This window comes from Lissotriton helveticus, chromosome 6 (genome assembly GCF_964261635.1).
Source record: "Lissotriton helveticus chromosome 6, aLisHel1.1, whole genome shotgun sequence".
NCBI classification, from domain to species: domain Eukaryota; kingdom Metazoa; phylum Chordata; class Amphibia; order Caudata; family Salamandridae; genus Lissotriton; species Lissotriton helveticus.
This window is the reverse complement of record NC_136067.1, coordinates 1,621,205,448-1,621,782,163: the sequence shown is the minus strand read 5'-3', so window position 1 is coordinate 1,621,782,163 and position 576,716 is coordinate 1,621,205,448. Positions and strand designations below refer to the sequence as shown.

Genomic DNA, 576,716 nt, shown 5'->3' with positions numbered 1-576,716 from the left:
TTTGCTCTCAGGAGCTTAAGAACGATGCCTGCTCTGGAGAGAGGAGGTATGACCTCTTCCTCCAGGAAGACTGGTAAAATTAACATTCCAAAGCAGGGGGCTTCAAAACACAACTTTATAAATTCTCCCATATTGTGTGGTGGAATTAGTAATTTTGAGACAGGGCGATGCCCACTCCCACAGAAAGTGGTCCTCTAGTGGGTGTAGTGATCTCCAGGGGTAAATAGTACATAGGCTACTTTCCCTTACACCCCACAGCGCCCCTAAATTGAGTATTTATAAGCGTCACAATACCAGATCTTCAGATTCTGATGGATCAAGAGAAGGAGTGGACAAAAAAGAGCCTGCCACAAAAACCAAAGAGCAATTACTGACTTGACGCCAACCCTGCCAGCCTGACTGCTGCCGCCAACAATCCTAGAAGAAACAGACTTGTCCTGCACTGTGCAGTCTCAAAGATATCCAGAGGGCTGCCAGTGCTTCTCCAATTGTCTTAAGAAACTCCCATGGGGTAGAGGAGCTACTCCCCTGCAGCTGCAGGCACCAAAGACGCATGGTGCTGTCGCTCCCCAGCCAGCCCAATGCAGCAGCTCCCCAGGAAGAGGACCCTGTGATACTGAAAGTCAGGTCTGTCCTATCACTGAGTGAGAGGACACCTGGAACAACTGGATCCACACAGACACAATACCCGAGGTACTGTACCCCTTGCAGCAGCCAAGGCTTATTGTGCCCAGACTGGACACCAACGCCAAGGAAGACTGACCTGATTTCGAGGGACTTAAGAGGGAATGAGACCCACTTTGTGGGTGGCCCAGCTGTCCTATTTGCTCCCCTTCTGCAAAACAAAGACTGAGAAGTGCGCCTGTGACCTCCGCCACCCGACGCCTCAGAGCACCAATGCACACGCGCCCCAGAGCCTGAGTCCACGGGAGGTGACAGTGCCAACAGGGTCCACAGACTCACAAGATCTAAGCCCAAGCTTGGGTTTGCCCAGACTGGACTTCCAGTCACCACCTGCTGACTCTTTCTACAGGCCCCCTCGAACCGCGATAGACCCCTGCACCGGATTCTGATGTCAAAGGACACTACTGCGCCTGGGCCCCACAGCCCGAGGAGAAGTGGACCAAAGGTGGTCCTGTGTGCCCCAGGATCTCAAGGGTTGAGCCCTCCTATGGATTCCCCAGGACCGGCACCCCCAGTCCCAGCTTGCAGCCTTTTTGCAACCGGACCGTTCTCAATTAAAATGATTTGGACGTTAGACGCCGTGACACACATCTGCACCCAGATGCCCCAGAGCCCCACGAGGTGACCTGTTGATGTGGCCTCGGACCTTGTCCCATACTCACCTTAAGTCCTGAAGAACAGTCCCACAAGTCGCTTCTAAGTGACCAAATGCAATAGATGTCTTTCCTCCATAGGATAACATTGCTGGGTATAGAGACAAAATATCGAGTTTTTAATATTGAGTAGCAATAATATCGAGTTAAAAATATAGAATAGCCATAATATCGACTAGACAGAATATAGACTACCAAAATATCGAATAGAATAGTAGTAATATCGAATATAATAGCAATAATATCGAATCAAAAATATAGAATGGACAAAATATCGAATGGACAGAATATAGACAACAAAAATATCGAATTTGAGGTAAGTAAGTTAATATTCATTTTTAATTTTTGTGTAATATAATTCTGTAGTGGGTTGTGGGTTAATAGGGGAATAGGGTGGGAAGTAATTTAATTATAATTAATTAAAATTATTGGTATTTATTTTGAATTAATTGTTAATTAATTGGTAATTAATTAAAATATAATTGGTAATAATTTTAATTGATCAATTGATAAAAATGTTAATTTTAGTAATTTATTTTCTGTAGCGGGTTGTGGGTTTATAGGGGAATAGGGTGGGAAGTAATTTAATTATAATTAATTAAATATGTTAATTTAATTATTGGTATTTATTTTGAATTAATTGTTCATTAATTATTAATTAGTAATTAATTAAAATATAATTCTTAATTAATTGTAATTGATTAATTGATAAATATGTTAATTTTTGTAATTTATTTTCTGTAGCGGGTTGTGGGTTTATAGGGGAATAGGGTGGGAAGTAATTTAATTATAAATAATTAAATATCATAATTAATTTATTGGTATTTATTTTGAATTAATTGTTAATTAATTATTAATTGGTAATTAATTAAAATATAATTGGTAATTTATTTCAATTGATTAATTGATAATTATGTTACTTTTATTAAATTATTTTCTGTAGTGGGTTCTGGGTTTTTAGGGGAATAGGTTGCGAAGTAATTTAATTGTAAGTAATTACATTTTTTAATAATTTATTTTTGGTCTAATTTTTAATTATTTTTAAATTGTAAATTGATTTATTGTTAATTGGTAAATAATTTGTATTAGTAGGTAATTTTTACTATTAACTACATTTTATTTGTTTATTTAATTGATTAATATATTTGATACAATTGTAAATTATTCGAATTAATTTGTAATTGGTATTAATATTTATGTTATTTATATTTATATATGAAGTATTTACTTTCCCTACTGTTGCACTCACTGGAGTGGGAATAGTAATTTTTACCCCTACGCTATCCAACTCTTTCCCTACTGTTGCACTCACTGGAGTGGGAATAGTAATTTTTAACCTCCCACTATCCAACGCTTTCCCTACTGTTGCACTCACTGGAGTGGGAATAGTAATTTTTACACTCCCACTATCCAACACTTTCCCTACTGTTGCACTCACTAGAGTGGAAATAGTAATTTTTACCCCTACGCTACCCAACGCTTTCCCTACTGTTGCACTCTCTGGAGTGGGAATAGTAATTTTTACCTCTATGCTATCCAAAACTTTCCCTACTGTTGCACTCTCTGGAGTGGGAATAGTAAATTTTACCCCTACGCTATCTAACGTTTTACCTACTGTGGCACTCTCTGGAGTCGGAATAGTAATTTTTAACCTCCCGCTATCCAACGCTTTCCCTACTGTTGCTCTCAGTGGAGTGGGAATAGTAATTTTAAACCTCCCGCTATCCAACGCTTTCCCTACTGTTGCACTCACTCGAGTGGGAATAGTAATTTAAACCCCTATGCTATCCAACGCTTTCCCTACTGTTGCACTCACTGGAGTGGAAATAGTAATTTTTACCCCTACGCTATCCAACGCTTTCCCTACTGTTGCACTCACTGGAGTGGGAATAGTAATTTTTACCCCTACGCTATCCAACTCTTTCCCTACTGTTGCACTCACTGGAGTGGGAATAGTAATTTTTAACCTCCCACTATCCAACGCTTTCCCTACTGTTGCACTCACTGGAGTGGGAATAGTAATTTTTACACTCCCACTATCCAACACTTTCCCTACTGTTGCACTCACTAGAGTGGAAATAGTAATTTTTACCCCTACGCTACCCAACGCTTTCCCTACTGTTGCACTCTCTGGAGTGGGAATAGTAATTTTTACCTCTATGCTATCCAAAGCTTTCCCTACTGTTGCACTCTCTGGAGTGGGAATAGTAATTTTTACCCCTACGCTATCTACCGTTTACCTACTGTGGCACTCTCTGGAGTCGGAATAGTAATTTTTAACCTCCCGCTATCCAACGCTTTCCCTACTGTTGCTCTCAGTGGAGTGGGAATAGTAATTTTAAACCTCCCGCTATCCAACGCTTTCCCTACTGTTGCACTCACTCGAGTGGGAATAGTAATTTAAACCCCTAAGCTATCCAACGCTTTCCCTACTGTTGCACTCACTGGAGTGGAAATAGTAATTTTTACCCCTACGCTATCCAACGCTTTCCCTACTGTTGCACTCGCTGGAGTGGAAATAGTAATTTTTACCCCTACGCTATCCAACACTTTCCCTACTGTTGCACTCTCTGGAGTGGGAATAGTAATTTCTACCCTCCCGCTATCCAACGCTTTCCCTACTGTTGCACTCAGTGGAGGGGGAATAGTAATTTCTACCCTCCCGCTATCCAACGCTTTCCCTACTGTTGCACTCTGTGGAGTGGGAATAGTAATTTTTACCCCTACGCTATCCAACGCTTTCCCTACTGTTGCACTCTGTGGAGTGGGAATAGTAATTTAAACCCCTACGCTATCCAACGCTTTCCCTACTGTTGCATTCACTGGAGTGGAAATAGTAATTTTTACCCCCTATGCTATCCAACACTTTCCCTACTGTTGCACTCTCTGGAGTGGGAATAGTAATTTCTACCCTCCCGCTATCCAACGTTTTACCTACTGTTGCACTCACTGGAGTGGGAATAGCAATTTTTACCCCTACGCTATCCAACGCTTTCCCTACAGTTGCACTCTGTGGAGTGGGAATAGTAATTTTACCCCTACGCTATCCAACGCTTTCCCTACTGTTGCACTCACTGGAGTGGGAATAGTAATTTTTACCCCTACGCTATCCAACCTTTTCCCTACTGTTGCACTCTCTGGAGTGGGAATAGTAATTTGTACCCCTACGCTATCCAACGGTTTCCCTACTGTTGCACTCACTGGAGTGGGAATAGTACTTTTTACCCCTACGCTATCCAACCTTTTCCCTACTGTTGCACTCTCTGGAGTGGGAATAGTAATTTTTACCCCTACGCTATCCAACGCTTTCTCTACTGTTGCACTCTCAGGAGTGGGAATAGTAATTCTTACTCTCCCGCTATCCAACGTTTTCCCTACTGTTGCACTCACTGGAGTGGTAATAGTAAATTTAACCCTCTCGCTATCCTATGGTAAATATATATATATATATATATTTTTTTTAATACTATTATTATTTTTATATATTACCTACTGGCGGTCGCCAGTAGGTATATATAGTTAGGATTTTTTCTCTATGGGATTTTTGAAAATTCTATGTCTAATAACTTTGGCGTTTGTGGACGGAATTGGCTGAAATGTTCAGGAAAATGGCACATTTTGTTTCTGAGCAGCCCTTGAAAATTTGGGGGGGGTTCGTCAAGGGGGGGCTGAGAAAAAAGGGGGGTCCCAAAACGTGTTTTTAACATTGAGTTTTCCATAGGGCGGTTGGCCTCACTTTTAGCCCGAACGGCTGAATGGATTTGCACGAAACTTGGCAAAATTGTAGGGACTGGTAGCCCGATGTGCCTTTTGTAGGTCTCAATATATGTGCTACAGTGGATTTTGAGAAATTAACGTTTAAAAAAAGATATATATCTGTAACAGCGGACCGGGCAGCGCTCCAGGACGCGTACTTTTCGCGCAACGGAGCTTTGTGAAGCGAAGCTGATTGGTTCTCCGGCGTCTGTCAACATTCCAAACAGTCCGTAGCGGCCGCCATCTTGTCTCTCGGTAGGATCGAGAGACAAGAGGAGGCCAAAGCGAAGGGGCAAATGACCATAAGGGGGAATAGTAGATCCTCGCTGACCCCCTACGTTTGATGTGGAGGTTTTAAAAGGGCCCCGCGGGGCAAAAAAAATAAAAAATAATAATAATCGAACGGCTGAATGGATTTGCACGAAACTTGGCAAAATATTAGGGACTGGTAGCCCGATGTGCCTTTGCTAGGTCTCAATATATGTGCTCCAGTGGATTTTGAGAAATTAACGTTCAAAAAAAGATATATATCTGTAACAGCGCTCCGCTTCGCGTACTTTTCGCGTTACGGAGCTTTGCGAAGCTGATTGGTTCTCCGGCGTCTGTCAACATTCCAAACAGTCCGTAGCGGCCGCCATCTTGTCTCTCGGTAGGATTGAGAGACAAGAGGAGGCCAAAGCGAAGGGGGAAATGACCATAAGGGGGCATAGTAGATCCTTCCTGACCTCTTAGGTTTGATGTACCATTTTGCCAAGTTTGGTGTAATTCCGTTCAGCCATTCAGGCTGTAGACGTATGTAAATGTCCTATGGAAAATTGCATGGGGAAAACACATTTGAAAGTGTTGAAATTTAGAACCAATTAAAATGTTAGTTTGGTTTTGTATTTGTGTGTGATGAAAGTTAATTGGTTATGTATATATTTCAAATGAGAAGAAACCACAGCCATTTTGTGATACTACTGTCTGAGGTACATTTGTGAGGAATTTTTGGTGGTGAATTTCTGGTGTTTGATTTACACAGTACTAACACTTCTCCTACTTTTAAAAAGGTGAGTTGTTAATTTGTAAGGGGAACTATGTTGTACACTTGAAGATAATTTGAAAAATGTTTTCTGTTATTTATTTGCAGTCCTTCTGTTATACTAAATACTTGATAAAGTTAGTTTTATATTATGTATTACTAAAAACGATAAATGAAAGTGATTATTTTTTTCTGCAATTTACAGCAAGCAATTTCAAAATAAAATGGCTCACAATGAAGAGACCGTGGCAATTTCTTTTGAATTGTCCACTACATTGATTGAAATTGAGAGCACCAATAATGAAATATTGTCACAAGGAGGAGATGACTTGTATGATTCCATTAGATTGATTGAAATGGACAGCACCAATAATGAAATATTGGCACAAGGAGATGACTTGAATGATTCCACTACATTGATTGAAATTGAGAGCACCAATAATGAAATATTGTCACAAGGAGGAGATGACTTGTATGATTCCATTAGATTGATTGAAATGGACAGCACCAATAATGAAATATTGTCACAAGGAGGAGATGACTTGAATGATTCCACTACATTGATTGAAATTGAGAGCACCAATAATGAAATATTGTCACGAGGAGATGACTTGAATGATTCCACTACATTGATTGAAATTGACAGCATCAATAATGAAATATTGTCACAAGGAGGAGATGACTTGAATGATTTTTTTGATCAATCTCTTGATGGCGAATTTATCGAATGTTTGGAGACCATAGAGTTACAAGAATCATCATTGCAGACTTTTCATGAGGACATTGCTGATGAGGACATGTTACTAGTTCTTTCAAATTTAGAAAATTCTGAAGAATAAATTTATATTTAGAAATCAAAAATTGTTTGAGACATTATTCATTTTTATTTTTAATTCATGAGGTTGTAGCGAAGTGATTGTAGTATAAAATGAGACTTATAGTATAGAGTGCAACATTTTTATGTTACATGGTAAGTTTACTCATATTTACTTCCCTTCTGCCACTATATTATCTCCAATGTGTATTTGACATCTCTTCTTCATCTCCGGCCTCCTTTCTCTCACTGTGTGTCTCCGATGCATCTTATCGCTGCTATTTTGTGTAATTACAGAAGAGAGTAAAATAAAATAGTTCGGAACGTGGAAAGGGGGCAAAGTAGAGTACTCCTCACCCCATAGGCCTTTTTAGGCGGTCCCAAAAGGATCAGTTTCTGCTTTCCTGAGAGATTATGGTATGAGTTCCATATACCACAATAACTTGCATTACAACATGCAAGATATCTATCTCCTTTTGGAGATATTCGCGCTAAGCGCGAATATCTCCAAAAAGTAACACCTGCCCTGAGCAGTTCTTAGCCATGTTATCCAATGGGAGGTGGATAACATGGCTAAGAGCATTAGCTCGGTAATGCATGAATATCGCTGAGTTTTTAGCGATATTCATGCATTGCGGCCGTTTATTATCGCATTTGTGATAAACCTTGATAATAGCAAGGTTTATCTTCGATAATTTCTGACGATGCTTAGCGGTAAAAAATTCGTTGGTAAGCATCGTTAGCGATAAATATCGCTTAACTTTGGTAATATGCCCCAACGTCTGTTAACGTTCGATGACAAGGAAATGAGGAAGTGTTGAAAAACATTGTTTGCGCCATCTTGCCTTTTTTGAAATGCCACACTTTTGTGGTGCACGGCAGCCATTTTAGATGCCTTGACCAGACCCACTCTCTGCACGCTGTCGATTCGTAGCATGGCTCCTCACCCTCGCAAGCATCTTCCCCAGGCACTGGTCACCCCCGCTCTCTGTCTTATGCATGGGCAATAAACCTCCCCCCATCTGCGCTGCTCTTCCCTGAGAATCACACTCTGTGCCCGCCCGACACCTCCCTTTCGCCCTATTCACTACCGCACCCTCTGACACTCCTCTTCCTCTGTGTCCGATTGTCCAGGCTATCAGCTAGCCCTGCAGATGTAGTTTATGGCCCCAGCTGTAAAGAATCACCCCTCTTCAAAGGAGTTATAGTAGATCAAGGCCCACACCCGATGAGATCCGTCACACCACACGTGTTCCTACTATCTGAAAACCATCCTGTATTGTGATTGGGGAGGGGACCGAGCCTGAAGCGGAAGATTCCAGGAATGACTCTTGGTACATCAAAGTTTTTACAATTATGTGTCACATTAAAAATATATAGCACTCCAACAAAGTAGTAGGAATATAAAACTTTAATAACATATAAATATATACAACAAAACCAAGACAGTAAAAACATTTAAACAACGAAGAGACCGTGGCAATTTCTTTTGAATTATCCAATAGATTTATTGAAATTGACAGCACCAATAATGAAATATTCTTGTCAGTAGCGGTCTGTTGTGCGAATAGTTCCAAGGCAGCAGAACGCGCTGAAATCTAGATGGCACGAAAGTGATGTCTAGTAAGTTGCCGCCCAGCAAATAACGGCGTGGGGCGCCGCGGGGGTGAGTGAGTCCAGTAGGCACCACAGCTATTCTTACCGGCATCGCAGAATTACTGCTGGGGACAATGCCTGTGCTGTAGCAGGGTCACAGCAGAAACAAAAAGGATTTTGTTGAAGATGTTGTTGGTTTTAAATTTGAAAACAGTTCTGGTGTCAACTGCTATGCTAAAGTAGTGGTTAATGTTTTGTTTTCTCTAGAAAATGTAAAAGAGGGGGAGGCAGTCCAAAGTTCCGTTAAAAGGGCAAAGGAAAGGATCGGTGGTTTGAACTATCAGTGAAAAAGGGGAGGGGGTGCAACAATTTTTCCTACCGGGTCACACTGTGCTTTCACCGGAACTGAGGTCTGCAGGATTCTAGTAATTCAAAGTGAGGCTGGCGCCAGCATGGGAGCGCCGACGTCCCGCGGATACAGTTTCGTCACTCCACGGGCGATCATGGCAGTCATTCCCCATCGGGGGTCGGAGACTCCCGCGGCTCCTCTAGAATCTTCACGGTCGTGGAGGACTACGGTGGTGGAGTCAACCAGTGACCGGGCCATTTCTTTATGCTGGGCCCGCTCTTGCCAGGTCGACCGCCATTTTGAGAGTTCGGTAGCTACTGGCGATCGCGGGGTCAAATGAGCGGACGGGCTCCACCCTGCCGGGCGAGACGTTGCAGCATGGCCACAGTGGAAGAACCCTTTTCCGGGCGCCTGGAGCGCTGAGAGTGCAGCTGGGAAGCCTCCACCTGGGGAGGCGGGAGAGGCCTGTTCGCACCGTCTCTCCCTCCCAGTGCACCCCACGGCGTCTCGCTTGAGATTTGTTATGGCCGGACCAGGCGATGAGGACGAAGGGGGGGGGGTCGGAGGCATGTGCAAGACATCCCCCCCCAGTGTTGTCGCAGCCATTATTCATGAAAGAAGAAGTGTCCCGTCCGTCTTCGGGCCGGGCTTCCAGTAGATGTCGGCCGGACGCCCCTGGCTCTGGCCCCATGAACGGGTTTCTTGGTTTATCGGCTGCAGCCGGATCCCGTCGTCCTCGGCCCCCCGACCGTTGGTGGCCGGACCGGAAGAGCATGTGGCGGGAGTACCTGCAACTCTCAAGGGCCACCGCGGCCGGACTGGGAGAGAGAGGGGAGGGTCGAGGAGACATTCCCCCCCCCTGCAACTGTTCAGCGTTGTAAAGGCAATCCCCTGGCCGGGTCCCGCTGGCCTCGGCCTCTCCTCCGGCTACACCCTACGTTAGGATCTCCTGGCCGAGGCGTGGCAGCAGGACCTGCCTTATATGGGCTGCTCCCGGCTGGGCGTAGCCGCAACCCTGCCCCACCTTGGAAGTTTCCAGAGTGGGGGCGGATGTTCTACTGACTTGCATTTTCCCTAGTCTATCGATTTTTTTGGCGTGGCAGGCGGTGGGACAGCGAGGGGTGATTTGGTTTCTCTTACTGTTTTTCTGGTCTCTCACCACTGGCATATTTTAACGTTTTCTTGTTTCTAGGACATTAATAGGTTTTATCATTACGTTATGTTATCGTTTCTTTGTTCGTTGTTTAATAAAAGTTCATGTTCATCAGTGGCCTACTGATTTTCGTTTTCCTATTCTTTTCTTTCCAGGTTGTTTCATGCTAAAGTTTCTGTTAACAGGATACAGTGATCACTTCGTTATTATTGCATATGTCCTTTTCACTAGGGGTGCTCTCTGGTCGGGCCAGATGACGTATCTCTAGTAAATGGTCCGGGTGAAACAGGTGCATCAATCAGTGGGGAGTAGATAGGCATGACAGATTACAACGGGGGAGAAAGGTCCGCATTACGTACCCTTTCACTACTTGCAAAGATTTTCCTACGTTTATTTGCAAACAGGGAATACCTCCAAAAAGAACTAATTCCCAAACAGTCAATGTTCGGACAATCAATCAATCAATGAGGAATGAAATAGGTACGACGTGTTAAAGGCTTGCGTTACCTACCCTTCACTATCTGCAAAGGGAGAGAGAATATTCCTATTCTTCCTCGTTTGCAGGCAGAGAAGATCCTTAAGAGAACCAACTTCGAACAATTCAATGCTCGATTGAAACAATCAACAAGGGGTACTGTGAACACAAATGAACGCCGCTTATGTACATACGCATTGCTATTTTCAACAGGTTGTTCCTAATGTTTCTATTTTAGCGAGGTCAAAAAGAGATCCCATTAGTGGCCTACTGATTTTGCTCGATTCCTTTTGTTTTTTTACACGATTTTTCGCTATCTGCAAAGACTAAACAGAGTATTGCGACTCTGTGCTTGTTTGTAAATAGAGAATGAACCAAAGAGAACAATCAATCAAATGGAGAGAGAAGCAGGCACGACGGATTACAAAGGGGGCAAAGGGCTGCGTTAACTACCCTTCACTATCTGCAAAGAGAGAGTACTCCTAATAGAAATGAGGGGTGAGGGGCAGCATTCAAAGCAGATCAGTGTGCATAAACACGAAAATGTTTTTACTTACCACGTACTTGACATTCGACAGCTTATGATATTTGCTATTAAAAAACCATTGAAATTCACTGAAAAAACCATAGGTTATAGACCATATATAGTTAGGAATTAGCATTTACAAAACCTTGAAAATTCACTGAAAAAACCATAGGTTATAGACCATATATAGTTAGGAATTAGCATTTACAAAACCTTGAAAATTCACTGCAAAAACCATAGGTTAGAGACCATATATAGTTAGCTGGACATTTTATTGACATAAAACCAATGAAATTCCATATATAGTTAGTTGCACTAACTATATATCGCGCACCCGCAATCCACTGCTGATGATGTCACATATTACATCATTCATGACATGGTCAGTGACATCACTGATGACATCACATATGACATCTCAAATGACATCACTGATGACATCACTGATGACATCTCATTTGACATCAATGACCACATCACTGATGATATCATTCATGTGACAATACAATGCATCTCCTCACATTTTAATATAACCTCTGTTTCACCCAGTGTTAAAAAGAGAGTATAATTTTTGAAACCATTGACACACCAATACTAGTTACTACATACGCACTCACTGATTGCTACGTCTACACACACCTTCACTCATTCACCCATACAATCATTCATACATACAATCACTCATCTTTACAACACTATCATATGCACTCATACACCTATACAGACACTCACAGTCTGCCACTCATCCATGGAGTTACTCACACACCTAGTCAGTCCTGTAAAGAATCAATGACACTTCCATTTTCTTGTCTATACAGTTAAACATAGAGCACCTTACATTTTCAAACATATACTAACACATACTTACCTTCTTATACAATCATTGATACAAGTACAGATTGATCTGCACAGAGTCACACACCTCCCAGCTAGCCACACACACACTCAGGCTCCCATACAAATACTTGGGCAATCAATCAATAACCCATATAGTTACTCATATAGCTACTGATCAACACATGCAGCAGTTTACAGAACAACAGACATAATGATGCACAAATTAAGACAGTTTAGTCACTAACCCATGCACTCAGTGAGACACATTTAATCACTCACTCATACAGTCAGTCATGCACCTACTAAATCCTTCGTCCAGACACTTACACATCCACTCATTCTTCAATATGTAAGACATATTTAAACTTTATAGAAACAAAAAATCACTGGATGTTGTTATCAGTGATGTCATCAGTGATGTCATTTGAGATGTCATCAGTGATGTCATCAGTGATGTCACTGACCATGTCATGAATGATGTAATATGTGACATCATCAGCAGTGGATTGCGGGTGCGCGATATATAGTTAGTGCAACTAACTATATATGGAATTTCATTGGTTTTATGTCAATAAAATGTCCAGCTAACTATATATGGTCTCTAACCTATGGTTTTTGCAGTGAATTTTCAAGGTTTTGTAAATGCTAATTCCTAACTATATATGGTCTATAACCTATGGTTTTTTCAGTGAATTTTCAAGGTTTTGTAAATGCTAATTCCTAACTATATATGGTCTATAACCTATGTTTTTTTCAGTGAATATATATATATATATATATATATTTTTTTTTTTAATTATATACATTTTCTATTAGTTTTAATCTTATTTAAGTATTTTAAGTATTTTTAAGTTAGTTATATTTATTATTTTATTAATTTTAAATTACTTTTAACTATTTAAAAAAAGTTGATATTTTGACTATCTATATTTTTTACATCGATATTTTTGATTCAATATTTTTGTACTTACCTGTTTGGAGATAGGAAGTCGATATTTTGGCATTCTATATTTTTTACTCGATATTTTTGTATATCGATATTTTTAACATCGATATTGTGTCAGTGATCCCATTGCTGATCCAGAAAATGTATCTTAACAGCTTTAGGAGTACAGTCAATGTTTTTCTACTTTGGTACAATGTGCTATGAAATGATGAGACAACATTATTGTTAATGCCAGAAAGAAAAAAATGTAGGAACAATTATGGGTATTGGAAGACCCTACTCTTAAAGATAATATTGCCACTGCAAATGCTATAGAGCAGTAGAAGTGGATAACTACAGTAAATCAGAAAATGATGGAAGCTAGAAATGTAAGTGCAGAAGTATGGAGTTCAGACAACCGTGGCACCAGACGCGATGATTATATCTTGAATGGGAATAAGAATCTAGGGTCTGATGTACAAACATTACGTTCGCAAATAGGAATTGCAAATTGCACACTGATTTTCTGAGAAAGCAATCTGCTTTTCTGACCTATTACAATTCGATTGGCTCACTAAATACTCAATTGCGGAAGGCTGCAGAATGACCTGTCTAATTAACATTAACTATGCTGGTCACAATATGTGGCCGAATGTGATTGGCCACAAACACATGGATGGTGGTCTGTAAAGGACAGCAGACCACAATCTCTAGGGTTGCTCCACAAATTGGAAAACATTTTTTTTAAAGCAGCTCTAGTCTCTTGAAGGAAGCCGGGCTACTTTAAAAAAAAAGGTTTTCTGTTTGGGAAAACTTCAGCGAGAGCGGGCAGAGGTCCACTCTATCACTGCCTACTAACCATGAAGCTACCACACCAATTCTCAAAGGTGAAGGGGACCAATTCTCCTTTGCAAATCATTTGCCATCCCAGCTTGGAAGTCAGTAAGAGAAAAATTATTTGTGACTGGAATTACAGTTGCAGAGCCTTATTACACAGCTAACTAGCAATTTGGAAGGAAGGTTGCTAAATTTCTCTTCCAAATTACATACAATTTGGTATATATGGTGTTGAAAAACGAGGCAGTATCTGTGAGGCTTGCACAAATAACATGTCACATTTGTCCTTCACTGGGAACCAAACCCCCTAGTGTAGCGCCTGACTCTCAGAGGTAGCGTTGAAGAGGAAGAGCAGTCTAAGGCTTACTCAAGGGAGGTGGTGTGGGCTAGTAATTGCCATTACAGGTGTACAGAAATAACACTCAATAATTGATTCTCCAATCTGTACTTTGCTTTATAAAAGTAAGAGTACATTTATTAAACACACACTACTTAATACTATGCGCCAATTTACAAATATACATAAGCTGTTGGAATTACTTTGTGACCTTGCATAACATCTCCACCCCTCTCGTGGGGGGGGGGTCTAGTACCACCACTTCCCATGTATGCACATCATCTTGCCCCCTAATGCAGTGGGTTGACGCAACCTGGAGCAAGGACCCTGCCAACTGGCACCATCCCAGTGGCAACGCACCCCTACATCTCAACAAGCATTAAAAATAGGTACACCTGCCCTGGAGACACATAACCCTGAACGAGCATCTCATACTGACCATACAGTATGCACCTCTACATCTTGTGGCTAACAGTCTGGGTTGTTCCTCCCATAACGCAGTAGCAAGAATACATGTTTGGGCATCAGTGTAAATGAGGCACTTATCATAGATGATAACAATTATAATGCATTGCATTCACAGCCTCTAAAAGGCATCACAGGAAATCCACAGGATTACGCAAATCCAGCCTAGCAGGGATGTTCAGCACCATAACCTCCATTTGGCTTATGACATCACCTTACACAGGTACTTAACATTACACATGTGCCTTTCAGTCCCTCTAAACAGAAATAATCTGGTTAAATGCGTTTGCGATGCAATTACGCCTCTTCACCTCCAGAGGATGCCCTTCTCCAGACATCCCCAACTCAGCCCTTCATACCTTGAGGCAGTCTCTAAGGCACCCCCAAATGTAGAACAGATGTTCCTGCCATGGGGATGCTGATGATGCCGGGCTAAGCCCTTGAAGGGTTATTCTTCGTAAATCCCCAGAGACTTAGGGAGGGACGTTCCATTTTCGTGCTGGTGGAGACTGCGTTGCTCCTGCAGCTCCCCTTGCACCATGCGCTCATCTGGCGGTGACCCCATCCTCCTGGGGTCACCACACACCAAGAAGCATCCTCCTTTTCCTTGCAGGCCGATCCAGGCCTGCAAGGCATTATGGGACAAAGAACTACCTGCGCGCATATTATAGCAGCTGCCCTCCCGCTCCTCCAGGGAGAGCTGGGTTGACCCTGGCAACGTCACGCCGCATCTTTTGGCCTCGGTGGGGGGCCTGGTCCCACCCGGACCCCCAGGTGAGCGATGGCAGCTTGGAGAGTCCACCACCGGCTGCTCTGATGCTTTTTGGGGGCCCGGTACCACATGGGCTCCTCACTGCAGGCTCGATGGGGAGCTTCTAGGGGAGCCCACCCCTGGTGGCTTCCGCCAGCTCCCCGACTGGCCAGCACCCTTGCCTGTTGCCGCAGGAGCCTGCACCCGTCTTCTGGTCTGCCCGCTCCGGTCGGTGGTGGAGCCCCACCAGCTTCGTCGTCGGTCCCTGCAGAGGTTAAAGATCGCCTACTTTCTGGGGGCATATCTCGGCCCCCAGGCGACCGATCGGCTCCATTCTGGCCGCTTCTTGCTCCTGCCTGGTGGCGCTCCCTAGCCACTGGGAGCACTTTCCTTCGCCCTTAATGATCTCCAGATGGGTGAATGCAGCAGGGAGCAGTCTTCACTGGCTCCCTGTGTCAGCCTTTCACCTGGCTCCCCTCCTGGGCCTCTCTTTTCCTTGCGCAGAGGCCCAGGCTTCTGCTCACTGGTCCTGGTCACCCCTTTTGGTGCAAGTTAGGGTCCTGGGCCAGTCTTCTTTCCAGCTGCCCATGATGCCAGGCTCCAGCACCAGTCGTCCTCAGCAGACCACACCCCGTAGAGAGCTTCTCTTCCTGTGCAGACTCTTTAAAAAATTGGTAGGGGGCTGGCAGGAAGTCCCAGTTTGCACTATCAAACAGCGACACATTACTTCCCTGCCCCTGCTCCCTCCTTCCTGCCCAGGCCTCTGGGTCTGTTCAAAATGGCGTCGTCCAGGGGTCTCATGCCACATGGTCTCTGAGACCCCCTTTCCCCCTTGCTGCCTTCTCTCCAGAGCAGCTTGGTGCCTGGCGCCAGGTGTCAGCTGCTGATGGATGAATCTGTAGCTCCACCCATCTTCTCTTCTTGGAGTGGAGGCCTTCGCCCTTGGAATGCTTGTTCAGGGCTGGGCCGCTGATGCTACAGCTTGAGGGGGAGAGTCATTAATTCAGCCTGGCACGGTCAGCCCCAGCAAGGCCCTAGTTATGAGCTGACTCAGAGAAATACGGCAATTCTGGATGACCCAAAAGCAGTACAAATATGACTTTGGACACTGCAGAATACTTTTTCATATATAAGTTACAGTAGACTTTAGTGCGTGTATGGAATTTGTAGGTCCTGGGAAAGTAAAACTAGCCCATGTGCTCCCCATCCTCATAGGGGAATAAGGGAATAAAAACAGTAAAGCACACTAACTTTCCCTCAAATGTTTCTTCCCATTGTAGATAGCCAATTACATGTCTCCACCCAGTTCTGCAAAAGTCCTGCCACACCATTCAATTTGTAGCTGCTCCTGGGCTGCGCACACTAGGAATCTCCCCTGCGTAGCCCTTACACTTGTGCACAAGCATGTACACCCGTGTCTGCATGTAACCAGCCCCGTGCTCCTTATTCTGGCAGCAGCGCAGCAGCCTACTTGCGCCAGGGGGACACCGGTAAAATACACATGCAGTCCCTTTCATCATGAGTTCATTGTGGGTGAGTCCTAACTTATGAAGCTCTCCCACAATAAAAGCTCAAAACATAGGTGTTCAAAAAGCAAAAATTCTGGGCGGCTCAGATGTTCAGAACCACTTTCTAACAGATGGCTAAACCTATTTTGCAATTTGGAAAAAGTTTTCAGAATTGCAAAATGGGCTAGTTCACAAGAAAAGGTGATTTAGCAGTCAAAAATTGTTTTCAGGGTTTGCAACCAACATATCACTTTGACGATAACTCACTTTGTACATCAGGTAACTGGTGTGGTATAGGTGTTTTAGCATGGCCATGTTTCTTCTGAAACGTTTTGTCCAGCTGAGGAAAAAATTGCACGAATTGCTGCAAGACAGGACATTTTATTAAAGTGTGTATAGAAAGCAGGAGAATTAGCAAATTTTTCAGGGGGGAGGTAGCTTCTACTACAGAAAAGAAGGATGAGTTTGAACCGAAAATAAACAATAGCTACGGTTGATCTGTTGGCAACACTATTCAAGATGCTGAGATCAAATATGATTTTTTTTAAAGGCCCCTGTTCTGATTAATCAGAGTCATGGGGAAAACGTTTATCTGATGGCTGATTCAGTTTCTCCGAGGACCATTCCCAACAAGGAATATAATTTTTTAGAACAGTTTGCAAGTTAGCTATCTCTGGACGTTTTGAAGCAGTCAGACATATTAGCAGACATATTTGACAGAAGTCGCATTGACGTGCTTGGGTTTTGAAGAGTAGAATTACATTTCAAGAGACGTTCTGCAGATATAAAGCTTTGTGTAGCTGTTAAGTGTGGTTTTCACCACTTATAAATACAATAGGCCTTACACAGAAAGTCTTATGAGCGTAGGTTTATTAAACCTCAGGCACAAACTGCCACTGGTCAACTGACCAGAATGCCGAGTTGACATTCTAAATTAGATCATGTTAAAATGGAATCAACAAGTACATACATTCTATGTTCTACTAAGGATGACAGAAATGCATAAAGTAAATATAAACATACCATCACATATCTTCCTTCTCAACAAAATAAAAGAAAGTGTACTGAATATAATAACAAGCAAAAAAATAAAGAACAGTTTTTAACATAAGCAAATAATGGTAAATCATACATAATCCTTCATGTAAGCAGGAGCCCTACATATCCTTTGACTCCTTTCACGAACAAGAATAGAAGGCGAGGAACAATCTGAAGAAATGTTAACAGAATTGAAGAATTTGTTATTAGCATCAAAATCATTTTGCCTAAACATTTTTGATTTAACAATTACCATACGGCTCTTATTCCAAATTCTCCCATCTTGTGTTTTGATAGCATTCTTGAAAACTTTTACCACAGGTCTAACATCAGTATAATTTGACCAAAATTTGCGCCCAACAGGTGCTTTTATTTTAACTAAGTCACCTATCCTAACCTCTTGAAATTTAACACCTTTTTGTATCATCAAAATACCTTTTCCTACAAACTTGCTTCCTCAACTCCCTTTCTCTACACTCACCTATACCATTATCTATAAGTCCTTTATTCAATTTCATCCACCCAGGACACCACATTGTATTGGGAATTCTGCCTTTAAACAACTCAAATGGAGATCTGCGAGTAGTGGAATGAGGAGAACAATGATGAGCAATTACTCTTTCTTTAAGTGCTTCGTTCCAATCCAAACCATTATCCCTGGCAAGCTGAATACATTCTTTTAGTGTTTTGTTAACCCTCTCCACAGCTCCATTGGTTTCAGGATGATACAAAGAACATCTTTTATGAATCACACCACATTTATTTAAAAAAAACTCTCAAAAACACTAGAACAAAATTGAGGCCCGTTGTCAGATAAGATACTTTTCGGAAAACTTTCCCTCTTGAACACTTCCTCCAAGAACTTGATCACGGAGTCAGAAGTTATATCCCTGACTGCACACAACTCAATCCATCTTGAGTATAAATCTATGACAACTATCAAATAAGGAGTATCAGAAACCCCACTAAGCGTACCTAAAATAACTATGGCTATCTCATCCCAAGGATAACAAGGTAAATCCCTACAAACCATAGGCATTTGTTTAGTTTTGAGAATCTTGTCACTGGCACAACATTCAACACACTCTCTAACCATCCTTTCTATCTCCAAATCCATACCTGGCCACCAGAATTGTGTCTGCATCATCTCCTTTGTTTTAACAATTCCTAAATGTCCACAGTGTGCATGTGCTAATAATCTTTTCCTAATCCCTAAAGGAGGTACAAGTTTTGTGCCACGTGTCAACATACCATCTGTAATTGATAATTCCTCACAGACAAGAGACCAAGGTTTTTCCAGACGTCTATTTTCACTAAGCAACTTCATGACCTTGATTATCTCCTCATCCTTCTCCAGTTCTTTTTTCCATTCATTTTCCTCAACAGCACCACCTGTAACCTCACACACATTGATCACATCCTCAACCTCTAACAACCCCTCATCACTTGCACCATCCATATTCACCAATCTTGACAAACAATCTGCAGATTTATTAGCAACACCAGAATTGTATTCTACCTCAAAGCAAAACTCCTGCAACGAAATAATCCACCTCTTAATCCTAGACGATATTGTATCCAAACCCTTCTTCAAAAACACTTCCTTTAGTGGTTTGTGGTCAGACATAATACAAACTTTAGTTCCCCAAATGAGATTTTTAAATTTTCTCAGAGCCCAGAAAATCGCCAAAGATTCTTTCTCTATTACTGAATAGTTTAACTCCGGGCCTCTAAGGCACCTTGATGCACAAGCAATCAGAGATTCTTTACCATGTTTACTTTGAATCAGGACAGCACCAAGGCCTTTGTCACTCGCATCTGTGAACATGTAAGTTGGTAAACCAGGAACAAATGCATGAAGAGACGGAGCTTTCTTCAACTCCTTCTTTATATCTACGAACTCTCTCTGACACTCACTTGACCACTCAATTACCACACTTTTTGCAGTAAGTCTTCTTAAATTTTTAGTTTTATCAGCAAAATGTATTATAAATTTCCCATAAAATTCAACCATACCAAGAAATGAAAGAAGTTCTTCCTTATTAACTGGCTCCGCAATTTTGTCAATGGTATCAACTAATTCACCTTTTGGAAAAACACCTTCACCCTTAATGCAATGCCCAAGATAATTTACTTCTTCCATGCCAAATTTACACTTTTCTTTTTTGCGTGACAATCCTGCCTTACTCAACCGTTCTAACACCGCACACACACGTCCATTGTGTTCAGGAATATTACTACCATAAATCAACAAATCATCTTGATAACATTTTACACCCAGAAGACCTTTAAGAATTCTTGACATGGTGCGTTGAAACACTGAAGCAGCCGAAATAAGCCCAAAAGGCATCCTTTTAAATTTGAAAGTCCCCATAGGTGTAATAAAAGCTGTTAACTCCTGAGAAGCTATATCTAATTCTACCTGATGGTAAGCAGAAGCTAAATATAAGGTGGTACAAAACTTCGCACCCTCTAATGTTCCCACAATTTCATCAATTTTAGGCAAAGGGAACCTATCCACCACAACTTCTTTATTTAAAGCGCGTAAATCTATGCATAAACGAATCTCGCCTGACGGTTTCTTAGCAATAACAACCGGTGCCAACCATTCTGTAGCTTCCACAGGCTCAATTATTTGATTTTCTATAAGTTTATCAATTTCCCTCTGTACATTAATTTGTTCACTTAAAGGAATTCTCCTTACCTTTGCTACAACAGGAATAGCATTTTCTTTTAACTTTATACGGTGTTTGTAACCTTGTAAACATCCTAAACTTTCTTTAAAAACATCAGGAAACTGATCAGCAAACATTGATGACATATCATCTACTTTCTGTATTTGTACTTGAGGTGACGCATTAGGATTGAGCTTAACACCAAGATCTCGCTGATGTTGCCAACCTAGTAATGCATCACCCTCTTTGGCCAAATAGACTTTCCCCGCAATGATGCGACTACCCAACTCAATGGTGGCCATAAAGTACCCCAGAATTTTGATGGGTTTTCTCCCATATCCTAAAGGAGAAATGTCACTTCTTAATAGTTTAACCTTGTTTTCAAAATATAGAAAATAAAATTTTTCGTCAATCATAGTAATTTGTGAAAAAGAGTCAAATTTGAATTCAATTTCAGCATTTTCAACTTTTACCAAATGAGAAGGATGTTCCAATAAATTCCCATTCACTTGAAAGGTCACCGTTTTTACCTGTGGTTGTGACCATCTTCGAACAGAACCTTCCCTTTTGTTCGCTTTGGTTCTACAACACTTCGAGAAATGCCCTCTCCTTCCACAAGTATTACACGTAGATTTTAATGCAGGACAGTTAGGGGACTTGGCCAAATGACCAAGATTCCCACATCTAAAACATGAAAATCTATTACCTGAATTTGCTACACTTGTACTTGAGCTATTCAACATAGTAATACTTTTATCTACTGTAACCTTATCTTCTTTTTTTACTTGACATACAACCTCTTCTACTTTAGATTCAACCTTTGTATCTGAGTCAGTCGTCTTCTTTTTTTCTCCCTTGAGTTCATCTACACATTTTGTCATGTGTTCAACTGGTTTCGCAATAACTAATACCTCATCTAATGGAGGTTCATCTTTTAACCAAAGTTCTTTTCTTATGTTATCATGTGCACATTTTAAAACAAACTGATCTCTAATCCTTTCTTCCAAGGTTTGACCAAACTTGCACAAAGCAGCTAATTTCCTCAAGGCCGAGACATACTCTTCCACCGATTCATCTTTCTTTTGCCATCGCAAACCAAAATTATATCTTTCCATTATCGTGCTTTACCTGGGTAGGTAATGTCGATCTAATTGTTCAATGGCTATTTCATACTCATTCAAGTTTCTTTGCTCTGACACACTTAGTTCCGGTAAGTGTTCCAAGACATCCTGACCCTCACCTCCTAGACAATGTAACAATAAAGAATGTTTCCTCTCTGCACTTAAGTTCGTGCCACACACCCTTGCATAGTTTGCAAAAAATTTCTTCCATTTCTGCCACTTTACATTAGGCTCTCCTGGACTTGTTAAGAAGAATGCAGGTTGAGTCACATTTTGCATTTTTCCTTTAAATCAGACTAAATATATGCAAATCCTGTTAAATACCTGACCAAAAAGTAAATGAATTACATTTTCCTTTCTTTCTCCTTTTCCTTAACTTTAACTTTTTTACGCTTTATTTCCAGTAACAGTCTCAACAATTGCGCTTATTTCCTTTTTTTAAAATTCAAAATCCTGTAAGAATAAGAATAAAGTGCTCCGTTCACGTATTTTTAACTACGACAGCCCAAAAATGAAAAAGAGACTGCCCTTAATGCTGAATTGCTTGAGAGATCTTTCCTTAGTTTCCTTGTTTCTATCGTTGCCAGGCAACTACAATGCGTCCCTCGAAAGACTAGGAACACTCCATTCACTGATTCAACAAAGCCGATGACGTAATGTGCGTCTTTTCATCACTGAAACGCACAACAAAGATGTGTGAAGACCCTCTAGGTAAGGACGTTCTGCGCAAGTACGAGTAGACGCACTACGCCTTTTCAATCCAATTGGAACGCAAACGTGACTAACAGATACGTCACTGACACACACGCCACTTTTCAGACTTCTGCTCCGATTTTTTTAACAAAAAACTCTCCCACAAAGCTCTTCATAGATCTTCCACCATACTCCTCACCATTGTCTTTTAGCTGGATTCAGTACGCCACGTCCAGTCTGCCGCTGGGAAGACCACGCTTCGCTTCAAGCTATGTCAGCCGCTGGAGGAGAGGTGAACGATAGCAGCTTTAACTTGTGTTGAGGTAATTTCTCCTGATCGTCGCCAAATAAATGTGGTGTTCACCACTTATAAATTAAATAGGCCTTACACAGAAAGTCTTCTGAGCATAGGTTTATTAAACCTCAGCCACAAACTGCCACTGGTCAACTGACCAGAACGCCGAGTTGACATTCTAAATTAGATCATGTTAAAATGCAATCAACGAGTACATACATTCTATGTTCTATTAAGGATGACAGAAATGCATAAAGTAAATATAAACATACCATCACATTTAGCAGGGTCAATAGAAGGAGTTATTGTTGTTTGAAATTAATCTAGGCCCCTAGGAGCATGGGACAGGCATTAGTGATTAAGATTCAGATTTTGGGAAAAGGATACAAAACAAGTTCCCAGAGGTGCTCTCATCTATTGGAGAAGTTGAAGGGTTATGTCCATAAAATTATTTTAAAGAAAAATGTGAATCAGCATAAACAGAAATTAAGGGACGTTCCCCTAGATGTGAGATATGAATTGAGACCACTACTAGATGAGTTAACCAAAGAAGATATTATGGAAGAAATTGAATCTAAAACATTGTTTTTTTCTATTGTTCTAGCCACAAAAGCCGGCAACAAATTAAGATTGTATGTTTACCTAAGGTACCTAGACTCCAACATTCTTAATAATTGTTATCATCCCCCCAATCTCAACAAATCCCTGGCTGCCCTTAAAGGTGCTACAGCATTTTCCACTCTTGATCTTCGCTCAGCCTACCATCAGGTTATACTTACCTTTGAATCATCTCCTTCCATAGTATTTTTTTGTGCTTCAGGGACTTTTTCCAACACAAAAGAGTGCAGTTTAGGTTGAGGTCTGTGGTGTCAGTCTTTCAAAGAGCAATGTATCATATTTCCAAAGGCTTAGAGACGTGAAATGCTTCTGAGATGACCTCTGGGTCTTCCCTACGAATGAGGTGTAACATTTGATACCTAGCTTAAGTATGTAAAAGATTGAGAGTTACACTGAAAACTGAAAAATATGAACTATTTCAGAACAAAAGTGATTCTGTGGGGCAGAACTATATGAAGTGCACAAGCTCCTGATGTGCATGTCTCTTGCATGGACTCTGGGGGGGTTGCTAGCACGAGTAAGCTACTGCTGAGTGCTGCTGCTACACACAGCTGATGTACCCAGAGATTTTTATGTTCCATCATCTAGCACACCTGACATAGTCATTGTCGGGCTCCAGGCTGCCCATGATGTTGCTGCATAGTCTTGTGGTTAGACCTTACCCCGAAGGAAAACGTCTTTCTGTGAGCCAATGCATCATGCTCCTGTTCAAATATTTTCAGGGATGGACTTGCGAGTAGATCAACTACTCAAAGGTGAGTGGCCCACACAGCTTTCCATGACTCGCTTTGAGTCGGATATCATTTTGAGTCCCCATTGATGTACTTGTTTTAATGCATTCCACTGTGCAGAAGTGTGAAGAAAAGATTTTTCTTTTGTTTCCAATCTGATGTCTATTTTTTAGGTGTGTCTTTTACAAACTGAACTACATCAACATTCTGTTTTCCAACTTTAAAAATGTTCCCAAGATTCTATTCTTCCTATTATTGTGGTGCAGCATTATTTCATTTCCACTAATCACCATTCAAGTTGTTGTCTCCAGGAGACTACCCTGTGTAGCTGTACAACCTGAAAGTCATTCATTACACGTTGGATACCTAGAATTAACTTTATTAAAATACAGTTTGATCTACTTTAATGTTTCTTGCAAAACAGAAGGGACTCCACCAGTGCCATCAAAACTGTGGGTGGAAAAACATTCTAAACTTACCTTGTAACTATTGATGCTAACAGAATGCCAGTAAAACACAGAAAATGTGCCCTTCTTCATTGTTTCGGGTTGGAAGGGCAAGGCATTTTTCATAAGTTACCCAAAGTTGAGGGAGAAGATGATTATGATGAATTTGAGAAGGCCGTTCACCAATTGGACACATGGTTTAAAGCCTCAATAAGTTTCATAATTGAATGCTACCATTTTCATACAAGAAAAGAAAAAAACTTTTGGCGAGTTTCTCACTGGTTTGAGAGGCTTATCAACAACTTATGACTTTGAGAAGGCAACACAAAATGACACGAGACCATTTGATGGCCAACACCAAAAGCAAACACACTAAGAAAATATTGTGGGTCTAAGGTGATCTCACACTAGAACAGGGGTCTTCAAATTGTGGGGCGCGACCCCCAGGGGGGCCGTGGAGTGGTGTGAAGGGGGTCGGGCATTCACAGTCACACTTCTGCCCTGGCCTCCAGGGCTTCAGCCCCCCCTCTTCCGCCATCCTGTGTCTCAGCCCGGGCTGCTGCAGTGAAACTCGAGCTGCTGGGGGCTTGGCTGGGCAGTGTCTGGAGTCTTATCTCTGGCATGCCCGAGTTTTTCACAGGTCTTTAGAGACCATTAGCAAATGTACATACCTTTGTAAACTGGTTAAAGAGGCTTAATGTTTTTTATGGTTCCAGTACCCCCCCACCCCCGGGGCCCCACACTGCCTATTCCTTACATTTGTATTTTTACACTTACTGCTGTAGTGTGAGAATGCATTTAATGAAAAGGAATATAAAGCAATATAAAGTCGGGTTGCCAAAATAGAAATGCCTGCTCTTGACACTAAATAGAGTTATAAGTAAAAAAGTATGTATTAATTAGTTATGTGACTTTTCTGTCTTTGTGCTCTTTAATTTTCAGTCATGGATCATTGAAGCAGCCCTAGAACACAATTAAAAGTGACACAATTAAAAGTGCTTTCTATTTATATTTGCTGTTCTAAGTATTCACAGATAAGTGCTAAAAATACAGCTTTAGGTGACTGCTTATTTCTGGGCCATCAAAATAATGAGCTGGTAACCCTAATCATAAGACTGGAAGTTTGTTGCAGGATCAGCACATTATTTATTTCCTCCACCCTCAATCCCTGGTAAATGCCATTATAGCAATAGTTTAACTTATATCTGAAACCCTACACTTCAAGTTTCTGGGAATGCACCCTGCTTTCAGACAACTCACTTCTCATTCTCGCCTTCACTTTCATGCTCACCCTGCACTCGCAGCGATCACAATGCACTCACACTGATCACCATGCACTCATAGCGATCACAATGCACTCACACTGATCGCCATGCACTCACAGCGATCGCCATGCACTCACCGCGATCACAATACACTCACACTGATCACCATGCACTCACACTATTCACCCGCTCGCCCTGCACTCACACTGATCACCATGCACTCACACTGATCACCATGCACTCACTTCAATCACCATGCACTCACCCTGCACTCACACTGATCACCATGCACTCAAACTGATCACCATGCACTCACACCAATCACCATGCACTCACCCTGCACTCACAGTGATCACAATGTACTCTCACTGATCACAATGCACTCATCACTTTCACCCGCTCACCCTGCACTCACAGCGATCACAATGCACTCACACTGATCACAATGCACTCACACCATTCACCCGCTCACCCTGCACTCACAGTGACCACAATGCACTCACACTGATCACAATGCACTCACACTGATCACCATGCACTCACAACATTCACCCGCTCACCCTGCACTCACAGTGATCACAATGCACTCACACTGATCACATTGCACTCACACTGATCACCATGCACTCACAACATTCACCCGCTCACCCTGCACACAGTGATCACAATGCACTCACACTGATCACAATGCACTCACACTGATCACCATGCACTCACAACATTCACCCACTCACCCTGCACTCACAGTGATCACAATGCACTCACAGTGATCACAATGCACTCACACTGATCACCATGCACTCACACCATTCACCCGCTCACCCTGCACTCACACTGATCATAATGCACTCACACTGATCACAATGCACTCACACTGATCACAATGCACTCACACTGATCACCATGCACTCACAACATTCACCCGCTCACCCTGCACTCACACTGATCATAATGCACTCACAGTGATCACAATGCACTCACACTGATCACCATGCACTCACAACATTCACCCGCTCACCCTGCTCTCACAGTGATCACTCTGCACTAAAAATGTGCTTGCATTGTTCACTCTGTACCTCACCCTGCAGTCACACAAGCACACTTCTCATCCTGCACTCATGTGACACTTCACTCACCTGTTCCCTCCTCACTGCTCAATCTGTAGCTCACTCAAACAAGGCCATCACCAACCATGCACTAATTCATCCCACTCTGCACTTACAGCGGAACCCAAATTCATATGGTCACCTCACTCAACCTGTTACCCTACTCTCACACTGTTGCATTGCTCTCCGTGCAGTCACATGGGCACTCTTGTCACCCACACAGTGCAGAAGGTTAAAGTACCTGGTACACAGAAGATGCACCATTCACATCACAGAACTGAGTGTGAGTAAACTATAAGTATTTTGTCAGACAGGTGCTATAGAGAGATGAGGTGTATTGTTGGTGAGTGGTAGTGAGGGAATTCATGGAGAAGGTGGAAAGACTGTTGTATCGTGTGCGACCAGGGCTAGGGCCAGCCCTGGCTGGGAGTGTTAAACCCCCCCGAAGTTCGGGTCTAGTGGATCCCCTTCTTCTGCCTATTATTATTTACATTTGTAGTGCGCTACTGTTACCAAAAGCTAATAACCATCTGCCTGCAATGTGAGAGCGGGATCCGGGGTTGGGAGAGGAGAGAAAAGAGGGATGGAAGGAAGGGGTGAGAGGAAAGGGGCATGGGTAAACTGCTTAACTCTGCACAAGACCGCCAGGGTTTGAAGGGACCCTTGCTGCTCCCTGCCATGGCAAGGTGAGCTTCTAATGTGGCAGCGTGTATTCCTGCGGAGTGGGAGGCCCTTCACAAAGGTTGACTAGACATCTTTCTGATGTTAATTGCTGCATTTTGGTTATAAACTGGTACTGATGGGGTGAAATTTTTCCTCAGTGTTACTGTGTTTAAAAAATGTCAAAATAATAAAGCAATGCTATCCCAAAATACGCAGCATCACAGAACATTATTTAACTTTTCTACTCACAATTTAGTCAAGCCTGTCGCATAATTTGGTCCTCACCTGCCTCATAATTCCAGTAGCCCTGCCTAGAGGTTTAGAAATTTTTGTCAGGAGGGGGTCCTTACGCCTGTAAATATTGACATGGGGGTCTCGGCATCCAAAAGTTTGAAGACCTCTGCACTAGAAGAAGTAATTAAATCTGCAAACTACACTGAATAATCTGTCTTATGGGTGCGGAAGGTCAATGAAGACATAACTAAACACAAATTCAGTGAAGTGAGAATATTACAAACAAACAGAGCAAACCTGAACCCACAAGAGTGAGGAAAAATTAGACTAAATGGGCTTATTATCACTGTGGCAGTACCTCACACCTTGCATCATCAAGGAAATGTCCAGCCACAGGAAAGAAGTGTACTATTTGTGGATGCATAGGAAATGTTGCCCAAGTTTGTAAAGATAGGAAGCATACTTAAAGGCCAAGGGAAGCACACGTTTCTGACAGTCTGATACTAAACAACTAATGGATCATGAACATAAACCAAAACATGGTCCTGGTGATTAGACTGCATGACAACGAAGAGGACACAGGAGTGGATAGTCCTCCAAAGTGCACCTAGCATTTATTAGGTTCTGGGTCTCCATCCACCATCATTACTCAGAAAGGTTTTGATTCCATGATTGCATTTCAAGTTGGCATCTTGACTTCCTCAGACATTAGAGCAGTTGCCTCCGATGAGCATATCATAGATCTCAATAGTTATTTCCCAACTGACTTGGAGTTTTAAAGGAAGAACTGCTATCATCAAAATGTTTGTGCCCTATAAAGACCTATGTGTCTCAAGTTGGAAGGACCACAGGTTGCTACAAATGCATTGGACCCAGTGTTGGCTATTCGTAAGTACTATTTTAGCTCTTTACTTCTAAATGAATTTCCACAGGTTTTGAAAGGAAACTTAGGAAGATGAAGAGGATTAGGTCCTTCCTCCATGAAAACAGTGGCAGTGTTGAAAGAAAGGGGGCCATATAGGGTCCCCATGTAGCTCACTCCATGTGGATGCACACAGGGGGGCACAACATATTCCCTGTGTGCATGCACCCCCATATCAAGCATAGCATGGACTTCACAGTCCATGCCATGCTGGAACTTACTTTGACGTTCCCATTGCAGTGCGTAATTTATAGGCACCGCCGTGGGAATGCCAAAGAAACTGCCGGCATGTGACTAAAAAAGTAAAAATAATGTGGGCGGTTCTCACGCGGGTTTGGTGGTGGATCGGTCCCGCCGCCACACCGCTAAACTCATAATCGGGCCTTAACAGGTGTTCCACTCTGTGTATTCAAAAAACAACACATTCTTCTTCAGGATAAACTGGAGAATGGGATTATTGAGGATGTAGAGCCCTCAGAATGGGCCTTGCCCACAGCGCTGACTAAAAAGAGCAATGGTAACCTTGTGTGTAGACTGAACAGAATTGAACTCAAACATTATTTTTGACAAACATCCTTTCCCAAAGATAAATTAATGATTTCCCTTGAAGGGTGTGCAGTGTTTTCCACCCTCAACTTGTGTCAAGGATATTATCAAATTGAATTTGTGAAGGAATCAAGACCCTTGTCTGCATTCCTTACTCAGTTTGGTCTTTTTCAATACCGTAGTATGCCATTTACGCTAGCCTCAGAAAAGCAATAGCCTTGCCATGAGACAACATCTCAGAAGAAGGAGTGGTCCAGAAGGAATCACTTGTAAATGTCATCATATAGACCCCCTGGCATTGAAAACAGTGAATATTTTTTTCTTCTGTGATCTTTCTGAGTACTACTCATGATTCATGCAAAATTTTGCTACGGTCATGGAACCGTTGAGAAACAATTATTGTCTTTCTGTGATCATTGTGAGTACTACTTATGGTTCATCCAAAAGTTTCCTGCAGTCATGGAACTGGTGAAGAGAAACTCCTATTAAGAAGGATGAGTTCAGTTAGGGAAAGGACCCGCAAGATGCCATCAGATTGGTTAAAACCCACATCACCAGTGCTCCTACCCTGACACAATTTTCTTTGGGCAAAGTTTGCATTATCACAGTAGAGTCCAGTGTAAATGGTCTGGGGCGGTATTGTTCCAGCAAGTGGGCAAGGATGAATGGGTGGTGTGATACCTATCACTTGGTGGAACAGAAAGATGCTATGTCATTATTGAAAGAAAACTGTTAGCCTGTATGTCGGTAATAAATCATTTCAGACATTTTGTTAAGGGAAAGAAGTTGTACTGTAAACAAACCATAAGCCTCTTGTTTATGTATTGTCTCCCGGGGCAGGATTGAAACCTATGGCTCACATTGCTAGACTATGCTCCAATCTGAAAGAGTATTGTTTTGAGGTCTCCAGTGTACCAGGAGAACACAACAAATGTGCAAACTGCTCATCAACACCACCATGCCCAGATTCTGGGAACATAAAATGATATTCAATACATACAATGATATAGATGGGGTAACAAGCATAAGAATGATATGCATATTGCAAGAGGTACCAATGACTGAAGAGTCATGGCTTGCTGAAGATGTCAATGATGATGTGCTTGAGGAATAAGGGAGAATACCAACACAGATTGGCCACCTATCAAGAGCCTTTTCGGTGAGTTGCATTATTTTACTCGGATTGCAATAGAGCTTAGAGTAGTGGATGATGTAGTGTTTAGGAATGATAAGTGTGTTCCCTCGGAGGGTGTCAGGGATTCCATTATGAAAGCCAGTCACATGGGAAAAATGGGTATGTCAACCCTTAAAAATTCACCATGAATGACCAAGCACGGACAGAAATTGCAAAATGTGTGCCAGTTGCAATAAGAATATTAGAAACTTCTGTCCACCAATGCAGCCAGTTTCTTGTCCTCATTTTGCATGGCAGAAACTTGCCTTTTTTAGGAAAATGCCAGCCCACTTGCAAAATGCTATTGTACTTGTTGACGACTTCGCAAAGTGGCCCGAAGTAACCTTTGTGGAGAGAATCACCACTGCAGAAGTACTCTATTTTTTTGTGTGAAATCTTTAGCTGGGAGGGATTTCGAAAGACCATTTTTCTGTTCTATATGTTATGGTATACAGATTAGTGGAACGCACTATCACCCAGGAGGGTACCCTGGCGCTGAGCAAGTGTGTGTCTAGCCGAACCTAGGGCCTAATGGGAGAACTCGAAAAGCCAGTTCTTCAGCTTCTTGCAGAATTCAAGAAGTGAGGAGTGGGCTCCTAAGTGTAGCAGCAGGTCATTCCAAGCTTTGGGAGAGATGTAGTAGAAGGCTCAACAGTCAGATCTCATTTTCTGTGTGCATGAGATTTGTGTAAGTTGGAGTCTGGATGAATGGATCGGTCTGGAAGGTTTGTGAAAGCAGGTGCAATTGCTGAGGCATGCTGGACCAGTGTTATATAGTGTGGGTGAGGAACGGGAAGCCAGTGGATTTCCTCCACATATGGTGTGATGTGAGTGCAGCATGATAGGTGCAGAATGATCCTAGCTGTCGAATTCCAAATGGTCTGCCGCCTTCTGGTGAGTTTTTTCATGACCCCAGAATAGAGGCTGTTCATGTAGTCCAGCTTGCTTGTGACCAGGGCGTGCATGACAGCTTTCCAGGTGCTGATTGGCAGCAACAATGGAGTACAATTTACCTCCCAAGAAATGATGGACTTCCTCAGTAAACATAACAAGAAACACATTAGGACAATCTTTTTTGGCCCCCAATGCAACGGCTATCTCAAAGATACTGTCCATTTAGCCTTCCAAAACCAGATGCTTGCTCGCTAGACTTTTAGCAAGATGTTACGGTTTACCAAGTCAGTTCCCATTCAGTCACTGGAACTAGTCTTTTCAGATTGCTGAACGGGTGGTTATCCTCTTCTGAGGTGTGTCCATGGTGGCTACTATACAAATATCCCAAGCAGAAAGATACTAACCAAAAATTGGATTTGAAATATATAAGGAACAATCCAAAGTCAAACAGCGATATGATGGTGAGAGGGTAAGGTTGCCCAGACTGAAAGTAGGTTGTGTGGTGGAAATAAGGCTGCACGTAAGAGTGGAAAAAGGGAATTACATGTTTGTAAGACCACTAAAGATTGTTCAGATGAATAAAGGGAGTGTTATAACTCACAATGGTAAATGTTGGAGTTTCAGGTAGTTGCCAAATATGTGGATAAGAGAGGTCAGACTAGCAGTGAAACTGAGATGGGAGAGGATGGGGCGTTACCTTCTCGTGACAACCCTTCTATTTCACCTACAAAAACAGTACATTGTGTGAGAGCAGAAACAACTTTGAAATGAGTAACTGATTCACAGTGTTCATCCCCCTGTTCTATTTCTATTCCTCTTGAGTATGCTCTTGCAGATGGGTCTATAGCTGACAGTTTCAAATAGATTTCCAGAATTAGAACTCCTCCTGGAGGCGTAATGAGGATTGAGCTTTGCTTACATTATTTGTTAAGGGTAAGAATATGTTGTATATAAGTCTTGCTTCCTTTTGCGGCCCTCATATATTGTTCCCAGCCCCTCCTCTTCCCATCCCAGATCCCAGTGGTTTAACCCATGAAAGGTTGGGTTCCTAAAGTTGTAATTGTGACCCTTTTACTGCCAGCAGTCACTGTTGCTTGCTGAGGCATGGTCTCTCTCCTTGTTATATATACACACAGCAAATTGTTACAATCTTTTTTACCTTACTTGTTTTCGTTGTTATTCATTAATCTAACAAAGGTCTGTTTCTTAAAGACTTCAAGTTATTTCTCACTATTCTCTTATTTACTGTGGGTTCCAGTTATTGTAATCCTCCGAGCCCTCATTCAAATAACCAAAGTCTTTATGTAGTTTTCATTATTCCATTTAATGTCCAATTCTTCAATCGAATTCAAAAAATATCCAACAATTGATAATACGCAGCCAACAGGTGTTTCGTCAAGTCAGTACGACAGATGACTTCTTCAGGGCTGCAACCCAAAATTATATACAATAAGATATTGTCCTTATAAATAATGATCACAAAAAACACTGTAAATGCTCTACAAGTTCCTCCCATAAGAGAGCATCGAAAGGGGAATACACCCTCAAACCATAGTTAGTATAATAGTATAAACATTCCATAGAGTAAATATCGAAAGATGGTACTTGTACACCAAGTTCGTGCTTATATCAAACTATAACAGGTGAATAATCAAAAAACAAAGCTCAAGAACAGTAGTTCAATTTTAGTCATAATGTGTGGTTAAGGACACCGGACATACCACAGATGCCCGGATCACGCTCAGTGAGATTTGGTCTCAACCCGTCATAACACACCCACTTCTGTATAATAATAAGGTAATGTGGCTCACCAATACGGTAAAAATTGTAGTCTCAAAGCTGGATACCAACATCAGTTCTGGTATCTGTAACATATAATCCTCAAACTAGTTGTCTTAGTATCCAAGAACCAAACTACCGTCTGCATCTGATCACTAGCACATAAATACGCCTGCAAATAAGTAAGTATTGCTGTCAATAACTTGTGATAAATAATCTACAGCAGATTTGCATATTTAATAACAGTCTCACGTTGTACTAACAATGTAAGTTATGGCTCACCCTCACCTTATAAATGATCCGTAATACTTGAAATCACGCCGTCCCCTGTATCAAAAGTATAATCTTCAAAATTATCAAATATACGTGTCTGAAACAAAAAAGCATACTCTGATAAATCGTATGCTCCTAATTGTCTACAAATCCAAGACGCTCATGTTATCGCTATCCCTCACCTCGTCCTTAATCAGCAGTGGTCGGGAAGCTCGTCATCCCATAATTCAAGTAATATAGTCCATAGAGATTACACGTGTACGTGTCTGTAACGAAAAGTATACGCTAATAAGTCATATTGCTACATTCCAATCTCAAAGAAATGCTCTCACAACTATCCTCGTGCTTACCGGTCAGTCGCTATCTCCTTGCGTAAAGTGGCGTTCAGCACCAGCGCCATCTTGTAATGGCTTTTTATAGAAAGCCTCTCACCACGTAAACACGCACATTGTACCACCATTACTGAGTGGTATATAGCCAAAGAAAACCTTAACCTTATCCGAAGTCATACCGGCTATTGTCCGCTTACTGTAATAGGGAAGATATAGTGAAAGAATATATATAAACGAAATCATTTAAAATTATTATATTCAACGATAAAGCAACTCGCCACAGAATTGTAAATCCCATATAGACTAAATTATTTCAAGCTCTATAATTGTATATATAATGCAATTATAGTCATTTAACACCGATCCACTACTACACTCTTATCGTTTTCATTAGCGCCTTATATGAATATGAGAGGAGAGGGAACAGGGGCGGTAGGAGATCCAGGCGCAAGAATAAGGAGCCTAAGGTCATGGAAGCAATAATTACTAGTGATGATTCCATTGCATGTGACATTGAGGTGATCAATTTATCTTCATGTGAACTGTCTGCTAATATGATATCTGTACTGAAGAAAGGTTTAGGTTTTTGCCCTGTAACAACCTTAGATTGGTGTATGACGAAAATAGACCTTTTTAAATTTGTTAGAAATCTTAAGTTGAAAAAATTCTTTGCACATGTACCTGAGAAAGAAAGACAATCTTCAAATAAAACATTGAGTGATTTGACAATACAAGAATTGAAAGATACACAGCTTCTTTTATCATTGACTGAGAAAGAGGATGACCCGGTAACTATGTTGAAACTTATTGAAGATTTGGAGATTGCTAGATATCAGAGGGAGGGAAGTGGACTCAGAGTGAAATCCAAGTGGACCCCACAACTTATACCTGGGAACACTATTGACGTATTCTTCAAGATGGTTAGTTCTGATATTGACAGGGAAATAGATATGTCCCGTGTGAGGAATACTAGGAAACACCAAGATAATCTTACCTTTGGTGAGAGAGAGGCACTACATGAACTTATTAACAATAAATCGATTACAATACGTAGTGCTGACAAGGGTGGTAATATTGTGGTACTTAATACAGTGGATTATAACAATGAGGTCTACTCCCAGCTTAACAATACTCTGTACTATGAGAAACTTACCTCTAATCCAATGAATGACTTAATTACTAAAATTAACAAGGAAATCAAAGCCTGGTATGAACAGTCACCACTTGATCATGACGAATATCTATACCTGACTTTAAGTACACCTAGGTCACCATGCCTGTATACTCTTCCCAAGGTACACAAATGCCGGGACAAACCGCCTGGCCGGCCCATTGTCTCCGGCATAGGTGGACCTACGGAAAGATTATCGGAGTTTATTGACGGTTTTCTCAGGCAATATGTATATAATCTGCCGTCTTTCATTGAAGATACTAAACATGTTTTGAATATGCTCGAAGACATAGTATGGGAAGACGGCATGATGTTAGTTACGTTAGACGTAGTATCCTTATATACTATTATTGATCACAACCTTGGGATACGTGCCTTGGATCACTTTCTTAGCCGTAGATCGGCTGAAATGTATGATCACATTCAAATGATTTTACGGATGACGGAGCTGGTACTAGTAAATAATGTTTTCCTATTTGATGGACAGTGGTACAGGCAGCGTCTTGGAACTGCTATGGGCTCACGATTTGCTCCGTCTTTCGGCAACCTTTTTATGGGTTGGTTCGAGGCGGAGCGAATCTGGGGTCCAGATGGAAGTGAATGGACACAATACATACAATATTGGGGTCGTTTTATCGATGACTGCCTTTTAATTTGGACAGGAACGGTAGAGAGACTCAAAGGTTTCTTTGACTATCTTAACGACAATACATACAATTTGAAATTTACTACTTCGTACGACAACCAATGTATTACGTTTTTGGATGTAGAATTGTTTGTTGAGGGAGATAAGATAAGAAGCAGGATGTACAGGAAGCCAACCAGTTGCAATGCAATTCTGCATGCTGGGAGTTGCCACCCCAGTAGTCAGAAAAATGCTATTCCATATGGGGAATAATTAGGGCCCGACTAAACTGTGCACTGGACAAGGATTTTGAGAGTAACCTTGCTGACATGTCAGCTAGATTTTTGAATCGTGGTTATAGACAGGATGTGGTTACGACAGCAGTAACAAGAGCCAAGAAAGTGAAAAGGGAATCTACCTTAATTAGACAGAAAAAAACCAAAGGGGGGACTGATCAGAAGGTTAGACTAATAACTAATTATGGAATGGGTAGTTCCAGATTGTTTACAATTTTGAGTAAACACTGACATCTACTTCTCATGGACCAGGATTTGAGACCATATTTATATGACAGACCAAGCCTAACATTTAAGAGAGGAACTACTTTGAGGAACATGTTGAGTCCCAGCTATCCTAGTAAACTTAACAAAACAGACTGGCTAAATAGCTTTAAAGGCTTCTACAAATGTGGGAGATGTATCTCATGCAGATGGGCAAAAAAGAGAGTACTCCAGTTTGAATATAATAACTCAGGAGAATATACCATTGGAATGTTTATCAATTGTGACACTACATTTGTAGTATATGTGATTGCTTGCTCCTGTGGGAAGATATATGTGGGGAGCACGATCAGGAGGCTCCGAGATAGAATTGCAGAACATTTTAGAGCTTTGAAAAATGGAGACACACGTTACCCAATTGCATCTCACTTAGTTCAAAACGCTGAAAATAAGGAACAACATGTTTTCTCTTACCATGGTATTGATCATATCAAACCTGATCCCCGTGGGGGGAATAGACTTTTGACACTAAGAAGACGGGAGGTACTTTGGCTGATTAAACTGAAAGCCGTTGAATGCGGACTTAATGTAGATCATAAATATGAGTTTTACCTGGGACAGTGAAAGCATGTATATATAATGAATTGTGAAATGACAATCAGATAATGTGAACTGTATTATAGATATGTGGTGATTTTGTTCCCTCTTTAGTGATATCCAGTACTACAGTATAAGTATGTATAAATAATGAATTGTGAAATGATAATGAAATAATGTGGACTGTATTATCACAGGTGGGGATCTTGTCCCCCTTTTTAGTGGGATCTAGTACCACAATGTTGCTCATTTGTAAAATGATGACAGTCGTTACTTGAAAGAATGTTATATTGTGCTATTTTGTGAACATCGACTGAAATTTGTATGTATAATATTGGAATCGATATTACTATAGAGATCATGCCTATCGCCCGGCATTTAACCTCTCCTAACCCCTCTTTTTGTAACTGAATGTTATGATATCATTAGTGGTGGCAGTGGAATACTGGGTGATGCCGCGGGTCTCCGGTTCACGCAGAAGTGGGTTCTAAATATATCTTAAGTTAAGGTTCTTATTTAGTTGATGAGGATATAAAGGAATACTGAACATGGACAGTTATTACTAGAAATAAGTCCAGTTAAATATGATACCGTTTGATTAGTAACTGATCTACCGTGCACTGCGCCTGAGAGATCAACGCGACTTGACTGTTCCAAGATGGCGCGTAATCCTCATATTCGTATAAGGCGCTAATGAAAACGATAAGAGTGTAGTAGTGGATCGGTGTTAAATGACTATAATTGCATTATATATACAATTATAGAGCTTGAAATAATTTAGTCTATATGGGATTTACAATTCTGTGGCGAGTTGCTTTATCATTGAATATAATAATTTTAAATGATTTCGTTTATATATATTCTTTCACTATATCTTCCCTATTACAGTAAGCGGACAATAGCCGGTATGACTTCGGATAAGGTTAAGGTTTTCTTTGGCTATATACCACTCAGTAATGGTGGTACAATGTGCGTGTTTACGTGGTGAGAGGCTTTCTATAAAAAGCCATTACAAGATGGCGCTGGTGCTGAACGCCACTTTACGCAAGGAGATAGCGACTGACCGGTAAGCACGAGGATAGTTGTGAGAGCATTTCTTTGAGATTGGAATGTAGCAATATGACTTATTAGCGTATACTTTTCGTTACAGACACGTACACGTGTAATCTCTATGGACTATATTACTTGAATTATGGGATGACGAGCTTCCCGACCACTGCTGATTAACGACGAGGTGAGGGATAGCGATAACATGAGCGTCTTGGATTTGTAGACAATTAGGAGCATACGATTTATCAGAGTATGCTTTTTTGTTTCAGACACGTATATTTGATAATTTTGAAGATTATACTTTTGATACATGGGACGGCGTGATTTCAAGTATTACGGATCATTTATAAGGTGAGGGTGAGCCATAACTTACATTGTTAGTACAACATGAGACTGTTATTAAATATGCAAATCTGCTGTAGATTATTTATCACAAGTTATTGACAGCAATACTTACTTATTTGCAGGCATATTTATGTGCTACTGATCAGATGCAGACGGTAGTTTGGTTCTTGGATACTAAGACAACTAGTTTGAGGATTATATGTTACAGATAACAGAACTGATGTTGGCATCCAGCTTTGAGACTACAATTTTTACCGTATTGGTGAGCCACATTACCTTATTATTATACAGAAGTGGGTGTGTTATGACGGGTTGAGACCAAATCTCACTGAGCCTGATCCGGGCATCTGTGGTATTTCCGGTGTCCTTAACCACACATTATGACTAAAATTGAACTACTGTTCTTGAGCTTTGTTTTTTGATTATTCACCTGTTATAGTTTGATATAAGCACGAACTTGGTGTACAAGTACCATCTTTCGATATTTACTCTATGGAATGTTTATACTATTATACTAACTATGGTTTGAGGGTGTATTCCCCTTTCGATGCTCTCTTATGGGAGGAACTTGTAGAGCATTTACAGTGTTTTTTGTGATCATTATTTATAAGGACAATATCTTATTGTATATAATTTTGGGTTGCAGCCCTGAAGAAGTCATCTGTCGTACTGACTTGACGAAACATGTGTTGGCTGCGTATTATCAATTGTTGGATCTTTTTTGAATTCGATTGAAGAATTGGACATTAAATGGAATAATGAAAACTACATAAAGACTTTGGTTATTGGAATGAGTGCTCGGAGGATCATCTTAATATTCGGACCATCTGGTTCATCTTTGGAGGTTGTGGTAACCAACTCTCCTTCTCTTCCTGAGCACCGTGTATACTTATACCTGATTACTTACCTTGACTGTGCTGTGCGCTCCAATTAACTGTTACCAACGTGTTGCTTCCAGTTATTGTAATCCGTGGCCCTGTTTTTGCCTTTCCCTTGCATTTATTTTGTATATGCCATCTTTCTGAGAACCATCTAGTTTTCTTTCTAATGCTCACCCGTCCTCCCTCAACACTAACAAGGGCAGCTCTTCATTGCTTTCCATCTGGATCGGCGCTATGTGCATTCCAAAGCACACATACAAAGCTGGGGAAAAAATGATTACCGCGGGAACAAAACTATGGTGACGACGAAATGCACTAATGGCATTACAGCCAGTATATAATTACAGTATCATAAATACTGAAAATATGACATCGTGGGAGAACTTGTGTTCTATTCCCATAACAATGATTTGCATGCAGTGACGGCGGGGGAGGGGCAGGATTGGGGGGGTGTAAAATACAGGAAACGGATGATTTCAGGTAAGTAACGTAAACAACGACGGCCCATGTAGGGCGTTCCGCCGGGCGATGATGTGGGGTGGGAGAGGGGCAGGGCGGGGGTGTAAAATACAGGAAACGGACGATTACAGGTAACGTAAAAAATAAATAAAACAAATTTTGTTGCTCACGCTGCAACGTCAAATGCGATGCAGCGCGCGCAACAAAATTTGTTGTATTTATTTTTTACGTTACTTACCTGTAATCGTCCGTTTCCCGTATTTTACACCCCCCACCCTGCCCCTCCCCCGCCTCACATCACCGACCGGCAAAACGCCCTACACGGGCCGTCGCTGAACGTAAAAAATAAATAAAACAAATTTTGTTGTGCGCTGCATCGCATTTGGCGCTGCAGCGCAAGCAAAGAAATTCGTTCTATTTATTTTTTACGTTATTTACCTGTAATCGCCCGTTTCCTGTATTTTACACCCCCCACACTGCCCCTCCCCTGCCACCGTCACCGCCCGGTGGAACGCCCTACACGGGCCTTCTCTGTTAAGGGGCACTTAAGTTAAAAATCACCTCATGCCAATATAATCAGTGTCTGATAAAGAGGGTGTCTATTTAGTGTTTATGCTGTTACCTCCGTGGTAGCCCTCGGCTAGGCTGTCTCGCGTGCACATGACAAGCATGGGCGTAGGAAGTCTGGGGGACGCTGGGGATATATCCCCCCAGATTTTGGAGTGGGGGGGCACGGGGGACAAGGGTGGGGGGGACGAGGGGACAAAAGAATTTCCCCTCTCCCTTCTATTATTCACAGGGCCATTAGTGCACGTAAGAACCACCTAATGGCCCTGCACTTGACCTGCCTGGAGTCAAAGAGGCCACCCGCCCTCTGCCCTTTGTTATGCTGCAGGAAGGCTCTGCATTTTGGGAAGGGCAGAGAAGGAAAAAACTCTGTCTCTTCCTTAATGCCAAGAGAAGGCAACGACAGTGTCAACTTCTCCTGATCTGCCTCTAGCAGCTGCCCTCCTCCCCTCTCTCTTTATTCCTCCATCTCGTTCTGTCTGTCTGTCTCGCTCCTCCTTACGTCCTGATTTCAAGAGACAGCTCTTGTACTATCTCTTGCCTCTCCTTTTCTTTATTTGTTCCCCTGTGAAATGGATCCAAAAAAGGTGGAACACTTTGGCTGGAAATGTCCTCATTTTCTGTCTGTTTTCTATTCAAAAGAAAAACGTCAGGACGGAGAGAAAAAACTAATTAAATACCAAAATAAAGCAATAGAGAGTGGTCAGCATGGAGAGAAAAAATAATTAAATACCTAACTAAAGCAAAACAGAGTGATCAGCAGACAGGCCAGATTGTTATTTACACCCACACACATTAGCGCCACTTTACAGAGCTTGCCAGTGAAAGCGCTACTTTCTTTTTATCTTCTTTCTTTGAACAACATTGTTTTCCCAGGTTGGGGAAGTGCACCATTCTTAAAGGGACTGCAATACCTGGTTGAAGGGTGAAGTGGAAACGTTTAATATGAGCGTTTTCAATCGTTTTAATTATTTTAGCTTATAAAATGCGGCTCTGTGTTCGGGGATTTGGTCTTTTTTAAACCAAACTGCTTACATTTTGAAAGGATGTAAGCAATGGACATTGAAACGGGTCCCTTCCTGGTCCTGTAGCCATGTCCTGAACTTTTCAGGCAAAATTACTGACTGATTTCTGAATAATGAGTTTAAAACCGTTAAGGTAACAATGTTGTTACTGATTACAGTTCACATGCTTTGCTTATTCTTGCATTCCCTATGAGTGTTTGCTTTTTCCAGGGTGTTATTAATTTTTTTTCAGGCAGCTTTTTACTGTTGTCTAGTGCATAATTTGAATTTAGTCGCATCACAATTGAGTTGTAGCTGAAGGTTTTGTGAGTTTCTCTCAGTGAGGCAGTATGGTGTTCAGTGTGGGAGAGGATGTGGCACTCTGGCCAGAGATGCTGAATTTGGAACTGGAGAACCATGTTCAGCCTTCATGGCCAATCTACCAGACCACACTCGTGACAGAGCTCATTCCGATGCTACACCTTAGAAGGACCAATAGACCTTAATAGCCCTGGTGTCTTAGTACCTGCAGGTGGACCCTAACTGTGGCAAATGTAAGTTAACCTTGAAGGCCTGCCACCACAATCCATACTGCAGTTCACCTCCAGTCTTGCAAGCAGGCATACGAAGAAGCACAGCCTAGATCGACAGTGACTTTGTCACTGAGGTCACAAGACCCTTAAGGCCAGTCCAACTCACCCATTGGTACCTCCATTGGCCTTGTTCAGCAGAAATAGTGCAACTTACCAGGGGTTGGCAATGTAGGATTTGCATGCACACCAAACTTAGGGGGTGATTATAATGGCGGTGAGACCGCCATGTCGTCCCATCGGTGGCGGTCCCTCCGCCATCGGTGACTGCATCACTGCCTGCCATATTACAATGGCGGGTGGTTCCCTGGCGGTCAGAAAGACCAACTGCCACACACCCAACGGGCTCCTTGAGCCCACCAGTGCGGCGGAGGGGCTTGTGGTTCCTACAATGCTGGTGGTGCCTACTAGGGATTACGATATCCCTTACCCGCCAGCCTAGCCATCGCGGTTCACCCACCATGGAAAAGCTGGCAGAAAGAGACATTGGGGGCCCGTAGCAGGCCCCTTTCCCCCCAGACATGGGACCGGGGGGGCATCAAATTACTGCACCATGTGGCAGGCACCGCATTGTGCCTTTTTTACATTGGGGCAGATGATGCAGCCAGCAGCACCTGCTGCAATGTAAAAGATAGGCATTACGAACGCCATAGTGGTGGTCGCACTGTAATGCCTATCGTGTGGCCGCCACCTTGAAGGCCAGCAGTCCCATTCCCGAATCGATGGCGGACAGACTGAAGTCTGTCTGCCTTCGTAATCATCCCCTAAGTTTGCAAACTTCTTGGTCTCTGCTTCATGCACAAACACTTTTAACATGTGCAGCCTGCTTCTGGGCCACTGGAATTATGCAGCAATGGAGGCCAAAATTATGTCGCAGAGTTGACTAAATTATGCAACAATAAAAAGGCTGCAGCGTAATGCGGTACATTTTATGATACTTTATTATTTTGACATATTTATACATACTAACAGCCTCTGCAAAGCTTTTGCCTCATTCGTACCTGTGTAACATACAAATGCAGCAGTGGGAAAGGTGACCATTCAACCTTTGCAAAGGGCCCTACTCTTCAGAGCAACATAAGTCATATTTCTTTTAGTCATTTTTGATCCGTTTGAGCTACAAAATAGTTTTGGGTGAAATCGTTAGATTATGCAGCATATGATGTATTGTGTGGCAAATATGATACAGCCATAGTTAAGTGGAAACCATTTTTACACTTAACTTAATTTTGTCCCAACATTGTAGTTGATCAATTTGTAAGTTCCCCAAACCCAAAAGTCGAGTTTGGGCACAATTTGCATTTTAAAAGCAGTCCTACAACACAGGGCTACTTTTAAACTGACCTCAGGCTTTAGCAGTGCACACATGCAAGCGCAGAAAGGGCTGCTGGCCTCTAAACTGCCATGCCCTATTATATTCTAGGTACTTAAAGGTAGTTCTAATCACCCTGCCCTATTATGTACTAGGGCCTTATAGGAGTGGTCATGCCAATCATAAGGGTGCCATAACCCATAGTGCACCCTAGTGTATATAGGTATTTTCACTGTATTTTTAAGTGTCCCTTTCAGAATAGCACTGGCCCTTGGCCTTTTTAGCCAGAGGCCAGGGTCAGTCAGAGTCAGGTACCACCAGTACCAGTCAGCAAAATGTTGGAGTGTGCACAGGGCGGCTTTGCAACACCAGAGAAGCACAAACTCAGAATTTAAAACATAACACCATGGTTGGGAGGTTCTCTTTACTAATCAGAATTGATTTCTATCCTAATGAACCCATTTTCCAACATTAGGATAAGGAAAGACTGGGAAAAAATCATAACGTTCTAATCTATACCTTGAGGTTTTCATGCAGCTCTTTGATGACGGTTAATAGCTCACAGTTCAATGTTAGGAATTTTAACTTATAATTTGCAAATACCAAATGAATCTCTCAGACAAAAGCAGTAACTCACTGACCTATTTACATGATTTTGCATTTTGTGATCTGCGAGGTACACGTTCTTCACAGCAGGCATATTACCCCACTGTGGCTACCTTACCATGAGTCAAAACTTCCACTAGACAAACCTCCAATCTCTCTCAATAAAGAACATTAATCACCGAAGTTATCTTCACATTTTTATTGTTGCCCGGAAATTGCTGGAGACCAGGAATGCTGCAGCAGGTACTTTTCAAACCATAATGCACTTGCAAACACGACGCCCCCACCCTAAGTCAGCGACCTTTTTTTGCTTGGTACATGAAGATGCAAGATTCATATACATGTTTTTTTAACATTTGGTCTGACTACTATAGCAATAAAGCATAATGCAAACTGTGACTACATGCCTGTTTTTCTCAATATTTCACCTCGAATGTATGCGATTGTATTTGTTTAATGGGCGGTGATTTGTATAGGGTCACTGGAAAGTCCACAAGGTTGTCCCTGTCCCCCCCAGAATTTTAGTGTCTCCTACGCTCCTGGTGACAAGCATCCATCTATTCTAGGCGGCGTGCCCCCGCGATATAAATAGAGGCTTTTGATTATTAGAGCATCATAACTCTGCCATATGACTAATGAAGAAACAAAACACAAGCCGTCCTTTGTGGGACGTGTGTCATGGATGTGATACAAATTAGCGACTCAATTGCTGGCACGTGACTCAATTGCTGGCACGTGGGCAGACAGGTGATATAATTAACTGTTATGTTAACACATGGCTCAGCAGGTGGCGCTATAACTATATTTGCGGAAAAAAGGGGGTGTTACAGCTTGCGTGCCATCCTGTGACCTAGAACATATTGTTTTGGTTCGTTAACAAACATATTTACCTGTTGTCTCCTAATTTTGGGAAGCTAGGGGAGAGCTGACGGTGGGAGGAAGAAGGGTCATTTCAAGTGGGAATCAGTGCTATGCCTCTAAAGGGCTGACTCATGCAATGTATAAATACATTTGCTACAAGGAATAACAAGGATTTGCCATGCAATAGGACTCGCATTTGCGAGAGTTTAAAGCTATTGGCATTGTAAATGACAATGCCTTTTATTTATCTGTTTTCATAGTTAAAACATAAACTAACGGCATTGCCATTTACAATACCAATAGCTCAAACTCTTGTAAGTGTGAGATCTGTTTAATTTCAAGTAAGCAGCCTCCATTTTCCTGGGCTGCTCGGAAAGTAAAAGCGTGCATGGCACTCTTAATGTTGCAGGAAATCATGTTGTGCCTGCAGTGGGAGAAACTCATTAAAGAAAATAGTGCTTACAGACTAAATAAGACTTAGCGTGTAGCAATAGAATAGGTGTGGGCAGGGGCCAGGGCAACTGACGCCAGAACCCGGGGGCTCACGGTTCGATCCCAAGTGCCGGTGGCAGATCAGCCCAGCACCATGTGACTCTGGGCAAAAGCTCGCTTAATCTTCCCGAGGGCCCCAGCGCCTTGACACTTTTGGGTAATGTTCGAGCTTTACAAATACTGGACATTTACATTTATAAAAGGGGCATTCCTCATGGGAGGTTAGAAATGAAGACAAGGCAGGACTAACAACCCTATTAACAAATTAGAAGCCAGCATTTACGAAGGACATTGACTGAAGCTTCAAGTCTATACTCAAATGCAGTATGCCTCGCAGAGCAGTGTATGCGCTACCCAGGCTCGACCTAAAAAGGCTTTGCTTTAGCTAGTGCAGGAGTAGTTGGGGCAGTGGTGGAGGGCTATGGTTTCCTATGTTTGTAGGTGTCTATGACAGCAAATAGGTTTCAAGCTCTTTGACGGTGTTGGGAGGAATGCTTGCAAGAAGCCAAACCACTGGCAATCACTCTGGGTAGTGTTCCAAATTATTGTTGTGCCCACCATGCCTCCCCAGTTTGCAACTTGTGTGTGGTTGACCTGGAACACCCTCCCCATCTACCTACAGCAGACCCAAGACCTGCTGACCTTCAGAAAACTCCTCAAGACCTGGCTTTATGAGCAGTAGCAGCATTCCCCACCCCAGCGCAATGAGACCCTCACGAGTGAGTAGTGCGCTTTAGAAATGATATGATTGATTGATTGATTGAAACAGTGAAACGTATGTTTGATCAACCCTAGATATATTGATCCATGTTTGAGAAGAAACCCTCCGATTTGTGCATGTGATCAATGCAGTGACAATCACAAGTGACAACATCCCGATACTGCGTTGGTGCAGCTGTGCATATGTATATGATAAGGCACATCCAGATTCCAACGTGAAACTTGATAGCTGAAATAATATAGAAGAATATAGTTCCCTGGAATCACTTATCAGTGTCTGCAAATGAGTTGTACCAGGTTCAGAAGAGTAGGTATAACAAGCATTTGCAATTCAATAGATCTCGCATTTTAGAAACTTTGACCTATTGGTATTGTAAATGACAATGCCTTCTATTTTTGCAAGTTTTTTTAAACAGATAAATAAATTGCATTGCATTTTAAAGCATGCAGTTAGGGCATGTAGCACTTTGTTACCTTGATAAATGATGCCGAATTATGTAGATCGTGTGATTTAATTATCCGGAAAATGAAACTGGTTGATCCTGTAGACCTCATGATATACTGGGACGGCACATAGCACTTTATCTCATTCTAATTGATGTTACTTCCAATTTAAATTTTTTGGTAACAAGTAGTGAGTTTTAATTGAATTAAATGATGTTTGCGATTTGTTGTAACTTTTATGGATGGAAAATCTTCTGAATAAAGTGATTTGAATTGAAATGGCATTGTCATTTACAATGCATATAGGTCAAAATCTCGTAATTGCGAGACCTATTGCATTGCAAATGCTTGTTCTATTCAGTGATTCACATATATTTCTATGCAAGGTAAACTTACAAACTATGAAAAACAAAGGGGAGAGCAAGGTATTTAGTTCACAAAGTGAACGGGGGAATACTCCTATACCCCTGGGTATATCAATAGAGAACAAAACAAGGAGTACCACCCAAGTGGAATTGTCAGTTCCTAATGGGGTGCAGGCTGATGCAAAAGGGGGAGAGCTCTCCTTTTGTTAAAAAACCCCTCACTCACCACCTAGTGGTGACATGCTTCATCATCGGGGTCCACCCTAATGACCTAGCGTCATCAGGGTGTGCTACAACACCTGATTACAGTGGAGCTGGTTGTGAGTGAGGATGCGTGAAGGAAAAAGGTAAGTGTGTTAAAAATTGTCCTGGTTTAACTTAGGAAAATAAAGTTTTAATTTATAAGCAACTGGACAATGTTAAAATCAAAAGTGCGAGATAAAGTGAGGGTAATTATGATGCATCGGTCCTGAAGAAAACCTGGTGAACCTACACCACTATGGTTGAAACATGTAGACCTCACAACACATAGAGATACATGGGCTCATAATTACCCTCACTTTATCTCGCACTTTTGATTTTAACATTGTCCAGTTGCTTATAAATTAAAACTTTATTTTCCTAAGTTAAACCAGGACAATTTTTAACACACTTACCTTTTTCCTTCACGCATCCTCACTCACAACCAGCTCCACTGTAATCAGGTGTTGTAGCACACCCTGATGACGCTAGGTCATTAGGGTGGACCCCGATGATGAAGCATGTCACCACTAGGTGGTGAGTGAGGGGTTTTTTAACAAAAGGAGAGCTCTCCCCCTTTTGCATCAGCCTGCACCCCATTAGGAACTGACAATTCCACTTGGGTGGTACTCCTTGTTTTGTTCTCTATTAAACTTACAAACTAGCCATTTTTCAATTTAAAAATATATTTTTGGGGAATTGTTCCAGGTCGCCTCTATCATGACAACTTCAAACCACAATAAAAATATCATCAGCTATAGAAATACTTTCGAATAAACTGTTACAGATTAGCACAGGTTATACTAGCTTAAACACCAGTAATTTGACTTTCAAGATTTGCGAATGGTCATAGAAGGCACAGCTCGAATAAACAGTGCTTACAGCACACAAGCACAAGCTGGAACCAAAGTAATGCGGGCATATAACCTGTTCTGACGTACGAGTTTCGAGTTTGACTTCATTTGTACCGATGCACGTCCTGGACATACCACTGCAAATTAATAAACAGGGCACCTGCTACTACGTCACCGGGATGGAGGGGGGGAGGGCACTGGAGCTGCGGCCCTCTACTTTGTGAAAAATGGTTTGAACCAATACACCTGCCACAAGGAGGAATACGCAGCTCCGCTGCCCTTCACAAACACTGATCAGGCTAACGGGTTCAGGGGGAAGAGAGCAGGCCCAGGCAGGGCTTCCGGCTCTCAGGGCTGCGGTCACTTTCTTTGGATGCAGTTTATTTTAACCGGTGAAACATCTGTTTGCCAAGCCTTTTCATTGACTTTGGAGACCCCAGTGAACTTTTCCCAGGTGTGGGGGCGCGGGAGCCACGACCGGCTGACTGTCCTCGACGTTGCTCCAGAGGACCCGAGCCTGCACGCCTCCTCTCCCTTCCTGTGTATGATTTTTGGACTGTGTAGCCCCCCGTACTTCTTCTGGCACTTTGATTCATACTCACTGGGTCACTCCCATGGACTTCTTTACTTTTGTCCCGCCCGCCATTTTACTGCTGTTCTCGGCCACTTTTCTCTGGACCCTTACCCTCCATCTTGTCCATTCCCTCGTCCTTTAACCCTTTTCCCTCGTTTCCCCCTTGAAGATCCTCTGATGTGCCTTTTCTCCATTCCCTTATATCCCTCCCACCCTCCCTTGGTGCTGTGACTACGTCCTCCCTCTGACCCCACTTAATGGAACTCTGCTCTCCTGGTTTTTTGGGTCTTGACCTGAGAAAATCTACTATTTGTATATATATGTATATAGAGATAACTCTAACCACTAGTATATGTAGTAGACCTGTACTCTCTACCATTCCTATGTGACTCTTAGAGTATATCCATTTGTATCTCTTCCTTGAGCGACTTGCAACTTGTACGTTTGCAGTTTTTTCTGTGTGTATCTCTTACTTGTGTGACTCTACAACTTGTACATTTGCAGTTTTTTTCTGTTTGTATCTTTTATGTAACTCATGTAATCCCAAGTCCTTATGTATCGCAACTGGTTCTTATGTAAAGCGCTCTGACACCTTCGGGTAATGTTCGCACTATATAAAATCGCATTCAATAAATAAAAATATATATATATTTTTAAAAACATGCTGCCCCGGGAGGAAGAGGTGCTCACTACAAAAACAAAACTTAATCAGCACCGAAGTGAGAGAGTGTTGCGAAAGCGTGTCTTGAGCTGCCTCATCGCGTTAGATTCCGGACGCTGATTTAGCCCGGTTTCCTTCACTCTGCATTCTGGTACACAAAGTCTTTAATTAGGAACATAAAATATAGATACCAAATTAAAGAGAAAGGGCATAACTGGTGACCTATTACTTTCACAATAACTTCTAAGAGTTTATCAAGGACATCAAAAAATACTATGGGGCCCTTTAGGATGTGGGGTGGATCGCCACCGCCATGCGGGTGGTGGCGATCCGCCCGAAATCCTGGTCCACCCGCCACCCATTTCCCCCCCGCCATATTACCTTGGCGGGGGGCACCACGGCGGACGAAAGACCGTCCGCCGCTTTTCCGCCCCGGTTGCCTTGCGACCGGGGCGGAAAATGTTTAATATGGTGACGGTGTCTATCAGACACCTCCAGCCATATTAGGATGGGCTGAAACAGATGCCTTTCAGTGGCGGCGGGAAAGGCAGGTGGTCTCCGAAGTGAAGGCGAGGTGGGGGGTGCACATGGGGGGGTACCTGTGGTACCCCCCCAACATTTGCATACACAATGCGGCAGGCACCGCTCGGTGCCTGCTGCTTTGTGTATGCAAATGCATACATGCATTTTTAGCATTGTGGTGGGCGGTGCTGAGAGCACCACCCGCCACAATGTTAAAAATGCAGGATGCGTCCGCCACAGTGGCGGGCGCATCCTAATACCCCCCACGGGAACCCCGCCCTTATGGGGGCGGTCCCAAGTACCGTGAGGATGGCGGGAGGGCAAAATCCCCCCGCCATCCTAATGAGGGCCTATGTGTGTAATAGAGGACCAAGAAAGTCGTAAAAGAAGTTATTAAACTAAACAGTGCTTTGAATTTTACAAAACAAACTATTTACAAGATTATGCTGTAGAAACCAGGAAATGTAAACCAGTGTATCTCGTATGTTCAAACATGCTGGCAGCTGTTCGTCCCTCGGGAAGGGTGGCAGGGATCCGTAATCAGTGGCGGGTTTGTATGTTCCTTGCAGCTCTGAAGGTGGAGTGGCCTCCTCTGTGCCTGTGGGGACAGATAGTCAAGGCTGGTGTCCCGGGGAAAGTTCAGCCACACCTCACGCACTACGAGTGCACAGCTCCACTGCTCCCAGGTTCCAGTCGGCCTTGCACGACTCTCCCACGAAAACTGAAAAGTGCAGGGGTGGCGACAGCAGCTTGTGTGGAAGCTCAGCACTGAGCCAGGCAGAGCTTCTCCTGGGAGGAGGCCTGGGACTGGGTGGGGACACACAAGCTCAGCAGGTGGGGAGGCAGGGATGCAGGGATTTAGCTCAGCCAGCCTGAAATGCATCTCGGAGATAGTGGGGGGGGAAAGGCACGGACAATGGGCGAGGGGTAAAGAAGGCATGGACAACAGGAGGGAGGGGGGCGGGGTTGTAAAGAAGGCACCAAAGCACGTTGTGCCTGCATTAATAGAAACTGGATAAAGAAAATAGTGCTCACAGTCTAAATACCATGTACCATGTAACAACCGAAGTTGCCTAGGGAGGTGACAAATGAAGAGGAGGTGACACTAAGGAGGGACTAACAAGCCTATTTACGAATCAGAAGACAGCTCTTAGGACAGACAATGACACAAGCCAATGGCAAGTATTGGTGGAGAGTGGTCGGGGCTTCTATAACCTACTCCACTATAACAAGTCTCGCAGAGCAGCGCATGCGCGCTGGCTCAGGTTCGACCTAAGAAAAACAGTATGAAGCACTATCTATATATTATGGAAAACTACACATTGGCCGAAACGTCAACTTTTGCTCCACCATAGTGAATCAATATCCCTCTCACTTTGAGCCTATTCTACATTGACATGCATTCAATAAAAGATTCAGTCATGGTTTTCTCCAACTCGACTTACACAAATATCGAGTTGGAAATATCGTGACACAGAAATATCGACAGCAAGAATATTGTGGTCTAGAATATTGAATTTAAGGTAAGAAATATCGTTAAAAAAATATAGAAGTCATTAATATCGTTTGCAAGAATTTGCAGCCTGATTCATCAAGCTTAATTGCGCTCGCAAAGGGCCAGATTCTGAGAATCTGGCCCTTTGCGAGTGCAATTTTAGCATTTGGGATTCATCATCCCAAATGCAAAATTCGCTATTAAAGAATTCGCATATTTGCGAGGAATTGCATTTAAGGAATCTCTATTTGAGATTCCTTAAATGCAATTCATGAACCATTTTAAAATACCGAAATCGCTATTTTGGGCCGCTATTTACCGCGAGGTCAAACCTCGTGGTAAATAGCGAAAACTTAGAAAAATGCATTTAAAGCATTTTTCTAAGTTGCATGTTACACACACACATGTCCTTTGGACATGTGTGTGCGCAACACCAATGTAGATTACTTTTCAGGGGTGCTACAGGGTGTCCTTTGGACACCCCTGGCACCCTTGAAATCGCTATCTTATTTGCGATTAGCAAATTGCTATTCGCAAATAAGGAATAACTCCCCATTCATTCCTATGGGCCCATTCCTATGGGCCTAAAGGCTCATAGGAATGAATGGGGAGTTATTCCTTATTTGCGATTAGCAATTTGCTAATCGCAAATAAGGAATGTGTAGGAATCGCATTTCTTTATGCAATTTCTACATGAATCCCGTTTTGCAAGACCTTAATAGTGATTCCTTATGAATCGCTATTAGGGGCTCGCAAAACGGGAGAATGATGAATCAGACTGATAGTTGTTTAAAATATCTATTTTCAAATTAGGGTTATGTATTTTAGTTTATATTTTAAATGTATGTGATGTATTTATTTTGTATAAGTATTGTTTATGTTTTTTAATATATGTGTTAAATTTTTAGTAGTTATACATTTTATTTTAAGTAAATTTCGTGTTCTTTAGTTCTGTAGCGGGTTGTGGGTTTATAGGGGAATAGGGTGGGAAGTAATTTAATTATTATAAATTAATGATTTTTTATGTATTAGTATTTATTTGAGATTTTATAGTGTTAACTGTGGGAAGTAATTTATTTGTAATGAATTAATATTAGGTTGTTAATTAAAATTAATTAATTAATTGGTAATTAATTATGGCGATTGTGTAATTTGTTTTAGGTGCGGGTTGTGGCGTTTATATGGGTAAACGGCGGGAGGTGATTTATTTGTAATTAATTATTAAATAGTTGTTAATTAATGTTAATTAATTGGTAATTAATTATGGTAATTGTGTAATTCTTTTTAGGTGTGGGTTGTGGGGTTTATAGGGGTAAAGGGTGGGAAGTAATTTTTGATTAATTAATAATTCGTTCTTAATTTATATTAATTAATTGATAAAAAATTAATTATGGAAATTGTGTAATTAATTTTAGGTGCGTGTTGTGGGTGTTATAGGGGTAAAGGATGGGAAGTCATTTATGCTTAATTAATTAATAATTATTTGATCACTAATATTAATTAATTCATATTTAATTAGGGTTTTTGTTTATATTTTTTGTGTGTGGGTTTTACTTTTATAGGGGTACAGTGTGGGGAGTAAATTAATTTTACTTACTGTATAACTAGTTGTTAATTTCTATAAATGTATAATTGAAAAGAAGTTTTAGTTGTGTAATTCATTTTTTTTACAGTTTACTTTTAGCTGCAGGGTGTGGGGATTATAGGGGTAAAGTGTGGGAAGTTAATTCATTTTTATGAGCTTTAATTTGATTTTAATTAATAATAATTCTGTAATTGGTAATTAATAAAAATGTAGATGTGGGATGTGAATTGTGTGTCTTGTTATAGGCTAGGAAATAAAAAAAGTAAATTTATGCAATAATTAATGTTTTGTTTCCAAAATAATTTCTTATTAAAAATATTGATTTGTTTGATTTGTTTTTTAAAATTTTATTTCATATAATATTTGTAGGTATTTGTTATTGGTATTTAACATTTTTTTTTATATCTTTACATATATTTGTATTTCAATTTATAACATAGTTACATATTTTTAAATGTAATTTGTTTTTTAAATATTTTTCTTGTTAATATTTTGCTTTTAATTTTGAACTGACTGGAGTGAGAATATTAATTGTTACCCCTCCGCAATCCAACACTTTCCGTACTGTTGCACTCAGTTGAGTGGGAATAGTAATTTTAAACCCTCCGCTATCCAACACTTTCCCTACTGTTGCACTCATTGGAGTGGGAATAGTACTTTTTACCCCTCCACTATCCGAGACTTTCCCTACTTTTACACTGACTGGAGTGGGAATAGTAATTTTTACCCCTCTGCTTTCCAACACTTTCCCTACTGTTACACTCACTGGAGTCGGAATAGTAATTTTTACCTCTCCGCTATCCAACACTTTCCCCACTATTGTACTCACTGGAGTGGAAATAGTAATGTTTACTCCTCCGCTATCCAATGCTTTCCCTACTATTGCACTACATGGAGTGGGATATTTTAAGTTTGAAGATTTTTAAATAGTTTAAACTTCTAATTTATAATAGAATTTTATTTTTAATAAGATTTTATGTTATTGCTACACCATATATATATATATATATATATATATATATATATATATATATATATATATACTTCCCAGTTTAACATTCAGAAGGGCACCCTCTATGAGGGACGCTCTAGTAAGAAACAGCCCGGAAGTTATAACAACGAATACCTGGCTCTCAGCTAAATCAGTTTTTTTTAAATGTAGTTCATGCTGTGCATGTAAGTTTGGTACAAAAGGGGGTGGTGATGGACGGAGCATCTGAACCAATCAAACACTCACACCCAGTCAAAAGGTCTGGGTTTGATCCATCACCGTTCTTTAGCCCACTCTGCCACCCCAGTTCAGACATGGCTATATGCAAATCAGTCTGACCCTGTGCCTCATGGGAACAGTCCAGCCCGAACTGCCAAGCCATGCCTTCCCTGGACCGGAAACAAGCTTCCGAGGGCATGTAAGTTTGGCAATAATGTTTCGGAATATACTACTGCTTTTAGTTCAGAACCAGTCAAGATCCAATTACACTTGCAGAACAGAGTATGCGATTTATATTCTGGAATGCACTTGCCACCTGATGTATGTAGGTAGTACCAAACCGCAAGTCTTTAATAGGATTTTACAACACCTTAGAGCAGTGGTTAACTCGGACCCAAGTTATCCGGCTGCACGGCGTTTGAAATTAGTACACAACAACAACCTGAATGATCTGAAATATTATGTAATTAGCTCAGTACCCAAGAATCTTAGAGGAGGACATAGAGAAAAAAAACTGAGGCAGGTTGAATCAGAGTTTATTATGTTGCTTAATACCAAAATGCCAAAAGAGCTTAATAACAGCGATGATTTGCACAACTTTTTATAACAATGTATTGGGAGTTTCAGATGGGTCGCAATTTCATGTAACATGTTCTGAATAACGATGAATTTCGGAGGCCTTTTTAGCGGGTGTAATTCTTCTCTTTTACTGAGTTTTAGTCTGGACTATTTCCGGATTTTAACAGGGTACAGTGGAGAGTATTGCCGGCTATTGAGTCCTGAAATTTTATCATTTATACTTTGATTGTCATATTTGATATTTTAAATTAATGGCTGCTACATTTATGTGTTTTATGTTCCCTCTGCCCTTATACATGATGAGAAGGAGTGGATGGATGGTTTTAGCTGGGATGATCCTGTTTTTACTTAATTTTAGTTGAGTAATCCTCGGTTTTATTGAGTTTTACGGGACTTGGACCGGTTGTCTTCATTGTGTTATTCTTTTTTGTTCATGTATATGGACAATAGGCTTATACCTGATGTTATACAATAGATGGAATTGATGAATGCCTTTAACAAGACAATTTATATTTTGGTTTAGGTCACTAATATGAATTTTTGGGTGATTTTTTCTTTTCTCTACTAGATACAGTAAAAATACGTCAAGTCTGGAGATGAGGACTAGAAAGTATTAGAATCAATACAAGAGATTAAGGGCTACACTCAATAACTGACATATTTATGAGGGATGTAATAAAAAGGCGCTGCTATGTACATATTGTAATTTTGCACTTTGACTTGAGCACTTTTTTTAGCACATATTTGCACATTTGAATTTGTCAATTAGTGATGTATTAAGACAGTAACTTATGAGTGTAAACCTTGATATGTTTTATAAAAAAAGCTTAGGCACAGTTTACAGTACATATGTGTGTAGAAGCGGGTTATTTGTATCTGCAACAGAAGTATGATTATGATCACTATGCTTTAATATTGGATCACAGTATATGTATTACTGGCAAAGATCTGAACTTGATGCCAAGATTTTAGAGCAGTAAGCATATATTTATTTATTTTCTTGACAAGTAGTGAAAATAATTATTGGTGAAATGCGCAAGTTTGAAGCAGCATAATGAGATCTGATAGGCTCTTTAGTAAGTTTGCACTGTTTTTTTAAACTAATTGGAGAGATCAAATCATGTGCTCTGTATTGTCACTATATATGCATGTTGATAGGTCCGGCGTGTCATGTGATCAAGACTGCCGTGGGGCAGTCGAAACGTGTCAGGCTGGGCACTTGCTGCAATATGACATCGCACTTTGCACTTTAAAACTGCACTAAATAAAGAAGATTTTGAAATTCTCTACGTTTGTGGTCCGTACCTGTGGGGATGATCAAGATATTGATCGCTTCAGGGTTGTGGATTTCATATATATATATAGACAATCAGTAGATCAACTTTGATCCCCACTGTCAAGTGATATGGTGAAAATGATTAGCCCACTGGGGCTGGACTTGTAGTTATTTGGATTAATTTCAACAGTTATTATGACGTATATTTTGCATGTGTTGATCTCGCGATGTGTATCTTACAACCATCGTTATATTGTGATATGAAGCATTAACCATTATTCGGGAGCATTTGTGTTTTGCGATGTGTATCTTACAAATATTGATATATTGTGAGAGGAAACACTAACCATAGTTCGGGAGTATTCGTGTTGAACTAACCACAGGGTCTATAGAGTACCTCCCTGAACTCTTGTGAACATTACAAAATGGCCGACATGATTACTGTCATCTATCAGTCACCTTTACAATAGTCCTATGTCAATGTTTATATGTTTGAATTTAAACTGCACTGATGGGTTGAGACTTTCAAGCGTGATCAAGGCTTAATCGCCGAAACGCGTTGTTTGTGCCAATAAATCGACTTTTCACTTGCACTTGAAAGGTGTCCGAGTAGTCTGTCCTGAAAACAAAGGAGACTGTGGAAAGTATTGCGGGGACTTCCGGTGTCCTGACTCGGACCGCCCGCCGACAGCTAATCCGATGGTACCGGAGATCGGTGAGAGAAGGTGTTGTCCTATCAGAAGCAGACCCCCTCGTTTGCAAGGTCGGAGCGGCGAACGAAGAAACGTTTGAGTGCGCGAAAGTGCGGTTACACCGCTGACTGCGGTGTGTATACGACGATTGCCGGCTCTGGAGAAACCTGAAGGGTGTCAACGCCCAGCGTGAACCTGTCGAGCTGGGGTGAGGTGAGCATTTTTCAGCCGTATCTAAAATCAAGCCCGCAAGGTGGTGGTTTTCATTATCTGTTTACGGCTGGATTAAGGGCTTGCATACCTCGCGCTAGTCAGGCGGAGAAACGCGCAAAACCGAGGGGCAGGGAGCTGGTATTTACGTAGAGCGGGTACGCTCGAAATCCAGCATTTTGTGTGCAACGGAACTTTTTATTCACAAAAATGTTGGCAAATGCTTTAGAGTCTCGTCGCAAGCAAACTGCTTATAAACTATTTTTTGCCCAGGACACCACGGGCAAAACAACTGCCAATAATACTGTGTGCATAACAGAAGAAATCAAGACTCAAGCTTTATTCAACAACTTGGAAAAACTGTACAAAACAGAATTAAACAAATGGTGGGAGGCGGAGTCTCTCCAAAGATATATCGAAGTGAAGAGAGTCCCAAGAGGTCTGCGGATATTTACGATCCCGACCTATGATGATCCGGATTTTGAGATGCTGGAGGAATTGTCTAATAATTCATCATCCTGCTCACTAACTTTGATGCGCATTTTGGTCAAATATGCCATCAAGGACAGAGCAAAAATACTATTGGAAATTGAAAAAATAACTGAAGAACTCAGTGAATTAGTGACCAAGGAGACACTTGATGAATTTATTAAAAATCTGACCGCAAAACTGGAGAAATTAGAAACGGAAATAACTGCCAAAAAACAGAGAAAATTCCTACGCGACTTTAAAGACTATCAGGCTGGTCGAACACTGACATTTCATAGGAAATATGACCATTTGTTCGACAAAAGTCAAGGAGGAGCCAAAACCAAATGATGTCCCCACTGCATGTGGTAGAAACCGTTGAGAGTGATGTTTCCGATGATAACCTATCCGATGCCTCTTTAACTGCACTCAACCAGGAACTAACACCGGACCCACAAAGAGTGAAAAATAATTTTTTGTTACAGTTTCAGGTGATAAATCAGACAAGGACAGAAGGCCAGGATCAGGGAGCCCAAAGGGCTAGAGGGCGAGGAGGCAGAGGAAAAATGAGAGGAACAGGAAGGCCAAAGCAAGGAGGAAAAAACGAGGAGAAAGCCCCCATGGGAGTGGAAACACGGGGCAGCAAACAATAGAACAAAATATGACGCTAGTGAATCTCTCAAAGCGCCATCTGTCTGGAGATGAGATTGATGTTCTCTCTCTAGGCCTATACTTCTGCCCCACCAGCAATATGAACTTCGCATGTACCAGAATTGACTTGTTTTATTTTTCAAGAAAGTTGAAATTAAAGAAATGGTTCAACACCAAACCAGGAAGAGAAACTATGGATGAAACCTTGAACACTGTAAGTAATCTCAATGTTGAGGATATAGCCCTGTGTAACAGAATGCTGAGTGACACCCAAGACTGTGGGGAGAATACTGATTGGAACAATTGGGGGGTTGACACTGATGGGAATCCAGGGAGCAAATTTAAGCCCAAATCGATCTTCCTCCCCAATGTCCAATGCGCAAGGTGTATTGTCTGACCTGAGGAAGTTAAGATTTACCAAAACCCCCTTCCATCAAAAAAATCTCACTTATTCCCAAATAAATGCGATGGAAAACCTATAGACGGATGATAGTATTGTCATCCGACAATCAGATAAAGGGGGGAATGTGGTAGTCTTAGAGAAAAGAAAATACCTGGACGAGGGGCTCGGGCAATTGCAGGATGTTTCCTGCTATCAAAAGTCGGATATGTCAGAGGTTTTGAAATCAAATACCAGATATAAAGAGCTACTAGTGGATTGGAGAGAAAAAGGTCAACTGGAATGGGAGGAATATTATTATCTGTATTGCCCACACCCCCGCATTCCAGTTTTATATCTTCTGCCTAAGTTGCATAAGAACTATCAAGACCCCCCGGGGAGGCCAATAGTGTCTTCCATGGGATCTCTTCTCGAGAATACCTCTAGATTTATTGATTATTTTCTAAGACCGTATGTGTTGGCACTTCCATCATACCTAAGAGACTCGACTCCTTTCCTCACAAGCATTCATGGTATACACTGGGAAGATAATTTTGTCCTTATTACCCTGGATGTCGGTAGCTTGTATACCAGCATCAAGCACCAACTAGGACTCAATGCCATCAGACATTTTTTTTAAACACGCTCTATTTCTGTGCTTGACCATTCCAACATGATCATCAAGATGATTGAATTTTGTTTGACAAACAATTTCTTTATCTTTGATGATACAATTTTTAGACAGTCACAGGGCACCGCGATGGGCACCTGCTTCGCCCCCAGCTACGCGAATTTATTCATGGGCTGGTGGGAGGAGCAGGTGGCCGCACCCGTGGAAGAGTTTGACACCCAGGTTGCCCTGTGGCTTCGCTACATAGACGATATTTTCGTCATCTGGAATGGATCTGAGGAATCGGCTAGGAAATTTGTGAGAAAACTGAATGACAATAATCTCAACTTGGTCTTTACTGCTGACATCAGCAAGACCAAAATTGAGTTCCTTGATATCTCCATTACCATCAATGGTAACAGCATTGAAACAAAACTACATCGTAAAGTTACTGCAGGGAACAGTATACTAAGGGCCAATAGTGCACATCCCCGCAACCTAGTACACAGCATCCCCTATGGGGAATTACTAAGGGCCAAAAGAAACTGCAGTACTGCAGAGCCTTTTGAATAAGAAAAAACCATTATGTGTAAAAGATTTAAGGAACGTGGGTACAGTACTAAAATTATCTCTGCAGCCTGCAAAAGAGTTGGGGAAACTACAAGGAATGATTTGCTATACCCAGTAAAAGAAAAGACTGACACTGAAACTGTGAGATTTATTACTACCTATTCGGGACAAGCCATCAAAATAAAAGAAATCTTTAAGAAACATTGGCATGTCCTACTCACAGATGAACATCTCAAACATGACCTTGCTAGTAATCCCCAGATCACCTTTAGGAAAAGTCGAAACCTGAAGGATGAACTGAGCCACAACCATGTCACACAAGCAAAACATGGTCAGCATGGTATCCGAACTGGATACAAATGCTGTAATAAGTGTAAGGCTTGCAGAGGTAGCACCAATTGTGACAAATTACTAGACCCAAATACCGGTAAAGAATTTGTGATAAAAAAACACCTAACATGTCACACGCCATATTGTGTATATATCCTGATTTGCCCATGTAACAAGTGCTATGTGGGAAGCACCAAACACCAAGCTAAAAAGAGAGTCCTAGAACACCTCCGGGCGATAAGGAACAACAATAGATCATACCCTATAGCCAGGCATTTTCAGACACACCATTTTCAAGATGAAACAAAAGTACGGATGGTTGTGATTGATAGTGTCGATCTTGGGGTGAGGGGTGGGAACCAGGAACTGTCATTAGGCAAACTTGAGTCGACCTACATCATTGATTTTGAAAGTATTGTACCTAATGGATTGAATGTAACTGAAGAACTGGCAGTACATTTGCACTGAACTGAATTTGATATCTTGAGTTTTTCACAGCTGCTGTTTCAGTAATTTCAATGAATTTTTTATCTTTTAGGTGTGTCTATCTGTTTAGGACTATGAGGCCATATGATTATTCATTAGGATTGAAGTTTCAATCTGAGAAATCAACATGCCAAGACTTTGTTGGGTATCAAGTACATAACTTTGTTTGCCCACTTGGGCGAGAGGCCAATCAGTAGATCAACTTTGATCCCCACTGTCAAGTGATATGGTGAAAATGATTAGCCCACTGGGGCTGGACTTGTAGTTATTTGGATTAATTTCAACAATTATCATGACGTATATTTTGCATGTGTTGATCTCGCGATGTGTATCTTACAAACATCGTTATATTGTGATATGAAGCATTAACCATAATTCGGGAGCATTTGTGTTTCACGATGTGTATCTTACAAATATTGATATATTGTGAGAGGAAACACTAACCATAGTTTGGGAGTATTCGTGTTGAACTAACCACAGGGTCTATAGAGTACCTCCCTGAACTCTTGTGAACATTACAAAATGGCCGACATGATTACTGTCATCTATCAGTCACCTTTACAATAGTCCTATGTCAATGTTTATATGTTTGAATTTAAACTGCACTGATGGGGTGAGACTTTCAAGCGTGATCAAGGCTTAATCGCCGAAACGCGTTGTTTGTGCCGATAAATCGATATTTTCACTTGCACTTGAAAGGTGTCCGAGTAGTCTGTCCTGAAAACAAAGGAGAATGCGGAAAGTATATATATATATATATTCACTGAAAAAACCATAGGTTTTACACACGTTATAGTTAGGAAGTAGCATTTACAAAACCTATGAAATTCACTGAAAAAACCATAGGTTTGACACCAGTTATAGTTAGCTGGAAATTTTACTGATATAAAACCAATGAAATTCCACGTTATAGTTAGTTGGACTCACTATAACTTGCGCGTGTAATGCACTGCTGATGACGTCACATATTACATCACTCATGACATCACTGATGACACCATCCAGTGAATGTGTGTCTTTCTGAAAAATAAATATGTGTTATATATGTATATATTATTGAATATCTTAGTAAATACATATATTAGTGAGTAATGCTTAAATATTTAAATATATGTATTAGTGTTTCACTTTGTGTATAAGTGGCTGCATGGGTTGATGAGTAGGTACATGTGTATGTATATAGGTTATTAGATGTTTTTCTTAGTATCAGTATGAGTGTTTGCATGCTTTGGTGGGAGTATTACTTAGTACATAGATGCAAGAATGACTGAGTCTCTGTTTGTATGTGTTTTGAAGACAGCATATGTGCAGGACTGTATGGGTGGATGAGTGTGTATATGTCTGTGTTAGTGAGTGAATGACTGTCTTATTAGTGTCTTTATCAGTAACTACATATGTTTTAATCTAGTATATGTGAATATTGATGTATATAAGTGAGTATATGTGAGAGTGAGGGATTGTAAGAGTTCCTGTTTAAATTAGTATGTGTTTCTATAAGTGATTTTTTAAGAGAGTAAGTATGTGTAAGTTTCCTTAGAAGTAAAGTGGTAGTGTGTGTATAGCTGTTTATGCAAATAAATGGATGTTCAATAGTTTATTTGCATGTGTGAGTATGTGTGTGAATAACTTTTGGATGACTGTCGGTGTGTAACAGGATGTGTAGGTGTATCACTACATATGATTAGTGAATATATGTATGAGTGACTATATAGAACTGTTGGTGAATTAGTGCATGTGTATATAGATGGTGGAATTATTGAATTGGTTGTTGTAACTGGTATGGGTATCTCCATTTTTTTGAAAATTTTAGTTTTTTTTTTCGAATATGTGTTTCAAGGGTTAGATTACAGTGAAAGGAGGTCTGTCACTGTGTCACAAGGATGGTGTCATCAGTGATGTCATGAGTGATGTAATATGTGACGTCATCAGCAGTGCATTACACGCGCAAGTTATAGTGAGTCCAACTAACTATAACGTGGAATTTCATTGGTTTTATATCAGTAAAATTTCCAGCTAACTATAACTGGTGTCAAACCTATGGTTTTTTCAGTGAATTTCATAGGTTTTGTAAATGCTACTTCCTAACTATAACGTGTGTAAAACCTATGGTTTTTTCAGTGAATTTCATTGGTTTTTAAAATGCTAATTCAGAAATATCTCGTGTATACAACCTATACTTTTGTCAATAAAGTTCTGGCAATATTTTTTTCGGAAAGAAGCCGTTTCTTCACTGTTCAAGTTGCATAGAGACTCCTTGTAAAGCGATACAGAATTAGAAAGTCTGTACCTTGCCTTTTTTTCAACGCATTAAAATTTGCCTGTAAATAAAAATAGCCTTTCTAAACTTTCGTGCACGACCCGGTGTACGCACTCTCGGCAACAGTTCTCAATAAAATGGATAGCGCATTTCCAGGCTTTCGTGCGCGACCGACTGCGCGCACCCGCCTATATATTTCGTGAAAACTTTGCAATCTGAACTTATTGAATTTCTTCATAGACCCATCAAAGAACTTATACTACGTCAAAGAGACTAAACCTAGGCTTCTTTTTTAATATTATGAAAATTTTCATTAAATGGAGCCGAATGTCTTTTTAAACTTTCGTGTGTGACCGAATGTACACACCTTGGTATTTAAAAAAAATATATAAAAGGTTTTATACTTTAACAATTGTATGCTTGAATCGAGCTCAGAAGATATATTAAATCCGGATATGTTTGGATTTACTCCTTTTCACGTTTTGAAACTTTGCTGAATTAGACCGCTACTTCCAAATGGCGTACGTGACCAGATACTATCACCGCGTACACGTCCTGAGACGCGCATGTGAAGTCATGTGACTTGAAAACAACACTTCCAATTGGTTCTTAGTAGTTTCTATTCTGCAATTTACACGGAGCACTCCACCCACTTCTCTCACTATCTTTTCTACTCTCAAAACAGAACAACGTTCAACATCTTTCGAAAGACTTTCTTTTCACGCGATAATGTGAAATACTGAGATTGTTACAGGATTTTCTATCAGATATGTGTTCCCATTTCTGTTGAAGCACTAACACCGTGGAAAATTCCACCGATAGCAGTGATATTTTTAACGCCGAGCACCGGCGATTTTTATCACTTAGAAGCCTTCCTATTATGAAGGTTTATCTCCTAAGTCTCTGATTCTCAAACTGTGCAACGCGGCTCCCCTGTGTGCCGTAATGAAGTGCTAGGGGCGCCGCCCACACTCTAGTGTGACTAACCATCTATAAATTCCACAGACATCTCTACCCTGTTATCTGCAATTGTGAGCATCAAAAGGAGCTGCGCTACGCCCCTGTGAGAGGCCTCACTCCCACTGCTGCAACGGCTTGGCAGTCCTCCAGATGCACAGGAACAGCCCCTCCGATCCATTGAAGTTCTCTGTCGTGAGAGGTCTCACTCCCACTGCTGCAATGGCTTGGCAGTCCTCCAGATGCACAGGAACAGCCCCTCCGATCCATTGAAGTTCTGTGTCGGTCTCAATACCACTTACGAAATGAAAATAAGCACTGAAGAATATTCAAGCATGTAGTACTCCTCCTGCTACAGCATACAGAATGCATTGTATTACCTATAAAAAAGTGAAACACCCACGCTACAATCATATAGAATACTTCCTCTAAAGAAGCCTGTGAATAACTTTAAAACATCAGGTTAACCTTTTTTTACTCTCTCATCATTGTTAAAGATAAGTATTTACAATACTATATTAAACAATGCCATGGTTGTTGCTTTTTAATTTTAAAAATCTTGCAATCTTTCACAAACCCAATACTCATGGCTTCTTTTTCGTGACAAAAATATTGCAATATTACATACCTACATAGAATAACAGAAAAAACATAAAACTACTAAGGCCAAACAGTCTACTAAACGCGGATTTGTAACCTATGGGGCAGATTTATGTTAACTACTTCATACCCAGATATGCACCAGTTAATGTGCACCACAGTATGCTAGTGCTCCGTTACCCATGGTGTGCCACATTTGAAATGTGGCGCACCATGGTACAAAAACACCATACATGCGTAACACATCTGTGCTGAAAAAGTAATACATTGCTAGAGTTGCATCGCAACTGTGATGCAGCTCCAGCAAGGCTCACCAATGCACTATATTCACAATGCTGCGTCAATACCTACGCCTGCTTCAAGCACATGCACAGTTTTGAAACAGCATGGGCCTGAAAGTCACTGAGTGAAATATCATACATTACAGTCAGCCACTTTCAAGACGCATTCCTTCAGAGGAACACTTACCGTTTATGAGAGGTAGATCGTTCGATTCCACCGGAGGACACCCCTAATAAAAAAGACATATATATAAAATGCGGACTAGCCGCTGTATCGTGCTAGCAAACTTTAACTTAAAAATCGTTAGAAAAAACAAAAGGAATCGAGCAAAATCAGTAGGCCACTGATAGGATCTCTTTTTGACCTCGCTAAAATAGAAACATTAGCAACAACCCCTCATGAGAAATATGAAACTAGTAAGAGAAACCGAGCTCGACGCCATGATGGCTGCAACATAGCTCGGCTCCGCCGCCCACCCCGCCCAAAATAACGACAAACCCTATGCAAATATTATAAATAAATACAACACACCAGCAAAGTAACAGGGTAAAACGTTTTATTAAATAACTATTTACATGGCAGCCTGCTGCAACATGAAAACAACACTTCCAATTGGTTCTTACTAGTTTCTATTCTGGAATTTACACGCAGCACTCCACCCACTTCTCTCACTATCTTTTCTACTCTCAAGAGAGAACAACGTCCTACATTTTTCGGAAGACTTTGGTGAAATGGCTACCGTATCTCATTCATCTTCCGAATCTGAACAAAATGATCGACTACCTTTAAGAAGAAAAAAAGAATCTTTCATCTGGCAATTTTTCACTTATCCTGAAGATCAAAAGAAAGTAAATGCACCAAAAGTAACCTGCACGATATGTGACTCGTTTCTCTCAAGAGGAAATCCAACAAAAAAATATTCCTTTTCCATACATACCATGGTGCGGCATGTCAAACAAGTGCACCCTGTGCAATTTGCAGAGCCATCGACAAAAGCCCTGGCCACGCTATTACCATTAGAGGTGGCCAGCACATTTTCTGATCGACGACCTGTATCTCCATCGAGTGCACAGATGGACTTGAGATATTTAACTATATATGGTCTATAACCTATGGTTTTTTCAGTGAATTTTCAAGGTTTTGTAAATGCTAATTCCTAACTATATATGGTCTATAACCTATGTTTTTTTCAGTGAATTTGCTCCGCCGCCCACCCCGCCCAAAATAACGACAAACCCTATGCAAATATTATAAATATATACAACACACCAACAAAGTAACAGGGTAAAACGTTTCATTAAATAACTATTTACATGGCAGCCTGCTGCAACATCGATCCAAATGCATGACACTGTTCCTGTCAAGGTAGCATAGCTGGCGGCCTAGGGGTAGAGGACCGTTGTGCAAATACCCCGGGGAGGACTCTGGATATGCTTGGTCCCTGAGATTCTTCGATGTCACTGCCTTCCACAAATGGCATAAGTCCTGGATGTTCGGTGCCATACTTGAGGGTTTGACCTAAAGACACGTACTGCGGTGCCCTGGTCCAACCATCACATATACCTGCGCCAGGAGACAGCGTGGGGTGCACTGGAAGGGAGAGGCGGCGCGAACAAGCCTCCCCCACCTCCCCAGGTGGAGGTTTCTCAGCTACACCCCTAAAGACACGTCCTGCGGTGCCCTGGTCCAACCATCACATATACCTGCGCCAGGAGACGGCAACATCCACGACTTATGCCATTTGTGGAAGGCAGTGACATCGAAGAATTTCAGGGACCAAGCATATCCAGAGTCGTGGATGTTGGGTGCCATAGTTGAGGGTTTGACCTAAAGACACGTCCTGCGGTGCCCTGGTCCAACCATCACATTTACCTGCGCCAGGAGATAGCGTGGGGTGCACTGGAAGGGAGAGGCGGCGCGAACGAGCCTCCCCCACCTCCCCAGGTGGAGGTTTCTCAGCTACACCCCTAAAGACACGTTCTGCGGTGCCCTGGTCCAACCATCACATATACCTGCGCCAGGAGACGGTGTGGGGTGCACTGGAAGGGAGAGGCGGCGCGAACGAGCCTCCCCCACCTCCCCAGGTGGAGGTTTCTCAGCTGCACCCCAGCACTTCACTCGACATAGGCGGCCGGCTCCCGGGGTCCGGCGGAACTTTTAGCCTTTTGGTGACTCTTCCATTCTGGACCTTGTCCCACAATCCGTTTGACCTGAAGACACGTCCTGCGGTGCCCTGGTCCAACCATCACATATACCTGCGCCAGGAGACGGCGTGGCGTGCACTGGAAGGGAGAGGCGGCGCGAACGAGCCTCCCCCACCTCCCCAGGTGGAGGTTTCTCAGCTGCACCCCAGCGCTTCACTCGACAAGATGAGTTGCGCCCGCTCCTGCGGCACATTGCCTCGCTCGGCCAGCTCAATTACGCCTGCTCTTGCTATTACAGCGTCTCACCCGCCATCCGGCTGAATTGCACCCACTGCGGTACAGCGACAGGCGGCTACCACGGAGCTCAGGAAATGGCGGTCGGCTCCACAGACTTTGGCCTGGCCTGCAAGGATGGCTCTGGACAACCCTGGCACTCGGACGCTTGACTGCTACGGCATGGGCCCCATTCCCAAAAGCGTCCCATCAGCCTTGAAGATTCTACAAGAGTCACCGGGGCCCCCGAATCCCGCAGAGTTCCGGTGGGGAGCTTCTGCCATGATTGCTCGCAGAATGGCCACGACGTAGCCACGGGGTGCCCTCATGCTGACGCCAGCTTCAGTCTGAAACTTCCAGAAACACTGTAGACTACCAATTCAATCAGTTCCGGTGGAGCCCCAACGACGTATCGCGTTGTTGCATAATGCGTCATATGACACGCCGCGTTAGCGCACCCGGAAGTGCTCCGGTGCGCGAGGCGCGAAGCGCAGCTTCCCGGAAGCAATCCGGGGCGCGGCGCGGAGCGCGTAACGTAAGCATAACAGGTCATGTGACTTGTTAATAAAACTTTTCATTGGTTTAGAAATATTTTTTGTCCCAAATGATGAAAACCCCTCCTTGTTTCCTCTTGGCTCCTGCCCCCTCCCCAAGTCTTGCTCGGCCAGCTGAGTTTCGCCCACTCTTGCGGCCTACGACATGGATACGCCGGGGCGTTATGGATCAGTATGAGCAAATATACACTTGGGGATTCACAAGCAACAACAAGCCTTTGTATTTGGGGCTCTAAATCAACAACAGTGACAGAGAACAGAACCGAACTAAGCACTCAGGGGCTACGTTTAAACGTAACATCATCTCCCCAGAGTTACATCACCTTACACACACATCCACTCTGATCTCCTTGGCCTCAGTCAAGCATCAATAGTATGATTTTCATAGGTGAGTCTAGGTTCATGGATTTCCATCCACAGACTAAAAGCCTGGAGTGGGAGTGAAAAAACCATAACTAAGTAAGAAGGAAGGCAGAAACAGAATCTTCCTCTGCAACATCCGGCTCTGCATCGCTACTTACTTATAAATGCAGAAAAAACTCAATTAACACAAGGGCTCTTTTCAGAGCCACCTTATATCAAAGCACTGAAACTTCTGATTTATCTCCATTTTCACACTCTTGTAAATAGGTGTGCGCGCCCGAGTGCGCGCACCCCGCAACTTTTTAAAAAATATATATATATATTTTCGCCTTTAAGGACCTTACTGCACACCCTGAGAAAACCTACGCAGCAAAACAATCTCTACCTTCTCCCCTTTCCATGTTCCAACGCTTTGAAATGAACAATATATTTACTCGCAGTGACAAAATGGCGGTCAACACTTCCTGATTTCCTTCGAATCGAACGTTAACAGACGTCACGCAGCAACAAAAAAAATTCCGCTCGCGCGCAGCCGCTTGAGTGCGCGCACCGGTGCGCGCGTATAGATATATAATTGACTTTAACTTTAATTTTCTCAGCAACTACTGAACGGATTTACACCATTCCAAAAAAAGCGTAATCTGCGAGCCGGACTCTACAGTTTTGCCAAATTTCTTATAAATCCATTCAGCCGTTCGACCTGTAGCCGTGTCTAAACGTCCTATGGAAAATAACATGGAGAAAACACGTTTTGGGACCCCCCTTTTATCTCAGCCCCCACTTCACCAATCCCCCCCAAACTTTCAGGGAAGGAGCGCAGCGGACCGAGCCATCTTCTTTGAGAAATTCGCAAAGATTCATCCACCAGGGCCAAAGTTAATCCAAATAGAATGTTGAGGATTTCCTATGGAAACTAGGTCCTAACTATAACTACCTACTGGCGACCGCCAGTAGGTAATATATATATATATATATATATATATATATATATATATATATATATGTGTGTGTGTGTGTGTGTACATTTTGTATGATTTTAAAATGATAAAATAAATTAAAATTAATAGTTAATTAATTGTTTTAAAGTAAGTATATATTAATTATTATGTATGTGTGAAAAACTTTTTTAAATTAAGTTTATTTGTTATATTTGTTAACATTTATATTAAATCTACTTTATTGTTTTATACTAATTTTATTATGTGACATTTAATATTTATTATTTTATATATAAATAAAACTCTATATGTTTTACAATTATATTTTTTACATTGATATTTCTTTTCTCGACATTTTTTCACTTACCTGTTTAAGTATAGGGAGTTGATATTTTTGCATTCTATATTTTACATCAATATTTTTTACTTCTATATTTTTTACATCGTTATTCTGTCAGTGAACTGATTGCTTGCATGAAAGCTCAATTTATTTCACTGACACCGAAATAAGTCCTCACATTTTCTACATTTTAGTATTCAACCTTATTATGAAACATAGTACTGCATTAACTGATAAAGAGGAACTGCTTCTACTTTATATGTTTCCCTCATGTTTTTGTGTATACTGGGTGTAGCTTCTTCATTTGACATTTTTGTTTTGACAATGGGGCACATAGCCCCCTCCATGCCTGGGGCCATATCATTGACTGTGTATCTTCATGAGTCAGTACATTAGCACTGGACGTCGAAGTGCAGTAGTGTGGAGCAACAAACACTCCTCCTTGTTTGTGAACGCTGCTGTCTACAACACATGAGCTCACTCAGGGAGTTACTGAGGGGCTGATTACGATTGCGGGTGGACTAGGTCCGTCCGCCACGGTAGCGGTGTTTGGGACCACCTGCCAGACATGCGGCGGTCCCACCACTGCGATTAGGATGCGCCCGCCATAACGGCGGGCGCATCCATGGCTTTTAACTTTGCGGATGGTGCTGCTGGCTGTAGCACCGTACGCAATGTTAAAACTGTTTGCACTGCATTTCCCTGCACTACGTGGCAGGTACCACGCCGTGCCTGCCACTTGGTGCATGGAAATGCAGGGGGGGTACCTTGGGTACCCCCCAGTGCAGCTACGCCCCCCCAAACAAGGGGGCCCGTAACAGACTCCCAAACCCAATCCCCACCAGCCTTTCCTTGGCGGAATCACCGCCATGGAGAGGTCTTTATAAACCCACATCCTGATTTGGCAGACAGTGCCTGCTAGGCACCGCCACCATTTCAGGGGCCCTGAACCATCCGCCAGGCAATCGGTGCAATTGCCTTTGGCGGTGAAGCGGCAGACGGACTTTGCGTCCACCGCAGTACGCACCGCAATCCTAATTTGGCGGTGGGTAATCAGCTTGGTGGTGGCGGTCCTTCCACCATCATAATGACCCCGAGTTAGTGCAGTTGCTGTAAATAAAGCAACTTGCTGAAAATCTGGCAAACTGCTCCAGTTTGGCACCTGCGCCTAGGCACAGAACAAATGCATAATGTGGCTTGTGGTTTTCAGGGTCATATTGACCTTCCATGTAATGTTTGGAGTAAATTTCAGATATTGTTGTAACGCACAAAGGTTAATATAAGGTTAGCTATGACGCTCACAAGTTCGAACAGTACTCCTGAAAATGTTTGTGAATTTTATTTTTGCTCATAATTAGGCATTCTCAGTTGCATAAATCTACATGGTAGAATGTTATGTTACGTTATCCCCATTCCTGTAGCATCTGCCACCATTGCGCTGGCATGCGTAATCTAGGAAGACACCAGTTTATTTTGTCCGATGTTTATTAGTGTTAGATTTGTAGAGAGCTTGTTCAAGGTTTAGTGTAGAAGTAGTTTGTGTAGATATGGGGAAGGTAATTGTGTTCGATCTTTGTAGCTCATTGTAGAGATTTGTGTGCATAGGTTATATTGCCTAAGGACTTTTTCTTGTACTTGCTGGTCAGACTGAGTAAAATGTTCTCTATGCATGCATCACATCCCAGGTAGGTGATTATAATATGGTTTTGTGTGAATCATGCGGTGGTGGGTATATGCTGGTCTTATCAGAGTGTTTCTGTGGTGTACGTTCCTGCGGTGCATGACAGTGCTGTTGTGTTGGCAGTGTTTTTACCAACTGTACAGAATTGGTGCCATGTGAGGATGTTGGTAACGTGGACTGTCTGAGGATTTGAAAGTTTGCCCTGAACGATGATGGATGATAAAATTGTTGAATAGCGAGTGTTGTTGGCAATCACATGAAGGCCTGGTAATGGAATCTCAGATGGATATCAGTTGTGTGTGTAAGGGCTGTTTATAGTGTACATATTCTATGTACGTCTGATAGGGCTTGGACTTCTTTGAAGTGTGCATCCGTCAAAGGAGTTCTGACATGCGATCCCTGCCCACCCGATCGCTCTTTACATGGGCAGGAGTCACAGTCGGATCCTCCACTCTCCTCTCTCTCAGTTGTTGCAGAAATTCAGTTCATATCGCTCAATGTAAATGACATTTGTTACCTTTCCTTGATCCAAGCCTGTGTCAGCCCACCCATAGGACCCTCTCCCTCTAGAGTCTTCTGGTCTACTTAAAATTTCCCACTCTTTTCACTACACAAAGCTAGTGCTGGAAGCTGAGGGAGACAGGGTTTAATGGGGTGAGATGCTGAGGGCAGGTCCAGCTAGAATCAGAGTTCCGCCAGAGCCCAGTTTCCTCGAAGCACACCTCAAGTAGGGTTCTTTGTGGAGAGGGAGGGAATAGGAAAAGCTAGGGTGGTCGGAGAGGGAGAGAGAGAGAAAGAGAAAAAGAGAGAGAGAGAAAGAGAGAGAGAGCGAGCGAGAGACTTCAATGGAAGTGGTGATAATAGAGAGCCATCAGCAGGGCGGGACCTGGAACCCAAAGTAGCCCTGGCTTATTTTGTCAGACCAGTGCCGTATAGCGCATAACAAGTGCAGCGAGCAAGCCTGACCACTACAGGATGGCTTTGAGGGGGTTCTCCCTGAAGAAAAATTGGCAACCAATGATGCATTCTACAAGACAATTGTATTAACCTTTAAAGCATACTAACTGATGACCTTACTGTGCACTAGGAAATTACAATCTTTGTTGGGGATGTTCAATGATTCTCTCACTATCGCCCTCCAATAGTACCTCTCATCTCTCCATAAGCCCTCTGTAGCATGTATATCATTTGTTTTATAGTACCTCTTATACCAGTGAAGGGTGTTGTAGCACTTTACGTCACAAACACATACAGAGACAATGAAACATACATGTGTAAATCAGTTTTTAAAAAATGGCAAAGGGGACTACAAGGTGTAGGATTCACATGTCATCCATACTGGTAGGCATTTTTAAGAATGGTTGGTCTAGAGATGTACAAACTCAGGATGGATTCAGAACATAACACAGTGATTAGAGTTGACTTTAATAATAATTCATTTCTACCTAAACAAACTTTTTTAGCAACATCAGGGTAATGAAAGACTGGGAAAAAACATAACTTTCTAACCTGTACCATGCTAGATTAGGATTGTAATTTATGAACTGCACAGTACCAAAAGGATCTCTGTGACAAAAGCAGTAACCCACTAAGCTGCGCACATAAAATACTGTTCTTTGATATGCATGGTACACGTTCTTTGCAGCAGGCATATTAACCCTCTGCACTACCTTATATGAGTCAAAATCGCCAATAAACACAACTCCGATCTCTCTCCAGAAGTTACATTAATTACCAGAGTTACCTTGACACTTTTATTGTTTCCTGAAAAATGCTTAATATACAAGAACTTTGCATTGCTTTTAAAACTGCTGCACTGCTACAAAACCGCCCTCCCCCCCACTAACAAAATCAGCCCCCCCACCCCACACTTCCAGCCTCCCAGCTAAACGCCCAATGCCTGTTCTGGCCAGTGCGGCCTTGTCCATCAGCATCCAGTCATAGAGTGACTTTGATGGATAAGGGGATCGGCAGGTGCAGTAGGTAGTAAGCAGGTGTAGAAGGAGCTCTGAAAGAGGTTGCTTATCTAGTGATCCCTCCCCCTCCTCTCGTCACATTATGTTACTGCTGCGTACTGGGAAAATGTGCAACCAGTCTAGGATGAACCTGCATGCTTAGGAGCAGGTAGGGCTCGATATGGTGAGAGAACGAAAGAGCTAGAGGGAAGAAATGTGCCCTTCAACAGGATAGGGGAAGATCAAGACATATTGTCATGCGGGTACGTTTCTGTAAATGTCATCACTTGCCCTTATCTCCCTCCAGCCATCCAACCCGGCCAGACAAGTTCTACAGGAGGAGAAAACAATTCATCTTCATTGTGTGTATGTGTGTGTTGGGTGTGGAGGTGATCTGACAGGTGCTGGAGCTTTGGAACTTCCAGTCGCTGGGTGGACCAGCAGTGCCATTATTCTTTTTCCTCTCCACCAGTTTCCTCCAGTCTTTTTGGCATGGAGGAAGGACCCCCAACTACCATACACTCCCGAAGAGTTGCATCCTATAACCCAGCGGAGCAGCCCTGGACTACTGCAGGTAAACCTGAGATGATCGCTCATCTGCTGCAGAAAAATCAAACACACCCAAAATGTCACCTCTGAGAAACGTGAATGAAAACAAGGGTCGGCCACCCATATGTCCCACACCTCAGACCCAAAGAAGCTTGCAGGCCCTCGTCGTCTCGAACAGTAGGCTGGATGATGGAATGGATGGGCACCGGTCTTAAACAGACAGAAAGCCACCACCATTTAGATTGACTTATGGGGCTAAATTGATAGTTTCATTGGAGCATGAATATTATTTTTAATTATTATTGTTGTTATTGATGATCAATGTTATTGTACTACAAGACTGCTCAACTCATAGGTGACTTGTAGAGTTCTAGTGAAAGATATTCAGTACCGCCCGGTGCTAAGCTGGTTGGTTCCACAAAAAAGGTGTTGTGGCTCGAGTAGCTTCGGGAGACTGCTGTTCTCCAGGAGGTTTAACCGGCATGGAGGGGATAGGGTATGGGCAGAAGCATATGGCAAGCATGCTGGGACCCGGTGTAGCATTTTAAGGAGCTGAGGGTGCCGCTTCTGGTGGCTACTGTCAGAAAATGGTGGGTGTTCAAGAACTAATGTTGTTCCAGTTCTCCCTTTTACCTCCTTGCTGAACTGTCTTGCTTGAATGGAATTGCCGCTGCCCGCGTCCCCCACAGGGGGACATCAGCAGGGCAGCCCCCTTAGTGCCCATTAGTCGGAGCCCCCTTTCAGTCCTCGTAGAGGGGGAGGCTCGGGCAGTTCACCAGCCCCTCCCCTGGCCAGGTGCGCCAGGGACGTGCCTCCAGGGGAGGGCACTTTGGGGGCGGGCCGGGTATTTAGACCCCTGCCGCCCAGTAGGCGACCTCTTTGTTGGTCGTTCTGCCCTCCCTGCCGCTTCCTGTCCGGCCTCTGTTCCGGTCATCCGGCGCCTGCCTGCCTTGCTGCACCCATCTTATCCTCCCCCCTTTGACCTCGACGTCGCGTTCCCGGGTCTGAGTGGTGTCTTTCGCGGTGAGTTTTGGGGATGGCCCCTCGGGCCTTTTGTTGTGATCGGCACCTTATTCTTGATCGGGCTTGGATGGCAGAGTAGACTGAGGTTGTTTTCATGTACACGGTGTTTGTTTTGGCCCGGGATTGAGGATATTTGCGGACCGGCACGCAGTGTGTCTTTGGGGTGCCCTGGGGTGCTGGTCTAATGTAGGGCAGTAGGAAGGGTCTGCACTGCTCATTAGACTGTCTGTGGGAGCTGTAAGGTTTTGTTGGATACATCGTGGCGCTACATTAGTAAGAGTCTGCGGTGATGCGCCGGGGGAGTATAGATGTGTGGGTTCGTGTCCCTGCAGGAGGGAAGTACATGGCGTTTTCAGGCCACTTCTGTGAAATTATGCGGAGGTTACTTATGCGTTAACCCAGTGGCGGAAGGGATTAGGCATCAGTCTCCAGAGTTGATGTCGCGAGTTCGAGCCTCGTCTTGGTGGTATGGCTTACATGTGTCAGGAATGGCGGATTTCCTTGCCATTTGGAAGACGGTGGAGCATTTTTCGCCCCTCTCCCTAGCAGCCAGCACGCCCCCTCACCCCCCGAATTCCCACATCTGTGCCTGTGGGGCCACGGGGGCGATGCTGTATGGTGTAAAAGCCTCGCTTCCAGCACCATTGCCGCCATTGGGGGCCGGATTAAGAGGCATCGCGGGGGGTTTATCTCTCCGGTGTGAGGAACGGCAGGCGCCAGAGACATACAGCAAGTGAGCCAGTCATACCCAGGCCTAGGGTTGTACTCTCCGGGGTAGCTGGCCGGGTAGCATGCCGTGAAAGTCTGCACATGTGTTGAGTGCAGCTCCGCCCACTGACCTCTTATTTGCCCTCCATCTCCTAGTGATGGTGTAGTTAAATGTATAGCGATTCGTGACCCTCATAAAGCCTGGAAGCGCTTTTGAGTAATAAGGTATTATGCTACTCCTTTTGTTCAGCCTAGTTGTAAGTGCAAGGTTGTATAATGCTGTCGATTAGAAAGCACCCTTGAGGCGTTTCGGTTGAGGGTGCCATGCTACCACTAAATGAATTGTCGCTGAGCTAGTTAATCATCGCTCCTTGAGAATTGGGAATTGTGAAACCTGAGCTGACCTGATTCCATTTGTAACCGTTTGTTCCAGAGGAAAAGTCGTTAAAATTGTTTCTGCCTGTACTACCTGTGTATTCTTCGCGTGAAAGCAGTACATTTACGTCACTTACTTTTCTGGGTAGTTGTTGTGTCTCGTCCTGAGTTTAATATTGGGGCATAAGCAGTTAGGTTTTCGATCAAGCTATGAGCGAAGTTTTTACCACCCCTTTAGTTACGCGTTGCATATGTAAGGGACGAGACCTGTCGTAATCACTCAGTCTCAGAAGATAGAACGGCTTGCAAGGTGTAACGATGGTTAACATTAAAGTGACTGAAAGCCCACAGCCTGGCACTACCACATGTAAGATAACAGTTAGACACGAAGGTGAAACCTACAAACGGACGAGATAGATGGACTCGTTGGTGAAGCTTAGTCATTTATAAATGTAAAGTGAGTGAAAAGGGATTTGAAAACAGCCTCTAAATTTGTTTCCATTAAAAAAGCAAAACATGCTCTACAAGGCTTCGTTGTGAACACCAAAAATAGCTCAATATCGCCGTCTTCTGGCTATCTGCCAGATGTTACAAAACCTGGCTAAAGGGAGTTTATTCCAATAGAATAGATCTATAGGCGTGAATTAAACTATTTCTGCCCCTTTAACATCACAAGATACCAACACGTATGTAGATCCAAATATGATTTCCAGTAATAGATTCGTTTTCGCACACTGTTCTTACATGTGGGGTCTTTTCTTCGTGTTCGACTCTGTTACCTCGGACCTGGGGATCTGGTTTCGAGTCTCGGTAAGGACGCGAAACATCTGTGCTTCTGGGCAAATCACTTAATTTCACCGGGCCTAAGGGAGAAAGAAAAAAGAAAAAAGAAAAAAGAAAAAAAAAAAGTCGTCATGTAACATAACTGGTGCTACATAAAGCATTCTGATACCGGATTCGGCAACCTCTGTTGTAATTTTAAGAACACAACACAGATTGAAGCAGTTAAATTTATAACACAGCCCTCCTTTTCAATGTCACAAGGTGATCATGGTTATTGATAAACTATTCATGTATATGCCCCTTACTTTTGGGTTGAGTTCGCGCTGGATAACTAGTGGTTTCTTGCCTCTGGGCCGCGTTTACATGCAGTGATTTTTGGTCAACTCACTTACCTTGCATGTGCCTTGTATGGGTAATAAATGACTGCGCATTTAAGCGCTCCTTACATCTGGGCCGAGTTCACGCTGCCGACCTGGGTGCTAGAACCAGAGTTCGAGCCTAAGGGTCGCGTTCAATTAGGTGATTCCGGACAAAGCGCGTAACTCGCACCTGCCGGAATATGTAATGGATAAACTGTGCTTGAAAGCACTTCTTTCTTTTGGGTTGAGTTAGCGCTGATGACTTTGGTGCGTTTATCAGAGTTCGCGCCTTGGTCACGTCACTTCCAATGATTTTAGGTTATTCACGCTCTCGTGCTCAAAAGTGTATAAAGTCAAATAGAGGTAGAATACTGCCAAACAGTGTGTTACAAGAGAAAAGTGACGCGTGCATGTTGCAAAAGAGTACCAAACACAGGACAAAGTGTAATAAGGCTATAAATGGCAGACTCTCAAACCACGAGAACACACTGGGAAGACAGTTCCATAGTCAAGGTTTCTAAAAGGTCTTCCTTCAGATAATAGAGAGGGCATGTATTATAGTTAGAAGTGTCTGTATAGGAGGAGAATTTTGAGGTCAGTTTTGAAGGCCTGGGAGGAGGAGGTGTTTCGGGGAAGAATAGTAAGGGGACGAGCTAAGAAGTGAGTCAAAGTACCAAAGTGCAATGGTCATTATCAGACTTCGCATTTGAATATTGACGTAGTTTCAAGACACTACACTACTGCATCAGGCGCTGGAGGTATGCAAGTATTTGCCCCGGATGTATGACGGTACCACGCGTTCTTTTACAACGCGTACCGTTACATCGCTACTTTTACCACGCAAGTCGTTACCACGACTTGCGTGGAGGGGCGCTGGATAGTAAATTTTTTTATTTACTATTTCAACTCCAGTCCCCGTGGACTCTAGGGAAAGAGTTGGATAGTAAATTAAACAATTTACTATCCTGGAGCGCCCCCCAGCGCAAGTCGTGGTAACGACTTGCGTGGTAAAAGTAGCGTGGTAACGGTACCGCGTTGTAAAAAATGCATGGTAACCGTTGCATACCATTTGCCCCACCCAACTCATTACGAGAATGTAATGTGGACAAACTAGTACTAGTAACTGACAACCAGGCTTGCCCTTGGTAGCGTGGGGGGCATTGAGGGCCCCTGTCTCATTGTAGAGTATCCATATTGGTATATGAGGGGGAGGTGGGCTTCTAATGGATATTTTATGTCTCAAATACAGGAATCGAGCTGGAGAACCGCCCTACTCACATGGGGGCCACCTGAACTATAAACAGGTATAAGGGTCATAGCACACTGGGGAGCAGTGTGCTAGGGTCTGGGACACCCAGGTTCTCCCCGGGTGTCATTACTGTCCCTGTTGGGGGGCGCGTAGGTTACAACCCATGGAAGTAATGCATTGGTATCTAACTGGTGAGTCTGAGCATAGCAGGTAGCTCCTGTGCAATAATTGGATGTTTTATCTGGTTAAACAACTGATGAGTCTGGACAATTTGTTGATTTACTGGGCAACAATTGGGGTTTTCTCTCGGTAAGCAGTGGCAGAGTGTGGGCAAGTCATGCTTCCCCGGTGAAAAAATTGAAATGCGTTTTCTTTTAAACAACTGGTGTGTCGGGCATATCATGCATCCCATGTGCAATAATGGAATGTGTTCTATTGTACAGCAACTGGTGCGCAAGTAAGGGGCTCTGATCCTGGCGATCGAGTTAGCAATAGGCTTACCTGTCAGTGCTGGTTAGAGGCTGTTTTCATGGATTTGTTCTCTCTTTCAGAAACGCTCGGGTTTCATTTTATAATGGTCAAACCACGCCAGCAGTCCGGCCTGCCAGGGCTTGGACCAGGACAAACAGATCAAGTACACAGGCACTACTCTGACAAGCACAGGTGGGAACGGAAGCAGGAATCGCCAGGGCGTGCTCCGGGCTAGGAGCCTGAAGGCTGTTCCTGGTTGAGTGCTCTTGCGGGGCAAGGTGGCAACTCGATTCAGACTTCCTGTAGGGGAGAAGTAGAAGCAGTGTTAAGTGTAGTGGTTGCGCAAGTACCATGACCCTCACACTTCAGCCAAGTGGTGCTCAATTACCTTATTCAACTACTGGCCTCAACTGATAGATGACAGGAGGGATAACCACATGGGTAGATTGGCAGAAGACTGGTATGGTAAGCATTATGGGGTACCCAGGGGTCTTTTCCAGTAGTTATCTGAAGGTCAGGACTTGTGACACACTATGGGGGTTGCACACAGCAGGGGAGAGGGCATGTCCAGGGGGTCAGGGGCAACGGTATGGTCAAGCCTGGACTTCCGTAAGAGCGACTTTCTGGCCCATGCTGAGACATTTTGAAAAAAGAATCAATAGGTGCGGTGCACAGCTGGTTGCAGTTGTGTTTTAGATTTATTTGAGAAACTAAATCATATATGGGTGCTCCTGCTGGTGGCGTAACCGTCCGTTTACGCTAGTTGATGAATCATCAATAAGTGTGCTCATAAATTATGTACACATCCCTGCATTGGGCACTCCAATAAGGGTTCGTCATGAAAGACAGGCTCCACTATACTTTGGAGTAAATTTATTTGTTGTTCATTAAATGTGGTGTATTCAATTCATTGCATTAATTTCATTGTTCCTTGTAATACAACATTCTAGTGGTTTCCAAAATAATGCTCCGATGCATTTCGGGCAAGGATCGCCCTTTCTCAAGGAGCACTAAAATTCAAAACGGCAGTGGTTTGCTACATAGCCCATCATGATAACAAAATACATACAAAAACAATAGTATCCAACATTGCAAAGGTTTCTTACATTTTAAATTAAAGTGACTAGACAGTGATAAGTCATGCTCATCCATGGTGTACAGGTTATACTCTGGTTTAAATGGTGTACAGATTATACTGTGGTTTAAATGGTGTCAGTGAAAAAAGTGCTTGCCTAAATGGTAAGGTGAGTCGTGATTAACGGCGCGTGCATACGGGAATGTGAGGGATCGTGGGATACCTAACGTCTAATATAAAAATAATGAGGAAAAGCACACATGATCTTGGAGTTCGAACGGGTTTCAAGGAAGCTGTAACGAAAAAAACGCGGTCAGCATATGTGACCCAAGTTACCCTGATGGTAACGTAAATTCACGATGGACTTGCAACCGATTGTGTTGGCCACCTTAAGATGGCCAACACAATCGGTTGTAAGTCCATCGTTGATGTTAGTGGCGCGCTTGGGCGCCATTTAGTGGTCATTCACCCTACGTGTGTGAACAATGTCCCGTTAGTCCTTTTTCTATATCCGTTAACGCGCCACTGCGTTAAATGTTCACCCTAACGCCGAGGTTAACTTCCGCTTTCCGTCCTCGATTGGATGAAAGAAACCCGAATACTTCGCGTACCCTTCAACATTTCAGTAAGTCGGGTTCCCCGCTTGCATGTTAATATGGTGAATTTACGTTACCATCAGGGTAACTTGGGTCACATATGCTGACCGCGTTTTTTTCGTTACAGCTTCCTTGAAACCCGTTCGAACTCCAAGATCATGTGAGCTTTTCCTCATTATTTTTATATTAGACGTTAGGTATTCCACGATCCCTCACATTCCCGTATGCACGCGCCGTTAATCACGACTCACCTTACCATTTAGGCAAGCACTTTTTTCACTGACACCATTTAAACCACAGTATAATCTGTACACCATTTAAACCAGAGTATAACCTGTACACCATGGATGAGCATGACTTATCACTGTCTAGTCACTTTAATTTAAAATGTACGAAACCTTTGCAATGTTTTTTTTTTTTTTTTTTATCCTCATTTGCCGTCTTGCCGCCCATATCCTTAATCCTTTCCAACCTCTGGGCTGTTGTTGTCTCTTAGGCTGGTCTAGAGTAATGGGGCGTAGACAACGCATATTTTTCAGTCTGATCCCCTCTCGAGACTCCTCCTTGAAACCTGACCCAAGATGTGTGTCTTCCACCATCTCTATTCCTCGTTATCGAATCCAAATTCCAGCGAGACAGGCTCGGGCTTAATCATTGGATTTTTAACATAACTATAACTTTAACCAAAATTTTGCAGGAAGGGTATCCAAAAACCTCTATTTCTTTTAGAACAATCTAACATATCTAACTTTGCTATGTATCTCATAGCTAATACCCAGTCCAATAAGGTAGGACTGAGTGGTGAAACCCATAGTTTACATATCTCACGACGTGCTAATAACATAGCATAAAAAATAAGTCTAACATTGTTACCCAAAACTCTGTTTTGTAAATCGTATCTCCCAGAAATAATTAATTCAGGGCTTACCTCAATGGGTTGGCTCAATGATTTGGAGAGGGAGTTACTCACGTCAATCCAAAATTGTTTGATATTCGGGCATGATACGAACATGTGTAAATCATCGACATTTGGGGCCTTACATTTTGGACATTCCACCAATCCTCCTTCTTTAAATTTAGAAAGCCTGTACGGGGACCAGTATGCCCTGTGGATAGTAAATAAAACATTTCGCCTTAGATTGGCAGGTTTAACAATTCTATATAACATGCTCATAGTTACTTGCCATTGGTCTTCTGTAGCAATCCTTGGCAAGCTATTCTTCCACAGGGTCTCAGGTAGATCAAATATCCCATCCTCCATTTCCAATATTCGCCAATACCAGCAAGCAACTTCCTTCTTAAAAGCCGTTAACTCCAGTTTTAATTCAAAATCGTTTTCCTGTCCAATCCCTGATCCTGCATGGTTTGCCCAACTTTGAATCTGCAAGTACTTGTATTTTGAAAAAACTGGGCCCCAGTTTTGTTGACATAAACTCCAGGGAATCAATTTTCCATCCTGAAATAAATCTCTCCATCTTTGTAGGGCTGGCTCCTTTATCAAATTTAAAGCTAACGCATCTCTTGTCCAGGTCGGAGCTCCCGGCGATTCCCATATCGGAGCCATATAACTGAGATAAGGGATCTTAGTTGTTTTTCTTATTTTATACCAAGTCTCGGCCAAATCTTTCAGAGTCTTGAGTTTCACTTTTTTGAAAAACTTAGGGTCTCCAAACTTATATAAATAACCAAACTCATGATAACCTGATATCTTCAGCATTATTTTAAAAAGTTCGCCGATCTGAGAATGAACAAGAGAACCCAACAACATCCTGCAATTTTTCAAACAAAAAGCCCATGCATATATTTGTAAATCAGGAGCCGCCAATCCTCCTTTATTTATACTTCTTCGTATTTTCCTCCATGAAATTCGAGAGGTTTTTGATGCCCAAATAAATGAAGTTATCATACTTTGTATTTTTACCAACCATTCCTTTTTAAAACACAGCGGAATAGCTTCAAACAAAAAAGTAATTTTTGGTATAATCACCATCTTTACAAGATTACATCTCCCATATATTGACAAAGGTATGTTCATCCAGCCCTTTAGCATATCACCAACCTCTTTTTTTACTCTGTCCAGATTAGTTTTAGCCAAGTCCTCAGTCTTCTGTGTGATCCTAACTCCAAGATATCTCATTTCTGCTGTAGTTTTTACTCCTCTTGTGTTAAGATTCCAGGTCATTATTTCGGTCTTTTCTTGGTTTAGCTGGTAACCAGAAATCCTACCAAAATCCTTTGTTATCTTTACTAGATTTTCCAACGAGCTAACTAAACTAGTAGAATAAACAATAATATCGTCCGCATATAAACCTAATTTCCTTGACCAGTTCATCACAGCAAAAGGGGGTATTGCTTCTGAAGCCCTGATTTTACAGGCTAAGGGTTCTATATATATATTGAAAAGTAAAGGTGATAAGGGGCATCCTTGCCGGGTGCCCCGCATTACCCTAATAGCGGATGTAAGAGTGCCATTTATAAGTACACGTGAAGTCGGAGCACAATATAGTGAAAAAATAGATTGTGTAAATCTATCTCCTAAATTAAGATGTTGCAAAAGAGTTTTTAAATAAACAAAATTAACACGATCAAAAGCCTTGGCAGCATCTAATGCTATCACTGCCAAGGGATAATCATACTTGGAAGCTAAATCCATCATGCCTATCAGAGAGTGGGTAAGGTCTTTTAAATACCTCTTTTTAACAAAACCTCTTTGATCTTCATGTATCAATTTATGGATGATTTTACTAAGCCTGTCAGCCAACATTTTTGTGAAAAATTTATAGTCGCAATTTAAAAGCGAAATCGGCCTGTACGCATCCATATTTTTTGGAGATTTCCCTGGTTTGAGTATTAAAACAATGTTTGCCTCATTCCAAGAACTTGGGATTTTCTCTTCGCCCCTAAATATTTTATTATATAAGTGACAAAGAGTGGGGACCAACGTATTATCAAAAGCTTTGTAGACTTCTGCGGGTAGACCATCCGGTCCAGGGGCTTTTCCCCTTTTGCTGTCCTTGATAACTTTCATCAGCTCCTCTTGAGTAATTTCCTTATTAAGCCCTAACATGTCCCCATCTGACAGTGGTTTTATTAAAGATAACCAGGTCTCCATCTCAACCCTATCCGGACAAAGATCTTCTGCATAAACATTCGTGAAATATTCCTGAAATGCTTTAACAATCAATTTATTTTCTGTTATAGTGTGATCTATGCCTGGTTTCTTGATCTCTTTAATATGATTCCGTACAACATCTTTCTTGGCTTTCCAAGCTAATAACTTGCCACATCCCTCTCCATATGAAAAATGTGCCAGCTGACTGGCTTCCCATCTCTCTTTAACTCTCTGTGCAAGTAACGCAGTGAGCTGAACCTTTAAGTCCAAAAACTTTCTCTCCCAAGGGCCATCTAAGGTAGTCGCATCTTGGGAAGTCCGATTCATTTCGCACTCTCGAATCTCTTTTTCTAACTTTGAAACCTGACTATAATACAGTCTTCGCCTTTTCGCACCCTGAGCTCCCATTCTACCTCTCATAAACGCCTTACACGTTTCCCACACTATATCATCCTTAGCTGAGCCTACATTTACTTCTAAAAAAACTTGTATCTCTTCTTTGAGAATCTCTAGGATTTCTGGGTCACCTAAAATTGTCCGATCTAATCTCCAAACTGAGGTAGCTTCTTCTCCTTCCAAACTCAGATTTAAACTCACTCCAGAGTGGTCTGATAGATGCGCCCCTACATGATCTACCCCTGTAACTCTCCCTTTCAATCTATTATCAACCAAAAAAAAATCTATCCGTGATTTGTGTTTATATTTTTTGTTATGAAAAGTAAATCCTAACAGTTGTGGAAATTTACATCTCCAAATATCACAAAGACCAAGTTGCCCCATCATTGACTTAACTTTGGCAGTCATTTTAGTGCAATGTTGGATACTATTGTTTTTGTATGTATTTTGTTATCATGATGGGCTATGTAGCAAACCACTGCCGTTTTGAATTTTAGTGCTCCTTGAGAAAGGGCGATCCTTGCCCGAAATGCATCGGAGCATTATTTTGGAAACCACTAGAATGTTGAATTACAAGGAACAATGAAATTAATGCAATGAATTGAATACACCACATTTAATGAACAACAAATAAATTTACTCTAAAGTATAGTGGAGCCTGTCTTTCATGACGAACCCTTATTGGAGTGCCCAATGCAGGGATGTGTACATAATTTATGAGCACACTTATTGATGATCCATGCTGAGACATTCACATAAGTGGCATCACCAGTTTCTTACACTCAGGCCCATTGGCAAGATGGTGATGCAGGATCAATTGCACAGAATTTTGGGCCTGATTTAGCCACATATACCTCCTCCAAGCTGACCCCACTAGGACCTGCTAGTCTGGCTCCGCTTTCGGTCTGGCTGATACAATAAGACTGCCCTGTACTTACGGTGCCAGGCTTTTCGGACTGACTGGATATTTGTGATACCCTGCTCCATCTGAGCTACGTCAGTCTCATACCTCACCAGGCAGTTTGTCTCCCAAAATATTGTACATATGTCTATCTCACACATGCACACTTCGAGATCGGGTCATCTCACAAAGGCTGCCTCAAACCATGGTGGGACCTGGTGTAGCATTTTAAGGAGCTGAGGTGGCCGCTTCAAGAACTAATGTTGTTCCAGTTCTCCCTTTTACCTCCTTCCTGAACTGTCTTGCTTGAGTGGAATTGCACTAAGTAACTTTTTGGGGAACCCCAAACGTGGCGTTACACTCATAAAAAAGGCTAAATGTAAATTGAGCTTACATAAGGTAATATTTTTTGTGAATCGAGTGCATTGTTCAGGTGCACGCAGGCACGTAACGAGGCCGTGCACTGCGTTAATGATACATTCATATGCCCTATAGAAGAGAGTGGCTAAATCGTCTCTTGCCCACTTGCAAGAGACGATTCATCAACCCCGCCCTCCGTCTGGGGTTTCTCTCTTCATGATGCAGGCTAAATATGTTAACAGGAAGCCGGAGTTCGAATCCGTGACTGCAGTCGTGCTCGTCGTTCCGGTATTTCCAGATGAGCTGCAAGCTACAGGGCTGCCTTTAGAGCTGGAGGTAACCGCTACCACCCTGCTCCAAAAGCACAGCAGTCTCAATTCTACCCACAACCCCCTTCGACTGCTCGCACCCGTAAGAGGGGCCTGCTTGCTCCTAGCACTGAATATAATATCAATTAAACATAATAACCTGGGACAGACTGGGAATCAAAAGCCGACCTGGCCACATTTCAGGCCTCGCTCTGTTTCTCCCATCCATCTCCCTAGCACTCTCTTCCGACCCCTCCCCCATTCTCTCTCTCTCTCTTCTCCCTCTCAGATCTTTCCTTCTCTCCTGACCCCCCACTGTGTCTACTAATTAACCAGGGGAAGTTGCTGAAAGTGATGGGTGCCAACAGCTGCCCTGGAGACCTCAAAACCTGACCTTCTTTGGCTGCAGCCGCCTCCCTCCCTTATCCCGGGGAAATGCCCGATGTGATAAATGGCAAGTCCGGCCTCGACCCTAACTTGGTTTCCTACGGCAGAAGAACACGCCACATAACGATGCTACAGCACCTGTGCATGTACATGAGATTTGAAGGCTTCACCTGGGGTGATCCGAGGAAGATTTCTGAGGAGTACAATGGAGCTTTGCATGTGGATTCTAGCATGACAGTGGCGCTTGACATACAGGGTGCTTTACAGAACACCAGTAAGTGGTTTGTGGCAAGACATGATTATTTTATATGTCTGACTCTGGGTGAACTGTGATCTGCCACAGCCATGTTTGCTTTGTATATTAAGGTAGCGTGGACACCATCATATCGGTACGTGTAGCTCATGGGCAGAGTGACCTGTCGCCTCTTACAGTCAACACACTGCCCTTTTGGCTGGCACCTGACAGGGTGGGATTTTTATCAGGAATGTGGCACACTTGAGCAGCACCCCTGACAGGTTGGCACATTAAGTAATCTATTAGTAGCTAAACATCATTTTATATAGAATCTTAATTGGGACATAAACAGTGACGGGCATTTTACTGTGGCACAGAATTTCAATCCGATGGTATTCCTGTCTGAATTGGATTCTATGTGGGCATTTCTTGAGTTGGGCATCCTGTATGAGATAGCCATTGTCTCTCCAGTGGTGCAAATGTTTGGCTGCTTTGTGTTCTGTTTTTGTGTATGTGGCACAACATTTCCTTATAGGCACATGTAGGGTTTTCTCATTGGAGAAATATTCCTCCTGTGTACTGTCATGGACCCCGGAGTACTTCAGTGTTTTACCTGTTCCCCTTTGGAACTGAATTGAAATCCTATTGCATTTAAGTTATATATTTGAAAATGATGCTGCAATATCAACCTTTTAGGGTTATTTGCCGATGTAGGACTTCCCATACTTACTAGAGAAGGACAAGCACACTCGTCATCACATTCTCGAGAGCTGAGCGATAGATAGCGCAGTTAGCAGCCTCCCTTTTCATGTTCGCGCCATTGCTACGGGCCAGCCTTTGACAACTGTGGTGCTTGCCCCGGGAAATAATGTAATGGCTGCTTTGACTCATAGCTAAACTACCTCTAGGGCCATATGTAGGTAGCTTAATACCGGTCGGTAACGGCCGAAAATCGGTAAATTTGCCGTTACCGACCGGTATTTAGCTTTTTCCAATGTAGGTGGCTGGATTTAAGGATTCTGTAATTTACCGATTCGGTAATTTAAGGAATCGGTAAATTACAGAATGCTTAAAATACCGAATCGGTAAATTATCGAATCCTTAAATCCTATGTAGGGAGCTCTCAAGTGAGTGCATTTTTGATTTAAGGATTCGTTATTTACCACCAACTACAAGTTGGTGGTAAATATTGAAAACCTTTAAAAAAGTAATTTTGTGCTTTTTTAAAAGTGCCATGTGGCAGACATACATGCCCTTAGGGCATGTATGTGTGCCACATGTGCACACATGCACGATTCAGGGGTGCAACAGGGTGTCAATGTGACACCCTTCCACCCTTGAATATGTTCCCCCTATTACCGATTCGGTATTTACCGAATCGGTAATAGTGAATGACTTCCCATTCATTCCTATGGGCCTCCAGGCCCATAGGAATGAATGGGAATTACTGAATCGGTAAATACCGAATCGGTAATACCGAATTTTACCGAATCGGTAACATTTACCGAATTTTTACCTACATACTATTTACCGATTCTTAAATACCGAATCTGTAAAATTCGGTATTTAAGAATCGGTAAATAGAGATTACCTACATATGGCCCCAAGTTTTTAATGAGTGATCCTTTTGGGGTAAGTGTGCCCACTTATTTAAAGCTACTCCATTTATCACCAAGTACTAACCTCTAAGATATGATAAAGTAATATTTAAGTTGAATGTGCTACAGAGCAGTTTTGTCAAATCTATAGAGGCTGTTAAACTATTATAACACATTTTGTAGTAGTAAATCAACCTGATGGAAGAAGGACCAAAGGATGAAAACCAGGGTATTCCACATTATAGACAGGAATTTGGGCAAGGTGATCATTTTAAATAAGTTCGCTTTTTTGACCATCAATAATATAAGAAGTGTTTCCCAATGTGCCACATAATTGTTTAATCCCTGTAATAACATAGTAATATTGTATTCATAAAAATCATCTTGCTCCTTGTCACTCGCCTTACCCAAGTGTCAGAATCTGTGTTCCTGAACTATTAGAGCATAGTATAACCCAGCTCGCTATTGGTTAAACCGCTAAGACGACCAGAACTTGTGAGTGAGTATTTTCCTGATCAGTTCCTCTGCTAAAACCAAACTTGTCTGTCAGCATCCATATACTGTCTCCCAACGATGCTAGAACAATTTTCAGAATGGAGGTGCTGCCATTAATGTTACATCATTGAAATCACAGGGCTTGTGAAAGTGAAAAAACACAATTGTAGCAAATGTGCCAAATCCATTCAGATGGACAGTTTAAGCGTGTGGTAGCTAGCTACTAATACCTTTTGGAGCACTGGTGTGGTAATGCACTGACAACAATTGTTCCATTGAAATGGGCACCACATTTGCAAAGACAGGCAGTTTTAACTGATAATCTATACAGCGCACAGACAATAATGTGTGGAAATAGGGTTTCAGTAAATATTTATCATTTGTGCATCACCAAGAAGAGTGTCTATATTTGTTTTGAACCTCTTAAATCTTTGTTTCCATCACACTTCAGAACTACAAAAAATGTGCTTAATTTATGAATTTCTAATTGCTGGTGTGTTCTGCAACGTGTATAGTGCAGTGACAGGTATTGAAATATTGTTGTCTTAGAAAAAAAGTGACATCCTACAGTCTTTCATTTCGTTACCTGTGTCCCAGCAAGATTATCACTTCGGTCAATTTTACAAAATTCTCACTTTGCTGTCGGAGAAAGAAAGTAAACACGAGTTCCCTTGTTCAAAGAATAAACAGCAATTTGTCAGAAGACATAGCTTCACATATGACCTTTGTTTTTGAACACACAGGAAATGTGAGAAGACGCACACTAAATGTACAGATATTTTTAGTACCCATACACCTTCTTAATTCCTGCATGATTTTTGGGGTCACTGCAGCACCCTCACATCCCTGCTTCCTATGCTCTCTCCACAGCAGTTGAGGTTACATAGAGGAAAGTAATCCAAATAGAAAGGGATTTTACCTGGGAGCCCTTCTATTTCATCATGGGATGCTCATATCCGAAAGCGTTATACGTTCACAATAATTACATTCTCTAGACGTTTCCTCATTTAACAATGGCCTCCAACCTGTATACATATGATCAGTAACCTTTCCACTTCCTTCCATATACTAAGCCTTTCCAGAAGCATTCTAACCTTTTTCGCCACCCCATATCTCTGCCTATGGACTTCTACGTGATCGGCTCTCGCAGAAGCGGTTACAGTTTCCCTATACTCATCCTGTGGACGAGCCAAAAACCTCTTATTTGTGTAATTCAAGGACACAAGATGCACCTCCCCCACCCTGAGGATTTTGTACTGGTTGCATTTCTAACAAATTTTATCACAATTATGTTACACCGGAATGAGATGCGAGTAAATGCTGCTGAACATATGGGAAAGTGCATAGGCTAAAGTCAGGCTACAGCGTGAAGCCACCCTTATCCAACACAAAGCTCAGCTGAATGTTTATGCTGATAATGCTATGGACGATCATCCCTGTTGTTTCTAAAAAGTTCAGAATGCAAAGATGGACCCACGTAGTAGGAAACCCTATTATTGCCAGACTGTCGCTGGACATCATCTTGACTTTGGTAGCCCATTTATTTCTCAACTCTTTTTATTGTGGTCACATAAATGCCTTATGTGTTTTCGGCTGAATTCAGGCTTTCCTTTATAACTTCTCCAGCCTTCTTAGTCATTTTAGACTCAATCGGGGATTGTACATTTATTTGAGAATCCATTTAGGCGTACTTGTTTGACTACACCCTTTTCTGATTTACTAGCAATGGCGTCCAGCACGGATCGGGGGTGGTGCACCTTGGAGGGAGGGGTGGTGGTGGAGTGGGGAGGCAGGGGAGAAGGGGGTAGATAAAAAATGTAATTAAACTTACCTCTGCGCCACGTCCTTCTTGCTGCATCTTCCGCGTCGTCGCGTCTCTCCACTCCTCCCTGCGGCCGGAATAGGAAGCACCAAGGCTCCCCTGAGCCAATCACAATGCTGCAATGCAGCAATGCAGAGTTGCTATTGGTCTGAGCACCGTGGTCTGGTGCTCAGACAGGGACTGGGGGCCTATGCATGTTCTCCACCCAGGCAGCTGGCCAAAGACTCCTCCCCGCTCTGTAGGAAGAACAGCCTCGCTCCAACTCCCAAAGTTCCCACGCCTGCAAAAAGAAAAAGTAAAATGGTAACAACATTGAGTTATTATCATTTTATTTTTCCTTACACTACTTAAACGCAGTGAATTGACGCTCCTCCGCCTTAGTGGAAGATCCGCCACTGTTTACTAGTGATGGAGCGAGATAGAAAACAAAATTTTGTTTAAACTCGCAAAGTCACATTTCCATAACATGAATAATAATATTAATGATTTGTGATGTATTTTGCTAATACAATTTAGATTAAACTTTACACATGGGGGGACTAACATGTGTGCTCATAAACGTGCATAAGTGTTGCATCTTTTTGTTCGTGCAAAATAATAAAATAATTTATTGTTTTCGTTTCTGTCATTACTAACTGCAGCAAACCTAAAAGAGGCATGTGCTTATTTTGCTTTTCCTTGTCTATGTGATGTCATTTCTACTATTCTAGGTGCACATAAGTTTCATGGATTTATGAAGATTGGTAGATATAAACGCTGCTTTATTTGTTTGCATTTGCTAGGTAACATTAGACTAATTGGGAGGGTTAATTAATTAGTAAACCTAGGGTGGATACAGAATCAACATTGTTTCTTACATTAATACTTTTCTTGTGTTTGTTTATTACTAGAAAACATAAGTTGCCTGCTTTTGGGCCTAGTTTGCTCGAGTTTGCTAAAGCTGAATTTTACTTCTACAAAAGTCACGAGATGCCCATTCTGAAAAAGTGTTCGTCAAAGCTGCATTCACTAAGCAAACCTGACATACTGTCATCATTTTGTCGGACGTGGCCAAGGTCGGAAATCAGTGATAAAGGACAATTTTGTCAGCTCTAACTTGGCACCCGCGGAAGTGAAACGAACACTGTGAGAACATTATTTTACAATTGTTGCAAACCAAGGAAGCTCCTGGTTGCATTCGGAAAAGACAATGGTCTTTAAGAAATGTGACCTAATGGAAGTTTTGAAATGTGGGTGACATGTCACTTGTCACTCTCAACCAATGGGACTTCGTGGATTTATGAAAACTTTCCTTCGCTTAGTTTAGCTAGCATAGAAAGGTATAAAAAGTCATGCCCTTAGGGATGGGCTGGCTGCTGCTTTCTGACTTTCCGATGAGGGTGAAGTGCTGCTGGACTTTGCGTGGAGCACGTAAGAATCCTCAAAGAACTTTACTTTATTTTCCATTTATTTAGCTTAGCTAGGGACTTAGGCTTTAGAAATGCTAAACTGTTAAAATCTTACTTAAACTTTGAATTTCTTACTTAAACTGTATTTTTCTCATGAAACTTTTCAAACATGCTTACTTTAATGCTAATAAAATTACAATAATAAAATTACATTTTGAAATACCATAATTTAGTAAATAAAAATCTTACTTTTGACAAACAAGCTGGTCTTGATTATTCAGAAGTGCAGGTTACCATTAGCTAGATCACATTGCAAATGGTGGTCGTTTAAATATTTAGGAATTGTTATAATGATAATATTCCTTACGCAGATGTATAAAATTGTATATATTTTGTAAATAAGGTATACATAGGTTTAATCTGACCACCTGATTCAGTAGGCCCAAATATGTCATGTTTATAAATGGGTCCATAAGTTAGTGTAGAATTTTGTTTATAGGTTATGAAGTTGGGTAGCGTTGTTTATGATATATTTTCTATAGGCCGCTGGATCAATTCTCTGGTAGCAGAAATTGATGGTTACTAAGGGTAACCAAGGTAATATGTTGGTTGCTAAGGGTTACTAAAGTGTTATGGTATGGAAATAGGATCGATGTTTTAACACATGTTGAGTTTGTTTTTCGTGCTATCTGTAAGCTATACCGGTATAGATTGTGTGGCGAGAAATTAGTCACGCAAGTCATCTGTTCTGTTTGCAGTGATATCGCCGAGTATCACAAGTGGTATCGCCGTGTACCATAGTGTTGTCGCCGTGCAGCACAGTGTTAGGGCTAGGTGTGAATCTTGTAAAGTGAGGGTTTTCTAAGAAATTAGAGCAGCATGAGAATAGGGACAAAGCGCCTTCCATAAAACTCACTGTGATAAAAGTATTAGTTATATCCGAGCTTGAATGAAGGGCAGAGTAACGTCGGTGCATGATTATCTATAAACAGGTTAGAGTCCTGTAAGGGTACATGTTTTATATCTATAAACAGGTTAGAGTCCTGTACGGATAACGTCGTTATTTTGCTAACGGTGCATGATTTCTATAAACAGGTGAGAGTCCTGTACGGATTTCATGTGTGTTTGAATTTAGGGAATTTTCCGTGTGAAAGTGCGAGTTTGATTTGTAATTTATGTTCAAGTGGAACTCTTAGAACTGTCACTTCGCGGTGCGTTCAGAGGAAAACGAGTTCATAATTTTACGTGTTAGAAGGGTGGGGTAAGAGTTACTCTACTAACAATTGAAAATTATCCTTAGTGTGAATAGCGCCGACTATTCCGAAGTGTGGATACTTGAATGTATGTAAACTATCCTAAATAGTGAAACAAACAGATGAGTCCTTATTGTCATTGTTTAAGAATTAATTTACACTGAAAAGTGTTCTTAAAATGGCGCTGTGAAAGGATTTTGTGAAGGAGGGGTAAGCGCTAGGAGTGAGAAGCGAGAAACCGCAGCTGCTGTGTACGTCACAGAGCCGCGCTGGGATTGGGTAACCTACGTCACAAGCTATACTCGGATTGGCTCCTGAGTCTCTGACGACCTGTAAGCTGATTGGTCCTTCAGAAAAACTCCATTTTTATTTGTTGAGCAGAAAAGTGACGTAGCTCAACTGCCATTGGCTTGTTGGTGTGTTTCGCGCACGGATTGGTTGCTTTGCGGAACATCCCGGAAATATTTTACGAATGATTTTGCGAATTAAATTTAACTTTTAAAAATGAGTTATCATTTTAAGCATGTTGAGAAAAAGCCAACATTATTTCAGAAATTTAAAAATTTATTTTCACCTGACAAGAAAATCGAAACGCGAGGTGGTAAATTACTTCATAAGTATAAAACACCTGCAGCGTACATGGAAGGTGAATATGGATATCATACTGTTTTATGGTTTGATAGCTGGAAACGCTATACAAAGAACGACGGTGTTTTAACTTGGCCTGATGATGGTTCATTTAATGTAAAAGTCTTGAGAAATTTATGAGAGAAAATGAATGCTCTTATTCCAAAACCGAGACCAACTCAATTCGAAGCTTTAGTTGAGTGGGAAGACGAGATGTATCAGTTACAAAGAGAAGCTAGTGGAATTAAAAGACCTTCTAAAACTCCAGCTTGGAGAAGAGATACTCATGAAGACAGGTTAAGAATGTGGAGGCAGGGAAACATGAGTGAAGGATTATATTTAATACAGGAAATGGTTATGGGTACTCCTACTGGGAAATCTATAGAAAGTGAATCTGAAGATGCAGTTATGGAAGAAATATACACCACAGCTAAAAAGAATCAGCCTTTGAGACCTCCTAGATCATGGTCTACTCCGGTGGTTTCTACTGAAACTTCACCGAGTGCACCTCCAATTAATGAAACTCCAAAACTTTATCCAAATAATTGTGAAATTATTGAAACTCCAAGAAGACCAGAATTTGATAATGCTCGAAATGAAGGTAGACATTTTGCAATGACTCCAAGAGCAAGGGAAGCTCCAAAAGACTATGCAAGAGAGACAAGAAATGTTGAGGCTGTTGATTCTGCTGAATATTTAAAATCTAAGGAAGAATTAATTAGACGAATGACAAAAAGCATGGAAGCTGTGACAGTTCCAGTAACGATTGGTCCTGTTCAGCCTGTATTTGACCAAAGAGAATCAAACAAAACAGGATTAACTATTCCTTTAAATGCAGAAATTCAAAAGGTTGCTGAAAAATTTTACTCAGACATATCCGAAATAAACTCTTCGAGATCGAGAATGCCAGATTTAATGAGGATTTATCTCCAAAAAAACCAATGGGTGCTATTTCAGATGTAGGGAGTCCTGAAGTTAGGGTGACCACACCGAAACTTGATGTGGCTAAATTAAAAGCAAATATTGAAGAATTAATAATTGGAACAATTGGTCCAGATAGTTTGAATTATTATCGAGATGATGAACTACTGTTCATTTGTAAAAGTATTCAGTGGAAAACTAAAAATAAATATGATCAGTTAGAGGAACTAGCAGCGGAACTCGAAATTGATGTGAGTAAACAAAAGAATTTTGCAAAGCATTACAGATTAGACTTTTCAGAAAGTGACATTGAGAGTTTGAACTCAATGGGAAGAATACTACATATAAAAGATTTAATTGTTTACATCAAAAAGCTGGGAGAACTCAATAAGTGGAGAGTGAAATGGACGAAAAAGAAGGAAGATGAAAGATTGGAAAAATTGTCAAAACAATTTCCAATGAGAGAGATTGCAGGTGGAGGATATGTTCATGTCCCTTGGTCAAGACAGGACATACTGCTATTCACAAATGACTTTCCAAAATTGAGGGAGAAACCAGTAGAGTGGTATAGACAAGTGGATAGGTTTATCAAAGTGTCAAAAGTTCTGTGGATTGATTTAGATGGATTTTTCGACATTGTCGTACCATCAGATCTTTGGACAGAATGTAAAATATCAATAAGTTGGCCAAAAACAGAACCTGAGCGTATTAAAGAAACAGGTGCTCCAAATCCTCTTGTAATGGATTTTTACGAAAAAGTGATCGTTTGGATGAAAAACAAAATTCCACCCAAAGAAGTTGATTGGGTTAAAATAGAAAGGACAAATCAGGAAACAAAAGAATCAGTTCATTCCTTTTATGAGAGGTTACTGTTAATTTTTAAACAATACAGTGGCTATGAAAAATTGGATGAAAAGGATATGAGTCATTTTATCTATAGATTCGTTTATGGACTAAAACCTGAAATTGCAGACATGATCAGGAATAGCATTGTAGGATGGCAATCACTTTCTGTGGATGATATTCTGAGAAAAGCTAAATATTGCAGTGATGAGTTAGAGGTGAGACAAAAGAAGCTCAAGGAGAAAGCCATGTGGGCACAGGTAAAAGTGGCTGAGCAACAAATTGCCAGCATGGGTAATAAGAACACAAATTTTGTTCAAACTGGAAATACGAACCAGATACAAGGAAAACTTAAAGGTAATATTTTTCCAAGAAAATTTAGCCCAAAGATTGAGGAAATGAAACAAAGGTTACCTTGTTTTAATTGTGGCGAATACGGACATTGGAGAGACGAGTGTCCTAAACCTCCTAAAAACTTAAAGAATCCCTTATTAAATCCACAGATGCAGAATGGTGTTGACCTGCAGCAACAGCTACAGATGCAACAGGGGTTAAACGAGTTAAACATTCAGCGACAGCAACAGCAACAGGTGAATAACCGTCAGGATCAATTGCCACAACCACCATTTCCGAATTGTGGGGGAGTTCAAAAATATTATCCAAACGTGGGATTTCAGGGAAATGAACAGGTAATAAAACCGCAAAAACAGCAAAAGCAACAAAGGGTGCAAATGCAAAATGCTTCACAACAATTTTTGTTAACAGAAAGCCAAGACAGTGATTCTGATGATTATTGCTGACGGTGCCCGAGAGAGGAGGAAGAGTGTGTTGTTGGAGCCACTCTTGAGGTTGACCAGTCCGGTCCATTTGTAAACGGGAAAGTTAACGATGTAGACATCACTTTTCTAGTGGACACTGGTGCTGCCCGTTCTACTGTTAGATCAGTGGAAATTGAAAATCTACCTCTCTCTGGGGATACCATCCAAGTTGTTGGAGTAAGCAATCAACAAATTAAAACTGATTTAACTGATCCAGTTCCAGTTGAAATTGGAAATTATAGAGATAAACACAGATTTGTGGTTTGTAATAGTAGTCCAGTAAATTTACTAGGAAGAGACATTCTGTGTAAAATGAATTGCAGAATATATTGTTCTCCTGATGGAGTTGAGTTACAAATAATGGAGGAAGATGGTTTGTACAGAATGACAATGATGATGATGGAAGCAGAAGAAACAAAATTGTTTCCTGCATTTGAAAAGAAAGATTTGCCTGAAGAGCTCAAGGAAACAGTGAAATCTGATATATGGGATTTTACTGGGAATGAGATGGGTCTAATGAAAAACGTAGATCCAGTAAAAATTACATTGAAACAGGGAATAGAATTTCCTAACACTCCACAGTATAAAATGAAAACAGAAACAATTGAAGGTATTACGCCTATAATTGAAAAATTAATCAAACAAGGTGTATTAAAAGAAATGGAGAGTAGTCCTTGTAATTCACCAATTATGGGAGTTAAAAAGTCAAATGGAACATTTAGGATCGTACAAGATTTGAGAAAGGTTAATCAAATCGTTGTTCCATGTTGTCCTGTGGTTCCAAATCCAGCAGTAATTTTGTACCAGATTCCACATGACGCTGAATGGTACACTGTCATTGATCTTTGTAATGCATTCTTTACTGTTCCTTTACATCCAGACAGTTATGAAATCTTTGCTTTCAGATTCCAAGGTAAGACCCTCGGATGGTCTAGAATCCCACAGGGCTATACAGAAAGTCCTTCAATCTTTAATGAATTGTTAAAAAGATCTTTGGAAAACTTGGACTTACCAGGTAGGTCTACGTTGGTGCAGTATATTGACGATTTGTTGATAGCTGCAAAGACAAGAGAAAATTGTGTAACAGACACAATAATACTGTTAAATCGCCTTGCAGAAGAGGGACATAAAGTGTCTCCAGGAAAATTACAGTTTTGCAAGCAAGAAGTAAAATATCTTGGTCACAGAATTGCAAAGGGAAAAAGACAAGTAACTGTTGAGAGAATTAAAATGATTCAAGCAATGCAACCTCCAAGAACACAAAGGCAAGTCAGAATGTTCTTGGGAATGGTTGGTTACTGTCGACAATGGATAAGTGGATTTTCAGTAATTGCAAAACCACTACAGAGACTGACAAAGTCTGATGTAAAAGATCCAATTATTCTCAATGAAATTGAGATGGAATCTTTTGAGAATCTGAAAAAGAGCTTATGCCAAGCTCCTGCTTTAGGTATGCCGAATTATGAGAAAGATTTTGAACTGTACTGTAGTGAGAGAGAAGGATGTGCATTATCTGTGTTGATTCAGAGACATGGAAATTTAAAGAAACCTATTGCATACTTCTCTGCAGTTCTTGATCCCATTGCAAAAGCATTACCAGGTTGCTTGAAAGCAGTTGCAGCTACAAGTGTTAGTCTTGAACAGAGTGAAGGAATCATTATGGGATTTCCTGTGAAAGTTTTTGTGCCTCATTCAGTTGAAATATTGCTGACAAGAGGTAAAACTCAGCATTTGACAAGCAGCAGATTGACAAAGTATGAGAAAATCATACTAGGAGCAGATAATGTTTCGATTTCAAGATGTTTGAATCTGAATCCTTCTACATTACTGCCTGATTCTGAGATCATTGATGACATTGAAACAGAACATGAATGTTTAGATGTTATGGAATTCTGCACGAAACCAAGACATGATATCAAAGATAGACCTTTATCTGAATCAGATTTTGTCTACTTTGTAGATGGCTCATGTTTGAGATCTGAAGGAGGTGTCTTGAAAGCCTCATATTCAGTCTGCACAGTTGCAGATGTTGAAGAAGCATCATGTCTTGAAGGAGTTCGATCAGCACAAGTAGCTGAATTAATTGCTTTAATTCGTGCTTGTGAAATATCAAAGGATATAAGAGTTACCATCATTACTGATAGTCAGTATGGGTATGGAGTTGTACATGATTATGGACAACTCTGGTCTCAGAGAGGCTATATGACATCAGCAGGGTCTCCGATTAAAAATGCAGTTTTCATAAGGAGATTAATTGAAGCAATACAATTGCCGAAAGAAATCGCAATTGTTAAGTGTGCAGCGCACACTAAAGGAGTTGATTACATCTCAAAAGGCAATGCATTTGCAGATGAAACGGCAAAATTTTGTGCAAGAAAAGGTTATGCATATAATCGGGAAAGGAGTAAAGAAACTGATTCAAATTCATTAATGCTAACAACAGTTGTAGAAACATGGAATGAGATTAGAGACTTACAAAATGAAGCAGATGATGAGGAAAAAGATCTGTGGTTAAGATCAGATTGTAGACCACGTGATGAAGATGGAGTATGGGTTTACAAAGATGGCAGAGTATGATAAGCACAAAAAATGTAGCAGCGGACCATACGATGCCGCACCTAAAACCCAGTTCCAACAAGAGTCTTTAAAGTTTTGTGCCGCCAACCCCGACGTCAGCTGCTAATTGACGTCGCTGTGCTTTCCAGATCAAAAAGTACTTTGTTTGATTTTCTATGGGGGCGCACCAAGAAGGAAGTCCAGAAATGTAGTCACTTGTATAAGTAGAAAAGTTCTTTATTTATTTTTGTCCATCCTTTTAAAAACAATCAATCAAGAAAATCAAACAAAGATGGCAGAGTAGTCTTACCAAATTGCTTGATTGCTGATATGGCCAGATTATATCATGGTCCGGCGCATCTTGGAAGAGATTCTATGATCAGACTTTTCCGAGAAACTTGGTTCAATACTAAATTCAGAACAATTGCAGAATCTTTTTGTCAAAGGTGTTTATCATGCCAACAAATGAATCCAAATAGAAAATCATTGGTAGGAACAGGAATAATTGGTCGAGAGGGTGGTCCTTTTACCAGGTTACAGATGGATTTCATTGAAATGCCCTTACACAATTGCTTAAAATATGTTCTTGTGATTGTTTGTTTATTTTCAAGATGGGTAGAAGCATTTCCTACACGACATTGTGATTCAATTACAGTAGCAAAACTCCTGCTCAGAGAAATTATCCCAAGGTACGGTTTTCCAGTCACTATTGAGAGTGATGGAGGAAGCCATTTCGATAACAAACTGATGAAGTTAATTTGTGAAGCTTTGAGCATTGAGCAGAAGATACACTGTGCATACAGACCAGAGGCATCTGGAGTAGTTGAACAGATTAATGGAACAATTAAAAATAGAATTGGAAAAATGTGTCTTGAAACAGGTGTAAAGTGGACAGATGCTCTTCCACTTGTTTTAATGTCATTAAGAAGTACACCAGATAAAAAGACAGGTTTGAGTCCTCATGAAATTTTAATGGGAAGAGTTATGAGGCAAGCTTTTGTACCTGTAGGTAAACTGTTGAGCATAAATGACAGTGCTATTTTGGATTACTGTAAAAGGTTATCTGATATAGTGACTTCTGTGTCTAATCAGGTGGGAACTGAAGCACAATCAAATGAAAAAGTTTTGACACATGACCTGAGACCTGGTGATTGGGTCAGAACGAAAGTACATCGGAGAAGAAATTGTCTGGCTCCTAGATGGCAGAAGCCTAGGCAAATAATTTTGATCACTACTAATGCTGTAAAATGCAAAGGATTGAAACGTTGGATTCATCCTAGTCATACTATTCCAGTACCAACTCCTGAGAGTTCTGATGTTGAAAGTGATACTACAGATGATTCTGATTCTGAAGCAGAAGGTGAAATAAATCCAGATTCTGAAGATCGACAGGAAGGTCGACATCTGGAACTTGTACCTGTGAATGACAATTTAACAAGAAAAGACTTGGAAATTATTGAAATAGATTCTGAAGGTGAAGAGAATCTGTTAAAAGGAAAGATAACTGAGGATTCAGTTGTTTCTATTAAAGACAGAGAAGCAAAACAAAAAGAAGTTTCAGACCAGGAGAGTATCGAAAAGCAGAAAACAAGCTCTGGAGTAAGGAACAGAAATCCAAAGTCTGGGAAGTTGGAGGTAATTGAAGAAGAAGAAGAAGACGAATTACCAAGTACCAGTATTGGAAAACAGAGAAGTGTTCCTGAAGGAGTAAAACTGCCGAATAGAGAAGTTCCTGAGTCAATTGAAATTTCAGACTACGAAACTGAAGAAAGTGACGTGGATGGTGAAAGTGAAAACAGAAAGAAAAGGGCTTGGAAGTCAGAATCAAATGCTTCTGAACCAAAGAAGAAATACGTGAGAAAAGCAGACTACTGGCCTGGTGGAAGATTGAGAGTGAGGTTGATCAAGAAACCTAAAGAGCAAGTTGAAGAAATTAGTAGTCAAAAGAGTCCTGGAAAGGAAGTGGGAGTTGGAAGGAAAATTGAAGTGGTGTCGAGAAAAGGAAAAAGAATAGTGAGACCAAACCAGAAATACAAGTCTCCTGAGTGGACTTATTTAGTAATTCCACCTGTTATTGACATATATGGTAGTAGTGAAGAAGAAAACGAAATAGAGGAAATTAGTGACAATGATTGAAGTACAGAAAATTTAATTTGGCAAAAGGCTGAAGAAATTTTGTTAGCTGACATAAGGTCGAAGAAAAACTGTTTAGTTGAAGAAAACTTATGTATGACATAAGGTCGAAGAAATCTTGTTTAGGGTTCTAAAAATAAAATTATTTTAAAAGGGGGGTATAAATAAATATTAGAGTTTAATTCTTAGAAATTTTAAAATTAATTTTGTTTTTATTTTTGAGACAAAACTAACCAAAAATGCCTTATGTTAAGGAGAGCACTTCAAAGTGTTCTGTTTTTAAGAGATGCTGTAAGATGACTCTGGTGTGTCTGCTCATTTTAATTCTGCTCTGGTTAGTTTTAGCAGTGATCATCCCATTAGAGATGAATAGAGAATTACACAAAGTTAACATGACAAGCAAAGCTTTGGTTAGTCAAACTAAACATAGTGCATCTGCAAAAGTTATTGATCATCAACCTAACATTCATCAAGATAAATCTATTAGTGATTTTTCAAGTAATACATTCACAAAGCTTTTGAGTGAATATGTCAAGGTAATGGATGCAAAAGACTGCTATGTCTGCGTCAAGTTACCTGCTTCTGTTTCTGAGGGAGTGACATACAATATGCTTCCTCTTACATATGGTGTAACATGTAGTGTGTTAACTAGCTTATTTTATCAAACCGGACGCTTAGAATATTACTATTCAGATTTTGACGAGATTTTTGCGAATATAAAGATTGAGGGTGCTTTAAATAAGCATAAGAAAGCCAAACAAATGAGAGAATTTTTCCTTGTTACTAACAAACTCACTTACGAGTATGCTTACAAGAATAATCTAACCTGCAAATTGAGTGCTGAGGGAAAGAAATTTTTGAATATGGTTGAGGAGAGAAGAGCAATTTACAAAAGAAATGAATTAGTCAAGCAGACTAAGTCAAAATTTTGGCAAAAAGAGGATGAGAAGTTAAATGGCAAAATGCTTGAAAACGTTGCAATTCACATAGACAAACCAGTTAGTGGAAAGCTTTGCATTAGAAGAGATAATACACTTTTTGATAATTATTTTGTAGGTGCAAGTAACTGTGAAGATACTTATCAGATTTTGGGAGGTTGGGGATTCAAAGGTGGAAAAGATCCAATCTTCCCTGGGATTTATTTTGTTTGTGGTGACAAAGCCTACTACAACCTTCCAGACCATTGGTATGGAACTTGTTATGTGGGAATTGTTTTTCCTAAAGGGTTTCATGTTGATAGAGATTCAGAAGGATTGTTTAAAATTCATAATTATGTAAATAGAGTCAAAAGAGAAACTTTCACTGAAGTTCTGGGAGATATTTTTCAAGCAGTAATACCTTTTGTTGGTATAACCCTAAATGCAGGGAGAATTAGAAAATTGTCCACAATTGTTGACAGATTGTCAACAGACACAGCTGATGGATTCCAATTAGTGAATGTTGAAGTAATTGCAATCAGATCTATGGTGATTCAAGATCGCCTTGCTTTAGACATACTCCTAGCAAAGGAGGGAGGAGTCTGTGGCATTTTACATGTACAACATTGTTGCACATATATACCTGATGAAAGTAAGAATATAGAGATGTACATTAAAAACATTACACAAATACATTCAGAAATAATTCCTTTAGAAGAAGATGATTTTACAGGGAAACTTTCAAAAAGATTCCAAGCAATTAAAAATTGGTTTCATGACATTGGAAGTTCAATTCTTGGCAAGATTTTGGCACCTTTGATTATAATAGTATTCATTTTTATTTTGACTAAAATAGGTTGTTTGTTGCATAAGAGAAAGAAACAGTTGAAAGAAAAGAAAAGGATCTATAAACTTAGAAAAGAAGACGAAAGGGAGATTGAATTACAGGAGTTACATAGAGAGCGTTATGCTAATTCCAAAGATTATGCAGAAACAGATTTTTAGGATTACTGACACAAATGAATTTGAATCATTTTCTCAGAAATTTAAATTACCAAAATTTGGGTGTTGGTGTGGTGATTTGTTAATCACCAGATGAGGGAGTTGATGGAGCGAGATAGAAAACAAAATTTTGTTTAAACTCGCAAAGTCACATTTCCATAACATGAATAATAATATTAATGATTTGTGATGTATTTTGCTAATACAATTTAGATTAAACTTTACACATGGGGGGACTAACATGTGTGCTCATAAACGTGCATAAGTGTTGCATCTTTTTGTTCGTGCAAAATAATAAAATAATTTATTGTTTTCGTTTCTGTCATTACTAACTGCAGCAAACCTAAAAGAGGCATGTGCTTATTTTGCTTTTCCTTGTCTATGTGATGTCATTTCTACTATTCTAGGTGCACATAAGTTTCATGGATTTATGAAGATTGGTAGATATAAACGCTGCTTTATTTGTTTGCATTTGCTAGGTAACATTAGACTAATTGGGAGGGTTAATTAATTAGTAAACCTAGGGTGGATACAGAATCAACATTGTTTCTTACATTAATACTTTTCTTGTGTTTGTTTATTACTAGAAAACATAAGTTGCCTGCTTTTGGGCCTAGTTTGCTCGAGTTTGCTAAAGCTGAATTTTACTTCTACAAAAGTCACGAGATGCCCATTCTGAAAAAGTGTTCGTCAAAGCTGCATTCACTAAGCAAACCTGACATACTGTCATCATTTTGTCGGACGTGGCCAAGGTCGGAAATCAGTGATAAAGGACAATTTTGTCAGCTCTAACTTGGCACCCGCGGAAGTGAAACGAACACTGTGAGAACATTATTTTACAATTGTTGCAAACCAAGGAAGCTCCTGGTTGCATTCGGAAAAGACAATGGTCTTTAAGAAATGTGACCTAATGGAAGTTTTGAAATGTGGGTGACATGTCACTTGTCACTCTCAACCAATGGGACTTCGTGGATTTATGAAAACTTTCCTTCGCTTAGTTTAGCTAGCATAGAAAGGTATAAAAAGTCATGCCCTTAGGGATGGGCTGGCTGCTGCTTTCTGACTTTCCGATGAGGGTGAAGTGCTGCTGGACTTTGCGTGGAGCACGTAAGAATCCTCAAAGAACTTTACTTTATTTTCCATTTATTTAGCTTAGCTAGGGACTTAGGCTTTAGAAATGCTAAACTGTTAAAATCTTACTTAAACTTTGAATTTCTTACTTAAACTGTATTTTTCTCATGAAACTTTTCAAACATGCTTACTTTAATGCTAATAAAATTACAATAATAAAATTACATTTTGAAATACCATAATTTAGTAAATAAAAATCTTACTTTTGACAAACAAGCTGGTCTTGATTATTCAGAAGTGCAGGTTACCATTAGCTAGATCACATTGCAAATGGTGGTCGTTTAAATATTTAGGAATTGTTATAATGATAATATTCCTTACGCAGATGTATAAAATTGTATATATTTTGTAAATAAGGTATACATAGGTTTAATCTGACCACCTGATTCAGTAGGCCCAAATATGTCATGTTTATAAATGGGTCCATAAGTTAGTGTAGAATTTTGTTTATAGGTTATGAAGTTGGGTAGCGTTGTTTATGATATATTTTCTATAGGCCGCTGGATCACTAGTCAATGAGATATTTAAATCAGGCAACCCTGTTTAACTGGGAACTATTTTGGAAGATTGTGTAATGTTCCTCCTTTGACTTAGCTGTTTTGGACTTTGTGTAGTTCTTCAAGGCAGTGTATAGCAGTTCTAAGTAGGACCGTGTGAGTGAGACAACAAATTGTCGTTCATACAAGATAGGATTACACACTTGCAATAGTAGCTTTATAGTGCTTCATTGGCAATGCTTTTTGTACTTCAGTGGTGGAAGTCCAGCATTATTATGGTGCGATTTAGGACTCCAGAATACTGCGATAATATGTGCAAATCAGGTACAGCACACATAGAGAGATCAGTGAAAATGCATTAATTCAAGAATACCCTGAGACTGTCTAATATTATGATTTTGAAACACGGCATAAGAAAAATATGAAACTGACACAGTCCACCCCTTATATTCATAACAACTAAACAAAACAAAGGTATGAAATTCCCTAGAGCATCATGACAACGGCACTTTACTTTCAATTTGGAATATTATTTTTTATATATAAAGCACAAATGTGAAGTCCAATTATTTTATAGCAGAACGTAGATCAAATCTGCAAAAAACAACAAAAAAACACTTAAAGTTCATTAAATGAGAACTAAACCGACACCAAAAATTGAGACTACATGATTGACCAAGAAAGATGAAAACCTTTCCATAACTTTGAAGAGAAAAAACAACAATATTGAAGTCTCCATTGTAGCAAACAATGTCCAAGGTCTATTGTGAGGAAAACTAACCACTCCGAACCACTGGCTATTTTTAAAATGATTACATTAAGAACATTTGTTAATTCCAGACTCAGACTGTGAAAACATTTGATGGACCCACTTGCTATCAAACTTGACACAAACAATTAGTGCCCATATATTTCAATACTGAATTTATTTAATTACCTTCTCCACCAACGAGGGTGTTGTCATGAATGTCTAAAATAGGGAAACCATCTCTTCTACTAAGCAAGGAAACAGTTGTCCCTGAAGATCTCAATAGCCTCCGCCTTATAAAGTATGTCACAATATAGAAACAGTCACGCTAAAAATGATAGATTGTATGCTGCTAATCCTGGATGAAAGAAAATTCCTACCAGCTCGTCCACTTAAATTTGTCAGTGGCCTTCGACACTGTGAATCACAACTCTGTTCTGAACATATTAAAAGAAAGGATGGGCATAAGTGGGATAGTCCTCAGTTGGTTTTCATCATTTAGAGAAAATCATGAGCAATAAATTAAAATCAGCAAGTTTCTATCTGATCTGTTAGACCAGCACCAAAGAGTCCACCAAGGTTAGATTCTCTCACTGTCCCTATTCAACATATACATTGAAAGCATATATCCTCGGTCAATCCAACATCAACAACCATTTCTATGCTGCTGACATTCAACTATACTTAAAAATATCCTCCCCTAAGGATGTGAAGATTCTCTTTGAAGCCTTTAGCATGATCTAGTCCTGGGCCTCTGCTTTTCATCTGAATCCCAACTAAAATAAATCTGAATTATCGCTTACCAGCTGCACCATCCCAATGCAAGCTGGGATGAGGATAAAACCCTATTTCAAGAACTACTACAACTGCTCTTGACTCTGTAAAATCTTTCGGTTTCATCTTATGCAAACACCTAAACCTACAAGCTCGCATCAACAACATTGTCAAAGAAGCTCAACTACAACTCAGACTTCTGATAGAAATAAAACAATTAAATCCAGAAAAGACTTTGAGAAGGCAGTTCAAGCTGTAGTGCTTTTGAAATTTGTTACTGAAACTCAGTCCTTGCTGGAATCCCCCAAAAACACCTCATCCCCCCTCAAGCTGTGCTCCACAGGGCACACAATTGGCCTCAGGTACTAGGAAATGTACCCATCAATCTTACAAACTAATTTCACAAAACTGGCTCCCAATTGAAGCCAGATGTTTCCTCTAGCTAGCCTGTATATGTAGTGTAGTTCCTATATTCCCAATAGGCTCTGCACATTGGAATAATATATCCTATAGATGTGACGTAGGACTTGTGTCTACTAGGTCTCTATCGAATATATTAAACTTAATTGTGAGTGCCAGCTAGCTCAGAGGTCACTAGAAACTTTCTCGAATGTATAAGAAGGGATTAGATTCTGAAAACCGCATAAACATGACAACTTTGCTTCCCCAAGATAAAACTGATCTTCAGAGTCGTGGAAACAATAGATAGATATTTTACTCAGTCAATCGTGCATGCTTCGTTTCACCAGAGGTGCAGAGAAATAGAGAGACGGGCATTTTCAATAAAAGTATTTATTGAACAGTCTTCTTTCTCATGCAGAAGAAATGAAATGCTACAATCGAAATACTGGCTGAAAAGTATAATGCGTACAGCAAGAAGAGTATTATAAAATAATACTGTAAAAGCATGGTATGGTTTCTAAGCCATAAAATACATACATGAATAAATAAAGACTAAAAGTACTCAACTGGTGCTTCTAAAATACGCCTACCCCGATGTACCTATCCTAAGTCTAGTACGAGGGAAGAAGTAAGTGTGGTGTAGCATAAATTTAGTATTCTTTTGCCAAGAATCTATCCAAGATTTCACTATGGGTCTAATCAGCTCCATACCTTGGTGTAGAATGAAGGACGTCTGGTATCTCTCTGTCTCGGGACTCGATTTCCCAACACCCCGCACGGGGAGTTTGGAAACACTGGAGCTGGATTTCTCGGCAAGAGAAAAGACAGCGTCTCTCTCAGTGCGTCTGCTGGAGGGTCGGCTTCCTTCGGCACTTGCTGCAGCAGGATGCGTCGGGCAAGTAGATAGTCGAACTGCTCCAAACTACTGTGTGTTTGCTAGGGCAAGTGTGGGCATATTTATACCTTGAAGGTGCGGAGTTTGACGTAAGGTTGGACATAATAACGTCATCAAAGAGTCTCAGTTCTTTGAAAACTCCATGAGTTCTTGGACAAATCAATATTCAAGCAAGGGGAAGTCCCTAACAACTGAAGCCGAGCTTTCCAAGAAATCGTTGTGGATTTTCGGAACTAGTGGATGTAGCCATGCCGTATTTGGACTGCATGAGCTTTGTCTAAATATGGTTATGGTTTCTATGCCTATATAAGGATATAGTGATTTATACCTATATAAGGGCATGAATCAAGAAAATTACACTAGGGTCCTAAAATGCTATACAACAGTATCACCTACAGGCAGTTCATGTGGGCTGCCCAGTAACCTAGCAAAAAAGCTTAGGATCTTAGGTCTAAGGAGTTCATACCTAAAGAGTATAGAGTATCTCTTCCTTGAAATTCCAAAAATGAAGATATACAGAACGACAAAAGAGTCTTTCTTGGCAATGTCCACTGCTGAACACAAGCAATTTCACAAATCCTTAAAAATCTGGCTCTTCCCCAAGTAGTTCTTTTTATCCTGGTCTAGCCCTCATATGATCAATTGTCTTTTATGCTGTAAGAGCCTTGAGACCTTGCGGTGATAAGCTGCGCTATATAAAAACTTTTGACATGACATGACATGACACTGCCCCCAACTTTGGAGCTCCATTTCTCCAGAAATATGGACATTACTAACTATGTTTAATTAAAATGAAAGGTGAAGTCCTCAATGCTCAATTGTGATCTTCTTTCTCTTTGATATCCTTAGTATTCTTTTCCGAGAGTGGTGGGCAGCTCGTCTAATGGCATTTATAATCAGATGATGTGTGAACACGGCTAAGACAAGGGCCCTCCCAGCTCACTACTCGCTAACCTGCTAAAGAGCGAAGACTCCATTACTCAAGTACTGGTTATGGTCTCTGTGATTGTTCTATTACATTTGACTCTCACTCTATATCAACTCTTCTCATGAAGTCGTATTCATTTGGTCTTACTGCAATCACCTTTAGCAACACCTATTTTTAATGCATTATGATGGTTACTTCCAAATTTATTTGTAAATCACTTCAACACTCCAGTAATATGGTCCACACTATAGAAAAGCATTGAAAACTAAATAAACAAAATTTAATTCATGATAAAAAATCTTGAGAAATAAACTACTTTAGAAATATAGACAATAAAAGAAACTCTTGGATGTTATGCACTCAGGTTTCAGGTCAAGCAGCACTAATGAGCCAGCAATTGTAAAACAGTCAGTGATGCTTTGCAAATTCTAGAGGTTGAAGACTTCTATCTAATCCTCCTCCTTGACATAGCACTTTTCTTCCCTTTTAAGCCACATTGCACAGCAGCCCATGCTGCTGTGCAATATGTCTTAAAGCAGCATGGGGGCGGTTGTCGTTGTAAGCAACACAAGGGCCTGGAAACACCATGGACAACAGAAGGAGACAAGTGACAGCGAGAGGAGGGTAGGGGTGAGGGAAACAGCAGGGACAAGAACATGAGGTGGAGGAAACAGAAGGGACAGCTGGAGGAGGGCAGGGGGTGGGTGAAGCATAAGAGACAGCAGGAGGAGGGCCGGGAAACACAACAGACAGTGGGAGGAGGGTAAGGGTGAGGGAGAGAGACTGCAGGCACATGTCCTTTATAACAGTGCATGTGTAAAAGTAAATAAAAAAAAGAGTACCTGCTGGAGCCTGCAGCCAGTGGAAGGACACAGGCCACACACAGGAAGCTGTACTTGGTCCATGCTCCACAGCAGAGACACACAGGGCAGCCCCAAGAGGAAGCCAAGGTGAGGAGAAGCTGAGACAAATTAGAAGCAAAAAGAACAAGAGTGACGTTGGAGCCAACCAGTGGTAAGTAATAGTAAATAATGGGTGTGGTTTAAGTCTGTTTCAAGATATTTATTTTTGTTTGCATGAGATTTCGATTGGCAGGCAAAACCTAAAAACAGAACTGAAGAAAGAAAAGCAATATTTTGTTTTTCTTTAAACAGCTGCTTGCATTAAATCGTGCTCTATGACCTTACCTGCCTTTTCCCTGGGTTGCTGGCAGCAGGCATTGTGATGTCAAGAGACAACTGTAATACGTTATTAAAGTTGAGTATTGACATCATTTGTTTGTGTTAGACCTGTCAGCCCTTTGGGTGGTCCCTCCTATTTATTTATTCATTTTGTCCCCCTTTTGCCTCCTAACCTTCTTTTATTTTTGTGTCCACTATAATTTTTGGTGTTGTCCCTAGGGTTCTGGGTGCCTCCTTATCCCTCCGTCATCCTGAGGCACAGGTGCTCCTTCAAGATGGAGAATAGGGAGACACAAAATGGAGGCTTGTAACTGCCACATTTTTTACCTCATGATCTTGAGCCATAGGACTACAATGGGAAGGCTCTAGAACCTTCCAGCTAGTTCTAGCAATTAGAGCCCAGTCTATATAAGGCCAGAACCAGGGTGGGCATTTTAGAGCGACCAGAGGGTTTTGGGGGTGGACCTGGTGAGGAATGAGGCGACATAGTAGGGAGGAAGGCGCACTGTAAGGGGTTAGATCGACCTGCGGGCCGGCTGCTCTTCGGTATTGACGTGACCCCCTTTCCTGTTGACCAAACCACGCCATTGTGGTACCACCACTAGCTCCATAAAACCCCCCTTCTTACTCTTATTGCCCCTGGTAAAACGAACTTGTGCTACTGCTGGAAAGCTGAAGGAATCTAACCCTGAAGGAACCTCAACCACAGCAGTGATACCAGGCTCTTCGCTAATACTGCCTGTAGAATTCTAACCGGCAGTGCTGTGAGCCCAAATTATTGCGGACACGCTGTGTGAGGGAAGCGAGGATCTGGCCCTGTAAACGGGAAGCGGGACTCACCATGTGGAAGACTCATTGTACCAGCTGTCGACCCCTTCCGTGTGGGGGTGCCCCCTGACGCGGATTCCTCCTGCTGTGGTGTGGAAGCGGGACCCGGCAGGCGCCGTTGGAGGACAGCGGAGGCTCAAGGAACTCTGAAGGCAAGTTTGCGGCGACGTCGGAAGAGGCATGGAGACGCTGGCGGAGGCCGGGCGAAGGCGGAGACTTCGCGTGTGAAGCCAGCGGCAACGTCGGAAGAGGCAGAGAGACGCTGGAGAGGGCCGGGCGAAGGCGGAGCTCATCGCGGGTGGAGCCAGCGAGAGGAGGGCCGCGGAAGCTCTGCCAAACGCCTCTAAGGGCCAGCGGGGTGAAGAATCCCTGATTTCAGCCCCAAGTAAAAGAATGGCAAGTCAAACCAGCCAGCAGCGGAGCCTTCCCCAGATCGGGGAACAGAACGGATGTATGACATTACAACGCATGCTTTTGCATCGCATGCCTTTACAACGCGGTTTTTACAACGCATGCCTTTACAACGCATAGCGCTTTGGGGTGCTGGATAGTGAATAGTTTAATTTACTATTCCAACTCCAGTCCCCGTGGACACTAGGGACGGTGTTGGATAGTAAATTAAATCTATTCACTATCCTAGAGCGCCCCCCAGCGCAATGCGTTGTAATGGTTTGCGTTGTAAAAGTTGCGTCGTAAAGGCACTGCGTGGTAAAAGTTGCGTTGTAAAGGATGTTTCCCCACAGAACGGGTGCTGACTGGAGTCCGAATGACAGACCTACATTAAAGAAGTAAGCTGGGAACCTACTCCGGGAGGGGGGCGGTAGAGACGATCGTGTCTAGGCCTTAATTGGTGGCAGATATGGAGGCCTAGGCAGTGACACACAAGCCTGAGACGTCGCAAACCAGACAATCTGCACCACAAACAGTATTCTTTAAGTACTGGACTTGTTCATTCCAGTGACTTCCTTTCCTGAGCAGAAGTGATTTGTGAGGGAGAGAGAGTTCCGAGTAATAGTTCAGTCATTGGCCACTGGAGGCCAGGGCAATAGGGTTGACTCAGGAGTCAGGAAAGTCGGTACTCAGGGAATATCTTTGTGTAGAACACTCAGGGCATGGAAATGTTCGTGTAATATCCAGGTCATCTCCTGCAGGCGTAGAGCAAGCTATATGGCTATATGAAATGCATAAATAACCTGCCTGGTTTCTTTCAGATATACAGCTGCGTGAGTCAATTTGCAAGTGTGCCAGTGGGGGGAAAGGTTTGCTGAACAGCTGTACCTCTAATTCTTGTTGACCCTGAATTCCCAAGGGTAATGTATCTATCAGCTTCCTCATAGGGAAGCCTTATTCTGGTTATTTATCTCATCTGAACTGTGATATTACTGCTGAAAAGTGAATGTAAAAGGGTAATTGCTGTGATTCTTTCCTCTTGGGAGAAAAAGTATTAATAAAAGCAATGTAAAGCTTTGTGGATGCCGATAAGCAAATGTGGAAATATTTGATGTACTGAATTTTAAACCCTGCTAAAAGACAAAGCCATCCTAAAGATTTTTATAAAGCAAACCGTATTTTTCTAAACTGGTGTAGTGTCATTTTTAGTGGATGGGCGCCGAGTTACTGTGCGAAGTGTGATGCAAGCTTAACACAATTTGCCTCGGAGTCTAGTCATACCCACTCTGTGCCAGGCTACCCTATGTGGACTGGTAACCCCAGGTCCAACACTGTGCATCAAAAGTCGCCTATTATAGAGAAATTAAAACATATCTTTATACAGGGATTGTAGAATCCAATGTATTATAAACAAATAAAATGTCTCGAGTGCAAACGCTCAAAGCAAAACAAGAGAAGTGCTCATTGATTATTTCGGACACAAGCATCTAATAATGCAAGGACAAGAAGGTGAAAACGAATAAGGGAAGAGGCATACAATACAAAAACAACAGACACTAGTTTCCCAGCAGCAGATACTAATAACTGTGCATGCAGAGCTGTTAAGAGAGTTAAATGCTCACCTTTGGAAAGTCCAGTGATCTACCATTCACAGACTTCAACACTGGCATGACTAAAGCAACTGTTCATCCTGCCAAAATTGATAAATTGAATACCTTTTGATTAAGGGAGAGTGGTAAATGCTGCCTGCATCACGTGTTAGACTGAAAGGCAGACTAAAGAGCCATACACAAGAAAAGTTGAGGAGCAAATTGTACTACTCCACTTGCAGAAAATCTGGCAGGCGCAAATTCAAATACCAGCTGGACTGATTCAGTCATTCATCTTCTCAGAGTCAGTGAAGGGAATATCAATAAAGAGAAGGAGAAGTTGAAAAAGAAGCTGGAACCCCTATGGAAACAGGCAACAAGCAAGAGTCACAAAGAACCACACCAAAAAGTCCAAGTAATAATAGCATACATACTGTCCCAGCTCACGAGAATACACTTGTCAACCACTTATGAGTGTTGTAAAACAGTGAAACAGCATGAAACAAAGAGCACTGTTAAAGGAGACATCAAATTCAGCGTTACCTCCTCCAATAAAAACATCACCTTCCTGGACGTGAAAATCTATGCATCAGAAGGCATGTTGGGCACCACATTGTTCCGGAAAACAATGGACCGGAACAAGGCACTCCATTATGCAAGCCAACACCCCAGAAGCCTTAAACAAAATTTGCCGTTTGGGCAGTTTCTTCGAATAAGAAGAAACTGCTCAAATAAGGAGGAATATTTTTTGCATGCAAATGAATTGGTCCAGCGGTTACTAGTCAGAGGTTACCCGAAGAAATTACTAAAACACACATTGAAACGTGTTTGGTGGGTCCCGAGAGAGATTTTACTTCAAAAGAAAACACGACCAGAACAAAAGAGAATAGTGTGTGTTACAACATTTGGTCCCAACACCAACCAGGTACATAAGATGGTAACGCAAAACTGGCATCTAGTAAAGGACCTACACAGCGATTTCAAGGAACTGCCGCTTTTTGCATTTAAAAAAGAAAAAAGCGTTGCGCAACATATTGTTAGGGCCGCATTGCCCCCTGTCCCTAAAACAACTTTAAGGGGAATGATGGGACTACCTCCGGTAGTAGGTCACCACAGGTGTGGTAGTTGTTCTTGCTGTGCCCAGACAAATGAAGGGGCAGTTTTTACGTTTAATGGGATCCACTGGAAGCATGATGTCTTCACAAACTGTCAGACTAAAAATGTAGTATATGGGGGTCATATGCCCGTGTCCTAAATTGTACATAGGAAAGACCACCCAGGAGGCACGGCACCGCATCACGCAACACAAGTCTAGAATAAGGAAAGAGACACCAAATGCCCCGTTGGTACAACATTGGTTGTCAAATAAACACAAAGAGGATGATTTACGTTGGACCATCATTTCTAAAATCGATAAGGATCCCCGGGGAGGTGACATTGAGGGGAAACTCGGCCAACGTGAGGCTCTACTGATAATGAAATATAACACAGCGACAACAGGCTTGAATGAGATTTCGGAGATTTTCAAAGGGAATCCATAAATTCAACCTCTATTTGGTGCAGTGAACAACCAGTAAACCAGTTGGTTTCCTCAGGGCTGTCCACTGCAGTCCCAATTGTATTTTCCAGTACGAATGTGATTTTTCAAGTTTATACACTTTGTATTTTCTAAATACGAATGTGATTTTTTTCAAGCTTATACACGTTGTTAAATCACCAGAAGTGATGAGGAGCTATTTGTTAAGGTACTGCAGTGCAGATCGAGCCACATCTGGACATTCTAATTGAAGGCATGCACTAGCAGAATGCATTTCCTTCAAAATTCGTGCTAGTTAAAAGCGCAGCGATGGCATTAGGTTCAGGTTTGGATTTCATAAAGTTATACTTGTTTCGTTGAAAACGAATAGAGTACTGTCCCATTAAGCATTATTCTGCTGGAATCACGTTCCGGTTACGTGACCGCGACCTGAGCCAATACCTAAAAGAGACACAGGATTGCGCCTGCAGTACACTCCCCCAAACTGTGAGAGGAGCGACGGAACGAAACAGAGGTAACATGGTGTAGCATCCTGCTACAATAACCACAGACACTATGGTGTATTATTACTGGAGCTTTATTCTCTTATGACTACCCTCGTCCCTGTCCCTACTCTGACTGCCCTTTCCTATTCTGTCCCCTCCTCTTCCCCTCTGCCCACCTAGCTCCGCCCACCCCAACTACTGAACTGCTAACTTCATTACATCTCCCCCTTTCTTAATAAAGCAACAAATGAGAGAAATAGAGATTAGTCCATCTCTGCAATCAGTCTCTTGGGAGGCCGCACGTGACGGCGGGGTCTCGCTGGTGTGGACACGACAACTTCAGGTGAGAGTTCTTCTGTAGGTGAAGGTTCGGTGTCAGGTGCGACAGTCCCAGGGTTGTCCCTGCTTTCAGGTGTGGGGACCACAGGTGTATTTTCAGGGATCTCAGGAGAGCACTTCTTGAAATGAGAAGCGTTGCGGGTGACTCTTCGTGTCTGTGATTCGGCTGTCACCATGGTGCCCTTTTGTCGGGTGATTGTTAGGGGCTCGTCTTTGAAACGACAATCAGTCTTGTGGCGTTGTTCCTGCTTGACAACAACTCTGTCGCCTTCTTCCAGGGAGGGGGACCGGGCCCTTCGCCTGCGGTCCGCATACTCTTTCATCTTATCCTTGCGGTGTCGATCGGTTATGGCCATGTCTCTGTGTTGTTGGTCCGACGGAGGTTTTCTCAAGGCTCCGTCCCATGTGGGGATCCGATTCCTCATTGTCCTCCCCAGCATGAGGGTCGCGGGGCATTGGCCCGTTGTGGAATGGGGAGTGGTCCTGTAGGCACTAAGGACCTCGTTTAGTGCTGACTGAAGATCTTTCTTTTCGGCCGTGGCTTGCTGGAATGTTCTCTTGATGGTGGACATGAATCTTTCCACAGTGCCGTTGGCCTGAGGCCAGAGTGGTGTGACTTTGCGATGTTGAAAGTCCATGTGTTTCGCGAAATCGCTGAACTCATGACTATTGAATGGGGGCCCGTTATCCGTCTTGATGACCCGGGGGACACCCCAAGTTGCGAAGACTTCTTCGAGCACCTTGAGGGTGCAGGCGGCACTGGTGGATGATATGAACTGGGCCACTGGGAATCTGGAGTATTCGTCCAGGATGACGACTACATACTTCCCGGAGTGCAGAGGGCCATAAAAGTCCATGGCGACTTCTTGCCATACTCCATTAGGCAATGGGGTCATCTGTAGGGGTGCGGGTGGATTGCTGTGGCTGGTCAGTTGACATGGGTGGCAGTCTTTCAATGTGTCCTCAACCATCTGGTCGAGGGCTGGGAACCAGACACGTTCTCTCAGTGCTCTCTTGGTGGAGACGACTCCTCGATGGCCTTCGTGGGCCAAATCAATTACTCCTTGTCTCAGTGTCGTTGGTATAACTAGTCTGTGGTCTCTGAGGAGGAGGTCGTCACTGGTTACAGAGAGTTCGTCGGAGACATGCCGGAAGGCTTGGAGTTCTTTCTTGACAGCAGGACTTTCCTCTTCCTCCTGCGGGTGATATCTCCACCTGTTGGTTCGTGTGCGCTCTATCACTGTTTGTAAGGTGCTGTCTTGGCTGGTCGCTTCCCGAATGGCGTGCATGGGGATGGCTGGTGGACGAGCATGATTAGTCACGAAATGAATGTATTCTTCAGCAATGGAAGGTACAGTCTCTGATGAGTCTCGGGGGTGGCGAGACATATAATCGGCCGGATTCTCATCCTTCCCCGGTTTGTGAATAATTGAGAATGTGTATTCTTGCAGCCGCAAGCCCCATCTCTCAATCCTGGGGGGCATTTTGCACTTGGGATTGCCATAGATCGTGACAAGAGCCTGATGGTCAGTTATGAGCGTGAAATGCTTCCCATAAATGAAAATGTGGAAATGTTTGCACGCCCACACGACGGCCAGGCTCTCCTTTTCCGGCTGGGAGTATCGTTTCTCAGGGTCTGTTAGGCTCCTGCTGGCATAGGCGATGATCCTTCTCTGATCCGACTCATGGTCGTACTGTGCCAGGATGGCCCCCAAGCCCACCGGGCTTGCGTCCACGGTGATTTCCGTTTTCCTCCTAGGATTGAAATAGGAGAGGCATTTGGCTGATTCCACAGCGTGTTTGATGTCCTTGAAGGCACGCTCGCATTCCGGAGTCCACACAAATTGCGCACCAGCTTTCGTGAGGAGCCTCAGAGGGTGACTCACGGTGGCGTAGTCACGAATGTAGCGGGCGCAGTAGCTGGCCATCCCAAGAAAAGAACGCAAGTCGTTGACGTCTGCCGGACTCTTGGTGTCGTTGAGCGTGGCGATTTTGTCCGGGTCCGGTTTCATGCCACTCGCAGAGAAGATGTGTCCGAAAAACTTCAGGGTCGACTGATGAAACTCACATTTCTCTTTGTTGAGAGTTAACCCAGCTTCCATCAGAGCGAGGCAGACACGATCAAGGGCGGTGTCATGCTCCTGCGTGTCCGAGCCGTAGACCAGGATGTCATCGCTGTAATTAAGCGCGTTGGGGATGTGGTGGATGACAAGACGTATGGCCTCCTGGAAGATCTCGGCGGCCGATGAGACGCCAAAACTGAGGCGTTTGTAGCGGAAAAGACCAAGATGGGTGGCAAATGTCGTGATGGGGCGGGAGCTGTCGTCAAGCTCGAGCTGATGGTAGCCCTTGTTCAGGTCCAGTTTTGAGAACACGGTTGCCCCGTTGAGGGCCGTGATCATGTCGTTCAGGAGAGGGCCTGGGTGTCGCTCCCTCTCAATTGCTTGGTTCGGCAGGCGCATGTCCACACAGAGACAGACTTTGTTTTGGGAGCCTTTCTTGGGGACAATAACCACCGGGGACACCCATGGAGTGGGGCCCGCAGTGCGCTCAATGATGTCTGCGTCCAAAAGTTCCTTAAGTTCACGCTCAACTGCGGATTGCAAGTGGAACGGCACTCTTCTCGGGTGTTGGGCCACTGGTTTGATTTGTTCATTAATATGCAGGTGGATCTGACGGCCCTTCAGCTTCCCCAGACCTCGGAAGAGGGAAGGGAACTTTCCGGCGCAGTCCGAGATGTCATGGACGTTGAAGAGGATGTGCACCAGCTGAAGACGTTCCGCCGTGGGGAGGCTCAGCAGACAGTCAGCCTCAGGACCTTTGATCACGTGGATAACCGCTGGGATGGAGAGCTTGCCATGCGTTAGGGTGGTGTCAAACTTGCCCAAGCATTGGAGAGGTTTCTTCGCCATCCAGGTGTAGACGCGGACAGGTGCAAAATGCAAACGTGGTTTGGGGTCCATACGGTCGTGTTCAGCAACAGATATGTAGTTAAGCGATGCTCCGCTGTCCATCATGAACTTAGCGGCATGGTTGCCCACTTTGATGTTGAGGCGTGGATAACGTTTGAACTGATCGTGGTCAGCAAAGTTGACATATTCGGTGGTGTAGGATGAATGCCTGGATGAGGATGATCTTGAGTCTCTTGAGGGGGAACGACGGTCCCATCGGGAGCGCCGAGAGTCATGACTCGAATGTGAGGACGTGGGAGATCCAGGAGGCTCTTCCTGAACTGCTCTGATGTGATGACGTTTGGCCTCCGATCGTGAGGGCCGCTGCGATCCTTCCTGTCTGCCGCCATCGTTGCGTTTCTCTTTGTGGTAATCCCCACACATGCCCTCAAAGTGGTTGGACCGTCCACATTTCCGGCACCGTTGGCCCATGGCAGGGCAGGAGTCAATGTGAGGATAGTCGTACCCGCACCTGAAACATCGCCTCGTGCGTTCAGGTCGGCGATCTCTCCTATCGGATTCCTTTCTTCTGTAGTCCGGGCGTCGCCTGGGTGAGTACTTGGAGCGCCTCGATCTGTCTCGTGGGTGACGTCTTCCACTGTCGCGCCGATCCTGACGTCCCTGCCGTCTCTCAGTGATGCGGTTGGCGTGCTCACGGCTGGTACTGGGCCCTGTTTCAATTTCCGCCGCATTCTCTTCGGCCTGGTCGTACAGTCGGGAGTTTTCTTCGATTTCTGCAAGTTCTTGTGGTTTTCTCAGCAGTCGCCGTCTCAGCGACTCCGAGTGACACCCTGTGATTATCTGAGATTTGATGGCTGCATCCGGCGAGAAGTTGGTAAAGTCACAATGTTGGGACTGCCTCCGCAGCCGATGTATGAAGGAGCTCAGTGGTTCTTCCTTACCCTGGCGCTGCTGGTGGAATTTATGTCTCTCATAGTCGACGTTTCTTTTATGCAGAAAACGATTGTTCAGAACAGTTCTCACTTTATCATATGTATCACCATCTGTGGCTGGAATCTCTTGTACGATCTTGCTTATTTCACGCCCCCCTAGATTGCGAAGGGCTATGATCTTGTCCTTGTCTGGTTCAATTTTGGACCCTTCAATGTAGTCCTCAAAGTCCTCGAGCCATTCTTGCCATTTTAGTCCCATGCTGCTTCCTGTTGTGACTGACAGTGGCTCCGGGGCGCGCAGGTGGGTACCTCCCGTGACGTCCTTCTGCGTGGGAGGGTTAGACATCGTGGCACTGAGCTTGGACGCTGGCGTCTGCCTCTTGCGTCAGCGACTGACGTGCGTTTCCAAGTTTTGTCACTTGTAGCTAGCAATGCTTGTTTGTCCCTTGCGACTGTCAATGCTTGTTTTCTCTCTCTTCTTCTTTTCACTGCTTCCAATGCTTGTTTTCCTTTATTTTATATATATATTTTTTGATGCCTGACTTCAAAATGGCCGCCTCTATTTTGCCCAGGGAGGGCGTCCCAGAAATCGCCTGACTTAAAGATGGCCGCCGCTAGGGGAGTCTCGTGTCTCACAGGGTTTCATTCAGGCTTTCATTCTCCACTTGGCACTCACCGGCAGCCAGACTCTTCATACAGCTCGCCCTCCGCACCTCTTCAGACGCTCCTCGGACACGGGAGCGGTCAGACGCGATCCAGGCGAGCTCCCGGTTCACCGCGTGGCTGGTAGGCGATGTCCCACGCATCGGGGGTGAGCTTTTCTTCAGTTTTTGGCGCGAACAGCGCTCGTTCAGCACCGCTTGGCAGGCGGTCTCCGTGGGGTGCCGTCCTCCACGCTAGGGCACTTTCTCTTCTCTCTTGGGGTCTGGCAGAGTCAGGGTAGGCTCCTGGCTTCTGCTCCTGTAGCACTGGCTGGTCACCGCGCTCTTCCTGCGCAAGTCGCGTTTTAGCGCGAAGAGGTCTCTTCTACCTCGGGCGTTGAGACGCTTGGTGCCTCGGCTCCCTCTTGAGTCCCTCTCAACCGCTGGGGGGGGGATAGGGTCACCTGCTACTGGCCTCACGTGGCAGGTCGCAATTTCGTCCTTCTGGTCAGCGTCTCCTGCTCCTCGAGGCGAGCTGGGGACAGGGCTCTCTCGTGAGGGTCTGTGGGGTTCAAGCGCATCCCACCCTCGTCGCCAGCTGTAGCATCCTGCTACAATAACCACAGACACTATGGTGTATTATTACTGGAGCTTTATTCTCTTATGACTACCCTCGTCCTTGTCCCTACTCTGACTGCCCTTTCCTATTCTGTCCCCTCCTCTTCCCCTCTGCCCACCTAGCTCCGCCCACCCCAACTACTGAACTGCTAACTTCATTACACATGGCCATCCGTTTTCCTGCATTTAAGTGCACGTCGGATGCCGATTTTTCCATCCCTTAAAACTTCACGGCCTCCCTTTTCTTTTACAGGGCGTGAATTAAGTAATTCTGTGTCGCTGCTAATTATTCAACACTGGGCATTGACTGCTGCTACATCCAGATGTGGTAAGCCTCTTCAAACAACCTTGTTTTGGCATGTTTTCAGGATGACAATAATTAGCAATCCGAGTACGATTTAACAGCTCATTTCCATATTCCCCTTTTTCTCCCCCAGAAAGGCATCCACACAATTAAAGAGGTGAGTGCCTTCCAGCGTGAGAGACATTTAATTTGTCGTGTCGATTAACCAATGACTGAGGCGTGTGTTACAATGTTTGTTTTGTTTTTTGTCCAGAGTGTCCCGTGTCCTGTGTCTACTCAGCATCACCTTTATGACTGTGTTCCATACAAATAAGGTAGGGTAGTCTGCTGTTTAAAGCAGTTTTTTTAAGACAGTGTTTTTCTGTTTTTTAGAGATTGTTGGTCCTGAAGAGAACCCCGCAATTGGGGGTTCGAAACGCGTCAACCTTGTTTGGTGCCTATTGTCTATTCTCAATTGGAATACAAAGGAAGTTATGTGTTTTGAGAACTTGGTTCTGTCTCCTAAGGATCTTTTTGACAAAATAAAAATTGTAAATTAAGAAATTTAAAACCATCTATAAGGACAGATAATCGATTGTTGACAATAGGACCAAAAGTGTTTGCTTTGGTGTATGAGAGAAGGATGAATGTATTGCCAGAATGCAAGTTGGATGTGTTGGAAATCTGTAATTGTATTGTATATTGAAATTTTGTTGTGGTAAACTGTAATGTTTTATATGTATAGTTGTTTGTACATGCACAAAAAAAAATGTCTTTCTGTTTATAAAGTAATAATGCCCCACTAGTGAAAAAATGAAATAATAAACTAGTGACGGAAAGAAAAAACGGACCGGTATGTTTTATTCATAAAGGTTAGTACAAATATTAGTTAGTGACTTCCAGTATTGGCAGTTGTGTTGTTCTTTTGATAAAACAGTGAAACAGCATGAAACAAAGAGCACTGTTAAAGGAGATTGCAAATTGAGGCACCAATTCAAACTTTCATAAAGGATACACTGCAGGGAACAATTCAAGTAGCAAACTGTCATCACATTACTTCATCATGTCGAAAGAGACACAGCTCAAAACTCAACGCCCTCCCTCGAAGTGCTACCACGGTCTTAGAGACTGATACAACAAATATGGAACCAATATTGAGTCACTGAAGGACTTTCTGGAAGCAACAGGATAATCGCAAGACGAAGAAACACTGCAGCTTCTGATTGATCTAATGAGGCCTGATGAACTGCACCTAATTAGAACATTTTCTGCAAGAAAGATTGAGAGGTACAGAAGAAACTGAAAGAAGCACCGCGGATACATTTCAAACCTAAGAAATGTGGACCAAGAACGCCATATTTTCAGCTTGGCATGCCAGTAGCTGGATAAATGCTTAGCAGCTTTTGTTGGAAGGTTGGACTACGTGGTACAACATTGCATCTTCAATATGAATGAGGATTCCTTTTGAATGGGTTCATTGAGGTATGCCTGTCAATAGTAACACAATGCAAGCTCCTCAAAAAGCCATTGTTATCCTATGTTAGGTGTATGTGTATTCGTAAAGCACACTTTCTTCTGTGAGGGTATCCACGTGGTGACCAGCATGTATATCTAGCCCTGCCTATGGTAGGTTGGTTAATTGTAAAGTCAGGTCTTCAGCTTCTTGCAGAATTCAAGAAGAAAAGGGGAGGCTCTGATGTGGAGGAGGAGGTCATTCCATGCTTTAGGAGCGATGTAAGCGGATACCTGTCCTCCTGATCTGGTTCTGTGTATACGTCAGATGTGTGAGATAGGAGTCCTGCAGAGCAGAGGTGTCTGGGTGGTTGGTGGAAAGAATTGCAACTGTTCAGGTAGGTGGGGCCTAAGTTGTGTGTGAGGAGTTTCAAATGAGTGCATTTTCTTATTGGGAGCTAGTGGCGCTCCCTGAGGTGTTGTGTGATGTGAGTTCTGTGTGGGAGGTTGAGTAGGAATCTGGGTGCCGAGTTCTGTATGGTTTGTAGTCTTGTAGTGAGTTGCATGGTGATTCTGGCATAGAGGGTGTTGCTGTAGTACTAGGAGTCTAGGGCATGAGCCATTTGAAGATCTCCCTTAGCATCTTCAGGTTGTGGAAGCAGGGTGCAGTGACGGCGTTGACTTGTGCAGCCATGCCAAGTTTGCAGTCAAAGATTATTCTGAGGATCCTGGCATAGGTGATGGGTCTGGGTCTGAGTTTGGCTGACTGGCCGGCCAACAGTTGGAGTCCCATGGCGAAGTGTTTTTGACAATGATTACTTCTTCTGTCTTGTTGGTGTTGAGCTTGAAACAACTGTCTTTAATCCAGTTAGTGGCTTCGGGCGGTGAACTAATTTTTAGTATTGCAGATATTTTAAAGAGGGAGAGTTTGAGTTGAGTGTCATTAGCGCACAAGAGGATGTGGATGTTGTGTGCGTGGATGACGTTGGCCAGAGGGATCATGTATCTGCTGAAGAGAGTGGAGCTGAGCAAAGAATCTTGAGACACTTTACGTATGAGTTTTCAGGCTTCTGAGGAGTAGGTTGCCAGTCTGACAGCTTGTACTCAATCTGTTAAGAAGGAGCAGAACCAGCGGAGACCAGGTCCTTGGAAGCCTACCTCATGCAGGCGCCTAATGAGGACGGGTTGTGAGACTGTTTCAAATGCTGCATCAAAGGAAGTCATTGCATGGGCACAATCTGGTCATTAAAGGAAATCATCACATGAGGAAGGGCCAATGAGCTGTCCAAAAACGAGGCATCACACCTCAATACAAGAGATGAGTACAAGAATAATAGGACATCTCAGGCACCACAGAGGAAGACACAAGAGCCAGAGAGAAAAGCAAAGGGGTGGGAAGACGAAAGGTCTTAATAGATCAAACTTTTGCCAGCCAAGGGACATCACAACTGATTAAATGACACACAAGTTTGTTGACTGAGACACACACACACACACACACGCACACACACACACACACACACACACACACTATCTCTCTGCAAAAAGAGAGCAAGGCAGAATATTGGTTAAAGCCGATGGAGTTACAGACGCACCAAGGAGCTGCATGTCACATGGAACATCAAGTATCACTGACACTACTGAGGAAGTGCCCAGCAGCAGTACATTCCACAAAAGTGACGCACACCAAGTAGGAGAGAGGTAGACGGAAAAATATTACGTTTTTGTTAATGCAACTGCTCTCTGGAAATAAGAATACAGATGCACATCAAAAAGGATAGAATACTGAACGTCAGCAGATAATCTCACAAAGGAGCAACAGAAACCACATGACTGGAAGAGAAGGTGCAAGGAACTCCTTTTAACATGAACAGCTGTTGTCAAAAGTGGCCCAGAAGAAAGCAAGTCTGTCAGATGTGAAGGATACTCCTACTCCCTAGCTCAAAGCAGAACCTCAAGTGGAAGAGGCCCTGGCAACATCTCAAGAGTGATGACTACAAAACCACCCGAAGACTCAAGGAACATTTCATCACAGTCAATCAATGGAAACATAAACCACACCACATTCAAGGGAGTTTTTTTGTATGAAACGATCTGAAGACAAACACAACAAATTAGCACTCTCCAAACTCCTCATGCACACATACAAAGATGTGCACAACATTAGCCCCATGTACCTCAACAACCACATAAACTTCCACAAATCTACCTGACACCTCAGCTCAGCTTGACTCTTACTTGCACCCTTCCCCATCTCCCATATCCAGAACCAGATCCAGCAGTCGTGCCTTCTACCCCGCTCCTAAAGCCTGGAATGACCTTCCCCTGCACATCAGGGGAACCTCCTCAGTTCTTAAATTCTGCAAGAAACTGAAGCCTTGGCTCTTCACCTGGCCCCAACCCAGGGTTCGACAACTGCTTCGGTGCCAGGATGCCTTCTTGGGTGAGTTCTGCGCTATACAAATACACATGACATAACACATCAGACTCAGAGAGCATGTCAGAACAATATTGTGGATCAACTGAATCGATAGTTACAGCAAGGGCAAGAAAATGTCCATACAGGCAATACTAAAATACACTTTGGAGTCAGATGATCTCACGAATCAGAGACCAGCACACCAGAATCTGACGACTTAGCACAAAACCCAGCTCCACAGCCAAAGTTGTCTTGTTAGCCGGAGCCACACATCACTATGAACATGACAGCATGCTGATTTAAGAAAAAAATATATCTACAGCACCTGAAATGGCAAAAGTGGTCCTAACCCTAAGTACTAGGAGATTGGTGTTCCTAGTTAACCTTGTGTATTATAAGAATGCAGCTGCCAGTACTAGTGATAGCAAACATTTCATGTATTTATATATAGCATGAAGCAGTCACCAAAGACTAAATGTGTTCCCTATAACTCCACCACCCATAGAAGTGGGCCTGATCACAAGTCAAACAGTAAACCCATTCTGACCATAAACTCCTGCAGGCTTTCTAGTACTTGGATGATCTGTATTATGTTGCCTCCCAATTTACGAGATCGAGGATGGTGTTAACCTTAAAAATTTATGAGGCAATGTGTCCCTGGAAGCAAGATTCAAACAGCATTTAATTACAGTCAATAAGAAATGACTCACTCAAAAATGGCGTTCGAGATCAGAAATTCAGGGGAAAATCTGAAAGTTAATTACAAATTAATGTGCAGTAAAGAAAATTTAGAAAAATGCAAATGCAGCAGTAACCCCATTGAATCTGTAAAAATATAGGAAACCAACTGCCATGAAGGACATCGGTTACAGAAATAAATGCAAATATAAGCAAAATCAGAAAAAGTACCAAGGGACTGATTACGATCTTGGCGGACAGGGTCACTCTGACACAAACACCAAATTACAAATAATGGAATTGTAATTTGGCGAACATGAAGTCCGTCACATTTGTGACGGAGTGACCCTGTCCACCAAGATTGTAATCAGGCCCCTAATCTCGGATGTGCAGCAACTCAACAGAAAATCGGGCAGCATCCATACTGGGGACCAAATTAACTGGCTCACCCTCAAATCCAGGGGTCTTTATAATTTATTTCAGCATAGAAAATGATGGAAACTGCAAAGCAATCATGGTGTGAACAAAATTTCTAAAATCATACTGCACTATTCTTAAAACTTAATGTAACCCTACCATCTTCACACAAACCCATTACATGAATATTGATTTGTCCATTCTGACCAAATGTCATCTGTAGGTGTCAGGACAAGCTAGTTACATAAGCAACAGAAAACAATCTTGATTTAATAAATTACAGTGTGCTAGTAGGAAGTGTCTTGGGAATTAACAAAAGGCTTCCCCCAGCGAGTTCTTCAAGAACAGTTTATTGTACAAAATAAACAGAGCATGTTCTTGCTGCATGTGCAGTCAAGCAAGAAATATATACACAGAATGAACATCATGATACGGCAGCCATTTTAACAAGGATGGAGTCCCCGGCCTAACTAAGGCTTAGTGTAGTCTAAGTAAGGAACACACAATAAATAAATCACATCTTAACGATTTCATTTCAATTGTAATAGCTTCATGTAAATACACATTTGTGAATTCAAATATAGAATAAGGAACATTAATGCACATAGAATTAAAAATTGGGGAATAACTTCCACATTCCCCATTACTGCATCATGAACTCAGACTTGCACAGTATTGACAGGGTGATACCATGTAGGAAGCGTAATTGCGGTATTACCACCCTGCCATTATTGTTCAACTTCTGATTAGCCCCTAATCATTTAGACAGTCCATTCTTTATCTTTTTACCCAACCCAAACAATATCAATCACTACAGACAGTGTTTGCACCAAGAAGCTTCTGGGTAGTCTGTATGTGCTACAAATACATTTCTCATGGCTCGAGAAATGTGCCTACATATTTCATTCTGTTGGCATGTTCTTGTGCACTGCAGCAAGGGAGACAAAACGCCACAGAAATACGTGACTTGGGAACATTAAAAAAATGGCCAACCTCTGTATACACAGTGTTAAACGCGTCCATTGGGGCGTAGGGGCGTAGCCCCACTAGCCCCATGGACCCGCGGCTGCAAGAAAATAAACACTGACACACTGTCGATAATTTAGTAAGCGCTGAGCCGAGCGCCGCCGGGAATCCGGGCAGCACGCAGCTGGTCTGGACTGCTGCGCAGCTTGAGTGACAGTCCACGCACTCACTCAGTTGCAGCAGCCAGCAGACAGCCAAGGTATCTGTACTAGTAGCGCGCAAGTAAGCTTGGGGCATAAACTTGCCCGAGCATGTGCATTAAAGTTCCCCCACTATGGCCCATAGAAAGTGACCAGGGGGGTGCTGGTTGAACCGGGCCGCAGCCCCCAGGGCGACACAGGGCGAGCAGGCAGTGTGCCCCCCTAGCCAATCCTGGTGCTGCATGCAGCGCCAGGATTGGCCGGTCACCGCGCAGCAGGGCAGGGCAATCCATTATTGGATGCCACGCGTGGGATATAAATCACTGCATAATGGCCAATCACTGTGTGTGACTTCATGTAGTCATGCAGTGATTGGCCATTTCGCGGCGCTGCAGACGTCAGATGATCCTCTCTCTCTGGGGCCCTGGGAATCGCCTTGTGGACCGTGGTGCGTGTCGTGTCGTGTGCATGAGCCAGCCTGTGCCCTGTAGTTTCTCTCGTCTCGAGTCAGTCTCGACCCGTGGGCCGATAACTCAACAATCTTGCATTTGCTAAGAACTGGTCGGCACTTGGGGCCTGAGGTATGGAGGTTTTCTGGCATTCTTTTAATAATTGAAGTTCCATGTGTCGGCCAATCGTCAAAAGCTCACTCCCACGCAATTTCACCGGCACAATCTGGCATAATTCTGTCGCGTTTATTGCACACCTTATTTTATATAAGTTCTTGTTGGTTTGTACAGCTTTTAATGCAGCACTTCTGTCGATGCGCTTACCATTACCCAAGAATCGGATACCTTCTAGACCCTGACTATATCTTTTCGACCATTGCACAAGCAGGCTTTCTCTCCACTTTTCGAATGCCAACATGGTTGGAGTTACCCACCACCTGGGTTGCGCCGCGCGCATTACACATGCTACACCTATCCCTTCGCTGTTAAAACGTCAGCAAAAATCTGTGTTTATGCATCTTTTTTTAAAATATATATATCTTTATGTTTTTATTGTATTTTATTTATTTAAATTTTTGTATTGACATTTATAACTTTCCCTGACGCCGCTGCCTGGGGTGGTGTGGAAGCAGGCTGAGCCCTGGAATAAGTTGCGAGCACGCGTTCTGCAGCTGGCGAGCCTGTGCACTGCAGCTCCGGGAAGGTGAGAGGGAGCGGCGGTGGCTGGAGAGCCCAGCCAAATGTCACCGGGTTCACGCCTGAAGTTCACCTGTGCCCCTGTCCCTGGCCTGCCCTCCTTGTTAGAGCGTGCAGCAGAGACGGGGTGGTCTAAAGAGACGTTCCCTACAAGCAGGTGCCTCATGAAGGCTGGTGGGGCTGGGTCTGAGCCAGTCTCGTCAGATAGAGCTCGCCTGGCAAGTCCTAACTGAACGTTTTCTATTTACCTGTCTGAAGTTGTTATTATTTTGGCGGTTATAGATTTCTGGGGGAAGTATGTTTCAGTAAGAGGCACGAAATGTTGTGGACTGACTTGAGCAATTAGCCCCGCGAACATTTTTGGGGGGGAGGCCCACTCATGGTTTTAGTATTGTTTGCAATGTCCAGGATAAATAGCTGCGGGTAGTTGCAAGTTGCACTTTTGTTTTTAACATAAAGGCCCGAATGCACCTCAAAGGGATGTCGGTATAGAGAATTGTAAGACTATATCCAAGTACGCTCGACAATCCAGACATGCACACCCTGTGTGGGTGTCTGGGAACAGCAGAGCTCTGACATTTTCTGACTCCATTTGCGTGTAATTCATCCAGTCCTGGGATTTTACTTTGTGTTTGCATCATGGTACTTGTAGTGTGAATTTACAGCAAGGTAAAGGGCAAGGCGAGTGGGACAACTCGAGAATAAATCTGATACATCACACAGTGGAGAAAATGCAGTTAAAGGTATCACCGTAAAGGCGTAGAATTCAAGGTATTAAACAGCGTTGGATTTGTTACACAGGCACCCGTTTACCTATGTGTGTAAGAGGGCCACACTGGAGTGACACTAGGCCAGCATTTCTCCCGCTTATTAATACTTTATCATTTGTTTTATATGTATGTTGTGTTTGTCATTGCCAGCTTAAATCATGAGGGTAGAATTCGAGGCATCAACCAATGCTGTCAGACAAATGATGCGGTCTAATACAGCACATTTTGGAGCAGAAGAAGTACTTCATTCACTATTTTCTAATTTTGACATGTTAACACTGTATGGGCAAAGGTCATTAAGATCAGCTTAACACCTACATACAGCAATCTGCAACTGAAAGGAGACCTGCCTTTGCATGACAATAGGTCTGCCACTGCCAGCAACACATGTGGTAGCATCTAAGTAACTTTTGAACCATTTCAGCTGAAAACAGATTATTTTATTTTGTTAAAATCTCCAAGTGATGCAGAAAGTTATGGATTGTGTGGCAAGTGCAGCAAACCCATGGTTATGTGAAAAACACCACAGGCACAGAATTGCATAATTGCAGTGGCCTTAGAAGTGGTCAGCTTCAGCGCTGTCCTGGCCCAGGCATAATGCTTAATGTGATTCTGAGCCTGTGGCTCATAATTACAGACAGTAACATTCGGTGAGCTAAAAGAGAGCAAAGATAGACGAGGCGACTTTAAACTTTCTAGGAAATGGCCACACTCAGATAAAAAAAAACAAGCACAGGCTAATCTTATAGGTCTAGCTTAGATGAATCACTGGTTTCAGGCGTGCTAGCTAGCTCGAAATTAAATACCTGGAGAACGTGCAATTTTTCATTTATAACAAACACGTAGGTCGCATCCATGCAGAAGATTTAATCACAGCTGTTTCTTATAAGGTGGAAAACATTCGAAAAAGCAGGTCCTTCAGGGGTTTTGTCATAACTACAAATATGCCAGCATTTTTCATACCTTCCTGTTCTGACCTTGCATCAATATTGAGCCGACCAGCCGGCAGAAATGTTGTTTTTGCACTGGTGGTCGGTCTGTGGAAATGGTGGTTTGCACATTGCGGTCTTGCGGACAATGTTGGGGCACATTACCCCGGCATGGATTTTAATCTTTATTCTAAGTTTTATTTAGGCATTAATGGTAATGTAACGAAACTGGTGCTCATGTAAAGCGCTCTGATACCCGATGTCTCGGGTCTAGTTCGCTATATAAAACAAAAAATAGAAAAATCAGTTGTTGGCCTATATATGGAGGTGCGTTGGCAGTCTGGCAGAGCTAGCCTATGGTACTCAGAAATGCATTGTTTTTAAAAGTTTTCTAGTGTTTGTTCTACTTGGGGACTAAACAGATTTTACTGATCAAATGGCATATTATTAAGTACATTCTGTAGCACCTAAACACTATAAACTGTGTGGAAAGACATGCGTGATAAAGTCACATGTGTTCTAATGGAAACGTGGTAAAGGCAATGCGTGGTTCCCAATGCTTTGTAAAGGCTGTTTCCCAACTGCTGTGCAACTTCTGCTACTCTTAGAGCTGAGATTTTCATGAAAGTCTTATAGTCTGAATTCAGCATAATAGGACGGAATGTATGAAGCTCTGTGGTTATACTGCATAAGCAGCTACCTATGTTATGACATCTATTAATGTTATAACTGCACTTTCACAATTGCTTTATTAACCTTCCTGCTTTCTCAAATTTGCTTGAAAAGGCACCATTTGTCCACGCTTTTTTCAAAATTTTCTCGGGGGGAAATCCCCCGAACCCGCCTTAGGGGGTTCGGGCACGCTCGCTGCGCTCGCTCGCTACGGTGCAGTATGATTATCATTTTACGCCTCACCACTTTAAAATCTCACCAGCCGCTCCTGTATAGAATATTTGCAAATATGAAAAAGACATGCACTTTTTAGCCAATAGTATGATTTATTATGTATTTTACTTCGAGCAAAGTTCTTATCTTCTAAAGATGTACAGCCAGATATACTAAAATCTGGTCGCAAAACAACGGTTGCAATATTTTTGTGACTGTTAAAGAATTGTTTTAACGGACCCTATGAATTGATATTGAAATCAGATTCAGAGTAGGTCGCAATCTGACCTACCTCATGAATACTAATCAAGTAAGTTGCAAATTGCAACTTACTGTGATCAGTGATGGTTGCCTGCTAGGATCGGACTACCTTGTTTGCGATCACCTTTAAATAAATTAACCTTTTTTATAATGAAGCCAGTTTTCCTTGAAGAAAACTGTGCTGCATTTGGAAATCAATGTTTCTTTTTTTTTGGAAAAGATTATTTTGGAGTTGGAAGTCGTTTACTGGACCACTGCCAAATCCCCACCAAACTTTTTTAAACATTTACAAAAATTTGTAAATAGATTACTAGCCCAACTTGTAAGTCTATAAGTTTTGCGAACAGGTTTAGGCAACAAAGTATTGATCCCTCTCCTTTCGTTTCGCTCTTCAGAAGAGGTGCTTTGGGTACAAAGTCACAAAGCCATTTTAAGGCTCAGTAAAAAGATACCAACTCCTAAATGGCTTTAGGGCATAGTGGAACATGCTTTTTCTGTCTCAAACAGTGATTCAGCCTGTTTGCAACCACAAAAAGATTTAGGACAGCTGGAATTTAATTTTTAACAGTGATGTTCGTCTGAGAACCATCAACAGAAAAAAAGCACTGTTTTCTACATTCCCGAGGTTTCTTCTGTGTTGACATTTTGGCCCCTCACTTGAAGAATGCATACATACTAACAGACCAGATTTAGGCGGGTTCATTTTAGCTGTCTGCTGCTATAAATGACTCTGCTTCTATAGACGTCAATGAGGAAATAGATTTCCCTGATTTGTTTCAATATCTCCCACTTTTCTGTTGGAAAATGTTGACATGTATGAAAATATCAAGTAATTCTATATATTTACAGTAGTTCTAGAACTATTTTTTGAGTGGGGGTTCTCTACAGTAATGTCACCACACTAAAGGCATGGGGGCATATTTATTAAAGAGTTGTGTTGCCCTTGCGCTATGCAACAGGGTGTAAGAGCGACGCAATTATTAAGTTAAATTCATCAAGCCACTCAAGGCCACCTTGCAGGGCTCCGAGTGGCTTGATAAATCTAGTGTAACGCAACACTGCTCAAATTGCTGCATTGCGTTACTCTGTCCCAGGGTTGTGCTCCATGGGAGGAACATGAGTGTTCCCACGCATCCACCGATGGATTTTGTCACATTTCTAGATTTACAATTACTGGGAGACCTGGGAATGCGTCAAAATGCTACGCGTCCCAGGTGAGGCTTAATGTGGAGAAATATCTTTATTTCTCCATGTTTTTCCCTCTTTCTGTGTGTGCTGCACTCTGCAGTATTCTGCAGCACACATAATAAGCAGAAAATGACTCAGGGCATTGTTTTTGTGCATGAAGGTGTCCCTTACTGCACATAAACAATCCTGCTTGTAACTCACGCACCCTTGCACCGTGGTGCGAGAGTGCCTGCATTGGCAAAGGTAGCACATTATGTGGCAGCGCAAGGAAAAGACAGGAATGCGCCATGTAATGTTAAAACGGCGCTCCTGCCCTTTCCCTATAATGCATTGCAGGAAGGTGGCTTGCTGCGCTGTGTGATTTCTTGATAAATGTGTCCTATAGCAGTCTATCTTTGAAAACACAACAACTGCTACCAGAAGAACAATATTCAAAGAGTCCCTTTATTGTTCATTTGTCATCTAAACTCTTTACAGCACCCCCGCACCCATAGTTCCAGCACCACTGTAAATTTGCTGAACTAAAAATTGCAGTATCGGCTTGTACCTATTCCAGGGAGGGAGGCGCGAAATTCGTATATTCATGCACACACACACCAAACATTAAAAATAACATCTTACTTACCTGCGCAGCTCTGCCTCTGAGATCCCAGGAGGGTTGGGCATTCCTTAAGGTCAACCAATGAGGGAAGGAAGCAGTCCCTCACTCCTCACAGAGTGGGATGGGGTCAGTGAGACTGCTGAGTCCTACCCCACTCTGTGAAGAGTTGTCAGTTATTGAAACTCAGCCCTGGGTACCTCAGGGCTTAGAACTGATGAGCCCAAGTCCGAGGCAATCACTGACTTCATGAGGGGGAGGGCTTAATGGTGCTTTGCTAGGCTGTAGGTGTCAGGAGCTGAGACTTCTTCAGCCCAGCAAAGTTCAGCTCAGGCAGCCAGGAGTGTGCCCATTTAGCACATGTCTAGCTCCTGGCTGCCTGACCTGAAAATAAAGAGTGTCTTTAAGGGTGACCTTTGCTCAGCCTGACAGAGGGGGGGCGTGGCCTCTCAGACCATTAGGACGGGCAGCGGCTAGAAGAGTGTCAACTGCTGTTGCCTTTCGAGCTGATAATGGTTTGTCCACATTACTTACTATTCTTTGTGTGGTTTATGTAATAATGTTAACAAATAGCCACTAGATGGCAGTCCTGTATCAGTTATGAAGGTAAGAGTTACATTTCTTCAAGAAGTCTACAGTTTTGTATGGCATTAAATGTGGTTTTTTTACTCTGATCAGTTGGGAGCGCAGGGATCATAATTTAATCAGGCGCTAAGTGTCATTTATGTTTTTTTAGGTATCCTGACCCTCTGAGGGGGGAGGGGGGGGGGGAGGGGAGGCAGGGTAGGTCTGGGACAGAAAATAAGGCCAGGCACAAAAATAAAAGTGTACCTATCCCATTGGCGAATTAGAAAGCTAAAACGTGGCCCCAGTGTGCACGTTGGGTCATTTTTAAATTTGTAAAGATATGTTGGATCAGTGTTTTGTAAGGTTTGGAAGTCATGCAATGTAGTGTTGTTTATATGCAACTTGTTTTTGATGAAAGTTGGTCCTTGAGCCTCTGGCTAGAGTGAACAGTGCATCCACTTACATGATCGACCTGGGATTGAGGGATGCCTGATATTCCATAGTCTTTGATATCAGTACTGCACACAATTGCCACTGATCTGGGCTTGCAGCAATGTTACCATGCCCAGACTCGTCAGGAGTCCGAGAAATCACTACTTCACATGCCCTAGGCCTTTTCAGGGCCTGTTCTCTTGCTGCAACATTTATTTACAAATCATTTTAAAACAAAGCGGCTGTTATACCTGCTGCTCAGCCGTAATGTAATGGAATGTGAGGATGCCTTGATGTGGAGTGTTATTTGGAGTGCTGTGGAATGTTAGTGTGCATGGCGATGTAACGGAGTCCGAGGATGCCTGGATGTGGAGTGTCAGTTGGAGTGCTGTGGAATGTTAGTGTGCATGGTGACGTAACGGAGTCCGAGGATGCCTGGATGTGGAGTGTCAGTTGGAGTGCAGTGGAATGTTAGTGTGCATGGCGATGTAACGGAGTCCGAGGATGCCTGGATGTGGAGTGTCAGTTGGAGTGCTGTGGAATGTTAGTGTGCATGGCGATGTAACGGAGTCTGAGGATGCCTGAATGTGGAGTGTCAGTTGGAGTGCTGTGGAATGTTAGTGTGCATGGCGAAGTAATGGAGTCTGAGGATGCCTGGATGTGGAGTGTCAGTTGGAGTGCTGTGGAATGTTAGTGTGCATGGTGATGTAATGGAGTCCGAGGATACCTGGATGTGGAGTGTCAGTTGGAGTGCAGTGGAATGTTAGTGTGCATGGCGATGTAACGGAGTCCGAGGATGCCTGGATGTGGAGTGTCAGTTGGAGTGCTGTGGAATGTTAGTGTGCATGGCGATGTAACGGAGTCTGAGGATGCCTGGATGTGGAGTGTCAGTTGGAGTGCTGTGGAATGTTAGTGTGCATGGTGATGTAACGGAGTCCGAGGATGCCTGGATGTGGAGTGTCAGTTGGAGTGCTGTGGAATGTTAGTGTGCATGGTGATGTAACGGAGTCCAAGGATGCCTGGATGTGGAGTGTCAGTTGGAGTGTTGTGGAATGTTAGTGTGCATGGCGATGTAACGGAGTCTGAGGATGCCTGGATGTGGAGTGTCGGTTGGAGTGCTGTGGAATGTTAGTGTGCATGGTGATGTAACGGAGTCCAAGGATGCCTGGATGTGGAGTGTCGGTTGGAGTGCTGTGGAATGTTAGTGTGCATGGCGATGTAACGGAGTCTGAGGATGCCTGGATGTGGAGTGTCAGTTGGAGTGCTGTGGAATGTTAGTGTGCATGGTGATGTAACGGAGTCCGAGGATGCCTGGATGTGGAGTGTCGGTTGGAGTGCTGTGGAATGTTAGTGTGCATGGCGATGTAACGGAGTCTGAGGATGCCTGGATGTGGAGTGTCAGTTGGAGTGCTGTGGAATGTTAGTGTGCATGGTGATGTAACGGAGTCCGAGGATGCCTGGATGTGGAGTGTCGGTTGGAGTGCTGTGGAATGTTAGTGTGCATGGCGATGTAACGGAGTCTGAGGATGCCTGGATGTGGAGTGTCAGTTGGAGTGCTGTGGAATGTTAGTGTGCATGGTGATGTAACGGAGTCCGAGGATGCCTGGATGTGGAGTGTCGGTTGGAGTGCTGTGGAATGTTAGTGTGCATGGCGATGTAACGGAGTCTGAGGATGCCTGGATGTGGAGTGTCAGTTGGAGTGCTGTGGAATGTTAGTGTGCATGGTGATGTAACGGAGTCCGAGGATGCCTGGATGTGGAGTGTCAATTGGAGTGCTGTGGAATGTTAGTGTGCATGGTGATGTAACGAAGTCTGAGGATGCCCGGATGTGGAGTGTCAGTTGGAGTGCTGTGGAATGTTACTGTGCATGACGATGTAATGGAGTCTGAGGATGCCTGGATGTGGAGTCTCAGTTGGAGTGCTGTGGAATGTTAGTGTGCATGGCGATGTAATGGAGTCTGAGGATGCCTGGATGTGGAGTATCAGTTGGAGTGCTGTGGAATGTTAGTGTGCATGGTGATGTAATGGAGTGTGAGGATGCCTTGATGTGGAGTGTCAGTTGGAGTATGGGTTGAGCAGCAGGAAGGCTGCTCCTGGAGGGGCTCTACCTGGTAACATCTTACTTGAATAAAACTACCTGCCTAATACATGGATAGGCTGTCCTGTTTTCAGTTTCTATTTTTGGTAAATTCTGGTGGGGTTTTTTCAGTGTTTTCAATATCTTAAGAAACAGTTGTTATCAGTGGTTACACATTTTCACGCCACTAAAAAAAACAGAAAAAGTGTTTTTCTGGTGTTTATGGAACGTTTTGCTTTTATCATTCCTTGCTTTCTGCACTGAAAGAACATGGTATATAGACAGTGTACGTATAGTGTATATGAGGTCCAAAGAGATTTTTGCAAATTAATCTTATTGTAGTTCACCATACAGTACTTCTTCAGTTAGTCTTTGGTCATGTGCGCTCGCGCTTTCCTTCTCCATGTAAACGTTTGTGAAAAGGCTCTCTAAGCATTCATAGCCCCTTGGGCTGAGAACCGTCAGCTAAGGGACACAGTTAGGATGACTATTTCTTTGATGCCACATAAAGCACGAAATGATAAATATTTGAGTTTTAGTTGCTGGGCATAAGAAAACAGTGCACCAGAATGGACTAAAAAGTCAATAGAATCCCTCATTAACTCTGAAGATTGTAAAGATGCTTTCAGCATACCAACTAACAAGTCGCAAGGATCTCCTACAGGGAATCGCTTCAGCTCGGGTATCAATTTTGACAGGTCATCACACAAATTTTTTATATACTTAGCTGAATCACTGCAAATACAAACAATATCACTCCAATCTTTGTTGAACTTGGAAAGAACCTTTTCTGCAGAGCATAACAAGTGACACTGCGTTCCATGTTTTCCAAAAGTCTGGTGTCACGTTTTCACCACTATCCCAGATGCTTGGTGATATATATACTTGTCACTATACCTTGCATTTAATGTTTAAAGCCTGAGGTGTTGGCCATTCACCTACTATCAATACTGACCCACTAGAAACTATGGTCCGATGTATTAAGGGTTTTTACCCATTCTCTGTGGCTAAATGTGGTGACACATATTAGGAAAGATTTTTATGAAACTAGCCATTTTACCTATCAGTGAAAGAATCAAATGCAGCCAAAATATCAAATATGAGTTTGATATGTCCTGATTCTCTACAGTTTATAAAATAATTAAACTAGACCTAAAACATGAAACTAAACCCTGCATCTTTAGACCAAAGGCCATAAAACTGAAAAAGTAAAAGGAAGAAGAAACAATATTTTAGTGGTATCCCTAAGGAACAAAACTCAAGCAGAATAATGTTAGCCAGTCTTTCTTACTGCTAGCTTCTATAACAAAGTTACATTTTATTGACCCCTTCAATAAGAACGAAATTACTCTTTCCCTTTCTTTTTCCTTTCTTTAAATGGCATTTAGTTTGTGGTTGTGCAGGTGTTTTTTACGTGCTTATATGTTTTCACCGGTGAGGGCTATTTTTCTTTCAGTGGGGTTTTATCAGTTATTATAGGTTTAAACCTAAAACCCCACAGCCTATACATGGACTACTTGACATTTTCATTACAACAGCTGCCCTCTGTTTTTATTAATGGGTAGGCAGCTAACTTGGCTAATACCAGTAGCTGGTGCCAGATGCTGGCTCTCTTATACTTTCACTTACTCTGCAAGCCATTTTTTTATTAGGTCGAGCGTCAGCGAAAGACCTATTGCCAGCCGTATTTGTGAATGTAGACACGAGAGGGGCACGAGCGCAGAGCGCAGATTTCAACTCGTGGGCGCGCACGGCGCCGTGCCCCTCGCGTGCCTCATTCCCATGCGCAAACACACTCACACAGCCACACTCACGCATGCGCACATACACAGCCACACGCATACACAGGCACACACACACTGCATACACACACGCAGACCCACGCGCACACAGACAGACACACGCACAGACACATTCGAACACACACAGACACACACGCGTACACCACCCCCCCTCCCACTCACCGGGCTCTTTCGGCGTGTTCCGTGTCTCCTCCGCAGCGCTGGTCTTCACCCGGGCCCCAGTTCCGTGTCTCCTCCGCAGCGCTGGTCTTCACCCGGGCCCCAGTTCCGTGTCTCCTCCGCAGCGCTGGTCTTCACCCGGGCCCCAGTTCCGTGTCTCCTCCGCAGCGCTGGTCTTCACCCGGGCCCCCTCCCGGGACCCGGGACTTCAGATGCTGCACTCCGCTTTGGCGCCGGGGCTCGGAGTGCGCATGCGCGGGCAGCCCCCACCCTCTCACAACGAGCAGCTGACTTTTCCCAGAGAAGCTTGTGTTTTACGTCTCATTGATAACTTCAGACTAACGCTTTTTGCAATTGTGTTACAACGCAAATATATGATTTATGTTTGTTTTGAACGAGGCGCGAAAACATCATGCACGCACAATGTTAAAAGTACAAATCGATTGAAAAGTGCTGAAGCACTGCACGGTGCCCACTCTCCCCACTGCCAGGCTGCTGCAGGCTCAGCTCAGGCCGTCTCCTACCTTTGTACTTTTCCATCTGGGTGAGGAAGGGGAACCGGTCGGACGCCTCCATGTTCATGGCTCCTGGTCCGGTCCCTGGGGGGCGTCGTCCGCGGGTCCGCAGCTGGACAGCCGGGCTCCTGCTCCCAGTGTGTGAATGTGGCTGTCTGTGTGTCTCCGGTCCCTCCCTCGGCCCCTCCCCTTGAGCTCACTCGGCAACTGGAGCCCAGTGTGGATCCTTCACCGGCAGCCCCATCCCGGAAGCAGTGATGGGATAGATCGGCGGGGTCGAGTAGCTGCAGCAGACACCTTCGTGATTGTGCCTTGTTTCACTTTCATATGCTCCTTCGACCCCTCCTATCTCGGTGACACGAACAGCCCTTGCAGTGAACCCACCGGAGCCTGTATCCAGCAGCGCCTGACGCCAGCCGGACACATAGCGCAGGGGGTTAATGCACGTGCTGCGAGTGTCTCGCTCTAGTACCGCCGCCATCTACCTCTCAAACAAACCGCAGGGACCCAAAGCGGCAGGTTTAGAGCAGCTCAACCCCAAATAGAAAATAGTACAGTGGTAAACGTGTCTGTGACTATTCAGAGCTGCACATTATACACCCACGAGGGAAGGCGGAGTCGGGTTGGGATTTTCAGAATGGACTCACCAGTTGAATAATGTACAATGAGTCTAAGTAGGAACCGTTTTGGCGTTTACATATTCAGTGGTGGTAATCTTGAAAATCCGACATGGATCTATTCCTTAATGACAAACACGTGTCTGTCCCTGCCCATCAACGACCCTTCCGCCTGACCTTGATGTGGACACAGCCCAGTGGATCATATTCAAGGTACCCTGCAACCCCAGTCAAGCGCTGATCGGGTAGTACCGTGGATTAGAGCACCCACTGCAGAGCCCACAGGCTCCCACCCTCTAAGAAGCTCCACAGTAAAGTGATTGGCAGAGCTCGAAGTCCGACCATAAAACTGCCATAAAATATCGCTTATACTGTAATTTGTCTGCTGGGCATGCCACTTCACAGAAGTCTGCGTGCCAACCTGCCTAACTCCTCTCCGGTAGTAGGAACAACTTTTGTTTCACGTCTCTGTCCTCACTTCACCTCACCTCTTCTCCGTCAATGCAACTCTTTCTCTACTAAGTTAAAAGTGTGTAAACCTTTACCATTTTTTTTCGCCCAAATTATGAAGAATGTTTGGGAAATTGCATGATAGTATCCATACATGTTCCAAATTGCACTTTTTGCTACGATGTGTGTAAATTGGAAGCAAGCGCATACCTCTTGTTCAAAATTAATTGTAGACACAAGTGAAGAGATCAGTTTGTCGAGAAAATGTGTCTTGTATCATTTTCTACTTGAAACTGTCCCCCTCGAGACATTGTCTGCTTAAACCAGACCACTGCAACAAAATAGTATGATATTTAATGCTGGCACAATGTGCGGCATTTTTAATAACATGAATTGGTGTAAATTACCAGAGTATAATGGATAATTTAGCGAGGACGTGCTTTCTACCGATGTCAGCATCTCTGTGCACCTGATTCCTCTGCCGAGCTCCAGCTCCCCTCTCTTTCTATCGCCTACCTCCTTCAGTTCCCTCTATAAGTCCCTGTTCTCTCACCACCTCACTGCCCTCTTCTATTTCACCTTACTTCGTCTCTCTTCTGTCTGCTTCATCTCTCTTCCAACCTCACCTCTCTCATTACCTCTCCTCTCCAAATCTTTCCATCTCTCTGTACCTCTCTCTACATTGTCACTCTCTACTTCATCTTCCTTCCTTATTTCTAATTCACATCTCTCAGTACTCCATCTTTTTCCATCACATCTCTCTCTCTTTACATACCTTATCAGTTTATTTTATTATTCACCTACTACCTCATCTCCCCACCTCTTCGCTCTCTGTCTGTTCCCTCTATCCTACCTCTCTCACTAACTTACCCCTTTCTCACAACCTTTTTATTATGTCCCACTGTATAGGATGAGATATTATCGTGGCTCTGCAAACTGGGTCAAGTGCAACCCTTTCCACTCTTATGAAAGTGAGGGCAAGCAGGCGCAGACTTCTCAGGGAAGGAGTGTGGGACTGTCCAATGCAATTAATAGGTTATGCCAGGTTGTCATATGCTGTACTGTACTTTAACCATGAGGTGGTACATTTCCCTTTCGTTCCCCAGCAACCATCCTCTATCCTGCTATTACCGTACCCACTATACCAGGGAGCCAAGTACAGTACATTCAAAAGTTCTCTAACATTAAGTGTGCATTCAGTTCAATATCTTCAGTGACCTTTGCTCAAAAACAGAGGCATTAGGTGTGTCCCCATTTCTCAATCCTTCTCATCCCCAGGTGGAGCTCAGCCCTGCAGTTACCTATTGGCGTCAGTGGCTGTCAGGGCTATGTGGTGGGTATCAGTGGCGTTCCTGCCTTCATGGGGTGGACTCCTCCCCTGTAGATAACTGCAGTGGCTGTCGCAAGCAAGGCAATCTTCACCGGAGTGGCTTTGGTGGCAGACTCCATAGCAGAACCAGTCTTCGACAACAGCATTCATCTGGGGTCAACTACAGACCGGCCCTTGAACTTATGAAAGTTGCAGCATCTCATGTCACCCAAATTCCTGCACTCTCTACCACACTGCTTTCAAGAACAGCATACTCTTGCACACACTGTCACTGCTCACCAATTCAAAGTTTGCTAAAAAATGTATGCAACGCATTGTCATACACAATGCCAATAACTCAAACTTTAATGCTGTGAGACCTATTGCATTGTAAATGCTTGTTGTGAAAGTTCTGCTTCAGTTTGTTGGCCCAAGTCCACCAAAACCTCTGACTTGCCCGTCCTGGTCCAAAGTAAATAATTCAGGAATGTTCTGATTACTCACCCAACAAAGCAAGTGTAATTATCCTTGTTCATAGTGTGTTACTTCTTTGTATTCATCTATTTGTTTAGCCCTTTTTTCTCTCTTTCCTGTTTCTTCTTCTATGTTATCTCATTGTTTGTATTGCGAGTTCCTTGTACCAAATTCCACATCTGTAATCATTTAAAGGATAATTTGAGACCCGTGTTTGTTTAATTATATACAGTTCTGCTGGAGCCAGGAATTCAAATTCTCAGACATCGGGTATAATCATCATACAAACCCCGCCACTAGTGGTAGGGACCTTTTTCCATTGACAAGAAGAGGGTTCTAGGAGCTATTATTTACATGAATTTCCATAAACAGTGAAGAACAACAAGGCTCTGCAGGAATTGACAAAGAGAATTTACGAGCATTCAAAACTGATTTTTTACCAAATTAGTTTAATCCAAATCATTAGTTGATTAAGTATTCAAATGTCAGTCATCACTACTACAGATTTAAAATGGTCTAGAAGTCGGTTTCAAAATAAGATAAAAAAGAACATCAGAAATAGAATGCAGAATATGCAACAAACGTGTTTTATAAAGGAAACCCCTAATCGAATTAAAAGGATTAGTCGTAAAAAGGCATTTAGTTAGGCACATAAGGTAAGGTGTCAGGTACAGAAAACCAAATGAAGGTTTCTGATGAGAGAATAGGAATGCTTAGGCATTAAGCATTTTTCACACGGACAGTGGAGATTGGTAGAGGCAAGAAGGGTCTTCTCCGGTCGAAGGCAGCAAGCATCCCCAAATACCTAGTTTAAGTAACACACACTATTATAGTTCAAACAAAATCATGAATTGCAACATTACAGCTCGTTCCCATTCTCTAGAGCCAATCAGTATTCACCAGACTCTTGGAGCGGGTAAACTCCCCTCTTTCTCCTGGTATTACAATGTTCTATGCATGACCGAGTTCTTGAATTGTTACACTGGACAAAGTGTTGGGTACAGTCAGCTCTTCCGACGAGTCGCTCTTCCTGGTATCTTCTTCTCCTTCTGATAGGAACCTCACTATCAGTTGTCTAATACATAACAAAATAACTATTCCCTAACTAGCAGAAGCCTTCTGGAAAAAACACAGCATGTGTAGTGGGAAGAAACCATAACATGGAAAACAACTGCAAGCAATATGTGCAGGCCTCTTTGCCTAAAGCGTGTAAATGGGACATTAAAAATGGCATGAATATTAGGCTAACTTAATCCGTAACAACATGTTAACGTGTGCAGCTCATAATAGCGAAGTGTGGTCACCTACTATAAATTAAATGATAAATGTGGACGTTATTGTAATAATGCAGATCACCTTTTGGTAATAAATGCATTAATTATGCAAATCAAAATCTACACTCTCCCAGTTGTAATGTTTTCAGTTGGAGGTTGCAATTCAGCAGGGTAACACCGCTTCACTGCTGCTGGGGCTAGATAAGAATTAGGGGCCGATGTATCAGATGTATGATTAGCAAATTGCTAATCGCAATTAAGGAATAATTTCCCATTCATTTCTATGGGCCAGGAGGCCCATAGGAAGGAATGGGAAGTTATTCTCAATTTGTGATTCGCAATTAGCTAATCGCAATTTGAGAATAATTTCAAGGGTGCAAGTGTGTCTTAAGGACACCCTGCTGCACCCCTGAAATTTACATGTGTGAGCATATGGCGCACATACATGCCCTAAGGGCATGTATGAGCGCCACATGGCACCTTTACAAATGGCAAAAAGTGCATTTGTAAAAGAATTCGCAAATTACCACCAACTACAAGTTGGTGGTAATTTGCGATTTCTTAGTGTAAATTCGCAATACTTAATTGCTTCATACATAACATTTAAGGAATCGCAATTTGCGATTCCTTAAATGCTTACGCAATATTAAGGAATCGCAAAATTTGCGATTCCTTAATATTGCGATGGTTTTGACATGATACATTCCATTTTGAGATTTTTTTGTCACAAACACTGCTTTTTAGCGATTCACAACATTAGCGACAAAAAATGCTTTGATACATCTGCCCCTAAATCTTTAACTACACCTTCAGTTGCCTCCATCCCCCTTTTTACCTCCAGTGCTTGATATATCGTTCTCCCCTTTTTAACTCGGTTTTGCGAGGTCTCCGTTTATTTATCCTCTTGCTGGCTCCCCTTTTCTTTACCCCGCCCGGTCCGGAGGATCTCCTCTGCCATAGCCCGGTGCTGGATCTGTCCTCGTTAGCCCGGTGCTGTAATTGCCACGCTCCCCCTTAGCCCGGTGCTGGATCGCCCTTCTCTTATCCCACACATGAGTTGCCCGACCGTGCTAATCCTGACTGCATGAATAAAATCCAGCACAGGCAAACGCACCCGTTCTCCTACTGTAACTTCAATATACTCGCAGGCTCGCCACCTCACCCAAACGTGCTCCCCCAAACAACGCGGCCTGCCACGCAAGGACATCAAACCTGGTTGCTGGTGGTCCCTACAGCTGCTTGAACCAGGTCCCGAGCTACAAAGAAACTCCAGCATTCAGCACCTCCTCGCCTCACCGCCTCGGTCTGCCTCTCACCTTCGTCGGCATCAGGCCTCCGCCTGCATCCCATAACTGCCATCTTGGGAGCGTAGTGCACCACAGGAAGGTTAAGGCGATCTCGCCCTCCAGACTTCTCCCCCAGGACTGCCGCCTCCGCAGTTTTCCGCTGTGAGTCTGCACGCCGAATCGCCTCCCAGCCGCTCACAAACAGAGTGCACATCTCCCGTTGCCGCAGCCGGTGGAAGTCTCCCCCTCAGTGCGCTGCCGTCATTTTAGATGCGCAGCGCCCAGCGCTCAATCGGGTGATTTTGCTGCACTTACACCCTTGTAACAGCACCAATGCGCCCCAGCAGCAGTCCAGCTCATGCACCAGGATTTCCGCAACCAGTTTTGCAGTAAGGGGCCACCTTAGAATCGCCAACCCCTCACCCTCAACACCTCACCCTCACTCACTCACCCTCAACCCCTCACCCTCACCCACCCTCAACCCCTCACCCTCACTCACTCACCCTCAACCCCTCACTCTCACTCACTCACCCTCACTCACCCTCAACCCCTCACCCTCACCCTCACTCACCCTCACTCACCCTCAACCCCTCACTCACCCTCAACCCCTCACCCTCAACCCCTCACTCACCCTCACTCTCACTCATCCTCACTCACCCTCAACCCCTCACCCTCACTCACCCTCAACCCCTCACCCTCACTCACTCACCCTCAACCCCTCACCCTCAACCCCTCACTCACCCTCACTCTCACTCAGCCTCAACTACTCCCCCTCACCCTCACTCACCCAAAACCCCTCACTCACCCTCACCCTCACTCACCCTCAACACCTCACTCACCCTCACTCACCCTCAACACCTCACCCTCAACCCCTCACCCTCACTCACCCTCACTCACCCTCACTCACCCTCACTCACCCTCACCCCCTCACCCTCACTCACCCTCACCCTCACACAGTGCAATAGTTCTCAGACCATTTCAGTTAGAGCTTTTAGAAATGTTTATGGCTTTTTTTATTTGTAATACTTTAGCATTGGCTACAGGAAACAAAAATGCTAAACATTTACAAAAAAAACCCATAAACAATTCTAAAAGCACTAACTCTAATGGTGCGAGACCTATTGCATTTCCAATGCTTGTTTTGATGTGGATTCTTTAAGGGTCTTAACTGTTGAATTACAGTTTGCTCCATTTTGGCTAAGGACTACTTTTTGTGTTTTCAGTCAAATAAACGTTTATTATGGTCTGTCTTCATATTTTTGAGAAACTCCGAGTCCTGAAACCAAAAAAAGGTGCCACCAGCATTTCTCCATGGAGAGAATTTACTTTTCATTGGGGGTATGTATTGCTGAACCACGAGACTGTTTAGTTCCTGGCTTTATTCCTTTGTGTTTTTTAGATTTTATAATAATTTTTAAAGTATATATTTCCTACACTCTGATCTAAAGAGGGTCGCCCATTTTAGTTTTGCAACACCCAGTCCTGAAAATGGTGTCATATACTTTCTGGACATAAAGAGACCAAAACGTCGACACAAATTTCACTACCGCCAAAGTACTCTTTACCACAATTGATCTGTATAAAAAAGAATGCAAGGATCATTTCTAGCAACTATCATTTTGCTAAGAAGATTCCCCACTAGGACAACAGACATATGAATTCTGATATACAAATGTGTGACCTTGATGGTGGAAGAGGAGTTATTATGACCCTTAGATATTTGTCCTGGTTCCATGTAGGGAAAACTGTCCATAATAAATAACCTTTGATTTCAATGTGAGTTTTAAACTAAGGGCCTTATTATATGATCTTGGCGGTTGGACCACCAGGCCACAGCGTCGGCGGTTGGGAGAACGCTGTCAAGCTGACGGCATCCTGATCCCCGAATTTGGAGTTTACTGCAAGGCTGGTGGTGTGCCAGTTGGCAGTCATGTGGCAGCGGCATGCTTCGGCTCACAGAGAGAGCCTGAAGGCAATGCTGCCACACTGCAGCGCCTGCACTGCTGTGCACGCACTGTTGGCACGCACTATGTTGTGCTTGGCACACATTGTGCGCATGACAGTACAGGTATAGGGAGGGCACAACATGTGCCCCCAGCCACAATGCCCAATGAGCCCAAACCCTGCTTGGGAAAAATCTCTGCCTTTCCACTCACCTTATCATGGCAGGGTACCCATCATGAAAAGGTCAGCGAAAAGGCAGGTCCTGATTCACGGAAGTGCCAGCATCGTCGCCGCCTCCATTCCCTGCCACTGCGGGACCCAGGATCCTGGCGGTAGCAGCGGTCTTGTACCGGTCCGACCACCATGGTAAAAAATCGAGCGGTCGGACCGACGAGGAAGCAGCGATCAGACCGCCACCGGTGGTACGGCGGTCTTGGGACCACCGTACTCGTAATCAGGCCATGAGTGTGTCTCAGTATATCGGATTCTCAGACATTACTGGCTTTAGCCATTTACTGGTTACAGTACTAGGCGTAGGAATAAGCATAGAGAGTCAGTATGTTGCCATCTTTTTTTTTTTGCAGGTGGTGTGTTAATATTAGCTGTGCTATCGACTGGATTGCAGCATGAAATCGATTGCCAATAAGAATATTTATCAGAAAATACCCTCACTGTTAAACTACAGAAAAATAAAGTAATTTATTTTGGTGCAGGCAGTAATTTTAATCACTGGCGCTTGGGTTCCAGAAAATTAGATGTGTTTACTATCTGAACCTCTGTATCGCTGAAGACAAAAAGAGTCCCCTGTCAACATCAGTGTAGAAATGTGATCAAAGAGTGGGGATTTGTCCTCCTTCCCACACAGTTCATCCTTCAAAATTAATGTTCGGACATTTAAGTACGTGGATACTTCATCATAAATGAGAATATACTTTCCTTTAAAAAAAAAAAGTTATTTGTCCATTTTGATTAGGATGGAGACCATCCCATTATTGAAAATCTGTGGTCATCATAAAATTGTTATGGAATATATTCAAATTAATTACATTTAAATGTAAAATATGGTATTAATTCTGTATCATTAGTAGTATATACAAATAATGTACATTAAAAGTTAACAAAGTATTTGACTACGTTTTTTAAATATCTTTTTAATTAGCATTTTGCTTACTACACAATTACTTATAGGTGACAAGACCATGCACAAAGAGCGAGTGGTAGGTATGCAATAAAAGCAAAATAAAGAAGGTATCAATTAGTTTTCATAATAGCGCATTACTCATTTACTAGTTTACTAGTTGCAGAGCTTTGCCTTGTTTAGAAACAACCTGTTGGAGGAGCCCTTCAGGTTTGCTAATGTTATACCATTCTTTACATTATAGAATGCGTAAACTTATTGTACAAACATATTGCACCAATAACAACATCTTCCTCCTGGGGTCATTTTCTGCATCAATCATCCTTTTCCCATAATACCTGTCGGATAGGGCTCAACATTCGCCAGGGGGTCAAGAAGGTAATGGTTTCTCAGGGCATCTAATCTTACTATGTGATGTATGTTTCTTTATCAAGTCTCAATGCTACCATCTCTCGGGGGGGGGGTTGGGCTCCCCCATTCATTGTTCCTCAGGGGGTCCCCCATAGGGTTCTCTCATCCTTCGTCCCTCAGGCCTCCCACGCTCGTACCACCTAGGCCCAGGGCTCTGCCAGCGGTTTGCACCTTTTACTTATTTTATCTTCCCTTGCCAAAGCTCTTTCCTCATCCCTGGACCAGGCCAATACAGCCCTCTCCCAGTCGGGAACACTGGGACCTACTGCCACTCGCCATCTGAGAGCAATGCGCCTCTTAGCCAAGATAGGTGCGAGATCAACAAATCTATGTCCCACTTTTATAGTTTTTGGCCTCAGGTACATCCCCAACAGGCAAACCTCTGCTCTGCACAGCAAGGATCGTGCCAAGACCTAGTTGAGGATCTCTATAAACGTAAGCCAAATTGCCAATAGGCCTGTCCAACTGGGCATTCCCAAATCATGTGTGCAAATCTAGCATCCAACGCTCTGCACCTCGAGCACTGTTGATTATCGACTCCTACATAATATTGAGCCTATGTGGTGTGAGATAGGTCATATGTAGGATGTTAAACTGTGTGAATTTGAAGTGGGAGTTCCTGGAGATTTTCTTCGGGCTCTACAGAGCCTTCCTTCATTCTGTATCAGTCCGGTTCCTACCCACCAGGGCTTCCCATTTCTCCTGCAATTGGACCAAGGGCTGTTCTGTCAAGGCCATTATCGTTGCATGCAATTATTTTATCAGATGCCTCGCTGACCCAAGCATCACTACTGCCTGTAGGGCTGCATGTGTGTTAGGTTCGTGGGTGTCCCCTCCCCATAGTGTGGCATAGGTTCCACACATGGTATGGTAATTTAAGAACTGCCCTGATGATGAGTCATGGTACTCCAGGAAGTCTGTCAGGGGGAACAATTTCCCATCTTGGTCACAATCCCAAACTGTGGTCACTGCCGCCGCCGTCCACTTCCTCAGTTGGCCCTGTGTAAAGGGGGAGCCTCATATCTGTGGTAACCCTATCAGGGCTAAGTCTGGCGCATACAGGGGGATTCCCACTTCACGTCTAGTACACCTATCCCAACATTTTAAGGCCACTTGTAGCAGAACCCCCATGTCTTTTATTTGATGCTTAGTGTTCAAGATCTTGGTAAGGAGTTTCCCATGAGGGTGCTGTCCTGGTAGTCCCAGTGTCTCTATACCTCCCCATTCTAACCATTGAGACAACCATTGGAGCTGTGCAGCTAAGTAGAATGCCTCAAAGTCTGGTGTACCAAGGCCAATCGCAGTCATAGTTCGCCATAAGACTGTCAGGGATAACCTATTTCGCCCCCACCCCAGATCAGATCCCTGAGCAATGCGTCCATGTCCCTAAACCATCTCCCAGAGATCACCATTGGGAGATTGACAAAGTAGTATAAAAGCCTTGGAAGGATAACCATTTTGACAAGCACTACCCTGACCATAAGCGATCATTTAAGGGAGCGCCAGAATTACACATTTGTCATTAGTGAGCGGAGCGCTCGACCAAGGTTTCCCTTCATAAGATCTGCATGCTTATGGAACACCTGTATGCCTAGGTATCTAAACGAGCTAAGGGACCAAGTAGGTCCCAACGGAAGGTCCCTAGGTCTGGCTAGAGTGGGCGTCAGTGGGAATATCTGGGTCTTTCTAGTGTGACTCGGAGCCCGGACAGCCCCGCAAAGTCCTCCAAAATGTTCATGGCGTGAGATATGCCCCTGGCGCCGTTCCTGATATATAACAATAGGTCATCCGCATATAGTGAGATTACAAGCGTCTTCCCATCTAGAAGTAGCCCATGTCTTATCCCCTCTTGTATGAAGAGTTCTGCAAGTGTTTTAATTGCCAGAGAAAAAAGCAGGGGCTACAGTGGGCAGTCCCTGCATAGTTCCTCTATGTATGGTGTATGGAGTGGAAACCACTCCACCCGTCTAAACCCTAGCAGTTGGGTCCGTGTATAGCAGTCGAATCCATCGCAACCATCCATCCTCTAATCCCATGCTCTTCATAACTTGCAACAAGAAGTCCCAGCGTAGGGAATCAATTGCCTTTTCTAGGTCAACTGCCATTACCACTGCATCTGGATATGCCGAAAGACCCTGGTGGAATAGAACATGATACAGCCTTCTCAGTTTCCCAGAGGTCGACCTAGTCGGGATAAGCCCATTCTGGTCCATATGGCCCAAGTGTGGCATATGTGGGAGTCGCCTAGTGGCTAAGACTTTGCTGAGTAATTTGAAGTCTTAATTCAACATAGATTTGGGGCGATAATCCGCCGTACCTGCTAGGTCCAACTTAGTTTTAGGTAGTGGGACCACTAGTGCTTCTTGCATGCAACTCAGCGGGTGGCCCACCCGTAGCGAGGTGGCATACATTTTGTCAAGATGGGGGATCACTATTGTTGCAAAGGTGAAGTAAAACTCACCCGGGAGACCATCCAGCTCCGGAGTCTTTCCTCTGGCCATCTCTTTAATCGGCAGGCCTATTTCCTGTGTGAAGATCGTTTCTTCCAAGCACTTCCTTGTGGCCTGGTCCACCCCTTGAAGACCTAAGCCCTCTAAATATGTCACCATCTGCTCTTCATACTCCTTCACGGGTTTTCCATACAAGGTTGCATATTACTCCCTGAATGTATTGTTAATGAATATGGGCGAGAAGATCGTATGCCTGTCAGCTGTCCGAATACTAGGAATAGCGGGGCCTCTTCCCTCCGGCTGAATCAGCCATGCTAGTAATCTCCCTACCTTCCCCCCTTCCACATGTTGTCTATCATGATAAACTCAGAAGTCCATGAGCCGTAAGCGATCCCAAGATTCATTATATTTACTCTTGGCGTCCGACAATTGTCTCTTGACCTCATCGTCCATTCTAAGCCTGCTGTCTAGAGAATGAATTTGAGTTTCAAGCGTCTGAAGTTCTCTGTTGATCTCCCGATGCGTGCCCGCCATCTGTCCCATACATTGACCTCTCACTACCACCTTAAAGGCATCCCACTCTATCAGGGAGGTGCTTGCAGTGTTTTGATTTAGTTGGAAATAAGTCACGATGGAGGTGGACAACTGCTGTCTAAAGCAGCCATCCTCAAGTAGGCTGGAGTCTAGTCTCCATACCGGGATTGAAGCTATCTCGGGCGTTGGGAAGAAACTCAGAAGTAGCTGGCTGTGATCCGAGATGGTACACCTCCAATATTCTGCCCGTTATTGTTGACGAAAGTTGCATTGAGCATAGAAACATGTCTAGTCTGGTGTGCAGACTATATAGTGGGCAGTAAAAGGAGTATTTACGCTGCTGTCTATTTTGTAGTCTCCAAATATCTAAGATTTTCCACCCATTCATCTGTCTCAAAGGCCTTTAGATGTCGCAGCTGCCACTGTGTCACATAGTGTAGGGGTTAAGCGGGAGTAGATCTGTCCATGTCTATATCTGCAACACAGTTCTACCCTCATAAGTGCTGCGCACGACCAACGGCCGACGGCACCACTACCTCCGTAGTGCTGCCATCAGCCGTTGAACGTTCCAACTGCACCTGCGCAAGGGAACGTCCAGCACTGGAGCTGGACGTTCCATCGCAGCTAAGGTGATAATCCCCGCGCATGATCAAGTCATATGCTGCCACTTCTGATATGGGCTTGGAAAGCTGGTGCAAGAATTGTCACTGATTTTGGTTCAGGCGTAAATACTCCCCAGTGTCACTTAGCTTCCCATCAATCTACCCTTCACTATGACATAACGACCCTCTGGGTCAATGATTTTGTGTGTTGCGTGAAAGAGAGTACTTGGCTTAATCAATAAAAGGGTCTCTCTTGCATCTGCTGAATATGTGGTCACAAACAATTGTCCCCTCCATCTAGGGTGGAGCCTGAAGGCTTCCGCGGCTGTCAGGTGCGTTTCCTGTAGCATTACTATCTGCGCGCCTCTACGGCGTATGAAGTCAAATATATTGTAGCGTTTAGCTGGGGAACCCATACCCTGAATATTCTAGGATAATAGTTTGACCCCTTCTATGTTTGCCTTCTCTGCAGTCATAGCTGTGAAAGATATACTCTTCCTCCCCTCCCTGCCCCCCTTCTTTTCCCGACGCGCCCTCAACCTCCGAGCATGGTTATATGCAGTGGGCTCCAGGGTAGCAAACAACAAACCCAAAACCAATCGTAGCTCCCCGTCCCAGGGAAGGCCTACCAACGGCTAATCGCCCAAACCTGTAAACAAACAACATTACGGTTAGAACGCTGCCATCAGTTACTCCGGCGGATCACTCTGGTGGTGGGGAGGGGGAGTCAGGGTAGGTCAGGGATGCTGGGACACATGATAAAGATTAGAGGGCTGGCCAGTGCACTTCCAGGACTGTTTCCATGTGCTCTTTTCTAGATCTCAGGCACTTCTAAGAGGCCTCCAAGTCTCCGGGTTTTCATATAATGTCATCCGCCAAGCGTGGGGTTACTTTTGGCATGCCGGATTTATTTCCTCTAATGCCCTCAGATGTTAGGTCTCTCTGTTCCGAGGATGTATCTGCCAGTCCATCTGATTTTTGTGGTGACATGATCTGTGCTACTCCCTGCAGAGCTACTTTCCTGTCTTGTTGAGTTTGAGATATTGCGGGTTTCTGCAGTTGCGTAATTTTCTTTGCTCGACGCTGTCTATTCCTGGCAGCTTGTTTCATCCTAGGAGGACCGGATTGAGGTTTTGGCAAGGACACCCCCTTTTCATATGCCTCTAGCCAGGCCCATGTTTCCTCTGGTGAGTTACAGATGTGAGTGGCTCTATCCAGGATGATTCGTAGCTTCACTGGAAAGACGAGGGAGTATTGCAAGCCTGCCTTCCGGAGGGCCTTCTTGGCCTCTATGAAGGATGCTCGCTGCGCCTGCACCCTAGCCTTGAAATCCAGGAACACCAATATTTTGCTATTATTGAGGGCGTAGTGGCCATGAGCCCTCACTTGCTGTAGGATAGAAACCCGGTCCCAGTAGTGAAGGATCCTGGCCACACCAGGACGGGGAGGCCTTCCCAGTGCAGGGGCCCACCTCGGGACTCGATGCGCTCTCTCAAGGGCAAAGAATTTGGAGAGGCAGGGGCCATTTTGGTTCTATTACAGGAATGTCAGCATATCTGAGCCTTCAGTGCCCTTTGGGATACCAATGATTCTGATGTTATTACATCTATTACGCCCTTCTGCGTCCGCAGTGCGCTGCTCCAGTAATGTCACCCTGGTGGTGAGTTCCTCCATGCGTGAGGCAACTTGTTTATGTTCCGGTTGGAGCTCTGCCACTGCCCCCTTTTCTTCTTTTACTCTGTCTGTTAATTTATGGTGCTTGGCCTGTAGGAGTCCTAAACCCACTCAAACCGCTTTGATGTCCTATTGTAGAGCCGCCTTAGTATCAGCTATTGCCGCTAAAACTTTGTCCAGATGCAAATGGAGTGAGGCCTCAATATCAGCAGACTCACAACCTTCTTTCTCTGTGGGCAGTGGGGAGGGCTCCGGTGTGTTGGGCTATGTGCCCCCTGTTTTAACTTTCTGCCTGCGCATTTTGGCGCTGAAGAGGGTAGGGCTGTATTGCAATATAGACGGGACCCTCATTTATGAATTTATGTCGTTACTACGCATGCTTTACATCGCATGCCATTACAACGCGGTTGTTACAATGATCACGTTGTTACATCGTGAACCATTATATCGCAAGTTGTTACAACAACTTGCTATAGGGGGCACGCTGGACTTAGGAACAGTATAATTTATTATTCCTACTCCAGTTTGTGCAACAGCAGGGAAGAAGTTGGATTGTAAATCCAACACCTTCTGCCCCCTATCGCAAGTCGTTGTAATGACTTGTGGTGTAATGGTTCACGATGTAACAACGCGGTCGTTGTAACAACCGCGTTGTAATGGCATGCGATGTAAAGCATGCGTAGTAAACACTGTTTACCCCCAGTTACTTCTCTACAGCCAAGAATTGTGTTACTCTCTGCAGGAGTCTCTGGGGGAGCTTGCGTGTTGGGTTCAGCATTCACTGTGTTTCTAGGGCCGCCGGAGCCCCTGATTTAAATCAGGTTGGACTGACTTGGGCTTCCACCTAAATGTGCCAGCCCCAACAGTTTCTTGGGGCCCTGACCCCACCTTCTTCTCAGTCTCCGACAGTCTCATAAAAGGACTCTAATATCTGTGCCCTCTTGGGCTGTCGCCGACTTCAGGCCCAATGGTTTAGCCTGTATTGATGATCTCCCACCAGTTCGCACCTCCCTGATGTGATCAATGAGGCTCTAGGATCCTTTGTCCTTCCAGCACGGGTATCGTCCCATTCCTGACTCTCTCAATATATGGGGGTGCTCACTCAGCTATTTCCCTTGTTCCGGGCTCTCTCTCACCTTCCAGGCAATTATGGAGTTGTCATGGGCTCCAGTATCCACCAGTCTGCCACGAGTAACTTGCACGATTGTTGCGGAGGGAAGCAGGTATTTGGAGCACTTCCGGTTTCAGGGAGGGGAGAGGAGAACCCGACAGTCAGCATTCTAGTGTCAGGATTAGACACTGTTATTTAAGAGACATGTCATGCGGACGCGCGGAGCAGGCACGCCACTGGTGCACCAAAGGCGTGCCAAAGCCAAGCCCGTCTGCGCCCATCCATGTCAGGACTGCGCCCGGCGCCCAGACCCCTGGCTTTTGTGAGAAGAAAAAGGTAATAAGGCTTAGCTACTCCAGTGAAACATTGCTAATCTTAGAGAGAATAGCAAGGACGCCTCTTGTATTAGTTTCCCCTTCATGTACCTCTATGAGCAGCAGCTATGTATATGTAGATTTTGTGGCTATTGTGTGTCTCTCTGCCAAAACCTTTCTAGGCCTCACATGATTATGAATCCCACTAATGAGCCAAGAAATCCTAGCTCTACTTCTGGAGAGAGATACAGTGGCCTAATTGTAAATGCTCGCTCCCTTATAAAGCACAAATTGGAGTTTGCGGTTTTCTTAGCACAGTTTGAACCTGACTGGGTTCTTATTACCGAAACCTGGGCGAATAACGCATCAGGACCCTATTTAGTGGATGCTATCCCGTCAAACTATTCAATTTCAAGGGTAGGTAGGGCTGTGTGGACGAGGGGAGGTTTGGCCATTGTGTTTATATCTCATTTTAAATGCATGGTGGAATCTGGTTACAATTTACAAACATGTAAAACCCTCCATTTTAAACTTATCACTTCAGCCACCTGTTCATTTGGAGGTGTTCTGATTTATAGACATCCAAGTCGTAGGCCCCTTTGTCTTATGGAACTTAAACTCCTACTAGAACCTTTTTTAGCCGATAACGGCATGAACATCTTGGGAAATGTTTACTTTCAACTAGAAGAGTCGGATAATCAAGATTCTTGCTCCCTCATAGGGGTTGTTGCAAATTTGGGAATGTCTCAATTGGTATCCGCCCCTACCCATAGGGCGGGCCATACACTGGATGGTATTTTAATTAATGATAGCAGATTGGCTTATCAAAAAAACATCCCTATCAGCTGGTCTGATCATACCGCAATAGCTTTTGCTCTTGAATCTTCAACCGCAGTCAGAAATAGAAAAACTCCTTGTTTTTTGGATAAGTCAAGAAACTGGAAGGGGGTCTCGCCCGATGTACTGGCCAAAACTCTAAATAGCATACCTTGCAAAATCCCAGACGATTCAGACAAGGGAGCAGAGGTTTTTGCTGAATGACTGGAGAGAGCAGCCAACAAATTGACCCCTTTTAAGGTAACCCAGCATAAAAGATACCTACCCTCAGCCCCCTGGTACAACGATAGGCTTAGGTTGCTTAAGCAGCCATGTCGTCGTTAAGAGCGAACAAGGAGGAAGAATCAAGATGAGCAAGAAAAAATCTTGTACAGAAAAACCATTACAGAATATAAGCTTGCACTGAGGAAAAATAGAACTATTGTACGCACAAAATTGAGAATGCTTCTTCCGCCAAAGAACTTTTCAGGTTAGTGCAGCAGCTCTCTACCTCGCAACCTAGGGAGGAGCACAAGGGCTCTCAACAGTTTTTTCATTCTAAGATCATAGACATCCATGCAGGTTTTGAGGTTACCTTGAATATGTCCATTCAGTTAAGTGCTACTAGCGGGCCCCATCTGACACACCAAGTGATGTCATCGCATACACTTCAAGAGACGTCGGTCTTTCCTACGCTCTCAACAAAGATGGTGGAACAATAGCTTCAAAAAACAACCTCAGGATCACCTCTGGAAGCCTGTCCACCAGCAGTTCTCCACGTGGCGGCCAGTGTTAAAGCCAATCCACTCTCCAAATTAATGAATAAAGTGATCATATCCGGATCTTACCCTCAGAGTTGGATGGAGGCTATCATTAGGCCCATCCTAAAGAAACCGAATCTGGATATCACTGACTGCAAAAATTATCGCCCGATTTCTCTGCTTCCTGTTCCAGCAAAGATTCTGGAGAATCACCTGAATACCCATTTGATGGAAATCACAGCATTGGCTTAATGACTCCCAGTTCGGCTTTAGGAAATATCATGGGACAGAAAGTGCGTTAATCTCGGCCACTGACTGCATAAAGCGGTTAGTGGATGATGGACAGGGTGTGGCGCGGATACTCTTGGACTTATCAGCGGCATTTGATACCATCTTGCCTCTGCTCATGTTGGAGAGACTTCAAGACCTAGGCATTTCTCACCAAGCCCTACCCCTTCTGTCCTCTTTTCTCAGGGAAAGATCTCAAAAGGTGAAGGTACAGCACTTTTACTCAGAGGTCCTCTCTCTGCCTTGTGGAGTGCCGCAGGGCTCATCTTTGAGCTCAACACTCTTTAATCTCTATGCGGCCCCCTAACTGCAATAATCCAGACATTCAGAATGAAGGCTGTGTCATATGCTGATGACACTCAAATGATGGTGTAAATTCCCAGGAACTCATGCTCGTTAGCAGAGAATGTCTCACAATGCATGTCTACAGGGATGTATGACATTATAACGCATGCTTTTACCACGCATGCTGTTACGACGCATTTTTTACAACGCATGCTGTTACAATGCATAGCGCTTAGGGGTGCTGGATAGTGAATAGTTTAATTTACTATTCCAACTCCAGTCCCCGTGGATAGTAGGGAAGGTGTTGGATAGTAAATTAAATCTATTCCCTATCCTAGAGCGCCCCCCAGTGCAATGCGTTGTAATGACATGCGTTGTAATGGTTGCGTCGTAAAGACACTGCGTGGTAAAAGTTGCGTTGTAAAGGATGTTTCCCGTCTACAGTGGCAGAGTGGAAGTCTTGTAACTTTTTAAACCTTAACGGGGAAAAGACAGAAGTGATGATTTTTGGTTCAGGAGCATCCAACTGGAATAGCAACGGTTGGCTGCACTCTTTAGGAACTTGCCAGACCCCCAGGGAAAAAGGCTAAGAATCTTGGAGTTCTGATTGATTACGAACTTAACCTCAATGCCCAAGCAACTCATACAATAGCAACCTGCACCTGGATTATAAAGATGCTTAAGAAAAGCTTTCTGATTATTCAACAGTCTGCCCGTAAGCAGGTCGCTCTTGCCCTGGTAATGTCCAGAGTGGACTATTGCAACTCATTGTACCTGGACTCTAATAAAAAAAACACGCAGCATAGACAGGTAGTACAAAATGCACTGGCTAGACTTATTCTGGATATCCCCAGGTGCCAGTCGGCCGCCAGGGGATTGGTGGCCCTTCATTGGCTTCCGATCAGAAAACGCATTATGTTGAAATCTCTTTGCATTGTACATAAGGATCTTTTTCTCCCTTTTCCTACAAGATTAAAAGCTATGTTTAGTTGGTATACTCCAGGCAGACATCATTGCTCATTGCTTCAATTCCAGCTCACGCTACGAGAACCAAAAGAAAGACATGGGGCAACAAAGCATTCTCAACGGTCGCAAGCAGACTCTGGAATAACCTTCCACAAAACCTTAGGGCTATGTCTCAGTTCCTGCCTTTTAGGAAGGCTCTCAAGAACTGGCTTTATCCTCTGTAGACCTTTTTGTATCTGGAGGCCTAGCAGGCATCCTCCCGACAGCTGTCTACTGCGCCTTGATGACTTTTGTTAATTGTTGCACTCTACAAGTTCTAAATCAAATCAGATCAGCAACCTGCCGGGTACCATCTTCACGATCAGTTCAGGCCGTCAGCTCCTGGGAATGTTCTCTGTTGGGTCAGGGCCCGGTGTCTGCAGCTTCCTTTTTGCGTCATGGCACATAGGCCGCCTCCGATTTGCAGCCATTATGTCGCATCTGGGCCCTCCATAGCGTCCGCCCTGGCGGATCTCATTGTGGGGCCTCTCAAGTCAGGGCTCGCCTCTCCAGATCTCCCTGGCACCACTACAGCCGTGGGCAAGCATGCAGAGCGGTTGGCAATTCCTGGAGATTAGACCTTCCTCTCCGTCTGCCAATTAGCCCAGGGCCCGGTACCTGCTTCTCCGTCACAGAGCGACGGCGCAAATGCTCGCAGCAGTTATTCTTCGTCCATGCCCTCTGCTGCGCCCACCCTGGCCCTCTTTGTCCAGGGATTCCGCAGGTCAAGGTCCGCCCCTCCAGAGCCCTCAGTCGCAGCCGCAGGTAGGCCTCAGTGGGGCATGCAGGGCGTTCGTCAACTCACTAGGAGCGGGCCTTTCTCCCCGTTTGCTCCCTCCTCTCCCAAGCATTCAGCCAGCGCTGCATCCAACTGATGTTTTAAAGTTTAATAAACTTTTGTTACTTTTGCATATAGTTTACCATAGGGAGGATCCGCAGTCGGGCACAGATCTCCTTATGGTAAAGTACAGAAAAAAGTGTATTCAAATTGGAAAAATGAGTAAAAATATGTTTATGTTAAATAATAATGTAAATTAATTTTATATAATAATTTGAATATATCCTACCATCCTATTTCTTTGCTCAATTTTGAGCCTAAGCTTCTCGGCAAAGTCCATGCCGATCGCCTCCGGTCGTGCATCCACGATCTCATCCATCCAGATCAGTCGGGCTTTATGCCACAGCGTTTCACTAGACATAACATTAGATGGGTCCACAACACTCTTCGCGGGTTTGAATGGATGCACGAATGCTCCGCTAGAATAGCACTATTTCTGGGCGGTGTCCTTTTTTTCACGATGGAACTGTGGTCCTCCGGGCCCGCATCCTTCAGATCTTGCGAGTATTTGGAGAGCCCATGCTGTGAAACGACTGACAATGGAGGGCATCCCCTTGCAGAAGTTCCTATGTAGTCAGATTAGTGTAGATACCCTCCCCCCTGCCAGCAAAACAGTGATACTATTACGGCAGCACACAGTGAAAACCATGGGCTGGAAGGGACGACTGAGACAGACGACCCCATTATGACAGGACACATATATACGCTCTGTCTATGCGTTGGTGGGCTTTCACAAATGGGACCTCCTTAGAATGTCCACATTAGGCGACATTATGCAAGGCTGCACCCTTAAATCCTTTCAACAACTACAAATGGAGTTTCAGTTACATAAATCACAATTTTCTACATATTTACAATTAATAAACACCATAAACCCCCAAATCAGCCAACTAGAGGAACTGCCAGAGTTTCACCCCCTAGAAGGTCAGCAATTATTGGGAGACCTAGGGGCACATAAGATCAGACAAATGTATCAGACTTTGACCACTCACATGCGCAACACACTACACAAGACTAGAGCCGGCTGGGAAATTGATATACCAACCATGACCGATGATGACTGGACCGAGGCCTTTGCTAGTCCCCGAAATGCAGAGGTTTCAATGTGATACTGCCTCAATCAATTTAAATAGCTACATCGCGCATACTATACCCGATCCCGTCTGTGGAGAATGGGTGTTATCCAATACCCCAATGCCTCCGTTGCGCAGAGGCCGAGGGTAAACTTTTGCATACAGTGTGGAGCTGCGAGCCGCTACAACCATTTTGGCGGAGAGTTGTGGCCTGTCTTGGGTGTGTACTGGCTTGGACCATTCCAAATGATCCCAGATTAGTATTGCTTCACCGCACCAAAGAGATAGGCGGAAACCGTTGTTTCTGGGTGTAACACTGGCCAAAAGAGACATAGCCCAGAAGTGGAAGGCGAATGATCCGCCGAGTTTGGGTGGATGGGAAAAAGCCATGGATAAATGTATGAGTGCTGATAATGTAGTCTTTCAAGCTCTGGACTACCCATAGAATCATAGAAATATCTGGTCCGGTTGGGCGACATATCGAGGTATCGATTTACCCCCTCTGCCACACCCTAGCAACATGTATGATACATTATTATGCCATAAACCGACAACTATGAATATATATCGGCATTTATTTCACTACACGCGGCCAAGAGTAATCAGTGGAGTTTAGTGCAACCTATTAGTTGAATGGCCTGACGTTTTACAAGCCAACCTGTTTTGGAATATAAGATATGGTACTTTCAATACTGTTTACTAATTGTTATATATACATGCCAGGCACCGCCCATTTTGTACCTATAAAAATTAATAAAATCTGTTATGAAAAAAAAATATATATATATATATACAGAACAAAAGAAAAAAGCTCCAGCATTAATAACTTAATTTTACTTAAAAATTAAATTGAGTTAAATATATTAAATTAAAAAAAAAACAACTTGAAGTAAAATATTTTTTCACGTATTACTAATTAATGAAAGTGATGTATAGAACAAATTTAATTTAATTATATTTTAATATAAATATTACACCGACTTTTAAATTAAAAAAAGGTTGTTACAATATGTTGAAATAAAGCAGAACCTATGTTTTATGTTTAGATATTTTGAATATTAAAATGTATTTATATATATATATTTTTTTTTTTTAACTATTTTAAATATTTTAATTTCAGTTAACATTATTTCCTATGGGATTCAATTTTAAGTCCATTCCACCATTATTTTCTATGGGAGGGTGTTCCAGTATCAGTGGCTGGCTATATGTGATGCTGGACTTACTACTCCTTTTTGGCAGTAGTAATTTTGCACCCAAAAATGTAGTTCCTTTCCCTGTTTCAAGGGGTAGGGACATGCAAGTCTAGATTCTGTAGTACCTCTACACTTGGATTTTGTGAATAGCCCAAAGTACTACAATTACTACAAAATGTAAGAGTATGATTACACATATAAGTTACTCACAACTGTATGTTACCACTGTGAGTAGTCCCAGTAGTTTTTAAGAGAATATTGAATCTGGATACCAATGCAGCAGTGTAGAAATATTAGCTTTTATGGATCCAGTTTTCATAAGGCTTAATTACGAGTCTGGCGTTGGTGCAGTAGTCTCCCGACCACCCTACTACAATAAGGGCGATTGCCCTGCCGCAGCCGCCTAGGAATCGCTTTTCCTTGGCGGTGTTGGGGCGGTCTGGAGGCAGTAATATGCTTGGCGGGACCACACCGGTCCCGCTAAGATTCTTTCAAGTTTCATCAGTGGCGGAGAGGAAACAAAGAGGGCCCTCCGCGTCATGTGGACGCAAACAAGGGGGCTCAACAAGCACACAACTTCATGCCAGGCATGAACTGTTTTTGGCGTTCACCTTTGCGTTGCCCATTTTCAGGGCACCACCATGGGAACTCAAAACAAAATCCAGCCAGACACGAGTTACACTTGCAATCTGGCGGGTGGCCTGGCCACAGCTTTGGCAGTGTGGGGGCGGGGCAGATCTGGCACTGTACCGCCCAAGTCGAAATCATGCCCATAGTGTATGGTTATTGTACTGTTTTATGGACCAGACAACAGTGTTTTTTTTATTTTTTTTAACTTTTTTCTCTTTTGTATACTGTGATGTATTTATATTTAATTATTTTATGTTTGCTGTGATTTCTATATTTTGTAAACCTTTACAGTAACTAATAAAAAAAAGATAATTAGTTGTACTTTACACACCCAGAAGTATTTTGTTTGCCAAGTCTGTATTTATTACCCTGCCACGTATTACTGATTGCGTTCTTCACTTTAACAGTTAAATATAACAGTTGTGGCGTCTATACCGCAGAGTACATGACAAGATTTCAAGAATTCTGCAGAGATGTCCTGGCCCTTTCGCTCATTATAGTGTGTAGCCGCCATGTAAGGCTCATCTGCCATTTCAGGAACATTATTGGGTGGGGATCTCTATTCTCAAACATCCCTGCAATGACCTGTATCCTGTGACTCCCATTCTCGAGAACTCCCTCAGGATACTAGTGGCCTGCTGTATCACAGGGTTTTACCCATTCTGTGACTATGGGGAAACGTCTTGATATCAGAGTGCATTAATCCACTCTAGGACTTTCCCCCAAATGAAGAAGGTCACGTGATGGGAACTCCCTCTTGTAATTTTTATGGGTCAGAGAAAAATCAACAGCTCGCTACACACGTGGTTAAACCTGGACCCAATCTGATTCCTGCATATCTGATGGCTATACTACTCAGACTTAAGATTTGCCGAATCACTGAAGTTCTACTGGTGTTAGGGTATGCTTATATTTCAAGTAAATCCTGAAGGACTGCCAACATCAGAATCACCTCTGTGCACCTTCCATGACATGCTACCCAGATTTGCATCTTTACTAGATCAACAGCACTACAGTTTTGTGATTGAGGAACTTGGCGCAGAGCATTTTAGCTCCCTCCTTACACATCATAGAAGCAGAATATATATTTGCACTTAGCACAATATACTCTGTGTGCCTAACCTTATTATTGAAAAGCAAAGTATTCAAATGTAATACTGGAATGCATTCATTGTACAAACTAGAGATTCATAAACGTGTACAAACTGATGTTTAGCCTAAACATGAATAAATTGTAGTTCGCATACATATTACACATTTACGTTCCAAGTTATGTTGCATTAATCTGCGGCCTTGCATGATCCCCAGTTATACTGCGAGACCCGCTGGCATTGATGGGCCTCCGGGGGGGGGGGGGGGGCTGCGATGAAGGGAGACACAGCTTGGAGGTCCCGGCCATGGTGAACTGCTGTCCTGAACAGTGCGGAACCGGGTGTGCTGGGGTCCGGTGAGCACTTAGGAGGCTGCGAGGCAGTGCAGCCTGCCCTCTACTGGACCTTGCGGCCTGGGCTCCAAGCCAGAGAATTTGGCCCTTACCCCCCATCTGGGCACATGCGGGGTTCATCACCAACCCTGAATGGAGCCCCTGCCTTTGCCCTGATTTTCCTCAGAAGGGTACTAGCACATGGATCCTGCTCGAGCTGCATGGCCTGTCGACTCTTTGGGCCTAATCCGGGGGTCCCTATAAGGTGAGACTCTACTGCGGCACCCCTCCTGTCGAGTGCTGAGTGCAAGCGAGAGCCTGAGATTACTGTGAACCGAAAGCTGCTGGCAGCTAGGAAACCGTGTAGGTGGCAGGGACCGAGAAGTGGTCCAGCCTATCCCATACTGGCCCGGATCTACTGAGTCTTGTGCTCCCCTCATTATGTCCAGCCAGCAGTCCCAATCTGCAGTACGTGTTGTGCGGACAGACATTGCTTCAATTCTCTCCCTCTCTCCATACACCGGCATGAGCCGAGTAAAAGACTATCTCCCTACCAGTGCAGGAACCACTACCCCCCATATAAAGGCCAGGCATGTAATACAGACTCGCTTCTTGTCTGACCGTAGGCAGTGCCTTCAGTGTGTGTGCCCTGCTCCTGTACATGGGAGATTATCTGTGCCTGGCAGCTGCCCTACTGAGCTGCGGACTTAGGCAGCGACACCTCTGGGGTGCAGCAGGATCACTGCGGAGCAGTGCCAGGTGCCCCCTCATGGTCCTCTTTGCTGCACTTTAAACCCTGTGACGGCACCCCACCTCAATACCCCAAATTATTGCCGACCATCGACAGGCGCATACCCCGCGACGCCCCCCACAGGATGAGGAAGAACAAACCAGACAGGCCCAGGCAGGGAGCGAGTTGGATGCTGCAGACTGTCCAACAGACCACCCAAACTGGAATATCATAACCAGAAGGTTTTTCCATGACCACTTGCATTGTTGCTCACAAAAAATTAAAAGATAGGGTTGAGAACTCTGAATCGACGTTGGCAGCCCTGAGGCCCATGGTAAAGGTGACAGAAGAACAAATCAGAACTCTACAAAGGAGGTAGAATACTTCAGAAACAAGGTGCAAGACCCGCATGGTAGATCGTGCAGGAACAATGTATGAATAGTAGGCTTCCCTGAACGTGTTGAGGGCCAAAGTATGGAACTCAACCTCGAATCCTGGTTTGTTGATGCGATCCTTCAGGGCAAACAATCCAAATTCTTCTCGGTGGAGAGGGCCCACAGGGTACCGGGTGGCCCCCTCTGCCTGGGAAACCCTCCAAGGCCGATGGTGGCACTACTGCGAGAAAGACCATATACTGCAGGTAACGAGAACTTGCAGCCCATGGCTGATCAAAAACACTATGTTGCACATATACCCAGGCTATAGAATTGCAGTGCAGTGACGCAGGTCCTCCTTCCTCAACATGAAGAAGAGCCTGAGGGACCACAATGTGAAACATGCTCACCAATTCACAGCCACTCAGCACCCTATGGATACCCTACGGATACAACATGATGGCAACATTAAGTTCGGTGGCACACTGGAGAAGGCATGCGCCTGGATGGACCAGAACGGGCTGGCGCACAACAGGGGGACAGTAGTTGAATCTCGACAGAAGTGGCAGACACAAAGACGCCGAGGCTTACGAAGCAGACACTAACTACAGGGACCCTCCAAAGTCCAGATGGCAAGGGAGAGAGTACAAGCAGTAAAGAACGCTGAAAGATACGCAGCTTCCCGTCCTCCATCGTCTTCGGGTCGGAAGCGGAGAATAAATCGGAGGGAATTCCATCGCTAACAGACACGCAACAAACAGCGGTACTGGGCGGCGACAGTCACTCCACAAACTTCTGACAACCTAATGTGAGAGCTCTCACACAGACCAGCCGCATAACCTGGTGACTGCGCAAATGCCACTATAAACAAACTCTCTGTCAAACAATGCTGCACAAGAATATCCAGGGCTTTGCACAACAACTCGCCCAAGTGGGCATTCCAAGCTCGCCACGCTGCCATCGCTCCCCACCCACTTTGAGTGACTGTTAGAGAACCATTGTTGTATTACTTTTGCTTTTCTCTCTCTGCTCCTTTTTTCTATTCATTTTTCTTTCTACATCTGAAACCTCAGTTGAATCGCAGTTAAGTGCTGAGAACTGTCAGCTCGTTGGCGTATTGGCCTAGGAGTGGGAGTTGGGGACTGGTATTGATTATAATGCAATGCCTAAACCACCAAATTGCACACACTACTAAGGATGTATACAAACACCGGTGTACCATATGGGGCTCATGCGTTCATGGGTGTGCAGTGGAACCGGCTCTCACCTCCATAACAAGTTTCCGTAAATGGGAACACAGGGAACCCATATGTTTCTATTAACATGGAATGTCTGCGGCCTAGCAGGGCAATCCAAGCGGCACTGGGTTTAACATTACCCGAAGAGGCGCAAGATCACAATTGCGCTCCTCCAGAAAACACACGTGCCTACTCACACACTTACCTCAATGCGGAAGCGCTGGAGGGGCACGATAGTAGGGACCTTATACTCTGGTTATGGTGAGGGGCCCTCACATGGGTCGCGCATGGTATTGCACTGGAGATACTCCACACACGTACTGATCCGGACGGGCGAGACGCCTTTCTGGAGGGGATTTTGGATGGCTTTCCCATATGTCTAATTTCACTCTATGCCCCAACTGCGGGCGAATCCTCATTTTTGCAATCCATGACCCTAGCGTTGCTCCATGGCCCATCAGCACCTATTTATTGGGGAGGGGACTTCAATTGCACCCTAGACTTAGGCTTGGATCGCTCACGCCCCCCACTCCCAGGTGCACAATCCATCACCCTGTCACACCATTTGCATACATGGGCCACAAATCTGCATCTGTAGGACACATGGTGAGGCATAAATCCTACCAGCAGGGATTAGTCCTATTATTCAGGGTTACATGATTTATATACAAGAATAGACCTAATATATTGTTCCAATGAGGCCTTACCCTGGGAACACACTCGGAATAACTCGCCCGCACATTATCAGACCACAGCCCCTTGCAACTGCAGCTGACGTGGGGGAAAACTAAACCCGGTATCCATACGTGGCGTCTCCCCCTAGAAGCGCTCAAAGATGTTCCATTACACACCTCCCTGTAAAAATTAATCACAACATTCTTTCTAGACAATGAGGGCACCGCATCCAATGCTGGAATAGAATGGGACACATTCAAGGTGGTCTTATGTGGACTTGCAATAAAAACGGTATACAGCACCCACATGTCCCTCAAAAAAAGAGATTTGGAAGCTCTAGAGAAGGAATGACAGTGCTGTGAGCATCTCTCACCCTTTAATCCACAAGTCATACCCACACTGGCCCAAGCTAAGCTATCCTATAAACGACTCTTGACCGACTGTGTGCCTTGGACTATAAGCAATACCTGACTAGAAGACACGCGGAGGAAGACAAAGAGGACAAGAACATTACGATGGTTATTGAAAACTGACTCATCCCAAACACCCACCACTGCCATTTTTAACCCGGAGGGGCAGCTGGTCAACTCACATGCAGAGATTAACTCAGCCTTCTGTCGATACTACGCCTCCCTATACTGAGCCCCTTTGCCATATGACAGACAGGAGCTGCAGCTCTTCTTAGAACGCATAACTTTCCCCCAGATCCCGCAGACACATTTTACCACCCTAGAATCTCCTATTATGGAACCTGAGATATCCAAAACCATTCAGCAACTGGCGAGAGGTAAAACACCGGGGACTGATGGTTGGCTCCTAGAATTTAATGCAGTATTTAGTACGCAATTGGTCCCTCATCTACACCGGGTTTACACAGAAGCTTATGACCAATGCATACTACTGCTCTCACTTCGCAAGGCTGTGTTGGTGGTGCTACTTAAGCCAGGTAAAGACCAGCTACGGATGGGTTCATACTGCTCCTGTCCCTCCTGAACACAGATTACAAAATACTGGGCAGAGTGCGGGCCAACAGACTGGTACAAGTGATACAATTGTTAGCTCACACTGACCAAAGCGGTTTTATACCCAGCCGGAACACCAGCCCAAACCTGCGCCGACTCTTTAGGCTGCTAGAACGGGCATGCACAACAGAGGAGCCAGCATGGATAGCCTCTCTAGACATTGAAAAGGTGTTCGACCCCCAGGAGTGGGAGTACCTTAATACGGTATTAGCTGGTCATGGTATAGGCCCTCAGTTCCTCCAATGGATTAAGCTGCTATACAACACGCCACAGGCCCATGTCAAGACAGGCGCACAATTTCAGACTCCTTTAATATCGAACGGGGCACCAGACAAGGGGCCCCACTATAGCCAAGTATCTTTGCCCTAGCAATGGAGCACCTAGCCTGCACACTACGTAGCCGTGTAATTGATTGGGGCATCAGGGCGCACAACCAATGGCACATTATCTAGCTATACGCCGATAATGCGCTGGCCTATCTATGGGGTCACCAGGCAGTGTTACATGGCTTGACGAAACTGCTGGACAGCTATGGATGTATATTTGGCCTAAAAGAAAACTGGGGAAAATCTCCCATGTTCCAATGACACCCCTGGCTCCAGAGCAAAAGGATGGGCTTATCACCTGCCCCACTCAACTGGTCTTTCAACTCCTTTAAGTACTTAGGAGTACATATGTATCATTCACAAGCAGACCTAATTGACTGTAACCTGAGCAAGGTGATCGCCAATGCCCACTCTTCTCTAACATTCTGGGCAGAATTGCCATTGTCCCCCATGAGACATTTAGCCACATCTAAAATGTTACTGCTTCTCAGACTACTGTATCTCTTCACAGCCCTCCCCTTTCATATACCAAGTAAATAGTTTCGAGGCCTGAAATTGCTCCTAATATCTTGAATCTGGGGCAAGTCCAGAGTCGCCCTACAAAACTCTACGCCCCAACCAAGGAGAGTTGTCTGGGCAACCCAACTAAGAGCATTACTATGCAGGCGCACAACTGCAATAGCTAATGTGGTGGTTAGTAGGCCGCAGTATCACCAAATTGGGCGCTTGGGTGCCCGGCCAACAACAGCCCATGCTGCTGGAGTGGCTGTCCGGGTCCACGTCAACGATCCTGAAGGAGCTGGGAAATACTCTAATGTCTACGACTCGCAGCTGCTGGTCCCGCTATGTGCTACGAAGGCACTCACCTCCACCCTATGCTCAAGACCTACCCCTCTGGGTAATCCCCTGTCCACATACTAGTGTTATGCACAAAGAAATGGCAGACTGGTTTAAACACCTGGGGAGACTTATTCTTCGATTCGAATCTCTGCGACTTCGATACATTGATACAACGACTATGGCATCTCCTCTGGTTCCTTTCTACTGTATGCGTCATTCGTACATCAATTATTTAAGACGTGGGGCAATACGCACGACAAACCTAAAACATCTAGTTTTTTACAAACACTATTAACACATGGTACGGGCAGGAAAGCAATCGCCACACTATAATTCGATGAGACCAGATGTCGTGCCCCTACTAGCACCATAGGGTACCCGAAGATAATATCCACTAATGCCAGAATTAGGTATACTCAATTTATCTGAGTCCTTCACACGTACCTGACCCCACATAGGCTAGCGTGTATGTACCCAAACTCCTCCGATATATGCCATAAATGTCACAACTCCAATACCACGTTTATTCATATGGTACAGGATCCTGTGGCGGCATCATTATTAGACTGACACTTATACAACATACAACAGTTTATTTTTCAGCATATTGCCATAAGATTGTATGTATAACTCCCAATGCCCAAGGGGCTGTGTAAGCAATATCGAAAATTATTAAACACTATTTAAATGTATTTTTTAAAGTTATATTGCATTCATTTGAAATGCACCGCGTATGTGAGCATAAACTCATTAACTTATGCTCGCTTCTAGATCAATGTATTTATTTTGAAGTTATACGTGCACATAAAGTATGCATCTGAAATGAACATCGTAAAACTTCACCATGGCGAATTTAACAAGGCCTGAATTTGAAATAAAAACATGTTCCTTGCATGTTCTCTCCTCTGCATATGTGGCTCCAAGGCTTCAGTAGCTAGAGAAAGGAGTGATATGTATTAGAAATAGTGAGGCATGAGAAGAAAATCTTGGCAGAGACATGAAAAGCTAATAATCTGAAGAAGTTTCCTATTAATCGTGTATCAGTAAAGGTCGTGTGAATGTCCAGGTTTTGCAGGATGAGAAAATCTGAAGATTTTGCCACAAAGCAACGTGAAGTGCAACACCATTGGTCCAAGTAGTGTTAGGATTAAATGACGAGAATGTATCTGTATGCTTTAATTAATGTATACACTGTTAAGAGTTTACAGCAGACCTCTCTGAACTCTGACAGGTACAAACCTCTCCGGTTACTCTATTCTCGCGAGTGTGCAGCTATATGCTAAGCAGTTGTTCCCTTTGAGAAGATTTCTACTGAATTCTTCACCATGCTGACACCTTCCAGCTTTTTTTTAATGTTACCTTCTTGCTTCTTAAATTTCTCTGAGATTTTCAATTCTGAACCAATCTCAATCTAAACTTAGAGTCCTGGTTAGATGGCTTAAAGATTTATACATGCTGAGAAGGAGAGTTTGAGTTTCATTAAGGAACATAAACATCGGTTTTTCACCATTTGTACTTATGTGGCTATGTTGTCGTATATCTGATAATACCAAACTGAATTTACATCTTTGACTAATGCATCCAATTTAAATTATATATCTAAATGATGCTCAATTTGCATTGATTTGAATCGATTATTAATGTATAATAAACTCACTTAACTTTAGTTACCGATTTCTGGTCCTTATTGTGTGGTCAAATTGGCTACAAAAACTTTAAATTGTTTTCTTGACTGCTAACCCCTTTGTCTCTCAGTCAACCACAAAGGTCTATTGGATAGAAATGGTAACTGCGTTCGAACACGCCATGAAACTGTTTCATCCATCTTCTGCATGTTTCATAACCTCCCACAAGGATACTTTTTCTTCTCAACATCTTTAAGATGAGTTAGTGCTGTAGTGACCAATAAGAGCTTCTCTCTTTGGTCCTTTCATAATGTGCGTAAGCCAGTGAGCACATTCCACTATAAAAATATATCTATGTGTTTACAGCATTTAGAACTGGTCTCATTCCCTTCTTGCAGCAGCCATCTCTGCGAGGTGGCCGTCCCCGTTGACCATATCTTGAGCACTATCCCTACCTTCCGAGGACATGTTACTCATCACAGCGTTCTCCTACTATAAAACACCAGGTGCCAAAGCACAGCGACTACGACCTCCATGACAACACTTTAGAACGTGACCTGCACCAGGGCAATTTCCAGTTGCATTGATCATGCTGCTGAGTAAGACGAGGAATGGATTCCACTGTGAATGCAAGAAAGTGCTCTTTAAAAACTAGGGACCATTAGACAGTCGTTTTTCTCTCACACTCATTTGTATTCTTTCCTGTAGAAACGGGGTGTGGGGCCTGAGCCACTTCCTGTGGGAGGGAGTGATTTGTGTCACTCCTAAATGCAACATCAAATATGGCCTCCTTTGCCAAAATATATTTTTCTGGTTACAGCAAAGCGTCAAAAGGCAAGGACAGGATGGGTACCAGGAAGACCAGCGATGCCATCAATTGTATTCTTATATATCCATTCTCAATGCGTTAGAAAAGAAAGCGCAGAACAAAAAACAGTTTAAACTTATTTTCTACTTTTTATCATGCGTTTTACACAGATATATCAGTCCTATAACTTAGGAATTATGAAGAAATCTACTAATACAATCATTTTATCCTAAACACCTAAATATATGGTCAGGTACATTATTCACATTATCGCCCTGTCCTTCACATGCACCTCCTGTGCAGTCATTGATCTTTAGTAGGAGTTTTCTGGTCCTTTCAAGACTTGAGACCTGTACAGCGGCCTTTTAAAGTGTCTCCATATGACAAGTATGAGCCGAACAAGAAATGCAGCGCAAGCCACGGCCAGCAGCACAGCTGAAAAGGGAAAAAAATTAGATGAATGTCAATTGATGAAATAATACATTCGATGAATCAATCAATCAATCATCATTCAAGAAAAAACACAAATTCTTTTTTCAAATTGTTGGTCATCAACTCAGAGAACAAACCAGTCTTGCCAAATTACTGAGCGCAGCATTTCACCAGTGACTCACCATTTATATGTGCCTCACTATATATATGCCATACTGTACATCTTGGGACAACATATTGACAGAATTGAAACTATGACTTTTATTATCAGGATTTAATGATTGCTGCTGTGGGAGTTATAGGCTGTTTCTAGTCTGAACGGTAGATTAAACATTTTCAAACAATAATAGTGCATGTGAAAGAGGAAACAAACATCTTGGAAGCACTTTCTAACTGCCAGGCCATTCTATAAATATTATAATATTTAAAAAATGCTAGACGGGGAGAGAGGCGGGATGCGGGTTGAGGTAGATCAAGGAGAGTGAAATGATAGCACACCTGAAGGGGTGGGAGGGTGGATTGGAAGGGGGGACCCAGAGAGGGACTTTAGGACGGTAAAGAACAAATGAACACAGGAACTCCAATGGAGCGATCAATACAAAATAAATAAATAAATAAAGTCGCCTCCATCATGCATTGGACGGATATACCTCTTTCACTCAAAACATCGAGATGAAAATACTTATCAGCAAGATAGACATAAGTATAGGTAATAACACTTTCAGATCTTGGGCAGTCTACCTGAGATAGTCAACTGAGTCGCCCAATCATGAGCAAGGGACTTGCACCAAGCTCATTCTAAGTATAGATTATGTGTTGGAAACAACAGGTCAGCATACATACGCCCAAATCTATCTGTAGCCAAGACCTAAAAACAAAGCATGCGTATCTACTTTTTGTTCCCATAACAAATGAACGTTTATTATTGCCAATTGATTCTCCTGGAGCTGAATCCTATTGGTCACTAAAACAATATGTGAAATAACAGCATAACTGGAAGGAACCTGTTCTAAAACTATGCTTTTGGAAATGCTCAATCAATTCTGACATAGGAAGTTTTAGAAAATACATGCAGGGCAAACAAAGCCAAATTTAGAAAACATATTCATCAACATAATAAGGAAATTACATAGCCTTACCTAGAGGACGCACAGCTCCTAGTGGTCAACCTCAGACTAAAATGAGATCTTTCTAGGTATCCAAAGAGGCTAAGATAAGTAGTTGGTCCTAATCATATAATGATCTCCGTAACATAAGTAGGTTTAATGCTTCTCCTTTTCAGACGGCAAACAAAGTCCAAGGAAAATCAAGAAAACGCTTACTTTAAGCCCCAGAAGACTCTAATCGTGAACTTTCCTAGTACGATACAAAACATTGTCACCAGAAGTTTAATAAAATGTGATTTGTTCAAGCAAAAATATTAGATTTTTTCCTGGTTGGCATGGCCCTACATCACTTTATTTGTAAAATGTGCTTAAAGTGATGTTTGGAAACTTTGTTTACGATAACCAAGAAAATTGAAAAAAATCTTCACTTTCCAAGTAATTTATATCCTCCTTTGGAATAGCGGGTCTGGATACTGGAGTGTTTGAGAAAGCGGCCTTACAAGACATAGAGAAACCGAGAAATGAACACTAACAGTACATCGCCACTGTTACAAAAGACAACACAGCATCCGTGAAAACTGGGTAACACATCCTAATTTGTATCCATCAGAGTACATATGGCGGGTGCTAAACCCTCAGCAGCCAGCTGCTGTAGAGACTGCTGGGGCATTTTGGTGTTTCTTTGAAATAATGAGAGACTCCTATATGTTGAATTCAATGCAGATTTATTAATATCACCAAAATGAGTTAACCTTTATTTTAAAACAAAAATAGATAATTAACAAATCATGACCAGGAAGTCTAATCATCAAAATATTTTATTATAAAAAATGGGTCATTGCAAATATCTCACAATAACATATTCCATATCTCCAAGGGCAACCAGCAAGTGTTTCGCCCAGAATTGACTTTATAAAGGCGGGGCCTATAGTTGTGAACAGTCATTGGTAACTTGTGAAGTAAAGACTGAGTAGTGCAAGAAGGGGGAGCTTGCAAGTTTTATTTGAAAAGAAATGTAAAAAAATGTCGGTGTGTGATATCAATAAACCCGTTACTAACAGTATGTTAAGTGACATCTTTCTTACTTAAACTAGGCTGCTTAGAAGCCTTAGTCACCCATGTGCTTCTTTGACATTGTGCCCTCTTGTGCTTCTTCCCAGTGGCCTCTGTGTACTGCTTTTCCCCTCCCTCCCTCATCTCCTCCTTTATCCCCCCACCACTCTTAACACCTGCCGTCCTTATTTTTTCTAATTGGTGCTTTCGCACAAAATATCTAAAAAGACATGTATTTACCGATCCAAGAGTGAGTTGTCATCTTGAATTGGTAAATACAAAATTAAAGGAAATGGTGCAGGCTGCATAGTGCATTTAAACATTTTTGACGATGCTGCACAGTGTCCCAACGCTGGGCAGCACTGTCAAAAGTGATTGGCAAAGTCAATAGGAACAGGTCCCAAAGGCAAGACCTACAGGCTTTGTTAATGCTTGTTTTGAATAGACCTGGATACTGGGCAGTGCCAAACAAAACTGCTCCCTAAATGCCATAACAATCTATCAATTCTTCTGCAGTAATGGATTAATTTGGGACCCATTTTTTTACAGAATCTTCGTCTAAAATACTGTGAATTTTTTTCAAATCCATGGGAAAAGAAAGTATGTAACACACACTGCATCCATAACTGCAAATGTGGAATGTCACCCCTTTCATCTTGCAAACTAGAATGCATTTAGCCTAGATATTCAAGCTCCTATATAGTACCACTTCACAGACTGGATTAACTAAGGGGCTTAGTATATAAATTGGCCGGTAGAGATGCAAGGTCATAAACCAAGACAACTCCACGTGTACCCAGCTTGTTACTGGCCCCACCTGCCAACTGACCACGATTGGTAGCTTGCAACGTATCCTCAAACTACAAGAATCAGTGGCAGAGTAGAAGGGCTCAAGGTAGGATCTATTGATGCTCTGCTCAGGTGACCTGTCAGTCATCTGTATCGGGAATGCTTGATGCAGACCTGAAGTCCAAAATGGCACCCACAGATTTATAGATTGCAATCTAAATGTTTCTCTGATCCCGTGTCTTGATGCCACCCTGTTCTGCCATTGCTTGCTGTACCAAAACACTGCTGTGCCAAAACACTAGCCAGTTTTGGAAGCCAATGCTACAGCTTCAATGGTGAGTGGGCAATTATTCCAACCATACACTTTACGATGGCAGTCCACAATGCTCATTTACCCTTTCCGGCAAGATATAAGAATTTAGGGATGGTCAACTCTCTTTTCTTTCCTGTTACCTTACTTTCTCCATCTTCTTCATTTCTTCAACACTGCCCACCTCAGCATTTTGAGGCAACCGTAGAGTGTCATAGCATATCAGTTAAGCAATCAATAATATTACTCTCCAATGGTTTATCCAATCCATCCTTGGTTGCTGCGTGTTGCAGCAGCCAAGTGTTTAACCCAAAGAGACCAGCACCCCTTGGTACCTGCCAAGTAATCGGACACCAAGGTGATAATGCCAGAATTGCAGACAGACTATGCAAACAAGCACATTTTAAGTAATACCATCTATTTTAAGGAAGTGGAAGGCTTTAGGTGAGCCTTTGGGAAAACAAACACATAGCCCTCATATTTAGGAACTTTTCTTTTATTTTTATGGCGATGGCTGTAGCTCGATTATGCATTGCTACGATGTGTCTAAAACCAGATGCGCCATTAAATGTGGCGAGCGAAGTTTTATAATGTGTTCCATCTTGAATTTAATCTGTATCGTCTCAAATCATTGAAGAAAAAACAACTAGGGGTGAAGATTTGGCAACCTATGTTACAGCATATGGAAATGTTGTTGGAAATTTAGGTTATGATGATGCTTCGTCTGCCTTAAGTCCTTTTTTTCTCTACTTTTCTATATATTTTTTGTTTTCCTTTTTAGTTCTATACAGCACTGTAACTGTATTGCTATGTATAACATGCATTTTTTTCTTTTTTTTTATATATGCTATGATCTGAGTAATAAAGAATTAAAAATATATATATATATATTTAGAAACTTTTGCTCCTCCCATTAAATATATTCTTTTTTCTCTTTATTTGTGTATATTGAATAGGAGGTTCGTATTGGTGTCAGACTCTCATCATACTCCTCCTCCAGACCCCGCACAACTTACTTCCGCATGCTGGATGGAGAGCTCAAAACGCCTTCCCGATTTGTTTGCAATTTATCATTGAGAAGGCACTTCACAATAACTGCAATTTCAGTTTGTACAAGGCTCTCAGGAATAAATAAAGGGCACACACATCTTAACAATGATCAGAGATCAAGGGGTATATTGCCCCTAATTTGTTTGACAGCGATGCTCAACAACGGTATCCATAGAGAACTGAAGAGATCGACTCACTGAAGTACTGTTATAAAATAAAACAAAATATATTGTTGACTAATAATCAAAGCACATTTTTCTTTCAATTTCTTGAATAAGCTTTCTTAAGCATAGTTTCTCTAATGAACCGACCACTGCGGAAGTTTCCCTGAGCCAACATCATCACAAGAATGACATTGACATATATTTGCAACTTTTACTACTTCCACAAAAAAACAAAAACGACCAACGTGACCATTAATAAAAAATGATACATACCTACAAATATGTTGTTGCGTCCTGGATCTGATGATACAAAGTGCTTGTCAAGGCTTCCAGATAAGGCGACAATAACCACTGGATATATAGTGAGGGTGTAACGCACATACTCATCGAAGACAAAGTTTTCAAGAATAAACCTTTAATGGTAAGAAATTCAACGGGAAACCACAAATTAAAATACTGTAATCAGTGAAAAGATGCAAAAAATATATATGTGCTCAAATGGGAAGTGATATAACGGGTTTATGACTCGGTTTTCTCTTTTAAACATAGGCATATCAAGATGGGGTATGGCTATTTTGAAATAAAATGCAGAACCCAAAATTGATCTATCAGTTGTTTTCAACGTTATGCCATCTTTTTAACAAAAATGTTATATGGTAGACAACTTTTGGAGAAGCAACAACAAGAGCATAAAATGGATCCAGAGGTGGAAAATAGCTGTTTTCGATGTGGTACCTTATTGGAAGGGGGATGGCGGCTTATTTTTTTCTCTTGCCCTAAGTTGATAATATTTTGGGAGAAAATATTTGAATATTTTAGTAGGGCGATTAAAAAAACGTGCAAACCTACAGTAGAAGCTGCTTTGTTAGGGATATCTAGTCGGGAGGCTTTACTCTCGACAACTGAGGGCCATTTTCTTGCTATTTTAATGTTGGTTGCTCGTTTGTTAATTTTACAACATTGGAGATCATTGGAAGTACCTTTGTTTGAGAAATGGCTTATGAAAATGAAGAAGCTTATGCCAAACTGGTGGAGGCAATTAAGAAATTTTCGCGGATTTGGGAATATTTTGTTGATAATGGATTTTGCTTTATATGTTTTGTTAACTAATGAACACAATTTTGTATTTTGGATCAAGTTCGCAGCATTTGTCAAGTGCAGGTATTGTATGATTCTTGTTAGCTCTGCTCAATAAAATAAAAGAGCATAAAACAAGCAGCAGCGATTTCAACGAAACTGACGTCCACCATCAAAATGTTTTTTCTTTCCTGAACTTGGTTTAACCAATATTGGTAAATTGGTTCTTAATTTTCTTCCTCTATAGTGTCTTTCCACCTTTTGGATCACATTCTGTACTAAGGGTCACAATCTTTAAATATCATGGAAGTATTGTAGCTGTTTCCACCCAAACATCCATTATTCACTGTGCATGAAGGGCCATAGTTCAGGTGCTACAAAATGCTATTTTACCAACAAATCAATGGTACACAACCTTAAGAGCAGAATCACATGCATGCTCTCTTACCTTCATAAACAAGACATGTCCATGAGAGCTGGGGAAGGGTTAGAGCTGCCCTCTCTTTAAAAGGTGGAATGCAAGAAATGAGGAGTTTAAATGCATGTGTGTTAACTCATCTGTGCTACTTATACCTTAGACATTCACTGGAAGTGGTTTGGTTTATGAACTGAATTCAAGTGAAAAGTACTGCCACAAAGCATGAGTAATCACTTAAAAGCGGCCCAACGCTCAGTCTTCCTGGTTCATTTTGCATCTTTTTCAAGTAATTGAGTTGATATATCTGGAGAGCTGCAGGTAAATGTATCGATTAGAGAGCAAGAGCAGGAAAGGTTTTCTCCTTTACTTTCAAAATACTTCTAGGAGCACAACCAACAATAAGCCACAAAATACACTTAGGTAGGGCCAGGCAATACAAGTGTATATTATGTGAAATAAAATAGTAAATAAAATAGTAAGACAGAGATGGAAGACAATAGACCAGGAAGGCAGATACTGACAGGGGAAAATGTGCACACAGACTGTGAAAACACACAACACAAACTGGCACAACACAAAGACAAGACATGCACCAATGGGTAAACATCACTTACAACGAAACTTTTACAACGCACTACCATTACAACGCGGTCATTACAACGCAAATCATTACAACGCATTGTGCTGGGGGGCGCTCTAGGATAGGGAATAGGTTAATTTACTATCCAATAACCTTCCCTAGTGTCCACGGGGACTGGAGTTGGAATAGTAAATTAAACTATTCACTATCCAGTACCCAAAAGCGCTATGCGTTGTAATGGTATGCGATGTAAAAACCGCGTTGTAAAGGCAGGCGTTGTAATAACCTGCGTTGTAACGTCATACATCCGCACCAATGATCACAATCACACTGGTTTGGTGGAATGCCACTTCTCGATGCTGACCGTTACTACACAGAGATCAGGGTATGCGTGCGTTAGCCCCTCCTCTAGTCCCAACCCTCTCTCTTAGTGGATGGACTTCGCCTTTATTGACCATCCTCTTTTCGCCCACCCTTGCCCCACTGCTGGGAGTGCATACTGAGTGTTTGTGACCCCTCCCCCTACATAGAAATGCCCCTCCTGCTCTATTCCCAGAAGGTAGGGAACAAGTCTGCGATGCCAATGGTGGACCAGTCAGCATTCTCCTTGAGTCTGGGGATGTGATGAGGCAAGGAAATAAAGGGGAATTGTAAACCTGGGACGGCTCCCATACTCACTCGTACTCTCTCCCTTCCCAACCATGGGAACTGGCACTAGTGGAGGAGACACACTATCTGGCTTTGCAGGGTGGTGGAGAACCACCAGAAACAAATTCCTGGTTTGTGGGAGGCAACTCTAATGTCCTCCAAAACACACTGCTGCCTAACCACAACAGCTGACAAATCCCTCGTAGGTGACAACTCCTGAGCGGCGTTGTCATAGTGTGCTCCCGGGCAGTGTGGTTCAAGGATGCCAAAGCCAGAGAAGTAGACTATAAACATACTACTCACACAAAAATGTAGTTAACCCAGTGTCGCCTGACTGTCAAAAAATTTAAAGAGCACAAGGTGTGATGGTAGCCAAAAGATTTTTGCCCTGATTCTTGGTTATATTACCCTTTGGCCCGCAGATTAGTTCAGCGAGATTGAGGATCCAAAGAGCGGTAAGAAGAGATGGGGCTCTCACTAACTACCCCCTGGACATAGTTCATTAGGCTAGACCTGCATGGTGAGTACCTTCGCTCTGTCAATGACTCTGCAAGGTACACTAAGATACCTTGAACTTCTCCTTTTGTTCTGAATAAGACTTCAAAAACAACTATGAGGCTACATTTGACAAATATCACTCAATCAATAAACTTTATTTGATCATTAAAAAAATCATAAAAGCACATCAACAGTATATAAAATTCATAGAAATACAAACCCAAATTACAATCATAAACGTAATAAAAACAGTCTAAAATATATAGCCAACAGTTTAACACATTAGAGATAGCCTATGACACAGGGCAAATTTAAGAAATGTTTCAACAGACGCACAAACCTCATGGCAACAGAGCACCTGTAAATATAACGCAAGAATACATCTGGTCAATGCGGCACTCTGGAGTGGCGAGATTAAAAACCTTTTGGTGTAAATAAGATGAAATTTACAAACAAAATACAAAGTTTGCCAGGGTTTCCGGAGAGTGCTCAACACAAAGACAGGTAAGGACAGCAGATGAATCAAACTGACCCAAGTAAAAGCAAAGCTGGTATCTAATTGTTCCAAACCTAAATCTTGGCAGGATCAACTTATCCCACCTGCTGGTCATCATGTCGAGCTACGGCTCCAACCCTTGTGTTGTTTGAATCAATATATAATCTTTATTTGAGGGTTTCTGAAGTTCAAGCGTCCCTCTTTCCCCTTGCCTGGAATCCATGAAATTTATTTTAAGCCAGTGTTTATCCATTGCAGGTAAAGGTAATAATTCCGGGTTTGAGAAGAAAGAGGGACTACTACCTGGCTTAGTGCAAACATCCTTGGTATAGCATAACCAAGGGATTCAGAGGCCCCTACACAGGATGAGCAGTCCCTTATAATCTTACAACCTCAGGATGGCACCAAAAGGAACACACAACATTAAGAGGCAAAGTTCATATCCTCCTCGACATAAGATAACCCAAGTTCCCCATGGACTGCGTAGGTTGGTGACCTGACTGGGACATCCAGAATGTGCCTGCATAATATGTTTTCCTCACCTTACAGACATTTGACAGCCTTATAACCCCACACACCAGACTGATAAGTTAGAGTCTGTAAGCATTTATTTTATACATTTCAATAAGTGGCGCTAGAAGCTTTTTATCAGTTTTGGAAGCAAGGCTGAATAAAAAACCAACAGAACAGCAAAACTTCAAACTTGACCCCATAAAATCTAAAGTAACCCCCAAATAAGGACATTTGTGTATTTTTGCAATTGGGAAACAATGTAGCGTGATACACAGTGGCTTAAGGTTTTGGTTAGGTTGGTGGCCAGGCCCAAATCGTAAATAAAGCAAACAAAAGCGCGTAGACGGGTTTGGAGCCTGTTGTATGTTCTAGATAGTAATACGGCATCGTCCACATATAACAGGCCACGCGGCACTACCCTTCACAGCTGGCATGTCCCTGCCCTTGCTAACAAGGGCCAAGTCTATCCCATTGTTGTATTATAGAATTAAGATGGGAAATAGGACACAGCCCTGTTGAACTCCTCGTCCCAGACAAAAGGACTCTAAGCATTCGCTGTTTGCCCAGTGTCTTACAGAGGATTTAAGATTACGATGGAAAGCTTTTAAAAAAGCAACCCAATCACTATCAACCCCCATAGACTCAAACATGGCCCATAATTTGGATCAGACTACACTGTCAAACGACGTGCAGCAGAGATCCATAAAGGCTAGATAAATGGGACTGCATTTGGCAATCATGTACATACTTATCTGGAGGTGCAAGTTAAGGCACGTACGTAAAATGGACCTAAATCCATACTGCACTCTGGAGATTTTATGTTTGTCAGTCACCCAAGATGTTAATCTGTTAAGAATAGCCCTACCTATGACTTTCACGGTGGAATCTAACAGGAAAATCGGCCTATAGCCACTGGGGGTTATACAGTTCCATTACAAAAATAAAAATAAAGGGACTATGATGGTTAAATCCGGTTTTGGAAGCTAAATTAGCATAGTTGATAATCAGAGGTGCCCACAGAGACACCTCGAGTCTATAGAGGTCACACCCCATCTGGACCATGGACTTTATTCGAAAAGATAGCCTCAGCTATCTCCTTCAGAGAAAACTCAGGGGCATATTATCAAGGGATTTATCTCCGCTTTGTTGGCTTTAAAAGCCAAGAAAGCGGAGATAAAATTATCTCCCTATCAGCAACAGGGTGCTAACACGCAAATGTGCATGTTAGCACCCTTTTTCTCTACGATTCCCCTTACATCTCTAATGAGATGCAAAGGGGGCGTTCCAGAGAAAAATAATAGGAGAAATGTTGTTAAGCGACATTTCTCCTATTATCAAGGATTTCGCTAACCCTGTTAGTGATAAAAAAAGCAGCGCTAACCGCGGTTAGCACTGCTTTTTTTACACCTGGGGGCATATTACCAACCAATAGAGATAATTTTTGTCTCTAACTTATTCAGAGACAAAAATTATCGCCGCACATCGGCGATTTTTATCGCAGATAAACCTTGCAATTAGCAAGGTTTATCGCAAATGCGATAAAAAACTGCCGCAATGCATGAATATCGCTGAAAAGTCAGCGATATTCATGCATTATCGAGCAAATGCTCTTAGCCATGTTATCCACCTCCCATTGGATAACATGGCTAAGAACTGCTCCTGGGCAAGTGTTAGCTTTTGGAGATATTCGCGCTTAGTGCGAATATCTCCAAAAGTTGGTAATAGGAGATAGCGATGTTAGCGACTGTTTTCAGTCGCTAACATCTTGGCACGCCCACTTTGCATGTCATTAGTGATAAATATCACTGACATGCAAAGCGGGGCCCAAGATGGTCACTATCTCCTATTAGCTGTCGCTAACTGGTGTTAGCGACAGCTTGGTAATAGGGAGATAATTTTATCTCCGCTTTCTTGGCTTTTAAAGCCAAAAAAGCGGAGATAAAGCCCCTTGATAATATGCCCCCTGGTATTTTCCTGACTTAGCCATGATATCCTATGGAAGGTGGATATCATGGCTAAGTTTGTGAGCCCCTATCATCAAGCTAACTCCAAACTTCGAGAGATTATCGTTGGTTTTCCAGAGATAATTTCTCATTTGGCAGTTAGAGTGAGGATTTTTATCACTTCTGAGATAAACCTTGCTAATAGCAAGTTATCTCTGCGATAATTTCCGGCGATGCTTAGCGTTAAAAAATATCGCTAATCGTTGGTAATATGCCCCTCAGTTTCGAGGAGGAACATGGGAAAAAACTATCTATTTATCATTAACCTAGTCTGTAAAAAAACAAGATATAATTGGAAAAAATAAATAAGACATTAGCACAAGCGAGTAGTGGAAATGTGAACATTGTTAGCTTAGTGTTATGTTGGACGGATTCTTCATTTTTCCTATAGCGCCATGAAGCCCACGGGCGTACGAGCGCTTTACAAATTGATTTTAACATAACATAACATAACATAACAGGTAGTGAATACCTTAACATTTCCGTGAGAAGTTGTGACTAGCCCTGTTATGTATTCATTCATACACTGATTTCTGATATGTATGCCCAGATGAACTATTTAATAAAGTAAATGTACCTTCCTGATAATGTTATGAAATTATTATTATTTAGAACAGCAGTTTCATACAGGCAGCATGTTTTTGCTTCTATTACTTCTTGGTGCATCTGGATTCAATTTTACAGTGCATGGAAATGTAATGTTTTATTTTCATGTGCAAGTCTTGGTCTTGAAAGTGAACAATAACTTTGGTCCTCTAAGATGTAATTTCAGTGTCTGGAGGTAGATGATCGAAACTTTGAGGAAGTTTTGATATGCTACAACATTGTTTTGATTAACTCAGAGCTTTAAGGATATTTATATTCACAGTATTTTGCTCAGCCCTTGAGGGTTTTTTGTCTTTTCCTGTACAAATACTTTGCTCATGCTAGAGAATAAGAGGTGCGTATGAAGGCATATAACCCTCCACTGCAGTAACAAAGAGCAACACAGAGCTTTAGACCGCTGGGGGTCACTGAGGTGGAATCAGTCAAACCAGAGCAGTACCTTCGAAGGAGAGTGGGTGTAGGGTAGAGCCTACTGCATCCTATGTTGTTGGCTGTGAGTTCCCAATGTTAGGAACATCTGTCTGTGGGACACACTGGAAACAGCAGTAGTGCAAATGTTCGCTTTGATGAATGTTAAGCTAGAGTCGGTTGGCAGCCTGTGGATCTGCGACAGAGTTGGTAGGGATGGTACACATTAAATTACACGGTAAGTCGATGCTTTGCAGATGCAGAAGACGCGGGATGCACTCAATCACAAACACGTATGCGTATGCTGAGGCCTCAAAGATGTTGGCAGGACTAGATTTAGTCACTCATCTGTCCTGTCATTGATTATTGAAGGTTGATGGGGTGAGGCGGGTTCTTTCATCTTTAAGGCTTAAAAAGTGTGAGCCTCGTCCTGATACTTTTCATGGCTGTCCTCCTTTTAAGCTCTGTCAGTGCATTTGGATATTTTCTGCAGCAATTTAGCCTTTCTTCAGTTCTTGGGAGGTCCTTATACCTATGATATTTCCTCCTGCGTTTTGTGACACTTTGGGAAACACTCCCAAGCCTTGTGTAATGCATCTACTGGCTGGCAAAGTGGCTGCCAAGTGCACTCGCCCGAACCGCCTGTTCAGGGAATCTAACGGCCAAGGAGGGTCCCCTGAACCCAATCCTTAAGAAAATAGGTTGAAGAACAGGGTCATAAAATTAGCTTCAATTATTGGGTACATTTTAGTAGTAACATTTACAAGTGTGACAGGTCTCTCAAAATCTGTTGTATGCAACAAATAATGCTTTATAAAATATACTGGCAACTCCAAAAATGCACAAAAGGTTATAATTTGCTCGGATTATTAACTGTATGAGACTGTGTGCATGTGTTTGTCAAACTCCATAAATAATACTTTTGGGAGAGAATTGATGTAAAAATGATAATTACTTGTGTGAGCAAGTAAAGTTAGATGGATATTTATCTATATTAGGATGTAACAAGCCAGCTGTTGGTCTGTTGAAAGACCACATAATGAGGTTGCTTAGAGCAGTGATATGTAAAAAGAGAGATCTTCCTGGACCAGGAAGTTCATTAAGAAACCTGGGGTAAAAACAGGGCTGTGGGATATGGTACATTTCATAAGCGCGTACGTAGCATCCTTCAGAGTGGAAATGAATGTGTAATAGTTTGAAGGTATTTGGTTCAGCTTGCTAGAAGTATACATTTCTAACTAGAATGCTAGGGCTTGAGAAATTGTATTGCATTGTAAACATCCCAAACCCTGCTTTCCTTCCTTATCTATTTTCCTGTCTTGATTTCTAGGTCTATTCCTGCTCTTTTTCCTCTATAAATCATTCAGCTTATATGAAACTTATGACTGAACCAATGCTGAATGGGAGTTATTCGCGAGTAGAAGATATAATGCTTATTGATAAATGTAAATGCTAAAATATCTTATAAAAATGAATTTAAAAAGTATAAGAAACATCCCTGTTTAGAAGAAAATGTGTCATTTACCTTTTACCTTGGATAACAATATTTCTGGAGCCTACTATAATGCTCTCACAGATTCCTCACATTAGGACTATCCTCCAGACATACTGGATCTGAAAAAGATTTCTCTAGCACTGCCAGGTCGCAAAATGTGGCTTCAAAGGTTTCTCTATCTGTTACAGGTGCGACATTGGAGTATGTACGGCGTGAACGAGTAGACTCGGTGTGGAGAGGAACTGAGAGAACAGCAATAACAGCCATAAGATAACGGATGTACGTTGTTACAACGCATGCTTTTACCACGCATGCTTTTTCACAACGCAGGTTTTTCAACGCAAGTTGTTACAACGACTTGCGTTGGGGGGTGATGGATAGTGAATAGTTTAATTTACTATTCCAACTCCAGTCCCCTTGGATAGTAGGGAAGGTGTTGGATAGTAAATTAAACTATTACCTATCCTAGAGCACCCCCAGTGCAATTCGTTGTAATGACTTGCGTTGAAAAACCTGCGTTGTAAAGGCACTACGTGGTAAAAGTTGCATCGTAAAGGATGGTTCCCTAAGATAACTAATGATATGTTTGCATATTCTGGAATCTAATTAATCGTGGCACTACCTCTCAAAGGAGGAGAAGGCAGAGAGAGAACAGAAGATATTCTCCACCAGAAATATTGTTACTGTAGGTAAGTAACTTTTTCTACAGACAGCTACTCCTTCATGCTGATTCCTCACCTTATGAGGTGAGATTCAGCAGTGGCATTTAATGAAGGAGGCCGCGAAACGGAGCCCAACAGAATGCTGACCTAGTATCCATCGCTGTGTGCTTGATCTGTAGATCAGTAATGTTTAACAAAGGTATGCCGGGATGACCATTCGGCTGCTCATGAGATGACAACCATCAGAACATCTGCAATGAGACTCATGGAACCAGCGATGGTCCTCGTAGACGGGACATGAATGCCAGCCGGAGGGTATCTGTTGGCCAAGACATAGCATATTTGAACACAAATGGTAACTCAATGCGAAATGTTGAGGTTGGTCACCACTTTGTTCTTAGCTCTAGCGAAGCACCTAAAGAGCTGATCATCATGCACTTCATCTATTAATTGGTGCGTGTACACCAGCACCGGCCTCCGAAGGAGTAGAAAGGGAAACTGGAGTAGAAATGTTCTAGAGTAAATGGTGTAAAAGAGAAAAAATTGTAAAATAAATAATAGACTGTATGGGCAATAAGGTCTACCTTCTATTTGTAATCCTGCAAGAGTATTCAAATACAGATTATTTAACCAAAAGACATCTTCAGACAAAGGATCCAAAGAATATCTGCATATTGGTTGGTGTTTTCAGATGTAAAGTATAACCTGATTTTCTGGACTTATCTATGTTAATGTTCATATAGGTAATGTCAAGTTTATGTACTTATCTGTATTTTAATTGATTCACTGGTCAGTCCATTCGCACCCAGTTCAGGACACTAGCTCTGAATAAACACTAGGTTGATAAAATCCCTGCTAATGTCTCTGACCTTCTACAGCTGTGTTTTTGTTGTTTATTAGTCGTGTTTGGACATTTTCACTCAGTTATTCCTGTTCTGATGACATGAATGAGACCGAAGGACAGGTTTAGATGATTCTGCTACGAGAGCCTGAAGCCTTCCTTTTCCCTATCTGGCCTCGGCCTGAGTTTCAGATCAGAGCACAGGCAAGCTTAAGAGTCACGTAGGTTGTACATCGCTTGTGTAAGTTTGAGGTCAATGCACACCTTCCCAAAGTGTGTGTGGAAAGCACCTCTCCTATAAGTCAAAGTGTCCTTCTCTCGTAAGGGGAAAGAGCCAGGAAATACCTTGATGACGCTGCTTGAAGCAGTCATGAGAAACGTATAGATTTCATAGATCCGATTACCTTGATTCTGGGCAGGTCTGAAGGAGTTAGTCAGTGCTGACCCTACTCTTCTACTAGTAGGCAATGTACCATCTGAACAAAGGTAATGGGCAAACAGTGCACAGCCATTCATGAAGGTTTGCTAAAGATGAACTACATGACTGCCTCTAAATTTCGTGTCTCTAGTACATCTTTCATTACTGAACTGAGTAAATGCAAGTATGCATTTTCAGTAGGTAGTGTGTTTTCTCCATAGATATATTTGTCATGACAATGTCAATGTCAATGTCAGAAGTTCTTATATAGCGCAGCTTTTCACCGTGAGGTCTCAAGGCGCTTGCAGCATAATTAAACTGAAAAAGAGAAGACAGAAGAGAAAAGAGGCTTACACAACACAGGGGGTCCTGCTTGGGAAAAGCCAGGTCTTCAGTGCCTTACGGAATTTGACAGGCAGACTTAGGGAATGTCTACTCAAATGTTATCACCAAGGTCCCTATTGAATGTGTTCTTCAACTCTAGAGAGATGGATGTGACAAATGGATTAGTCTCACAGTGAGGAAGAGTTCACAACAGATCAGCCAGAAGAGGCAAGACTTCTAAAAGTAACTTCTCCTTCCCTATCAGTTTAACCATCAAGGGTTGATTCTTGGAAAGGATAAATGACTTTCTCCAGGGATAGGAATGGACAAGTTTTGCCCACTGGGATTTAAAAACAGCATTGGGTTTTCATAATGGCTTCATAATTCATATATTCACTCCTTGATGTTATAAGGACAAGCAAGCCTAGTAGACTACAAGCCATACTTTCTTAGATGAGAAACAGAAAAGCCTAAAAAAGATGCTATTCTTTTATTTAAAAATACTCTGCAAAAGGGAACAGGAATGATTTATCTGGACCTAAAAGATGCACATTTGCCCAGCTCCATATTCTAACCGAATCAGAAGAACCTACAATTCCTTAAGGAAGAGCAAGGTCTAGCGTTAGCAGTCCATCTGTATCCATGAGGCTTTTCTTAGTCTCTCAGCATTTTATAAAAGTTCTTTGAGAGTAATCTTCTCAACTGGGGGTGGCACCTGGCCATCATCTAACCAACTGTGACAGGCCATCATGTCAGTGGCAGGAAGTAATCGGCAGTCTAAGTATATTTATTTAATGGTAAATATCAATTAGTTCAGTAATTCTCCAACTTAAAGCATGTACATTCTAGGTTTAATTGTAGACACACAAGTGGTCACTAGATGCTTCCTCTCAGCAAAGCTCACATAGCTTGGGATGGGAAGATCTCTTATGCAAAAATAAACTATTCAAATAAGCGTTCTGGCATACAGGCAATATACATAAGGTCCTTCCACCTCCAGGTTCTCTAAGGTCTCAAAGCCTCTTGCCTAAAACAACACCATTATTATAAAAAAGACTATAAGGCTAACTATGTAAATGAAGATCGTAATGCCCCCCACTGCAGCAACAGGTGCACTCCTTGGCAGGGAAAGAGTGCAACCGGGTCCTGGTTCCCTGTGCAAGAAGGACACTCTCCTCTTGTATGTTATTGAGGCAGCTACCATGAGTAGCATATGGTGCCTCACCTTTGACACTGTTGTCTTGTACCAGCTGCCCAACTCTCATGTTTGAAGGCCTCAATCTGGGAGTGTTGAGTGCAGTCAGTGCCTCCCATAAATTACTTGAAAATCAAAGCTCCAACGCTAATGCCCCCCCCCCCCCCGACCACAGTTTGATACACGTATGAGAAACTAAGCTTGATTCTCAAGATGAGGTCCTAGAGGGAAATTCAAAGGTTTTGGAGTAGACACCTCACCCACTAAATGGTGGCAATGCTGAGATTGTTCCCCACCGTTCCTGTGATGCTGCATACCTGTCTTCTTCTCCATCCTGTAGCTTCCTGCTCCTTATGCTTGGATTCATTCTTTTGAGTATTTAATACTTATTTTAATTTTAGTTAGCGTTTGTACCCTGTTTTCCATGGCTGTGCCTGAGGCTTGTCCTCTAAAGTACTACAGGTCTGATTAGGGTTTAGTTAGTTTATTTGACCTCACAGATGTTATGTTGCTAACATTCTTCCCTTCTTCTTTGTTTCGATGATATGGTTGTCCTTGTTTCCTCCCAATGCATTCCATTCTCCTGGGAAGGGTATGGGCAATATGTTGGTTTACTGATAATTCTTTCCCTTTGCCAATACAGCCTGTGGAGGGGGGAGGGTTGGTAGGGGGTGTCTTTCAATAGGTATAATACGCTGGAAGCTGAACCAATTCTGTGGTTAGCATAATTTGCCATTGTCACCTTCCCCACTGTATTGTTGTTGTTGGACTTGGGCCTCTTGGCAGGGTCATCCCTAAACTTTGTGCCTTCCTCCAATACTCTCTCTGACCTATGTTTGTTGGTTTAATGACTCTGGGCACTTTGCCACTGCTGACCAGCGCTAAAGTGAATATGCTCTCCCTGTTGTAAAGTGTACATGTGATTGATGTCCATGATTGGTTCATTGGATTTACTGTTAGTCCCTAGTAAAGTGCACCAGGAGTGCCAGGGCTTGTGAATGCCAACACTGCTAGTGGGCCTGCAGCGCTGGTTGCGCCACCCACAGAAGCAGCCTTAAAATGTGTCTAGGGTCTGCCATTGCAGAACCTACGTGCAGTCTGGTACTGTCATGCTGGCTGGGCAAGTGCACACACTTGCCAGCCCCTAAACCTTCCCTTAACTTCATATTAGTCACCCCTATGGTAGGCCTGAGGGCAGGGTGCATTGTAAGTGTAAGGTAGAACATGCCCTGATGTGTGTGGCATGTTCTAATAGTGAATTACTGCCAAATTCGTTTTTCACTATTGTAAGGCTACCAGTTCCCTTCTAGGCCAGTTGGGCTGCTGGAATTATTACACTCTATAATCCCAGCAGGCTCAGGGAACATGGTAGAAATTAATGTTTAGTATGCCTGAACTCAGAATAATAAAATACTTCTTTTAGTAAAGTTTATTTTAATATCCTGTGTTTGCAAATGCTACTTTTAGAAAGTTAGCATTTGCTGGCCTAACCATTTCAGCCCGCCTCTGCTTGGATGTGGACCTGACTGTCTGGTGTGTGTGAGTGACAGGGCTGGGAGTTGACATGTAGTGATTAGCAGGATGACCCCTTAGTGGGTGGTGGGAGTTTCCCCTGAATGATGCATCAGGCTGTGCCCCTGCCTCCACAATGCTGGCTCCGCCCTCCTGGGGAGCGACTGATGACTCAGCCTGCACCTGGCCCAGGAAGGACCGAAGCCTGTCAACAAGGTGCTCAAGCTGCCCCTGCCTTCACAATGCCGGCTCCGCCCCCCTGGGGAGCGGCTGATGTGCCTGCCCTCACACTGAATGCAGAAGCCAGAAGTACCCACAACAAGTGCTCAGAGACTGGAGCAGTTATGCAGAGGCCCCCCTGGCTTGCTAGAACAAAAGAAACTGGGTATAAAAGTAGGAGCCCTGCTCCTTGTAAATTAGATCCTGTTTGTGCTACAAGAGAAACTCTGCCCGAAGAGAAGGACCTGGAAGGACTACAAGGAGGAGTGCTGACTCTGGCCTGTGTCTGGTGCCTTGCTGCCAAAGGAGAGGAAGAGAAAAGACTACAAGAGACTTTTGCTTTTTATTTTTACTTTGTGCCAAACTCTGCTGAAAAGATCTCCAAGGGCTTGCCTGTGAACTTGCCCCCTGACCAGCGCTCCAGGAACAGTGAGCGCTACCCCCTGACTAAGGCATCTGCTGTGTGTGCTGCTTATCGCTGCAGCGCTGATTGAGGAGGACGAGGGCATCTACCCCCCTGCACACCGTGACCGTGGGTTCAGCCAGCCGCCCTAGCATCGTGAGGCCCAGCCGCCGCTGGCCCGAGCACCGCGGCGGCGTCTGCCTTTCGCCCCACGAGAACAAAGTAACGGAGGACCCGTCCGGTCCAAGCATCGAGGTCTACTGGGCTCAAGCGCCGTAGACTCCCCCGCAAAGACGGACTGCCGCCCTTCTGTCCTCCCCCGCTATCAGCGTCCTGTCCGACTGCCCCGCTGAAAGGGCATCACCGCGACCGGCACTTTGGCTGGGTACGTCCCGCACTTGGGGACCGTACTGCCACTGCGCCACACCCAGCCGCCGCCGTCAGGACTGAAGAGAAGACTGAGTGAAGGACCTGTGACCCCATCGAGCACCGCCGCCCCCGGGTGACCCGTGACCTGCTGCCTCGAGCCGCAGCTCGCCTCGCCCGTCAAGGAAGCAACGCGACGTGGGACAGCTTCCCCCTGCAGCCGTCCTCTTCGAAGATCCCCACAAGAAGTTCAAGGTACTGTCTTTTGCCCTTCACGGTGCGAGCGTCCTGCAACCCGAGCTCGCACCGCGCTGACTGATCTCCGGCACCCCGGGAGCCTCGCAGCTGCTGTCTGCTGGCAGCGCGAGCCGCCCTTGAATCAGAGGCTCGCTCTGCTCTTGGCCCCCGAGGCCCCGCCTGACGCTTCCTGTGGCCCGCGGCATCCTCTCCCCGAGTCGAGCCCCCGAAGGGTGACTCCTTCCTAGAGCGGAGACCGCGGGAAGCGCTCTAAGACACTTGAACCTTCTTAAAGCTGGGCAGAAGGCCCAAAAGAGTGCGTTTATTTAAGAACTGTGACTACTGATAAAGATAACTGGAACCTGCCTACAAGAAAGTAACCAAGACTGTATTTACAAGCCTGCTTGAAACTTATATAAAAGATATATATTTTTACAAATACAGTTTGGTGTCATTGTGTGGTGGGTTGGTGGTGATGGTGTAATGTTGCAAATGTTTAACCCTATATGCCCCAGAGATTAGCCTAAGACTGCTTAAGCCACACTACCTAGAGGGTAAGCAGAGGTTGTCTTGAAGGTAACCCTCAGCCCTGACGGGGAAGAGAGAGTCCCTGCATGTCGCCAGTGCTGCACTGCGCCAACTAGAGACTCCCCCTTCCTACATTGGACGCAGCGGTGAGGATCGCGAATTTACATTTGCAGTGTTTTTACCTTAACTACTGACCATTGCACGGTGATGACAGTCCAGTAACTAAGCCACGGACTTTTTGGATTTATGATTTACTGAGAGAATCCCCATTTGTTGTGAAGTCATGCCTAGATCAGCAGGAAGCATCATGGATTTTGGTAGAACCCTGTCGCCAGAGGAGTTGACGGACAGGAAGGAGGCCAGAATACATGAAATGAAGTTGGCGGAGCTGAAATTGAATTGCCAACTGGAGCTAGAATCTAGGAAGTTAGCCCTGGAAGAAATGAAAATGGAGCTTGCGCATGACTTAAGAATGAGGAAACTTGACTTGGAGCTCGAGGGGCTTGAGGCCAGGAGGGCTTCAGCCCAGCAACGAGAAATGTGTGTAGCTCAGAGATTGAGCTTTGCTGAGTTGGAGGTGGAGTCCAGCTCAGATGGTGGCAGCAACATTCAGGTATCTAGTGCAGACAGCATAGCGCGCGCACCTAGAGATATGGCACCTGACTTGAAGGGGGTTAACTTACACCAGGGAGTTCATGGTCCTAGTGGAGGGAGGGTTTCCCCCATGGTTGAGGTCCTGGTGGGTGAGTGTAAGGACCGCCCAGAAGAGTGTGGGTTGTGTGACAGAGACAGTTCGCTACTGTCTGGCCAGTCTCAGAAGAATGGTGCGGAGTATGTGTGTGAGGCGCTGGATGGTGAGGTGAAGGATAATTTGGTTAACCCTGCTAGGGGGCTGTGTAATCCAATTGTGGGAGAGCATATTGTAAGTCCCAGTTTTCCAGAGCTATGCCAACACCTGTTTGAGAGTGAGTTCTCTGACCCCAGGGAGCTCACATTGGAGGCAGACCTTGTGGTGGATTCCAGAGGGTCTGGAGAGGCATTGGGGTGTGATCCTGTGGGGAGTGGCTCAGGTATCTTCCAGCCCAGAGTGGTGGAAGTGGCGCAGAGTAGCCCAGCTAGGTCCTGTAGTAGTGAGATGGGTGTAGGGCCTCACGTCCTGTCCTTAAGAGGAAGGAGTGAGAATGGGTTTTGTCCCGGTAGTGCCCAACCTCAGTCTCAGAGCCTGGATGGTTCTTTAAGGGAACACCAGGTGGGGAGCCTAGGCTGTCCGGATGAGTCACCCTCTGAGGGGGATCCCCCAGTGGCTAGAGAACGTGGAATCTCTGTAAACAGAGCTCCAGTAGTTCTGGTGACTGGCAGTACCACTCCAGTTGGGAGGGTGCAGAAGTCCAGAAGGAGGGGCGAGAGGGGGAAAGAGTCCCCAGTGGAAGAACCAGTGGGTCAGGGGCCAGCCAGCAGGGCTGCGTCCCCAGTGAATGACCAGGGGGACACCACTTCTGTCCTGGGGGATCTTCCCGCACTGTCAGAGGGACAGGGTTTGGGAGATCAGCGCCAGGCAGACTGTCGCACAGCACATGAGCTATGTGCCAACCTCAGGTGGGGCAGGCGTGCTCCCCGGAAAGTCCTGGTGCGCCAGACAAGTGTTCAACTGCAGGGTTGGGTCCCTGAGTTGGAGAGCCAGGTTCAGGTGTTGTCTGACCTGGAGGGTAGGACCACTGTAATCAGTGTCCTGACCCATGTCCCTTCTAGGGGTACCACTCCAGTGGGGAGTGGGCAGTACTCTGGAAGGGGGTGCAGAGGGAGGGAGTCCTTGCCTCTGACCCCGGTGAGGCTTGAGGGTTTAGACCCTAGGTTTAAGGGCCAGGTGCAGGGTGCCCCCCCTGACCTGGTGCCCCAGTTGCAGGATAGCACCCCTGAACTGGTGGGCGAATTGTGCAGGTCACCTGCCACAGGTGCCCTGACAATTCTGGAAGGCGGTACCACTCCAGGTGGGAGGGTACAGAGCCCCAAGGAGGAGGACCGGGTGGGGGAGAGCCCACCCCAGTCTTTGGTCCAGCCACCAGGTACAGGCCTGGGGCTGGTGGGTCAGTGCCAGGATGACATACCTGACCTGACAGGAGGGAGAGTGGACAAAGGGTGCCAAGCACCTGGGGTTACTGCCCCCCACTCTTTAAGGCCACAGAGGTTTGAGAGCCCTGAGAGGCATGAGGCCTGGGTCTCAGCCCTGACTACTGTCAGTGGCCGCTATGACTTGATGTCTGTCTGTTGGGACACACCTGGGAGCAAGTTAAGGTTAGAGGCTGCACAGGTGGTGTCCACAGAGGAAGAGAAGGGTGCCCCATGGATTAGCTGGGTGGACCCTGAGAGTATGGACAGAGGATTTGAAATAGGTTCAGTTTGGTGTAGAACTGGAATGTGCCCCTGCTGTTGCGGGCCAGGTCCATGTTCTATCGCCCTAAGCAGGGAAGCCCATCACAGTTGTGATTGGTCTACCCTGCGTTTTGGCTGGAAGGGGGTTGTGTTGGACCTGGGCCTCTTGGCAGGGTCATCCCTAAACTTTTTGCCTTCCTCCAATACTCTCTCTGACCTATTTTTGTTGGTTTAATGACTCTGGGCACTTTGCCACTGCTGACCAGTGCTAAAGTGCATATGCTCTCCCTGTTGTAAAGTGTACATGTGATTGATGTCCATGATTGGTTCATTGGATTTACTGTTAGTCCCTAGTAAAGTGCACCAGGAGTGCCAGGGCTTGTGAATGCCAACACTGCTAGTGGGCCTGCAGCGCTGGTTGCGCCACCCACAGAAGCAGCCTTAAAATGTGTCTAGGGTCTGCCATTGCAGAACCTACGTGCAGTCTGGTACTGTCATGCTGGCTGGGCAAGTGCACACACTTGCCAGCCCCTAAACCTTCCCTTAACTTCATATTAGTCACCCCTATGGTAGGCCTGAGGGCAGGGTGCATTGTAAGTGTAAGGTAGAACATGCCCGGATGTGTGTGGCATGTTCTAATAGTGAATTACTGCCAAATTCGTTTTTCACTATTGTAAGGCTACCAGTTCCCTTCTAGGCCAGTTGGGCTGCTGGAATTATTACACTCTATAATCCCAGCAGGCTCAGGGAACATGGTAGAAATTAATGTTTAGTATGCCTGAACTCAGAATAATAAAATACTTCTTTTAGTAAAGTTTATTTTAATATCCTGTGTTTGCAAATGCTACTTTTAGAAAGTTAGCATTTGCTGGCCTAACCATTTCAGCCCGCCTCTGCTTGGATGTGGACCTGACTGTCTGGTGTGTGTGAGTGACAGGGCTGGGAGTTGACAGGTAGTGATTAGCAGGATGACCCCTTAGTGGGTGGTGGGAGTTTCCCCTGAATGATGCATCAGGCTGTGCCCCTGCCTCCACAATGCTGGCTCCGCCCTCCTGGGGAGCGACTGATGACTCAGCCTGCACCTGGCCCAGGAAGGACCGAAGCCTGTCAACAAGGTGCTCAAGCTGCCCCTGCCTTCACAATGCCGGCTCCGCCCCCCTGGGGAGCGGCTGATGTGCCTGCCCTCACACTGAATGCAGAAGCCAGAAGTACCCACAACAAGTGCTCAGAGACTGGAGCAGTTATGCAGAGGCCCCCCTGGCTTGCTAGAACAAAAGAAACTGGGTATAAAAGTAGGAGCCCTGCTCCTTGTAAATTAGATCCTGTTTGTGCTACAAGAGAAACTCTGCCCGAAGAGAAGGACCTGGAAGGACTACAAGGAGGAGTGCTGACTCTGGCCTGTGTCTGGTGCCTTGCTGCCAAAGGAGAGGAAGAGAAAAGACTACAAGAGACTTTTGCTTTTTATTTTTACTTTGTGCCAAACTCTGCTGAAAAGATCTCCAAGGGCTTGCCTGTGAACTTGCCCCCTGACCAGCGCTCCAGGAACAGTGAGCGCTACCCCCTGACTAAGGCATCTGCTGTGTGTGCTGCTTATCGCTGCAGCGCTGATTGAGGAGGACGAGGGCATCTACCCCCCTGCACACCGTGACCGTGGGTTCAGCCAGCCGCCCTAGCATCGTGAGGCCCAGCCGCCGCTGGCCCGAGCACCGCGACGGCGTCTGCCTTTCGCCCCACGAGAACAAAGTAACGGAGGACCCGTCCGGTCCAAGCATCGAGGTCTACTGGGCTCAAGCGCCGTAGACTCCCCCGCAAAGACGGACTGCCGCCCTTCTGTCCTCCCCCGCTATCAGCGTCCTGTCCGACTGCCCCGCTGAAAGGGCATCACCGCGACCGGCACTTTGGCTGGGTACGTCCCGCACTTGGGGACCGTACTGCCACTGCGCCACACCCAGCCGCCGCCGTCAGGACTGAAGAGAAGACTGAGTGAAGGACCTGTGACCCCATCGAGCACCGCCGCCCCCGGGTGACCCGTGACCTGCTGCCTCGAGCCGCAGCTCGCCTCGCCCGTCAAGGAAGCAACGCGACGTGGGACAGCTTCCCCCTGCAGCCGTCCTTTTCGAAGATCCCCACAAGAAGTTCAAGGTACTGTCTTTTGCCCTTCACGGTGCGAGCGTCCTGCAACCCGAGCTCGCACCGCGCTGACTGATCTCCGGCACCCCGGGAGCCTCGCAGCTGCTGTCTGCTGGCAGCGCGAGCCGCCCTTGAATCAGAGGCTCGCTCTGCTCTTGGCCCCCGAGGCCCCGCCTGACGCTTCCTGTGGCCCGCGGCATCCTCTCCCCGAGTCGAGCCCCCGAAGGGTGACTCCTTCCTAGAGCGGAGACCGCGGGAAGCGCTCTAAGACACTTGAACCTTCTTAAAGCTGGGCAGAAGGCCCAAAAGAGTGCGTTTATTTAAGAACTGTGACTACTGATAAAGATAACTGGAACCTGCCTACAAGAAAGTAACCAAGACTGTATTTACAAGCCTGCTTGAAACTTATATAAAAGATATATATTTTTACAAATACAGTTTGGTGTCATTGTGTGGTGGGTTGGTGGTGATGGTGTAATGTTGCAAATGTTTAACCCTATATGCCCCAGAGATTAGCCTAAGACTGCTTAAGCCACACTACCTAGAGGGTAAGCAGAGGTTGTCTTGAAGGTAACCCTCAGCCCTGACGGGGAAGAGAGAGTCCCTGCTTGTCGCCAGTGCTGCACTGCGCCAACTAGAGACTCCCCCTTCCTACAGTTGTACATTTCCAAATACACAGAGCACATGTATGGCTACTGAGGTCATTTGTCTTGTCGTCTCAGGGGAAGTGCGAAGCTCAACTGGTGACATAATAACATGGAGACCGGTAATAGCAGGGCTTTGTTTGTCCACTGCTCACATTTTATTATTCAATGATCAGAAAATAAGGTGGTGGAAGGGGGTGGAGTGATAAGGGTTGGTGGTACTCGACTGAGCAAAAGAACGAATGGGTGGAAAATGGATATCTGAAAATGAAAAACACAAATTACCTGGAATTCCTTCTGGCTCTTTTACTGTGAATAAACCTAGTCATGAACCACACCAGGATCTCCGTTGTTCTCTGGACTGGCAAAACCTTATATTTAATTACAAAATATACCATGGCAAAACAAGGAAAGAGAACCTCACCACTACTGCCTAACCTGCTAGTTTGTGTTGAGATCAAAATATTTCCCAGGTGTATCCTACGAGGTTTGTGAATAGAAATTGCATTACATTCAGGAGTTCAGTGGCTTGCACCTTGATCATCAGGTATTCCATGGCATAATCACTGTTTGAGAACAGTTTGGGGAAGACCTTTTTAGAAATCATTTAAATACACCTCTTCTGTGATTTTCTATTTGGAGACCAGATTTAGGTTTGAAAGCAATAGGTTCTATGGCAATCCTGGATGTAGCCTTTCCTCTTGTTCCAAGTGTCTAGAGTGGGAAACAATGTATTGTACTGGGGTAAACTCTTTTTCTAGCCTCGTAGGTTTCCAGGAATTCTAGTCCATTTACAGTGTATCACAACTGGTGCAGCTCTTAATTGGAGACCAGAAAATTACAGAAGGCTAGTTGGTCAGTCCGGCTTTGTTGCTGCCTGGAACGGGGGCCGGATCGTATTGAGGCTTCTAAAGAGTAAGCAGGTAATTCCTTTTCAGAGCCTTTTCAGTTTTACTTATAGGACAGTCAGAATATGGGGCAGTCATCCAGTATGCCACTCACTAGTAAGTTGTGAGTCAGTGGGCGATAGCCATATTCCCATCCAGAAGGGCCAATAGCAAAACCCTTCTTTCTTTAGGGGTCGTTATGGGTCACTTCCTTGGGATAACCATGAAAGACGTATTTGTGACTGGGAGATATTGATTTGCTGAGAATCTATAGCTTGTTATGCTGAGGGCATTTGCTGTAATGGTCTTCTTACAATTGATAATGGCTAAAAAACAGTTATCTAATTTAGAGGAAAGTGACATTCTGCTTCATGTTATTTAGGGAGTGAAATAAGCATAAAAACTGTAAGGATAGATATCCATTTATGTATGAATGTATGTTTATTTGCATAGCACAAACCTAGCTAAAAGGCAGCAGAGAGCTGTACAAGCTCAAAAGCAAGCATACAGTCAACAAGTAGTAGGAGAGGTAGCTGGCCACTGGGAGCAGAAGTGTGCCTTAATGTACTGTAATGTAAAGCTCTTCAAAGAGTTGCATCTTCAACTCTTTACTAAACAAGATCAGTATTGGTGCACTCTTGATGGATGCTAGGATGTTCTTCTATATTCTGGGTGCATAGACAGAAAAGGCCTGCTGCCTTGTGTTTTTCTTTACAATTCTTAGTCTGCAGTCTTACAATGCCCTGGCTGCGGGTGCGGTGAGAGCCACCTGAGATCCCGTCTGCAAGATAAGCAGGGTTGGTTGGGATGTTTGTTTGTAAAGGAAGCAGCTGCTTTTAAACATGGCGTTGGCTGACGAGGGGCGGCCAATGGTTTTCCATTAGGGTAAGGATTATTTGAGCATATATTTCTTCAGGCTCTGGGTGAGAAGTGCTACAGAACATCGGATGACCTTAGGGGGGCAATTTGCAGTCTGGGAGGCCATTTACTACTATCCAGAGTGACAGTGTATGAAGGCTGGATGAAAGAAACAGTTTTACCTTCTTTGGAAGAGGTGGTATCAGGCTATCTTTGGTTTCTTGGTTATGTGTTCCTTGAGGGTGAGGTTGGTGTCCAGGGTATATCCAAGTGTTTTGGAATTGGGGCATTGGATAACAGTTGGGGTTGAAGCTGTCAAGTTTCATGTCGTTGAGCCAAGTTTGTACTCGTTTTTGCTTGATGTTCTAGAAAAACAACAGGAATTCTTGGCTGGTATGATCTTCGGGTAAGTGCTGGACATCCAGGTCTGGATAAAGCTTAGGTGCTGTTTAATTTCTGTACAGTTGTGTACCGTCTGCATATTGATGAATTGATTAATGGATTTTGATGCTGTTACCTGTGAGTAGAGACACCAGGGTTGAATGTAGAGGTTTACGATGCTAGTGGACAGTATGCAACACTCAGGGACTTTTGGAGTGATAGGATAAGTATAACTTTTGGAAAACCTCAAGCCATATTCTACTTAGAAGTGTTACAGCCATCCTCCTACTCCTCATTTGGAAAGATTTCCAGTATTAAAAGAGTGACCCCAATGTCCAGTTTCCTCACTGGTGAGTCATCGGTAGATGTAGAAAATACCTTGAATTTTGTAGTAGAGCGAATTACAGAATAGTATTGATGTTCAATATACACCCATCGTTACTCTGCCAAAAGAAAACATCCAGTTGTCCTCTGAACTACAAACTGCAATGACCCAATCACAGGTATCAGTCTATGACAGAGACTGGGGACCTGGAAAAAAAACAAGCCCGGCCCCAGCAAATGAGGGAAATCTTTGGGAGACTACATCACCCTCGAATCTGGAAGCTGTTCTTGTAGCTGTTAAGGTATTTTTTGCAACTGTTATATTACGTGTTCATCTTGCTCCATTCAGACTCACACTCAGTGACAGAGCGATCGTCCACACGTCCTGGAAAAAACATGGAAACCCAAACTCCTCAAAATTCCAAAACAGTGGCTGTCTTCTCTCAAGTGCAACTTCCTGTTTCTGGAAGTCTAATGAGTAACAGCTTACAACTGGTATCTTAAGTAACAATCAACAATCTCAGTGCACAGTAGCATTAATGAAAAGTAACCATATGCCGATAGCAATGAGCCCCCAAAGACACACACACACACACAAAGCTTTATACTTTGGTACCCCTAAATACTTGGCAAAAAAATCATTCACGTTAGGATCAATCACTTTCAGGAAGTGCCCCTGGAATTTGGAACTCAATTTCTCTGTCATACACAAAACCCCTCTTTTGAGACTTTGAAAAAACAGAAATTTCCAAAAAAGCAATAACCTTGTACTGCAGATCCAAGGAGAGTAATACACTTTTCTGTCTCTCACCGTTTGCACCAATGACCACATACACAAGAACATGAGGACATTGGCAGAAATGGGGGGAAGGGGAATGGGATAACAGAGAAAGAGAAACACTGGGCTCCATCACTCTGGATCACCACTTCTGCTAGGCTCTGATGTCTGCAGGGCTTAGTGGATAAGTAAAGGCAATACGAGATATCTTAGCTAAAGAATGCATCATGCCTGTGCAAAACCTTAATAAATAATCCCAGAAGTGAGCAGAAGGAGGCCGTGAGCTCTCCATGATTGGGTGAGAGTTTGGATCTATTTCCTCACTGCAAGCCCATCTGAGGGTGTGCCCTTCAATTAACCATGACTTGTAGAGCGCGGCTGCTTCACCCGCGAGGGTCTTGAGGCGCTGTCGTCTAGTACTGCCTGTTCGCCTACAACGCACCATTGTTCTTTCCAATAACCCACAACCTCGAACGAAGCCTTTGATGTGGTCACATTTCTGACAGCCCGAAATTGGTGCTGCATATCAGGATTGTCATGCCACCCCCACCATGACAGCAAGTCTGTTTAGGAGGAAATGACCAAGAACCCACTTGCGGAATAGGGTTGAGAGAAGGGGCATATCAGATGAGAATGGTGTGAGGTATACAGCAAACTATGCAAATTTTGGTGGTACTGGTTCTCCGTGCGGAGCACAGTTGGTTCACATTGACATCCAGTGACTCGGGCTGTGCTGGCACAAATATTTTTGTTGGAGGAAGCCAGATGTGAAGATGTACTGCAGCCAGCGCATAACTACGCTATGCACAGGGAGTTTTCTCCCTATGCACCAGGCACACTTTCTAATTTTCCTCCTCCATTAGCGATAATCACCAATTGAAAAAAGTAGAAGATTTGTGTCAAAGAAAAAACAGGCAGCCCACAGGCTCACTGCAGCACAAATGTGAACAGAATAATTTCTGGTTCAAGTCGTCCTCCTTTAGACAAATGTTCAGCTTTACATTTTGTATCTGCCGCCTTAAAGATCATTACTTTGTCCAGTAATGAAACTCAAAATAGATGGCCAAAATTATGAGCTGCCATGGTTATGCTATTTCTGATGACGAATCACTCAGATGAGGTTAAGTTACAATACAGAGTGGAAATGCTGCATCAGGACGATATGTCAAAGAAGGTCAAGCCCATAGTACCGGAGAGCCAATCTCCCATAATCCCCTCTCATGCTGGATTCCTCTTTCCTATCATACATCCAGTTTTAGACTGCCGGCATGGGAGGATAATAATAATAAAAAAATGTATTAAGCGCCTGATTACACTAAGAACGGTGCGTCTCCGTGCTAGGATGCATTCCAACAAGACTCCTAACAAAGACCGGTCCATGATGAGGGGAAAGGACAGGAGAGGTGAGGCACTGACTCCATACTAATCTTCCGGGAACAAGTAAGTCTTAAGTTTCAGCCGGAACCTCGTTTCTGAAGGTTCCATCCGAAGCTCAATGGGAAGTTCGTTCCATTGTTTGCTGGCTAGAAACCTAAAAGAGCGCCCACCCATCCACGCTTTATAGATGCGGGGTACCGAAAACTGCATGCTGCCCATAGATCTCAGAAGGCGTCTTGGACGATATATGGTCAACATCCTTTGGAGGTAAGCCGGGTCCTTGCCCTGTGCAATGCGATGGATAATTCACATGGCCTTAAACCGGCCAGGATGATGTTAAAATTCGTCACAAACCAACAACACGGAGGACAGAGCAAACATCCGTCCAACCCTAGGTCACCTTACCCGCCAGAAAAGGGTACATTATGGCCTCAGTCCACAAACAACGGACATAGGCGAGAAATAAAATGTATTTATGATAGTAAGTTACACTTTCTGATTCACAGAATCAATATTTGGATAACTATAGGGTCATAAATTGCAACGGGGTGAAATTTCGTCCAATATGGCAGCTTTTCCAGTCACAGATGTAGGTTTTGGGTGGTAAAGGTATTAGAGGCAAAAAGCAGTAAACGTATACAAACTTGTGGGTTTATGCATTTTCACAAACACATCACAGGTATGTTTGCACACTGAAAACACACATCAATTCACTCTTTGCACTCAAGTAGTAAGTGAACATCTCTCATGGAAAAGAGAAAGTGATATAATGCTGGAAATAAAAAAATATGTAGTCTGGGAACCCACAAATTTAAACTTGTAGAAAATGGCTGGGGCGGATAGCAAGTGAAGCCAGGCAGGGTAGAGTCAAGAGAAAGCAGAGTCAGAAGGAAAACAGACACAGACCTGACAACTTTCTAAAACAACCCACAGTGTACGATGAGGAAACCAGGAGGGGTGGGCCTAAGGAGAGGGGCGGACCTTAAATCCACTACCTCAGAAGGTTTGAAAGTTCTTCTGAGGAGGTGTAGCTCTAAAGGCGCAGGGCGGGGCTTTCGCAGTTCACTGCCCGTGAGCCACAAAAGCCCTCTTAAAATACCAATCTGAAGTGTCAAAGGCTGCCTCTGACATCTTGGGGAGGTTCTAAAACCTCGATGGACATCAACTCAGCCTTGCACACAATGTGGGTTGGAAACGCTCATTACAGGAGCTTCCAACTCACATTGTCCTCAAAGGGTGACCGTGTGAAAGGAGCCAAAATCCTGGGACAGTGACACACGGTGGCACTGTGTGAGTTCGCAGGTCTGGAGTCAACGTCAGCACACCTACGGACCCCCAGTAAATCTGTGCATTAGTTTTACCAAGTCTGCCTCCCAGAAAGCCTGTGTGTAAAAAATGTATCTGGCTTTCTCTGTTGGTCTAGAAGAGACTTTCTGAATAATCCATGAAAACAGATTTGAAACATAAAATAGCATGGAGGAGAAGTGTGCCCGCTGATAGCTATTATGTATAAACCTAATCATAATCCTGGTAAAATAGCTTGGAGGGTTACGTGCGTGCTGCAAACATCAGCATGTTATCTGCAGTGTCATGTGATCATGTGCAATAGGACCCTTGTGGTCCTTGCTGGACTCCTTACAAAGGTAAGTAATCAGTGGGAAGTATCTGGGTATGTCTGGGTGTGGTCAATAAAGTTTATGATGTAGTGCGTTCAGTTAGCCTATGCACGCCGAAGAATAAAGACGTGTTACAGAGCTCTGTGTGCCGTATGGACATCTGCATGCTCCAGAGCTTGGGAGGACGTGCCATAGGGCCATATGTATGAAACTAGAGTTTTGGGATTGTCAAATTGCAATTTTCAGTGAATCGCAACTTGAGAATTGCAAATGCAATGTATGTGGGATTTGCTAATAATTGTGCGAATCCCACATATTCCTTATTTGCGAAACGCAAAGTGAGATTCGCAAATAAGGAATATGGCCCATAGGAATGATTGGGAAGGCATTCTCAATTCGCGATTAGCAATTAGAGAAGCGCAAATTGAGAATGCAATTTCAAGGGTGCCAGGGTGTCAAAAGGACACCCTGTTACACCCCTGAAATGTGCATGTGTGCACATGTAGCACACATACATGCCCTAAGGGCATATATGTGCGCCACATGGCACTTTAAAAAATGCAAAATAGTGCATTTTTAAGCGAAATCGCAATTTACCACCAACTTGAAGTTGGTGGTAATTTGTGATTCCTTAAGGCCAAATTGCTCTTTCTTTTGTGCATCTTACATTGCATTTAAGGATTCACAATTTGCGATTCCTTAAATGCAATTGCAAAATGAGAAATCACAAAATTTGTGATTCCTTATTTTGCGAGGGGGGTTTTGTGTGCTACATTGCACACTACTAATGTGCAATCGCAAACGCTGAAATTCTGTGAATTTCAGCATTTGCGATCGCAAATTGGCTTCATACACATGGCCCATAATCCTCAAGGGAACACATCAATGTGGGTTTTTGAAAATGTTTTCATTCTTCCAAGGTGGATAACATGAGTGCAACTAAGTTAGGAAAAAAACAATTAACAAGTAAGTTCCAAAAACACTTATTTGTATTGTCTGTAAAATAAACAGTCATTATAAATGTAATAAAAATATAGAAAAATGAAAACAAAAAGACCCGCACAAGGCAAATTATATATGCATTGTATTATTTGCAAGAGTATGCAACAGTTATTCACAAACGTTCAATGTTAATGCTTTCCAAACAGAAGTAAGGTCCAAGTCTTGTGATTTCTGAAGTAGGGCTTTTTATTAAAAAATAAACAAGTTGAAGATTCAAGAGATTGCTAGCAGCCAACGCGTTTCGTCACCACTGTGACTTCTTCAGGGCTCTAAGATCAGTTGGGCTGTGTAAAACAGAGCTTGCGTCGTTTGAACCAAGATTCATCAATATGAACACAATCAAAAAAATCCCTTCTTCTACTTCATTATACTTTTGGTTTAGACTTCTCAATCTTCCTCTAATGTACAGCTTTTAACGATGCTCCCATCTGTGTCATCGGGATAATATCAGGAGTAAGCTGATATGTCCAAAGTGGCGTCTTTCTCGTTTTTTTATGTATTACGAGTTCCGATAGTAGTGTTTATGGGACCAACAGAAATTCTTCAGTAAGTATTAGGCATTTTCAGCGTGCTGCCCGATTCGCGTGCATGGTCCCTTCCCAGTCATACTCTTGCAAATAATACAATGCATATATAATTTGCCTTGTGCGGGTCTTTTTGTTTTCATTATTGTATGTGATGTTTTGCATCACTTTGTAGGGGGTGTTTACGGGTCACGCCCTCGACCTACGCGCACAGGCTTTTGAGAACGAGTAATAAGACCAAAAATAGTGGAATAGTGTGCAGGCAGTCAATAGCTCTGACCCAATTTTGTTGTGCTATGTAATAAAAATATAGAACTACTTATTTAACATACAAAGTGAGTTTGAGGAAGTTAACGGTTGTCTCTGTGTATTTCTTTGCCCACTTTTGAAGTAACACTGTTGGCTGCATCTGTGTTTCACTAACTTAATAAAACTCGCAAAAGTACTTTCGAGTTGCCTCTTAAAGACGGCACCTGGAGCTGTGGAGGAGGGAATACCCTGAAATTCTTCACTCTGCATATAATGTATGTGCGCTAGGTTTGGGTGAAAAATTCCACTCCGCCGGTGGAGTTTTATCCACTTAGAGTGCAGAGTTCTTGCAAAACCTCTGCCAACTACTGCATGGCAGAAGTTTCTCATCACGCGTGGCTCAGCCCTGTTAAGTTGGCGAGAGAGGATTTGCGTCCCCTAGTGTGATTTTTGGACACTAGAACGCCTCCCGGTGAGATTTCTCTACGCAGACAGTCGCGGCAGTTCGCTGCCGTTCGAGTTGGGAAAGCTGCTGCTCAAGAGAAAATATACTTAAGCGGCAAAAAGAAGCAGTGACCTCGGGTACCGCGCATGGTGCCATTTGTGCTGATTTTACAGCGTGGAATAACCTCCAGGTGCATAAAATCCACACGAGCAGAGTGATGCACCAAATTCTGCCCGCTCTGGCAAATTTGTATGGAACTCTGTGGAATTCTGTAGAGTGAAACTCAGCGAGTTCCACCCACCCCTAATGTGCACAGATGCCGCTGCATGTTTCCCAGGTAACTGTGGAGCAGATTCATCATGGATCGGAAGCTTCTCTTATACAATTTAATAGCTGCCAGAATTGAAGTCTACTCCAACAATGAACCCCCACACATTTCACAGAAAATTTACAGCGGAGAAAATACCCTCCCAGCTATAGATTTTTTAAAGCTACATTACCGAATAATTTGCTTACTCAAATTTTCAGCCTCGTGGGAAATAAGCAAAAGTAAATTCTGAGAAGTTGGATCAATGCTTGGAAAATCAACAACTGTCAAACATTTCCAATAATAAGCCTAGCATTCTTGTTAATCCCCTGAAAGTCAGAAATCTACTCCGAATGTAGGGCCAACCATACAGTGGTAGATAATAAACTTTTTACTTGACCTAAAATATATAAATAAAACACCAGTTGATGGGGAATGTAGCTTGTCACATGCATTACTGCTACAAAAAATACCACATTAGGAAACACAAGTGCCATTTCTGCCACAGGCAATTTTGCCATAAAAGAGTGTAATGATCTACTTAAGGCTGCACATTTGTATTAAATATATTGACTTCACATACCATAAAACAAGCTCGAAGGATAAAATCGCTAATGCCACCGTAGTCGAAGTGACATTTGCCACATCTCCACTGTACGTTAACACAACAGAAAAGTTCAAAAGTGTGGCTATAGTTGTCCATGTAGCATACACTGCGATTCCATTATGGACCTACAGAATAATAAAGATCTTAAAAGTTTGAATAACATTATGACAAAAAAGGGTAATTTTTTCATATGTATTTATACTCATATGCATGATTCCAATGCCTAGTTGAAATTAATTACTTTTCTTGCACACAGGGCACAAGGTAGCCCCTAGTAAACAATGCACTGAGCCCTCTCCTTTTTTTATTGAAACATAAAATGTATTACAGTCATCTCATAATAAGGAACACAGTGACACATTTAGGCACATAGTGAAAGGAGCTAATTTGAAATTCATCTTTCGAAGAAATGAGATGGCTCGATGAAAAAAATTAATTTACCCTTCAGACCAGTATCATTTTTGAACACCAATTTCTTAAATGTGGTAGTGGAGTTTCCACAAAAGAGAGAGGGATGACAATCCCAGAAACCAAACATAAAATAAGACAACTGATGAAGACTTATTGCTACCAAAGAGCTTTTACAAGCCATTTCTTATAGAACGGTGTCAAACTGGAAATGTGGATATCACTGAAGAAGAATATTGAATGATCTAGCTTGATTTTGTGATTTCAAACCAACAGTACAGGAACACATTCCTTACATTCTTGTGCTATGTGGCCCATTACTACCATATGAGTGAGATTAGCTTGAGAGGACAGCATAGTGAGTAATCAGAAAACACAGAATGGATTAACAGAACCATTATTTATTACTTGGCTTATGCTGTGTATACCTTTTTCAATTCTCTCTTGACAATGTATTTTCTTACCGGCACAGCAGATTTCAGTAACGTCCCAAATTAAAGATAGCATGAGGAGTCTGGGGTTTAATGAAACTCTGCACTCACATAACACAATGTGGAGAGTTGTCTTAACTGTAACCAGAAAGCAAGAGTGCACTCTGCGCTTATTAGCTGTTAATGAAGATTATAAACAGTAACCTGAGGACATCATGTTCTAATGAGACACAATTGGGGATGCCTGAGTTGTTTGACGCCTATTCCTAGCTTAACACAGGATAAATGCCTGGTGGCAATTTTTAAGGTCAGGAAACTCAAATCCTCCGATGATGGTTGGAACCTTAGTTGTTCTGATGGAAAAGACTGGGTTGTATTTGACACTCCAGATAAAGTCTAAGCAATGTTGTTTGAATGACTTCTACAATATTTAGCTATAAGGTAGACATAAGCTACTTAACACACGAGGAGTTCTTGGTAAAAGTTAAATTTTCACTGTATTATCCTAAGCACAATGACTAAGACCGGATTTACTCCACCTTGCAATGTTGAGCACCTTCATTACAACTGGGTGACCATCAAAGGGAATACATTCACTGGTGCCTGTATGTGAGATACTGGGATTTAATGGACCTAGGCATAATGTTCAGTTCAAAATTGTATACACAACAAACCAGCTTTATCAAAAAGCTAGTATAAAAGGGGCAGAAATTGACATATACTCACATCTCTAAAACACCACTGAGAAAGAATAGACAAAATAGCCTATTAACCCTCTGAAGCTATAAATAGTCACATAGGATATTGGGTACAAGAATGCAGAAGAAAAAATGGAGTGTCAACTTGGGATAAGGTAGACTCTTAAGTTTACTGAATTGGACCCACTGTGTGATGTCTTTTTTAAAAAAAGAACGTACAACCGTAACCCACTTCCAGTGGCATGCTTCATCATCGAGTTACTCATGACCAAGACCTTACCACTATTACAGGGTGGGCAGCCTTGGGAACACTTTTGAGGTGTTTTGCTGTAGGTTGAGTAAAAAAACTATTGAAGAAGACTACTCTCAAATGTTGCGAGAAAAATATTCAACTTTCAAAAGGAAGGGGTCTAAAAGTTAAAATACATAGGGGATGGTAATTGGCTTCAATATTGTGTTCTGAACCTACATGCTGCTGAATTATAAAGTTAACTAGGAAAAAAGGTGGAATTTTGTGGTGCATACCCGGTAGTCAATTTTGGATATTTAGACTACATTTACTATGACAACGCAACATGGGCAATTTCCACTTGTCTACAGCCTTTGTCTGCTTCTCTCTCCTAGCCCCTCTGTTGTCTTGTTTCCCTATTCGCATGTCCGTGTCTCCCAAATACTATTTCTTGTCATCGTGTATTTTACTTTGGCACATGATGAATAGTGACCTATCCACCTGACGTCCGGTAGCATGCCTTATCCCACTCTGCGGGAGGCATCTTGTGGGTGAGCAAAACCTACACTGTATTGGCACTCTCCTTATGCATGGTCAGCCAGTGTTTCTACATGTCAGGGTGTTGAATGTGCACAACTGCATACAGGTGTATCACTGATACCCATTCATCAAATTTCCCCCTGAAAAGTTTGGGAGGATTTTGCACCTAACCTAAATGCACTGAAGATCGGTTGTGGCAGACTGGCTCATCCAAGAGGAGATTCAGCATTGAGAAGAAGGGCAAATAGAGAAGTAGTTGCACATACTTAAAACAACATAAAAGCTACCTGAGGAAATGTAAGAATTTAAAGAAAAATGCTTACCATTTACTTTGCACACCGCTAGGAATTGGGACAAATGATCTAGCAATATGCTGCTCTGCAACAGCCAAGGGAGCACATTTAACTACATCCAAGATGAGATGAATATTTCTAACACTCTTCTTCCTATGAGTGCTGTAGCCTGCTCTTTCCCAGCACCATAAATGTTCCCTTCGTGTGGAAAGGCATAGGTTTTAATTCACGATTGGAAAGGCAAGTACAGAGAGGCGGGGATGTGAGGGGAGAAGCAGCACATTGGAGAGAGAGCAAGAAAACACACACTCCCATGGAACTCTCAAAGAAAAAGAAAAAAGCAGCTCCCAGACGTAAGTGGGAGGATGAAAGTAATCCAGTCAAAAGGATAGTAAGGAATCTATGCTTCCGAGAAGGGGTATCAACAAAAAGAAGAATGTAAAATATTGAAAAAGCAGCAAGCAAAAAACATTGGTAAGAAAACTGGAAAATTATAAGCAATGGGATTAGCCAACGCCCACTCTAAGGATTGGTAATGTACACAATAGGTTTTCAAAAGAAAGCTAAAAGCTATTAGGTGAGAGATAAACAAATGAGGGATGGCATGAGAAAACTAGTACAATGGTCTGGAAAATGCCAAATATGTTTAATCCACTGAGGGGAAGCCAACATGCAAGTCAGGCATGAGGATATCCACATGCACTATTCGTGACAACAAATTCCTTGTCTCTACTAAATATTGTGAAAAAGCAGTAATATCTCTACCGCTCCCGTATTCCTGAATTTTCTCAGAGAGATTTTGTCCCCTAACAATGTCACAACTGAGACCGTGGTGCAAACTGTGAAAGCATTATACATTTTTTTAAATTATCCTCCATCCTTTAATTAATTATAATTCAAAATTACAATTCACAGTCAAACATTCATGACAACATTCAAAAATCTAAAACAATGGTGACTCTCACGTGGTCTATCTGGTCACATATATTCATATTACATTCAACCCTTCCAAAAGAAGCTTCTTGTTCTCACACCTGCCCCTCCACACTCAGCAATATTTTCAAATAATAGTGATCCTGGCCTAATGTGACCATCTTTGACAACTCGGGCCATGAATAACATAGTTATTGATATCCCTAGAATAATGGTGGACCTTGGCTATAGGTGCCCATCGTTGACATACGTAGGCATTATGACATGGCTATCATGGCATAACGATGGCCCTAGCTTAATGATGCCCTCCTAGACATATTATGACTATCTTTAACATAACTGTGGCTATCCGTGATATAATGTGGTCCCAGAAATGATGGCCCCATCCCTGATTTATTATGAGCAATGATGACAAAATTTGGTCCTTTCCAGTCTGGTAGTAGAAACTCCTGCCACATGATGGGCATGGCTGGTATTTTTAGAGAAATGCAAATGAAAGTCAGAATCTACCCATGTGTGGTGGTAATACACAACAGCACCTGATGAAAGTTACAAGCCTATGTTTGAGGACCAAACAGGTTTTACTAAAAGTAAAACGCTAGTATTTAGGACAAAAAGTGGAACTATCAAGCTTTTGGTTGAGGGAAATGAGCGTATTAATGCAAAATGAAACGCCTATACTTGATAGAAAAATACAAGTATTTTCAGAAAATGGCGAGCCAATTTTTGGGGACAAAAAGACTGCAATAGTGAAATATACGTATAACTTTTGATTTTTCCATTTTACATCTTCCTTAACATATGAACGATAATCTGTTGAAGGGGCAGGGAAGAAAACAACATTTAATGGACTGTGAAAGTGAAGAAAGGTGCCCTAGGATTTAGAAATGATATGCCAGGTGAAATTGCATACCCAGTTTTTCAAACTACTTGTTATGCGATATGTCTGTGGCCACTTCTAGGAAAACTGCTGAAAAGTGCAGATAAGCCATATTAATTTCAAAAGTTTTCTTGGGAAAGATACACTACTAACATCCCTATGGTGTGTACAGGTTGGTTGTCACAGGATGAAAGTTGTGGAGTATTTCATTAGCTCTTCTTCCTTCAGAGCTTCTGGAATTGTGGCCAATTTGTGCAGAAATTGTTCTGATAAATGTGCACTTTAAAAAAATGGTTGCAGTGGGAGACATTGCCCCAGAGGATATCACTCATGTTGTTCTGTGATATTTGGAGCAAGTACTTAGGCCACACCAATTTTAAAGTTCATCAACCAGCACTGCTAGTATTTACCCTAATTAGTGGTCACTGCCAGAAGGAAAGGGCCAACCAAATAGTACATTGTATTTAAAGGTTCTAGCACTCCTCCAGGAAGAACTGAGTTTGTCTACTAGGCTGGACATGCAGAGGTATCAACTGATCAAGTTGTTTTGTGGCTTGTCCCCGGTCATTCTCAGGCAAATGCTCTTTAATGGCCATGCAACCAGCAATGCAAAATACGAAAGCTTTTATTACAAGTCAGCGCCAGCGGTTTGAGCATGGTGAGCTTGTCGGTTCAACTGCCATATTACGAGTTGGGGGGATCGGCTTTGAGAAGACCGCCGCTGGACCGGCGAGACTGTCAGAAGACCGCTGGGTTCACACTCTGGGAAAGGCATCCGCCATAGGGCAGTACAGGGGAGCTGCACCGCAATCCGTGTTACGAGTTACCTGTTCCATGAGCGTACAGCGGCGGTCCAACTGGCTGCTTCAAGGTAGCAGTGATGAATGATTTGGGGTGCGTACTCACGCCTTTCTTCATCTTCCAGGCAGATGCCGACGTGGATCGCTTTCTCCAGGTCCCCCCTTCACACCGAGTATTACAACTCCGTTTGCGGCAATCTACAGGTGAGTCCTATTCAAACCATATACCAGGACTGCCCACATATGGGCTGAACCCCGGTAATGGGTATATGGTATATTTCCACATATATCATGCACATGTGTACATCCCACATGTCTGCAGTCGAAATGCACACACAGGCCTCGATATATTTGTAAAAAGTACTCACCACATCTGAAAGATTTGTGCTTCATTAGCACCGGACCCGTGGTCAACTTGTACTACAGTGGTCTTTGGACTGCCAGTGCCGTGGGCTGCTGGTGGTGGGGACACGGTCCTGCAGCGGTTGAACCCGAAACTCGTAATAAGGCCCATAGTAAGGCCCTCCTTATGGTCTTCACTGTAATTCTGATGCAACAGAAACATACTAGCATTGGAGTTACTTGTAGCGCATTTGAAAAGTACTGCCATTTTGCTTTACCCATGCACATTTTGGCAGGTAATGCATGATGAAATGTGTACAGAAACAAACAAAAAACAGAACTGGTGAAAAGCTGGTGGGAATCAGGGTGGGAACACCAATTCCCCTTGTTGTTGTCATTACAAGGGTCAAACCTCAGATTCACACTGGAATTAGGCCCTGGGGATGCTGAAACTCAGAGTATCAGTCTCATCAGGGAAAAACTCTATGCCAGTTACACCTTCTGCCTTAGAAGCAGACCCTGAATGGTAATGAGGGAGCTGTACGTACAGGGGAGGAAGAAACTGGATATGTAGGGACTGATGTAGATTCCCCCAGCCTACCAGTCCACTTTGGATTTTTGGTTCAGGGAAACTGGTTGTCCACGTCTGTAGGCTCATTGCATTGTCTCCTATATAGACAACAATAACCGTGCATTGCCTGTCCAGCCCACACACAACACATGTATACCTCACCATTAACAGACGATAGGGAATATACAGCTTTTAAACGATAGGGACTAAACAGCTTTTATAGGGGGAAAGGTAGCATGTCCTCTCCCTTGCAGCTATACAGCTAAAAAGGTCTGTGCGACTATAACCAGCTTACACACCAGCCAACAGTAGTATTCACTCTCTACAGATAAGGCGCTGAGTGATAATAACTTTTTGCCTACTTTGTAGCTGCTTTGGGTTCAGCAAATTCTATATGCATTGGTTTTCCAATGTTGTGCATTTGGTTTTAATTCATCACGCTCGAGTGCCCTTGGCGAGCATGGACAAAATAGTCCAATTTACACACGATTTAGAGGGTAAACATCCTTTACAACGCAACTGTTACAACAAAGTACCTTTACGACGCAACCATTACAATGCAACTTTTACAACGACTTGCGCTGGGGGGCGCTCTAGGATAGGGAATAGTTTCCAACACCTTCCCTACTATCCACGGGGACTGGAGTTGGAATAGTAAATTAAACTATTCACTATCCAGCGCCCCCCAACGCAAGTCGTTGTAAAAGTTGCGTTGTAAAACTTGCGTCGTAAAGGCATGCGTTGTAATAGCATGCGTTGTAATGTCATACATCCGATTTAGAGACATTACTCCATCTCCACCAAAAACATTTTGTTACCTAGTTTTACCTGTTTGCCCTGATACACAATAAGCCAAACCTATAAAATTCAAACTGACAACTTACAGAAACATCATTTTGTCCTTTGGGAGGTGCCCAAGGGGTATCTTTAAATATTTCTGAGCATTTTCTTTGTCACAATCCAGCATCCATGCCAGAAAATAAGCACGATATGATAGTGACTTTTTGATGTTACCATAAATATAATTTATTTATGCAAATTGACACAGAATATATCAAGAATTTCAAGTGAGTCTACATCTCTATGCATAACCATGCTACATTAGCTTCAAGAGGCGCCTGAACACAACTGAGAAATGATAGACAGGAAATAACTCTCTAAATAAGACCACTTTCTGACTTCCTGAAATCGTCCTTATTCAACTGTTGTTTTGTTGTTTAATTTGTGCCAGTGGTTGCAGACCGATACGGATTTTTCATCATCAGTCTTTGACCCAAAGCAAGAGAGAGAAATGCAGAAACAGGAGAAAGGAGAAGGGAGAGAAAGACAAGAAAACAGCGATAAATAGAGAAAGCAGGACTGAAAACTAGCACTGGTAAAGTCAATACGTCTCGCCTTCAGCAAACCAATTGGCTGGACATGATGTGGTAAATGCCTGCATGCGTCACCACGTATTTACATATGGCATGGTTCAGCATCCATTTGATTTTTTACTTACCGATCCAAGATGGCGGACTCTAAGCATGGAACAGTAAATATAAAGAAAGTCAAATGAACACTTACATAACAAGCATTTACAATGCAATAGGTTTCGCAGCATTAAAGTTTGAGTTATTGGCATTGTGTATGCTGTTGCTCACAGCTGTTATTATTCACACAGCTCTTATGATGCACCTCAGGCACGGGGCTGACGCAGTTATTCTTCACACAGCTCTGATGATGCACCTCAGCACGGGGCTCACAGCTGTTATTATTCACACAGCTCTGATGATGCTCCTTAGGCACGGGGCTGACAGTTATTATTCACACAGCTCTGACTATGCACCTCACGCACGGGGCTGACGCAGTTATTATTCACACAGCTCTGATGATGCACCTCAGACACGGGCTCACAGCTGTTAGGCCGACGAGTGCATGCGAGGTGGGCGAGTAGTACCGCGGGTCTCGCACTATAGGAGGCACGGTTAGAGGGTAAAGAGGCTGGAAAAGACAGTGGCGTGGAATGAAAGTGGGAGGGCTCGGTAGGTGCGAAGAGAGGCTGTGGCTTGAGGGAGATGCGTTGTTGAAGTATGCGCACTGTGCAGAAGGAGGCTGGCATAATGTGTGAGAGATGGGCTGTCGGTGCCAGTTATATTCGGGGGGTGGTGAATGGCTTGCGATGCATTTGCGGAGGGTGGAGCTCGTAGTGTGGGTGGAATAGCAGAGGGGGCGGGCTATGCTGTGGCTTGGGGGCAGGCATTTTTAGGAATATGTGAAGCGCTGTGGTTAGGGGGGGGCGGTTTGGTTTGTTGATGTGTGAGCGCTAAGGAGATGGGTGTCTTGTGTAAGGAGGTGAACAACGCAGATAGCTTGCAGCTTCCGTGTGAGAATGCCTGTCACGCCATGCAAAGGGAGAGAGGACGGGAAAAGACAAGGAGTGATGGAGTACTAGTAAGACGCCCCTAGAGGAGTCCTCTGGGAAGCCGTGAGAGTTTTGAGAAGGTAAACAGCCACTCCCCTTACAGTCCCCATCGAAGCGTGCAGCCAGTGCCTGCTGGTGTTGTACATTTCCACTGTCCATCCTACGCAGCACCCGTACCGCGCCCCCTGGATCACCAACCATATTACCGGCGCAGCTGTAGCAGTGCACCCTTAACGCGAACGTATACGTTATGTCTGATTCACGTAACATAATTCTATCGAGAGGGGTGGTTCCCCGGTGTAGTGCTTTACTTTAACAAAAGTAACGTTTGGGGCGAGATGCGGAGGTATACCGGCATTAACCCCTCAGCAATACTTGCTAAAAAGTCCACTTTTAAAACCCAAGCATGGCGCATGCAGGCAGGAATGCTATTTTTTACGGGAAGGAGGAAACAAGGTGGCGACTATTATATAATATGTCATTACTTTTTCAATAGCACGGCGAAATCTTCATCCACTACCTTTCCGACCACTACAGTCCCAAAGTGTCCAAGGATGTTCTCAAAAAGCTAGGATAAATCGAAGTGCGCTCTCTGTCATCTTGCACAGGCACGCCCCTCTCCAGCGTTATGCTGCTCGACATGGTTTTCTCTTTTGGGGAGGGGGCGTGAACCACTGCCCCGCCCCCCACCCAAACACAGAGTCCCCCATGGCACCCTGCATACTTTCAAAGTGCATGAACGGGCGACCACTAGCCTGAATGCCGCAGTCATTAATGACGTCCCCCCAGCAAACCTTGAAAAAGTTGTTTACCTCCCCTGTCCCATCCCGCTGCAGCTGCCCTGGCCAACATACGCCATCCCTCAGCCTGCACGCCGCACTCTCCCCATTCACCAACACCCTGTGCGAACAATCCAAAGAGACGTAGACCCCCCGAGCTCACGGCGGGGTTATTTGTGCCTTACCGTGCCGCCCTCACTAAAGGCTCGAGGAGCGACGATGTCCCAGAGTTCAATCAAAATGCCAGGGAGACGATGCCACGGAAATGTAAAAAAAATAAAACAAGTGCCGGTTGGCAGTAGTACAGCCAATGGCAAGGTTAGGGCGCGAAACCGAAACCACGGTTGTAGCGCAGGAGACGCCGTCGCCGTGCGTGTGCACGTTGGCTGTCCCTGCGCAAGCTGCGATGAGAAGACACGCCGAGACTAGGTAAGGGATGTGTGTGTGTAAGCGCCGGGCTGTTCTGTATGTATGTGTGTGTGTGTGCATGCGTGTGTGTGTAAGCGTGGCTGCGGGGGGGGGGGTTTCTCTATGTGTGCGTGTGTATGCGCGGCGGCGGGGGAGTTCTCTATGTATGTGTGTGTGCGTGCGTGTGTGTATGCGCGGCGGGGGGGTTGGGGGGGTTCTCTATGTGTGTGTATGCGCGGCGGCAGCGGGGGGGTCTGTATGTGTGTGCGTGCGTTTCTGCTTCCAAGGAGCCATGGGAGACAGGAAGCGCGCGTGACCTGATCCGTTTACGCGTGCGTGCACTCTCCTGTTTTCTGTTAAAGGGAGCGTCTTTGAAGAAGGAAAGTCGCCTCCAAGGTGGAGAAGAAAGTTGCCTCAACTAAAGAACAATCCAAGATGGAGAACCAGAATCAGACTCCAACTTGGTGTTTTTTTCCAGTAGTCTTGTAAAACAGATGAAGGTTTGCAAATATAACTCCCAGCAGTCTGAGTTTTGTGTAACTGTCACCTTTAGGCTGGTCTAGATTGTATTAGGGTCCTTTGAGGCACATTTCCATTTATCATTTATTATTTCTTATATCATTACATGGAAGTATCTGTTTTTTTCTACTCACGGTGAAATGTCAATAAAAGTGTCAAACAGGAGATACTAGAATGTTGCACCTAAGCTTACCAAACACATAAAAATGTCAGAGATAAGGAAATTAGCAACTACTCCATTACCTGAAATTATCTCTGCGTCCATTGTCATGTGTAGTTTTCAACCGTTTTTCAAGTAAATAAAGCATAAAAAACGTTTAAGATTATTTTTTTTTAAAAGTGATTCGTAGGTAGTACATACAATAACAATTTCTCACACACTATCAGCCTATCCCACCTCTACCGGCATTCTCCGGAAAAGGGTATCGAAAGAGAAAAGGGGCAAACGTATCACTGTCGAGAACAGTTAAACGTAGTGGTCATGTTTGCATGATACCAATGGGCCCCCAGGGGCACTTGGCAAAGCCAATGTCCCCCTGGGGCATTTCGCGCGAGGGACGACCTCACGCGACCTGATTGGGTGGTGGGAGGGACTAGGTCCAAAGGAAGGGAGGGGAGGGAGGGCTGACGTCACTCTGAGCGAATGAGAGGAACGGTGGTGTCGCTTTTTGAGGCGGCGCTCGTGAGGCAATTTTCTGTCAGTGCTGACAGGAGATTTGGTGAGGAATTTCGACGTGTTTTTCCTCATTCATTGTTAGAATGGCGGCGGAGAATATTGCCATAGAGGCAGTGCGAGCATTGGTGGCGGTGGGACGGAGTGACCTGCTGAGGCCCGGCGCAGTGCTAGATACTTCAGTAGCTGTCAAGCGTCCGCGTCGCTTGGCGGCAGAAGGAGTTTCTAGAGCGGTGGCTGCCTGTCAGCCGGTTCAACATACTCTACATGAGGATGAAGGTGGAGCGAGGTTGACAGCGGCAAGAGCCAGGAGAGCGAGGTCCACGAGCAGAGGAGGTCGGGGTAAGAAGCTGCCACCCCCGCGCTCGTCATCGGCCCCCAGTGAGTTACAAAGGGGTTGTCATTTAATGAAGGCACCGGCAAGACGTAGGGCGGGTAGGCGCGGCGTCAGTGCTGGTGGTGTATTTGACACGCGCGTGTCTATGATTCAGCTGTCGGAAGGAGTGGCTGACAGGGAGTTTGATGAGCAGATGGCCAGCACGTCTCAGGAGCAGGGCAGTATAGCGCCACGACCCAGTAAGAAGGTGTCAGGATTGCAAATGAGGTCAGAAGGGCAGCTGGTGAGCAACAAGAGAATTGACATAGCACCAGAAGTGGATGCTGACAGGAGGAGTCAGATTTTAGTGAGCTACTCCAGTGACAGTGATTCTGAGGAGTATGACCAGTCAGGAGTTGAGGAAGGCGAGGATGTCAGGGGCGGTGCGATATTACTTGAGGAGCAACCTCAGCAGGATGACTTTATGGACTGCCAGAACATTCTTGTCCCTCAGTCTAGAGTCCCCACAAAACAATTTGTTGAGGAGGAGGCTAATGTGGATTTAACACATGATTTTCAATTTTTACAGGATGAACAGCAGCTGTGGGGTGTTATGTGTACACCTCGTGATAAGCATTTCAGGAGTGGGAGGTGGGGGGAAGTGGGTGGTAGGTGTGGGGGCCGACAGGTGAGGGATTCTAGTGCGATGTTTCCAGAAGAAAGGCCTCCGCCTGGGCGTCCTGAGGTAGTTTCTAACATGGGGTCTGTGATTCCGCAAGGTCAATGGGTGTGGGTGGAGCACACGGAGTTGCCAATGGCACAAAGGGCTGGTACCTCAGCTTCAAAGTTATCGGGTAAGTATGGTACGGGTCCTTGCTCGAGCGGTGAGTACCTTCAGGATGCTGCTGGTCTGGTACCAGATGAGCAGTTCAATTTCTCTCAGACGGCGCCGCAGATTGTGGTGCTTGGGAGGGGGGCGAGTTCGAGACGTGGATCTGGTGCGGATTTCACAAAGGCGACTGGGTGCTTTTCGCGGAGGCCTGAGTCAGATTTTCAAAATACACTTCTTAACTTGGCGCCTGGCTCTAGGCCAGGTATGAGTTTTACTATGTCAGGCAATGAACAACAGTTTGTTAGTAATGTTGATGAAGCAGATAAAGAAAATGAGTATTCTGCTAGACGTGGACTGTCCCATGGTGGGAGGCTAGGGGCTGGGAGGGGTGGGAGTCGTATAACTTCTGCCAGTGTATTTCAGAGTTCAGGAGCGGTTCTCTCACCGGCACGTATGACTCCGAGCGGACATCATCGGCGTGATGGTCTGGAGGATTTTCGGCGACGGGCTGCGCAGCTACCAGCAGGTAAGCCAGACTGGTGGGCTGCTTGGACACGGCCGTTGGCTGGGGGTTCAGGTGGGGCGCCTGCGGAGGGTGGTCAAGGAATGGGGGAGGCGGGGGACGGATTGGGGTCAAAACAAAGTGAAAGTGTGAAAACGGTGGCAGGGCATGGGGGGAGGTTGGGGAATGACAGTCCATGTTCATCGGTTACTAGTTCAGAACAGAGTGAGGTGACTACAGTGAGGGGTACGAAATTGCCTTTTATGGGGGTGTCCATGCCATTAGGCATACATTTGTCAAATAGAACTAGGCAGCGGATTTGGGACCATGAGTACGTGGATGTGTTCAGGCTCCTTCATAGGGAACTGCAAGCAAAGGAAGGTTCTAAGGAGGAGGAGGTTGAATTGTCCCGCCGTCCCAAAGTCCCGAAAACAATAGAGAACTGGACAGCGGCCTTTCTGATCTATGCCAGTGTCTATTGTGAACGCTACCCAGAGAGAGCAGTTTCGCTTTTCAAGTATGTAGATGTCATTAGACGGGCTCACTTGCAAGCAGGGGGTTATGCGTGGCTGAACTACGATGAAGAGTTTCGGGCGAGAATGAGTTTATTCCACGATAAGCCATGGGGTGAGGTTGATCAAGAGCTGTGGTTACAGTGGATGTCGGGTCATTCTTCTGCCAACACGATCCATACAGCAAGTGGGTTGCCGATTCCTTACCGGCCCTTTTCTCAGCGTCCCGCCACACAGGGGGCGGGTGGCGTTGGGCGGGGACAGTTGCCCGCAACTGGAGCATGTTGGAGCTTTAACCGAGGTTCCTGTGTGCGCCAGTACTGTAAATTTAAGCATGAATGCTCTCAATGCGGGGGCAGGCATGCTGTCTTTCAGTGCTTTCCCAACCAATACCCGGGAGAACATGTTAGGGGGCAGAGGGGGGGGAGAGGATCTGTACCACCTCTTATGCCAAAGGGCGCCTACTCCAATTAAATTACAGGCCATGTTGAGCGCATTGGAGGTGTATCCTGATGTTGGAGGAGCGGCTAAGTTGTTTTGGGGGTTTCGACTAGGCTTTCGGATTGGTTACCAAGGACCCAGGGTTTCACGCTGGGCTGATAACTTGAAGTCAGCAAAGGAGATGGCGTCAGTGGTAAGGGTGAAATTGCAAAAGGAGGTGGATTTAGGCAGAGTAGTTGGCCCTTTTGAGTTTTGCCCCTTGCCAAACCTCATTGTATCGCCCCTTGGTGTCATCCCAAAGAAGGCAAAAGGTGAGTTTCGGCTGATACATCACCTATCTTGGCCGGAAGGGCAGTCAGTTAATGACTTTATTTCTACTTCTGATTCAGCAGTGACTTATGCGTCAGTGGACGACGCTTTGGAATTGGTGCGCAAGGCGGGGATGGGAGCTGAGCTGGCTAAATGTGACATACAGGCCGCTTTTCGCCTGTTACCTATTCACCCGGCGGATTTTGGTTTGCTGGGCATGTATTTTGAAGGAGAATTTTATGTGGATCGGGTGTTACCCATGGGCTGTGCTATCTCTTGTTCACTTTTCGAAACTTTTAGTACGTTTGTGGAGTGGTGTGTGGTCCAGCGTTCAGATCATGTGGCTGTATGTCATTATCTGGATGATTTTTTGTTTGTGGGCAAAGCAGGGACGGAGCAATGTGCTAAAGTTTTGGCCTGCTTTCAGGACATGGCGGAGGAATTTGGTATCCCCTTGGCGGAGGACAAAACGGAAGGTCCAACGACCAGTTTGACATTTCTAGGCATAGAAATAGACACAAAAGAGATGGTGGCTCGTTTGCCCAGGCAGAAAGTGCAGGAGATCAGGTCTTTTTTACAAGAAATTTTGGGAGCTAAGCGTGTGCAGCTGAGACAAGTCCAGAGGCTTTTGGGCTATTTGAATTTTGCTTGTCGAGTTGTCAGGGCAGGCAGGACTTTTTGCAGGCGGCTGGGATTTGCGCTGGCTGGGGCGAGTTTGCCGCACCATCACATACGGATGACAGCAAAAATTAAGGAGGATTTGAACATTTGGTTGCGATTTTTGGATGAGTTCAATGGAGTGTCCATTAACTTCGTATCGGAAGACACTGTCTGGCCAGTGCAGATCTTCTCTGATGCGGCCGGGGCTTTAGGCTTCGGCTTATTTTGGGATGGACGGTGGTGTGCGGAGCAATGGCCTGCACAGTGGTTACATCAGGGTCGCAGCATTGCTTTTTTAGAATTTTTTCCCTTGTTGGTGGCGCTGCAGATTTGGGGTGAGGAGTTCAGAGACCGATGTGTGTTGTTTCATATCGACAACATGGCGGTGGTTTATCTGGTGAATGGGCAGCGGGCAAAGGATCTGCAGTATTGCAGTTGTTGCGGGCTTACATGTTACGGGTGCTGCAGCTGAATATTGTATTTAAAGCGCAACACATCCCTGGTGTCAACAATTCAATTGCCGACGCTTTGTCTCGTTGTCAGTGGCAGAGGTTTCGGGATTTGGCACCGGGAGCAGACCATTACAAGACACCGATTCCGCCGAACATATGGGACCTGGGGAATTGAGAATGGCTGAGTTTGTCGAGCAATCCTTGTCAGAATCTACACGACGCAGCTATCAGCTGGCATGGTCTGGTTTTTTGGGTTATACGGCTCAACATGGCAGGGAGGGTACAGCGGTGAGAGATGAAAAATTTATGTTGGGCTTTGTGCTGAGTTTAATAGACAGAGGTTTGTCTCCGTCCACCATTGTGGGCAAGTTAGCAGGCATTTCTTTTTATAGCCAACTGGAATTGGGGTGTGAGGTTCAAAAAGGTTTTCGTTTACAGAAAATGCTGAAGGGTTTTGGGAGGTCTTTTGGTCAAGCATCAAGGTTGAGGGACCCTATTACTTTTGACTTATTACATAAATTGTTGGGTGTGTTGCCTTCATGCTGCTATGATGAATGGGAATGTTACAGGTTCAGGTTAGGCATGATATGGTTGTTTTTCGGTGCCTTTAGGATATCAGAATTACTGGGATTACGGAATCTGGGTGGGATACGTTCGTCTGATATTGTTCTTTTGGATAATGATATATTGCAGATCAAGTTGAGAAGGTCAAAGACGGATCAAGCAGGTAAAGGGTCATTGGTGCGTCTTGGCAGGAGCGGGGTGATGGGTTGCTGTCCAGTGGGGGAATGGGAGGCATTTGTGAGTTCAAAGGTTTTTCGGGATGGTGATATATTCTGCCATGAAAATAAAACGCAGTTAACTTGTTTTCAATTCTTAGCAGTTTTGCGGAAAGCATTAACGTTAGCAGGGGAAAATCCACATTGTTTTGGGACACATTCATTCAGAATAGGTGCGGCTACCGAAGCTGCGAGGTTGGGTTGGGGGGCAGAGGAGTTACAGCGCATTGGCCGATGGAAGTCCAATTGTTGTTTTAAATATGTTAGGTTTTAAAAAAAAAATAAAAAAAACACGGCAATGCCATCCGCTTTATATGGCCAGTTAGTTATAGTGTTTTTTCCATCACAGGTCGAGTGGCAGATTTTCCTCGAAAAAAGAGGACGTGGATCGTCGGCCATTCCATCGTGAAGTGGGCGGCGAACTTTGCCGAACAACAGCTATGTGGTAGAGGTTTGGGGTTGTATGGTAATGACCATGAGGTGATTTGGAGGGGTTTAGGGGGGATGAAATGGGGGGAGTTGTTTTCGGTCTTAAATAAAATGGCAGAGGTGTGGGGCATTCCAGACTTGTTGATCCTGCATTTAGGGGAAAATGACTTGTTGGAATGTTCAGGGCTGGCTTTAATCAAGCAGATGAAACTGGATTTGGCTGTCATCAAAGACAGATGGGAAGGGACCAGGGTAGTTTGGACTGAATTTCTTTACAGGAGCCAATGGAAAGGAGCCAGAGTTCAGACAGCTGTTGAGAGGGCCCGCAAAAAGGTTAATAAAGCAATGAAGTCATACTGCGTGGCAATGGGCATTACGGTCATTGCACACGAACATTTTAATGGTGACATGCTGCATTTGTTACGGAGCGACGGGGTGCATCTGTCACAGATGGGTCAGTCCTATTATTTAATGGAACTAAGAGATACTTTGGCAAACCTTTGGTGTGTTGACTTGTGGTGCTCCAAACCGGCAAAATGAGTTGCAATGGAACAGTTTTTCCTTCACAGTTATTCTTTATTGACTTGAGCAGTCCGTTTTTTCTAGATTTGGGAGGGATTTTTTGGGTGGGGCAGGAAAACTCAAGGGTTTTCCTGGGTGGCGTGTGTGATGGGGATTGGATAATCTAGAGCGGATTCATCCTTTCTCTAAGGGGGAGGGCTTGGGAGGGTAGGTGGGGAAGAGATGGAAAGAAGAAGGAAAACACAAGGATGGTATTAAAACAAGTTATGGTTATTGGAAATAGAAAGAATTGGAAAACGTTATGGTTTATATGTAAAAGGTTTGGAGAAGAAATAAAGATAAAGTTTGGTTGGAAAAGTTATGTTGCGGGTCTGTCTCTGGCTGTCCTGTAATAAAGGTGACCTTTTATACTATATTCAGAGTTGTGTGAGAGTCCTTATTTGCGCGATACCTGTTTACTTGAAGTCAAAGAGGGTAGGGAACTTAGTGGAATGAATTAAGTACTTATTTTTTTAACCTTTTGATATTCACGCAATTTATTTCGGTTCAAACAAAAACCTACATACCTGTAAAGTAAACTGTGGTCTTATAAGACAGTGTACTTGGCATAAATAAACGAAAAGAAGCAGATATTTACCCTGTCAGTTATCATTATTTACTTTTGTTTATATTTAAAGTAACATGCCTATGCCTAACTTATCACAGTTTAGGGTACTCTTCACAATAGAAACATTGCATCAAAAGGAGATGAATGTTTGATAGTCAAGTCCATATTTTAAGTTCTTAGACTATCTCTATTCTGCAACTAGACCGCTGTTTGTCCACTACAAATCGGGCGGACATCTTGCACATTTTGCCACTCTTGCTAAAACATATTGGAGAAGTGGCGTCTCAAAGTTGCGAGCTAATACATAGTAGTCACACACTTGATTACTTTTATCGAGATAACACCTGGTCTATGGAATTTATCGGTTCCATGTGAAACAAAGACTGCAGAGATCTTGGTTGCAAAAATATAAGACATTCAAAATATATAGACTGCCAAAATCCCAAACTTTCATAAATATTTCTCTACCGAAGTTAGATTATGTATAGTGGATTACGTTTATGCTTATTCAAGATGGTGTTGCCTATAGTTTAGTTTTGGGAAATTCCACAAAAAGATTCGGTTTTAGCATGCATTGGTACCGGGTTAGTTAACCATTCTCCGTCCAGTCTTGTGTGGTTGTGGGACGTGCTTAATTATAGTTTATAGTATAAATGGATTATTTTCCAGGGAGATATTTATGCAAGGCTGAGAATCTGACAGTCATCGGAGTCTGTTTATGCAAAAGAGATTCTTGCGGTCTAATTTTGCTTGCTAGGAATTAATCCTGGCCCTAAGAGTTTTGACAAAATCTCTTCGAGCATAATTTATCTTTTTAAAAGATTATTGAACACTCAGACTGGAAAAAATTGTATCGCTTCCATAGAGACAAAACATCTAATTTCCCTTCCTTTCTCCTAGATTGTTTTTTTCCATCCTCCTCCATCCTTTCGTTAAACTCTTGGGGATGGTTCTGAGTGCGAGTCATTCAAGGGGAAAGCATTTCTTTAGCTACTTTAACGAGTATTTGTGCTTTAAATGTTTGCCAGATGTTTCTAGGGGGACTCTTTTGTGATGGCGAAGTTCCTTCAAGGCTAACTAAGACTTTACGCCAAAGGTGCAAAGCATTTTACCTTCATCGATTAGGTTCTTTGCTACAGTGTCCCTCTGCCTCAAATCAACATTGAGGAAAGGGTGGTGTTTAAATTGTTTGTGGAGTTATCCGATGCTTAATTTGTGCAGGTGGTTGCACGTTGTGGATAGGCTGGCACTTTGTTTTTTGAGGACCAGAAGTCATTCTTCATCATCAAACACTCACCCAAAGCAAGATGGAGAAAGGCTGACATTGGAGATAGAACGAGAAAGCAAGAACTATGATAAGTGACGGAGAGGGAAAGCGGGGACACAAAGGAACCAGCAAGCGGGAGATAAGGAGGCAAAGTGTAGAGGGGGGGGGGAGGCGTGCGATGAAATCAAGACTAGGCAAGCTCGGTATTGGGCAAAGCTGCTAGTGGACTCCGAAGAAAACTTTGGGCCCCACAATTACTTTTTGTTTTTATGTACCAGTTCAGCATTGGAAGTTGTTTCTCTGCTATTGGAAAAAGGCAAAACTAATAAACATTGTTTGGGTGTTGGTCATAAAATTATTGGTGAGTCAATGGCAATTCCAAGACTATCCAGATCGATTTTCTGTGGATTGTTCTTTATTGTGCTTAATCGATTCTGTCAGATTGACACATGAAATCTTTACAGTTACACCATGGTGAACATTTTGCATTTTCAGTATTTGGAACTGTGCGAGGACGTGGATCACCGAACCGATCCAGGAATGCCCTCTTCAAATTTGCATTACTCTAAAAATTCGAGGTTTAAAAGAGGCACCATGTAAAGTTAAGGGCTAAATATGTTCCCTGGGCTTTTATGTATTCGTGTTATATTTGTCATCCATGTTGACCACGTCGCACTGCTGTGGCTACTAAATATGCTGGAAACCAGGTGCAACAGAAAGCGGGGAGCCCACAATTACAGGTAAGTACGTTCTTCCTTTTTCACTGTTGTGTTTACACGCACGCTCTTGCAGTTGTTGCCAATGTGTCTCCATCTCACAGCATATAAAAAGAAAACATAACCGAGAATGGTAATTAAGGTATTGTTCTTAACAATCATATTTTTATTTGCATCACTGAAAATGGGTACCTCCGGTATTATAGCAACTCTTCCCTCTGTATTGTCAGTGAAAGGAACTTTATGTAAATGACTCATTTAGCTAGTTCGGATGAATAACGTCGTCAGAATTAGTAATTTTGGGCTTGGAACACCCCTGCACAGCTGGGAGGCGGAAGATAGAAGGGCTCGTGACTGGAGGGGGCGCGTGGGAGGGATCATCACGAGCTGGTGCCCGCGCCGCCTGCTCTCCTCGGCCCAGTTTCGATCTTCAGACGCAATAATCTATTAACGTCTACGAAACTATAAATTAATATTAGCCAAAAGCGTTACTGTGATCAGTCTTCAACAAACGACACAGAAGAATCCCCCAGTAAGGAAGACGTACATTGAAATAACACTTATTGTTTCAACTTTCGAATGCATATAATGGTACCAGATAATATTATGTAACGTCACCTAGCCAGCTTGTCTTGAGTTTGTCACATTTCTAGGTGAATCGGCTCCCGCATGCCGGTTACAACACGAGAGGTTTTAGGCCTCAGGTAAGTCCTAGTTCTACGTGCGTAAGCGCAGAACTTCCCTTTCCCCTGGACTACAGTTCCTATGGTGCCGCCTGCCTGTGTCTGTAAAGTGAAAATAAACGTTCCTGTTTGTGTTTCCCTGATCAACGTGTGTCTCCTCCCAACCTCCGGCCTCACCTCGTTCTAGGCAGCTGCGGGCAGTGTCTGCGCTTCTGTGGGTTCATAAATCCCGGTTCCTGATGGTACTTCAGGATATGAGGCAAGGAGTGGCTCAGGACTGGGCGGCCTCGTTACCACCGGGGCACTCATGCAACTAATGACAGTGCGCAGACGGTGCGAGGCGGGGAGAACGGTGGACCATGGAAGGCTGTATGCAGGTCTAATAGAGCGTGCGCCTCCGTCCAGCCATGCCAGCGGCAGTCTATGAATCCCAGGGCGCAGATGGAGGTGACCGGCGGGTCTAGCCAGGAGATCACTGGAGGGGGAAAGGAGCAGCTGACAGGGGAGGCAGTAAGCGCCGGGGTGTTCTGTATGTATGTATGTGCATGCGTGTGTGTATGCGCGGCGGGGGGGGGGGTTGGGGGGTTCTATATGTGTGTGTATGCGCGGCGGGGGGGGGGATCTGTATGTGTGTGTGCGTGCGTTTCTGCTTCCAAGGAGCCATGGGAGACAGGAAGCGCGCGCGACCTGATCCCAGTTCGGAAGGTTGCGCGTGCACATCACTTGTCTCCTGTCTCCCTTCACTCCTTGAAAGCAGAAACGATTGCAAAAGGTTTCGCTGCGACGATCGCTTCGCGATCAGTTCGCAGGTGCGAAACCTAAAAAAGGAGTAGCCTGGCAGCAAAACATAAAAAAAAAACATTTATTTAATGAACGCAATGGGTGAAACAGTGAGGCGTGGACAGCAAGAGATGGGGGGGCGGGTGGCTGTGATCAACATAAGAGCCTGAGGTGAGAGAGAGAGCAATAAAAGTAAAAAAATAAAAAAAGAAGAAAATATAAAGCAATTATATAGGAAGGGTGAAGAGGGAGTAACACAGCGCAATGGGATGGAGTGAGCATTTAGCAGCACATGAGTGAGAGAGTGCAAAACAAAATGCCTTCAATCCCTATATGTAAGCAGTGGAAGGATACAAGCCATCCAATTAAAGAGTGGTAAAGAAACTCTGCTCCGGGGGAGGGAAAAGCACAAGAAGGAGGAAAACCACTGACTGAAACAAGCAAATGAGACTGCCAAGAAAGAAAGCCTTTGCCAAGCAATAGGCTGGCCCAAAGCCCACATAAAAGTACTAGTGTAGGACACAGTGTGCCTTTTTGACAACATACCCCTAAAAGCTGTATGTAGGCGAGGCCTAAAAAGTGAGATAGAGAAAGAAGAAGTGTAGGGAAGAAAGACACATGGGGTGGATTCAAGACTAAGCTTCCTTAGTGATGGCAACCTTAGCATCCAGCCATGGGCCATAAGAAATAATTAGGCACCTGCGCATATTTTTATTTTATTCAACAGATCTCTGCGAAGTGGCTAAAGGTGTGCCAATGCACACAATCCTGATATAAAAAAATAAGAGGAACTTACGAGAATTCGGATGAGCCAAAGGTCCACTTTTCTAGACTTCTGCAGCCATAAGCCATTAGCGTACAGTGCACGGTAAGAGATGATGAGGACACAGTAGTTTGTGAAGGCAATGAATGCCAGGAACACCAGGGCTGGAATGAGATACCTGTAAAAGAAGAAGTGCAACAATAGGTGCAGGGAGATACTGTGACATTTTCACTATATAGGCAATGTTAACAGAATTAGTCAGGGGTACAGTGTTTAAGAGCTGAGAAGTGCTGCTACTGTTCCACCTTCCTTCTCTCTCTTCAGGAGCCTAGTCACGTGATATGTCTAGCAGAGTTCCTTCCCTATTATATTCATTGACTCTATCAGGGCTCTGCCTCGACCCTGCTATCACCACCCTCCCCCCCTTTTTCTTACGTCTAGCTATCCCTCTTGGGCCACTGAATATACGGAACCTTCCATTATTCTTCTATCCCCAGTACATCAATTAAGTAATGTAACCTGGTCCTGATGTTGGCCTAAGACGTCTACAGGCCAAAACGCCGTAGACTCCCACAGTGGAACTCTTGGTGCCCCAACACACGGATACTGTCTCATTTAAATTGTATTCTTGTAACATTTATTGTCGTGGTATCTTGAACATGTAAATCATGGTTTTTATCTCACTTGTTGTTGCGCCCATTATTCTCACTGTCTATACCACGTCATGTGTCACTTGCGCCGGCACTACACTTCACGAGCACTTGCGCACAGTATTTTGTTGGTTACATGCCATTTAATGTAACGCAGTGCTACTGACCCATGTGCTTGAACATATGAAATTTAATATGTGCAACATAGCTACTATATGAAATATATCTTTCATCAACATGAAATGTTTCCCTGCCTTTTTCCCCCATGGATTCAATCCTGTGTAATTAACTGCGCCATTGCACATTTATGTATATTTTTCCTTTGAAATAATACCATTGAGACATTGTTGTTTGTTACAGATTATTGCCCTGGTCGCTTTAGGGTTTATGGGCTCCCTCCTGTAGTCTGTTAATGCTTACTGTTCCATCAAAAGCGCTACACTATGGCCCAGAAGTGCAGCTACTTGGTCATAAGAGCACCTCTGCTGAGAAGAGATGGTACTGTCCCGATTAAAATTCAGCAGATCTGCTGATAAGTGCTAGTATTGTCTGAATAAAAGAGTGGCAGCCCTGCAGATGAATATAGATTCCTCCTTCTCCCTAAAAGCGGCAGTATTGTGTCTTGGAGGTGTATAATGTGTCTGCATGCCACCAGATACAGATGTCTTTGGGTGTCAGAAGATGACATGGGGTCACAAGGTGAGCAGACATTTTTGATAGCTATGTTGAATAGAAAGTGATTCCTAGAAGGTGGGTGGCGATAGAGTATCCCAACACCAAGATAGCCGTTCGGAAGAAAAGGCTGCAATGTGATCTGTAATTTTCCTCTTACTACTATTAAGCAAAGGCTGGTAGGAATCCGCTTGCTTTTTACACATGACTTGAAAAAAGGGACTAGATATAAGCACATTTTTCATAGGGACTGTGGATGAACCTTTAAATATCTAAAACCAAAACCCCAACTTGACTACTGAAAACCAACGGGCAAGCCAGATGACCCCGTTGAATGCATTCTTGGTATTTACTAGGATTGTCCCACCCCTACCTCTAATTGCTCTTTGCTACATCAAAAATAGAGATGGCCATATTTACATGAACAGTTGAATATCTATTAGGGATAAAGCCATGCTGCATGGGGAAACCAACTGATGTATTATCCCAGCCAAACGATTACTCAAGCCTTTGGAAAACACCAGTGTTAATCAAAGGCTACTAGGCAGTAAGAAGCACATTTCCTGGGGTGTTTATTTTTCTCCAGGAATATCACTATGTGTATTTACATTTTTGAAAGAGGAACCTTTGATTGATCAAAAAAAACTTTCAGATAGAATTAATTTGGCACCAGTGGACTTATTCCCAGGCTGCCCTTTAATTCCCATGATTTTCTCCCCCAATGTAAAGGGTTGTTCAAATTTTTTAGGGAGTTCTTCATAAAGAGACATTTTAGACCCAGCCAGAATGGCCTAAGGGGATCAACAGAACAGTCTTGAGTCTTCATTATAAAGTTCAGAATAAAATTCCCAAAAGATATCTAAAATCCCCACAAATTTATTTTACCATCATGCCAACGTTATTATATGATCCTGAAATTATATTTGTTATGGCCTTTTCGCTAATCTTATAAAATGTAAATGTAAATGTAAATTGATACTTGTATAGCGCACTACTCACCCGCAAGGGTCTCAAGGTGCTTGTACGAATACCGCTGTGGAACCCATCCTGGCTTTCCCTGTGAGGTGTCCACTCCTGGGCACCCCCAAGGTGGAGGCCAGGCATCCTTAGCGTTGTGGGGGCCGTTGTGGAGATTAAGCAAGCTATTGCCCAGAGTTGCAGAGTGGGACTCCATGATTGGAATAGGCACCGAGGCGAGAATGATCAGGTCCGTGGAATTTTTTAGCCCAAGACCCGCCGAGGCGGGGAATTGAACCCTGGTCCCGGGCTAGACCTCTGCATCAGGGTCTGCCGCTCTAACCATTGAGCCACACTTCTCCACCATTGAGCCACACTTCTCAATGATCTCACCTACAGACTCACTATGCTCGAACACTGAGTGCTTATGATACACCTTTGCCTCATTGTCTCTGAGCTGCTGTAAATGCAAGCAACATGTGGCCATCTAATGTCTGTAAGTCTCCTTTTCCAGGCGAGCGTATCAAAAATCCATACTCAAGCTCTAGATTTAAAGGTTGTATCCACGCGTTTTCCTTTTGCCTGCAAGCTTCTTGACCACTATGACTACTGAAACTAAGCATTCCCCACAGTATCACTATCTTAACTGTATTCTAAACATTCCTATCCCACAATGCCTTGTTATCCTTCATAAATCACATCCTTTGAACTAGGCGAGAGGAAGAAATATTGACATTGTTGTCCTTGCAGGGTAGTAGTTGTTCTGTACACAATGGAGGTAAATGTAGTATAATGTAACTAGGTGGGATTCCAGAGGAGGTGCAGTTATGGTGTCAAAACAATCAATTGCTTGCTATAATTCCTGGTTGTATCCCACAAGAGGGGCTGTAGCTGCCACAGAGGAAATCTACATTTTTAGGTCGACCCTGGGCAGCACATGCACTGCTCTGGGAGGCATGCTGTGTTGAAGTATGGACTTGAAGCCCCGCACAATCTCTGTCCATATTTGTCATTGGCTGGTGGCATTGTCCTTCGTAAATGCTGGCTTCTGATTCGTTAATAGGCTTGTTAGCCCCTCCTTAGTACTGCCTTATCTTCATTTGTAACATCACATGAAGACTGGCCCTTTTACTTCAGTTGTTACATGTACATCTTATTTAGTCTGTAAGCACTATTTTCTTTAATGCGTTTCTCCAACTGCAGGCACTTAATGCTTTCCAACAAGATTCAGCGCGCCTTGCGCTTTCACGGGGCACTTTTACCAAAAAAAAGCATTTGTTTGTCAACTTGATAAACAAATACTTTTCTTGGTAAAAGAGCCCCATACCCTGCTTTCACTTTAATAGCGGCTGCAGACCTTTCTTTCGACACGGCTCATCTAAAGAAAGGGCGTGGCCTCTATTAATCTATAAGCGCAGCATGGGGCGCTTGTAAACAACAAGAATTTGCAATGCAATAGGTCTCGCATTGTAGAAACTTTGACTTATTGGTGTTGTAAATGACAATGTCTTTTTATTATTCCAGGCTTTTTAAACACATAAATAAAGTGCATTGTTATTTACAATGCCAACAGCTCAAAATCTCGCAATTGCAAGACCAACTGCATTGCAAATGCTTGTCCTATTAACTGCCATTTTGCCATCTCCATTACTATCTCAAGCGTACAGTTGGGGAGCCTCCTCTTAGGTTATCTTATCATTCTATGTTTTTATCAATAACATCAATAGATCAGGACATGCAAGCTCCCTCTGTACCGATGTAGAGAGGAACCGGTTGGCAGCCATCTTCCTTGAGTGTCATCACTTTTGGTAAGAAAGTCTGTTTGTTCCCTGAAAAAAAACTTTATACTGCCTTTCACAGCCTCTAGGAGGGCAAGATTGGCTAGCCTCTGTTCCTTGCTGAAGCGGAGCTTCACTCTTATCATCTCCTCTCATGGCAGTCCAGGGCATTTTGTCATATTCTCTGTTTTGCTTCAGCATCCCGACCTCCTAGCATCTGCCGTGTGGTCTGCTTTCATCATGAGCCAGCATCCAGCAGGCCACTGAGCCAAGTGCGAGGAGGAGCTTCATCCCCAGATTGTGTGTATGACTAGCAACCCGGTACGGCACAAAATCCAAATCTGGACCCAAAAACAGGAAAACATTGAAGCCTCCATCTATGTTTTTCCTTTTCACTCCCTCTGGGACCACATGCATCGCAGCAGCTGCATGAATAATGTGCTGTAAGCCAATAATGATGACAGACAGGTTGATGCCACCTCTGGCAGCATCATTTCCACCCTTCCCTATCTTAATGCAAACTTCATTGAGTAAACTGTGTTTTCGAGGGGAGTCACCCATCCCTTTATACGAACATTGCTGGGAACTCTTGAGCCCAGGCCGCGAGTCTCAGAGACTTGGGCTAAGCGTTGAAGTCAGAGTTAATTTTGTGGCCGTCACTCTTATCTACTCCAAGTACACCAGAACCTGTTTAATTTCTGCTTTAGGTTCAGCTTTGCTAGGTTATGAGGAAAACACATACACACTTTCACATGCATTTTGAGAAACTGTATAATTATACTTTGTGGTGTAGGTTTGTATTTGAGGGTAGGTGAATGGTGATACAGTGAATCTCCTCCACCACCCCAGAGCGAATACATTCACCTGCATGGCTTTGGTCACTCCACTAACAATCTCAAAGTGATGCTCACCGAAAAGCTCCCAGGCGTTACCACCAAAATGTTTCCCTTATAAGTGCCATCTAGAAACTTTCCATTCAATCTTTCCCTTCTGCGTCAGTGGATCCCCCACAGTCTCCCTCCCCTCGCCACATATCGTGCTAACCACAAGCCTCCACAATGTGTCATTTGTCAATTCTTTGCAGTCCGAGTCCTTTCTAAATGTTTGTGTGCCTCAAGGCACCATTTCACCAAGCAAAAGAAAAACCTCAAAAAACACCTTACACAATTCTCTGTTTTTCCCCTTAAGTCCTCCCTCTTACCTGGGGTCATGGAGGCCCCACAACATCCTGCTGTTTATACCTTCTCCTCCAGAGGATGTTACTCATCAGACTCAGGAAAACCTGGTCCACTAATCTAGGTATTTTCTTTCTTTCTTTTTGCTGGTCTAGCTAGGTAGGTGTGGAGAGAGGGACTCTGCTGAGGGCAAGGCTTGCAGTTTCCTCCTCAATGTTAGGGGGCTTTTGTTTCTGGCTGTATCTGGTGTAGTGATATGATTCCTGACAGCCCGAGTGTATTCCATGCGGTGCTTAGTGGGAACTGTACACACCTCAAGTAGTAAGACCTGGAGCACGGGGGTTCAACAGAGTAACTGAAAGAACGGTAAGTATTTGGCACATTGTATAGGATGGCGGTAACCGATTGGGGCAGCTCGTCCTCACCAGAGCTCCACTGACCACCCTTTACGACTGCATCCTCTTCTGCAAGAGATATCTCAGTTTCTCTGGTGGAAAACATTTTATGGGTTTCTTTGCTATATTATGACTTTAAATGGTGAATACTATTTTAGAAAGATCACAGTTTAGACTTACTCTCGATCCCACAGAAAAAGCCAGCTTATAATGAGGGCGTTGTTGAGCATCCACACAAGATAAAACCAGATTGGGAATAGATCAGGCTTTATATACATCCATCCATTTTCGTTTCTATGGTCAAAACAAAAGCAATGAATTAGCAACAATACATTTGTTAGAAAACTAGAACAAAGCACACAATCTCATACATAAAACTAGGTTATTGGCATCTGCAAAGACAGCTCTCCCACATACTAATTTATAGAGCACAGAAGATATGCCAATGTTCAGGTTAAATGGAGATTGCTCCCTAAAAGAGGTGCTGCAACATAGATTGACTATGGGGAAAGAACAGCTTATTAGACATTCAGGTTCTTCAAATGGCTGTAATCATTACTTTACGTCACTGGCCTACAAGCCAGATAAGATGGCTGCTTTGATAACAGCTGCTTGTAGGTCAGACAGCCTAGTTCAAACTGCAAATGATTGGCAGGAGAAGGGATTGAGATATCGGTTATTTTCAGAACAGTAATGTATTTCTGGGATGATAAAAAAGAAAATTTTAACCATCCACCTGAGAAAGAACAAGAGCCTGAACCACAAACGACAGCAGTGGTTATTGAGTCCGAAGTTAAACCCAAAGACCTAAATGAATCCAAAACCCCATGTACAATACTATCTTTAACAAAAAGATGACTGAATCTTAGAATATATGACGTCCCAACGCATGCAATGACAACGCATGCTTTTACAACGCAGTCTTTACATCGCAACTACCATTACATTGCATGATTTTACGACCCATGCCATTACAACGCATTTTTTAAAACTACCATTCCAATGCATTCCATTACATTGCATACAATTACACGCATACCATGGCAACGCCTAATACTTTTAGGGCAACAGTAGGGTAAGCGTTGGATAGTGTAGGGGTAAAAACTACTAAGTGTTGGATAATGTAGGGTTAAAAATAACTATTCCCACTCCAGTGAGTGTAATAGTAGGGAAAGTGTTGGATAGTGTAGGGGTCAAAATTACTATTATCATGCACCCCAAAACTCATACACACCCTAATACTAAAATAATCTCTATTACTTACCTTATAATGCATTGTCATGGCATGCGTTGTAATGGTATGTGTTGTAGTGACATGCATTGTAATGGCATGCGCTGTAAAGGCAGTTGTGTTGTAACAGTTGCATTGTAAGGGTAGGTCGTTGTAATGACTGCGTTGTATTGGATGTTTCCCGAATCTTAGACTGTGGCTAACAAATTCTCAGTTTGGACAAAATGGTCTCAAAGAACTAGGTAGACCTCTTTTCAAAGAAAAGAACGGTGCACCTCACCTCTCTCCAGCATCATCTGACAGAACAACAAAATATTCTGAAGGCATTTCTTTCAACGATCTTTCTAGTGGAGAATCGCTGTAGGGCATTTCTAAGATCACTCCACCAGTAAATATTGGTTCTGTGGTGATATCCCTCTCAAATGTATTTATCTTTGAAATCTGCATTGAACTCTGTTCCATGTAGTCACTTACTTTTTTTAACATGACTTCCTGCCTTCTGGGCGAGTATCTTTAACGTCTTAACTTCTGGAGAATCAAACTCTTAAATGAGTGCTAGCGTAAATGGCTAGTTTTACATCTTCATAGGTGCTGCTTGCTGCACGTCGGCACTCCAGTTTATTCATCTCTACTGCATATTTGACTGTTATGGCCTACACGTTCTTATCGTTTAGTTACTTGTATATTACTATGGAACAAGTACTCCTGTCATAGCGAGCTTGCTGTTCCACAATGCCTATGCCCCACAAGGGAACAACAGTCTCTATTCTGTATCTTACATCCGTATGTATATGACATGTTTATATTTTCCCTTTAAAAATCAATAAAAATGTGTTTAAAAAAAAATAATAGGTGCTGCTAATGGCTTTTTTGCTTTTAAAGTTGCTACTTCTTATTACGGCCAAGTGGATGCTTGTAGTAGGGTTGAAACTGTGACTGTAATTGGGACTGACCGTATGAAAAAACTGAAATCAAGTTTGTGTACATCTTTCAGAATTGCTTTGACCACAATTAGAGTGCACGTTGTTCCCCAGTCTTCCATCTGTGCTTCCTGCTGGGCTTAAATAATATCCTTATGCTTTGGTCTACAGCTACATTGGTTTTATGAGTATTTCCTCCTCATCACAAATAAACGACTGCACATCTATTTGACCCACAATATTGGTCATTGCAGCTGTTAAAGTGCAAAAGAATTACTATATAAAAATATATATTTATAATAATATGTTTGTCTTAATCTAGAAATTGAAGAATTGATTTATGAATGTCCTTTAAAAATTGTGCAAACTTATATCTGGAAAAACAAAATTATTATCTATTCTCGCCATATACCCAATATGTTTTTCTTTCATCGATAAGTAGGATTAATCGTGAGTGACTGATACAAAACAAACTTTTAAATAAGACGAGTATGCCTGAATACATATGAATACCAATCCATGTCTATGGATATATGTTGTCTACAGTAGGGTTGCTGTATATTTGTAAGTATGTTTGGAGAGCCAACTAGTTCACTTTCCACATATGGAAACTGCTGAACAATAGGATATGTATAATCCAGCAATGTTCAGCTAAGTTTCCCTTATTTTTCAATATGTATATCCTCTTGCTGTTGACGCGTAAAGGCCACTCTTTAGCTATTAAAAAAGTATGCATTTCAATAAACTAAGCTTAATTCCAGGAAAAATTAGATGCTGACTGTAGACGTAAGTATAGAAAGGTGGCAAAAATAATTCTGGCCAGAAGTGTTGGCTCCAGACCCTCCCTTAGGAAACAAAGTGAGTATGTTCTGTGTCTATTTGGAATCTAAGCTATCAACAACAAGCATTGGCATAGCTAATAGGTCTTCCCTTTGGGCAAATGAAATCCAAAACAAATGGACTGATCCACAGTCCTCAATAAACTAAACAACCATAACGGAAAACACTTGGAAGAACATCTAGTCCCCCACTATCAAAAATAAAGTGTCTCCCATCCTATCACAATGTAAATACTGTACGATAGATAAAGCCCACTGAACACCAGAGAAAACTCTTTAAACTAGCCCTTATAGAATCAGATCAATGCTAGAACTATCACAAATCACCTGGTTCTCTCAACCATATGCTATTCAATTGTAAAATGCCAAGACCATTTTGGAAAGAAATCCAAAATGTAAAAAATGACATTTTCAACATGAGGATTCCGATAAGCTTTCACACAGTGACATGGGGAACGTGTAGCAAAGAAATGGTGCAGTGACATCTAAGGATATAGAACATGGATTCTCCAATTCTTACAGATCAGAAAGCACGGTAATCTCCTGGTAAGTTCTGTGCAGGAGAAAATCTATTGGGGTGCTCATCCTGTAGCCGGTACTCCTAGCAGCCACACGGAACCGGGGGGAGGTGGCAGAGGAGCTGAGGTGGGCCCCCAGTAGGTACCAGCTGGCCATCCGTCTCCAATTGCACAGGGACCATGGTGGCGTTGAAGCCCCAAAGGCTCACTGCCCGGGGAAGGGAATGACAGTAACTCCAGTTAGTCCTGGACGCTTAAACAGGTGCGCACTTTGACACTACGCCCTGTCCCCTCCCTGGGCAGGGTACGGGCATTCCGCACAGCCCTAGAGAAAGGCGGAAGCTGCGCGGCACTGTGCTCCATCGACAGCCTACGAGAGGCCGTTCTTCCTAATCCGGCTCCTGCTGTCGCACTCCAGAGTCTAGTCTCATTTTCCACAGGATTTCCACTCCATGTTTGCACCTTCGAACCGGAAGTGAATGGAGGAACCAACGGGAAGCGGGCACTGTATTCCAACGTTTCCCGGTAATATCAAACATAGAAAATGGACTAGGTTACTTTGTTGCAATGTAATATTCGAATGGCGTAACCAGCATTAAATGTGTTCTCACTAATGGTAACTTCTAGACGGCGCTTTTATATTTCAATTGTTAAGTTGTAACTGTCTGTGAATGTAATTGAGCTGGTTACTATATTAATATGCTGTCTCTACCCATGAACGGCATCAGTCATGTTATTCCTTCATTTTTGGATATTATATGTAGCGCTGGGAACCGCGGAATGTTTTATACAGAAAACATTAAGTGTAAGCGAGTGGTATTTCAGTCAAAATCTTCCATAACAACAGTCATTCGGAAACTGACTACAAACACAAAACAAGCACGAGCGCCTCGCGTGCAAAGTAAAAAAAAAAATAGTTGGACGAGAGGCAGCAGGGGGAGGGGAGAGAGGAGGGGGGCTGCGCTTCCCTTGCAGGAGTGAGCAGGAACCATCTGTTAAAGCTCGCTCCCGCAAGGGAATCACCAAACATGCACGAATTGCCATTCAAGGCAATGCAATGTGTGCACGTTTTTCACTGCAAAGCCGAATCGATGGCTAAAGATCTTTTTTTTAAGCAGCGCATGCACTCTGCGTAGGCAAGACCTAAAAAGTAAAAAATGTGGTAGCAGGAACAGATGTCTGTACTGCACTCACAATACTTATGGGCAGCAGCCCACGATATAAGATATAAACCAAAACCAACATAACAGAAAGGACATTCAAGCCTCTGTGAACCGGATTCCCGAACGACCAACAAGTCCAGAGTGACAAACCTGTCTTTCTCCCTAGGGATCCAAATTACATTTTGCACAGAAATATGTACCATTGTGAGTAAAATAGAAACTCTACATGCACAAATGCAAAACACTTATTCACAGTATCAGGATCTGCAAGCATTTATTCCCACAGATGGAACTTACTCTTGTGAACTATACAGTAGTACAGTTAAATGTCTACAGTAGTAAGTGCAGGTTAAAAGTTGGGAAAGCAGCCTACACCAGTTGATTCTGAAATCCATTGATAAGTTTTAATTCCAGATTCTCTGACACTTCCAAGTCTGCCTTTATGGCCACACCTTCAGTTATGCCACAGATCATTAGCTACTAATACCTCTAATTCACGGGCTAACCCAATATTCCCCATAAAGAAAAGAGGAGTATGCTCTGCAGATGCAGGAGTGCCACCTTAGAGTAGAGTACCACCTTGCCGTAGATAAGTGTTAGAAATCGGGGTTTCTAGTTGGCAGTGGTATACACTCTGTCCAAGTAGGCATCTTCCTTCTAGTCAGATAAGGGGATTACACAGCTAAGAAAACCCCAGCTCACCCGCTGGGTAGCTTGACAGGAGCAGTCAGGTTTATCTAATAGGTGTGGCGTAAAGTATTTGTACATAACACACACAGTAACACAGTGAAAACACTACAAAATTCAGCGCAAGGACACCTTCGGGTAACAGTGCGCTTTAAAAATGTCAAAAATAAATAAATAAATAAATAAAATGGACACTGCACCAATTTAGAAAAATAGCCAATATTCATCCAGTCAAAGCAAGACCAAAACGTCAAAAAATCCAACATACACAAGCAAATATATGAATTTGTTAAGAATAAAGCAAAAATACAGTTCCTTGAAGTTGATAGCTCCAACCGGGGCTATCACAGCATCATCACCAACAAATCAAACAGTTCAGTCGACCTGGATGGAGCTGAGGGCTGGCTACAGCATCGGGGAAGACCTGCTAACAGTACCTCAGAGTGGAAGAGGCCTCAGGCCCTTTCAGTGAAGTGCAGCAGTGAGACGTTGCTGGAGTTGCGCAGCATCGGTGCTGCATGTCAGAGCAGAAGTCGTAGAGTCCTTGAAGTCAGAGGCATTGTAGATCGAACTCCACGAAGTTGAAGTCAGGAGTGCTGACGTCGGCAGTGCCGGGAATGCTGTGTCCTCACAGGTGGTGCTACTTCACAATGCGGTGTCCGTGGCTTCGGTACCGGCAGCAGCGTGGCGTCTGTGAGGCACTGTCGTCAGTCCACCCTGGGCTGCGGTGTTGTCACGGTTGGTGTCTCGTGCTCCTCACAAGGCAGTGACTGTGGCTTCAGTGCAGGCAACGGCATCGGGTGACAATATCAGAGTTGATGGTGCTGTCGTCGGCAGACCAGGGGCTGCGTTGTCATTGAGGGCGGTGAAAACGGCTACGGTGTAGGCAGTGGAGTCGGTGACGGCGTGAAGCGGTGTTGTTGGTAAGACCAGGGTTGCGGGGTTGTAGAAGTCAGTGGACACGGTGCAGCCAGCGGTGTTGATGACAACGAAGCGTCGTCATCGCTGAGACCCGGACTGCGTTGTCATCGAGGTTGGTCTGCGCTCACCCAGCGAGCGGGGACCAACGCATCGGTGTAGGCAGCAGTGGTGATGGCTTCAGGAATCCTTTTCTTGAAGTTACAGCCCAGCAAATGCCACAGGTGGCACAGAACTACTGGAATTTGCACCACTTGGCAGGTTCTGAACTATCAGCAACAGAGCCCAGGTGCTATGGGTGAAGTCTTTGATGACTCTGAGACTTCCAACAGGAGCCAAGCACACACAAGCCCTTGGAGAAACTTCACAAGCAGAATACAAAGCAAAATCCAGTCCTTTTCCTCTCCAAAGCTGAAGCAGCAACTGCAAGCCACCCCAGCAAAGCAACACACAGCAAAGCGGCAGTAATCTTCCTTACAGCTCTTCTCCTTGGCAGACCCTCCTCTTCTTCCAGAAGTGTTCTAAAAATCTGCTGTTTTAGGTCCAATATTTATACCACTTTTGGCCTTTGAAGTAGGCATTCTTCAAAGGATTGCCTTTGTAGTGCACACGTTCTTTTCCAGCCTGTGCTTGGCTCCAGCCATGCTCCAAGGGGGTGGAGACAGCATTTGAGAGGCCCGGCACAGCCCTATTCAGATGAATGTGACAACTCCTCCCACCGCTCTAGCTCACGAAGGCCTATCAGTCTGGTGATGGGTCATCAGGATATGCAGGGCACAGCTCAACACTCTTTGTGTGACTGATAGAGTGAATGCACAAACAACCCATCTGTCAGTCTATACCAGACATTGATTCCACAACAGGAAGAGGCGCAGGATGATAAAGCAAGAAAATGCTCCCTTTCTAAAAGTGTCCTTTTCAAACACACAATGTAAAAACCACTTTCACTAAAAGATGTATTTTTAAATCCTGAGCTTTGGGCCCAAACTCCAAATCTCTCTCTCTTCCCAACTGAAAGTTATACTTGCAAAATGTTGCAAGGCAGCTCCAATGATAATCTATGGGAGAGATAGTCCTTGCAATAGTGTAAATCGAAATTAGCAGTAATTCACTTTCAGTACATGTAAAACACACCAGTACATTTCCTACCTTTCACATACACTGCACCCTGCCCATGGGTGTGCCTTGGGCCTACCTTCGGGGTGCCTTACATGTAGAAAAAGGGAAGGTTTGGGTCTGGCAAGTAGATGCACTTGCCACGTGTACATGGCAGTTTAAAAACTGCATGTGTAGACACTGCAATGGCAGGCCTGGGGCATGTTTACAGGGCTACTCCAGTGCTGCAGGCCCACTAATAGCTTTTGATTTACAGACCCGGGGCACACACAGTGCTCTTTACTGGAGACTTACCAGTAAATCGAATATGCCAATTATGGAGAGCCAATCAGAACTACAATTTACACAAAGAGCATATGCACTTTAGCAGTGATCCCCAGTGGTAAAGGGCCCAAAGTCCTAAAGCCGACAAAAACAGAATGCATAAGGCAAAAAGTCAGGAGGCAAACCTGCAAGATAGGCCAGGTCCAACAATAAGCCTACAGATAAGCCTGCTGATTGCCCAAAGGCATCCTAGAAAAGTTCCTCAGAGGAAAAGAAGAAGTGGACAGTACTGAAGAGCAAGTAAAGTCAATCACGAAATTGGCTGTATTACAACAGTGAAGCTGGTGGAGTCAGAACCAACACAAAAGGGTATAAATCACCGCAGAACATCTGGTAAGAAAATGGAGCGGACACTAAAGGCCAGGAAGATGCTAACAGATATCATGGCCACTTGGAAAGAAATGACTGCTAGTTGTGGTGGCCCAGCGTACTAACGGATCCACTACAAAGGTATGTATTTGACTTCAAGGTTATAGCTTAAAATCTAAATCAATCCATTGAGAATTTCATTCTTCTGAGATCAATACAATGAGAACCATTGAGTCAGATATCAATAAATAATTGTTGTAAGCCCAGAACAATAAGCCTTCTCCCGCCACGGGTGAAATGTGTGCTCTACAAATACCACAGTTATGTTATGTATGAGAAACGTCAGTTAGTCAGGGCCCTCAATGTGGTGCCCCACATATTGCCTCTTCCCACCATTAAGCTAGCACATGTCAGACACCAGGATCTAGTGGTGATCATGTCCTGAATCTGGCTTTCTTCAGGACCTTTATGAAAATAGTTAAGGTGTGCTCAAATAACATGTAAGTGACCCGATATGTGTTGTACTCGCTAAGGTGCTTTATGGGTAAGAGGGGAGTTCCATCTATAGTTTTTAACTCTTGTGATTATCAGAGAAAAACCTCATGAGTATCCGGCATGGGGATATGGCTTATAGTCACACTTTGGTCAAAGCTCAGGACCCGCGCTTAGACCTACTAGGTTGCGTTGGATCTCCGTCGATGGATTTTGGATAGAGGAAACTCCCCTCTAACCCATATTGCACCTCAGCGAGTGCAGCACATATCGGGCCCCTTACATGTTATTTGACCACACTTTTTTTTATTTTATTTTTTTATATCTTTGTTATTGAAATTAACAACAAACAACATAACACATTTCACAAGGCAAAAATACAGTAACGGTGGTCATGAATCCATGCGGGAGTAGCTCCGAACAGTACAATACGTGCAGTATAGTTAAAATCAGTAGCGAGGAGGGGGGGCAGCGAGGAAACAATGCAATATATACAGTTGATGCAAAACACTTGGAATGTCATTTAGGGGGACAAGGGAACATCAAGGGTAAAATCATGTGGGGGAGTACATACATTTCCACGATAAGCATTCCACTGTGACCAAATTCTGTTCCATTTTTTGGGTCTGCCCCGTTACAGGTACACAGTCATTTCCCTAAACATGCACCAGTCCATGTTCTCCTTCCATGCCAATACAGTGGGTGGCCTGTGGAAGCCCCATAACTGTGCAATATCTCTCTTAGCAATCATGTTGCCGAGGGTCGCCGACAGATCTGTGCAGTATTATAATCATTTGGTTCCCACACATTCAAGAGACAGCGCCGGGCCTCGGGTAGAAGCGAAACCCCGTGACCCTCTCCATAATTGCATGCACTCGGGACCAAAACTCAGCCACCTCGGGACATTCCCACAAAATGTGAAGGAAAGTGCCAATCATGCCGCAGCCACGCTTACACAGCCCATCCAGAGAGTAACCCATTCAAACCAGACTCGGACCAGTGACATACACACGATGAAGGATCTTAAGTTGGACGAACCAAAGGCGGGCAGGTATGGCAACCTCTTTAGGCGAGGACAATGCAGATTGCCAGTCCTCGTCATCCAATTCCAATCCGTCGGCAATTCATAAAGCCCTGAGGCGCACAAGCAGGTCAACTCTATTATTGATCAGCTTTTTATAGATCAGTGAAATTGTACTGTCGGGTACGTAGTCGTCCAGGATACGGTCCTCGAGAGGCGAGGATTCAGGAATATCAGTCCCCACAGCAAAGACTGACAGCAGGGCATGACGTACCTGAGCGTATCTAAAGAATTCCCTGTCTCCAAGCTCGTATTCCATCTTGAGTACCTCAAAGGTCTTAACATTTCCTTTAGACCAGAGGTCGCCCACCTTGCTTAGACCAATCATATCCCATTTGTCAAAGCCTTTCGTCCTCCACAAATTGCCCAAACCTTCGGAATCATACAATGGAGTTGCGCGGGTCATTCTATCACACCATCCCAAGCCCGCATTCGCATCATGCCACACTCGTACAGCGATTTTAGAGGGCCCGGTCAATGTCCTATAGAGCCCCTTAGAATATAGCGCCCTATTGAAATTCCCCCCTGGCAAGAGGTGTTTGTCCATTTCAAAGGCCGGGGTAGGACCGGAAGCGTTAGTTGCGTGGTTGACCGCACTTAATTGAGAAGCCCAATAATTGCGCCTGATATCTGGGAGGGCAATGCCTCCATCATACCACGGAAGCGTAAGTTTAGACAGAGCAATGCGCGCACGCCCGTCCCAAATAAGCCGCCTCTGCAGGCTCTCCACTTCACGAAAATAACCCGAAGGAATGGGGTCAAAAGAGTTCTGGAGTACGTATAAGAATCTGGGCAGCGACATCATTTTGAAAAGAGCCGCACGACCCAGTGGCGACAGAGGCAACTGACGCCATCATGCAACGTCAAGCTTGAGCCGGTGAAGAGGGGGTAGCAAATTGCGTTCATGGCGAATTGTGGGATCCAAAGAAACATAAATCTCCAGGTATTTAAAGCCAGTTTCAGTCACTTGAATTGGGAATCTACGAGGCAGTGGAGGAAGACCTCCTGCCAAAACGTAGACACATGATTTAGTCCAATTAATAATGAGACCCGAGTTCTTTCCGAAGGAGGTCAGAACATCAAAAAGCACATTAAGGGATTTCTGAGGGGATGTAAGGTATAGGAGGATATCATCCGCGTATAGCGAGATTCGATCCTCAAAGTCGGGAGTCCACCGAATGCCTTTCATCGAAGGCTCCCAACGGAGCCACTCCGCCAATGGTTCTAAGGCAAGGGCAAAAAGCAACGGGGACAGCGGGCAACCCTGCCGAGTGCCTCGCCCAAGTGTAAAAATACTGGAGACCTTCCCGTTAACAACCACCTGGGCCAGGGGCTTCTCATAAAGAAGCTTCACCTAGGCGATGAATGTCAGACCAAACCCAAATTTGGAGAGAGCCGCCCAAAGATAAGGCCATTCTATAGTGTCAAAAGCCATAGTGGCGTCCAAGGAGGCCAAAATGGCCGGCTCAGTAAGAGTCCCAGCTCTCGCGAGAACTCCGTGAAGTCTCCGAAGATTAAGGGCGGTATTCCGGTGTGGAATGAAACCAGATTGATCCGGATGGATCAAGTCGCTAATCACCTTAATCAATCGATTAGCTAGCAATTTGGCCAGTATTTTGGGTTCGGCATTGAGTAGTGAAATGGGCCTATACGAGGCACAACGATTGCGCGGCTTACCTTCCTTGTGGATTACAGCGATGGTAGCTAGGCGCTGATCAACGGGAAGGGAACCAGAATCGAAAGCCTCAAGAAACATATCCCTTAAGTAAGGCGCCATTTTGTCGGGTCGCAGCTTGTACAATTCAATGGGCAAACCATTGGGGCCCATTGCCTTACCAGAACGAAGGGAACGTATGGCGACAGCGACTTCATCTGTCGTAAGAGGCACATCCATTAGGTCTCTATCATCATCAGAAAGGCGAGGCAGTGCAATGTCCCGCAACAACAATTGGGAATCCTCCTCATCCCTATCACTGACCGAGGCATACACAGTCGGAAATGGTCAACAAAGCATTCAACAATACCAGCTGGGTCAGTGACACACTCACCATCCGGCCTTTCAATCACAGGGACGACACGATTCACTCTTTCTTTCTTGTCCAGCCACGCAATCAGTTTACCAGCCTTGTCGCCCACATCATATATCCTGCCTTGTTGCTCTCTATTCATCACTTTCGCCGCGTCGGTCACAAGGGCTCTATTATCAGCTTGTTTCAGACTGAGGGAATGCAATTTAGAATGAGTAACATCATCTTCAAGATCACTCTCAAGCACAGTTATGTCGGTTTCGAGGCGTACAAGTTCCTCATATTTAGCCTTCTTGGAAGCAGCAATCAACGACAGAGAATGTCCACGGATGACCGTCTTGAAGGCCTCCCACAGTGAAATAGAGGAAGAAACAGACCCCACATTTTCATCGAAGTAATGGTCAATAGATTTTATCAGTTCAGAGCGGGTTTTAGGATTGCGGAAATACCAGGGGTTTATGGGAGCCACTCTACCCTCGCTACCCACTCCAGCCTCAACACAAAGCCACAGAGGGGAGTGATCAGAAAGGCCCCTGGGAAGATGACGAATCTCTCTGATGGACAATGATTGCGCTGCTGGCATTAAAAAATAATCTAACCTGGAGAGACTACCATGGGCCCCCGAGTGAAAAGTATATTGCAGCTGCGTAGGATGCATCAACCTCCAACCGTCTATAAGCCCAAAGGTTTCCAGCAGATCACTCAGCCACATTTGAGACCTAGCTAAATCCCTAGGAGGGTAGCGATCCGAAGTGCCAGAGACTACGGAGTTAAAGTCTCCACCCAGAATCAGAAGGCCCTCAGGAAGCCCCAGTATGAGCCGCCCAAGGTCAGCAAAGGTGGACGCCTGCAGGCCCGGAGGGACATATGTTGTGAGTATAGAAAGTGTCTTACCCTCCCATCTACCAGTGAGCGCAGCGTAGCGCCCCCTGTCGTCGAGTGTTACCTCATCAATTTCAAGGGGGAGAGAGGACCGGATTAGAATGCCCACCCTTCTGTAGCCGGAAGTGAATCCAGAGTGAGCGACTAGTCGGTATCCACGTCTATTCATAGCCTGGCATGCGTTACCAATTAAATGCGTTTCCTGCAAAAGGACAATATCGGGGGAATGACGTCTAAGGAACTGCAGCACAACCTCTCGTTTTATCCTGTATCCCAACCCATTAACATTCCAGGACAGCAGTCTCAACTCACTACCCCCCATCCCCGAGAAGGAAACAGAGCACACCCCTCACAAGACCCAATGATCGACGCAGATAAGAAAACAATACGATGCCTTGTGAAAAAGAACAAACACACGAACACCCCCCCACCACCCCCCAACTTGAACCCGTTACAACGCCCCCCACCCTGCACCCCAGCGTACGACTCAAAAGCCTGTCGCCCAGTCATAAAACTAATCTACACAAAGAACCCAGGAGGAGGAAGAGTCCCCTTACACCCCAGCCACCCTCGGGCCAACCTAAAATAGAACGAAAGAACAAATATCCAAACTCAGCTGACAAACAGTTGGAAAGTTCAGACGTCGGGAACCACAATGTCACTCTTGCTCCGGCGAGCCACCGTCGGCGCCACCGGGGTGCTCAGTTCGATCATCTCTTTTTGGCAAGGAATCAAGCCAGTCACTGACACTGTCCGGACGATCAAAGAAAAACGTTTGTTCCTCATATTCGATCCGAAGTCTGGATGGAAACAACATGGCGTACTTAAGGCCCAAATCTCGCAGCCGTCGCTTCACTCCCTGAAACCCCATTCTCTGCCGTTGAACCAGTGGAGTAAAGTCAGGATAGAAGTTCACAGGGCCGCTCTCCCGAGAGGCTCGAAGGATAGCGTCTCTATCCCGAAAGTGGAAGAGTTTGGCAATAATGGGTCTCGGGGGGACACCCGGCTTCAGCTTCCCGCCCGGAAATCGATGGGCCCGCTCAACAGCAAAGAATTTACTGACTCCGGCGGGGGCGAGGTAATTCAGGACCAGATCTTCCACCAGGAGGTCGGTGGCAGAGTCCTCGGGATTTTCCGGAACACCTATGATGCGTACGTTATTACGCCAGGCCTTATTTTCAGAATCCTCAAGCCGACGGGCCATCAAGTCCTGTGAAGAACGCAAGTGTCCGATCTCAGTCTGTACGTCCGTGACATCAGTAGTCAGGCTGGAGGTCTTCAAATCCAACGCCTTGACCCTCTCATTAGTCTCCGCCAGGTCCGCTCTAATCAGCGTGATATCGACAGCCACCGTATCAATCTTGGTGGCGAGGGCCTCGTACTGTTGTCCCATGGAGGCCTTCATGCTGGTGATGGCACTCATGACATCTTGAAGCGATACCTCCGTAGGCGCAGCAGGATCTGCCGTAGGGTCTTCAGGAGTACGGCCAGTGCCACTGGGGGATCCCTTAGGATGGGTGTAGCGATCCATCACGTTGGTTTGAGTCTGTCCCCCTCGGAGAGGCGTCTTTGTCTTGCGCCTCTCGGTGTCCGGTCTGGTGGTCATATTGGAAATAGTGCCCCGGAGGGGCCCTCGAGACCTGGTGAAAATGGCCGATCGCAATGAGGCCAAAAGTAAACGAAAATGGGCCAAATTAACGGAAATGCCATTAAGGCTGGAGGCCAAACGCTCACGAAAGATGGCACTCAGCAGTAGAGCGAAGCCAAGCCGGATCGGGGGTGGATCTGAGAGAATGCCAGTCAATCAGAGCCCGGAGTAGAAAAGTGAAACTGAAAGTTGAAGTGAGGCCGCCTGGGGGAAGACCCCTCTGGCCGTTGTTGTTCAACTACTCCTCGGCCTGCAGAGCAACAGAGCCCCCGGCCTCGTCCTGGGGCAGGCCGTAAAAGTTCGAGTCGATGTAAAAGCGGCTCCCGACGTCCGATTTCAATTTTAAAAAGAATATTCAGGTCAGCCAACGGTCGCCTTCAAAAGCCCATCTTCAGAATCAGGATATAGTCAGGATATTTGCGAAGGGCGGCGCGGGTCTCAGGAGCTCTGTGCTCACGCGACCATCTTGGATGCCCGCGAAGCTCCTCCCTCATTTGACCACACCTTAATCACTTCTCACGCATAAAGGTCCTGAAGAAAGCCAGTTCATATCCAAGGCCTGGCAGAAACATGTTGACCACAAAGGATGTGGGAGACCATAGATAATACAGCCAAGGGCTCACCAATAAAACAACCACTGTGGGAATTGGGACCCTAGGACAGTTTTTAACCTACACTCACACACCATCACTGCACACTCATTTAACAAAATACCCGCTCCACTGTAAACAGGCGTCGTAGCACACCCGGGGCATGCTCGGTGCCAACGGGTGGGGTCCGATGATGTAGCATGCCACCAACTAGGTTGGTGTGTGAGGGCTTTCATAAGAAATAGCATTTCTTTCTTTTGAAAAACACACAATTTTGATGCATGTTTAGGCTAGTTTCTTTTGATTATACATACCTTCTTAGGAGATGAGAACTAGCTCCTCTCTCTCTCTCCTTGATACCTAGTAGCCTATCTATAAATTCACACATTAGGAAGACAAAATTGATAGAGATTCCAAATGAATACAATATATTATCAGTCTTTAGATTGATGCAAACCTTAATGTTAAAGCACAATCCCTTTAGAAATTCCTGTCACCAGAACATAGGAGTGGAAGAGGAGACTGAGGTTACCAACAGTCTCCAGGAGAAGTGCATGGTAGCCGAGTTGGAGAAACGACACAGGCTCCCAAGCACTGTCTAAGCAGCAAATCAAGGTGCTCAAACCAATCCCAGCACTTCTCTCATGCTGGGAATAGTAATACCTGCAAAAAACACAGTTGATGGACAGAATGTAGAACAATGTCATACATTCACCCCAGTACAAGGATCTGGGCCTAAATCTATCGTTTTTTTGCACTCCACACCACCCTGGGTTAGACACTGGCTATATGCAAATCAGCTCTGACCCTGTGCCTCATGGGAACAGTCCAGTCCGAACTACCAAGCCATGTCTTTCCCAGACCGGAATCAAGCATCCAAGGACCGGTTTCTGGCTATCAGCCTTCATCAGCCTGGATAGCTTGACTCCAGTGGTGTGGAGAGCCTGGGACTCACGTCTGAGCATACCCAGCCCACTCGGGGTGAAAATTGCAAAAAACACAGTTGATGGACAGAATGTAGAACAATGTCATACATTCACCCCAGTACAAGGATCTGGGCCTAAATCCATCGTTTTTTTGCACTCCACACCACCCTGGGTTAGACACTGGATATATGCAAATCAGCTCTGACCCTGTGCCTCATGGGAACAGTCCAGTCCGAACTACCAAGCCATGTCTTTCCCAGACCGGAATCAAGCATCCAAGGACCGGTTTCTGGCTATCAGCCTTCATCAGCCGGGATAGCTTGACTCCAGTGGTGTGGAGAGCCTGGGACTCACGTCTGAGCATACCCAGCCCACTCGGGGTGAAAATTGCAAAAAACACAGTTGATGGACAAAATGTAGAACAATGTCATACATTCACCCCAGTACAAGGATCTGGGCCTAAATCCATCGTTTTTTTTGCACTCCACACCACCCTGGGTTAGACACTGGCTATATGCAAATCAGCTCTGACCCTGTGCCTCATGGGAACAGTCCAGTCCGAACTACCAAGCCATGTCTTTCCCAGACCGGAATCAAGCATCCAAGGACCGGTTTCTGGCTATCAGCCTTCATCAGCCTGGATAGCTTGACTCCAGTGGTGTGGAGAGCCTGGGACTCACGTCTGAGCATACCCAGCCCACTCGGGGTGAAAATTGCAAAAAACACAGTTGATGGACAGAATGTAAAACAATGTCATACATTCACCCCAGTACAAGGATCTGGGCCTAAATCGATCGTTTTTTTGCACTCCAACCACCCTGGGTTAGACACTGGCTATATGCAAATCAGCTCTGACCCTGTGCCTCATGGGAACAGTCCAGTCCGAACTACCAAGCCATGTCTTTCCCAGACCGGAATCAAGCATCCAAGGACCGGTTTCTGGCTATCAGCCTTCATCAGCCTGGATAGCTTGACTCCAGTGGTGTGGAGAGCCTGGGACTCACGTCTGAGCATACCCAGCCCACTCGGGGTGAAAATTGCAAAAAACACAGTTGATGGACAGAATGTAGAACAATGTCATACATTCACCCCAGTACAAGGATCTGGGCCTAAATCCATCGTTTTTTGGCACTCCACACCACCCTGAGTTAGACACTGGCTATATGCAAATCAGCTCTGACCCTGTGCCTCATGGGAACAGTCCAGTCCGAACTACCAAGCCATGTCTTTCCCAGACCGGAATCAAGCATCCAAGGACCGGTTTCTGGCTATCACCCTTCATCAGCCTGGATAGCTTGACTCCAGTGGTGTGGAGAGCCTGGGACTCGCGTCTGAGCATACCCAGCCCACTCGGGGTGAAAATTGCAAAAAACACAGTTGATGGACAGAATGTAGAACAATGTCATACATTCACCCCAGTACAAGGATCTGGGCCTAAATCCATCGTTTTTTGGCACTCCACACCACCCTGAGTTAGACACTGGCTATATGCAAATCAGCTCTGACCCTGTGCCTCATGGGAACAGTCCAGTCCGAACTACCAAGCCATGTCTTTCCCAGACCGGAATCAAGCATCCAAGGACCGGTTTCTGGCTATCAGCCTTCATCAGCATGGATAGCTTGACTCCAGTGGTGTGGAGAGCCTGGGACTCATGTCTGAGCATACCCAGCCCACTCGGGGTGAAAATTGCAAAAAACACAGTTGATGGACAGAATGTAGAACAATGTCATACATTCACCCCAGTACAAGGATCTGGGCCTAAATCCATCGTTTTTTTGCACTCCACACCACCCTGGGTTAGACACTGGCTATATGCAAATCAGCTCTGACCCTGTGCCTCATGGGAACAGTCCAGTCCGAACTACCAAGCCATGTCTTTCCCAGACCGGAAACAAGCATCCAAGGACCGGTTTCTGGCTATCAGCCTCCATCAGCCTGGATAGCTTGACTCCAGTGGTGTGGAGAGCCTGGGACTCACGTCTGAGCATACCCAGCCCACTCGGGGTGAAAATTGCAAAAAACACAGTTGATGGACAGAATGTAGAACAATGTCATACATTCACCCCAATACAAGGATCTGGGCCTAAATCCATCGTTTTTTGGCACTCCACACCACCCTGAGTTAGACACTGGCTATATGCAAATCAGCTCTGACCCTGTGCCTCATGGGAACAGTCCAGTCCGAACTACCAAGCCATGTCTTTCCCAGACCGGAATCAAGCATCCAAGGACCGGTTTCTGGCTATCAGCCTTCATCAGCATGGATAGCTTGACTCCAGTGGTGTGGAGAGCCTGGGACTCATGTCTGAGCATACCCAGCCCACTCGGGGTGAAAATTGCAAAAAACACAGTTGATGGACAGAATGTAGAACAATGTCATACATTCACCCCAGTACAAGGATCTGGGCCTAAATCCATCGTTTTTTTGCACTCCACACCACCCTGGGTTCGACACTGGCTATATGCAAATCAGCTCTGACCCTGTGCCTCATGGGAACAGTCCAGTCCGAACTACCAAGCCATGTCTTTCCCAGACCGGAAACAAGCATCCAAGGACCGGTTTCTGGCTATCAGCCTCCATCAGCCTGGATAGCTTGACTCCAGTGGTGTGGAGAGCCTGGGACTCACGTTTGAGCATACCCAGCCCACTCGGGGTGAAAATTGCAAAAAACACAGTTGATGGACAGAATGTAGAACAATGTCATACATTCACCCCAATACAAGGATCTGGGCCTAAATCCATCGTTTTTTTGCACTCCACACCACCCTGGGTTAGACACTGGCTATATGCAAATCAGCTCTGACCCTGTGCCTCATGGGAACAGTCCAGTCCGAACTACCAAGCCATGTCCTTCCCAGACCGGAATCAAGCATCCAAGGACCGGTTTCTGGCTATCAGCCTATAGCCAGTGTCTAACCCAGGGTGGTGTGGAGTGCAAAAAAACAATGGATTTAGGCCCAGATCCTTGTACTGGGGTGAATGTATGACATTGTTCTACATTCTGTCCATCAACTGTGTTTTTTGCAATTTTCACCCCGAGTGTGCTGGGTATGCTCAGACGTGAGTCCCAGGCTCTCCACACCACTGGAGTCAAGCTATCCAGGCTGATGAAGGCTGATAGCCAGAACCCGGTCCTTGGATGCTGATTCCGGTCTGGAAAAGACATGGATTGGTAGTTCGGACTGGACTGTTCCGATGAGGCACAGAGTCAGAGCTGATTTGCATATAGCCAGTGTCTAACCCAGGGTGGTGTGGAGTGCAAAAAAACGATGGATTTAGGCCCAGATCCTTGTACTGGGGTGAATGTATGACATTGTTCTACATTCTGTCCATCAACTGTGTTTTTTGCAATTTTCACCCCGAGTGTGCTGGGTATGCTCAGACGTGATTCCCAGGCTCTCCACACCACTGGAGTCAAGCTATCCAGGCTGATGAAGGCTGATAGCCAGAAACGGGTCCTTGGATGCTTGATTCCGGTCTGGGAAAGACATGGCTTGGTAGTTCGGACTGGACTGTTCCCATGAGGCACAGGGTCAGAGCTGATTTGCATATAGCCAGTGTCTAACCCAGGGTGGTGTGGAGTGCAAAAAAACGATGGATTTAGGCCCAGATCCTTGTACTGGGGTGAATGTATGACATTGTTCTACATTCTGTCCATCAACTGTGTTTTTTGCAATTTTCACCCCGAGTGTGCTGGGTATGCTCAGACGTGAGTCCCAGGCTCTCCACACCACTGGAGTCAAGCTATCCAGGCTGATGAAGGCTGATAGCCAGAAACCGGTCCTTGGATGCTTGATTCCGGTCTGGGAAAGACATGGCTTGGTAGTTCGGACTGGACTGTTCCCATGAGGCACAGGATCAGAGCTGATTTGCATATAGCCAGTGTCTAACCCAGGGTGGTATGGAGTGCAAAAAAACGATGGATTTAGGCCCAGATCCTTGTACTGGGGTGAATGTATGACATTGTTCTACATTCTGTCCATCAACTGTGTTTTTTGCAATTTTCACCCCGAGTGTGCTGGGTATGCTCAGACGTGAGTCCCAGGCTCTCCACACCACTGGAGTCAAGCTATCCAGGCTGATGAAGGCTGATAGCCAGAAACCGGTCCTAGGATGCTTGATTCCGGTCTGGGAAAGACATGGCTTGGTAGTTCGGACTGGACTGTTCCCACGAGGAACAGGGTCAGAGCTGTTTTGCATATAGCCAGTGTCTAACCCAGGGTGGTGTGGAGTGCAAAAAAACGATGGATTTAGGCCCAGATCCTTGTACTGGGGTGAATGTATGACATTGTTCTACATTCTGTCCATCAACTGTGTTTTTTGCAATTATCACCCCGAGTGTGCTGGGTATGCTCAGACGTGAGTCCCAGGCTCTCCACACCACTGGAGTCAAGCTATCCAGGCTGATGAAGGCTGATAGCCAGAAATCGGTCCTAGGATGCTTGATTCCGGTCTGGAAAAAGACATGGCTTGGTAGTTCGGACTGGACTGTTCCCATGAGGCACAGGGTCAGAGCTGATTTGCATATAGCCAGTGTCTAACCCAGGGTGGTGTGGAGTGCAAAAAAACGATGGATTTAGGCCCAGATCCTTGTACTGGGGTGAATGCATGACATTGTTCTACATTCTGTCCATCAACTGTGTTTTTTGCAATTTTCACCCCGAGTGTGCTGGGTATGCTCAGACGTGAGTCCCAGGCTCTCCACACCACTGGAGTCAATCTATCCAGGCTGATGAAGGCTGATAGCCAGAAACCGGTCCTTGGATGCTTGATTCCGGTCTGGGAAAGACATGCCTTGGTAGTTCGGACTGGACTGTTCCCATGAGGCACAGGGTCAGAGCTGATTTGCATATAGCCAGTGTCTAACCCAGGGTGGTGTGGAGTGCAAAAAAACGATGGATTTAGGCCCAGATCCTTGTACTGGGGTGAATGTATGACATTGTTCTACATTCTGTCCATCAACTGTGTTTTTTGCAATTTTCACCCCGAGTGTGCTGGGTATGCTCAGACGTGAGTCCCAGGCTCTCCACACCACTGGAGTCTAGCTATCCAGGCTGATGAAGGCTGATAGCCAGAAACCGGTCCTTGGATGCTTGATTCCGGTCTGGAAAAAGACATGGCTTGGTAGTTCGGACTGGACTGTTCCCATGAGGCACAGGGTCAGAGCTGATTTGCATATAGCCAGTGTCTAACCCAGGGTGGTGTGGAGTGCAAAAAAACGATGGATTTAGGCCCAGATCCTTGTACTGGGGTGAATGCATGACATTGTTCTACATTCTGTCCATCAACTGTGTTTTTTGCAATTTTCACCCCGAGTGTGCTGGGTATGCTCAGACGTGAGTCCCAGGCTCTCCACACCACTGGAGTCAATCTATCCAGGCTGATGAAGGCTGATAGCCAGAAACCGGTCCTTGGATGCTTGATTCCGGTCTGGGAAAGACATGCCTTGGTAGTTCGGACTGGACTGATCCCATGAGGCACAGGGTCAGAGCTGATTTGCATATAGCCAGTGTCTAACCCAGGGTGGTGTGGAGTGCAAAAAAACGATGGATTTAGGCCCAGATCCTTGTACTGGGGTGAATGTATGACATTGTTCTACATTCTGTCCATCAACTGTGTTTTTTGCAATTTTCACCCCGAGTGTGCTGGGTATGCTCAGACGTGAGTCCCAGGCTCTCCACACCACTGGAGTCTAGCTATCCAGGCTGATGAAGGCTGATAGCCAGAAACCGGTCCTTGGATGCTTGATTCCGGTCTGGGAAAGACATGGCTTGGTAGTTCGGACTGGACTGTTCCCATGAGGCACAGGGTCAGAGCTGATTTGCATATAGCCAGTGTCTAACCCAGGGTGGTATGGAGTGCAAAAAAACGATGGATTTAGGCACAGATCCTTGTACTGGGGTGAATGTATGACATTGTTCTACATTCTGTCCATCAACTGTGTTTTTTGCAATTTTCACCCCGAGTGTGCTGGGTATGCTCAGACGTGAGTCCCAGGCTCTCCACACCACTGGAGTCAAGCTATCCAGGCTGATGAAGGCTGATAGCCAGAAACCGGTCCTAGGATGCTTGATTCCGGTCTGGGAAAGACATGGCTTGGTAGTTCGGACTGGACTGTTCCCATGAGGCACAGGGTCAGAGCTGTTTTGCATATAGCCAGTGTCTAACCCAGGGTGGTGTGGGGTGCAAAAAAACGATGGATTTAGGCCCAGATCCTTGTACTGGGGTGAATGTATGACATTGCTCTACATTCTGTCCATCAACTGTGTTTTTTGCAATTTTCACCCCGAGTGTGCTGGGTATGCTCAGACGTGAGTCCCAGGCTCTCCACACCACTGGAGTCAAGCTATCCAGCCTGATGAAGGCTGATAGCCAGAAATCGGTCCTAGGATGCTTGATTCCGGTCTGGGAAAGACATGGCTTGGTAGTTCGGACTGGACTGTTCCCATGAGGCACAGGGTCAGAGCTGATTTGCATATAGCCAGTGTCTAACCCAGGGTGGTGTGGAGTGCAAAAAAATGATGGATTTAGGCCCAGATCCTTGTACTGGGGTGAATGTATGACATTGTTCTACATTCTGTCCATCAACTGTGTTTTTTACAATTTTAACCCCGAGTGTGCTGGGTATGCTCAGACGTGAGTCCCAGGCTCTCCACACCACTGGAGTCAAGCTATCCAGGCTGATGAAGGCTGATAGCCAGAAACCGGTCCTTGGATGCTTGATTCCGGTCTGGGAAAGACATGCCTTGGTAGTTCGGACTGGACTGTTCCCATGAGGCACAGGGTCAGAGCTGATTTGCATATAGCCAGTGTCTAACCCAGGGTGGTGTGGAGTGCAAAAAAACTATGGATTTAGGCCCAGATCCTTGTACTGGGGTGAATGTATGACATTGTTCTACATTCTGTCCATCAACTGTGTTTTTTGCAATTTTCACCCCGAGTGTGCTGGGTATGCTCAGACGTGAGTCCCAGGCTCTCCACACCATTGGAGTCAAGCTATCCAGGCTGATGAAGGCTGAAAGCCAGAAACCGGTCCTTGGATGCTTGATTCCGGTCTGGGAAAGACATGGCTTGGTAGTTCGGACTGGACTTTTCCCATGAGGCACACGGTCAGAGCTGATTTGCATATAGCCAGTGTCTAACCCAGGGTGGTGTGGAGTGCAAAAAAACGATGGATTTAGGCCCAGATCCTTGTACTGGGGTGAATGTATGACATTGTTCTACATTCTGTCCATCAACTGTGTTTTTTGCAATTTTCACCCCGAGTGTGCTGGGTATGCTCAGACGTGAGTCCCAGGCTCTCCACACCACTGGAGTCAAGCTATCCAGGCTGATGAAGGCCGATAGCCAGAAACCGGTCCTTGGATGCTTGATTCCGGTCTGGGAAAGACATGGCTTGGTAGTTCGGACTGGACTGGTCCCATGAGGCACAGGGTCAGAGCTGATTTGCATATAGCCAGTGTCTAACCCAGGGTGGTATGGAGGGCAAAAAAACGATGGATTTAGGCCCAGATCCTTGTACTGGGGTGAATGTATGACATTGTTCTACATTCTGTCCATCAACTGTGTTTTTTGCAATTTTCACCCCGAGTGTGCTGGGTATGCTCAGACGTGAGTCCCAGGCTCTCCACACCACTGGAGTCAAGCTATCCAGGCTGATGAAGGCTGATAGCCAGAAACCGGTCCTAGGATGCTTGATTCCGGTCTGGGAAAGACATGGCTTGGTAGTTCGGACTGGACTGTTCCCATGAGGCACAGGGTCAGAGCTGTTTTGCATATAGCCAGTGTCTAACCCAGGGTGGTGTGGAGTGCAAAAAAACTATGGATTTAGGCCCAGATCCTTGTACTGGGGTGAATGTATGACATTGTTCTACATTCTGTCCATCAACTGTGTTTTTTGCAATTTTCACCCAGAGTGTGCTGGGTATGCTCAGACGTGAGTCCCAGGCTCTCCACACCACTGGAGTCAAGCTATCCAGGCTGATGAATAGCAGGCAATAGCAGGGCAATAGCAGGCTGGTGACCCTGTGGCACGGGGTCCACGCCTGTAGCTGAGGAAGCAGCAGTACTCATTTCACTGGAAGAGACATTGATTTCAATATGTTTAACCAGCGCTCCGCCGTACAAAGCGCAGAGGCGCGCTTTTAACCCTCGAACATTTCCTGTTCTAATTTCATCTCCGGATTTCAGGACGCTTACCTGCTCACTCCTCCTGAGTGCACCGGCGGCCGGCTAAGCGCTGATCGCTTCGGCGGGCTCTCAGCGGCCGGGGGCGCCATCTTGGGCTGGGTTGCTCTGGTGAGGCGAGGCTAGTGACATCATCGCCACACCCCCGAGTCCCGCCCCTACTTAGGAGTGCCGATTCCATCCAACTCTCGGCAATAGCAGGCTGGTGACCCTGTGGCAGGGGGTCCACGCCTGTAGCTGAGGAAGCAGCAGTACTAATTTCACTGGAAGAGACATTGATTTCAATATTTTTAACCAGCGCCCCGCCGTACAAAGCGCAGAGGCGCGCTTTTAACCCTCGAACATTTCCTGTTCTAATTTCATCTCCGGATTCCAGGACGCTTACCTGCTCACTCCTCCGGAGTGCACCGGCGGCCGAATAAGCGCTGATCGCTTCGACGGGCTCTCAGCGGCCGGGGGCGCCATCTTGGGCTGGGTTGCTCGGGTGAGGCGAGGCCAGTGACATCATCGCCACACCCCCCGAGTCCCGCCCCTACTTAGGAGTGCCGATTCCATCCAACTCTCGGCAATAGCAGGCTGGTGACCCTGTGGCAGGGGGTCCACGCCTGTAGCTGAGGAAGCAGCAGTACTCATTTCACTGGAAGAGACATTGATTTCAATATTTTTAACCAGCGCTCCGCCGTACAAAGCGCAGAGGCGCGCTTTTAACCCTCGAACATTTCCTGGTCTAATTTCATCTCCGGATTCCAGGACGCTTACCTGCTCACTCCTCCTGAGTGCACCGGCGGCCGGCTAAGCGCTGATCGCTTCGGCGGGCTCTCAGCGGCCGGGGGCGCCATCTTGGGCTGGGTTGCTCGGGTGAGGCGAGGCCAGTGACATCATCGCCACACCCCCGAGTCCCGCCCCTACTTAAACGGTCCATCATGTGTCTGCGCAGCGGACGAGCGCAGCGGGCGCGACGAAGGCGCGCCGGAGTTGCGCCTGAGTTAAGCCCGTCTGCGCCCGTCCGCGGCCGACCGGGACTCGGGCCCACCCCCCCTTGCCAATTTCTCAGGTACTCGTCTGTGGAACTTCAAAGCCTGCGCTCTCACATACCTCATGGTCCATGCCTGTACTCACTACCTTTACATGTATTGACACGCATCCAACAGCTAGGACTCTCCTCCCCCCCCTTTTCAGTGGACGACGCTCAGCCTCTCTTACCATCTACTCCTGAGCTTCGACCTGTATCTACTGTAACTCACAATCTGTGTTGTTATTATCTCAACACCCGGTCCTTGACTAAAAACCAAGTCGACATCTTTTTATTCTTGAAGGAGGCAAAACCTGACATCCTTTTACTTACCGAAACTTGGTTAACTCCTCACTCCCTTCCCGATATTCTTGTAGCACTTCCCTCAGAATATTATATTTTGACAGCCAATCGCACATCCGGGAAGGCGGGAGGCGGTGTAGCAGCTATCATCCTTAAATCCCTCCACTTTAGGGAATTACCCTCTCTGACCCTTCCGGACACTGAGAATCTGGTGATCAAACTTGATACTGAAAGTGGGGCCCTTATCCTGGTCCTGATATACCGCCCTCCCCAATACATGGCCAACTATCCATCTCTCTTGGCAGAGCAGTTGGCTTCACACGTAGTCAGCTACTCTAAAACCATCTTAATTGGGGACCTAAACTACTGGTTCGACAGCATAGACACAGATACCCAAGCTGCTGAACTAAAAGACCTGTTCACAGACCTTAATCTAACTCAGCACATTCACTCACCTACTCACCAGAAAGGTCATAGTCTCGACCAAATCTGGACGCATAACCTACCACTACCTAACCCTGTTATCAGTCCATGTATTTGGTCTGATCACTTCGTCATTCAGTTCACGCTAGAAATACGAGGGAATGTCAAGGCCATATCATGCATGGGCAAAGAATTCCGTAAATGGAAATCTATGGATCTTCCTGGATTCATTGACGTTTTAAGTAAATCTATACCTCTGCCGTATGATGACCTGGACTCTGGCGAGAGATCTCTGTCAAACTGGCTACGCCACGCAGCAGACCTTTCAGCCACCCTTTTACTGGTCTCCAGTATTAGAGGGAACGACGCCCATAAATGGTTTACCCAAGAATTGAAAAATCTTAAATTAGGGGTACGACAAAAGGAACGGAAGTGGAGAGTAAATTACTCCCCACAAGATAGAGAAGTGTATTGCGCTGCCAGGAAGGAGTTCCAAAAAATTCTGCACCAACACAAAACTAATTACTTTTCCCAAATTTTTTTAACCTCTTCCAATAAAACTAAAGATATATTTAATATAGTTAATGAGCTCTGCGACGATGATAGGACAGCCCCCTCAATAGTTCCCACTCAGAAGTTGTGCGACTCTCTGAATGAATACTTCAGAGAGAAAATTGCAATAATAAAACGCAACATTGCAAGCTCTCCTACATCAACTCCTTTGGATGATATTTTTAATAATCCCGCCACGTTAGATGCCTTCCCTGCCATAGACTCTAAAACCTTTTCCGCTCTCCTGGCACGTGTCAAGTCTGGTTCACCCGCCGACATCTGCCCACCCCACATTTTTACAGAAATAGGGCAATCTATCCCTCAGGGGATCCTTCCTCTGCTAAATGATTCACTTGATCAGGGAAAGGTACCCGTAGGGTTTAAACACGCTCTACTCATTCCCTTGATGAAAAAACCTGGCCTGGACCCCCACGATCCATCAAACTACCGTCCGATATCCTTTCTACCATTCCTTTCAAAAATTCTGGAGGCACATGCTGCTAGCTGTCTCTCTAGCTTTGTTGAATCCACTGGATATCTGGAACCTAATCAAGCTGGGTTCCGACCAGGGCACTCCACCGAGATGGTGACACTGGCGGTCCAGAATGTACTTAGATGCAATGCGGACAAGGATATTCATCAAGCACTAGTACTTCTTGACCTGTCGGCCGCATTCGACACGGTCGACCACACCATCTTGGTCGACCGTGTCGAGCAGGCGGGCCTTAGAGGCTCGGCCTTGAGATGGCTGAAGTCATTTATCTCGGATCGTACCCAGGCAGTGAGACTAGGAACCTTTACAGCCCCTAAAATTAAAAATGAATGCGGAGTCCCTCAGGGATCGTCCTTGTCCCCACTTTTATTTAATTTGTATCTACGACCCTTGTTGTTTTCACTAAGAAAGTTTAAAGCTTTAATTTTTAACTATGCGGATGACTTGCAACTGATCTTCCGTCTGGACTCCCCTGGCGCTGCCACCAAATTTCGGGAGGCCATGGTCCACATCCAGAGATGGATGAGTCTAAATCGCCTGAAACTCAACCCAGGCAAAACTGAATTGATTTTGCCTGGGAAGAGTGAACTGTACTGGGGGCCACATTTTTGGCCTCCAGAAATGGGAAATCCTCCAGCCAAGTCCCAAACGGTAAAAAGCCTAGGGGTTACTTTTAATGAAGACCTCTCTCTTAAAAGTCAGGTAGGGACGGTGGTATCCTCAAGTTTTTTTCAACTCCGTAAGATCAGGAAGATTGCCCACCTGTTAACTTACTCTGCTCTGATCCAAGTTATCATCGCTCTCGTGCTGTCCCGCCTGGACTACTCCAACAGTTTGTATTTGGGTCTTCCAGCCGGGCAGCTCAAGAGACTACAACTGGTTCAGAACCAAGCGGCCAGGTTGATTTGCAAGATACCCAAGTGGCAGTCCATTAGGCCGGGTCTGGCCGGTCTCCACTGGTTGCCAGTAGCGCAGAGAGCAACCTTTAAAGCTGGATGCATTATCTTTAGGGCTCTACAAGGTAAGGGCCCTGGATTTATTAGCAGCCTGCTTGTTAGGTACATCCCCTAACGTGCTCTTCGCTCAGGTCACAAGAACTTGCTAGTTGTGCCTCGTATTAGGAAACAACGCCAGGGAGGCGGTTCTTTTCACTATCTAGCCTCCTCCCTTTGGAATTCTCTGCCACTGACACTGAGACTTCATGATGACCTTTTGGCTTTCAGACAAGCTTTCAAAACTTGGCTTTTTATACAAGCCTACCCATAGTTAATTTCTGCCTCTTTCTGTTGTTGTGTTATGTCTCTGCAAATCTTCCAATAGCGCCATGAAGCCTACGGGCGTACGTGCGCTCAATAAATTTTATTTAACATAACATAACATGAAGGCTGATAGCCAGAAACCGGTCCTTGGATGCTTGATTCTGGTCTGGGAAAGACATGCCTTGGTAGTTCGGACTGGACTGTTCCCATGAGGCACAGGGTCAGAGCTGATTTGCATATAGCCAGTGTCTAACCCAGGGTGGTGTGGAGTGCAAAAAAACGATGGATTTAGGCCCAGATCCTTGTACTGGGGTGAATGTATGACATTGTTCTACATTATGTCCATCAACTGTGTTTTTTGCAATTTTCACCCCGAGTGTGCTGGGTATGCTCAGACGTGAGTCCCAGGCTCTCCACACCATTGGAGTCAAGCTATCCAGGCTGATGAAGGCTGATAGCCAGAAACCGGTCCTTGGATGCTTGATTCCGGTCTGGGAAAGACATGGCTTGGTAGTTCGGACTGGACTGTTCCCATGAGGCACAGGGTCAGAGCTGATTTGCATATAGCCAGTGTCTAACCCAGGGTGGTGTGGAGTGCAAAAAAACGATGGATTTAGGCCCAGATCCTTGTACTGGGGTGAATGTATGACATTGTTCTACATTCTGTCCATCAACTGTGTTTTTTGCAATTTTCACCCCGAGTGTGCTGGGTATGCTCAGACGTGAGTCCCAGGCTCTCCACACCACTGGAGTCAAGCTATCCAGGCTGATGAAGGCTGATAGCCAGAAATCGGTCCTAGGATGCTTGATTCCGGTCTGGGAAAGACATGGCTTGGTAGTTCGGACTGGACTGTTCCCATGAGGCACAGGGTCAGAGCTGATTTGCATATAGCCAGTGTCTAACCCAGGGTGGTGTGGAGTGCAAAAAAACGATGGATTTAGGCCCAGATCCTTGGACTGGGGTGAATGTATGACATTGTTCTACATTTCGTCCATCAACTGTGTTTTTTGCAATTTTCACCCCGAGTGTGCTGGGTATGCTCAGACGTGAGTCCCAGGCTCTCCACACCACTGGAGTCAAGCTATCCAGGCTGATAAAGGCTGATAGCCAGAAACCGGTCCTTGGATGCTTGATTCCGGTCTGGGAAAGACATGCCTTGGTAGTTCGGACTGGACTGTTCCCATGAGGCACAGGGTCAGAGCTGATTTGCATATAGCCAGTGTCTAACCCAGGGTGGTGTGGAGTGTAAAAAAACGATGGATGTAGGCCCAGATCCTTGTACTGGGGTGAATGTATGACATTGTTCTACATTCTGTCCATCAACTGTGTTTTTTGGGAATAGTAATACCAGCATGGGAAAAGCCCCTGGATTGGTTTCGGGGGCTTGTGCAGTGTGCTGCCGGAGTCGAGGATTGGGAGAGCGGAGCATGGCGGCGGCCGTCTGAGCTGTAGGTAAGTGCAATTTTAATTATGTCTTACATTTTGATTATTCATCTCCCCTCTACGGCCCCACCACTAAGCAGTACGAGTAGCCGCTACTGATTTTAATTCAGAAAAGGGGGTGGTGATGAACAGAGTGCCGATTCAGAAAAGGGGGTGGTGATGAACAGAGTGCCATGATTCAGAAAAGGGGGTGGTGATGAACAGAGCTACTGATTTTAAGGCAACAGTGCAGGATGTCAGGCAATCCTTTCTTGAAGTGAAGAAGTAGCTGCGTAAAATGGAATTGAAATATGCAATGATTTATCTGGCCAGCTTTGTGTGGATTACAAAAGCAAAGCTAATTTTTTGTGTAACATCTGTATCTGCAACTAACCTTTTGGATACACATTTTAAGACAGCCTGAGTAGTCAAATTTCACTCCAGCTGCGAGGGTGGGCGCTCACCACAGAGCTCTGCAATGAGCCATAATAAATGCTCACCTTCTATATAGGTCTGTATAGGTCTGTAATTGCATATTAATGTTTACTAAAAGGATGGCATGATGTGGGTAGAATGAGCTATTCTGAGTCTTCATGCTATACAATACACTAAGGTGATCGCGAGTGGATGGTAAAAGTAGATTTCACATTGATTGACTGGCCCTTGAGAATTTTTATTTTTATTTATGGGTGTGCGTTGTAGTATCAAGATGGGGGAGCTATACCAAACACTCTGAGCTGTTTAACTGAAAAGCCATCTGCAACTTTTTCATTGCTATAGAAGTCACAGGGGTTCAAGAATATGTTGCCTTTGGTTAATAAAATGTTCTCCACCTATTACCTTTTAACAGCCAATCATATTAAAAGCTTGAAACACTTTTATAACTTTAAAAAATGTTGATATTGGTGACCACAAATTTGTCTTTTTAATTCACCAATTAACCATTACCATTTTAGAAAGAAACGTTATTTAAGGCATACACTCTCTTTACCATCGGTTTAAAGAACAAGTAACTTACCTTCGGCAACGATTTATCTGTAAGAGACATATATTAGTTATGGATTCCTGAACTTAGAATTACCCCCAGGCGTCAGACTAGGTCCGGATAATTTTTTCCCAGCAGTACCCCTGTGCGTCGGTAGGTGGCATTGGTAGACTCCGCGTTGGTCGTCCGCTTCGTGATCGCCGGGATGACATTGCGGAATCTACTTAGGCGCTGCTCTTGTGCACTGACGTCAGTTCTTTTACACGACATTCCACGCCAGAAGCGCAGAGCCATGCAAGACACTGACCACTGGTGCACAAAACTAGGGCCCTGAAAGGGAGTAACTTACTCTTGAAGTCAGTTTGCAGAACGGGGAGGATGGGTGGGGCGGTAAGGAATCTCTAACTAATATATCTCTCTTACAAATATATTGTTACCGAAGGTAAGTAACTTGTTCATCTGAAAGAGACTATTAGTTATAGATTCCTTACCTTAGAATAGATACCCCACCAATACCAACTCTGGAGGTAGGTCTGCGAACCAAGTTCACACCAAAAACTCCTGGAGAACTGAACGGCCAAAGAAGCAGTCTCTCCAGACTTGACTATCCAGGCAGTAATGCTTAGTGAACGTGTGCAGTGATGCCCATGTGGCTGCCTGGCAGATGTCACTGAGGGGAACTCCACATCCAAAAGCAGTAGTGGCTGCCGTCGCCCTGGTGGAATGGGCGCGCAGTCCTACCGGAGGCTCCTTTTTAACCAAGGAATAACAGATCGTAATGCAAAGGACGACCCATTGAGAGATGGTCCGGTTTTGCACGGCCCGACCTTTCTTGGCACCCCCATAGCCAACAAAGAGTTGATTGTCCACCTGGAATTGTTTTGTGCGATCCAGATAAAATGATAATGCATGCTTTGGATCCAGATGGGCTAGCCTCTCCTCCTCCTTGGAAGGATCCGTGGGCGGAAAGAAGGTGGGTAAAGTGATGGTCTGTCCTACGTGGAAAGAGGTAACCACTTTGGGTATAAAAGAAGGCCTAGTTCGAAAGACAACCTTGTTTGGATGGACAGCAAAGAAAGGAGGTTTAGAAGATAGAGCCTGAAGCTCACTCACCATGCGAGCAGAGGTGATGGCAACCAGAAAAGCAGTCTTTAAAGTCCAGAGTCTGAGAGGACAATTATGTAGTGGCCGAAAGGAGCATACATAAAGTAAGTTAAGACAAGATTCAAGTCCCACTGGGGCATTACGAAAGGAATAGGAGGGAAAAGGTGAGTAATGCCCTTAAGAACCCTACTTACAATAGGGGACTTGAAAAGAGAAGGCTGATCAGGAAGGTGAAGAAAGGCCGAAAAGGCCGAAAGATAGCCTTTAAGGATGCGCAGAGCAGAGCCCTGCCGGGCCAAAGAAAGTATGAAGAGGAGACCCTCAGAAAGAGGGGCAGAAAGGGGGTCCACAGCCTTTGCTGCACACCATGCCACAAATGTGTTCCATCTATAGGCGTATACTATCATAGTAGAGGGATGCCTGGCTGCCAAGGTAACATTACAGACTTTGGGAGGAAGGTCGAAGGCTGTCAACTGTCGCTGCTCAATCTCGACGCAAGGAGTAGAGGCTGGACAGGTTCGAGTGGAGGACCGTCCCCTGCTGCTCTGACAGAAGATCCTCCTGAAGAGGCAGTCTGATCGGAGGATCGATGGCCATATTCAAGAGCTCGGGATACCAGACTCTTTGTGCCCAGTCCAGAGCCACAAGAATGACTTGGGCCCAGTCATGCTTGATCTTCTTCAGCACTCTGGGCAGAAGTGGTATAAGTGGAAAGGCATATAGAAGACCGCAATTAAACTTGCGATGAAAAGCTTCGCCGAGCGAGTGCCGCTTTGGTGATTCCAACATGCAGAACTGCTAACATTGTGCGTTTTCCTTGGTGGCGAACAGATCTAACCAAGGCCCTCCCCACTGCTGAAAGAGACCTTGCACCACATCCAAGTGAAGATGCCGTTTGTGATCCATCATGCACCGGCGGCTGAGTTCATCTGACCTGGTGTTCAGAGCACCTGCCAGGTGTTGAACCACCAGGGACATGCCATGATGTCCCAGTCACGTCCAAATTCGAAGAACCGCTTGACATAGGGTCCACGACCCCACCCGCCCCGTTTATTGCAGTACCACATGGCGGTGGTGTTGTCCGTGAACACCTGCACTACCCGGGGGCGTGGCTAGCCAGCCATGATGGCGGTCGGGTACTGCTAGAGCTCCAGGTCCACCCGGGGGCAATATCCTGAAAATTGGCAACTGCGAGACCCCTAAAAACAGCGGCGGCGAGGAGAACGCCACCAGAGCCCTGCTGTACCCCTGGGACCCGCAGACGGAAAGAAGAGGAACCGTGTAGGCTGGCGGAGAGAGATCGGGCCTGATGCGGAGCTGGTAGGCCGAGGCCGGGAGCTGCAGTGAGCGGGGAACCCAAAACGACCGGAACACGCAGCACCGGAAGTGCCCTGATCGGAACTCCTGGAAAGCTGCGGCGCTGCTGAACCGGACCGGGTGCCCGCTGAGAAGGAGACTTCTGCGGCATTGAGCTGTGCGGTGCAGAGACGGGCCCGTATTTGCAACGGAGGCAAAGGGGGAGAGCACCTGGCACTTAACACTGCTGGAGCCCAGTCGCGAAGACTGAGAGGCACGCATCGCCGCCGGTGGAAGGTAGGCGGCATAGGACAAGGGGACGGCACAGAGCTACTGAGAGGCCCCCTGAGGGACAACGCTCTCTGAACGGAGCCGGGGGATATGCGCCGGGAAGAAGAAGACCGCGGGAGCGACGTTCCCCCCCCCACCATAACTACGGCATGGGCCGACCCGAGAGGCGGGGAACCGCCGCTGGACCCTGTCAGACCACAAGGGTGGTGTCTGCGAATCACGGAGGGGACGTGGGACGCTGCCAGTTCCCCATTACTACTCCTTACTGCCCTGAGGGGGGGTGCATTTGATGGATTCTCGGCTCGGCGAGCACGGGGGTGGGCCCTGAGCGAGCCGGTGAGGCGGAAGAGACCGGAGCTCAGATCCGGGCGGAACTCTTGCAATACTGTGCCCTGGCCCCCACGAGGCTGATGACACTGGACAAAGTGGCCTGAGGCCTTGAATGTGGGGAGCCCCAAAGAGGGCCTCTTTGGATTAGCATACAGGACACAGAGAGGGGGCTGCCGGCACCCCAGAAGGGGGCGAATTCACGCCGTGGTGGAGGTTGAGGAGGCAGGCCCTCCCCTACCTTAGTTTGAAGGAGTGCTGAATCTCCCTCCCGGACCCATTGAACCCTGCAGGCTGCTGTGCACCGAGGGGTGCTTCTGCGACGGACTCCTCGCGACGGACCGGTTTCTGTGGCGGCGACCTTCCTCCGTAGCCCCCACATTGTTGAACACCACCAGGATACAACTACAGACCATCATGGTCCGCAAGGGAGCAAGAGCGACAGAGAGTCTGGGGGATCCTGAGACCAGGCGCACTGAACCGACCGCCGGAGATGGGCGGGTTCTACCGGGGGCCTCTGCGCAGAACCATGAGGGCGAGCAACAAGTAGACAAGTTGGACATAATCCTTAAAGAAATACGGGATTCCAGGGCGGCGCTGGAGAAACGGATGGGTACCCTCGCCACAAACTTGTCATTAATAAAAGCGGATCACACTAAACTGGCGGATAAGGTGAAAGATCAGGGACTCGCTATAGCTGACCTCACGCCGGCGGTGACGGACCACTCTACCTCTATTCAGCAATTACAACAGCAGATCACCTCCCTCATGGATCGGGTGGAGAATGCAGAGGGCCGAAATTGCCGCAATAATATCCGCGTCATAGGCCTTCCGGAACGTTGCGAGGAGGCCCACGCTGCGGACTTTATGGAACAATGGTTCCGGGATCATATCACAATGGGAGGCCTATCGCCACAATTCTGTGTAGAGAGGGCACATAGGATCCCGACTGGTCGGCCCCGACCGGGCCGCCCCCCCCCCGCCCTCTCATTGTACGGATACTTAACTACTGAGACAGAGATGTTCTGCTGCAGAAGGCACGAGAGAAATCCCTCATCCAGTACGACAACCAAAGGATCTCCCTCTATCCGGATTATACTAACATAGTCCAGAAACAGCGCTCTTCGTACATGGTGGTGAAGAAGAAGTTACAAAAGGCTAAGCTAAAGTACGCACTTCTCTTCCCTGCCCGTCTGAAGATCATCCACGGCAGGAAGACGCATTTCTTTGAGAGCCCCTCAGATGCCGAAGAGTGGCTGGAGGTGATGGGTATCGATGGGAGTCAGGCTGCAACTCAAGAGACAGACACCAGTGGCTTGAGGGATAGCCCGGAGCATGAAGACGTGGGGTCCCGAGAGTCAAGACGGAAAGCGAGAAGACACGGCCCATCGCGGGAGCAACAGAAAGAGGACCAAATGGGAGCTTTGGCGATGGTGGGCACATTCCGTGAAGACTCAGGAAAGATTGTGACAGACTCGGATGACAGCACCGTCCACTCGGACTCGGACCACAGCGTAGCCCTGTTCCCTACCGTTACTCCCCGAGCGGCAGATGATATGCTGGACAACTGAGAGAGCGGATGGCTCCGACTGGAGCGGACTATTTGAACTACAATATATCGTATCCTTTATATTCTGATAATTTCCTATGGTTCACTGTTTTATCATATTAAGGGGTGTGCGCAAGAATTGGGATATGCATTTACTGCTGACCTACACTGTGAAGATCATGGTTCACTACTCGGTTGAGACAACATGCTGAGCGGGCGGTCCCCCTGGGAGGGCACAGCCTTAGTGGAAAGACAGGAATATCCAACAAGGGTATCTGCAGGCAGCGATTAAAAGTATACTTTTGCAGTTATGCCCCCGGGACGGTATACCCTCGAGCCAGCGGTACCCGATGTGACTGACAAGATGACCGGATTAGTGCTAGGCCACCCCCCCATTGGCGTATGCACTGGTGTTTGGAATTATATGTTTATTGTTCTTATGTTGAGCCCATCATTGTTGTCCTGCTGCGCCGTATTGGTTCAGTTTTTGGAGGGGGGCTTAGGGTGGGTAGTCTCCTGGTGGTTAGTTTATAGGGATTATGTCATGGGCCTCCTGCCACTGCTGAGTTTGACAGCGGATGGGTATGGCTGACACTGTAGGATCTTATAGGTTCACTGCATGGACTTGGGGCGATACAGAAATGACATCGGATTCACTCATTCCCACTTAGACATCACACGCAGGTCGCTTTCCTCCAGGAGTCCCACCTCACGGCATCGGAAGCACAGAAATTGAGGAAGAAATTGAGGGGTACTATTTATTCCACGACATACTCAGCCTTTTCTAGGGGGGCGACTATTTGGATTCGACATGGGACACCATTTGAGGAAATAGAGAGGAAGGAGGACGACCAGGGCCGATTTATTTTGGTGAAGGGCACCCTAGATGGCGCACAGATAGTGATTGGCTGTATATATGCCCCGAACTTTGACCAGGATAAGTTCTTAAATTCGGTAGGTCTGGCGCTCGCAGATTGGGCAGGTATCCCCTGGGTCTTGGGCGACGACTCTAACATGGTCTTAGACCTAGGCCTTGACAGATCACACCCTCCCATGCAGACGGTTGGGGTCTCACGGTTGACTGAGGTATTCCTGACATGGGTAGAGGGCTGGGGCCTGGTGGATGCATGGCGTGCTCTGAACCCGGAGCTTAAGGAATATTCCTACTATTCCCACTTACACAATCTACATACTAGGATTGACAGATTCATGTGTTCCAGATCACTGGCTTCAAAGATAGGTACTCCGGAGTATTTGGCCAAAACCTTTTCAGATCACAGACCTCTGTCGTTCAGCCTCATCTGGGGCCGAACCCCGACCCCGGTTCCTACCTGGCGGACAAACCCGCTCCTCCTGGAGGATGGCCCCCTCCGATACTCTGACTAAATACTTTGAAGAAAATTGGGACTCTGCTACCTCTAATTTGGTGGTGTGGGATGCCATGAGGGTTGTAGTGCGGGGAGCAGCCATAGGTCAGTTGGTGGGAGCCAGGCAGGATGTCCACCGAAAACTCTGCGAGGTAGAAGACCGATTAAAGATACTTGAAAGAGAGGCGAGTGGGGGCCCTGGGAGGTGAGGGGAGCTTCAGACAGGGAATATTGATCATGCTGACATACTGGAAACGTTGAGAACTATTGACCACAAAGAATACTTACGCCGTCAGCATACAAAACCCAGATCTTTTGACTGGGTGTGAGTGTTTGATTGGTTCAGATTCTCCGCCCATCACCACCCCCTTTTGTACCGCTTTTGGCCGCCATAAGTGTGGCAGGGTATGCTCAGACGTGAGTCTCTTGCTCACTTTGCCACTGGATTCAAGCAAGCCGGGCTGAAGACAGCTGTAATGCCAGAAACCGGTCCTCGGAGGCTTGTTTCCGGTCCAGGGAAGGCATGGCTTGGCGGTTCGGGCTGGACTGTTCCCATGAAGCACAGGGTCAGACTGATTTGCATATAGCCATGTCTGAACTGGGGTGGCAGAGTGGGCTAAAGAACGGTGATGGGTCAAACCCAGATCTTTTGACTGGGTGTGAGTGTTTGATTGGTTCAGATGCTCCGTCCATCACCACCCTAGCCTAGCCAACCAGACATTTGAAGACTGGATCACCCAATCCCTTGACAACACTCTCCCCAAAAGAAAAACCACTCTGAAACGTTCCCACAAATCTGCACCCTGGTACTCAGAGGCCCTTAGGGCAAAGAAACGCCTATGCAGGAAAGCTGAAAGGAAATGGCGTTTGGACTTCTCTCCAATGGAAAAAACCCAATACCGAACGCTACTTAAAGAGTACAAAGAAGAAATCAAAGTTACTCAGGCGGCATATTTTGCTAACAAAATCATTCTAGCCAAATCAAAACCAAGGGAGATTTTCCAAATAGTAAAAAATCTCACCAAGCTACCACCCAGTTTGCCTGAAACCACATCCTCAGAGCACTGCAACAAGGTGGCAGCCTTCTTCCATCAAAAGGTTGACAAAATCTACGCCTCCTTCCCCCCCTTGGCCGCACCCGTCACAGCCTCGACTAACACAGCCTTGGCACACCTTTCCCCACAGACTCCCTCCACACTAGATCACTTCCCCCCTAGATCTGGTATCTCTGGAAACTGTAGCCCGGAAAGTCAAATCTGGCTCCCCCAATGACCCAGCACCACCTGACATTATAATGTCGGCATCTCAGGTCACCCTGCCCATCATTATGGACCTCTTGAATGCCTCCATCTCCTCCGGCACGGTCCCGCCTGGATGGAAACGGGCCATGGTTAAAGCGCTGCTGAAGAAACCCAGTTTGGACCCACTAGACTTCAGCAACTATCGGCCAATCTCCCTACTTCCCTGGCTGAGCAAGGTTTTGGAGAAATACATCAACAGCCATCTGGTCACCTTCCTAGAAACCAACCAACTACTAGATCCCACCCAGACAGGCTTCCGACCCAAGCACGGAACCGAGACCGCCCTCCTCATGGTCACCGAGGAATCCAGAAAAATCTTGGACCAAGGAGGATCAGTGGCAGTGATCCTCCTTGACCTTAGCGCAGCCTTTGACACGGTCAGCCATGACATCTTGCTGAACCGTCTAGCTAATGTTGGTGTCAAGCACAAGGCCTGGCTATGGTTTGAGTCCTTCCTGAAAGACAGATCGTTTCAGGTATTCGACGGGGAATCAGTGTCCACCAGCAGACCTTTAAGGTGCGGGGTCCCACAAGGCTCCTCTTTAAGCCCGATGCTATTCAACATTTATATGAGGCCACTGGCTGAGGTTGTTCGTCCGTATGGAGTTAAGATCATCTCCTATGCGGACGACACCCAGCTGGTGGTCTCACTGGCGCAGGAGGCCAACATTCCCATAAGCGGAGGACTCTATAAGTGCCTTGAGGAGGTAAAGAGCTGGATGTCTGCCTCATCACTCAAGCTAAATGGGGACAAGACGGAGCTGATGCTTCTAGGTTCCGCGAACCCAAGCTCCTTCAATTCCCTGTGGCCACCCTGTTTGGGTACCCCTCCAACACCCAAGGACAACATCAGGAGTCTTGGGGTGTGGCTCGACAAAACCCTGTCATTCGACACACAAGCCACCAAACTTTCAGCCACCTGCTTAAAATGCTCAAAAAAATTCTTCATCTTTTACCCATGGAGGCTAAACAGGTGGCCATCCAGGGTCTGATCCAGTCCCGCCTGGACTTCAATAACGTCCTGTATCTCGCGGCACCAGACTACACACTGCGGAGACTTCAAACAGTGCAGAACTGTGCAGCCCGGACACTGCTCCAGCTCCCACGCCGACAATCCATCAGAGCTGGTCTGACCAGTCTACACTGGTTGCCAGTCCGCCAAAGAATCCACTTCAAAGCCTTGTGTATCGCCCACCAGGCCTTCTGGGACACAGGCCCCATTATCACCCGCGACCTAATCTCTCACTACCATCCAAGTAGAAACCTACGGTCAACCCAGACCTTCATTGCCACCACACCCAGAATAAAAAGAGCCAGATCAGGTGGTAGGACCTTCGCCCATAATGCCTCCAAGCTGTGGAACGCCCTTCCCCTTCATCTGAGAGCTAACTCCAATCTTACTTCATTCCGGAAACAGCTCAAGACTCTTCTTTTCAACTCCCCACAGTAATTCCTGGTACTATCCCCGCCTCTGCCTAATCATCTGTTGGTCCCTTAGCGCTTGGACGCCCCCGGGCATCAATCGCGCTCTATAAATCCACTTACAATTACAATTACAATTACACCCCCTTTTGTACCGTCAGCATACAGAGGTGGATAGATCGGGTGCCTTACTGGCCCGCCTAATACGTGATCAACCGGACCCCCCGGTGATAACCCAAATACGCGATCTGTCGGGCAACCTGGTTCACACGTAATCTGAGATTAACAAAGCGTTCCATGACCATCTGGAAGCATTGTATGCCCCCTTTATCCGAGTGGACCTGGACCGAGTGTCCGAGTTCCTACGCGATCTTCCCTTCCCGGTCCTGATGGATGAAGTCCGACGGGAATTAGAGGGGCCCCTCACACAACATGAGATACGGGCTGCCATCAAACCCTCAATCGCAATAAAACACCGGGCATGGATGGGCTCCCTGTGGAGTTTTACACAGCTTATTCTGACACCCTAGTGCCTGTCCTGGAGAAGGTATATCGGACGGCGTTTGAAGAGGGACATTTACCTGAGTCGACGATGCAGGCTTTGGTTATATCCATACCTAAACCTGGCAGAGATACCATGGAAATGACGAACTATAGGCCCCTGTCGATGCTCTTCACGGAGTATAAAATCCTTAGTAAGGCCATAGCCTTAAGAATACAATCCTATCTTCCTACCCTTGTCCACCGGGACCAATGCGGGTTTCTTCCAGGACGGAGTACATCCCTGAACACACGGAGGTTGCACGCACTTATGACGACCACACCACGGGAATATCCCCGGGCGGGCAGCATGGCACTGGACCTAAAACAGGCGTTTGACTCTCTGTCCTGGTCATTTATGTTCGAAGCCCTGAAACGATTTGGGTTTCCAGATTCCTTCTTGAAGTTGATTAGATTGCTGTATACGGACGCTTTGGCTAGGGCGCGCACAGGTCGGCATGTTTCTGACAGTTACTCGGTGCACCGGGGCACTCGGCAGGGTTGCCCCCTGTCCCCGATTTTATTTGTCCTCGCCCTAGAGCCCCTAGCAATAGCCCTGCGTGCCGAGAGAGACCGGATGGGCATCCCGAACCAGGGAACACATAACCTGATATCTATCTATGCAGATGATATCTTACTGTACTTCAACGACCTAGAGATGGATTACACTGCCCTCTATGATATTTTTTGCCGCTTTGAGGAGATCTCAGGTTTAGCTATTAACCCCGTAAAATCGAACGGTTTCTATTTTAGAGAAGCACTACGTTCCGCTTCCGTTCCTTTTGGAGCGCATCTGATCCCGGTGGCCCAGACCACGTTTAAGTACCTGGGGATACAGGTGTACAGATCGCCAGAAGATCAACTTGACGGTAATATTAAACGAGCCATTACGCGTCTTCGCAATAGTGTGGGCTTCTGGACTTCCTTGCCTCTGTCCGTCATGGGCAGGATTGCAGTCTCGAAGATGGTCATGCTCCCCCGCATGCTGTATTTTTTCGTAAATCTGCCTGTAATTATCCCCCAACATGTGTTTAATATACTTAACACTCTCTTGATTAGTCTTATTTGGGGTGTCAGTAGAAGGCGTATTAGCCTACGTAAGCTCCAATTGGGGACCAGATCGGGGGGCCTGGGAGCCCCAGATTTCCAGGGTTATTATTATGCCAGTCAACTCCAGTGGCTTTCCTACTGGACAGCTGGCAGAAATCTCTATGAGATTGACTTCGCGCCGGAGAGGCTTGGACGGGGAGAACTATATGCCCTGCTGTTACCGAGGAGTCACATCTCCCCAGATTGCCATCCGCTTCTGCGTACGGCCCTGTTGTGCTGGAAGAGAGCCCTGTCATACACCTCACCGGCCATACCATATGCAGCGAACATCCCCTTACTGGGTATCCCACCCCCACAGGGTAGGCTCACTGAATGGGTGCTGCGCCCTTGGTCGACGGCCGGGATAGAAGAGGTGGGTGCCTTTTTCGGAGATGGCAACCTATTGGATCATGAATCCCTTTTACAAATCACAGGTGCTCCCCCTAGACTTTATCTGTTACACGCCACAGTGGCGCACTATATCCGTAATACTTGGGCACCACAATGGCTCCAACCTGCGCAGCATGAATTGGTTCATTTATTACATTACATGGGAACAGGGGGACACCTGGTACGCTGGCTATACACGGGGTCAGAACACACGCAGCAATACCGCTCACGACACTTAGAGACACCTGGGTTCAGGACACAGACACGTTACTGACGGATAAAGAGTGGCAGACTATCCTTAAGCACCCAGGCGGGTTTCGCGGAATGTTAAATTTAGATTTATACAGGTGATGGTATTGCACTGAGCCTATCTGACCCCCAAGAGGCAACACAGAATGTTTCCGAACTCCCCCCACTGTTGCCCACTTTGTGGGGAAGACGAGGCTGGATTCCTCCACATGGTCTGGTCCTGCACACGCATACGGGGGTATTGGACGGAGGTATGCCAAACACTACGAACAATTATCCATCTGCCAGTGCCCGGGGAGGCTCTGTACTGCCTGGTGGGGTCCCGTAAACGGCCCATAACGCAGAAGGCTCGAGTGAAATTCCTTGACTTGGCACTCCTATTGGCAGTCAGAGCGTTGACTATGAGGTGGAAATCCCCCAGACCACCGAGGACATCCTTGTGGCAGATAGAGGTAGTGAGGTGGGGCCGAGCAGAGGGGGCGGCTCTTAGAAGGGAGGAGGAACGAGGTCAGAGGAAATATCCTATATCACAAGACTGGGAGATCATGTTGGCGGCGCTGGAGGAGATAGACCTTATTCCGTCACAAGGGGATAGAGTGTAGAGACTACACAGAGCACAGGGTTTCTTTGACGAGATCTGTTGGTACCCGAGGGAGCGCACAGATTACTTGGAATCATTACATGACAGTGTACATACTAGTTATGGCCAGTAGGAGATAGCCCATGGAGGATTCCAACGCCACCAGGAGGAGGGAGGCCTAGAGAGAGGGAGGGATAGGACGATGGGAAGGGGAGTTGCTGGGATTTCCTTTTTGTTTCCTTTCTATTGTAATTCAGGACGATGTTGAGGACATGCTGCTGTTCCTCATTAACGATACAGAAAAGGGGGTGGTGATGAACAGAGTGTCTGAATTAAGCAGACCACTCTTACCCAGTCCAAAGATCAGGGCTTGATCCATCACCGTTATTTATCTCACTGCCCCATCCCAGCTCAGAACCTGGCTATATGCAAATTAGTCTGTCCCTGGCCCAGTGCATCATGGGAACAGGGCAGACCAAACTACCAAGCCAATTCTTCACCAGAAAGGAGACAAGCTACCGGGGACCGGTTTCTGGCATTTCAGCCTCTTCGGCCCGGCTTGCTTGAATCCTGATGGAGCAGTGAGAAAGGGACTCATGTCTGAGTATACCCTGCCACACCTATAGTGGCCAAAAACGATACAGAAAAGGGGGTGGTGATGAACAGAGTGTCTGAATTAAGCAGACCACTCTTACCCAGTCCAAAGATCAGGGCTTGATCCATCACCGTTATTTATCTCACTGCCCCATCCCAGCTCAGAACCTGGCTATATGCAAATTAGTCTGTCCCTGGCCCAGTGCATCATGGGAACAGGGCAGACCAAACTACCAAGCCAATTCTTCACCAGAAAGGAGACAAGCTACCGGGGACCGGTTTCTGGCATTTCAGCCTCTTCGGCCCGGCTTGCTTGAATCCTGATGGAGCAGTGAGAAAGGGACTCATGTCTGAGTATACCCTGCCACACCTATAGTGGCCAAAAACGATACAGAAAAGGGGGTGGTGATGAACAGAGTGTCTGAATTAAGCAGACCACTCTTACCCAGTCCAAAGATCAGGGCTTGATCCATCACCGTTATTTATCTCACTGCCCCATCCCAGCTCAGAACCTGGCTATATGCAAATTAGTCTGTCCCTGGCCCAGTGCATCATGGGAACAGGGCAGACCAAACTACCAAGCCAATTCTTCACCAGAAAGGAGACAAGCTACCGGGGACCGGTTTCTGGCATTTCAGCCTCTTCGGCCCGGCTTGCTTGAATCCTGATGGAGCAGTGAGAAAGGGACTCATGTCTGAGTATACCCTGCCACACCTATAGTGGCCAAAAACGATACAGAAAAGGGGGTGGTGATGAACAGAGTGTCTGAATTAAGCAGACCACTCTTACCCAGTCCAAAGATCAGGGCTTGATCCATCACCGTTATTTATCTCACTGCCCCATCCCAGCTCAGAACCTGGCTATATGCAAATTAGTCTGTCCCTGGCCCAGTGCATCATGGGAACAGGGCAGACCAAACTACCAAGCCAATTCTTCACCAGAAAGGAGACAAGCTACCGGGGACCGGTTTCTGGCATTTCAGCCTCTTCGGCCCGGCTTGCTTGAATCCTGATGGAGCAGTGAGAAAGGGACTCATGTCTGAGTATACCCTGCCACACCTATAGTGGCCAAAAACGATACAGAAAAGGGGGTGGTGATGAACAGAGTGTCTGAATTAAGCAGACCACTCTTACCCAGTCCAAAGATCAGGGCTTGATCCATCACCGTTATTTATCTCACTGCCCCATCCCAGCTCAGAACCTGGCTATATGCAAATTAGTCTGTCCCTGGCCCAGTGCATCATGGGAACAGGGCAGACCAAACTACCAAGCCAATTCTTCACCAGAAAGGAGACAAGCTACCGGGGACCGGTTTCTGGCATTTCAGCCTCTTCGGCCCGGCTTGCTTGAATCCTGATGGAGCAGTGAGAAAGGGACTCATGTCTGAGTATACCCTGCCACACCTATAGTGGCCAAAAACGATACAGAAAAGGGGGTGGTGATGAACAGAGTGTCTGAATTAAGCAGACCACTCTTACCCAGTCCAAAGATCAGGGCTTGATCCATCACCGTTATTTATCTCACTGCCCCATCCCAGCTCAGAACCTGGCTATATGCAAATTAGTCTGTCCCTGGCCCAGTGCATCATGGGAACAGGGCAGACCAAACTACCAAGCCAATTCTTCACCAGAAAGGAGACAAGCTACCGGGGACCGGTTTCTGGCATTTCAGCCTCTTCGGCCCGGCTTGCTTGAATCCTGATGGAGCAGTGAGAAAGGGACTCATGTCTGAGTATACCCTGCCACACCTATAGTGGCCAAAAACGATACAGAAAAGGGGGTGGTGATGAACAGAGTGTCTGAATTAAGCAGACCACTCTTACCCAGTCCAAAGATCAGGGCTTGATCCATCACCGTTATTTATCTCACTGCCCCATCCCAGCTCAGAACCTGGCTATATGCAAATTAGTCTGTCCCTGGCCCAGTGCATCATGGGAACAGGGCAGACCAAACTACCAAGCCAATTCTTCACCAGAAAGGAGACAAGCTACCGGGGACCGGTTTCTGGCATTTCAGCCTCTTCGGCCCGGCTTGCTTGAATCCTGATGGAGCAGTGAGAAAGGGACTCATGTCTGAGTATACCCTGCCACACCTATAGTGGCCAAAAACGATACAGAAAAGGGGGTGGTGATGAACAGAGTGTCTGAATTAAGCAGACCACTCTTACCCAGTCCAAAGCTCAGGGCTTGATCCATCACCGTTATTTATCTCACTGCCCCATCCCAGCTCAGAACCTGGCTATATGCAAATTAGTCTGTCCCTGGCCCAGTGCATCATGGGAACAGGGCAGACCAAACTACCAAGCCAATTCTTCACCAGAAAGGAGACAAGCTACCGGGGACCGGTTTCTGGCATTTCAGCCTCTTCGGCCCGGCTTGCTTGAATCCTGATGGAGCAGTGAGAAAGGGACTCATGTCTGAGTATACCCTGCCACACCTATAGTGGCCAAAAACGATACAGAAAAGGGGGTGGTGATGAACAGAGTGTCTGAATTAAGCAGACCACTCTTACCCAGTCCAAAGATCAGGGCTTGATCCATCACCGTTATTTATCTCACTGCCCCATCCCAGCTCAGAACCTGGCTATATGCAAATTAGTCTGTCCCTGGCCCAGTGCATCATGGGAACAGGGCAGACCAAACTACCAAGCCAATTCTTCACCAGAAAGGAGACAAGCTACCGGGGACCGGTTTCTGGCATTTCAGCCTCTTCGGCCCGGCTTGCTTGAATCCTGATGGAGCAGTGAGAAAGGGACTCATGTCTGAGTATACCCTGCCACACCTATAGTGGCCAAAAACGATACAGAAAAGGGGGTGGTGATGAACAGAGTGTCTGAATTAAGCAGACCACTCTTACCCAGTCCAAAGATCAGGGCTTGATCCATCACCGTTATTTATCTCACTGCCCCATCCCAGCTCAGAACCTGGCTATATGCAAATTAGTCTGTCCCTGGCCCAGTGCATCATGGGAACAGGGCAGACCAAACTACCAAGCCAATTCTTCACCAGAAAGGAGACAAGCTACCGGGGACCGGTTTCTGGCATTTCAGCCTCTTCGGCCCGGCTTGCTTGAATCCTGATGGAGCAGTGAGAAAGGGACTCATGTCTGAGTATACCCTGCCACACCTATAGTGGCCAAAAACGATACAGAAAAGGGGGTGGTGATGAACAGAGTGTCTGAATTAAGCAGACCACTCTTACCCAGTCCAAAGATCAGGGCTTGATCCATCACCGTTATTTATCTCACTGCCCCATCCCAGCTCAGAACCTGGCTATATGCAAATTAGTCTGTCCCTGGCCCAGTGCATCATGGGAACAGGGCAGACCAAACTACCAAGCCAATTCTTCACCAGAAAGGAGACAAGCTACCGGGGACCGGTTTCTGGCATTTCAGCCTCTTCGGCCCGGCTTGCTTGAATCCTGATGGAGCAGTGAGAAAGGGACTCATGTCTGAGTATACCCTGCCACACCTATAGTGGCCAAAAACGATACAGAAAAGGGGGTGGTGATGAACAGAGTGTCTGAATTAAGCAGACCACTCTTACCCAGTCCAAAGATCAGGGCTTGATCCATCACCGTTATTTATCTCACTGCCCCATCCCAGCTCAGAACCTGGCTATATGCAAATTAGTCTGTCCCTGGCCCAGTGCATCATGGGAACAGGGCAGACCAAACTACCAAGCCAATTCTTCACCAGAAAGGAGACAAGCTACCGGGGACCGGTTTCTGGCATTTCAGCCTCTTCGGCCCGGCTTGCTTGAATCCTGATGGAGCAGTGAGAAAGGGACTCATGTCTGAGTATACCCTGCCACACCTATAGTGGCCAAAAACGATACAGAAAAGGGGGTGGTGATGAACAGAGTGTCTGAATTAAGCAGACCACTCTTACCCAGTCCAAAGATCAGGGCTTGATCCATCACCGTTATTTATCTCACTGCCCCATCCCAGCTCAGAACCTGGCTATATGCAAATTAGTCTGTCCCTGGCCCAGTGCATCATGGGAACAGGGCAGACCAAACTACCAAGCCAATTCTTCACCAGAAAGGAGACAAGCTACCGGGGACCGGTTTCTGGCATTTCAGCCTCTTCGGCCCGGCTTGCTTGAATCCTGATGGAGCAGTGAGAAAGGGACTCATGTCTGAGTATACCCTGCCACACCTATAGTGGCCAAAAACGATACAGAAAAGGGGGTGGTGATGAACAGAGTGTCTGAATTAAGCAGACCACTCTTACCCAGTCCAAAGATCAGGGCTTGATCCATCACCGTTATTTATCTCACTGCCCCATCCCAGCTCAGAACCTGGCTATATGCAAATTAGTGTGTCCCTGGCCCAGTGCATCATGGGAACAGGGCAGACCAAACTACCAAGCCAATTCTTCACCAGAAAGGAGACAAGCTACCGGGGACCGGTTTCTGGCATTTCAGCCTCTTCGGCCCGGCTTGCTTGAATCCTGATGGAGCAGTGAGAAAGGGACTCATGTCTGAGTATACCCTGCCACACCTATAGTGGCCAAAAACGATACAGAAAAGGGGGTGGTGATGAACAGAGTGTCTGAATTAAGCAGACCACTCTTACCCAGTCCAAAGATCAGGGCTTGATCCATCACCGTTATTTATCTCACTGCCCCATCCCAGCTCAGAACCTGGCTATATGCAAATTAGTCTGTCCCTGGCCCAGTGCATCATGGGAACAGGGCAGACCAAACTACCAAGCCAATTCTTCACCAGAAAGGAGACAAGCTACCGGGGACCGGTTTCTGGCACTTCAGCCTCTTCGGCCCGGCTTGCTTGAATCCTGATGGAGCAGTGAGAAAGGGACTCATGTCTGAGTATACCCTGCCACACCTATAGTGGCCAAAAACGATACAGAAAAGGGGGTGGTGATGAACAGAGTGTCTGAATTAAGCAGACCACTCTTACCCAGTCCAAAGATCAGGGCTTGATCCATCACCGTTATTTATCTCACTGCCCCATCCCAGCTCAGAACCTGGCTATATGCAAATTAGTCTGTCCCTGGCCCAGTGCATCATGGGAACAGGGCAGACCAAACTACCAAGCCAATTCTTCACCAGAAAGGAGACAAGCTACCGGGGACCGGTTTCTGGCATTTCAGCCTCTTCGGCCCGGCTTGCTTGAATCCTGATGGAGCAGTGAGAAAGGGACTCATGTCTGAGTATACCCTGCCACACCTATAGTGGCCAAAAACGATACAGAAAAGGGGGTGGTGATGAACAGAGTGTCTGAATTAAGCAGACCACTCTTACCCAGTCCAAAGATCAGGGCTTGATCCATCACCGTTATTTATCTCACTGCCCCATCCCAGCTCAGAACCTGGCTATATGCAAATTAGTCTGTCCCTGGCCCAGTGCATCATGGGAACAGGGCAGACCAAACTACCAAGCCAATTCTTCACCAGAAAGGAGACAAGCTACCGGGGACCGGTTTCTGGCATTTCAGCCTCTTCGGCCCGGCTTGCTTGAATCCTGATGGAGCAGTGAGAAAGGGACTCATGTCTGAGTATACCCTGCCACACCTATAGTGGCCAAAAACGATACAGAAAAGGGGGTGGTGATGAACAGAGTGTCTGAATTAAGCAGACCACTCTTACCCAGTCCAAAGATCAGGGCTTGATCCATCACCGTTATTTATCTCACTGCCCCATCCCAGCTCAGAACCTGGCTATATGCAAATTAGTCTGTCCCTGGCCCAGTGCATCATGGGAACAGGGCAGACCAAACTACCAAGCCAATTCTTCACCAGAAAGGAGACAAGCTACCGGGGACCGGTTTCTGGCATTTCAGCCTCTTCGGCCCGGCTTGCTTGAATCCTGATGGAGCAGTGAGAAAGGGACTCATGTCTGAGTATACCCTGCCACACCTATAGTGGCCAAAAACGATACAGAAAAGGGGGTGGTGATGAACAGAGTGTCTGAATTAAGCAGACCACTCTTACCCAGTCCAAAGATCAGGGCTTGATCCATCACCGTTATTTATCTCACTGCCCCATCCCAGCTCAGAACCTGGCTATATGCAAATTAGTCTGTCCCTGGCCCAGTGCATCATGGGAACAGGGCAGACCAAACTACCAAGCCAATTCTTCACCAGAAAGGAGACAAGCTACCGGGGACCGGTTTCTGGCATTTCAGCCTCTTCGGCCCGGCTTGCTTGAATCCTGATGGAGCAGTGAGAAAGGGACTCATGTCTGAGTATACCCTGCCACACCTATAGTGGCCAAAAACGATACAGAAAAGGGGGTGGTGATGAACAGAGTGTCTGAATTAAGCAGACCACTCTTACCCAGTCCAAAGATCAGGGCTTGATCCATCACCGTTATTTATCTCACTGCCCCATCCCAGCTCAGAACCTGGCTATATGCAAATTAGTCTGTCCCTGGCCCAGTGCATCATGGGAACAGGGCAGACCAAACTACCAAGCCAATTCTTCACCAGAAAGGAGACAAGCTACCGGGGACCGGTTTCTGGCATTTCAGCCTCTTCGGCCCGGCTTGCTTGAATCCTGATGGAGCAGTGAGAAAGGGACTCATGTCTGAGTATACCCTGCCACACCTATAGTGGCCAAAAACGATACAGAAAAGGGGGTGGTGATGAACAGAGTGTCTGAATTAAGCAGACCACTCTTACCCAGTCCAAAGATCAGGGCTTGATCCATCACCGTTATTTATCTCACTGCCCCATCCCAGCTCAGAACCTGGCTATATGCAAATTAGTCTGTCCCTGGCCCAGTGCATCATGGGAACAGGGCAGACCAAACTACCAAGCCAATTCTTCACCAGAAAGGAGACAAGCTACCGGGGACCGGTTTCTGGCATTTCAGCCTCTTCGGCCCGGCTTGCTTGAATCCTGATGGAGCAGTGAGAAAGGGACTCATGTCTGAGTATACCCTGCCACACCTATAGTGGCCAAAAACGATACAGAAAAGGGGGTGGTGATGAACAGAGTGTCTGAATTAAGCAGACCACTCTTACCCAGTCCAAAGATCAGGGCTTGATCCATCACCGTTATTTATCTCACTGCCCCATCCCAGCTCAGAACCTGGCTATATGCAAATTAGTCTGTCCCTGGCCCAGTGCATCATGGGAACAGGGCAGACCAAACTACCAAGCCAATTCTTCACCAGAAAGGAGACAAGCTACCGGGGACCGGTTTCTGGCATTTCAGCCTCTTCGGCCCGGCTTGCTTGAATCCTGATGGAGCAGTGAGAAAGGGACTCATGTCTGAGTATACCCTGCCACACCTATAGTGGCCAAAAACGATACAGAAAAGGGGGTGGTGATGAACAGAGTGTCTGAATTAAGCAGACCACTCTTACCCAGTCCAAAGATCAGGGCTTGATCCATCACCGTTATTTATCTCACTGCCCCATCCCAGCTCAGAACCTGGCTATATGCAAATTAGTCTGTCCCTGGCCCAGTGCATCATGGGAACAGGGCAGACCAAACTACCAAGCCAATTCTTCACCAGAAAGGAGACAAGCTACCGGGGACCGGTTTCTGGCATTTCAGCCTCTTCGGCCCGGCTTGCTTGAATCCTGATGGAGCAGTGAGAAAGGGACTCATGTCTGAGTATACCCTGCCACACCTATAGTGGCCAAAAACGATACAGAAAAGGGGGTGGTGATGAACAGAGTGTCTGAATTAAGCAGACCACTCTTACCCAGTCCAAAGATCAGGGCTTGATCCATCACCGTTATTTATCTCACTGCCCCATCCCAGCTCAGAACCTGGCTATATGCAAATTAGTCTGTCCCTGGCCCAGTGCATCATGGGAACAGGGCAGACCAAACTACCAAGCCAATTCTTCACCAGAAAGGAGACAAGCTACCGGGGACCGGTTTCTGGCATTTCAGCCTCTTCGGCCCGGCTTGCTTGAATCCTGATGGAGCAGTGAGAAAGGGACTCATGTCTGAGTATACCCTGCCACACCTATAGTGGCCAAAAACGATACAGAAAAGGGGGTGGTGATGAACCGAGTGTCTGAATTAAGCAGACCACTCTTACCCAGTCCAAAGATCAGGGCTTGATCCATCACCGTTATTTATCTCACTGCCCCATCCCAGCTCAGAACCTGGCTATATGCAAATTAGTCTGTCCCTGGCCCAGTGCATCATGGGAACAGGGCAGACCAAAACACATTAATGCGTGAAATGTGTAATATGTCACAGATAACCGAGGACATTCTACCAATAACTCTGCTGTGTGAGACATATATGTAATTCTGCAACCATGGAAAGACTTTATTGGGGAGAAAACTGAAAAGTTGGCTGATGACTGCATATGATATGTACCTGCTTTATTTTTTCCTGACTAGCCGCGAATAAAGTGTTTAAAAAAACAAAAAAACACCTGCACTACCCTTCCTCTGACAGAAGGAAGGAATGCCTTCAGTGCAAGACGAATCACCCGGAGCTCCAGAAGGTTGATGTGGAGCCCAGACTCTGCCAGAAACCAGAGGCCTCTGATCTTCGCCTCTTCAATGTGGCCGCCTCATCCCAGGAGTGACGCATCTGTCACCACTGTGAACTTGGTTTAGGAAGGGAGAGTGATCTGCCGCTGACCCAATCCTGGTCTGTTAGCGACCACTGCAATTGGTGTGCAGTGCCCTCTGAGATCTGGACGCACTTGGAAAGATTTCCCTGATGCTGCGCCCACTGGAACTTCAGGTCCCACTGCAGTGCCCGCGTATGCCACCTGGCATGATCCACCACCAGGATGCAGGAGGCCATGAGGCCCAGCAGCCTCAGGGTCATTCTCACTGAAACCCGGGATAGAGGTTGAAACATCGGTATCATAGCCCTAATATCCCGGACTTGCTGCTAGGGAGGATAAGCCACAAACTACACTGTATCCAGAACTGCTCCAATGAAAAGGAGCTTCTGAGAGGGAATCAGGTGTGACTTCAGCATGTTGATAGTGAACCCCAGAGGGTGCAGGAGGTCCACTGTAGTCTGGAGGTGGGAGACGACAGCCTGGGGTGAGCTTGCCATCAACACCCAGTCATCGAGATAGGGAACGACTGACACCACTGATCGGCGCAGATGAGCTGCGATCACCGCCATCACTTTCGTGAACACCCGAGGGGCGCTGGTAAGGCCAAGGGGGAACATAGTAAACTGAAAATGCTCGTGGCCTACCGTGAACTGTAGTTAACGCCTGTGCGTTGGCAGGACGGGGATGTGGAAATAAGAGTCTTGCAAGTCCAACGCTACCATCCAGTCTCCATGGTCAAGGGCAGACAGGACCTGAGCTAGTGTCAACATTTTGCACTTCTCCTACCAGAGGAAGCGGTTGACATCCCTGAGATCCAAGATAGGATGCAGGCCTTTGCCCTTTTGGGTACCAGAAAGTAGTGTGAATTACAACCACAACCTACTTCTGGCACAGGGACTCGCTCGATAGCTCCCTTGGCCAAGAGAGACATAATATCCTGACGGAGAAGGGCCAAGTGATCCTCCGACATGCGATGGACTGTTGGTGGCATGGAGGGAGGGGTAGTCTCGAAGGGGAGGGAGTAGCCCCTTCGGACTATCTGCAAAACCCACCTGCCCAACGTGATGTTGTGACAGTGGGGGAGGTGGTGGTAGATCCTGCCACCCACTGGCAACTGGTGACAGTGAAAAGTCAGACTAGGAAGGTTTGGAGGCAGCTGCAGGTGGGCATTGGTGGACTCAACTGCCAAGTCAACAAAGGGAGGGAGGGATAGGGATTGATGAAGGTCCAACGTACATGCCCTAAATTAAGCCAAGAGACAGAAAAGTACGGAGTTCCTCGGTGGGATATTAGCCACCTTGTGAATACTCTAGGTAGTGAGGAGGTGGGGAATACCTCCTGTCAGAACTAGGACCCTCACACACCCAGCAAGCTAGGTGTCAAGCTTCATCATATGGGTCTGCTCCTCATCGGACCGGCGTTGCAATGCTCGACGGGCACCCATAAAGGGTCTCTTTATCAGAGATCTTTTGTTCCTTGCCACATAGGTGCCGTGGGTGTGAGGGGCCTAGGAAAGTGTAGATGTGGGATGTGAATGTAAAACAGGTAAGGGAAGCCTCTGTGATTATATTTATTCTGTAAGGGTCCCAACCTGATTAAAAGGAATAGGGGGAGGGGGCGACTGTTTTGTTACAATGTGACAAACATTTCGATCAACCACAGATGGTCAACATGTTTCTCGCCTCAATAAGTCACAAAAGTGATCAGCTGGCGATTCTTCGGGACTGAGTGAATAATAAAAACTATCTACAGTGGGTGGTGTGGTGCAACGCTACCTACCACTTGCTCTACCCGTGGGTCATTGCCCCAGAGAAAGGGCAGCTAACCTAGAGTACAAAGAAGAGAATAATAAACTATGGCAAGGTAGTGGGAAATTATCCCAGTTGAATTCAATCGATGTGTCTTGATTTACACATTCTTGAGTAAAACATATATTAAAAAACACACAATGCGGGGCGTGGCTTAGCGGGCTCGCATGTCGGACGCTGCCTGAGAGAGCTCCGTTCTGCCCATAATTAATCCGGCCAATTATCCTTTCCCCCCAGCCCTTGCTGCTGCCTGAAACGGCAGTTCGGGTGTTGTTTGGCCAAGGGACCCTCCGGTGACTTTCTCCGGGCGCTGGGGCTTCCCGGCGGCGGGCAGCGGCGGAGATCGTGCTGCGGCCTAGCTGGGTGCCGACAAGCCGGGGCCTCGATTTTGGTGCTCCCCGGGCCGGAGGTGCCGCCGGCGGCTACAGACATCGCGATAGGGCCTGGGGGTGCGGAGGTGCCCCAAACTTTCCTGGCGGCCAACATGGAGTCTCCCACCCTCAAGAGCTGGTGGTAATCATTGGTGGGGCGCCTGGATCCCCTACATCACGGCTGGGCTGCAGGGGCCTCAGAGAGGCCGGGCCTGGCTGCACATGTGGAGCCTGGGACTAAATTTTGGAGGCACCGTGGAGAGACCCAGGAGGCGGCTGCTCCGGTCTGGCGCTTCAGGGACAGTGGGTCCTCGGTGGGGATGCTGGATGGTGCTTGGTGGCAGGGCCGGCTCTAGGCTCATGGTGGCCCTGTGCAGGGAGCGTAGGTGGGGGCCCCGGAAGAGGGGGCCCGGACGGGGCGGAGCTCAGGAAGGTGTTTTAATGATCTAGGTGTCTACAGTCTAATCCCCTGCAATAAACTATTTTAAAGTGAAGCCTGCTCGAGAGAAAACAAAGTATAATTAGAGGAGGTATAATACAGCAATATATGGTAGACACTCGAGCACAAGAACAAACGTTACGTTCGTAGGCAAAGGCAATGGTGGCACTTGTGCAAGTATCAAAGCAAACAAAATGCCATTACCACGCAGTCCCCGGCAACACTCACTCGAAAGATCTGCCAAGGTGCCCTTTTTGTCAACTGGAGAGCATCATTATATTCCCACCCAGCCAGGTAGATTTGTCCACACACGCCCACTGCATTAATCTGAAGAGGATCAAGTGCACAAAATCTGATAGTCTTCAGAGCATCACCCCCATTGGGCACACCATGCCATGCAAGGCGTAGATGGCAAGGGGTCGGTCATCTCTGAGGGGGGGACTCTCTATGCAGGCAGTAGAAGGCAAGGCGTCTTCTTTTCTGGGAAGTGCTGTGCCGAGAGTAGAAAGTAGAAGGCAGACAGAGGTCATCTCTGTGAATAAGGCATATGCGTGGTTACGGCAAGAGTGGTTCGGTTAGCGGGGAAAAGGCAGGTGTGGCTCAGGTGTGTTGGTTATTAAGGCCGTTTCCCATTGTTACCATATCAAAGCAGCAAAGCTCTTTTTTTTTTCTTGTTTGGTGTCAGAATTTTGGCTATTCTTGAATTTATTCTTTGCATTTTCAGTTCTGTAATTTTATTTTTCCTTTTATAGGTGCAAGACTGCGATGCTCAGAATGCAGAGTAATAAACTGGTCTGGATGAAATACTTGTGTCTCTTGTGGCACTATTTGTGATCTCTTTAGCTCAATGTTGGCCTGTTCATGGAGTTAATCCGAGCAAGGTTGCTTTGTCATTAGCAGCATAAGGATTCAGGTGCAGTACGTGATGAAAAGGAAGCACCTATAATCTAGAAACTAGAATCTAGGACTGAAGTCTGATTGCATTACTGCCGGCCCATTCAGAGTATCCAGGTAACTAGCAGAGATGCAGACATTTGAAATCGCTAGATTGTTTTGATGGACAGCATATTCCCAGAGTGCAAACGGGCATCATTCCCTGGATGCCCACAAGATTCAAAGAATTATTACATTGTGCCAGTGAGATTGTTTTCAAGGGGGTGTCAGAGATGTGTGGCAATAATATATACACAGCAAATGCAATATGGCAATTTGAAGAGATGACCTCCCCTCCATAGTAGTGAGCATCTAATGCTAACCTCTCCCAAATCTGCACGACTTTTATAGGTTTTATTCGAGCATTCAAATGAGAGTATATATGGCACAGGAAGGAAAAACAGATTAGCAGATGAATAGCTTACTAATGAGAAGAACAAAAAAACAGGACCTCGAAAAACATACAAGAACTACATTTATATTAGGTCGAGCATTCGAGACCTCTGTCTTAGTATATACTTATGGCTCTGAGATCGGCCCTAGGACTTGTCTGCGTGATATACTTATGGCTCTGAGATCGGACCTAGGACTTGTCTGCGTGACGCTGCTCAACAGTGCCTGTAATATTCACACTCACAGTCACAGATTGAAATTAATATATACCTGCAAGCAGGTCCGCGCTGTCCGCTGAGACTCTCACCGTTCGGGTCGGGGATTTGGGAAAGAGACGAGATGCCGGATTGCCAATGCCGGAGCAGGACAGTGTTCTCTGAATGATCGTCGGACTGTGGTATTAATGTTTATTCTCACAGTCACACACACGTCGATGACGACGCACGCACTCTCCCTGGCGCGCGCCGGGACTCGTGACCAGCACCGTGACGCGTCACACTAGCGAGCAGCAGGTGCAGTTGCGCACTGTGCACAGCGCGCGCGGCGCGGGGGCTGTCCCTGGGCCGTCACGTCATTGGTAGTAGGCTAAGATTGACGGCCCTGGGACCCAAACTGCTGGCTGGCTGGGCGGCAAGTTAGTGAACAACACAACGCTTTTACGCTGCAGCCGGGGTCGGAACCGGAGGCCGCCAAATCCTGCCAGGGGGCCGATCCTCGTCCATCGTGGTGGCGGCCCCTGGGGTTTGGTGGCCCTGTGCAGGTGCACAGTTTGCACATGCCTAGGGCCGGCCCTGCTGGTGGAAGATGACCGGCGACAGACCTTGAAGGGGGCACAGGACTATATTACCCCGCTGGCCGGCTGCTGCTGGGGAAAGGGCCCGGAGCGTGGAGTCGTGGCGAAGGAGCTTGGAGGAGATTTCATTGGGGCTGGTGATTTGTGACTTGACTCCGATCCCAGATGGCCTGGTAGTGCCGGAATTTGCTGTGGTAGGGCCGGGCGGTCCAGAGTGCGGCCTGAGCGGAAGGAGGGTGCCACCTACGAAGACGCTACCCATACCCTGTCATCGGGAAGACGAGGTAAGGAGTCAGGTCGGACTCCGAGTGAGGCAGCTGTAGAGCTCACATCGGGTGTGGTGGGCGCTGCGCATCTCTGGGCCAGAAGGATCTTAGTGGTTCACGCAGGGACTTACCCGGGGTGCTGAACGTGGCTCCCCGTGGAGGTTGCAGGGGGCCCCTCAGAGAAGGAAGCGGAGAGGTGACACTGCGCACGCCCCTGCGACAGCAGCCCATCTGCCCTTGATTGATCCTGGAGACGCTGCCCGGCAAATCGAGCACCAGACGTGGTGTTGGTAGTGCTGGTGAAGGTATTCCGGAGTCCGGGCATGCATCCCAAGACCAGTGCCCCAGCCACGGTCCACGATGACTAGAGGTGGGAGTAGAGGTGGGACCTCGAAGCAGGGTCCCATAGACAAATTCACGGGACCGCGTGGTGGTGCCGGGGCCACCTGAGGCCAACAGGGCTCGGGGCCAGACAATGCAGCACTTATGGCGGCGATAACCCAATTCCAGGATATGTTAGATGCGAAGATTGGCACCGTGGGAGCGGATGTTACACTACTACGCCAGGACCTGCGGAATGCAGTTGCCCGCATCACAGAGGCGGAGGCACGGATCTCGGGTGTGGAGGACGATGTGGTAATCCTGAAGCGGAAGGTGGCCGCCATGGAGGGGATCCAGAAAGGCCTGGCACTCCGGGCGGTGGATGCAGAAGGGCGGGCCCGGCGGAACAACCTGCGACTTGTGGGTTTCCTGGAGGGTTGTGAGAAGGGCAACATGGAGAGTTTCTTGACCCAGTGGCTGGAGGGTTGGCTCCCACCAGACTCCCTCTCCAAATGCTTTGTGATAGAGCGTGCGCATGGAGCCCTCACGCAGAAGCCGCCGGAGGGAGCGCGCCCCAGACCAGTGATCGCTAAATTGCTGAACTATCACGACCGGCACACTATTTTGCGACAAGCACGAGCGAAGGAACCCCTCATGTGCGAAAACCAAAGGATCCTGATTTTTCCGGACTACACTCGGCTTGTACAACAACAGAGACAATCCTTTACAGCGGCCAAGGCACGCCTGCGGGATCTCAAGCTCCCCTATGCATTGTTATACCCGGCTCGCTTACGAGTGGTGTACCAGCCCCGCACGCTCTTCTTCGACACCCCTTAGGAGGTGTTCCATTGGACTGATAAGACGGTGAAAGTGAGAGCGCATACTCCGCCGGGCCGAGACTCGGATTCCTCTTCGAGCGGGGCACGAAGGCAGACCCCCCGACGTTCACAGAGCAAAAGCAATTGGAGGTCCAGATCTAGGAGGGGCTCCACCTCAAGAGGGGCGGCGGATGAGCAGAAGACGGCTCCTGACCCACCACAGACTGATCCTTGAACAATTGAACTATACCTGGCGGAGTGGTGGTGGATATGAGCTCCTGTGGTACCTGGTAGGATGGGGTCGTGCTGGGACGTGATGGTGGACCTGCAAGAAGGGGCTAATAGAGACTGCTGAATGATTGAGACTTTGTTTGATGGGGTGGCGGTTAAGGGGGGGTGATGTATTAAGGGCGGATGGTTTCCCCCTTGATTAGAGTTCGTTTTCTGGGGGGTTGGTTGGGGTTTGGGTGGGCTGTTCATGGGGATCCATTGGGATAGATGGTCTCCGGCCTCCCGTTGGGGGCTGGGGATATCCTATGCCGCGACAGGTACTTCAATGTTGCTGAGGTATGGGGAGGGTCAGGGGGATGGGGGGACGTTGGGGGAGAGGGTTCGGGGGTTGGGGAAGGGAGGGAGGGGATGGGGGTGGGATGGGGGTGGGGGAAGTTGGGGGGGTTGTATGGCACAATGTCGTCTCGGTTGTGGTTTTTGGTGTGTGCATGCCCGCTGTGCCCGATGCTGTGCCCTGTGATGTGCTTGCGATTAGATGGCGGTTGAGGGTCCTGGACTGGGGACGCCTAGGGCCTCTATGAGAGTCATAAGTTGGAATGTGCGGGGTATGCTCGATAAAATAAAGGGGGGAGCGGTTCTGAGACTGGGGAAAAGAGAGAAAGCAGATATTCTCTTGCTCCAGGAGACACATCTGCTGGGCAACAAAACGCTCAGCCTGCAGAGGTATGGTTATGATCAGGTCTATCATGCGGGGTTTGTGAGAGGGTCCAGAGGAGTGGCCATTTTGGTCCATCGTAGATTGTCCTATGTTCACTCGACACAGTGGATCGATCCACAGGGCCGGTATGTGTTTATAAAGGGGATGATTGGTGCGGAGCCGCTGGTGATTGGGAGTGTGTACGCCCGCCCCCGTTACAGTGGTCACTGATAGAGAAGTTGTATGCGGTGTGGGCGGAAATTCCGGAGGGACCTGCGGTGATCGGGGGTGATTGGAATGATGTTATGCATTGCCGAATGGATCGCTGCAGACCCGGGGGAGGACAAGTTGCTGACACACCCATGAAACTGGGAGGCTTGGTGCAGGGAATGAGATGGGTGGATACGTGGCGCTATCTCCATGCACATAGTCGGGAATATACATATGTTTCGGCAGTACATATATCGTTTTCTAGACTTGATTACATTTTTGTCCCCAGCGCAGTGATAGGAAGGGTTGAAGCGGCATCCATTCTACCGCATGGGCTGTCCGACCACTCCCCCAGTAATGGTGGATATTGCTTTAGATAGGGGGAGGCAGCCGTTTAGGTGGCGTCTCTCAGCTTGGACGTTGCAGCAGGAGGACTATCAGCGTCATATGGGGGAGGCTATAGCCCATTACTGGGAAGATAACATGGGCACAGTGTCAGATGCGGGGATGTTGTGGGAGGCCCTGAAGCCCATGGTCCGTGGTGTGGATATTGCCTGGTGCGCGGCGGCTCGTCGGAAACGAAAGGAAGAGCTCGTGAAGGCCACGGCGGCGGTGGAATTGCTGGAGACGCAATGTGGGGTGGCTAAGGAGGGTGGAAAAGTGGGACAGCTACTTCTAGCGCAGCAGTCCTATGCGTCCCTGCTGCTTGATGAGGCTCGGCAGGTATGGCTGGCGACACGGAGCAGAATTTATCAGTGGGGCAATAAATCTAGTACAATGCTACATAGGCTCTCCCAACACACGTTTCAGGCGCAGGTACTGCCGGGTCTCAGAGATGATACTGGGGCCTCGATTTCGGCTCCGACGGTGCTGGCAGATAGCTTCGCCCGGTACTACGCGGCCCAGTATGCTCCGTCGGAGTGTCTTCCTGCGCTGGACATTGATGGCTTTATCGCAGCCCTCCCACCCCGCGCGCTCCCAGACGACGTACGAGAGCGGCTTGAGCTTCCGTTGTTGGCCGAAGAATTGGGCACGGCCCTGGGGGAGCTCAATACAGGCAAGGCCCCTGGGCCCAACGGGTTTCCGAGCGAGTTCTTTAAGAAATACCATCTCCAGTTAGGGTCCCACTATAAGGAAGCCCTGGAAGCGGCGAGAAAACAAGGGGTCTTGCCGGCGGACTGGAGGCACGCTGAAATCGTTGTGTTTTGCAAACCCAGACGACCTCCGGATAGGCACGAGTCGTTTCAACCGATCTCTCTTCTGAACATTGAGGCCAAAATACTGGCCAAGGCTCTAGCGAACCGGCTCCTCCGCTACATTACGGATTTGATCCACCCAGATCAGGCCGGGTTTATGCCCCGCAGGGTGACGAGACATAATATTAGACGCGCTCATGTAGCAGTGGAGGCGATCGGGAGAACTGGAGCCCAGGCGGCGCTGTTGCTAGCGGACATTGACAGGGCCTTTGATTCCCTGAGTTGGGTTTACCTCTTTGCACTCCTCCCGCGTCTTAACTTTGGGCCGCATTTTATGTCGTATCTGAAGCTGTTGTATACTGATTTGACGGCCTCGGTGAGAGTAGCGGGGGCCACGTCTGTGGCCTTCCCTATAGGGCGAGGCACCCGACAGGGATGCCCCCTCTCACCGCACTTATTCGCTCTAGCTATGGAGCCACTGGCAGCGTGGGTCAGGATAGACGCGCAGCTGCGGGGCTTTGAGTGGGAGGCGGGACCATCGGACAGGATCGCGTTATACGCAGATGACGTCCTATTTTTCCTCACAGATTTGAATAGATCGGGGTCCAGAGTCCTGGAAATTATGAGAATTTTTGGTGAGGTGTCGGGATTGTACTTGAACCCGCGTAAATCTACTCTATGGGTGCTCGGTGATCGTGAGGGGATTGGTTCGTGGGCATCGGCCCTGCAGGTAGCGACTGAAGGCCTCAAGTATTTGGGGGTGTTCTTGACAGTTTCGCCCGCTATAGCGTGGGAACGCAACATAGTACCAGTCTGGGACCCAGTGCAGGTAGAGATGAAGTCCTGGTCTCGTATGCCTCTCAACCTTTATGGTAGGTCGGCTATCTTTAAGATGGTTGTCCTTCCGCGCCTTTTGTATCAGCTCCAGAACCACCCGTATCCGATTTTGCCGCAGTGGTTCAGGCAAGTGAACGGGAGGGGCGGTGCGAGTGGCCTTGCGCACCTGCTTTCTGTCCACATATTGCGGAGGGCTGGCAACATCAGACATTCAATCCTACTACCAGGCGTCCCATCTCCTGGTCCTAAATGAATGGTGGTATGGGGACAGGAGAGATCCAGCCTATGCCCTCGAGAGATACCTAATGGATCCCGAGACATTATACACTATCTTATACTCGTCGCCGTTGAGAAAGGGGCTGCCCAGGGCTACCCAAGTGGTCTTTCAGATCTGGCGACAGTCGTTGCGTCGTATGGGATGGTGGGGTAGGCTTACGGCGGAGACCCCACTCTGGCATAATGGACGGCTGCCGGCGCTGGCGTCGCTGCGGGGCTTCCGAGCCTGGGATTCTATAGGAATCTCTACACTAGGACACTTTCTGAAGGGCACGTCGCTTAAATCTTTTCAAGAGCTCAGTGAAGAATTTAGTATGCCCCGAACGCAGTTTTTTAAGTACCTACAATTCCGCCATGCCCTTGCACCCACATCGGAGGGACTGGACTCCTTACCTGAGTTTAGTCCAATAGAGGCGAAGGTGTTCATGGGAGTCCTGGAGGAGAAGAAAATATCCTGTATCTACCAAACACTGGTCACACATTGCTCATCCTCTCTACAGGCTCTGCGGGACTACTGGGTAAGGGATGTGGGGGAGCTAGAGGAGGAAGATTGGCGAGAGGCCCTTGAAGCCCCTAGAGGAGCGGCTATTGCAATGCGCCTGAGATTCATCCAGTTCAAATACCAGCACAGGGCCTATTACACTAGAGAGAGACTGTGGCGGGCTGGTCTGATTGAGTCCCCAGCGTGCTTGAGGTGTGAGCATGAAGTGGGCACATTCCTGCATATGGTGTGGGGATGTGGCAATTTGACACGATTCTGGACCGGGGTGTGGAACTGCTTGTCGGAGGTGCTGGGCTGGGACCTCCCTCGAACCCCCAAATTAGGGCTCCTTCACATCCTCGAAGGAGTTGTTGGTGATATATACAAACAACATTTACTTTTGCAGGGTCTTACAATTGCAAAGTGGGATGTGGCTCAGGCATGGAAAGATCCCCAGGCGCCAAGGTGTTGATGTGGAAAAAGGGACTCGACTTTTGTATGGGGCTAGAGCGGCCAGTATTTGAGGCCAGGGGCTGTCCCAGGAAGCATTACAAGATATGGAAAAGATGGGCAGATTACAGGGGGCTCTGGTTGGAACCGCCAGCATTGTTAAGAGACGAAGAGGGGCGGATGTGAGGGGGACATAGGAGCAACCTGATACACACTGCTATATGTATGCAATTCTTTCCCCAGGAATAAAGAGACATTGTGCTGGGGGGAGGTTGGGGGGGGGTCTGGGTTAAGGGTGGGGGGTTGGGGGGGGACTGATGGGTATCGTGCAAAATTGAACGCCCGGTCAGGACGCGAAGACGCCGACGGATATACAGAGGACAACAAGTGTACATCATAAGCACTGTCCAACTGACTACTTACAACTGGGAATTGTGTCCCCTAACCTGGCTGTTTTTAAAAGATACCTATATACAAAAGACTAGAGAAGCCATTTTACGATTTTAACACGTCCCTGAGGAAACACCTATGTTTATCATTGATAGGAATCCTCTAATAAATCGTATCTAATATTGAATTGAGAGCGCACTATTGCTCTAGTATTGAATTATCGTATATCAGAAAATCAGTCAATCAGTCACTCCTAAAAAAGAAAAGTGAAACCTTCAAGTTATCGTGCGGCCTTCCTGACGAAGACGCAGTTTGCGTCGAAGACTTTTACTCTCCTTGCCACAAGGAATATTGTTATTAATTAGAATTTTTTTTTTTAAATTGAAGATTGTCATTTTCTCTGCCACAAGGAAAATTGTTATGATTTAGAATTGTTTTTTAGAACTGTAATAGGAAATATGGAAGTTTATACAAATGTGTACATGAGATAAAAAGATTGATATGTGCCAGGAATTTTTTATTTTATCTGTATTCTAATAAAATATGTTTTTTAATTCATACAACTAATTTAGTTTTGACTGTTACACTTCAGTTGTTTTTTAGTGTGCTGCAATTTGAAAAACACTTTTTAGATAACGATCTATGACTTGTAAGAATCTGGAAATTGCCTAGGGATATACACTTTACTTGATTAGTTCCCTGCCCTAGGAATTGTTCTATCAATTTGACAGGGGGTCCTTGTTATTTTTCAATATATGTGCTTCGTTAAGGTCTCAGATGGTTCAGTGGCAATGGGATCTCTAGGAACTGGGGTGGCTATCTTATAGTTTATACTAAGCACCTATGCTATGGGTGAGGTTAATGTATTAATTAATGGTGCACCAAGGGATGTCATCATTCAGGCCACCATTGGCTAAGTCGAGACGAAACACCCACCTTTGTTCAATCCTGAACAGAGCTGTGTGCGTTACTTGTTGATGTGCCTCAGGAACTACCCAACATAGACTTTCTGGGGGATGTCTCAGATCTGTTAATTGGGTATACAGTGTTTGTCTTCAGGCAACGAATACTGCTTTTATGTTCAGTTATTCTGGTCTTGACGGCCCTCATGGTCATACCGATGTATCTTTTCTCGCAGGGCCATGTGAACAAGTACACACAACGTGGTGTGTTACAATTTGTGTGTTTTGTGATCGTCCATGTGAATGTGTCGGACAGTACCAGTTCTTTAGTTTGTTTAGTCTGTGGACAAACGGTACATGATCCGCAAGGGTAGTGTCCTGTGACGGGGGAGATCCCACAATTGTCTCTGGTTGCACCACACCACTCACTGTAGATAGTTTTTATTATTCACTCGGTCCTGAAGAATCGCCAGCTGATCACTTTTGTGACTTATTGTGGTGAGAAACATGTTGACCATCTGGGGGTTGAGCGAAATTTTTGTCACATTATAACAAAACAGCCCCCCCCACCTATTCCTTTTAATCAGGTTGGGACCCTTACAGCATAAATATAATCACAGAGGCTTCCCTTACGTGTTTTATATTCACATCCCACATGTACACTTTCCTAGGCCCCTCACACCCACTGCACCTATACGGCAAGGAACAAAAGATCTCCGATAAAGAGCCCCTTTATGGGTGCCCGTCGAGCATTGCAGCGCCGGCCCGACGAGGAGTAGATCCATATGAAGAAGCATGACACCTAGCTTGCTGGGTGTGTGAGGGTCCTAGTTCGACAGGAGGTATTCCCCACCTCCTCACTACATAGAGTATACACAAGGTGGTTAATATCCCACCAAGGACCTCCGTAATTTTCTGTCTCTTGGCTTAATTTAGGGCATGTACGTTGGACCTTCATCAAGCCCTATCCGTCCCTCCCTTTGTTGACGTACCTTCACATGAGTACTCCAGTGGGAATCACCGGGTTACCAGAGGGATAGTTACCCTCATTGGCCCATTCTCCGGGACTTACGTTTCAGTCCCCTTCTTTTAGAATATCCCCTGTTATATCACTCATCATGGATAACAACCCAGGTCTTTGCTTTGGCGATGAGACAGCTGCAGAAATTCTCAGGAGTACGCCATCCATCTTAGGGGGGGGGGGGGGGTCCTTCAGCCTCAGGGACACCATCCGAGGACTGGATCACCCTGACAAACATGAAGAGAGATTGGCTCAAAATCATGCTCCACGGATCGATGATGACAGAGTATTTGAAGGCTAATATCGCACCAAATGGCCTGATAGTTAAAAACTTCCCAAGACTCTTCCTAGACGACACAGTTTTTAAAAAGGAGTGGTCCCTGGTGGCGTGGAAATGCACCAGGGACTTACTTATCCTCATTATTAACACAGAAAGAAGGATAGCTGATGCTCTCCTCATTAGAATACAGGTGGCTGAATGGGCTATAAAAACCTCCAATCAGGCAACCCTGTTTAAATCCAAATTGACACAACTCAATAATGAGATTGCTGAGCACAAGGAATTCCTGATGAAGCAGAAGGTCAGCAAGCTTCAAAAGAATAGAAACAGATTCAACAAGGAGAAAATATCTCCATATTTAAAGGCAGATTATACGACCAACAAGACCAGCTACTCTTCTGATGAAATTAGCGATACAAACAGAAGAGATTCAGCCAGCAGTGATTACAGTAGCGGGAGTTGGGGGGCCCTAATCAGAGGAGAAATAACTGCCCACAAACTCCCAACTACCCCATACATAACTTTCAAGGCCCACAACCACCATATTGGCCTTTTCCGATGTATCCCCATGGCCAACCTCAATTTTATCCTACTAGCAACCCAACTTTTTTTAGGCAGAGGCTGGGGAAGAGGAAGAGGGCGCAAAAGAGGAGGACCAAAACAGGTCCAATGGCAGGACCAACAACCCAATATGATGGAAACCAGGAGCAAAACACAGGGCAGCAGAGTCTAGTGGTAAATTTATCACATAGGCAACTGACATCAACAGAACAAACGGTACTGGAGAAGGTACTCGGGTATGTCCCTACCCCCAAAAAAGATACATTTCTAGAACAATGCGAAATCCAGAACCTGTTTAGAAAGGTGCGCCTGAGGTCTTATTTTGAGGATACTGAAGAACCTGCCAACCTAGACTCAGGCCCACGTAACCCTTCAACCTTCACGCCCACCGCTGGCATGATAACGGGGGAGGTACTGACATTTGAAAAAGCTGTGCTAAAAGAACTAAAAAATGAGGCAAACAGAGTTCCTTTCCACAATCTCTCCAATCAGGAACGTGCAGCTATTAAATCACTGTCAGAGGACAACAGCATCACAGTAAAATAGGTTGACAAAGGGGAAGCAACGGTCATACAATCCACTAGGGACTATGACACCAAATGCTTACGCCAACTCCAGAATAGAAAATTCTATACCCCCATAACAACAAACCTCACAACCCGGTTAACAACTGAGATTGTGACAATGGTCTTTGAGGCAGAGAGTAATGGGTGGGTCAGCAAAAAAGAAGATGATTTTCTGATCACAAAACATCCCCAAAAAAACTATTTTTACACTCTGCCAAAAATACATAAGGTGACCACCCCAGTTCGGGGCAGACCAATAGTTTCAGGGATCGGTTCTCTCCTAGAACCCCTGTCAAAATGTTGCGACTATTACCAGCAACCTCTGGACAAACAGACTCCTTCAGACATCAGGGACACCACTGATATCCTACGTATTATTGGGGAACTGGAAAACACCACTGACATCAACCTCCTGGTCAGCCTGTATGTTGAGCAATTGTATACCAATATCCCACAGAGAGAAACACTGACAGTGATAGAAACTGCACTAACAAAAACTGAATGGGTGGCACCGACTCCCATCCCTTTCATTATGCAATGTGCCACCTTAGCACTAACAGAGAATTTCTTCGAGTTTAACAACCAACTCTTCCATCAGTCTCAGGGTACCTCGATGGGGAGTACCTTTGCTCCTAGTGTAGCATGTCTATACATGGCGGCATTTGAGCAAGAGGTAATCCAACATGCAGGCAACCCCTTCGGAGCTAACCTGAGACTGTGGAAGAGGTACATAGACAAAATACTCATCTTCTGGCAGGGGGACATACAGACATGCAATGAATTCTGTGGGTGGATCAACACTAAGAACCAGTACTTGAGGTTCACCCATACTATCTCACCAATTGAAATCGCCTTTTTAGATCTCACTGTCAGACTACAAGAGGGAAAACTAACGACTACCATGTATCAAAAGCCTACTGATAGGAACAGCTTGCTGTTATATAGCAGTTCTCATCCAAAGACTCTGAAAAATAACCTACCCTTCAGCCAATTTTTAAGGATTAGGAGGAATTGTAGTTCAATAAATGACTACAAAACTGAAGCTGAGACACGGTCAGATAACTTGCTGAAAAGACAATACCCTAGAAAACAGATCAATGCTTGCATGAAACGAGCGAGAAATAATCATCGCGAAAGCCTTCTAGAGGTACATGTTAAAGAACCCCCCAATACTGTGACTTGTGTAACCACATACACAACAAGATCTAACCTGATTAAGAAAGGCGTGAATAAACATTGGGAGATCTTGAACACAGGCACACTGGCAATAACAAAAACCAGGTTTGCGTTCAAGCGTACAAACAACTTAAAAGACATGTTAATACACACGAGACCCAAAAACAGAAATAGTTTAAACCAGAAACAATTGTGGGATCTCCCCCGTCACAGGACACTACCCTTGCGGATCATGTACCGTTTGTCCACAGACTAAACAAACTAAAGAACTGGTACTGTCTGACACATTCACATGGACGATCACAAAACACACAAATTGTAACACACCACGTTGTATGTACTTGTTGACATGGCCCTGCAAGAAAAGATACATTGGTATGACCATGAGGGCCATCAAGACCAGAATGACTGAACATAAAAGCTGTATTCGTTGCCTGAAGACAAACACCAAACTGTATACCCATTTCACAGAAATGAGATATCCCCCAGAAAGTCTATGTTGGGTAGTTCTTGAGGCACATCAACAAATAACGCACACAGCTCTGTTCAGGATTGAACAAAGGTGGGTGTTTCATCTCGACTCAGCCAATGGTGGCCTGAATGATGACATCCCTTGGAGCACCATTAATTAATACATGAACATTACCCATAGCATAGGTGCTTCGTATAAATTACAAGATGGTCACCCCGGTTCCCTAGAGGTCCCACTGCCACTGAACCATCTGAGACCATAACGAAGCACCCCATGTATTGCCTACTTTCTCGATATACTGCATCTATAGCATAGGTGGTTAGTATAAACTGCGTCTATAGCATAGGTGCTTAGTATAAATTACAAGATGGCCATCTTGGTTCCGTAAAGGTCCCACCACCACTTAACCATCTGAGACCTCAACGAAGCACCCCAGGCAGTGCCAACTGTCTCGATATACTGCATCTATCACCTTTTTAACTACTACAGTTATATGGTAGCTTCCAGGCACTAACACAATCTCTATACCGATATGGCCGTGATGAACTAAAACACACCCTAAGATGGCCGCCATGAGACCGTCAATAATGACATCTCTTTTCCACCACCACGTGATGTCGTTTTGAACGCAACTTGAAACATCCGTTACCTTAATGAGGCACCCCATGCAGTGTCCACTATCTCCACATACTGCTTCTATTGTCTTTTTGACCGCTATAGCGATTTAGCAGCTCCCACGCATTAACACAATCCCCATACCGATATAGCAGTGATTAACAATAAACACACTCCAAGATGGCCGCCATGATTCTGTCAACAATGACGTCACTTTTTCACCACCACAAGATTTCATTTTGATCCCAGCTGTGGCCACTTTACCTTCTCTGCGGTCTCTGCGGCAGGTATTTAAACAGGTTCCTGCTGTGACATGATACCTTCCTGGTTGCAGCGGAGCGGGTAGGTCAGCCACGAGGCTCTGAGCGGGGGCAGGTGAGTATGCACACCCTGTTGGAGGCCCATTCTGACACCGGCGACTAATGGAGGTAAGAGGTACCGGGGTTAGGCGCTGCGAGCCTTAAGCTACTGAGCTTTAAGCGGACACCTTTACTTTGAGGTACTAGCTCATTGCGCGGCCGGGTCCCTGGGGGTGCCCACACTGTGCCTCTTGATTGGAGCGGCTTCATGAGCATCCATTGGTGGGGCACTGAGTGCGGCACCACCGCCAGGCATACCAGCTTTGTATGAGCACCTAATCTGTAAATTGATCGTGTCATTGGTTTGGGGTCACTACTGCAGGCTAGAATCACCCTGACCCGGACCTCCTGCTCCTTACAATCTAGTGAACCAGGGCCAGTAAGTGAGCATTGAACCAGTGTGCATATAGCCATCTACTATGATCTGGTATTTTGTGTCTCATTACATACAGAGACACTACATTGAGTGTCCGCACACTTCGCTGCTAACTGATGAGGCAGAACTAAATACCTTGAAGAGGTGAGCTCACGTCCACTCACCACTACGGTCTAAATTACGACTTTTTAAGCATGTATACACAGGGGATATATACAGAAGCACAAACAGAGCTTGAATGGTTTGCATGATAGTATTGTGTGTTTTTTAATATATGTTTGACTCAAGAATGTGTAAATTAAGACACATCGATTGAATTCAACTGGGATCATTTCCCACTGCCTTGTCATAGTTTTTAATTCTCTTATTTGTACTCTAGGTTGGCTGCCCTTTCTCCGGGGCAATGACCCACGGGTAGAGCAAGTGGTAGGTAGAGTTGCACCACACCACCCACTGTAGATAGTTGTTATTATTCACTTGGTCCTGAAGAATCGCCAGCTGATCACTTTTGTGACTTATTGAGGCGAGAATCATGTTGACCATCTGGGGGTTGAGTGAAATTTTTGTCACATTATAACAAAACCCTATTTTTTTTAATCAGGTTGGGACACTTACAGAATAAATATAATCGCATAGACTTCCCTTACCTGCTTTACATTCACATCCCACATCTACACTTTCCTAGGCCCCTCACACCCACGGCACCTATACCGCAAGGAACAAAGGATCTCCTATAAAGAGCCCCTTATTGGGTGCCCGTCGAGCATTGCAGCGCCGGCCCGACGAGGAGCAGACCCATATGATGAAGCATGACACCTAGCTTGCTGGGTGTGTGAGGGTCCTAGTTCCGACAGGAGGTATTCCCCACCTCCACACTACCTAGAGTATACATAAGGTGGCTAATATCCAACCAAGGAACTTCGTACTTTTCTGTCTCTGGACTGAACTGCCCTCTGGCCCCCAGACTCATCACGTTGGGTCTCCGGCTGCGCAGAGGCTGGGTGGATGTGGCTCTGGGTGGAATGATGTGGGACATCCCTTCCGTGCCCACGAAAGGGGCAAAAGGCAGACTGCATGAGGCAAGAATTTGCTGCAAGGCCCAAGGACCTGGCCATAGCCCTTGAGTCCTTGAAGCGCTCAAGTGCGTTGTCCGCCTTGTCGCTAAACAGGCAACAGCCATCAAAGGGCATGTCCAAATGGGTAGATTGGACATCTCCAGAGAAGCCAGATGTTCTCAGCCAGGCGTAGTGCCTCAGGGCTACCGATGTGGAAATCGTCCTACCCAGCGAGTCGGCGGTATCCAGTCCACACCGGATGGTGAACTTTGCTGTGTCTCGACCCTCAGCAACAGCGCGAACGAGCATGGCCCGGGCCTTCTCTGGGTACTGTGGCAGCACTTGTGCAATCATGTCCCACACGGAATGTGTGTAACAGCCCAAGAGACATGAGGTGTTCACCGACCGCAATCCTAAGCAGGTGAAAGAAAACATCTTCATCCCAAGATGGTCTAGCTTCTTGGATTCCCTATCTTGAGGAGCTGTAGGGTAAAGTACTTCCTTTCGAGGATGAGGCTTGGACCACCAAGCTCTAGGGGGTAATGTGTTGGGAGAGGAAAAGTGAGTCGCTCGGGCCGGGCGGTGGCGTTGGACAATCATCCTATCCACAGAAGCCCATGTGCTGGGTTTGGACCAGGAGCCCAGAAGGACGTCAGTGTGGGCCTCATTGAAACACAGCAAGGGCTCCAAAGAGGCTGCTGCCGGCTGAAGCACCTCAGTCAGGAGTTTAGTCCTGACTGCCACTGTAGGAAGCTCAAGGCCCAAGGTCTCAGCCGCCCTACGCAACACCACAGAGTAGGAAGTTCCCTCCACCGTAGCCACAGTAGGGGGAGAAAGCATATCAAGGTCTGGGGAGGTATCCAAACCACTGGCATCACCCAACTCTTCTCTCCAGTCCGGCTGTTTAAGCAGGTCTGCCAGAGGGTCAACAGACCCCTCCCAGTCCTCCTCACCCTCGTCTGGCTGCCACTCAGGGCAATAAGGAACGCCAGGGAAGAACAGTGGCAGAAAAGTACCGGCTCTGTGTCCAAGTCGAGAGGGAGACTGTGGTCGTTGCCGGCCGGGGGCGCAACCGGCGTCGGAGGTGGCGCAGGCGTCGGCAGAGGAATCAGCGCCGGGGAAGGAACCATGAGGTCGACCGGCACCGATCCGGTTCCAGGCCTGGATCCTTGGAGGCCCTGCAGTGCAGAGGCCGGAGCAGCCGGCATCGAAGGCCTAGAGCCCCCAGCCAAGTCCACAGGGCCCGAAGGCGCGCCGGTGGAGTCGAACTGCCCAAATATGAAATGGAGGGCTTCGTACAGTGCATGAGTAGGGGACGCTCTGGCTCCTGGAAAGGGAGGGAAGCGCAAAGCTGTCCCAGCAGGCTCCGAGGCCGGAGCCGGACAACGACGACCCTCCATGTCCCTCGTTGCGTTGGCCAACGGACGGGGAGAAGGCGAAGAGTGACAATGCTTCTTCGCCTTCTTCTTGTGCTTCGACATACCCGATGACAAAGAATTCGATGACGAATGATGGCGGTGGCTCCGTGTCCGGCCCCAAGACCTTCCTCTCGACCGGGACCTCGAGCAGCGTGGAGCCGACTGCGGGCCTCCAGAAGCTTTCGGGATCTCTCCCGCAAAGACTTTGGGTTCATGGACCGACAGCCGGAGCACGCCTTTGGTTTGCGTTACAGGTACCAGAGGCACACGAAGTGCAGATCCGTGACAGACATCAGCTTGTGACAGGAGTCACAAGGCTTGAAGCCGGTCCAAAGATGGGACATCCCTTCGTGCACCAGGAGTCAACCATGTCGACAAAAGTCAAAAAAGTTTTAGTCAAAAAATAACTAAGGGTACCACTCTCTCCAGACCAGTGCAGGCTGGCGCGGAAAAAGAAAGAACTGACGTCAGCTTGCAGGAGTGGCGTCTAAGTAGATACCGCAACATCATCCTGGCCATCATGGCGCCGACGACGAGTGTGGAGTCGACTGACGCCACCTACCGACGCACAAGGATACTGCTGAATAAAAATTCCACGGATCCAGTCTGACGCCTAGGGGTAATTCTAAGGGAAGGAATCTATAACTAATAGTCTCTTTCAGATATATAAATACTATATATAACTTGTACAAATGCTTGCCATGTTTAATAGTTAGATGTTGTAAAACTTTTTACATGAAATACACTTCTTTAAAAATGCCTTTGAATAATTTCGATATAATTTTCCTGAAGTTTTAACATTTTGATGTGAACTGCAGAAGTGAAATCAGTAAATTGGGCATACCTTCAGTCATACAAGTTTCAAGGTCCCCCGGACTACGAAACACTGCCACCTGTAAACTGCAACAACAAAACCTAACACCTGGAGTATGTGCCACAGAGATGTACAGTTTAAGATGGAAATGTCTAAAGCAAAGAAGCTGCAAGTGGAATTTGAAGTGCATCAGTTTAATGGTATTATATGCATTTTGTAATAACTAACTTTACCTTGCTTTTGGCATGACCCTCTTGTTTTTTATAAGAATAGAAAACCCTTGCTCTGCTGTAGGTCTTGAATGCAATCTTGTGATAGATTATTGGAGACAATATTTCCACAGTATTCCCACCACACTCCATTAGTGATAGATTAACACACAGTCAAATAGTTAGAAGACAGACAGGAGAACAGATGTGATACTGGCTCATTACTGGGCCTGCTGCCTCTACAGACTACCTTTGTGTACAAGGGCATCATCACATTGCTACTCTTCGTGTCTACACTATGTACATGCAGTTGCAAAACAATAAAAACTGTTCTAATAGTCTCAACAGCATATTAGCTTTCTAGTTAAGTCATATTACGTGTATAATTAAACAAATCTGCAAAATGTGCGCCCTTTACTTTTCCAAAATTCTCATTTGCACACAAATAAAAATGACACCATATGGCCAATAATAATCAAGGACTGTTCGCTGCAGGCGCGCAACACCCATTGGGCTCACGGGGCTTCAGCCCCCCCCCCCCGTCGTGTGTGTCAGCCCGGGCTGGCACGTCTTCGCGGGCTGGCGAGCATCTAATTGCAGCCGCACCTGAGTACTTAACAGGTCTTTAAAAGGCCATTAATTGTAAATGAGGCTTTTGTTGTGTGTTCACCCATTCTTACAGCCACTCTGTCTGTGGTTGGAAGAATTAGCCCCCCCCCCCCCGAAATATTTTTCAGCCCCCCCACCCCCAAATATTTTTCAGCCCCCCCCCCGAAATATGGCTCTAGTTGCCCGCCTGGTTCGCTGTAATGTGATCCGTTGGCTAGACAGCCGACTTTGGTGCTGGAAACCAGGGTTTGAGCCTCGGGGTCACGTCCACATCCTGATATTCTGGGCAAATCTCTTAATCTCCCCGTGCCTGAATGTGTAATGTAAATAAGGTGCTCATGTAAAGCGCTCCAATACCTTCGGGTCGAGTTCGCGCTATATAAATATGCAACAAAATGGCCACGGACCAGTCATGAGTGGCAGGTCGGGTAAATTGGTGGTGGGCGAGTGGCATATTAAATAAAATAAAGAAATACTCACTTACCTGAAGGAACGTCCTTCTCGCTCCGGTCCAGTTTTCTTCTTCATGTGGGACCCTCAACAACTCTCCTAACCAATCCTAGCGCTGCTTTCATGCTGAAAGCAGCGCCAGGATTGGAAGGAGTGGCCTCTCTCGCCACTACCGAGGGCGCTGGAAGTATTGGCTTGGTCTAACCCAGCTTTCTGAAGACAGCTGGGATGGAGGTTTCAAAGTGCACGTCTGGCTGGCTGGCTGTCGCAAGACAGCCGGCCAAAGGGACATGCACACTCTGAAATGAAGCGCCCTGTGCCCAAACAGCCCACCCTCCTCCCTGCTGCTGGCATTCAGCAGACCCCAGCCTGCCCTGTCCTCATGAATGGTTCAGTACGGGCAGATGAAAAATAAAATGGTAATAAATTAACTTTATTACCATTTTATTTTTCATCTCTGGGGCATAAGGGCCATTTCAATTAGTGGGGCGAAGCTCCTCCGCTCAAAAGGACAAATTGCCCAACAGTATTCTAGCCAGAGATCGCTAACCATTGGCAACGACCCACCATGTATAAGAAAATGGGGTAATCTACTGTGCTCCTTCCATGATTCGCTCCAACAGAGGGCCAGCGTCTTCTGTCTATTTAATGGTGAATTAAAAAGAGTATATATAGTCGCGTGACCGACAATCCTATTACACAACTGCAAACAAAAACTAAGGGCTGGATATATCGAAGGATTTACCTGTTTTGTGGCTACGAGAAAATACTTTGGAACACATGTGCTTAATTGACAATTGATTAAATCTTCATGAATCCCTAACAGGGATAGAAACATGTATCTGATCCTGACCACGGAGTGGGCAGGAGTGACTCACTCCCAGAAATCTGCAGGAGTCGGTTCCGCTTATTAGAAGACTTCTTTATTTACTGATCCCCTGGCTAGCTACATAGCCTACTCATATCGACTAGCCTCTGAAATGTCTCTTCATCCAAGGCTTCCCTTCCCCTCTGCCTCACTTCCTATCCATGCCCTTCCCACTCTCTCTTCCCCTAGTAAGTCCAGTCACCACTCTGCTAGACTGCTACTCCGTAGTCTAGCGGATTTCTGGAGGCATTACAACTTGGACTAATGCATGCCTGTTACTTCAGACTTTATGTTGATAATGTTAATAATGCCTGGCAGGAATTTTAGATGGGTCTCACCACTTTTTCCATGTCTCCATCTCCTTTCAAGCTTCAAATAAACCCCTCCCAAGTTAGAATTAGTTGTATCAAATTCCATGGCTTCGTTGTGTGCTATGTTATTCAGGATACCAATTCATAATTCTATACAAGTTATACTCTATGCGTAGTTCATCAAAATGGTGACGTACTTCGTTTTTGCAGCTCACGGCTTCCATTAATTTAACTGCACCTCCATGGCCTTTTTTTTACAGTAGTTAGTATAAAGCTAGCTCTAATTTACAAGCAATATATCAGTGAAAATATATTTTTTACCTTCTCTCTTCCGGTCTATATTATTTTTTTTTTAAATCTCTTAATTACAACATAACATCTCCATTTCAAAACACATCCGGTAGCAGTGGGAATTCATTGGTACATCTACAGTATACAAATCGAAAAATCATTAGACGAGTTCCGTGGTGGCCTACTCTCCTAGCGTGTCCTGTACAAGATGTCAATTTCTCTAAAAGTGTTCCCTTGCCCTCTCTACTCAGATCCTCCCTCCATGTTGGCCCAGGACCCCCCTTCCCTTCCTCCCCCCTTCACTACGTGGCTATTCCCCTTTGCGCTTGTGGGTGGGTGGTCTTACAGACAGTAGGGTTTCGCGAGAGCCCGCGAAGGGTGTGTACCAAGGAGTGGATTCCACGATGGGCCCCGTTAACCCAGTGGTGAACCATCAGGGGTGCTCAAACAGTCTCCCCTGTATCGCCTCCACGCCAGCGATACCTTTCCCCATTTTTTGGGACAGCCCTGACTGTCATAGATTACCTTCTCTGCTCTCTGGCACCAATCTAGGTCCCTCTCCCATTCTTCCACCGTTGGCACCAAGTCGCTCCCCCAAAGTCGGGCTATGTTCCGCTTGGCCACCATACTGGCGAGGGCCAGCCACACCTTGTCTCCCTTGGGCCAGGTAACATCACTCATCACCCCTAAGATATGCCACCTGGCCTCTAGCGGTACCTCCGCCCCAATCACTTCTTCCATGATTTCCTGCAGTTGGAACTAGTAAGCGCGGATTTTGGGGCAGTCCCAAACGATGTGGAAGAATGAGCCCTCTTCACCGCAGCCCCGTAGACAGAATCGTGAAGCTGCAAATCCCATCCTGTAGTGCAGCGTCCGTGAGGTGTAGGACCTATGAAGGATACGCAGCTGTACCAGCCTGAATCGAGCCCGGATCGCTACCTCTCTGGGACACTGCAAGGCCTCATTCCAATCGTCATCTTCCAATAGGCCAAGGTCTGACTCCCATTTCTCCCTCAGTGGGCCCAAGATGTCCGGGAGGTTATTGACCAGCTTTTTATAGGTGAGGGAGATAGCTTTGTCAATCATAGGGTCGAGCAATAGTCTGTCTTCAAGTGGAGTGTACTCGGGTAGCTGGTCCCCCGCTTCAAATGTGTGTGCATGGCATGTTTGAGTTGTTGATAGTGCAGGAATTCCCCATTGCCCATGTGGAACTCCTTCTGTAGAGTTACGAAGTCCACCAATTCTCCCTTTTTCCATACATCCCCCAGCGTATCTATACCTATCAGACTCCATTGGCGCATGTCTCGCAGTTTCACTACTTCCCGAAGAAAGTCACCTTTCCACAAGGGCGTATGTGCTGTAAGTTTCGCCTCCCACCCCAGTGATTTTGTTGCCTTCTTCCACACCTCTATCACCACCGCTGTCTGAGGGGGCAAGGTCTGGCTGCGTCTGGATTTAGAGTACAAGGCCGCCAGATATGAATCTTCTCCCAGGGCCATGCGGTCCACTCGATACGCTGGTTCCTCCAACGGGGCAAATACCCAACCGTTTATGTTGACGAACTGTGTCGCCCAGTAGTAAAGGCGAATGTCTGGCACCGCCAATCCGCCCTCATACGGCCCTCTCTGCAGTTTTTTTTAACGTTATTCTAGGCTGCCCTCCACTCCACAATAAGGAGCGTTGCTCCGATCGACTGTTTTAAATATGTGCTCCGGGATCGGGAAGGGCGCGCTCTGCAGCGCATAGAGCAATCGAGGCAGCGCCATCATTTTGAATAAGATGGCGCGGCCCATCAGTGGAGATCGGGAGGGTCCTCCAGTGCATCACGTCGCTGTGTAGATGGTCCAATTGCGTCTGCACATTTAACCGGAGGAATTCGGTGTCGGATGGCGTGATCCATAGCCCCAGATACCGGAACTCTGTACGCCAGGTTAGGCCCTCACAATCTTCTGTTGCTTGAGGCTGGGGGCCCGCCAGTACGTACCCCAGCGATTTGCTCCAATTGATGCAGTACCCGGAGTATACATTCCAGGATACTATGTCAATGTGTTGTGTCTGCGTCGTGTGTGGCCCAGCCATCGATCCCGTCAATGATATTGGGTAAAGACCAAATCTCCCTTTTGCCCTCCTCCCTCCCGCCTACTGAATGTGTCAATGGACTCAGAACAGTCATGCGAAAAAACACATACAAACAATAAGAATAAGAACTGGAGCATGCCCCCCATACCCCCCTCATCAACCCCCCTCCCTGCTACCCTGCTACTCCGGCCAAACACGCTAGACATCCCCAACAAGCAGAGCGCCTGTAGCCCTAAAAACGATAAACGGTAAACTCAGGGGTGAGTGGTACGACCAAGAATGCTACCGGGGCACCCATCCGACCCCCTTTTTTTCCATAACCTCATCGATACCATCACATGTCCTGCTGAGAACCAGCGTCCCATTGTAACAGAGTACTTCCAGAGGACCCTACCGGGGTACACAGCCCCCGCAGTACACAAATGACCGCGATTTTACTCTAGAGCTTCGAGGCAGTCTCTGCATGGCCCCCATCAAGTCCGAGACCTCTCCCCCCCCCATGGCCCCGTAAGATCAATAACCATTGTCCCCATATACATTACGTGTCCATGAGTTATGACAGTGCAGACCAGTGTGGATCTTCATGCTCCGGTGACGCCGAGAGGCTGCGGGCCCTCCTCCTACCCTCCGGGTGCAGGCTTTCTTGTCGCCGTCGCATACCCCCCGCCGATCCCACCTTGGAGGCCGGGAACCGGGGCGCCGCACTTCTCCAGCTCTCATTCCACTCCGGACCTCTCTGTTGCTGGCCGCGCTCTTCAAGCCAAGCATGAACATCCTTTGGGGCTGTGAAGAAAAAGGATTTCCCATCCGCCAGGACCTTGAGCCGCACCGGGAAGAACATCATGTACTTATATCCACGTTCTTGAAGTACTCTCTTGACGGCATCGAACGAGCGGCGCTCCTGCTGGACCTTGAGCGTGAAGTCCGGGAAGAAGCGGATCGTGGCGTTGTCCACCCGAATGTCCCCATGTTGCCGGGCCGCCTGCAGGATTGCATCCCGATCCCTATAGTTGAGGATCTGCGCGATAATGATGCGCCCCCCGGGCGCGGCGGCGGGACCAGCACCCGATGCGCCCGCTCAATAACGAAGAATTTAGACAGACGTTTGGGCTGTAGACGGTTTAACACAAGATCCTCTAGAAACAGTTCCACGCTAGCCCCTTCCATTTTCTCCGGAACCCCTACCACACGGAGGTTATTTCTTCGGGCCCTCCCTTCTTGGTCCTCCAGCCGTGCCGCCATCTGCTTCTGCTGGTGTGTGAGCTGTTGGACCTGTTGCTGTAGCTGCTTGGCCGCGCCCTGTAGCCCCGCAATGGCGGCGGCGTTCTGTGTGGCCTTCTCGGACGTCTTGTTCAGGTCCGCCCGTTGAAGCGTCAGCTCTATAGACATTTTATCAATTTTGGACTCCAGAGTTGTGCCCAGCGACTGTATGGCTTGCATTATGGAGGACAGAGATGGCACATGAGGCTCCTCTGAAGTCCCGTGGTGGGGCTCGCCCCCCCCCCCTGTTCCGCCGTGTAATTGTCCATAGTGTTGGATTGGGTCGCCGTTGTCTTCTTGGGCCTCATGTCAGCGTGGATAGTTGCTGACCGCCACTAGGCACTTCGTTCTCCTTCCACACACCACCCCGTCCAGGAGGAGCCGGGGCGGCCCAGGCCACTGCCAGAGGTGGCAGCCGGTAACCTGGCTGTCAGGAACGCCGTCCGACGGAGGTGGGGGCTCGCTTCGCCCACCGATACGCCGTCTACCTTCGCCCCCTGGCCTCGGTGTCGCTGTCGCCAAAGGGCCCTCCTCTGTAGACGGTAGTGCAGTTCTGTTCACTCCCGCTGTCTTCGCACCCAGGGGTCGCCTGACCGGGCTGTGCAGGCCCCTCCGCCGCCCCAGCGGGACACGTGGCTGGTGCTTCGTCACTCCGTCCCCATCTCCATGCCACCAGATTCAGGGGGGGGGGCCAGACCGCTCCCCCACGGTACCAGATCGGGCAGCGCACCCCACTGGCACACCCCAAATGGGGGGGCCACACTGGAAGCAGCCGCCGCTCTCGCGTCCCCGGGGGTCGCCACAGCTCCACGACCCTCGCCTCACCTTCCTCAATTCCGCCGTCAGCGCTCTCCAGGGGGGGGCTGGAGGCGGGCGCCGCTCTTACTTCTTCGGGGGTCGCTACAACTCCGCGACCCCCGCTGCACGTCCTCAGCTCCGCCGCCACTCCCCACTCCCCGGGCGGCCTGTCGATTACGCGAGGCCGGTGCTACACCGGCGGGCCCTCCTCACTTGGGCCACAGCAGGCCCGCAATCGCCGCTCCGCAGATCTCCGCCTCTCGGGGTCGGAGCAGCACAGGGAACACACCGCCAGGCACCGGAGGTTGTTAGTTCGCCAGCCCCGGTGAAGGACTCGGTGGTATCGCCGGATTTATTCAGGATATCTGGGGGTCATCCGATCGCCGCCGGAGCGCCGCGGGATTATGCGGCCATCTTGTTCGCCGCCAGGCCACGCCCCCTCTGGTCTATATTATTGAGACATGTATTACACTTGTAAAATTTTAAAAACACTCAAAGATGAGGCCTAATCTACCAAACTATCAGAAGAAGAGCGCAGGACGTGGCTCCAAAGAGGGAAATGCTACGATTTTCACTAAGTGGCGGGTTACAGTAAGTAGTCACAAACCTCCTTGTACAGGATAGTTGAGCAGGTCAGAGATACAGAGATACAGTTTCCTGGGCTCTGAATGCAATGGCGATTTCACTAGATTTTGCAGACACCAATGGCTTTGACAGCTTTTATTGGCTATTGGCTTCATACTTGAAGCTGCAATTGGGTTCACTCTTGTGGTTTGAAGTAATGAATTAAAAAAAGTAATGTGACAATTTACAATGTGCACTTAAGAGTATTTTGCCAATATCAGTCAACGTAAAAAGTAACCTGTAGTTTATTAAAATATTTTCTTTGCCTGTGAACCAAAAGCACAGCCCAAAGAATTCCAAAAACAAGAGGAGGGCTGTATACATTTTTGCAGGAAGGGCCTCTGAAGAGTAAATTATATTTCCAGAATAATAAATGTAGATGTTGAGTGTTTTTATTCAGTAGCTAATCCTGTGGTTTCCATCGGTTTCAACAGCCAACATCCTTTCCAAGAAACAGATCTGACCCCCACGGAAATAGAGATCTGCCCATGACCAAGCTTAGGTCAAGCGTGAAAGCCAAGATCAGTACTTGGGTCTCCTTTGCCCCACAGTTGACAGCTCAAGTAGTGGACCATATCTCCATCCCTGATTTGCCCAATGACACATTAAAGCACATCGCTGGGCACATGGATAGACAGCTAATCTTGGCAATTAGAGGTTTGCATTCATGTATTGTTAAATTCCTACAGCAAGTTGACAGACTCATAGTATGAACTCCTAGCTTGCCAATTTGCTCGGCCAGATGGACTATTAGTCAAGGCTAATAGTAAAACAAAGAAAAAACATACCTTCTACACAACCCAGAAAGAGCATATCCAAACCAAAGAAACTGCCATATAAATATAATATTCCAGTTCAGGGCAAAAGTCCAGCCGGCAGGAGTAAAGTCTGTAGCAAATTTGTCTGAGATATTTCCCACTGATTGCAAAAATATACCTAAGGAAGAGATAAACATAGTAACAATGAATGTCAATCAAATAACTTCCAAAGCAGATTTTGTTTTTATCTGCAAGTTTTTTTTTTTTTTAGTCAAGTCAAGTGCAAGTTACATTATACAATATACATGAATGGATTTAGACTCGACCATGCAAGTCTAGAAAATCAAATACAATAAGTAGGCAGATTTGAGTCAAACACATTGTGTGCAACATACAAACAGATTTAGACACTGGCGGACCGAGTACCATCTGTTAGGGTGGCAAAGAACTTACAGTTCACCATTGTGATGAACAGTAGTCTGTCCTATTTAGACATGGCCACTGGCCCAGTGGTCATCTATGTACGCTGAAAAGAACTGCAATTATTATAGTTCCCTTCAAGGCACAATATGTTTGGTGGGCGGCTGCTGTCAGTTTAGACAACCGAGCTCCAAATTTAAGATTTTTAATTTTTCTCCCAAAATGGAACTTTATTAGTAAAAAAAACAAATGACCCCACACCCTGAGAGTGTTCTTTCATTGTGTGGGTGCGGGGGTCACAATTTTTTTCCTGTGCCCCATCGCCGTTCCCTGGCAATGTTGGAGAAACAAAAGACCCATCAGACCGTACACTCTAAACAGAGTGGGATTTGTGATGACTTTAGTTTGACGTACTATACTGTCGGGCCATCAGACGTAGCTTTCCTCCATCTGATTTCCCCCCTCCCCCTGCCCGTAAGGGGCTGACCGTCCTCTCACATTAAGCGGGGAGGGCAGACTGTCAGTTTGGCGGACAGGGTAAGCTGTCATGTTTGTGATGGAGTACCTTCTCTCAAACTCTAAATTACCCACACAGTGCTCTTTGATAATGGTGTGCTCTTCCACAATAGTCTATAAAGCACTGCAAAGAAGCAAAGCATTTCTTAAAACCTACAATTCCTTTATTCTTCCACACTGGTTGGCTGCAAAAGCTTGATTCATAGTCATGTACAATGACCCATTGGTGATGCCATTCGAACTGCTTACATTCTTAGGTGAGGATAGCAAACTGTGCTAGTCCTCTCAGACATCTATGGCTGAGGGTATATTAGGGACCACAAGTCCATGAGGCGCATTTTTACGGCTGACTATCACCACGAGCTGCCATTTTAAACTTTGTATGGGTACAGATGAACTTAAGTCAAGGTGGTTTATTACCAGTGTTCCCTCTAATTTACTTCCTTTGTGTGCGGCAATGTAAGGTCTCTGTGCACTGCAGCCAAGGTTATGTGCGCCAAGAAAGCGGCCATGCATGCAAGAGTTACCTGGATTTCCACTTTAGGCCAAACAGGCAGGTACTCACATGTTTCTTTATTTGCATTTGTTACGCTAAACAGGTTTATAAACCTGCATTGTGTGTCACTCCTTCTGTGATCCTGCTTTTCTCTGGCATGCATGCTGCATGAGAGGTAGAGCTATGCAAGACTGGAAGTTCATAGTGAGGCTTGAACCAGATCCGATGCTTTAGGAATATCCTACATGAAATTATACAGCAAGAGGCATAAAGTCACAAGAAACTGTTCACAAGCTCATTGCATCACAATTTAATTGTTAGAAAATGTTAGGGTCTGAATTATTAAGGAAAGCATGATTAAAGAACCCAGTGAAAAAAAAGTGATAACAACAAAGGACTATGCCAAATCTAAGGGAGTGATTCATGTGGGGAGGGTCTTCAAAAGGCCTATATGAACATGACAAACCTTTTGATGTGTAATGCGCATTGCGAACATTGGGACAGATTCTGAATGAAAGATTCTGCCTATGATATCATAGGGGAGGACAGGGAACCTTAAGGAAACCTTAATTTTCAAGCCACTTCTCCTGCTCTCAAAACTATATCCAACATCTGATCACCACTCCCCTGCAAGGAAAGCTAAGAAATAAAGGGCCAAGGACAAGGAATGAGTACTCTTCCCACCTGACAGATGGAGACCTCTGCAGAGCTAATCCTTGTGACTCAATGTGATGCCTTTGCCGAATGGCAGTTGGTGTTTTCTCAGCCGTAACAATGATGGGTATTGTCTACTAACTGGAGTGTCATAGGACCTTAGGTATTACTGAGATGCAACAGAATAAGCAAGTTACTGCTCTTGTATTCTTGCTTCTCCAAATGTATCTACATTGAGATGTCAAGGCTTATTTAAAGTAGAGTAAGCACATGCAATAAAACTAATGTCCATGCTGAGTTAGGTAATTGATATAAGGGTATGTCTGTATAAATATATAGGACCATGATGGCCTTAAGACGGTGCACGGTGACACAAACCACACAAGCCTAGCACTTTCTGCATTTGCCAAATGACACTAAATACTTTTATAGCACTTACATGTTAGGCACCACAATTCAAATACCCTGGGTGTTTTTGGAAAATCAAATCCTACCTCCTCAGGTATTTGGGCCTCCGTACTTTTGCTATATATGTCTTTCCCGAAACCCCTCCCCAGGCAACCCCAAACCCTCCTTACTCCTCCCTAAACCCCTCCCATTTAACAATAAGTATCCCCTTTTTCCAGCCACTCTCCTGACCCCTCTCACATGTATAACTTAGTAGTAAACTTAGATAAGTGAGGCTCTCCCCAACAGAAAGATAGGCGAGGTGGAGATTTACACTAGGAGGTTTGTGAACAGCATTGTGTAGTACTATTGTAGTACCACTCAAGTACTACTAAATGTTGTTTGTGATTAGAGCCTGTTCACCTCTCAGGTTCTTCTAACTCTTTTTGTGATGACTCCTCTTCCAAAAAATCATGCATGGGCAGCCTTGCTCTCTCCACAGCCACTGCCTTAACATGAAATAGTATTCTTCCCCTTTGACCTTCTATCCATTCTGCGCCCCATGTGCTTAGTTTTTGTAAACTGCTCAGAACTTATCTGGTTACACTCCAAAAGTTACTCTCTGCCTTATTTTGACTACTGCCAAGGTACCCATTAGTATTTGAGTGCTTCATAAAAATAAAATTCAAAACAATGAATCATGGGCATTAATATACAAAAAATATAAAAACATGACGTCCCATGCTCTGAAGAGCTTAAAACACTTGGGGGCAGATTTACAAGCCCCTTGCGCATCTTTTACGCCGCCGTTGCATCACTTTTGTGACACAGCAGCGACGCAAAAGATGAGCCATGGTGCGGGGTATTTACAACGTGACGCATCTGGGAAATGCGTCACGTTGTAAAGCCATGCGCCATAAGGAGGCGTTCCGTCGCAGGGGGGGGCGTTCCTGCGCAGGAATGCCACCTAAAAGTGGCTGAGTAAAATCTACAAGATTTCACTCAGTCACTTTCAGGCCAGTGCTGCGTCAAAACCCTGCGCCTGCTTGAAGCAGGCGTAAGGCTTGACGCAGTATTGGACAGATAGGGCACCCCCAAGCCTTGCTGGAGCTGCGTCGCGCTTGCGACGCAACTCCAGCAATGCGCCGCCTTTACGGCACAGATGCGTCACGCACAATAACTGGCGCATCCCTGGGGATGCGCCAGTTATTGTAAATCTGCCCCTTGGAATCTGTGAGCTAATGTTTCCATATATTGAAACTTCCACCCGCCCCTTTTAAGCCAAACACGGTTCCACTTCTGTATTAGTTTACAGCCCCTTTGTTTTCCCCCAGGGACCCTTCTCTTAAGGCTGGTTAGTGAAACAGGCAGGCGTTCACGATGCCCACCTGGCAACAACACATGAACTGTTACCACAGACCCTCACCCTGTTGAGTTCTGGAAGAATGTGCGCACTTCAGGCTGACAGGACAGTGCTTACAATGGGGAACAAGAAGTCCTTTTCCCGCTCGGATATTAAATGTAGGCCTGACCTAAGATTTCTGGGTTTCTCGGGCAGAAAACACCCAAAGGAGTAACGGGCGTGATTAACGTGCCAGAGGCCTGATTATATGGGCATCGCTATGGAGATGCTTTGCCTCTTCCGAGGAAGTGATGTAAATGTTTCTATTTGTGGTGGAAGTCGTGAGGGTGGGTTCAAAGAGAAATGAAACAGCTTGGTATTAATAAAGGGCAATGAACAAACCTACTGCACATGTTGAGAGCCGAAGGTCCCATAATAGGTAATAAAAGTAAAAGCACGCCCAGGTTTTACAGTTTATATTGGCTTAGAAAACGTGTACTTTCAAATTTGACCTTTAAGAGAACAAGTATTTAAAACTTCAAAAAGCATGTGCTGCACACGCCATGCTCCGCAAAAGACACAAACACAAAGAATGCACAGAGCACTTTACACATAACGCTTTTATCAGGCCTTCGAACAATGCCAATTGATGCATGGCTGTTAAAACTACATTAACCAGAGTTGCCACTTCTGCCCGTAAATCCCTGTAGCCACGTCATATCAGCAAAATGTGTGTGCACCTTGTGACAGCACTACCTCAGTAAGTGTTAGCACCCCATCAACCCCCCTGCCCTCCTCCCATCTTCCTCACACCTCTTGTGATCACATCACAACGACCCCAGCCCCCACAACAAAAGTTTCTTTCTGCAGTCCAAGTCAATCGATTACGGCCAGTTTGACCCTATGCAGGCCCCGCCCCTGCCTCTTCCACAGTGAACAGCTTCTCCACATTTCACAAATCATGCAGCTTCACGTCGATGTATGACGTTATAACGCATACTTTTACAGCGCATACCTTTACAACTCATTTTTTACAACGCAACATCCATTACAACGCATTCCATTCCAGCGCATGCCATTACAACGAATTTTTAAAAACTACCTTTACAACGCATTCCATTACAACGCATACTACCTTTATGTGGGAGAGGTGTGGCGCCGCGGCCAGGGCGACTGACGCTGGAATCTGGGGACCACGGTTCGATCCCCGGCTCCGGCGGCAGGTTAGCCCAGCACCATGTGACTCTGGGCAATTGCTCGCTTAATCTTCCCGACGGCCCCCCAGCGCCTAGAGACCCTTACGGGTGATTGTGCGCTTTACAAATGTGGACTTTATAACGCATACCATTACAATGCATAACATTACATTGCATGTAGGGTAACTATTGGATAGTGTTGGGGTAAAACTTACTATTCTAACTCCAGGGGGGTGCAACAGTAGGGTAAGTGTTGGATAGTGTAGGGGTAAAAATTACTATTCTAACTCCAGGGGGGTGCAACAGTAGGGTAAGTGTTGGATAGTGTAGGGGTAAAAATTACTATTCTGACTCCAGGGGGGTGCAACAGTAGGGTAAGTGTTGGATAGTGTAGGGGTAAAAATTACTATTCTAACTCCAGGGGGTGCAACAGTAGGGTAAGTGTTGGATAGTGTAAGGGTACTATGCGTTGTAATGGTATGTGTTGTAATGACATGCGTTGTAGTGGTATGCGTTGTAGTGTCATGCGTTGTAATGGTTGCGTTGTCATGACATGCGATGTAATGGATGTTGCGTTGTAAAAGTTTCGTTGTAATGGTAGTGCGTTGTAAAAGTTGCGTTGTAAAGGTTGTTTCCCGCTTCACGTTATTAAAAGCAGTTGTAAAGGGTCTCTTAAATGATTTGTGAAACGTGCGCGCTTCGCAATTCAGTTTGCACGCTCGGGAAGTTACAGTGGACGTGCGCTCTGGCGCGCGCCTTACAGGGATCACTGTTTATTACTATTTCTTTTTTGTGCTTAGGCTACTTTGGAATACCAGTCACACAATGTTACAGAAGCTGGAGTTTTACCTATGGGTTAGTTAGATGAGGACATTGCCCATAGGCTATGAATGGAAAAGAATGAAGCGTGAAAGCTCCCTGACTTGTGGCCCCGTCCCTCAATGGAGAACGGGTGCTTTTAGTCTGGTTAAACTACGGCATGAACATCATCTTGAAATGGGACAACTAGTGGTTGCTGGTATAAACAGGAGGGCTTGGCAGATTCCCAGATGAGGTTCCAGCAGGCTACAGAGGAGGAAGGCCTGTAACCTAATGAATTTGCCTCTATGTGTTCTGTCTGTTCTTGGTGCAGCAAATTGTCCTTACACTGGAGGACCCAATGTTTTGGATACAGAAGTATCTGGGTGCCACCTTGTGTAACTATTTCAGGCCACGGTTCCTGTCTGCATGCCCCAGGGAGCGAGCTGATTAAATTTGGCAATATGTGGCAATAATTCTTTTCAATGGAAAGCAAAATCTAGCTCGCTTATTTTCAATCCTCTAAAATGCCTACAGTTCTCTTACTGAGCATCACAGGCTGAATGTTCATGCCCCTGATGACAGCCTTACCTACAGAGTGGAGGGGTGTGTGTTGAACATTCTGCTCAGCACCTAGCATTACCTACGTGCGTAAAACATAATGCTCATGGACATTAGTATTTGAAAATGGTGTGTAGGGTGACATAAAGGATTGTGGTGACTGAGGTTATGTAGTTACTCTTCATATGTCCAAAGACGAGGATCTCTGCAGACGCCGAAGTCCTCGAATCAGAAGGGGATCAGTTTGAACCTCTTGGTAATCGTCTGCAAGCTGGTTCATCAGTCAGTGGGGAAGTTAACATCCCCCGAGCCAGGGAACTGTCTAAATGGTAAAGAGAATCTGCAGCTGGACTATGCAAGTAAGAGGCCCCATCAGCACCTCTGTTTCCTGCATCCCTTCATCCAGGCAGCTCTTCCTCCGCTCTCATCAGACCATGATAAGATACCCTCTCTCAGCAGTTCAACGGTAAGCGTAAAGGCACAATAGCAATTGTAAGCCAATCTCCCTTTATGAGCATAAATATGCCATTGCATATCAAACTATATAATACAATAATAAATATGCAACCATTAAAAGATATTTAAACACAAATAGCAGCACTCCAATCCCTTTAAAATCACCAGCTTCCATCACTCTACATAATCAGCCCTGTTTAAAGGCTGTAAACTACACTGAGACAAGGTTTTCATTGGTTAGGTAACAAACTATGGTACATTTGTCCTATACTTAGGCCAACAATGCTTTGTTATAGCGAAAGAGCAACAACAGTGATGATTATACAAAGGAAAACCAACATAATGATTCGCTAGCTTGAGCCTGTGCAATCAAGTACCTTCTTGTAACTGTCCAGCCAGCCAGAAAATAACTGGCCACTGCCATACAGACTGCTGGATTAACCGTTCTGTGGCAAAGTGCAAGTGCTTTAGTCAAGCTACGGTCGAGAACTGCTTAAACAGTGGCACAAGCCATCTGGAGTGTAAGTGATTGGTTTTAGTGCAAAACAGCAAAAAGTGAGTGTGTCTCCCACACTCCAAACTTACAATCACAGCAATCGGTCCCAAAACGGTTAACAGCAAACTTGGCAAAATACACTCTGGTAGGTAGGGTACCCAAGCGGAATTTTAAATACCAAGTGCAGCGTGCTGCAGTGGCAATTTCAGTTACCTATTTTTCCATGCCTAATGTATGTTTTACTTGCAAATAGTTAACAGGCAAATGTGAGTAGGCCTGTCCAGGGCGAGATTTCAGTTTCCAGCTCATGAAGGTGTCTTTTACCAAGCCAACCGCAGCGTGATCTATAAGAGCTGGACTGGCCCACAGATGAGAGAGTCCAAGTTCTTCCAGACATCTCTTAACATAGATAAGCCAGCGATTGTACATAAAATTTCCTAGGGTCGATGCTTCCATAACCACTCTAAGATATGATGCCCATGGCAGATGCGATTTAATATGCAATGGCAGTGTTGTGATTGGTGGGGACGCTGCACAGCCAGGGACTCACAGGGATGCGATGTTCTCCATGCAGGCTGCATTGCAGCCTGCATGGAGAAAGGGCATAGTGTGCATGACTGGTTTGGGCGAACCCAGAGGGCCAACCAAACAGTCATTGTGCCCTCAGGTGTAGGTGCATCACTCCACCCCTTCCCTGGCTGCTCGCAGAGCAGCCCCGCCCACCCACAACCAAACATAAAATGGTACGAATGGAAAGTTAGTACCATTTTATGTTTCTGCTTCTCACACTGGAGAAAGCAATGGGTCAACGCTCCTATGCCCTAGTGGAGGAACAGCCCCTGGTCACTGTATCCCAGAGTAGCTGCTGCTGCCGCTTTTTGTCTGTAAACTTGTAAGATAAGGCTCAGGACGTGGCAACCGATTTTAATTTAGTCCAAAAGCTGGTGTTTGCTTGATGCTGCAAGACCTTGGTTGCCTTTTCAATACGGTCACGCCAGTTCAGTTTGTAATTGAAGCGAATGCCCAAGTATTCATAGCTGTTAATGGTTTCAAGCACCTGACCCGTTATCCTTGTGGATTTCCTTCAAGGCAGAGCCATTGAAATTTACATTATTTTTCTTTTGTGTGTGTTAATGCAAAGATCTTTCTGGCTTCAGATGCTCTCAAAGTTTTCCAAAGAATTATCCATTTCGTTTTGTGTACACATCAATAGCATCAATAGAAGTGTTATATGCAAAAAGGGAAAAAAATGTATTCCATCCAAGGCTCTCTCTGGAAAGAAATTATTTGCATTCATTTAAAAACAGCGGGGCAAGAAGACAGCCTTGCTGTATAAACCAGAGCTGATTGTAAAATGAGGGGTGTATTCCTCAGAGCTTCCATAGCAAACAGAAGCGCTTGTTTCTGCGTGCAGGGTTTTAAGAGCTTGAAGGAGGGTTGTTTTCCACCCCCATTTTTTTCTTGTGATTGCCATCATTTTGATCCGTTAACCTGAAAAATGCCAATTTTAAATCTATGAATGATAGGTATAGAGGCGATTTGAGCACCCTTCTGTATTTGGCACATACCATATATGGTTTGACAGCTCGATCGATGATTCTGATGATTTTACAGAATCCAGCCTATGCATCCATCGATTAGTACATTTTTTTTGTCAACCCATTGCTACAGGCTATTTAAAAAAACATGGCCAAAGATTTTCCAGGTGGTGTCTGATAATGAAATAGGCCTGTAATTACTGGGAAGCATCTTCCTTCCTTTTTTTGTGGAAGGGCACTACGATAGCAGTTTGCAACGAAGAGGGGGTGCATTTTTCCCCAAAGCTGCATTAAACATCTTAGACAGGACCATTGACCAGACCTTCAGGTCAGAGAGAAACATGTCCACTTGGACACGATCAGAGCCAGGGGCTTTATTAACATTTTTCTCTATAATTGCTCTTTCTACCTCAGGGCGTAGAATGCTTAGTTCTCCAGTTGGTCTATGGTTGGCAAGTTCTCCCAAATGTGTAACGCCACCACTGCTATTATATACTGCCTTATAGTGGTCCACCTAGGTCTCCATTTTCTGCAGCTTGAATATTCAGAACATATTCCTCTATGGATGCCATCAGCATGTTCTTGTCTGCTGAGTAGGTATCCTCAATCCATTTTACATTTCTCCTACTGTTATCTGGGACGATGCAAGCAATACAACATGGAGGACTTCCAAACCCTGTCACTATTCCATGCTTGAAGCACAGAGGGTCGTGATCACTCTCAGGCCACTGAATTACTTGCATTTCCATCACCAGTTTCCATTGGTTAATTGGAAATAGGATTCTACTTCTCTTATTGCTTTAGAACATAGAAGCCGCAGAGCTATCCGAGGTGGTTCGGCCATTTAGGAAGTTTAGCTTTAGATTGGAGAGGAAGTTTGCGGACGATCTCCCTTTACGATGTCTGCTGAATGGAACAGAGCAGGCAATATTAGGCAAAGAGCTATCCCAGCTTACTTCCTCTTTGTTCGCTGCCTCGTCCCATATACATTTGGGCGGGTGAATATTAAAATCTCCACAGACTATCAGATAATGCTTGTCATCGGGGTACACATTGGCCTTTATTCCATGGATGACTTTGTATAGTATTGCTAATTGATCCTGAGGTTTACCACACTGGTTGGGCTTCAAATAGATATTAACAACATCTATTATGGCTTGTGGTTTCCTTTAGGCCTTGGTAAGTCGTACATTCAACAAACAAAAAATTGTGGATAAAGAAAGTTTTTATACCATTTAAGCTAGTTTTGTTGAGATCTAGGAGGAGAACCCACACACCCCAAAGCTCTCTTTCTACTGGATCTATTTACTTTTGTGGTAAACCCCATGTAGCCTGGCGGCAACGATTCAGCTACAGTACCAGCCACAGCCCAAGTCTACTGAAACCAGCAAATCTACTTGGAGCTAACAAATGCCACTCAATCCTCATCCTCAAACTTTGATTGTAGGCCGGCTATTTTCACGGACATAATGATTATCCAGGTGGCTTTATGCTGTAGAATCTTCTCCAGGTCTACTGGTACAATTTTTGATGGGAAACTGGGAGCCCTTTTAGCTCAAATGACGAGGTACAGGTGGAATACAGTTTATAACCTGGCTTATTAGGGTTGTTCAGAACTGCTGCCAGCCAATGCCAATTAATGCCATCACCAACTGCAGGCTTAAGGCTCATCTTCTGATTGATAATAACAGCTCTATTGCTGTTTTCTGCCCTGGTAACTGTCATATTTTTTGCCTCCATTAGGACATCTGAAATCAGTTTGTAAAGTGCTTCCAGTCTTGTGAGTGGGGACTAACTTATCTTGTTGCTCCGAGTTCTCCAGGCCCAACTCCACCTGGCATTCTCGTCAATGTTGTGCTCCAATCCCTACTTTGGGGGACCATATCTAGGCTTCTCACATGCAGATGATCCATGTTATCATTGATCAGATTCGGAGTAACTGGTGTTTAAAACTCCACGTCAATCCTGCAAGGTCATCAGGCTAAGTGCATGAATAGCCCGACACACTTCTAGTAGACACGCTTAATTTAATGGTAGTGGACATACTGGATCAGGGAATAGATCAATAAAAGTACATTTCGCTAGTGCTTGGGGAGTCAACATATTACAATTCTCAAGTATCCCTAGAGGTTTAGTTCCCACTACTGTGCTAGTTGGTTCAGGCAGAAAAACCATCACACATGGGTTTAATGACGCAGAGCTCCTACCATTTGCACCAGTTTGCTCTTCACCATAAATTTCAGTGTTGTTATCTTCGAGTACACTTGAGTGTGTCACTGCCTGGATGGCTGTGTCTCCACAAGCATTTCCTACATCTGCATTGCTCTCCTTATCTTTTTTTGTGTGCTTCAGAGCCAATCCAGCTTTCTTAATTCTCTTAACTTTCTTCTTCCTTTTGCACTTTACTTTTGGTTGGGAGGTGGACTTGGCACATGGCTCTGGGACGAGGGGTGCAGTTTGGCTACCAGGGTTTTATTCTTAAAAATTGGATACAGTTGTATAGTCTTTGTTGTGTTTCTCTTGCTCTCCAAATAGATCTCCCCCACAACTGTTGAGCCATTTTGATTTGATGATTTTCCTTCCATTCTGGCTGGTTTACATCTATTATGGATTCCGTTCATTGGCCAGCACTATGCTATTTAGTAATGCCTGGTCATTTGCACCAAGCTGTGTGACAATCCCATTGCCTTAGGGATTCTACCTTTGTGTTCTTTTCCCCTTTGGATGGTAAGGGCCCCATGGCGACATCTACAATATGATTTTCTGCTACTACGCTGTTATCGCCATTCAGTGATGTAGGTTTCATTACACCAAACAGCCGCTACACACACTGCGCAGAGCTGGGTGCTTTCACTTTAAGGTTGCCAGCACTGGTGAACTTCTCCAGAGTTGCACGTAGCGTATACTCATTTAGTAGCTACAAGTCTGTGGTTGTGGCATCTAATGTTGACATATCTAAGATGGTTTGCAGTGATACATTGTGTGGGTGCACTGCCCTAAGAAGGGGGGAAAGTGAAAAGGAGTGGTGCACCCTGTTATCACAATTCGATAACTGCACTCTCGTGCCCACCACCAGAGGGGAGCATAGTGTGACCTTCCTGTGTTCTAATAGGTTTCCAGATTCTACCCTGCATGCATATCCTGACTTCCATCAGTTTGGTCACTATTTGGGAATTGACATCCGTACCCAATCCATGCCAGGTTTTGTGAAAGCCAGCCTGCACATGCTTGAAGCCAACCTGCTATTGTTTGACACTCTGTTACCTAGAATTCCCTGCTCACTGCTTTGTCTCCACCCCTGCAGGCCAAGGATGGGTAGAGGAATTCAGCTCATCTGTGGCTGGCTGCTGCTAGTCTGCTCACACCTGAAGCATGTGATTACTGTGAGCTCTTTTAAGCCGCAGCTCCCTTCAGTCAAAGGTAGGTCATTGTAGCTGTGTACCAGTGATACCGTCCCTTATTTCCAATGTTTTCTGTGCTTTTGGTATCCTTGTTTTTAGCTTTTCCTGAGTTTTTGACATCTTTGTTTCCTGAGCCTTAGCTTTCCTTGTTCCTGATCTGCAGCAGTTTCCCCTGTTCTTGAACTAGTACTGCCTGAAGTGCTACCTTGAGTCCTGAGCCTTAGCATTCCGTGTTCCTGACCTGCAGCAGTTTCCATTGTTCCTGAACTATCACTGCCTGCAGTGCTACCTTGACTCCCGAGGTTTGCTCAATTCTAGTTCCCTGTCCAGCCCTACCTTCAGTGCTTCTTTGTTTTCTTGATTCCTGAACCAGGACTCTTCTAGTATTCCCTTGTAGCCTCCCCTTTTGTATATCCTTTTCCAGTCCCAGCCTTTATTTCCATTTCTTTGGTTCCAGTTCCTAGTTTTCTGTCTTTCCATTCCCGCTGTCTTGCTTCTATTACTTTGTATGTTTGTTACCTGCTTTCTGCCAAGTGTGCCCTGTGATTTCTTCCTTTCATATAAAGAACTCCTCCTTGCTAACTGCTTGTCTATTGTCTGTGTGTTTGGTTCTACCCCCTTGCTATTACTGCCTTGCGTATTCCTGTTTGATTGTCAGGATCTGTGGGCACAGCTGACTACCTAGGTGGTGTTTCTTGTTCACTGTATTGTCTTTGAATTACGCATATAACTTCAACATAGGTATCAGCTCCACAGACCCTGCCCTTGTATGCATATCCCATATGAAGGTTTTTGGATTCAGTATCTATAACAGCAATTGTGGGTGAGGAACTTACTGAGCTTCATTCTTACCGCGTGGAGCTCCTGAGTGCTTTACCCCACATTCCCCTTATTGTTAATGTTGTTTTATATATGTGTATTGCACATCCTCCTCGGTGTAGTGATTCTGAATGCTGAACCGCCTCATGAGTGCTTGTCCTTTCTAAGACTTAGCCATCTTGTTCCTTCGTACAGGCTTCCCCTTTGGATCCCTTTTCTCCTCTGACATCCTGAGTGATCCTGGGCAGTGCTGTACTCTTTTTCTGCTTCATTTTCAACCCAGTCACCAGTATTTGCCCACAGCCCTGACTGTGTCCCAGACAGTCCAGGACAGTCCCTGATACCTGTTTGACAATGGTTATTGGTCCCTGGTCCTCCCTGTTATTTGCAGGCTCTTTCTTGCCCTCGACCATGGTGCAACTACCTGTGGTTTTCCAATCCCCTCCAGCTTGGGTGCTTCAGCCCCAGCTTCATTACTCATGGTCATGAAACTAGGACGGAAAATTACTAGGGCACATTGCCAGCATCACACACTCCTATACACAGAGTCTAAGAACACCTAACACATGCTTTCCCCATTACAGAAACATAACAAAAGGAACACACATGCGTAACACCTATATCTTACTCGAATTCCACACATTACCCCCTTCAACCTAAACTGCTCATTCTTAGTGACTGAGACAAAACTAAACAGTTTAGATTGTGATTTATTATAACTCCTATGATGCCTGCTTCTTACATAATCATACACTCCAGGCAGATTCACAGGGTAATACATAGATTCTTCAAATCTATGTATTACCCCCAAAAATTATCTTCCTGTGTAGGTTCCTTGACATTCCCCTTCAACCGCCATGGTGCTCGACGAGACCTCGTTTCCATCCACTCTACAATGCAAATAATGGAATTAAGCATGGCCATGTAAGAAATGTACATTGGAATGCTCGGTTCTTATTTATTTCACCACTTGCTGCAAGTTGGACAGCTTCCTTAACGACATAAGTGAAATGCTCAACTTGCCCATTGGATTAAGGTGGTGAGAAGTAATCCTTTCATACTCCACACTACACCTGACAAAATAATCTGAAATCCTAATGCAGGTCAACCTGTGGCCTATTATCAGTAACCAAGTGCTCATTAACAACCTCTTTACAAAAGGCATCCTATAAAAATTGATAACAGTACTCAAAGTCACACTTTCATCAACATTCAACTCTGGACATTTATCATGATAAGTTACAACTACATTAGCCTAAACCTCCCTCTTTGTCAGAGCCTGGAAGGGCCAATTCAGATCAATCCCAAATTTTCACCAAGGCCATTCAGAAAGATCCAGAGGCAAGGACTGAACCACACAAAATGTTGCCAAAATATCACTTCCACCAAATAATTTGCCTTGCTCAGCAAACGATCCACTACTTTATCTACCATTTGCCACTGAACATGTAAAGATTCATACCACGACCCCTGTCAGCATAGTATAAGGAGGGGAGGGAATTAAATGTGGCATGCCAAAAGCCCTCTCTTTGGTGAAACATGCCATAGAACTTAGTGTCCTAATGGAATCAAATTAATGGGAGATCCTGTTCATTACTGAAACCTGGATTCTCCCCGACTCGGAGCTGGATCTAGGAATAACTTGCTAATCCATAAACTGAGGGCTGAGAAGACAGGAGGGGGGATGGCAGTTATCTTTTTCAAAAAGGGAGTTAAACACCATACAAATGGGTACAATCCAGGAGGTGGAACTGGTGGGTTTCACCCTCAAAACGAAAGGTGGGACTGGTGGCTATGGGCCTAATTTAGCCCTTGATGGGCAGAGGTTCGGCCCACCTAGCCAGCAGAGGTTATGGTTCTTCCCCTCCACCGACCCCAGAGCAGGGCCCCTCCCATATTTAGAGATTCTCGCATGCCTGGAAGGGATCTCTAAGTCTACAGAGGGGATACCACACAGGTGGCTACACTGTAGGCTAAGGGATATGTTGAGAGTCTGCCATGTTGTTTTGGTACAAAAGTGGGTGGTGATGGACGGAGCATCTGAACCAATCAAACACTCACACCCAGTCAAAAGATCTGGGTTTAATCCATCACGGTTCTTTAGCCCACTCTGCCACCCCAGTTCAGACATGGCTATATGCAAATCAGTCTGACCCTGTGCTTCATGGGAACAGTCCAGCCCGAACTGCCAAGTCATGTCTTCCCTGGACCGGAAACAAGCTTCCCAGGACCAGTTTCTGGCATTACAGCCTTCTTCAGCCCGGCTTGCTTGAATCCAGTGGCAAAGTGAGCAAGGGACTCACGTCTGAGCATACCCTGCCACACTTATGGTGGCCAAAGCGGTACAAAAGGGGGTGGTGATGGACGGAGCATCTGAACCAATCAAACACTCACACCCAGTCAAAAGATCTGGGTTTAATCCATCACCGTTCTTTAGCCCACTCTGCCACCTCGGTTCAGACATGGCTATATGCAAATCAGTCTGACCCTGTGCCTCATGGGAACAGTCCAGCCCGAACTGCCAAGCCATGCCTTCCCTGGACCGGAAACAAGCTTCCGAGGACCAGTTTCTGGCATTACAGCCTTCTTCAGCCCAGCTTGCTTGAATCCAGTGGCAAAGTGAGCAAGGGACTCACGTCTGAGCATACCCTGCCACACTTATGGCGGTCAAAGCAGTACAAAAGGGGGTGGTGATGGACGGAGCATCTGAACCAATCAAACACTAACACCCAGTCAAAAGATCTGGGTTTAATCCATCACCGTTCTTTAGCCCACTCTGCCACCTCAGTTCAGACATGGCTTTATGCAAATCAGTGTTACCCTGTGCCTCATGGGAACAGTCCAGCCCGAACTGCCAAGCCATGCCTTCCCTGGACCGGAAACAAGCTTCCGAGGACCAGTTTCTGGCATTACAGCCTTCTTCAGCCCGGCTTGCTTGAATCCAGTGGCAAATTGAGCAAGGGACTCACATCTGAGCATACCCTGCCACACTTATGGCGGCCAAAGCGGTACAAAAGGGGGTGGTGATGGACGGAGCATCTGAACCAATCAAACACTCACACCCAGTCAAAAGATCTGGGTTTAATCCATCACCGTTCTTTAGCCCACTCTGCTACCCCAGTTCAGACATGGCTATATGCAAATCAGTCTGACCCTGTGCCTCATGGGAACAGTCCAGCCCGAACTGCCAAGCCATGCCTTGCTCACTTTGCCACTGGATTCAAGCAAGCCGTGCTGAAGTCGGCTGGAATGCCAGAAACCGGTCCTCGGAAGCTTGTTTCCGGTCCAGGGAAGACATGGCTTGGCTGTTCGGGCTGGACTGTTTCCATGAGGCACAGGGTCAGACTGATTTGCATATAGCCATGTCTGAACTGGGGGTGACAGAGTGGGCTAAAGAACGGTGATGGATTAAACCCAGATCTTTTGACTGGGTGTGAGTGTTTGATTGATTCAGATGCTCCGTCCATCACCACCCCCTTTTGTACCGCTTTTGGCCGCCATAAGTGTGGCAGGGTATGCTCAGACGTGAGTCCCTTGCTCACTTTGCCACTGGATTCAAGCAAGCCGGGCTGAAGACGACTGGAATGCCAGAACCCGGTCCTCGGAAGCTTGTTTTCGGTCCAGGGAAGACATGGCTTGGCAGTTCGGGCTGGACTGTTCCCATGAGGCACAGGGTCAGACTGATTTGCATATAGCCATGTCTGAACTGGGGTGGCAGAGTGGGCTAAAGAACGGTGATGGATTAAACCCAGATCTTTTGACTGGATGTGAGTGTTTGATTGATTCAGATGCTCCGTCTATCACCACCCCCTTTTGTATCGATGTTGTTTTGGGGCAGCTGAGAACCTCTGTTTCTTTTTATCATACACAAACCTAAATGTGTAAATTTGTTTTTGAAGAACAATCACTCATACTGATGTGCAGTGATCTCTTTCCTTATGTGCTGGGTTACTAATTTATCTCCCTGCACAAGGCTGCCTTGCATTCCAGTGACGGACAGTCCGCAAGACCATGGGCTTGTGCCAACAGAGCTAGCTGAGAGTCTGGCAGGGCTAACTCTGCAGTCACCTCACCTCTAATTGGGTGGAGGAGAAAAGTAATTTTGGTTGGGGAGGTAAACTAACAATTTGTGGTAGCTGACTCGCTCTGCCAATCTATAAATGACCACCCCTAAGTCTGCTTCACAGTGTATTTGTTATACTCCTTTTCACCCCTGAGGCGGAAGCCGGGGGCCCTTGAGCACTCTTGCTCCTTTGAACTTACAAAATACGAACAGGAATTTTCGAACTCAAGCTGAACTTTTAAAACTTGTAAAATATTTTATTGGATAGATTTTAATCTTCCTGTTGGTCCTACCTCTGGTGCAAGATTTACGTTGCCCAGGGTGGCCTCTTACCCCCTCTCCAGCTGACAAGCGTCGCTAGTTCAGGCGCTCGGCGCTTAACTCATTTTGGGCGCCATCTTGGGTAGGGGTAGGATCGCGGTCTAGATGATCGACGATCCCGCCCTCCCAGGATACAAAAGGAGTCCCTCTTCACTGCAACGAGGTATTTGTTATACTCCTTTTCACCCCTGAGGCGGAAGCCGGGGGCCCTTGAGCACTCTTGCTCCTTTGAACTTACAAAATACGAACAGGAATTTTCGAACTCAAGCTGAACTTTTAAAACTTGTAAAATATTTTATTGGATAGATTTTAATCTTCCTGTTGGTCCTACCTCTGGTGCAAGATTTACGTTGCCCAGGGCGGCCTCTTACCCCCTCTCCAGCTGACAAGCGTCGCTAGTTCAGGCGCTCGGCGCTTAACTCATTTTGGGCGCCATCTTGGGTAGGGGTAGGATCGCGGTCTAGATGATCGACGATCCCGCCCTCCCAGGATACAAAAGGAGTCCCTCTTCACTGCAACGAGGTATTTGTTATACTCCTTTTCACCCCTGAGGCAGAAGCCGGGGGCCCTTGAGCACTCTTGCTCCTTTGAACTTACAAAATACGAACAGGAATTTTCGAACTCAAGCTGAACTTTTAAAACTTGTAAAATATTTTATTGGATAGATTTTAATCTTCCTGTTGGTCCTACCTCTGGTGCAAGATTTACGTTGCCCAGGGCGGCCTCTTACCCCCTCTCCAGCTGACAAGCGTCGCTAGTTCAGGCGCTCGGCGCTTAACTCATTTTGGGCGCCATCTTGGGTAGGGGTAGGATCGCGGTCTAGATGATCAACGATCCCACCCTCCTCACGCCCCCTACAGTGGATATAAACTTCAAAGTCCCCCGTCCGCGACCGGACGGGACCAGGGGCCATACCCCCTGTGCAAGGCAGACCAGAATGTAGTAGACCGATGAGGTATGATTTTACCACATTAAAAAACGTAATGCCTCCGATTACTTATACCTGTCGGCACTCCATTCTCCCTGACTCTCACTCTGGGATCTGCTCTCATTGTACATTCTCATTGACCAGCCATCAAGATAAGTCTCCCTCTGGCAAATACTACAAAATGTTTCTTTTAAACTGCCGGTCATTGACCAAACATGCCACGCAAATGACTCTCTTGCTGGAGGAAAACGAGCCAGATGTAGTATTCTTGACGGAGACGTGGTTAAAAGACGCCTCTGACTCGGATATTACTTCCATCCTGCAAACAGGGTATACCTTGCAGAGATTAGATAGACCAGAAGGTAGAGGAGGCGGCCTAGGCATCCTTCATAAAAACCACTACCGCTGTAGAACTTCATCGGCTGATATCTCTAACTGTGAAAGTATGCTATTTACTCTTGAATTCTCACCTATAGATTCATTTTCTGGCGTACTTATCTACCGTCCCCCCAATCAAATAGGAGACTTCATTGAATCACTCCAATCCAAAATAGCCAACTTGGTGGTTAGTAAATCCTATTTCTCTACACTAGGAGATATAAACATCCACCTAGAGGACCCTAACAACGCCACGGCCAAGGCACTTTTGGATAGTATGGCAGCTCTCCAGATTATACAGAAAGGCTTTGAGCCCACGCATGAAAAGGGACATCTCCTCGATGGTGTTTTCAGTAACGACAACAGACTGGAAGTAGGGACCCCATTACCTCTTACCTGGACTGACCACTATTTAATACCCATTCAGTGGACTCCAGTGACGCCATTGCAGCCCCTTCCTCGCACCACCCTAATTGGCAGAGAGTGGTCCAAAGTCTCCCCAGACCAATGGGCTAACCTGCTTTCGGCTGCCCCCCCCCAAAAGGCGACAGACCCAGCACTGCAATATGAGAATTATATCACATGGCTGTGTTCAGCCTTGGACGCTATTGCACCTACTAAGGCCCTTAAAGAAAAAACTAAATCCAAGGACTCCCCCTGGTACACCCCTCATCTTAAGGAACTAAAAAGGGCGTGCAGAAAATTTGAAAGAAATTGGAGGATCTCTTGTAGTAAGGTAGATAAAACTACACATCTCGAAGCCATCAAAAAGTATAAATTAGAAATTAGATGAGCCAAAACTTTATACTTCGAGGAACATTTTTTAACTGCCTCTAACTCCTCTAGAGAAATCTTTCAAATAGTAAAATCCCTGATTGATATCCCCCTGGTTCCCGCTGACCCTAGTAAAGCTCAGGCTCGATGTGAGAGTCAAGCTGAGTACTTTTTCAGGAAAATACAAAAAATTGCCTCCGCCTTTCAATCACCTAATCTATCCCAGGACATGGGAACCAGTCCACCTAACGTCACAACTCCAAAATTAGATGAGTTTCCATTGTTGGATGAGAACTCACTTGTGGCTATCATGACTAAAATAAAATCAGGATCTCCTACAGACCCTGCCCCTCCCTGTCAGATAGTAAAAATTGAGAATACAGTCAAACCTGTTATCCTCAACATACTAAACACTTCCATTTCCACAAGCTCAGTACCCACTGCATGGAAATGTGCACAGGTTAAGGCTTTGCTGAAAAAACCCACACTGGACCCGGAAAACATGGCCAACTACCAGCCTATTTCCCTCCTTCCGTGGATCAGCAAACTCCTAGAAAAACATGTCAACTCGACTATTACTCAATTTTTAGAGAATAACTATCTCCTTCATGATTCCCAAGCTGGCTTTCGTCCAAAATTGGGAACCGAGGCAGCCCTCCTGGCGGTAACTGAGCTGGCCAGGAAGCAAATGGATCAAGGCGGCACCACAGCAATTATGTTGCTTGACCTTAGTGCCGCCTTCGATACCGTCAACACCAGCATTCTCCTTCATCGCCTCAACAAGATGGGAATCTCGGGGAAGGCCATGCTCTGGCTCCAGTCATTCCTGGAGAATCGCTCCTTTAGGGTAGTTGAGGGTACTACCTACTCAAAAGTCTGGCCCCTGGATCAAGGTGTACCTCAGGGCTCTTCATTGAGCCCTACTCTTTTTAACATTTATATGCAGCCGTTAGCTGATATAGTGCACTCTTTCGGTCTGGATATAATAACCTACGCCGATGATACGCAATTAGTCGTATCTATGAATCAGGCAGACTCTTCCCCTTCCAATCTCAGTAACTGCCTGGTAGCAGTGGCTCAGTGGATGGCAACCTCGCATTTAAAATTAAATGGCGAGAAAACTGAGCTCATGGTGTTAGGTAACTCAACCATTCCCACTCCTTTGTTAGACTGGCCACCATGCATGGGCCCTACGCCTCAACCAAAATGCCATATAAAGAGCTTAGGCATTTGGCTGGACTCCAACCTCAGCTTCATGCAGCAAGCTACCACTCTTTCTGCCATATGCTTTGGGCTAATGCGTATGCTGAGAAAAGTGCTGCCTCTTCTCCCTTTTGAAGCCCGTAGAATAACGGTTCAAGCCATCATTTTGTCCCGCCTAGATTACGGGAACTCCTTATACTTAGGTGCCCCCGCTTTTACAATCAAAAAGCTACAGGTGACTCAAAATGCTGCAGCTCGCCTCCTGTTAGGCCTCAATAAACGAGACTCAGCCACCATTGCCTTAAGGAAGCTGCACTGGCTTCCGGTTAAGGCCAGAGTGCTGTTTAAATCTCTCTGCTTTATGCACAAAGCCATGTGGAAGAATGCCCCAACTATGATCTGTTCCCTGGCAAAACCCTACCTTCCTCATAGGCCCCTAAGATCCAGTACTGCCTTCCTGGCCACTGTCAACAAAATCAGACGGACCAGATGGGGCGGACGTTCCTTCTCCTGGAACGCCGCAAAAGAATGGAACTCTCTGCCCTCCTCCCTTCGCAGTGAACCTAACCTTTTAAAATTCCGGAAGGATTTGAAAACCCACCTGTTCAGTTAACCTCTCTTTCCTTTTAGTATGACGGTACTTAGCGCTACGAGGCCTCCGGGTTGTTTGCGCTCTATAAAACCCGATTAATAATAATAATAATAATAATAATAAAGGGAACAGAAGTGAGAACGAGCAATGGTGGACAGGAGAGGGAATATAATGCAATGTTGGTTATCTGTAGAGCGCACATGCCACCTCAAACGTTTGAGGGGTCAGAAGAGGGAAGTATTGGACTTTAAAGGTGGGAGGGTATCAGGAAAGAAAGAAAGATAACATTATTGCCTGAGACAAAGGAGATGGTACAACTTCACTTTATGCATTGCCGTCTGGGATGCGGGAGATGGCACTAGAAGAAGGGACACCACAACATTAATGCAGTGCTGAAGAAGGCACAGGGAAGGCTCAAGAAGGGATGCAGAGAGCAAGGGGTGAGGGTGTACTAGAAAGCAGTAGATTACAAGGAGCAGATTCATTGATTTGCCAGGGTTTAGAAATCAGGGATAGGAGGGATCCTGTTATGGCAGTGAGTTAGAGATAAGTGAGAACAGCAGGTAGGAAAGGCACTTGGACTGGGCAAATAGATTCCAGGGAAACAGTTAACTCCACTTTTCCCATTCTCTCTGTCAATGTCTGATGGAAGCTACAGATCTTACCCCTTTTCTACAATCCTAATAGTTTGATGTCCAGAGGCAGCACTTAAAGATTGAGTAGGAAGGAGCAATAAGGAGAAGGAAGGGCTTCAGAGACAACAGAGAGATCAGGCGTCAAGTCAGATATCTTTTCTAGGGTGGTGAGGGTCAGGCCCTGGCACTCTCCTAGCCCAGGGCTACTGATCGGCGTAAGCTTACAGAGTTTCAAGACTGACCCGAGGCTGCCTTAGCAGCTGCTCCGTTAGGCATTATTGGTCGTAATCTAGGAGGACTCAGATGGTGTTTAGGAACATTCGGGACCCATGGCAGACTTGGGGCTTATTTCAAACCAGGATTTCAGGAGCACAGTTGGTGGTGACGGAAAGCTGCTAAATGCTGAGGACTAGAGCCGAAACAGCCCCAGCTGTGTAAGTGGAGGGCAGAAAAAAAGGGTTACTGAACCAGTCTTACAGCTGGAATACAAGAGGCGTAAAAATTAGAGTCTGCTTCAAAAGATAAATGTTGCCAATCACTGCCTATGCAAAGCCCCATCTTAAAGAGAACAAGCCCAGCACTCCCGCCCGGCCTACTTTTTTTTCCACAGACCCCAAGTTCCAAAATATCTTTTAACTTTATCTGTGAGACCAAGATTCTCCTGAATCTGCATTTGATGGGAGCATGCCAATACCAACGTCCATAACTAGAGTATACTAGAGTGGGTAGGAAGAGGGGTGGAGGAACGGGTCTGCAGTTCATTCTGTGTGTGTGTGGAGTTGAAGTTAAGGAAGGTGGTTAAGCCCTTCGGGTTCGTGTTTGAGGGCCATGGGATGGGGCTTGGACCACCGCAGATGGCCATGACAACCTGGTAAGGAGTTTATTATCCAAGTGGCACTGGATGCTACAGACTATTCATCAAATTCAGAGATATCAGACTCTTACGGAATAATGGTTTATTGTAAAGCGTTTGTTACATGAAAGAGCTACTTCAAAGCGCAGAGGAACACAAGAAGGAAGGAAGAGGTATGAGAGAGAGTGCGATCAGGAAAGAGGGAAGACGAGAAAACGAGACTCTGCCGTCATGTTGGTTTCTGGAGCAGCTTCTATTACGCCATAAATTTGCCTAAAATCAGTGCGTGGGACAGTTGGGGGAAGGAGGCAAAGTGAGAAAGAAGGGGCGACACAGGAGAGCGGGAAGGAGGGTGAGCTGCTGAGTTAATAGAACATCAATAACAACAAAGGATATGGCTCAAAAACAGCAAGGCTGAGCACTTATAAACCAACAACCCCCAAAAAATTGCCAATACTGCTGCTTATTTCAAATCTAATTAGAAAAAGATGTGCGGACCAACCATCAGTTCATCTTTAAGCTCATTTGTAGCTTTTTATTTTATCATTTCCATCATGCTTATTTTTTTCAAAAAAAGTTTTTTAACATATACAATACATTAAACACTATACGCACACATATTATACAACAGTTCAGAAGATACAATTATCCAAAAGTTCACACCATTCTCACCATCCCACTCGTTCTACATTCATCCTTCCATACACATGTTAATAGTACACTCACATACTAAAACACCAAACAATATTGCTTTAACAGTTCTTCTTATACTAGAAAAAGAGAGGTGACTGTACAATTTTTACAGTTTTTTACATTTGATGACCTAAATTAATTATAAAAGAAACTAATTACAAATCATGCCTTTTAAACCACGCAATATGTTTGGTTACTCCAATGGTCTACGCGTTTCGAAACCCATTGTTTGAGGGATTCTCATCAGGACCAAAGCTCACTCTAAGTGAGTTCAGAACATGAATTCTATATTTGAATCGTTGAAAGAGCGTTCAATCTAAGGGTTTAGTGTTTGTAATTGCCACTCTTGTGTATCTTGTTTCAATGGTGAATAGCCAGGAGCAGGCGTCCAGCCGTGGGGTGGAAATGATTCTGACCCGTTATATTGTGAAGGTGGGGCCGGTATGCGCTCCGTGCTGCTGTGAATCAGTATTGTTCTCGTTCATGCAGAACTCAACGCTTCTGGGTGTTTCGCGTGTTGTGGCCAATAAAAAAATAAGCATGATGGAAATGATAAAATAACAAGCATTTGCAATGCAATAGGTTTCGCATTATGAAAGTTTGAGCTATTGGTCTTGTAAATGACAATTTTTTTATTTATGTTTTGAAAACAGCTAAATTAATAGCTTTGTCATTTACAATGCCAATAGTTATAACTTTTGCAAATGTGACACCTATAGCATTTGTAATGCAACAAGTTTTGTATTTACGTGACTTAGATGTATTGATATTACAAATAACAATGGCTTTTAAAATAATTAATACTTTAAAAAAGTGATTGTAATTTATAATGGCAATAGCTTAAACTTTTGTAAATAACTTTTGTGAAGATTATGTTCAGTGTATTTTATTGTGATGAAAATCCAATAACAGAAGTGAAATATTAACATCTTTTTGTGACATTTGTAATAAAGCTTGAAACATTGAGAGAACATATTTGAACCAGTTGTTGTTCAATGGTTGCACAGATTGATGCTGTGATGGCGCGGAGTGATGTTGTGGTGGTGCTGAGTGATGTTGTGGTGGTGCTGAGTGATGCTGTGGTGGTGCTGAGTGATGCTGTGGTGGTGCTGAGTGATGTTGTGGTGGTGCTGAGTGATCCTGTGGTGGTGCTGAGTGATGCTGTGGTGGTGCTGAGTGATGCTGTGGTGGTGCTGAGTGATGCTGTGGTGGTGCTGAGTGGTGCTGTGGTGGTAGTGAATGCAAACGCACTGATCTCACTTTGGGAAAATCAATGCTTAACAAAAGAGGAAAATCTTTCCTCTGCCATCCATGCAGTCTGAATATTCTTTATGGAGAAGGGCCAACAGCGTATATCAACCTGTTGGGGGCACGGCTGAGCACCTGCTCTATGAGTCCACAAGAAGCTTGCAGTCCCTGGTATGTATTGCACGGCCCCGTACCATGCACTCCCCCTTAAACGTCTCCTAGCTGTGCATGCACACACACACACACACACATCACCCAATCAACACTCTGATCCATCCATGAGTCCCAATCGCTTTGCCAGCCCAATAACTAACACTTTGCTAAACATCTAGTGCACAACAGTAACTGGGAAAGGATCAACATGTTCCCAACCACAAGTGACTATTACTACAGCCTACGGTTCACTCCGGTTGGTAACAGGAACGGTTTTTGCCATGTGGAAATATTGAGTATGTAGGTGCACCAGCCCCCACAAACTGGATACTTCACAGCTTTAGTGAAACTTACTTCTCATTACCTAAGTGGTCTATAAATCAAATATAGGCTGACTACCTGTCAGTCCTACCTTCACAACACGAAGACCACCTGTCATGTCCTGCTCCAACTGCTTGTCTGACTGCTCCTCATTAAATGTGCTACTGAAGTGCTTGGAAACTGTTACAAAGTGGTACTTCTACAGAAAGTGTGAAAAAGAAATACTTTAGTAGTCATCTGTTGTACGGTATGTGATGCGATAGCCACTATCCAGCTTAAATTATGAATCCTGTCCTTTTATTTAACTGCAACTGCTATAAGAATGGGCCCTGGATATTCAATTGAGTGTTTCAGAATTTCTCCTACTCCCAAAACTTTCTCTGCTGTTTTCTTCTGAGTTTTGCTGTTTTATTAAAAACTAGTTATGGCAGGTTGGTAGGCCGTTTTGTTCAACAAAATATTTTTTTGATTAGAATCATTTTTAAGACCGAATTACAATGTATTTGGTTGTATTCTCCATCTACTAAAGCACATACAAATCCAAGTTTGTGAAAGTCTGTGTTTCCTCGCTATCCCCATCTGAAAGTAACGTCTATAATGTCGGAAGTCTGCTTCTCCTACTTCTACTCTTGTCTATTTCATAAAAGATTGATCTTTCAATCTACCAACAAGGAACAAAATTCCTATTCAATGGTTTAAAGAGCCTTTTTTTAAAGAGACAGGTTTCTTTGTCACGGAAAAAATAGATCACATTACCCATGTTTTACAATCAAATTAATTCTCATGGAAACATGATACATTTGTAATACTTAGATCAAAGTCTTGCACACGGCCACTCCTTTACCTGATTATTAATCTCAAATTTGTGAGGCCATTGATCACTTTGCAGCATGCAGTCTGTTCTTCTCAAACCTCAAGACAAGTACAAGTTACTCTTTTTCAGAATTTGAAATTCACGCCTCTATGCACTGCATTCCAGCAATTCTCTCACAAAATGGAAGTACTTAAACTTTTATTTTTAAATTTTTTTTTTTTACGACCTTTTCAACACAGTTCTATCTAATCAGTTTTGTGATCATAGCCATATTCTCTGGACTTTTCGTATTGGTTAGTTCCATTTTTACCCTTTTCAATTTTTTCCTTCATACATTATTTTATATGCAGTTTCTTGATCTTCTAGTCCTGCTCTGAGTAATTGCTCCCTCTTTTCTTTACATACTTGGGCTATGTCCTTACTATTTAAATAATCCATGTGACTGAATATCGCAGCTGTAAAGTGCTGTGACGCTCTCGGGCCTTGATCCCATTATCTAAAGGTGCAATAATAAACTCACGGGAACTATTCCTTTGGAAGTACTGGTTTCAGATCCGCTGCTAGCGCATTTTAGAGATGCAGCTGAACTGATACAGTATATTTCCAAAGATTATTTGGAGTTGTAGGAAGGACAGAAACCAGACCGTAGTGAGACTTTTCAGCAGCCCATGCCTCGTTTGCGTCAAATGACCTTGGCAAACCGAGATTGGGACACGGATTAGCACCCCGTTAGCTATATATTTAATGTATTCAAAGATCAGTTTCTTGGATTGAAATAATGGTTAACTGAGCGACTAGGACCCTTCACGCCTGGCCATGACCCTGCTTGGAGAAAGCCTAAGGTGGGCGCGTGGTTTTCCTGGCCTGTGTGCAGATTTTAGCCAGCTGCAGGCAGGGAGCACGCTGGAGAATGCCACTGTCAGTTTCTGAAACAAACCCTGCTTTCTTGCGCCTTTCCCTGGGGTGGTGGAGGGACCGGGCGCTCACCGGCCATTGGCCTGCCACCCTTCACCCCTCCGGTGCACCTTTGTGATGTCTGCGAGTTTCCTTTAGCCTAATGGGCAGTAGTGATTTGTTTCCGCACGTGACTTCTGTCCTTGTAGACCTTGGCTGCAGAGGAGGCGCAGGCTGACGGGACTGTTGCCCACTCCCCCCTCAGTGGTTGGTTCTCGGCTTACTGCTTGCGCTTCATTCAGCCACGGGAGGAGCAGGTGGTGAGTGCTTTAGACTAGCTCGGATGGTTGTTCCTTTCAGCCTGCCTTGCCACGCGCCAGACCTCCGACGCGGACAGTGGCCTGCATTTGACTTCAGGAAATAAAGCGCGGCTGACATTCCCCAGTATCGGTGTGCCGTGCCATTCCCGTAGTCAGGACACAAGTCCTAAACAAGATTCAGGCGGCTGACTTGATTTAAACAAGGAAGTCAGGCATCCTTGGCCGTGACATGGGCGGAGCCTGTGACGCGGCCGGAAGAGGCTGGTGTTGCGCGTTGATGCGGGGCTCCCATGAGGAAGAGAGAGCCCTGCGGTACCTTTGGAAATGCAGAGAAGTCCCGGGTCCCAGGAGGGGGCCCGGGTGAAGTGGAGAGGCGGGGTGTGTTTCGGCATCGCACAGCAGCCCGGTGAGTGGGGCCCGCTAGTGCGCTTAGGCATGGAAAGTGGGGTGTGAGGGGGGGATGGGTGCGCACGCGTGTGTGTGTGTCTGTATGTGTGTCTGTGTGTGCGCGTGTGGCTGTTGCGTGTGCGCCTGCCTGCGTGTGCATGTGTGTATGTGTGTGTTCAGGGAATCTGAGGCAGGGGATGTGCACGGCGCCGGGCTGGGCGTGCGTGCCCACGAGGTGAAGTCGATGCTCGTGCCGACCCCTGTCTCAGATTCCCAGGAGACGGGCGGCTATAGTTGTCGAGCTGGACTCCAGCATGCTTCGTATGCTTTCTCCAGCTCGACCTAAAAAAGCTACAAAGGAGCTTAAAGATGAAATGATGGTTGGTCCGCACATCTTTTTCTAATTAGATTTGAAATAAGCAGCAGCATTGGCAATTTTTTGTGGTTGTTGAGTCAATAGAACAGCACAGTTCCATGTAGCGTGTGTACGAAAGCATGCAAGATATTCTTTTTTTTTTTTTTTTTTGAAAACCTTTATTGTACAGAGAGAGCTCACAAATACGGGCCTACAACCCACCGGGCTGGCCACCACAGAGCCGAATGTCAGGAGCAATGCACAGAGTATCACAGTATACAAAGGCAAAGAAACAGGAGAAATAACAAGCATCTTAGAGCAGTCACAGGAGAAAAGAATTAGAAAGGTAGTTTTCTCATTTTTAAAGGACGGGTTAGGGAGTTCAGGAGTATGGCGGGCCGAGAAACAAACCAGAGGGGTGGGGCCGCGGCGGGCAGCAACACAACGATCGTAAAAAAACAGGAGAAACAAATACGAAATAGGCATACCAATAAGCACCGGTCAAAACAACGAACATGAGGAAAGGCCACTGCACACATCGTCCAATGCCCGCCCACCGCAGCCACCACCCGTCCCACCGAACAGCACAGAAAAGGACCTAAATACAAAAACAATACGAAACGTACCCCCAATAAAAGAAGAGAACCCCACATAAGGGGGGGGGGGGAAGGGAAAGGGGAAGAAGGAAAAGGAAGGGACTCTTACCCAAACACCCGCCCCCGGGCGACGAAACAGGAAAACAATAACCCGGTACAAAATAGACATTAAAAATAAAGAAAACACACGCAGCAAATCACAATCATCGTGATACCGGAAAAATACCCCAGAAAGACACCAGGGGGACAGACGACGAGACAGAGCCCCGAAAGAGGGGATACACAAGGGCCATAGAACCAAAAAGGGAGAAAAAAGGAGGAAAAAGACCCCCCAAAAACAGCAACAGACCCCCCCACCCACCCCACAAGCCCACCCTACACCCCTGCAGAAGGCTACGGCCAACCCCCCAGCAGCGTGTCTGTCGCCCTAAATAGAACCCGAAATATAGAAGAAAGAAACAAGGTAGAAAAAAAGGCAAAAAAGAAAGGCCAGGGAAAGGAGGGAACATTACACACGGGAGAGGGCGAAAAAACAGTATTATCTGCAACCATCCCACCACCTGTGAAAAGGGGAGAGGCAGAGCCCACGGGAAGTTAACGATATCAGGATAAGTTTCAGGAGTCCCACGAAGTTACGCAACATCACAACAGCACATGTCGGTCATAGATCAAAAACAAGACTACCGCATATAATAAGTCATTTCAGCCCTGTCCGCTTTTGTCCAAGGTTGTAATCATCCAAACAAAAAAAGTCCAAACGACGAGGGACACAGGGTTCAGGAGTAAATCCAGCGGCAGTCCTGAGAAGAAACGTGAAAGAAAATTCGGAGGATACAAAAAAGTTACGGTACAACCTTCGCACCGCAGGCACCGTTCTAAGGACAGGTCCAACGAGGCAAGCCCAGCTGGGTCGGCACAGGCGCCCCGGCCGGGGAGCCGACGCGATGAGAAACAGAAAGGATCATCGAGGCCTGGACAGGATGCAAACGGACCGCAGACCAGCGGCCGAGGCAACAAAGCAGGACGACGAAGGGCGTCGGAGAGTCTCCAACCCAAGGATGCGGTCTCCGCCGGAGGCACAGAGACCAGGAGCACACCAGCCGTACCCTGCAACGAGGAAGCCAAATCCGACGACGGGGGCCCGTATAATTCGAAAAGCGGGTCCGCCTCCACAGGGGAAACAGGCGCAGCCACGGAGGTCCGCCAGGAGTATAGTGCATCCAGGACAACTTGAAGTGCAGGAAACCCTTCACAAGATTCGACATCCGGGCCGTGTGGCGGGCCCCCAGGGCTCGCCCAGGCCCGGCAGAGACTCCCAGGGTCGGCCGCCATCTTAGGAGCCCAGCAAGCCCTCGGTCGTCGGGGGCCCCGGCCGTAGCAACACCAAAGCAAAAGGAGGTCAGCCGAAATGCGGCAGGGCGCCCCAAGGCAGGAAGGAGACCCACCAGAAGAAGGATGTTCGTCGGCCCCCTCGTGCCGCCGGCCCCGTTCTCCGAGCCCGGGCGGAAAATCCAAAATGGCCGGGCCGGGGAACAAAGGGGGGACCAAGCCGGATAAATGAGGAGGCTCTCCCGCAGGAGGCAGCGTCCGCACCCCAAGGCCCAGGCCAGTCGGGTCCGCCAACGGGCACAGCCGGCCTATTCGCACATCAGCCTACGCAACCAGATCCACAGCGCCAGCAAGGGCCGACCATCGCGCTCCGTCACGTCCCGTCGCTGCAAGGAGGTCCAGGCCAGTCCGCCCCGAAGGCTCCGAGCGGGACCACCGCACAGGATCGACAGCACCCAGGGTCACCGGAGCAACGGGTAAGTGTCCGCAAAGTGTCCGCAATACCGAAACACAGCAAGGAGGGCTTCCCGGGGCAGGAGAAATACAGGATAATCGAAGAAAACAGGCGGTTGAACGGAGCCGAGCTAAAACGCGGCCATCTCGGTCGCGAGCTAGGCTCCTCCCCCGCATGCAAGATATTCGCTTTAAAATATAGCCTTGCTGTTAAGTGTTAGCTTAATCTGAAGTCTTGTAAAAGGTCCAGTAAATGCTGAACCAAATTAGACAGAAAGGCAAGCTGTATTGCCTCCCATGCAATGAAGAAGAAATGTAAGACTGGGCTGAGCTGAATGACTAGAACTAACCACACAGGGTCTGAGTGCTTCACTAAGTGGAACAACATCTATGCAATTAGATATTAAGAAAGGAAGCGACTTTTTAACATATTTCCTTCAAGTATTAGCTCATGCACCCTCTGCTGATGTGCCTATTCATACATACGTCACTACAAAAATACATAAACACCTGACTAGTTCAAGTTATGGGTATATTTAAAGAAAATGTAAAAGATCACTGCAGTCTGACAATCTGTTAAAAATGCACCTTTCTTGCCAAGCAACATTTTTATTTTGTGGGCGTTCAATATTGCTGCATTTAAATCCGATGTCTTTCTTTTTTAAATAAGACAGACTGCTGACTGAAACGGAAGTCATATTCAGTTCTCGATCACTGCTGGTGGTCGTGTTGTAATGTACATGCGTTAAGAAATCAAATGGGACGCCTTTAATTAGGTATAAACAATAAACCATCTCCTACAGGTTAAAAAATGGACTTCCTAAAGTATTTCTTCTCTAATTAACGTGGTCCGGAGGTCATTGTTTATTCAGTCATATTCTTTTATTTCTTTCTGGGGATGCTCTGAGTGATTGTGTATCAGGTTTGTAGATTGCACCAAATAAATAAATAAATGAAAAATGTAAGTAAATATTATAATTCGAAGTCTAACCGCGATCCAGAAAAAGAGGTTTCCGAGCATATGTTAAAACTGAAAGGTGACCTGTGACCTCCCCCCACCCCCTCAGAATGTTTACTAAATTATCGTGAGACTGGGGGCAAAGCACAGTAATACACTGATGAGCTGATCTCAGAGCAAGCAAAATCCTAACCCTTTTATGGATTTTGCATATCTCCGTAGCATCAGCATAAACCACTGATGACATCACACCATCTGCACTATGATGTCACGAGGCTAGAGGAACATGAGAACAACGCACTCAAACGGGGACGACTCCGCTGTAGCAGAAGCAAGGATAGGACATCGTACAATCAGCAATCACCTCAGAGACTACACGACGAGCTGTCCACGTTTCAGGTTAAATTAATTAAACAGGCATAAAGATTACTTGGAAAACACAATTGCTTCTGTGACTTTCCGTTCCCCCCCCACAGCCGCGAGGTAAATGGTCTTTCCCAATCGTGATGAGGAACACATTGTGACATATTCTGGGGCTATATAAAGGCCAGTTACTAGGGAGCCGTCGCACTGAAGACCCTGGCATGGTCACGAGGCAACCTGTGATGGAGCCAGAGACCAACGAGAAGAGGGGGTCCATGGCTGAATTAAAGGGACTCCCTCGGAAGAAGACAGGGTTACCCTGCCTGCCACAGAGAGAGGATGTGAGTCAGTGAAGCAATGACGCTCAAAGCAGACTTGAAACCCGATTTGATAATCTACCTTAACCCCAGTTTTCGAAATGTATTCACACCTCTACCCCCTCGAAATCGTTTTAAGCATATCCTCCCTAGTTACACCACTTCACGAGACAATCTGTACCCGAATTCTGCAAAGCCACTTATTTTTTCTTTCAACCTTCTCAACCCATGCTCTTGCCTAATCTGGGTCGATTTCCAAAACCACAAATCTGTTTTCCTTGTTCCAATTTATACCATCCCGACTCTCATACCTTACTCTCTTCAATCACCATACCTTACTCTCGTTCCCTTCAATCTCCTCAACCTGTCACACATGCTGCCCAAATCATATTTCAGTCCCTCCCTTAAACCCAGTCTGTTTAATTCTACTCCCTTACTTTACGCCCATCACCCCTATTACACGTACCCCATTTCTAGAGGATGTAGCCTCACGCCTAGAGCAGTCCACCTCAAAGCTGGGGAACTGGGTACAAATCTCGGTAAGGACGCGCAACATCCTGTGATTCTGGGCAAATCACTTAATCTCCCCGTGCCTAACAAAAACAAGCATTTGCAATGCAATAGGTCTCGCAGTTGTGAGATTTTGAGCTATTGGCATTGTAAATGGCAATGCCTTCTATTTATGTGTTTAAAAAACCTACAATAATAAAAGGCATTGTCATTTACAATACCGATAGGTCAAAGTTTATAAAATGCGAGACCTGTTGTATTGCAATGAATATGCTACTTACCAGTATGCATCTGTTCTTGGCATGTAGGGCTGCTGACATTCATATCTATAGCATAGATCGCCGCCTAGTGTTGGGTCCGGATGATTGCACATTGTTGTCCTGGAAGAGTCTTGGAAGTATCACGAGATAGGTGGCTCCTCCCCTGGACTACAGTGCGCATTGGCATCGACTCCATCCCCAGATTGTTTTTAGCCATTGTGGCGAAGATGGAGTGTAACAGTGTGAGCGATGGCCATGCTAAGAGTAAGTGTAAAATTCTGCAGCCGCTACAGGCGCCGGGGAGGAGGGCGGGCGATATGAATGTCAGCAGCCCTACATGCCAAGAACAGATGCATACTGGTAAGTAGCATATTCAGTTCGAGGCATGTGGGCTGCTGAATTTATATCTATAGCATAGAATAAATAGCAGTCCCTCCATTATCGGCGGCCGCCTGTGCCAGTTGCAGACGTTTGAAAAAGTGTTTTTAGAACAGCCTGCCCTACAGCTGCCTGCTGCTTGGAGTGCACATCTACACAGTAGTGTTTAGTAAATGTGTGTGGGGTAGACCATGTGGCTGCTCTACAAATGTCCTCTAAAGGGATATTACCAAGGAAAGCCATGGAGGCCCCCAGCTTGCGGGTGGAGTGGGCTCTCGGGGGGATCGGTAAAGTGCGCTTAGCCTTTTGATAGCAAATTTGAATACACTTAACGATCCACCTGGCTATACCTGCCTTGGAAATGGGGTTGCCATTGTGTTGGGCAGAAAAGGCAACAAAGAGTTGTTTTGTCTTCCTAAAATCTTTGGTCCTATCAATGTAGTACATCAAAGCTCGTTTAACGTCAAGAGTGTGGAGCATTCTTTCAGCCACTGTCTCTGGATTTTGAAAGAACACAGGCAGTTCAATAGTCTGATTGACGTGGAACTGTGAAACCACCTTAGGAAGAAATTTAGGGTTAGTGCGCAGCACCACCCTGTTGGAGTGAACCTGTATGAATGGCTCTTGTACGGTGAGCGCCTGGAGCTCACTAACACGTCGCAGTGACGTAATGGCTATCAGGAAAGCCACTTTCCATGTTAAGAACTGAATCTCGCATGAATGTAGAGGCTCAAAGGGTGGACCCATCAGTCTGGTGAGGACCACATTAAGGTTCCATACAGGAGCTGGCGGGGTCCTGGGAGGGATGACTCGTTTCAGTCCTTCTAGAAAAGCTTTAATGGCAGGCACTCTGAAAACGGAGAGATGCTGCCTGTTTTGGAGATAAGCCGCTATGGCGGATAAGTGTATCCTAATGGAAGCATATGCTAGATTACATTTGTATAGATGTAACAAATAACAAATGATGTTGTGAGTAGATGCTTCTAGCGGGTTGATGTTGTGGTCTGCACAGTAAATGACAAACCGCTTCCATTTTGCGGCATAGCATGCTCTGGTGGTGGGCCTTCTTGCCTCCCGTATGATATCCATGCAGTCGGGAGGCAAGTTAAGGTAGCCAAATTCTAAGACCTCAGGAGCCAGATCGCCAGGTTGAGCTGTTGCGGATCTGGGTGCTGAATGTCGCCATGGTTCTGCGTCAAAAGTCTGGGTGTGAGGTGCAGCCTTTGATGTGGTACCACGGAGAGTTCTAGAAACGTGGTGTACCATGGTTGGCGTGCCCACGTTGGGGCAACCAGGATGAGTGTCAACGAGTGTTGCTTTAGCTTTCGCACAACCAGCGGTATTAGAAGTGCTGGGGGGAAAGCGTACGCAAATCTGCCGGACCAGTTCATCCATATCGCATTGCCCTGCGACTGTGGGTGCGGGAACCTGGCGGCAAAGCTTCGGCATTTTGCGTTTTCCCTTGTGGCGAACAGGTCTATCTCTGGATGACCCCACTGCTGGAAGTACGGGTGGAGTACTGATGGATGTATCTCCCACTCGTGCATCTGGTGGCTGTACCTGCTGAGCAGATCCGCCATCTGATTGTCCTTGCCCGGGAGGTGTTCCACCATGAGGAAGATGTTCCTCCGAATGGCCCACTTCCACATGCTCTGAGCCAGATGAGACAACTGTGGAGAGTGCGAACCTCCCTGCTTCTGAATGTAGTACATGGCTGTAATGTTGTCCGTCTGGATCAACACGACTTTGTTGCACAGATGTACTTTGAAGGCTTTCATTGCCATGAAGATTGCCATCAGTTCTAGGAGGTTGATGTGCATCTTCTGTTGCTGCGTTGTCCATAGTCCCTGCACTGTGTAGTGGAGTACATGAGCTCCCCAACCCTGGAGAGAAGCATCCGTCGTCAGGATGATCTGTGGAACAGGGTCCTGGAGCGGTCGGCCCTTGCAAAGGTTGTATGGATTCCACCAATGCAGAGAGTTGTATGCCCGACCGGTCACCAACACTAGGTCGTTCAACTGTCCTTGAGCCTGATTCCACTGATGTGCCAAGCACTCTTGAAGCGGATGCATATGTAGTCTCGCGTGCGGGACTATGAAGATGCAGGAGGCCATCATGCCTATCAACTGCATGAACACTCGTGCTGGAAGCGAGTGTTGCGGTCTGAATTTTTGTATCAGCGACTGAATGCTGTTGATCCTCACAGAATTTGGCTGAGCTGTGGCTGCCAGAGTATCTATTGTCGCGCCCAGATACTGCCGCACATGGGCTGGCTGAAGGTGCGACTTTGGATAATTTAGTGAGAATCCCAGATTGTGAAGAAGGTGAATGGTGTGGGACATGTCGGCAGCGCACTGCTTGGCCGACTTTGCTTGGACAAGCCAGTCGTCCAGATAAGGGTAGACGTGAACGTTTTGTCTCCTGAGGTGCGCAGCCACCGTCGCCAGACATTTTGTGAACACCCTGGGCGCTGTGGTCACTCCGAAAGGGAGGACCTTGAATTGGTAATGCTGATTCTGAATGGTGAATCTGAGGTATTTTCTGTGTGATGGATTATAGGGGAATGTGAAAATATGCCTCTTTGTGATCTAACGTTGCGAGGAAATCCCCTTGATTGAGCAACGGAAGAACCTGCTGCAGCGTGAGCATGTGAAAGTGTTCTGAGAGAATGTACTGGTTTAGGGGCCTGAGGTCCAGTATGGGCCGCAGGGACCCGTCTTTCTTTGGAATCAAGAAGTACAGGGAGTACACTCCCGAGCCTCTTTCTTCTACTGGCACAAGCTCGATTGCCCCTTTTTGCAGCATGACGAGCACTTCTTGCTGCAATAAGTGCAAATGCTCTGTTGACATAGGACGGTGCCTTGGTGGGATGTTGGGTGGAGTGGACGTTAACTCCAGACAATAACCGTACTGGATTTTTTGACCCACCTGTCTGTGGTGATGGATTTCCAGACTGGCAGGAACTGCTGGAGTCTCCCCCCGACAGGTGTTGTATGGTCGGGGGGCAGTGACAAGGCGTCACTGTTTGTTGGTGGCGGAGGATCTGGAGTTGTTGTTTCCACGACCTCTGCCCTTGGCGCTGTTGCCACGATAGCCTCCTCTACTCTGCTTGTTGTAAGAGGTCTGCGCCCCACCTTTAGTGTACTGTGTTTGCTGGGACATCTGGCCTCTGGAAACACCTCTATTGCTTGAGCGACGAAAAGTACTACCCCTGAACTGCTGGGACTGGAGAGCCCCCATGGACTTTGCAGTCTCGGTGTCTTTATTTCTTCCAGGGTGGTATCCACCTCAGGGCCAAATAAGTGATCAGGGTTTACAGGCTGATTGAGGATGGTGGTTTGTATCTCTGGTTTGAACCCGGGGATTCTGAGCCAGGCCTGACGCCACAACATCACACTTTTGTTAATGGCCCTGGCCGAAGTGTCCGCAGCGTCCAGTGCACATTTAATAGAAGCTTTGAGATGAGATTGCCTTCTTGAATGAGCATCTCCGCTGCCTCTTTATACTCATCTGGCAAGTGTTGTAACAGGGTCTCAAGTGTATCATAGTGTGCCCTGTCATATCTGGCCAAAAGTGCCTGAGTGTTTGAAATGCGCCATATATTGGCCGCTTGAGCCGCCACCCTCTTCCCTGATGCTTCTAGCACTTTAGATTCCTTGTCAGGGGGAGGAGCATCACCAGTAGTTTGTGAATTTGCCCTTTTCCGGGCATTAGAAACAACTAGAGAGTCCAACGGCAACTGGCCCTTGATGTAGGTAGGATCGCCAGGAGCCGGCTTATACTTCTTTTAAATCCTGGGGTTTATAACCCTGGCACGTGTGGGTTCTTTAAAAATGTCTGCAGCTTGTTTTAAAACACCCTTCAGCATTGGCAGAGTCTTGACAGTCTTTTCAGAGGTGGAAAAGGTATCAAACAGAAAGTCCACTTCAATAGGGTCAGCATGCAGCTGGACGTCGTGATTTTTAGCTGCCCTCTCAATTAGAGCATTAAATGATGCAGAATCCTCAGTAGGGGAGGTTTTGACAGTATATAGTTGAGCGTTCCGGGCAGTTTGCGGATCCCCTGGGTCCCCAGCATCTGCCCATGAGTCATGGTGATCCTCAGGATCAGTGTCGGCAGGGAAGTTGTACTCCTCATCGTCCCCTTCTCCAGCCTCCACATCTGAGTAAGTGGGTGAGGGTGGAGCAATGTCCTGAGGCCGTGGAGTAATTGGTTCAACCAGAACTGGTGAATCCGTAGAAGCCTTTTTTCTCTTTAAAGGAATCGTGTAGGACTCCATTGGCTGTGCCGGCGTAATCTTTCGCTTGTAGAAGGAAAGTTTACCGGTGTCGGCGTCGATAAATTGCTCCGACTGCTCTTCCAGTAGGGGTTGTCGACGTTTAGTGCTTACAACTGCAGGGGTTGGCTTTGGCCCCGAGGGCACTTTCGTTGACGTCTCGACGACCGTCCTGGGCGCGAACGCCTTCGGCGCCACCTCCGGCGGCAGCGTGAACTGGATCGGCGCCGTTGACTTTGGCGGTTTGGCAGCGGGCTTCTGGGTGGAAGTATCCTTCGGATCGACCGCGGAAGCCTTGTTTCTGATGCGTTGCAATGAGTCCGACACCTGCTTTGTGAAGGATGCGGACGGTTTCGTCGACCCAACAGGTGTTCTCGGTCCACTAGCATGTGCCGACTCGAGTGTAACAGTACTTTTGGCCTTTTCTGGCCGACGCGCTGGATCGACAGATTTTTGAGGTCCGATTCCCCTGTCTGTGTCGACGGCCTTCGGCGCCGACGGTTTCGGGTCGGCGGCCTTGACAAGTGGCTTCGGTGTCCCAGTCTCCGGCTCGACGCCCTTGAGCGACTTCGGCTCGACGCCCTTGAGCGACTTCACCGGATCGACCACCTTCTTCGGCTTCGGCTGCCCCGACATGTCTGAAGACGAGGAGGCGACCAAAGCGACAGGCGTCTTCTGTTTCGACGGCATCTCTATCACTTTCGGTTTTGTCGAGACCGAAGCTTTCACTTTCGGTTTCGATTTGACCAATGGCGGCTCCGTAGAAGTGTCCGTAGCCGGGCCCGGAGGCGAGACCGTGGATCCAGGTGTAAGACCTGAGCCTTAGTGTTTGTTCGAACGGGGCATAGCTCTTCACCTGAGCTATCTTCCTTGGCCCCATAGGCCTCATTGTCGTCTCCTACCTCGTCGACGACGTCTTCAGTGTCGAGCATTTCGACGTCTGCGTCGTAGCTGGAGTCGATTTCTGCTGCTGGAGTTGAAAACGGCTCTCGATCTTCCTGCTCGTCTGCTTCTTACCCCTCGAAAATGTTCACCGGGTCAGGGGCCGTCTGCTGGGCCTCCTGGGGCGCCACGCGCCGAAGTCGAATCGTCTTCTTGGAGCGAAAACGGGAACAAGCCATACAGTTGGCTTCGTCGTGATCCGGCGACAGGCACTTGTTGCACACCGGGTGGACATCGATGTGGGGATACTTCGAGTTGCACACGGGGCACCTTTTGAACGGGCTCCGTTCCATTATGTGTCGTTGAATAAGTCTGGTTGCGTTGGCTGGGCCTCGAGCACCGAAGAGCCACGCGACTCCTCCGGATGTCCGACTCGGGAACTGAGCCGGAACAGAGCTGGGCACCGAACGCAAGACAATACCGACACTATAGGAAAAGGCCTTCGGGCCTAAAGGAAAGTTTCTATCGATTCCGATCTTGAGTGATCAAATATGCATCCGAACCCAATGGCGGAAAAAAACAATCTGGGGATGGAGTCGATGCCCATGCGCACTGTAGTCCAGGGGAGGAGCCACCTATCTCGTGATACTTCCAAGACTCTTCCAGGACAACAATGTGCAATCATCCGGACCCAACACTAGGCGGCGATCTATGCTATAGATATGAATTCAGCAGCGCACATGCCTCGAACATGCTTGTTTTCAAGAGCCCCATAAAGCATTTTCAATTTCACGCTAATAGAGGCCACTCCCCTTTCTTTGGATGAGGGGCGTCTAAAGGAAGGTCCACTGCCACTGTTAAAGGAAGGGTCGATGTGATCTGTACTTGGAATATTTTCCGATCTATGGAGTTGCAGATATATTTTGCAAATACGAAAAAAAATTCTGATTGAACTGCATGTAACTTTTCTGGTTACTTATTTTAGATTCTAAAATGTGCTTCTGGCCCTGGGTAAAAAAACATTACATGGATTGGGGTGGTGGGGGGTTGGTTGAAGGTGATCTAATGTGTCATGTGTCAGTAAAAACATTGGACACCGCATAGTTTCAACTATATTTAAAGATGTACTCCCTGAAAACATTACAACCATTTACTACCAAATTCCTTATTCAAAAATGTCACCAAAACTAGAAAAAAAAGAGAGCTGTTGAACTAAGATTGTTCCTCTTCAGTGTCCTGGTCTAATGGCAGTGTCATTTGTGATATTTCCATAGATAGAGTGACACTGACATCTCTCAGCGATGTTATAAACGCCACATACTCCCCGTGTCTGGTCTGAATTATACCCAACTATCCATGCCCTCTACACAAATTATTTTATTTGATCACTTTTGTCTTAGTTGTTGTTAATTAACCTATTCACAGAAAGAAAGCTTAGCGAATCACTAAACTTATTTCTGCAAGTAAGTGGTCTTTCTCCTGAGAAAAGTAACAAAGCAGAAGGACAACATTTACCTAGAGAAAATGTCCCGAATTATGCCCAGAACTTCAAATTTCATTCACAGATAAAGCACGAATAAGGCATAACTACCCATCAAAAAAGCGTGACATTTCAGCCATGAGATAATTACCATCTGGCACAAGGTTAGCCAACTCCCCCACACACACACCCAAAACTTCTCTGCAAGGCCAATGAGCAATGGTAGTGCTGTTACTCAGCCACTAAAAGTGTAAGAGCTCTACTGAGAGGTACACGTACTACTCACTAAAGTAAGGCAGTCTTGCGCAAAGTGTTGGTACTTTGTGGATGAACATTCAGCAGGCACGCTGAGAAGCGCGGTTACTGTCCCATTAAACGTAGATTGGGCCTGTTGTACTAAAAATAACGTTCTTCTAAAGGTTGAGCAAACTTGCTTTGAAGTACCCCTAAAACCACATCACGTGTATGTGGCAATCCTTGCGCCTGGTCTGTGGTGTTTCATGCATGTTGCACTCCTCGCGCGTGGCCTGTGGTGTTACATGCATGTGCATGTTGCACTCCTTACGCCAGTTCTGTGGTGTTACATGCAGCTGGTCTGTGGTGTTACATGCATGTGCATGTCGCACTCCTCGCGCCTGGTCTTTTGTGTTGAATGCTACACGTGCAGGGCGCATGCAGCAGCTGAGGGGCTGTGGAGCCCGTGCCGGCGGCCGCTCTTCCCGCCTTTTACTTCTTGTGCTTGCACAGGCGCAGTGCCCCGAGCCTGGAGCAGGAGGAGGAGACATGGCGGGATTCAGACGCACATGATTGGTTGGCTGGGAGGGAGGGGGAGGCCTTTGATTGGATCCTTCAAACAGGCAGAGCGGTGTTCAGTCAGAGAGTTCCGGAGATGAAGAGACATGGAAGAGAAAGACTGCAATACCAATGAGGGACAGAGGAGGGAGCAGGACAGGGAGGGGTAGAGGAGGGAAAAAGACAGCGAGGGACAGAGGAGAGAGAAGAAGGGCAGTGAGGATTAGAGGGAAAAGGAGGACAGTGAGAGACAGAGGACAGACAGAAGAAGGACTGTGAGGGACCGAGAACAAGACAGTGAGGGACAGAGGAGGGAGAACAATGACATTGAGGGACAGAGAACAAGGACAGTGAGGGACAGATGAAGGAAACAAGGCCAGTGAGGGACAGAGGAGAGAGAAGTAAGTCAGTGGGGGACAGAGAAGAACAAGGACAATGAGGGACAGAGGAGAAGGACAGAGGAGAAGGACAGTGAGGGACAGAGGAGGGAGAACAAGGACAGTGAGGGACAGAGGAGAAGGATAGTGAGGGACAGAGGAGGGAGAACAAGGACAGTGAGGGACAGAGCAGAAGGACAGTGAGGGACAGAGGAGGGAGAAGGACGGTGAGGGACAGAGAACAAGGACAGTGAGGGACAGAGGAGGGAGAAGAAGGACGGTGAGGGACAGAGGAGAGAGCGAAGAAGGACAGTGAGGGACAGAGAACAAGGACAGTGAGGGACAGATGAAGGAAAACAAGGACAGTGAGGGACAGAGGAGAGGGAAGTAGGTCAGTAAGGTACAGAGGAGAACAAGGACAGTGAGGGACAGAGGAGGGTGAAGGACAGTGAGGGACAGAAAAGAAGGACAGTGAGGGACAGAGGAGGGAGAAGGAGGACAGTGAGGGACAGGAGGGAGAAGAAGGACAGTGAGGGACAGATAAGGGAGAAGAGAGACTGCGAGGGACAGAGGAGGGAGAAGGATAGTGAAGAGTAGAGGAGGGAGAAGGACAGCGAGGGACAGAGTAGGGTGAAGGACAGTGTGGGACAGGGGAGAAGGACAGTGAGGGCAAGGAGGGAAAGAGGACAGTGCGGAACAGAGTTGGACAGTGAGGAGCAGAGTGAAGTAGAAGGAGGACAGTGAGGGACAGAGTAGGGAGAACAAGGACAGTGAGGGACAGAGGAGGGAGAAGAAGGAAAGTGAGGGGCAGAGGAGGGAAGAAGAAGGGCCGTGAGGGGCAGAGGAAGGAAGAAGAAGGACAGTGAGGAACAGAGGAGGGAAGAAGAAGGGCAGTGAGGAACGGAGGGGTGGACAGTGAGGAACAGAGTTGGACAATGAGGAACAGAGTTGGACAATGAGGAACAGAGTGAGGTAGAAGATGGACAGTGAGGGGTAGAGAGAGGTGACCGGCTTTTCTTGGAGGGACTGCAAGAGGCCCTCTGGGGGAGCGGAGGTCCTGAACCCCACAGGTCACTCACGCCCCCCACCCCTCATAAGAGGGCAGAGCTGCCAGAAGAAGAGGTGGTGCCTGGAAGAGGCCTTGAGTCAGGTAGGGAGCCTTGAGATAAGAGGCCCGTGTGGTAAGAATAAGGGCCCGTGTGATGAGGGAGGGCGACCCCAGCCTCCACAGGCTGAAGGGCGGGGGTGCTCCTGCCCCTCTGGTGAACGGCCTGATGGGCCTCGTGTGATGGGGGGGAGGACCCCGGCCCCACATGCCGTAGGGCGTCTTCCTGCCCCTCTGGTGTAAAGCCTGCTGGTGATGTGGGTAAAAGCTGGCAGGGGCCCTATGTGGTAAAGTCCTGAGTGTAGAAACAGTAAAGACTGTGTGTCCCCGGTGCCCTGGCCGCAGTCCTCACTCCCACTGGGTAACTAGGCCTCGAGCCCTGACCTGCCCCTAGAGCCCACGGAGACCCTCTTCCACGCTAATTAGAAACACATGGCCCCGTAAAGATAAGAAAGTGTTTTGCGACAGCAGCAAAGCAGCGACCCAGCGGACCAGCCGGACCAAAAGGCGAAAGGGAGGCAACGCAAACAGCTCATTTCCAATGGCATGCCACCGTTTAGCATAAACGGTGATGCCAGCCAATGGAAATGAAGGGCGGGGCTTAAACCCTTTTCTGTAATTTCTGTCGCAAAATTTCTTGCCAGCGAGCAACGCATGCGCTGCAACGCAGGCGAAACCTAATGAACGTGTTTATCTGTAACTAAACCGGTGCTCATGTAAAGCGCTCTGATACCTGATTTCTCCGGGTCTAGTTCGCGCTATATAAAACTCTAAAAAAATTCCTTCTGACTGTCACCCACTTCAATTTGTCTCCCATTTTGTACACTCCATCCTTCATTATTTGCCATCCTTCCACAACGTGACTCCTTACTTCACAGTACTTCACTTGTCCCAAACCTTAATTTACCCAAACCCCACCTGAGCCCCATTTTGTTTTGGGTTAAATCGGATATATATTTTTTAATTATTATGGAAGTGTTGTATGCTTTTATGGCTTATTGACGAATACAGATGGTTTTGACTGGCTGCATCGGATATTGGGCATAAGCACTGTTTGAGCCCATTCTTGAATAAGGAGTAGTGTGAAATTGCTGCACTTTCGGTTGTCAGGCATAACAGATTCTAATGGGGGGAAAGCGCAGATTTAGAGTGTGGCAAACCCGCATTTGCTCGTCATTTCCTATTCCGACCTCATGTAGGGCCATATGTATCAAGGCCAAATGGGTTCGCAAACGCCGAAATTCGCAGAATTTCGGCGTTTGCGAACTCATTTTCGCGAAATGGTATGTATGAAAGAATTTGGGTGCAAAATATGGAATCGCAAAATTTGCCATTCCTTATTTTGCGATTGCATTTAAGGAATCGCAAATTTTGCGATTCCTTAAATGCAATGTATTAAGCAAAAAAAATCCAAAATGCCCTTAAGGAATTGCAAATTACAGTTGCGATTTCCTTGAAAAATGCACTTTTCAGCATTTTTCAAAGTGCCATGTGACGCACATACTTGCCCTTAGGGCATGTATGTGCACCACATTTGCACCCATGTTTATTTCAGGGGTGCAACAGGGTGTCCTTTGGACACCCCTGCACCCTTGAAATAATTCTCAATTTGCGATTAGCAAATTGCGAATCGCAAATTGAGAAAAAAATCCCATTCCTTCCTATGGGCCTCCTGGCCCATAGAAATGAATGGGAAAGTATTCCTTAATTGCGAATTCGCAAATTGCAAATTCGCAATTAAGGAATATCAACAAATCGCTAAAAAATTGCGTTTTTCTTGATACATACCATTTTGCGATTCTGAAATAGCGATTTCTTAAAAATAGCTATTACAGAATCGCAAATTGGTTCCTTGATACATATGGCCCATACTCTGAAGGGGGAATTGAAATCGCCGGGGCAAAACACTGTTAATTGAGTTACCCTGTGGAGATTTTTACTACGCCGTTATTCTGTGGCATTTGTAACGAAAATTTTTTTGTAAACTCAAATCACCCAAATTTCGGTCTTACATGAACGTGTCTATAAAAAAATTGGACTTGTTCTTTATCAAGCACCAGTGCGGAATGATGTCACGTCTGGTGCTCAAAAAGTAAATTTACCCACTGATATAGGTAGGGAGTTTGGCTGAATTTAGAGATTAAATACAAGTTGAAATTTTTGAAGGGAGATATTTAAATAGGGTCGAGATTAAGCCAGCCATATTATTGAGTTTATCTCTCTGCAAATTATGTTTTTGGAGTTTTTGTTTCCATGCGGAACCACCATTTGAGAAGAAGGATGGGAAAGCTACTTGGGGAGGATGAAGGTTTGTCTGGTAAAATTGTAGGTGTTCTTTATCTCTGGAGCCTCGACTGAAGAGGGTAACATTATTTTTCTTGTCTCAGGTTCAAGCCTCTCAATGCCTTGGCTTCTGGTATTGCAGTGCCCACCAAAAATGGACTTTTTTCTGCTAGGTATGATAATCAGCCTTTTGTAACAGATTTCTAGTTGATGCAGCAGGTCTTAAAGATGGTACAGGACCTCTACAAACAAGAATGGTTCCCAAGAATATCAACTACAACCAGAGCAATGTTTTTAAAATAGTGCAGAAGTAATTGAACTAATCATCATTGGGCCAATGAAAGTGCATTATAATAATAGTAGCTCCACTTTATATTCAGGCCGTTTCCATCTTCTTTGTGATAAGTTAAAAGATAGGTTGCTGTTTTAATGTATAGGCAAATGCTCGTTTAAAACAAAATGAAATGAAAAATTATTTAATTTATAAATGTAACTTATTATTACATTAAGATATAGTAACTTTCTTGAATAATCACTCTATAATTAATTACATTTATATTTGACACTTTCAGTCCGATTTACTAGGAAGTGGTGTAGAGCAGCGTTAGCCTCCTTGGCTTAACGTCGCTCTCCACCACTTCCAAAATGCTGGGCTGCACCGTATTTACAAGGATACGGTGCCGCCCCACATTTCCCCCTGCGCTGGTGCTAATTTTTGCTGCCTAGTACCAACGCATTAGAAAAGGGGGTGGTGATGAACAGAGTGTCTGAATTAAGCAGACCACTCTTACCCAGTCCAAAGATCAGGGCTTGATCCATCACCGTTATTTAGCTCACTGCCCCATCCCAGCTCAGAACCTGGCTATATGCAAATTAGTCTGTCCCTGGCCCAGTGCATCATGGGAACAGGGCAGACCAAACTACCAAGCCAATTCTTCACCAGAAAGGAGACAAGCTTCCGGGGACCGGTTTCTGCCATTTCAGGCGTCGTCGGCCCGGCTTGCTTGAATCCTGATGGAGCAGTGAGCAAGGGACTCATGTCTGAGTATACCCTGCCACACCTAAAGTGGCCAAAAACGATTCAGAAAAGGGGGTGGTGATGAACAGAGTGTCTGAATTAAGCAGACCACTCTTACCCAGTCCAAAGATCAGGGCTTGATCCATCACCGTTATTTAGCTCACTGCCCCATCCCAGCTCAGAACCTGGCTATATGCAAATTAGTCTGTACCTGGCCCAGTGCATCATGGGAACAGGGCAGACCAAACTACCAAGCCAATTCTTCACCAGAAAGGAGACAAGCTTCCGGGGACCGGTTTCTGCCATTTCAGGCGTCGTCGGCCCGGCTTGCTTGAATCCTGATGGAGCAGTGCGCAAGGGACTCATGTCTGAGTATACCCTGCCACACCTAAAGTGGCCAAAAACGATTCAGAAAAGGGGGTGTTGCCAGAAACCGGTCCCCGGAAGCTTGTTTCCTTCCCAGTAATTGCCAGAAACCGGTCCCCGGAAGCTTGTTTCCTTCCCAGTGTAAGAATTGGCTTTTGTAGTCTGGTCTGCCCTGTTCCCATGATGCACTGGGCCAGGGACAGACTAATTTGCATACAGCCAGGTTCTGAAACTGGGATGGTGCAATGATCTAAAAAACGGTGTTGGATCTAGCCCTGATCTTTTGACTGGGTGAGAGTACTCTGCTTAATTCAGAGACTCTGTCCATCACCACCCCTTGCTGTAAATAGTACCAACGCAGACACCCTTGCACCATAGTGCAAGGGTGCCTGCGTTGTAGGGAAAGAACTGTTTATGTCCAGGAAGGAGTTCCTTCCTGCACATGAAGGTGTCCCTTCCTGCACATAAACAATCTGAAAGGGCATTTTAAAACTTCTATGTGTGCTGCTTAATGCAGCAAACAAAGAAGTTGCAAAACATCACATTTTTTAATTGATTGTGTATGTGCAGGAAGGGACACCTTCCTGCACATAAACAATCAGTGGTCTTTTGCTGTTTCTACGTGTGCAGCACAAAGCAGCACATATAGAAACAGCAAAAACGAGGAGAAATAAAACATTTCTCCTTGTTGCGCCTGTTTAAGACCAGGTTTTCCCTGGTCTTCATTTTGGTCCTGCCCCATATTTACACTGCCCTTGTAAATATGGGGCAGCATCAAAACCAATGGGTGGTGTGGTGGAACGCCCACCACAACACCCATTGCCCGCCCCTTTCACGCTAAGTATAGCGTGAAAGGGGACCTTATTTACAAGACAGCGTTAATACACTTTAAGTGGCTTAAAGATGCCTTGTAACTAAGGCGAAGCCAATTTAGCCACAGGAACGTCACTGAAAGTGACGTTTCTGTGGCGATAGGGGCTTGTTAATATGCCCTATAGATTATTGAGTGCCTAAAGACTGTTGAAAAATGACAAAATACTTTGAGGGTTATTAGGTGCTTGGTGGATTTGGGACATCTGCAAATAACTGATGGATTACTGTCAATACTAGTTAGAGTTTAATCCTGGATATGCTCTCTTAATAGTACATACAGAACATTCATAATTTTTTGGTAGATCTCCCACATCCACCAAACTCTAAATAATCCCTTTTGCCATTTTTCTAATTTCGCATGGAAGCCAACTGAGCTAATCCTTTGCTTAAAATGGTGGTGAATGTACGTCTGTCCATACATTTGTTTTTTATATGACCTTATCTTATACAGTTTAAAATGGGGAGTGACCGGTCCACTGGGGCTGAGGGGCCACGCCCCTCCTCCTTACGCCCCTCATGAACAAGGTCTGTCAGGCTGCACAAAGGTCATCTGACAGACACTGTTCACTTTCAGTTCAAGCTGCCAGGAGCAAGACATGCGCATTTAGCGCAGGCTCCTGGCTGCCTGAGCTAAACTTTGCTGGGCTGAGGAAGTCACAGCTCCTGTGGGCCTGACGTCCTCAGCTTAGCAAAGGTCCCTGAGGCCTTCCCCCCAGTGAAATGGGGTAGTTTCACTGATTGCCTCGCACCTGGGTGCTTCAGTTTTAAGTGCCGAAGCGACCAGCGTTGAGTGTCAATCAGTGACACTTCATCACAGAGTAGGGTGGGGTCGGCAGTCTCACTGACCCCATCCCAATCTGTGATGACGTTGAGACTGCTGCCTTCCCTCATTGGCTGACCTTAATGAGAGAAGGCAGCAGTCCCAAGCCTTCTGGAACCGCCGAGGCAGAGCTGGCTGCAGGTAAGTGTTTGTTTTAGGTTTAAACTGTTTGGTGCGTGCGCGTATGTATGTATGAATGTTTGGTGAAGAGTGTTGTGAATGAATGTGTTTGTGTGTGCGTGCATGTGAGTGAATACATTGCTTTAATTGTACGTGTATGTGTGTGTGAAAGGGTGTCCCGTCCGCCCCCTCCATCCAAAACATACCTAAAAAATAAGATTTAAGCACACCATGAAACACAAACCAGACAATATGTTCCTTTGAACTTCCATAGAAATCTCTTGTGTTAAGAATCCAATCAACTGCTGACATTTGTTTTTCTTTTCTCCCCTTCAGAAACACTGAAGCTGTGCTCCCATCTTGTAAAATATGAATATATTAATCTCATGGACTACCTTATGGTTTACCCTTATCTTGACAGACCTCTGGACAAAGATGTAAATGTCTATTTTACGTAACATCGCATTTGCAACACTTGATGCCTCTTTCGTGGGGTTTCATACTGAGGTCCGCGAAAAAAAGAACCACTGCTCCAGAGGTTTCATATGTGTCCATGAGTGTGATACTTGTGAATTATCTACAACATCAAGAATGAAGCTGAAGTGTTGGAGAACGGTCGAGAGAATTAAGTCTATATATCATAGGAATCCTGACTGTTGTGGGGAGTGATGAGCTGAGATGAAAGGGGCCAGTTTCTTAAAGAGCAGCTAGAATTTGGCAAGTGCCCATTGCAAGCAGAAATGATGTAAGCCGTTAGGCTCTAAACAAGAAGATCTCAAAAGCAGCAAAAGATGGTGGTACAGTCCATCAAAGCATAAAGTGCCTAGAAGGAAGAGCAAAGGGCTGGTGCAACAGCCAAGAAAGAAGCAACTGATCCACAATGGAAAATCAGAACGTCAGAACAGTATAGAACAATCAAATTACATATTTCAAGAACTTGATTAAATGAAATCAACTTAGCCTGAACAGACTAAGAAAACACCAACGCATTCCAAAAGTACTGTCTTAGAAGTTGAACCTTCTTACCCAAAATCTCTACTATTAGATCATCCTCTGCTATTTTATGTGGTTTGGTTTAAGCCGTTACAAAGTAAAATTCCACACTAACAACAGATTACACCCTCATAATGCTTGCCGCCACTGTACTCCTATCATCGTTGCCTTTCAGGCATTCACCCCTTTCATGCCTCATACCTTTGCACACATTTTAATTTTGGTCCTTGTTTGAGTTACTTACTCCCACAATTGTACTACTCTATGCCACTCCAGTTTACGCCACTCCACTCTACGCCACTTCACTCAACACCACGCCACACAATTGAATTCTACCGCACTCTACACCGCTCCACTCCAGACAACGCCACTCCACGCCACTCTACTCTACACCACACCTCTCTATACCACTCTACTTTAACCCACTCTACACCACTCCTCTACCCCATTCCACTCTTCTCCATGCCACTCTACGCCACTCCATTCTACACCACGCCACTCTACACAACTCCATTCCACGCCACTTCACTGTATGCCACTCTATGCATTCCTACTCTACTTCACCCAACTGTACGCCATTCTACTCTACAGCACTCCACTCTACTCTATGCCACTCTACTGGACACCACTCCATTTAACTCTACACAAGTTTATGCCACTCTACTCCACACCTCTCCGCTCAACGCTACTCCACTCCACTTTAACCACTCCACTCTATGCCACTCCACTCCATTCATTCAGCTCCACTCCAATCTATGCCACTATACTCTACCACTTCACTCTACGCCCACTGTACTCTATGCAACACCACTCCACTCACCACCACTCCACTCAACGTCACTCCACTCTAAGGCACTGCACTCAACTCTGCATCGCTCTACTCCATGCCACTTCACTCTACTCTACACTACTCTAAGCTACTCCATGCCACTGTCCTCTAAGCCGCTCTCCCCTATGCCACTCTATGCCATGCCACTAACTTTTAGTCTGGATGAACAGCTGCCACGCCACTGATCAATATGGCTAAAAGACTGACAAAACCAATACGTCTTGCAAAGGCAAGAGCTAGTGACTTTGTCCATGCTTGTTTGTGTCTGCTGCTGCCTCAGGGCTTTTAAGCTGCCTTCTGCTTGGGCAGCAGTGTCAGCCTACTTCAGCTACTGATTAGTTTTTGTGCCATTCACATTTTACTTCCACCTAGCACAGCATACAACACAGGGCAGTGGGACAGCCCATTGCAACTACTGATCAGTTAGCCAGCTATTCATGTTTTTGTATGCTCACAGTATTTATCCAATAGAGCCTGGGGGTACCTTGAAGAGGCACGGTTTGCAGGTAGGTACCTACAGTCTTAGGGCAAATGTCCTGGGGGTTGAAGTGGGCACAGGGAGGGACTACAATGCAGCACCAAAGCTACACTACCAGTGGCACAGGGCAGTCGGTTGCAGGGTGCAAATCAGCATCTGATGCCCAATGTTCTCTAATGGAAGTCGTCGGTTTCGGAAAGAGGCTGCGGCCTTGGACCATGAAGCTGCACGAAGGAGATCAACTACGGGGCAGGTAAGTTTGATAGCTGGGGGACACCTGGGCATAGTCAGCTGAGATCTCCAAAGTCGGGGACGGAGGATGCAGGGGTGCCTTTTGGTATCTGGGTTTTCTCATTTGGTTCTTGTTGCGGTCGGGGGACCCTTCGAACAGGAGCCAGTTACTGATAGCAGCAGGGGTAGCTAACAAAGGCAGCTGGTCTTTTAAGCGTCCCCTTCGTGGACCCTGCCCATCTTGGGGGAGCAAGCATGACACCTCTGCCCAGGATGTGCTTTGTTTCAGGACCCAGAGAACAGAAGCTCTCTACGCAGGGGCCAAAAACCTGTCTAGAGGTGGTAGATGGTGGGCAGCCATTCAGGAACCACGCATGGGGCTTGTCGTTTTCCAGGGGGCATCTCTAAGAAGCCCTGAGAGTGCATTTCACATTAACTCCAACACTGGCATCAGTGTGGGTTTAATGTGCTGAGAAGTTTGGTATCAAACTTCTCAGTCTTCAGTGAAGCCATCATGGAGCTGTGGAGTTCGTTCTCACTAACTCCCAGCCTATGTACTCAAAATGGCTTCACAGCACTTACAATGTCTATGAATGGCACGGACACTGTAGGGGCATATTGTTCATGCAGCTTTGCCCTCCCCTGTGGTATGGTGTACCTGCCTTTAGGGCTGTAATGCCTGCTAGAGGGGTGACTTACCCATGCTGCAGGCAGTGTGGGTGGGTATTGCACACAGGGATGTGGGCCATATCAACTCTTTAGTTTGGTCTGCACCAAAACACGCAGCCTGCAGTGGCAGTGTGTGGGTGTTAAAGCCTCCGAGGGTGGCATGCCCTCAGAGGCCCTCTCTGATCACAAGGCCCTTGGTACCAGGGGTACCGTTTACAAGGCACTTGCATGTGGCCCAGAGGTGTGCTAATTGTGGAGACACAGGTACCGTTTTGGGAAAGAACATAGGCCCTGTCAGCCTGACTGGCAGGGACTCAGGGCACACTCATGTTAAGTTGGCATCATGTATCTGGCAAAAAGGTAAGGGGGTAACCATGCAAAATGGGGCACTCAAAGACTGAATTCAGAACTTTGATTTGTACAAAATTTTATTTTGTTATTTTATTTCTAGAACCTAAAATAACTTAGTGCAGGTAAGTTTCACAGTGGTTTAAAAGTAGCAATACTTTTAAAGAATGCAGTAATGATTTGTAAATCCAGTTATATACTTTATCATATTAAGAATGTTTTCTGTAGATGTCAATCAAGTACAGTTGTATGCTTTTGCAGTGATGAGGTTTGACAGTTCAATGCAACAGATAAAACTACAACGCAAATCTATTGAGGAAAACAATGTTAAACAATTTGCAGGTAAGTACTCAACTTACTTCCCCAGGCTTTGGGGGTTTATGACAACACAATGCAAGTTTTTTGACCAGGTAGGTACTGAACTAGCAGCAGCCCTTGGGCGGCTGAGTGCAGAGGTCACTGGGCCTAATGTTATCCAATGAGCCGGGGGTACCTCGAAGAGGCACAGTGTGAAGGTAGGTACCCACAATGTTAAACAGTTTGCAGGTAAATACTCAACTTATTTCCCCAGGCTTTGGGGGTTCAGGACAACACAGGGTAAGGTTCAAGACCAGGTAGGTACTGCACCACCAGCGGCACTAGGGCGGCCGGATACAGAGGTCGCTGCGCACAATGTTATCCAATAGATCCTGGGGTTACTTCAAAGAGGCACAGTTTGCAGGTAGGTATCCACGGTCTTAGGGCTAATGCCCCGGGGATTAAAGTGAGCATAGGATGGCCACAAAGCAGCACCAAAGCTACACCACCAGCGGCACAGGGGTGGCTGGGTGTAGGGTTCAAATCAGTGTCGGGCAACCAATGCTTTCCAACGGAGGTCGTTGTTTTCGGAAAGAGGCTGCAGGCTTGGACCAGGAGGCTGGATGAAGGCGACCTATGGTTATGCAGGTAAGTTGGATAGCTGGGGGACACCATCAGATGGGCTCCATAAAGTCAGGGGGCGGAAGATGCAGGGGTGTCTTTTGGTATTGGGGTTTTGCAACTGGTTCCAGTCGCAGTCGGGCTGCAGGCATCAAGGGGGAGAGGTGTTCCTGCATTGGTCAGCCACTGATACAGACGAGGTCAGGATTGCAGGGGAGACTTCACAGGATAGGTGAGCCACTCGAAATTGGGCCGTGGGCGTCTGATGGAGTGTGTGCTAGGGATTCGAGTCCGCCTGGATCGGGAGTACTTGAAGTTGGAGTTTCTTTGCTGGACAATTCGTGTCCTCAGAAGACGAGTCTTTTTCGAAGGCAAGACCTGCCTCCAGGGTTCTTGGAAGCTGCTTAGCTCCAGGACTCGCTGGTTTCTGCTCGCAGGTTCTCTGAAGCAAAAGACAGGCTGGTAGGGATGCGGCCAAAGCAGTTGTTGTCGTCATCTGCACTGCAGCACGGCTCTTTGGTTCTTCTTAGGTTTTTGTATCTAAGGATCAAGGTTCAGGGGTGCCCCTAAATACCTAGATTCATAGGTCTTACAGGGGGGTGAAGGTTGGGACCAATGGGTCCCTTACCTGGGGTCTCTTTGCCCCCTCTTATGCCACCCTCCAGTGGGGGGGAGGGCATATGCCTAGTCCTCACTGGGGGAGTCCCTTCATCTTTCAAAAGGGAGGGGACTGAGATGTGTGCTTCACTTCGCCTCTCTCACCTGAGGGCTGGGGTTGACAAAGGTGGGCACGCTTCCCTTTCTCTGTAGGTTTTTCCGCCAATTCTCCTGCCTCAAGAGGGGTCAGAACCGGCGGGAGCCAACTCCTGATAGCAGCAGAGGCTTGGGGCTAGCTAACAAAGGTAGCAAGCCTTTGAAGCTTTCCCGTTCGTGGAACCTGCCCATCCTGTCTGAACTCGGGTGGCAGAGTGGGATAAAGAACGGTGATGGATTAAACCCAGATCTGTTGACTGGGTGTGAGTGTTTGATTGGTTCAGATGCTCCGTCTATCACCACCCCCTTTTGTACCACATCCTGGGAGAAGGAGGCATGTCACCTCTGCCCAGGATGTGCTTTGTTTCACGACCCAGCGAGGTGGCAGATGGCAGGCAGCCATTCAGGAACCACTGCAGTAATGGTCGTTTTCCAGGGGGCATCTCTAAGATGCCCCCTGAGTGGATTTTACATTAAATGCAACACTGGCATCAGTGTGGGTTTAATGTGCTGTGATGTTTGGTACCAAACTTCTCAGTCTTCAGTAAAGCCACCATGGAGCTGTGGAGTTTGTGCTGACAAACTCCCAGCCCATGTGCTCAAAATGGCTTCACTGCACTTACAATGTCTGTGAATGGCACGGACACTGTAGGGGCATATTGTTCATGCAGCTATGCCCTCCCCTGTGATATGGTGCACCCTGTCTTTAGGGCTGTAATGCCTGCTAGAGGGGTGACTTACCCATGCCACAGGCAGTGTGGGTAGGCATTGCACACGGGGATGTGGGCCATGTTGACTCTTTAATTTGGGCTGCATGAAAACATGCAGCCTGCAGTGGCAGTGTGTGGGTGTTGAGGTGAGGGGTCTCCGAGGGTGGCATGCCCTCAGAGTCCCTCTCTGGTCACAAGACCCTATGTACCAGGGGTACCATTTACAAGGGACTTGCATGTGGCCCAGAGGTGTGCCAGTTGTGGATTCAAAGGTACAGTTTTGGGAAAGAATATATGCCCGCTAAGCCTGATTGCCAGGGACCCAGGGCACGCTCAGTTAAGTTGGCATCATGTATCTGGCAAAAAATAAGGAGTAACCATGCAAAAAGGGGCACTCAAAGACTGAGGCGTCACTAGGGTTGGTGCCTCCCAGTGCGGTAACTCATGGTGTCACCCCCTCACGACTTACCCCTGGAGCCAGAAAACAATTCAGGGGGGGTAAGAGACCCGTGCTGGGATACACAAGGCGGCGTTTGCGGTTTGTGAGGGAGCGGGATTTGGGAAACACCGTCCCCGGAGAAGGCAGAATTCAAAGGCAGGCAGCCCGATGCAGGCTCTTTACTTAAGGTGCAAACGGCGAAATTAGGTGAGCTTACCCGCTGGCCCGGCCGGTTTAATATGAGCTCCCACCACGCGCCCGACGAGCCCCCGTACCCGAGCACGTACCTATTCAAACATAGTTATACGAAAGTACAAGTTACACAACTAAAATAAACTATCTCTGAGAGAAAAGGTATCATCAAAACTCATAAAATACAGTTTGCGAATATACAGCATGACTCATTGTACACATACACGTTCTGACTTTCTAGCAGGGATTAACCCTTTGCGATAGTAAATCATTGCGAGCCAACCGCCAGTACACAAAAACTTCGACATTAACATAAACATTTATATCAATGTAGCAGGGTTAACCGGTTTAATTTTCTACACTTATCAAGCATGTCTCTGAGTCACTGGGGTTGCAGATGCTAAAATAAAACCTAGCTGCTGCCGATGGCTGGGTCGCTAAGTGTCTGTCACGATCCCTGGCTGCAGACAGGTGCTGGAAGTTTGCACAAGTGGGAGTAGTCCTAGCAAAGCAAGAGCAAGGAGCTTAGTGCATGGCAGTCTGTTGCCATGTATTTCCACATTAAAGCCAGAAGTACTGGCTTTGCCAACGCTTGTTTTGTTTTAAGCAGGTGGATGGTGTGCTTATGTGTATGCGTGAACATATATATGTACGTGTGTGACTTTCTGTATAGGATGCGGGTTTGAAATAATAATATATGAAATATAGAATGTTATATGCGAGGATGATGTGAGTGGCATTCTGCATAGTATGCATGTATGAAATAAAGAATGCTATATGTGATGATGCAGTGTATGGGTGTGGCTGTCTGCACAGTCTGCAGACATGATAAAGAATCCTATGGGTGATGATTCTGTGTGCTTTTGTGACATAGTATAGTCCCTCGTACACTGAAATTCAAGCACCCCATAGGAGGCAGTATGATACAGCCAATAAATAGCATGAGGCGAGACAGAACTACTCCTTGGCTAGTCAAAGCCCACTCTAAAGACTGTGTATTTTAAAGAATTGTGTGGAACGACTTCACGTGTGTCGGTGTTTCGCTAATATGCATGTTTAATTTCCGCACCATGTTATTCTACCTTCTGGCCTAGAATGTGCCCAATATTCTTTCAATATATGCAGAACAGCATATTAACTTTTTGAAAGACATTTGGAGGGGCATGCTCCTGGTACAGATTCCGCAGGGGAGCGATTCTGGGTGCAATTACGTGAATGGAACGTTAAACCGCCTGGACTGGCATCACACCGCTCCAGTAGACAGTGCACTGAATTTGGACCCTAGAATTCCGCAGAACCTCTGGAATGATTACTAGGACCTGTGGGCCTTGCCAATAACTTGTCGCCAAATTGTTGAAACACGTAGTCGAGGTGTAATAAAGTTATTTATGACATAAATAACAAGAATAAGGCCCACACACAGGTGAAAGTAAAACGAACTGCTCCTGTCCAATTCAAATCTACACCATCATTCCATAACATCAAATTAATACACATGAACAGGTATGATGTGACATCATAAATTAGTGGGTTATGTGTGATTGGACAATACAGGGCGTTGAGATGAGAGAACTAACTGTGCCTACTCAGAATCACATACAAATACCAATAATATTGTTCCAGGATGTCCCAGTGTTTGATGGCTGACACTCACGAAAGTGACCTTTTAACACGAAGGCTTGTTTTCCATGTTTAACTTTGCTGGCTGCAGTGGTAGGCTTTGCACCCCTGCCCAATGTACATCTCCGCCCTCTCCCGACAGGCCACAGGGATCAGAGTAACAAGGCTCTTAAGATCGGCTTACTGGCTGGACTGAGTTTTTGCTCAATTCATCTCTGCCGCTTCTAATGATTATTTTAATTGTATACAAACTTTCAGCAGGCACTTACAATCAACTAGCCAGGCAGTTTACTCCTGAGGCAAAGTGGCCCTGCATTATGAGTTACAACTGCTCTGCTACTCCCATCCGGCTGAGCCTATCAGTGACGGCAATGCGCCATCTTCGAGCCCTTAGAAAAACAAACAATAAGCTGAAATCCAGGCCCTTCTGCAGAGCCACGGACAGAGAATACAGACAGAAGACGCCCAACGGCGAAGTGAAATGAGTGCTCGTAAACAGCAGCTCGCGCAGGAAGGCAAGGGCGCCTACCCTCTTTTGGGCCCCAGCGCCAACTGTACGGCTGCACTGGCTGGACTATGGCAACTTCGCCCCTGGCTCAGCTGGCACCTGGGAGGTCACATCCGACAATAAACAGCGTGACTGGTCTTGTATGGCATAGGGATGGGAAGCCCCTCAAGACTTTTATTTATGAAAAAGGCAGCTATATCTTGAAGCAATCAAAGATTCCAACACATCACCCTTTGCTTTAGCCGTACACCCTGTCACTCTAACACTGTAAGAACATGAATTCTAGCCCCCCCCTCAATCCTTAACTATAGAGCTCTAGTGCCTTTCTTCACGGCCAGCCAAGCTGTATCCGTTCCTTCTCATTTTAAAAATTCCTACACCTTTCCTAGGACCTGCTAGACTTAACCTGACCTTTCTCTTTCCACTTACTCTCCATATCAACAATTAATAACAATAAACAATGAACCGTCACACGACCTTGATCCTAACCAGCCGTAGGTGTTAAGAATGCTAGTGTGTTACCAGTACCTGCCGGTTGCGACACGATCCACGAGAGCCATGATTACCACCTGCTGAGGCAGCAGCAGCTCAACTCACTGTCTCTCTCGAGTCCCCTGCCACTTCGGACGACCAGGGACCTCACTTCCTGTGTTCAGGCAGCAAGACGTGAGGTCACATCCGATTATAATCCCCCCACGGCGCCACAGCCGCGCCGCGGGTATTAAATCTAGCCAGGCAGTCCGACACAGATTCTAACATTGTAGCACCTCAGATTTAACTGTTTATTAACTATCTGAGCCTGTAGCGCCCGGGAGTAGCAGAGCTGGCACACAAGTCAGCAAGAGTTTTTAAAATGCGTGACTGTCACACACCTGATGCATGATACTGGGTGGGACTGCACGGTGTCACCCCATCAAATGGTGTCACCCGGTGCGGTCCGCACCCCCCGCATCCCCCTAGTGACGCCGCTGAATCAGACCATTAGGTTGTAGAAAACATTGTTACTTTGTTATTTTATTTCTAGAACCAAGAATCACTTATTGCAGGTAAGTTTCATAGTGGTTTAAAAGCAGCAATTCTTAGAAGTAGCAATACTTTTCACGAATGCACTAATGGTTTGTAAATGCAGTTGTATACTTTACAGTATTAAGAATGTTTTCTGTAGAGATCAATCAATTACAGTTGTATGCTTTTGCAGTGATAAGGTTAGACTGTTCAGTGCAATAGATAAAACTACAATGCAATCCTACAGAGGAAAACAATGTTAAACAGTTTGCAGGTAACTACTCAACTTACTTCCCCAGGCTCTGGGGGTTTAGGACAACACAGGGTAAGGTTCAAGACCAGGTAGGTACTGCACCACCAGCAACAGTAGGGGTGACCGGATGCAGAGGTAACTGGGCACAATGTTATGCAATAGAGCCTGGGTGTACCTCGAAGAGGCAAAGTTTGTAGGTACGTACATGCGGTCTTATGGCACATACCCTGGGGGTTGAAGTGAACACAGGAAGGGGCCACAATGCAGCACCAAAGCTACACCACCAGTGGGACAAGGCAGTTGGTTGCAGTATGCAAATCAGGGTCTGACGCCCACACTTTTCCACTGGAGGTCGTCGGTTTTCGGAAAGAGGCTGCAGCCTACGACCGTGAAGCTGTACAAGGTCGATCAACGGCTGCGCAGGTAAGTTGGATAGCTGCGGGACACCTGGGCACCGTTAGCAGGGCTCTCCAAAGTCAGGGAGTGAGGATGCTGGGGTTCCTTTTGGTGTCGGGGTTTTCTCATCTGGTTCTTGACACGGCTGGGGGGACTCTTCGAACAGAGGTTGCAGGCGTTGAGTGGGGCGGGTCCTGGAGAGGTCACCCACTGATGCAGACGAGGACATGATTGCCTGGGGAGACTTAACAGGATAGGTGAGTCACTCAAACTCTGGCCATTGGAGGCAGGTGCAGAGTGTGCTGGGGATGCGGATCTGCCTGGATCTGGAGTCCTTGATGTTGGAGTTTCTTTGTTAGACAATCCCTGTCCTCGGGATTCAAGAGTCTTTTTCAAAGGCAAGGGCTGGTTTCTGGGGTTCTTGGAGGCTGCTGGCTGTAGCACTCACCAGTTTTAGCTAGCAGGTTCTCTGAAGCAGAAGACAGGCTGGTAGAACTGGGGCAAAAGCAGTGCCGTTGTCCTATTCTCCGCAGCACTGCTCGTCAGGCCTTCTTTTTCTTAGGTTGTCGTATCTAAGGAAAAAGGTTTACGGGTGGGCCTAAATACCTAGATTTAGTGGCATTACAGGGGGGACAGGTTGGGACCAATGGGTCCCTTCCCTGGGTTGTCTACACCCTCTCTTATGCCACCCTCAAGTGGGAGGGGGCAGATGCCTCGTCCTGATTGGAGGACTCCCCTCATCTTCAAGATGGAGTGACTGAGATGTGTGCTTCGCTTCACCTCCTCCACCTGAGGGTTGGGGTTGACAAATGTGGGCACATCTCCCTTTCTCTCTATGTTTTCCTGCTGATTCTCCTGCCCCTAAGTGGAAATCGGAACCAGTGGGAGACAGTTTCTGATAGCAGCAGGGGTAGCCAACAAAGGCGGCAGCCTTTGAAGCTTCCCCTTCGTGGATCCTGCCCATCCTGGGGGAGCAGGCATGACACCTCTGCCCAGGATGTGCTTTGTTCAAGACCCAGAGAACAGAGGCTCTCTACCCAGGGGCCAGAATCCTGTCTAGAGGTGGTACATGGTGGGTAGTCATTCAGGAACCACACCAGGGCTTGTCGTTTTCCAGGGGGCTCTCTAAGATGCCCAGGGAGCATCTCTAAAATGCCCTCTGAGTGCATTTTACATTAAATCCAACACTGGCATCAGTGTGGGTCTAAAGTGCTGAGAAGTTTGGTACCAAACTTCTCAGTCTACAGTAAAGTCATCATGGAGCTGTAGTGTGTCTGCTGACAAACTCCTAGCCCATGTACTCAAAATAGCTTTCCTGCGCTAACAATATCTGTGAACTGAACAGACACTGTAGGGGTATATTGCTCATGCAACTATACCCTCAACTGTGGTATGGTGCACCCTGCCTTTGTGGCAGTACGACTTGCTAGAGGGGTGACTTACCCATGCCACAGGCAGTGTGGGTGGGCATGTTATGTTATGTTATGTTATTAAAACTTCTATAGCGCACAGCTGCCCCAGCAAAGGGGCGTCCCGGCGCTTAGGACAGGCAGAAGAAACACAACACTACAAAAACAACAGAAAACCAGAGAACGAGAAAGCAAAGTACTAAGGTGCAGGAGGGAACAGGTAAGTTTTAATGGCCCTCCTAAAATCAAACAAATCATCAAGAGCACGGATATGGGATGGAAGTGAATTCCAGAGTTTAACAGCTAAAACACGAAAAGGTCGCCCACCTGCTCTACAGAGCTTAAACCGTGGGACTACAGCCAGATTTTGACCAAGAGATCTCAAAGATCGAGAAGGAACATAGGGGATAAGGAGATTCTCAAGAATCTGAGGGGAAGACAATTTGAGAATCTTAAAGGAAAGACATAAAGTCTTAAAGTCAATCCTTTGCGCCATCGGTAACCAATGAAGTGCACGAATGGTTTCTTTTACAGAACAGAACCTCGGTAGACCTACCAAGGCCCTAGCCGTAGCATTCTGTACACGCTGCAGCCGGGCAATTTCCGCCTGATTGGCCCCCAACAGGAGCAAGCTGGCGTAGTCAAGCCGAGATAAAATAGTTGCCTGAATGATCAACTGCCTAGTAGGGGCATCAAAGAATTTTAAAATACTCCTCAGTCCACGCATAATCCCAAAGCAAATGGCTGCCACTTTTTTTGTGTGGCCACAGAAACTGAGGGCGGGGTCTAGCCAGACACCTAAATTTTTTACCTCAGATACCGGGATAGGAGTGACACCTAGCTCTGGGGGCCACCAATTGTCACCCCAGAGATTACTATGCTTACCCACGACCAGGACCTCCGTTTTCTTGGCATTAAGCTGAAGACAGTTAGCTGTCATCCAGCCAGCCACTGCCAAGAGACCATCTCGAAACCTGGGGGCATCAAGGTCGGGATTCCCACTAAGAGCAACCGCCAGCTGCGTGTCGTCAGCATAGGAGACTACAGTCATGACCCAGCGTTTGGTGACCGCAGCCAGCAGCTGCACATAAAGATTAAATAATGTGGGACTCAATGCCGATCCCTGAGGTACTCCCAGTTCTAAAGGGTAAGGTTTGGACTCAAAGGGTGGGGTGGCAACCCTAAATGAGCGATCTGCCAAAAAAGACCGAAACCATTCAAGTGCTCTGCCAGAGACACCTGCATCTCTCAGACGTTGCATCAATATCGCGTGAGAGACCGTGTCAAACGCGGCTCTGAGGTCAAGTAACACCAGTGCTGCAGTTTGACCGGAATCCAACACAGACCGCAGATGTTCCGTCATCGAGAGAAGGGCTGTCTCGGTGCTATGACCAGCACGAAATCCGTTCTGGGAAGGATCCAAAAAATGGACCCTCTGCAGGTGTTCAGACAAGATGCCATTAACATGGGCCTTGGCAACCTTCGCGGCCCATGGGAGAAGGGAGATAGGTCGATAATTCTCTAATTTATGAGGATCCAGCGTGGGTTTCTTCAGGATAGGGGTGACATAAGCCTGTTTCCATTTAGATGGAACTATGCCTGAAGAGAAAGATACGTTTATGAGGTGGCGCACATGGGGAAGACATAGGATAGATGATTCTCTAAGCTGTGCCGGTCTAAGTGGGTCGGCAGGAGACCCAGATTTTACCTTAGTTGCCAACCTGTCGAATACCTCCATCGACATACCAGGGAGAATTGAAAGAACCACATCCGTGGTACAATTGGGCCTCGCTCAGAGGGGTGGAACTAGGAAAGGAGCGGTAAATGGTCTGTACCTTTTCAAGAAAAAAGGCCGCTAAGTCTTCACAGTGGGACACTGAACAAATTTCAGCTGCTGGGGCTCTCTTGGCAGTCAAGTCTTTGAGAACTTTAAAAATCAGCTTCGAAGGATTAGGGCTATTTTTAAACTCTTTGGAGTAGTAGGCCGCACGGGCCCTTCATATGGCTCTATGGTAGATTTTGACTTTGGTAAGATAAAGTATTTTGTTCCCAGCCTCGTAGGTTTTACGCCAGCGCCTTTCCGCTTGTTTACAAGCTTTTTTCAAAGGCAATACGGTACTATCGTACCACGGACTGGGTTCTAGGGAGCAACATTTGCTCCAAGTGGCAGGGATCAAAAGGTCGAGAGCCCGAATAATCCAGTCACAAAAAAGATCATAGCCAAGTTCAACATCAGTAAGAGGACCAAGCGGATTTTCATCAAGTAATCTATGGAAATCTTCAAGCTTTAATTTTTTTCAGGGGCTTTTGAGAACAACTCTATCTAAGGGTTTCAAAAGGGGGTCCTTGATCGTAAGATGTAATTTCACTAGAAAGTGGTCGGACCAAGCTACTGGGCTTGGCCTCGACACCTTAGCTCCTATTAAATTCGTAAATATGGGGTCCAATATATGTCCACCCACATGCGTAGGATGGATCACCAGCTGACTTAGTTGCAGTGCCTCAAGATCTGCAAGAGTGCTGCTAATAGCTGGAGTATGACAGAGATCAAGATGAAGATTAGGATCTCCAAGGACACTAAAATTAGCAGATCCTATAGCAAGAGAGCTCACAAATTCTGGAAGAGCCTTCCTAAAAGCAATATCATTTCCAGGGGGTCAGTAGATCAAAAGCCCAGAGAAGGTGAAATGGTGGCTAACCTTTATACTAAAATGTGCACTATCGCAGCCATCCAGATTCAAAACCTTCCAAACACAAGGAAAGCATGACTTAACTATCACGGCAATACCCTCACCCCTAGAATTATGATTATGGGTGTAGATGGAGTATTCCGGAGGGAGTGCAAGGTTCACTATAGCCGTACCTTCATCCTGTAACCATGTTTCAGTCATAAAGAAAATATCCGGGGCCTCCTCGATAATGAGATCATGAATAACGGAATAATGTTTAGCCAGAGATCTGACATTGAGATTCCAGATTATAAGATCTCGAGGGGCCACAGACTCTGTATGTGGAGATACATCCGAGGGGAGCTCAGCAAAGACTGAGATAGGGACTGATGTCTTAAGAGAGAAGTTACCACATGCACATTGGAAAGGACCGCACAGCGAATCAACCGATCCAGAAGCACAATATGGAGACAGATGCCGAATACTCAGGAGCTCATCCCTCGAGTACATACCACCGCATGACACACAGGGATGTATGCCATCTCGACTCTTCAGTTTGGTCCGCAGCAAAATACGCAACCTGCTGTGGCAGGTTATGGATGTTATGGTGAGGGGGTCTCTGAGGTTGGCATCATACATGCTGCAGCCCTCAGAGTCCCTCTCTGGTCACAAGACCAGTGGTACCAGAGGTACCTTTTACAAGGGACTTGCATGTGGCCCAGAGGTGTGCCAGTTGTGGAGAAAAAGGTACAGTATTGGGAAAGAACAGAGGCCCTGGACGTCTTATTGGCAGGGACCCAGGGCACACTCAGCCAAGTTGGCAATATGTATCTGGGAAAACGTTAGGGGGTAATAATGCAAAAAGGGGCACTTTTCTACAATGTTCACATAGTTTTCCATGGAATTGTTGAGTCCAGACAGGCAGGTATCATGCAGAGTACAGGCAGAGTGCTCACTTGGCAGACTCCTAATTTAGTTCAGGCTCAGATTCCCCCATTCACTGTTGGTGCTGGGATGTAAGGTCAATACTGCATTTTGTTTCCATTAACTACTTCCATCTTTTTCTGGAGGAAATTAAGTACTAAACAAATTTACATGCCTTTCGGTTTCTGAGGAATCATGGAGGCATTATGTTGCCTCAATCTGGGGCACACATGGAGACTCCCACGTCACTTTTGGAGTTAAAAGAAATTCTGAGCCTAACACTGAACATGGGACAGCTACACAACCCAACTATACAGTCTTCTATTCATGCGGTTTTGGCAACACCCAGCTTTGCACTGGTCATGAGCACAGCTAGGTTTTTGATTTTGAAGTCGATGTTGTTTTTCAATGATAATTCAGCTGCATTTGCGGCCCGGGATCACTTATACCATGAAAGACTGTTCAAAATACAGCCTGTTGTGGAACTTTTTTCTGCCAAGTTTCAAGAGATTTACGGGTCATCCACCATAATATAAATCACCCCCTAAACCTTTGTCTTGAGTGATGCTCCTTACAGCGAGAATAGCTTGAGGCTGGTGCACTCACAACAGATGCACAGAGGAGGTGTGAGCAGTCTGCACCTTCACTATAAACAGCCAAATCTGATAGAAATCAGAAAGAGAGACAATGGGTATTTCATCTTCTAAGGAACTTTCACAACCTAAGATCAGATACTGCAGGCCAAACGCACCAGGTGGCGAGCAATTATAGTCCCAGACTGCATTGTATGAGATAATCTGCGCCCAAGTTCAATTATTCATCCGTGAATTCAAGTTTATCCAATGCTTTATTTATGGTGCAACTATTTACAAATCTTTTTAACTAACTTTTCCAAGTATATTACATTATCTCAAAACAACTTAAGAGACCTCCTTTGTTGTTAATCATCTACCAATGCATTTTGGACAAACTGTGCTTCATGGGAGATGATCTTATATTTCTGAAATACAAAATATAACTATTCTGAACTGAGGAAGCCTGATGCATAATTACCAAAACAAACACATACGGTTTAGCATGTTTTTAAGGCTTGTGGACAGAAGGCCTACCAGACCAATGCGACAAAATATTGAAACATTTTCATTTAGCTTGAAATTAGAGTGTTTTGGGAACTAGAACTAACAGATACTGCAGTTCTACAACACTACCGTCCATCAAATGACTGTTCCATCAGCAGCTCTCTGTATCAGAAAGGACCTAGGGCCAGATGTGGGTAAATCTATTTTACCGACTCATAAATACCGAATTTTACCGATTCGGTATTTATAAATCGGTAAAATAGAAGGAGGGAGATGTAGGTAAATCCAGATGTGCATTTACCGAATCGGTAATATTCGGTATTTACCGATTCGGTAAATACCGACCGGTAATGCCCATTCATTCCTATGGGCTTTGAAGCCCATAGGAATGAATGGGCATTACCGATTCGGTATTTACTGAATCGGTAAATACCGAATATCACAAGGGTGCAGGGGGTGTCACTTTGACACCCTCTAGCACCCCCAAAACAGGGTTGGGTGCCATGTGGCAGGCATACATGCCCTAAGGGCAGGTCTGCCTGTCATATGGCACAGGTGTGCATGCACACATGTGCATGCACACATGTGCATGCACACCGGAATCGGTATTTTACCATCAAATTGATTTGATGGTAAAATACCGATTCGGTAAGGCTTGTGGGACTCTGAAGAGTCCCATCTACATCTCTAATTTACCGAATCGGTAAAAATACCGATTCGGTATTTTACAGAATCGGTAAATTTACCGATTTACCGATTCTGTATAAATATGCCCCCTACATCTCAAAATCCATTTACCGGTCGGTAACGGCCGAATTCGGCCGTTACCGACCGGTAAAAGCCTACCTACATCTGGCCCCTAATCGGATTTATAAGGGGGAGGCTTGTCTCAACTTTTCCCACTTCAGTGTCTGGGTTCCCTTCCTCCAGTCTCAGGAATGACAGCAATACATTTCCACTGGCAAAGCATACTCATAGCCATGCTGTGTATATGAACAGTCAAGGGCTTCTAACCTGTGTCCCTCTGAATTCTAGAATTCTGAATACACACTGCATTAGTGACTCACAATGCAAACTTCAACTATTTCCATCAATCGTCATGTAAAGTTGGCTAACTAAGCCTTTGTGTGACAATATCACTGACAATTTTCACAACCATACGCCAAAACAATAATTCACTAACACTTGACCAACTGATCGACACTGTCACCACCCCATTTCGTGCGCCTGCTATTTACAATGCACCTGAACCCACAAAAACTTCATTTTAAGAACTTGACAACATTCTAGATCACCTTCACACTCTGGTTCCTCTGAACATTCTTGGGGTTTGTATCCGATACACAAACACCCACATACAGAATACAATCGCCTCTCTACTTTATGCTGACTAGAAACTCATTAATATTCACACATGCTCCACTCACAACACAACAACCTTATACTGACCTACTTTACCCAGTCCCAACATCTTCTATGACCTCAGAAACACACTTCTCTCACTCTTTGATCCCCACTTGCATCTCAGAATCTTTAACCCTCCAGCACCACATGCAGAGCAATGGATCCTTTTTGATGTCCAATCTCTGAAGCTACAATTCCAAGTGCAGTCAGTGCTGGAATCAACCATGTACCCCTCAATACCTGGAAACGTATAAAAGCCCAACTCTCTTATTCACCCCAAATTTGTACAACTAGAACTATTGCACAGCCTCTGCCTCAAGGCATACGCTCAACTTAAAGAGCAATCCAACATTACCAGCCCTTCAAACACTCACCTCAATCATGCATAACAGACTTCAGCATAAGCTTTCTTCTAAACAAATCATTGAGAGCTACCTGTCCATACTTCAACTTGGTGACACTTGAACAACTGACCATTAGCATCATTGTCTCATTTCAGGCACACACTGTCATCCGCCATCCACCCAGACTTCAAGAATCTAGAACAACATCCTAGGTCAACTAAACCCCTTTGCCTCTGGTTATATTTAGAGACTACTCAAGTAAAGAACCACAAAATAAACGCACTCTTGTCACAACTTCTGGTTGACCGTACGCTAAACATTACTTATTCCATTCAATCACTCAGCAAACCTCTTTACTGCATGCAGATCTCTCACCACATCAATAACTCTCAAATCTCCTTGTGCTTATCCTCCTTTGACCACATCTGCACCCGCTTGTTCCTCACAGTACCATGATTTCCCAATAACTTCCATTAGCGACAAAGGTGGTTGACTTAGTTTTTACCGCCACTACTGGCACATGCACAGCACTCTTTTAATTCTAATTTTATTTGTGTGACAAAATCAGAATCATTGGCTCATGCTCCTGTAAGCCATACAACGCTAAGGATGCCTTTACAGTTGCACTTTTTATCACCGAAGCAATCAAAATACATAAAAGTATTGCTTTATGATATCACAATGAATTTTATGGATACTGGACGGAAGTCCTCCAAATATTTTGTCATTTACTTTAGCTACTGTTATTGATAAATAAAGCTATTTGTAAGTGCTCTTGTTTTTTCTCTTGGTATAATCATGTATTATTATTTTATTGTCAACTACTTTTATGGTTGTTTACATACGAATAAAGTTTTTGAATCAAATCACCTGTACAGTATTATTCACTTTCTTACGACTAGAAGTGGTACAATGGGAGTACTGTTCAGAAGTTTGCTCTCATGCAAACATAAAACAGAAACTTCTTCACTTCTGGAAATTGATCTCCATCAGTCAAACCATTCACTAATTTCTCTTTTATATAATTCATGAAGGGTCCTTCTTTATCACTTCATCTCATTTTCCATTACTCTGGACTAGTCCCTCTCCCACCATCATGACCAACTGTTACTCTGTTTCTGTCCTCCATTTTATCTCCTTGGATGCTCAGGAAACTCAGTAAGCAGTAAGCTACTAAATGTTGCAAACTTTTCATTAATTGTACCTCAAAATTATACTCCAGGATCCACACTTGAATTTCTGTGAGCTACACATCCATTAAATACTCAAAGATATACAAGAAGGTTTGTGGTCAGCTTAGCTTTAAATTGAATGACTGACCAATAATATTCAAATACCTCCATCTCCACTGCAGAATACTGTATTTCACTACTCACCCACTTAGAGACAAATGCAACATTTCTTTTATTCTTCCATTACTGTACACATATATATGGATGACGCACGATTCTTCTCTTTAACCTCTTTCACCATAAAGGTAAATTTCTACATCTCTACCTTTCACTTACCTGTTTCCTAACTATCTCCTACTACGCCACCATTGACTTTCTTCTACTTAATGCTGTAAAATCGAAAATCTGTACCACCCTTCTCATCTCCTTCCCATCTCAGAGACCATCATTCCATCATCCACAAGGAGAAACGAGGGAATGATTATTGAGGATATTGATTCACAATTGAGGAATCATCTCTTACACAGGATAGGGACAGAGCATCAGCACGCAAGCATTACACAAATCCAGAATCACCTCCCTTTCCATCCCAATACAAATCTCCCTTGTACACCTGTCATAAGGAATCTAGATTACTGCAACAGCTTCTCCATGGAACTCAACAAGAATGAATTCTCTCATATTGACAATGTTATCAGCTTTTCAACATAACAGTCTTCTCCTTTTCACTTAAACAAAATCTCTTCCTCCTGATTTTGGGGTGTTTGAATCGCAGCCAATGGCAAAGACCACCATGAAATCTTTATCTTAATCTTCAAATTAATTTATGGCCTGGACCTTCACCCTTCACACCTCAACTTGATCACTGCAATCTGCTAATGCGCATCTGCTCCCAGTTCCCACTTGTGCTATTTTTCCCTACTTTGTACCCTGAAACCCCCTTCCCCCTGCCCCCCCTCCACAGAGAGCTCAATATAATTTCCAAACAAGCCACCATTAATGCAAGCTTTGAAACACCTCACTGACCAGAAGTATCACCACCATGGTCTAAAGGCCGCATCCAGCCATCTGTCTGCTCACCATCAGCCAGGGAAAATATAAAAGTGTGAATGTGTTGAAGTATGTGTAATGTGCATGGCCTCTGAGTTCATCGTCCTGCACCTTGGCTTCCCTGACCATCTTTCTATGTAAAGCAACACATCTGTTTATTGTCCTCCATACTGCAATTGATCTTTTATACGATTTGTTATTCAAATCAATTCCCAATAAATTGTGCAAAAACCTACTGCAGTCCAGCCTTAATTATTAAGTTTAGTTTCACGATGATACAAAATTCCAGCCACACATACTTACATGTCATTTGTCCATGTATAAAACCATTTTGGCTTTCACAAAGAGAGGCAAGTGTTTAAACTAATGTTTTAGCAAACATTTCATTGTCCTAACTCAAGAGAACAATCAACAGCTTATTTTTCGTTTAAGGAAACTTAACATCACTAAATTCATTAGTGAAGGTGAAAAATGTAAATGTTTAAGTGCTCCCATAATGTTAAATGTTGTACTTAGAGACACATTCTGGGCATGCAGACCGTTCTCAGAACAGGATTCAGGAGATGAAATTCTATGTGGATAGCAACCCCGAGTGATGTTTGTAGACCGAAGAGTCTAAACGCATTTCACCTACTAAAAATTGAATATGAGATGGCAGATACTGAGGCTTTTTGTTACCTGCATCTGCACCATGCCGTAAAACATTTGTGAGTTTTGAGAATGAGGTACAGGACACCTCGCCCACAAAGTGTTAAATTCATCTTTTCATACAAAAGGGTATCCATGATCTATAAACCTCTGTACAACAACCATGTAGTATGAAGTGTCTCTAGGGTCGATGGCTAGCTGATCTAGGTCATGTTGAGAAAGCTGTTTAGGGATAAATTATGTAACCTAAAGAGGTAAGGAATCGCCGAGCTTCAGGCAGGTACAATGTAAAATTTGACATAGAGGCTCTGATTGCGAATAATTGGTGCAACATTTATTCCTCCAAATAAAATCCAACTCCACTGAGTTGCAATTTGTTGTGTAACAAAAATACCACCCAATTATGAGTCTTTCCCCAATAATAGGGAATAATATGCAGATTTTAGTCTTTACTACATCAAAATCAGCATGTTCTGGTATTTACCAGGATTCAAACCCTTCCAAGTAATATCCGCAGTTATGACCTGCTGAAATGTATCCAGAGGATGTGATTTTTATTTCACTACTTAATAATACTGCTACATTTATGTGCAGGATTTGGGGTTACTGTAAATATTGAAATGTTAAGGCCAGCTCATAATGAGGGCCTGTAGCTACTACACTCAAATACAGATGTTATAGTTTGGTAAAACTAATAACCATGCATGTTTGAGAGGATGCAGCCAACCACATACCTTTTTCCATATTTGGAATGCCATAGTTGAGTGTCTTTTGGAAGGAGGTTGTGGAAGCCTCGGTAGCATCGTTGTTGTCTCTGTGCCTTCACATACTGGGGTAATGTTGTTTGGATTGTCGGATGTTTAGAATCCTGCCTTGATTTATGTCAAGCTTTTAGGGATGTAGGATTGGTTGCAGCCCGCTGAGAAATTGCCAGACTGTTGGGCAGAAGATACACATCATATTTTACGCCCGGATGCACAGCAGCAGAATAGGGCATCCATATTGGTAGAGGTTGTCTTTGCATGTTTATCAAACTAGTAGGCCCAAGGTGAATGTTCCTTTGAAGAGAGACCAACTGGTCTGAATGAAGGTGCTCATCCAATAATACATTTGCTAAGGACCACATTGAGAATCAGCAGTCAAATCAAAAATTGCTTATACCGCTGTTAAATCTGGTAGGGTTTCCAACACCCTTGCCCAGCTGAAATCTAGGGGAGCCATACCAGGAGCTGGATGGCAAACACTCGGTCACCATGATCAACACTCTGATACACCTGGGTGAGATACCCCATGGGCGGTCCGTTATCATCGGATAATGGAGGACAAGCCTCTTTCTCCAGCAATCGTCAGAGTCTCTCTCATATGAGTGATTTGAAAGATTGGAAAAGCTGCCATTCGTTACTGGTCTCTCTGGGATTGAGCCGTCCTGTGTCCGTTTCTGATGTTGCGGAGGCTACACTAGGCTTGGCGCCACACAGACATCTTTGAGGCTATTAATGGTGAGTCAATGGGCCTTGAGGGTGAAGTGACGGCAGAAAGGGTAATATCAGCTGTTGAGTATATTTTCTCTCAGCAGGTAGGCGTTCATCTTTGAATTCTCAGTGTTTATCTAGGGCGTCAAGGGCGAGGTCTTGGAACAGCAAGATGGTATTGCCACAGAATATCACAGGCTTTTAGCTCTGCACCGCCGGGAGCTTCCGATGTGGAAAGGGCAAGGGATTTTTCTGATTTCACCCTTTTCCCTGCCACTGGGGGAGAAGACGTGGGAGGGCTCCACTCTTTGCCGTTGTCAATTGTAATGTCCTCCACGCGCATGGCAGTGCTGAGAAAGGTTGGATGGGCTTCTGAGACCCTTGTTAAAGTGCCTTGCTGGGTGACACAAGGCTCTAAGCCAACTTTGGCTACTGTTATGGGAGAGGGCCCAAAAGCTCGCAGGACTAGAAGCAGTATTGCCCCTTTGGCGTTTCCTATCCCCATTATATGCCTCAGTAGTAGCCTCCAGCCTAAATGACCTCGCCTCTAATTTCCCACAGCCAGCCAATTCTCATATACATGTAGGTATCCCTGGTTAGGGGTGAGCCACTTCCGGCAAGTGCCTGCCTATATTGTGACCAAGACGATGATGCAGCTCTGATGGAGGCTTATCGATATCATGGCCCAGTTCTCACATGACCCGGATAGTGGAGAGGGGTCAACACATGATACCCCCATAATGGAGGGCACATGAGATCAGCGTTCAAGCACCAGTCAGCAATCGCTGAAGCCAGGGGGTTGTATGAAAGAACCACGCCTCCCTTTAAAATGCATCTCTTTACCCGCATCCATTACCACGCAATGCCTTTACCATGCATTGCCTTTACAAAGCAGTCTTTTACCACGCATACACATTTACCACACATGCATTTACAACACAAGGTAAGAATATATATTAGGTAACTGAAACTTTATGTATATATGTGTGTGTGTGTGCGAAACTGTGTATATATATGGCCACTTCACGCTGCTATGATGCACCCGGTGTAATGAATTTCATGTAAAAATTAAACTGATTGAACATCAAGTTAGACAGCCGTGTTCTGTTCCCTAAGCCAAGTGGAATTGACGTTGTGAAAGTCTTTGGAGTTCTTGGCTAATCAACAACAGACTCATTATGAATGTATATATATATATATATATATATATATATATATATATACATATATATATATATATATATATATATACCAAAAAAACATAGGTTTCAGGGACATTATAGTTAGTTGGACATTTGACTCATATAAAACCAGAGAAATTCGCCTGGTATAGTTAGTTGAGCTAACTATAACTCGGGCGCCCGCAATGCACTTCTGTTGATGTTACATATTACATCACTCATGACATGGTCAGTGACATCACTGATGACATCTCAAATGACATCACAGACAACATCACTCATGACATCATCCATGTGATAATCTGATGCACATACTGATGCTCTAATATAAACTTTGATACACCCATTCTAAAATGAAGACTATTTTTGAAACCATACACTCAAGAATGCCATATACTACATACCACTCACTATTTCCTAGGTCTACACACACATCCAGTCACCTATACACGTAGCTACTCATCAATACAGGACTATAATATGCATTCATACATCTATACATGCAGTCACACCCTGCCACTCATCCATAGAGTTACTCACACACCTAGTCAGTAATGCAAAGAATACATCACATACTCATTTACTCATGTATACAGTTATACACACCAACATCGTTATTTTTAGACATACCACATCACTTATTTATACAGATACCAACACATATTTACTGTCTTATACAATCACTCATAGAAGCAGACACTTATTTATACACCCACTCTTCAAATAACTTAGTCTCACGTATACTCATTTATATACTCCAACACTCACATACAGGGCCTTAAAACAAATGTAGTTAGTCACAGATATACCACTGAGACATTCATTCACTCACCAACACACCCATACACACACTAAGTCACCCATACAGCCCTTCCCAGATGCAGTTTTTAATCCATACAACCACTGAATCATCCACTCAGACATCTATGCACAGACTCATAAGTCAAACACCCACCCACCACCCACCCACCCACACAGACACTCAGGGACCCATACAGATACTCAGACAACAAATCAATAAACTATATAGACACTCATGTAGCAATTCAGCAACCCATGCAGTTGCGTACACACCAACGGAGAGACTAATACAGACTTTCACACAGTTTAGATACTAACCCATGCATTCAGTAAGACATGTTCAATCACTCACATATACAGTCAGTCACGGACCTACGAAATAATTCCTTTAGGAACTTGTAAATGCATTTATTCTTCAATACACCTTGGCATATATATATATATATATATATATATATATATATATATATATATATATATATATATATATATATATATATATATATATATATATATATAAAAACATATTTAAACTTTACAGAAACACACATTCACTGGATGATGTCATGAGTGATGTCATCATTGATGTTATTTGAGATGTCATCAGTGATGTCACTGACCATGTCATGAGTGATGTAATATGTGACATCATCAGCAGTGCATTCCGGGCCCGCGAGTTATAGTTAGCTCAACTAATTATAACATGCAAATTTCTCTGGTTTTATATGAGTCAAATGTCCAACTAACTATAACTTCACTGAAACCTATGATTTTTTTTTTGTGAATTTCAAAGGTTTTTTAATGCTAATTCCTAACTATAACGTCTGTAAAACCTATGGTTTTTTCAGTGAATTTCGAAGGTTTTTTAAATGTTAATTTCATATTTTAATGTTTATACAACCTATATTTTTTCTAATTTATTTAAATATTTTGAATCTCTATTATACTTCTTTTTCTTTTACTTTTAAAATTATGTAATGTTTTATATCTTCCCCCAAAAATAGGTATATCTTTTTTTTTTTTAGAAAACTGGACTCCCATACCGGTAGTGTACCAAGCTCCATCACCACGCGAATCCTATCCGCCATATTGCTAAACTCGTAAATGATGCGCATTTCGTGTCCGACGGGTTCGTGGCATCACGCCAGCTGCTACTTTTGTATCCGACGGGTATGCAGTACCAAGCCACGTGTTACGTCATGTACGTATGGAGTCGTGCCCGCTGGGCGTTGCGTATGCGACGAGTGCAAGCTGCCAGGCCCCGTGTTACGTCACAGACATATGGTGTTGCGCCGGGTACGGCATTCCCTCGTTTTTTTTTATGTATCAAAACTAAATCTAAATTACTTTAAACTGTATATGAGAGCAAGCGATAATCTAAAATATTTTAAACATTTATAGATTTCTAACTGTAATAAACTTATATTATGATAAATATATTTTCTCAAAATCGCGTCGGTGCAGCCTCCTTCGCGCTTGCCATGTGACCTTAAAAATAAAGCATTTGATTAGTTCATAACATTTCCCATTGTAACAGTTGGAGGAGCCCACCCATTTTAGTCATTCTCTGTACAGCGTTTGATGAGACACACCCCTTCTGCTTAGGGAGCTTTTTTGAAAAGTTTTTTTGCTGTGTACACATATCTTATACTACACACAACATGCAACGAACATCTTGATCATTATTCATGGTCTGTACATTAGCCTTCCATGTGTGATGCCCATGCATCTCAAACCTTACATCAAAAAACAAATGTGTGTTACACGATGCCCCTGGTGTGTGTGTGTGTGTGTGCACATTATTGGGCTGCCTTTCGGCCTGGGTATTGGTGGCTCTAAGGAGTATCACCAGCCACGGGCAGAGTGCACATCCTAGATCACATGTGACAAACAGTAAACAGTAATGTGTAGATTTGTATTGCTGTATGCTCTGTTGTCAGGCTTTCACCAGTATAGTAGTGTGTCATATGTGAGACTGTCAGATTCACGTTTGGCATGCATTGCTTGACTGTAATGAACGTTATCCCTATATATGACGTAGCCTCACTGCTGATCCTCCCTCCATCCGAGCACATTCACATATGTGCACTTCGCGATAGCAACACTTTCAATAATACCTCACACCATTAACATGCGTGTCTGTGCATATCCACAAGCTTGACAACGACATGTGATGTTGGCCATTCAATATTTTTGAACAGCATCTCATTAGCGATAATTGCCGCCCTCCCGGTACATGATACATTAATATAAATTGCGCATTCTGCAACATCAAAACTGCCACAGAAACACACATAAGTACACTTCCTGGCCAGGCAGGAACTGAACAACGCCCAGGTCCCCGGAACAATTATTCACACCACTAATCTGGCCTGGCATACGCAAGCCAAGCCCATTTTGCGTACATATAAATAGGATAATGAAAACACCACATGTCCCAGTTCTTCCACACTGCCTCAGGTGATATGGCCGCATCCACCTAGCATATCACAATGCGCAATAAAAAAAGGGATCCATAAGGCGTACCCCATCCTGGCAATCAACACTGGACATGAATTGTGAACCCTACTGGATGTCATGTTTCGAAAGGGATCCATGAGGTGTACACCATTCTGCAAACAACACTGCATCTGAATTGTGAACACTGCTGCCCGTGGTATTTGGACACACAACAATGACAGCAGGTGAGCAGTGGGGCCTGGGTGCACAGGGGCTGCAATTGAGCGCGGTGCTGCAGGTCGGGTGGGATGCATCAGCCTGGCTGCGCAGGTGCGAACAAGTGATGTTGCAGTGCGTAATGATGTGATCTCTGACCTCATTCAGTCACATCTCTGTCTCATTTTAAGGACCTGCTGGACCGTACTGTAGCCCTGACCCAGCGGGCAGCGCTGCCCTACAGACACGTGTTGAGCACAGTGCTGTGGGAGGGGTGCGGTGCATCAGCCTGTGTGCGCAGGTGCGAACAAGCAAAGTTGCCATGCGCAATGATGTGATCTCTGACCTCATTCTGTCACATCTCTGTCTAATTTTATGGACCTGCTGGACCGTACTGTAGCCCTGACCCAGCGGACAGCGCTGCCCTACAGACACGTCTTGAGCGCAGTGCTGCGGGAGGGGTGGGGTGCATCAGCCTGTGTGCGCATGTGCAAAAAAGCAATGTTGCCCTGCGTAATGATGTGATCCCTGACCTCATTCAGTCACATCTCGGTCTCATTTTAAGGACCTGCTGGACCGTACTGTAGGCCTGAGCCAGTGGGCAGCTTTGCCCAACAGACACGTGTTGAGCGCAGTGCTGCGGGCGGGGTGGGGTGCCTCAGTCTGGTTGCGCAGGTGCAAACAAGCGATGTTGCCGTGCGTAATGATGTGATCTCTGACCTCATTCAGTCACATCTCTGTCTCATTTTAAGGACCTGCTGGACCGTACTGTAAGCCTGAGTCAGTGGGCAGCGCTGCCCTACAAACACGTGGTGTTGGCTTTTGGGGCACTGTACTGAGCTGATTACTTAGTGTACATGCACACAGGCTTGCACCACTGCATTACACGTGCACATTATGCTTCTAGCATGCGCTCTGTTCCTTTGTATGTGAACGTTGGCATACCATATTATTATTTAACCTTGTGTATTCTTGTGCACTCCAACTACTCTTTGAACCACGATTACCACTAACAGTTGGTAGATCGTACTTCAAGAAGGAAGGATGTATTTAACTGGTCTTCTCTATTAAGCTTAAAATAAACCTTCATTAACCTCCAGACGTTTCCACCATTATATTTTTTCTCCCTTTTCAGACACTGAATTGGTTGTCCCAAAATGGGCGGAGCGGGTGCTCACTCCGTGAGGATGCCCTGGGCATTCTGATGCCTTCTATCGTGGTATCAAGACACCGTCCCTGACCGGAGACCTGCTGTACCAACCTTACAGAGGCACCCCGGACTTGGAGCTCGCACCGGCACGTTGTTGGACACACCAGTGGTGGCAGGTGAGCAGTGAAACCTCAGTGCGCAGGAGCTGCAATTGAGCACAGTGCGGGAGAAGGGGCTGGGGTGAAGCAGCCTGGGTGCACAGGTGCAGGCAAGTGATGTTGCCGTAGATAATAATGTAATCTCTGGCCTCATTCATATCTGTTTCATTTTAAGGACTTACTGGACAGCACTCTTTCTCGCGGACCCCAGCGTCCCAGACACACGGGTGACGTGTGAACAGTGAGGGCTGGGTGCAGTAGGCCGACGCTCTGTCTCCTCCTTCCTCTGTTCTTTTGACTCTCCCCCCCCTTCTCCCTTCCACCCCCTCCCTCTCTGTCCGATTCCCACTATCTTCCTTTCATTCTCACTACCTTTCTTTTTCTCTTGGACATGGCACTCATACTTATGTTTTTGTCTTGCAGGTTTTGTACGCTGCTTCTGGAGGAGTCCCACCCACTTATTTCATGTTAAACTATTGTTTGTTGTAAAAAAGTTGCGTTTCCATTTATTTGTTTTGTTTTAATAAAGGTTTTTTTTTAACCAATAAATAAGTGAGTGTATACGTCTTCTTTTTCTGACAACACTTGTCTGTAGTTTATTGTAGTTTATTGTGAAAATCGTCTGTTTATAGTAGGTTATGAGGGAAAACATATAAACCAACAGACTATTACATAAATGAAGCCTGGGTAAATCTACAACTGCAAGGGTTATATGCGTGTATCACTTTACAACAGAACCAATAAGGCACTGCCTAGGACCACCGAGGCTTCAGGGACTTGCAAGGCCCACCCTGCATATTTAAGTAAAGCCCTGGAGGGTGGCGATCTCCGGACTTCAGTTGGCCTCGAAGCCCCCCAAACAATTAGTAAACAATACCCGTGGAGGTGGCGATCCCCTTGGCTGCGAAATGTCTATGTGCCCTCCAGCTCCTCATTTACATGTGAGATTAAGGTCCCCCATCCTGCAGAGATCCCGCAATATAATAATAGGATTGGCCCCGGAACATTACCCACCAGCGGGCTCATTTACATGAACGGGTGAGACTCCGCTTCATGTGTTTCTCCATTTTTACCATCTGGATCCGCTCTAATAAAGTGATACAAGGTTTTCCTCCTCTCTCTTCAACGGGACAAACAATGATTTGCTACCACAGGGTGGATGCCATGCACCCCCTCTAATAGCAAACATAAATGTCCTGCGGATGCACACCCTGGGACATTGTATGAGCTGCGCCTGGGAGGTGGCGCTCCCTAGGACCATGATGCATTGGTTACTGCATAACTACAGAATTAGTATAAACGCATACTAACACTACTTGCACACGTGTAGTACAGCGACCAGAGTGTACTGAAAAGGCAGAGGAAGCGCAAAATTTTAAATATAAATCCTACCAGATGTCGGATGACATAGTTCAATGAGCTGACGACCCTGGAATGAGTAGAAACAGCTTCACGAAGAAAACGGGTCTTCAGCACAACGCAAGCAAGCTCGAAATATTGGTGAGTGCTGCCTTCTTTTCACCTTCTCCCGCTCGTCATCAAATTTATGTAGCAGTGGATCCGATAAGTACATTTATTGCAAGAAAACAAGACAGCTTAAACAGCCACCAACAAGAGCAAACAGCAAGGCAACCGCCTTCTCCAGCACCGTGTACAAACTACCCAAGGTTCCCCTCATGACAGCCCTACATTCTAACATTACATACTTACATTCTAATAGAATTACATACTAACATTCTACTATGACTTACATTGGAATACTACGCAAAGCACATGACTTTATAGCAATGAACTCATGCTTTCATCCATGAGTCTTGAGACCGGTAGGGGTGAGTAGTTCGCTTCCCACTCCCTGTATTGTATAAACCCAAACTAACACTACTTCCACAAGTATGCTACACCGCCCACAGCACATCACTTTACAGAAATGAGGTCACGGTTTAGGCTCACAGTTTAATCCCCGAGACTTCAGACCAGTAGGGGTGAGTAGTTTGCTTCCTACTCCCTGTATTGTATAAACGCAAAATAACACTACTTCCACAGGTATGCTACACCGCCCAGAGCACATCACTTTACAGCAATGGGCTCACGGTTTAATCCCTGATTCTTCAGACCGGTAGGGGTGAGTAGTTAGCTTCCCACTCCCTATATACTATAAACGCAAACTAACACTACTTACACAGTTATACTACAGCGGCCAGTATGCTACAGCGCCCAGAGCCCATCACTTTACAGCAACCAGCTCGGTTTGATCCCCGAGTCTTCACACCGGTACGTGTGAGTTCTTCGCTTCCCACTTACGGTATAGTATAAACGCACGGTAGCGGTCAGTAGTTCGCTTCCTACTCCCTGTATGGTATAAACGCCTACTAACACTACTGGCACACATATGCTACAAAGACCAGAGCACATCACTTTACAGCAACGAGCTCAAGGTTTAGGCTCTCGGTTTCATACCCGAGTGTAGCAGCATCTCATCTCAGCACCATGTCACTCTGAGCAACACCGCACTTTCAGACCGGTAGGTGTGACTACTTTGCTTCGCACTCCCCCACAGAGGTTACAGTGCTCCTATCCTCCTCTTTCCTACTCTTTTCGCCCTTTTTTTCCCCTTACACGCTTCAATGGAATCACAAAATGGCAGCCAACACTTCCTAGTGGCAACCGCCCGCAGCCAATAAGCAGCAAGCTCGTGCTCGTAACGCCCCAGCCAATCAGATGGCAGAATTCCCAAATATCGATATCTGTAAATTTCGATATTTCTCCAAAACTACTGAACGAATTTACACCAAAGACCAAGACTCTTCTCCCTGCCAAATTTGGGGTAATTCCGTTCACCCGTTCGACCTGTAGCCTTGTCTAAAGTTTCCTATGGAAATTAACAGGGAGAAAAAAAGTGTTGGCCCCCTCCTTGACGAATCACCCCCAAACTTTCAACATAGGAGCTGATATGAACATAGAATTAGTTTGTAAAATTTCATGAAGATTTATCAAACTACGCCAAAGTTATAAGCAAAACAGAAAATGCTCATCCTATGGAAACTTGGTTCTTACTATAACTACCTACTGGCGGTAATATATATATATATATATATATATATATATATATATATATATATATGTGTGTGTGTGTGTGAACAAGGAAGTACGCATCCGAGACGCGTTACCTAACCTGAAATAAACCGTTATACCAGGAATCTGTGAGCGCGTATTATTGCAGCTTTTCGTTGATCTTACTGCCGGTGTTGCTCTACCAGCTGGAATCGCGCCACCAGCCAACGGGCGGCGCTCCCAGGAGGAGCGTTGGAACTTTGAAACAAAATATATATATATAGCAGGTCACAGGAATACATGGGAAGTATTGAGAGTAACCGAGGTATCGGATTAAGCTGTGACCCTCCATCGAAGCCTACAAAGCACCGAAGCCGCTGTACAAACGGCGGGTCAAGACTGCTTGACGAGACGCCGTCACTGGATTTGCGCCTTCAACCCGGTGCCTGTTCAGCCTTGATGGGCGAGAGAAGGGGACACATGGCGAGTGAACTTTTAATTTCATCACGTTTCTCCACCAGCACTGGACACCCTAACGCTGCATTGTGGGACTGGTAGTCCTCAGGATTTGCGCAGCGCGAAGATGTATCCAGCGCAGGTGAGCCTCATTCCACTGGGAGGGGCTACACTTCAAAAACGATTGGTGGGAAACGTTACAGAGACTGCTGGCATTGAGAAAAGCTACTTGCTGAAACCGGTCTGCCGAAATTCACCTAATAAAGCAGCCTTTGATCCCCAGTGATACCCCTGCTGTGTCCTTTGTCCTTCTACCAGTCGGTGAGAAGTGTTGGAGTGAATATATATATATATATATATATATATATATATATATATATATATATATATATATATATATATATATATATATATATATATATATATATATATATATATCCTTTTTTTCCAATTGGGGGGACTTTACCAATGCATTTTCCTACTGACCCCTAAACCATAGTGACACTCTTACCATTCAATACCCTTACCCACTCCTCAACCATAAAGTCATCCTTACCACACAGTGCTTCTACCTACCCCATATACACACACACACACACAAACATTTACCTTAATTATACTTACCTTGCATTATAAAGGCTTGGATGGTAACGGCATATTTGTGGTAAAGGCATGCATTGTGAATGCAATGCATGGTAAAGGCATTGCATGGTAATGGTATTGCGTAGTTCTGACTGCATTGTAAAGAGTATTTCCCATGTCAGGGCCCTTCTCTCCCACATGGTGCAGCTCATAGCATTGTTACCTGGGTTTCTCCTTCATGATGGCTCTTCAAGAAGTAACGCTGCACCCCCTCTCGGGTACACCTGAAGTTTGTAGTGCTGATCCCATCACTGCTTAGAACCTGTTCAGTCCAGGTCGGAAGCCTTGACGGATGATGTGCACCACTGTGGCCATCTTGGATTTGCCAGTCACATGCACTTTGAGTTTCATCTGAGCTCTTTTCAGCCAGGCAAGCTTGTTGCATCTAAATTTCCATTAATAGCGCCTCTCCCCACTCTCAGGGCTCCCAGATCAGCATATTTATTAACATCTCGAGTTGGCTGGCTATATTTCCAGGTTTGGTGAGGACCTGGAGCACAAAGCTCAGGTAGTTTCCACCCTATCCACGACGTAGATATCATCAGTTCCTCACCCTTTTTTTCATGCTCTCAGATGCGGCAACAAGGACGAAGATATTGATGGAATTTCCAGTAACGAAACTCACTTGGGAAATGTATTCACTGTCAAATGTATCACTACACTTCTGAATGGTGAGGTGAATGGGATTGGTGAGAAGGTACAAAGAGGCAGACTGAGTATCCACCTGATAGCTTGCTACTAAATGTAAGTACCTTTTTTTCCTGATGGATACTTCTAACTGCAGATTCTGCACCTCTTGAATCATTACCCAAGAAGCATTGCTATAGTGGCAGATCTGAAGAGATGATCAAATCGGGATAATTGCAGCACGGATCTGGCAAAATGGCCATGCCCGCAGTCTTCAGTGGCAAGGCAATAATGCATAGGGATGGTAAGGACTGAAGCCTACATTGCAGCCTAGCAGATAATGCAAAAGAAGCAGTGCTTGCCAAGGGTGCTATAAGCCCTGGTGCTCTAGAGAAGCTCTTTCTTGGCAAAGGCACACACAATTTTGATGCAAAGCACAACTCACTGAGAAACAGTCCACTCCTAATCACGTTGCCTTTCTTGAAACCAGCATAGCCCAGGAAAAGCTGTTCATCAATCCGGTACTCACAGTCCTGGAAATGTAAAAACAGAGGGCCCTGCCAGTGCTCCACACAGTGTAGACTCTCCTCCTTTTTGGTGGGATGACGGTGTGGGTATAAAGTCAGCAGAGAGGTCACTGATCAATGTGAAACAGAGTGACTTGCTACTAGTAGAAGGCTAACCCAAAGACCCTCTACGTACGTATATATGTTATGTATTTTTATGATTATTTTTATTACATGGGGCTAGTAGACTGCTAAAGCTGCCACTTATCCACACCTAAAAAGTCTATTGTGGGTTTAGCCTTATGCCATATCTGACAGTTCATTACTCTCAGAACCTAGTCTACCTCACAATAGCATTTATGGGCTGATATGGTAAAATATAACTTCTCCTGCTCACATACAAGCAAATAACATTCATAAAGATGACTGCAGGTGACAGTGCATGTACGGTTTTCATAGTGCAGATGATTGACAACACCATCCGACTGTAGGAAGATGTACAGATGAAAAACATCTGCACCCAAGAACATGATGGCACCTCTCCATATCACACATGCTACTGTATCACACGTGTCTTCCACATTACACGTATCTCTCAAGCCTCCATATCGCACCTATCTTCCGTATCACACATGCACAGAGCCCATTCTGAAGCAAAAAAATAAACGGCAGCACAACCCATCCCAAAATAAGACAATGAAGACACCAACAGTCAGGCACACAAGGGGCAAGAAATGGCAGAAAAGCCCATAATCCCATGTAGATTAATTCCACCACACCCATAAAAGCTAAACTGGCCAACTTTTACACACATGCTATAATTGGTGGGTTTCTTTAGGTATTATACCAAATATCCATATTTTGGCAAATTATAAATAGCAATCTGCTTGCAATGTTTAGGATCACCGCTGAATTAACAAAAACACACACAAATGCAGAATACTTGGCCTCACAGAGTTATGAAATAATTTTAGAGGCTGCTTCACCAGGCCACAAACTCATCTGTACATTTTGGCAATCTAGATGAGGAAAGGAAGGACCTGCAATAAGTCCAAATGAATCACATATGCAGTGATCACTATCTAAGCCAACTAGAACTTCGTTACACAAGTAGGGGTCACTCGCTTCAGAGTGAGTAAGAGATGCAAGAACAGCAATACAAATGCCTGTATTGTTATTATGAAAACAAATCTGTACTGGGTGCTTGCTCTTGGTTATCTACTTAGGTGAACCTATGTTTGCAACAAACTAGGGGTGGGATAACACAGTGGGATCCTCTACCAACAAGAAGGTGGGTGTGGTCTGATCACTTCATAGGAAGGGCCAGCTGCCTGTGTGAGAGAGCGATTGCATGGGTAGATATACAGGTGTGGCTGAAGTCTTATGGAGACAGGATGTCCATGGAAGATTGGTTGACTCTGAAGTGGAGAGAGAGAGATTGTTACAATGGGAAGTTGCCTCTAGTGAGATGGATGACTGAAAATGGCAGGGTGTGCCCCTGGGAAGGTCCTGTGAGGCACCCTAAAACAAGATCAGGCTTAGGCGCTCATGGCTAATCCTTCAGGATAGTCAGATCCCTTCTACATTCGAGAGGCCAGGGCTGTCCAGACGTGACAGGCACACATCAAACACAAGGGGATGATGGACGGAGCGCTGAAACTTTTCAAACACTCACCCCCAGTCACAGATCTGGGTTGAATCCATCATCATTCTTTAGCTCACTTCGCCACCCCAGTTCAGACCAAGCTACCTTGACCCTGTGCCTCATGGGAACAGCCCAGCCCGAACTGCCAAGCCAGGTCTTTCCTGAACCGGAAAGAAGCATCCTGTGACCGGTTTCTAGTAACATCCTTCTTCAGACAGGCAAGCTTGAATCCAGTGGCAAAGTGAGCAAGGGACCCACGTCTGGGCATACCCTTCCTACTTAGGGCAAACAAAGCAAACACAAGAAGATGATGGACGAAGCGCTGAAACTTTTCAGACACTCACCCCCAGTCACAGGAACACATGACTGAAGATTCTCAAACAACAGCAAATAGGTTGGGCTTGCAGGTCATCAATACGGCCACCATCCTTGAGGGCGGACTAGGCAGTTTTCCGTGACACTCGAGCCCTGACGCACGAAGGAGGAAGATGATTTAGAGGGTACTTCTCCACCCGAAAAGGGGTTTATTACCCATGAAGACACAGAAACAGGAGGCCATACTTTTTGCTACTTAAAAGTCACACAAGTTTAGAAAGCACAACCCTGATGAAGTCCATAGAGGACGAAACGCGTTGGCTGGGCTGACTGGAACATTTCTTGACTTGAAAAATTACAAAAGTTGGTTACTGGACACATTCTTGAGACTCCTGATAATTGAATATCACTTCTTGTTCATCATTGTTATAGTTGTTAATATTGGATTGCCTGAATTTGGGCTTAAACAAAACAATATAGTGGACGCTCCTTTACTAATTTTTGTGGTGTAATTTGAATAGTTGTGGCTTCTAGGCAGTGGGGCCATGAAAAGTTGAGTGTGGAATCACTGATGATATTTAGTACGATACACTTGTACAACGGTAGGGCCTACACTGCTTTGACTTATCTTTTGTGTACTAGTGTAGATCAATTCTTACGTTTTGAAGCAAATGGTGGTGGTCCCCTGCAGTCATCCAGGAACCAAGACTTACTTTAGTCATCAGACTTTGACCCAGAACACGAAAGAGAAAAGCAGAAAAGAGAGAAATGAGAAGGATAAAAAATATATTAAAAATAGTGAGAAAAGGCGAAAGCAATGATGAAGGAAGAAGAGGCTCCAAGAGTGAGATAAGCAGATAGGCAGTCTGGGGTGGAGGAAGAAATATGCATGGTGTTGTGTCAACTCTAGACAGCCATGGTATTTGGCAAGCCTGTCATTTGGGAATATATGACATTACAACACAAACAATTACAAACCATGCCGTTACAACGCGGTTTTTACATCGCAACTACCATTACAACACATGATCTTACAACACATGCTATTACAACGCATTTTTAGAAACTACCATTACAAAGCATACCATTACAACGCATACCTTTACAATGCATAATACTTTTGGGGCAGCAGTGGGATAAGTGTTGAATAGTGTAGGGGTAAAAATTACTATTCCCACTCCAGTGAGTGCAACAGTAGGGTAAGTGTTGGATAGTGGAGGGGTAAACATTACTATTCCCACTCCAGTGAGTGCAACTGTAAGGTAACTGTTGAATAGTGTAGGGGTAAAAATACTATCCCCACGTACCCCAAAACCCATATCCACCCTAAAACTAAAAAAAAAAACATTACTTACCATATAATGCGTTGTAATGGCATGCGTTGTGATGGCATGCGTTGTAATGGCATGCGTTGTAATGGCATCCATAGTAATGGCATGCGTTGTAATGGCATGTGATGTAAAGGCAGTTGCGTTGTAACAGGTGCGTTGTAAATGTTTCCCCTCATTTGCCAGTGCTTTAAGAAAGGTTTGAGTCCTAGCACATTCCTTAATAAATGAAGCACTAAGCTAGCTATTCTAAGGCCTGGCATCACAGATTGTGCATAAACATTTACAGTATTGCGCACACTCGTTCACATTATGTTAGCTTGTTCCTTTGAGCTTTTAATTTCTGAACTCAAGTGCAACTACTGTTTGACTTTTTCTTTTGCACTTCCTCAAAACAGAATTCATAGCGTATAATTTACCAATAGGTCAATTTAGGATGGCTAACTTCATAAACATTTTTAACTCAAATTTCACACACTAAAATGTCCTGGATGGTATTCTCACACCCTGGAGATAAAAAAGGCATACTGAATGAATGCTCACATGAAAGGTGTTTAATGCATTTCCTGAGACGTTAAGAAGGTTTGCTTTTCCATAGGTGTCTTACCTTTGAATGCTCCTGCCCCACCTCCTGCATTAAATGCCACCGTAACAATGTAGACAGCAAGGGACAGAAACATTAGAAAAATCTTCCCCTTATCGTGCTGAGCCATTATAAGATGCTAAAACAAAAATCAAAAACATGCTGTAATTGTCATGCTTTGTACTTCTTTGCATTGACACCATTAAAAACAGTATTAATCAACTATTTGAAAATCTGTGAATTATAGTTTTGCAACATTGACCTACAAAAAAGCATACTGTGAGGAACAAAGATTCAACCCAAAAAGTAGGTCAGGATAACAATTTTACAATAAAATATTCTTTAGTTAGGTAGGGTAGAGAGATAAAAATCTTTATCATTGTTTAGACACATGCCTATAGAACAATGTACACACACACACACACACAATAAAACCCCATACCCTACCCCCGCTCCACCCCCACCTACGCATACCCCCCACAGCAGGCCATAGTAAAAGACACTTACTAAGAACAACAAGGGAACCCAAAGAAGTCAGCAAGGGACCTTGGGAGTCAATACTATTAAGGCAACAGTGGTCCTTTACAAGCATTAATACTTAATCAATGAATATAGACGAAGTCGTTACTATATTGAAAATGACATACCCAGCCGGGCAGAGGTCTTAGTGTTTACTTTTCAGTCAATGTAAGACATAATTCATACACAATATACAAGAAAGGGCACAAGCCTGCACCCAGTTTATCACACAGAAAATATCAGGAAAGGGGAACAATTAAAAGGAAAACACACAAAAGGGCTTATAGGCAAAAAGCATAGTGTTCTGTAAACTTGTTAATTGCACAGTTTTGATTATGAAACAGAACAATATTGACACCTTCACACTTTTAAAGGTCATATTAGTCATTCCATGTGTGTATGGTGCACATAGCTGTTGACGGCGTTTCGATCCGTTTACCACATTGTACAGATCTCATCAGGACATGTAATGTATGCCTAATAGTAAAACAGCCTCATTTGCCATTAGGCAAGCCAACAAAATCGAGGCTTGGTGTGTGCCGGATCAAGGGAATTTCGTTTTGACTGTTACACGGTGACCACCCCCACCCACTACGCCGGACACACACTCGACCCCGTCTTCTCATCCAGCAAGGACATCGCCTTCAGCCACGCCACCGGACTCCACTGGACGGACCACAGCTGCGTCCACTTCAGCTTCAAAAGGACCACGATCCACCACCAACAGCAACAGGTTGCACGGAGAAACTGGAACAAGATCACAGCCGACCAGCTCGCGACTTCCCTGAGCAAGAACCCACCCACCAGCGCAACGAACCCCAGCCAAGCGGCCACCAACCTCACGAAGTGGATCAGCGACTGCGCAGATGACCTCGCCCCTCTGAGGACCCCGCCTAGAAGACCCGGCAGCAAGAAAGCCCCATGGTTCACCGACGAACTCAAGAGCTCCAAGAAGGACTGCAGAGCCCTTGAGAAAGCCTGGCGCAGAGACCCAACACCGGACAACATGACTGCCCTCAAGCTCGCCACCCGAAAACACCACCAACTGATCCACACCACCAAGAAAACTGCATTCAAGGAACTACTGGACAACAACGCACACAACACCAAGGAACTCTTCAACATCGTTAAAGAGCTCTCCAACCCCAACGCCGGAAACAACGACATCACCCCTTCGCAAGACCTCTGCAACTCCCTCGCCTCCTACTTCCACAACAAGATCGCGGACATACACAACAGCTTCAGCACTCAACCGACGCACGCCACGACCGAACTACCGCCCCCCACCACCACCCTCCGCGCCTGGACCCCGATCAGCACCGAAGACACCATCCGCACGATGAACTCCATCTACTCCGGATCTCCGACCGACCCTTGCCCTCACCACGTCTTCAACAAGGCCGACGCTGTCATCGCACCCCACCTGCGGGACACCATCAACACCTCCTTCAACACCGCTACCTTCCCGGAGAGCTGGAAGCACGCCGAACTCAGCGCCCTACTAAAGAAGCCATCAGCCGACCCCACCGACCTCAAGAACTGCCGACCCATCTCACTGCTCCCGTTTCCCGCAAAAGTCATCGAGAAGACCGTCAACAAGCAGCTGGCCGCCTTCCTCGAGACGAACGGATCCCTCGACCTCTCGCAATCCGGCTTCCGGGCCAACCACAGCACCGAGACCGCCCTGATCGCAGCAACCGATGACATCCGAGCCCCGCTCGACAACGGAGAAACAGCGGCCCTCATCCTCCTAGACCTCTCCGCGGCCTTCGACACGGTCTGCCACCGTACCCTAGTACAGCGCCTCAGCAACGTCGGAATCCAGGAGAAGGCACTGGAGTGGATCACCTCCTTCCTCGCCGGAAGGACACAGAGAGTCCGCCTCCCCCCGTTCAGATCAGAAGCCACCGAAGTCATCTGCGGCGTTCCTCAAGGCTCCTCGCTCAGCCCAACCCTCTTCAACGTCTACATGAGTCCCCTCGCAGCCATCGCACGCCAGCACAACCTCAACATCATCTCCTACGCCGACGACACCCAGCTGATCCTCTCCCTCACCAACGACCCCGCCACCGCCAGAGCCAACCTACACGAAGGGATGAAAGAGGTAGCCAAATGGATGAAGAACAGCCGCCTAAAACTGAACTCGGACAAGACGGAAGTCCTCATCCTGGGTTCCTCACCCTCCGCCTGGGACGACTCCTGGTGGCCCCCCGCCCTAGGCAGCGCACCCAAACCAACAGACCATGCACGCAACCTGGGCTTCATCCTGGACTCCTCCCTCTCCATGACCAGACAAGTCAACGCCGTCTCCTCGTCGTGCTTCAACATCCTACGCATGCTACGCAAGATCTTCCGGTGGATCCCCACCGAGACCAGGAAGACGGTCACCCAGGCCCTCGTCACCAGCCGACTGGACTACGGCAACGCCCTCTATGCCGGAACCACCGCCAAACTCCAGAAGAGACTCCAGCGGATCCAGAACGCCTCGGCACGACTCATCCTGGACATCCCCCGCCGCAACCACATCTCCGGACACCTGAGAGACCTGCACTGGCTCCCGGTCAACAAGAGAATCACCTTCCGTCTCCTCACCCACGCACACAAAGCCCTGCACAACCAAGGCCCAGGATACCTCAACAGCCACCTCAACTTCTACGCTCCCAAACGCCAGCTTCGATCGACCGGCCCCGCCCTCGCCGCCGTCCCCCGCATCCGAAGAGTCACCACAGGGGGAAGGTCCTTCTCCTACCTCGCCGCCAAGACTTGGAACTCCCTCCCGACCCACCTCCGCCTGACCCAGGACCACCTTGCCTTCAGGAAGCAGCTCAAGACCTGGCTGTTCGAGCAGTAGCAGACCCCCCCCCCCCCCAGCGCCTTGAGACCCTCCGGGTGAGTAGTGCGCTATACAAATGCTTTGATTGATTGATTGATTGATTGATTGAGAATTAGGAGTGTTTCGGTGGGACCGGAGCACGGATTGATCGCTGGAGAGCCGTGAGCTAATTGCCAGCAAGGGAACGTCAATCGGACCACAGTGGGGAGAATAGGGACGTTCGGGTTTTCCGGTACGATGACCGAAAGTGAGTAATCCAAGGCTGCTCAATCGCGGGTGCCGTAGCTTTCAAAATGCATCAGGAGACCCCGTAAGCCATTCACAATGGCAGCCCTCTACGTGCTTGCAAGGAGGATGAGGATAAATGCAGCAGCCCAGCGCAGGAGGAGGATAAAGGAGAGGGTATTCCGAGTGCGCATAATATTGCTGCACCAAAATGAGGAAGAAATATACGATAAGTACCGTCTGATTCGTGCAATGATAATCCGCCTGATTGCAGATTTGGAACCTCCACTGCAGCCCCAGACCCGTAGGACCAATGCCATTCCTGCACACGTTTAGGTCCTATGTAGCCTGCTCCTACTGGCGTCAGGCAGTTTCCAGGGGGTCGTAGAGGTAGCCGGAGGTGTATCCCAAAGAGCACTCTCACGCTTCTTCCAGAAATTCCTTGACGCCATGATGACAATGATCCATACCCACAACCCCACAGGAGTTGAATCAGACCAAACTAGAGGACTACCAGGTGGCTCAATTCCCTCATGTCATTGGATGCATTGACTGCACCCATGTCCCCATCTGTCCCCCCTCAGCCAACGAGTACATCTTCTGAAACAGGAAGTCTTACCACTCCATCAATGTCCAGGTAGTGTGCAATGCTATGCATATAATAACGGACATCATAGCACAATTTCCAGGAAGCACACATGACTCGTATATATTCTGCCAGAGTGGCATCCACAGGCGTCTGCTCGCAGGTGAATATGGAGAGAGACACCTACTTGGTACATACATATACCTATTTGTTACATCATTATACCAAATGTGATTGCATTACTGCGGCTAACTTTTTGTTTCCCATCCTGTAGGTGACAGCGCGAATACATCCTGATCCCTTACCTTAACCCAGCAACACCACAGGAACAGCGCTATAACGCGGCACACATTAGCACAAGGAATGTGGTTGAAAGGACATTCAGGATACTAAAAAGTCGCTTCAAGGTCCTTCATAAGACTGGTGGTGCGTTACAGTACAACCCCGAGACCTGCTGCAGGATTGTGGCTGTATGTGCCATGCTGCACAACATTGCCACAAGAAAAGGCATACCAATCGAGATGGACGAGAATGCAATGATGGTGATGACCAACCACACGCACAACACTGACAGGCACATGTGGCAAACACAGCCGAAGGTCAGAGGAGAAGTGCACACATCACACAACATAATTTCTGAGGTAGGTAAGAATGAGCCATCACAAGAATTCGTTGAATGTGAATGTTTTATTAATATGAGCACATGTCAAACAAAAGATTTATGTTTTGAAAATTGTGACGGTGATTGCATAGGTTGATTAAGTCAAAATAAACTAGTAACAGCACTGGAGGGCAATTACAATGTTGAAATGGACCATGGTTAGACCACCATGGCCAAAGAGGTGGATATGAATGACTAGCGCCTCTTGCCACGTACCCCCAGCCTCCTATCGCATGACTCTGCAACATCAGCCTGATGTGTGCTTGTGGATGTTGAGCTGCGCGAACTGGGCCTCCTGTTGGTGGTCACTGGCACAGACACACTACTGAAGCTCGATGCCTCCTCACTACCCTCCTCCCTTCCAAGTTGCTGGCAATCACAGTCCCAGACTGGAGGTGTTCCACAGCAGTGGTCACATGGCCTAAGGCCCTTGCAACATCCCCACAGAAATGGCCCGGATCGAATCTGCAATGACGTGGAGCACCGTGCCAATACCGCAGTGGTGTTGCTGAGCTTGGTTATGGCCCTTGTATTAGCTGATATATGTAGCAAACTCTGGCGATGCCTCCGATGCTTAGTGCGCTGTCCTGCCAGAACGGCACGGGTGAGCTCCTGTAGGCTCTGGTTTGTCTGTCGATTTCCCGCCGCAACAACTGTAGTGAGGTCACACACACAGTCTGACATAGTGCTTATGTTTTTGGCCAGCTTGGAGATCTGCATGTTGATTGTGCCCATGTGTTTCTCATGTAGGCGCTGCACATGTAGCATCTGCGACTCGACGCTGCCATATACATTTGGAGCCTGTTCAACATCGGCCGCAATACGGGTCCTGGGCCTGTGCCGTTGTCCTAGTCGGACCTGTGCTGGTGTTGGAGCTGGTGAAGAGACACGCACGTGGCTGGCTGGGGACAGTTGTGTGTGCTGGAGTCAGCTCTGATTCCAGTTCTTGCAGTGCGGGTACATGTGCCCTGCATTTTGGTGATGGGGGTGGTGTACATTCATTCAAGGTCCACAGGGGTCTCTACATCCGTCTCTGCAGGTGTCTCAGAGATGATGAGGCGGTCACTGTCCTCTGAGTCTACCTGAGCTGTATCTGTGTGTGAAACAGTGGTGTTAGTCTTGTTTGTTACTAAATCTGTTTCTCACATGGCCTACTTTGTACATAATAAATCACTGATTCAAACAAACCGTCTGCCATGAAGTGCTGTTATGTTTTATTATGCATTGATGATTATCCATGGCCACTTGGCTCACATGACTACCACTCCCATGATGCTTCATGTGTATGAGAGAAAATGTGGAAAGGACTTTTCCCTGCACCCTGTGATTTGCCTGGGTGTATGTGCATGGATATACAGTACGCAGAGTATTAGCGAATGCATGCATCTTACCTTGTTGTGTACTCGCTGTGCCGGATGTGTCCAATTGGGTGACTCCCACGACTGCCTCGGGCTCGATCATCTCCTCAACAAGGTCCTCCAGGGCTGTGTTGGCGGGTGCTTTCGATGGTCCCCCTCCTGTGCCACCTGCTTCCTTCACCCTTTCGGCTATGCGCTCCTTGGTACGTTTCCGAAGGTCGTACCACCTTTTCTTCAGATCTTCTATGCTGTGGTGGGTGACTCCCACAGCATTCACTCTCTCCTTGATGCGCAGCCATATTTTGTGCTTCTCCGCCTCTGGCACCTTCAGCAGGGGCGTAACACAGGCCCCCGCAGCCCCCGCGGTGTGGGTGGCCCCCAAGCTCCAGGAGGCCCCCTCAGCACAGTGCTCGAGGGTCGGGCCGGAGAGCCCCTGATTACTTCATGCGGGTGGCATTAAGAGGCATAGAAATGAAAGAATTATCCACATTGTTGTTTCTAAAGGGGGAACATTTAGGTCTTTTTCTTAAGTCAACTCGTTGGATTGAAAATACTTCAGCGCACACTGCAAAACAATTGAACAATAAAGATAATTCACCTGCCGGTTAAAAAAGACTAACAGGCAGATTCATCATCCAAAATTGCGATCGCAATAGCTGCGAATTAGCTATTGCGATCGTAATTGAATGATCTGCAATTCGTGATAGGAAAAAATAACAATTTGCGAAATCGCTAAAAATATTTTGAGAATTCGCAAATTAAATCGCAGAATCAAGGTGGAACCCCCTTAGCGAATTGGAATTAGCGAGATTCCAATGAAACTGCAATTTACTTAGCGAAATCGCAAAAAATCGCAAACCAAATTCATCAAAAATTGCAAATTGTGAAAAACCACAAAAGCGCAAATTAAGGAGAACCCAAACCAGGTGGTAACCATGAAGTCCTTAAAAAAAAAAAATCGAAAACTAGCCACTGGTGCGACCCTGACCAAACACACTTAAGGAGACACAGTAGGAGCATGAGGAAATTCACAATGCCAGGACTATACATGGTGGTTAGGCGGCGAGGGCTCCAGGCTGCAGCAAGGAACAGACGCAGGATCCAGGAGCGAATTTTCCGCCAGCGGATCACACTTCTGGGCCAAACTGAGGAGCAAATCTACTCAAAGTACCGGCTGAATGGGGAAATGATCACCAAGCTCATCCGGGACCTGATGCAGCACCCAACAAGGAGGACCAATGCCGTGCCCACCCATGTCCAGGTCTTGTGCAGCCTGCACCTCCTAGCCTCGGGAAGCTTCCAGGGGATAGTTACCGTTGCAGGGGGGATCTCCCAGAGCACCATGTCACGCTGCCTAAACAGTTTCCTGGAGGCCATGCTGACCCGGCTACACCATTACATCAAATTCCCGTCCACCCAACAGGACTTGAATCAAACCAAGCTTGATTTTTACAACATTGCGCAATTCCCCCATGTCATTGGATGCATTGACTGTACCCACATCCACATCTGCCCACCAGCACAAACAGAATACATGTACCGGAACCGCAAGTGCTACCACTCACTGAATATCCAGATGGTCTGCAACGCTAAGACAATCATCAAGGACATAGTGGCACAATACCCGGGGAGCACACATGACTCGTTCATATTCCGGCACAGCGGCATGCACACACGACTGGCCAGGGGAGACTTTGGCGAAGGACACCTTCTAGGTAAGTACACATGCCAACAAACAGTACATCGCGACCATGTAGCAGCGCATAACATGCACTCACCCTCTGCTCCTTTCATTCAGGTGACAGCGCCTACGGTCTCCGTGAGTACCTCCTCACCCCATACCTCAACCCTGCCACACCACAGCAACAGCGTTACAATGCTGCACACATCCGCACAAGAAATTGCATTGAGCGGACATTTGGGCTTTTGAGGAGCCGATTCCGCATACTACACAAGACTGGTGGGGCCCTCAAATACCAGCCTAAAGTCTGCTGCCGCATCGTGGCCGTGTGTGCAATACTCCACAACATTGCTACCAAGTGGAGGATACCTGTAGAGATCTCTGGCAGTGAGTCGGACGGGGACAACCGCCCACCAGCACATGTGCATCATGCACGGGGGAGAATCCTGCTGAAGGACACAGGCGCCGCAACCATATCACAATGAACTGTTTCTTGTGCACCCACTCCCCTTACCCGACACTTCACTCATGCATGATAAATGAAATAATGACATGAGTCAGATTAACTTGTGCATATTAAACCTTATTGTTTTTTCACAATAATGTAGTCATATTATTATTACATTGCATGAGTGCTGTATTGACTCATACATCCCCATGTTTGTGATGAGGGCATGCTTGTATCATCAGCATGGCCCTGCAGGTACATTAGGAAGAGTCAGTGGTGCCTCCGGACAGGCGCTCCCAGTCGCCTTTCGACTTCCTCCACCTCAGCATTAGCCCGTGAGGCTGCAGTGGGCCTGGTGCTGCGGCGGGGTACCGTCACCAGCGGCAACGACAGGCTACTGTGGCTGGAATTGCCCTCACTGGCATCATCCCCCCCACTAGCTGGTCCATGGCCAGTCGCCTGCAGACCCTGCACTGCTTTGGTGACTTGCTCCAGTGCCCTAGCGACGTCCTGGCAGCACTGCACCATTTGAATTTGCATCGCTAGGGAGCGACGCGATAGTTGGGAGGTGGCATTCCCGATGATGTGATTGGAGCGTGTGTAAGCTGACAGGCGGCTCAGCATCTGGCGGTGGCGGTGGCGGTTGACATCCTGCTGGGACATCAGGACCTGGCTGTTTTCTTGGACAGCAGCGGTCATAATTTGCATGCTGTCAGTGAGCTGTCCCACATTACGAGCAGTCTTGTGCAGCTGCAGGTGGATGGCAGCCAAGTGACGTGCCTGCGATGTACTCGGAGTATGCGACGTTCAATGGACAGGCCAGGATCCCGGATGTTTCCCCCCTGCCAGCGCGTGATGTTGTGTCGCGCTGCTCCCTCACCAGTCCACTGGACTGTGATCGCACAGTGGCTGTGCGCCTTGTCTGCCTCCGGGCTGCAACTGTTGTGGCCTGTGCCACTGCCATGGGTGTTACACCGGCTGGTTGTGGCGCACATGTGGCTGCAGGGGTGGCACTGTCCACAGGGGCAGGTGGTGGTATTACTGCTGCTGGTGCTGCCTCTGATGGTCCTGGTTGTTGTGAAGGACGGCCCTCTCCCTCGGTGTCCTCGGGGTTGTCGTCAATATGTAGGGCCTCACTGTCCGAGCTGGGTTGTTCTGTGCCACCTGTGATGTAAATGGGACCGTGATTAATGACATGTTTCTTGCACATGGGAGGTTGCTACATGCATGCAGGTTTGCATTCCCTGGCTGGCTTTAGGAATGACTCTCACTTGACAGGTCTGGCTGTATGGGGCTATCTGGAAATTGTGGTCACACTACAAGTCCCACAATGCAATTGGGCATTTCTGGTGTGCATGACTGGGGTTTTCTAATGGTTAGCTCTGGAGTCATGGCCATTGTCAGGGGACAGGGTCGCAGTCGCATGGCACTTACCTAGGGATTGTTGGGTGGGTCGGGATGAGTCCAGCCGGGTGACCCGCACGCATGCTTGGGGATTCAGGGTGTCCTCAACAAGGTCCTCCAGTGGGGTGTTGGGTGGTACGGTGGGCTCTCCTCCTCCGGTTGCAGTTCGCTCCCCCAACCTCTCTGCAATTCTTTCTTTTGCACGCCCTCTGAGGTCATACCACCTCTTTTTGAGTTCGTCTATGGAGCGCTGGGTCACTCCCACTGCATTGACCTTAGCGCGGAGGCGCAGCCAAATGCGCCTTTTGTCCGCCTCAGGCACCCTCCTTGAATCCTTCCCGAAGAGCCGGTCATGGTCCTTGGTGACTCCCTCAATTAAATATTCTAGTTCCTGCTCGGAAAACTTGATCTTCCTTTTTCTTCCAGGGGCACTGCTCCCTGCTGCTTCCTGGGACATTTTCTGGGGTTGATTGTGTCCTGGTCTGCTGCTGGAGTTGCTCTCTTGTGGAGCTCTGGCAAGTGCTGCTTCCACTTTCAGGCTCAATGAGCAGAATGAGGCAGGAAACAGCCTACTTCCTGGTTGTGATGTCATCATTGTGCTCGAAATGCGACTTCCCGTTTTTGCGATCTCGCTATTAGCGAAATCGCAATTAGCGATTTCGGTAATTGCGAGATCGCAATTTCAACACGGAAAAAGGGCGATTCTGCGATTTTTTAGCTATTTATGCGAAATCGCAAACGGCAATTGCGGCCGAATGCGAATCGCTTTTTTTTAATCGCTTTTCTACATGAATACCATTCTGCAAATTCTAAATTACGATTCGGTAATTTTCGCAATTTGGAGTTCGCAGAATGTGGCTTTCATGAATCTGCGGGTAAGGTCCTTCATTGCATCCATCATCCAGGACTGTGAGACGATTTAGGCAGAGATGCCAGGGGCCCGCATTGAAGCAAGTAAGTGCACTCTGCATTTTATAGAGTGCTATTTATTTGCAGACTTAACCCAAATCAATACGAATCTTCTTCCTACTCGGAGCGCCCGCCGAGCCTGAAGCCTCTCCCGTGTACAACACGCGCTCTTAAACAGGGGTCATGCAAACACGTGTACTGAATCCTGCTCACCGCTGGGCAGATAGTTTTATTAATTCTTACCAAGACAACTATGAGTAGCTTTAGCTTGGAGATCTTTCAATGGAGGTTTTTTTAAATGACATTTTCCGAGTTGTTTTTTTTGCTTGCTGCCTTCCAAGCATTGATGTTGACCCAGCATGTATGGAATTATGTGCATAGCTTACTCTTCATGCAGTGAGTAGCCATGAGCTTGAGAGGCAGTTGCAAATAACAATTATCACTAGAAACTAAATTATTATCAGAAATTAGCTAATTAAATTAATTCTTGACGTATTTTTCACAGTGAAGTGGAGATATAATCACATATCAAGTAGCACACCATTTCTTTTATTCAATCTGATTTCCTTCCTATAACTGAAAATGCACAGATGTGACGTAAAGAGGGCGCAAAGTTATGTACGCAAACTGGTAACAAAGTCCCAAGGCAGTGCACTACAACCACATGGCGGAATGATTCAGCGATTGGCCCCTGGGGTACCATTCTCCATGGGGGGTGAAAACAGGGCTCCTCGGTCTTCGTAAGGGTCCTAAATAGCGCCTCGAGGTGAGCAATATTCTTATTACACAAGCATGTCTTTTTGTATCTTCAGAATATTGACTTTTACGCAGTTTCACAGAAAGCAGTAAAACGTAAACAATTGTTTATTATTTTATGGGCTGTTAGTGCTTCTTTTTACCAAAAGCCAGTGGAAGAGCCCAGATAGCATGCGCTATATGACTGTGGATGATAATTATAAAAACAATTACCATTAGCAAAATGGAAAATGGCCTGACATCAGAGCAGTCATGTGCTCTTAACAGTTACACGGTGCATGCTTCTGTGCCTCGTGTATTCTGTTTAGAGCTGTTATTGAGAGGCAATTTCAGGAGTTGCAGCTGGGCCTCATTGAAAGGAAGCACCGTGGACTGTTCTGATGAGACCGATACCTGGCAACAAGATTACTAGTGATGGGTGAGTGCTTTTAGTCCTCCTTGGGTGTCGGATTGTCTGCTTCACTTTCCCTCCCTAAACCCCTTCCTCTCTTCCTTTACCCGACTGCCCCTGGCCTGTCGCTCTCTCCTTTATTTCCTCTCGAGTAGCAGCGGTGGGTATGATTCATTCAACTAGTTTAAATTAAGTGCTTTCACTGAAGTGTCATTGAGCACGTCTCCTGGGCTGTAACTCCAAAGCCTGTCAGAGAGTGTGCCTTCTGCCTGAAAGAAATGTAAATGGGGCCTACTAGTTAATCTGCAAATGTAAAGGGAACATCTGCAAATGTAAAGGATGCTTAGGAGTTAGTACGTGTACTGGCTTTAATTGATCAAAGATTTGTGATGGCAAAGACATTCTTTTTGAGTGGTAGTGGAAAGAGTTAACAAGTGAGTTGTGCAGTGAGTGTTTTTAATCGGCATGGTGTTCAAGGGGATAGTAACGTAAAAAAATAAATTACGTACAGTCTCAGTATTATTAAAATATATATATTTTGGAAACATCATTTTATCTTAAACTTTTAAGCATTTTGTAGCAGTATATCTTCTACTGTGTGTGCTGCAAGTTTAAACAAGCATTTGCAATGCAATAGGTCTCGCATTAGGAAAGTTTGACCTATTGGTATTGTAAATTACACATTTTTTATTTATGTGTTGCTTTTGAAAATAGCTAAATTAATAGCTTTGTCATTTACAATGCCAATAGTTTTAACTTTCGCAAATGTGACACCTATAGCATTTGTAATGCAATATGTGTTGTATTTACGTGACTTAGATGTATTGATATTACAAATAACAATGGCTTTTATATTTTTTTTAAATAATTAATACTTAAATAAAAGCTATTGTAATTTATAATGGCAATAGCTTAAACTTTTGTAAATAACTTTTGTGAAGATTATGTTCAGTGTATTTTATTGTGACCAAAATCCAAGAACAGAAGTGAAATATTAACATCTTTTCGTGACAATTGTAATAAAGCTTGAAACATTGAGAGAATATATTTGAACCAGTTGTTGTTGAATGGTTGCACAGATTGATGCTGTGGTGACGCTGAGTGATGTGGTGGCGACGAGTGATGCTGTGGCGTTCAGTGGTGCTGTGGTAACGCATAGTGATGTTGTGGTGCCCCTGAGTGATGCTGTGGTGATGCTGAGTGATGCTGTGGAGATGCGATAGATAGGTAGAGTAAGTGTGATAGATAGATAGAGTGAGGGTGATAGAAAGATAGAGGGAGGGAGATAGAATGAGGGCGATAGATAGATAGATAGAGTGAGGGCGAGAGATAGAGTGAGGGCGATAGATAGATAGATAGATAGAGTGAGGGCGATATATAGATAGACAGACAGAGTGAGGGCGATCGATAGATAGATAGAGTGATGGCGATAGATAGAGTGAGTGAGACAGATAGACAGATAGAGTGAGGGCGATAGATAGATAGATAGAGTGAGTGTGATAGATAGATAGATAGATAGATAGATAGATAGATAGATAGATAGATAGATAGATAGATAGATAGATAGATAGATAGATAGATAGATAGATAGATAGATAGAGTGAGGGGCGATAGAGTGAGGGCGATAGATAGATAGAGTGAGGGCAATAGATAGATAGAGTGAGGATGATAGATAGATAGAGTGAGGGCAATAGATAGATAGAGTGAGGGCGATAGATAGATAGAGTGAGGGCGATAGATAGCGTGGAGGCGACAGATAGCTAGAGTGAGGGCGCTAGATAGAGTGAGGGCAATAGATAGATAGATAGAGTGAGAGCAATAGATAGAGTGAGGGCGATAGATAGATAGGGTGAGGGCGATAGATAGATAGATAGATAGATAGATAGATAGATAGATAGATAGATAGATAGATAGATAGATAGAAAGATAGATAGATGGCGATAGATAGATAGATAGATAGAGTGAAGGCGATAGATAGATAGAGTGAGGGTGATAGATAGAGTGAGGGCGATAGATAGATAGATAGATAGATAGAGTGAGGGCTATAGATAGATAGAGTAAGGGCGATAGATAGAGTGAGGGGCGATAGAGTGAGGGCAGATAGATAGTGTGAGGGCGATAGATGGATAGAGTGAGGGCGATAGATAGATAGAGTGAGGGCGATAGATAGAAAGATAGATAGATAGATAGACATATAGAGTGAGGGAGATAGAGTGAGGGTGACAGATAGATAAAGTGAGATGGCCTTGTGCTGGTCGTGGTGGTGGTGGACTTGGTGGTGGTGGTGGTGGCGGACATGGAGGTGGGTGTGGTGGTGGACGTGGTGGTGGTGGAGGACGTAATGGTGGTGGAGGACGTGGTGGTGGACATGGTGGTGGTGGACGTAGTGGTGGTGGTGGACGTGATGGTGCAGGTGGTGGTTGTGGACTTGGTGGTGGAGGTGGTGGGGGTGTGGTAGTGGATGTGGTGGTGTTGGTGGTGGACATGGTGGTGGTGGTGGATGTGGTGGTGGTGGACGCAGAGGTGGTAGACGTGGTGGTAGTGGGTGTGTTGGTGGATGTGCTGGTGGACATGGTGGTGGTGTTGGTGGATGTGGTGGTGGTGGATGTGGTGGTGTTGGTGGTGGACATGGTGGTGGTGAATGTGGTGGTGGTGGACTCGGTGGAGGTGAACATGGTGGTGGTGGACATGGTGGTGGTGGACATGGTGGTGGTGTTGGTGGACACGGTGGTGGTGGATGTGGTGTTGGTGGTGGATGTGGTAGTGGACATGGTGGTGGTGGATGTGGTGGTGGACGCGGTGGCGGTGGACGCGGTGGCGGTGGACATGGTGGTGGTGGATGTGGCAGTGGTGGACGTGGTGGTGGTGGACGTGGTAGTGGTGGACTTGGTGGTGGTGGACGTGGTGGTGGTGATGGACGTGGTGGTGGTGATGGACGTGGTGGTGGTGGACGTGGTGGTGGTGGACGGGGTGATGGTGGATGTAGTGGTGGGGGACATGGTGGTGGTGGACGTGGTGGTGGTGGACGTGGTGGTGGTGGTTGTAGTGGTGGTGGAAGTGGTGGTAGTGGACATGGTGGTGGTGGACGTGGTGGTGGTGGATGTAGTAGTGGTGGTGGTGTACGTGGTGGTGGTGGTGGACATGGTGGTGGTGGACGTGGTGGTGGTGGATGTGGTGGTGGTGGATATGGTTGACGTGGTGGTGGTGGACGTGGTGGCGGTGGATGTAGTGGTGGTGGATGTGGTGGATGTGGTGGTGGTGGACGTGGTGGTGGTGGACGTGGTGGTGGTGGACGTGGTGGTGGTGGGCGTGGTGGCGGTAGACGTGGTAGTGGTGGATGTGGTGTTGGTGGTGGATGTGGTGGTGTTGGTGGTGGACATGGTGGTGGTGGACGTGGTGGTGGTGGACATGGTGGTGGTGGACCTGGTAGTGGTGGACGTGGTGGTGGTGGACGTGGTGGTGGTGGACGTGGTAGTGGTGGACGTGGTGGAGGTGTACGTGGTGGTGGTGATGGACGTGGTGGTGGTGATGGAAGTGGTGGTGGACGTGAAGGTGGACATGGTGGTGGTGGACGTGGTGGTGGTAGATGTGGTGGTGGATGTGGTGGTGGTGGTGGATGCGGTGGTGGTGGTGGATGTTATGGTGGTGGTAGTTAGTGGGTGTGGTGGTGGTGGACATGGTGATGGTGGACATGGTGATGGTGGACATGGTGGTGGTGGACGTAGTGGTGGTGGATGTGGTGGTGGTGGATATGGTGGTGGACGTGGTGGTGGTGTGTTGTGGTGGTGGACGTGGTGGTGGTGGACGTGGTGGTGGTGGACGTGGTGGTTGTGGACATGGTGTTGATGTAGAGTGAGGGCGACAGATAGATAGAGTTAGGGCGACAGATAGATAGAGTGAGGGCGACATATAGAGTGAGGGCGATAGATAGATACGGTGAGGGCGACAGATAGATAGAGTGAGGTGGACTTGTGGTGGACGTGGTGGTGGTGGATGTGAACGTGGACATGGTGGTGGTGGAGGACGTGGTGGTGGACATGGTGGTGGTGGACGTAGTGGTAGTGGTGGATGTAATGGTGGAGGTGGTGGTTGTGGATGTGGTGGTGGAGGTCGTGGTGGGTGTGGTAGTGGATGTGGTGGTGGACATGGTGGTGTTGGACGTGGTGGTGGTGGATGCGGTGGATGTGGTGGTGGTGGACACGGTGGTGGTGGACGTGGTGGTGGTGGGTGTGTTGGTGGATATGGTGGTGGACATTGTGGTACTGTTGGTGGACGCAGTGGTGGTGGATGTGGTGGTGGTGGTGGACGTGGTGGTGGTGGATGTGGTGTTGGTGGTGGTGTTGGTGGTGGACGTGGTGGTGGTGGACATGGCGGTGGTGGACCTGGTAGTGGTGGACGTGGAGTTGGTGGTGGATGTGGTGGTGGTGGACGTGGTAGTGGTGGACGTGGTGGAGGTGGACGTGGTGGTGCTGATGGACGTGGTGTTGGTGATGGAAGTGGTGGTGGATGTGAAGGTGGACATGGTGGTGGTGGACGTGGTGGTGGTGGACGTGGTGGTGGTGGTGGACGTGGTGGTGGTGGCTTTAGTGGTGGTGAAAGTGGTGGTGGTGGACGTGGTGGTGGACATGGTGGTGGTGGACGTGGTGGTGGTGGACGTGAAGGTGGACATGGTGGACATGGTGGTGGTGGATGTGGTGGGGGTGGATGTGGATGTGGTGGTGGTGGACGTGGTGGTGGTGGATGTGGTGGTGGTGGATGTGGTAGTGGATGTTGTGGTGGTGGGTGTGGTGGTGGTGGACGTGGTGGACATGGTGGTGGTGGACGTAGTGGTGGTGGTGGACGTGGTGGTGGTGGATGTGGTCGTGGTGGTGGACGTAATGGTGGTGGATGTGGTGGTGGTGGACGTGGTGGTGGTGGTGCTGGAGGTAGACGTGGTAGTGGTGAACGTGGTAGTAGCCTCGTGGTGAACGTGGTGGTGGCCATGGTGGTGGCCATTGTGGTGGTGGTGGTGGTGGATGTGGTGGTGGTGGACGTGGTGGTGCTGGAGGTAGACGTGGTGGTGGTGAACGTGGTAGTAGCCTCGTGGTGGACGTGGTGGTGGCCATTGTGGTGGTGGTAGTGGATGTGGTGGTGGTGATGGACGTGGTGGTGGTGATGGACGTGGTGGTGGTGGACGTGGTGATGGTGGACGGGGTGATGGTGGATGTAGTGGTGGTGGTGGAAATGGTGGTGGTAGACGTGGTGGACGTGGTGGTGGTGGTTGTAGTGGTGGTGGAAGTGGTGGTAGTGGACGTGGTGGTGGACGTGGTGGATGTAGTAGTGGTGGTGGTGGACGTGGTGGTGGGGGTGGACATGGTGGTGGTGGACGTGGTGGTGGTGGATGTGGTGGTGGTGGATGTGGTGGACGTTTTGGTGGTGGACGTGGTGGTGGTGGATGTAGTGGTGGATGTGTTGGTGGACTTGGTGGTGGACGTGGTGGTTGACGTGGTGGTGGACGTGGTGGTGGTAGTGGATGTGGTGGTGGTGGAGGTAGACGTGGTGGTGGTGAACGTGGTAGTGGCCTCGTGGTGGACTTGGTGGTGGCCATGGTGGTGGTGGTGGTGAATGTGGTGGTGGTGGCGGATGCGGTGGTGGTGGTGGATGTTGTGGTGGTCCACTACCACACCTACCTCCGGGGGTGAAAGATAGAGTGAGGGCGATATAGTGAGGGAGATAGATAGATAGATAGACAGATAGATAGATAGATAGATAGAGTGAGGGCGATAGAGTGAGTTCGACAGATAGATAGAGTGAGGGTGACAGATAGAGTGAGGGCGACAGATAGATAGAGTGAGGGCGACATATAGAGTAAGGGCGATAGATAGATAGAGTGAGGGTGACAGATAGATAGAGTGAGGTGGACTTGTGGTGGACGTGGTGGTGGTGACGTGGTGGTGGTGGAGGTGGGTGTGGTGGTAGATTTGGTGGTGGTGGAGGACGTGGTGGTGGACATGGTGGTGGACGTAGTGGTGGTGGTGGACGTAATGGTGGAGGTGGTGGTTGTGGACGTGGTGGTGGAGGTGGTGGTGAGGGTTGTAGTGGATGTGGTGGTGTTGGTGGTGGACATGGTGGTGGTGGTGGTGGACGTGGTGGATGTGGTGATGGTAGGTGTGTTGGTGGATGTGTTGGTGGACATGGTGGTGTTGTTGGTGGACACAGTGGTGGTGGATGTGGTGGTGGTGGTGGACGTGGTGGTGGTGGATGTGGTGGTGGTGGTGGATGTGGTGGTGGTGGTGGATGTGGTAGTGTTGGTGGTGGACATGGTGGTGGTGGATGTGGTGGTGGTGGACGGGCTGGTGGTGTATGTGGTGGTGGTGGACATGGTGTTGGTGGACGTCGTAGTTGTGGATGTGGTGGTGGTGGATGTGGTGGTGGTGGACGTGGTAGTGGTGGACATGGTGGAGGTGGACGTGGTGGTGGTGATGGACATGGTGGTGGATGTGAAGGAGGACATGGTGGTGGTGGACGTTGTGGTGGTGGACATGGTGGTGGTGGATGAGGTGGTGGTGGATGTGGTGGTGGTGGATGTAGTGGTGGTGGAAGTGGTGGTGGTGGACGTGGTGGTGGTGGTGGACATGGTGGTGGTGGTGGTGGACGTGGTGGTGGACGTGGTGATGGTAGGTGTGCTGGTGGATGTGTTGGTGGACATGGTGGTGGTGTTGGTGGACACAGTGGTGGTGGATGTGGTGGTGGTGGACGTGGTGGTGGTGGATGTGGTGGTGGTGGTGGATGTGGTGGTGGTGGTGGATGTGGTGGTGTTGGTGGTGGACATGGTGGTGGTGGATGTGGTGGTGGTGGACGCGGTGGTGGTGGATCTGGTGGACATGGTGGTGGTGGACGTCGTAGTTGTGGACGTGGTGGTGGTGGATGTGGTGGTGGTGGACGTCGTAGTGGTGGACATGGTGGAGGTGGACGTGGTGGTGGTGATGGACGTGGTGGTGGATGTGAAGGTGGACATGGTGGTGGTGGACGTGGTGGTGGTGGACATGGTGGTGGTGGACGAGGTGGTGGTGGATGTGGTGGTGGTGGATGTAGTGGTGGTGGAAGTGGTGGACGTGGTGGTGGACATGGTGGTGGTGGACGTTGTGGTGGTGGACATGAAGGTGAACGTGGTGGTGATGGATGTGGTGGTGGTGGATGTGGTGGTGGTGGACGTGGTGGTGGTGGACGTGGTGGTGGTGGATGTAGTAGTGGATGTGGTGGTGGACTTGGTGGACGTGGTGGTGGACGTGGTGGTGGATGTGGTGGTGGTAGTGGATGTGGTGGTGGTGGAGGTAGATGTGGTGGTGGTGAACGTGGTAGTGGCCTCGTGGTGGACATGGTGGTGGCCATGGTGGTGGTGATGGATGTGGTGGTAGATGTTGTGGTGGTGGTGGATGCGGTGGTGGTGGTGGACGTTATGGTGGTGGTAGTTAGTGGGTGTGGTGGACATCGTGATGGTGGACATGGTGGTGGTGGACGTAGTGGTGGTGGATGTGGTGGTGGTGGATATGGTGGTGGACGTGATGGTGGTCTGTTGTGGTGGTGGACGTGGTGGTGGTGGACGTGGTGGTTGTGGACGTGGTGGTGGTGGATGTGGTAGTGGATGTTGTGGTGGTGGGTGTGGTGGTGGTGGACGTGGTGGACATGGTGGTGGTGGACGTAGTGGTGGTGGTGGACATGGTGGTGGTCGATGTGGTCGTGGTGGTGGACGTAATGGTGGTGGATGTGGTGGACGTGGTGATGGTGGTGCTGGAGGTAGACGTGGTGGTGGTGAACGTGGTAGTAGCCTCGTGGTGAACGTGGTGGTGGCCATGGTGGTGGATGTGGTGGTGGTGGTGGATGTTGTGGTGGTGGTAGTGGGTGTGGTGGTGGTGGACATGGTGATGGTGGACATGGTGGTGGTGGATGTAGTGGTTGTGGATGTGGTGGAGGTGGATATGGTGGCGAACGTGGTGGTGGGTGTGGTGGTGGTGGACGTGGTGGTGGTGGACGTGGTGGTTGTGCACATGGTGTTGATGGACGTGGTGGTGGTGGATGTGGTAGTGGATGTTGTGGTGGGTGTGGTGGTGATGGACGTGGTGATGGTGGACATGGAGGTGGTGGACGTAGTGGTGGTGGTGGTGGACGTGGTGGTGGTCGATGTGGTGGTGGACGTAGTGGTGGTGGATGTGATGGTGGTGGATGTGGAGGTGGACATGGTGGTGGTGGGTGTGGTGGACCTGGTGTTGGTGGACATGGTGGGCGGGGTGGATATGGTGGGCGTGGTGGACATGGTGGTTGCGGACATGGTGGTGATGGACGTGTTGGTGATGGACGTGGAGGTGGTGGACGTGGAGGTGGATGTGTTGGACATGGTGGTGGTGGACATAGTGGTGGTGGATTTGGTGGTTGTGGATGTGGTGGTGGTGGGTGTGGTGGTGGTGGGTGTGGTGGTGGTGGATAGATAGATAGATAGATAGATAGATAGATAGATAGATAGATAGATAGATAGATAGATAGATAGATAGATAGAGTAAGGGCGATAGATAGAGTGAGTGCGACAGATAGAGTGAGGGCGACAGATAGATAGAGTGAGGGCGACAGATAGATAGAGTGAGGGCGACATATAGAGTGAGGGCGATAGATAGATAAGGTGAGGGTGACAGATAGAGTGAGGTGGACTTGTGGTGGACTTGTGGTGGTGGTGGACGTGGTGGTGGACATGGTGGTGGAGGACGTGGTGGTGGACATGGTGGTGGTGGACGTAGTGGTAGTGGTGGACGTAATGGTGGAGGTGGTGGTGGGTGTGGTAGTGGATGTGGTGGTGGGGGTGGACATGGTGGTGGTGGACGTGGTGGTGGTGGATGCGGTGGATGTTGTGGTGGTGGACGTGGTGGGTGTGTCTGTGGATGTGGTGCTGGACATTGTGGTACTGTTGATGGACGCAGTGGTGGTGGATGTGGTGTTGGACGTGGTGGTGGACATGGTGGTGGTGGACATGGTGGTGGTGGTGGACGTGGTGGTGGTGGACGTGGTGGTGGTGGTGGACATGGTGGTGGTGGACGTGAAGGTGGAGGTGGTGGACATGGTGGTGGTTGATGTGGTGGTGGTGGATGTGGTGGTGGTGGACGTGGTGGGTGTGTCTGTGGATGTAGTGGTGGACATTGTGGTACTGTTGATGGGCGCAGTGGTGATGGATGTGGTGTTGGACGTGGAGGTGGACATGGTGGTGGTGGACATGGTGGTGGTGGTGGACGTGGTGCTGGTGGACGTGGTGGTGGTGGTGGACATGGTGGTGGTCGACGTGGTGGTGGTGGACGTGAAGGTGGAGGTGGTGGACATGGTGGTGGTTGATGTGGTGGTGGATGTGGTGGTGGTGGACGTGGTGGTGGTGGATGTGGTGGTGGTGGATGTAGTGGTGGATGTGGTGGTGGACTTGGTGGTAGACGTGGTGGTGGACGTGGTGGTGGTAGTGGATGTGGTGGTTGTGGAGGTAGACGTGGTGTTGGTGAATGTGATAGTGGCCTTGTGATGGACCTGGTGGTGGCCATGGTGGTGGTGGTGGATGTGGTGGTGGATATGGTGGTGGTGGTGGATGTGGTGGTGGGGTGGATGTTATGGTGGTGGTAGTGGGTGTGGTGTGGATGGACGTGGTGGTGGTGGATGTGGTAGTGGATGTTGTGGTGGTGGTGGACGTGGTGGACATGGTGGTGGTGGACGTAGTGGTGGTGGGCGTGGTGGTGGTGGTGGTGGACGTAATGGTGGTGGGTGTGGTGGTGGTGGATGTGGTGGTGGACGTGGTGGTGGTGGGTGTGGTGGTGGTGGACCTGGTGGTGGTGGACGTGGTGGAAGTGGTGGTTGTGGACATGGTGGTGATGTAGGTGGTGGTGATGGACGAGGTGGTGGTGGATGTGGTGGTGGTGGACATGGTGGTGGATGTGGTGGACATGGTGGTGGTATACGTAGTGGTGGTGGTTGTGGTGGTGGTGGATATGGTGGTGGACGTGGTGGCGGTGGTGGACGTGGTGGATGTGGTGGTTGTGGACATGGTGGTGATGGACATGGTGGTGATGGACGTAGTGGTGGTGGATGTGGTGGTGGTGGATATGGTGGTGGACGTGGTGGTGGTCTGTTGTGGTGGTGGACATGGTGGTGGTGGACGTGGTGGTTGTGGACGTGGTGGTGGTGGATGTGGTAGTGGATGTTGTGGTGGTGGGTGTGGTGGTGGTGGACGTGGTGGACATGGTGGTGGTGGACGTAGTGGTGGTGGTGGACGTGGTGGTGGTCGATGTGGTCGTGGTGGTGGACGTAATGGTGGTGGATGTGGTGGACGTGGTGATGGTGGTGCTGGAGGTAGACGTGGTGGTGGTGAACGTGGTAGTAGCCTCGTGGTGAACGTGGTGGTGGCCATGGTGGTGGATGTGGTGGTGGTGGTGGATGTTGTGGTGGTGGTAGTGGGTGTGGTGGTGGTGGACATGGTGATGGTGGACATGGTGGTGGTGGATGTAGTGGTTGTGGATGTGGTGGAGGTGGATATGGTGGCGAACGTGGTGGTGGGTGTGGTGGTGGTGGACGTGGTGGTGGTGGACGTGGTGGTTGTGCACATGGTGTTGATGGACGTGGTGGTGGTGGATGTGGTGGTGGATGTTGTGGTGGGTGTGGTGGTGATGGACGTGGTGATGGTGGACATGGAGGTGGTGGACGTAGTGGTGGTGGTGGTGGACGTGGTGGTGGTCGATGTGGTGGTGGACGTAGTGGTGGTGGATGTGATGGTGGTGGATGTGGAGGTGGACATGGTGGACATGGTGGTGGAGGACGTGGTGGTGGACATGGTGGTGGTGGACGTAGTGGTAGTGGTGGACGTAATGGTGGAGGTGGTGGTGGTGGAGGTGGTGGTGGGTGTGGTAGTGGATGTGGTGGTGGGGGTGGACATGGTGGTGGTGGACGTGGTGGTGGTGGATGCGGTGGATGTTGTGGTGGTGGACGTGGTGGGTGTGTCTGTGGATGTGGTGGTGGACATTGTGGTACTGTTGATGGACGCAGTGGTGGTGGATGTGGTGTTGGACGTGGTGGTGGACATGGTGGTGGTGGACATGGTGGTGGTGGTGGACGTGGACGTGGTGGTGGTGGTGGACATGGTGGTGGTGGACGTGGTGGTGGTGGACGTGAAGGTGGAGGTGGTGGACATGGTGGTGGTTGATGTGGTGGTGGTGGATGTGGTGGTGGTGGACGTGGTGGGTGTGTCTGTGGATGTAGTGGTGGACATTGTGGTACTGTTGATGGGCGCAGTGGTGATGGATGTGGTGTTGGACGTGGTGGTGGACATGGTGGTGGTGGACATGGTGGTGGTGGTGGACGTGGTGGTGGTGGACGTGGTGGTGGTGGTGGACATGGTGGTGGTCGACGTGGTGGTGGTGGACGTGAAGGTGGAGGTGGTGGACATGGTGGTGGTTGATGTGGTGGTGGTGGATGTGGTGGTGGTGGACGTGGTGGTGGTGGATGTGGTGGTGGTGGATGTAGTGGTGGATGTGGTGGTGGACTTGGTGGTAGACGTGGTGGTGGACGTGGTGGTGGTAGTGGATGTGGTGGTTGTGGAGGTAGACGTGGTGTTGGTGAATGTGATAGTGGCCTTGTGATGGACCTGGTGGTGGCCATGGTGGTGGTGGTGGATGTGGTGGTGGATATGGTGGTGGTGGTGGATGTGGTGGTGGGGTGGATGTTATGGTGGTGGTAGTGGGTGTGGTGTGGATGGACGTGGTGGTGGTGGATGTGGTAGTGGATGTTGTGGTGGTGGTGGACGTGGTGGACATGGTGGTGGTGGACGTAGTGGTGGTGGGCGTGGTGGTGGTGGTGGTGGACGTAATGGTGGTGGGTGTGGTGGTGGTGGATGTGGTGGTGGACGTGGTGGTGGTGGGTGTGGTGGTGGTGGACCTGGTGGTGGTGGACGTGGTGGAAGTGGTGGTTGTGGACATGGTGGTGATGTAGGTGGTGGTGATGGACGAGGTGGTGGTGGATGTGGTGGTGGTGGACATGGTGGTGGATGTGGTGGACATGGTGGTGGTGAACGTAGTGGTGGTGGTGGATATGGTGGTGGACGTGGTGGCGGTGGTGGACGTGGTGGATGTGGTGGTTGTGGACATGGTGGTGATGGACATGGTGGTGATGGACGTGGTGGTGTTGGACGTGGTGGTAATGGATGTGGTGGTGGTGGTGGTGGACATGGTTGTGGTGGACGTGGTGGTGGTAGTGGTGGTGGATGTGGTGGTGGTGGACGTGGTGGTGGTGGTGGTGGTGGATGTGGTGGTGGTGGTAAATAATTAAATGAATAGGAGATGTACACAAGGAATGTTGCAAACTGAATTCCTGTACATTTTTTTTTTAAGGGCCTGGATCTGTGTTTTACAATGTACTTTTTGCAACAAGATTGTCATAAATTACTGGAGCGAATAAAAACCCAATTTTCCCCATCTTAAAAAAACAATTTGTTTTCAACATATTTCTTCGAGTACAAAAGTTCAACCATAAAACAAAAACCTAAGTTGCTGCAATAAACATATTTTCAACAAAAAAAAACTAAGTTGCGTTCTGTTCTTTGACATCTAACCATATCGTGCTTTCCAAAACGATTCTGCTAGCAGGATGGCTCAGTATGTTAAATGAAATGCTAACTGCTGAGCAGTGGAGCCATCCCTGAACATAATTTTGATTCTTGACTGCAAGCCTGTGAAAGGGGAGGCGAAGAGGGGAACATGGGGAGAGAAAGATATCAGAGGAGAAAATATGAGAGGAGAGTTCATGAGACCTGGACCGAAAAGGATTATAGAGAGTTTGAGTTATTGGCATTGCTAAATATTGCAACACCAATTGCAACAAAAGTCTATAAATTGTAGGCCAAAAAAATGTGTATTTATTTTTGTAGCAATGGTGTCATGCTGCGCTTTGGATGAATATGTTTAAAAGTAAAGTGCGCCATACTGTGATTGCTACAATAGTTAAATGTGGATGCGTTAACAATTGAAGTGTGCACTGATGGCTGGTGGTGTGTGTGCTTGTAGAAATTGTGCACTGATGATTAGTGGTGTGTGTGCCTGGTGCAAATGTGCACTGACGGCTGGTGGTGTGTGCCTGGTGAAAGCGTGCACTGACGGCTGGTGGTGTGTGCCTGGTGAAAGCGAGCACTGACGACTGATGGTGTCTGTGCCTGGTGAAAGTGTGCACTGACTGTGTGGTTGTGTGTGCCTGGTAAAAGTGTGCATTGAGGGCTGGTGGTGTTTGTGCCCGGTGAAAGTGTGCACTGACGACTGATGGTGTCTGTGCCTGGTGAAAGCGTGCACTGACGGCTGGTTGTGTGTGCCTGGTGAAAGCGTGCACTGACGGCTGGTGGTGTGTGTGTGCCTGGTGAAAGCGTGCACTGACGGCTGGTGGTGTGTGTGTGCCTAGTGAAGGCGTGCACTGACGGCTGGTTGTTTTTGTGCCAGGTGAAAGCATGCACTGACGGCTGGTGTTGTTTGTGCCCGGTGAAAGCGTGCACTGATGGCTGGTGGTGTTTGTGCCTGGTGAAAGCGTGCACTGACAACTGATGGGGTCTGTGCCTGGTGAAAGTGTGCACTGACGGTGTGGTTGTGTGTGTGTGGTTGTGTGTGTGGTTGTGGGTGTGGTTGTGTGTATGTGTGTGTGTGGTTGTGTGTGTGGTGTTGTGTGTGTGGTGTTGTGTGTGTGCTGTTGTGTGTGGTTGTGTGTGTGGTTGAACGGAAATGCTGAATCAGAAGAAAGGGCAACGTGGCAAAAGGGTGCCAAAGAGAAGAAAGCGCTTTGATGCCCTACTCATTGAGCGCATGTGCCTAATCCCAATAAGTAGTGCTACAAACAAAAATCAGGCGGTCTCTGCTTCACTTTCCACATTACCGGACTTCAACAAACAACAGACGCACGTCCTTTTTAAGAAATATAATGCAATTATAGGTGACAAATAAAGTAGCGTAGCGTGCCCGGTAAAAGGAAGAACTCAACTACTAGGGTCTGCCTAGCCACATTGTCCAAGGAATCCTGTGATTGATTAGGAAAGCGACACGACCTCAGAAAAGACGGCCCACTCACACCGGAAGATTCCGCCTCTGTCTTGCTGCACCGGAAGAGGCCACTTCGGAAGTGATCGCTTAGCCGCAAACAGCTTGCCGGTTTAGGATGTTACCGCTGCCACCTCCGGTTGAGTGATCACTTGGCATACTCATCCCGGGGAACTTTCTACACTTACAGAACCAGAAGGAGGTTATCTTAGTGTAGACAGATAAGAGCAGACGCAGCAAATGGATGACAAGCAGGTCAATGTGAGCAGAAGAGCGAGGGTTTCCTTAGCAACGACGTTTCTTTGAGTTTATCACACTGCCAGCAGTGACCTGCGTGGTGCCGGATGTATTTTGTTAGAAAAGTGAAAAGAGCAGCAGCAACGGCTTAGCGAGAGAACCAGGTATCGCCCTGGGATCCTATTAGGTGGTGCCTGTATGGGATATATGCAGCGTGCGCCCAAGGGTACATTTATTAGTGAGCGAGTAATTGAGCGTGGACACAAAACAGTGACTTCATGGGTTTCATACATACAACGTTTTAGAACATGAAAATGGGATTAAAAAAATTCGGGAAATTTATTTTCTCCATTGATTTATTTGAAAGCCGAGGTTATTTTGGACAGAGGACAGCTGAAATAAAGGAGTTTTGGCTTGAAAAATCGTCAGTCTTCGGGTTGGAGGTAGCAAGCTCATTTTCATTGGTGTTGCTCTAAGTACGAGTGGCGAACACTTATTGGGCAGCAAGGATATAGGGTGAATGGTGGCATAGCTGAGCACAGACGCCAGTCAATGTCTGAATCGCAGGGACAATCGTGGGTGCATGGTAAGGAGAAAAAGCTCTCGGAATTGCTGTGGCGGGGCGGGGGAGCGCATTCCTTTGAAGTCTGATGCGGGGGTGGGGGAGCGGATTCCTTTGAAGTCTGATGCCGAGGCACACAGGCTCCCAAATGGTGTGCGATGTGCACGCGCCCGGCTCACATGAACTGTACCTAATCCGCAGTTTGGGTACACTTTTTAAAGCCTTACTATAATCTCGCCAAACAAGCATTGCTAAAGCAATGCTTTAAGCAAGACCTAAAAAGTGAATGACATCATCTCAGTGCTTTCTGTCACAGACTGACCTCGTGGCACTAGAAATACACAAGTAACTATTCTCCACTGCACTAATATGTAAGTTTGTGGCTCTCTGGTTACACAAAGACCTCTGCTGTGTATTAACTAATAGACTTTCATAATATACTACAGTGCATTTGCCACTATCATTTTTAAAAAAAATGTAAGTTGCAAGTTAGTTTATGTGTAGCTACCTGACGGTAATGCTTTCATAATAGTTTGGCTTTTTTAACCACACCTTTTGTACAACTAATATTCTGAACTCACATATTTCAAAGTGCATGCATACGTGATGATGAAGAAAATTGTGTTTTTTGTAAAATAAAATATTTGCCTAAGATCACACCATTTAAGTGGGGTAGCTGTGATTTATCATTATTTTCTGGTTTCGCTTTGTATAAATCGGCCACTAAATGAGGGATGTATGATGTTACAACGCATACTTTTACAACGCATACCATTACAACGAAACTTTTACAACGCAAAAACGTTTACAACGCATACCTTTACAACGCAAGATTTTACAACGCAGGTACCTTTACAACGCATACCATTACAACGTAAGTATTGGTAAGTATATAATATTTTTTTAATTTAAATTAATTAAAAATATTGTAATATCATTTAATTTTATTTAATTTTATTTAATTAATTTAATTTAAATGTAATTTTATTTTATTTATTAAAAAATACCCCTGTACCCCAAAAACCCATAACTGAGCCTGAACCCTAAAAATACCCCTTTACCCAAAAACTGAAAACTGACCCTGAACCCTAAAAATACCCCTTTACCCCAAAAACTGAAAACTGACCCTGAACCCTAAAAATACCCCATTACCCCAAAAACTGAAAACTGACCCTGAACCCTAAAAATACACCTTTACCCATAAACTGAAAACTGACCCTGAACCCTAAAAATACCCCTTTACCCAAAAACTGAAAACTGACCCTGAACCCTAAAAATACCCCTTTACCCAAAAACTGAAAACTGACCCTGAACCCTAAAAATACCCCTTTACCCATAAACTGAAAACTGACCCTGAACCCTAAAAATACCCCTTTACCCAAAAACTGACCCTGAACCCTAAAAATACCCCTTTACCCAAAAACTAAAAACTGACCCTGAACCCTAAAAACACCCCTTTACCCAAAAACTGAAAACTGACCCTGAACCCTAAAAATACCCCATTACCCCAAAAACCCAAAACTGACACTGAACCCTAAAAATACCCCTTTACCCAAAAACTAAAAACTGACCCTGAACCCTAAAAATACCCCTTTACCCAAAAACGGAAAACTGACCCTGAACCCTAAAAATACCCCTTTACCCAAAAACTGAAAACGGACCCTGAACCCTAAAAATACCCCTTTACCCATAAACTGAAAACTGACCCTGAACCCTAAAAATACCCCTTTACCCAAAAACTGAAAACTGACCCTGAACCCTAAAAATACCCCTTTACCCAAAAACTGAAAACTGACCCTGAACCCTAAAAATACCCCTTTACCCATAAACTGAAAACTGACCCTGAACCCTAAAAATACCCCTTTACCCAAAAACTGAAAACTGACCCTGAACCCTAAAAATACCCCTTTACCCATAAACTGAAAACTGACCCTGAACCCTAAAAATACCCCTTTACCCAAAAACTGAAAACTGACCCTGAACCCTAAAAATACCCCTTTACCCAAAAACTGACCCTGAACCCTAAAAATACCCCTTTACCCAAAAACTAAAAACTGACCCTGAACCCTAAAAATACCCCTTTACCCAAAAACTGAAAACTGACCCTGAACCCTAAAAATACCCCATTACCCCAAAAACCCAAAACTGACACTGAACCCTAAAAATACCCCTTTACCCAAAAACTAAAAACTGACCCTGAACCCTAAAAATACCCCTTTACCCAAAAACTGAAAACTGACCCTGAACCCTAAAAATACCCCTTTACCCAAAAACTGAAAACGGACCCTGAACCCTAAAAATACCCCTTTACCCATAAACTGAAAACTGACCCTGAACCCTAAAAATACCCCTTTACCCAAAAACTGAAAACTGACCCTGAACCCTAAAAATACCCCTTTACCCAAAAACTGAAAACTGACCCTGAACCCTAAAAATACCCCTTTACCCAAAAACTGAAAACTGACCCTGAACCCTAAAAATACCCCTTTACCCATAAACTGAAAACTGACCCTGAACCCTAAAAATACCCCTTTACCCAAAAACTGAAAACTGACCCTGAACCCTAAAAATAGCCCTTTACCCATAAACTGAAAACTGACCCTGAACACTAAAAATACCCCTTTACCCAAAAACTGACCCTGAACCCTAAAAATACCCCTTTACCCAAAAACTGTCCCTGAACCCTAAAAATACCCCTTTACCCATAAACTGAAAACTGACCCTGAACCCTAAAAATACCCCTTTACCCAAAAACTGAAAACTGACCCTGAACCCTAAAAATACCCCTTTACCCAAAAACTGAAAACTGACCCTGAACCCTAAAAATACCCCTTTACCCAAAAACCCAAACATATAACATTTTAAAAATAATTATATACTTACCAATACTTACGTTGTAATGGTATGCGTTGTAAAGGTATCTGCGTTGTAAAAACATGCGTTGTAAAGGTATGCGTTGTAAAAGTTTTTGCGTTGTAAAAGTTTCGTTATAATGGTAGTGCGTTGTAAAAATTGCGTGGTAAACGTTGCATACCCTAAATGAGTATCTATTTGTCATTCATTATGTTATGGCTTTGCTTTCAATTTCTTTTTGCAGTTTTTATATACCACAAACTCGACCCAAAGTAATAGAGCGCTTTATGAGCACCAGTTACATTAAACAAGGGCACATTTATTTTTTATAGACACATGTGAAATTAACTGATATGCCCAGAAATGCAGACAATTCAAGTAAGAATCACACCTGGTTCCCCAATTCTTAAATAGGCAGCACTGGCCGTAACATCACATCCTGGGTGCAGAAAGGGTAGCAGGCTGAAGCCAGAATTAGAACTCTGGGCCTGGTTCAGAAAGGGCCTCCGCACTGTATGGGGCTTTGGAGCTCGAATATGGAACTGTAAGGATCACAATTCACAATGAAAAGTCTCTAATAGTTTTGTGGAGATTGTGAATTAAAAAAATCTGTGAAGGCCCAGAGTTTTTTAAATGCATGTTGCTGCTACACTCGGGCCTTTCCTAAACTCTCACCCAGGCACATATGCTCAGTGTGCACACCTGTGCATTTAAGAAAGAAATTGCTTTGACTTCAGACATGAAAATTCAGGAGTCACAGCCTCACAGGTATCCCTCTTGTCCCATTTTCCATTGCCTTTCACCCTCAATCTCTGCCATGGCAAACATCTTCCTCCCATCTGCCAAACCACTCGCTGTGCTACAAGTCGCTCCTGGACTGAAGTGATTTGGGAGGCAGTGCTCCGTAAAACATTTCACACTAAAGCTGAAAATCCCTGCAATGGCACATTTTTTCTAGTTCTGATACTTGTGCTTGTGTTTTAGGTGGTGTCATGTAACAATTAATGATTTTCTTCCAGGGGCATGCTTGTGTAACGCTACAGACACATTGGCTCCATTTTAAATTAGGTGTCACCAGAACTCTTGTTGTCCCTTGCTTTTCTTGTAGGGTAACTTAGTGGGTTAAGGTATCAGTAGAACACTGTATCAAACCTACAGGCTATGGTCTGAATCCTTAAGGACAAACTTAGACCTTCATCCTCCCAAGAGTGATAACATGAGTGTACTGCATTTGCAAAGGTAACAAATGTTGCAGTTAAATAGCACTTGGCATAAAGAGCTACATGTCACACAATGGTCTATCAGAGTGGACTCCTCCTCCCTGGTGCTGCATGTGCAGCAAATGTGAGGTTTGCAAGCAAAGCTTCATGCTGTCTTCTTTCTTTACAGCTATGAAACCAACCACTACATGTGGCAAAGCCAGGACCAGGACACTAGACAATACCTCTGTACATGGCAGGCAACAGCACTACACTGTTTCATATAGCTTAGTTAAATAAATGGATGAGGTGAAGCTGACGCAAACCTCGACTGTACAGTCTCATCCAAACATGACCAAAACTGGAAAAGCACATTTTAAAGGCAAGGCCCATTGTGGGCATTTTTATTATGCTCCCTTTGTTAAGAATACATTAACAACCATGTCCGTTCTTGACCATTGTTCATGCTTCTCCACGCCAACCACCCTACAAGCTTTCATCTTAGAATTCTATCTACGTTCTTCTCCAGCCATCCTCAACTTATAACTACATGCATGCCTTTTGTTTAATCTGAAAAACAGTCTTCCTTGAATATTCTCAAAACGTTTTGTCTTTGATCCTGCATCCACACATCAGTTTTTGTTGCCCACTCTGAATCCCAGTCCTCCTTCCCACCCAGCATCCAATTTATTTGTTAAATCTCCCCTCCATTCTCTATTCAACTATTTTCCTTCCATGTTTTTGTCTTCATATCTCTCATGACCTTTTCGACTCGCCACTAGCACCCTTGAACTGTCAAACCTCATTGCTTTTTGTCTTCCATCTTTTTTCGACTCCATTTTTATCATATGTTTCATATTTGCATTTATAGGGAAATACAGTACTTGTTGAATGGATTTACCAATAATGAAATTGCTGTCAGGTAATCCCAGTGCACATATGTGAATTTGTGTAATTTCCGTTGCTCTCAACGTTGGTTTTTTACTAAGAATATTAACTCAAATAAGGCTCTTACGCTGCAGTCGCAGGTATGATTATCTCCCCCAACCAAGCCTATCATCTATCAGTCTACCATTAACATCTAAAACATGGTTAACTATTCCTGCAGACACAGTGAGGTATGGCCTTTAACACTGGCTGCTTCACCCTAACTGGTTGTCTATAAGCAAACTATTTTATAGGTAACTGACTTAGTCACAACCTTACATGCACCCATCACGCGCCATGCCAAAACAGATAGGTAAAAGACATTGTAATTTACAACGCCGATAGCTCTAACTCTCGCAAATGCAAGACCTATTTTATTGCAAATGCTTGTTGATTTTAACTGCTGCTTTCACAAATCCACATGTGAAGCAAGTTAAGCGGAAGTTATGGAACCCAATTGTAACATTAGGTCAATGGAAAATGTTAGATGCACATTTTTCTACCTGTAAAATTACTGTAAAATTTCAAGCCAGCTTGGTGCTTTATGAACGGATTTTAGATTTTTCTGGTATGAATCAAGTGGGCATTGGGCATGAGTGACGAGACAAGATCAGAGACAGTGCTTTCTTTAGCACTGATGGTGCCTGGGGCAATATTGTTTGTTGGCACAAAAAACCTTCTCCACAGATTCCCCCCCACTACCACACTGACACTCCAACATTGCCCCTTATCTCTTCATAGCCTTTCTTTCAAGCTATTCTGTTTTATACTGGTGTGTGTAGTGTGTACACTGTAGTTGTAGTGTAGGCTAAGGCGACTGCTAAGGCGTTATATATTTCAAAGTGAAGTAAAGGTGAAAAACGATGGTACGTTAACCTATGTATATCCTGCTGTCACAATCATTACAATACCCAGACTCTAAAAGCCCACAACAATGCTTTCAATGGTTAGATGTTTAAGTCGTTGCATCAGTTTTGTACAATTTTATATTTCTTATCTGGATGTCTGGCTCCTGCTGTGGTCTTTTGAAGGGTGAACTAAATGAGTACACAATATGCATATCTTCTCTTATTCTACCCCCCCCCCCTCCATGGCATGGGATTTGCCAGGTAGAATATCATATCACCATCATCACCAGGCAGGCAATATGTTAATCCTAAAATTTCTTCTTGAATGCTCCTAGTTTTTGACCTGTTTAGTTGGTTGTTTGTTAAATAAAAAAAATCTGTGAGGTACTCAGCATTGTATTTCGAAGTCTGTTATGAAGCACTGTGGTTATACTGAATAAGCAGCTACCTATGTTATTATATGATATCTCTTTATTAATGTAATAATGGCACTTTCACAATTGATTTATTAACCTTCTTGCTTTCTCAAATGTGCTTGAAAATGCACCATTTGCCCACTCTTTTTTCAACATTTTCTCGGAGGAAGAATCCCCCCGGACCATCCTTAGGTTGTTAGGGCTTGCTTGCTTCGCTCGCTCGCCGCGGTGCATTGCAAAACTAATTTTACAGCCATCACTTTCAATTGTCACCAGCCGCCATTACAGGAGGGGGCGCCCTCCACGTACCTTGCAGGGGGCCCCCTCAAGTTTCGTTACGCCACTGACCTTCAGGGACAACTTGCCAAACAGTTTGTCGTGGCTGTTGCTCACCCTCTCTATCAGGTGTTCAAGTTCCCTTTCCAAGAACTTCATCTTTCTCTTCCTTTGATTGGCACTGTTCCCTGCAGCAGTTTTGTCCATCCTGGCTATGTGAACTGTAGCTGGATTGTGAATGTGATATGTGTCTGCTCCGCTTCCGCACTCTGCCTCCTCCCCTGAGCTCCTCAGGGCACTGAATGAAGCATGGACTGAATGACTTCCTGGTTGTGATGTCATCAGCCTGCTTCTAACGCGACCCGCTTTTTGCGAAATCGCAAATATCGAAATCGCAAATACCGAATTCGCTATTTGCTAGTTTGTGGGTTAGCAACTCGCAATGATGTATTTGGTATTTTTTTAGTAATTTTTAAGGGATCGCTAAAATTTACCGATTCAGTACATGCATCTCGGTTCATGATTTTTTAATTCCGATTCCTTATTTTTCGCTAATAAGGAATCGCTATAGCGATTTTTGATGCATGTGCACCAATGTTCTCTAACAATACTTCCAGCCCAAGCTAGCTTTTAAATCTTTTCCTAGAATACAAGCTACATCATAAAACTCCATGTTCATGAGAAGTGCCAGTGCCTCAGTGCTATGATGTACATTATATTTAAGAAACAATGTTTTAAAACCTGACATCGTAAACTATGAAAATGCAAACAATCTAACAAAAGATGCACATTAAAATTTAAAATACGTGAACCACAGGTGCAGATTTTTCCAGAATCAAAGAGTGCGTCAAACTCATCCACTTTTAAAACACGAAAATTCCACTCCACTTAGAATTTTAATAGCATCAGGCGTAACTGAGAGCTAGACAAAGCAGCTATTTAAGGATACATCCTACAATTATCCCAGGGCTCCAACATGTAGCCCGCTGAGGGTTTCCTTGAAACGTAACACAAATCTGATGCCCTGGATTCTCTTCTACAGCCACTCTTAACTCCCCCTTCCAAAGATGGAACACCTCCATTACTCTAAAAGTTTGAACCTTCAGTAGTGCTCCGATTTCCAATAATCTTGCTCTGACTTGTGCAGCCCACTTTAGATCACTTCGTTATAGTTCTATAGCACAGATGCTTGACACCTTCTGAATCTCTGAGGACCAACGCTTATCCCAAAAGTGAATGGTAGCTTTGTAGGTTAAACAATTCCACACCATCAGATTCGCTTCCACTCGTATGTTAATGTTAATGTTAATGTTATGGGGAATTTATAAAGCGCACAGCTACGCCAAGGAGTGTCCCGGCGCTAAGAAGAGCCCCATAGAAAAGAGCAGACCCTGTTTCCTCACTGTCCTACCCAGCCTTCCATTACTGATGGAACAGCCAGGTCTTAAGTTGGCATCTGAAGCTAAGAAGCTCTGGTTCTTGTCTGAAGAAGGGCCAGTGAGTTCCACAATCTGCCTACTACCACCTGGAAGGAGAGTCCCCCCTTCCTGGTCCGAAAGAATTTTGGCACCAATAGCAAATGTTGGTCCGATGACCTCAAAGTCCTGACTGGAACATAGGGAGTAATTCTCTTTCTGATATACTGAGCCCCACTGTTATGAAGAGCCTTAAAGGCCAGCACAAGCGACTTGAAGACAATTCTATTTTTCACTGACAGCCAGTGTAGGGTTTTCAAATGACTCGCCATGTGAGTCCTAGGCCCAACCAGAGAGATCTCTCTGGCTGCCGTATTTTGTACAACCTGTAAGCGGCCCAATAAATAGTTGGGGATGCTCAGGTAAAGTACATTGGCGTAATCCAGCCTTGACATAATCAAGGCTTGATGATTTGAAGTATATTTATTTTCAGCAGCACAGCAACAGAGAATGAAGCTACTTGGTATGCAGGAACATAAATAACTGACCTGATGCCTAGCAGCCAGTTAGGTTCTACAGTAAACTCAAAGCATAACAAAACAGACTTAAAGGTACAGCATAATGAAAACATATAACTGAGAATGTAAGACATTTCCCTTCGTTAAAAACAAAAGTAAGAAAAATAGATTAAGTAACATAATCATCAAATTTCTTGGAACACATATTGGTCGAAAGGATGTCTTAACTCTAGATGCAATTGAATCCTTTGTTACTTGTTGTGCATTGGGATAATTGGCATGATGAACATTGGGACATTTAGCAACACGTTTAATGTTCCACAACCTGCCATCTTGAGTGATAACACTGTTGCTAAACACCTTTACAACCTTCATAGGTTTGCCAAATTTATTAGAACATTTTGTCATGAAGCCTGGTCTTTTAATTCTAACCCAATCACCCACAGAGAAATTGGGAGTTTTAACATTCCACCTATTATCATACCATACTTTTGTTTTATTTTGTTTACTTTCAACTTTTTGAGCAACCTCTTCAACCAACACTCTCGAAGACAAATTATTAGAACATTTATCTCTAAACCACCAAGGACAAATAGTAGATGCACGAGCTTGCCCTTTGAGAAGACGGAAAGGACTAACCTCAGTGGTCGAACGTGGGGTAATCCTATAAAGCCAAAGTTTTTCTCTCAATAAGTTTTTCCAATTTCTACCAGACTTAACACCTACGCTGCGGCGGCTATTCCGCCGCAGCGCTAAGGGGGCGGGGGGGGGGGGGGGGTCCGTCATCAGCACAGCTCTACCACGGCTGATGATGGAGCGGTTCCGTCATCAGCGCGGAAGAGGTTAACACCATCAGCAACAAAGCCTTTCAAAACTCTGTTAAAGCGTTCTACTAAACCGTTTTCATGAGGTTCATAGACAGAAACAGTATGATGTTTAATGTTATGCAGTTTTAGAAAATTCTCCATCTCTAATGAGGTAAGTTGAACCCCACTGTCAGTAACCATTGTCAAAGGACAACCCTCTCTAGAGAAAACTTCTTTAAAAAACTCTATAACTATACTGGTAGAAGTAGAAGAAACAAATTTGACCTCCGGCCATTTAGAATGGTAGTCCACAAGTACCAAAGCATAACGAGAATCACTTGGAAGACAGGTACAAGCATTTGCAATGCAATAGGTCTCGCATTAGGAAAGTTTGAGCTATTGGTATTGTAAATGACAAATTTTGTATTTATGTGTTGGTTTTGAAAATAGCGAAATTAATAGCTTTGTCATTTGCAATGCCAATAGTTCTAACTTTTGCAAATGTGACACTTATAGCATTTGTAATGCAATATGTGTTGTATTTACGTGACTTAGATGTATTACAAATAAAAATGGCTTTTAATTTTTTTAATAATTAATACTTTTAAAAAAGTTATTGTAATTTATAATGGCAATAGCTTTTGTAAATAACTTTTGTGAAGATTATGTTTATTGTAATTTATTGTGACGAAAATCCAAGAACAGAAGTGAAATATTAACATATTTTTGTGAGTGAGGGCGATAGATAGATAGAGTGATAGCGATAGATAGAGCGAGTGCGATAGATAGAGTGAGTGCAATAGATAGACAGATAGAGTGAGGGCGATAGATAGATAGACAGATAGATCAAGTGTATTTATGTTGCATTGAGTAGAGTGTAAGTATGAGGTGTGTAATTATATGGCACTGAGTGGTATTATGTGGTGTGTATTTACGTTGCATTGAGAAGAGTGTAAGTGTGTGGCGTGTAATTATGTGGCACTTAGTGGTATTTGGAGTGTATGTTGCATTGAGTGCAGTGTAATTATGTAGCATATAAATATGTGGCACTGAGTAGTATTATGGGGAGGTTATGTTGTATTCAGTAGAGTTTAATTGTGTGGAGTGTAATTATGAGGCACTGAGTGGTATTATTTGGAGCGTATGTTGCATTGAGTGCAGTGTAATTATGTAGCATATAATTATGTGGCACTGTGTGGTATTATGTGGAGTGTATTTATGTTGCATTGAGTAGAGTGTAATTATGTTGCATGTAATTATGTGGCACTGAGTGGTATTATGATGAGTGTGTGTTGCATTCAGTAGAGTGTAATTATGTAGTGTATAATTATGTGGCACGGAGTAGCATTTGGAGTGTATGTTGCATTGAGTGCAGTGTAATTATGTGGTGTGTAATTATGTGGTGCTGAGTGGGGGGATTTGGAGTGTATGTTGCATTGAGTGCAGTGTAATTATGTGGGGTGTAATTATGTGGCACTGAGTGGTATTTGGAGTGTATATTGCATTCAGTGCAGTGTAATTATGTGGCGTGTACTTATGTGGCACTGAGTGGGATTTGGAGTGTATGTTGCATTGAGTGCAGTGTAATTATGTGCTGTTGAGTGGAGTACTGTGTTGTCGAGTGGAGTGCTGCACTGTAGAGTGGAGTGCTGTGCCGTTAAATATAGTGTTGCGTTGTATAGTGAGTGATGCGCTGTAGAGTGGAGTGGTGTGTTGTAGACTGGAGTGGTGCGCTGTAGCATGGAGTAGTGTATTGTAGAGTGGAGTGCTATGCTGTAGAGTAAAGTGCTGCATTGTTGAGTAGAGTGTTGCATTGTAGAACAGAGTGTTGCGCTGTAGGGTGGACTGTTGCGCTATAGAGTTGAGCGTTGCGCTGTAGAGCAGAGTACTGCATTGTTGAGTGGAGTGTTGTGCTGTAGAGTAGAGTGCCACGTTGTACAGCAAAGTGCCGTGCTGTGAAGCGGGCTGCTGTGCTGTAGAGTGGAGTGCTGTGCTCTAGAGTGGAGTGCCGCGCTGTATAGTGGAGGGCTGTGCTGTAGAGTGGAATGTTGTGTTGTAAAGTGTAACATTGTGTTGTAGAGCAGAGTGCTGCACTGCAGAGTGGAGTGCTGTGTTGTAGAACATGCAGATTGTAGAGTGCAGAATGTAGATTGCTTTGTGCAGTGTGCATATTGCTGTTAGTAAAAGCATGAAAAAGGCAATATAGAGAGTTTGAGTGAGGTTGTAAAAGTGAGCATATAATAGAGAATGTAAAATGTAGTATGAATGAGAGTTTCAGTTAGGAACTGTTAACTAAAGCTTGTTAAAAGGAAATTGTTAGCATGAACAAGAGTGAAATAGATATAGAATTGTTAAAACTAAGTACAACAAAAATATAGTATAAAGAGATAAACTGTGAAATAGAGCAATTGCAAAAAATTTATAGTGCAATAGAAAGAGTATGTTAGAATAAAGGGCATTTTTTATTAGTTTAGTTGAGCAATAAAAACCTGGCATGTAACGTATATTTCCTAATATTACAAGCATAGTTGTTAATTGTTTCAAATTATCATATGTGATCTTTTTATTATTTTAATGAAGTCATGAGTGACATTACAATGACTATGAATGACATTTTTTAGTTAGCAATATGAACACAATTGAAACATACAAACATTAAGAATTACATTCTTGTGAGTAGCAAGGAAATCTTAGAAGATCTTAAAACAATAAAATTGTAACACTCAGACTAACTTGCAGAAGAGTCGATAATATTATGCATAAAGCCATATTGACTTTGTTATAAACTTATGTGTTGACTTTATGTTGATCTGTAACCTACATAATGTAATTTAGCTTAAGTAGGGTGCTATTAGGTAGCTGCTTATAGATTGGTATTTGAACTAGAGTCTAATATACAGTTTTACATGAACCATGTAATAAAGAAATAATACTTCATTGTAAATATTGAGAAACCATAGGCAGTAATTTGATAGAAGGAAATCACTTAAATTGTTGGACTTTGGACTGTTGGCCTTAAATCTTTGGGCCTTAACTTCAACTCAAATTTATTGCTAAGAATTTTAAAATTTGCATAGATAAAAATGTGTCATTTGACACAGGGGTGAAGAAATTGGCTGCAGGCTGTTTTGGCACATTGAGAAAGGTTCTGAAATATTTATCAGTATGAACCCCGAGGACTATAGCCCCTGAGAGGTTAACTGAGATGTGACCATGATACTTCTTTTGGACAGGTAGGTATTTTGCTATTTTCTCAAACTCAGGTCAGTTATGCCTAGTAGTGTAAGACTAGCTCTCCCCCGAAGCGTTTTTGCGCTGCACTACAGACTCACATGCCAGCAGAGCTGACTCAGATATTAAACAGTTAATGTGTCTCTCTGGTCCAGTCTCTGAGAGTCAGTGAGGTACTACAATGTTACAATCTGTCATTTCCCAGGCCCGCTGCGCCCCGCTGAGGTGCTGTTAATCACTGAAGACACACACTGAACTTGAATCGACCTGGGCGTGGCTACTGGCTGCTGCGGCCCCGTGGAAGGGGGGGGGGGGAATTATTAATCGGATGTGACCTCATCACGTCCGGCTGCCTGGTCAGGAAGTGAGGTCCTGGGTGATTAGAAGCGGTGGGGGACTCGAGAGAGGTGAGTGCCTCCTGCTTCATAGCCTGCGCATAAAATTAAATATTATTACCGGCCGTGACCCTCACTGTGACAGGTATAATCATGATCGGGAAACTCTTGTGAACCCTTGCGGCCTCGACAATATTAGTAGCTGACCGACCGGACCCCCGCTTAACTCACGATGAGTTAGGACAGCCGCAGCCCGAGTACTGTGTGGAGGCCGCAAGCAGGCAGAAAACGCACCTGGAATAGCCGCCTCGCCTGAAGTGAACTCAGCATGCATGCAGTGCTTGCAGGCCAGAGAAAGCGCCAACCGCCTGCAACACTACAGTCCTACTCCTTTGAATCATCTGCGGCCGGCCCGCGGACCAAGTACGTACTAACCAGAGCCTGTGTGTAGTTTATTGGACAGATCATGTTATATCGGGTCCTGATACTACCTTATTGCTCTTTATGTCGACCCGTTATTGTGTCTCTGATACCTGTTTATTCTCTTTACTGGTGCTACATGATTGTCGTGTCCGGTTACCTACGCAGATGCCTTATTATTATCCTCTTTGATGCCTTGTTATTACTCACTCTGATGACATTATAGCCTCTATGATGCCCTAATATTACCCCATCTGAAGCGCCACTTTTATCCTCTAGGAGGCCCTATTATTGCCTTATCGAATTTGCTGTTATTCTTGCCGCAGTGCTCGGTTATGGACATATGTGAGGCCCATCTTTGTCCTTTCTGATGATATATAAACCCCTCCCTTATATGAACTGCGCCCTTAACGCCCCCTCTAGTGTAGTAGGATTTCCTTATTTATTGCCCTGTTATTAACCCATTCCATGTGCTATTATTGTCCTGCCTTATGCCATTATTGCTTCTCCTTTATCACTGTTATACGTTGTTACCCTTTATGAGGCCATGTTATTGCCTCCTCTGACACCCTGTTATTGACCCCTCCACGGGTCTCTGCTCTGTCCGTGGTTTGTTTATTTTGAGGCCTAAAAAGGGAGGGGGTCAGTAGAGCAATAAGGGAGCTGATGCCCAACAATTTTAGAAATCCTAAACTGTCCTCTGTTGGATTTGGTGATCTAATCTAGGTATTATAATGAATGGACGATTTGCTATTTTATGATTTAGATTTGTTTGTTTTATTTATTTATAATTTTTTTTTATTATTAAATTTATTTGCGCCACTCTGCAGCGCAGCGCTCCACTCTGCAGCGCAGTGCTCCACTCTGCAGCGCAGCGCTCCACTCTGCAGCGCAGCGCTCCACTCTGCAGCGCAGCGCTCCACTCTGCAGTGCTCCACTCTGCAGCGCTCCACTCTACAGCGCTGCGCTCCACTCTACAGCGCAGCGCTCCACTCTACAGCGCAGCGCTTCACTCTACAGCGCTGCGCTCCACTCTACAGCGCAGCGCTCCACTCTACAGCGCAGCGCTCCACTCTACAGCGCAGCGCTCCACTCTACAGCGCAGCGCTCCACTCTACAGCACAGCGCTCCACTCTACAGCGCAGCACTACAAAACGCAGCACTCCACTCTACAGTGTAGCACTTCATAGTCCAGCACTCCACTCTACAGCGCAGCACTCCACAGCACAGCGCTCCACTCTACAGCGCTCCACAGCGCTCCGCTGCGCAGCGCTCCGCTGCACAGCGCAGCGCTCCGCTCCACAGCGCAGCGCTCCGCTCCACAGCGCAGCGCTCCACTCCGCAGCGCAGCGCTCCACTCTGCAGCGCAGCGCTCCACTCTGCAGCGCTCCACTCTACAGCGCAGCGCTCCACTCTACAGCGCTGCGCTCCACTCTACAGCGCTGCGCTCCACTCTACAGCGCAGCGCTCCATTCTACAGCGCAGCGCTCCACTCTACAAAACGCAGCACTCCACTCTACAGTGTAGCACTTCATAGTCCAGCACTCCACTCTACAGCGCAGCACTCCACAGCACAGCGCTCCACTCTACAGCGCTCCACAGCGCTCCGCTGCGCAGCGCTCCGCTGCACAGCGCAGCGCTCCGCTCCACAGCGCAGCGCTCCGCTCCACAGCGCAGCGCTCCACTCCGCAGCGCTCCACTCTGCAGCGCAGCGCTCCACTCTGCAGCGCTCCACTCTACAGCGCAGCGCTCCACTCTACAGCGCTGCGCTCCACTCTACAGCGCTGCGCTCCACTCTACAGCGCAGCGCTCCATTCTACAGCGCAGCGCTCCACTCTACAGCGCAGCGCTCCACTCTACAGCGCAGCGCTCCACTCTACAGCGCAGCGCACCACTCTACAGCGCAGCGCACCACTCTACAGCGCAGTGCACCAGTCTACAGCGCAGCGCACCACTCTACAGCACAGCGCTACACAATGCAGCACTCTACAGCGCAGCGCTCCACTCTACAGCGCAGCGCTCCACTCTACAGCGCAGCGCTCCACTCTACAGCGCAGCGCTCCACTCTACAGCGCAGTGCTCCACTCTACAGCGCAGCGCTCCACTCTACAGGTGGGATCCGATTCCAGATTGGATTCCTAAGCAATGCCGACGGCGGAAATCCAGCACCTCATCCCCAGGCACGCACCCCGCTGCAGTGAGAGCGGTCAGAGCAGCTGCGCAATTGAACTTCGAAAAGCGCGGCTGGCAGCAGCAGGACGGACCCTGACTCAAGGTAGCTATTGTATCTTGCTGTCAGTCAAGAGTCTACCATTGGGCACTAGACTGTAGTGACGTCAGTCTAAATTCGGCGCCACGTGAGTCGGCCCCCAGTGTATGCCTAACTTGGCTACAATTACATTGTGGCAGTCAGTTCTTGTAGAGCTGCAAGCAGATTTTTAGCCAGCCTCTGCCTACCGGGAGCAGTGCACACGGCGCTGAGAGGCACCTCAGTCCATCATATGTGCATTATAGCAGCGCTCCATGTGGCAGCTGAGGAGGCGCTATAATGCGTGACAATGCATTTCAGTGCGGTGATGCGGATCACTACACTGAAATGCGTTAGTGTCACACGTAAAGCGTGATACTTGGCAGGACTGTGAAGGAAAGTTCGTTTCATCAACTTGGCAGGACTGTGAAGGAAAGTTCGTTTCATCATCATCATCATGGCGGCGCAGAGTTGTTGACAGTTTGTTTGCCAGTGGGGTGGGCGGGCTGCGGAAGTTGGTGGGGTCAGGCTGGAGGTTCTGATGGGGGTAGGGGCTCTGTGCGCGGAAGTGTGCGCCGATTTTTTTCACTTTGGCTCAGGCTGCCACGCCCCAGCATAACCAACGCGCTGCGGCTGCGCAGTTACAGCAGCAGGCAGCAGCTCCCCACCCCATGAGTCATCCTAAGTTAGCCCGGAGGCCCAGCCCAACCCGACCGACGACGAAGACGAAGGGCTGTGCAACTGTCTGATCAGGTGACGGTCTGGTGGCGTGGCACTGCAGCCAGTACTGTGTGTGTGTGTACAGTACTACAGGACGGACTGGGCTGGCACTGGCACTGCAGACTGCGGCCTGATAGCAAGCAGGCAGCCATCACCAAAGTACAACTGAGCAGTCCAGTGTGCATCTAGCTAGCAACGTGTGTGTGTCCTGGCCTGCCGACTGGTCCCACCACGAATAACGGTAAGATACTAATTAAATTAAGGAAAGCAAGCACTTACAGTTTTAAGTTAAGCTGACCCGGTCAGCTCCCACACTTTGTTTTATTCCGGTGGCTAGGGAAGAGGAGGAGGGGGGGGGCGAATATAAGTTTCACTTCATGTTAAGGGCAAGCATTCTTTTAATACTCTCCAATTTCAAGCTCTGCAGCAGTAATGGAATTCTTGTATTCATTGTGATTTTTCAACTTTTACTAACTACCCGAAGCCAGCTGAGCTAACTAGGGATCCCAATTGCCAATGCTATGCTGTCGCCGCCTGGACCGGTCGGACCGTTAACACCAACGCTGTATTTTTTTGGTTAGCGTGATGGGGTCCGCCGATCCGATTGTAACTTCTAAGATCACCCGCTGATTAGGCAGAATTAAATGAAAGCACTCAGGAATGAAAGTCTGCAGATAGCCTATAAGGCCCCAAGCAAAAGGGTTCTTGGTTTAACGTTAGCCTCGTAGTCTGTTGAGCTAGCTGCCGCGGCCGCGCTAATATCAGGAAAGGAATTCTTTAGGTGTAAAGGAACAACAATATTTCCGTGATTGATTGCCCTTCAGAAAGGTGTCCCTCCAGCAAAATGGACGAGAAAAAATAATCAGCTGCTTCAGGTGCCCTTCCGTACCTGCTCTTCCATATTTAAAACACAACGGCTCATTTGGCAATCCAATTCATGAACCAGTTAACAGAGGACGAAGTAAATCAGAGCAGCCCGCTTGCAGTTTGGTTGGGCACATTTTGTTACAGAGTTTGTGTTGTGGGAAAATGCCTCTCCGAAGTGTCATATCCGGAACCTGTTCACACACAGCACAAACATTCAATAAAACCTCGTCTGCTCGTTTCTCTGATCTCTAATGACGTATTTGCAACCAGTGGCAGGTAGGATCGCATTTTTGTTCGTGTGATTGGGCCTTTGAGGTCGCCCGTTACTGCATTCAAGCTTTGTACGCGTCATCTTACCTTACAATTCGCCAGGTCTCTCGAACTGCTCCACTCTACATTGCAGTGCTCCACTCTACAGCGCAGTGCTCCATTCTACATTGCAGTGCTCCACTCTACAGCGCAGTGCTCCACTCAACAATGCACTACTCCACACAGCACACCACTCCACAGCTCTACAGTGCAACACTCCACTCTACAGTGCAACATTCCACTCTACAGCGCAACACTCCACTCTACAGCGCAACACTCCACTCTACAGCGCAACACTACACAACACAACACTCCGTTTTACAGCGCAGACCTTCCCAATTTAGCACTCCACTGTACAGCGCAGCATTCCACTCTACAGAGCAGCACTCACTCTACATTGCAGCGGTCCATTCTGCAGCACAATGCGCCACTCTACAGCACAGCGCGCCACTCTACAGCGCAGCGCGCCGCTCTACAGCGCAACACTCCACTCTACAGCGCAACACTCCACTCTACAGCGCAACACTCCACACTACAACGCAACACTCCACTCTACAACGCAACACTCCACTCTACAAAACAACAGTCCACTCTACAACGCAACACTCCACTCTACTCTACAGTGCAGCACTACACAACGCAGCACTCCACTCTACAGAACAGAACTTCCCAGTATAGCGCTCCACTCTACAGCGCAGCGCTCCACTCTACAGCGCAGCGCTCCACTCTACAGCGCAGCACTACAAAACGCAGCACTCCACTCTACAGTGTAGCACTTCATAGTCCAGCACTCCACTCTACAGCGCAGCACTATACAATGCAGCACTCCACTCTACAGCGCAACACTACACAACACAACACTCCGTTTTACAGCGCAGACCTTCCCAATTTAGCACTCCACTGTTCAGCCCAGCATTCCACACTACAGAGGAGCACTCACTCTACAGCGCAGTGCTCTACAGCGCAGCGCTCTACAGCGCAGCGGTCCAGTCTGCAGCACAGCGCGCCACTGTACCACGCAGCGCGCCACTACAGCACAGTGCACCGATCTACAGCGCAACACCACTCTACAGCGTGACACTCCACTCTACAGCGCAACACTCCACTCTACAACGCAACACTTCACTCTACAACGCAACACTCCACTCTACAACGCAACACTCCACTCTACAAGCAACACTCCACTCTACAGCGCAGCACTACACAACGCAGCACTCCACTCTACAGCACAGAACTTCCCAGTATAGCGCTCCACTCTACAGCGCAGCGCTCCACTCTACAACGCAACACTTCACTCTACAACGCAACACTCCACTCTACAACGCAACACTCCACTCTACAGTGCAGCACTACACAACGCAGCACTCCACTCTACAACGCAACACTCCACTCTACAGTGCAGCACTACACAACACAGCACTCCACTCTACAGCACAGAACTTCCCAGTATAGCACTCCACTCTACAGCGCAGCGCTCCACTCTACAGCGCAGCGCTCCACTCTACAGCGCAGCGCTCCACTCTACAGCGCAGCGCTCCACTCTACAGCGCAGCACTACAAAACGCAGCACTCCACTCTACAGTGTAGCACTTCACTCTACAGCGCAGCACTATACAATGCAGCACTCCACTCTACAGTACAGCGCTCCACTCTACATTGCAGTGCTCCACTCTACAGCGCAGTGCTCCATTCTACAGCGCAGTGCTCCACTCTACAATGCACTACTCCACAAAGCACAGCACTCCACTCTACAGCGCAACACTCCACTCTACAGCGCAACACTCCACTCTACAGCGCAACACTCCACTCTACAGCGCAACACTCCACTCTACAGCGCAACACTCCACTCTACAGTGCAGCACTACACAGCGCAGCACTCCACTCTACAGCACAGAACTTCCCAGTATAGTGCTCAACTCTACAGCGCAGCGCTCCACTCTACAGCGCAGCGCTCCACTCTACAGCGCAGCGCTCCACTCTGCAGCGCAGCGCTCCACTCTGCAGCGCAGCGCTCCACTCTGCAGCGCAGCGCTCCACTCTGCAGCGCAGCGCTCCACTCTACAGCGCAGCGCTCCACTCTACAGCACAGCGCTCCACTCTACAGCGCAACGCTCCACTCTACAGCGCAACGCTCCACTCTACAGCGCAGCACTACAAAACGCAGCACTCCACTCTACAGTGTAGCACTTCATAGTCCAGCACTCCACTCTACAGCGCAGCACTATACAATGCAGCACTCCACTCTACAGTACAGCGCTCCACTCTACAGCGAACTGCTCCACTGTACATTGCAGTGCTCCACTCTACAGCGCAGTGCTCCTTTCTACAGCGCAATGCTCCACTCTACAATGCACTACTCCACAAAGCACACCACTCTACAGCGCAACACTCCACTCTACAGCGCAACACTACACTCTACAGCGCAACACTCCACTCTACAGCGCAACACTCCACTCTACAGCGCAACACTCCACTCTACAGCGCAACACTACACAACACAACACTCCGTTTTACAGCGCAGACCGTCCCAATTTAGCACTCCACAGCGCAGCATTCCACTCTACAGAGGAGCACTCACTCTACAGCGCAGCGGTCCAGTCTGCAGCACAGCGCGCCACTCTACAGCGCAGCGCGCCACTACAGCGCGCCGATCCACAGCGCAACACCACTCTACAGCGCGACACTCCACTCTACAACGCAACACTCCACTCTACAATGCAACACTCCACTCTACAACGCAACACTCCTCTCTACAACGCAACACTCCACTCTACAACGCAACACTCCACTCTACAACGCAACACTCCACTCTACAACGCAACACTCCACTCTACAACGCAACACTCCACAACGCAGCACTCCACTCTACAGCACAGAACTTCCCAGTATAGCACTCCACTCTAAAGCACAGAACTTCCCAGTATAGCACTCCACTCTACAGCGCAGCGCTCCACTCTACAGCGCAGCGCTCCACTCTACAGCGCAGCACAGCGCTCCACTCTACAGCGCAGCGCTCCACTCTACAGCGCAGCGCTCCACTCTACAGCGCAGCGCTCCACTCTACAGCGCAGCGCTCCACTCTACAGCGCAGCGCTCCACTCTACAGCGCAGCGCTCCACTCTACAGCGGAGCGCTCCACTCTACAGCGCAGCACTCTACAGCGCAGTGCTCCACTCTACAGCGCAGCGCTCCACAGCGCAGCGCTCCACTCTACAGCGCAGCGCTCCACTCTACAGCGCAGCGCTCCACTCTACAGCGCAGCGCTCCACTCCACAGCGCAGCGCTCCACTCTACAGCGCAGCGCTCCACTCTACAGCGCAGCACTACAAAACGCAGCACTCCACTCTACAGTGTAGCACTTCATAGTCCAGCACTCCACTCTACAGCGCAGCACTATACAATGCAGCACTCCACTCTACAGTACAGCGCTCCACTCTACAGCGAACTGCTCCACTGTACATTGCAGTGCTCCACTCTACAGCGCAGTGCTCCATTCTACAGCGCAATGCTCCACTCTACAATGCACTACTCCACAAAGCACACCACTCTACAGCGCAACACTCCACTCTACAGCACAACACTCCACTCTACAGCGCAACACTCCACTCTACAGCGCAACACTCCACTCTACAGCGCAACACTCCACTCTACAGTGCAACACTACACAACACAACACTCCGTTTTACAGCGCAGACCTTCCCAATTTAGCACTCCACAGCGCAGCATTCCACTCTACAGAGGAGCACTCACTCTACAGCGCAGCGGTCCAGTCTGCAGCACAGCGCGCCACTCTACAGGGCAGCGCGCCACTACAGCGCGCCGATCTACAGCGCAACACCACTCTACAGCGCGACACTCCACTCTACAGCGCAACACCCCATTCTACAACGCAACACTCCACTCTACAACGCAACACTCCACTCTACAACGCAACACTCCACTCTACAACGCAACACTCCACTCTACAACGCAACACTCTACTCTACAATGCAACACTCCACTCTACAACGCAACACTCCACTCTACAACGCAACACTCCACAACGCAGCACTCCACTCTACAGCACAGAACTTCCCAGTATAGCACTCCACTCTAAAGCACAGAACTTCCCAGTATAGCACTCCACTCTACAGCGCAGCGCTGCACTCTACAGCGCAGCACTGCACTCTACAGCGCAGCGCTCCACTCTACAGCGCAGCGCTCCACTCTACAGCGCAGCGCTCCACTCTACAGCGCAGCGCTCCACTCTACAGCTCCACTCTACAGCGCAGCGCTCCACTCTACAGCGCAGCGCTCCACTCTACAGCGCAGCGCTCCACTCTACAGCGCAGCGCTCCACTCTACAGCGCAGCACTCTACAGCGCAGCGCTCTACAGCGCTCCACTCTACAGCGCAGCACTCCACTCTACAGCGCAGCGCTCCACTCTACAGCGCAGCGCTCCACAGCGCAGCGCTCTATAGCGCAGCGCTCCACTCTACAGCGCAGCGCTCCACTCTACAGCGCAGCGCTCCACTCTACAGCGCAGCACTACACAATGCAACACTCCACTGCGCTCCACTCTATGGTGCAGTACTCCACTCTACAGCGCAGTGCTCCACTCTACAGCGCAGGGCTCCACTCTACAGCGCAGTGCTCCACAAAGCGCACCAGTCCACTCTACAACACACCACTCCACTATACAGTGCTCCACTCTACAACGCAGCGCTTCACTCTACAGCGCAGCGCACCACTGTACAGCGCAACGCAGCACTCTACAGCGCAACACTACACAATGCAGCATTCTACTGTACAGCGCAGCCCTCCACTCTACAGCACAGCGCTCCACTCTACAGCGCAGCGCTCTACTCTACAGCACTCCACTCTACAGCGCAGCACTCCACTCTACAGCACAAACACTTCCTAACACGCTCATTGTATTGAAAACACGCACATTATTATTGTACTTAAACACAAACACTTTTTTAGGCACTAATTATATCAAAACACCTACTTTTCAACACACTCGTTGTATTAAAACACGCACATTATATTAAAAACACCCATAAAAAAAAATTGTATGCAGAAGCTCTTTGCACGCAGTTGGCAAGGGAAAACTGAAACTGACATGCTCTTCACAAACCAGCCTTTAAAACTGCAACAAAGTAACAAAATGTAGAACTGCTCGTGTAAAACTGAAACTGACATGCTCTTCACAGCAACCTAATCTGGCATTCACATCTCTTGTCTCTTGTCTGTTCCCCTTGAGTCCTGGAAAACTGAAATGATCACAATAAGTCTCGCAGAGACGGATTTCGCGATCCGGTTCGCAGGTGCGAGACCTAAAAAGGACCCGAAATATCAAATGCAAATTTTTTCAAGGATCAATGGGCCAGGAGGTATTCTTCAAACGAGGAACATTAAATTTTAACATTTGCTCATTTCCCATGCAAACTGCACACTCTCTTACTTTACGATCCACCATCCATTCTAGGCCTGGCCACCAAAAATAATTTCTTATTAACCTTTTCATCGCAGAGATTCCTGGATGTGTTTTATGCGCCAAATCCAAAATAACATTTTGCATGGCAAAAGGTGGTACACATTTTCCAGATTTAAAAATTAAATTGTTCTCAAGCTCTAACTCACTAAACACATTAAACATTGGCATGAAATTTTCTGTCAAATTTTTCTTATCAGGCCAACCCTCTAGGATATATTTTTTATAGTTTGTAAAGAAAGATCTTGATTTTCTGCAGATTTCCTAGCTTCTTCAGAAATCTCATCAAAAGAACCTTATAAAACATCTTGTAAACAAGTGACTACATCAGTATCATCCAAAGTTTTACAACAAGATATTTGACATGGGTGATGAGACATGAAATCTGCAACAACATTCTTTTTACCTGGAACAAACTCCGGTGTAAAACAATACTCCTGTAGTCTAGAGGTCAACCTGGAAATACGTGCAGTAGAATTCCACCCACCACCTGGAGAAAGTATATTAACTAAAGGTTTATGATCAGTTCTTAACACAAATTTACTGCCCCAATATAGTTCCTGAAATGTTCAATCGCCCACACACAAGCTAAAAGCTCTTTCTCCATGACAGCATACCTGCGTTCAGTTTCATTAAGTGTGCGAGATGCAAAGCATACATTCCATTCTTCTTTGTCACAGGTTTGAGATAACACAGATCCAATGCCATACATGCTGGCATCAACTGTAATTATACATATTTTGTTTAAACAAAAAGGTCTGAGTGTGGGGGCATGCAATATATCTGATTTAACAAGCTCAAAAGCAGACTGTTGTTCAGTTTCCCATACAAAAGAATTATCATGTCTTAGTAGTTTCCTAAGGGGTTCCATTTTGGTTGCAAAATTGTTCACGAACTTACTGTAATATTTGCACATTCCTGCGAATGACAGTAACTGATCTCTATTACTGGGAGGAGGAGCTTCGCTTATACCTTGTACATTTGATATCTTAGGTACAACACCATCCGCCGACAATGTATGACCTAGATATTTAACTGAGGTTTGGAACAATTTACATTTACTTGACTTCAAAGTCAAGCCATTCTCCCTCAATTTGTTACATACACAACGCAAATGTACTACAGGCTCCTCATCATTTCTAGAATATATTAAAATTTCGTCCTGAAAACACTTGACAAAACGGTCCACATCTCTGAAAATGTTAAACATAACTCTGAAATACAGAGGCCGCCGAAGCTAAACCAAACGGCATTCTATTATATTGATATAAACCCTGGGGAGTGATAAAGGCTGTGAGACATTTTGACTAATCCGTAAGAGGAATTTGATGATAGGCCGATCTTAAATCGAGTGTGGAGAAAACCTTAGCCCCCTCCAACATAGAAACAACTTCATTTATATTGGGGAGGGGATGGCAGTCCAAAATGATGGCAGCATTCAAGGCCCTGAGATCGATACATATTCTCAAACTTTTATCGGGTTTCCTCACTAAAACAATGGGAGAAACCCATTCCGCAGAATCTATGGGTTCAATAATTGTTTCAGAAACGAATTCATCCAAAGTATTTTTGAGATCTTCTCTAACATTAATCGGTACTCCTCTTAACTTTTGTTTGACTGGAACAACACCAGATTTAAGTTTTATTTTATGAGAGTAGTTCTGAATCATGCCTAACTTATCTGAAAAAACATCTTTAAATTCTGATTTGATGAAATCAGTCTTCTTTTCATTCATAAGAGCAGAAATGTTCTCAAATACAAGATTTTCATCAAGCATCACAGGATCCTTAGCACGAGGATTAAGTATAATCCCAAATTTCCACTGATCTTTCCATCCGTTTACATTCACCCCTTTAAGTGCAACATACAATTTAACTTCAACACACCTGGTTTGAAAGTGAGATTAATAACAAAATATCCCAACATATCAATCTTTGAACCATCAAAGCTCGCAGCACATATATCCGATGGTAAAATATCTGAAAAATTCAATAAACGTTCTAAACGCTCATCAAAATACTCCTTCGAAATGATGGTCCAAGGCGAACCTGAATCAGCCATAAGGTCAATTTTTACACCTAAAACAAACATTTCACAAATGGGTTTATTTGTGAAATGACCTTCAACTGAATCATTAACAATTGAAACTCCTTCACTTAGATAAACCACAAAACCTTTATTCTTCTCATTACAACTATCACTAGTACCAGACATACACTTGCATGTATTAGATGAAACTTGCATGTATTAGATGAAACTTCAGTAACATAAGCTACTTTACTTTTAGGATTTTGAACAAATCTCTTGACATCCCTGCAAACTGTGGAGAAATGTCCTATTCTTCCACATTTCCTGCACTCTTTATTGATAGCAGTACATCCAGCATATGACGCTACATGAGTTCTACTACCACATTTAAAACATATCACGGATTTATCAAATCTTTTTAAAAATGTAGGACTGTTAAATCTATTAGAATTAGATGCGGGATGTATATTGTCAATGGCTTGTCCATCTATATGTTTAACCACACAAACCTCATCAGAAGTATCAGCTTTATGCTCACTGTGTTTTTTTACAGTAAGCATCCACTTTTCAGACTGCTCTAAAGATTTAGCAATGGCAATGGCTTCAGATAACTTGGTATCCCCAAGTTCCCAAAGCCGATCTTGTGTTTTCTTATTCTTAACATGAACAATGATTTGGTCTCTCAACATCTCATCACACATACTTCCAAAGTTACAATGTATAGACAAAGATCTTAGAGCAGTAATAAAGCCATCAAACGATTCTAAATCCTGTTGTGCACGAGTATAAAACTTATATCTATTAAGAGCTATGTTTGAAACAGGCTTACATCTCTTTTCTATCCTAAGTAGTGCCTCTTTATACAAATTAGTTCCTTCACCATCCACAGGTGGAATTGGGGGTAAAGCCCTAAAAATCATCTGTCCTTCTGATCCCAGACAATGCAAAATAATACTTTTCTTCCTCTCTGCACCCATACGCTCGCCATCAATTGCCTTCATGTAATGAAAGAATTCCTCCTTCCAACGTGTCCATGGAATTGGTGGATCCCCTTTATTTTGTAAAAACTTTTCTGGTGGATCGAATTGCATATTGCCCACAAATAGTAATGTCTTCACACAAAAAAATACTTCCTGTCTAATAAATGTATTACCATCTGACAATAAATGAACTCAAGAAAAATGGAGAGTTAGAGAAATAGATGAGTATCTTCACTGAACCAAATGTTGAAATGATCAAATTATTTAAAAACTCTTACAAACTGTCAAATATTTCTAGTGGTTCCTGGGTTATAAACAAATTGACTTACTTCCTGTACCCAAAATGGTATAAAAATGATGAGAATTGCTATTATTACTTCCAGTGCTGAGAAAGGATAAAAACAAACAAAATTGCATTCTTAAACGTTGGATCCGCTTTTCCTCGGTGAAAATATCACTGTGGCAACCACAAACACAAGAAAATGGCCGCCACGCAGCGTGATGACGTCACCAAACTCTCGCGCTATCTTGCTCTCGCATTGCTTCCCAAAGTAGAGCGTTCTTGAGCGAGAGTATTCTACAGCTCGCTCCGACCCTGTTTACAGCTCGCACCGCCTCGCAGCGCCGCGTTCTAGTTGGTTATGACGGATGCACAACCTCGCACCCTCAAGTCACGCTCCAGCTGCCGGTGAGATTTTCATAGATAAGCAAAGCTCAGATTTGCTTTAAAATATGTAAAATTCAGTCATTCAATGTCGGTAGGATTCTTTCAAACGGCGTTTTCACAAACATCAATCCAATAACTTCCTCAAAACGATAATACGAACCATTTATCTCTCGGTTCAGGAGTTGAATATACTAATGAAGAATCCACGCCTGTGCTGCTGTAAAACCATGAAAATGTAGCCAGTGTTCTCCTCGTCGCCAAATTTTGTTGTAAATCACACAGGAACAGCTTGATGATTTGAAGTATATTTATTTTCAGCACCACAGCAACAGAGAATGCAGCTACTTGGTATGCAGGAACAGAAATAAGTGACCTGATGCCTAGCAGCCAGTTAGGTTCTAAAGTAAGCTCAAAGCATAACAAAACAGACTTAAAGGTACAGCATAATGAAAACATATAACTGAGAATGTAACACTACCGTCTTCCTAAGGGACAGTGGCAACAGTGGTAGGAAGTTCCTCATCATTTTAAGGAGCCTAAAACACGTGCCAGTCACAGATTGAACCTGCGTCTTCATAGAGAGATCCGAATCAAGCATGACTCCGAGATTTTTCACAGTGGTGACAGGACTGAGTGGAGAAGGTTGATCCTGGGGCCATTAATTCTGCCATTCATCACCAGGGGTGTGTCCGAAAAAGATAATTTCTGTTTTGGCGGAATTGCATGACAGTTGGTTCTGTCAAAACCAATCAAACACTTTGGTCAGGCATTGGTGTATTAAACTTTCATTTAGTGGCTCATCCTTTTCATACGTGAACAAAAGTTGGGAATCATCGGCATAGGTAATAACCTTTGCCCCGAGTTTTTCCGCTAGAAGTGCCAGAGGTGCCATATAAATATTAAAAAGAGTAGGACTCAGAACGGAGCCCTGAGGCACTCCAACATTCAGCAAAGGAATATCAGCTGAGAAAGGCGGGAACCAGACAGCTTGCTGACGGCCTTCCACCGTCACCGGGCACATTGTGCTTTTGAGAAGGTCAAGCAATTTATTCAGGCATTTGCCTTCACACAGCTTGCCTCTGTATCTAGGGTCAACAATTGAGCCCCATAAAAGCATTGAGTTGGAACCATAGCGTTATAGGCGGTAAGTACCGGAGTCAGAGAAGGTCCTCTGTATGTGGTTTTAAATTTGACTAGGTCACCATTAGTGGTAAGGGCACAAGCGATCACTGTTTCTTTGTGCTGGGCCCAATGTTATTTGTTATTAAACATCGTACCTACATATTTATACGAAGTTACCACCTCCACCTTATCATTGCCTAATACCTACTTATATGGTTTCATCTTTATGCCCAAAGGTGATTATTTTAGTTTTCTCCATATTCCCCTTTAGTTTAATAGCCACACAATACAAATTAAACCTTCCTAACGTCCTCCATAGGCCCTCTTGTGTCAAATCTAAAATGGCCAAGTCATCCAAATAAAGGATGTCTTAGCCTACGGGGATTCTAGAAGAGAGAGACCTATTTAAATCTAATTCTACTTGACCCCAATTCTGGTGATAAAGTTCCTGAAGAATTGCAAGTAAGCTACAGGGAACATTCAGGTGCCGAAGTTTGTCCCACAATATAGTGGGATCCACTAGGTCGAAAGCTGAACTAAAATGTATGAAACAGCAAAAAAGATTCTCTGTCATTTCCATTGCCTTCTGCCCAAGAGAAGACAGACTGAACCAATGGTCTGTCATAGAATGGCCTTGTTTAGAGCCTCCTTGATCCACAGGGACTGTAATATTGGTCTCAGTCCAATCTTTTAGTGTCTGCAAAATCGCCTTAGAATACAACTTAGCTCCGACATCAAGCACATTTATCAAACGATCATTTTTTGTGTCTTCAAACTCCTTTTTAGGTCTCGCCTAAGCAATCCCTTTAGGGATGCTAGCGAGATTATAGTAAGACTTTCAAAAAGTGTACCCAAACTGCGGATCGGGTACAGTGCATGTGAGCACAACCACATGCATTGTGAACAGCTGCCATTTGCCACCAGGGGGCGTGTGCACATCGCACACCATTTGACTTCAAAGGAAGTCGCGCCCCCACCACGCAATGCCGAGAGCTTCTTCTCTTTCCAAAGAAAATGTGTGCAATGGGGTACGCAATCCATTCGTGTTGAAATCGGCCTGTCCCTTGTGTTTCAGTTCTCTTATATGCCAAAACAGTGAGCTTTGTCAAAGGCAGTTACATTTTCGGAGTCCTTGTTGACATAATCGCTCCCCCGCCCCGACCACGCAATGCCGAGAGCTTCTTCTCTTTCCAAAGAAAATGTATGCAATGGGGTACGCAATCCCTTCGTGTTGAAATCGGCCTGTCCCTTGTGTTTCAGTTCTCTTATATGCCAAAACTGTGAGCTTCGTCAAAGGCAGGTACATTTTCTGAGTCCTTGTTGACATAATGAGAAGTTATTGGTGCCTCACACAAACTTATGTCTTACTTGTGAGACAAGGCTGTTCACACTGCTTTGGTGCTGTCTAACAGAATACTTATTTGGCACAACTATGCTATCACATGGCGATACTGTGCACAGCAAACGTACAATAATAAGGAGATGCTACACAGCAGCTGTACCTGTACCTAGCTGCATTGACAACGCCATCTATTAGTAAAATCCCAAAACCTTATTGAGTTTATCCACACACTTGCCAACTCCAGCAGTTGCTCCGCTGGGAAGGTTAGAACGGAGAGGATAAGTGGACTCTCGCGGCTTGAGGTTGCAGCCAGCAATGAGCTCTGGGGAGGATATATAGCAATACTACACAGAGGTCTACGGTGTCTTATTATCGGCCGTGGGAATCGCTTCAAATTCCAGCCTCTATAGTCTACTAAATTCTGTGCATTCTCGAGACACGCACAAACAAAGTCACCCCCATCGCTGCATCCACGAACACTTTTCAGCTGAAACCACATTTACAGCATTTCCGGAAAAAGCTGCAAGAGGCCATGGATGGAATATAAACCAACGGAAGCACACGACAAATGAGCCCTAACTCCGACAAAATAAGACCGAAACAAGCCTGCTCATACTGTAATTAGTTATCCTTTAAATTTTTCACCCATTTGCATTTTCTCTCTTTGTATTCTTCTTTCCTTTTATATTGTTTGTCCATCTTACATTCCTACCCTCTTTTTAGGTCTCGCCTAGCCATCCCATTAGGGATGCTTGTCTTTATCTCAGCCGCGCGGCATCCATATCTTCCTTCCCATGTCTACCTTCCTCTGTCTCTTAGTTTGCAATAGCCAGCAGGCTCAACTCCTGCTCCCTACCTCAGTTGCATTACAGGCAGACACATTCATTTATTTTTAGGCACGGGGAGCTTGAGTAATTTTTAGGAAAGGGGGAGCAATGAGTAAACAATGCACTCTGCGTGTATGATGGGACTAAAAGCAGTTAGCACCGCCCACATAATCTCAACGCGATATTTCAGCTGGTTAGCAGCACGGTTCAGGCATTGCTTTCCATTTCTCCGATGCATGCACGTGCACATCGCACACCATCGGCATCAGACTTCAAAGGAAGCCGCTCCCCCGCCCACCCAACGCAATGCCGCTCCCCCGCCACACAATGCCAAGAGCTTGTTTTTTTTATCTCTGCCGCGCGGCGTCCATATCTTCCTTCCCATATCTACCTTTCTCCGTCTCTTAGCTTGCAATAGCCAGCGGACTCACCTCCTTCTCCCTACCTCAGTTGCATTACAGACAGACACATTAATTTATTTTTAGGCATGGGGAGCTTGAGTAATTTTTAGGCACGGGGAGCAATAAGTAAACAATGCACTTTGCGTGTATGATGGGACTAAAAGCAGTTGGCATAGCCCACATAATCTCAACGCGATATTTCAGCTTGTTAGCAGCACGGTTCAGGCATTGCTTTCCATTTCTCCGATGCATGCACGCGGTGTAGGATTCCAAATAGTTGTTTGAAAGCCACTCCTCGTTTGCGAAAACTCTCCGAGGATGCTTTTAAGAAGTTTGCTCCGATTCTCTGATGAACTTGCAAGCAGTTTGTCGTTCACATTACACATGGCTCAGTATTCAGTTACCTCTTACAAGCTGTTACCCATAGGCCTTCCTGGTGAGGGCGAAGCATGTCTTTTCTGCTATTTAAATTCCTGTTTTTGTGCGTTCTCCATAAATCTTAGCTGTTGATGGGCTATTTTAGAATCCAGTCAGCGAGCTCAATCTATAAACATCGAAAGCTTTTGAATAAACTTGTTTTTTCTCGCATGCAGTTGTTTACATTGTATCAAATGAACTACAGATAAGGTTCAGACCACTTGCACTATCAATATTTTTAGAATATGTGTAAAGTTTATTTTTCTTTCTGATAGCCATCATTTTTAAATAACCTGCCAGGGCACATGAAGATGAAGCGACTTACCCAGTCACAGTGAGGAGCAGAGTACTGTGTGCAGTACCGATCTCACCCTTAAACCTGTCATCCAGGCCCTTTCTCATGACAAGTCTCTGACAGTGAGGAGGCGCAACAGGGTTGCTTTAAATTATTGTACGTTTCTTCAAGCCTTCTATGGCCGGGATGCACGGCGGGCACATTGATTACGTACAGTTCAGAAAGCGAATGGGCATTTTATTAGCTGGTGAAAGATGCGCCCCTCACACTGTGAAAGTCTTGTGAATTCTGTTTCCTTCCTGAAATTGTATTTTGTAATCCTGAATTAGGAACAGGTATCTTTGTATATAGTCTTCTTATTGCGCTACAAAAGGGGATGATGGACGGAGCGTTTGAGCATATCAAACACTCACCCCCAGTCAACTGATCTGGGTTTAATCCATCACCATTCTTTAGCTCACTCAGCCACCCCAGTTCAGACATGGCCATATGCAAATCAGTCTGACCCTGTGCCTCATGGGAACAGTCCAGCCCGAACTGCCAAGCCATGTCTTTCCTGGACCGGAAACAAGCATCCTGGGACCGGTTTCGGATTCATAATCCTCATCAGCCAGGCTATCTTGAATCCAGTGGCCAAGTGAGCAAGGGACTCACGTCTGAGCATACCCTGCCACACTTAGGGCGAACAAAGCAATACAAAAGGGGATGATGGACGGAGCGTTTGAGCAAATCAAACACTCACCCCCAGTCAACTGATCTGGGTTTAATCCATCACCATTCTTTGGCTCACTCAGCCACCCCAGTTCAGACATGGCCATATGCAAATCAGTCTGACCCTGTGCCTCATGGGAACAGTCCAGCCCGAACTTCCAAGCCATGTCTTCCCTGGACCGGAAACAAGCGTCCTGGGACAGGTTTCGGATTCATAATCCTCATCAGCCAGGCTATCTTGAATCCAGTGGCCAAGTGAGCAAGGGACTCACGTCTGAGCATACCCTGCCACACTTAGGGCGAACAAAGCGATACAAAAGGGGATGATGGACGGAGCGTTTGAGCAAATTAAACACTCACCCTCAGTCAACTGATCTGGGTTTAATCCATCACCATTCTTTAGCTCACTCAGCCACCCCAGTTCAGACATGGCCATATGCAAATCAGTCTGACCCTGTGCCTCATGGGAACAGCCCAGCCCGAACTGCCGAGCCATGTCTTCCCTGGACTGGAAACAAGCATCCTGGGACCGGTTTCGGATTCATAATCCTCATCAGCCAGGCTATCTTGAATCCAGTGGCCAAGTGAGCAAGGGACTCACGTCTGAGCATACCCTGCCACACTTAGGGCGAACAAAGCGATACAAAAGGGGATGATGGACGGAGCGTTTGAGCAAATCAAACACTCACCCCCAGTCAACTGATCTGGGTTTAATCCATCACCATTCTTTGGCTCACTCAGCCACCCCAGTTCAGACATGGCCATATGCAAATCAGTCTGACCCTGTGCCTCATGGGAACAGTCCAGCCCGAACTTCCAAGCCATGTCTTCCCTGGACCGGAAACAAGCGTCCTGGGACAGGTTTCGGATTCATAATCCTCATCAGCCAGGCTATCTTGAATCCAGTGGCCAAGTGAGCAAGGGACTCACGTCTGAGCATACCCTGCCACACTTAGGGCGAACAAAGCGATACAAAAGGGGATGATGGACGGAGCGTTTGAGCAAATTAAACACTCACCCTCAGTCAACTGATCTGGGTTTAATCCATCACCATTCTTTAGCTCACTCAGCCACCCCAGTTCAGACATGGCCATATGCAAATCAGTCTGACCCTGTGCCTCATGGGAACAGCCCAGCCCGAACTGCCGAGCCATGTCTTCCCTGGACTGGAAACAAGCATCCTGGGACCGGTTTCGGATTCATAATCCTCATCAGCCAGGCTATCTTGAATCCAGTGGCCAAGTGAGCAAGGGACTCACGTCTGAGCATACCCTGCCACACTTAGGGCGAACAAAGCGATACAAAAGGGGATGATGGACGGAGCGTTTGAGCAAATCAAACACTCACCCCCAGTCAACTGATCTGGGTTTAATCCATCACCATTCTTTAGCTCACTCAGCCACCCCAGTTCAGACATGGCCATATGCAAATCAGTCTGACCCTGTGCCTCATGGGAACAGTCCAGCCCGAACTGCCAAGCCATGTCTTCCCTGGACCGGAAACAAGCATCCTGGGACCGGTTTCGGATTCATAATCCTCATCAGCCAGGCTATCTTGAATCCAGTAGCCAAGTGAGCAAGGGACTCACGTCTGAGCATACCCTGCCACACTTAGGACGAACAAAGCGATACAAAAGGGGATGATGGACGGAGCGTTTGAGCAAATCAAACACTCACCCCCAGTCAACTGATCTGGGTTTAATCCATCACCATTCTTTAGCTCACTCAGCCACCCCAGTTCAGACATGGCCATATGCAAACCAGTCTGACCCTGTGCCTCATGGGAACAGTCCAGCCCGAACTGCCAAGCCATGTCTTCCCTGGACCGGAAACAAGCATCCTGGGACCGGTTTCGGATTCATAATCCTCATCAGCCAGGCTATCTTGAATCCAGTGGCCAAGTGAGCAAGGGACTCACGTCTGAGCATACCCTGCCACACTTAGGGCGAACAAAGCGATACAAAAGGGGATGATGGACGGAGCGTTTGAGCAAATCAAACACTCACCCTCAGTCAACTGATCTGGGTTTAATCCATCACCATTCTTTAGCTCACTCAGCCACCCCAGTTCAGACATGGCCATATGCAAATCAGTCTGACCCTGTGCCTCATGGGAACAGTCCAGCCCGAACTGCCAAGCCATGTCTTCCCTGGACCGGAAACAAGCATCCTGGGACCGGTTTCGGATTCATAATCCTCATCAGCCAGGCTATCTTGAATCCAGTCGCCAAGTGAGCAAGGGACTCACGTCTGAGCATACCCTGCCACACTTAGGGCGAACAAAGCGATACAAAAGGGGATGATGGACGGAGCGTTTGAGCAAATTAAACACTCACCCCCAGTCAACTGATCTGGGTTTAATCTATCACCATTCTTTAGCTAACTCAGCCACCCCAGTTCAGACATGGCCATATGCAAATCAGTCTGACCCTGTGCCTCATGGGAACAGTCCAGCCCGAACTGCCAAGCCATGTCTTCCCTGGACCGGAAACAAGCATCCTGGGACCGGTTTCGGATTCATAATCCTCATCAGCCAGGCTATCTTGAATCCAGTGGCCAAGTGAGCAAGGGACTCACGTCTGAGCATACCCTGCCACACTTAGGGCGAACAAAGCGATACAAAAGGGGATGATGGACGGAGCGTTTGAGCAAATCAAACACTCACCCCCAGTCAACTGATCTGGGTTTAATCCATCACCATTCTTTAGCTCACTCAGCCACCCCAGTTCAGAAATGGCCATATGCAAATCAGTCTGACCCTGTGCTTCATGGGAACAGTCCAGCCCGAACTGCCAAGCCATGTCTTCCCTGGACCGGAAACAAGCATCCTGGGACAGGTTTCGGATTCATAATCCTCATCAGCCAGGCTATCTTGAATCCAGTGGCCAAGTGAGCAAGGGACTCACGTCTGAGCATACCCTGCCACACTTAGGGCGAACAAAGCGATACAAAAGGGGATGATGGACGGAGCGTTTGAGCAAATCAAACACTCACCCTCAGTCAACTGATCTGGGTTTAATCCATCACCATTCTTTAACTCACTCAGCCACCCCAGTTCAGACATGGCCATATGCAAATCAGTCTGACCCTGTGCCTCATGGGAACAGTCCAGCCCGAACTGCCAAGCCATGTCTTCCCTGGACCGGAAACAAGCATCCTGGGACCGGTTTCGGATTCATAATCCTCATCAGCCAGGCTATCTTGAATCCAGTAGCCAAGTGAGCAAGGGACTCACGTCTGAGCATACCCTGCCACACTTAGGACGAACAAAGCGATACAAAAGGGGATGATGGACGGAGCGTTTGAGCAAATCAAACACTCACCCCCAGTCAACTGATCTGGGTTTAATCCATCACCATTCTTTAGCTCACTCAGCCACCCCAGTTCAGACATGGCCATATGCAAACCAGTCTGACCCTGTGCCTCATGGGAACAGTCCAGCCCGAACTGCCAAGCCATGTCTTCCCTGGACCGGAAACAAGCATCCTGGGACCGGTTTCGGATTCATAATCCTCATCAGCCAGGCTATCTTGAATCCAGTGGCCAAGTGAGCAAGGGACTCACGTTTGAGCATACCCTGCCACACTTAGGGCGAACAAAGCGATACAAAAGGGGATGATGGACGGAGCGTTTGAGCAAATCAAACACTCACCCTCAGTCAACTGATCTGGGTTTAATCCATCACCATTCTTTAGCTCACTCAGCCACCCCAGTTCAGACATGGCCATATGCAAATCAGTCTGACCCTGTGCCTCATGGGAACAGTCCAGCCCGAACTGCCAAGCCATGTCTTCCCTGGACCGGAAACAAGCATCCTGGGACCGGTTTCGGATTCATAATCCTCATCAGCCAGGCTATCTTGAATCCAGTCGCCAAGTGAGCAAGGGACTCACGTCTGAGCATACCCTGCCACACTTAGGGCGAACAAAGCGATACAAAAGGGGATGATGGACGGAGCGTTTGAGCAAATTAAACACTCACCCCCAGTCAACTGATCTGGGTTTAATCTATCACCATTCTTTAGCTAACTCAGCCACCCCAGTTCAGACATGGCCATATGCAAATCAGTCTGACCCTGTGCCTCATGGGAACAGTCCAGCCCGAACTGCCAAGCCATGTCTTCCCTGGACCGGAAACAAGCATCCTGGGACCGGTTTCGGATTCATAATCCTCATCAGCCAGGCTATCTTGAATCCAGTGGCCAAGTGAGCAAGGGACTCACGTCTGAGCATACCCTGCCACACTTAGGGCGAACAAAGCGATACAAAAGGGGATGATGGACGGGGCGTTTGAGCAAATCAAACACTCACCCCCAGTCAACTGATCTGGGTTTAATCCATCACCATTCTTTAGCTCACTCAGCCACCCCAGTTCAGAAATGGCCATATGCAAATCAGTCTGACCCTGTGCTTCATGGGAACAGTCCAGCCCGAACTGCCAAGCCATGTCTTCCCTGGACCGGAAACAAGCATCCTGGGACAGGTTTCGGATTCATAATCCTCATCAGCCAGGCTATCTTGAATCCAGTGGCCAAGTGAGCAAGGGACTCACGTCTGAGCATACCCTGCCACACTTAGGGCAAACAAAGCGATACAAAAGGGGATGATGGACGGAGCGTTTGAGCAAATCAAACACTCACCCTCAGTCAACTGATCTGGGTTTAATCCATCACCATTCTTTAGCTCACTCAGCCTCCCCAGTTCAGACATGGCCATATGCAAATCAGTCTGACCCTGTGCCTCATGGGAACAGTCCAGCCCGAACTGCCAAGCCATGTCTTCCCTGGACTGGAAACAAGCATCCTGGGACCGGTTTCGGATTCATAATCCTCATCAGCCAGGCTATCTTGAATCCAGTGGCCAAGTGAGCAAGGGCCTCATGTCTGAGCATACCCTGCCACACTTAGGGCGAACAAAGCGATACAAAAGGGGATGATGGACGGAGCGTTTGAGCAAATCAAACACTCACCCCCAGTCAACTGATCTGGGTTTAATTCATCACCATTCTTCAGCTCACTCAGCCACCCCAGTTCAGACATGGCCATATGCAAATCAGTCTGACCCTGTGCCTCATGGGAACAGTCCAGCCCGAACTGCCAAGCCATGTCTTCCCTGGACCGGAAGCAAGCATCCTGGGACCGGTTTCGGATTCATAATCCTCATCAGCCAGGCTATCTTGAATCCAGTGGCCAAGTGAGCAAGGGACTCACGTCTGAGCATACCCTGCCACACTTAGGGCGAACAAAGCGATACAAAAGGGGATGATGGACGGAGCGTTTGAGCAAATCAAACACTCACCCCCAGTCAACTGATCTGGGTTTAATCCATCACCATTCTTTAGCTCACTCAGCCACCCAAGTTCAGACATGGCCATATGCAAATCAGTCTGACCCTGTGCCTCATGGGAATAGTCCAGCCCGAACTGGGGTGGCAGAGTGGGCTAAAGAACGGTGATGGATTAAACCCAGATCAGTTGACTGGGGGTGAGTGCTTGTATTGTCAACGCTCCGTCCATCATTTCCTTTGGTTTTCCTTAGTCTTCTTATTGCTACACCTTGTCAAACAACTTTCGATCTCACAATGAAGAGCAGCAAATTTGTATGCAATTAATGTAACTACACAGTATTTTCTATTGTACACCACTGTACCTAAGGAGGAGGAGCAAAATGGCTTGCAGACTCTGTTACCATGCTTTTTAAGTTAATGGGATCAATCAGGATGGATAATATGGGAAGTTGAAATTAAGTTGTGTCTAGAGCACTGTCAGCAAGGCGACGTCCCATAAATATTCTGCACACATTGAACAAGGCAAGGCAGCGTACATTGTGGTAGTGGCAGCTTCAAAATGTTACCCTACCTAGGACAGGAAAGAACTGCTACCAGGGTGGGTTCCTTAAGTAGCCTTAGCAGCATGCCATAGGCTGTTTTCCACTACCCTTGCACCAGTTACTAGCAATTATTATTTCATAAAGTTAATGTGGCAAGTTGGGTCGTTGCACACTGTAAAGATAACTATCTGTGTTGGTATTCCAAAAAGATGCACCTAAACATAACATCAGGTTAATGTGTACAATTGTAATATGTCACCAGGAGTTATGATGACGTCAGACACTGGTCTTGACTGATCGTGCAAAACATGGAACACCAAGACATAAAACACTCAAGACATGATGCTCACAATGCTTAAAAACAAAGGTGCGTAGACCCAGACGAAAGCCCACTTAATGAAAGATGAAATAAAATACATTTAAGAAATTTGGGGCTTATTTTTAATTTAATTTAATTGAATTCTTTACACTTTAGCAGTGCACTAGCAGCCGTTGGCATGGCTTTGCAATGGTCATGGTAACTGAAGGTGAATTTCCATTTGGTTCACCTAGGCTTTAATTTTTCCACTGTAATCATAATTCCAATGGGCCTACTGCCTGGGATTACCAGGCCAGTCAGAATTAACAGGTTACTCTTAATGATCACCCTAGTGTGAAAGGCAGTCTTCCTGTATGTCAGCTGTCTGAAGAGGAAGCACAACCTGTTCCATGGCCCTCCTTAAACAACCCATGCCATCCCCTCCATATTCCAACAAGCATTTGAAATGCAATAGGTCTCGCATTACTGAATGTTTGAACTATTGGTGTTGCATTACTATTAGCAATGCCAATAGCTCAAACTTTAATAATGTGAGACCAATTGCATTGCAAATGCTTGTTTTTTGTGGATTGGCTTAATTATTGCACCCTTCCAGCTCAAAGGGAATTTACCTGTCTGAGTTGCAAGGACAAAAACTCTGGAAAAAACAGGCCCACCACACAAGGTTTGCTTTTATAACAATGGCGGGTAAACTGTCCAGGCCTGCTGCCTTGGTTAGGTTTTTAGGTCTCGGCAACGAGAACTATTGTCACCGAGTAAGCTCGCAAGGGAGTACAGAGCGGTGCACGAGCCGACCAGGGTCTGTGGACGCGCACACACCCAGGCAGGCAGGCAGGCAAGGAAAGACACGCATAGACAGACAGACACACGCACACACACACACACACACACACACACACCCTTCCTCTCTGCCCACTCCCTCTCTGCCGCCCCCCCCTCTACCCCCACTCACCGGGCTCTTTCCCTCCGCAGCGGGTCAGTCATGGCAGCAGGCAGACTCGGTGTCTTCTCCGGCGATCTTCAGCTGATGTGCACGCCCACGCTGCGTCTCGTGCGCGCCCACCACGCTGTTTCGCCCCCGTTGATCCTCAGCTTGTGATTACTACTCCTTCTAACCCGGATTCTAATTTACTATTTCTTGGTTCTCTAACTCCACTCTGTTGATTCGTAACAAACTGATATTCAGCACATTTCACAGTCTCGCTTTTGCTTCTCATAAATACAATAAGATTATTTTAAGCAAATGTCTACCCTGCTTTTGGTCCTGTGCCTATTATGCTTCGGACTATAGAGTTTTAGAAAGTGTGGTGGAAGATTCCATAAGTGCAGAGTGTGAGTGCAGAGTGTGAGTGCAGAGTGTGAGTGCAGAGTGAGTTTGCAGAGTGCAGAGTGAGTGTGCAGAGTAGTGAGTGTGCAGAGTAGTGAGTGTGCAGAGTAGTGAGTGTGCAGAGTAGTGAGTGTGCAGAGAGAGTGTGCAGAGAGAGTGTGCAGAGAGAGTGTGCAGAGAGAATGTGCAGAGTACTGAGTAGTGAGTAGTGAGTAGTGAGTGCAGAGTAGTGAGTGCAGAGTAGTGAGTAGTGAGTAGTGAGTGCAGAGTAGTGAGTAGTAAGTGCAGAGTAGTGAGTAGTGAGTGCAGAGTAGTGAGTGCAGAATAGTGAGTGCAGAGTAGTGAGTAATGAGTGCAGAGTAATGAGTGCAGAGTAGTGAGTGCAGAGTAGTGAGTAGTGAGTGCAGAGTGTGAGTGCAGAGTAATGAGTGTAGAGTAGTGAGTAGTGAGTGCAGAGTGTGAGTGCAGAGTAGTGAGTGCAGAGTAGTGAGTAGTGAGTGCAGAGTAGTGAGTAGTGAGTGCAGAGTAGTGAGTGCAGAGTAGTGAGTGCAGAGTAGGGAGTGCAGAGTAGTGAGTAGTGAGTGCAAAGTAGTGAGTGCAGAGTAGTGAGTGCAGAGTAGTGAGTGCAGAGTAGTGAGTGCAGAGTAGTGAGTGCAGAGTAGTGAGTAGTGAGTGCAGAGTAGTGAGTAGTGAGTGCAGAGTAGTGAGTGCAGAGTAGTGAGTTCAGAGTAGTGAGTTCAGAGTAGTGAGTGCAGAGTAGTGAGTGCAGAGTAGTGAGTGCAGAGTAGTGAGTGCAGAGTAGTGAGTGCAGAGTAGTGAGTGCAGAGTAGTGAGTGCAGAGTAGTGAGTAGTGAGTAGTGAGTAGTAAGTGCAGAGTAGTGAGTAGTGAGTGCAGAGTAGTGAGTGCAGAGTAGTGAGTAGTGAGTGCTGAGTAGTGAGTGCAGAGTAGTGAGTAGTGAGTCGTGAGTGCAGAGTAGTGAGTAGTGAGTGCAGAGTAGTGAGTAGTGAGTGCAGAGTAGTGAGTGCAGAGTAGTGAGTGCAGAGTAGTGAGTGCAGAGTAGTGAGTGCAGAGTAGTGAGTGCAGAGTAGTGAGTGCAGAGTAGTGAGTAGTGAGTGCAGAGTAGTGAGTGCAGAGTAGTGAGTGCAGAGTAGTGAGTGGAGAGTAGTGAGTGCATAGTAGTGAGTGCATAGTAGTGAGTGCTGAGTAGTGAGTAGTGAGTGCAGAGTAGTGAGTAGTGAGTGCAGAGTAGTGAGTAGTGAGTGCAGAGTAGTGAGTGCTGAGTAGTGAGTGCAGAGTAGTGAGTGCAGAGTAGTGAGTGCAGAGTAGTGAGTGCAGAGTAGTGAGTGCAGAGTAGTGAGTGCAGAGTAGTGAGTAGTGAGTGCAGAGTAGTGAGTAGTGAGTGCAGAGTAGTGAGTGCAGAGTAGTGAGTGCAGAGTAGTGAGTAGTGAGTGCAGAGTAGTGAGTGCAGAGTAGTGAGTGCATAGTAGTGAGTGCTGAGTAGTGAGTAGTGAGTGCAGAGTAGTGAGTAGTGAGTGCAGAGTAGTGAGTAGTGAGTGCAGAGTAGTGAGTGCAGAGTAGTGAGTGCAGAGTAGTGAGTGCAGAGTAGTGAGTGCAGAGTAGTGAGTGCAGAGTAGTGAGTGCAGAGAAGTGAGTGCAGAGTAGTGAGTGCAGAGTAGTGAGTGCAGAGTAGTGAGTAGTGAGTGCAGAGTAGTGAGTAGTGAGTGCAGAGTAGTGAGTGCAGAGTAGTGAGTGCAGAGTAGTGAGTAGTGAGTGCAGAGTAGTGAGTGCAGAGTAGTGAGTGCAGAGTAGTGAGTGCAGAGTAGTGAGTGCATAGTAGTGAGTGCATAGTAGTGAGTAGTGAGTGCTGAGTAGTGAGTAGTGAGTGCTGAGTAGTGAGTAGTGAGTGCTGAGTAGTGAGTAGTGAGTGCTGAGTAGTGAGTGCAGAGTAGTGAGTGCAGAGTAGTGAGTGCAGAGTAGTGAGTGCTGAGTAGTGAGTAGTGAGTGCAGAATAGTGAGTGCAGAGTAGTGAGTAGTGAGTAGTGAGTAGTAAGTGCAGAGTAGTGAGTAGTGAGTGCAGAGTAGTGAGTAGTGAGTGCAGAGTAGTGAGTAGTGAGTGCAGAGTAGTGAGTAGTGAGTGCAGAGTAGTGAGTAGTGAGTGCAGAGTAGTGAGTAGTGAGTGCAGAGTAGTGAGTTGTGAGTGCAGAGTAGTGAGTGCTGAGTAGTGAGTAGTGTGTAGTGAGTGCAGAGTAGTGTGTAGTGAGTGCAGAGTAGTGAGTAGTGAGTGCAGAGTAGTGAGTAGTGAGTGCAGAGTAGTGAGTGCAGAGTAGTGAGTGCAGAGTAGTGAGTAGTGAGTGCTGAGTAGTGAGTAGTGAGTGCAGAGTAGTGAGTAGTGAGTGCAGAGTAGTGAGTAGTGAGTGCTGAGTAGTGAGTAGTGAGTGCTGAGTAGTGAGTAGTGAGTGCTGAGTAGTGAGTGCAGAGTAGTGAGTGCAGAGTAGTGAGTGCTGAGTAGTGAGTAGTGAGTGCAGAATAGTGAGTGCAGAGTAGTGAGTGCAGAGTAGTGAGTAGTGAGTGCAGAGTAGTGAGTAGTGAGTGCAGAGTAGTGAGTTGTGAGTGCAGAGTAGTGAGTGCTGAGTAGTGAGTAGTGTGTAGTGAGTGCAGAGTAGTGTGTAGTGAGTGCAGAGTAGTGAGTGCAGAGTAGTGAGTAGTGAGTGCAGAGTAGTGAGTGCAGAGTAGTGAGTGCAGACTAGTGAGTAGTGAGTGCAGAGTAGTGAGTAGTGAGTGCAGAGTAGTGAGTAGTAAGTGCAGAGTAGTGAGTAGTGAGTGCAGAATAGTGAGTGCAGAGTAGTGAGTAGTGAGTGCAGAGTAGTGAGTAGTGAGTGCAGAGTAGTGAGTAGTGAGTGCAGAGTAGTGAGTAGTGAGTAGTGAGTGCAGAGTAGTGAGTAGTGAGTGCAGAGTAGTGAGTAGTGAGTGCAGAGTAGTGAGTGCAGAGTAGTGAGTGCAGAGTAGTGAGTGCAGAGTAGTGAGTAGTGAGTGCAGAGTAGTGAGTGCAGAGTAGTGAGTGCAGAGTAGTGAGTGCATAGTAGTGAGTAGTGAGTGCTGAGTAGTGAGTAGTGAGTGCTGAGTAGTGAGTAGTGAGTGCTGAGTAGTGAGTAGTGAGTGCTGAGTAGTGAGTGCAGAGTAGTGTGTAGTGAGTGCAGAGTAGTGAGTAGTGAGTGCAGAGTAGTGAGTAGTGAGTGCAGAGTAGTGAGTGCAGAGTAGTGAGTGCAGACTAGTGAGTAGTGAGTAGTGAGTGCAGAGTAGTGAGTAGTGAGTGCAGAGTAGTGAGTAGTAAGTGCAGAGTAGTGAGTAGTGAGTGCAGAATAGTGAGTGCAGAGTAGTGAGTAGTGAGTGCAGAGTAGTGAGTGCAGAGTAGTGAGTAGTGAGTGCAGAGTAGTGAGTAGTGAGTGCTGAGTAGTGAGTAGTGTGTAGTGAGTGCAGAGTAGTGAGTAGTGAGTGCAGAGTAGTGAGTGCAGAGTAGTGAGTGCAGACTAGTGAGTGCAGACTAGTGAGTAGTGAGTGCAGAGTAGTGAGTGCAGAGTAGTGAGTGCAGAGTAGTGAGTGCAGAGTAGTGAGTGCAGAGTAGTGAGTGCAGAGTAGTGAGTAGTAAGTGCAGAGTAGTGAGTAGTGAGTGCAGAATAGTGAGTAGTGAGTGCAGAATAGTGAGTGCAGAGTAGTGAGTAGTGAGTGCAGAGTAGTGAGTAGTGAGTGCAGAGTAGTGAGTAGTGAGTAGTGTGTAGTGTGTAGTGAGTGCAGAGTAGTGAGTAGTGAGTGCAGAGTAGTGAGTAATGAGTGCAGAGTAGTGAGTGCAGACTAGTGAGTAGTGAGTGCAGAGTAGTGAGTAGTGAGTGCAGAGTAGTGAGTAGTGAGTGCAGAGTAGTGAGTGCAGAGTAGTGAGTGCAGAGCAGTGAGTGCAGAGCAGTGAGTGCAGAGCAGTGAGTGCAGAGTAGTGAGTGCAGAGTAGTGAGTGCAGAGTAGTGAGTGCAGAGTAGTGAGTGCAGAGTAGTGAGTAGTGAGTGCAGAGTAGTGAGTAGTGAGTGCAGAGTAGTGAGTGCAGAGTAGTGAGTGCAGAGTAGTGAGTGCAGAGCAGTGAGTGCAGAGCAGTGAGTGCAGAGCAGTGAGTGCAGAGCAGTGAGTGCAGAGTAGTGAGTAGTGAGTGCAGAGTAGTGAGTAGTGAGTGCTGAGTAGTGAGTAGTGAGTGCTGAGTAGTGAGTAGTGAGTGCTGAGTAGTGAGTAGTGAGTGCTGAGTAGTGAGTAGTGTGTAGTGAGTGCAGAGTAGTGAGTGCAGAGTAGTGAGTAGTGAGTAGTGAGTGCAGAGTAGTGAGTGCAGAGTAGTGAGTGCAGAGTAGTGAGTAGTGAGTGCAGAGTAGTGAGTGCAGAGTAGTGAGTAGTGAGTAGTGAGTGCAGAGTAGTGAGTGCAGAGTAGTGAGTGCAGAGTAGTGAGTGCAGAGTAGTGAGTGCAGAGTAGTGAGTAGTGAGTAGTGAGTGCAGAGTAGTGAGTAGTGAGTGCAGAGTAGTGAGTAGTGAGTGCAGAGTAGTGAGTAGTAAGTGCAGAGTAGTGAGTAGTGAGTGCAGAGTAGTGAGTAGTGAGTGCAGAGTAGTGAGTGCAGAGTAGTGAGTAGTGAGTGCAGAGTAGTGAGTAGTGAGTGCAGAGTAGTGAGTGCAGAGTAGTGAGTAGTGAGTGCAGAGTAGTGAGTGCAGAGTAGTGAGTGCAGAGTAGTGAGTGCAGAGTAGTGAGTGCAGAGTAGTGAGTGCAGAGTAGTGAGTAGTAAGTGCAGAGTAGTGAGTAGTGAGTGCAGAGTAGTGAGTAGTAAGTGCAGAGTAGTGAGTAGTGAGTGCAGAGTAGTGAGTGCAGAGTAGTGAGTGCAGAGTAGGGAGTGCAGAGTAGTGAGTGCAGAGTAGTGAGTAGTGAGTGCAGAGTAGTGAGTAGTGAGTGCAGAGTAGTGAGTAGTGAGTGCAGAGTAGTGAGTAGTGTGTAGTGAGTGCAGAGTAGTGAGTAGTGAGTGCAGAGTAGTGAGTAGTGAGTGCAGAGTAGTGAGTGCAGACTAGTGAGTAGTGAGTGCAGAGTAGTGAGTAGTGAGTGCAGAGTAGTGAGTAGTGAGTGCAGAGTAGTGAGTAGTGAGTGCAGAGTAGTGAGTGCAAAGTAGTGAGTGCAGAGTAGTGAGTAGTGAGTGCAGAGTAGTGAGTAGTGAGTGCAGAGTAGTGAGTGCGGAGTAGTGAGTAGTGAGTGCTGAGTAGTGAGTAGTGAGTGCTGAGTAGTGAGTGCAGAGTAGTGAGTAGTGAGTGCAGAGCAGTGAGTGCAGAGCAGTGAGTGCAGAGCAGTGAGTGCAGAGTAGTGAGTGCAGAGTAGTGAGTGCAGAGTAGTGAGTGCAGAGTAGTGAGTAGTGAGTGCAGAGTAGTGAGTGCAGAGTAGTGAGTGCAGAGTAGTGAGTGCAGAGTAGTGAGTGCAGAGTAGTGAGTGCAGAGTAGTGAGTGCAGAGTAGTGAGTGCAGAGTAGTGAGTAGTGAGTGCAGAGTAGTGAGTAGTGAGTGCAGAGTTGTGAGTAGTGAGTGCAGAGTTGTGAGTAGTGAGTGTAGAGTAGGGATTGTAGAGTAGGGAGTGCAGAGTAGGGAGTGCAGAGTGGGGAGTGCAGAGTGGGGAGTGCAGAGTGGGGAGTGCAGAGTGGGGAGTGCAGAGTGGGGAGTGCAGAGTAGTGAGTGCAGAGTGGGGAGTGCAGAGTGGGGAGTGCAGAGTAGTGAGTGCAGAGTAGTGAGTGCAGAGTAGTGAGTGCAGAGTGGTGTGTGCTGTTGAGTGCAGAGTGCTGTGTGCTGTTGAGTGCAGAGTGCGGTGTATTGGCAATGTAAATGACAATGCCATTTATTTATGATTTAAAGAAAAAAAAAGAAATGTCATGAGCAATGCCAATAGCTCTACCTTTAATGATGCCGAGACCATTGCATTGTAAATGCTTGTTTTTTTAAGAACTCTTTTTATTGAACAGTGACTTGACACACCATTCCCAGTTTCACAAGAAAATGTTCTGAGAAAAACACCAGTAGACCCTCCCCTGGGGTGAGACACCTTTGTCTCTCAGGAACCCCTATAGCCCCATAAATATTACTTACGAATCTGATCCAAACGTTCTCCGGGACCACACACCTTACAGGTTTGTTTGCCTTAATTCAGCCACTCCGGACTAACTTCCAAAACATATTCAAATCTTTGGCCAGGAGGGTGTGGATCATCAAATCCCAATTTGCCTTTAGTAAACACTTGTTCGAGGCATGTGGGCTGCTAAATTCATATCTTAGCATTAGATCGCCGCCTAGTGTTGGGCTCGGATGATTGCACATTGTTGTCCTGGAAGAGTCTTTGAAGTATCCTGAGATAGGTGGCTCCTCCCCTGGACTACAGTGCGCATGGGCATCGGCTCCATCCCCAGATTGTTTTTTTCCGCCATTGGGTTCGGATGTGGTCTCGACGTCTTACTGTCGGAACCAAGTAAAACTAACTTTTAGCGGCCAAAAGGCCTCGATTTCATTGCGTCGGTATTGTCTGCGCACGGTCTCGAGTCTTCCGTCTCTTGGAGCCGGAATAAGCGGAGTTTTCTTCGCTCTCTGAACTTTGAGGCCTTCTCATCGCGACACGACTGCAAGCCTTTTCGGACATGGAGCGGAGCCCGTTTAAGTACTGCCCGCTCTGTGGGTCCAAGTACCCACACATCGATCTACACCCCGTCTGTAACAAGTGCCTTTCGCCTCACCACGACGACGGAAAGTGCAAATTGTGTGCGCAGTTCCGCTCCAAGAAAACTCTCAAGCTTCGGCGCGCGGTGCGCTTGGAAGCTAAGCAAGCGGCCCCGGATCCGGAGAACATCTTCGGCGACCAGGACGAAGAGGTCCAGGGTCACCATCTACAAATCTCCCCACCAGAGACGGAGGTCGAGGCGGATCCGGGAGACGACGACGGGGTCGCGGGTCAAGGCCTTGAATACATCGAAGAGGTAGGAGACGACGATGAGATTTATGGGGCCGCGGCAGACAGCTCGGGGGACGAGCTCTGCCCCGAAGGTTACGAAGATACCGACCGGGACACGGGATCGCCTGTCGGCCTTACCCAAGACCCGTTGCCGCAAGCCACAGCCCCGCCTTCGGGCCCGGCTACGGACTCACTTGCTGAGCAGACTGTTTCGAAAACGAAACTGAAACCATCGGGATCGACGACACCTAAAATGGCCGACCCGAAAACGAAACCGAAACTGAAGGACTCGAGTGTCCCTAAGATGGCTGCCGTGCCGGTGAAAAAGACGGTGCCCGCTACCCCATCGGCTCCGTCGACCTCCGGTCCGCAGAAGCCGAAGAAGTCCGTCGATTCCGATGCTGCAAAATCGAAACCAACGCCTGAGGAGGGGTCCTCCAAGAAAGATGGTCGGCACGAGTCAGCGGCTACGCCGCCATCCAAGCCCGCCAAAGTCGGCTCCAAGGAGGCTACGCACAAGAAGTCTGCGCCCCGGACTCAGGAATCGGTGGCGGTGAAGACGGGTTCCGCGCCCAAAGCGCACAAGGCCCACAAGGACGTCGGATCCGAGGGACCGATCAGACCATCCTCGTCAGCGACGAAACCCACTGTGAGTGAGACGTCCCTCATCGCAGACTCACTGCAAAGAATCAGGGAGAAAGCCTTTGCCCCGTCGGCTCCGATACCTTCGCCGCAGCCGCAAAAGGACACTCCAGCAAAGCCTTCTGGGAAACTTCTCTTTCTTTTGCCACCTAAGGAGGCGCCGAAAGCGTTTTCAACCAAACCGGCTCCGAAACAAGTTTCTTCGCCGGCTGGCCCGCTTCCACGTCGGGTACTCGAATCAGAAGACGATTCAGAGCATTTCATCGACGCTGACACAGGCAAGCTGACCCTCTATAAGAGGAAAATCACTTCGGAGCCAGTGGACTCCTATGTCATCCCACTGAAAAAGAAGAGGGTGCCCCTTGACGCCTCAGGCCTCACGGAGCCAATCCAGCCTCCTCCAAGACGGAGCCCTACTCCCTCCCCAGAACACTCTGCGGGTGAGGGGTATGATGAGGACGAGCAGTACAATTTCCCTATCGATGAACCTGATGCACAACCGGATTCATACGATGACACTGGTGACCAGAACACCCAGGGTGTGGGGCAGGACCCGCAGCTCTTTAATGCACGTGCATCCCCGACTGAGGACTCAGCAGGCTTTCATGCACTACTTGAAAGGGCGGCAGCCAATCATGATGTGGACATGCATGCCGACCCGGTTGAGGAAGACTTCCTTTTCGACACCTTTTCAGTCTCTGAAAGGACAGTAAAGACACTTCCTATGCTAAAAGGAGTCCTCAAACATGCTGGGGACATTTTTAAGGAGCCTACAAGAGCGAGAGTGGTCAACCCTCGCATTGAAAAGAAGTACAGGCCTGCACCTGCGGACCCCGCCTACATCCGGGGACAATTGCCACTGGACTCTCTTGTGGTCGCCAATGCCAGGAAGCGTGCCAACTCCCAGACAACGGGTGAAGCTCCTCCCCCGGATAAGGAGTCCAAAGTGCTAGAGGCAGGGGGCAAAAGAGTAGCTGCACAGGCATCAAACTTTTGGCGCATCGCCAATACACAGGCGCTCTTGGCGCGTTACGATAGGGCACACTACGACACCCTAGAACAGGTTGTACAACACCTGCCTCCACAGTTCCAAGAAGCTACACAACTGCTCATTAACGAAGGGAAGCTAATCTCAAACGCAGCCATCAAGTGTGCGCTTGACGCTGCAGATACAGCTGCTAGGGCTGTCAACACTAGCGTTATGCTGAGACGACAGGCGTGGCTACGCATCTCAGGCTTTAAACCGGATATTCAGACAACAATTCTTAATCAACCGGTCAATCCTGATAGTCTGTTTGGTCCAGATGTTGACACCACCCTAGAGAAAATAAAAAAGGACACGGAAACTGCTAAATCCATGGGGGCCCTGCAGTCTCAACAGTTTCGTGGCAGCAATTTTCGTCGCTCAGGTGCACGTGGGGTCACCAGAGGACAAATGGGTCAACAATCCCAGTTCTCAAAAGGTGGAGCACAATCCTCGTTCACGAAACAGAACAAGGGAGGTTACAGGAATAACAGCAACAGAGGTCGCGGCAGAGGAAACAACAACCCCCGCTCCTCTACTCCAAGCAAACAGTGACTCTCTGTCACTGCCCCCCGACCACCTAACACCTGTCGGGGGGAGACTGCAGCAGTTCCTGCCCGTCTGGAAAAACATCACCACAGACAGGTGGGTGCGACAACTAGTCCAGTATGGTTATTGCCTAGAATTGAAGTCCACTCCACCCAACATCCCGCCAAGGCAAAGGCCTATGTCCGCAGAGCACTTGCTCTTATTGCAGCAGGAGGTAGTGGTGATGCTGCAAAAGGGAGCAATCGAGCAAGTGCCGGTGGGAGAGGAAGGCACAGGGGTATATTCCCTGTACTTCCTTATTCCAAAGAAGGACGGATCTCTCAGACCCATTCTAGATCTACGCCCCCTCAACCTGTACATACTATCGGAACATTTCCACATGCTTACACTGCAACAGATTCTTCCCTTGCTAAACCAAGGAGACTTCTTAGCAACCTTAGATCTCAAGGATGCGTATTTCCACATTCCACTACACCCGTCACACAGGAAATACCTCAGGTTCACTATTCAAGGCAGGCACTACCAGTTCAAGGTCCTACCCTTCGGAGTCACAACAGCCCCGAGGGTGTTCACCAAGTGTCTGGCGACAGTAGCGGCGCACCTCAGGAGGCAGAACATCCATGTCTACCCCTACCTGGACGACTGGCTCGTACAAGCCAAGTCAGAGCAGCAGTGCGCCGCGGACATGTCAACTACAATTCACCTTCTTCACGATCTGGGTTTCTCCCTAAACTACCCAAAATCGCATCTTCAGCCGGCACATGTCCGGCAGTTCCTAGGTGCAACTATCAACACCCTGACGGCCATGGCTCAGCCAAACCAAGTCAGGATAGACAGCATGCAGGCCCTGATCCAAAGGTTCAGGCCACAACACTCGCTTCCAGCGAGAGTGTTCATGCAGTTGATAGGCATGATGGCCTCCTGCATCTTCATAGTCCCTCACGCACGGCTACACATGCGCCCGCTCCAGGAGTGCTTAGCGAATCAGTGGACACAGGCTCGTGGACAATTGACAGACCTAGTGTTGGTTACCAGTCGGGCATACGACTCTCTGCATTGGTGGACTCCACACAACCTTTGCAAGGGCCGACTGTTCCAAGAGCCTGTGCCGCAGATTGTCCTGACAACGGACGCATCTCTCCAGGGATGGGGAGCTCATGTGCTCACTTACACAGTGCAGGGACTATGGTCAACGCAGCAACAGAAGATGCACATCAACTATCTGGAACTGATGGCAATCTTCATGGCGCTCAAGTCCTTCATTGTACATCTGTGCAACAAGGTCGTGCTAGTCCGGACGGACAACATGACCGCGATGTACTACATTCAAAAGCAGGGAGGCACCCACTCGCCACAGCTGTCTCATCTGGCTCAGAGCATGTGGAAGTGGGCCATTCAGAGGAACATTTTCCTCATGGCAGAACACCTCCCAGGAAAGGACAATCAGATGGCGGATCTGCTCAGCAGGTACAGCCATCAAATGCACGAGTGGGAGTTACACCCATCTGTCCTCCACCCGTACTTCCAGCAGTGGGGTCATCCGGAGATAGACCTGTTTGCCACAAAAGAGAACGCAAAATGCCAACACTTTGCCGCCAGGTTCCCTCACCCACAGTCGCAGGGGAATGCGATATGGATGAACTGGTCAGGCAAATTTGCGTACGCTTTTCCGCCAGCCCCTCTAATACCGCTGGTCGCAAGAAAGCTAAGGCAGCACGAGATGACTCTCATCCTAGTTGCTCCAACGTGGGCGCGCCAAGCATGGTACACCACGTTCCTCGAACTCTCAGTGGTGCCGCATCAAAGACTGCGTCTCACGCCCAGTCTTTTGACGCAGAACCATGGAGAAATTCAGCATCCAGATCCGCAACAGCTCAACCTGGCGATCTGGCTCCTGAGGTCCTAGAGTTTGGGTACCTTAACCTGCCTCCAGAATGCATGAGCATCATCAAGGAGGCGAGGAAACCAACTACTAGAGCATGCTATGCTGCAAAGTGGAAGCGTTTTGTCATCTACTGTACAGCCAATGACATCAACCCGCTTGATGCATCTATCCCCAACATCATCTGCTATCTGTTGCATCTTTACAAGTGCAATCTGGCGTACACTTCCATTCGGATACATCTATCCGCCATAGCGGCTTATCTTCAGAACAGGCAGCACCTCTCTGTCTTCAGAGTGCCCGCCATTAAAGCCTTCCTTGAAGGTCTGAAAAGAGTCATTCCCCCAAGGACACCGCCAGCTCCAGTGTGGAACCTCAATGTCGTCCTCACCAGACTGATGGGACCACCATTTGAGCCACTGCACTCGTGTGAACTCCAGTTCCTTACGTGGAAAGTAGCTTTCCTTATAGCTATTACGTCTCTGAGGCGTGTCAGTGAGCTGCAGGCGCTCACAATCCAAGAGCCATTCATTCAAATTCATCCAAATAGGGTAGTGCTACGCACTAACCCCAAATTCCTTCCGAAGGTGGTGTCACAGTTTCATCTAAACCAAACTATTGACTTACCAGCATTCTTTCAAAACCCGCAAACGGTGGCGGAAAGAATGCTCCATACCTTAGATGTACGGAGGGCGTTGATGTACTACATAGACAGAACACAACCCTTTAGAAAGACAAAACAACTCTTTGTTGCCTTCGCACCACAACACAAAGGCAACCCAATTTCCAAAGCAGGGATAGCCAGGTGGATTGTTAAGTGCATCCAGATATGTTATCAAAAAGCCAAGCGCACTTTAACAATACCCCCCAGAGCGCACTCCACACGCAAACTGGGGGCATCCATGGCTTTCCTAGGGAACATTCCTTTAGAGGATATTTGCAGAGCAGCCACGTGGGTCACACCACATACCTTCACAAAACACTACTGTGTTGATGTGCATTCCAAGCAGCAAGCAGCTGTAGGACAGGCTGTTCTCAAGACACTTTTTCAGGTTTCTGCAGCTGGCACGGGCAACCGCCGCTGATGGAGGGACTGCTATGTATTCTATGCTAAGATATGAATTTAGCAGCCCACATGCCTCGAACTGAATATGCTACTTACCAGTATGCATCTGTTCTTGGCATGTAGGGCTGCTAACATTCATATCGCCCGCCCTCCTCCCCGGTGCCTGTCGCAGCTGCAGATATACTATTGTATTTATTCATTAGCATGGACATCCTTTACACTTTTCACTCCATCTTCTGCCACAATGGCGAAAAACAATCTGGGGATGGAGCCGATGCCCATGCGCACTGTAGTCCAGGGGAGGAGCCACCTATCTCAGGATACTTCGAAGACTCTTCCAGGACAACAATGTGCAATCATCCGAGCCCAACACTAGGCGGCGATCTAATGCTAAGATATGAATGTTAGCAGCCCTACATGCCAAGAACAGATGCATACTGGTAAGTAGCATATTCATTCTTTCTACTAATTAGCACTGCATATTCAATTCAAGTAAACGTTAATCGGTTTCAGAAGTATAAAACCATAAAGGTTAACAATACATCAGAATTACATAAAATATTGTGATTTCATAAAATATCAGCACAGTTTGTCATTGTTAAAATACATCACACATATTCATTTTTTACGGCATCAAATTATTTTTTAACCCTGTAGCCCCTCGGGGAGAATGATTGCATTTCTGTTTGCTATTATATCACTGGATATAGAATATAGTTTATAATATACCCCATAACTACAAGTGCATTTTTTGTAGGAACTAATGGGTAGATGCATCAACGTTTCCGTTTGCGATTTCTAAATTGCGAAAATTAAGGAATCGCAATTTAGAAATCGCAAACGGCAATGCATGAACAAATCGCATTTATTTTTGCGATTCTGTATTTTTCCTTAATTGCGATTCACATTTTGCGAATCGCAATTAAGGAAAACCCTTCCCATTGATTCCTATGGGCCAAAAGGCCCATAGGAATGAATGGGAATGCATTTACATTTTGCGAATTTCAAATTGCGATTCGCAAAATGTGAATGCAATTTCAAGGGTGCAGGAGGGGGTCCAAAGAACCCCTTCCTGCACCCCTAAAATGTAACTTTAAATGCAATTTACACACACACATGCATGTGTGTAAATTGAAATTTTAAAAAATGCAATTTGTGCATATTTGAAAATTTTCAGTAAGTTTTCAGTAATTTAGCATAAAGTTCAACTTCATGCTAATTTAACACTTCCAAATTGCGAATTCGTGAATTAAAAAAAAATATATTTTTTTTAGAAATCGCAACATGGTTGCGATTCCTAAAATTGCGAAATGCATGATGCATTCCAAATTAGACAATTGCATTCGCAAACGGACGAAAATTGCGATTCGCACCGTTTGCGAATGCAATTGACTTTGATGCATGTGGGCATAAAGATCTTTTAACACCAGAACCAAGAGCCTGGCTTTAATAGACATATCTGGGGGGAAAGAGGAAGAGGTCCTGACTGAATTTACCTTTCCCTAGTTTTCAAGAAATATCTCACATTTAATTATGTAAGCATATCCTCGTTGAATTTGAATTAATAAACCCCATCTGAAGGTAATAGGGAACTTCAGTTCACATTTTAATGCACTTCAAGAGGTGCTTTGAAAAGCCGATGGTCAAAAGTTCAGGAATCATAATGGTATTTCAAAACCTTTATGTAAACTTATTGTGAACGTTTTTCTATTGCCTGAGGATGACTAGTGAGGTCTCAGAAATGTTTTGCTCTGTATTTAATAGTTAGTTAAGCTTAGCTACTGTTTGAGAGCAGCCAGACAACAGGTCAGGACCGAGGTGGGCACTGAAGGTGTCAAAATATTAAAACCAGGTACGATGGAAGTACAGTGCAGCAATTCTGTACTAGCATAGAAGAGTTACGGATACAAAAGCTTTATTCGAGGATTATACTCATAAAAGCACAAACATACATGTAAAATACATCGTTAAAAAATGTTTCCTCATTGAATACAGTAATTTTTAAAAAAAGAATCATTGCGACATTGGACAATTAGTCATAGCAAGGAAGCAACATAAAACTTTGGTACATGATTGCACAAAACCAAATAGAACACCCCAGTCAATGTACTCTAGAGAAGGGCCCTCCGTCTAATAGACCATGCCCACCCCAGGTACTTAGCTGTTGCTAGGACTACAGGCATGTGGGTGGAAGTGCAAATGATTCGTAAGGCCTCAACACCCCTGGATGTCCCTAAATTTTTACAAACTGGGATTAACCAAGCTTTTCTCTGGGTTGCATAAGCTTTGCAAGAAAATAAAAAGTGGCCTATACTTTCATTTGGTGCACCACAAGCTGGACAGAATAAGGTGGAGGAACTCCTCCACCTACCTGTCAGTGATCTCAATGGAAGAGCACCAGCTCTTAACTGGAAAAAAAGCTTCCTGTCCACAGGGTTGGTTATACTGTCCCAATAGGGTTCCAAAACTGGATACAGTTTAGCTTCCACAAAGCTCCCCGTCATTAAGTCGGATTTAGTTTTGTTCCAAACTCTTTCAGCAACCCGATCCCAATATAGATCTTTAATCGCTTTTTTGCTTGGAAAGAGTTCCCCGGTTGGATTATCCCATAAATTTGAGAGACCAAGATCGCCTAAGGCAGGCCTGAGATTTTTTAGCCTGACTATCTTGTGAAAGGTATCAGCTTTTATTATGGCCAAGAACCCCTCTGCATAGTGCCGGCTCTCCGGGGTGGTCCAGAGGCGTCTCCAATAGAGAATCGGGCGCAACCTCGCCAAGTCACTAACTGCTCTTTTCCCCAGGTCAAGACCAAGGGGAATCAGTGGGGTACTCTGCGGGAGTCCTGTAATTCCCCTAAAAAACCTGTTCTCAGATATCTGCAGGGGGAGGAGCTTCCCAAAACCCCACAGCTCTGCCCCATAAAGGACAGACCCAACAGCCTTGGCATCATATACTGCCAAAGCGGGTTTTATTGGTTTAGACTTAGATTTTTTGTGTTCCACCCGAAGTGCCCCCGAAATCTGTTGGTGCCTCAGGACTGCCATTTCTATTAGCTGGCACCATCTCAAGTCATTTGTTATCTGTATCCCGAGATAGGTAAATACAGTTACCACTTCTAGCAGACAGTTATTCAGTAATATTTTTGGTCCAGGTCTACGTTTTGGTGTAAAGGCCATCAGCTTGGTCTTGCCCACATTGACTTCCAGGCCGTGCTCCCCGCAAAAAGAGTCAAATATATTCAAGGCTCGCTGCAGGCCGCATGGAGTTTTAGAAAGAATTAGCGTATCGTCGGCGAACATCAGGATCGGAACCCTGAGGCCCGCCAACGATGGCGCATCTAGACTGGCGTCCAACATTCAAGCCACTATCCCATTTATGAATAATGAGAAAAGCAGGGGAGCCATTGCGCACCCTTGGCGCACTCCTCGATCGACCGGAAAGTCAGCAGAGGATTCGCCATTCGTACCCCATTGAATTTTGGCGAAGTTGCTCTCATGTAACCTCATTATCAGGGTAAGTAACTCTGCCGGAAGGCCCATTTCGCTCAGAACTGCCCAGAGTTTTCTCCTTGGGACCAGGTCGAAGGCAGCCCGCAGGTCGACAAAAGCAACATACAGGCTGCCCTCGCCAAGCACCACCATCCCCCACTGTAGCAGAACAAAACGAAACACCTGGTTAACTGTACTGGTGGCCCGCCGAAAACCAGCCTGATAAGGGGACAGAGCATTGTTCTCGTCAACCCAATCCATCAATTTATTGACCACCATCCTGCCTACCACTTTTTGGACAGTGGCAATCAAGCTTATCGGCCTGTAGTTAACTGGAAGAGACCGGTCCCCTTTTTTATATATGGGTATAATGATCGCTCCCCTCCATAATTCTGGGACGACCGATCCCTTTGCAATGGCATTTCCCAAGAGCAGTATATATCTGGCCCACCTAGCCTTATCATTAATGAAAACATCAGCTGGAACGCCGTCTATACCCGGGGCCCTTTCCCCGGGGACAGTGCATAGAGCATCTTCAATTTCTTTGAGGGTGAATAAATTCCCAGTAGAATATACAGCTGAGATTACTTCCACATCCTTGTACTGTGTAATCTCAGCATACTGGGGTTTAAAATGATCTACCCAAGCACCCTCTGGAACATTGTTACCGGGTTTGTCTGGGATTCCACCTCTACCCCACTTGACAATATTCCAGAATAACCTGGAATCCTTAGCCCCCGAGGCCTCCTTTAAATCGGCCCAGTGTTGTTCGTCCCATGATTTTTTAGCTAGGGATAGGCTGGCCTTATAATGCTTTCTAGCGCCACTGATCACTACCCTATCCCTAGTCTGGATTGCTCTACCCAAGCTTATCCTAGCTTCCCTGCACTGATGATTGTACCACTTGGCTAGACTAGGTGGATGTTTGCCATTGGTCTTACGGGGCCTCTGGAAGTGCGGTTTTATTAGGGAAAAGAGTCTATCGTGAATATCAGTTATTTCCCTAGACCCTGGGATTACTGGAGTTACATATATGTATGTTACGAGGATGTGGAGTAGGATGATTGTCCTATCACACTGAAATGTATCCCATATTAAGGTCTAAAAAAGAGGTACAAGGCAGGACATCGCTATATTTAGGCATTTAATACCCTTTCAGTTGGTTGGCCCCTGCCACCATCCAAATATTGAATGAGATCGTAGACAGGAGAAGGTAGGGAAGAGCTGGCCTGGCTCGGCCTGCTTTGCCAGCTAGGTGTGAACTGGCATGCCTTCACCAGGGCCTATTCAACTGTGGGTCCATTCCGGGCTCTTGTGTCCTCGTCAGTGTAGGCTGGTGTGGACGATGCAAGAACATATTGGTTTATTGATAAAGGGTCACCAGTGGGGTTTGGGAAAAGCTATTTATTGTTGAAGAAGCTTTGCGAGGCACTCAACGAGATCAGGAAATATGTTTCAATGTCTGGAAAGAGTGATTCCAATAGGGTTACTTTCAGTGGCGGCTGATAGGGAACGGGGGTGGGGAGAAGCGGGGTTTAGAACATTTTTTTAAAAGAAAGATGCATTTGCATCACAGCTGCCGCCTCTCCTCCATTGCAGGAAGCACCTGGGCTCACCTAAGCCAAGCACAACGCTGCAAAGCAGCATTGTGATTGGTTCACCTACGCCAATCACAATGCGGCAATGCAACATTGTGATGTTATGTTATGTTATGTTAAAAATGCTTATATAGCGCAGCGTTCACCGGATTGGTTTCTTGGCGCTTCAGGAACACGGCAGAGCCAAGCTAAGTCAGTGGGCTATTCATCGTAAGCTTTTAGGAATAACCAGGTTTTTAATTGTTTTCTGAACAGAAGATGAGCATCTGTGGTGCGTGTTAGTGGGGGAATAGAGTTCCAAAGTTTAGGAGCTAATGTAGAAAACCTAAGTCCCCCGTGCTTGATGCGCTTAAACCTAGGAAAAATTAAGAGGTTGTGACTGGAAGATCGAAGGATGCGAGGAGGGATGTACTTCTGGACTTTTTCAGCGATGAACTTTGGGCCTTTTTTTTGCAGCGCCTTGTGTGTAATGCAGCCAAGTTTATAAGCGCTGTGTGGAGCCACCGGCAGCCAATGAAGTTGCTTCAACAAAGGTTTAATGTGCTGACGAGCAAGAGGATGGAAAATAAGCCGGGCAGCGTGATTCTGGATTAGTTGCAGGCGTCTTACTTGATATGCAGGGATGCCAGCATGGAGGGAATTGGCATAATCCAATCATGAGATAATGAGCGCCAGTACAACCAAGGTAAGGGCTTCGGTTGATAAAAATCTTCTGATTTTTTAAAAATTTTGCGTAAAAAGAAGAAGCAGACCGAGACTACGGAGTTAATCTGAGTTTTCATTGATAAGTCACTACTAATCAGAGCCCCCAAGCTTTTTACAACGGTCGCCGGTATGGGGGGAGGGCCCAGAGAGGTGGGCCAAAAATTAATGTTCCAGGGGTTTGAGGGGCCGCCTGTCAAAACTAACTCCGTTTTGTCGGGATTTAGCTTTAATTGATTGTCGTTAATCCACTTACTGATAAATGTCATTATGGATTGTAGGTTTATCTCAGACGATCTAGTAGCTTGGATGTTAAATATTAGTTGCAGATCGTCTGCATAATTGAACGTCAACACTTCCCTTTCTTTCAGAGCGTGGATTAGGGGCTGCATGTACAGATTAAATAAAAGGGGGGCTAAGGAGGATCCCTGTGGGACTCCGCATTGGAGTTTCCCTTTGCTTGAGCCAAAGTTTCCCAGGCGGACTGATTGATATCTGTCCTTGAGAAAGGACCGTATCCACCCTAAAGCTGGTCCCTTGATGCCTGCGCTGTGGACACGGTCGATCAAGATAGTGTGATCGACCATGTCGAAAGCGGCAGACAGGTCCAGGAGGATCAGAGCCTGAGGGGAGTCGTGATCAGCCCCCTTTCTGAGTTCGTCCATAACTGTCAGAATGACAGCTTCTGTTGAGTGAGCTGGCCTAAAGCCAGCCTGGTGAGGGTCAAGAAACATTGACTCCTCTATGAAGGAGCTGATGCAGTCTGCCACATGTGCCTCCAAGATCTTGCTCAAATATGGCAGAAGAGAAATAGGGCGATAGTTGCTCAACATTTGAGGTTCGGCCTTGGGTTTCTTTAGGATGGCTAAGATTTCTGCGTTTTTGAAGGAGTCGGGGACAGTTCCAGTTCTAAGAGATGTGTTAAGCAGAGCTATTGGGCGGTCGGGGCAGACGCGGAAAGCTTCACAAAGAATGTGAGGTGGACAACAGTCCAGGGGGGAGCCGGACTTGACTTTTGCAATTAGTGTTAAGAAGGCATCTTTATTAATGGGTGGAATTTGATCCAAGGACGCCAAGTTTTGACAAGATAGAACAGGTGTGTTGATCGTCCTGATTGGTCTGAGCGCCACAATTTGAAGCTCAGATGGGGACAGGCAGCCTTCGCGTGTTCCTCACCAGGCTGTGCATTACAGCTTGGTGGGGAAGATGCAAAGTGTGCATGAACTTTTGGTTGGCCCAAGACAGCCGGACATACAGTTCATGCGCACTTAGGGAATGAGAAAACCCTCCTTCCCGCGGTCCCTGCTATGGTCCAGCCCCGCCCCTCCCCGCACCTGGGAACGGAAAAATAAAATGACAATAACGTTCAGTTATAGTTTTATTTCTCCTCTGCACTTCTCTCAAAGCAGTGGGCTCACCTAAGCCAATCACAACGCTGCAATGCAGCATTGTGATTGGTTCCCCTACACCAATCACAATGGAGCAATGCAACATTGTGATTGGCCCGAGCGCCGTAGTTTGAAGCTCAGATGGGGACAGGGAGCCTGTGCATGTTCCTCACCAGGCTGTGCATTACAGCCTGGTGGGGAAGATTCAAAGTGTGCATGAACTTTTGGTTGGCCCAAGACAGTCGGAAAAACAGTTCATGCGCACTTAGGGAGTGAAAAAACACTCCTTCCCCTGGTTCCTGCTATGGTCCAGCCCCGCCCGCCCCTCCGCGCACCTAGGAACGGAAAAATAAAATGACAATAACGTTCAGTTACAATTTTATTTCTCCTCTGCACTTTTCTCAAAGCAGTGGGGCGACTTTCCTCCACCTTAGCGGAGGAGCCGCGACTGGTTACTTTTCCTGGATTAAGAAAAAATAACCCCATTAGAATCAACTTTACATTTTGTTTTTTTAATTCAGGAAAAATAACCTCGATGGAATTACTTTTCTCATCCTTTTTCTTCATTTTGTGACAATCTTATCAATGTTTAGACAAACTTTGATGAAATAAAAGAATTAAGAAACCTGATAGAAATACCTATGTTAACAATTAAAATAGCTGAAGAGCCATTCCACATAAAGAAAGAGGATATCATTCAACACAACAGCAGACTTGCCACATACCATCTTGATCTTGTATCAAGTTTATCTGAATAGTGACTTTTAACATGAGTTCAGGCATCATTTCAACATCCAGCTCAAACTTTTATGTACTGTGCACTCAACCACAAGGTTTGACAACGCATCTCCCCTTAAGGCGCTGGACCAATAACCCTTATCGGGAAAGGCCGTACAGCCCAGAGGGGAGGAATTCTGACACAGACTCTCCAAATGCACCCTAGATAAGACATATCTCAACCTAAAGCAAAACATACATAAAGTTATCTGTCTGTACTTGGGTTGCTGTATCACTCTTGTATATGTGCTTGCTTAGAAACAAAACTCAACTGAATGCTAAGGCAACTTATGTGGATCTTCACTAAAATGTAGTCTGATAACACAACCACATTGCTCCCTTTATCACTTCACTCCCAGAGTACAGAGATGTCAAGGCTTATTCCATGAGGAACTCATTTGTAGTGTAAAAGAATATTCTAAACCAAATATCAGCTAAGAGCTTCAGAGCTATTAATTTTAGTAATAGCTTTCTTTGGAGGTGAGTAAAGTAGGACAGTTAGAATTAAGCTAAGTACACAAACCCAGAAGGTTGTAGCTCCTTCTGTGACAAAGATACAACACTCCACTGTTATGCACCAAACACAAAATAACATTTGAGTCTACAGATAATGTCATCCTGTGGGTTGGAGATTGCAAATCCTTTGCAAACTCCATAAATGTTCCAGTCAAGTGGCAAAGAACCCAGCAGCTAGATAACATTTTAAGGTGTGTCAGAAGGGTCCTAGGATACTTCTGCTATTTTTACTCACTTCTCAGTGGCCTTGGGTTCACGTAAGTACCCACTTGAAGATTCGAACCCAGGTAACTGAAAACCCACAAAAAATAGCCATTATGCATGAAGGAACAAATACCAATGTTAAAGCTTCAGTGTCTGGTTATCAGCTCATCTGTGTTGGAAAGGTCAATGACTAGGGCAACAGGAAATTCATGGGGACCAGATGTACTTCAGAGTCATTCCAAATGTTAATGTTCTAACAGGGAAGCTACTGGAGCTAGGATTGGAAGTGGCTCCCAAGTTATGCTCTCTGGGCTACCAAGCTTAAGAGTCCTGTATCTTGTAAATTGCTTTTCTCTGTTTTTCTTCTTTTTAGCAGCTGGGTACTCACAAAATGGCTGAAAATTATCCAGAAACAGCATCACCATGTAGGAGAATAGGCACAACCTCTTGATCTGCTTTTATGAATGCATGGGATATGTACAAGAGAGAGTCCGGCTGAGCAGAAGCGTCTGGATGGTTGGTGGAAATGCATGCAGCTAATCCTATGCTGTGTAGAGCTTTGTATATGTAGTTGAGAAGCTAGAATTGTGCACACTTTTGTATCAGTTGGCGGTGTAATTCCCTCAGGTGAACAAAGCTGCGCTTCTGAGCTTTTGAGGGCTATGGTGTCATGCGGACTGTGTGATTTCTTCTGGTAAGGAAGGCACAGATCCATTTCACAAAGTGATGATAGACTGGCATGGGCAGTTAAAGATCAGATAGGCAGCTGCGTTCTGGATGATTTTAAGTCTTTTCATGAGTTAGCTGGTGATTCTCACGTAGAGGGTGTTTACGTAGATAAGTCTGCTGGAGTTGAAGGCTTGAATGATGGTTCTCCTGGTGGTATTAGGTAGCCCCTTAAATATGTTTTTTAGCATCCTCAGGGGGTGGAAGGAGGCGGTGGCGACAGTGTCAACCTGGGCAGATATGTCCAGCATGATGTCGATAATGATTTTAAGATTTCTTGCTTGTATGCTGGGGGTGGGAGTGGGTCAAAGGTCTGTAGGCCAACAGGCAAAGTCCGACAGCGAGGCATCTATCCCAAAGCACACCAATTCGGTCTTCTCCGTGTTTAGTTTGAGGCAGTTGGACTTCATCCAAGAGCCCACGTCAGCGATGCATGAGTTTAAATTGTTCCTGGTGCTGGGTATTTTGTCCACGAGGAACAATATCAGGTGTGTGTCGTCAGAATAGGTGAGTATGATGATGTTGTGTACCTGGATGATGTCTGCCAGTGGCATAATGTAGATGTTGAAGAGGGTCGCGTTCAGCGAGGAACCTTTTGGTACTCCACAAATGAGTTTCCCAGCCTCTGAGAAATATGGTGTCATGTAGATTGTTTGTCCACATGTACCGGTGGGGAATTAGCAGACCCATTTGAGGGCAAGTCCATGGATGTCAGCTTCGAGAAAACGTCTAATCAAGATCGTGTGGGAGACTTTGTCGAAGGCTGCAGAGAGATCAAGTAGGAAGAGGGCTGCAATGTTCTCCTCTGTTGAGGATCATCTGGATGTCGTTAGTTGCTTCGATGAGGGCTGTCTCTGTACTGTGGTAGGTCGGAAGCTTGATTGCATTTAGTACAAGGCCTGAACATACATTGTGCAAATGTTGTTGTTTATTATTCGTCCTTGAGGCAACATGTCTATCACAAGAGAATAAACAATTTCAGCCCGGCTGAACCCTGGACACGGAAGCATGGCTACTGGTATTATAAATACACATTTCCGTGTTCAAATCAGAGGAGCACTCTACTGTTACTGCGAGGTCGCTGTTGTCGAAGTCTCAGCCTAGCTGATTCCTGTTTACACTCTGCGAGGAAGGATGTCCAAATTGTGACCAAGACGGGGACCTGCACATACTTATCTTCAGGTAATGGGGAGTTAGATCATCCAGTAGGAAATTTTTGGCAGAAAACCCACCCTAGTCAGCTAGGTTAGGGAGTGTACAGTAGGACTACACTATACACAGAATTTGTATGCCAGCATATATACACTGTTTTAGCACAATGGTGGAATCGTTTATCCATTTCACACTTCTCATACTGGTAATAACTTTTATCTGCTTCTGTCTACTAATCACTGAAGCGCATATTTTTTATACAATATTCACAAAGGTTTAATAAACATTGAAACATCCCTTTGTACATTTCTTGTGTATCTTACTGAGCATGCCCGAATCTGATACCATGATTCCTTGGGGGGTCAGGGTTGTCATGTTCTGAGGTTGCCAAAACCATGTTACCTTAATAGGTTTAGGGTGTACATATGTAAGCACTGTGAGCTAACAGGACTATAGGCCAACATATCCTGAAGGAGTGCATATAATCCTCCTGGCACCATACCAACGTTTATGTTGTCCAACAAACGAACAGTTCCTACTGAGAAAGTGGAAACCGTACAACACCACCTGGTGGGCACAGGTGCCACAAGGGAACAAAAGAGGATGTGTCCTGTGAACAGGCTGAAGCCCTACATCCAGAGAGACTACACAGTGAATGTCATGGATATGGCAGGGGAAATTGAGGAAGACGGTAAGCCCTCAATAAGGTAACTAAAACCGATGTCTATCCATCCTCCAGAGTGATGAGCTTGTGGATTGGTTGGACACTGTAAAGTATATGAGCATCTTGGATCTGACTAGTGGATAATGGCAGATCGCTTTGGCAACAAATGCTAAGGAGAAAACTGTATATCTATGCCAGTGGGGCTATATCACTTTAAGGTGATGCCCTTTAGGTTGAAGAATGCTCCTGACACACTGTTGTGAAAGGGCACACCATAGTCCATGTTTTCGTTCAAGAGGAATAAAAGTATCAGGAATATGCTGGTCCACACTGACAATTGGGAACCAATACAGAATACTCAGATGACCCTATGGAATCATCCACCTGTTCATGGACACTTCCCCTGTGGAAGTTGTATGGTGTGCCCTTTCACAAAACCAACTAAGAACATTGACTTGGGCATGCGATCAAAGTGTGAACAACAAGACCACACTAATTGTAATACATCCAATGTGGTGTACCTGGTCGTGTCCCCTTGCGGATTAAAGTATATCGGAATGACATCACGGAAAGTGAAGTTCTGCATAGGCGAACATAGGAGTACAATTAGAAGGGCAATCACCGCCACCAAACTAACAACACATTACTTGGAAAAGAAATACAGTGACAAAGATCTAGAGTGGACTGTGATAGAAAAAGTAAAAGAAGGTCACAACATTTCCAAAAGGCTCCTTGAGCGTGAGTAACACTGGGTGTACAGGCTAGGCACTGACAATCATGGGTTAAATGATTCTATCCCGTGGAATACATGGAACAGGAACTGAGGTAACAGATATGTTGCAAAATACACTCAACCTATGCAGTAGTAAATAGACCACACTATATAGTATGACCTTGTAGTGTATACCTACATTAGCATCAGAACTAGAGAAACTGTGATACTATTTCTCTACACATAGCTAAAGCATACAGGACTTGTGAGTGCTAATTGGAGCGACACATTTAACTACGCTATTTTATGAGCACAGGTCAGAATCACACATCTGAAGGGGATACATATAAAAAGCTGGTGACTATTTAGCCTACCCAAATTTGATGACCTGTTTTGGGTTTCTAACATAACAGAGAACTTTCATCCCTACACGGGCTAAAATAACAGAAATGAGTTTCATAGCTATAAAGATTTAAGACTCTACAAAGATTTAATGAAAGTAGAATTCCCATCGAACTATGCACATTTTTTAAGCTGCTTGTGGGAAATTATATTCCTAACAGGGGTCTGCAATACTATAACATTCCAAGCGAGAACTTCAGTTCCCAGCATTCCTGCCCACTAATTGTTAGCGCACTGATATGACGCACATCACAAGCGCCCACCACTCACGCCATACCCATTGAACGGCGGCAACATTAAGTGAGTTACAATGACTGGAATGAGTTCCAAGAAACTACTATCCACAACAAACTATGTGCATGTGAAACACGCATGAGGAAATTGTATTCCAAACAGAGTTCTAAAAACTTTACGATATTCCGACTGAGAACTACGGTTCCCAGCATTCCTGCACACTTTCTATTAGCGCACGAAGGTGACGCCCACCGGAAGCACCCGTAACTCATGCTGCACCCATTCAGTGGCTGCAAAACCGAGTGAGTCATATACAAAAAGAGGGGCATGTCAAACAACTCGCGCTGGAGCCGGCGATCACGACATACCAAATAGGTTAACTACAGGGCAGGACCTTTGGAGTAGTAAGTAGAGCATGGCACATCAGCGAAAGAGGTAATCTTGAATATATTTTGCAATACGGATTCTAACACAGAAGTGTTTTACTTCCATTTCTCCCCCTCGTAATATAGAGAGTGACTACAAGGCTACCCATACGTGATCCCGTTGAAAATTGTATTTCCCCCAAATTGGGTAAGGAAGTGTGTGTTTATATGTGCAGATGGCGTGACACGAATGTTGTAGATATGTATACAGACACCATGTATGAGGTCTTTAAACAAGAGTATACCCACTTGAGAGTGACACAGGCATTGCGATATGATGTGATTTGTAAATGGCGAGCGATATACCAGGATTAAGTGGTTTTCATTTATAAGCACGAATGTGAATGCTATTAAATGATGCACACTCTAAAAAGGTAATTTTAGAACATTGGATCCATTAAGGCTCCGCCAGTATGATCTAACAGTTATGGATCAATGTGTAGGAAGGACATGTGCACCTATGAATGATGAAGGTTCTGCACATGGAAATTGTTAGTACAATGTGGGTTTTTTCCCTACCTTCTTTTCTCCTTACAGACGGATTTTTCCGATAACAGAAAAAGGGAGATAAGTATTCTCCCCACTTTCATTTTTATTAAGAAGGTTGCAGCTTCCTGCTCCTTCAACATGTATACATAGGCAAAGAATACCTTTATTGACCAATTCCAGGGAGGAAATATTCATTGAGCCCTGACGAAAGTCCAGGACCAATTTTTGGCCTTCCAATTTTGGGCTGAAACATGTTGGCAGTCTATTAGGGTCTTAGGACCATAAAATCCAAAAAGACCTGTTTTTACCTTTTTTAATATCCACTACAACACCACCAATAAAGGGATACCTTGGGGGTGCAGTAGGATTTTTATCTTTAAGTCCCCCTGGCCTTCATTTCCTAAGAGCCCCCTGAAATACGGTTGAGCCCACCCTGACCTTTAGGAGTCAGGGTGAACCTGATGATGAAGCATTACACCGATAGGGTGTGTGAGGGTTAAATAACAAAAGGAAATCATTTCCTTTCCGCTTTTGAGCGGTACATACCACCATAAGGAGTTTTAGAAGGCCTCTAGGAGCCGTATTAGTTTTTGGGCCACACAAAAAGAACACGATAAAGCTCTTACGCAAGCGTGTCAGATACTTGCTGATGCAGGTCTCACTTTAAACTGCAGAAAACAATACTCAAGTTCCTTTGTCATATCTTTTCAGATTGGAGAATGACTCCAGATCCAAGTAAAGTACAAGCCTTGTCAACCACTCCTCTCCCCCAAGATGTAATGATGCTGTGATCCTTCCTTTGTATGGCCAGTTATTACTGTTCAAGGTGTACATATGACTATGCCACTGTAGGTGCCCATTTGAGAGATTTAACGAAACAAAATGTTCCATTTCAATGGTCATGTAAATGTGAACAGAGCTTCAAGCATGCAAATTAGAAAGCCACTGAAATGGTAAAATTGTATCCGAAACCGTAGACAAGGGTTGTTGTTGATGCAAGCCCAGTGGGGTTGGATGTCATCCTTGTCCAGGACACTGGACCAGATGTGTGGAATTCCTTTAGCTCGAAGCCCAGGAAATATTGTTGGGGGTCAAGGACAAGTTTTCATGTTTAGTTTGTCCTTGGGACAAGTAGGCCCAACCCCCTGCAGCACAAACCGTTTGGCTGCCAGATTAGTTACCACATCATGGATCAAGGAAGGGCATTGTCTGCAGTTAAGGTAATAATTGTGTCCATATGTTAATGCCATTCAAACTTGTATTTTTGGTTCATATAAAGAAAGCCTTTATTATTAGGGTGAGTGCTCTAAGGATGTGCTGTAAGTTCAGACTACATGATTGATACTGATTCCAGTATAAAAATGTATAAGCATGTTTGCAAAACGTAATAATATGAGGCTGCATATAATGCTTCTAGGATGCTCTCTGATTAGATGCAAATATATGCAAAATCTTGAAGCATGATTGATGATTCTTTGCTTTCAAAATAAAATGTTCATTAAATAAATGCAACTAGAAACAAAATGCTTTCCTAAACTAGTGTGAATTTTTAGGTGCCATTTCTTTAAAGCATCATTTAGTAAAATGTGTTGATGTATACTAGCATTTCCCCAAAAATATTTATATTCCAAAATCAATGTAACCTGTTTAAACAAAAGTATAGGAAACATGACAATAAACAAGCACTGGCAAAGCCAATAGGTGGAACATTGATGGTAAGCTTTTTGGTTCTGTCAAGGTGTGTCCTGTTTTGACATGGTTTATATACAACTTTATTGTTGTGGGAGTGGCTGGGCCCACATCACTATTATAAACATTGGCAAATCAAAAATATTTTTGGTCTCAAAAACCACACATTGCCACATAGTCCGTAGCACTGAACACAACTACTTTGCGTGCCAATATACTCCTGTGAAAGAGCAGAATGCTGTCATTCACATTGAAACCAGCCAGTAGGGAGAGAGAGAGAGAGAGAGAGAGAGAGAGAGGTAAACAGAAGGACACACCACATTTTAATATAGACAACTTCTTGATTAACGCCAGACCTAAATAAGGGCCCAATTCTTAAAGAAAGTCACAAAAGTGCAGCCATGGTTTATTTCCTTGCATTAGTGCAGATTTAAGGCTTTCATGAATTCACAAGAATTTACATGAGTATGTTAGGCAATTGTTTTTTTAAAAAATATTTTTTAATAATTGCAGGAAAAATACATTTAAAAAAAGTCATCTCATTACATACAAATATCAAAGGCAGAAATATCCAAACATAGATTTAACCATTAAATATATACGAAGGATGACAGTATACATTCTCAAAAATAAGTCATTTAGTTGCTGCCGGTAAAAGAAAAGCAAAAAGAAAGAGTGAACTATTCCCTCTAAATATTTACAAACATATCAAATGAATGTACCCCAAATTTTTTCCCTCGCTTTCAATGCCTTAGTACCCCTTAACCCAGCCAACGAAAGTTCCATCGTATGTATTTCATTAATAAGATTCCACCACTCCATAACATTGGGAGGTTCCTTAGAGATCCAAGTCCGTGCAATAACCAACCTAGCACAAGCAATAACAATAGATATCAAGTCTTTATGTTTGCTATTAGTATCTTGTATATCTAACAATACTAAATGTGCAGAAAGTGTTGAAAATATAATTTGTCGACTATTTAGAGCTGCGGTTAATCCTTTCCAAAACGCTGTAAGTTCTGGGCATTGATAGAGCATGTGTTCTATACCGGCGGCTTCTAAATTGCATTTAGGACATTTAGTTCGCTCTCTAAAAACATTTCCAGAGGTCCAGCTAGCAATTCTTTGTGGTGTATAGTAAGTTTGAGTCACCGTTCTATAAAATTGAAGCCTTAAGCTTGAGGATTGGACCACTAAATTTATGTGTCTGACCGAGCCTGCAATCTGGCTAGGGTTAATATTAACACCTAGTCGGTTATTCCATTTCTCCGCCATGTTTGCACAATCTCCTTGCCTGTGGCTAATTAAGTAAGCATAGCTCTTGCTAATAAGTGATTTAGTGTGCTTCGAATAGAGATAATTTAAGGTATCTGAATATTCTACTTTCTCAATTTTCATTTCATTAACCAAAAAATCTTTCATCTGAATGTATTTAAAATGCATAGCATCTCTAATTTAGTAAATTAATTTTAATGCGTTAAAGCTCAAAAAGCCATCCGAGCCGTATAAGTCGCCTAGAGTACTTATGCCATGCTCCAGCCACAGGGCTCCAGCGCCATCAGAAAAGAAGTCTGGTAACCCTGGGTTCCCCCATATCTGCAACTCGGCATTAAAAAAAGAAATCTTGCCAAAAATCATTATTTGGTCCCAGATCCTTTTAATATGTCTCGCGGTCTAAAACTTGACTCTCTTAAAATAGTTGGGGTCATGCACACGGTGCAAAAACTGATTACTATCTTGTCCCAACATAAATTGATGGAAACATAGGGAAGTATCATTAGTTAATAGGCTACGTATGCGTTGAAAAAAGGTTGCAAAAAAATATATTTTAAAGTCCGGGAAATTTAATCCCCCTTTTTCGATTGGAAGTTTCAGACAAGCCATTGATCTACGAGCTTTTTTATAGCCCCAAATATAGCTGCTACATATACTCTCTATTTTTTAAATATATACATTGTTGAGTTGTAAAGGGATAGATCTAAATAAGTATAACAATTTTGGTACAATCTTCATTTTTATTAAATGTATTCGTCCTGCCAGGCTCAATGGTATCTTATGCCAGTTTTTTAAAGATGCAGTTATTTCCTTAAGCAAGGGGTCATAGTTCGAAGCTATAATTTTCTCTATTTCTGCAGAAAGCTTGACTCCTAAATAGATAGCATTAGTACAGAGTCCCAATATCGGTTGAGCAGGTTTGTAGTTGGCAATTACTTGGGTTTTACTAACATTTAATTTATACCCTGATATCTCTCCAAATTTACTAGCTTCTTTAATTATCTCAGGGATTGCCAAAACTAGATCTGTAGTAAATATAGCTATATCGTCCGCAAAAGCGGTTATTTTCAAATTCTTGCCACCGTGTTGTATTGGTATTATATTATCTTGAACTGACAATACATTTAAAAATGGCTCCAGGGCTAGAGCAAAAAGCAGGGGTGATAGAGGACACCCCTGCCTTGTCCCCCTTTTAACTGTGAAGTTAGTCGAATTGGCTCCAGCGTAGCTGACTATTGCCATTGGTAGTTCATACAAAGATCGAACCCATCTAAGATATTGCCCTTGTATACCAAATGCGCTCAACGCCGCCCACAAATACTCCCACCCCATTCGGTCGAACGCTTTCTCCGCATCCAGCATAACCATTCCGAGGGGGGTGAGAGTAGTCGAGGCTACATCAAATGCAGTCACAGCAGTATTAATATGGGTAGTGGTGTCTCTCCCCACCACAAACCCATGCTGTTGACAGTTCACTAAATCTGGCATAATAGGGGCAAGACGGTTAGCCAAAATTTCGGCGACGACCTTGGCATCTGTATTTATTAATGAGATGGGTCTATATGACCCTCGGTCCTCTTGTGGTTTGCCTTTTTTCAGAAAAAAAATTATTTTTGCAGTTCTCCAAGATATAGGAGCACTTCCTGTTTGACCTACAGCATCTATCACCAAATGAAAAAGCGGTAAGAGTTCCTTCTCGCAGATTTTATATAGTTCTATAGGCAAACAGTCTTCTCCTGCAGCCTTACCTGAAGGTAGTGCTTGGATGGCTATCTGTACTTCAGTTATGGTAATCTTCGCACCAAGTTGTTTGATTACTTCAGTATCTAGTCGGCTGGGCAAGTATTTATCTAGATAATTTGTAATTTCTTCCTGAGAGGGTGTATTCTCTGGGGTGTATAAATGGCAATAGTATTTGGCAAATTGTTCTAAAATTTGCTCCGATTTTTTATATTCGATAGAATCTGACCCTTTTTATTAACTTTATAGTAGATTTAGCTTTTTTATCGGCTACCTTATAGGCCAGGATCTTACCGATTCTATCGCCCCCTTCATATTGGGCTAGTTTGTATTTATGTATTTTGGAGCTGAATTTCTCCCTGAGAGTCTTTTTTAATGCCGACCTCAATGTCACCAATCCTAGTCTCAGCTCTTCAATATTTGTCTTCCCCTGTATTACGGCATCTATCAATTGTTGTTCGGCTAGTAAAATACTAGATGTAGTTAGCTTATCTACCCTCCGTCTTTCAGTATTTTTCCTTAAAATGTATTGTTGCACATAACCTCTAATACTGCATTTACACGCATCCCACACAAAATTACCCGTGGTTGAATTAATATTAAATGTTATAAATTCGTTTATATGCGCTTTAATACCCAAGACAAATTCAGTATCTGTAAATAAATATCTAGGAAATGTAAACTGTCGGGGGGATTGCTCTTTGTTGAGGGTTTTGAATTCGAACAGTATAGGGTTGTGGTCGGATGTGACTCTCGGGCAGAGTTCTATATTGCAGTTATCCAAAATAATGTCTGTTGCCCATACCATATCAATTCTAGAACAGACTCTATGGGGGGGCCGAATAGTATGTATATCCAGCTATAGTAGGGTGTTTAGTGCGCAGACATCTTTCAAATTGTGTAACCTCCCCAATTCCACTATAGCTGCTCTAACTCTGCGCATCCTGATTGTGTTGATTTTACTTGTGGAATCCTTCTTATAATTCATAACACAATTAAAATCTCCCATTATCAATAATTCGCCCTCCCACTCGAGTAATTCAATATTTAATTGTTCATAGAGCTTGGGTTCGTCGGTATTAGGACCATAAACCAAACAGAATACATAGTATTTTTCAGCTAATTGCACCTGTGCAATTGCCCACCTCCCCCTATCATCAGCTGCAGTTTTAATGATAGCTATTCTTGTATGTTTCTGTTTCAAAATGGCTACCACCCAGATTGATGCCCCTAACGTTGAGCAAACAACAAGATCGTAGCCCATTTGGGATAAAAGTTTACGATCTTGGAACCCAATATGGGTTTCAGAAATAAGTGCCATATGGGGTCTATACATATTCATTTCTTCTTGTACCAATCTCCTTTTATCTTTACTGTTAAGACCAGCAACATTCCACACCAAACATCTAAGAAAAGACATTAATTGTATCTAAGTTTTTCATACTCCTCTGTATTATATATTGTTTAATATGCAAAAACACAAAAACTTTATCTCTATGTCTGCCCAACTTTTTTTCCTGCAATACAATTTTTCCCCTTTTAAACCCACCCCAAACCAAACCACAAACCCATCCCACCCAACCCACCCAAAAGAATCCTGAGGGAGAGCTACCCTCTATACCCTGCTGCAGATGAATGAGCAGCATCGCGAAGTAGCAAGTGGGGAGACTACGCTCGGCTACCTCTGGAAAAAAATGAAAGCATTTCTTAATAAGAGAGTAGAGCCTAAATATGTTCAGAAAAAAGATATTCGTATCAAAATTAATTGCAAACTAGCACCTCTATTCTATCAATTTCTCCCATTAACTTCAGTTAAAGGTACTCAAATGCTTAATTTAATCAATAATTGCTCGGCCTCCTTCTCTTCAGCAAGGAAATACACCTGTCCATTTTTAATAACCTTGAGCCTAGCCGGCTCTTGTAAATACACCGTGCATCCAGCGGCTTTAAATGGGTCAATCATCTTGCGTAGTTGCCATCGTCTGTCCATCGTTTCTTTACTTAAATCGGACCGGACAAAAAAAGTAAGATTATCCACTGTAACAGGATTGTTAAATTTAGCTTTCAAAGATACCGCTTGGCAAAGTAAAAAATTCCCAAAATTCATCAGTAGTGGTCTTGGGTATTTGCTGGTGTTATTTCTTTGAAATATTGGCAACCGGTGCACTTGTTGTAATTGGGAATCCCAGTCTCAATCGGACAGGTCGACGAAGGCTTTTTCAAAGAGTTTCACGACAAAGGCCCGAGGATCGGTCCCTTCTGCCCCTTCTGGTACCCCAAATAGTCTAAGATTGTACCTTCTCGCCCTATTCTCCAAGTCCTCGACCTTTGCCTCTAGCTTGGCAATTCTTCCGTTGTGTGTTTGCATTAGAGATTCAGATCTCGCAGCACCTTCTTCAACCCCCACAACTCTTTGTTTCAATTCCTCTATATCTTGCGTGACCCCTCCTAGTTTACTGGATACTTCTAACATAAAAGTCTGGAGCTTGGTGTTATCCTCTCGTAATTGTAGGAAGTGTAGCTGTCCCTCTTGGCGTTGAGCCAAAAGTGTCCGCATAATCAGATCCATAGAAAAAGTGTTCAAACCACCAGCCCCCATACTTCTATCATTATATGAACAGTCACTCGCCCCCCCCCCCCGAGCTGTTCAGTAAGTGCATTGTCTTCTGTATCTAAATCGGAAAAGAGTGAAGGGACGATATTCTTGACAGTGCCCGTGCCAGTACAGGTGTTATTTGGTTCTCCAGGTACTTCAGATGTCCCATTAGTCATCCTACATCTGGAGGCCTTTGTGTTATAGATATTTGAGAAGCATCCAAAGTATTAGCACTGTCGATAGGTCTTATATTTTTATTTATATTTGTAATTGCTGTTGCAATTGTTAGTTCGCTAACTTGAGTATCGGGGATATCCCATAGAATTGCATTTACCCCCGGCATAGATAGATTTAAATCATCAGAGCGGTTGGAAGTATTTGAAGTATTATTAACGGTCCTCAAATTCAAATCGTCTTCAGGGCTTGCCCCCGAAAGTCTCAGAGCCATATTCTTGACTCCCCCCTCCGCCTGCATCCATTTTCTTAAGGGGCTCACGTCCCTGATAAGTTTTCTCACTCCTACACCGTTGGTAGCTAAATCTCTAGCAAGGGGGTTGCTAATAGTTTTCTTGAGTTTAGTCTTGGCTTTCACTTTACCTTTCCCTTTCTTTAATCCTATTATTTTAGAAGATTTTATCCTGTTATCACCAGTTATTTTCTCCTCTTCATCAGAGATTTCATCATACTCCAAATTTAGCTCTTCTTCTACCGTCTCTAGTTCTAATTCGGTCACAGTTGCACCTCCATTTTCAGAAACCTGTAGGATTTGACCTCCTATTGTCATTTTATCCATATTATTTAGGTCAACTGTTGGATACACTATTGAAATGTCTTCTCGTATATCCGAAGAAGTTACCCTAGATTTAGCTAAAGGGCTTGCAGAACTAGAAGAGCTATTCTTTACCATATCTCCTGTCATTTTAAGATGTTTGCTTTTTCCATCTTTGAGTGGACTGTTAATTACAATTTCAACACGATCAGCGTCCCCTACATCAACCTCCACTGGTTGTAACGGTGTATTTGCCTGATTTCCATCCAATTGCAGATTCTCCCCAATCATTTTATCTCCTTTGGTATTTTCTAGCACTGATCCAGGAGATCCTGTAAAGGCCAGAGGGAGGTGCCCACTTTCTTTGCTGGAGTGATCCTCTATTGGTGTTGCTTTTAATGCAGCTGAATCTTGCGGCATCTTTAACACATTAGTATGAACTGAAAAGGGAGTCTCAATAAACACAGAGCCTGCACCTCCCAGCTCCGTTGGCACATTACTATTTTCCTGTATATTATTTCCTCTCGGTTCGTTAACAAATTTTGGGGGCTTAATTAGTTGTTTAGAAGGCAATTTTTCAGTTAATACAGCCCCTGTTAAGGCTCCCGCTACTTTCTGCCCGGAGCTTACTACAGAGGTACCACCCACTGTTACCTTTAATGTCACTGCTGAACTCCCCGCCGGTGAATCAATCTTAACAGTTTAGGCAATTGTACTCCTAGAAAATATTTGTGAACTGCATTTTAGCACAAGAAAATATGCATGTGTAGATTTGCTTATGCGAAAATCTGTTGAGCAGTGGCAAGTTCACTTTCCCACCAACAACTTTTTTGCCCACCTCTGGATGGTTGAATTCTGCCCTTGTCAGGTGTACATTTCCAGTCTTACTCTGTATGGTAAAATATTAGAGACGAGCTGATGAAAACCCATAAAACATGCTAGTAGGTTTGGAAAGATTCAAAGGGAATTCCAACCATGGGGAACTATTGTGTAATGCTGCCTCCAGCTACAGTCTGTGAAAAGATGGCAAATTAAGTGATTTGTTAGTATTCAAATCCTACTATGGTATGAGCTCTGGCATAGTCAGAGAGCTTCTTATCAGAGCTCTTATATGAGGAGATTGATGACATAATTTTCACCTGCACTACATGGCACCAAAGGGACAAGTGGATTTTTTTTACAGGACAAGTAGATTTATGAAGCAACCTGTCCCATGGACAAGTAGATATTTTATTAAATTACATACCCCTGCTGGACATTCCAATGCAATCAAAAGGATTGTGGCTTATGCTATTTGGAGATTGTCATCGACAGAGGATCACTGACATAATATTGAATACACAAATATAGAATTACCAAAATATCGAAGAAAAAATATAGAATGCAAAAATATCGAATTCCTATCTACAAACAGGTAAGTACAAAAATATTGAATCAAAAATATTGTTTTGAAAAATATAGTTAGTCAAAACATCGATTTTTTTTAAATGTCCTAAAAGTAATTTAAAATTAATGAAATAATAAATATAATTAACTAAAACATACTTAAAAATACTTAAATAACCTTAAAATTATTACATAATTAATTTAAGTTATAAAAAAACATACCATCTTATTTTTTAATACACACACACACATATATATAGCCCCAGAACCCGGAGCTGATGAGCCCAAAAGACAAAATTTTAATGGAATACGCTATGGTAGCCCAGGGAAGATTAACAGGGCAAAGCAAACCAATCGGAGGAACACGAGGACGAGGTCAAGGCGGGAAAGGCGCCGGCAAAAGCGACACAATGAACATCAGCAGCATATCAAGCCCAGTGGGATCAAGGACAAGGGGCCAGAGGAGAGGAAAATGAATGATCCAAATACAATAATCAACCTATCAACCAGAGAGCTGACCGTGGCTGAGAAAGAGGTACTGTCTCTAGGATTATCCTTTTGCCCCACTGCTGCCTTTGACTATACTCAAAGTCGTATAGATCTCTTTTACTTTACCCGTAAGCTGCGCTTAAAGAAATGGCATGCCACGAAGGTCACCACTGATACCCATGAGGCAGTACAAGTACCCACCAGTATCACAGGCGCAGATGTGGAAACGCTGCATCTACTCCATGAACTGGAGGGAGATTTGGACATACCCAACAGCCCTATGCGCAACCTGATCAGTGAAGAGATTGATATTGGTTTAAGTTATAAAAGTAACTTCAGACCGAAATCAATATTCTTGCCACAAATAGTGAATGAATCTATCGATATTTTCGAAAAAGCTATGATCAAAGAATTTGAAAGATTGTCTAGGCGCAACAACTATGTAAAATGTAATTTAACTTATGGACAATATAAAGCGATCAAAACTTTGAATGATGATAAAAGCATTGTGATCAAAAGGTCGGACAAAGGGGGTAACATTGTGGTGCTTCCGCGTGACCAATACATAAATGAAGGTCTACTACAATTGAATGATAGCACAAAATACGAGAAAAGCAATAAGGCAACTTACCTTGATTGCGTCTCAAAGTATACTGAACAACTGAACAAATGGAGAGAAAAAGAATTGATTAGTAGGGATGAATTTAATTTCATCCTTAATAAACACCCTAAAATACCAGTACTTTACCTCCTACCAAAGGTCCACAAAAGCCTAACAGACCCCCCAGGAAGGCCCATCGTTTCATCCAGAGGTAGCTGTTGGGAAAATACCTCCAGATATGTAGATTTTTTCCTACAGCCCTTGGTACAAAATCTACCCTCGTACCTGAGGGACTCGGGCCACTTCCTACAAATGATCAAAGATATGTCCTGGAACCCCATTTGGCTATTTATGACCCTTGACGTCAATAGCCTCTATACCTGCATTCCCCAACAACGAGGTATCGAAGCATGCAGACACTTCTTTAGAACTCGTTCCATCTCCTATCTCCTGCATACAGAGATGCTTCTTGAGATGGCACATTTTTGCCTCTCTATGAACTATTTTCTCTTCAATGACATAATCTACCATCAGCTGCTGGGCACCGCGATGGGGACTTGTCTGGCGCCCAGCTTTGTCTGTGGGAGGAGGAAGTGGTCTACAAATCCGAAGCATACAGTACCAAGATTGTGTGTTGGCTCCGCTACATAGACGATATTTTTATTGTCTGGAACGGAAGCCAACAGGAAGCAACGGATTTTGTGAAAAACCTAAACACTAATGACTTTAATCTGAGTTTCACCTGCCACATAGACCGCACAGCCACTGAATTCCTAGATGTGAAAGTCGAAAGCATTAATAATAATCTTAAAACGACTTTATTTAGGAAAAGTACTGCAGGCACCAGTTTACTTCACGCCTCCAGCTGTCACCCTACCAACTTGATTAATTCTATCCCAGTTGGCGAATTTCTAAGAGCAAAAAGAAATTGCTCGAATGAAATTGATTACAACAGTGAAGTTACTCTGATGAGTAAAAGATTTAGGGAACGGGGATATGGACAAAAATGTATAATGAGTGCACTAAGCAAAGTAAATGAACAAGAAAGAACTAGTCTGTTAGCTACAAAAAAGAAAGTAAAGTTAACATCCTTAAATGCCATGAGTAGATTCATCACAGATTATCACTGTGACTCCAAAGAAATGAGGAAAGCTCTCAGCAAATACTGGGACATCCTTAAGCTGGATAAAGATTTAGCCCCTGAAATTTCGGAGCACCCCCAGCTCACTTTCAGGAGACCGAAATCCCTCAATGACATTCTCTGCTCCTCTCTTTTACCCAAAACTGCGAAACAGAGAATACCGGTGCAAGGCTTTTACATCTGTGGCAGATGCAAAGCCTGTCGCAACAGCAAAAATATAAAAGATATACAATTGTCAAAAAAATACCACCAAATTCAAAATTACTAAACATGTGACATGCTTAACTGACCATGTCATATATGCCTTACAATGCCCCTGCCAATTATGCTACATTGGCAGCTCCAAGCACCAGGCTAAGAAAAGGGTGCTTGAACATATGCAGGCAATAACCAATATGGATCGACAATACCCCATAGCGAGATATTTTGCGACACACCACAAAAGTAATGCCAACCTGTTGTCATTTTGTGTACTGGAGGCAGTTCCCTTAAGAGAGAGAGGGGGTGATCGTATCAAAGAGATGAGGAGACTTGAGTCTAGATTAATTATCAAATACAGAACGACTCAACCTAATGGTCATAATCTGCATGAGGAACTCAATGTGCATTTGGGTTAACTTGCGAGCTTAACTGTGTAAATACATATCTGCTGTTTTTTAATCACTTATATGCTTTATTACTTTATCACATTTATAACTGTCACTGATTTGATGTTTTTAATTTTGGTCTACAGAATTGGTTGGTGATCGTATTTGGGAATCTGTTCGCCCTCTGGGAGCACCTGAGTATATAAGACTGTTCACACTGGACTTTATTGGATTGCCCACTTGGGCTTTATTGAAATGTGAGATAACTGCACATCGTAGTCAAGCATGATAGATGTCTGCGTAGAACACGATATCATCGTGACGCATTTAATTAGCCCACTTGGGCCAGATTGAGTTTGTCATGTACCATCAGCATCTACCCATATTATATGCTTGAAACAATCTATCATGACTATGCTAAATACTATTTGTGAACATGTATTATTATTTTTAGGCACATTTGCAATTTACGTGTTAGTCTAACGTGGGTTGCATGCCTTTATCATTTACACTCGCTGTTTACTGTGTGTAGTGAACCCAGCCCGCAGATAAACTAACCAGTCTGTCTTCCATGCACATGAATGGTAACACGTGACTGTATTTAAAGAGCACTTTATGTTAAGTTCCCGTCTCGTGAAAAAGCAGGTTTCACCTGCGAAACGCGTCGAGAGAGCCATCTAATAAAACTCACTTTGCATCTTCAAGCGGCCCGGATCTCTTTTCTTGTATCGAAGAAAGCTTTCTGGTTGGATATATATATATATATTAACATAATATTAATAAAAAATATACATTATTTTTACCATAGGATAACGGGAAGGTAACATTTACTATTACCACTCCAGAGAGTGAACAGTAGGGAAAACATTGGATAGCGTAGGAGTAAAAATGACTATTCCCACTCCAGTGAGTGCAACAGTAGGGAAAGCGTTGGATAGCGTGAGGGTAAGAATTACTATTCCCACTTCAGTGAGTGCCACAGTAGGGAAAGCGTTGGATAGCCGGAGGGTAAAAATTACTATTCCCACTCCAGTGAGTGCAACAATAGGGAAAGCGTTGGATAGCGGGAGGGTAAAAAATACTATTCCCACTCCAGAGAGTGCAACAGTAGGGAAAGCGTTGGATAGCGGGAGGGTAAAAATTACTATTCCCACTCCAGAGAGTGCAACAGTAGGGAAAGCGTTGGATAGCGGGAGAGTAAAAATTACTATTCCCACTCCAGAAAGTGCAACAGTAGGGAAAGCGTGGATTAGCGTAGGGGTAAAAATTACTATTCCCACTCCAGAGAGTGTACAGTAGGGAAAGCGTTGGATAGCGTAGGGGTAAAAATTACTATTCCCACTCCAGAGAGTGCAACAGTAGGGAAAGCGTTAGCGTAGGGGTAAAAATTACTATTCCCACTCCAGAGAGTGCAAAAGTACGGAAAGCGTTGGATAGTGTAGGTGTAAAAATTACTATTCCCACTCCAGAGAGTGCAACAGTAGGGAAAGTGTTGGATAGCTTAGGGGTAAAAATTACTATTCCCACTCCAGAGAGTGCAACAGTAGGGAAAGCGTTGGATAGCGTAGGGGTAAAAATTACTATTCTCACTCTAGTGAGTTTAACAGTAGGGAAAATAATGATTTAATATATTAATAAAAACAAATTAAATATCAATACCAATGAAACATTAATTAAAATTAATTGCCAATTTAATATTATGTAATATTTAATCAATTATAAATACAAATAAATATTAGTTATTACAATTATTTACCTTTTCATAATTAATTAACAACGAATTAATTTTTAATAACAAAAACGTATTAATAATAAAAAAATTATACCGATTAATAATTAATTAACAGGAAATTAATTATCAATACACAAAAATTATTTTTAAGATGTAATTAATTACAATTAATTTACTTCCCACCCTATTCCCCTATAAACCCACAACATGCTATAGAAAATAAATTAATAAAATTAACATAATTATCAATTAATCAATTAATAATTAATTACCAATTAAAAATGTATTAACAATTAAATCAAAATCAATACCAATAAATAAATACAAATATTTAATTAATTACAATTAAACTACTTCCCACCCTATTCCCCTATAAACCCACAACCCGCTACAGAAAATAAATTAATAAAATGACCATAATTACCAATAAATCAATTATTAAAAATTAATTACCAATTAAAAATTAATTAACAATTAATTCAAAATTAATACCAATAAAAAAATAATAAAAATATTTAATTAATTAAAATTAAATTACTTCCCACCATAAACCCAAAACCCGCTACAGAACTAAAACGCAAAATTAAATTCAAAATAATTCATAATTTCTAAAAATTAATATTTAATTTAATATAATTCAATTACTTCCCACCCTATTCCCCTATAAACCCACAACTAGCTACAGAATTAAATTACGCAAAAATTAAATAACATAAAATTCATTACTTAAAATAAAATACAAAAATAATATACACTTTTCACACATATACTAACATACAAAACACTTTAAAAATTCGATATTATTAAAAATTCAATATATTTTAATACCTATATTATATACTTTGATATTTTGACTTTCTATATTTTGAAAATCGATATTAAATTACTTACCTTCAATTCGATATTTTTCACCACTATATTCTGTCTATTCAAAATTTTGTCCATTCTATATTTTGACTTCGATATTTTGGTAATTCGATATTTTGAATTCGATATTTTGTCTAGTTACCATCGACAGAACATGCCTATTGACAACCTGAAAAAGAAAGTCTTGCTGTGGTGTGGGCTTGTGAGCATTTTCATGTGTTCCTGTATGGAAAGCATCCCCAGGTTGTCATCAATCACCAAGCACTGGTCACCATTTTCAACAATCTTGAAAGCCAAGCTGCAACTCACATTGAGAGGTGGGGGTTACAACTGCAGGAGTATGATTATACAATTGTGCACCACCCAGGAAAAGATCAGAACCCTACAGATTACTTCTCACATGTCCCAATAGCATATCATGGCAATGCTTCTGAAGAGGCAGATGCTTATGTTAATTTCATTGTGAAATCCAATACACCATCTGCCATAGTGTAGAGCAAATCAGTGCTGCCACTAGCACTGACAGAGATTTGCAAATCCTCAAAGACATTATTACCCCTCAATTGTGAAGAAATCATGCTGGCTGTCTTCATGATGTCCTAGAAAACCACAAAGTCAAAAAATGTGCAGGAAGAACTTTCAGTTTCTGACGAAGGCATAATTTTATGAGGGTCGAGAATTGAAAGACTTTCTCACTCATCAGAAAAAAAAAATTCAAGCATCAGAAAAGAACATATCTCTGTCCGCAGGTGAATGGTGTTGTCGAGAGATTTAGGAGCATTCGCAAGAAGACCGTTCAGCGTGCTGCTATGAAAACGTGTGAACTCAAATCAGTTCTTCAGTCTACACTTCACACATACAGGTTAACTCCCCATTTTACAATGTGTGAACGCCCTGAAGCTGCTGTGCTCAGAGCATTTTTTCAAAAGAGGAGACCAAGTCATTGTCAGGCAGAAATAGAACGCAAGTCTGATGTTCCTTTGATGTTGATACCAGTAAAGGACACATGGTAACAGCTAACTGTCCTGGAAAGTTCCTTACGAAGATTCTTCGCATTTCAAGCACCTGCCTCGACCTTCGCCAACTCCACATGTTAGAAGTCAGACTTATCCACCTGAGGATACCGAGAGCCCAACAACTGTATCTGTGTCTTTATCTCCAGTGCCAGTAATGGACACATCTCCTTTATTTCCTCAGCCTCACATGGCAAGATCTGGGCGTTTGAATCGAGCACCGTAACAACTTATAGAAGAGTTGTGATGTATATATGTAGTTATGTGTACTTTTTATTTAACAAAGGGAAATAAGTAGTGTCTTGTGAGTTAGAGATGATGGGACCCTTTAGAACCCTGATTGACTCCGTAGAACAGTGACGTGAGTGCTTGGGTGTGGGTTATAGAATTCATGATGTAGAATGTTTAGTTAATGGTGGCAGTGTCTTTTACATGTACCCGGACTGGGGAGGACACTACACCAACCACCACCAGAACCAACTTTCAGAGATACATGACAAGCGTCACAAAATGGATGAAGAACTATTGCCTGAAGCTCAACACAGGACAAGACTGTGGTGCTGATCTTCAGCTACAACACCAAACCCTAGAACAACCCCTGATGTCACTCGGAACTAGAACCCGCATCTACCCCCACTGACCATGCCAGAAAACTCAGAATCATCCTCAATAGCAAGCTGACCATGAAATTAAAGATCAACACCATCTCCTCCGCCTGCTTCCACACACTACTACGCATGCTACAGAGAATCTTCAAATGGCTCCCCCTGCACATGAGGCACAGCATGACACAGGCACTCATCACCAGCTGACTGGACTATGGCAACGCTCTCTACGCAGGGATCACTGAACACCTCCTACAAAGACTTCAAACTATACAGAACACAGCAGCCAGACTCCTCATTGACCTCCCTCAACAAACCCACATCACACCTCACCTTAGGCAACTCCACTGCCTCCCAATACAGAAGAGATGGCAATTCAAGCTACTGACACACACACACAAAGCCCTACACAACGAAGAACCTGTCTACATAAACCACTGCCTCAACTTCCACCAACCATCCAGAAGACTACACTCTGTTTGCCTAGCGCTTCCCCACACACCCCACATCCACCTAATCAAATGCGGAGGGTGCTCCTTCTTCTACATAACATCAAAGACCTGTTTGGGAGCAGTGCAGAAGTCTTACAGCACCAAAACTGCACTAGGCGCCACTACCTCTGTATCTCCAGCTACTCCTCAGAGTTTCAACGCTATGCCTGATGTCTCGGTAATTAACCCCCCAGCCCAAGGCGGAGATCTCCCAGAGTTCGAAACAGGGTCTACTACTAAGACAGAGAATTTGCTCTTAAATCTGATTACAGAGATGAGAGATAAATTCTCAATATCTGAAACTAACCAACTAAAGATTCAAGGAACTTGCGAGAGTTTGGAAACTAGACTAAATGATGTTTTGGGTCGAGTTGAGGCAGTTGAGAACCTCACAAAACAAGTAACAGAAAATACAGGGGAGATTAAGAGGCTAAAAATGAAAGACAAACTCTTAGCAGATAAACTAGAGAGTCTTGAGAATAACGCTAGGAGAAACAACATTAGGATTTTAAATATCCCAGAGGACCTTGAAGGTGGAGACATAAGGTCCTTCATAATAGATCTCCTATGCGACACTCACCCTGAAATTGATAAATCGACCCTGCAAGATGATATCCAGAGGGTCCACCGAGACCCTTTTAACAGATGACCGGGTAAGAAAATGCCAAGGAAAATATTGGTGAACTTTAAATCTTATTCTTTAAAACAAGACATTCTTTCACAGGGTTTGAAAAAGGGGGAATATAATAAGGCAAATTGGTCTTTTCGTATTAGATCGGACATCTCACATACCACCCAGTACAGGCAATGGGAATTGGGAAAGCAGATTAAGGAGTTAAAAAGCCTAGGGGCTACCGCTAAACCCCAATTCCTTGCCTCCCTGAAGGTTATGTGGAAGAACAAGATGTTCCATTTCAAAGATCCAGAAGAAGTCAGCTTCTGAATTACGCAGATTAAAAGCTCGTCAAACTAAGACACAAAATTTAACTGATATGTAATTTCCCTGTATGACCTGGGGAGAGGAGAGGCCAAAGGAGAGAGGTGCCTAGTATGCCTCTAGAGAAGAGGGAGGGTTCCCCACGGAGGGAAGGGGGGAGACTTTAAGGGTATGCACCAAAACATAAATAACATAAAAAACTTTAGTTTCACTGGGTGGGGGTGCATTATGGGAAAATTTAAAAAATAAATGTCCTCATTTTCAAAAGTGTGCTCAGAAATATGAGATGTTATGGCCAAAGTACCATTGCACGGAAGAGGTCTCTGTTTTCTGTAATCCATGAGTAGCTCTCAAGGGTTAAGGATTTTATCCTGGAACGTGAATGGGCTTAGATTCCCGGCTAGAAGAAGAAACATTTTAGAATACCTGCATCTTACTAGTCATGATGTTATTTTTATTCAAGAGTCGCACCTCCTTAAAGAAGAGTGGGCAGCAATACTTAAAAATCATAATTGGATTGAACACTGCTTCTCCTCAACACAAACGGTCCAGGTAAAAGGTGTAGCTATTATTTTTAGGAAGAGCAATTGGGTAACCATAGGGAAAGTGGTAGCAGATCCCCACGGCAGATGGGTAGTGGTTAGGGCAAAGATTAGAGCCACTTGGGTAACTCTTGCTAGCTATTATGGCCCGAACTTAGATGATCCGTCCCATCTTCAATCCTTGTTTCTCCAACTAGCTGATGTAAACGATCAAATCATTATAGGAGGAGATTTTAATTTAGTATTAAATCCTACTAAAGACTCCACGTCTAAAAGAGCTGTAGGGGCAGCCCCAAAAACCCGTAAATTAATCAAACAACTAATGTCAGAAGAGGGTCTAATAGACGTATGGAGTGAAAAAATGCATGAGTCAGCACTGATAGGGGGAAAGTATACTTACCACAATAAGAAACACGGTCTCCATTCAAGAATTGATTTTTTCTTGGTGGACCATATTACCTGCAGGGATACGAATAAAATTACCCATTTACCAGAACATTTATCTGACCATGCTGCAATTTCATTAGAAATTACGATACCACAGCATGCTACCCCTCGCAGATGGACTTTGAACCGGGTTATCCTGCTTGAACCCACAGTTATCGATACACTAAAAACCACAACAGCAGAGTTTTTTGTATTCAACAAAAGATCAGCAGCTCTTACCATTGTTTGGGACTCCTATAAGGCCTTTTTAAGGGGTTTAGTAATCTCCCAATCTGTCATATACAATAAAAATCAAGAGAGGAGATTGTAAAAATAGAGGCTAAAATTGCCCAGAAATCTTTAATAGTAGAACAAGCACCAACTGACCTGGTTACTTTGCAACAGTTATCCTTGGCTAAAAATGAGCTAACAGACTTTTTAGAGGCAATAAATAAGAAAAAATGGGAGGCATGTAGACTCGCCCACCATGACTACGGCGAGGGGTGCGGAAAAGTTTTGGCGTGGAAAACCAAATCGGACCTGGTCAGAAATAGTGTGAGGAGCCTTAAATGTACAAACACTGCGAGCATCCTAGAAAAAAACATTGATATCGAAGAAGCTTTTGTAAATTTCTTCTCAGATTTATATTGTGAAGATTTAAGCCCTTCGCAAGAGATGCTGGAAATCTTTTTTCAAGGGGTCAAACTTCGCATTGTATCTGTTTTACACAGGGAAAAGCTGAACGACCAGATCACGATAGAAGAAGTGGCACAAATAATTAAAACATTAAAAAAGGGGAAAGCTGCAGGTCCGGATGCCATCCCTAACGAAATTTATATTGCTTTGAAAGATGAACTGGCACCATTTCTATGTCAACTTTTTAACTCCTTGTTTCAAGAAGCGCAGGAAATACCATTATCGTGGAATGAGGCAACCATAACGTTAATTTTGAAGCCAAATAAAAACCCGTAAAACTGCGAATCCTGTAGACCCATCTCACTTTTAAATAGTGATCATAAAATCTACCCCCAAATCCTTACAAAAAGACTCGACAAAGTAGCAGGCTTAATAGTACATCCTGATCAAAAGGGCTTTGTAAAAGGAAGGCAACTGAAAGAACTAACACAGGACCTAATAGGGGAGATAGATTTGGCAAATGATTTCCATACTCCACTGGTAGTTTTAACATTCAACGCTGCCAAGGCCTTCGTCAGCTGGCCCTTTCTAATCGAAGTAATTAACCCCTTTAAATTGGGAGGTAGCTTTGTAGCGGCAGTTAAAGCTCTTTATAAAGATCCCTCGGCAAGGATACTTGTCAATGGGAATCTAACAAAGCAATTCCGGGTCTTCCGAGGGACCAGACAAGGCTGCCCCCTTTCGCCTCTCCTTTTCAATCTCTATATAGAGCCCTTGGCCTGCAAATTAAGATCATGTCAAGCTAGTCCACCTTTTATCTGTATGGGTTGGGAGAAAAGACAGGGCTCTAAGCAGATGATTTAATGATCCTGACAGAAGACTTGGAACAAATGCTTACAGATATTTGGGCACAGTTAAAAAATTTCGGGAAGGTATCAGGCTACTCTATAAACCAGCAGAAAACAGAGCTGATGCTGTGGAACTCCCCCTATAAGAGCACACTTTTAAAAACACAAATAGGATATCTCGGGGTTCAAATAACAAAAGATATTGATAAGATCGCTCAATTAAACTTTGAGAAAACCCTTCGCAGCGTAGAACAGCAAATGCAGGCATGGGAGAAGTTTCCTTTGTCAATTATAGGCAGATCTAATCTATTAAAAATGTCGATCTTCCCAAGGTTTACCTTCCTTTTCGACACAATCCCCTTAGAATTCCACAGAACTTGGTTTAAGAAAGCACAAGGGATCTTCTCATTTATTTGGGGAAGGAAGACCCCTAGAATTTCACAAAGGAAACTCAGGAGAAAGAAATCTAATTGTGGCATAGCTACCCCGGATCTCTATCTCTACTACTGTGCTTTCCATCTTAAAAGCTTTTGCCAACTCCTTAATAACTCCCAGACATATTCCCCTCTTTTTGTAGCCTTAACTAAGCCTTTTAATCTTCAAGCGGATTCATTCCTTTTAAAATGTGGTCACCCAAAATTATATAAAAAGGTGAGGCTGAAGACACTCACTGCTGCCCTAAAAGTTTGGGTTCAAACAAGGTCTTTACTGTATATACCGTACTACAATCAGGAATCACCTATATGGGACTCCTCGGGTACCCCGGCATGCTTGCAAGATATTATGACTCTACCACTACGCAGATAGCTAAATGGGGAGAGCTGATAGTGGAAAAAGACTTAATTCCATGGCAGTATTTTTCTGCCTTAACAAACAACACCGTCTCAAGGTTTAAGTACGTGCAAATCCTTGGCTGGTCAAGATCAATTAGAAAGGAATTAGAAGGAGATGGGGAGGTCATAAAACTAATCGCCACAACATCAACGCGAAAGGAAGTGGCAGTATGGTATTGGCTTTTGATTGAGACTGGAGACAACAAAGCGATCCCCTACACAGAAAGCTGGAAGAAGGACATACCGGATGAAGACCTCGACACTCACGGACAAGTATCCATGTCTACTCTTTGATCATGTGTGAAAGCTGCCCCACTGAAAATAAATCATCTTTTTACTGTCCATAAGGCTTATTGGACACCATCGAAACTTTCAAAATTGGGGAGCGGATTGGCAAGGAAGGGCCCGAAGTGTGGTGACATCAATGTAAACGAGGTACATATGTTTTGGAAATGTCCTTCGATCAAGCTCTTCTGGGATCATGTGAGTAGTATCATTTCTGAAATCTTGGGTGGAATGGTGGGGTTAAGCACATCAACAGTGATTTTTGGGGTAGGTGTAAATGAGATGGAAAATCAGGTTTTTGTTTTAATCCTCTAGGCACGACGCGAGCTCTGCATTAAATGGGTTGTTCCTATCCCACCCTCCAAATCAGAATGGATAAGCTCAGTCCAACGTATTTCTACTCTTGACAGAGCAAGTAAAAGGGGTAAAAAAACAAGATATTGGGACCTATGGGTTCGTTGATTTATATCCTTTTCCTCTAGTTAGGCGGTTTTTTATACTGCTTTATACTGCCTTGTATTGTCCTTGGCTGTTTTCTTTCCTTTTATTGTGTGTTCTCTGTGCCAGGATATTTGTTTTCTCTCCGGTCCAATGATTACAAATGGCTCGCATGGCCGAAAGGACAGAAGACTAGCTAAGGCTAGGTGGGAGTGGCCTATATAGTGGAGGAGAGTTGGTTTTTTCTACTATAAACTGCGGTTGTAGATAAATACCCGGTGGCTATTTTAACCCCCCTTCCTTGAGAAGTGACCAGGTGTTTTCTCCTTTTCACTCCACTTTGAAAAGTGGCTTGCAGTTTTTTCCTGAATAAACCGGCTATATTTCTCCAAACTTTTGAGCTTTTTTGTTAAATGAGGAAAAAAAAAAAATCAAAGACCTGGAACAGCCTTCCCCACAGCTGTTGACCCTCACCTTACTACCGGAACTGTGAAAGGCCCTCAAGACCTGGCTGTGCTAATAAGTCTATCAGGACCTGCAAGCGCCTGCTAAGCAGCCTTATATAAAACCTTGATTGATTGATTGAACTGAGGTGTGTACCATAGTTGAGTCAATGTATGTGACATGCTTATGGGATTGCCCAAGAGACAAACATTCGAAGCAGCCTGAGGCAAGAAAGCATTTTTTTATATTTTTTGACAGGAGTTGTGCTGGATACGTGGCTCCCGCCGACAATAAAAAAAAAAATAAGAAGCACTAGCTCCTGAGGCTCTTTTAAGCCCCGGGGGACCACCATCTCCCTGTGGCTTTTTTAATATAAAGCATGGGGGCGCATAGACCCCACTCCGGGGGTCTTTTGAGCCCCGAGGACGACCACATCACTGGGGCTGTTTTCAACTTGGAGGGGGCTATAAAGACCCCCCTCCTGGGGAGGGTTCAAGCCCCGGGGACCACCACCTCCCTGGGGCTAAATTAAAACAAGCTTTGGCATAGCCAATAGGTCTCGCCTTTGGGACCTTAAGTGTTTAGCCATGCAACACTTGATGTTGTTGCACCAAGGATATTGTGCTGGATAACTAAAAACTTATAAGGTCCCAAAGGTAAGACCTATTGGCTATGCCAATGCTTGTTTTGAACAAATGTCCAAGGCCATAGCTTGAAAGGCATGCTATAAATAGAGGAGGTCCCTTGAGGCAAAATCTTCTTTGCTGCTGTACCAAGGCAGAATCCAGTTTTATTTTTTGCATTTTTGCAAGGCACCAACCTCGCTCAAGAAAATAAGAGGGCTTCAGATCAGACACAGACTACGTTAGATGTTGTTTTTTAGCTCGAGATTCAGGGGATTTTCCTGGCCACTGAGATATGCCTCACAGATAACAGACATGCCCGCAGACCTGCCTGCCTCGTGCGCTCTCTGAAACAAATGCTGCAGCAGAGAGAAGTCTGTCTGTCTGCTGCTTTCAAAGAATAATTTATACATGACTATGGCGCAGTGCAAGATGAATTATCCCATGCTCAAGAGGGGCAGAGCCTCCCGTTAACCTTCAATCACAGTGCCTCAGATGGCGTAGCACTATTGGGCCCAATTTGGCTTACTTTTTTTGATAGACTTTATTTCTACGGGGTCTTTGTAAATCTCGCAACCCTTCCTAGAAAGTAAAACGGGCAATGACTAAGGTGTCCGGTAGCCACAGGGCATGTATGGGGCCATCAGCATGTCAATCCTCCGGCCTGTAAGCAACCGGGACTTATTTTGCATTCTGGGATATAACCCGTATGCAGCGCCCGGGTGCTACTCTGGAAGAAGGTGGGAGTGCCCAGCTTGTGACCCACCCTGAGGGGGGGGCAAGGCCGGGCTAGAGCTACTGCTGAGTGGGTGGGAGGCCGCGGTGAGTCCCACTGTCTCTCCCTGGAAAATACCTCGCCCATGACTCACCTCTGGCAATAATGCAGCGCGGTGAGGTCACTGCTGGCGCTGGCGCTGCCCTCCTGAGAGTCACTGAGGTGCTCCCAGCGGTGCCCTCCTAAGGACAGTCTGTCTCAGGGAGCCTGGGACATCAGAGGAACAGGGTAGGTAGGTGCTGCGAAAAACAAAACGTCTCTAGTGCTATTAACAGCCACAATACATGTTTTAGTGCACCGGCGGGAGGAGAATAATCCTCTGCAAAGCCAAGAGTCCTGGCTTTTTTTATAGTGCATGACTATAGAGACAAGCACAGACACCAGCCATCATAACCCCAGCACACACAAGCACAGCAACACTGCTAGAGACATCAGTGTGTCATTGTGACTGGTGCCCATGTAAAGCGCTCCGATGCCTACTGGTCGAGTTCGTGCTATATAAATCTGCAAAAAAAATGCACGTGCAGGCACAGACCAGCACAAAGACACAAACACACGGCCTCCATTTGACCCACAGATACCAGACATGAATCGTCAGAGGCACCCGCACAAAGAGGGAACCATGTACGGACCATCATAGAAGTTCACTCCCACACAGGTTTGCCAACTTTAAAAAACAAGCATTGGCTGCGCGGCCATAAAAGTGACGGGCCGCACGGCTGTGAAAGGGGACGCGTTCTGTGGTGTGGGAGAAGTGGACCGAGGAAAGGCAGATGGCGGCACCGCTAAAGTGAAAGCAATCGCGGCTGTAAGGGTGCCCACGAGATGGCGCCTGTGCTGGTAAGCGTACGCCCGCGCGCGTAACCGCTCGTTAAGTCAGCTACTAAATGTCTCACCAGACCAGCGCATGCTCTAGCGAGACCTAAATAGGAGGGTGGATGCACCCCTCCCCCCCCCCAGCCCCTTGGACCACTACCTTCCGGGGCCAAAAATGTAATTAAAACTGGGAGGGGGGCACGCGGCCCCACTCCCAGGCCATATAAGGCCCCTGGGATCACCACCTGCCCAAACCCGACCCGTGCTCACAGAAGGAGCGGGGCCACACAGCCCCCCATCCCTAACTTGGAGTCAATAGTGGCCCTGGGGACCACAACCCCCCAGGGCCAGCTCCTGTTATGTCTCGGGGTGCCCACCCCTGGGACATAGCTGTTTGCTGTGACTTGGCAGGTGCTTTGATGGCACCCACCAAGTCAGCGCAAACACTCTGTTTCCAGCAAGCGAGAGCTGACAAAATGCTCTTGCTTTAGTCAGCTGGAAGCGGATGTTTCATCTGTTTCTCTGCCCGCTTGAAAGCGGGACGGGAAATAGACAAAAGGATTGCTCCTGCACTCACACAGCCACTCACTCACCCATACAACCACTCACACACCCATAGAGCCACTCAGACACCTACTTACACATAGATACACAGTCACTCACATATGTTAAAAATAGTTTTGTTTGCGTTAGTAGTACACAAAGTATAATATTTTAACTTTTGTAGGATCTTATTATACATGTTTAAACAAACTTTTATAAAACACTCACACTCACTGGATGATGTCATCAGTGATGTCATTTGTGATATCATCAGTGATGTCACTGACCAGGTCATGAGTGATGTATTATGCGAGGTCATACGCAGTGCATTGTGGGGCGAAAGATATAGTTAGCTCAGGTAACTATTACTGCTGAATTACTATGGTTTTGTATGAGTGAAATCTGAGCCTAACCATAATGTCCCTGTAACCTTTGTGTTTTTTAGGTGAATTACTAAGGTTTTTTAAATTCTATTTCCTAATTATAACAACCCTGTGACCTTTGTTTTTTTCAGTGAATATATATGGAGATTGCACCCGAGAAAAGAGGAGCGGCGATGGTGAGACTTGTGTGTGGCCGTACATCGTACCCTTTATTGCCTGCCCCTAGGTCGCAGATTTGAATTCTCATATTGCCTACTGCACCAATAACAAGCAGAGTCACAGGAGAATTCCTTGGATGACACTGGGCGTCACCAGGTGACGGGATCGAGTGACCCCAGGAGGATGGCTCCGACTTTGCCTTACCGGTGAGTGCTCTGTCTTCTCTTTTCTTGGCTCCCCATCATATTTGTGTTGCGACGTCTATCTCGAACGTCCTGGAGTACCAACTTTAGCAAGAGCACATGCCGCCACTGCCAAGTTCTTTGACACCAATACTTGTTCCGAAGTCACTTTGTCCACGCTTATTGAACATGAGGAGGCCACTTTTGACATTTGTAAACAGGGAACCGAGAGACCCGGGAGGGATCCGAAAGAACCAAGTGCACTGCCAGTACCTACAAGTAATTTAAAAATACTGTATCAAATCCTGGAGAAAGCCCATGAGAAAGAAATTCGCAAGTGGTGGTAGGCAACTTCCTTGGAAAGATATCTTCAAATTGATCGTATCCCAAGGGGCCTGCGTATTTTCATAGTTCCGTCAAATTTAAATCCGGATCCGGAGTTGTTAAAGGACTGGTCAGATCACACAACAGAGTCAGCCAAAGGAATGGTCAGAATCCTGATCAAATACGCCTGGAGTGATCAAACTAAATTGTTAGAAGAAATCAAAATGCTAGATGAACTGATCAGCAAAGACATAGATTCGAAACAGAGCAAATAATTAAATACAACAATGATGTGGAGACTTAAATAATATGTGAATGGGATATGCAAATGAAAACAAAGTTCCAGAGAGATGAACAACCTAACATTTGCTCGCAAATATGACATTCCCAGAAAAAATCTCTCACAACAACAAAGTAAAGGGGCAGCAAGCAATAAAGATACCTCAGGTTCAGAGGTGGAAGTCTCAGAAGGCGAACAAGTTACCGCAGAGGACAAACCATTCAGCTACTGGGTCCACTTACTTTCAGGAGTATAAATAAATGCGCAAGAACCGCCAAAGACCGGCACAACGAACCCATCTACCGGCCCAAAAGTCAAAAGGAAGCGAAAAATGAGGAGGGGCAGGAAAAGAAGCTAAAGAGGCGCCATCGCCCAAAGTTACCAGAAGCAGAGGCAAACGAGGCAGATGGTAGCTACAAAAACAGTTACCAATCTCTCAGATCGAGTACTCAGTGAAGCAGAAACACAAGTTCTACAACTAGGTTTGACTTTCTGCCGCACCACTGACTTTGTGGAAACAAGAGGGGACTTGTTTAAATATAAGAGAAAACTGAAATTACAAAAATTAATTTGCTACGTCCTCAAACAACCTCGAATGATGAGACTGTTCAAACCAACGACATGGATTTACTTATTGGCTTGGACTTAGATACTCTCTTGACTTTGCAGTTATTAGAAACCTCTGAATTAGAGACGGACACTTTTACGCAGCCAGTTGATGATAATCATTCATAGATTGCGGGAATCACACAGACTGGTGGAAGAAGTGGTCAATAGAGAAAATCAAGGAAAACACCACAGACAATATTTGATGCAATCGATGTCTTTAGAGATGCTGTTGTTACTGATCTCAAGAAATTGAGAAATGAAAAGTTAATAAAAAATAATGAAGATTACAACGTTCCAGTTGAACAATTGCAGGCTATTCAATCATTAAGGAATGAGGACACTATTGTAACAAAGCCCTCAGATAAGGGCAGTAACATTGTTGTTTTTTCTTAAGAATATTATGTCCCAGAAGCCTTAAGCCAGTTAAAAGACACTGATTGCTCTCAACCAACTACGATAATTGTGTACGCTAATTGTATAAAAACTTTCCACCAACTACAGATGACATGGCGAGGGGAGGGTTTGATCGACACAGATGAATATAACTTCCTATTCTGTGAATATCCTTTAGTTCTCATGTTCCACCACCTCCCTAAAATCCACAAAAATGCCAGTAGACGCCCAGGGCGACCAATTGTTGCATCTATTGGCAGTTTACTGGAGAACTGCTCTACCTACATAGATTGTTTCTTGGCACCGTGGGTAAGAGATCTTAGTTCCTACATTAAAGACACTGGCGATTTTTTAAGAGCAATTGAGGGTGTCATTTGGGAGGAGGACATGCTCCTCATCACGTTAGACATCACCAGTCTCTACACATGTATCAGACATAAGGATGTGGTGGATGCTGTCAAGTGGTTCCTTAATAAACGAACCCTCAAATATGTTAAACACAATGAGATGCTTTTGGTCATGCTTACTTTTTGCCTTGAGAATAATATTTTTATCTTCTCAGGGCAATTATATAAACATTAAGGGACAGTGATGGGCATGTGCTTCGCCCCCAGCTATGCAAATCTTTTCGTTGGCTGGTGGGAGAAGCAAATGGCCTGGCGGGATTCCCCGGCATGATGGCTTGACCGCATTGTTTTATGGTTCGGCTACATTGAGGATTTATTCATTGTGTGGAAGGGCACTCGTCTAGCTGCAGAAGAATATTTTGCCTCCCTGAATAACAATAACTTCAATCTGAAGTTTAGCGGCCAAACAGCAACACCAGTGTCTGTTACCTTGACGTGGAAGACTATATAGACAATGCTAAGATTGCAACTCGCCTATACAGAAAACCTGGAGCGGGTAATGCCCTTTTCCATGCCAACAGTGCTCACCCGAAGAGTATGATCAGTAATATCCCGTAAGGAGAACTTCTCTGTTTGAAGAGAAACTGTACTGTCTCTGGAGAATATGAAAAGGCCAGAGATGAGGCTCTCCAAAGATTTAGATATAGGGGTTACTCCTCTGGGGTACTACAGCAGGCATCCCAAAAAGCAGAGAAAGTAAATATATGACAAATTTTAATACCTAAAGCAAACACATTTTTCAAACCATCCATAGTCACCCCTGTGAGAATGATCGCACGCTACAATGTTAAATTTTCCAAAGTAGTGCAAATCTTTAAAAAAAAATTGCCATATGCTTCTAACAGATCCAATTCTAAAAAAAGTAACTCCAGAATATCCGTTGATCACCTAAAGGCGTTGCAAATCAATAGGCAACCATCTAGTACACATTCACTTCCAGTCATCAATACTACCAACAAACATGTTGAGAGGGTTTTTCCCATGCCTTAACTGTAAGGCATGTAAACAAAGCCACAAAGTATTGGAATAGGAAACCTTGGAAAGTGGGGTAACTAGTAGAAAAGTCAGAAAGATTAATCGCCTGCTGAACTGCAACTCAGAATATACCGTATATGTATTAGAATGTCCCTGTCCTAAAAGATATGTAGGCAATACCATCCATCGAGCAAAGAAACGGATACTGGAACATATGCGAGCCATCACTAAAAAAGATCAGACTTACTCGATGGCTCGCCATTTCGAACTAATACATAAAAGTGATCCCAAACTGCTTAAATTATTTTGTATTAATCAGGTGGCTAAGAGTGAAAGAGGAGGAGATAGAACAAGGGCATTAAGGGCCTTAGAATCTAAACATATAATAGACCTCCAAACCAGGGTTCCACTAGGCCTCAATATCGATGAGAAGCTGTAACTGGAGATGTCATTATTCTTTCTGTAATCCCCACTTTTGTTTGTACTTTTTATCCTTGCCCTTGTAATGCATTGACTCTTTGAAAACAAATTAAATGATTAACTGTTAGTTCCCATTCACTTGAAGGCTTAAATAAATTGTTTTTAGGTTCTCCTCACGTTCATGGCTTTGTTTTGGTCTTGGTGATTTGCCCATTCAGAGCGTAATTCTTTTTAGTTCACAGTACTTTGAGTGGTTTTGCCCAAATGGGTTATAATTGAGTCAGTATGCCATTATTTTTTATGGCTACTAAGCAGCAAGATGAATTGTCATCTAGGCAGGATAAAGGTATTCAACCTTGCTATAATCCGCTATGTTCTAAAGTCTGACTTAGCTGATGGTAGAAACATGGAACATCAAGGAATTATCTTATGAGATTGTGATTTAAGAGCAATTCCATCATGTAATGTGTATATATATATATATGTATATATAATTTCTTTCTTGACCACTTGTAAATAGTTGTATATAATGATATATAACTTTTCAGTACTGATAAATTTACATAAATTTGCATCGACTTTGGAACAAGTGCTAAGATGGCCGCCATGTATTCTGCATAATGCAGTAACTTCACGAGGCCTTCTTCTTTTTTAAAGTTTATTTTTTATTTACGTAATCACATTTAGCACTTTAAATATGTGTCATGCACTTGGGGCCACTAACATCGAAAAAGGCAGATTGCCGAAACGCGTCTGTCAGTGCAGGGGGGGGGGTCTGTGCATTAATAAACAACTTTAAATAAGGACCAGTGAGTGTTCTCCTACTTACACTGCTGAAATTGCTGTGCGTGTGGATGAATATATATATATATATATATATATATATATATATATATATATATATATTCACTGAAAAAACCATAGGTTTCAGGAGTTATATAGTTAGGAATTAGTTTTTAAAAAACCTTTGAAATTCACTCCAAAAACTATAAGTTTTAGTGGTGTTATAGTTAGCTGGACATTTTACTCATACAAAACCAATGAAATTGCTCCTATATAGTTAGTTGTACTAACTATATTTCGCGCACCCGCAATCCACTGCTGATGATGTCACATATTAGATCATTTATGACATGGTCAGTGACATCACTGATGACATCTCAAATGACATCACTGATGACATCACTGATGACATCATCCAGTCAATGTGGTTTGCTTCGTTATTTAAATATGCATTATATATATAGCAATTTACATTGAAGAATGAGTGGATATATATAAATAAATATTTGGATGGAGGATTTAGTAGCAGTGTAATTGACTGTTTACTTGACCAATTTATAATGTCTCACTAAATATAGTGGATAGTGACTAAACTGTGTGAATATCTGTATCACTTTGTCAGTTGTTGTGTAAACTGATTCTACAGTTGGTTACTAGCTATGTGAAAGTCTATATTAGTTATTGATTAGTTAACTGAGTATTTGTATGGGAGTGTGAAAGTGTGTGTGGTTCGGTGGGGGGTGTGTGACTGTCCAAAGATGTGTGAATAGTTGATTCAGTAGATATATGAAGTTAAAACTACATGTTCTAACAGTTTGGGTGAGGGAATCTCTTTATGGGTGTGGTGATGAGCAAATATATTTCTCAAAGGTACAGGTCCAACAAACTAGAAAAATAAAAGGCAGTGTATGTGTCAGTTGTTGTATATAAATAAGTATACATAAGACACAATGATTGTGTGAGTGACTGTATGGATAACTGTATACTTGTAATAATGATTTTATAATTCAGTAAGTATGACCTACTATCTAAATGAATCGAAGAAGTGGTGTTTGTATAAGTGTTTTGCTAAGTAAATATGTAAGTATGATCCATTGTTTGCATAAGTGAGTAGGATGACTTCATATGTGAATAGGATGCGTGCTGTTGTTTAATGTCGATATAGATGTATAAGTATTTTTGATAGTGTTTTATTGTTCATTGACAGCATGTATGAGTGAATCCATAGGTAAGTGATTAGATGTGTGTATACATCTATGAATCACTGAGTGGATTTTTAGATACTTGTATTGCTGTGACAATGGATTTAAATATGATACTCTGTATTTTACGAACAGTGATGAAAAATTGTAATAGTGTATGAAAAGGTGTATGTGATTGTCACGTGGATGATGTCATCAGTGATGCCATCAGTGATGTCATTTGAGATGTCATCAGTGATGTCACTGACCATGTCATGAATGATCTAATATGTGACATCATCAGCAGTGGATTGCGGGTGTGCGAAATATAGTTAGTACAACTAACTATATAGGAGCAATTTCATTGGTTTTGTATGAGTAAAATGTCCAGCTAACTATAACACCACTAAAACTTATAGTTTTTTGAGTGAATTTCAAAGGTTTTTTAAAAACTAATTCCTAACTATATAACTCCTGAAACCTATGGTTTTTTCAGTGAATTTCAAAGGTTTTTTTAAATGCTAATTCCTAACTATATAAGGCCTGAAACCTATGGTTTTTTCAGTGAATTTCAAAGGTTTTTTAAATGCTGATTCCTAACTATATAAGGCCTGAAACCTATGGTTTTTTCAGTGAATTTCAAAGGTTTTTTAAATGCTAATTCCTAACTATATAAGGCCTGAAACCTATGTTTTTTTCAGTGAATTTCAAAGGTTTTTTAAATGCTAATTCCTAACTATATAAGGCCTGAAACCTATGGTTTTTTCAGTGTTTTTTTTTTTTTTAATTGATTGGTTAACTGGCTTATTAAGTGTATCTTAGTGAATACATATATTAGCGAGTAATGTTTAAATATTTAAATATATGCATGAGTGATTTAATATGTGACGTCATCAGCAGTGCATTGCAGACGTGCAAGTTATAGTGAGTCCAACTAACTATAACGTGGGAATTTCAATGGTTTTATGCGAGTAAACTTTCCAGCTAACTATAACTGGTGTGAAACCTATGGTTTTTTCAGTGAATTTCAAAGGTTTTTTAAATGCTAATTCCTAACTATAACTGGTGTGTAACCTATGGTTTTTTCAGTGAATATATATATATATATAAAATTTCTATGGCAAAATGAAACCCCTCATTTTGTTCCTTTTCAAATTAAATGTATTGAGTGTTACCACTTTATTCCAATCAAGATGACTTCAGGTGTGCCATACTTTTGTCATAAGTAAGACTGTTAGCGTTCTAGTTGTTCTTTAGAACACTCTGGGACATTCTGTCATTGGGCTATAGTTGGCCTACATCTGGCTGATATTTGGGCTACATTTGGGCTCTTTTGTCTCTGGTGGCCATCTTGGGAGACTGCATATCAGAATTTTTTTAATGAAATATAAGAGGATTTGAGAAGTCACTCAAAATGTGCCCTAATTTTTCTTTCTTCAGCAGTAATCATAATTTCTATGGCAAAATGAACGCCCTGATTTTGTTCCTTTGCAAATTAAATATTTTAAGTGTTAACACTTTATTCCAATCAAGATGACTTCAGGTGTGCCATACTTTGTCATAAGTAAGACTGTTAGCGCTCTAGTTGTTCTTTAGAACACTCTGGGACATTCTGTCATTGGGCTATAGTTGGGCTACATCTGGCTGATATTTGGGCTACATTTGTTTTTTTTTGTCTCTGGTGGCCATCTTTGGGCTACATTGGGCTACATGTGGGCTCTAACATATATATAGCCCAATGTAGCCCAATATATATTTTTTCAAAGTTAATTTTCGTAAAAACCACTGGAGCACAAATCTTGAGACATAGCAAAGGCACATCGGGCTACCAGTCCCTACAATTTTGCCAAGTTTGGTGGAAAACCATTCAGCCGTTTGGGCTAAAAGTGAGTCCAACCGCCCTATGGAAATTAACATGGGGAAAACACGTTTTGGGACCCCACTTTTATCTCGGCCCTCGCTTGACGAATCCCCCCCCAACTTTCAGGGAAGGAGCGGAACGCCGCGAGGCAAAGTTAAGGAAAATTTCATGAAGATTCCTCAACTGGCGCCAAAGTTATTCCCAATAGAATGTTGCGATTTCCCTATGGAAAACAATCCTAACTATATATACCTACTGGCTATCGCCAGTAGGTAATATATATTATATATATATATATATATATATATATATATATATATATATATATATATATATATATATATATATATATATATATATAAAGTAAAGGTACATATATGTGGAGTTAGGTTCAGAAAATCTATATTTTCTTGACTTTTGATATTTTGGCTACCTCGATATTCCTTTTTTATTTTTTTGTGAGCGTGATCAGTAATGATTAAGGATTTTCATTACAAAAAAGTAACAACATATATATATCAATAAATAAACAACAAAAAAAACTGAAAAACATTAATAACCAATACAGGTGAGCACCAAACAACGAAGATTCAGCACAAAAAAAAAAAAGAACAAGAAAGTATATGAATTTATAACATCATATCAATTCCTCTCATATCAGGAAGGAAGTCTTGCATTAGAGTACCATTCAGAAATTGGGGCCCAAATCTGGGTACCGAAAGCTCTAGCTTTTCTACCTCTTGTACTATATATAGCTACCTCCTGTTTATATGTAGCAAGAAATCGACTAAGCCACATCTGAAAAGTAGGTGCAATAGGATCTTTCCATCGGGCAGCCAATATAATACGAAAGACGGCGGTACCTAAGAAGACAATCCTGCGTTCCTCCATACTATAGCCTAAGGATTCATCATGACCCAGAAGATATAGAGTAGCGGAGTATCTAAGATTCCGACCAAAAACTTGAGCCCAAAATCCTCCAATCATAGTTTGTAAAGTATCGAGCTTAGGACATTCAGCAAACATATGAATTAGGTTTGCTTGCCCCTGTCTACATCTTGGGCAGCAGTCGTCTGCCCGCAATCCCCACGTAAAAAGCTTAAATGGGGTAAAATAAAGGTTGTAAATAGTTTTGTAGTATTGTGCTTTAAGATTAGGGGCTAAAAATAATGTTGTTGAAAGGGTTAGAGAATAGTCAATATCCACGTCTGGATTTCCGAGTTTTAGTGCCCAAGATCGCTCGACACGATCTAAATCATCAGCAGAAAATTCAGAGAGTATATCATATAGGGTTCCTATCCTAGTAGCCCATCTCCCAATAATAGAAAAAAAATGAAAGCTCTCTAAATTGCTGTTAGATTTAGAGTTACGGATACTGGTAAATACTTGAAAGTATTTTAAATAGTCTGTGGATAGGATATCGAATCTCTGCTGTAGCCCTTCAAAAGATGGAGTAACATTCTGTCCAAAAAAATCACCTAATGTATGAATGCCGAGATTCTCCCAATTCCTAGAAATATTATCCTTTAAACAAGCTGGTAAGATCTTACTATGCCATAGAGAGGTGTATTTAGTGATTTTAGGAATACCTAGATGTTTAGAGGCGAATTTCCATATTTTCCATGAATCGCTAATCACCTTAAATTTGATCTTTTTATAATATGATGCTTCGATTTATCTCAAGAATAGCCCTTGGCAGCTACCACCTAGTCCAAGTTCAAAAATAGAAGGGATATACGGATCAATATTAGACGGAGTGGGAGGTTTAACATTAAAAAGCGGACCCATTTGTTGGAGTAGTGTCGCCCAAAGATAGAATGTCAAATTCGGGATACCAAGGCCACCTCTATGTAGAGGAAGAGTCAGTAATGGTAGCCCTCTCCTAATTTTACCATAGTTCCATAGGAATTTAGATATAGCGGAGTTTAGAATTTTAATAGTGCTACCGTCGGCCATCAATGGAATGGCCCGGAACAGATAGAGTATTCTCGGGAATATGCTCATTTTAATATAATTCGCCCTCCCTATTATAGAGAGATGTAGAGTGTCTACCCTCTTAAGGTCAGTTTTTACTAGATTGATCAAAGGATCATAGTTGAGCCGATTGATATCCTTCACCTCAGGAGATATATTTACACCAAGGTAAGTTGCATTTTTAACCTTATAGGGGCTGTCATATATGATGTTATTTGTACAGAGAACCATGGTTTTATCCCTATTAAGGGAATAGACTGAGTAGGATCCAAAAACCTGGGTTATTTGCTCTATTTCTGCTACTGCGTCAGCCGGATTGGTTGTAAGCATGGCGATATCGTCGGGGCTACCTCGATATTCCAGCTTCGATATTCAGGGCGCATGCCACATGGTTCCTATTGTGTGTAAAAAGAATGCAGATGCTTTGCACTGTTGACAGTGTAATGGATTCCACTGGCTGGCACCAGAAGTGAATGGATACAGGAATCCAATGCCACAGGAACTCTGGGTCACTGGAGAAGATTGGTATTCTGGTTTATTAAAATTATCTTCCTGCGTCAACTATGCATTAAGCCAGGGTCTTCAAACTACGGCCTGCAGCCCACATCTGGCTACAAGATATTAACAGGCCCACAGCAACTTGACATTTTTTAGAGTCTCTAGGCCCTAGACTTTAAAATATTTCACAAGCGTTAACGAATAGTCATCCTGAAAAATTATGGGGAAAACCATCCATTATATAGCTAGAAATTAAATTGTCAAAAATCACAAGAAGTTGAAACTATTGACAACCAGCCTAAGAGGCCGATTACGATGGCGGACGGAAACGGGTCCGACCGCCATGGTCGTGGCAAATATACTCCTGACCGCACCGCGGATAAGTCGCCGGTGCGATTAGGATATTTCCGCCATCACACACCGACCGCGGACTGTACCACAGAAACACCTTCCGCCGCGGACGCAACGCCCACGGAAACAGGGCCAACCTCCGCCAGACCTGCGGAGGGACGGCCCGCACCATTAGGATAACCCCACCATCCCAAAGGAACTCACCACCGTCCACGACCGCCGCGGACAAAAAACAACAAACGGAGCTTGGCTGCGGAAGGACCAAACGAACATCACCCCTGCTGTCAAACCGAAACAAAAATGGCGGACGGAAGTAACTAGTAAACCAAAAAAACAGAACACACACCCACCTGGAACACCCACCCCACACAACTACACGCCCCAATGCCACACCCCCCAGCACAAACAAGAGCATCCAAGTCTCCACACCCACAGAACACCTGACTGCAAAAAAACATTGGGACACAACCACCACACAGAGTATAAAAGGAATCCCTCCCATTACCACAATCCTTTGCATCACAGCACAGCTGCAAGAAAGAGGCACACATCACACACAACAGACACACACAAACACACATACAACCTGCACACCAACACACCCACCACACCAACCCCCACAACACCATCCCTACATACCACACAACGGCACACCCAACACCCCCAACACCTTGCACATCACACACCATGGCCCCCAAGAAAAACCCCAAGTTCACAGAGAGTGAGTTGAAGGTCAAGGTTGATGAAATCATCCGTGTCGAACCACATCTGTTCGGTACCCTAGTGCAGCAGACCACCTTGGCAACTAAAACCACTATGTGGGACAGGATAGTGACCAGAGTGAATGCTTCAGGGACCGTGCCACGCACCAAACACGATATCCAGACGCGGTGGCATGACCTCAAGGCAAGGGTGAAAGGCATCAGGTCCAAGAACCACCTGCGGGCACACGACACTGGCGGTGGCACTCCCATGGATCAAATACCATACACCGAATAGGAGGAGAAGGTGCTAGGCACACTGCACCCTGAGAGCCTGGAAGGAATAGATAAGGGAGTGGAGGCTGGTAAGTACAAACCAATGACCACTATCACACTGTTATGTCCTGCCTTGCAGAACTGCTAAGACACATCTCCCAGTCTACAATCCATGCATGTGGACCACACAGTCACCTAAATGTGAAGCCCAGGGCTCAAATGCACCCACCATGATCAACCACAAATGTAGCCTCCTACGTTCCCAGGCTTGCATGTGGTCAAGCAGCTAACACAACTCCCATCAGGCCCCCATGTCTACAGGGAGGGGGGGTGTGAGAGGCCAGCACTACGACTCCCAACAGGCCCACATGTCTACAGGGAGAGTGGGGGTGGGTGAGAGGCCAGCACTACAACTCCCAGCAGGCCCCCATGTCTACAGGGAGGGCGGGGTGGGTGAGAGACCAGCACTACAACTCCCAACAGGCTCCCATGACTACAGGGAGGGCGGGTGTGTGTGAGAGGCCAGCACTACAACTCCCAACAGGCCCCCGTGTCTACAGGGAGGGTGGGGTAGGTGAGAGGCCAGCACTACAACCCCCAACAGGCCCCCATGACTACAGGGAGGGCGGGGTGGATGAGAGGCAAGCACTACAACTCCCAACAGGCCCCCATGACTACAGGGAGGGTGGGGGTGTGTGAGAGGCCAGCACTACAACTCCCAACAGGCCCCCTTGTCCCATCCCAGAGCAAGATGGAGTCCCCCCACCATGTGCTGACCAGTGCATCTCCCTCTTCAAACTTACAGGTAGGTAGCCATCTTCACAGGGAGGGGTGAGTGTCAGGGGGAAGTGAGTACTCCAAATTCCAATGTGCACCCTTCACCCTCATGATTGCAGTGAGAAGCAACACAACACATGGCTCCGTAGTAACTCCATGGTTAAAATGTGAAATTAAACATGGGACAGGTGAGTATGCAGTGCCTGTGTACTGCAATCGTCGAACAACAAACAAGTACCATATGTCCACAGAAGGACCCACAAATAACAGACCTTTCACACATGTAAGAGAAGCGTCACATCTGCACGCATCAAAGAACCAGCAAGGGGAAACTTGGACATGGTGGCAGCCCACACAATCCATGTAGTAGGCAGTCTGTGCATGATGTGAGACTTGACATACCCACAACAGCAAGTACAATGTGTATCCTGACACAAGGCACATGGATGCATTGTCCAAACCCTGTCCCTAACACAAGGTAGACCATCCACATGAAAGACCAACATATGCCTCTTTGGACAATGATTAGACCAGGTTCAGTAGCAAGGTAGGTTGTCCACAACCCTTGTGAACATGGCCTAGTCCACATTGCAGAGCCACTGCAACAATGTCAAAATGACTACGACTACCAAACTACACAGAGGCGAGGGGTACCATCCAATAGCAGAACAGCACCACACATATCCAAGTTTTGTCTCACCACCTCCACACCACCATAAGGCCCAGTACTGTGTACCACACCAATGTGATGACATCAACAACCATGTCCTGAATCCCTAGAAAATTGAAATGTAACAAGATCAAACCTGTCATGTCTACAGCATTGATTCTTAAATTCTTGTCCCTCAGGTGACCGAGAACTGGCAGGAGAAAACAGCAACCGCCAGCACCATTCACCCCCCTCACAGCATGGACTCTCTGGTTATGATTTCCTGAACACCTCGGGTGCAGAGGGCGATGCCGGTCCGCCTATACGCCAAGGGCCGTCAGGCTCCCAGGACATCCCTTCCCCCACCACCTTGGCCAGTGGAACCACAGCAACTACTGCCATTGTTACCTGTGCAGCTACCACCACCACCACCACTCCTGCCTGTGCCACCCTCCCTGACCCATTGGACGATGGTGGACCATCAACATCACAGGCTAGCAGGGAGAGTGGACAGGTGAGGACACAGGTGAGGCCACAGCTTTCGAACAGGAGGGCAGGTGCAAGGCGAGGTGGGGGACAAGACCCACCCAATACTGGGACCGAGACCCTGGATGCCATGCGTCGTACGAGCGGTCGCAGGCACTGGCGGATCTGGCGCGCCAAGACTCACTTGATACCCGCCAGCTGTGGAGGTCCATGGACAACCGTATGGGACAAATGGTGGCCACTGACAGGGAGGTGTCCCCCGAACAACCTTCCCCCACAGCTGGGTCCACTCCGGCTTGGAGACGGAGGGCCCGTCCGAGGCTGGATCCAGGGCAGAGCAGTGGCAATGTACCAGCCACCCGCCAGAAGAGGGGCCGGCACTGACTTCACCCTTCCTTGATCCTGGCATTCACTCTGTGAACTATCTTGCCCCACATTGCCAAGCATTGGCACACATCTGTTGGACTAGGTGTACACCACACAATGTGGTGTCTACACGGTGGTATCATCTGACATGACCTTCAACTCACTCTTCCCCTACACCACCATTTTGTAAATATGTACTAACACAAATCTACACCCTGTAAATAAAAACCCCGGAAACACTCAAGGCTGTGTGACCTCCATGTTTAAACACAGGTTTGTCTTAGTTGTTGTCATTACCAGGTGCAGGGATCAATGTTGCTCGGAATCATGGCTCTGTGTGAGTGACCTAGGGATAATGAGAGAACAACAACCACAGGTCAGGAAACTGAATCACACCCATCACACCACACCGTACTGCAACATCCCACAAACCACAATCATCACAAAATAAGCGGATCACAGGACACACATCAGGGAGCATTCCATGTACACCATGTCCCACACCCATGTGGAAACAGGTCATTCCAGAACAGGCAGCATTCACACAACACATCCACCCATCACCAGCAAACATACATCACGCATTGAACAGCATCACAAGACGTAGTTACTCACATTGGAAAGTAGCGGTCAATCAGCTGACGCCTCTGGTCCACACCTTCTTCCTCCACACTATTCTCATCACTGGACATGGGTGGGGTGGGAGGCGGAGCAACCTGTTGGTCTGCAGGGTCCATGATCAGTTCAATATCCTTGCGCAAGGCCAGGTTGTGGAGCATGCAGCAGGCAACCACGATTTTGCATACTTTGCCGGGTGAGTATGGCAGGGTCCCTCTGGTTTTATCCAGGCAGCGAAACCTAGACTTCAGCAGTCCAAATGTACGTTCCACCGCCCGACGTGTCTTCCCATGGGCCTCATTATAGAGCATTTCACCTGGGGTAGTAGGATTAACTGCCCGCACCCGGCGGTGGGTACCTGGCCATGGGCATCCATGCCACGGTAACATCAAAACACATAGCGGCACCCACCGCCCGCACCCGGCGGTGGGTAACCACCCGCACCCGGCGGTGGGTAACCGGCCATGGCCATCCATGCCACGGTAACATCAAAACACATAGTGGCACCCACCGCCCGCACCCGGCGGTGGGTGCCGCTATGTGACTGAAAAGGGGATACCAACTGTCATTTCCACTTGCACATTCAAATGTATCTGTTAGCCTGCCCCGCCCCCCGCGGAATGCGTGCCCCGCCATTGCCAGGCCAGCGAGTGATGATTTTCAAATGATGCACCATTGCGGTAACGCGCACATGCGATTGGCGGTGTGTGACCGTGATGGTCCTTGCACATGCAGCCAATGGAAACAGGTACCGTGGGACGCGTAAGCAATTTCCAAAAAAGCAGAAGTCGTGCACCGCCACAGCGGACCAGTCATTGGCTCATTTTGAATGAGGCAGCCCGGGAGCACCAATTGCTGCAGACGTGTGCCACTGATATCAGCTCAGGGCCCTATAAATGTGTGAATTTCAGCACCACACATCCACTGCTTCCAGCCACTGCTGCCTGCACCCATCACCTCTACCTGCTGCTGCTGCCCACTCCACCAACTGCTGCTGTTGTGCCAGTGTTCTGGACCTTGCCATGGCGAGAGTTGGAGAGATCCGGTCCCGTCCCTTCAGTTCAGAGGAGCTGGAGGTCCTTGTGGACGGTGTGCTCCGCCACTATGAATGACTCTACGGTGCCCCAGGACAGGTGGTATGTGCAGTGGGGGACATGTTGGTGTGCATGAGGTGGTCCCTGACTCCTGGCCTCTGCAATCTGGGCGGTGTTCTGTGGGAGGCAGTGTGGGTATGCCCCAGCAGGCCAGGCACGCTGTGATGTGTTCCTGGTTCTGTCACTGACTGATTGACCTCTATGCTGCGAAGTGTTATCTTCGAGAGGTCACAAACATGACATGTGTAGTCTTGTGGCTGTGCTGGGTCACGACCGAACACATCTATCTTGTGTGTACCTCACCTGCTTTCCATGATGGACTAAAGCCATATTCACCTGTCAGTCACATATGTTGTACTGTACATGGCTGCTGACAGATACCTGTACCTTCTATCTGTGTAAACGGCCAACTGTTCACTGACTTGCCCCTTCTTGTCTCCCATTATGGTAGGTCAAACTGCACCATCGCAAGGCCGTGCGGAGGGCCATAGCACGTGATGTACGGGCAGTGGGGGTGTGCAACAGGCGACACACACACTGCCACAAGCGGTGGGACGACATCTCCAGGCTCAGCAAGAATGTGACAGAGATGACACTGGGGCTGATTACCAGATCAGGCCGGCTTGCACGACGTACCATGACCCCTCTAATGCTACGTATCATAGCTGTGACACATCCTGACCTGTCCGCACGGTTGAGAGGGGAGCCGCAGCAAATTAGCGGTAAGCACACTGAATGTGTTTGTGACTTGCGAGTGCATGCATGTATTGCTGGTCAGACACAGTAGTGACATCCGTGGTGTATATGTTGTGCTGCTATTGCATGTTGGTGGCATTAGCAGAGTGAGAGTTAGCATCCATGTCAGCCAGCTGGACATACCAGTTGCATTGTAGTGCAGGGGCCCAGGACATGCCATTCAGGTCTGTGAACTCATGGCATCACATGTGTGGTGGTCTGCATGAACTTGCCCTGTTTGTTTCATGTACATGTGTCACAGTGCCCACTGATTCTTTGACATGAGGATGTCTGGTAGGGGTGGTTCATGTGCAGGATGGGTGCGACATGTTGTTCAGCTGTCAAGGAAGTTTGGATTTCGTAATTTGCAAGATGTGAGTGTGGCACTTATGTATACCTCTTATCTCTCACTTTCAGCTTTGGACGAGGGCACTGACAGACAAACGACGGAGCTAAGTGGTGGCAATGCATCCGGATCAGAGATCACACAAACGCAGACTGAGACTGAAGAGAGCAGCCCCGGAGAGGGGGACAGAACTATCCCTGAGGACTCATGTGGCGACACCAACCTCCTCATCTTCAGACAGCGGTGGTGAGTCATCAGTGTTGGTAGACACAGGGAGTGGACAATCTACACCTTCAATCGGTACACAACACACTGGGCCCACACTGCCACCAACTGCAACAAGTACTGCTCGTGCTCGCCAGAGTAGGGGGAGCAGACTGGCCTTTGGTGCAGGCACCACTGCCCCTGCCCCTGTGACGCAAACTGCCCTTAGTGCTGAGGCGGTTGATCTGCTGCGACAGCTGTGTGTAGGGCAGACAAACATGATAAATGCATTCCTGGTCCACGATAGGAAGTTGGGGCAGGTGGTAGCATTCATGGAGGGGATGCATGGTGATGTTGCTGGTCTCCACAGGACAGTACAGTCCTTATCCAACACAGTGTCTGCAGCCATTCAACAGTCACATGTACATGGTTTTACTTCAGTTCCCCCATCCACACCACTTACTGTCTCAGGGGAGAGTGACATTTCTGAACCTGTCTCATTTTCTGGGTATTGCACTAGAAGCAGGCACAGGCAGCAAGGCAGGCAACGGAGGCCACAGACATCATCCCCTAGGAAAGGGAAATCTCTCACAGAACATGACATAACCTACCCTGGAGATGACACACAGGACCCATAAGGGGTGATGGGGGACACAGATTCACAGGGCACACAGCCATCCCCCTCAAAAGGTACTCCCAAGGGCAAGGAACATCTCATGGACAAGGCACAGACCAAGGACAGGGCATCCGCAAAGGAGAAGACACCACCCACGGACACGGCTCCTTACAAGGAGCAGCCACCTCCCAAGGACAGGGACACTCCCAAGGACGGGGCCACTACAAAGGAAAGGGCACCTCCCAAGGACAGGGCCACTAAAAAGGACAGGGCATCTCCCAAGGACAGGGCCCCTACAAAGGACAGGGACACTCCCAAGGACAGGGCCAATACAAAGGACAGGGCACCTCCCAATGACAGGGCCACTACAAAGGACAGGGCACCTCCCAAGGACAGGGCCCCTACAAAGGACAGGGACACTCCCAATGACAGGGCCCCTACAAAGGACAGGGACAATCCCAAGGACAGGGCCCCTACAAAGGACAGGGACACTCCCAAGGTAATGTTACTTTGATGGGAAGAGGAGGCTTCTGATGTGGGAGTATCAGGCAAGTGACACTCCTCGGACTCCCTCTGTGGGAGCCTTCAGGGAGAATTCCACTTCATTACTACCTCCACCTAACCATGTACTCTGCAACACACTCCCTTACAGGCTTGATTATCCACTACTGCTCTCCAGTGCACCTTATCTCACAGATGACCTTGGGCCCCAGCCCCATTTCAGGTACCATCTGGCTGCACTTTCATTTTTCCCGGTAAAAACATTAGTAAAATCACCTTCATACTTAAAACATTGAATATAGCAGTAAATATAATTATTAGGCACTTTAAAGTATGTTCCACAGTAGCCCTTATGGCCCGACTGCTAACTAAATAAACAAAAACAGAAAGGCCATGACAGGGCCGGCTTCAGCGCTGATGCAAAAGTCTTTTTTGGTGCCGCACCAATAACCTCTTTCTCAGCAAATACCTTTACTACCACCTTCCAGCAGTGCCCCTCATTCCTCCATGGCCCCCCTATTGACCTCTTCTTCGGATTCCCTCACTGCCACACGCCACAAGTGCCCCTCATCTCCCCATAGCTCCTCCCCCTTATGACCTCCTCCTCGGATTCCCTCAGTGCCACCCTCCACCAGTGTCCCTCATCTCTCTGTAGTCCCTCCCCCTCATGACCTCCTCCTCAGACTCCCTCACTACCATCCTCCATCAGTGCCCCTCATCTCTCCCTAGCTCTTCCCTCCCCCCCATGACCTCTTCCCTGGATTTCCCTCTCTACCACCCTCCATCAGTGCCCCTCATCTCTACCCAGCTCCTCCCTGTACCCCATGACCTGTTCCTCGGATTCCCCCAGTACCACCCACCACCAGTGCCCCTCCTCTCTCTGCAGCCCTCCCTCAGGACCTCCTCCTCAGACTTCCCCACTACCACCCTCCATCAGTGCCCCTCATCTCTCCCTAGCTCCTTCCTCCACCCCATGACCTCTCCCTCGGATTCCCTCACTACCACCCTCCAACAGCGCCCCTCACCTTTACGTAGCACCTCTCTCATATGCATTTCATTTGTTGTATAGCGCTACTCATATCAGTGTAGTGTGTGTCAGTACTTTACACCACACACACACATTATACAGAGACAACGAATCATACAAGTATGTAAATCAGTCTACAGGGAATGTCACATAAACCAATGAGGATTACAAGGTGTAGGAATCACATGTCATCCATACTGGTAGGCAGCATATTTTAAGAGGGTTTGGTCTGGGGAAACACAACCTTAGGCTTTAAAGAGTAATCCATGGGGGGTCAGCTTCACTGATAAAAATGTATATCTGCCCAAACATACTCATTTTAGCAATATTAGAATGATGAAAGACTGTGGAAGTTCCAACTGTATCACAAAACAAAAAAAGCAAAGTTCTAACTATACCATTAATGTGTGTATGCAGCTCTTAGGTGACAGTTCATTGGTCACTGTCCTATGTTAAGATTGTAACTTCTGAACTGCAAGTAACAGAAGGATCTCTGTGACAAAGGCAGTAACCCACTGAGCTATCCACATCAAATACAGTTCATCTGCGTTTAAAAACTATTAGAACATTGGAATGTTGGAGGCTCCATTGAAAACAATGGAGTGCTCTGGGCTTATAATGGCTGGTATAAGCCTGGAGCTCCAACATTCCAATGTTTCTTTGTTCACAGCTCTGGCTGTGAGCAAAGGCTTCAGGGAGCCTGAGGGGATTCCAATCCCCTCACGCTTCCAAAAGGCTTTGTTTTTTTTGTTAGAACATTCTGTCCTCTAGTGACAGAATGTTCTAATAGCCTTATAGCCCTTCGTAGATGGGCTATACCGCTATTAAAGTCCCTCTCCCTTGTTAAAGGCCCTCGCCTTCGGCTCGGGCCTTTAACGCTGGAGAGGGCCTTTAATAGCCGGTATAGCCCTCTACGGCGGGCTATAAGGCTATATTAACAGACAAATGATTGCTCTCCAGCAGGATCATTAATCACCAGCGTTCACTGGGCCTTTTGTATTGTCTTATTGCTGTCCTGCATCGGCCATGATCATGATAAAAACGGTTTAAATTAAGCACACATGAAGTATGTGTCCTGCTGGGCCTGTGCAGATTTTAAAAAGAAAAAAATGTAGTAACACATTCTCTTACTTACCTACTAAATTACTCATCTTTGTGTCACAGCCTGATGTGATCGGCCACTGCAGGGGTCAGGAAAGGTGACTAGGAATAAACAAACTTCTTTTCTCCTGCTCTGCACAGTAAAAGAAATATCACCGCAGCAGGACAGTAGGCAAAGGTTACCAAAGGTTACCCTTGTCAAAGAAAGGATTTGTCGTCTTTCGCCATGCAGAGATGAAGGGGTGAAAAAATAAACAAAGCCTCGTTAACGTTTCAATGGTCTTCAAAGACCTGTGAAGTACTCGGGTGCGGCGGCGATCATCTCCAAAACTGTGTGTTTGTGCGCCCGGGAAGCTGTCTGTGCCCCGGCGCACACACACACGATCTGTGCGTTGTGCGCCTGCCTTCAAGCCCTCACTGCGGGGCCAGGGCTCCTCTTTGGGCTAGAACCGGGCCTGCTACTACAGTAGTACAGATCACCTGCTACAAAATACTAGTTCGCAAACATGGAGGCGGAAATGTCCGCCTCTACTATCTTTTCTGTGCAGAGATCTCTGCCGACATATACAAGCAGTAACTATACAATTGTAAATCCTTTTGTAGGAAGCTTCACCCTGATTGCCCGGGTGACAACCTGCAAATCAACACCTAGGTATAAATCTACCCTTGGAAATGGTGAAAAGCAAAAACGGGTAGTGTTACACTAAGATGTAGTAAATGTGAGTGAATATACACGTGCATATATATCATTGTGACTAGGCTCCAAATAAGGCATTATCCCAGAGAGGTAATCTATCAGCCCGTGGATGAAATGTTTCTAAATTATTTTCAGTAGGAATTATATTATTGTTTTCCACTCTTGACTGTGTGGTGTTTGCTTAAAAAAAAGAAATAAGGAAACATTAAAAAATATTTGTAGGAGAAAATAGCTGACTGACTGCATACCCGTTTTTCAAAGTGTATGGGCAGACGGGCACTTTGGTTCCCAAACAATCAGCACTTTATTAGCAGAAAAAAACAAGAATCCACTGCAGGCTATTCTTTGCCCCCACCCTATCTGGGTGCAGTGTAAGCAGATCACGACGTACTGTGCACTGTGAGCTGGATGTTTTGAGGATAAGTACGTTTTAATACGGATATTTCTGAACAAGAAAACGTACTTACATGTTATTTATTTTCCAGCAGTCTGCAGTAGCTTCTTCTGCAGCCAGGCAGTCAGAGTAAAACAATCTCAGCCTTTCTCTCGGACACGTCCCCACGCACATTCGTCACTTCAGGATACAGTGAGAATGTGCCGGAGCCCGTAGTCACGGACAGCTCTTCTTTTCAGATTACTTTTACGGTTTCGCTCTTTCTCATTGGCCGGGATGCCAGATGAAATAGTTACACAACGCAAACATCGTGTGACTTAACAAAGAAGACAAGGGCGTGCGTCTCCGCGCACCGCATATCGTGTAACAAGCATTGTTCTCATTAAAAAAGACGAAAACCCTCCTAAAAATATACGTTGCCAAAATTGTAAGCCACTCATGTTACTTCATTATTTTGCAGTTTTACTTTATTCTCTGCATTTTTACATAACGCGGTCTCACTCGACCCGAAGATCGCTTTACACGAGCTCAAGTTACATTACACAAGGTCACGTTCATTTCTTTGATTTTTGAAGCTCGGGGAGATTGAGGGAACTCGAACTCCCTATCCTACGGAAGGCAGCCGTGGCTGTCACTCTACTTCAGAGGTCTTCAAACTTTTGGATGCCGAGACCCCCCCCCCCCTCCCCCCCCCTCAACATTTTCAAACGTAAGGACCCCCTCCTGACAAAAATTTCTAAACCTCTAGGTTATGAGGAAGGTGAGGACCAAATTATACGACAGGCTTGACTAAATTGTATGAATAGAAAATGTAAATAATGTTCTGTGATGCTGTGTATTTTGGGGTAGCATTGCTTTATTATTTAGAATTTTTTTAAACACAGTAATACTGATGAAAGATTTCACCCCATCAGTAACAGTTTATAACCAAAATACAGCAATTAACATCAGAAAGATGAGTAGTCAACCTCTGTGAAGGGCCTCCCAATCCGCAGGAATACGCGCTGCCACATTAGAAGCTCACCTGGCCATGGCCGGGAGCAGCAAGGGTGCATTCAAACCGTGGCGGTCTTGTGCAGAGTTAACCAGTTTACCCATGCCCCTTTCCTCTTACCCCCTTCCTTCCATCCCGCTCTTCTCTCCTCTCCCAACCCCGGATCCCTCTCTCACATTGCAGGCAGATGGTTATTAGCCCCAGCACACCTTTTGGGAACAGTAGCGCACTACAAATGTAAATAATAGGCAGAAGCAGGGGATCCACTAGACCTGAACTTTGGGGTGTGGGGGAGGGGGGTTAACACTCCCAGCCAGGGCTTGTCCAAGCACTGGTCGCACACGGTGCAACAGTCTTTCCACCTTCTCCATGAATTCCCTCACTACCACTCACCAACAATACACCTCATCTCTCTATAGCACCTGTCTGACAAACATTTCATTTTTTTTATAGCGCTACTCATAGTTTACTCACACTCAGTTCTGTGATGTGCATGTACATCTTCTTTGTAACAGGCACTTTAACCTTCTGCACTGTGTGGGTGACAAGAGTGCCCATGTGACTGCACGGTGAGCAATGCAACAGTGTGAGAGTAGGGTAAAAGGAGTGACTGCAGGGTGAGTGAGGTGACCATATGAATTTGGGTTCGGCTGTAAGTGCAGAGTGGGCCGAATTAGTGCATGGTTAGTGATGGCCTTGTTTGAGTGAGCTACAGATTGAGCAGTAAGGGGGGGACAGGTGAGTGGAGTGTCACATGAGTGCAGGGTGAGAAGGGTGCTCGTGTGACTGCAGGGTGAGGTACAGAGTGAACAATGCAAGCGAATTTTTAGTGCAGAGTGATCACTGTGAGAGCAGGGTGAGCGGGTGAATGTTGTGAGTGCATGGTGATCAGTGTGAGTGCATTGTGATCACTGTGAGTACATTATGATCACTGTGAGTGCAGGATGAGTGGGTGAATGTTGTGAGTGCATGGTGATCAGTGTGAGTGCATTGTGATCAGTGTAAGTGCATTATGATCACTGTGAGTGCAGGGTGAGCGGGTGAATGGTGTGCGTGCATGGTGATCAGTGTGAGTGAATTGTGATCACTGTGAGTACATTATGATCACTGTGAGTGCAGGATGAGTGGGTGAATGTTGTGAGTGCATGGTGATCCGTGTGAGTGCATTGTGATCAGTGTAAGTGCATTATGATCACTGTGAGTGCAGGGTGAGCGGGTGAATGGTGTGAGTGCATGGTGATCAGTGTAAGTGAATTGTGATTACGGTAAGTGTAGGGTGAGCGGGTGAATGGTGTGAGTGCATGGTGATCAGTGTGAGTGCAGGGTGAGAGGGTGAATGATGTGAGTGCATTGTGATCAGTGTGAGTGCATTGTGATCACTGTAGGTGCAGGGTGAGTGGGTGAATGTTGTGAGTGCATGGTGATCAGTGTGAGTGCACTGTGATCAGTGTGAGTGCATTGTGATCACTGTGAGTGCAGGGTGAGCGGGTGAATGGTGTGAGTGCATGGTGATTGGTGTGAGTGCAGGGTGAGCTGGTGAATGATGTGAGTGCATTGTGATCAGTGTGAGTGCATTGTGATCACTGTGAGTGCAGGGTGAGTGGGTGAATGTTGTGAGTGCATGGCGATCAGTGTGAGTGCACTGTGATCAGTGTGAGTACATTGTGATCACTGTGAGTGCAGGGTGAGCGGGTGAATGGTGTGAGTGCATGGTGATTGGTTTGAGTGCATGGTGATCAGTGTGAGTGCATGGTGATCAGTGTGAGTACATAGTGATCAGTGTGAGTGCATGGTGATCAGTGTGAGTGCATGGTGATCAGTGTGAGTGCATGGTGATCAGTGTGAGTGCATTGTGATTGCTGTGAGTGCATGGTGATCGGTGTGAGTGCATTGTGATCGGTGTGAGTGCATTGTGATCGCTATGAGTGCATGGTGATCGCTATGAGTGCATGGTGATCAGTGTGAGTGCATTCTGATCGCTGGGAGTGCAGGGTGAAAGTGAAAGTGAAGGCGAGAATAATAAGTGAGTAGTTTGAAAGCAGGGTGCATTACCAGAAACTTGAAGCGTAGGGTTTCAGATATAAGTTAAACTATTGCTATAATGGCATTATTCAGGGTTCGAGGGTGGAGGAAATAAATAATGTGCTGATCCTGCAACAAACTTCCAGTCTAATGATTAGGGTTACCAGCTCATTATTTTGATGGCCCAGAAATAAGCAGTCACCTACAGCTGTATTTTTTGCACTTATCTGTGAATACTTAGAACAGCAAATATAAATAGAAATAACTTTTAATTGTGTTCTAGGGATGCCTCAATGATCCATGACTAATAATTAAAGAGAATAAAGACAGAAAAGTCACATAACTAATTAATACATACTTTTTTATTTATAACTCAATTTAGTGTCAAGAGCAGGTCTCAGCAGGATGTTTAAACAACACATAGCAGGCATGTTTCTTTTGGCAACCCAACTTTATATTTCTTTTAATTAAATGCATTCTCACACTACAGCAGTAAGTGTAAAAATACAAATGTAAGGAATAGGCAGAGTGGGGGCCCAGGGGGTACTGGAACCATACAAAAACTAAGCTTTAGTAATCAGTTAACAAAGGCATGTAAATATGCTAATGGTCTTTAAAGACCTGTGAAAAACTCGGGCCGGAGATAAGACTCCAGACACTGCCCAGCCGAGGCCCCAGGAGCGTGAGCTGCAATGCAGCAGCCCGGACTGAGACACAGGATGGGGGAGGAGGGGGGCTGAAGCCCTGGAGGCCAGGGCAGAAGTGACACTGTGAAAGCGCGACCCCCTTTGCATCGCTCCACGGCCCCCCTGGGGGTCGCGCCCCACATTTTGAAGACCCCTGCTCTACATACTCTGACGTAATGTTAACATTTCGGGCTCAGGCACAATGAGCAGGCAGCAACGTTCTCAGACCTGTGGGAAAATAACACGCACAATTGATTGAAAATAAAAACAAGCATTTGCAATGCAATAGGTCTCGCATTAGGAAAGTGTGAGCTATTGGTATTGTAAATTAAATTTTTTTTAATATGTGTTGGCTTTGAAAATATATAAATTAATAGCATTGTTATTCACAAAGCCAATAACTTACACTTTACTAATGCGAGTTCTATTGGCTATGGCAATGCTTGTTGGTAGCAAGAAAGGACAGTGCTGTTGTGGTGCTGAGTGATGCTGTTGTGGTGCTGACTGATGATGTGGTTGGGCTGAGTGTTGTGGTGGTGTATTAGAGTGAGGTGGTGGTGTATTAGAGTGATGTGGTGGTGTCTCAGAGTGATGTGAGTGATGTGGTGGTGTCCCAGAGTGATGTGGTGATGTCTGTGAGTGATGTGGTGGTGTCTGTGAGTGATGTGGTGGTGTCTGTGAGTGATGTGGTGATGTCCCAGAGTGATGTGGTGGTGTCCCAGAGTGATGTGGTGGTGCCCCTGAGTGATGCTCCTGAGTGATGTGGGGGTGTCCCAGAGTGATGTGGTGGTTTCCCAGAGTGATGTGGTGGTGTTCCGTGAGTGATGTGCTGGTGTCCCTGAGTGATGTGCTGGTGTCCCTGAGTGATGTGCTGGTGTCCCTGAGTGATGTGCTGGTGTCCCTGAGTGATGCCCCTCAGTGATGTGGTGGTGTCCTAGAGTGATGTGGTGGTGTCCTAGAGTGATGTGGTGGTGTCCCTGAGTGATGTGGTGGTGTTGTGTGGCGTACAGCAGTGTGAGGCGTGCAGCAGTGTGTGGCGTGCGGCAGTCTGTGGCATGCGGGGCAGTGTGAGGCGTGCGGCAGTGGGTGGCGTGCAACAGTGAGTAGCGTGCAACAGTGGGTAGCGTGCAACAGTGGGTGGCGTGCAACAGTGGGTGGCGTGCAGCAGTGGGTGGCGTGCAGCAGTGCGAGGTGTGCAGCAGTGCGAAGCGCGCAGCAGTGCGAGGCGTGCAGCAATGCGAGGCATGCAGCATTGCGAGGCATGCAGCAGTGCGAGGCGTGCGGCAGTGTGAGACGTGCGGCAGTGTGTGTAATGCAGTAGTGTGCAGCAGTGTGAGGCGTGCAGCAGTGTGAGGCATGCAGCAGTGTGTGGCGTGCAGCAGTGTGTGGCATGCAGCAGTGTGTGGCGTGCAGCAGTGTGTGGCGTGCAGCAGTGTGAGGCGTGCAGCAGTGTGTGGCGTGCAGCAGTGTGTGGCATGCAGCAGTGTGTGGCGTGCAGCAGTGTGTGGAGGGAGGAGAGGCTGTGGAGCAGGGGCAGATTGTGTGTTGAGCTGCAGGGAAGGGGCTCTGTGAGGTGTGGCGAAGTGGTGTGAGCTGTGTGCGTTAGGGGGTAGCAGCGGAGGAGGGACGAGAGGCTGTGGAGCACGGGCAGATTGTGTGTTGAGCTGCAGGGAAGGGTCAAAAGTATGCCTGTAAGCCTCTTAGCGAAACAAGTTTTATTTTATTTAAAGAGTTTTATATAGCGCTGGCTAGACCCGGAGGTATCAGAGCGCTTTACATGAGAATCAACAATGTAACATAAAAAGTTTAACAATTACACAATAAATCCCCAAAAATAGGCAATACAATTAGGAGAGGAGAGAAAGGAGAGAGAAAAGTAGGGGAGGTGAGAAAGGGAGGAAAAGGGAAGAGACAATACAGAGAGACGGATAGAAGTCTGTCTAAAGACCGACTGGGTAGGTGAAGACCAATGAGGGAATCCACAGCCCATCTCACCTATAGCTAAACCAGGTAGCTCCATCGGGCATCAGACAAAAAAGTTCAGTCTCAGTACATTGAGAGAGGGGAGAAGGAGAGACATAAATAGAGGGAGGATGCAGGAGGAGACAACAGGAGAGACGGAAGGAAGTGAAACAATGTGGTTTAACAGTATAACAGAAAAAGATCAACAATTACACAATACAACAAACAATCAGCAATACAGTAGGAGAGGAGAGAAAGGAGAGAGAAAAGAAGTGGGGGGTAGGTGAGGTGAGAATGTGAGGGTAAGGGAAGAGACAACCGTAGAGACGAGAGGAAGTCTGTCTAAAGACCGACTTGGTAGGTGACGACCAAGGAGGGAATCCACGGTCCATCTCCCCTATAGCTAAACCAGGTAGCTCCATCGGGCATCAGACAAAGAAGTTCGGTCTCAGGTGTCTGGGGAAGAGGTTCGCAAAAAAACCGGATGGGAGGGAGATACGGCAGAAAGACAAAGGAAAGTCTGCCCAAATACCGGCTGGGTAGGTGACGGTCGAGGGGGAAGTCCCAGAACCCATCTCCTCTATAGCTATCAGATAGCTCCACCGGTCTTTGGCCAAATAGCTGGGTCTCAATGGGACACATTTAAATAACATGGGGGGCAAAATAAATGGAGCAATAGGGGGGAGGGAACAGGGCAGGTGAGAAAGGGAGGATGGGGGAGGAGACAACAAGGAGAGATGAAAAGAAATCTGTCTAAAGGCTGACTGGGTAGGTGACGACCAAGGAGGCAATCCACGGTCCATCTCCCCAATAGCTAAACCAGGTAGCTCCATCGGGCATCAGACAGAATATTTCAGTCTAAATACATTGAGAGAGGAGAGAAGTAGAGATATAAGTAGAGGGAGGAAGCGGGAAGAGACGACAAGAGAGACGAAAGGAAGTCTGGCTAAATACCGACTGGGTAGGTGACGTCCAAGGAGGGAATCCCCGACCTGTCTCCCCTATAGCTAAACCAGGTAGCTCCATCGGGCATCAGACAAAAAAGCTAGCTCTCAAATGACGCGGGAAATTCACAGGTAAACAGGGTGGGGCCTAGGGCAAGGACAGGTGAGGGTAAAGGTTAGTAGCAGGAAAGAGGAGAGGAGTAGAGCAGGGAGGGGTAGGGGGTAGGTAGTTCGGTAAAGGTTCCCATGGATCTGCTGCGAGGCATTCAAATAGGTCCGTTTCTTCACAGGCGCCACAATGGAGTTCTCCGTGCGGTGCCGCTGAGCTGTCCCTTGCGAGGGACCAGTTATTACACCAAGCTGTACATTCAGGGATCGACACCGAGTCTAGTCCCCGCGCTGCTGCCCGAGGCTGGCAGCTTGGCAGGCAGCCGCAGCAGTGGTCACGCGGGGGCCATCGCGAGAGATGACGATGGTCGGGTACCAGAGATTGAGAGGTTATTATGGTCACCTGTCCTTTTAAATCAGCGCAGTCTTCAACCTTCTGCCTTGAGCCACTCTAAGAAGATGCATAAATGTCGTCCCGAAGCATACGTAGCAGTTGGGTCCACATCATTACAGCCTCAGCTGCCCCCTCGTTTGGTTAACAAACTGTATTGCAGTGGCGCTCCCAGTAAATGAGGCTCAGTACTTATTCTGTTAATGTTTCAGCAACTTATCAGGAGAGATTGTATTTTCTTCAGAGTTCTGTTCTCCGGGATCGCGCTGGTATTATGTCCCGACCGCCACCATTTTAGAGTCAGGCAGGCATTGTAACTTTCGGGGCAGAGCAGCAACTTGCAAATCAGCAGGCAAGGCACTCACCTCTCGGTCTCGCTTGAGGGCGATTCGCTTCTTGTATCTCCGATCAGAGCAGCCTCAGGGTGTCCGTTCAGGATCGGCGCATCTCATCCTTGCACAGCGCCAGGCAAATTCACGATCGGCATGCGGCGCCATTTTAGGATGACCGCATCCGCTCACGCGCGGTGGAAAGGCTCCAGGATTTCTGAGACCAGTGCCTCGATGCATCCAACACCAGCAAGGGGGGGACGGGGAGAAGCCCTTAGCGCCCTGCAGAACCTTGTGGGGCCACCGCAGCCGCCATCTTGAAACTAGGCATGAGGAGAGCCTTTCACGTGGGAATGCCCACCGGGGCACCGCTCTTCTGACCCCACTCCAGGGCCTCCCCCAGGGTACCCAATGTCTCCAGCGCCGGTAGGGGGGAAGCAAGGAGAAGCCCACAGGACGCCGCAGCTCTTCGCTAAGTTAATTGTAAAAAAAAAAAAAGCCCGGGAGTCGTGTGGGACGGGAAGCCTTTTAAATCTGGGTAGTTGTTATGAGCTGTGTGTGCGTTAGGGGGGAGCAGCGGAGGAGGGACAAGAGGCTGTGGAGCAGGGGCAGATTGTGTGTTGAGCTGCAGGCAAGGGGGTCTGTGAGGTGTGGCAAAGTGATGTGAGCTGTGTGTAAGGGGGTCGGTGAGGTGTGGCGAAGTGGTGTGAGCTGTGTATGTGTTAGGGGGAGCAGTGGAGGAGGGACGAGAGGCTGAGGGGCAGAGGCAGATTGTGTGTTGAGCTGCAGGGAAGGGGGTCTATGAGGTGTGGCGAAGTGGTGTGAGCTGTGTGTGCATTAGGGGGAGCACCGGAAGAGAGACTAGAGGCTGTGGAGCAGGACTGATGAATGTATTCCATTCTACAAAGATGACTAAAAACACAAGACCTATGAGGATTTAGATGTCCTCCCCAAGAATCAAAGTACGATCTCTTTTATTGGTTTTTAATTTGAAACATCTCTGCTTTGGTACCATTTTCTTTCTTTGTCCATCAAATTGTCCTCACTCTTCCCCTCCTCCCCTTAACTGTTCTGAACAGCACTAGACAGGCACCTTCTCTGGTTCATCGATCCCCTTTTGTAGCACAAACTGAAGAACTCCTGGTCATCTCAGACTCTTTGTCACCCATTTCACTGGTACTCCTTTAGGTGAAGCTGGAGACCAGAAAGCCTTAGTTTGCTGGTAGTAGGCATGAGACTGGTAAAAGTGCATGGGATTACTTGCCCAGATCTTCCTTCCAAGCCTCTGTGTTGGTGTTTCTTTTGAGCTTGTACACTATTATACCATGTACGGAGCAACTGAACCACAGGAACAGGGCATCCACTTTGTGACTCCTTTCAATTAACTCACTCCCCTACCTGAGACTTTTAGTTCAAACCGTGCAACATAATCCAGCATGCACTTAAAGACCCTCAGCAGTGGTAAACCTCAGCTTTTCCACTTAGAGAGGAGTCATAGTATCCTACCAACCAGTATGTAAGGGGATACACAAGATTAAGGTGCTGAGACATTAAAACTTCAGCACCCACTTATTGCTTTAAAGGTGAAAATAAGATTATACAAAGGAAAATTGACTGAATGCTTCAATTACGAAACACACCCAGGGTCTGGACCTCGTTGCTGCACTGTGATTGGCAGCTGTGTGACAAGTGGGCAAGATGGTATTATTGCCCCTCCTCCAGGATGGGCACAGCCAGGTCTCAAGAACGAAAAAACACACTCACACTCACACTCTCACACACTCTATATTTCTTATCAGATCTAGCGGAAAATGTGATAACCCTGATTTCAATTTGTGCACACACCATGTTAAAATTAATGGTTTAGATGTATTAGTTATAGTATTTGGTTGCCATCACTTTGTGACAAGATTTTCTTCACACCTGTCTGGAGCGGAAATTCCAAGTGTTCACTTTTTGGGTGGTCACATGTTAGAAAGTTTTACATATTTCTCTCGGACTCATTCTTCACCACATGGCCACTAAACACAAACTGCAGTGCCATTCCTCTATCTCGTTATTTCTTCGCCCATTCCTCCCTAAAGCCACCTCATCCACTAATCTACTACCTCTTTAGAAAGTAATTATGAGAAGGTTAGAAACAGAAGCAAGTGATAGAAGAAGCATTGCGTGGCAGAGGCGAACAGTTGCTGTAGTTTAACATCCCACCACACACCCCAAAACATGGCACAAAGAGAAACAAGCACCCTGAGGCACAGAGAAAGACAGACAGACATGGAAACCAGGAAGCCAGGAAACCAATCGGTGTCAGTGTGCTTAAGAATTTTTTTTTAACATAACATAACACACTGACAGAGAGAAGACAGAGACGGGACGCTGATGGAGAGAGGAAGAGAAAGGCAAGTGGAGACAGATCGCTGAAACAATAGAAAGGAGGGAAGAGAGGGATGTGCAAATATGGAGAAGAGATGTAGACAGACAGACAGACTGACGGATAAAAAGGAGAATCAAGATGTGAAAAAAAGCAGCACAGCGAGAGACAGATAGAACAAATTTAATAACGTGGCACTCTCCTTATAAAAGCACGACCTAATTAGTACTTGTTGTCTCCGCCATTCAAAGTGATCTCATTTGCGCAAAGAGATTCGTGACACAGAGATAAAGTGATATACCGAGGATCACACAATTTAGGCAAGTGATCACAGCAGGATTCTAACACACTGGTATAATACACAATTAAGCCACTAGATTAGGATTTGTTTATTTATTTATTTATCCCACCAAGCGGGACTATACAAAGAGCCTGAAGAGATAAACATCTAATTTTATTTGCGCAGATGAAGTGCCTGTAGAGTAGACACTACAGGATACGCAGAAGTTACAAAAGATATGCAAGTTTGAAAAAGTTAATTATTTTAAAGAAATCGACAGAAAGACTTTCTGTGCTAATGAAAACCCCACTCTGGTGATGCTTGGCCGTTAAATATTAAGCAGCCGAGGCCTGCCGCTGACATGCTTGAAGTAGGGTGAGGTCACGGCCAGGCTCCCCTTGAAGAGGCAGCAGCGCCGCGAGAGCTCTGGTATGTGTTTGTTTTGGGTCTGAGGACGGGAAGTGGAGAGAGATGCGGTTTTGCCTGCGCCTTTAAGGCTTGCCACACGTGCTCTGGTTCAGCAGGTTTGGAGCCAAAGGGAAAGGAAGCAGGAATTGGAAAACAGTCTGGAAGAGCGAGGCGCCGCGAGAGGAGAGAGGTAAGGGCAGGAAAAGGGGAGAGAGAGTCAGTGCACTCTGCTTAGTCCGCACGAGAGGGGCTAGTGCTTCGAATCTACTCTAGATCTGTAAATGCCCCTGTGAGGTATTAACAGGGATTATTGGCACAGTTAGACATTCACACTGTGCTCGTATAATGTGGTGTAGAAACACTGTAGGCACGTAGCCGGTGAGTGGGGCGGGTGGGGCTTAGTTGTAGGGGGTGGGGGGGGCGTGCATGTGTGTATGCAGTGTGTGTGTGTGCGTGCGTGTGTGTGCCTGTGGGCATGCGTGAGTGTGGCTGTGTGTGTGCGCGCGCGATTTAGAGAGGCGAGAGGCTGACTTACTGTGAATGTGAGACAGGAGATTTGCACGGCGCCGGGCTGGGCGTGCACGCCCACGAAGTGAAATCGCCGAGGGCTTGCGCGTGCACATCCCCTGTCTCAGATTCCCAGGAAGTGGCCAACAATAGATACTTCGCTGGACGCAATGCTTCGCATTCTACACCCGCTCGACCTAAAGAACAGGAGAAATGCTAATTTTACACAAAAATAAAATATGGGGTAAAGAAAAACTTTGAGCTCCGCGCGGCACATGCATGTCCACTCGTGTCACGAGTCGGACCTGACTTTGTAAATATTATCACTGTCTTCTGGGAATTGTAGTCGACAGTTTACCATTGCACACATGGCGTTACAATGTCCTGTTGACTAAAGAGTTACGATTGTGTAGCGCAGCGGGGACTATATATGTGTAGGCCTCAGGAGCGCTAAGTAAGGGACACACACAGCTACTTTCACTTACTAGCCGGAAGACCCCAAGCGGTCTCCGGCTCTTTTATTTATTCCATCGGGACGAACCCACCGTGAGGGGTGTGTGAATGTATGTGTGCAGCAACAAAGTATTAGAGGGCCCGGGTGGCTCTCTACATCCCTCCTTTCTTTTGGTTCTTGACCATCAAGTTCTCTCAGTTCAGGGGGACGTGTACATGAAGTCCTTCAGCCGCTGACTCGGCACCGGATTCGGCCGGAGACCATACTTCTGGTTCTGGGTACAGGGAGGTGTTGCAACCCCAGCCGGGGCTCCCTCAGCCGGTTCCTCAGCAGTGTTCTTGCCGGTAGACCCGGCACTCTCGGCACTTCCTTGGCTGGCACGCCTTGGTGATTCCGGCAAAGCATTTCTCGCATCCGGCGATACAGGAGGGAAAAAGTTTGTCAACGAATCCTGAGATCACGAGACCTCTGGGCCCACATCGACCTCCGTTGTCTTCTTGAAGCTAGACACATTCCTTGTGATGGATTGTTGTCCCTTTTGAGCCGTGCCCATGGTCCCTTGGGCATTTACAACAACACGCACTTCTGGCTCGTAGGGAGACCGGAACTTCCACCCGGGGTGTCGGTCTTTGATCACCGCCTGGTCTCCCACTCTGATCTGCAGCTCTTGGGCTCTTCGGGCTTCAGTCGCCTTCCGGTTCGTGGTCTCCCTCCTCGCCTGGACTGCCGCATCATCCCGCTCCACGGGCACCCACGTCGGGTCTGATGGAATACTGTCTCGTGGGGCACGCTTGAACTGGAGATGAGCCGGAGCACACTTAGTGGTGCTATGAGGAGTCTGACGGTATGCCCCGAGGAACTGGTCGAGGGCTGCTTCCGGATCTTCTCCATTATCTACAGCTATGCTCAGGGCCAGATTGATTGTCCTCATTAGTCTTTCCACTTCCCCGTTCGCTTGGGGCCACAGCGGGGTGATCTTCCTATGGTGCACCGCTAGGTTCTCAAGATACTCCTGAAACTCCCGCCCCTGGAAAGGGGGTCCATTGTCGGACTTGACTTCTTCCGGCAGCCCCATCATTGGAAGATCCTGTCCAGGACTCTCTTCACGTGGGGAAAAGCTGTGGAGGTCACCACCTCAACAACAGGAAACTTCAAGAATGAATCCACCATGACCAGCATGTGCCGTCCATCTGGAAACACCCAAAGTCCATGCTGAGGTTTGTCCATGGAGTCTTGCTTGGTTCTTCTGTGATCACCGGTGCAGGAGCTGGGTCTCCTCCCGTGATCGTACAGGCATGGCACTGCCTCCCCATCTCCTCCACCAGGGAGTCCATCGCAGAAAACCAAACCTTATCTCGTAGCCTGGCTTTGGTCTTGGCCATTCCTTGGTGACCAACGTGAGCCAGTGCGAGAATTCTCTTCTGAAGTTTCTCTGGGATCACCATTAGATGTCCTCGCAAGACCACTCCTACCGTTCCCACACTCAATTCGCTACGAACTTGCCACAGCTGTTGACGGGCATGGCTGACCTCCAGCCGGAGGGCACGAGCCCCGTCCATGAAGTGGACCCAACTGTTGTTCTCTTGATGTCCTGGAACGCTTTGTTGGCCGCCAGCGACCACTCCCATTTGTGGTCATGACATGTGAGGACGCGCAGTGGTTCTGACATGGCTGCAAGATTCGGGATGAATCTCCACAGTACGTGGCCATGCCGAGGAAGCTCCTCACCTCCGTGGGGTTTCTTGGCGTGCTGGCTGTATGGATAGCTTCGGCCTTCTTCAGGTCTTCCAGGAGTCCCTCACGGGTGAACGTGTACCTGAAGAAGTCCACGCTCCCCTGATAGAACAAACACTTGGCTTTGTGCAGAGTTAGGTCACAGTCCACCAATCTTCTTAGAGTGGCTCGGAGATGGGAGTGGTGTTCCTCGAGCGTGTTGGAGTATACTAGGATATCATCGCTGAGGTTGATCACGCCTTGCAGACCTGACAGTGCTTCCCGGATGGCGTTCTGGAAGACCTCCGCTGCCGATGATACCCCAAAGCTGAGCCTCTTGTACCTGCGCAAGCCAACGTGCGTTGCAAATGTGGTAATGTACCGGCTCTATGGTTCCAGTTCCAGCTGGTGGTACCCTGCGTTCCGGTCTAGTTTTGAAAACCACTTCGCTCCATTCAAGTCAGCCACAATATCGTCCATGGTGGGGGTGATGTGTCACTCCCTCTTCACAGCGGTATTTGGTAATCTCATATCGACGCAGAGTCGAATGGCTCCTGGTTGCTTGGGTTTGGGTGCCACGACCAGCGGGGACACCCACGGGGTGGGGCCAGAAACCTTCTCGATCACCCCTAGTTCTTCGAGCTTCCTCAGCTCCTCCTCCATTTGCGGACGTAGGTTGAAGGGCACCCGCTGGTGCCTGAGGGCCACAGGCCGCTCTGAGGGATCGATGTGCAGCTTGAACCTTTTGCCTTTTAGCTTCCCCAGTCCTTAGAAAAGCTCCGGAAACTCTTTTAGTATCGCTTCTGCATGGGTTAGCAAAGAAGACAAGTCCTTGGTCCTCAGCTGTGTGACAACTCAGTAGAGTCCCTCACTTGCCTTTGGTGACGTGGAACCTCGCCTCGGTGGATTAGCTGCCGCTGGCGACAGTGGTCCGGATGACGCCACGGAGAGGAAGCGGGTCCATCCCTCCGTAGGTGAGATCCTAGCGGTGGATGGTGCAAGAGGAGGTCACGGGGATAGGCGGTCGTACTGGTCGGAGTCCATCACATTGACAGACGCTCCAGTGTCTATGAGAGCCTGCACGTCAGTGCCGTCGATGGACACGGAACACATGGGAGGTGGCCTGGCGGTGGGTCATCCAAGGATATTTGTCGAACCCTCTGTGACAGGTTTCTCGGCCTTGGCGTTGTCGGTCGGAACCGCCCACCACGGCACACTTTGGCATAGTGGTTTTGTCTTCCGCAACGAGAGCATGTTTTCCCTTTCGCCCCGCAGACAGCCGTTGCAGGGTGATCTTCGCCACAGTATCCACACAACCCACCTGGTGGTGGTCTTGGCGCTTGGTGAGGTGTTGTGGAGCGTCCCTGGATTGCATCTACCTTTTCCTCCTTGATTGGCTGGATCTTGGGTGCACGCGAAATGGCAACTGGTGTGTGCACGGCAGCCTCCATTTCTTCAGCCCGGGCGTCAGACAGTTCGTGGGAGCGGGCTAGAACCAGGATCTCGTCCAGCGAGATCCCAGGTTGCCTGAGGATCAGCTTCCGCAAGAGCTTGGAGCGACAGCCTAGGATGATCTGATCACGGATCTCGTCCGCTGGTCTGTGAATGGGCATGTGGTAGCCAGCCGGCATAGCCGCGCGTAGAACATGTCGACAGACTCCGTCTCTGTCTGCCACGCCCTTTTGAACTTGAACTTTTCAAAATCGTGGTTGAGCTGTGGGTCGAAATGCCTGTCGACCGCGGCGACTGCCGCCTCGTAGTCATAATCCGTTCCAGTGTTGGGGAGTGTCTCAAACAGGTCATAGATCTCCGCTCCGCCGTAGTAGTTGAGGAGTGACCACTTCACAGTGCCGTCCGTCTCCCTCGTTCCTCTGAAGTAGTGGTTGAGCCGTCCGACCCAGGCCTTCCATTTTGGCGCAGCCGTGGCGGGGTCCGAGGCTTCGCTGAATGGGGGTAATGGCGGGACTTCCGTGTGGGTGTGCACCGGTGGTGGAGAGTTGGCAGCAACCGCTGGGTTGTGTCCTCCGTCGCACTGGGCGGCAGCCCCAGTCACCGGCGGGTTACTCATCGCGACTGGGCAGTGATGCGTAGGCGCGAAGGCGCTGCTTGCGCACTGACGTGCTGCTCAGGGGTGTGCTCTTCGGCCCGTGTGTGCACGTTTGCGGCTGTGCAGTGGTTCTGGGCGTATACAGGCGGGGCGCTGTAGCTTCTGACGTTGTTCCACGTGGTCTGACGAGCGTGAGCACGCTGGGCAGGGACCTCCCTGATCCAGAGGCCTGGTGGTCCTTTTCTTCGTTCCTTACAGGATGAGCCTCAGAGGCGTGGCCCTGCAGATTCTGGTCACTGTTCCAGGGCAGTGACAGACAATTGCGCCTTATCTCCAATTTTCAGCTGCCAATGCTTGTTTTTTTTCTTTCTTTCTTGTAGCTGCCAATGCTTGCTTATATTTCTCCCTTTTTTTTTCTGCTGGTGGCTTGACGCTGGAGGTAGCAGTGTCTGCATGCACCCCTTCCTTCTTTTTCACACCACACGTGGTGCAGGCTGCAGAGACAATCACAACCACTCCATGGGGGGCTGGGGAGACAAGCAGCGGTGAGAGCAGCCAGGGGCAGGGCCTCCGTGATGCGCAGTGAGGCAGGCAGGTAGGCGGGGGCCGCCTGGGGGCACAATCAGCAGCGGGCCCTCGACGGGGGAGGAAGTATGCCCCAGACACGCAGCAAAGCCAGCCAAGCACTCGCGCAACGCCACTCACCGCAGCTGCTGCAGGCCGACCCCGGCGCCGCCAGCTGAACGCGCTCCCATTGGGCAGGGAAACGCGTGGGTGGGTGCAGGTCGGGACAGACTCGCGGCAGGCAGATCTGGCCGATGCAGAGGTCGCGCTGTGGCACGGACCTCGATGGCACGTGTCGGGCCTCCAGGGGCGTTGCGGGTGGGCTCTGCAGACGCCGCGGGACACGATGAGGAGCTGGGCAGACGCGGGTGGGCACCGCGCGCTCCCGACTCAGGTCTTCAGGTGAGCCGGCACACGTGGGAAGCAACCGGCCTCGTCGCCAATGTAGCGCGGCGGGGCCTATATATGTGTAGGCCTCAGGAGCGCTAAATAAGGGACACACACAGCTACTTTCACTTACTAGCCGGAAGACCCCGAGCGGTCTCCGGCTCTTTTATTTATACCCTCGGGACGAGCGCGCCCCGAGGGGTGTGTGATTGTGTGTGTGCAGCAACAAAGTATTAGAGGGCCCGGGTGGCTCTTTACAGATTGGATGTCCTGTTTTCTATTTCCCTGTGTCAGACGGTGCACTGAATGCTATGTTATGTTACAATCTTGTATAGCACGCAGGTACCCAACAGGGTTCCCCGAATACTGTGGCAACAGATAGTGCCTAGCAGAATAAGATGAGTTTAGAACATCCATGTCTTCAGGTACTTATGAAAGATGGTCAGTGACTGGCGTTCATGACGGGCGGGGCGGTAGGGAAGCAACAGGATGTAGGACTCTATCTTTTCCTTCTTGCCCAGAGAAGACAAAGAGAGTGTCCACTTCTGCTCTACCGTTTCAGCTGCCCCCACCACTCTTTCCTTCTTTCCTTCTTCCCTCTCTGACTGTCTAGAAGTTCTTCTCTTACTGAAAACCGTGACTTCAAGACGGGGTTCTCACTCTCTTTCCTCTCCTTTCTTTTATTTGCTCCGCTGTGAAATGGATCCAAAAAAGAAAAACAGTTTTGCAGGAAATGTCGTATTTTTCAGCCATTTTAATTCCATAGTACAGCATCGGTAATAAAAGATTAAACATATGAAAAATAACAAAAAAAGTAAGACAGAGTGGTAGCAAACTGACCAGATGGATTTTATTCACACCCATACACATTAGCGCCACTTTTACCAGTAAAGTGCTATTTTTGTTTTCTTGTCTTTGTTTTCCCTGGGCTTGCAACTAGTGCACCAATCCTGGAGGTACTGCAATGTGTGGATTGGAAAACAAAATGTGTACTGCAGCTCTGAGTCCAGGGATGTGGCCTTTTTACCATACTGCTTAAGTTTTGTAAGGATATAAGCAATGGACATTGAAATGGGTCCATTTAGGGCCCTGTAGTCATGTCCTTAACTTTTCAGGCAAAAACACTCACTGATTTCTGAATAGTGAGTGTAAAAGCGTTAAGATAACCATGTTGTTCCTGCTTACATTTCGCATGTCTTGCTAAATTTTGCATTCCCTATGAGTGTTTGCTTTCTCCAGGATGTTGTTACTTTTTTTTTGTAGGCCGCAAATTGCTCTTGTCTAGTGCGTAATTTAAATTGAGCCCCATCCAGGTGTTTATAGCCGGCAACAATTGGGTTGTAGTTGAAAGCAGTGTGAGTGTTTCTCAGTGGGGCAGTAAGGTGTTCAGTGGGGGAGAGGATGTGGCACTATGGCCAGAGCTGCTTAATTTGGAACTGGGGAACCAGGTTGAGCTTAATGACCAATCCACCAGACCACGCTTCTGAGAGATGACAATCCCATGCTAGACCTTAGAAGGCTTCTTAGCACCAGCAGGTGGACCCTAGCATGACAAGTGTAGGTTAACCTTCAAGGCTTGTCCATCACAATCCATACTGAAGTTCACCTCCAGTCTTGGGGGCAGGCCTATGAAGCAGCACACCATAGAACAACAGTTACTCTGTCACTGAGGTCACAGGGCACTAGAGAAGGGCCAGCTCTAGGGTGATGCAACCGGTGTGACCGCACTCGGTGCTGACTTTGGGTGGAGGCATTATGTCTGCAAGTATATTATGGTTTTAAAAGCGCTTGCTGCCTCCTTCCTGGCCGCCCAAAATTTTCGGCAACAATAAAAATGTCATGATGACTCTGGTGATTAATGTTCTTCCTAGAGAGAGATCCGAATTTCGTCTAGTGGAAGTTTTGACTCATGGAAAGGTAGCTCAGAGGGTTAATGTGCCTGCTGCAAAGAACATGTACCATGCAGATCACAAATTGCAAATAACGTAATTAGGTCAAAGGGCTACTCCTTTTGTCAGAGAGATTCTTTTGGTACTTTCAGTTTGTAAGTAAAAATACTAACATAGAATAGTGAGCTATTAACTGTCATCTAAGAGCTGCATACAAACTGTAAGGTATAAATTAGTGTGTTATGTTTTTCCCCCAGTCTTTGATTATCCTAATGTTGCAAAAAGTGTTCTTTTGGACAGAAATCAAATCTGATTATTAAAGAGAACCCCCAACCATGGTATCACATTTTTAATTCTGAGTTTGAGTTTCTCCAGACCAATCACTATTAAACTATACGGCCTACTAGTATGGGTGTCATGTGACTCCTACACCTTGTAGTCCTTGGTCTTATGTAACATTTTCTATACAGTGATTCACACACATATTGATTGTCTCTGAGTAAAGTGTGTGATGTAAAGTGTTCTGACACCCTACAATGGTATGAGTGGCGCTGTAAATCAAATTAAATGCATCTGAGAGAGAAGGTGATTATGGAGACTTGAGGGGTACTGTTAAAGGGTGGTAGTGAGGGAATCCATCGCGGAGGTTGTCATTGGGGGCACTAAGAAACATTAATGCACAGGGCACCAGCCGTGCTAAGCTGGTCCTGCCCTTGAGGCCAGTCTGCCTCACCCATAGGTACCTCCATTGGCCTTGTTTCAGCAGTAGTAGCTGAAACCCACCAGGGATCGGCAATGCAGGATTTGCATTCACACCAAAATAAGTTTGCAAACTTCAAGCACTTTTAACATGTGCTGCCTGCTGTGGGGCCACTGGAAATAATTATGCAGCAAAGGAGGATAAAATTATGCCGCAGTGTTGACTAAATTATGCATTAAAAAAAGGCTGCAGCGTAAGGCAGTATATTTTCTGATATTTTATTATTTTGACATGTGTACACATGCTAACAGTCTCTGTAAAGAGTTTGCCTTATTAGTACCTGTGTACCATACAAATGCAGCAGTGAGAAAGGTGATCAGTCAACCTTTTGCAATAGGCCATCTACTCCGCAGCAATACAATTCATGTGTTTCATTAACTTTTGATACGTTTGAGCTACAAACAATTTATTAGTTTAAATGGTCAGATCATGCAGCAGATCTTGCATTTAGAGGCAAATATGGCAGAGGCATAATTATATACAAAACATTTGCAAACTAGGATATTTTGCCATTCATGTTTGAACTGCTGTTGTGGAAAAAGGGAGAAGTGCTGATGACAGAAACTCCATGGCTCAGAGACAAATGGCTTGTGCTTCCACATTTTATTGTATTTGGATCATTCTGTGATTAGAAGCATATCCCACTTTGTGAATGTACTTTAAAGTCAATAACTCATTATAACCTTATATAATCAAGTGTATCCAATGGTTGATTAAACTGGGCAGTGAAATGCCAAACAGGTACTAAAAATTGGGATGTTTGCGCATTCTGGCCACACCTCTGGCTCCGCCCTCTGATCCAATCCTTGGGTTATTCCCGCCCTCTGATTCTCAGCTCACAGTTTCCCTTCTTTTTTCCCCCACTTCGACCACTGCGCATAGGAGACCACCTTCACACCCCTAGATTCAATCAGGCCAGCTAAAATAGTGAGGTACACATTAAACATCAGAGAGCTCAAGGTTGATCACTGGGGCACCCCAAATAAGAGTGGTTTGGGCGAGGATATAAAAGGGTCAAGATGCACTCATTGGGATCTACTTTCCAAAAAGGATTCAAGGCAGGAGAGAACCTCTATTCAACATTGTGCAGCCCTATAATGTGGCAGGACACTGCTGCAGTTTCCCACCCCTCATAATAATCTGTTTTTGGTAATTCAATTTGAACCCAGCCAAATGTGTACACTTCTGTTCTTTATACAGCACTTTTGGTCTGAGATACTGCTGTTCACATACAAATGTGTTCTGTAATCCTTGTTGTTGCTACTTGTGGTTAGGTTCATGCTTTAAAATGAACAATTGATGGACAGAATGCAGAACAATGCTATACGTTTACCCCAGTACAGAGATCGGGGCCCTCGTCCATCAAGCTAGCCTGGCTGATGAGGGGTGTTACCCCGAAAACCAGTCCCAGGATGCTTGTTTCGGGTTCAGAGAAGACCTGGCTTGGCAGTTCGGGCTGAACTGTTCCCATGAGGCATAGGGTCAAGACTGAGTTGCATATTGCTGGGTCTGAACTGAGGCGGCAAAGTAAGCTAAAGAACAATGATGGATTCAAACCAGATCTGTGACTGGGGTGAGTGGCTGAAAAGTTTCAGCGCTCCGTCCATCATCTCCTTGTGTTTGCCCTAAGTTGGCAGGGTATTACCAGACGTGGGTTCCTTGCTCACTTTCCCACTGGATTCAAGTTAGCTTGGCTGATGAGGCTATTACCCCGAAACCAGTCCCTGGGTGCTTGTTTCCGGTTCAGAGAAGAGTTGGCTTGGCAGTTCGGGCTGAACTGTTCCCATGATGCACAGGGTCAAAACTGATTTGCATATAGCTGGGTCTGAACTGAGGTGGAGAATTGAGCTAAAGAACGACAATGGATTAAACCCAGATCTGTGACTGGGGGTGAGTGTCAGAAAGGTTTCGGCACTCCATCCATCATTTCTTTGTGTTTGCTTTGTTCGCCCCAAGTTGCAGGGTATGCCCAGATGTGGGTCCCTTGCTCACTTTGCCACTGGATTCAAGCTAGGCTGGCTGATGAGAGGTGTTAACCCGAAACTGGTCCCAGGATGCTTGTTTATGGTTCAGGGAAGACCTGGCTTGGCAGTTCGTTTTCATATAGCTTGGTCTGAACTGAGGTGGCAAAGTAAGCTAAAGGACTATGATGGATTCATCCCAGATCTGTGACTGGGGATGAGTGTCTGAAAAGTTTCAGCACTCAGTCCATCATCTCCTTGTGCTTCCTTTGTTCGCCCTATGTTGGCAGGGTATGCCCAAATGTGAGTCCTTTGGTCACTTTGCCACAAGATTCAAGCTAGCCTGGCTGATGAGGAGTGTTACCCCGAAACCAGTCCCAGGATGCTTGTTTACGTTTCAGGGAAGACCTGGCTTGGCAGTTCAGGCTGAACTGTTCGCATGAGGCACAGGGTCAAGACTGATTTGCATAGAGCTGGGTCTGAACTGAGGTGGCGAAGTGAGCTCAAGAACAATGATGGATTCAACCCCGATGTGTGACTGGTGGTGAGTGTCTGAAAAGTTTCAGCGCTCCACCCATCATCTCCTTGTGTTTGCTATGTTCATGCGTACCTCCTGAGTTATCTTATTAAAGTAGCCTGACAGCTTCCCGGGCTTTGCTAAACTCACATTAATTATGGTCTGCTTCAGAGAGATCCTATTCTAATATGAACCCTGTGACCCAGATAAGATCTGAATGCCTTCTAGTCAGTGATAGGTATGTTGATGGCTGGCCTTGAATTGTCATACATGGTTCACAAATGAATATTAAAAAATAATATTTACCAATATGCCAAGATGTAAGTAAATACTGAGTGTATCTACCCAATATTCGGTGTCTTGAATGGTTTAACAGAAAGTTCTGCTGTGAGTAAGAATGACAGATATATCTTTTTTCTTTAGCTGTGTTTTTTATTCTCCTTGGTTCATCCTCAAATCATCTCTTAAATTACATCCTTAGATTGCATCACATTCTATTTTCTTAATTATTTTCTTGAATTATATCTCCTTCCGATGTGTCATATTCTTTGTTAATGTTGCAAAGAAAGCCAACACGTGTTTCAACCCCTGTGAGGCAGTATGGCCTGGGAATTTCTCATGATTGAAATTTTTAAGGAGAGCGTCAGTGTTTTCGTATTAGTTAATTCTAAAGTGTGTTCACCTATGTGAGTGAAAGGTATTTATACTTTCCTTGAGCTATCCAACGTGCAAGTCACCAAGAGTGAGATTGAGAGTAGTAGTTGTAAAATTTGTAATCAGAAAGACATTATAACACAGTGCTCTTCCAGCATGGTGCCTTTGTATGGTATGTGCTCAGTTTAAACATTAGAAACACTTTTCAATTGGACACTATCATGCAAACATTGTTGTTACCAAAATAATTGTTAGTATCTAGCACAAAGCACTGAATTTGTGCAGCAACCAAAAGAAAAAGTTATAAGAATAAAGGGAAGCGAAAAATTAAGATGAACATAAAGATATGCAAACAATTAATTAAATGTGAGATTTAGTGCAGCGCGATGATGTCAGTTGAACCAAACTATTACCCCATCTATCTGTATGTAAGAATGTATGCAACCGATAGCCAGTTTACCACAAAGGTACATAGGTTATGTCTCTGGTTAAACGAGATCTGTGGTTCAAGGGCAAAAATAGAACAAATCCTCTCAGCTCATGTTTCCATAGAAGTCATATATGTAAACAAATTATGGGTTGTACAATATATATGATTCATATCTTGTTAATACTATGTTAGTCTCATCAGTAAGAAAATATAAATTTGGTGTGATAAAGTCCATAGAAGTTGTATATTTGAACAAGTTATAGGTTTTGCAACACACACACACATACATATCTATCTATCTATCTATCTATCTATCTATCTATCTATCTTTCTATCTATCTATCTATCTATCTATCTATCTATCTATATATATATATATATATATCCTGGAAACTCCACTGCACAGCGGCTGTAATTCATCAACAAATTGAGCACAGACCACAACTTGGTGCACAGAATCTGGTTTATTTTCCCAAGCTCTGTCGGCCATTACGCGCTTCAGCTCCAGGGAGCCTTGATCACATGACACGTAAGCAAGTCATCTGTATCATTTTTTTCAATTTATTTTTTCAGAAGTGTTACAGTGACAGTGCAATTTGTAAGTAAATACTTGTTTAAATACAAAGTGTTAAAATCCATTCTAGCTGTATCTATTCAATGCAAGCTATACACAATATGCACAGTGATCTGACAATCAGATTTGAGAATGTATCATGGTTTGAATACCCGTTTAGCAAGCCTGGACATCTTGTCAGATGTTAATACTATTAGCTCTTAGTCTATTTAACTGTGCAAATTCAGTACCATTTACATCAATACAATGTTTGATGGTAAAATAGATTTTAAAGTCGATAAAAATATATAAGGAAGGATGCGATATCTACAATCAGGGTTTAAATACCAATACATCCATTTAACAATGTTGTCTCCCAGTCTGTTTACCTGTGCAAATCAAATGCAATGTTTCATAAATACAATATTTGATGTTAAAAAATAGATTTTAAAATCCGATAAAATCTATGTGAGAGGGTAAGAAGTCTGCAATCAGGGTTTAAATACCCATACATCCCTTTGACAGTAACCACTATTGTCATACCATTGATTACATCTCGCAGAATTGTACACAATAAATAAATACATGCATGAATTAATAATTATTAGACACCAATTTTTGTCGTAAAAATGCAGTCTAAAAATCATTTTATAAAATTCTATTAAATAAATATTGGTATTACTTTATCCCCTCTGTTGTATTTAATGTTAGATTGCTGGGTCTGGGTGTGTGTGCCTGCCTCTGAATGCTGTTATATATAACTGTGTATGTTGTCCTTGACCAGTTAACACTATGTGAATCCAAACTGATGTACAATCTGGATAAAACGTGCTAGTGCAGTAGCCCCTACTTAATCGGCAAAAGCCTATGTCAAAAGTAGCATGAATTAAGGTGAAAAACAAAAAAAGGGTATTAAAAAAAGATAAAAGCCTTTATCTTTTTGCGGACGTCTTTTAACCGTGAGGTAAAGGATGTGCTTAATTATCGGAAATCCATAGCCCCATCATTTACAGTTCTTAATACTATTTTGTTTGCAACGTTTAGAATTCAAATTTTAAAATTTAATATCAAGAAGCCCAGACGTAATGTCAACAAAAACTTAAACAGACTTAAAAAAAATCGTTAGTGTAATATTACAGACATGTGACAGGTCTTCAGTTACGTTAAGACCATTGGGGCTTTTGGAATCCAATTCCAGAATATATCTGGTTTCCAATTTGCGTAGAGCTTTATCTCTATTGCCCCCTCTTCTGATAAAGGGTACACAATCAATTATGTAATATTTCTAATGTTTAGGGTCTGCTTGATGGAATTCTTTGAAATGTCGGGCCACTGGGTACACTGGATCTTGGTTTTTTTATTGCTCTGATGTGCTGTAGAATCCTCTCATGCCCCTGCAGCTTGGTGCTTCCCACATACCGAAGCTCACAGGGGCATTCGAGGATATACACCACAAATTCAGTTTTACACGACAGAGCTTTATTGATCTTTTGTTCTTCCACCCTGAATGCAGTTTTGAAGGTTGTAGTGTTGATGCCAAACTGACAGGCCTTACAGGTTTTACATCTGTAAAAACCTTTCCTTTTGCTTAGCTAGTTTCCTTTTGGTTGACACACTGGGTTATTTACTACCAACCTGTCTTTCATGTTAGGTGCACCTCTGTTGGTGATCGACAGTCTAGTGGGTAATGTCTGACCCAGCATCGGATCATTTTTAACCAGAGGCCAGTTTCTTTGAATGATCCGATTAATTTCTTTGTGTTGTTTACTGTATCCCACAATCATTCTAAATTCATCATTGGATTGTTTTTTAGTTGTTACTGGTTGTACAGAACTATCAATTCTGGTGTCTAGTTTTACACCTTGTGTCTCTAGTTTCAACAGGATGTCTCTGTTGGCTGCATTGCTTTTTGGAATGGCAGCGTCTATGTATTTTGCTGTGTAAACCCCCTCAAGAAACCTGCGTCGACTATCTTGTTGGGCTATTTGCAGTTCATTGTCAGTGGTACAGATTTGTTTATATATATATATATAGTCATGTGATCAAGGCCCTTCGCGGGCTGAAACGCGTCATGGTCGACTTGGTGTTTGGGCTCCATTAAAAGAATTTTTGCACCAGTCAAGGGTTCGTCTCGTCTTTGCAGGATTGCTTTTGAAGACGTTGTATGCCTCATATATATAAATATATATATATATATATTTATATATATATCCAAACACAATTAGTCCTTTGCGAGGGGAGCTCCTTTATAGTCGGCGCTTACGGCGAGACCAGGACAAATTCTCGCTCAATATTACCCGCAAAGATAAACCACGTAGCACTCTTGGCTGATGAAAGTATTTATTCAGGTGCTGCATTTAACCTATTAACAAGGGCACTCAGCCATAATTCACTAGGACACTCAGTCCACAAATGAGCAGACAACAAGATTGCCGAAAACCAGTGACACTGAATGTCTGGGCTCTGGATAATCTAATACGCATCACTAGATGCGTAAAATTTATGCGCAGAACTTCACCTTAAATTACCACAATAGCGCATACAACACATGCTTATACAAGGTTATGGGTGTAATGGGCACTGAGACCAAGGCTCAGGGAGGCCAAATGCGGCAGAAAAGTTGTATTTAAATACATAATTGTAAGCAAGAAAGTACCTCACCCAGAATGCTTGATAATAAGCTAAGATGTGTATGAGTATAAAAAGCAGAAAGCAAAAAAGGACTTTGTTAATACTACCACGATCAGGAACCAAGTGTTCGAAACGCGTAGGAGAGTTACGACCTGAATAAGTACTTTCATCAGCCAAGAGGAGTGCTGCGTGGTTTATCTTTGTGGGTAAAAAAAAAACACATTTATATATATATGTGACCAAGCCCTCTGTGTAGGGCGAAACGTTATCCTGCCATGGTGTGCTGTTAAATAAAAAACTCACCAGCACTCTGGGTCTTCCGTGTTCTTGCTCGTGTGTCAGCCGAGGATTGATGGCGTGGCGTCTTAGCAGGAGTGCAAGTGCGGAAATATATATATATATATATATATATATGTATGTGGCGCACTCTCCTGCATTCCGGCGTATAGTCGTGTTTATGAGGTGAGGGGGGAAGTATGGGCCATTTCAAGAACCTGGAAGACAGACGGGACCTCTGGGAATGAACTGTGGGTCGCCTGAACCGCCGCCCTCAACTGATAGTATATGAAGTTGCCTAGAAAAGTAGTGTTGGAACTCTAGGTTTTGCAACATATAAGCAATAAGTTGTTTCCTTTTCAAATAGATCGGTATTAGCACCAACAGTAAATATACATCCACTCAATATGAGTGCAACACTTGGTATTCGGAGGTCTAGTACATAGTAACTATTCATTGAAGCTTATGTCTAACAATTATTGTATGAGTGAATGACAGATATTGGTGAGTCACTGTAGGTTTGCTTTCAGTGAGGGGTGATGTATGAATCTTACCTGGGATCACATTAGTGTTGCCAGAAAGAGGCGGCCCATATAGGAGGTGCATTGTGGAGAGAACAGCCTCCCTATGGGGGTAAGACAGATATATCCAGTTGGCCATCCAGGAAGAACGTGTCCAGTTGAATCCTGGTGAACATCTTCTTCACCTGCCTCTCCCTATCTTGTCACCTCTTTGTATTACGCCGCTTCGCACAATGCATGCCACCTCCACAATGCACTGATTGAGTCTGTCAGTAACAACGAGAAAAGACTAGGGTTTTTCTACAGCACACCAATTGTCATTATTCAGTCAATTACAAGTATGTCTCATCTGTGGGTGTGAATAACCCCAATTACTCTACTCAGAGACAATGTCAACACTACCAATCCAGGAATTGGAATCCAGAACAATCAGTCTTATTGTTTCTCAGTAGCCTTTATTTCAAAAATTCAATTGATTCATAAAAAACTCCCAGCACACGATATGCTGACACGTGTTTCGTCTTTAACAAAGACTTTTTCAAGACATAAATGTAGGTATCAAAAATGTCAGGACCATGAAGAGACCAAGCCTGGTCACGCTTGTACTCAAAATACTCGAAATCACCAACTTGTTGCTACGATCTCACAGGTGAGTTCCAGAAATGTATAACTCTGGTCTTGAAAAATGACACCAGCCGGTCTCTATGCAGTCTGGTACTCAACAGTGCGGTTTCGTTGCCCGTAGAATTAATATAATTTCTATATGCGGAACAACTCCATTCCATTTCTACGATCTGTGTAAAGGAACTTAGTACACCACCTTCTCTTATTTCAATGTGGCAATAGTCCTATTGGTACTATAACCATGTAGAATTAATACACCTTATGCAGGCTCTTAGAGTATCCCCTGCACCGCTTTCTATGCTCCCTGCACCATCTGTGGTCCAACTTTGGTAAGTTGAGACCTTCAATCAAGCGTCGCCCGCACAGAAAACGCGTATCGTCCCTTCTTCACAGAGTACCCTGGGATCACATTAGTGTTGCCAGAAAGAGGCCGCCCATATAGGAGATGCATTGTGGAGAGAACAGCCTCCCCATGGGGGTAAGACAGAGATGATATCCAGTTGGCCATCCAGGAAGAACTTGCCCAGCTGAATCCTGGTGAACATCTTCTTCACCTGCCTACCCCCATCTAGCCACCTCTTTGTATTTCGCCGCCTCGCACAATGCATGCCACCTTCCCAATGCATTGATTGAGTCTGTCACTAATTGCCATTAGGCTGCCTTCTGGTTTCCAATGAGAGTGAATGGAGTCAGCATATGTAGTTGTTCGTAACACATTTAACTACAAGGGCTTTCTCCTCAGTGAAATCTCTCTTCCTATTCAGGACTGTGGTGTGCATGTTTCAGGTTGAATGTGGTGGCAGCATAATCTGAATGCCAAAGAGCAAAAAGAAAATCCTATTAAGTGAGCAGGATTGATATTGTTGGAAGGGAATGGGTGTCAGGTATGAAGGATTGGATTTTCTTATCAGTTATATAGAATTCGCCAATTCCCTTCCATGTGGAGATCTCTTCCCTTGTGCCACAGGTCTCCGCCCCAAATGCAGAGGCCCTTCAAAGTGTGCGGCAGTATCTTCCCCAAGTGAGGAGGTCCTGCAAACTATGCAGAACATAAAATACAGTTGTACAGTTACTAGTAGTAATTTTCTGGTGCTAAATTACAATTATTCAGTCTCCACCCCCAAAACTGTAATTCTACACTTTGTAGTACATTAACACTCAGAAAGTGGTAACTAGCCAAATATAGCAAATTTACTGCAAAGTGTAAGAGTCAACTTACATGCATAGATTTACTCACATGTACGTTTACCATTGTGAATAGCCACCTTGATGTATATGTCCAGATGCACAATTTATTTGATACGCAATAGGAGACGAAAGAATTTCTGTTATATTCAAGTGTGTGATAGAATAGGATAGAACTATGGATCTAATGTTGTTCTTCCAGGTTAGTAAAACACAAAGCCAGCAATGTTAGATTAGGAAAAACACATAAAGGACCCAGTGTTTATGAAATGATCAAATACTTCTTAAAATTCCCTGAAATGTGATAGACTGCGTTGAGAAGCCCCCGACATTAAAGAGCAACCCATAATTTGGCAATCTACGAAAAAGAAAATGCTACAGAAAGTACAGCACTCCACTGCCTTTTGGCTAGGTTTGCATTATAGGAACACAAATACATGCATAATACAAACAAAGGGCGGAAACAAACACTAATAAGACTAACCCCCAGCCCAAACGGAACAATCTGGGCCAAACTTCCAGGCCACATCTTTAATCTAAACAAGATAACAAGTGGGGGTTTGCCTGAAAGCAATGTTCCATAACTAGGGAGTTTCCCTTATCACAGCAATTGTTCATACCTAGGGTAGTGGGAGTAGAGGATTAGTTAGTTTCTCAAGACAAATTAACATGCTGCTAGATGCTCGACCAGTGCTTGCAAAGAGACATTTACGCTCATGTATTAACTTGGTCATCACCTTCGCCCTCCCTCCCTCCAAAAGGATACTAATATTATTTCTCTAAGTCTAGATGTTTGCACTACTGCATCCGTTTTAATCCCCACAAATGCCAGATGACCTGTCCCTACAGTCACCCGGTCACCGCTCCTCATGCTACCAGCCTCTCCCATTTGAAGACCACCTCTTGTAGGTCCTCTCTTGTTGACACATAGGATACTGGCTCTCATTTGAGCCATCAATAATAATCCAAACATTGCAACTTCACTTCACCACCCATAAATATTCTGACTTCCCTTGACAATGATGTGTAGAGTATCCAAAACAGATGGCACAACATTAAGAACGCCTTTGGAATATACCTAACTATGTAATAAGTTGCCCTCACATCACAGTTGAAAACACACACAACAAAAAAACATTCTGCAGGTGCTCTGGCAATAGCCACAAAGCTGACTCCTTGCCATATCCTGCCAACCATGGTCTGCTCTTTATTTCTAAATCAGTGACAGCACTAGATTCTATGATGTACACATCTGGAGCACTTTTACTGTCCGTTTGCTTACATTCCTTTTGACCATGATAAATGACTTATCAGACAAAATTCTTCCAGGATGTCTCCTGCTCTGTCGCATATGTGACGTATCAACACGGCCTATCGTGTTGGAGACTTTCTCCGATGTACTACTTCTTTGAGCTGGTCCTTGTCAAGCTTACATTGTCCCCTGAGCAGGCTAGTACCTCATGTTTAATGGGAGGTGAAGCTGCTCTCGAAATAATATTACACCCAATCACCTATTTGATCCTCTTTTAATTCACAATGCCACACCTCTCTCCTTGTTCCCAAAACATTGTAAAACAGAGTTTCAGTCACCACACTTGTACCATTTACAAGGGTATGTGCACCACACGTGTGCATTGCTCCAGTTGAAGACCCACATCTGTGCATTGCTCCCCATGCGGTGTGTTTCGGACAAGGCCAGTGGAGTGTTGGTGAAAAGACATTAAGCCATATGCAGTCTATAGGGATTCCTGGCCAGGTGTCCTTTCTTTACTGACACCATTTCGGGTTCAATTCCTCCATACCAAGGCTGCATCTTCTGTCACTGTGACCCTGAAATCTTCGGCCTATTTACATCATGTCATCCCCACTGAGGTGAAATGGGCCTTTCTCAAGGACAAAAGAAAATAACAGAATTTCCAATCATAGTGTAAGTGACATCATTTGTCCCTTGACCATGTTGATACCGCAGGTGTGACCCTGTGCCCCCTTCTCTTGCTTCTAGTTCCTCAATTTTTTTCTATTTGATGCTGAGAGGCAAAATGAATGGACCAAATAGAAACTGAACAAGGTAAATAGATTCAAAACCTGGTTGACTTTCTTTTGCTGCCTCTGCCTTCACAACTCCTTAAACTAGGGGTGACAAGGGAAAATGCCTGGGTTACCAAAGATCCAGCCCCAGTTAGCAGTTGCTACACCTAATTGACATCCTTGCCCAACTATTGTTTTTGTCTGTCACTATGTGGATTTGAAGAAATGGTTATGGATGATCTTTGAAAGTGGTGTGGTGCAAATTTCCTCCAAAAATGCACCGACTGACGTGAGTAACCCTGACTTACAGGGGTGTTGTAAGCAGAATAAATGGGTTAAACAAGGCATTTAAAGCGCTATTCTCACATATGTCTCCGATAAAGCCTTAGGTTTTGAAAGGGGCAAAATATTCCATTAATTTCATGGGGTATTGAGCAAGGTTGTTTCTCGATGAGATGTTGGGAAAATCGTAGCAAATTGTAGCATTTTCTGCACAATTTACCTAACAAAACGCCTAAAAAGGCATCTTCCATCCTGCTCTTCCAAGTAGATTCAGCCATGTCGTGAATCTCGTTAGAATGGGAAAGGTAGAAAAATGTACAGACATTGGCAAAGCCAACAGGTTTTCCATATGCAAGTGCTGTTAGCTTTGCCAATATGTTTTAGCAATGTTGCACACCAGAGTGGCTGCTGCTCAGCATGGCTAAAAGTTAGAAAGTTAGTAGGGTAAAGGAGAGTGGCACAAAGGGGCGTGTCGTAAAGTGGAGTAGAGTGGAGGGTAATGGAGTGGCATGGAGGGGCGTACAGTAGAGTTGACTGGCGTGAAGTGGAGTGTCATAGGACAGCTTTGTGGCAGAGTGCCGTACTGCAGATTAGAGTGTCGTAGAGTGCATTGGTGTTGAGTGCAGTGCCATACAGTGGTGCAGAATAAAAGTGACGTAGTGTGCAGTGGTGTAGAGTGGCCTAGTGTGCATTGGTGTAGAGTGCAGAGGCATACAGTGGTGCAGAGTTAAGTGACATAGAGTGCAATGGTGTAGAGTGTCGTAGAGTGCAGTTGCAGAGAGTAGAGTATAGAGGCGTACACTTTAGAGTTGCAGCGTAGATTGGCACAGAGTACAGTGGTCTAGGTGTATTGGTTTTGAGTAAAGTGGTGTGGAGAGGCACAGAGTGCAAGAGAGTGGCATAGTCTACAGTGGCAGAGTAGATTGTTTCAGAGTAGAGTGAAGTGATGTAGAGTCCAATGGTATAGAGTAGTGTGTCATGAAGTGCAGTGTCGCAGGGTAGAAAAGAGTAGCTTAGAGAGGACTAGCACAGAGTTCAGTGGTGTAGAGTGGCATAAAGATGATTGGCAGAGAGTGCAGTGTTGCAGAATATACTGTCGTAGAGTGCAGTGGTGTATAGCAGAGTGGCGTGGACTGCATTTGGCACAGAGGAGAGTGGTGTAGAGCATAGCGGTGTAGAGTGGTTTGATTCAGATTATGGTGTAGCGTGCACTGGTTTAGAATAAAGTGGTGTAGAGTGCATTGGGGTAGAGTGCTGTGGCATAGAGGGCAGTGTTGCAGAGTAAGGTGGCATAGAATGGAGTGGCGCTGAGAGGTGTAGAGTGCAGTGGTGCATACTAGTGTGGCATAGATTGCATTGGCAGAGTAGAGTGAAGTGGTCCAGAGAAGACGGCAGTGACACAGGGTGGAGTGGCACAGTGTGGAGTGGTGCAGAGTTGAGTGCAGTGGTGTGGAGTGGTGCAAGGTAGAGTGGAGTGGGATAACTTGTATGAAATGGTAGCCTACTACCATTACAGACAACACATCTTCAAATGAAATGACCATTACATTTGCACTCATATACATTTTTACTGCTAAAAGTATACAGCACATTAACGATAATGTGTGGATATGTATTCACTTAATGTATTGATTTGATTGTCATCACAATTTAGACACCTAAATTTTCCTGTGTGATAGAAAAAACACTAACATCTGTACAGCCTTCCTTGCGCAGGCTCCCACTAGCCAGCATGATTGTGACATAAATCCAATCACTTTGCAGTCAGAGAGAAAAATAAATACCAAGCTCCCTTGAAGATGCAATTCGACATCTGACCCTGTCTTTGAATGCACACAAATATGATAAGAACAAGATTTAAAATCCTGTTTACAGAAAACTAGTTTTTGAAAGAATACAGTAAACAACGTTTGGTTAACAGGAGGGACGAACTCGAGCAGGATAGCCTAAAACAAATAAAGCCAGCAAATAGAAAGCCTGAAAAAAATGTGAGTTACAAACTACAAATCCAATGGTAAGCAACGGGGAGAATGCATTCCTAGGTCAACTTTCTTAATGTCCCCAAGATGTCTTTAGGTAGGCTGCGAGCTAAAATTGACACAAATCTCAGGGCACTGACAGCAGATTTTACTGGCTCAGACATCAGTGCTATCGCTAAGGTTACAGGGAATTACAGGTTCAGGCAGTGGACAGGGGCGTATCTTCAGGGGGGTGTTCAGGGTGTTAAACCCCCCCTAATAAATGTATTTTCTGATAAATACAGAGGTTTTCAGTCAGGTTCTGTGAGATGTTAGTCGGATTTTAACAAGGATGTTTACATACAACAGACAAAACTACACAGTGTTTTGAAAGCCCTCAGAATGTCATGACCTTATTATGTATATAGGATTGTTGGGGAATACATGATTCGTGGACCTAGGACCCGGTCAGGGAGTGGGGTAATGTAGCAAGGATACTTTGGGGATACTGCACAAGCAGGATGAGACTTTATCTCACCTAAGTACTTTACGGACTAAGGCTGGTCATTTGCCCACTCACTGGTGCATTCAAGAACCTCCCCAACCCTGGGCATGATGTGAAGTGCAAAGCAGAGTTCTAATGGGAGCTCTGGTTTTCTGCTGTCTGCAGCTTGCCATAGTAGGCTTCTGGGTGGGTTGCCTGACAAATAAGACTTCACCCAGAGGTACCTTAAACCAGGGGTGGGTCTCATTACACAAGTATTGAACTATAATGGCTAGGGAAATTAGAAAAGAATGGCTTACTACTGGTTTCCAAGGTCAGTTCATTTAAGTGGCATCATTGTGACACTTGAAAGGACAGGTGAACCTTTAGTGGAATATAATACCCATTTATTTAAGCTTGCTTTCTTTCTTTCATCATCAGATGTTGTATGTGCCAATCAGACAGACATATCTGCTGGGGAGGAGGTTCCGTATTTGGAACCATCAAACAAGCACTTGGTGAGCCTCGGCTTCCGTAGGGAACTTGCATTGGGGAGGGCATGCTGCTGGGTTCTACTCTTCAGGCTCGGATCTTTTTATCTCACTCCCACACTACTGAAGAGTGAGAAAGTGAGAACAGTCCCTCCTCAGATTGCAGTGAGACTCCTCGCACTCTAAAATAGAGGTTTTCAATCTGTGGGGTGTAACCCCCAGGGATGCAGTGGTCATAAGTGGGGGTGGGGGGCGAATTCACCAGACTAACATCTGCCTGGAATCCGTCCCAGTAAATTCTGATAGTTAAAAATGCTTCTGCTCGAGTGTCATTCAGGGAGTGTCCTGTGCTGTAAAACCAAAGCCAGGTAGCTAGCTAAACAAGCTTTCCTGCCAGGGTGTCTGCTTGCCTGAAAGAAATGCAAATGTGTGCTACAAGTTAATCTTCAAATGTAAAGGATGCTTGGGAGGCGGTACTGGCTTTAATTGATCGAATCACTCAATGCTTTGTGATGATAAAGATTTATTCATTTTGACTGGTAGTGCAAAGAGTTAACAACTGAGCTGTGAACTGCATGCTTTTAATTGTATTTAAATACCACTTATACCCCTGAGGAGGTGTTGAAGTGACAGTTATGTAAAACAAATTATTATTATGTATGGTCTGGGTATTACAATTTGTTTTGTTATTGTACAAATTATTGTGCATTTTGTAGCAGTCTATCTTATTCTGTGTGTAATGCAAGTATAAAATAATGACACATATTCACAGAAGTTTCTGTGGCTGTGACCTCGTAGCACTAAAAATACACAAATCACTATTCTCCACAGCACCAAGCAAGATTTAGTTCAGTGGCTTTTTGGTTACACAAAGACCTTCACAGTGCATTAACTAATAGAGATTTCATAATGTACTGTAGTGTGTTTCCTACTGAGTAAAACCCTTTTTTACGTATGTATTTTACATTTAAGCTGCCTGTTATTTTATATGTAGGTACCTGCTGGTAAAAGACCTAAGAAACATTCAGAATATTTGTTTTTAGCCACACCTATACTCAGACTCTGTCTGAGTATGGGACTCAGGATTCAGGATTCAGTTTCAGGATTCAGTTTTTGCTAAAATAGAAGTGTCTATGTTCATACTCTCAGTCTGAGTATGGGACTCAGGATTAAGGATTTAGTTTCAGGATTCAGTTTTTGCTAAAATAGAAGTGTCTGTTTTCATACTGTTAAAAAAAAAATTGTAAAACAGTGTGAAAGAAGATCAAGGGGCCACTTCCTACACTGGATTAAAAGAAAGCATCCTACTTGGACCTAACAGTTCATCATTAATGATTGTAAACTGTATATTTTATTTATCATGAATGATGTTCAGTAACATCCAGTTTCATGCAGCTATAAAAGCCAAGCTGTCAGCATCCATTGAAATATAATATGGTTCTCCTAGGATGCCATACACTAATGTTGCACTAATGTTGCAGCCTATGCATTAGTCATTATATCCAGGGCCACTGGAAATATGTGATAGTGCGGCCGTGGCGACTTTTACAAAATTATGGATTTGCTGCATTTGCTACATAATCTGCCACATAATCTGCTGGCTTTAGCAAAAAAACAAAATGAGTGTATAGCTCAAATGGTTAAAAAGTTACTAATAAGCAACAACATGTGTTGCCACACAGTAGAAGGCCCTTTGCTAAGCTGGACTGGTCACCTTTGTGTTCCTTATTGCTATTTTTGGGTTGCAAATATTCCAGATTGACGAACTCTCTAGAGAAAAATAGGCACACCCATCACATTAGTTCAGAAAGGTGTTACTTATCATCCAAATAAGTTTTGTCAAAATATGTTTTCCTTGTGAAAAATAAAGTACCATTGTGCATTTTTGGGTAATTCAGACATGGATTGGTCATCATACCTGGATAAGGATTCTTGACTAGCTTTGAGCTGTTTTAGTTTGTTTTTCTCTGTTAGTCTCTTTTTGATGTGGTTTCTTTAAGGATCTTAACTGTGAATTACCGTTTACTCCATTTTGGCTAAGGACTACTTTTTGTGTTTTCAATCAACAAAACTTTTAGTATGGTCTGTCTTCATAATTATGAGAAACCAAATAAAGGTGCGACCAGCATTTCTCCTTGGAGAGAATTTACTTTTCATTGGGGGTATGATTAGCTGAACCAGGAGACGGTTTTAATTCCTTGCATAATTTTTTTTATTGTTTTTTTAAATTTTATAATCATTTTAAAAGTATATGTTTCCTACACTCTGATCTAAAGAGGGTTGCCCATTTTTGTTTTGCAATATCCAGGCCGAAGATGGTCTCATATACTTTTTGGACATAAAGAGACCAAACGTCAACACAATATCCAGAACAACCACAGTGCTTTTAACCACAATTTACCTGTATAGAAAAAGAATGCAAGGATCTTTTCTTGGGACTAAGGCCACACACATATGAAATTTAATATACAAATGTGTGATCTTGTTGATGGATGAGGAGTTATTGTGACCCTTAGATATTGTACCTGATTCCATGAAGGAAAAGCTGTCCATAATAAATAACCTTTGATTCCAATGGGAGTTTCAAACTAAGGGCGTTTAATCATGGCCTGGTTGGACCGCCAGGCCACAGTGTAGGTGGTTGGGAGAATGCCGCCAAGCCCACAGCATTCAGACTTCCGAATCATTTTTGTGCCAGTCTATGCTCCGCCTTACTTGTAATCAGGTCCTAAGTGTGTCTCAGTATATCTGTTTCTCGGTCATTATTTGCTTTAGACATTTACTGGTTAAAGTACTAGTAGTAGGAATAGGCATAAAGAGACAGTATGTTACATCTTATTTTTTGCAGGTGGTTTGTTAATATTAGATGTGCTATCGACTGGATTGCAGAATGGAATCCGATTGCTAATAGGAATATTTATCAGAAAACACCCCCACTGTTAGACTACAGAAAAAGTCATATATTTTGGTACAGACAGTGATTTTAATCACTGGTGTTTGGGTCCCAGAAAATTAGAAGTGGTTTCTACATATAGCTATCTGAGCCTCTGGATCGCTGAAGCCTAATAAGAGTCCCCTGTCACCATCAGTGTTGAAAAGTGCTCAAAGAGTGTGGATTTGTCCTCCTTCCCACACAGTTCATTCTTCAAAACGAATGTTCGGACATTGAAGTACATGGATACTTCATCATAAATATGAATAGGCTTCCCTTTTAAACAAGCATTTGCAATGCAATAGGTCTCGCATTATTAAAGTTTGAGCTATTGTCATTGCTAAATAATGCAACACCAATAATTCAAACTTTAATAATGCGAGACCTATTGCATTGCAAATGCTTGTTGCATAAGGCATGGTAATGCCCTAGGGTAGAGGAATGTTGTGAGGCAGTGATGGAATGTTTGTGTAGAGCAACTGGGTCACTGCCAGAAAAAACAATTAAGAGATGAGTGTTATGTGTGTGATCTATGAACAAACATGACAAGCTGAAAAGTAAACTTGTGTCTCGTGGAACTATCCTGGCAAAACATCAGATTGCAATATTTTGAAATAAATACATGAATAAATAAATACCGCCTTCGGGTAAAGTCCGCGCTATATAAAAATGCATAAATACATAAATAAATAAATACCGCCTTCGGGTAAAGTCCGCGCTATATAAAAATGCATAAATAACTAAATAAATAAATACCGCAAATCACCGCCGTCACTCTGCCGGCCTGCGACCAGGAAGTCAGGCAGGCCGGCGCGACAACCGGAAACAGGCAGTAGGAGGGCGGGAGCCTACCCCGCCTCCCACGGAAGAGCCGCGATTGGTTGCAGCACCGGAGCAGGCAGGAGCCTACCCTGCGCCCCGGTGCCGAAGAATGGAGGAAGAGTCCTGCTGCCGGTGAGTGGGGCTTCGCTTTATGGCTGGACTGCGAGGGCGGGGGGGGGCATGTGTGGGCGCGCGCGTGGCGGTGGGTTGTGTATGTGTGTGCGTGTGTCTTGGAGTCTGTATGTATGCGTGTGTGACTGTGGGGGAGGAGGAGGGGGTTGCCTGTCTGGGTGCCTGCGTGTCTGTGTAAGTGTAAGTGCGTGTGCGCGTGTGTGTGTGTATGCAGTGTGTGTATGTGCGCATGCGTGAGTGAGTGTTTGCGCAAGGGAATGAGGCAGGAGAGGGGCACGGCGCCGTGCGCGCTCACGAGGTCAAAACTGAGCAGCTCTGCGCTCGTGCACCCTCTCCTGTCCACATTCCCGAAAACGGGCGACATAAGGTCTTCGCTGCGCGAGACCTAAAAAAGGTATTTGTACATTTTGATTAGAATGGAGACCCTCCCATTTTTCAAAATCTGCGGTCCTTGTTAGAAATACCGCTGGAGGTAGGATTAAGTCACTTATGCAAGACAACGTGGAGTCAATACAACATTCAATCTTAAAACTTGAGATCTTTGTGACATACCGGGGCTTGTAAATACGCTCCAAAATCAGTTATGCCTTTAACTGTGAATTGGTTTGATCCACCCTTTTAAATATTGGGTCCTATTTGCAAACTGCACTTTGTAGTATGTGTTTCAGTACTACAATAGAACTATAAATATACTACAAATCTCCAAATGTCATATATTTTTCTGTGCAGAGATCCCCACCTCAACAGCAGGGACTCTGCACACATAGGTATACGTTTTAGTAGTATTTGTCAGAGAGATGTGGGAGTGGCTGGAAAATAGGGAAGTATTTACAACCAAAGGGGAGGGGATTAGGGAGGAGTAAGGAGGGTTTAATGAGGGGTATAGCGAGGGGCATGCACCCACTCAACAAAAGGGTAAGTTCACTCATGTTCACAAACTGCACTTCTGAAGTTACTATTGCCAAAAAAGGCCCAAACAGCAGTTAATGTAGTCCAACTCAGAGTTAGAATAAGTCCAGCAACACACATGTCCAATCTATGCCCCTCCCGCCTCCCTGGAATATAATGGAGGTAGGGTCTTAAAAAATAGACTCCTACATGAAATAATGTTAAAACAAATGTAATAAAATATTTAAAAATATAATAAAAAGTATCTCAAAATAATTTTTTTTAAACATAATGTAATAACCTTTTTGGAATTTTAAAATGAGTACACTTTTTAATTAAAATATAATTAAATTAGTTTTATCTAACTCTGTACATCACTTTTATTGAGTATTAATACATCATAAAAATGTAACTGAATAAATTCAAATTAATTACATCTAAGAGGCCGATTACGATGTCGGGCGGAAAGCCTCCTTCTGACAGTCAGATTCCCTTAGACCGCGTTGGAACCTTTTTAACCGGCTCGGTTCAATCCGCCCAACTGATTATGATGTTCGCGGTCGGATTACAAACCGCACAGTCTTTTTGAATAGGTTCCGACTGGCACTCAGAGAATAAGTTTCGGTCGGCCCGCATTGTACAGCTCTATGGACAGCGTTTCCAACCAAGCAATTGCGATGTCAGTTTTCAACAGCCTTTCCGAGTCGGCCTGTCCGACACAAAAAGGCTTTCAGAAACTGAGTTTTGGGGCCTCTGGCAGTCCCCCCTGCATCCTGTGGCCTCCGGTTGTGGGTCTGGGGGTACCCAAGGGACCACTACTAAGACCCTGCACTGTGCGGCAGGCATAACGGGGTGCCTGCGACAGGGTGCAGGGTTTTCCACATAAACTCTGTTTCCCCATAGGAGCCAGTGTTGTCGGGCGGAACACTGATAGCCATAGGAGTCAGTGGGAATATGACTGTATAGTGTTCGGTAGCATCATAATCGGTCGGAACCACCAACTGCAAGTTGATCGGATCTGATTCCGAGATGGAGTTGGGCAGAAAGTTTCAACCTGACATCGTAATATGCCCCTAAATGTAAAATAAGGTATTAATGCTGTGCATTTTTTACTTTTGATCTACAGTTAAAATTAATATATAAAATAAATTTACATTACAAGTTAACATAAACATATTTTACTGATGTTTTTAACTTAAATAAACTTTTTTACTTTTGCTTATGGTTAAGCATAGGAAGGATCTGCAGCCGGGGAAAGATCTCCCTATGGTAAAGTAAAGAAAAAAGTGTATTAAACTTGAAAAAATTAGTATATTTTTATTTGAAATTATAATGCAAATGAATTTTATAAATCAATTTTAAATATAGAACAAAAAAAGCTACAGCATTAACAACTTAATTTGAATAATAAATGAAGTTAAATATATAAAAGAAAATATTATTTTCCTGAAGTTTATATTAAACAGAATCCCATCTGAAGTAAAATATATTATCACGTGTTGATAATTAATAAAAGTGACGCATTGAACAATTTAAACTAATTTAATAGAAATATTACACTGATTTTAAATTTAAAAAGGTTGTTACTATATGTTAAAATAAAACAGGACCTATGTGTTATTTTTAGATTATATTTTAAACATTAAAATGTATTTATATATATATTTTTACCTATTTAAAATAATTTCATTTCAGTTAACATTATTTCCTATGGGAGTTTATGGGAGGGAGTTACAGTATTAGTGGCTGGCTATATGTGATGCTTGACTTACTACTCCTTGTTTTTGGCAGTATGAAGTTTGCACCCAAAAGTTTAGTTCCTTCCCGTTTTCCAGGGGGTGGGACATGTAAGTCTAGATTTCGTAGAAACTTCACGCTTGGATTTTGTGAATAGCCCGAAGTAATAAAGTTACTACAAAATGTAAGATTAGGCTTACACATGTAAATTGCTCACAGCTGTATGTTACCACTGCGAGTAGTCCCCATAGTTTTGAAGAGAATATTGAATCTGGATAACAAAGCAGCAAGGCACAAACATTAGCTTTTTTGGATCTAGTTTTTCCTTAGGACTTAATTACGAATCTGTTGATCCACAGACCGCCAGACTTGTGGTGGCGCAACGGTGTCCCGGGTGCCCTATTAGAAAATGGCTGGTCGTTCCGTCATTGCCCCGCTGCGCCGCCAAGGAATCGCCGTTCCGTGGGGGGACTGCGGCGGTCAGGAGGCAGTAATATGCTTAGCTCAACCGCCCTGGTCCCACCAAGCATAGTATAAATTTCCTCTTGACTATGGTTTTCATGGCAGTTCCACTGCCATGAAAACCGTGGCAGAGAGGGAAAAAAGGGGGCCCTCTGCACCATGTGAATGCACACAGGGTGGCTCAACATGTGCCCCGTGTGCATGCACACCATTTGCATTTATTTGAAATGCACCCCGTATGTAAGCATGAACTCATTTACTTATGTTCGCTTCTAGATCGCTGCATTTATTTTAAAGGTATACGTGCACATAATTATTTAACTGAAGTGCAGATCCTGAAACTTCACCAGTGCGAATTTAACTAGGCCTGCATGCGAAATGCATTTCTTTGCATGTACTCTCCTCTGCATATGTGGTTTCAAGACTTCAGTAGCTAGAGAAAGGAGTGATGTGTATTAGAGATAGTGAGGCATGAGAATAAAATCTTGGCAGGGACATGAAAAGCAAATAATCTAAAGAAGCTTCCTATTCATTGCGTATCAGTAACGGTGTATTACCCCAAGGTCGTGTGAATGTCCAGGTTTTGAGGGGTTAGAAAATCTTAAGATTCTGCCACAGAGCAACGTTAAGGGCAACACCATTGGTTTCCAGAGGGGAGGTATGAGGATTGGGTGACGAGAATGTATCTGTATGCTTTAATTAATGTATACACTGTTAAACTTCATGGCAGACCCCTTCGAACTCTGACAGGTACAAACCTCTCTGGTTACTCTATTCTCGCGAATGTGAAGCTATATGCTAAGCAGTTGTTCTCTTTGACGAGATTTCTACTGAAATCTTCACCATGCTGACACTTTCCTGCTTTTTTTAATGTTACCTTCTTCCTTCTTAAATTTCTCTGAGCTTTTCAATTCTGAACCATCCTCAATCTTAAATTAGAGTACTGGTTAGATGGCTTTAAGATGTATACATGCTGAGAAGGAGAGTTTGAGTTTCTTTAAGGACCATAAACATCTGTTTTTTGCCATTTTTGCTTATGTGGCTATGTTGTTGCATATCTGATAATACCAAACTGAATTTACATCTTTGACCAGTGCTTCCAATTTAACTTCTTCGTCTAAATGATGCTTAATTTGCTTGATTTTAATTGATTATTAATGTAATATTGATTATTAATGTATAATAAACTCACTTAACTTTAGTTACAGATTCCTTGTCTTTATTGTGTGGTCAAATGGGCTACACCAATGTTGAATTGCTTTATTGACTGCTAACTCCTTTGCCTCTCAGTCAACCACAAAGGTCTATTGGATAGAAATGGTAACCGCGTTCTAATTGTTTCATCCAGCTCCTGCATGTTACATGACTTATCACAAGTCTCCTTTTTCTTCTCAACATCTTTAAGATGAGTTAGTGCGGTAGTGAGAATACACTATAAAGAAATTATAAAATGTGCAAAGGAGGAGTGAGATTATGAGAAGTGGGCTAATCTATCTGCTGCACTAAGAAATAAAGATCCCCGTGAATTCTGGGCAATAGTAAATAATGGCTCAGGGCAACCCAAACCGGCTATTGAATCGAATATAGCACCCGAAGCCTGGGAAAATCACTTTCGGGCTTTGTATCAAAGTGAGGACCAGCTAGATGCTCTTGAGTCAGTGAGGGCACACTCAGCTTTTAATTTACACGTAGAGGCAGAGGCTGATTTTACGCTTATTGAAGTATGCAATGCAATTTCTAAACTGGCCTCGGGCAAAGCCCCTGGCTTAGATAAACTTCCAGGTGATCTCTTTAAGCAGGAACCGAGGAAATGGAGGCCATACTTCTTGATCCTTTTTAATGCAGTCCTGGGAGGTATGACGGTGCCCTGTACTTGGCTGGGGGCGGAGATAGTCCCTATTTTCAAAAAGGGTTCTCCTCTCCTCCCATCCAACTACAGGCCCATCAGCCTCTTAGATGTCCCACAGAAGATTTTCGCCAGGTTAATCTTGGATCGATTGCAGGATTGGATGGAGGAGCACTCAATCCTGAGTCCATACCAGACGGGGTTCAGAAAGAACACCTCTACTATGGACCAAATGTTCCATTTATCAGTTTTATTTTGGAAAACAGTAAATATAGAGGGTGGCAGCCTCTATATGGTGTTTGTCGACCTCCGCTCGGCCTTTGATTTGGTCCCACGGGCGAAACTATGGACTGTCCTCCTTGAAATGGGCATACCAGTCCCACTACTGACAATATTGATGAGGCTCCATGAGGCGAATTTTGCCCAAGTCAGATGTGGGAAAAATGGCGCATTGTCGGCGAGATTCCCCGTTGACAGGAGGGTAAGGCAGGGCTGTGTGCTTGCACCGATCCTGTTTTGCCTCTATGTCAACGGGGTAATCTCGCACCTGAATCGACTGCAGAACAACGATGCTCCAAAGTTGGCGGGCAGCAGGGTCCCGGCCATTATGTTTGCTGATGACACCCGGTTGCTCGCAAAGTCCCCAATGGGGATCCATCGCACATTGGATGGTTTCGACGATTTTTGTAGACTGAGGGGTTTGAAGATCAATTTACTTAAAACGAAATTCATGATCTTCAACCCCCCAGTAACTACTCGCCCAAATCCAAGATTGGGTGCAGCAAGCTTGGAAAGGGGATCGACGTTTGACTATCTGGGGGTCACCCTAAACGAGGATCTGTCGTGGGGCCCCCAGATAGTCAAATCTCAACTAAGGTTGTCCCAACTCGCCGGTGACATATTGAAACTATCTAATACTTCCTCCAACAAACCGGTTCCCCCCCCTAGAGGTATATAAGACGCAAGCGAGGAGTGCGATCGTCTATGGTGGGGAATTATGGGGTTACTCACGGAGGACTGAATTGATTAGGACCTAAAATAAATGTATAAGACAGCTGCTGGCCCTGCCTCCTAGCACTCCTCTCCTGCCCCTTAAGGCTTGATTTGGGACTTAGGCCCATTGATGAGATGTTAGCGCTTAAACCCCTAAGGTTCTGGCGCAGGCTCTGGGTGACTCCTGAGCTTGCAAAATATAGACAGGAACTAGCTGAATTATTAACCCTCTCTGGGGCTGGGAGAATTCCCTGGGTCAGATTCATAAAGAATGAATGTTCAAGGATAGGATTGCAAGCTCTGTGGACTGACCCGGGGAACTCTGCCAGTAGGATCACACGAAAAAACCTTACTAAGATTTATTATGAAAATAATCACATTGCTACTATGTCCAACTCTGCAATCGGTACCCTAACTGCTTCGTTTTTAACTGTTAAAGATGATTTTTATAAATTCGAAGAGTTCATGGATGAAATTTATCCCATCTTGGCTAGAAAACTGTACATACAGTGGAGATATGGGGCTTTACCCCTGCAAGCTTTTTCAAACAGGTGGTCCTCAGCTGGAACTAAAATTGTTCTGGGTGCAACTGTGATAGGGAAAATGATCTCCGCGTTTTATTCTTCTGTCCAGCGTATGACAAGCCTAGGAAGTTCTGGCTCATGCCCCTGTGCAAGAATCTGTGATTCAAATATTGCATGCATGCTTTTAGAGTTTTAAAAACAAACACAACTAGACCAATTGTCTTTGCCGTTTCACTATTTCTAGTAAAAATGTGGCGCAAGCGAATGTTCTTAACTAAAGCATTGTGAAAGTGATACACAGTTATTATATAACAGAGATGCTGATCCTCTTGTATCTGTAACTTCCCTCGCTTGCTACTCTGTATGGCATTTGTAATTGCTGAGACTGTATCTTTTTTTCTTTTGATACATAGAATCGAAATTCACCCATGAATTACTGTTGTTTTATATATTGTCTATTGTTTTGAAATTACTGCTTTTATATATGTGCATCTTTTATGGCATTTGTCCGAAATAAAGATTTTATGAATGAATGAATGATTATTAATGTATAATAAACTCACTTAACTTTAGTTACAGATTCCTGGTCTTTATTGTGTGGTCAAATGGGCTACATGAATGTTAAATTGCTTTATTGACTGCTAACTCCTTTGCCTCTCAGTCAACCACAAAGGTCTATTGGATAGAAATGGTAACCGCGTTCTAATTGTTTCATCCAGCTCCTGCATGTTCCATGACTTATCACAAGTTTCCTTTTTCTTCTCAACATCTTTAAGATGAGTTAGTGCTGTAGTGACCAGTAAGAGCGTATCTCTTTGGTCCTTTGATAATGTGCGTAAGCCAGTGAGCACATTCCACTATAAAATATATTTATGTATTTACAGCATTCTGAATAGTCTTATGCTATCCTTGCAGCAGCCATCTATGAGAGGTGGAAATCCCCATTGCCCAAATCTTGAGAACTAACTCCAACTTCCGGGGACATGTTACTTATCACAATGTGTTCTTCTTTCCCCTTCCTCTCCTTTCCTTCGGTTCAGATATTATTGTTTATTGAATCCATTT

The 576,716-nt window shown here is 45.4% G+C and overlaps 1 protein-coding gene across 2 annotated transcripts; it reads right to left on the bottom strand.

The window, feature by feature from the left end:
* Window positions 1–167,317: 167,317 nt before the first annotated feature.
* LOC144761840 (uncharacterized) lies at window positions 167,318–532,092 on the bottom strand. Of its 2 annotated transcripts, none has more exons than XM_078647067.1 (8): window positions 531,978–532,092; window positions 394,037–394,151; window positions 308,864–309,011; window positions 229,321–229,434; window positions 223,547–223,691; window positions 202,015–202,163; window positions 172,366–172,505; window positions 167,318–167,623 (listed from the first exon to the last, which is right to left on the bottom strand). In XM_078647067.1, exons 2-8 carry the CDS (start codon window positions 394,140–394,142, stop codon window positions 167,502–167,504), a joined length of 924 nt encoding a protein of 307 aa, XP_078503193.1. In that variant the 5' UTR covers window positions 394,143–394,151; window positions 531,978–532,092; the 3' UTR covers window positions 167,318–167,501. The 2 variants fall into 2 exon arrangements, with proteins under 2 accessions (XP_078503193.1, XP_078503194.1); XM_078647068.1 differs by lacking the exon at window positions 531,978–532,092 and adding an exon at window positions 451,286–451,341.
* Between the last annotated feature and the right edge of the window lie 44,624 nt (window positions 532,093–576,716).

Bases quoted from the DNA above. Each gene is read 5' to 3' on its own strand.
- LOC144761840 (XM_078647067.1), bottom strand. From the start codon at position 394,142: ATGGCTCAGCACGATAAGGGGAAGATTTTTCTAATGTTTCTGTCCCTT. The intron at 309,012-394,036 runs GTAAGACACCTA...TCTCTTCCTTAG, and splicing joins TGGGGCAGGAGCATTCAAAG to GTATATTTTTGCAATCAGTG. The intron at 167,624-172,365 runs GTATGTATCATT...TTCCCTTTTCAG, and splicing joins ACGCAACAACATATTTGTAG to CTGTGCTGCTGGCCGTGGCT.